This window comes from Dendrobates tinctorius, unplaced genomic scaffold (genome assembly GCF_039654945.1).
Source record: "Dendrobates tinctorius isolate UK_male_01 unplaced genomic scaffold, ASM3965494v1 ptg000226l, whole genome shotgun sequence".
Classification (NCBI taxonomy): Eukaryota; Metazoa; Chordata; class Amphibia; order Anura; family Dendrobatidae; genus Dendrobates; species Dendrobates tinctorius.
In genome coordinates this window covers 7,239,304-7,816,019 of record NW_027361893.1, presented here as the reverse complement: position 1 = coordinate 7,816,019, position 576,716 = coordinate 7,239,304, and the positions used below count along the sequence as shown (strand labels likewise).

Genomic DNA, 576,716 nt, shown 5'->3' with positions numbered 1-576,716 from the left:
ACTGCTGAGTACACTAGAGGGAGACAGTCTTATCCACGGTGGGCTTCCACGTGGCGGGAAAGATGTAGCACTTGTTGGCGGGCTGCAGTAGCATTCTGCGGCTGTATGACGGCTGCTGTGATACCCGTATGCGAAGCAGTGTGGGTGTTAGCAGTCCCGTACAGTCTATGCAATCACCGCGTGCGACCGACGGTCCTTTACTGAGCCCTAGGCAAAGAACGGAGGTGCTTTTCGGCCCAGGAAAATATTCGGTTTGAAAGGCCCTCCAGGCTGCTGGATCTCTTACCCCCCTGGTGCCTGAGATGGGCCACTGTTGTTATATTGTCTGAGTAGACTGTGATGTGCTGGCCCCAGACCAGGTGTCTTGCTGCCAGTAGAGCTTCTTCCACTGCCTTCAGCTATCTGAAGTTTGAGGACTTTGCGCTCACTTTCTGGCTCCATAACCCCTGGAATGGGTGACGAGACACTACAGCTCCCCAGCCTTTTTTGCTGGCGTCTGTCGTTACCGAGACTAAAGGGGTCTGAGACCAGTTGATTCCCCTGCACAGGTTTTTGTGGTCCATCCACCATGCCAGCGAGGCTCTCACTACCCCTGGGATCTGGACCTTTTTGTTCAGACAGGTGTGATCCCGATTCCAGTTTTTTAAGATATGGGACTGGAGCGTTCTGGAGTGGGCCTGTGCCCAAGGTACCGATGGATGTATTGGTGCTTTTATGGGCAGACTTTTCTCCCTATAAGAAAAAGAGAGGGGGAGAAGTATTTTAAGGACCTCTATCCCGGATCGCACCACTAGGACCCACCCCAGGTAACACTCACTGTGGCTGGGGCAGCGCTGGGCTCTGCAGATGCAGGGGTGGAAGAACCGTCCATGACAGCAGGGGATTTGCCTTAGCTGTCGGCGTCTTCCGGCTGGTTAATGAAGGGTTAACTCCGCCCTCAGCTTGATTCCCCCTCCTTCTCCCTGGGTCCTGGAGCAGGCACAGCAGGTGCCGGCGAGCTCTGCGCGCTGGCAGTAGGATGGGGGCCACCATGACAGCGCGCCCTCCACATACCCCGGAAGTGACCCGCTCGTGACGTCACTTCCGGGTCTTCACACAGCACGCAGGGGAGGAGACGCCGGAGAGCTGCGGGAGGCCTCCGGCGGGGATCACTGGCCCGCTTTACTCCCCAAAGGGGAGCGCGGGAGGGCCAGGAACAGTCCCGAATGCAGGAGCAGAACGGAGGAGGGGAGGCTGCGCCACCGACCACCACTGCCCGGCTTTGAAACATATACAGGTATGCTATAGCAGCCGGCCACACAGCACACCAGACCTCTCCATGCCCCATAGAGGACAGGAAAAACACTGGTGAGAGGGAGGAAGGAGGGACTTTTTAACCTCTCGTGCTTCCTGTCCCCCATTAGGGCGTGGGGACGACCTCCTCCTATGCTGTCGTGGAAGGTTGCTAGAGAAAATGAACATTTAACTTTTTTTTTTTTTTTCCTTTTTATACAAAAAAATTACTTCAGACCCAATTTGTTTCGTTTTAGTAAAGGTAACAGGAGAAATTTGACCCTAAAATTTGTTGTACCATTTGTCCAGAGTACGCAGATACCCCATATATACAGGTAGACCATTGCATGGGCGCATGGCAGAGCTCGGAAAGGGAAGGAGCGCTGTTTGACTTTTCAATGCTAAATTGGCTGGAATTGAGATCAGACGCCATGTCACATTTGGAGAGCCCCTGATGTGCCTAAACAGTGGAAACCCCCCCCAATTCTAACTCCAACCCTAACCCTAATCCCAACCATAACCAAAAACCTAACCTCAATTCTAACCCTAACCCCAACCCTAACACTAATGCCAACCCTAACACTAATCCCAACCCTAACTGTAGCCCTAACCATAACCCTAAGGCTATGTGCCCACGTTGCGTTTAAATCCGGACACTGAAAACCGGACTCCTTCCCAGAAATCGCATGGTTTTTTTCCCGCGCGATTTTACCGCGATTATGTTCGCGATTTTGCCGCGATTTTCGCGTGCGATATTCAAGCACTTTCAAGCGATTTGAAGCATCACTTGGAAAGTGATTGACAGGTTGGTCACAGTCGTCAAACATAGTGTTTAACTAGTGTGACCAGCTTTTTACCATTGAGGCCGCCTATGCGGCATCAAAAGTAAAAGATAGAATGTTAAAAATGATTAAAAAAAAATAAAAAAAAAAAATCGGGGTATATTTACCTTCCGACGTCCCGCGCAGTCTCAGCGGCGTTCCCGTTCCCAGCGATGCCTTGCGAGACCTGTGAGGATGTTGGTCTCGCGTTGCTATACCGATCTCATGAGACCGCTAGAGTCACGCGAGACTACGTCATCACAGGACCTTGCCGCAAGGCATTACTGGGAACGCTGAGGCCCTGGAAGACTGCGCGTCGCCGGAAGGTAAATATACCCCGATTTTTTATTTTTTATTCTTTTTTTTTTTTTTCCAGAGGTATGGTACCCAGGGCCTGGAGGACAGTCTCCTTTCCTCCACACCGTAGGTACCAACCGCACATGAGACACTTAACTTCGCGCATGGTGGGCATAGCCACATGCGGGAAATAAGCGATTCTCATGCATTCCTATGGGTCTGGAATCGCGGCAATTCTTTCTGCACAAAAGAATGAGCATGCTGCGATTTTTTCCGCGATGCATTTCCGCCGCAGCATTAGCACAGCATGTGCGGAATGCCATAGGAATACATGGGGTGCGTTCTGTACAAGATTTTTAAACATTTTCGCGCCGAAAATCACAGCAAAAACGCTTAAAAATCACATCGTGGGCACACAGCCTAAACATAACTCTAACCCTATTGGGAAAATGGAAATAAACACTTTTTATTTTACCATTTCTCCCTAACTAAGGGGGTGATAAAGGGGGGATTGATTTACTATTTATGGCGGTTTTTATGTTTGGCAGCTGTCACATGGTAAAAGACGCTTTTTATTGTAAAAATAGTTTTTGCATCACCACATTTTGAGAGCTCTATTTTTTCATATTTTGGCCCACTGAGTCATGTGAGATCTTGTTTTTTGCGGGATGAGTTGACATTTTCAGCGGTACCATTTTTATTTATATCCGCCTTTTTGATCGCATATTATTCCACTTTTTGTTTGGCGGTATGATAAAACGTTGACTTTTAACTATTATTTTTTTTATGGTGTTCACTGAAGGGGTTAACTAGTGGGCCAGTTTTATAGAGTGGGTCATTATGGATGTGGCAATACCAAATATGTGTATTTACTTAAATAAATGGATTTACTGGAAAAATATTTTTTCTTTATTTGGGGATTTTTTACAAAAATATTTTTACACATTATAATTTTTTTTTAAACTTTATAACATTGTCCCAGTATGGGACATCACTATATTATGTCAGGTCACTGATATGACACTTTGCATAGCACATGGTCAGATCTGCGATCTGACAGGCAGGGAAGGAGGCATGCACGCACCTGTTTTCAGCAGGCGCTCACAAGCCACCTCCCTGCAGGACCCAGAAGAACCCCACAGCCATCTTGGAGATGGGAGTCTCCATGGAGACCACCGGAACATGATCACATCGCGTTCTTCCGGTGGGAGAGCGCAGGGAGCCCCCTCACTACGCGATTCCTCTTTATGCCTCTGTCAGTACTTGGACCGGAGCGTGCGGCAACATGTATTTCTATGCAGCCGCATGCTCCGGTCCGAATGCCAGCAGCAGTGCCAGGTTTTTATGCGAGAGACTTGCACGAGAATCTTGCGAGTCTCTCTCAAGTGAGTATCAGCCCTTAGGCCGATATCATTATTGAATAGGAATCAAAAAACTATTCCAAAATCCTAGCTAATAGTCGGCATCAGTCCTCATTTCTGGCATGAGGTCAGATACATTTGATATCACTAATGGAACGAGGCAGGGATGCCCACTCTCTCCTCTAATATTTGCACTAACAATCGAACCTTTAGCTGAAAAAAATTAGATCACACCCTGGAATAACCGATATTAAAATTGGTTATGTAGAGCACAAAATCGGGCTATTCGCGGATGACATTATCTTATCCCTTACTAATCCTGAAGAGTCGCTCAATAGCGTAAGGGAAGGGATAGACTCTTTTACCCAATTATCATACCATACATTAAATATCCCCAAACTCTAAATCTAACACCCTCCGCACCACACCCTGTAAATCTTACAGCCAAGTACCCTTTTAAGTGGGATAACAAAAATATAACATATCTTGGAATCCGCTTGGCCCCCTCAGTAGATATAATTTAATGAGAGCATTCTGAAGATCTCAGACAGAAGATCAAAGGCGACATGCTGCGCATGAGACAACACAACATGTCCTGGTTAGGAAGAATAGCGTTCGTAAAAATGTTCTTAATCCCACAGGTATTGTACGTATTCTGCAAACTCCCTGTCCCCATGAAAATACTCAAAATGTTACAAACAATTATATTAAAATACATATGGCAGGAAAAACAGCACAGAGTTAAAGCAGATATACTATATAACCCAGTAAAAGAGGGGGGACTGGGCTGCCCTCAGTGGTGAGGTATTATAGGGCAGCCATATCTTAACAACTGAGGTTGATGTGGAATGATAAGGATAACAGACATTGGATAGAAATCGAGAAACATCTCATAAAATCCCCAAATGTTGCATTGGTTTTTAACTCATATCATTATCGGGCCTAACCCCGGTGATAATAAAAAATTGTGTCTGCCACCAACGGTGGAAGCGGCGCTGGGAGTGTGGAGCCTTCTAATGAATAAACTGCATACTATCAATTTGGTGCTCTCTAAAGCCCCCATAGAGACTTTGGAGCGGTCACTTCTGGCCATTGACCTGGATTTAATTCCACACGAGGTCAGGACAGTGATTACACGCATCCTCATAGCTAGTAGAATTAAAATTGCAGGGTATTGGATAAACTCCAAATGTCGGTCATTGACTGAGATCGTAGCATTGGTGAAAGACAGTTATCAGAAGATAATTGCTTCATCCACCGATAATACAACTTCATATCTCAGAAGATGGGACAGCTGGCGATCCTTCAGACTAAATACTGGGGTTATAGAGAGGTATTAGAGCTATTCATAGTAATACACGGGTATAAAAGTCTGCTGTCATCACCCCTTCCCTTTCCCTATAATAATTAGCCATGTTCAATTATTATTATTATATTTAGCCGATTAATGTTTTGAGGAAATTTCTGTAACAATGTACAATGATTGGAGGCAAAATAATTGTTAAAAATGACTTTAAAATTAACAAAGTTTATGGTAAAAAAACAAAAGTAATAAATAAAAAAATCTGTGAAAATGAACAAATGAAAGTCAGACATTGTTTTTCAGCTATGCTTCCTCAGAATTAAAATAAATAAACCTCATGAAATAGGCCTGGACAGAAATGATGGTTCCCTTAACCTAATATTTTGTTGCACAACCTTTTGAGATAATCGCTGCAATCAAACGATTCCCGTAACTGTCAATGACACGTCTGCTCCTCTCGACAGGTATTTTGTCCCACTCCTCAAGAGTGATTTGCTCCATCGTGTTTGAAGGTTGCCTTTTCCAGACGGCATGTTTCAGCTCTTTCCAAAGATGCTCAGTAGGATTTCGGTCAGTGGTCATAGAAGGTTACTTCAGAATAGCCCAATGATTTCCTCTTAGCCATTCTTGGGTGTTTTTAGCTGTGTGTTTTGGGTGGGTTTTTTTCTCAGCCTCACAATAGCCACAATATTATAGGCATAATCAACAAGAATATCAACACTATTATATGCTTTATGTAAAATAGGGATCAGTGACCTGCCATATGCCAATACAGATGAATGTGTAAGCAGAGCACCACATAAAGCCCCGCCCACAGCCCCACCCCAGAGCACGAGAATCTCATTAATTGAAAACTACAAATACAGATTAAACAACCACAAGACGGATTTCATCACCAGGACTATCAGGGAGCTACAGACTCTCATAAGTGAGGCAGGACAATCCCACCACAATCAAACTATCATACAGAATGAACAGGTGAAAAAAGACATTTTTTTAATGCTATGCTACATCCCCAACAACAAGAATGTACGAGGGGAGAACTACAACACTAAACCAGAGTTGCATTCATTTATGGTGGACCATTGGAGCTACTATGAATCCTGACCAGAAGATTAGAGAAAATATTACTCCCCATTTCAGGAGAGATTGTGCAGTAATCTGAATTTCTTAGTATCAAAAACAATGTAATTTATGATGTGGAGTGAATCCATGAAACCAGGGCTCGAGCCATGCCAACACATCTCCTGCAGGGGTGAATAAATGTACAGTCATGGCCAAAAGTTTTGAGAATGACACAAATATTAATTTTTACAAAGTCTACTGCTTCATTTTTTTAATGGCAATTTGCATATACTCCAGAATGTTATAAAGAGTGATCAGCTTAACAGCAATTACTTGCAAAGTCAATATTTGCCTAGAAAATGAACTTTATCCCCCAAAACACATTTCAACATCATTGCAGCCCTGCCTTAAAAGGACCAGCTAACATCGTTTCAGTGATTGCTCCATTAACACAGGTGTGGGTGTTGATGAGGACAGGGCTGGAGATCAATCTGTCATGATTAAGTAAGAATGACACCACTGGACACTTTAAAAGGAGGCTGGTGCTTGGCATCATTGTTTCTCTTCTGTTAACCATGGTTATCTCAAAAGAAATACGTGCAGTCATCATTGCACTGCACAAAAATGGCCTAACAGGGAAGAGTATCGCAGCTAGAAAGATTGCACCTCAGTCAACAATCTATCGCATCATCAAGAACTTCAAGGAGAGAGGTTCCCTTGTTGCCAAAAAGGCTCCAGGGCACCCAAGAAAGACCAGCAAGCGCCAGGACCGTCTCTTAAAAGTGTTTCAGCTGTGGGATCGGGCTACCAGCAGTGCAGAGCTTGCTCAGGAATGGCAGCAGGCAGGTGTGAGTGTATCTGCACGCACTGTGAGGCGGAGACTCTTGGAGCAAGGCCTGGTCTCAAGGAGGGCAGCAAAGAAGCCACTTCTCTCCAGGAAAAACATCATTGACAGACTGATATTCTGCAAGAGGTACAGGGAGTGGACTGCTGAGGACTGGGGTAAAGTCATTTTCTCTGATGAATCCCCTTTTCGATTGTTTGGGACATCTGGAAAACTGCTTATTCGGAGAAGACCAGGTGAGCGCTACCACCAGTCTTGTCTCATGCCAACTGTCAAGCATCCTGAAACCATTCATGTGTGGCGTTGCTTCTCAGCCAAGGGAATGGGCTCTCTCTCAGTCTTGCCTAAAAACACAGCCATGAATAAAGAATGGTACCAGAATGTCCTCCAAAAGCAACTTCTCCCAACCGTCCAAGAGCAGTTTGGCGATCAACAATGCCTTTTTCAACATGATGGAGCACCTTGCCATAAAGCAAAGGTGATAACTAAATGGCTCAGGGAACAAAACAGAGATTTTGGGACCATGGCCTGGAAACTCCCCATATCTTAATCCCATTGAGAACTTGTGGTCAATCATCAAGAGACGGGTGGACAAACAAAAACCTTCAAATTCAGACAAAATAAAAGCATTGAATTTGCAAGAATGGACTGCTATCAGTCAGGATTTGATCCAGAAGTTGATTGAGAGCATGCCAGGGAGAATTGTTGAGGTCCTGAAGAAGAAGGATCAACACTGCAAATATTGACTTGCTGCATTAACTCATTATGTCAATATAACCTTTTGCTACTCATAATATGATTGCAATTATATTTCTGTATGTGATAAAAACATCTGACAAACACACATAAAAACCAGAGGCCAGCAGATCATGTGAAAATATAATATTTGTGTCATTCTCAAAACTTTTGGCCATGACTGTATATTACAGCCATCAGCCACACACAGCTGAGAGATATATCATGGCTCAGGTATAATGGTTTCTTGTAGTTTATCACAATCCTCCTAGAAATTAGTTTTAATACAAATTAAAAAGTCAGGATAAAGGGAAATTTACACTTGGCCTCACTGCACATTTAATGTTGTTGATCATAAAAGTAAAGTTTGGCCAGAAAGACTGGACCTGGTCTTGTAGGGACCATATGAGCACATTCAGCAGCACAGAAGGGAGAGAAGGTAGATTCATCCAATAAGATATCAGGGTTCTAAGAAGTCAACATCATTACCCTCCGCTTTCTCTTACAGGCACATAATATTTTTCTTCAAATGATTTTGTAAATTGTCAGCACATTCTATGTGCGCTGTCATTTGGCTTTGTAGCAGGTAACAGTCAGCATCTCCTAATCCCAGGAGGTAGGTGGATCCTCCAGGAGGTAAGTTCTATATAAAAGGGCTTTCAATGCCCAAAGTCATTTGAACAGTTTTGGGTGGAGGAGAATGTTGTGGTCAGGAGGCAAAATGGTGATCACACGATTGTGATACGACCAGACTACACCAACAATAAAGCAGCCACAGATGGTGACCAAGAAGAATCTGTGACTTCTCTGCACTTACTAGTTACTACTAGGGATGAGCGAGCATATTCATGGGTATTTGGTACTCGGCGAGTAATGCAGTACTCGCAGTACTCGAAACATAGCGAGTATTTCACTACTCGCCTCGCTATTGGGTTCTCCCGCCCAGCAGTTGCCAATCACAGTAATGCCACAGCCTTCTTGGTTGTGGGCGGCATTACTATGATTGGCTGGCCGCCCAGCTTCCTATGAGTCATCAATCATAGCCTGGCACTAAGCCCTGCCTGCCGCCGCCATTTTCTGCACATTGCATGCAGAACACAGCTAGTGTAGGAAGAGTATGAGCAGCTGCTAGGGAGAGTTGTGTTTGATTCAAATCAGCCAGAAATCTGTGAAACCCAAAAGCTCTTTTCAGAGCTGAAAGTATAAGGTCAGGGACCGAGAAGTGACTGTTTTCTCAGCTTTTTTTTTAGGTCACATTTACCCCTGCAGGGCAGGTTTTTTTGTGCTGCTGCCGTGCTGCATTCACAGCGAATAGCACACACGATACTGCACAACTGAACCGCAGCCAGCACCGCTGTCTTGTGTGGTGTCTGGGGTGCGTATTCTTGCCTTAAACCTCAGGGCAATTTTTTTAGTGGCAGCACCGCTGTCTTGTGTGGTTACTGGGGTGTGTAATCTCACCTTAAACCTTTTTTTTCTGCTGCTGTGATACGGTTTGTAAAACACAAAGCAGTACTAGGCTGTAGTGCTACCTTCCACAAAGCACTAACTGCTCCTTGCTCCCCTATATCTGCAACTATGGCAGAAAAATTCAAAATTCCTAAAAAGGCTGTTGTGAAGGGACAGGGACGTGGGGTCGTTGGTGCCCAACAAGGCACAGAGTCTGGGAGATTGAAGAAGGATGATGCATCTAGTTTCCTGGTGAAATTTACCGGCCTGGAACATAAACGGGCCTGGAAGCCCGAAGAACAAGAGCAGAAACTGTCTTGGATGGCTGATAAGGCCTCCACAAAATGTTCTAGCAGCACCCAATCATCCATGACAAAACAGTCTACTATCCATACAGAACGCTGGGTCATTCTATTCTCAACCTGTTCCTAGTTCATCACCCGGTCAGGAGTCACAGGAAACATTTGACCCCAACCTTGGTCACTCCGAGGATCTGTTTGGCTCATTTTCTTTCATTGCCTCTGGCCTCTCACCGTGCGACATTGAAGAGGAACGCGAGTGGGTATCGTCTGTTGAAGCTGGCCAAGTATTTGAAACCCCAGTAGAAAGCAATTTTCATCCACGTGATATACCGGGTGAAGAGGCGGAGGCTGATTGTGATGACACAGTTGCCATCTGTCCAGTCGCCAATATCAACATGGAAGGAGGATGACATGGACGATGAGGTGGTCGATGACGAGACCACCGATCCGACCTGGGCCGTTGGCACACATAGCCAGCACAGCAGCACAGAGGATGAAGGTGGATACGTAGCGCCAACAAAGGCACCAAGGGCTACTGGTTTGAGAAGAGTGCGAAGTGTGTCAACTGTTGCCAAGAGCAATCCCTCTGTGCCCCAAGTCAAGGCAAGGGTGCGTTCAGCGGCTGTCTGGAAATTTTTTTCCGATAGTCTTTCTGAACCAAATGTTGTCATCTGTAGCATCTGCCATAGGAAGCTGAGCAGACGCCAGGGCAAAGGCAACCAAAGCACCACCAGTATGCGGAAACACATGGCAGCCAAGCACCCTAGTCGGTGGGCTTAACAACAGGGTACCAAATCAGTGTCTGCAGGTCAAACCACTGTCATGTCGCCTGTGATACGGCCTCACCAATCTGCTGGGCAGGAAGCAGGTGATCATCATACCTCTTGCTCACAAGCTGCGGTTGCACAGACACAGGCCACAACAAGCTCATCCAGTTGTTTGTCCCAGGAAAGCGTCCAATTGTCTGTGCCCCAGATGTATGAAAGGAGGCGTAAATACCAAGCCACGCACCCACAAGAACAATTACTGAACGCGCACATTGCCAAGTTGCTAGCCGTGGAGATGTTGCCGTTAAGGCTTGGGACACAGTGTTTCCGTGATCTTTTGGCTGTGGCTGCCCCATGATACTCGGTTCCCAGCCGGCACCATTTTTCCCGGTGTGCCGTCCCCGCGTTACACCAGCATGTCTTAAACAATCTAAAGCGTGCTCTCATTAACACCGTAACCGGGAAGGTCCATCTTACAACAGACACGTGGGCAAGTACTTGTGGCCAGGGACGATACATCTATGTCACAGCATACTGGCTGAACCTGGTGGAGGGTGGGACAAAGTCTCAAACTGGACCATCAACACATATCCTACCCATGCCACGAATAGCGGGCCCAACCTCAATCAGGATTTCCGCCTCATCATATACGTCCAGTCTCCCCTCTTACTCCTCCTCGTCATCCTATGCTGAATTACCCTCCACATCACTCCCAAGTTGGGAGCTGTGCAGCAGCACATCGGCAAAGCGGAAAAACGCTCTGCTGAAGCTGATCTGCTTAGGTGACACCACACACTGCAGCAGAGCTTTGGCAAGGAATAAAACAGACCGATCAGTGGCTCTCCCCACTGCAACTCCAACCTGGTCTGGTTGTCTGCGATAATGGGCGTAACCTGGTGGCGGCTTTAAAGCTCAGGAAGCTGGTACACGTGCCATGCATGGCTCACGCGCTGAACCTGGTGGTGCAGAAATTTCTAAAAACATACCCTGACTTGCCGTACCTATTTGAGAAGGTGCGCTGTATTTGCGCCCATTTCCGCCACTCCTCAACCGCTGTTGCCGGTCTTGCAGCGCTTCAAAAGCAATTTAATTTGCCAAACCACAGACTCATTTGTGACCTGCCAACACGGTGGAACTCAACATATCTGTTGGCAAGGATAAGTGAGCAGCAGAGGGCACTTTCTGAATACCAGCTTAAACATGCCCGCCACACTGAGACTCAGCCAAGACACAACTGTTGAGTGGGTGTGGATCGCTGATATTTGTGAGGTGCTTGATAACTGAGTACTGCACCAAGCTTGCAAGCGGTGATCAGGCCATTATCAGTGTAACCATCCCTATGCTATGTCTGCTGAAAAAAAATTAAAAAAAATTGCTGCAGAATCAAAAAAGGTAATCTTTGCGTGCCCAGCAGCTGGGTATGGAGCAAGATTTCACAATGGGTGATCCTACCCAGCCCAGCCAATATCATCAGGTAACATTGGGGGAAGAAGAGGATGATGAAAATGAGGAGGGAGAGGACTTTTCAGTGGTACCGAGGGGGACACGTCATGCTACAGAGGGGAATCCAAACCCCAGCTTCATGTCTGTCCAGCATGGGTGGGCTGAAGAGGAGGAGGAGAGTCAGTGTGAGGAGAGGATGGGTATTGTTCCTCCTTCAGGGGTCACAGAAAATTTGCCTGTATGAAGCTTGGCACACTTCATATCTGACTGTCTGTGCCAAGACCCTCGCGTAATCCACATACTGGTTGGCCACCCTTCTAGACCCATAGTACAAGGACAAATTTCCTTCGCTACTGTTGCAGTCACCAAGGGGTTTCACAATGGAATCCTTCAAGAAGGCCGTTGTCAATCATTTGATAGCAACAGCACCCTCAGACACCACTGCTAGCAGAGATACCAGCTCTGTGCAACAGCATGCATTAATGGGGAGAGATACGCAAAGCAAATTATTATTATTTATTATTACAGCGCCATTTATTCCATGGCGCTTTATATGTGAGGAGGGGTATACATAATACATACAAGTACAGTAATCTTAAACAATACAAGTCACGACTGGTACAGGATGAGAAAGGACCCTGCCCGCGAGGGCTCACAATCTACAACGGGATGGGTGAGGATACAGTAGGCGAGGGTAGAGCTGGTCGTGCAGCAGTTTGGTGGATCGGTGGTTACTGCAAGTTGTAGGCTTGTCGGAAGAGGTAGGTCTTCAAGTTCTTTTTGAAGGTTTCCATGGTAGGTGAGAGTCTGATATGTTGTGGTAGAGAGTTCCAGAGTAGGGGGGATGCGCGGGAGAAATCTTGCCCCAGGAGTATGGTCGCCACAGTGGCATTACTTTCCTCCTAGGGAATGTGATGTCAGGCTTGGAAGCAATAAAGGGTCTCCCTGTCAGGTAAATACAACACACAGCACAGTTCCCACTCCAGGCCAGCAGAGGGAGCTCTGAACCAAAACTGGGGGAAGAGCTGCTCTCTGGGGGCCAGGAAGGGGAAGTTTAGTTAGCTCGTGTGAGGAGGGCGAAGTGTGTGGACGAGAGAAGAGCTGGAGGATTGAGCAGAGTTCAGGCTCACTTCTAGCGTGGCGCATGGATCCGGGGTCCGGTCCCCGAGGCTGTTTGTGAAACTGATGTTCCTGCAGCAGAGACCGGAGGAATAGGAAGCTATAAATGCTCTGTTCCCACATAAGACTCGGAGGCACAACAGCAACGTGTGAGCCAGAAGAAGGAGGCTACAGCTGTCTGCCATACAAGGGGGTTCTAAAGGAGAGCAAGCAAGAGGAACTTCAGTGTAACTCAGTACTGCATGTACCTCAGATAAGCGCTAGAAAGGAGACTACACAACCATCTGCACAGAGAGATTCCTGAGTTGCTTCCAGGCTGGCCAACTCCTGTTCCATCTGTAATCTGGATCCTGGACTGCACTTGCAAAGTAAAGGTAAAGAAAACTGCACCCTGTTGTGTCATTGCCTTCTTCCTGCAACCCCTTCAGCACTGCTACATCTCTGTGCCTAACACTGCACCTTCTTCCTTAACACTTATTCTATCTGCCCTGGGACTACAGCTCTACCTGTGGGGAGCTATTACATCATGCTGCCTTATACCATCTGTCCCAGAGGATCTGCTTGCAGCGTCGGATTAACCCCTTCATTGCCGAGCACCACAGGTGGCAACACGTATCATCCACTTATAAACTTTAACCAGCCACGCTTAACCCCTTTTACATGGATGCCCAGGGCCACGGACCGGGTCACCGCTACTGTGATACTTCCCTCTGAGATACCGGCCCGGTACCGAGTACCCCACTGCCCTGGTGGGTGATCCACTTTGGTGTCACGAACAGGATTTAAGAAGCCCAGTGTCCCCGGGTCCTGTGTGCCAGAGACTGTGTGTGTGCCATAGGCCTATTGCGCCATTGCCCCACCACTTGGCACGCCCGAGAAGCCAAAGGGGCGGGTCGTCGTGGGCTGAGTCAGCCGGAGAGCGCGTGCAGGAAGTGAGAAGCAGAGGCCTGCAGTCCCAGCATTCCCCGACCATCAAGCCTGCGGAGCGGTAACCAGTAAGCCAGCGCAACCCAGGGCCTGGCCAACGTTAATTAGGGGGGGGGGGGGAGGAGAATGTCAGAGGCAAGAGAAGATGCAGCGCACGCCCCACAGCGCCGCAAGATCCAATGACACCGCAGAATCCAGCGGCCCCTTCCAGAGCGCAGCAGGAACAAGCGCCCATCACAGCAGTTCCCATAATGCCGCCTGGTTACCGCAGTACTCAGGGGAGTCACATACCCTGAGTGAATTTAAAGAGAGACTCTGCAGTTTGTTTGAAGTGTATCCTCTGTCTGAAAGCCAGAAAGTGAACATCCTTATTGGGCAGCTAACTGGTGCAGCGCAAAGGGAAGTAAAAGCCTGGCAGGACACTGATAAAGAGACTGTTAAAAAGATCCTGGCTAAGCTAAGAAGCACCTTTGACACCCGCACTGCAGCTGAAATAAAAAAGATTCTTTGGGTGTAAGCAGAGAGTGCAGGACAGTATACAGGACTATGCTCTTAACCTGCAGGAGGTGCTGCGAGCCATAAAGCAGATTAACCCAGACAGTGTGAAAGATGGAGACAGACTGTTAAAGGAGCAATTTATTGAGGGACTCCTATCCAGTACCCACAGAGCACAGCTGCGCATCATAGCCCTACAGAACCCTGATTTAGACTTTGCAGACTTCAAAGACAGAGCTATCCGGGTGCTGCATGAACCAAATGTCAGCCGTCCAGCGCCCCCTAGGCGCCCAGCGATCACATACCACCAAGAAGCAGCATCTTTCCCTCCCAGCCCTGTGGGGGCTGATGCACAGACTCTGGATAATGATCCATCTACAGAACTGTGCCTTCAGGTCCAAGAGTTGGCCAAAAGTATGGCTGCACTTGCCAAAACTGTGCAGTCCATGCAGATGTCCTCAAAGGAGAAGATCTAGCTGGCCTCCAGTCCAGAGGATGTCCCGTGGCTACGGAAGAAGAGGATCCCGCCACGCCGAGGGAGAGACAACGATCCCTATGACAAGGACGGACGTCCCATCTGTCGTCACTGCTGCAAGGCAGGCCACAGCGCAAGATTCTGCCACCCTGGGGCAGAGAGCCAACCCCCAGGAGTAGGACCACAAGGCCCAAAGAAAGAACTGGCGAGCCAAGTATGTTGGAGGGCAACCGGTCCTCCTAGTTGTGATTGACGGCATCCCCATGAACGCTTTGCTGGACACTGGCTCCCAGGTGACAAGTATGCCATATATCCTTTACAAGCGGTATTGGGCTGACTCTGAACTTACCCATGGCAAAAGTGATGAACTGAAAGTAGTTGCCAGCAATGGTCAGTCTTTGCCGCAAGTAGGATGTAAAGCGATTACCATTAAAGTGGGGTGAGTAGAGTTAAAATCTCAAGGTCTGATAGTTGTAGACATTGATCGACGAGAATGTAACCCAATGATGACCTTAGGTACTAATGTGATTGAAAATTATCTTTCCGAGGTTATTGTTTTGTTGCAACAGGTAGCCGAGACTGCTGGCTCCAGTGAACAACGAGTCATGCAGAAGGAGATCAAGGCCCTGATGCAAAGACAGCAGGTAGAACTGTCTGGCGGAGAAATTGGCAGCGTCAGAGTGAGTGATTCTTTCCCCATTGCGATACCCCCCAGATGTGAAATGTTAATTTGGTGTTGGGCAGCCATAGGCCTCAGAGGAAAAGATTACCCAGCATTGGTAGAGCCAGTGTACTCTGATAGCAGGCCCACTGTCCTGACAGCCAGAGGGGTAGTTGATGTCCGCAAAGGGAGAGAACCTGTACGCCTGTTGAATTGTGGGGAAGAGGAGGCCACAATACCTTGGTATGCCACAGTTGCTAAGCTGCTTACCGTCAGTAACAACGCAATACAGGCAGCAGAGCCCTTGGTCTCGTCCGACCAGACAGGGGACAATGGCTCTGTAAAGCAGCTGGAGGAGTGGTGTCAGCAACTGCAGGTGGGGACTGACTCCACCCCTTCATACCAAAAGAGTGGGGCTTACCGAGTGACTCAGGAGTATGAGTGGGTATTCAGTAAACACCCTCTAGACTTTGGGCAGGCAAAAGGGGTTCAACACCATATCCCCACTGGAGATCATCCACCCATTAAAGAAAGGTACCGGCCTATTCCCCCAACACAATATCAATGTGCCAAAAGTATGTTGTGGGAAATGAAGAAGGCTGGTGTGATCAGAGACAGTTGTAGCCCCTGGGCAGCTCCAATAGTCTTTGTGAAAAAGAAAGATGGTACCCTGAGAATGTGTGTTGATTACCAAAAAATTAACAGCATTACACATAAGGATGCCTACCCATTATCCAGAATTGAGGAGTCATTAGCCACACTTAAAACTGCTAACTACTTTTCCACCTTAGATCTCACTAGTGGGTATTGGCAGGTTCCCGTGGCAGAGGCAGACAAGGAGAAAACAGCGTTTACTACACCAATGGGTCTCTGCGAGTTCAACTACATGCCGTTCGGGCTCTGCACCGCCCCAGGGACATTTCAACGGCTAATGGAATGCTCTCTTGGACACAAGAACTTCGAGACAGTCCTGTTGTACCTTGATGATGTCATTGTTTTCTCCAAGACTTATGAAGACCATTGGGAGCACCTGGCTGAGGTGTTCGAAGCCCTGTCCAACTTTGGCCTGAAAGTGAAGCCATCCAAATGCCACCTCCTGAAGCCCATGGTACAGTACCTCGGTCATGTAGTGAGAGTAGAAGGTGTGGCACCGGATCCTGACAAAGTCACTGTCATCCGGGACTGGCAGAAGCCCAGCAACCTCCATGAGGTACGTCAATTCCTCGGGTTGGTAGGCTACTACCGAAGGTTCATCAAAGGCTTCACTTAGATAGCCACGCCTATGCAAAATCTTCTGGTGGGCCAGCCCAAGAAAGCCAGAAAGAAGAGTCCTACATTTGAATGGAATGAGGAACTGGAGAGGTCCTTCACTCGACTGAAAATGGCTCACAGGAGATGAAGTTCTGGCCTACCCAGATTATGACCAACCATTTGTTCTGTATACTGATGCCAGCAATGTGGGACTGGGAGCAGTACTGTCACAGGTACAGAATGGCAAAGAAAGAATGATCTCCTACGCCAGCAGGAAGCTTCGTCCCACTGAAAGGAACCCTGACAACAGTTCCTTCAAACTGGAGTTCCTCGCCATAGTCTGGGCTGTGACTGAACGATTCAAGCATTACCTAGCTTCAGCCAAGTTTACCATCTTCACGGACAACAACCCGTTGACTCATTTGGAAACTGCAAAACTAGGCGCACTGGAGCAGCGATGGATGGCGCGGCTGTCTAAGTATGAATTCACCATCAAGTACCGAGCGGGGCACAAGAATGGGCATTCTGGACAGCGCATTGGCAATTTGCCAGATGCAGGAGAAGACCCTGAGGCACTCGAAGAAATAGAGTTACCTGCCTTCCACCAGCCAATTGCGGCCCAACGTGCTCAAGGAGTGAGAAACAGACAATCTATCGTGAAAGAGGCCACCCTAAATCCATTGCCTCATCATGACTGGGCAGAAACGTAGGATAACGATCCCGCAGTTCGCCTGATAAAGGAGCTACTGTCACAAGCTGACTCACGCCCAAGTCCAGATGCTCATGAAGAAGCCCAGCAGATGTGGAAGGAAAGAGCCAGGCTATTCATCTATGAGGGAAAGCTATGTCGGAGGAATTGAAAATGAAAAGGTAGGGCGCATTGCTCATATTAAGACACATATAAGATGGCGGGGGTGCAAATCCATGGTCACATGAAATAATGCTGAAGACTGAAGAGAAAGAGCAGGACCAGAAGGAGAAATGCACACCACCAATATATGTAATACACGGAAAAAAGCTTTTATTAACAACAATGTCAATTTAAAAACAAGTAAAAACAAGAACAATCATATTCCCACTGTTAACCCTGATCCGTGCAAAAAATATAGATAGCGTCTCATACATATAACATAAATATGTCAATGTACATGAATTGATAAATGGGGAGAGTATCCACTATCAGGTGTATACACAAAGATACATGTGGTCATATCACTATACCATGCACAAAAAATGTAATACTGATACAATCACCCCTTAATATAGACTCATGAATAAAAAACACCTTTAGGTAGGATATCGCAATAGACAATATGTCTGTCACAATAACCACATGAAACACTCCCTTATTTTTCAAAAAAAATATATTTTTTTTTCAGTTGCTATCCACATTCCGTATTTACAGTCTTTTTACAGCCATTGCTTATATTAGCTTTATTTGTGGGTGTGGTTTTTAGCCCGTCTGCAATTTAATTAGCTGTATATTACTCTAGTTGTTCTCTACTACTCCACTTATGTCTGTGTGCAGACATTGCAGATTTATCCAGTTTTTTTTTTTTTTTTCCCGCTCATAGGGCTCCATTTCCTAATATGTACTATGTATACTTGGCTTGTTATGTTTCCTTATGTGCAATTTTACCTCTAGATATATGCACATATTATTCAGGTATGTGCACATATTATCTGCAATGGTTTTATTTATAATGGATCCACAATGGACCCATTGTATCAAAAATAAAAAATTCCTTCAGGTACTATAGACCTTTTTGATGTATGACTCCCTTATAGCTACTGGTCATATTATCATAGTGCACTATTTTGTACATACTTTCCAGCTCTTTTGCATTACATTTATGTGTGTTATTTATATTAAATTTGAATTTTCTTATTTGTCATCCATAACCTTTATCGAAAAAGAAGAAACAAAGAAGAAAAAAAAGAAGAAAAAGGACTAAAAAAAGAAAAAGAAGAAAAAGACAAAGAAAACGAAAACACTGTACTCGGAGAATTTCCTGCAAACGGGACAAGAGTGGATCAAGCCATCGTAGTTCCTGTCCTAATCTTTCCCCAGCCTACTGCAACTGAAGTAGCAGAGACTCAAGAGAACCCTGAAAATCAGAAGTTCAGGCAGCGGATACCACACCAGCAGTGGAGCCAGAGAATCCTCACCCTGCCAGGGGTGAATCTGTCATGCCCACAGTGAGTCTAAGAGTTTGTAGACGGCTACTTCCCAATTTACCAACAGCAGTAACAGGCCCACTAAACCTAAATAGGCCATTAGAGGTACCCATGCTACGCAGATCTACCCGTAGTACAAAAGGTGAGATCCCAGTTAGATATAGAGATTAAAGTGCAAATAGAAAATGTAAACTGTACCTGTAAATATGCAACTTTTCAAGTTTATGTGCCTACAGAGACTCTGTAAGAACCCTTTTCGAAGATCTTATTTTGTTTTTGATGGACAATTGGACCACAGGACTATGTGTGGTCAAAATTCTACTTGTACATAGTTTACCAACTGCTCAGGAATTGGACCATGGACATTGACGCATGGACTAATCGTCACAAGGACTATTTTTGAGCTTTGGTTTTTGTAATTTTTCATTTTTGAAATCCTGTTACATTTACAATTGTTCATTTGTTAATATGTTTTGCATGTTTTCTTCAGTCCGGGAGTACTGAATTGCACTAGGGGGTAATGTGGCGCCCCCAGGAGTATGGTCGCCACAGTGGCATTACCTTCCTCCTAAGGAGTGTGATGTCATGCTTGGAAGCAATAAAGGGTCTCCCTGTCAGGTAAATACAACACACAGCACAGTTCCCACTCCAGGCCAGCAGAGGGAGCTCTGAACCAAAACTGGGGGAAGAGCTGCTCTCTGAGGGCCAGGAAGGGGAAGTTTAGTTAGTTCGTGTGAGGAGGGCGAAGTGTGTGGACAAGAGGAGAAGAGCTGGAGGATTGAGCAGAGTTCAGGCTCACTTCTAGCGTGGCTCATGGTTCCTGGGTCCGGTCCCCGAGGCTGTTTGCGAAACTGATGTTCCTGCAGCAGAAACCGGAGGAATAGAAAGCTGTAAATGCTCTGTTCCCACATAAGACTCAGAGGCACAACAGCAACGTGTGAGCCAGAAGAAGGAGGCTACAGCTGTCTGCCACACGAGGGTGTTCTAAAGGAGAGCAAGCAAGAGGAACGTCAGTGTAACTCAGTACTGCATGTACCTCAGATAAGCGCTAGAAAAGGAGACTACACAACCCATCTGCATAGAGAGATTCCTGAGTTGCTTCCAGGCTGGCCAACTCCTGTTCCATCTGTAATCTGGATCCTGGACTGTACTTGCAAAGCAAAGTAAAGGTAAAGGAAACTGCACCCTGCTGTGTCCTTGCTTTCTTCCTGCAACCCTTTCAGCACTGCTACATCTCTGTGCCTAACACTACACCCTCTTCCTCAACACCTATTCTCACTGCCCTGGGACTACAGCTCTACCTGTGGGGAGCTATTACATCTTGCTGCCTTATACCATCTGTCCCAGAGGATCTGCTTGCAGCATCGGATTAACCCCTTCATTACCGAGCACCACAGGTGACGTCACATATCATCCACTTATAAACTTGAACCAGCCACACTTAACCTCTTTCTTCATGTACGTCCAAGGCCACGGACCGGGTCACCGCTACTGTGACACTTCCCTCCGAGATACCGGCCCGATACAGAGTACCCCACTGCCCTGGCGGGTGGATCCACAGGTCCAAAAGAGGTGGTGGTAAAATGTCCACAAACTGGGCCATCTTCAATAAACCGGCTCATCACCAACGACTATCTGGAACAGTAGCAATGTCATACCTGCGTTCTTCCTGACGCTTCTGTACCGTTTAATTACAGGGTATCCAAGCTGCATAGTTGGCCCGACCTCTCCTTCTATGCCTTGGAGGTACCTGGCCTGCCCTGCTGCTAGTGTGAAGTCAGAGCGTGTTTTCAGTGCCGCTGGGGCAATCACAGATACACGCACACGGTTGACTACAGAGAATGCAGACAGGCTGACTCTGATAAAATTTAACAAGGACTGGATTTTGCAACAGTATTTAAGCCCTCCAGATGACAGTATCCCAACCTAAAGTCACCCGACACTTTTTTTTTTTTTTTTTTTTTTTTTTTAAATTGGTGATCACATCCATCCCATTCTCTTCCCATACAACCCCCTTTTCTTCTTTTTACACATGTTTTCAAAACCTGCTTCTGACACATGTACCTCATGGTCAATAAGCTAAAAACATTACATTAATTAATATTTCCCATCGGAGGCACTTGTGATGAGAGTGAGACCCTTTTTCCTTCATCAACCATGCTATCATGCCCCTTGGGCTAATTTTTGGAGACAATATTGCTATGCCTGGACACTGGGCACGGCCACCTCTTGTCATGGTATGCCTAGGTTACTTTAGGCAAAAACCCCGGGACCCCTGCGATGTCCCTCAGACTAGGGGAACCCTGTCTGTCCCTCTACCCAGGGTTTACACTGAAGGTGTGCCTGCCTGAGCCTCCACCCTGTCCCTGTCTCCTGTCCAGCCCTAAGCTGAACCCACCACCCTCCACCCAGTGAGGGGACCAGACACCAGACCCCACAAATACGTATGGACAGGGGTAAAAGAAACACCACACAGTTAATACACAAGGGAATACAATAATGTGCAAGGGCAACCAAATATATATATAACAGATTGGAGAAAGAACCACTGAGGGATATACTGCACCAGATATCAGACGCTTCAACACCACCACTGCTGACCGGTATTGCTAGCACTAGGCTAAAGCTATAGTCGGCGACGCCCATAGTCAGGACGAACTATTTAAAGACCAAGGGCGTGGCCCAGCCCTCAGCTAGCATGACAACCTGGTTAACCCTATCCCGACTGGAACAGAATACCCAACAGGGTATTACCGCTGTCTGCCGGACACCCTGGTGTGAACAGTGTCCGACATGACAGTACCCCGCCTTCTACGAGGGACCTCCGGAACCTCACCATGTCGAGGACCTGGCTTGTCCGGATGGCGACGATGGAACATAGTAACCAGTCGATCAGCATGAATGTCAGAGGCCGGCACCCATGTCCTCTCCTCAGGACCATAGCCACGCCAGTGGACCAGGTACTGTAGAGTGCGACGCACAACCCTAGAGTCCACCACTTTGGACACCTCAAATTCCAACGCGCCATCCACCAAGACGGGAGGTGGTGGCCCGGGGGAACCATCCACCAAACCCACGACCTTCTTTAGCAATGCTTTGTGAAATACATTATGAATCTTATACACAGCCGGCAACTCCAAACGAAATGCCACTGAGTTGATCACTGCGGAGATTCTAAATGGGCCAATGAACCTGGGACCCAACTTAAGTGACGGTATCTTGAGCTTAATGTTCCTAGTAGATAACCACACCCAATCACCCACACACAGGTCCGGACCTGGCACACGTCTGCAGTCAGCCACCCGTTTGTACCTGGAACCCACCTTCAACAAGCGCTGCTTGACTCTCCTCCAAACAGACGACAATTGAGCTCCCAACTGGTCCTCTTCAGGGACGCCAACTGAGCACCCCTGATGCAAGGTGCAAAATTGAGGATGTTGACCATACACACAAAAAAAAGGAGATTCCCCAGACGATTCCTGGCAATGGTTGTTTATTGCGAATTCTGCCAGAGGAAGAAACGCTGACCACTCTTCCTGATTGTCGGAAATAAAGCAGCGCAAGTATTGCTCCAGGTTTTGGTTCATCCGCTCAGTCTGTCCATTCGACTGAGGGTGGAAAGCCGATGAATGAGATAATTTGATTCCAAGGTGAGAACAAAAAGCTCTCCAAAACTTTGCCACAAACTGCGTACCTCGATCAGACACAATGTCAGACGGGACACCATGAAGTCTGACCACCTCGCGAATAAATATCTGAGCAAGAGTCTTAGCATTGGGCAAAGACGGTAAAGCAACGAAATGTGACATTTTGGAGAACCTATCAACAATTACCAAAATGACCGAGTTCCCTGCCGAGGCGGGCAAGTCAGTAATAAAATCCATGGAAATCTCAATCCATGGCTTACTGGGCACCCCGAGAGGCTGCAAGCTACCAGCGGGACAGGAACGAGGAGTCTTGGCCCGTGCGCACGTGGTACAGGCAGCCACATATGAGGCCACATCCTGCCGGATTTTAGGCCACCAAAAACGACGCGATACCAGTTCCAGAGTGCTCTTAACCCCTGGATGACCTGCCAGTACCGTGTCGTGATGTTCACCCAACACTCTAGAGCGTAGATGTAGCGGCACAAAAGATTTATTAGCAGGCAACCCCGGCGGTACCACCTCCTGAGCCTCCGCAATCTCTGCCTCAATCTCTGTCGTGATGGCAGATACCACCACACCCTTTTGGAGAATAGGCACCGGCTCTTCACATAACTCTCCACCAGGAAAACACCTGGATAAAGCGTCTGCCTTAACATTCTTCGACCCAGGGCGATAGGTAACAATGAAGTTAAACCGGGTGAAGAATAATGCCCAGCGAGCCTGTCTGGAGGACAGGCGCTTAGCAGATTCTAAATAAAGCAAGTTCTTATGGTCGGTTATCACAGTAATCTGATGAACAGCCCCCTCCAAGAAGTGTCGCCACTCCTCAAATGCCAATTTGATGGCCAATAGTTCCCTGTTGCCAATATCACAATTACGCTCAGCAGGCGACAGCTTCTTGGAGAAGAAGGCACACGGATGCAACTTGGCCCAAGAAGGGCCCTGAGACAGTACAGCCCCCACTCCAACCTCCGACGCATCCACCTCCACGACAAACGGTAAGGAGACATCGGGCTGCACCAGAATGGGCGCTGAGGCAAAACTATTCTTGAGGAATTCAAACGCCTGTACCGCAGGCTCAGACCAGTCAGAAAAGTCGGTACCCTTCTTAGTCATGTCAGTCAGTGGTTTGGCAATCATAGAGAAGTTCTTAATAAATTTTCTATAGTAATTGGAGAAGCCAAGAAATCGCTGAAGCGCCTTAAGATTATCAGGCCGATCCCAATGTAGTACCGCCTGCACCTTTGCGGTGTCCATCTTAAAACCTGAGGCGGAGATTATATAACCCAAGAACGGTAGCTCCTGTACGAAAAACACACATTTTTCAAGCTTGACATAGAGCCTGTTCTCTCTGAGCAACTGCAGAACCTGTCTAACATGCTCTATATGTGTATCATGATCGCGAGAGAAAATGAGGATGTCGTCAAGATAAATTATAACAAACCTCCCCAACAACTGAGAGAAGACATCATTAATGAAGTGTTGAAAGACAGCCGGTGCCATAGTCAACCCAAACGGCATTACCAAACTCTCAAAGTGACCCTCAGGGGTATTGAACGCTGTCTTCCACTCATCCCCCTGACGGACTCTTATAAGATTGTACGCCCCCCTGAGGTCCAGTTTGGAGAACCACCTGGCACCAACCACTTGGTTGAATAAATCGGGTATAAGTGGCATAGGGTAAGGATCACGGACCGTAATCTGGTTGAGTTCTCTGAAATCCAGACACGGGCATAAACCGCCATCCTTCTTTTTAACAAAGAAGAAGCCAGCAGCCAGAGGAGAAGAGGAAGGTCTAATATGACCCTTGCTCAGGCTATCCGCAATGTATTGCTTGAGAGCTAGCCTCTCGGGACCTGAGATATTAAACATTCTAGCTTTAGGTAACTTGGCCCCTGGTTTCAACCTAATAGCACAGTCATAGGGGCGATGCGGTGGTAGTTCCGAACAACCCTTCTCAGAAAATACATCCGCATAATCCAGCAACGGCTCCGGGATACTGGGGGTCAAAGCGGAAATACATGTAGCCAGGCACCTCTCCTGACACTCCCTGCTCCACTGAATTATGTCCTGGGTCTTCCAATCAATAACAGGATTATGCATTGACAACCATGGAAAGCCCAGAACCATCTGAGCCGGTAAGTTACTAAGCACCTTACAAGTTACCCGCTCTGAGTGTAATACTCCGATGTGGAGTTGTATATCCAACACACACTCTGTGATCTCCCCTTGAGACAACGGGGAAGCATTGATGGTAACCACCCGGATGGGGTTCGGCAATTTCTCCACCGGAAATCCCGCTGTATGCGCGAACCTCTCATCAATGAGATTGGCAGCTGAGCCACTATCAATAAATACTGTAATAGAGAGCATTTGCCCCCCAAGTACCACCCTAGCAGGGAGCATACACTGGGAAACCATGACGGAGGATACACAAAGGCTCAGACTAGACTCCTCCAAACCCTCTGAGCCTATCAGTTTTCCGCCGGCGTGCCCTTCTTAGGTACCAGGGGGCAAGCGTTAATAAAATGTCCTCCTTTGCCACAAAAAAAACAGAGCCCCTGCCTTCTGTGCCAAGGACGTTTAGGCTTGTTACTCGGTGACTGTGCTATACCAGCGATCTGCATGGGTTTCACGGATTCACCCGCGGCAACCTCACCGACCACTCCCCCACCTCCCGGAGGCAACGAAACCAGGGCCCCCTGACGGAGACGTCGGTCTATGCGTACTACAAGTGCCATCGCAGCCTCCAGAGAGGCGGGAGTCTCGTACATTAGGAGAGTCTGTTTAACCCTTCCAGAAACCCCATGCAAAAATTGACTTCTAAGCGCAGGGTCATTCCACTGCGTGTCCACCGCCCAGCGCCGGAATTCCGTGCAGTAATCCTCAGCTGGTCGATCACCCTGTAGCAGTGAGCGTATCTTAGACTCTGCTAAGTTTAATCTATCCGGATCGTCATAGATCAAACCCAGAGCAGAGAAAAAAAAAAATCTACAGATTCAAATGCCTGTGAGTCTGAAGGGAGTGAAAAGGCCCAGGCCTGTGGGTCACCACTCAGCAAAGAAATCACCAAGCCCACGCGTTGAGCCTCATTACCTGAGGAATGTGGACGCATACGGAAATACAATTTGCATGATTCACGAAACACCGTGAACTTACCACGATCACCAGCAAATCGTTCAGGAAGGGGAAACTTGGGCTCAGCTGCCCTGGCTGCAGCCTCAGCAGGTACTGCAGGAGCTGACAGGCCTTGTTGCTGGACCGCCCCCCTGAGTTCAGTGACCTGTATGGATAGAGCCTCCAGCTGCTTGGTTAGGGAAAGTATAGGATCCATAGTAAGTAACCCCTATATTCCCTATCTATACCTTTTTTTTTTTTTTTTTTTTCCTCTCACTTTATTATTTGGGCCGACTATAATGTCATGGTATGCCTAGGTTACTTTAGGCAAAAACCCCGGGACCCCTGCGATGTCCCTCAGACTAGGGGAACCCTGTCTGTCCCTCTACCCAGGGTTTACACTGAAGGTGTGCCTGCCTGAGCCTCCACCCTGTCCCTGTCTCCTGTCCAGCCCTAAGCTGAACCCACCATCCTCCACCCAGTGAGGGGACCAGACACCAGACCCCACAAATACGTATGGACAGGGGTAAAAGAAACACCACACAGTTAATACACAAGGGAATACAATAATGTGCAAGGGCAACCAAATATATATATAACAGATTGGAGAAAGAACCACTGAGGGATATACTGCACCAGATATCAGACGCTCCAACACCACCACTGCTGACCGGTATTGCTAGCACTAGGCTAAAGCTATAGTCGGCGACGCCCATAGTCAGGACGAACTATTTAAAGACCAAGGGCGTGGCCCAGCCCTCAGCCAGCATGACAACCTGGTTAACCCTATCCCGACTGGAACAGAATACCCAATAGGGTATTACCGCTGTCTGCCGGACACCCTGGTGTGAACAGTGTCCGACATGACACCTCTATGCTACTAGTCCTGGCTTTATCATAATGGTTTGGCCCTTCAGACCTGCCTTGCTTCCTTCATCAACCATGATACAACCCCTTGGGCTAATTTTTGGAGACACTATGGCTATACCTGGACACTGGGCACGGCCACCTCTGTTAGTAGTCCTAGCTTCATCATAATTGTCAATTGTCTGGCCCTTCAGACTTGTCTTCCTTCCTTCATGAACTATGATACAGCCCCATGGGCTAATTTTTGGAGACACTATGGCTATGCCTGGACCCTGGGCACAGCCACATCTATGCTAGTAGTCCTGGCTTTATAATAATGGCTTGGCCCTTCAGACCTGCCTTGCTTCCTTCATCAACCATGATACAGCCCCTAGGGCTAATGTTTTGAAGACACTAAATCTATGCATACACATTGGGCAGTGGCACAACAAGGACAGTAATCCAAGCTTTATAATTGTGAATCCCTTGTGATGATGGGTGGCTTCTTCCTGCGTTAACCATAACATAGCCCCTAACCCTATCGTAGATTGCTCTCCTTACACCACTTACACACTTAGTTGTCAGTAGATTGCTTCTATTATCACTCGCTCTTACGGCACTTCTGATTTATCACTGGCACTGCATAAGTGGCGTATGAGTCCCGCTCTTCTGGCAAAAAACCACAGAACTTGAAATAGTTTTTGTATATTCTAGCGAAGCATTTGTTTACAGCATACTTTTTTAACATTTACACATTTTTTAGTGTTTTCCTCAGCCCCCATACCACTATGAAAGGTCCAGAAGACAATTACTCGCATTTTCCATTGACTATCATTGGACTCGCTATTCGTACCGAATACCCGAGTATTAGGGTATACTTGGTACGAGTAAAGAGAGTCCGAATACTTCAGTACTCGCTCATCCCTAGTTACTACTCACCTGGGTAGCCATATGTAGGAATCTCCTCTTTACACCGCTCATCACCCCTCACATATGTCTCTGTAGTATTAATATGGGTCAGATCTTCACCCTGAAACAAATATTGTAAAAGTCACAGACAGATGGAGAAGTCACATCTATGATCAGCTCTAATCCTGCCATCTCCACCGTTCTCATTACACAAGTATAAAACATATAATACTGGTGGATAAAACAAGACTGAGCACAAGACCTTCACAGCCGTCTACACATCATAGGGGAGATCTCATGACACCTTCTCTCCATCTACCTGATGATCCTGAGGAACATTGGGATCTTCTTGCTTACAATCCTGTGGAAGGAGAGGACGGGGACATCTCTCTGGTGTTGTCCTCTTACTGGATAGATCTGGAGGAAACACATACAGGGACTGAAATCATTATTTACATACAGATAATTATAGGCCGTGTGTATTTAGTTCTGTCTATTACCTGGTGATGTGAGGGGCTGGGGAACCTCCATCATGACGTCCTTGTACAGATCTCTGTGTCCTTCTAAATACTCCCACTCCTCCATGGAGAAATAGACAGCGACATCCTGACACCTTATAGGAACCTGACACATATAAAGATACCATCATCCCTCCAATCCCTTCATAGCGTTACTGTATAATGTCCCAGCATTCCCAGAAGTGTCACCTCTCCAGTCAGCAGCTCAATCATCTTGTAGATGAGTTCTAGGATCTTCTGGTCATTGATGTCCTCATGTATCAGGGGGTGAGGTGGAGGCCCCGTGATTGGCCTCTGGGTTCTTCCCCATCCCTCAGACACAGGGTTCTCACAGCGCTCACTAGAGGTCTTCTTCACTACTGTGTAATCCTGGTTATGGAGAGACACATTAATAAATCTCACTACAGACATTTCCAGAGTCCTCACCTCTCCAGTTCTGTCCATCTGTTATTCCCATAGATAAGAATGATGTAATGTGACGTCATCAGAATCTCTCACCTCTCCAGTAAGCCGGAAGAGGATCTCTAGGGTGAGGTGTAATATCCTCTCTGCCATCTTGTCTCAGTCCATATCCATCCTTGATGGGTAAATCAGGAAAATTCTCTTTTGTAGAAGATCTTCACTGAGAGGATCCGATATTGTAGAGACCTGAATGGGAAGATGAGCCGATGTAACATCATAAAAATCCTGTGTAATAATACAATTACTGGAGATAAGGAAAACATATGAGGAGATTTATTATTTTACAGTATTTAGTTTTCTTCTTTACATCTAATATATAAAGGTCAAAGTGTGTATGTATGTATGTATGTATGTCCGGGATAGGCATCCGCACCGTCGCAGCTACAGCCACAAAATTTGGCACAGTCACATGTCTGGACCCCTCGAGCGTCGTAAGCTATGTTGTGAGGCGAAATTTAAGCCCGCGCATTCCAATTCACCAAACAATTTTGCCCCTATCTACATACTGGGGAAAAAGTGTGTGTGTGTGTATCAAGCCCCGCCCCTCATTATGATGTCATAATGGTTGCCATGGCAACGCTGATGTCATCATAGGTTGCAAGCCCCGCCGCTCATTATGATGTCATAATGGTTGACTATGGGATGGAGGATGTGTGATGGGTATATGGGCACTAGACTATGGGATGGAGGATATGTATGATGGGTATATGGGCATGGGACTATGAGATGAAGGATGTGTGATGGGTATATGGGCACTCGACTATGGGATGGGGGATAATTATAATTTGTTATAACCAGCCACAGTTAGTTACTATGCCCGGGCAGCGCAGGGCTCTTCAGCTAGTCTACTAATAAAACCTATATATTTAGGCCACAGACAACAAGCAGTTTCTTTGGCGTCTGTGATAAAGAAACTTGGCGCTCAACTTTTGAAGATTTGAGGTAATTTTAATGCAGTCAAAACTGTAGTACAGTATCCTGACATTTTGGTCAAACAGTGACCTTCATCAGTGTACTAACAATGGAAACAAAGAATGCAAACAAAATAAATAACAATCAAACATCTATATACAGCTCTGGCAAAAATTAAGAGACCTCTGCAAAATTTTCCATTTGTCTGATTTTTGTCTTTATAGGTATACTAGCTGAAGAGCCCGGCGCTGCCCGGGCATAGTAACTAACTGTGGTTAGTTATAACAAATTATAATTATCCTCCATCCCATAGGCCCGTGCCCATATACCCATCATACATATCCTCCATCCCATAGTCCAGTGCCCATATACCCATCACACATCCTCCATCTCATAGTCCACCATTATGACATCATAATGAGCGGCGGGGCTTGCAACCTATGATGACATCAGCGTCGCCATGGCAACCATTATGACATCATAATGAGGGACGGGGCTTGATACGCACACACTGTTTCACCATTATGTAGATAGGGGCATTATGACATCATAATGAGGGGCTTGACGCGCACACACTTTTTCCCCATTATGTAGATAGGGGCAAAAATTGTTTGGTGAATGGGAACGCACGGGGTTAAAATTTCGCCTCACAACATAGCCTAGGATGCTCTCGGGGTCCAGACGTGTGACTGTGCCAAATTTTGTGGCTGTAGCTGCGACGGTGCGGATGCCTATCCCGGACATACACACACACACGTTGAGCTTTATGTATTAGATTTTTGAGTAAAATGTAAATTGCTCTTTTATTCTATAAACTACTGACATGTCTCCGAATTTCCAAGCAATAAATTTTGTATTTTTTATTTTCAAAAAATGAGAAATGGTCAAAATGACAATATGCAGTGTTTGCAGACCTCAAATAATGCTGAGAAAACAAGTTCATAATCATTTAGAAACAACAATACTAATGCTTTAACTCAGAAAGAGTTCAGAAATCAGTACTTTGTGGAATAAACCATGATTTTTAAATCACAGCTTTCATGCGTCTTGGCTGCTTTCCACCAGTCTTTCACACTGCTTTTTGGTAACCTTGTTCCACTCCTGGTACAAATATTTAAGCGGTTCTTCTTTGTTTGATGGCTTGTGACTATCCATCTTGATTACATTCCAGAGGTTTTCAGTAGGGTTCAAGTCTGGAGATTGGGCTGGCCATGACAGGGATTTGATGTGTTCAAACAAAAAAAGGACGCACACTGTAACACCATAGCATGCAAACATGAAATAGGAAAAATGAATTGAATTACTGCATTAGAAATATGAAAAATTGAGAAAGTTTAGCACATAAAATGGCCAATTTATGTGTATATGGAAGCCACGGTAAGGCGTTTCTCGTATTCCAGGACCCTACATAATGCCAATCCTCACTTAAACTAAAGTCTTCATCTGAATGGGAACCTATGTAAATCCTCTCCTTAGACTGAAATATATATCTCTGTGGAGGGGTAGTGGCCCTGCTGTGATTAAAAATGCCTGCGGCTAAAAGGCAGAGTGCTCAGTCAGAAGGTTAATGAATACAAGTTTAAAAAAACTGACCGTTACATCCAAGCATAAACATAGTGTGAACAGGTGCTTAACCTAGAGTCATCAACTCATATACATTCAAACAAAAAAGGAAGCACACTGTACTGCCATAGCATGCAACCATGAAATATTCAAATGTCTCTCTGCAACCGCAGGATGACATCAAGTGAGCTACAAAAGGAATGGCAAATGGCAGCTGGAGTGAAGTGCATGGCAAGAACATTTCGTAACTGGCTCCTAGAGGCAGAGCCCAAGTCACGTGAAGCTAGAAAAAAGCCTTTCAACAATGAGAAGCAAAGGACAGCCAAGCTGACTTTTGCCAAATGTCATAAGGATTGGACCATAGAGGACTGGAGTAAAGTAATCTTCTCTGATGAGTAATTTTCAGCTTTGCTCAGCACCTGGTCGTCTAATGGTCAGACGGAGACCTGGAGAGGCGTACAAGCCACAGTGTCTTGCACCCACTGTGAAATTTGGTGGAGGATCGGTGATGATCTGTCGATGCTTCAGCAAGGCTGGAATTGGGCAGGTTAATCTTTGCGAAGGACGTATGAATCACGATTACCCTGGAAAAACAGTTGATTCCTTCTGCTCAGGTAATGTTCTCCAACTCTGAGGACTGGTTTTTCCAGCAGGACAATGCGACATGCCACACAGCTAGGTCAATCAATGTGTGGATGAATGACCACCACATCAAATCCCTGTCATGGCCAACCCAATCTCCAGACCTGAACCCCATTGAAAACCTCTGGAATGTAATCAAGAGGAAGATGGATTGTCACAAGTCATCAAACAAAGAACTACTTAAATATTTGTACCAGGAGTGGCATAAGGTCACCACCCAAAAGCAGTGTGAAAGACTGGTGGAAAGCAGCCAAGACACATGAAAGCTGGGATTAAAAATCATGGTTATTCCACAAAGTATTGATTTCTGACCTCTTCAGGAGTTAAAACATTAGTATTGTTTCTAAATGGTTATGAACTTGATTTCTTAGCATTATTTGAGGTCTGCAAGCACTGCATTTTTTTCTTTAGATTATTTCTCATTTTCTGAAAATAAATACAAAATGTGTTGCTTGGAAATTCGGAGACATGTTGTCAGTAGTTTATAGAATGAAAGAGCAATTTATATCTTACACAAAATATACCTATAAAGAGAAAAATAAGACAAACTGAAAATGTTGCAGTGGCCTCTCAATTATTGCCAGAGCTGTAAAATATACACACACATATATATAACAATATGTTATATGTTGATGTGGCCTCTGGGGTTCTCACTACTTTGATGTGTGTACTATAGAGTGTAAGATCTTGTTGGTTGGTTGTTGTTAGCAGACATCTTGTAATGGAGGAATGTATCACAAGTCTCATGTAATAAACAAGCCTGGAGATATCCAAGGAGCGTGATCCTTGACCGGAAATACATAACAGAACATGGTGGCAGCTGGGCACAGAACCTGCAAATCCTCAGAGCTTGTGTGAGGCTGGGACTGTACAGAGGATCACAGAGAATCACAGCACCTGTAAGTACAGACTCCCTGACATTACTGCAAAATGGAGACTGGTCTGAAGCCCCCTCAGGGACTGGATGTGACTTCATGTAATTTGTCCCAGACTTGGAGACATTGAAAGGAAGAGTTTACACTGTGTGTGGATCTCACAGTGGCCCCTACTGATGACAAACGAAAAGTGAAGCTGTTTTATTACCTTATTGGGGAAAATGGCAGAGAATTAGCCCACACCTTACTCCCACACACAGACAACCTCCTTCTAGCAGATATTGTGCAGGCATTCGATAAACACTGTGACCCAAAGAAGAATGAGACAGTGGAAAGATAACTTTTTCCACAAAAATGATCTTTTCACGCCCAATTTTTATTTTTCCAAGGGTAACAGGACCCTAAAAGTTATTGTGCAATTTGTCCTGAGTACGCTGATACCCCATATGTGGGTGTAAATGACTATTTGGGCGCATGGCAGAGCTCGGAAGGGAAGCAGCGCCATTTGACTTTTTTGGCTGGAATTGAGATCGGAGACCATGTCACATTTAGAGAGTCCCCACAAATGACACCATTTTGGAAACTAAGACCCCCTAAGGAACTTATCTAGATGTGTGGTGAGCACTTTTAACCCCCAAGTGCTTCACAGAAGTTTATAACGCCCGGGCGTGAAAATAAAAATCATTTTTTTTCCACAAAAATGATATTTTTGCCCCCAATTTTTTATTTTCCTAAGGGTAACAGGAGAAATTGGCCCCAAAAGTTGTTTTGCAATTTGTCCTGAGTAGGCTGATACCCCACATGTGGGGGTAAAACACTGTTTGGGCGCATGGCAGAGCTTGGAAGGGAAGGACCACCATTTGACTTTTTCAATGTAGAATTGGCTGGAATTGAGATCAGACGCCATGTTGCATTTAGAGAGCAGCTGATGTGCCCAAACAGTGGAAACCCCCCAATTCTAACTCCAATACACCCCTAACCCTAATCTCAGCCCTAGCCCTAATCTCAGCCCTAGCCCTAATGGGAAAATGGAAATAAATACATTTTTTTATTTTACTATTTTTCCCTAACTAAGGGGGTGATAACGGGGGGTTTGATTTACTATTTATGGCGGTTTTTATGTTTGGCAGCTGTCGCAGGCTAAAAGACGCTTTTTATTGTAAAAATAGTTTTTGCATCACCACATATTGAGAGCTATAATTTTTCTATATTTTGACCCACCGAGTCATGTGAGATCTTATTTTTTGTGGGACGAGTTGACGTTTTTATTGGTACCATTTTCGGGCACGTGACATCTTTTGATCGCTTTTTATTCCGATTTTTGGGATGCAGAATGAGCAAAAACCACCGTTTTATGAATTTCTTTTGGGGGGGTGCGTTTACACCGTTCCGCCTGCGGTAAAATTGATGAAGCGCTTTTATTCTTCGGGTCAGTACGGTTACAGTGATGCCTCATTTAAGCCTTTTTTTATGTTTTGGCGCTTTTATGCAATAAAAACTATTTTATATAAAAAATAATTATTTTTGCATCGCTTTATTCTGCGAGCTATAACTTTATTTTTTCGCTGATGATGCTGTGTGGTGGCTCGTTTTTTGCGGGACAAGATGACCGTTTCAGCGGTACCATGGATATTTATATGCGTCTTTTTGATCGCGCGTTATTGTACTTTTTGTTTGGCGGTATGATAAATCTTTTTTTGCTTCGTTTTTTATTTTTTAAGGGGTTCGCTAAAGGGGTTAACTAGTGGGACAGTTTTATAGGGCGGGTCGTTATGGACGCGGCGATACCAAATATGTGTATTTATTGTTTTTTTGATTTCCAAAATATAAATTAGGGAATTTTTTTAATTTATTTAGCGATTTTTTAAAAATTATTTTTACACTTTTTTTTTTTTAAACTTTATTACATTGTCCCAGGGGGGACATAGCTCATGTGACAGATCGCTGTTCTGTCACATCACAGATCACTGGCACAATTAGCTGACACCCGGCCGCGATCAGCAGGGCTCACCACATGGGCGCCGCTGATCGCTGTGACGTACTATCCCGTCCCTGGGAATTAAGTCCCAGGGCACATAGACGGGATAGTACATCACATGACAGAAAGGGGTTAAAGGAGACAGGGGCGGTTATACCAGAAGTTCTCAAAAGAAACATACTGAAAACATTGCACTCTTCCCACTTAGGCATGGAAGGATGTCTACGTCGAGCGCGAGAATCTGTTTATTGGCCAGGTATGAATGACCACATTGTGCTATATAATTTTTAATGTGAAATATGTGCATCCTGTAGTGATAAACAACCAAAGGAGACATTGCAACCACATGAAATTCCACATCGGCCATGGTCAAAAATAGAAGCGGACTTGTTCACATGGAATGACAAAGAATACCTGATTACAGTGGACTATTTCTCTAACTTCTGGGAGGTTGATTTTTTGCAGGACACAAGGGCGGGAACAGGGATTAAAAAACTCAAGGCCCATTTTGCTAGGTATGGCATTCCAGATGTGGTTTTCTCGGACAATGCGGCTCAGTTTACTTCGGAAAAGTTCAAAACCTTCAGCAAGAAATGGGAATTTGAACACCAGACGTCTTCTCCCAGATATCCTCAGAGTAATGGGAAAGCAGAGTCAGCAGTAAAAACAGCCAAAAGACTCATGCAGAAAGCAAAACAAGCAGGTACTGATGTATATCTGTCTATACTGGATCATAGAAACACACCCACTCAAGGCCTAGACAGCAGTCCAGCGCAGAGGCTCATGAGTAGGCGTACAAAGACACTCTTACCAAATGCTAGTCATCTGTTAAAGCCAAAGTTGCTGGGAAACATCAAAGCTAAATTACAGAAGAATCAAGATAGGCAAGCTTTCTATTACAATAAATCTGCAAAGGATCTGCCTGAGCTCCAGAGAAATGACAACATTTGAATGCAGCCAAGCAGCTCGTTTGACAAACACTGGCAAAAGGCAAAAGTTGTCCAGAAACTAGGACCTCGGTCCTACAAAATTCTAACAGAGGAAGGAAGAAGACTAAGGAGAAATCGGAGATATCTGAGGAAATCACAAGAAAGAGATAATTTGTTTTCATGGCCTTTTGAGCAGTATCCTGACACCCAAGACAACGAGGCAGCAAGTACAAGTCAAGTACCAGCAGTGACAGCTGACCATCAGGGTGAGGATTCTGGCCAGAGACAGACAATATCAGAAGACATATTACCAGAATCAGAAGAACTACCAGATGTAGGCAGTGACACATCTTATGTTACTAGAGCTGGCAGAATTATCAGAAAGCCGGCGCACCTCAAGGATTATATCTAATTGGACTTATTATGTTATAGCTCTAACTTGGTCATGGTATACATTGTTTATTAATTTTATAGTTCTTTCAGTTAAAAGAGAATGGAAGTAGCAAAATGTTATATGTTGATGTGGCCTCTAGGGGTCTCACTACTTTGATGTGTGTACTATAGAGTGTAAGAACTTGTCGGTTTGTTGTTGTTAGCAGACATCTTGTAATGGAGGAATGTATCACAAGTCTCATGTAATAAACAAGCCTGGAGATATCCAAGGAGTGTGATCCGTGACTGGAAATACATAACAGAACTATATATATATATATATATATATATATATATATATATATATATATATATATATATATATATATATATATATATATATATATATACACACACACACACACACACAAACAGCCTGTTGCAAAAGGAACAGTGTTCCATTTATTTTACACACAGTACAGACCAAAAGTTTGGACACACCTTCTCATTCAAAGAGTTTTCTTTATTTTCATGACGATGAAAATTGTAGATTCACTCTGAAGGCATCAAGACTATGAATTAACACATGTGGAATTATATCATTAACAAAAAAGTGTGAAACAACTGAAAATATGTCTTATATTCTAGGTTCTTCAAAGTAGCCACCTTTTGCTTTGATTACTGCTTTGCACACTCTTGGCATTCTCTTGAATTGTGTTAATTCATAGTTTTGATGCCTTCAGAGTGAATCTACAATTTTCATAGTCATGAAAATAAAGAAAACTCTTTGAATGAGAAGGTGTGTCCAAACTTTTGGTCTGGCCCTTTTAGAAGAAAAGTTGTGGGGTCTGGAAGAAAGAATTGCAACTTTGAAACTCAAAGAAAACGAAGCCTTCCTAGACAGAACAGAAGCATCTCTACTGGTCACAGAAGGTGAAGAAAGTGTCAGAGAACCTCCAAAAGCAGACGAGAGGAAGCATGTGACCAAAAGAAGCAAGAAGACCATAGAGACATCACCAACCACACAACTGTGAAACGGATACCAAGGCCATATGGAGGACGAAGATGGCATACCTAAGGATAAGGCACTACCAGCAAGCAAAGAAGAAAAGGGCAAATAGCAACAGCCATAAGTGACAACAAAGTACAGCTAAGAAGCAAATTAGAGTGGTAGTGGTGGGAGACTCACTACTGAGAGGCACAGAAGCAGCCATCTGCAGACAGGACATGCCTACAAGAGAAGTATGCTGCCTCCCAGGTGCGAAGATCAAGGATGTGACCGATAGGATACCAAAGCTCATCAGTTCCAAGGAGGTCCACCTGTTTCTTCTGATACATTTTAGCACCAATGACACGGCAAGGAAGGACCTACCGACAATCTGCAAGGACTTTGAAGAGCTGGGTAAGAAAGTAAAGGAACTGGATGCACAGGTAGTTTTTTCTTCTATCCTTCCAGTAGATGGGCATGGCACCAGGAGATGGAACAGGATCCTTGATGCGAACAACTGGCTAAGACGATGGTGCAGACAACAAGGATTCGGATAACTGGACCACGGTGTGAATTACCTGTACAACAGACTCCTCGCCAGAGACGGACAACACCTCAACAAACCTGGGAAACACAATCGCCAGAAGACTCGCTTCGCTCATCAGGAGGGGGTTAAACAAGAAGAAGCGGGGACATGAAGAAAAACGTTAGACACGAACATGAAGCCAGAAAATATACTGATGAAGGTATGAGGTGCGGCAAATAAGACCCAAGACAAGATACTCGGAAGGGAGGTAAGAGAATTTCTAAAACAATCCACAGGGAGGAGACTGGAATAAAACAAAATCCTCTCAACTGCATGCTCGCAAACACCAGAAGCCTGACAAACAAGATGGAAGAACTAGAAGCAGAAATATCTACAGGTAACTATGACATAGTGGGAATAACCGAGACCTGGTTAGATGAAAGCTATGACTGGGCAGTTAACTTACAGGGTTACAGTCTGTTTAGAAAGGATCGTAAAAATCGGAGACTAGGAGGGGTTTGTCTTTATGTAAAGTCTTGTCTAAAGTCCACTTTAAGGGAAGATATTAGTGAAGGGAATGAGGATGTCGAGTCCATGTAGGTTGACAAACATGGAGGGAAAAATAGTAACAAAATTCTCTTTGGGGTCTGTTACAAACCCACAAATAACAGAATTCAAGGAAAGTCTACTACTAAGGCAGATAGATGAAGCTGCAACCCATAATGAGGTCCTTGTTATGGGGGACTTTAACTAACTGGACACTAACTGGGAAACAGAGACCTGCGAAATCCATAAAGTCAACAGTTTTCTGCTAATAACCAAGAAATATTCTCTATCACAATTGGTGCAGAATCCAACCAGAGGAGCAGCACTTTTAGACCTAATACTATCTAATAGACCTGACAGAATAACAAATCTGCAGGTTGTCAGGGATCTAGGAAATAGCGACCACAATATTGTACAGTTTTACTTATCTTTCGCCAGGGGGACTTGTCAGGGAACCACAAAAACAATTAACTTTAGGAAGGCAAAATTTGACCAGCTTAGAGATGCCCTTAATCTGGTTGACTGGGACAATGTCCTCAGAAATAAGAATACAAATAAAAATGGGAAATGGTTAAGAACATCCTAAATAAGCACTGTAAGCGGTTTATACCTTGTGGGAATAAAAGGACAAGAAATAGGAAAAACCCAATGTGGCTAAACAAAGAAGTAAGAGGCGCAATTAACAGTAGAAAGAAAGCATTTAAACTACTAAAGCAGGATGGCACCGCTGAAGCTCTAAAATACTATAGGGAGAAAAATACTTTATCTAAAAATCTAATTAAAGCTGCCAAAAAGGAAACAGAGAAGCACATTGCTAAGGAGAGTAAAATGAATCCCAAGCTGTTCTTCAACTATATCAATAGTGAAAGTGTAGGCCCCTTAAAAAAATTGTGCATGTAGATGACGAGGAAAAAGCTAATATATTAAACATCTTCTCCACGATATTCACAGTGGAAAACAAAATGCCAAGAGACAAAGAAAACCCTATATTAAGGGTCACCAATCTAAACCAAGAAGAGGTGCGAAACCGGCTAAATAAGATTAAAATAGATAAATCTCTGGGTCCGGATGGCATTCACCCACGAGTACTGAGAGAGCTAAGTAATGTAATAGACAAACCATTATTTCTTATATTTAGTGACTTTATAGCAACAGGGTCTGTTCCACAGGACTAGCGCATAGCAAATGTGGTACCAATATTCAAAAATGGCTCTAAAAGTGAACCTGGAAATTATAGGCCAGTAAGTCTAACCTCTACTGTTGGTTAAATATTTGAAGGGTTTCTGAGGGATGTTATTCTGGATTATCTCAATGAGAAAAACTGTTTAAACGCCATATCAGCATGGGTTTATGAGGAGTCGGTTGTGTCAAACCAATCTAATCAGTATTTATGAAGAGGTAAGCTATAGACTGGACCAAGGTGAGTCATTGGATGTGGTATATCTTGATTTTTCCAAAGCGTTTTATACCGTGCCACACAAGAGGTTGGTACACAAAGTGAGAATGCTGGGTCTGGGGGAAAATGGCTTAGTGATAGAAAGCAGAGGGTGGTTATAAATGGTATCTTCTCTAACTGGGTCGCTGTGACCAGTGGGGTGCTGCAGGGGTCGGTGTTGGAACCTATTCTCTTCAACATAATTTATTAATGATCTGGTAGAAGGTTACACAGTAAAATATCGAAATTTGTAGATGATACAAAACAATGTAAAGCAGTCAATACAAGAGAAGATAGTATTCTGCTACAGATGGATCTGGTAAGTTGGGAACTTGGGCCGAAAGGTGGCAGATGCGGTTTAACAATGATAAATGTAAGGTTATACACATGGGAAGAAGGAATAAATATCACCATTACGCATTGAATGGGAAAACACTGGGTAAATCTGACATGGAGAAGGACTTGGGGATCCCAGTTAATAATAAACTTACCTGAAGCAGCCAGTGCCAGGCAGCAGCTGCCAAGGCAACCAGGATCATGGTGGGCATTAAAAGAGGTCTGGACACACATGATGAGAGCATTATACTGCCTCTGTACAAATCCCTGGTTAGATCGCACGTGGAGTACTGTGAACAGTTTTGGGCTCCGGTGCTCAGGAAGGATATAATGGAACTAGAGCGAGTACAAAGGAGGGCAACAAAATTAATAAAAGGGGAAGGGGGAAGTACAATACCCAGAGAGATTAGAAAAGTCAGGATTATTTAGTCTAGAAAAAAGATCACTGAGGGGCGATCTAATAACCATATATAAGTATATAAGGGGACATTACAACTATATCTCCGAGGATCTGTTTAAACCAAGGAAGGCGATGGTCACAAGGGGCATTCTCCGCGTCTGGAGGAGAGAAGGTTTTTCTGCCAACATAGGAGAGGATTCTTTACTGTGAGGGCAGTGAGAATCTGGAATTCCCTGCCTGAGGAGGTGGTGATGGCGAACTCGGTCGAGGGGTTCAAGAGAGGCCTGGAGTTCTTCCTGGAGCGTAACAATATTGTATCTTACAGTTAATAGGTTCTTTAGAAGGACGTAGATCTGGGGATTTATTCTGAATATAGGCTGAACTGGATGGACAAATGTCTTTTTTGGGCCTTGCTAACTATGTTATCACATTATAATTTATTACCATGCCGACTCAGACCACCCTCTGACACAGACTGCAGAGGGAGCCCAGAATCAGGAACTTCTCTTTCTCTGGCATGAAGCATTCTCATTAACTTAAAAATTCAAACACAGATTAAAAAAGAAACACAAGAAGGATTTCTCCAATCCAGGAACCATTTTAATCAGTGTCACAGCGTCAACCTGACAAGGACAGGTTGGCTTTAAACTTAACATATTTTTCGCTTTATAAGACGCTCCGGATTATAAGACGCACCCCAAATTTTGAGGAGAAAAATAGGATAAAAACTTTTTTTTTATAAAATGGTGGTGCATCCTATAATCCATGTGTCTTATTGCTTACCAGGGGTGGTGATGGAGGAGGCCGGAGTGGAACATTGCTGCTGGGATGAGGGGGTGTTTTGATGTGCAGCGTGCCGCTGCCGGTGTGTGATACTGCCGCCGCCCTCTGTCCCTTGATGCTTGCCACCACCGCCATTCTCTGCCCCCGGTGCCTGCTTGCCACCACCACCGCACTCTGTCCCCCAGTGCTTGCCACCAGAATCATAGAATCGTAAAGTTGGAAGGGACCTCCTGGGCCATCTGGTCCAACCCCCTGCTCAAAGCAGGATTCGCTAAATCATCCCAGTCAGATGTCTGTCCAGCCTCTGTTTGAAGACTTCCATTGAAGGAGAACTCACCACTTCTCGTGGCAGCCTGTTCCACTCATTGATCACTCTAACTGTCAAAAAGTTTTTTCTAATATCTAATCTGTGTCTCTTCCCATTCAGTTTCATCCCATTGCTTCTAGTCTTTCCTTGTGCAAATGAGAATAAAGTTGATCCTTCTACAATGTGACAGCCCTTTAGATATTTGTAGACAGCTATTAAGTCTCCTCTCAGTCTTCTCTTTTGCAAACTAAACATTCCCAAATCCTGCAACCTTTCCTCATAAGACAGGGTTTGCAGACCGGTCACCATTCTGGTCGCTCTTTTCTGAACTTGCTCCAGTTTGTTGATGTCTTTTTTAAAATGTGGTGCCCAAAACTGGACACAATATTCCAGATGAGGTCTGACCAAAGAGGAGTAGAGGGAAATAATGACTTCACGTGATCTAGACTGTATGCTTCTGTTAATACATCCTAGAATTGCATTTGCCTTTTTTGCTGCTGCATCACACTGTTGACTCATATTCAGTCTGTGATCTATTAGTATACCCAAGTCTTTTTCACATGTGCTGTCACTTAGCCCTATTCCTCCCATTCTATATATGCTTTTTTCATTTTTATTGCCCAGATGTAGTACTTTGCATTTCTCCCTGTTAAAAACCATTCTGTTAGTTGCTGCCCACTTCTCCAGTTTATTTAAATCTTTTTGAATCCTCTCTCTCTCTTCTCTAGTATTAGCTATCCCTCCTAGCTTTGTGTCATCAGCAAATTTAATCAGTTTACCCTCAATTCCTTCATCTAAATCGTTGATAAAGATGTTGAACAATACAGGGCCCAGGACAGAGCCCTGTGGTACCCCACTTGAGACATTCTTCCAACTGGATGTGCAGCCATTTACGACCACTCTTTGGGTCCGATCACTAAGCCAGTTATGAATCCACCTAACAGTTGCCTTGTCCATTCCATACTTAGTCATTTTTTCAATAAGGATTGTATGAGAGACTTTGTCAAATGCTTTGCTGAAGTCAAGATATACTATATCTACAGCATTTCCTTGATCCACCCAATCAGTGATACCGTCATAGAAGGAAATTAAGTTAGTCTGACATGACTTATTAGTTAGAAACCCATGCTGACTCTGTTTAATCACTTCATTCTTATCCAGGTATTGACATACATGTTGTTTAATAATTTGTTCAAAGATCTTTCCTGGTATAGAAGTCAGACTCACCGGCCTATAGTTGCCTGGGTCCACCTTCTTCCCCTTTTTGAAGATAGGAACAACATTTGCTCTTCTCCAGTCTTCTGGCACTTCTCCTGTTCTCCAAGAATTTTCAAAGATTATGGAGAGGGGTTCAAAAATTTCTTCTGCTATCTCCTTCAGTACTCTGGGGTGTAATTCATCTGGACCTGGAGACTTGAATTCATTTAGGTTAGCTAAGTGTTTCCTCACTATCTTTCTGTTTATAGATATCCTGGATTCTTCTATTCCCTTAATAGGACAGTGAATAACAGTTGATGTTGCATTTCCTTTCTGAGAGAAAACAGATGCAAAATAGGAATTTAAAAGTTCAGCCTTCTCAACATCCTGTCTTACCATTTCATCATTTTCATCCTGTATAAATCCTATAGCATCTTTGACTTTTCTTTTACTTTTGACATATCCCCAAAATCCTTTATTATTGCTTTTGACATCTCTTGCAAGCCTCAGTTCATTTTCAGCTTTAGATAATCTGATTTGTGCCCTGCAGGTTCTGCAGACAGCATTATATTCTTCTTTAGATATGTCTCCCTCTTTCCATTTTATAAACATTTTTTTCTTCCTTTTTAGCATGTGCTTAAGTTCTGTGTTCATCCATCCTGGTTTCCTTAAATGCTTCCTATTCTTCCCTCTTTTCGGAATTGTTAACAACTGTGCTTTGAGAATTTCATTTTTCAAGATTTCCCATCCTTCCTGGACATTTTTGTCTTTAAGGATATCCAGCCATTGGATCCCTCCAATTCTCTTTCTGAATCCCTTAAAATTTGCCTTTCTGAAATCTAACCTTGACGTCTGAGTCTTCACAGGTCTTCCACCTCTAGTAATCCAAAATTCTAAAATAGCATGGTCGCTACCTCCTAGGGTCCCAGCCACTTTTACCTCCTCAACCATTTCCTCCCTGTTTATAAGGATTAGATCCAAGGTAGCAGTTCCCCTTGTTTTCTCCCTTACCTTTTGGAAGATAAAGTTGTCAGCAAGAGAGGATAAGAATTTCCTTGACCTGTTAGTTTTGCCTGAGAGAGATTCCCAACAAATGTCTGGATAGTTGAAATCTCCCATGACAACTATGTCATATTTTTTGGAGAACTTGGCCATCTGATGCATAAAGAGTTCATCTATATCTTCGGCTTGCACAGGTGGCCTGTAGTAAATGCCTACAATGGTGTCCTTTCCATTGTTCTGTCCTTGTATTCTTACCCAAACAGTTTCCACAGAACTCCCAGTCTCTGAAGCTTCAATCTCTGTGCAGATATACGTGTTTCGAACATACAATGCGACACCCCCTCCTCGTTTATCAAGTCTGTTTCTTGCAAATAAGTTGTATCCTTCTAGTCTTGTATTCCAATCATGTGTATTGTCCCACCAAGTTTCAGTGATTCCAATTACATCATATTTCTGTTCCTGTGTTAGTAGTTCCAATTCTCCTTGTTTGTTGCCCATGCTTTGTGCATTAGTATAGAAACATTTTAGTTTGTGATTGGTTTCTCTTTCTCCAATATTTTTATTAATTAGATTCTTTCGTCTTTGTTCTTCCTTTCCACTTCTAATAGCAGAGTTCTCAATAGCATTTGTCAGGTGTATGGCTTTTTCTGGTCTTTTGCTTCCCTTCCCATGTTGTTCTAGTTTAAAGCTCTCCTTACAAGTGTAGCAAGGCGACTTCCAAATACATGCTTTCCAGTCTTCGTAAGGTGCACCCCATCTCTAGCAAGTAGTCCATCGTATAAGTAGTTCACTCCGTGATCCAGAAATCCAAATCGTTGCTGACGGCACCATCGACGTAGCCAGTTGTTCACCTGCAGAATCTTATTCCACCTCCTTGTTCCATGACCATCCACTGGGAGGATGGAAGAGAAGACCACCTGCGCTCCCAGTTCTTTCACTTTCTTGCCTAAGTCTTCAAAGTCTCTGCAGATGATTTCCAGGTCGTTTCTTGCGGTGTCATTTGTCCCCACATGTAGTAGCAGGAATGGGTAGTCATCTGTAGGTCTGAAGAGTCCTGATATCCTGTCAGACACATCTTTAATTTTTGCACCTGGAAGACAGCACATTTCTCTTGTAGTTATATCCGGTCTGCAGATAGCGGCCTCTGTTCCTCTCAGCAGGGAATCCCCCATGACCACCACTCTCCGTTTCTTCTTCACAACATTTTTCTTTCTCCATCCAGGAGGACTCTGAGGGCGTACAAGGTTGCTGTTTGTTGGCAAAGTCTTATCCTGATGTATTTCTTCATCGTTTTCCTGCGTTAGAGCCTGGTACTGGTTCCTGAGCAGTATGGGTGCTGACTGCCTCCTGATCCTCCTGCTTCTCTGGGTCACATGTCTCCATTCCTCTGTTTCTTCAGGTGCACTTCGAATTTCTTCTCTTTCTGTAACATGAAGAGATAATTCTGCTCTGTCCAAGAACTCTTCACCTTCCTTAATGATCTTCAACGTAGCTAACCTATCTTCGAGATTTTGCAACTTTTCCTCCAACAGGGACACAAGCTTGCACTGCCACGCTCTGTCCCCCGGTTCTTACCGCCACCGCCGCGCTCATCTCCCGAGATTTCAGTGCCAAGATGTCCATCTGCGCATGCGCGGCGGCCATTTTCCAGGAAGAAAGACACAGGAAAGCAGGCATGGAGCGGCAGAGACCCCCCACGCTGAACGGGACAGAGCGCGGCGGGGGGGGGGGGGGGGGGGAGGGGGACAGGAGCGCAGCAGTGGCGGTAAGAACCGGCAGACAGCGCAGTGGCAGCATCAGGGCACAGAGTGTCGCGGCAAGTACCCTCAGTGGCAGTGCAAAGGTATATCCTCTTTGCAAGACGCACCCCCTTTTTCCCCTCAATTTTGGGGGGAAAAAAGTGCGTCTTACAAAGCGGAAAATACGGTATTTATAAAGCTTCAGCTAATGCCACCCTAAATTAGTCCTTCTTTACAATTTCTAACTCATTGGTATTACACTCAGGGGGCGCCGCCGCACTAAAATGCTCTGAGCTGCGGGGACACTGTTCCACCACCGTATACAGATGGGAGGGAACCTGGAGATGACATACAGGTATATACTATACACAGGGGGAGATGACAGGTATATACTATACTATACACAGGAGTAGATGACACAGGTATATACTATGCACAGGAGGAGGTGACATAGGTATATACTATATACAGGAGGAGGTGACATAGGTATATACAGGAGGAGATGACATAGGTATATACAGGAGGAGATGACACAGGTATATACTATATACAGGAGGAGATGACACACAGGTATATATTATACAAAAGAGATGATATACCGGTATATTATATACAGGAGGAAATGGCACACAGATATACACTATACACAGGAGATGACATACAGCATCAATTTATGTGCAATACAATCATTATCATTTGTTATAACTAACCAAGTTCATTACTATGCCCGGGCAACGCCGGGGTCTTCAGCTAGTGGTAAATAATGGTCATCATGACCTGGGTAACGGAGGGCTACATGAGTTACATTGCTGTAAATGGTATAAAATGCTGCTTCTTGTGCGAATAAACTAGAAAACGTGACTTGCTCACATCCAGTGTGCATGCTTTTCTCCGAGCACTCGTTATCTGAGGGCCTAATCTCTTAATTCAGCCTCACTGGTGATCCGCCATATCTGACTTTGGGTCAGAACAAAAACAGCTACAACACAAGGAAATTGTTCTAAGTGCTCCTGTAGGTCAGAATAAGGTCTTCCATGCAGTATAATGGCCCCCCACAGACCCCACACAGTATGACGGCCCCCACAGCACCTCACACAGTATTATGGCCACCACAACCTGCTACACATAAGGACCCCACTCAGTATGGAGACACTTATAGCCAACCCCCCCGCTCAGTATTGGGGAATCTCAATCACCGACCTCCACCCGCACTCCACATACAGAATAATGGAGCCTCCAGCACCGACCTCGACCCGCAGAGCCACACTCCACATAGAGAATAATGGAGCCTCCAGCACCGACCTCCACCCGCAGAGCCGCACTCCACATAGAGAATAATGGAGCCTCCAGCACCGACCTCCACATAGAGAATAATGGAGCCTCCGGCACCGACCTCCACCCGCAGAGCCGCACACCACATAGAGAATAATGGGGCCTCCAGCACCGACCTCCACCCGCAGAGACACACTCCACATAGAGAATAATGTAGCCTCCAGCACCGACCTCCACCCGCAGAGCAACACTCCACATAGAGAATAATGGAGCCTCCAGCACCGACCTCCACATAGAGAATAATGGAGCCTCCAGCACCGACCTCCACCCGCAGAGCAACACTCCACATAGAGAATAATGGAGCCTCCAGCACCGACCTCCACCCGCAGAGCCGCACTCCACATAGAGAATAATGGAGCCTCCGGCACCGACCTCCACCCGCAGAGCCGCACTCCACATAGAGAATAATGGAGCCTCCAGCACCGACCTCCACCCGCAGAGCCGCACTCCACATAGAGAATAATGGAGCCTCCAGCACCGACCTCCACCCGCAGAGCCGCACTCCACATAGAGAATAATGGAGCCTCCGGCACCGACCTCCACCCGCAGAGCCGCACTCCACATAGAGAATAATGGAGCCTCCAGCACCGACCTCCACCCGCAGAGCCGCACTCCACATAGAGAATAATGGAGGCTCCAGCCCTTACCTCCACCCGCAGAGCCACACTCCACATAGAGAATAATGGAGCCTCCGGCACCGACCTCCACCCGCAGAGCCGCACTCCACATAAAGAATAATGGAGCCTCCAGCACCGACCTCCACATAGAGAATAATGGAGGCTCCAGCCCTTACCTCCACCCGCAGAGCCACACTCCACATAGAGAATAATGGAGCCTCCAGCACCGACCTCCACCCGCAGAGCCGCACTCCACATAAAGAATAATGGAGCCTCCAGCACCGACCTCCACATAGAGAATAATGGAGGCTCCAGCCCTTACCTCCACCCGCAGAGCCACACTCCACATAGAGAATAATGGAGCCTCCAGCACCGACCTCCACCCGCAGAGCCGCACTCCACATAAAGAATAATGGAGCCTCCAGCACCGACCTCCACCCGCAGAGCCACACTCCACATAGAGAATAATGGAGGCTCCAGCCCTTACCTCCACCCGCAGAGCTGCACTCCACATAGAGAATAATGGAGCCTCCAGCACTGACCTCCACCCGCAGAGCCGCACTCCACATAGAGAATAATGGAGCCTCCAGCACTGACCTCCACCCGCAGAGCCGCACTCCACATAGAGAATAATGGAGCCTCCGGCACCGACCTCCACCCGCAGAGCCGCACTCCACATAGAGAATAATGGAGCCTCCAGCACCGACCTCCACCCGCAGAGCCGCACTCCACATAAAGAATAATGGAGCCTCCAGCACCGACCTTCACCCGCAGAGCCGCACTCCACATAGAGAATAATGGAGCCTCCAGCACCGACCTCCACCCGCAGAGCCGCACTCCACATAAAGAATAATGGAGCCTCCAGCACTTACCTTCACCCACAGAGCCACACTCCACATAGAGAATAATGGAGCCTCCAGCACCGACCTCCACCCACAGAGCCGCACTCCACATAGAGAATAATGGAGCCTCCAGCACCGACCTCCACCCACAGAGCCGCACTCCACATAAAGAATAATGGAGCCTCCAGCACTTACCTCCACCCGCAGAGCCGCACTCCACATATATGGCTGCTCTGTGCGCACAGGACCTGTGATGAGGTCACAGGAGGGGAGGAGTCAGGGGTCACATGATAACCGGAGTGCAGACACTACACGGTAGTGATGGGCAGTCCGGCTCTTTTTAGTGATCTGGCTCAAAAAATGGCTCTTCTTGCAAAAAGTGCCACTTTCCCCTCTTTTCTCTCTCCAGTCCCTTCACTATAAAGCCTGGGCCTCATTATACAGCTGTACAGGGGTCTAGTGATGAGCAGTCTGGCTCTTCTTGCTCCTTTCCCCTCTTTTCTACCTCCAGTCCCTTCACTATAAAGCCTGGGCCTCATTATACAGCTGTACAGGGCTCTAGTGATGGGCAGTCTGGCTCTTCTTGCTCCTTTCCCTCTTTTCTCGCTCCAGTCCCTTCACTATAAAGCCTGTGCCTCATTATACAGCTGTACAGGGGTCTAGTGAGGGGCAGTCCGGCTCTTCTTGCTCCTTTCCCTCTTTTCTCCCTCCAGTCCCTTCACTATAAAGCCTGGGCCTCATTATACAGCTGGGGTCTAGTGATGGGCAGTCCAGTTCTTCTTGCTCCTTTCCCACCTTTTCTCCCTGCTGTCCCTTCACTATAAAGCCTGGGCCTCATTATACAGCTGTACAGGGGTCTAGTGATGGGCAGTCCGGCTCTTCTTGCTCTTTTCCTCTCTTTTCTCCCTCCAGTCCCTTCACTATAAAGCCTGGGCCTTATTATACAGCTGTGCAGGGGTCTAGTGATGGGCAGTCCGGCTCTTCTTGCTCTTTTCTCCCTCCAGTCTCTTCACTATAAAGCCTGGGCCTCATTATACAGCTGTACAGGGGTCTAGTGAGGGGCAGTCCGGCTCTTCTTGCTCCTTTCCCTCTTTTCTCGCTCCAGTCCCTTCACTATAAAGCCTGGGCCTCATTATACAGCTGGGGTCTAGTGATGGGCAGTCCAGTTCTTCTTGCTCCTTTCCCATCTTTTCTCCCTGCTGTCCCTTCACTATAAAGCCTGGGCCTCATTATACAGCTGTACAGGGGTCTAGTGATGGGCAGTCCGGCTCTTCTTGCTCCTTTCCCCTCTTTTCTCCCTCCAGTCCCTTCACTATAAAGCCTGGGCCTCATTATACAGCTGTACAGGGTTCTAGTGATGGGCAGTCTGGCTCTTCTTGCTCCTTTCCCTCTTTTCTCGCTCCAGTCCCTTCACTATAAAGCCTGGGCCTCATTATACAGCTGTGCAGGGGTCTAGTGATGGGCAGTCTGGCTCTTCTTGCTCCTTTCCCCTCTTTTCTCCCTCCAGTCCCTTCACTATAAAGCCTGGGCCTCATTATACAGCTGTACAGGGGTCTAGTGATGGGCAGTCTGGCTCTTCTTGCTCCTTTCCCTCTTTTCTCGCTCCAGTCCCTTCACTATAAAGCCTGGGCCTCATTATACAGCCTGGGTCTAGTGATGGGCAGTCCAGTTCTTCTTGCTCCTTTCCCATCTTTTCTCCCTGCTGTCCCTTCACTATAAAGCCTGGGCCTCATTATACAGCTGTACAGGGGTCTAGTGATGGGCAGTCCGGCTCTTCTTGCTCTTTTCCTCTCTTTTCACCCTCCAGTCCCTTCACTATAAAGCCTGGGCCTCATTATACAGCTGTACAGGGTTCTAGTGATGGGCAGTCCGGCTCTTCTTGCTCCTTTTCCCTCTTTTCTCCCTCCAGTCCCTTCACTATAAAGCCTGGGCCTCATTATACAGCTGTACAGGGGTCTAGTGATGCGCAGTCCGGCTCTTCTTGCTCCTTTCCCCTCTTTTCTCCCTCCAGTCCCTTCACTATAAAGCCTGGGCCTCATTATACAGCTGTACAGGGGTCTAGTGATGGGCAGTCCGGCTCTTCTTGCTCCTTTCCCCTATTTTCTCCCTCCAGTCCCTTCACTATAAAGCCTGGGCCTCATTACACAGCTGTACAGGGGTCTAGTGATGCGCAGTCCGGCTCATCTTGCTCTTTTCCTCTCTTTTCTCCCTCCAGTCCCTTCACTATAAAGCCTGGGCCTCATTATACAGCTGTGCAGGGGTCTAGTGATGGGCACTCCGGCTCTTCTTGCTCTTTTCCTCTCTTTTCTCCCCCCAGTCTCTTCACTATAAAGCCTGGGCCTCATTATACAGCTGTGCAGGGGTCTAGTGAGGGGCAGTCCGGCTCTTCTTGCTCCTTTCCCTCTTTTCTCGCTCCAGTCCCTTCACTATAAAGCCTGGGCCTCATTATACAGCTGGGGTCTAGTGGTGGGCAGTCCAGTTCTTTTTGCTCCTTTCCCATCTTTTTTCCCTGCTGTCCCTTCACTATAAAGCCTGGGCCTCATTATACAGCTGTACAGGGGTCTAGTGATGGGCAGTCCGGCTCTTCTTGCTCCTTTCCCCTCTTTTCTCCCTCCAGTCCCTTCACTATAAAGCCTGGGCCTCATTATACAGCTGTACAGGGTTCTAGTGGTGGGCAGTCCGGCTCTTCTTGCTCCTTTCCCCTCTTTTCTCCCTCCTGTCCCTTCACTCACTATAAAGCCTGGGCCTCATTATACAGCTGTACAGGGGTCTAGTGAGGGGCAGTCCGGCTCTTCTAGCTCCTTTCCCCTCTTTTCTCCCTCCAGTCCCTTCACTATAAAGCCTGGGCCTCATTACACAGCTGTACAGGGGTCTAGTGATGCGCAGTCCGGCTCTTCTTGCTCTTTTCCTCTCTTTTCTCCCTCCAGTCCATTCACTATAAAGCCTGGGCCTCATTATACAGCTGTGCAGGGGTCTAGTGATGGGCAGTCCGGCTCTTCTTGCTCTTTTCCTCTCTTTTCTCCCTCCAGTCTCTTCACTATAAAGCCTGGGCCTCATTATACAGCTGTACAGGGGTCTAGTGAGGGGCAGTCCGGCTCTTCTTGCTCCTTTCCCTCTTTTCTCGCTCCAGACCCTTCACTATAAAGCCTGGGCCTCATTATACAGCTTGGGTCTAGTGGTGGGCAGTCTAGTTCTTTTTGCTCCTTTCCCATCTTTTCTCCCTGCTGTCCCTTCACTATAAAGCCTGGGCCTCATTATACAGCTGTACAGGGGTCTAGTGATGGGCAGTCCGGCTCTTCTTGCTCCTTTCCCCTCTTTTCTCCCTCCAGTCCCTTCACTATAAAGCCTGGGCCTCATTATACAGCTGTACAGGGTTCTAGTGATGGGCAGTCCGGCTCTTCTTGCTCCTTTCCCCTCTTTTCTCCCTCCTGTCCCTTCACTCACTATAAAGCCTGGGCCTCATTATACAGCTGTACAGGGGTCTAGTGATGAGCAATCCGGCTCTTCTTGCTCCTTTCCCTCTTTTCTCCCTCCAGTCCCTTCACTATAAAGCCTGGGCCTCATTATACAGCTGTACAGGGGTCTAGTGATGGGCAGTCTGGCTCTTCTTGCTCCTTTTACCTCTTTTCTCCCTCCTGTCCCTTCACTATAAAGCCTGGGCCTCATTATACAGCTGTACAGGGGTCTAGTGATGGGCAGTCCGGCTCTTCTTGCTCCTTTCCCCTCTTTTCTCCCTCCAGTCCCTTCACTATAAAGCCTGGGCCTCATTACACAGCTGTACAGGGTCTAGTGATGGGCAGTCTGGCTCTTCTTGCTCCTTTCCCCTCTTTTCTCCCTCCAGTCCCTTCACTATAAAGCCTGGGCCTCATTATACAGCTGTACAGGGGTCTAGTGATGGGCAGTCCGGCTCTTCTTGCTCCTTTCCCTCTTTTCTCCCTCCAGTCCCTTCACTATAAAGCCTGGGCCTCATTATACAGCTGTACAGGGCTCTAGTGATGGGCAGTCTGGCTCTTCTTGCTCCTTTCCCCTCTTTTCTCCCTCCAGTCCCTTCACTATAAAGCCTGGGCCTCATTACACAGCTGTACAGGGTCTAGTGATGGGCAGTCTGGCTCTTCTTGCTCCTTTCCCCTCTTTTCTCCCTCCAGTCCCTTCACTCACTATAAAGCCTGGGCCACATTATACAGCTGTACAGGGGTCTAGTGATGGGCAGTCCGGCTCTTCTTGCTCCTTTCCCTCTTTTCTCCCTCCAGTCCCTTCACTATAAAGCCTGGGCCTCATTATACAGCTGTACAGGGCTCTAGTGATGGGCAGTCTGGCTCTTCTTGCTCCTTTTACCTCTTTTCTCCCTCCTGTCCCTTCACTATAAAGCCAGGGCCTCATTATACAGCTATACTGGGGTCTAGTGATGGGCAGTCCAGCTCTTCTTGCTCCTTTCCCCTCTTTTCTCCCTCCAGTCCCTTCACTATAAAGCCTGGGCCTCATTATACTGCTGTACAGGGGTCTAGTGATGGGTAGTCCGGCTCTTCTTGCTCCTTTCCATCTTTTCTCCCTCCAGTCCCTTCACTATAAAGCCTGGGCCTCATTATACAGCTATACTGGGGTCTAGTGATGGGCAGTCCATCTCTTCTTGCTCCTTTCCCCTCTTTTCTCCCTCCAGTCCCTTCACTATAAAGCCTGGGCCTCATTATACAGCTGTACAGGGGTCTAGTGATGGGCGGCAGTCCGGCTCTTCTTGCTCTTTTCCTCTCTTTTCTCCCTCCAGTCCCTTCACTATAAAGCCTGGGCCTCATTATACAGCTGTACAGGGGTCTAGTGATGGGCAGTCCGGCTCTTCTTGCTCTTTTCCTCTCTTTTCTCCCTCCAGTCCCTTCACTATAAAGCCTGGGCCTCATTATACAGCTGTACAGGGCTCTAGTGATGGGCAGTCCGGCTCTTCTTGCTCCTTTCCCTCTTTTCTCCCTCCAGTCCCTTCACTATAAAGCCTGGGCCTCATTATACAGCTGTACAGGGCTCTAGTGATGGGCAGTCTGGCTCTTCTTGCTCCTTTCCCCTCTTTTCTCCCTCCAGTCCCTTCACTATAAAGCCTGGGCCTCATTACACAGCTGTACAGGGTCTAGTGATGGGCAGTCTGGCTCTTCTTGCTCCTTTCCCCTCTTTTCTCCCTCCAGTCCCTTCACTCACTATAAAGCCTGGCCCTCATTATACAGCTGTACAGGGGTCTAGTGATGGGCAGTCCGGCTCTTCTTGCTCCTTTCCCTCTTTTCTCCCTCCAGTCCCTTCACTATAAAGCCTGGGCCTCATTATACAGCTGTACAGGGCTCTAGTGATGGGCAGTCTGGCTCTTCTTGCTCCTTTTACCTCTTTTCTCCCTCCTGTCCCTTCACTATAAAGCCTGGGCCTCATTATACAGCTATACTGGGGTCTAGTGATGGGCAGTCCAGCTCTTCTTGCTCCTTTCCCCTCTTTTCTCCCTCCAGTCCCTTCACTATAAAGCCTGGGCCTCATTATACTGCTGTACAGGGGTCTAGTGATGGGTAGTCCGGCTCTTCTTGCTCCTTTCCATCTTTTCTCCCTCCAGTCCCTTCACTATAAAGCCTGGGCCTCATTATACAGCTATACTGGGGTCTAGTGATGGGCAGTCCATCTCTTCTTGCTCCTTTCCCCTCTTTTCTCCCTCCAGTCCCTTCACTATAAAGCCTGGGCCTCATTATACAGCTGTACAGGGGTCTAGTGATGGGCGGCAGTCCGGCTCTTCTTGCTCTTTTCCTCTCTTTTCTCCCTCCAGTCCCTTCACTATAAAGCCTGGGCCTCATTATACAGCTTTACAGGGGTCTAGTGATGGGCAGTCCGGCTCTTCTTGCTCCTTTCCCCTCTTTTCTACCTCCAGTCCCTTCACTATAAAGCCTGGGCCTCATTATACAGCTGTACAGGGCTCTAGTGATGGGCAGTCTGGCTCTTCTTGCTCCTTTCCCTCTTTTCTCGCTCCAGTCCCTTCACTATAAAGCCTGTGCCTCATTATACAGCTGTACAGGGGTCTAGTGAGGGGCAGTCCGGCTCTTCTTGCTCCTTTCCCTCTTTTCTCCCTCCAGTCCCTTCACTATAAAGCCTGGGCCTCATTATACAGCTGGGGTCTAGTGATGGGCAGTCCAGTTCTTCTTGCTCCTTTCCCACCTTTTCTCCCTGCTGTCCCTTCACTATAAAGCCTGGGCCTCATTATACAGCTGTACAGGGGTCTAGTGATGGGCAGTCCGGCTCTTCTTGCTCTTTTCCTCTCTTTTCTCCCTCCAGTCCCTTCACTATAAAGCCTGGGCCTTATTATACAGCTGTGCAGGGGTCTAGTGATGGGCAGTCCGGCTCTTCTTGCTCTTTTCTCCCTCCAGTCTCTTCACTATAAAGCCTGGGCCTCATTATACAGCTGTACAGGGGTCTAGTGAGGGGCAGTCCGGCTCTTCTTGCTCCTTTCCCTCTTTTCTCGCTCCAGTCCCTTCACTATAAAGCCTGGGCCTCATTATACAGCTGGGGTCTAGTGATGGGCAGTCCAGTTCTTCTTGCTCCTTTCCCATCTTTTCTCCCTGCTGTCCCTTCACTATAAAGCCTGGGCCTCATTATACAGCTGTACAGGGGTCTAGTGATGGGCAGTCCGGCTCTTCTTGCTCCTTTCCCCTCTTTTCTCCCTCCAGTCCCTTCACTATAAAGCCTGGGCCTCATTATACAGCTGTACAGGGTTCTAGTGATGGGCAGTCTGGCTCTTCTTGCTCCTTTCCCTCTTTTCTCGCTCCAGTCCCTTCACTATAAAGCCTGGGCCTCATTATACAGCTGTGCAGGGGTCTAGTGATGGGCAGTCTGGCTCTTCTTGCTCCTTTCCCCTCTTTTCTCCCTCCAGTCCCTTCACTATAAAGCCTGGGCCTCATTATACAGCTGTACAGGGGTCTAGTGATGGGCAGTCTGGCTCTTCTTGCTCCTTTCCCTCTTTTCTCGCTCCAGTCCCTTCACTATAAAGCCTGGGCCTCATTATACAGCCTGGGTCTAGTGATGGGCAGTCCAGTTCTTCTTGCTCCTTTCCCATCTTTTCTCCCTGCTGTCCCTTCACTATAAAGCCTGGGCCTCATTATACAGCTGTACAGGGGTCTAGTGATGGGCAGTCCGGCTCTTCTTGCTCTTTTCCTCTCTTTTCACCCTCCAGTCCCTTCACTATAAAGCCTGGGCCTCATTATACAGCTGTACAGGGTTCTAGTGATGGGCAGTCCGGCTCTTCTTGCTCCTTTTCCCTCTTTTCTCCCTCCAGTCCCTTCACTATAAAGCCTGGGCCTCATTATACAGCTGTACAGGGGTCTAGTGATGCGCAGTCCGGCTCTTCTTGCTCCTTTCCCCTCTTTTCTCCCTCCAGTCCCTTCACTATAAAGCCTGGGCCTCATTATACAGCTGTACAGGGGTCTAGTGATGGGCAGTCCGGCTCTTCTTGCTCCTTTCCCCTATTTTCTCCCTCCAGTCCCTTCACTATAAAGCCTGGGCCTCATTACACAGCTGTACAGGGGTCTAGTGATGCGCAGTCCGGCTCATCTTGCTCTTTTCCTCTCTTTTCTCCCTCCAGTCCCTTCACTATAAAGCCTGGGCCTCATTATACAGCTGTGCAGGGGTCTAGTGATGGGCACTCCGGCTCTTCTTGCTCTTTTCCTCTCTTTTCTCCCCCCAGTCTCTTCACTATAAAGCCTGGGCCTCATTATACAGCTGTGCAGGGGTCTAGTGAGGGGCAGTCCGGCTCTTCTTGCTCCTTTCCCTCTTTTCTCGCTCCAGTCCCTTCACTATAAAGCCTGGGCCTCATTATACAGCTGGGGTCTAGTGGTGGGCAGTCCAGTTCTTTTTGCTCCTTTCCCATCTTTTTTCCCTGCTGTCCCTTCACTATAAAGCCTGGGCCTCATTATACAGCTGTACAGGGGTCTAGTGATGGGCAGTCCGGCTCTTCTTGCTCCTTTCCCCTCTTTTCTCCCTCCAGTCCCTTCACTATAAAGCCTGGGCCTCATTATACAGCTGTACAGGGTTCTAGTGGTGGGCAGTCCGGCTCTTCTTGCTCCTTTCCCCTCTTTTCTCCCTCCTGTCCCTTCACTCACTATAAAGCCTGGGCCTCATTATACAGCTGTACAGGGGTCTAGTGAGGGGCAGTCCGGCTCTTCTAGCTCCTTTCCCCTCTTTTCTCCCTCCAGTCCCTTCACTATAAAGCCTGGGCCTCATTACACAGCTGTACAGGGGTCTAGTGATGCGCAGTCCGGCTCTTCTTGCTCTTTTCCTCTCTTTTCTCCCTCCAGTCCATTCACTATAAAGCCTGGGCCTCATTATACAGCTGTGCAGGGGTCTAGTGATGGGCAGTCCGGCTCTTCTTGCTCTTTTCCTCTCTTTTCTCCCTCCAGTCTCTTCACTATAAAGCCTGGGCCTCATTATACAGCTGTACAGGGGTCTAGTGAGGGGCAGTCCGGCTCTTCTTGCTCCTTTCCCTCTTTTCTCGCTCCAGACCCTTCACTATAAAGCCTGGGCCTCATTATACAGCTTGGGTCTAGTGGTGGGCAGTCTAGTTCTTTTTGCTCCTTTCCCATCTTTTCTCCCTGCTGTCCCTTCACTATAAAGCCTGGGCCTCATTATACAGCTGTACAGGGGTCTAGTGATGGGCAGTCCGGCTCTTCTTGCTCCTTTCCCCTCTTTTCTCCCTCCAGTCCCTTCACTATAAAGCCTGGGCCTCATTATACAGCTGTACAGGGTTCTAGTGATGGGCAGTCCGGCTCTTCTTGCTCCTTTCCCCTCTTTTCTCCCTCCTGTCCCTTCACTCACTATAAAGCCTGGGCCTCATTATACAGCTGTACAGGGGTCTAGTGATGAGCAATCCGGCTCTTCTTGCTCCTTTCCCTCTTTTCTCCCTCCAGTCCCTTCACTATAAAGCCTGGGCCTCATTATACAGCTGTACAGGGGTCTAGTGATGGGCAGTCTGGCTCTTCTTGCTCCTTTTACCTCTTTTCTCCCTCCTGTCCCTTCACTATAAAGCCTGGGCCTCATTATACAGCTGTACAGGGGTCTAGTGATGGGCAGTCCGGCTCTTCTTGCTCCTTTCCCCTCTTTTCTCCCTCCAGTCCCTTCACTATAAAGCCTGGGCCTCATTACACAGCTGTACAGGGTCTAGTGATGGGCAGTCTGGCTCTTCTTGCTCCTTTCCCCTCTTTTCTCCCTCCAGTCCCTTCACTATAAAGCCTGGGCCTCATTATACAGCTGTACAGGGGTCTAGTGATGGGCAGTCCGGCTCTTCTTGCTCCTTTCCCTCTTTTCTCCCTCCAGTCCCTTCACTATAAAGCCTGGGCCTCATTATACAGCTGTACAGGGCTCTAGTGATGGGCAGTCTGGCTCTTCTTGCTCCTTTCCCCTCTTTTCTCCCTCCAGTCCCTTCACTATAAAGCCTGGGCCTCATTACACAGCTGTACAGGGTCTAGTGATGGGCAGTCTGGCTCTTCTTGCTCCTTTCCCCTCTTTTCTCCCTCCAGTCCCTTCACTCACTATAAAGCCTGGGCCACATTATACAGCTGTACAGGGGTCTAGTGATGGGCAGTCCGGCTCTTCTTGCTCCTTTCCCTCTTTTCTCCCTCCAGTCCCTTCACTATAAAGCCTGGGCCTCATTATACAGCTGTACAGGGCTCTAGTGATGGGCAGTCTGGCTCTTCTTGCTCCTTTTACCTCTTTTCTCCCTCCTGTCCCTTCACTATAAAGCCTGGGCCTCATTATACAGCTATACTGGGGTCTAGTGATGGGCAGTCCAGCTCTTCTTGCTCCTTTCCCCTCTTTTCTCCCTCCAGTCCCTTCACTATAAAGCCTGGGCCTCATTATACTGCTGTACAGGGGTCTAGTGATGGGTAGTCCGGCTCTTCTTGCTCCTTTCCATCTTTTCTCCCTCCAGTCCCTTCACTATAAAGCCTGGGCCTCATTATACAGCTATACTGGGGTCTAGTGATGGGCAGTCCATCTCTTCTTGCTCCTTTCCCCTCTTTTCTCCCTCCAGTCCCTTCACTATAAAGCCTGGGCCTCATTATACAGCTGTACAGGGGTCTAGTGATGGGCGGCAGTCCGGCTCTTCTTGCTCTTTTCCTCTCTTTTCTCCCTCCAGTCCCTTCACTATAAAGCCTGGGCCTCATTATACAGCTGTACAGGGGTCTAGTGATGGGCAGTCCGGCTCTTCTTGCTCTTTTCCTCTCTTTTCTCCCTCCAGTCCCTTCACTATAAAGCCTGGGCCTCATTATACAGCTGTACAGGGCTCTAGTGATGGGCAGTCCGGCTCTTCTTGCTCCTTTCCCTCTTTTCTCCCTCCAGTCCCTTCACTATAAAGCCTGGGCCTCATTATACAGCTGTACAGGGCTCTAGTGATGGGCAGTCTGGCTCTTCTTGCTCCTTTCCCCTCTTTTCTCCCTCCAGTCCCTTCACTATAAAGCCTGGGCCTCATTACACAGCTGTACAGGGTCTAGTGATGGGCAGTCTGGCTCTTCTTGCTCCTTTCCCCTCTTTTCTCCCTCCAGTCCCTTCACTCACTATAAAGCCTGGCCCTCATTATACAGCTGTACAGGGGTCTAGTGATGGGCAGTCCGGCTCTTCTTGCTCCTTTCCCTCTTTTCTCCCTCCAGTCCCTTCACTATAAAGCCTGGGCCTCATTATACAGCTGTACAGGGCTCTAGTGATGGGCAGTCTGGCTCTTCTTGCTCCTTTTACCTCTTTTCTCCCTCCTGTCCCTTCACTATAAAGCCTGGGCCTCATTATACAGCTATACTGGGGTCTAGTGATGGGCAGTCCAGCTCTTCTTGCTCCTTTCCCCTCTTTTCTCCCTCCAGTCCCTTCACTATAAAGCCTGGGCCTCATTATACTGCTGTACAGGGGTCTAGTGATGGGTAGTCCGGCTCTTCTTGCTCCTTTCCATCTTTTCTCCCTCCAGTCCCTTCACTATAAAGCCTGGGCCTCATTATACAGCTATACTGGGGTCTAGTGATGGGCAGTCCATCTCTTCTTGCTCCTTTCCCCTCTTTTCTCCCTCCAGTCCCTTCACTATAAAGCCTGGGCCTCATTATACAGCTGTACAGGGGTCTAGTGATGGGCGGCAGTCCGGCTCTTCTTGCTCTTTTCCTCTCTTTTCTCCCTCCAGTCCCTTCACTATAAAGCCTGGGCCTCATTATACAGCTTTACAGGGGTCTAGTGATGGGCAGTCCGGCTCTTCTTGCTCTTTTCCTCTCTTTTCTCCCTCCAGTCCCTTCACTATAAAGCCTGGGCCTCATTATACAGCTGTGCAGGGGTCTAGTGATGGGCAGTCCGGCTCTTCTTGCTCTTTTCCTCTCTTTTCTCCCTCCAGTCTCTTCACTATAAAGCCTAGGCCTCATTATACAGCTGTACAGGGGTCTAGTGAGGGGCAGTCCGGCTCTTCTTGCTCCTTTCCCTCTTTTCTCGCTCCAGTCCCTTCACTATAAAGCCTGGGCCTCATTATACAGCTGGGGTCTAGTGATGGGCAGTCCAGTTTTTCTTGCTCCTTTCCCATCTTTTCTCCCTGCTGTCCCTTCACTATAAAGCCTGGGCCTCATTATACTGCTGTACAGGGGTCTAGTGATGGGTAGTCCGGCTCTTCTTGCTCCATTCCATCTTTTCTCCCTCCAGTCCCTTCACTATAATGCCTGGGCCTCATTATACAGCTATACTGGGGTCTAGTGATGGGCAGTCCAGCTCTTCTTGCTCCTTTCCCCTCTTTTCTCCCTCCAGTCCCTTCACTATAAAGCCTGGGCCTCATTATACAGCTGTACAGGGGTCTAGTGATGGGCGGCAGTCCGGCTCTTCTTGCTCTTTTCCTCTCTTTTCTCCCTCCAGTCCCTTCACTATAAAGCCTGGGCCTCATTATACAGCTGTACAGGGGTCTAGTGATGGGCAGTCCGGCTCTTCTTGCTCTTTTCCTCTCTTTTCTCCCTCCAGTCCCTTCACTATAAAGCCTGGGCCTCATTATACAGCTGTGCAGGGGTCTAGTGATGGACAGTCCGGCTCTTCTTGCTCTTTTCCTCTCTTTTCTCCCTCCAGTCTCTTCACTATAAAGCCTGGGCCTCATTATACAGCTGTACAGGGGTCTAGTGAGGGGCAGTCCGGCTCTTCTTGCTCCTTTCCCTCTTTTCTCGCTCCAGTCCCTTCACTATAAAGCCTGGGCCACATTATACAGCTGTACAGGGGTCTAGTGATGCGCAGTCCGGCTCTTCTTGCTCCTTTTCCCTCTTTTCTCCCTCCAGTCCCTTCACTATAAAGCCTGGGCCTCATTATACAGCTGTACAGGGGTCTAGTGATGGGCGGTCCGGCTCTTCTTGCTCCTTTCCCCTCTTTTCTCCCTCCAGTCCATTCACTATAAAGCCTGGGCCTCATTATACAGCTGTACAGGGGTCTAGTGAGGGGCAGTCCGGCTCTTCTAGCTCCTTTCCCCTCTTTTCTCCCTCCAGTCCCTTCACTATAAAGCCTGGGCCTCATTACACAGCTGTACAGGGGTCTAGTGATGCGCAGTCCGGCTCTTCTTGATCTTTTCTCCCTCCAGTCCCTTCACTATAAAGCCTGGGCCTCATTATACAGCTGTGCAAGGGTCTAGTGATGGGCAGTCCGGCTCTTCTTGCTCTTTTCCTCTCTTTTCTCCCTCCAGTCTCTTCACTATAAAGCCTGGGCCTCATTATACAGCTGTACAGGGGTCTAGTGATGGGCAGTCCGGCTCTTCTTGCTCCTTTCCCCCCTTTTCTCCCTCCAGTCCCTTCACTATAAAGCCTGGGCCTCATTATACAGCTGTACAGGGTTCTAGTGATGGGCAGTCCGGCTCTTCTTGCTCCTTTCCCCTCTTTTCTCCCTCCTGTCCCTTCACTCACTATAAAGCCTGGGCCTCATTATACAGCTGTACAGGGGTCTAGTGATGGGCAGTCCGACTCTTCTTGCTCCTTTCCCTCTTTTCTCCCTCCAGTCCCTTCACTATAAAGCCTGGGCCTCATTATACAGCTGTACAGGGGTCTAGTGATGGGCAGTCTGGCTCTTCTTGCTCCTTTTACCTCTTTTCTCCCTCCTGTCCCTTCACTATAAAGCCTGGGCCTCATTATACAGCTGTACAGGGGTCTAGTGATGGGCAGTCCGGCTCTTCTTGCTCCTTTCCATCTTTTCTCCCTCCAGTCCCTTAACTATAAAGCCTGGGCCTCATTATACAGCTGTACAGGGGTCTAGTGATGGGCAGTCTGGCTCTTTTTGCTCCTTTCCCCTCTTTTATCACTCCAGTCCCTTCACTATAAAGCCTGGTCCTCATTATACAGCTATACTGGGGTCTAGTGATGGGCAGTCCAGCTCTTCTTGCTCCTTTCCCCTCTTTTCTCCCTCCAGTCCCTTCACTATAAAGCCTGGGCCTCATTATACAGCTGTACAGGGGTCTAGTGATGGGCAGTCCGGCTCTTCTTGCTCCTTTCCATCTTTTCTCCCTCCAGTCCCTTCACTATAAAGCCTGGGCCTCATTATACAGCTGTACAGGGGTCTAGTGATGGGCAGTCCGGCTCTTCTTGCTCCTTTCCCTTCTTTTCTCCCTCCAGTCCCTTCACTAAAAAGCCTGGGCCTCATTATACAGCTGTACAGGGTCTAGTGATGGGCAGTCTGGCTCTTCTTGCTCCTTTCCCCTCTTTTCTCCCTCCAGTCCCTTCACTATAAAGCCTGGGCCTCATTATACAGCTGTACAGGGGTCTAGTGATGGGCAGTCCAGTTCTTCTTGCTCCTTTCCCATCTTTTCTCCCTGCTGTCCCTTCACTATAAAGCCTGGGCCTCATTATACAGCTGTACAGGGGTCTAGTGATGGGCAGTCCGGCTCTTCTTGCTCCTTTCCCCTCTTTTCTCCCTCCAGTCCCTTCACTATAAAGCCTGGGCCTCATTATACAGCTGTACAGGGTTCTAGTGATGGGCAGTCTGGCTCTTCTTGCTCCTTTCCCTCTTTTCTCGCTCCAGTCCCTTCACTATAAAGCCTAGGCCTCATTATACAGCTGTGCAGGGGTCTAGTGATGGGCAGTCTGGCTCTTCTTGCTCCTTTCCCCTCTTTTCTCCCTCCAGTCCCTTCACTATAAAGCCTGGGCCTCATTATACAGCTGTACAGGGGTCTAGTGATGGGCAGTCTGGCTCTTCTTGCTCCTTTCCCTCTTTTCTCGCTCCAGTCCCTTCACTATAAAGCCTGGGCCTCATTATACAGCCTGGGTCTAGTGATGGGCAGTCCAGTTCTTCTTGCTCCTTTCCCATCTTTTCTCCCTGCTGTCCCTTCACTATAAAGCCTGGGCCTCATTATACAGCTGTACAGGGGTCTAGTGATGGGCAGTCCGGCTCTTCTTGCTCTTTTCCTCTCTTTTCTCCCTCCAGTCCCTTCACTATAAAGCCTGGGCCTCATTATACAGCTGTACAGGGTTCTAGTGATGGGCAGTCCGGCTCTTCTTGCTCCTTTTCCCTCTTTTCGCCCTCCAGTCCCTTCACTATAAAGCCTGGGCCTCATTATACAGCTGTACAGGGGTCTAGTGATGCGCAGTCCGGCTCTTCTTGCTCCTTTCCCCTCTTTTCTCCCTCCAGTCCCTTCACTATAAAGCCTGGGCCTCATTATACAGCTGTACAGGGGTCTAGTGATGGGCAGTCCGGCTCTTCTTGCTCCTTTCCCCTCTTTTCTCCCTCCAGTCCCTTCACTATAAAGCCTGGGCCTCATTATACAGCTGTACAGGGGTCTAGTGATGCGCAGTCCGGCTCTTCTTGCTCCTTTTCCCTCTTTTCTCCCTCCAGTCCCTTCACGATAAAGCCTGGGCCTCATTATACAGCTGTACAGGGGTCTAGTGATGCGCAGTCCGGCTCATCTTGCTCTTTTCCTCTCTTTTCTCCCTCCAGTCCCTTCACTATAAAGCCTGGGCCTCATTATACAGCTGTGCAGGGGTCTAGTGATGGGCAGTCCGGCTCTTCTTGCTCCTTTCCCCTATTTTCTCCCTCCAGTCCCTTCACTATAAAGCCTGGGCCTCATTACACAGCTGTACAGGGGTCTAGTGATGCGCAGTCCGGCTCATCTTGCTCTTTTCCTCTCTTTTCTCCCTCCAGTCCCTTCACTATAAAGCCTGGGCCTCATTATACAGCTGTGCAGGGGTCTAGTGATGGGCACTCCGGCTCTTCTTGCTCTTTTCCTCTCTTTTCTCCCCCCAGTCTCTTCACTATAAAGCCTGGGCCTCATTATACAGCTGTGCAGGGGTCTAGTGAGGGGCAGTCCGGCTCTTCTTGCTCCTTTCCCTCTTTTCTCGCTCCAGTCCCTTCACTATAAAGCCTGGGCCTCATTATACAGCTGGGGTCTAGTGGTGGGCAGTCCAGTTCTTTTTGCTCCTTTCCCATCTTTTTTCCCTGCTGTCCCTTCACTATAAAGCCTGGGCCTCATTATACAGCTGTACAGGGGTCTAGTGATGGGCAGTCCGGCTCTTCTTGCTCCTTTCCCCTCTTTTCTCCCTCCAGTCCCTTCACTATAAAGCCTGGGCCTCATTATACAGCTGTACAGGGTTCTAGTGGTGGGCAGTCCGGCTCTTCTTGCTCCTTTCCCCTCTTTTCTCCCTCCTGTCCCTTCACTCACTATAAAGCCTGGGCCTCATTATACAGCTGTACAGGGGTCTAGTGAGGGGCAGTCCGGCTCTTCTAGCTCCTTTCCCCTCTTTTCTCCCTCCAGTCCCTTCACTATAAAGCCTGGGCCTCATTACACAGCTGTACAGGGGTCTAGTGATGCGCAGTCCGGCTCTTCTTGCTCTTTTCCTCTCTTTTCTCCCTCCAGTCCATTCACTATAAAGCCTGGGCCTCATTATACAGCTGTGCAGGGGTCTAGTGATGGGCAGTCCGGCTCTTCTTGCTCTTTTCCTCTCTTTTCTCCCTCCAGTCTCTTCACTATAAAGCCTGGGCCTCATTATACAGCTGTACAGGGGTCTAGTGAGGGGCAGTCCGGCTCTTCTTGCTCCTTTCCCTCTTTTCTCGCTCCAGACCCTTCACTATAAAGCCTGGGCCTCATTATACAGCTTGGGTCTAGTGGTGGGCAGTCTAGTTCTTTTTGCTCCTTTCCCATCTTTTCTCCCTGCTGTCCCTTCACTATAAAGCCTGGGCCTCATTATACAGCTGTACAGGGGTCTAGTGATGGGCAGTCCGGCTCTTCTTGCTCCTTTCCCCTCTTTTCTCCCTCCAGTCCCTTCACTATAAAGCCTGGGCCTCATTATACAGCTGTACAGGGTTCTAGTGATGGGCAGTCCGGCTCTTCTTGCTCCTTTCCCCTCTTTTCTCCCTCCTGTCCCTTCACTCACTATAAAGCCTGGGCCTCATTATACAGCTGTACAGGGGTCTAGTGATGAGCAATCCGGCTCTTCTTGCTCCTTTCCCTCTTTTCTCCCTCCAGTCCCTTCACTATAAAGCCTGGGCCTCATTATACAGCTGTACAGGGGTCTAGTGATGGGCAGTCTGGCTCTTCTTGCTCCTTTTACCTCTTTTCTCCCTCCTGTCCCTTCACTATAAAGCCTGGGCCTCATTATACAGCTGTACAGGGGTCTAGTGATGGGCAGTCCGGCTCTTCTTGCTCCTTTCCCCTCTTTTCTCCCTCCAGTCCCTTCACTATAAAGCCTGGGCCTCATTACACAGCTGTACAGGGTCTAGTGATGGGCAGTCTGGCTCTTCTTGCTCCTTTCCCCTCTTTTCTCCCTCCAGTCCCTTCACTATAAAGCCTGGGCCTCATTATACAGCTGTACAGGGGTCTAGTGATGGGCAGTCCGGCTCTTCTTGCTCCTTTCCCTCTTTTCTCCCTCCAGTCCCTTCACTATAAAGCCTGGGCCTCATTATACAGCTGTACAGGGCTCTAGTGATGGGCAGTCTGGCTCTTCTTGCTCCTTTCCCCTCTTTTCTCCCTCCAGTCCCTTCACTATAAAGCCTGGGCCTCATTACACAGCTGTACAGGGTCTAGTGATGGGCAGTCTGGCTCTTCTTGCTCCTTTCCCCTCTTTTCTCCCTCCAGTCCCTTCACTCACTATAAAGCCTGGGCCACATTATACAGCTGTACAGGGGTCTAGTGATGGGCAGTCCGGCTCTTCTTGCTCCTTTCCCTCTTTTCTCCCTCCAGTCCCTTCACTATAAAGCCTGGGCCTCATTATACAGCTGTACAGGGCTCTAGTGATGGGCAGTCTGGCTCTTCTTGCTCCTTTTACCTCTTTTCTCCCTCCTGTCCCTTCACTATAAAGCCTGGGCCTCATTATACAGCTATACTGGGGTCTAGTGATGGGCAGTCCAGCTCTTCTTGCTCCTTTCCCCTCTTTTCTCCCTCCAGTCCCTTCACTATAAAGCCTGGGCCTCATTATACTGCTGTACAGGGGTCTAGTGATGGGTAGTCCGGCTCTTCTTGCTCCTTTCCATCTTTTCTCCCTCCAGTCCCTTCACTATAAAGCCTGGGCCTCATTATACAGCTATACTGGGGTCTAGTGATGGGCAGTCCATCTCTTCTTGCTCCTTTCCCCTCTTTTCTCCCTCCAGTCCCTTCACTATAAAGCCTGGGCCTCATTATACAGCTGTACAGGGGTCTAGTGATGGGCGGCAGTCCGGCTCTTCTTGCTCTTTTCCTCTCTTTTCTCCCTCCAGTCCCTTCACTATAAAGCCTGGGCCTCATTATACAGCTGTACAGGGGTCTAGTGATGGGCAGTCCGGCTCTTCTTGCTCTTTTCCTCTCTTTTCTCCCTCCAGTCCCTTCACTATAAAGCCTGGGCCTCATTATACAGCTGTACAGGGCTCTAGTGATGGGCAGTCCGGCTCTTCTTGCTCCTTTCCCTCTTTTCTCCCTCCAGTCCCTTCACTATAAAGCCTGGGCCTCATTATACAGCTGTACAGGGCTCTAGTGATGGGCAGTCTGGCTCTTCTTGCTCCTTTCCCCTCTTTTCTCCCTCCAGTCCCTTCACTATAAAGCCTGGGCCTCATTACACAGCTGTACAGGGTCTAGTGATGGGCAGTCTGGCTCTTCTTGCTCCTTTCCCCTCTTTTCTCCCTCCAGTCCCTTCACTCACTATAAAGCCTGGCCCTCATTATACAGCTGTACAGGGGTCTAGTGATGGGCAGTCCGGCTCTTCTTGCTCCTTTCCCTCTTTTCTCCCTCCAGTCCCTTCACTATAAAGCCTGGGCCTCATTATACAGCTGTACAGGGCTCTAGTGATGGGCAGTCTGGCTCTTCTTGCTCCTTTTACCTCTTTTCTCCCTCCTGTCCCTTCACTATAAAGCCTGGGCCTCATTATACAGCTATACTGGGGTCTAGTGATGGGCAGTCCAGCTCTTCTTGCTCCTTTCCCCTCTTTTCTCCCTCCAGTCCCTTCACTATAAAGCCTGGGCCTCATTATACTGCTGTACAGGGGTCTAGTGATGGGTAGTCCGGCTCTTCTTGCTCCTTTCCATCTTTTCTCCCTCCAGTCCCTTCACTATAAAGCCTGGGCCTCATTATACAGCTATACTGGGGTCTAGTGATGGGCAGTCCATCTCTTCTTGCTCCTTTCCCCTCTTTTCTCCCTCCAGTCCCTTCACTATAAAGCCTGGGCCTCATTATACAGCTGTACAGGGGTCTAGTGATGGGCGGCAGTCCGGCTCTTCTTGCTCTTTTCCTCTCTTTTCTCCCTCCAGTCCCTTCACTATAAAGCCTGGGCCTCATTATACAGCTTTACAGGGGTCTAGTGATGGGCAGTCCGGCTCTTCTTGCTCTTTTCCTCTCTTTTCTCCCTCCAGTCCCTTCACTATAAAGCCTGGGCCTCATTATACAGCTGTGCAGGGGTCTAGTGATGGGCAGTCCGGCTCTTCTTGCTCTTTTCCTCTCTTTTCTCCCTCCAGTCTCTTCACTATAAAGCCTAGGCCTCATTATACAGCTGTACAGGGGTCTAGTGAGGGGCAGTCCGGCTCTTCTTGCTCCTTTCCCTCTTTTCTCGCTCCAGTCCCTTCACTATAAAGCCTGGGCCTCATTATACAGCTGGGGTCTAGTGATGGGCAGTCCAGTTTTTCTTGCTCCTTTCCCATCTTTTCTCCCTGCTGTCCCTTCACTATAAAGCCTGGGCCTCATTATACTGCTGTACAGGGGTCTAGTGATGGGTAGTCCGGCTCTTCTTGCTCCATTCCATCTTTTCTCCCTCCAGTCCCTTCACTATAATGCCTGGGCCTCATTATACAGCTATACTGGGGTCTAGTGATGGGCAGTCCAGCTCTTCTTGCTCCTTTCCCCTCTTTTCTCCCTCCAGTCCCTTCACTATAAAGCCTGGGCCTCATTATACAGCTGTACAGGGGTCTAGTGATGGGCGGCAGTCCGGCTCTTCTTGCTCTTTTCCTCTCTTTTCTCCCTCCAGTCCCTTCACTATAAAGCCTGGGCCTCATTATACAGCTGTACAGGGGTCTAGTGATGGGAAGTCCGGCTCTTCTTGCTCTTTTCCTCTCTTTTCTCCCTCCAGTCCCTTCACTATAAAGCCTGGGCCTCATTATACAGCTGTGCAGGGGTCTAGTGATGGACAGTCCGGCTCTTCTTGCTCTTTTCCTCTCTTTTCTCCCTCCAGTCTCTTCACTATAAAGCCTGGGCCTCATTATACAGCTGTACAGGGGTCTAGTGAGGGGCAGTCCGGCTCTTCTTGCTCCTTTCCCTCTTTTCTCGCTCCAGTCCCTTCACTATAAAGCCTGGGCCACATTATACAGCTGTACAGGGGTCTAGTGATGCGCAGTCCGGCTCTTCTTGCTCCTTTTCCCTCTTTTCTCCCTCCAGTCCCTTCACTATAAAGCCTGGGCCTCATTATACAGCTGTACAGGGGTCTAGTGATGGGCGGTCCGGCTCTTCTTGCTCCTTTCCCCTCTTTTCTCCCTCCAGTCCATTCACTATAAAGCCTGGGCCTCATTATACAGCTGTACAGGGGTCTAGTGAGGGGCAGTCCGGCTCTTCTAGCTCCTTTCCCCTCTTTTCTCCCTCCAGTCCCTTCACTATAAAGCCTGGGCCTCATTACACAGCTGTACAGGGGTCTAGTGATGCGCAGTCCGGCTCTTCTTGATCTTTTCTCCCTCCAGTCCCTTCACTATAAAGCCTGGGCCTCATTATACAGCTGTGCAAGGGTCTAGTGATGGGCAGTCCGGCTCTTCTTGCTCTTTTCCTCTCTTTTCTCCCTCCAGTCTCTTCACTATAAAGCCTGGGCCTCATTATACAGCTGTACAGGGGTCTAGTGATGGGCAGTCCGGCTCTTCTTGCTCCTTTCCCCTCTTTTCTCCCTCCAGTCCCTTCACTATAAAGCCTGGGCCTCATTATACAGCTGTACAGGGTTCTAGTGATGGGCAGTCCGGCTCTTCTTGCTCCTTTCCCCTCTTTTCTCCCTCCTGTCCCTTCACTCACTATAAAGCCTGGGCCTCATTATACAGCTGTACAGGGGTCTAGTGATGGGCAGTCCGACTCTTCTTGCTCCTTTCCCTCTTTTCTCCCTCCAGTCCCTTCACTATAAAGCCTGGGCCTCATTATACAGCTGTACAGGGGTCTAGTGATGGGCAGTCTGGCTCTTCTTGCTCCTTTTACCTCTTTTCTCCCTCCTGTCCCTTCACTATAAAGCCTGGGCCTCATTATACAGCTGTACAGGGGTCTAGTGATGGGCAGTCCGGCTCTTCTTGCTCCTTTCCATCTTTTCTCCCTCCAGTCCCTTAACTATAAAGCCTGGGCCTCATTATACAGCTGTACAGGGGTCTAGTGATGGGCAGTCTGGCTCTTTTTGCTCCTTTCCCCTCTTTTATCACTCCAGTCCCTTCACTATAAAGCCTGGGCCTCATTATACAGCTATACTGGGGTCTAGTGATGGGCAGTCCAGCTCTTCTTGCTCCTTTCCCCTCTTTTCTCCCTCCAGTCCCTTCACTATAAAGCCTGGGCCTCATTATACAGCTGTACAGGGGTCTAGTGATGGGCAGTCCGGCTCTTCTTGCTCCTTTCCATCTTTTCTCCCTCCAGTCCCTTCACTATAAAGCCTGGGCCTCATTATACAGCTGTACAGGGGTCTAGTGATGGGCAGTCCGGCTCTTCTTGCTCCTTTCCCTTCTTTTCTCCCTCCAGTCCCTTCACTAAAAAGCCTGGGCCTCATTATACAGCTGTACAGGGGTCTAGTGATGGGCAGTCCAGCTCTTCTTGCTCCTTTCCCCTCTTTTCTCCCTCCAGTCCCTTCACTATAAAGCCTGGGCCTCATTACACAGCTGTACAGGGTCTAGTGATGGGCAGTCTGGCTCTTCTTGCTCCTTTCCCCTCTTTTCTCCCTCCAGTCCCTTCACTATAAAGCCTGGGCCTCATTATACAGCTGTACAGGGGTCTAGTGATGGGCAGTCCGGCTCTTCTTGCTCCTTTCCCCTCTTTTCTCCCTCCAGTCCCTTCACTATAAAGCCTGGGCCTCATTACACAGCTGTACAGGGTCTAGTGATGGGCAGTCTGGCTCTTCTTGCTCCTTTCCCCTCTTTTCTCCCTCCAGTCCCTTCACTATAAAGCCTGGGCCTCATTATACAGCTGTACAGGGGTCTAGTGATGGGAAGTCCGGCTCTTCTTGCTCCTTTCCCCTCTTTTCTCCCTCCAGTCCCTTCACTATAAAGCCTGGGCCTCATTACACAGCTGTACAGGGTCTAGTGATGGGCAGTCTGGCTCTTCTTGCTCCTTTCCCCTCTTTTCTCCCTCCAGTCCCTTCACTATAAAGCCTGGGCCTCATTATATAGCTGTACAGGGGTCTAGTGATGGGCAGTCCGGCTCTTCTTGCTCCTTTCCCCTCTTTTCTCCCTCCAGTCGCTTCACTATAAAGCCTGGGCCTCATTATACAGCTGTACAGGGTTCTAGTGATGGGCAGTCTGGCTCTTCTTGCTCCTTTCCCCGCTTTTCTCCCTCCTGTCCCTTCACTCACTATAAAGCCTGGGCCTCATTATACAGCTGTACAGGGGTCTAGTGATGGGCAGTCCGGCTGTTCTTGCTCCTTTCCCTCTTTTCTCCCTCCAGTCCCTTCACTATAAAGCCTGGGCCTCATTATACAGCTGTACAGGGCTCTAGTGATGGGCAGTCTGGCTCTTCTTGCTCCTTTTACCTCTTTTCTCCCTCCTGTCCCTTCACTATAAAGCCTGGGCCTCATTATACAGCTGTACAGGGGTCTAGTGATGGGCAGTCCGGCTCTTCTTGCTCCTTTCCATCTTTTCTCCCTCCAGTCCCTTCACTATAAAGCCTGGGCCTCATTATACAGCTGTACAGGGGTCTAGTGATGGGCAGTCTGGCTCTTTTTGCTCCTTTCCCCTCTTTTATCACTCCAGTCCCTTCACTATAAAGCCTGGGCCTCATTATACAGCTATACTGGGGTCTAGTGATGGGCAGTCCAGCTCTTCTTGCTCCTTTCCCCTCTTTTCTCCCTCCAGTCCCTTCACTATAAAGCCTGGGCCTCATTATACAGCTGTACAGGGGTCTAGTGATGGACATTCTGGCTCTTCTTGCTCCTTTCCATCTTTTCTCCCTCCAGTCCCTTCACTATAAAGCCTGGGCCTCATTATACAGCTGTACAGGGGTCTAGTGATGGGCAGTCCGGCTCTTCTTGCTCCTTTCCCCTCTTTTCTCCCTCCAGTCCCTTCACTAAAAAGCCTGGGCCTCATTATACAGCTGTACAGGGGTCTAGTGATGGGCAGTCCGTCTCTTCTTGCTCCTTTCCCCTCTTTTCTCCCTCCAGTCCTTTCACTATAAAGCCTGGGCCTCATTACACAGCTGTACAGGGTCTAGTGATGGGCAGTCTGGCTCTTCTTGCTCCTTTCCCCTCTTTTCTCCCTCCAGTCCCTTCACTATAAAGCCTGGGCCTCATTATACAGCTGTACAGGGGTCTAGTGATGGGCAGTCCGGCTCTTCTTGCTCCTTTCCCCTCTTTTCTCCCTCCAGTCCCTTCACTATAAAGCCTGGGCCTCATTACACAGCTGTACAGGGTCTAGTGATGGGCAGTCTGGCTCTTCTTGCTCCTTTCCCCTCTTTTCTCCCTCCAGTCCCTTCACTATAAAGCCTGGGCCTCATTATATAGCTGTACAGGGGTCTAGTGATGGGCAGTCCGGCTCTTCTTGCTCCTTTCCCCTCTTTTCTCCCTCCAGTCCCTTCACTATAAAGCCTGGGCCTCATTATACAGCTGTACAGGGTTCTAGTGATGGGCAGTCCGGCTCTTCTTGCTCCTTTCCCCTCTTTTCTCCCTCCTGTCCCTTCACTCACTATAAAGCCTGGGCCTCATTATACAGCTGTACAGGGGTCTAGTGATGGGCAGTCCAGCTCTTCTTGCTCCTTTCCCTCTTTTCTCCCTCCAGTCCCTTCACTATAAAGCCTGGGCCTCATTATACAGCTGTACAGGGCTCTAGTGATGGGCAGTCTGGCTCTTCTTGCTCCTTTTACCTCTTTTCTCCCTCCTGTCCCTTCACTATAAAGCCTGGGCCTCATTATACAGTTATACTGGGGTCTAGTGATGGGCAGTCCAGCTCTTCTTGCTCCTTTCCCCTCTTTTCTCCCTCCAGTCCCTTCACTATAAAGCCTGGGCCTCATTATACAGCTGTACAGGGGTCTAGTGATGGGTAGTCCGGCTCTTCTTGCTCCTTTCCATCTTTTCTCCCTCCAGTCCCTTCACTATAAAGCCTGGGCCTCATTATACAGCTGTACAGGGGTCTAGTGATGGGCAGTCCGGCTCTTCTTGCTCCTTTCCCCTCTTTTCTCCCTCCAGTCCCTTCACTATAAAGCCTGGGCCTCATTACACAGCTGTACAGGCTCTAGTGATGGGCAGTCTGGCTCTTCTTGCTCCTTTCCCCTCTTTTCTCCCTCCAGTCCCTTCACTATAAAGCCTGGGCCTCATTATACAGCTGTACAGGGGTCTAGTGATGGGCAGTCCGGCTCTTCTTGCTCCTTTCCCCTCTTTTCTCCCTCCAGTCCCTTCACTATAAAGCCTGGGCCTCATTATACAGCTATACTGGGGTCTAGTGATGGGCAGTCCAGCTCTTCTTGCTCCTTTCCCCTCTTTTCTCCCTCCAGTCCCTTCACTATAAAGCCTGGGCCTCATTATCCAGCTGTACAGGGGTCTAGTGATGGGTAGTCCGGCTCTTCTTGCTCCTTTCCATCTTTTCTCCCTCCAGTCCCTTCACTATAAAGCCTGGGCGTCATTATACAGCTGTACAGGGGTCTAGTGATGGGCAGTCCGGCTCTTCTTGCGCCTTTTCCCTCTTTTCTCCCTCCAGTCCCTTCACTATAAAGCCTGGGCCTCATTATACAGCTGTACAGGGGTCTAGTGATGCGCAGTCCATCTCTTCTTGCTCCTTTCCCGTCTTTTCTCCCTCCAGTCCCTTCACTATAAAGCCTGGGCCTCATTATACAGCTGTACAGGGGTCTAGTGATGGGCAGTCCGGCTCTTCTTGCTCCTTTCCCCTCTTTTGTCCCTCCAGTCCCTTCACTATAAAGCCTGGGCGTCATTATACAGCTGTACAGGGGTCTAGTGATGGGCAGTCCGGCTCTTCTTGCTCCTTTTCCCTCTTTTCTCCCTGCAGTCCCTTCACTATAAAGCCTGGGCCTCATTATACAGCTGTACAGGGGTCTAGTGATGCGCAGTCCGGCTCTTCTTGCTCCTTTCCCCTCTTTTCTCCCTCCAGTCCCTTCACTATAAAGCCTGGGCCTCATTATACAGCTGTACAGGGCTCTAGTGATGGGCAGTCCGGCTCTTCTTGCTCCTTTTCCCTCTTTTCTCCCTGCAGTCCCTTCACTATAAAGCCTGGGCCTCATTATACAGCTGTACAGGGGTCTAGTGATGCGCAGTCCGGCTCTTCTTGCTCCTTTCCCGTCTTTTCTCCCTCCAGTCCCTTCACTATAAAGCCTGGGCCTCATTATACAGCTGTACAGGGGTCTAGTGATGGGCAGTCCGGCTCTTCTTGCTCCTTTCCCCTCTTTTGTCCCTCCAGTCCCTTCACTATAAAGCCTGGGCGTCATTATACAGCTGTACAGGGGTCTAGTGATGGGCAGTCCGGCTCTTCTTGCTCCTTTTCCCTCTTTTGTCCCTCCAGTCCCTTCACTATAAAGCCTGGGCGTCATTATACAGCTGTACAGGGGTCTAGTGATGGGCAGTCCGGCTCTTCTTGCTCCTTTCCCCTCTTTTGTCCCTCCAGTCCCTTCACTATAAAGCCTGGGCGTCATTATACAGCTGTACAGGGGTCTAGTGATGGGCAGTCCGGCTCTTCTTGCTCCTTTTCCCTCTTTTCTCCCTCCTGTCCCTTCACTATAAAGCCTGGGCCTCATTATACAGCTGTACAGGGGTCTAGTGATGCGCAGTCCGGCTCTTCTTGCTCCTTTCCCCTCTTTTCTCCCTCCAGTCCCTTCACTATAAAGCCTGGGCCTCATTATACAGCTGTACAGGGCTCTAGTGAAGGCTTTTTAGCCCTTCGCTCAGACTGTAGCTCCTGGGAACAGGCCCTCACTCCTGTCTGTATTGTGACTTGTGTTATCCTCTAATATCTGAGATTTGTACATGTGGTTTCTACATTAGTCAGTGCTGCGACATCTAGCGGCACTGATTATTCTAAGGGTGAGTGCACACGCTGCGGATTCTCCTGCAGATTTTTCCATGCGGATTTGCAGGTAAAACCGCAGGTAAAGTGACCTGCGGTTCTCCTGTGGATTTGCCAGCGGTTTTCCCCTGTGGATTGACACCTGGACAATGGAACAGGTGTCAAACCGCAGCAGAATCCGCAGAAAAAATTGACATGCTGCGGATTTAAATCCGCTTGGAAAAATTGGCAGTATGTGCACTGCGGAATTGAAATCCTATAGGCTAACATTGTACTGTACACTGTCTACGGAACTGCTGCGGATCCGCAGGGCCAAATGCGCAGCGGATCCGCAGCGTGTGCACACACCCCAAGGGTATGTGCACGCATTGCGGATTTGCTGCGGATCCACAAGTGATGTACAGCACCATGTTATTCTATGGGGAAAAAAACGCTGTGCACATGCTGCGGAAAAATCCACGCGGAAACGCAGCTGTTTATTTTGCGCAGCATGTCAATTCTTTGTGCAGATTCCTCAGCGTATTTACACCCATTCCATTATAGGAATCCGCAGGTGTAAAAACACAGGCGAAATCCGCACAAAATCCACAATAAATCCGCACGGATTTTGACCTGCGAATTCTGCCAAGAGATGCAGATTCCGCACAGAAAATTCCACACAGCAATCCGCAACATGTGCACATCCCCTTATAAGTAAATCCTTGGAGACATGTTCCAGGTTCTTACAGAGTAACTCTGATCTCTGCACCATACACACACACATACAGATTACAGTATGGAAAAAAAGCAAATTAAATAGTAAAATTAGTTCATTTCAACTTGAAACAAAATTGTCTAAATGCTCCCAACGTTTCCTCCTGGTTGTGCACAGCACTACAATTCCCAGCAAGTCACACAGAATCTGTCTGCAGCACTGGTTACATCCCAGCTTTAGCTGCAGTGAAGTTATAGTAATAATCATTGAGGTAGTATTGCATGTAGAACATGACCGCAAAAAATAGAAAAAAAGTCTGATGTGCCATTTCATTTCTCTCTCCTCTGATGTGATCACACATCAGAGGAGAGAGTAATAGGGTCCCCGATCCCCCCGGTACCTCCCAGTGGTCCTTGGCCCCCTTCCATGGGCGCCACCATCTTCTGGTTAGAAAATAGCGGGCGCATGCGCAGTGTGCCCGCCGAGATCTGCCGGCCAGCAGATTTCATTCATTCATAGTACATTTTGATAACTGTGATATCACATACAAGGACACCTGGGATACTGACCCTATTTTTGACCTGGAGGTTGGGGGTTGCTGCGGTCAGCACCAGCAGGGGACCATGATGAGAGTAGTGTCTGCTCCCGCAGTGTCCAACTGTAAAAATAAGAATAAAATTTTTAAAAAATCCATGTACTCACCTGTCCTAATCGTCCCCCCTGTAATGCTCTGACCGATAATGCAGAGGAGCCGGGGAAAATGATGCCTGCAGCGAGCGGGCCCTGGACCTCCGTGAGTGACAGGACACCCTTGCTAAGCGCAGCAGAGGTCCGGGGCCCGCTCACTGCAGGCGTCATTCTCACATGAAATACAGTGGGGGACATTTAGGACAGGTGAGTATAAGGATTTTTTTCTATTTTATCCTTATTTTTACAGGTGGAGACATTGGGAGCAGACTACTACTCTCATCATTATCCCCTGCTGGTGCTGGGAACCATGAAGAGGGCAGCGTTCAGCACTCGGAGCTTGGGAACAGAGCAAACTGTACACTGGTTCCCAGGCTCCGGTAAGTGTTGCACGGATGGCATCTGTGTGGGGTTCGTGTCACACGGACTCATTGACTTGAATTGGTCCGTGTGATCCATGCTGTCGTCCACGACACATGGTCTGTGGAAACACACTGTCAGGTGCGCAGACACATTCATTTCAGTGGGTCTGTGTGTGTCAGTGACATCGGTATGTGTGGAAACTGTCATCACACGTACCGGAGATATGTGTGGACGAGGCCTAATAAAGTGCAATTATTAATTTTAATTTAAATATAAATGTGTCTACAAAAGTACAATCTTTTTAAATCTAAAATTAACATGACCTGTAAAAACTATACAAGAAAAAAAAAGGTAGTTAATGCCAAAATTGTGGGGTTTTGGTCACAATGCCACAAAAAATGCATTAAGTAATCAAAGCATCATATGTACCCCAACATTTAATAAATATAAGTCCCAGATGTTTTGGAAAATTGCAACTCAAGTAATTTTTTTATTATGAGTTTTCTCAATTTTTTCACTCCAATAAAATAAAATAAAAAAGTACAAGCCCACACAACTTCTTTCATTTTCCCGCTGACAAAGTCAAAGTTACAGCTCTTAGAAGAAGGGGAGGGAAAAAATTAAAGGGCAGAAATAAAAAAAAAAAAGTTACATTCCATGATTGCACACTTAAGGGGTTAAAAGCTCGGCCATGTCAGTTAGAGGCCTGTGTGTGAGTCAGTGCTGCTGACTTATTATACTACTAGATGGTGGCCCGATTCTAACGCATCGGGTATTCTAGAATATGTATGTAGTTTATTTCTGAAGTTTTAATAATAATGCAATAATGCACCCCCCAATCCTGATATGCATGGTCCCCTCACCCCCCCAATCCTGATATGCATGGTACCCCTCCCCCCTATCCTTGTATGCAGGTACCCCTCACCCCCTAATCCTGGTAAGCATAGTCCCCTCACCCTTCAATCCTGATATGCATGTACCCCTCACGCCCCAATCCTGATATGCAAGGTCCCCCTCACCCCCCTTTCCTGGCAGGCATGGTCCCGTCACCCCCAATCCTGATATGCATGGTCCCCTCACGCCCCAATCCTGATATGCATGGTCCTTTCACCCCCCAATCCTGATATGCATGGTACCCCTCACCCCCTAATCCTGGTAAGCATAGTCCCCTCACCCTTCAATCCTGTAATGCATGGTCCTCTCACCCCCCAATCCTGGTGTGCATGGTCCTCTCTCTCCTCTTTCCTGGTAAGCATGGTCCCCTCACCCCCCTTTCCTGGTATGCATGGTCCCCCTCACCCCCCTTTCCTGGCATGCATGGTCCCGTCACCCTCCAATCCTGGAATGCATGGTCCTTTCACCCCCCCAATCCTGGTGTGCATGGTCCTCTCACCCCTCTTTCCTGGTAAGCATGGTCCCCTCACCCCCCTTTCCTGGTATGCATGGTCCCCCTCACCCCCCTTTCCTGGCATGCATGGTCCCGTCACCCTCCAATCCTGGTATGCATGGTCCTTTCACCCCCCCAATCCTGTTATGCATGGTCCTCTTACCCCTCTTTCCTGGTAAGCATGGTCCCCTCACCCTCCTTTCCTGGTATGCATGGTCCCCCTCCCCCCCTTTGCTGGTATGTTATGGTATCTCAAAATCTCCCCCCTTATCTCTTCTTCCCACAACCGCATACAAGACTTCTCCCGTGCTTCCCCCATACTCTGGAACTCCCTGCCGCAACACATCAGACTCTCACCATCAACGGAAACCTTCAAGAAGAACCTGAAGACCCACCTGTTCCGACAAGCCTACAGCCTGCAATGATCCTCGGTCTACTGAACCGCAGCAAGACCTGCTCTACCCTCTCCTGCTGTATCCTCACCCATCCCTGTAGACTGTGAGCCCTCGCGGGCAGGGTCCCCTCTCCTTATGTACTTGTGTGTCCCTTGTCTGACACATGTTTATTATACTTGTCTATATTTCCCCTTTTCACATGTAAAGCGCCATGGAATAAATGGCGCTATATAAATGCATAATAATAATAATAATAATAATAATAATAATAATAATAATAATAATATGGATGGTCACCCTCACCCCCCTTTGCAGGTATGCATGGTCCTCTCACCCCCCTTTCCTGGGATGCATGGTCACCCTCACCCCCCCTTTCCTGTATGCATGGTACCCTCACCCCCCTTTGCTGGTATGTATGGTCACCCTCACCCCCCCTTTCCTGGTACGCATGGTCCCGTCAGCCCCCTTTCCTGGTATGCATGGTCTCTGTTAAAATAAAAAATAGTTATATACTCACCTTCCGATGGCCCGCGATCTCATTTCCACGCGCCCAGCCTCGAGGTCCCAGTAATGCATTGCGCGAAACACCGCTGATGACGTCGCGCTCTCGCGAGAGTGACGTCATCTCCGGTCTAAGGCGCAAGGCATTACTGGGACCGTGAGGCCAGGCGCGTGGAAATGGGATCGCGGGCCGTCAGAAGGTGAGCAAAACCTTTTTTTATTTTAATTCTATTGTTTACAGATGCGCTGCACCCGATTGAGCACTGCGCCCGCCTGGCGGCCGCGACCAAGCAGCGCGGTGGGATTTCGGTTACAGACAGACATGATAAGACGAGTATATATATAATTTTATATATACCCTGGATCTGTCCACTTCAGATTTATATTATTATTTTCTCACTGTAGAGCAGCAGGAACTACAAAAAATAATGAGAGGGATAAGATGGCTGTCAGTGTCTGAACTCAGCGCCTCTGCTCTGCTCATCCTGCAGCTGCCAGACATCCACTCATGTCAGACAGTGACAGACTGTGTGTGTGTGACTGCATATCACAGGTCATGTCTGCACTCACTACACTGAGCAGCCAATCACAGTACATCTATGTGTCATGTGGGAGGAGCCCAGTCGCAAGTCAAAGCATTGCCGGCCATCCCCCCACTTGCATACAGGGCTCTAAGTCTCCTCCTCAGCTCCTCCCAGCCCCCACTCAGGCGGGAGAAGCTAAGCAAACAGCAGGGGGAAAAAAAAAATTGGAAAGGCTCAGTTCCCAGTGGTGAGCCGACTCCCGTCGGTCACATGAAAGATCCGGCTCTTTGTCTCGGTTCGTTCACGAACGACACATCACTACTACATGGAGACTTCTCCTCAGTCAGTGACCTTCCCGCCATTATTTCCCCTCACTACTGGCACAATTACCCCGCGCCGCCTTTTATACACAGTGTTGTGTGTGGAATGTAACGTGTGATTTCTCTGGAGACAAATAGACCCCACACATGAGGGAATTATCACCAGTTACCGGACGGCTACTATATGGCGGCATATGATTGTGCTATCCAGGGCTGTGGAGTCGGAGTCGGTGCTCATTTTGGTGGAGTCGTAGTTCAATGCAGAATGTGCTGAATATTTTTTCATAGGGATTTGGGAAAGTTATGAAATGTCCTATAAATGACTGTTCTATTCCTGACCTAAGGCTACATTCACACACAGCGTTTTTGCTGCGTTTTTTGAGGATACGGTTTTCAGCTGATCAGATTTTTAAAAAACCGCATCACCTGAAAGGTTTTTGAGCTCATAGATAATGTTTTCAACAGCAAAAGCAGATTAGAAATCTGCTCTAGCTATCTAGCTATCTATCTCTCTGTTATGTCCCATGAATGAGACATTTTACAGACTGTCCTGTGCATTTTACATGCTGTATTGCAGTCTCTCATATTGATGACTGTTGCTTGTTTCCTGTGTTTTGCATAGCTGAAATCCTCCCTTTCCATCAAGTTTGTCCCTACTGTCTCCCTCTTCTGGGTGTGATGTCACTTCCTTCTTCCCCCTGTGTCTCATTCTCCATCTTGGCTTCATTAGAAGCACATGTGTTTTCAGCCTGTCTGAATAAAGTCTTTTTTATCTGCTGCTGTTTGTATGCATTCAACAAGAATTCTTATAGAAATCAAAGTCTCTTCTGGATTCTTCATAACATGTGTGCCAGCAGCTGAGTTGAGCTATCTGTGACCGTCGCCAATTGTAAGTAAGGTGAAGAGATCCAGCATCTCACAGAGCCATGTTTGCAGCCACAGACCCCAGGGACAGAATAGTATCCATTGGTGTTTCTCTGGAAAGAGAAAGTATTAGAAAATTAGTGATTGAAGAAGCCCTTAAACAAAAGGAAGATCTTAAAAAGACTCTCAAAAAACGCTTCATGTTTCTTAAAATGGATGCCTGCACACGTCACAGAGTGAACTATTTTGCCATCAATGTTCAATATGTTTGTGACAACAAAGAAATTGTTACCAACACGCTGGCAGTGAAAGATATTAAAGCTCATCATAGCAGCCAGTTTCTCCAGGCCTTAGTGGAAAAAGTTCTCAAAAAAGAACAGGTTCTTGCTATTGTAATGGACAATGCTTCAAACATAAGTACAATTAAACTGATGAATGAGAGTAATGAACAACAGCTAGAAGAAAATGTAGGATTCAGTATGTTTGAGATGGAAGGCCACAGTGCTGTTCATGTAACTGAGGAACAAACAGATATTACAACAGAAGAACAGCAAAATTATACAGTAGAAATAGATGATCTTGCTGAAGGTGCTTCAAAACACTTTCATATTCATCATATGCGGTGTGTTGTGCACACGTTGCAGCTGGCAATAAGAGATAGTCTGCAAGAGGGACATGCTGGAAATCTGATTGGAAAAGTGAGGAAATTGGTTATTGCCGCCAGAACCCCTAAAATTGATTCCATCTTGAAGAGACGTGCTGGGAAAGGGGCAATTGTTGATCAAGCCACTCGGTGGGGCAGCACCTATTTAATGATTGATCGATTGCTTGAACCCTCGGGTAACCCTAAATGAAGGTCAATGGACACAGGTGGCTGAATTGAAGGAATTGCTTAATCACCATTTACCGGTGACTAAAAAATTACAAGCTGAGGATTTAACTCCTGGCATTTTCATAAGGGAGTGGAAAAACTTGCTATTTTGCCTGTCCCAAAGAGGAGGTTTAATCACAGATAGCATTTCTGCTTCAATGAAATGGAGAGAGACACAGCTATTGGAAAATAAAATTTTTCTGGCAGCTGTTTATGTGGACCCAAGTCATTGTATACTACTTGATGATCAACGGCTTACTAAAGGAAAAGAAGCTCTGACTGAGGTAGCAGTTAGGATGAGTGGCCTACAGGAGGACTGCCAGGCGCAAGAGGACTTGGGTCCTGACAGTGTTACTGCTGCCATATCTTCATCCTCATCAGATGAGGAGTTTGATTTTGACAAGTATTTGGATGACATGGAGCAAGAAAAGCGTTGCCGCAAGGAAAAAGATTTCACTCGTCTCCTATAGCAAGCAGATTGACCATATTTCAGCAAAATGTTTCACGTGCTCTCAATGAAATAGAAAAATTCAACCGTTCAGCAAAACTGACTGTGCATGAGGCAATTCCTTTATACCCGGAAATTGTTAGAGATGTTGCCCATGTGGTTACGGCTTTGCCTCCAACCCAAATTACTGTAGAGAGGTTGTTCTCTAGCCTTAAATTTATTAGGTCAGATTTGAGGTCATCTTTGAAGGAGGATCTCATGGAAGGCAATTGATATTTCTTAGAAAAAATTCATAGACTGCACAAATGTTATTTAGTATGTTTTTGTTGAAACCTGTTTTTTTTGCCACTTACATAGTTTATTACATAGTGTTTATATATATATATATATATATTTATATACACACACACACAGCATATGTAATAGATATTACATAGTGTATTACATATTTACAATTTATTACAGTTTTTTGTGTTCTAAAGTTGTATTCCAATAAACATATATTATGTTCTATCTAAATATCTTGATTATTGTATCATAAAAATGATTAAATGTCTGATGTTCACATTGTACTACAATACATTTTTCACTTAAATATAAGCAATATATGTGGGAGTCGTGGAGTCGGAGTCGGTGTAAGGGAAATTGAGGAGTCGGAGTTGCAGGTTTGGCTTACTGACTCCACAGCCCTGGTGCTATCGACTCCATACCAGGAGTGAAAATGCCGAAATCTCATTTATTTAACCCCTTCCACAGTCCGGCTGAGGCTCATATTCAGCATCCACCTCTCCAGTCACCGTGTGTCCGTGCTTGGGTTTTAGAGAGATTAATAAAATCACGGTGCACAATCCCTGTCCTTTACCCCTTATACCTGACCTGTTTAACCCATTATCTGGACATAAATGATTTTACAAATTCAACATGAGAGGGGCATATAACCTTATATGTATACGCCATGGTGATGAATGGAAGACCGCATTCAATACACCTGAGGGTCATATTGAACATTTGGTGATTCCATTCAGATTAACCAATGCTCCGGCAGTCTTTCAACATTTCATTAGTTATATTTTTTTCTCACTGATTGGGTAGATTTGTGGTAGTTTACCTCGATGATATATTGAGTTACTCACGTACTATGGAGGAGCATCGAGAGAATGTCAGACAGCTTCTCCAGGTTCTATGTGACTATTTATTTGATAAACTGGAGAAATGTCAATTTGTGGTAAAGCAGGTCCAGTTCTCAGGACATTTAGCTTCTGCATTGGGGTTTCAGATGGACCCCGTTAACCTCCAAGCAGTCCTTGATTGGTTTTAACCAAGTAACCTGAAAGCATTATAGAGATTTCTTGTAGTTGAGATACTGGGGAACAAACAAGCGACAATTAGGGTCTTAACCGATAACAAGATATAATGAAAATCCCTATTTTTGTAGGGTATTGCGCTCACCTGATGGAGTGGCACCTTTGCAACATGTTCAACACATAAATCAGCTGCTGCAGGACACGGGGCCAAAGACCGAGCAGAATAGTTGATCCAGGTATAATGTGTCTGTACCTGCGCTGCTGATGACCACTACCGGATATGGAGATTTTCCTTAAAAATGTTTATTTAAATAGGTTTTCAAAGTCACGCAGGACGTCTTCCTCAGGACAAAACCTGATAGCGGATAAACATGTCGAGCTTGGAACGTTTCATATGTAGTCTTTTTGAAAAAAAAGCCAAACAAAGCACGATATGTCAAAGTTCATGAGAAAGTCCGTCAAACACTTACATACATTAATTATATTAAAAAATACCTATTGATTAAGTGAGGTCACCTAAAAGAATGAATAAAAATGTATGAAATGAACGAAAAAGTTCTTGCCATTAAATAATATTTAAATGGTTTAATTTAGTTATGTCAGTAGTTTCCTATATGAGATGTGAACTGGTGATCAGTAAGTTTCTGAGGTCTCAGGTATAGTGGTGTAAAGCTGTGCGCAACTTGAGAACTTGATGGATCAGCATCGGACTGAAAAAAGAGGATTACTGGAAAAGAATCCATTGAACCAGAAGACAAATACGTAACCCAATGGCTAATCTATTTATATAATTGCCTGGTAATGTTTTCATGTCCTGTTCTGTCCAGATGTCACCGTATCCCAGAATTCCAAGCGGAGGAAGTTCACCGACCACCATATTGGGACACCCAAGTGATTGGTGTCTCAATATGGAAACTGCTGCTGGTACCAACCTATTGCGCGGTACCACCAGCGGAACAACGTTGCACCACACACACACACATTCTATATGCCGTACATACCACACACTCACAGTCACACTCACACTGACACACTCACACACTTACACACTCATACTCTCACAATCACACTCACACTCTTTCACTCACACTCACACATTCACACTCACGCAGCCTCTTGCGCGGTACCATCAGCGGAACACCGTCGCACCACACACACTCTATACGCTGTACACACACACACTCATACTCTCACAGTCACACTCACACTCACTCACTCACACTCACATACGCACACAGCCTCTTGCACGGTACCATCAGCGGAACACCGTCGCACCACACACACACACTCTATACGCTGTACGCACCACACTCTCTCACACACACACACATTCACACTCATACACTCACAAACACACACTCACATTCATACTCACACACTCATACACTCAAACACTCACACACTCATTCAGCCTCTTGCGCGGTACCACCAGCGGAACACCGTCGCACTGCGCCTGCGCAAATTCCACGCAGGCGCAGTGAATCATTCGGCTGATGGCGACAGCAGATGCGTGGCGTGTCTACAGGCAGAGGAAGCCGGTCACATTAAAGGGGTTTTCCCAAGAATGAAAGTTCATTTTAAAAATTGTCTGTGTCTGACCATGTACGGAGCATACCACAGCTCCTGGGCAGGGGAGGACGCAAAAGACAATACTGACATTACAGCAGGGGATCACAGAGGATTCATTTTGTGAGGTAAAATATTTCACTGACTGTTTTTAAACAATATTTTACCTCACAAAATGTATCCTCTGCGATCTCCTGCTGTAATGTCAGTATTGTCTTTTGCTTCCTCCCCTGCCCAGGAGCTGTGGTATGTTCTGTACATGGTCAGAAACAGGGGTGAGAGAGACAGAGCACAGGAGGGAGACAGCTCAAATGAGACAGCACATGAGGGGAGGACACAGCACAGGAAGGAGAGAGACAGCAGACAAGGGGGATAGCACATGGGGTAGACAGGTCAAAGGAGAGAGCACAGACGGGAGAAGTCAGCACATGGGGAAAGACAGAGTGGATAGGTGGGTGAGCACATGGTGGAGAGATTCTCAATGCTGCAAAGCCTGCCCCCATCGTGACATTACCACCCTCCCGATGCGATAGCATCAGGTCTCTATCTAGAAAGCAATAAGAATGAATATCAGCCTGGGGTGTTACATAGTGAGAAATGGAAGTGCTGACAAAAAAAGAATGTGATTGAATCTTATATGTGACGGCTGTCTATTCAAACAGCGCATGTGGGTTCCTGATCCCGGCTGTTCTGGTAGCAGGAGACATAAACCTAGTGAGCATGTATCGGGGGTCAAGCTACTATGATGGAAGCTGATAGAACGTGTAGTGAATGGGAGTGGGGGAAAATGAGGGAGGTGTTGTAGATGAGGTGAATAATGAGATACAAAGTGCGCCGGCTGATCACTCAGGCGACAGAACGGAGGATCCATTGGAGGAGCGCTCTGGATGGGGGAACGAACTACACACACAGGAATTGGTGGCAGGTGTGTAATATATATTATATATAGGGTTATGAAAAGAATAATTACCCGATTTGATGCAAACTATTTGTTATTATAGTAGAAATGTATTAAAACTGTATTATAAAGAGTGATAAATATGACAATGACATTTATGAATGTATTGGAAGTATATTAAAAATATTAAAATAATTAAGATCCAAAATGAATAGACCAATAAAATTTAAAGACAAATATGACAATAAAATGTTATAATAAATAATACAATTTATGAAATCTAAAAGGTGGTCACAAAAATACATCTGTAAATCTGTAATTTCATGGAGTCTATTTGGAGTAATGGAGCTTAGTTTATAAATCCAAAAGATTTCTTTGTGATTTAGTTGTGCAATGCGATTCTGAACCTGTGGGGGAATCTCCTCTATGGGGAATATTTTCAGTTGTGTGTAATCTTTATTGTGTTTGGTGGTGCAGTGGCGTGATAGCCCATGTTTGAGGAAACCGTTTTGATTACTGGGACAATGTGAGTTCAGCCTTTTGTGGAGGGGTTGGGTCATCCTTCCCACATCTAAATTCTGGCATCAGCATATAATCACGTATATAACAAAACTGGTGGAACATGACATGAGACTTTTGATCGGGAAAATTTCCCCTGTAGAATTAATGGTGAATTCAGAGATACCATGGCAGATCACGTGACAATATAGGCAATTTTTCAGATAGCGTGTAATGATTTTATTCGGATTTTAGCAAATCTTCCTTCTGCTCCTTAATTTTTCTTGGTGCTAGGACATTTTTCAACGATGGAGCACTTTGAAATGTCAAAGGGAGATTGCTCTGTAATGTTTTTCCCACCCCAGCTGTCTGACATGCTCACGATGCTTCTGCAGAGTACAGAGTAACTCAATATATCATCCAGGTAAACTACTGCAAATCTACCCGCTAGTGAGAAAAAAATATAATTTATGAAATTTTCAAAGATTGCCGGAGCATTGGTTAATCTAAATGGCATCATCAAATGTTCAATATTACCCTCAGATGTATTGAATGCGGTCTTTCATTTGTCACCATGGCGTATACATATAAGGTTATATGCCCCTCTTGCATTTGAGTTTCTGAAACCATTTAGCTCCAGATAATTGGCTACATAGGTCAGGTATAAGGGGTAAAGGATAGGGATTGTGAACTGTGATTTTATTATTCTATCTAAAGCCCAAGCATGGACACAGCCCTGCATTCTTTTAACTAAAAAACCCAACGACGACCGGAGAGGTGGATAGTCGTATATGAGCCTTAGCCGGATTCTGGAAGGGGTTAAATATACAAGATTTAGGCATTTTAGCTCCTGGTATGAAGTCGATAGCACAATCATATGTCACTACTGTATATAGTTGCCATCCAGTAACTGGTGATAATTCCCTCCATGGGCGGACATACCGGCGGTTCAACTGGTGCTGCTGCACCAGAGCCCAGAGGCTCCAGGGGGCCCCTGCAGGGTGGCTAATGATGAGGGCAATCTGGCCGGTTTTTCCAGGTCCGAGGCTCCGGGGGGCCCCTGACCAGATTGCCCTCATGTGCAGCGGCCGCTGTGCCAGAGCGAGGAAGCGCGGGTGCCGGTGATGCTGTGGACAGGTGAGAGGTGGTGTGTGTATATATGTGTGTGTGTGTTGCTAAAGGATAGGGAAATGAAGGGAGTGATGGGGAGAAGGCAATGATGGGAGTGATGGGTAGAAGGCAATGAAGCGGTGATGGGGAGAAGGCAATGATGGGAGTGATGGAGAAAAGGCAATGATGGGGGTGATGGGGAGAAGGCAGTGATGGGGGTGATGGAGAGAAGGCAATGATGGGGGTGATGGGGAGAAGGCCGTGATGGGGTGATGGGGAGAAGGCAATGATGGGGTTATGGGGAGAAGGCAATGATGGGAGTGATGGGGAGAAGGCAGTGATGGGGGTGATGGGGAGAAGGCAGTGATGGGGTGATAGGTAGAAGTCAATGATGGGGTTGATGGGAAGAAGGCGATGATGGGATGATGGGGAGAAGGCAATAATGGGGGTGATAGGGAGAAGGCAATGATGGGAGTGATGGGAAGAAGGCAGTGATGGGGAGAAGGCAATTATGGGGTTGATGGGGAGAAGGCAGTGGATAACACTGCAGCCTTGCAGCGCTGGAATCCTGGATTCGAATCCCACCAAGGACAACATCTGCAAAGAGTTTGTATGTTCTCCCCTTGTTTGCGTGGGTTTCCTCCAGGTACTCCGGTTTCCTTCCACATTCCAAAGACATACTGATAGGGAATTTAGATTGTGAGCCCCATCAGGGACCGTGATGATAATATGTGCAAACTGTAAAGCGCTGCGGAATATGTTAGCGCTTGATAAAAATAAATATTATTATTAATGATGGGGAGAATGCAATTATAGGAGTTATGGGGATAAGGCAATGATGGGGTTGATGGGGAGAAGGCAATGATGGAGGTGGTGGAAAGGGCAATGATGGGGTAGTGGGGGGAAATAAATGGTGATGGGGAGAATGCAATGATGGTGGAAAGGGCAATAATGGGAGTGGTGGGGGAGGAGGAAATTATGGAGGTGGTGGAATGGGCAATGTTGGGAGTGGTGGGGGAGAAGGCAATGATGGAGTTGGTGGAGAGGGCAATAATGGGATGCGGGGGGGGAGAACAATGAGGGGTATGGGGTATTGGCATGGGAGGAAGGGGGACTTAATGTTAGGCGTCGGGTTCCTGTCACTGCACAGCAGGAATCCCGAGCCTTGCCTTAGGGCGTGTCCCATTCCTCTGAGGCCGTAGAGGAAGCTGCTCAGCAGACTCATTGATCCCAGTGCTCTGCTATGACTAGCACTGTGAGTTTGGTAGCTGCTGCCACCTCTGGTCCAGTTATAGCAACGCATGCTGGTCAGCAGCGAGCTAATCCAGGGACTAAGTCCTCCTTTTGGTCCACTGAGCATGCCCGTGGGACGATCTCTCATTGGAGATCGGAGGTCACATGCTCAGGTCCTTCTCCAGCTCGGATTGGACCATCAGGAAGGTCCCGGAAGGACGCTGCTATAAAAGGTTTGCATGTCCGCTCAGCCATGCGCTAGTATAGACTCTAATGCTCATAATGTGTACGATGATGGATGCATGTATCTGGTAACTGACTCATTGGAAACCCCTACCCTTGTGTTCTGTCTCCGACACGAATAATGACTCTTATCTGTTTATTTCCATTACATAAATTCAGTTATAATGCTCAGTTTGCCATACAGTTTAATGTTTATTGTTCCCTTAGCTCCTTCTAGTGGCCAAAAGATATAACTGCAGTGTTATTTTGTACCTTAGTTTCATTTTCATTCTTGATTTCCCTCCAATTCCCAATGCACCCTGAGAAAGTTGCAAGGCATCCTGGTCTAAGACTGCCCCCTTTCTCTGTCCAGTCGGCCATTTCTGCCAAGCCTGCTTCATGTGGACATCTCCTTTCTCCACCTCCCCTTGTGTCAGCATCGTCGGTACGTAATCACCCTCTTTCATCTAATTCTGTCCTAGTTCACCCTCCTTAGTCAGCTCCCCTGGTTAGCTGTTAGTGCAGGTAGTCTGTATATGTATATATGTATTTTTATGTATCCATACTGATTCATTGCATTGTATGTCTTATTTGGAGTTTCACCATACATCTATATACCATCGTGTTCAATAAACTCAGGTTCAACCTACAGTCTTCTTATTGGACCCCCGGTATAGTGGTTTAGCTTCCCGTATAAGCCATATGAACCCCGTGCATTTAGCTGAGGACGGAATAGTGAAACGACGGCTGTCCAGCTAGTGGGAATACAGAGAGGAGTTTTCCATCTTGCAGGACCCTAGTAAAACACCGGCTCTCCAGCTAGCGGGAATAGAGAGAGCAACCTTCCATCCTGCAGAGGCCAGTTACACAGCGCTATACAGCTAGTGTTATTCAGGGAAAAGACATCCCTTCATCCAGCTTGCAGAAACTGGTGATGCTGCAGAAATCCATCTAGTGAGATTCAAGTCACCGGCTACACAGAGACTAATACAGCTACAGCAATCTCTGCACAGCCAAGCGTTTCCCCCAAGACACCATGTCACACAAATCACACAGGACAAAATCTGCTACATCCGTCTCCTCAAAGACTGTATCCATCAGCAGCGCGGTCGCCAATGCGCGCAAACGCTGAAGCCACCAAAATGCGAGCAAGGTATGCTGAAGAAGAGATGCAACTTAAACTAGAGAAAGCACGCCTAGATGATCAAGAGAGAAGGTCACAGATAGAAAGGGCACGAGTAGATGCTGCCTTAAAGAGCCTAGCTGCAAAAAAAAAGGAAGCGGCCGCAGCATTGGCAGAGGCAGAAGCATTGGAAGCCACACATAACCCTGAGTTGCATAGTCGCAGCAGTACGTCAAGTCTGAAGTTGCCGCTGCAAGATTCACCACAACGCACATCTCAATATGTTAATGAACTCCCTGATCCAAACTATAACCAAGATCACGACACATCCAGTGAAACGAGTGAGAGTCATCATGAGGCTCAGCTCCAGGAAAATGTGAAGCAAAGCAACTCTCCTATCTTTCTTGCCCCTCACCAGGTAACCAACATGAATCACCTTGCTGACACACCGGATGTCAGACCGAAGCAAGATGACACCGGCTGGCGCCACCCTGAGGATACTAACAGTTCCAATTACAGGTCTGCTGGCTGCTCCCTATCAGAGACAAAGGTATGAGAACCTGACAAGCAGTGCCCGCTTCATCAGAAGCCTCATCCTCTCCTGAAATGCAGAGCTTTCAGAGGAAAATCTATGCCGGATCGCATAAGCTTCCTAAAAGAGAATGGTATCTGCTACAAGTGCTGCTCATCTACCACTCATCTCACCAAGGATTGTAAGGTCAGTGTAAAATGCACAGAATGTGGAACCACAGATCATAACACTGCCCTTCACCCTGGCCCAGCTCCATGGAGTGTGCAAAATACGCCAGATGACAGTGAGCATGGCGGGGAGGAAAGGAGCACTGATGCAGCTACGCCAGAGATCACTTCACAATGTACTGAAGTCTGTAAAGGGACAATAGACAGTAGGTCTTGTTAAAAAATATGCCTCATCAGAGTGTACCCAAAGGGCCATAGAGACAAAGCTGTGAGACTGTACGCTATCTTGGATGATCAAAGTAATCGATCCCTGGCCAGATCAACATTCTTTGACCTATTCAACATTAAAGGACCAAGCACTCCTTACTCATTAAAGACATGTGCAGGTACTGTGACAACAGTGGGCAGGAAAGCTACTGACTACCAAATGGAGTCCCTAGATGGAAAATTCTGCCTGTCACTAACTACAATTATCGAGTGTAATCAGATCCCAGACAACAGGTCTGAAATCCCTACACCAGATGTGGCAATCCATCATGCTCACTTAAAACGCATAGCACACCTCATACCGGAACTCGACCCTCAGGCACAGATAGTGCTGCTGTTGGGAAGAGACACCCTGCAGGTTCATAAAGTGTGAAGTCATCTCAATGGACTCAACAATGCTCCCTATGCACAAAAGCTAGACCTAGGATGGGTCATAATAGGAAACGTATGCTTGGGACACATGCACGTCCCATCTTCTGTGACAAGCATGCTAACAAATACACTGGAGAAAGGGCGCCCATCTCTGTTTCAACCTTGCAACAACGAGTTCCATGCTAAGGAACTACCACACAGTATTCAACTACCCAATCACTTAATAGACTTTACTCATGACAGCAGTATGATGTCAGGAAGCTATGAGGATCAGCTGGGCTGCACAGTCTTCCAGAGAACTAAGCAAGACAACCAGGTAGCAATGTCAGTGGAGGAAAAGCTGTTCTTAGAAGTAATGGACAAATGGCTCGTAAAAGATGAGACCAACAGCTGGGTCGCACCTCTTCCCTTCAGAACCCACAGACCATGTCTGCCAAACAACAGAGATCAGGCATTCAAACGTTTCTCCTCTCTCAAACATAATCTGCAAAAGAAGCCAGAGATGAGAGATCACTTCTTCTCCTTCATGTCAAAGATATTTGAGAACTGCCATGCAGAACTAGCTCCCACTCTCAAAGACTCTGAAGAATGCTGGTTCCTACCCATGTTTGGAGTATACCACCCTAAGAAACCGGGCCAGATTAGAGTGGTGTTCGACTCCAGTGCTAAGTTTGATGATGTCTCCCTGAATGATGTTCTACTGACAGGACCAAATCGCAATAACTAACTACTGGGAGTACTTATGCGCTTCCGTAAGGATTCCATTGCCTTCATCGCTGACATCCAGCAAATGTTCCATTGTTTCCTTGTGAGTGAGAGAGACAGGAACTTCCTAAGATTCTTCTGGTACAGAGACAATGATGCTACTAAAGAGGTCACAGAATACCGCATGAAAGTGCACATCTTTGGCAATAGCCCATCTCCTGCAGTCGCCATCTATGGACTCAAAAGGTCAGCTCAAGAAGGAGAAACGGAATACGGGTCAGATGTCAGACAATTCACAGAGAAAGACTTTTATGTTGATGACTGTCTGAAAGCCATGCCTTCAAATGAGACTGCCATCAGTCTTCTCAAGACAGCCCAAGAGATGCTTGCTTACTCTAACCTCAGGCTTCACAAAATAGCCTCAAACAGCCAAGAACTCAAGAAGTGGCCGGAGTAAGCCTCCCAGCCCCCCCATGGGAGGCGTGGGCGGAGGCCATCATGACGGGGGGGTTGGAGGGTTTAGTGGGGGGGAGGGGTTAACAGGGAGAGGGAGCCAGGGGGTATTTAGGTGAGGGTCGGGGGTACCGCTGCCTGGTTCCCTCCTGGGGTTCAGGCCTCCTACCCCGGCCCTCGCTGCGGGGGCTTTCGGGGGCCAGCAACGCGGCAGCGAGTCCGCCACTGGGAGTCGCGATGTCTTCGAGGCTTTGGGGGATCCAGGCTTTCCGGCTGGAGGGCACACAGCCCCCTCGCAGCCCGGTGAGTATGTATCAATGTCCCGTCTGTCACCCGCTTTTGTCTTCATCAGTGGTGGAAAGGGGGCCCTTGGCTGAAGGTAGTGGTGTTGGGGTGGGGGCTGGGTTGAGCGGTCTAGGTTTGGCTGGGGGAGTGTGTGATATGTTTGCGGATGTACGTAGTTTGCTGTCACGGCTGGAGCGGGGCTTTGTCGGGTCGTCGCCGGTAACAGCGTGGGTCGGGTCGCAGGTTCGGGGGTCATCTGGTCAGAGCGGTTTGGAGTCGGGCCCCCGCTCCGGCGAGCCAGTGTCCGTGTCGGTACAAACTGAAAAAGAGAAGGAGTGTCATGTGCATTTAGATGATCGGGCGCATGGCGAGGTGTACGTATGCTTCGAAGGTACGTTGGGAGCTCACTTAAAAAAAGAGGTGAAAGAGCGAATTTGGAAGGATGAGTATGTTGAAATATTTTCGTTGCTGCCTCTTGAGAAGTTTAATTTAGATAAAAGCAAGAAAGAGGATAGCAAAAAGGAGGATGAGGAAAAGCGCAGGTGGCGTTTGATTCCTCAGACGTTTGTGAATTGGCAGCAAGCTTTTGCCATTTTGGCAAGCGTTATTGGGGAAAAGGCCCCTGAAAATTGTTCAACGTTGTTTTGTTATTTAGACGCTATAGGGGAGGCTTACAGAGTGTATGGCAGTCAAGCGTGGCTGCGGTATGATGAGCAATTCCGTCAGAGGAAGGCTGTGCGTCCGGCTATTCGCTGGGACCAGAAAGATATTGGATTGTGGATGCGCGTGATAGCGCAAAATAAGTTTGGGAGCTCCTTTCATGGAAGCACCAGCCAGAGTAGCGGCAGCTCCAGCTCTATGGGTGGCGGAGGTCAGGGGCAGACAGGGACGCACAAGGCAGGGGTTTGCTGGCAGTTTAATGACGGCCAGTGTAACTTCAGGGCGAACTGTAAATTTAAACACCTCTGCTCTAATTGTAACGGCGCCTCACATGGAGCGTCAAAGTGTCTCAAGAAAGGGAAGTCCAGAGCCGGGGGTGGAAATTCAGAAGGGGGAGACTCCAGTGAATCTGGAAATGATGGTTCCCTATCTAAATAGGTACCCGGATAGGGAAAGAGCGGGGTTGTTGTATACAGGTTTTCAGGAGGGTTTTCGCATTCCGAGTCCTCCGTTTGAAATCCCGTTAAGTTTAAAAAATTTGCGCTCAACCTTGGAGCATTTGTTTCTGAGAAACTTAGCAAAGAAGTTGCGTTGGGCCATATGGCTGGCCCTTTCGTTTCCACTCCTTTTCCAGATTTGGTGGTTTCTCCGTTGGGGGTGGTTCCGAAGAAGGAACCGAATAAGTATCGGCTCATTCAACATTTGTCTTACCCTCGTGGGAGGTCGGTTAACGATGGTATTGATCCGAAGATTTGTTCGGTGGTATACTCTTCGTTTGACGAGGCAGCTCGGTGGGTGCGAAAATGTGGTCGTGGTGCCCTTATGGCAAAAACTGATGTTGAATCCGCTTTTCGTCTATTACCGGTTCATCCTGAAAGCGTGAAGCTGCTGGGCTGTTTTTGGGAAGGCAGGTTTTTTGTGGATAGGTGTTTACCTATGGGTTGTTCGTTGTCCTGTGCGTATTTCGAGGCGTTTAGTTCCTTTCTCGAGTGGGTCGTGTGTGACGTTTCCGGTTTCGACTCGGTTGTTCATTATTTGGACGATTTTTTGTGTGTTGGTCCTGCTGATTCATCGCGTTGTTTCAGGATTTTGAAAGCCATTGAGTGGGTGGCTGATCGTTTCGGTGTCCCTTTGGCGTCTGAAAAAACGGAGGGCCCTAGCACATGTTTGCGTTTTCTGGGGATCATCATCGATACAGTTGAATGGGAGTTCAGGTTGCCTGAGGACAAGCTGGTGGATTTGAGGTCGGAAGTAGTCCGAGCGCATTGTTTGAGGAAAATATCGTTGCGCGATCTTCAGTCATTGTTGGGGAAGCTTAACTTTGCTTGTCTGGTTATGCTGATGGGTCAAGTTTTTTCGCGTAGGCTGGCTAGCGCTACTGCGGGGATGCGGGCTCCCCACCTTTTTGTTAGGTTGTCATTGGAGCTTAGGGCTGAACGGCGGTCTCGGAGTCATTTTGGAAGAGTACAACGGTCGTTCTTTGGCAATGGTGGATGTGGTAAGTACCGATGCATTGGATTTGTTTACGGACGCAGCTTGTGGGATCGGTTTTGGTGCCTATTTCAGAGGGCAATGGTGTGCGGCTCAATGGCCTGACATGTGGGTTTCGGCCAGTCTGGTGCGCAACATCATGTTGTTGGAGATTTTTCCGATACTGGTGGCGGTGCATGTGTGGGGGCGGGATTTTAGGAACCAGCGTGTTCATTTTAATTGCGACAACATGGGCGTTGTGAGTGCGATTAATGGTCTTAGTGTATCGTCCCCTCCAGTTGTTCGAGTTTTACAGCAATTGGTGCTATTGTGTTTGTCTTTGAATGCTCATGTGACCGCGGCGCACGTGCCCGGCGTAAGGAACGAGATAGCTGACTCTCTCTTTCATTCGCAGTGGGATCGCTTTCGTTCTTTGGCTCCAGAAGCAGAGATCGAGGGTCTAACTTGTCCGGAGGAGCTGTGGAGGGTGGCTTACAGGCTGCAGAGTCGTTGATTGAATCGTTATTGGCACCAAAAACTTGGGAGGCTTACCGGGCAGTGTGGTGGCTGTGGGAAGAGGTCCTTACGGCCGGCCAAACCAGTTGGACGGGCTTGATCAGGAGGGTATGTTGTTGTCCTTGTTGCGTCGAGGTGCGAGGGAGGGTTGGTCCCGTGCAAAGGTAACACGCTTATTAGCAGGTTTGTCTTTTGGTTTTCGATTGCGCGGGAGCAGGGATTGGATGAAAACATTTTTGGTCAAGCAGGCAGCAAAAGGTTTCCGCCGTTTCAGAGGCGGGGGTGATTTAAGACCGCCAGTATCTTTTAATCTATTGGAGGAATTGGGTCAGGTTCTGGAGTCGGTTTGTTCGGATCGATATAAGGTTTTGTTGTTTCGCCTGGCCTTCTCATTTGCATTTTTTTTGGGCTTTGCGGGTGGGGGAGCTTGTGTCTCCCAATAAAGGATCAATGGGTGGCTTGTTAGCCAGGGATGTTGTATTGACCTCACAGGGGGTTGAATTCTGGCTGCGATGGTCCAAAACGGACCAGTCCAGAAAAGGCCGTCGAGTGGTGTTGGGTGGCGTGTCTGGTTCTTTAATATGCCCTGTTCAATGTTTGTGGAGTTTTTGGGAGCTTTGTCCCAGTTTGAGCGGCTCTTTGTTGTGCCATGCAGACGGGGGTAGTTTGTCTCGGTATCAGTTTGGCGCGGTTTTTAAAAAATCCGTTCGGTGTTTGGGGATAGATGATTCCCGCTGTACCTCTCACTCATTCAGGATAGGCGCGGCGACCGAGGCGGCAGCGCGGGGTTTGGGTCCCTCTTTAATACAGCGTATTGGCGGGTGGAGGTCTAATCGGTACCGCAGCTATGTTCGGCCTTAATTTGAAAAAGTAGGGGGGGTTTGGTTGGTCGTCAACATGGGTATGAACAGGAGTTTGAGTGGGTTGGCGTTAAATTTATGCTGCAAGTATGTTTTTCTGTTAGTGTCGTTTTGTGTTTCAGGTGCTAAGCCGCTGCTGGTCTGGATTTTTGGGCACTCCTTCGTTTATTGGGGAGCATTGCGAGCCAATGTCAGGAACGACGGCAGACAGCTGGGGATTCCCAGGGCCGTGGCGGTGGTGCGGTGGCTCGGTTTCAGGGGCCTGGTGTGGCAAAGGGTGTTGCCGGAAATCCATGAATGCGCCCGGTTGGACCGGGCACCAGATATTCTCGTTATTCACGCTGGGGGTAACGATCCGGCGGTTCGGCCTTTTTGGGAGTTGGTCAAGGACATTAAGCAGGATTGCTTAAGGTTGTGGTCGATGTACCGGGGGGGTCACTATTGTGTGGTCTGAGATTGTGCCATGCAGGCATTGGCGGTCTATGAGATCGTTGGAGAAGGTTAATCTGGCCAGGATAAAAGTTAACAGAGCAGTGTCTGCTTTTATGGTTCGAAGTGGGGGAGTTGCCGTACGGCATTTCGATTTGGAAAAGGGCGAGGGTGATTTTTGGTTGGCGGACGGGATCCATTTAAATGCAGTGGGTTTCAATATTTGGGCCCTCGCTGTAAGAGTGTTAGCGACTCCTGGAGTGGACCCTCTGGGTCGCGGCACCAACCCTCCCAGGGCGAGCTAGCCTAGTGAGGACCACCCCCTATACAGGGAGTGTCAGGAGCAAGCCCCAGGGGATACGATACCACGACTGCTGGCACCAGGCGGCCGGCTCACAGGAGATACGAGACTGTGTGACTGGAGGATGCAGGATACTAGGGAACACGGGAGAGTACACGGGAGTGCGCTGAGTACAGGGTAGTGCTAGACGGGTACACGTGGGCACATAAGGCGTGTAGCAAGTAACAGAACACAGGAATAGAGTGAATGCCAGGAGGCACGGCGGAGCAATGTGAAACAAGGGTTCAGAGCAAGTGCTAGGAGCACCACAGAATAGCAGACAGAGCAGAGGACCTGAGAACAGCGCACAGCCAGGCTGGGACACAGCTGACCCAGCCAGGAAGCACAACAATAATCAGGCACCTCCCCTAGGGGGAGGTCGTCTGATATAGCACATGACTACTACTGGTTCCGGGTCAGGACCTAGCCAGAAAGCACATGACCACTAGTGGTTCCGGGTCAGGTCCTCCAATACCATAGAGAGGACCAAGCCCTATACAGCACTGACAGGAGCGCGCAAGCGCAAACGTGGCATGGAGGAGGAGACCCGGGGACGAGAGTTGCGCGTGCGCACCCGACGGGGACCCCTGAGGGACCGCCGTACCGGAGGGAGTGACGTCGGGGCTGAAGCCCCGCCTCCTTGTGAGCGCGGCATAACAGTACCCCCTCCTTAAAGCCCCCTCTCTCTAGAACTGGAAAATAGCACCTTGACACTAGGAGCGGGATCCAGACACTTCCTAACTGCATGAGGACCAATGAGATCCAGAGTCTCAATACGAGAAAATTCGGTCTCCTGCCATACCCTGGAGAACTCCACGGACAGAGAGTCGGAGGCAGGTATCCCCGAGACAGGTCGAACCGGCAGAGGCACACAGACATGCTTGGAGGCCGAAATGGTGGTGCAGTCATTGGAAGTCAATTCATCCTTAGGAGGCGAGCAGTCGGAGGATGGTTGCTTGGGAAGTTTCTTCTTGGCACACGATGGGCAAGCAGCCACGAAGTCTTTGACGTCCTGAGCAATAGACGGCCACCAGTAATCGTGGGATAAACGGGAGAGTGTCCTCTTGGCACCAACATGACCGGCAGCCGGAGAAGAATGTCCCCAGGATAACACACCTTTACGGTTACCTTTAGACACAAAGGTCTCCCCTGGACGCTGGGGCGTCAACTTGATGGAAGCCACGGTAATTACCTTGAGACGGTCACTTGACGGAGGTGGAGACTGACTCTCAGCCCCCCTGTTGATAATGTCACAAGTCACAGACCGGTTGCTTGAATGATGTGGAGACTGACTCTCAGCCTCCTTCTCGACAATGTCACAAGTCACAGACGGAATGCTTGACGGATGTGGAGACTGACTCTCAGCCTCCTTCTCGACAATGTCACAAGTCACAGACGGAATGCTTGACGGATGTGGAGACTGACTCTCAGCCTCCTTCTCGACAATGTCACAAGTCACAGACGGGATGGTGGACGGCGGACCTATAACCGTCGAAGACGAGCAAGCAGGGTTCTTCGGATGAATGAACAGCAGGCAACTCTTTTGACAGGACGGTCCCCAACGGAGTATATCACCAGATTGCCAGTCCAGGGTCGGCCCATGAATACGTAACCAAGGAAGTCCAAGAAGAAGGGTATGAGGCGAAGTCGGCAATACGTAGAAGGAGATCCGCTCCCGATGACATGTGCCAATCTGCAACTCAACTTCCTCAGTGACCTGGTTAACGGTGTCCTGCAAGGGCTTATCGTCGACCGGAACTACTGACCTAGGAGACGCCAGGGATCTGACAGGGATGCGAAACTTCTTAACTGCCTCGAGACTAATAAAGTTACCCACTGCGCCAGAGTCCACAATAGCTTTCACAGTAAAAGTCTCGAAACCAAAATTCAGGGAGACAGGCACGGTCAGGGGTAGAGAGGAATCACATACACTTGGGGAGACCTCACTTAACAGTCCCAGGCGGAGAGACTTCCCCGGTCTCTTGGGACATGAGCGTAGAAAGTGGGAGGCATCCCAACAATAGAAACAGAGCCCTTGTGCCTGCCTTTTCACACGACGCCGTTGAGCTATCTGGAGGCGATCCACCTGCATAGGCTCAGGTACCGGATCTGCCGCAGATAACTTGGGTGACGGATGAGAAAAACTGCGAGTGGACGAAGAGAGGCGAGAGGACCCTCTCTCTCTGGCTGACTCGCGGGTGCGCTCCTGGAAGCGCAAATCAATGCGTGTCGCGAGAGAGATAAGATCCTCCAAATTGGTAGGGGTATCTCGGCCCGCCAGTTCGTCTTTGATCCGACCGGACAGACCACGCCAAAAGGCCCCTACGAGGGCATCATTATTCCAACCTAGCTCAGAGGACAAAGTGCGAAAACATATCACGTATTGTCCAACCGATAGAGAACCTTGACGAAGATTAAAGAGGGACTCGGTGGTGGAAGCAAGGCGACCCGGCTCATCGAACACCTTACGGAAAGTGTCCAAAAAGATGGAAAGCTGAGCAACGAGCGGGTCATTACGCTCCCAAAGGGGATTCACCCACGCAAGCGCCTTACCCTCTAAGTGAGAAACAATAAATGCTATTTTAGCACGATCGGTGGGGTAATGCTGCGGCAAAAACTCAAAATGCAAACGACACTGGTTCAAGAATCCGCGACACAACACAGGGTCACCACTATACCGGGGTGGCTTGCATAGGCGCGGAAGTGAGTGTGGAAGCATGGCCTGGGCAGATTGTATGGAAAGGAGCCGAATATCTACCGACGCTATATAGTTGAGAATCTGAGCCTGGGAGTCGCGTTGCTGCGCAAGTTCCTGCTGGAGACTAGCCAACTGGGCAGCATTCCCAGGCTCAGAGGACTGAGAGGCAGATAAACCGGACTCCATGGACTTGAGAAATGCCATAATCCTAATCTGGTTTTCCCGGAGGAACGTCAGCTCCTTTTGGACGGAAGCCGCAGTACCAGCGGAGTCCATGGCCTGATTATACTGTAAGAGTGTTAGCGACTCCTGGAGTGGACCCTCTGGGTCGCGGCACCAACCCTCCCAGGGCGAGCTAGCCTAGTGAGGACCACCCCCTATACAGGGAGTGTCAGGAGCAAGCCCCAGGGGATACGATACCACGACTGCTGGCACCAGGCGGCCGGCTCACAGGAGATTTGAGACTGTGTGACTGGAGGATGCAGGATACTAGGGAACACGGGAGAGTACACGGGAGTGCGCTGAGTACAGGGTAGTGCTAGACGGGTACACGTGGGCACATAAGGCGTGTAGCAAGTAACAGAACACAGGAATAGAGTGAATGCCAGGAGGCACGGCGGAGCAATGTGAAACAAGGGTTCAGAGCAAGTGCTAGGAGCACCACAGAATAGCAGACAGAGCAGAGGACCTGAGAACAGCGCACAGCCAGGCTGGGACACAGCTGACCCAGCCAGGAAGCACAACAATAATCAGGCACCTCCCCTAGGGGGAGGTCATCTGATATAGCACATGACTACTACTGGTTCCGGGTCAGGACCTAGCCAGAAAGCACATGACCACTAGTGGTTCCGGGTCAGGTCCTCCAATACCATAGAGAGGACCGAGCCCTATACAGCACTGACAGGAGCGCGCAAGCGCAAACGTGGCATGGAGGAGGAGACCCGGGGACGAGAGTTGCGCGTGCGCACCCGACGGGGACCCCTGAGGGACCGCCGTACCGGAGGGAGTGACGTCGGGGCCGAAGCCCCGCCTCCTTGTGAGCGCGGCATAACACTCGCCCTTCAGGATGGTATAGAAAAGGCCGTCGCATGGCGGGCTGGGGGGGTTTCGGGTCATTGAGGTGTTCAAGGCCCCCTCGCTGTGGCGGTTTTGGAGGAGAGGGGAGTCCTTGAAGTCGGTGGAAATTGGTTTTGGAGACTCGGTGTGTAGGGTCTCCTCCGTTAAAAGGTATGCTGGTCGTGATCTGGTGAAAGGTGGATGGGGAGTTTCCGTCGGAAGTAGGCGGATCTCCAAGTAGTTCGTGGACAATATCTATTGGTGTGCTGGTGCTCCCGAGCCTGTGGGGTAACGGCTGGGAGCAAATGGACGGGGTTTGTTCACAGTATTTTTGGACTACTTCACCATGATCTTGTGGCTTCAAGGACTCCTCCTTTGAGTGTTTAAGTCATTGTACTTATGTTATTTATGATACAGTGTTTATTGTTGTTTTTGTTGGTTTAATAAAAAGGCTGCTGTGGCCATTAAAATTCCAAAGAAAATACTTGTGTTCGTGTCTTAGTTGGCGCCGGTGAGGTGGTGGGGGTTTTCCATGGTCACGCGGGGGTAACGGGGGAAAGCCAAGATGCTGGTCTCCCCTGAGGTAAACAACTTGACAATACCAACGTCAAGAAGTGGCCGGAGTAAGCCTCCCAGCCCCCCCCCATGGGAGGCGTGGGCGGAGGCCATCATGACGGGGGGTTGGAGTGTTTAGTGGGGGGGTTAACAGGGAGAGGGAGCCAGGGGGTATTTAGGTGGAAGTCGGGGGTGTGCCCGCCCTCTGTTCCCGCTCTCCCAGCACCAAAGCAGTCCCACCCTCCCTCCCTTTCTTTTTGACAGCTGGGAGCGTTATTTTAATTTTGGGTCATGGCAGTTTTGGAGGAGGGGGGAGTCCTTGAAGTTGGTGGAAATTGGTTTTGGAGACTCGGTGTGTAGAGTCTCCTCCGTTAAAAGGTATGCTGGTCGTGATCTGGTGAAAGGTGGATGGGGAGTTTCCTTCGGAAGTAGGCGGATCTCCAAATAGTTTGTGGACAATATCTATTGGTGTGCTGGTGCTCCCGAGCCTGTGGGGTAACGGCTGGGAGCAAATGGATGGGGTTTGTTCACAGTATTTTTGGACTACTTCACCATGATCTTGTGGCTTCAAGGACTCCTCCTTTGAGTGTTTAAGTCATTGTACTTATGTTATTTATGATACAGTGTTTATTGTTGTTTTTGTTGGTTTAATAAAAAGGCTGCTGTGGCCATTAAAATTCCAAAGAAAATACTTGTGTCCGTGTCTTAGTTGGCGCCGGTGAGGTGGTGGGGGTTTTCCATGGTCACGCGGGGGTAACGGGGGAAAGCCAAGATGCTGGTCTCCCCTGAGGTAAACAACTTGACAATACCAATGTCATGAAAGCATTCCCTTCACAAGACTTGTGTAACGGTCTCAGAGAACTGGACCTGGGGTCAGACCCCACACCAATGCAACGCAGCCTCGGGCTTCTCTGGAATCTACAGTCAGACACTTTTACCTTTCAGGTCAGCCAAGAAGAAAAGCCTTTCACACGCAGAGGTGTCCTGTCTACCATCAACAGCCTGTATGATCCCTTAGGTTTTGCAGCTCCTGTTACTATCCCAGGCAAAGCCATACTAAGAGACTTAACCATGGAGTCTTCTGACTGGGATGCACCTCTTGCCACCTGATAAGAGAACCCAGTGGGAAGCATGGAAGAACTCTTTAGCAGCTCTCTCCAACCTGAATGTGCCAAGGCCATACACCCCTTTGCCGTTTACAGAGATACAGAGCCAAAGACTTTAAGTATATGCAGATGCTTCTGTCAAAGCAATTGCGGCTGTTGCTTATCTTAAAACTGTGGACTCCAAATGTCAAAACCACATTGGATTCATCATGGGGAAAGCCAAACTTGCTCCACAACCAGAGCACACCATACCAAGGTTAGAACTTTGTGCTGCAGTCTTAGCCGTCGAGTTAGCAGAGTTCATCACATCTGAGATGGATATCGACTTGACACAAGCCAAGTTCTACTCAGACAGCAAGGTAGTCGTGGGATACATCCACAATGAAACCAGGCGATTCTACGTTTATGTCAACAACAGAGTGCTACGAATTAGGAGATCAGTTCATCCAAAAAAGTGGCATTATGTCCCCACAGACCAAAACCCTGAAGATCATGCAACTAGAGCAGTTGGTGCAAGTCGACTAGAGAGCACAACATGGCTCTCAGGACCAAAACTATTGTACACTGAGGAACGTTGTCCATACACCTTTGAACTGATAGAAGAGGACTCAGATGCTGAAATCTGCCCTCAGGTGTCCACACTTCATACAATGGCTTCTGATATTCAGCTTGGATCCCACAGATTTGACAAATTTTCAAGTTGGAAGTCACTTACTCGAGCCATTACCTGCCTGACTCATATAGCTCGCTCATTCAATACCACCAGAGCTTGTGACACAGAAAAATGTAAAGGTTGGCATCTTTGTAAAAACGCCTATGTTACCTCCGACTTGGAATCTTCCAGAAACCACATCATCTCTACAGTTTAGAGAGAAACCTACTCTGTGGAAATCCAATGTCTCATTAACAAAGCTTCAATGCCTGCTAGCAGCTCATTGAGGAAACTCGACCCATTCATTGACAACAACGGCCTGCTGAGAGTAGGAGGTCGCCTCAAAGAAGCTAAAATAGAGTTTGAGGAGAAATTCCCTCTTATCATTCCTGGAAAATGTCATGTTGCTTACCTAATCGTGCAACACTACCACAATCTGGTCAAACACCAAGGAAGACTATTCACAGAAGGAGCCATCAGAACTGCTGGCCTGTGGATTATCGGTGCAAAGAAACTCATCTGTAGTGTCATCTGCAAATGTATTACCTGCCGTAAGCTTCGTGGTTCCACTCAAACCCAAAAGATGGCTGACCTACCAGCAGATAGACTCAGCCAAGACCCTCCTTTTACCAACGTTGGTCTCGATGTGTTTGGACCTTGGTCAGTTGTTACTTGTCATACGAGAGGCGGAGAAGCCAATAGTAAACGTTGGGCCGTCATGTTTACCTGTCTGTCAATCAGAGCCGTCCACATAGAGCTCATTGAGTCACTTGACACCTCAAGCTTCATCAACGCTTTGAGACGTTTCATTGCCATCCGTGATCCTATCAAGCATATACATTCAGACAGAGGTACCAACTTCATTGGTGCAGCAAAGGAATTGGGCATACCTTCAAATTTAGACCATAAGACTCTTGAGAAGTACCTCAGTGACCAAGTTGCACCTGGTCATTCAACCCACCTCACTCCTCACACATGGGTGGATCTTGGGAATGAATGATTGGTCTAGTACGAAGAATTCTTGACTCTACTCTTCTTCAGGAAGGAGCAGCGAGACTTACCCACGAAAGTTTAACCACCTTCATGGCAGAAGCCGCAGCTATAATCAACGCAAGGCCCTTGGTTCCAGTTCCTAATGACCCTGAGGAGCCCTTGTTATTGACTCCAGCTACTCTCCTAACCCAGAAAACAGGATTATCCAGTGCCCCTCCAGGAGGATTCAACGCTAAGGACCTCTACAAGCGCCAATGGAGGCAGGTACAAAGTCTTGCCAATACATTCTGGGACAGGTGGCGCAAACAATATTTGTCTACCTTGCAGCCATGGACAAAGTGGCAATCTACTAGGCCTAATCTTCAGATTGGTGACCTCATCCTTGTTAAAGACTGCCAGGCCCATCGGAACCAGTGGCCACTTGGACTAGTGACTACTAGTGTTGAGCATTCCGATACCGCAAGTATCGGGTATCGGCCGATACTTGCTGTATCGGAATTCCGATACCGACTTCCGATATTTTTTCAATATCGGAATTCGGCATCGGAATCGGGCATCGGAATCGGAAGTTCAGTTGATTGACGGCCTGACGTCATCATGATGCGCGGTGTGTGCGCATCATGATGCGCCGTCATTTCGGGCCTTCCGGGGGTCTCTGCCGGCCTGCCGGGGGGCTGTGCCGGCCTGCCGGGGGGCTGTGTGGACTGCCCGGGGTCTGTACCGGCCTGCCGGGGGGCTGTGCCGGCCTGCCGGTGGTCTGTGCACCCTGTGGGGGTCTGTACCGGCCTGCCGGGGGGCTGTGCCGGCCTGCCGGGGGGCTGTGCTGATGTCCGGGGGTCTGTGCAAGCATCGTCCGATGGGACTACAAGTCCCATCGGGCGATGCCTGCTACCATGACAGTGATTGACACATTAGCCAATGATGGGACAGTAGTAGTCCCATCATCCGGCTAATGTGTTATATGTTAAAAAAAAAAAAAAAAAAAAAAAAAAATACTACATACATACTACATGCATGCTACATACATACTACATGCTACATACATACTACATGCATGCTACATACATACTACATATATACTACATACATACTACATACATACTGCATGCTACATACATACTACATACATACTACATGCATGCTACATACATACTACATATATACTACATACATACTACATACATGCTACATACATACTGCATGCTACATACATACTACATACATACTACATGCATGCTACATACATACTACATATATACTACATACATACTACATACATGCTACATACATACTGCATGCTACATACATACTACATGCATGCTACATACATACTACATATATACTACATGCATGCTACATACATACTACATGCTACATACATACTACATATATACTACATACATACTACATACATGCTACATACATACTGCATGCTACATACATACTACATGCATGCTACATACATACTACATGCTACATACATACTACATGCATGCTACATACATACTACATATATACTACATACATACTACATACATACTGCATGCTACATACATACTACATACATACTACATGCATGCTACATACATACTACATATATACTACATACATACTACATACATGCTACATACATACTACATGCATGCTACATACATACTACATATATACTACATACATACTACATATATACTACATGCATGCTACATACATACTACATACATACTACATACATACTACATATATACTACATACATACTACATACATGCTACATACATACTACATGCTACATACATACTACATATATACTACATACATACTACATACATGCTACATACATACTACATACATACTACATGCATGCTACATACATACTACATGCATGCTACATACATACTACATGCATGCTACATACATACTACATGCATGCTACATACTACATGCATGCTACATGCATGCTACATACATACTACATGCTACATACATACCACATATATACTACATACATACAATACATTCATACAATACATACATAGACATACAGTACATATAACATAGAGTAACATACTTACCAATACTTGTCACATTGTTCCCCGAAGCCATTGTCTTTTCCGGGATAAATATTAACATAACAAACCACAAAAATACTCACCCACGATCCGAAGCAGTCCACGAGTGTGTCCCACGACGATCTTGGGTAGAGAACGGCAGCATCAGATGATGCTGCCGTTCTCTACGGGCTGCAGGAATCCAATGACGGAAGGTAGGTATCCTTCCGCACTGTATTCCTCCGCCACTTAAAAAAAAAAAAAGTCCCTAGTCTCACTTTATGCCATTGCTGTGTGGGAAATTCCCACACAGCAATGGCATAAAGTGAGACTAGGGACTTTTTTTTTTAAGTGGCGGAGGAATACAGTGCGGAAGGATACCTACCTTCCGTCATTGGATTCCTGCAGCCCATAGAGAACGGCAGCATCATCTGATGCTGCCGTTCTCTACCCAAGATCGTCGTGGGACACACTCGTGGACTGCTTCGGATCGTGGGTGAGTATTTTTGTGGTTTGTTATGTTAATATTTATCCCGGAAAAGACAATGGCTTCGGGGAACAATGTGACAAGTATTGGTAAGTATGTTACTCTATGTTATATGTACTGTATGTCTATGTATGTATTGTATGAATGTATTGTATGTATGTAGTATATATGTGGTATGTATGTAGCATGTAGCATGCATGTAGCATGCATGTAGTATGTATGTAGCATATATGTGGTATGTATGTAGCATGCAGTATGTATGTAGCATGCATGTAGTATATATGTAGTATGTATGTTGCATGTAGTATTTATGTAGTATGAATGTAGCATGTATGTAGTATGTAGTATGAATGTAGCATGTATGTAGTATGCATGTTGTATGTATGTAGCATGTAATTTTTTTTTTTTTTTTACATTTAACACATTAGCCGGATGATGGGACTACTACTGTCCCATCATTGGCTAATGTGTCAATCACTGTCATGGTAGCAGGCATCGCCCGATGGGACTTGTAGTTCCATTGGACGATGCCTGCACAGACCCCCGGAGCCTGCACAGACCACCGGCAGGCCGGCACAGCCCCCCGGCAGGCCGGCACAGCCCCCTGGCAGGCCGGCACAGCCCCCCGGAGCCTGCACAGCCCCCCGGCAGGCCGGCACAGCCCCCCGGCAGGCCGGCACAGCCCCCCGGCAGGCCGGCACAGCCCCCCGGAGCCTGCACAGACCACCGGCAGGCCGGCACAGACCACCGGAGCCTGCACAGACCCCCTGGCAGGCCGGCACAGCCCCCCCGAAAGGCCCGTACAGACCCCAGAGAGGCTGTACAAGGGCAGGAAAGGGTTTTTCTTATTCCGATACCGGAAGTCCCATAGACTTGAATGGGACTTCCGGTATCGGAATCGGCGATACCGATACTTTTTTTAAAGATCGGCCGATACCATCCGATACGATACTTTGAAGTATCGGACGGTATCGCTCAACTCTAGTGACTACTACATTTCCGAGTAAAGATGGCCATGTCCGCAAAGTTGAACTGAGGATTGCCAAAGGAGATGGACCTAAGACATACTCCAGACCAGTGTTTGAACTGGTCCTATTGTTGTCTTCAGAGGATTAGAATGGTGGCATCTGTTCAATGCCAGACGGGGAGTGTTCTGTCTCTGACACGAATAATGACTCTTAACTGTTTATTTCCATTACATAAATTCAGTTATAATGCTCAGTTTGCCATACAGTTTGTTTATTGTTCCCCTAGCTCCATCTAGTGGCCAAAAGATATAACTGCAGTGTTATTTTGTACCTTAGTTTCATTTTCATTCTTGATTTCCCTCCAATTCCCAATGCACCCTGGGTAAGTTGCAAGGCATCCTGGTCTAAGACTGCCCCCTCTCTCTGTCCAGTCGGCCATTTCTGCCAAGCCTGCTTCATGTGGACATCTCCTTTCTCCACCTCCCCTTGTGTCAGCATAGTCGGTACTTAATCACCCTCTTTCATCTAATTCTGTCCTAGTTCACCCTCCTTAGTCAGCTCCCCTGTTAGCTGTTAGCGCAGGTAGTCTGTATATGTATATATGTATTTTTATGTATCCATACTGATTCATTGCATTGTATGTCTTATTTGTAGTTTCACCGTACATCTATATATCATCGCGTTCAATAAACACAGATTCAACCTACAGTCTTCTTATTGGACCCCCGGTATAGCGGTTTAGCTATCCGTATAAGCTATATGAACCCCGTGCATTTAGCTGAGGACGGAATACCTCGTTTGTGTCTGTTGTTATAGGGATTCAGAGTTAGTCAGCGCCAATGGGTGGCTGTGCTCATGCCACTGTGCTCCTGGTACTCTGAAAGACACTAGCATCCGATGGTGTTGCCCACAGCAGGGCACTATCGTCCCATGGCAAGTTACAGTCACCTCCTGTGTGGCGCCATGCGCAAGTTTAGCACTTTCCTCCCTAGTCCGTGTTGTCACGGTCACGCGTGTCTGGACGCAGCGACTACCGCAAGGCGAACCCATATGACACACGTGACCCTGGATACACCGCCTCCAGTGGGGCGAATTTAAATAATAAACACGTGCAGCTGGATACAACACCTCCAACTGGCGAATTTAGACATTACACGTATATACAAGTCTGGAAACCCCGCCTCCAGTAAGGTGAATTTAAACAATAAGGGAAACCTGGGAAACATTAACAGTGGTGGGCCCTGTGATAGTGTCCCTGCACTCCTAACGTTCCCTATACCGGTTCCGCACCGGGCGCGCAACAGGAACCTAAAAACCCTAGCTCGCCCTGACCTAAACCCTCACTAGGCAATTGGTCGGTGCGGAAACTAATCCCACTACTGCACTAAAACACACATGAGGAAAGATGACAAAACAGGGGAAACACCACTTAGCTTTGCTCTGTTGAGTATGCTCCTAGGAACAGAGCCCACCACCTGTGTGCATCTTCTCCTCCACTCGGATCCATCACCATAACTGGATCCTTCACCATAGTGCAGCCTTGGAGCAGAGTCCACCACCAATTGCAGCTGTCCAGTACCAGAGTCCCAAAGATGAGTTCAGCTTCTGCCAAAACGTCCAGCATGCTTGAGTCCAGCTCTGAGCAACCAAGTCCCGCAAGCTGAGTGCAACTCTCTCCATAGTCGTCACTCCACCAAGCCATGCAAGCACTTCCTGCCGACACCATAAACTGTGACTCCACCACGCCATGCCAGACCTTCTTGCAGACCACATAGCTGCCACTTGTCCCCTCTGGCTGGGCTGCGCAGGACTCATGTTCAGCTCCTTCCTCACGCAGGCTTCCTTGCCAAATGAACACACAATATCACCAACAGTGATTGAACCCACCTGGCTCCCTTTTATAGAGCCTAACACCTGATTTGTAATTGTGTGCACATTAATCCTAAAACTAAGGTGCGATACCACTCACCACCATCGGGCAACTTAGAGCGAAACACCACGTGTATTAATTCTAATGGCCACCGGGGGCAATCACATCACACTTTAGCACCAAGCCAAAGGAACAAAGTTCACTTTGTGCATTTAAACTGTCAGATCCCGCTGGATCATGACACGTGTGGTTAGTGGCGTTTGCCAGAGCGGTGCTGTGCGCACGTAGTGTGCTTTATTTATTTGTTTGTTTCCTCCTGCACTGCAGTTCCAGTGCCGAGCACTAGTGTGTCTAGAGGGACTCTGACCCAGTGTCTCAGGGGTAGAGTCCTGTGACTATACACTAGTGTTCATACTGCCGTGCTCTGTGAGCTTTAACAGGCAACAGCAGTTATATTTGTGAGGTAACAGAGTCTGCCTCTGTACACACAGGGTGAAGTTAACCCCATGTGTTCCTTTATTATACCGCCATATCATGCCCTCCATTACTAGCAGCAGTTTACCATCTCTGCACGGTGGACCCCGGGCTGCGAACGCATCTAGCCTCTGCTTTATATTATTAGTTATTAGGTGCGTTCTGCAAGCCCTAACACTTATAATGGCCTTAGTAACAGGGGGAGGTGGAGGATGACATTATCTCTTATTATGACTTACAGTCCCTTAGTATATAGTGTACTCACTTATTATGTCAAACACAGTCCCCTAGTATATAGTGTACTCACTTACTATGCCTAACACAGTCCCTTAGTATATAGTGTACGTACTTATTACTGTATGTATAACACAGTCCCTTAGCATATAGTATATGTACTTATTATGTATAACACAGTCCCTTAGCATATAGTGTGCTCACTAATTCTGTACACCAACCTTAGTTACATAGTTTCCTCTTTTATTATGTATAACACCGTCCCTTATTACGCACCATCCTCTCTAGTTTTATATGGTGCCGCCCATTATTATATAGCTTCCTCAGCTGTTATGTATAGTGCTGTCTCTTAGGCTACTTTCACACTTGAGTTTCTTTGCTGCGCGTTTTTTGCACACACAAACGCATGAAAAAACGCATCATGAGTTTGTGTGCGTTTTTTTAAAAAGCGCATGCTTTTTCTTGTGCATACGTGCGCATTACAATGCGTACGTATGTGCACCCATAGACTATAATGGGTGTTTTGCTGTAAAAAAATATTGCGTGCGCATGCGTTTTGGGGGGGCAAGTCGGACACACAAAAAATGCAACAGGATGCATTTTGTGCGCCCGAGCGCACACTACAAAAAAACGCATGTGCATACAAACGCATGTATATGCGCACCTATGCGCACCCATGTTAAAGTATGGGGAAAAAAACGCATGCTTTTTTTGCGCTAAAAAAAGCGCAAAAGACGCAAGTGTGAAACCAGCCTTACATAGTGTATTCTTATTAATTTTGTTATTCACAGCACCCTCTTTTATTACCTCTCTCTTTTTAGATATAAAATGACTTCTGATCGAGGAGCCGGTGACCAGACTACCAGTCCATCAGCTCCTCCATTAGAAAGAAAGCTTTCCCATGCTCCATCAGAATTCATTGCATTATACAGCTAACAAGACAGGACGGTATGTAATAAAAAACAGGGCTCTATATAATCCAATATGTTAGGGATGGTACTGTACATAACAAGAGAGGACACTGTGTAAGGGACAGCAATATACAAAATAAAGGACACTATGTAATATATATACATGTATGTGTGTGTGGCTCAGGGGGCCCCTGGCCAGATTGCCCTCATGTGCATCGGCCGCTGTGCCAGAGCGAGGGTGCCGGTGATGCGGACAGGTGAGATGTGGTGTGTGTGTATGTATGTGTGTGTGTATGTGTGTGTGTGTGTGTATGTGTAGAGATGAGTGGTGGTGTGTGTGCGTGCTTGCATGCACAGCGCTACGGGGGAATGTGCAGAAAGGTCAATGGTGCTGTGTGTGTGTCTGTGCGTGTGTGTAGGTGGAGGAGTGGGTAATGATGGGAGTGATGGGGAGAAGGTAATGATGGGAGTGATGGGGAGAAGGCAATGATGGGGTGATGGGGAGAAGGCACTGGCGTAGCGTGGGGGGGCGGGGGGGCGGTCCGCCCCAGGCGGCATGTGTGTGGGGGCGGCGCGGCAGCAGCAATTCCACCCTGCAGTGCAGTGCAGCGGCGGGCAGGGAGCGATGCGATCACGGCAGCTCCGCTGCCTGCAAGAGTGAATAGCAGGAGCGGAGCGGCAAGGGTCCGTCCTGCTTCCTGCCCGGAGGCCGCGCTTCCTGTTTCACACAGAGGAGCGCCGCTGAATGACGTCATCATTCAGCGGCTGCTGCTGTGTGAGGGAGGAAGCGCGGGCGATGCTGCGGACAGGTGAGAGGAGAGAGGTGGTGTCTTGTGTGTATGTATGTATGTAGGTATGTCTGTGTGTGTATGTCTGTGTGTATGATGGAGCAGTCAATGATGGGAGTGATGGTCTAGAAGGCAATGATGGGGTGATGGAGCAGACAATGATGGGGTGATGGAGCAGGCAATGATGGGGTGATGGAGCAGGCAATGATGGGGTGATGGAGCAGGCAGTGATGGAGCAGGCAATGATAGGGTGATGGAGCAGGCAATGATGGGGGTGATGGAGCAGGCAATGATGGGGGTGATGGAGCAGGCAATGATGGGGTGATGGAGCAGGCAATGATGGGGTGATGGAGCAGGCAATGATGGGGTGATGGAGCAGGCAATGAGGGGAGTGATGGAGCAGACAATGATGGGGTGACGGAGCAGGCAATTATGGGGTGATGGAGCAGACAATGATGGGGGTGATGGAGCAGGCAGTGATGGGGTGATGGAGCAGGCAATGAGGGGAGTGATGGGGGTGATGGAGCAGGCAGTGATGGGGTGATGGAGAAGGCAGTGATAGGGTGATGGAGCAGGTAATGATGGGGTGATGAAGCAGGCAATGAGGGGAGTGATGGGGGTGATGGAGCAGGCAATGATGGGGGTGATGGAGCAGGCAATGATGGGGTGATGGAGCAGGCAATGAGGGGAGTGATGGGGGTGATGGAGCAGGCAGTGATGGGGTGATGGAGAAGGCAGTGATAGGGTGATGGAGCAGGCAATGATGGGGGTGATGGAGCAGGCAATGATGGGGTGATGGAGCAGGCAATGAGGGGAGTGATGGGGGTGATGGAGCAGGCAATGATGTGGGTGATGGAGCAGACAATTATGGGAGTGATGGAGCAGGCAGTGATGGGGTGATGGAGCAGACAATGATGGGAGTGATGGGGTGATGGAGCAGGCAGTGATGGGGTGATGGAGAAGGCAGTGATGGGGTGATGGAGCAGGCAATGATGGGGGTGATGGAGCAGGCAATGATGGGGTGATGGAGCAGACAATGATGGGAGTGATGGGGTGATGGAGCAGGCAATGATGGGAGTGATGGGGAGAAGGCACAGTGATGGGGTGATGGAGAAGGCAGTGATGGGGAGAAGACAATGATGGGGTGATGGTCGAGAGGGCAATGATGGGGTGGTGGGTGAGAATGCAATGATGGTAGTGGTGGAAAGGGCAATAAATGGGGGTGGTGGAGGAGGAGGAAATGATGGAGGTGGTGGAATGGGCAATGATGGGAGTGGTGGGGGAGAAAGCAAAGATAGTGGTGGAGAAGAAAATGATGGAGGTGGGGGAGAGGACAATAATGGGATGCGAGGGGAGGAGGACAATGAGGGGTGGGGGATTGGGATGGGAGGAAGGGGGACTTATAATGGCCTTAGGAACAGGGGGAGGTGGAGGAAGACATTATCGTTTATTATGTCTAACACAGTCCCTTAGTATATAGTGTACTCACTAATTCTGTATAACACCATCCTTAGTTACATAGTTTCCTCTTTTATTATGTATAACACCGCCCCTTATTACCTACCATCCTCTCTAGTTATATATGGTGCCGTCCCTTATTATATAGCTTCCTCTGCTGTTATGTATAGTGCTGTCTTTTACATAGTGTATTTTTGTTATTTTTGTTATTCACAGCACCCTCTTTTATTACATGGTCCCCTCTCTTGTTAGATATAAAATGACTGCTGATCGAGGAGTCGGTGACCAGACGACCAGTCCATCAGCTCCTCCATTAGAAAGGAAGCTTTCCCATGCTCCATCAGCCATCATTGCATTATACAGCCAACAAGACAGGACGGTATGTAATAAAAAACAGGGCTCTATATAATCCAATATGTAAGGGACGGAACTGTACATAACAAGAGAAGGCACTGTGTATGGGACAGCAATATACATAATAAAGGAGACTATGTAATATATACCTGTATGTGTGTGTGTGGCTATATAATATCAATAATCTATCTATCTATCTATATATATATATACACACACACGTAGCTTTGACGCCATAAAAGGAGGGGGGCCCGGACACATTTCTTGCACAGGGACCCCAAGCTGTCAGTGTCCGCCCCCTGTCCGCCAAAATAATTTGTACTTTCTGGTTTTTTTTCTGTCACATTATTAAAAATTATTATTAAAAAAAGCCATTAGGTCTTCATCCAGCATCATCAAGCTAATACATAAATATAGAGAACTGCAAGAAGTTGAAAGTCTAGAAATTTAGAAATAATAGCAGAGTTAGTAGCAGACTAAAAATTAGATCTTTGAGTGTAGTGTGGGCTCTTCGGATGCTTCCGAATTATCAACGACCAAAGGGGCGGCAAATTTTTCGACCGCCCCGGGCGCCACAAACAGTTGCTACGCCACTGGGAGAAGGCAATGATGGGGTGATGGGGAGAAGGCCATGATGGAGGCACACTTCAAAAAGAACTAGAAAATGGTTTGAGAGAAAGCACTGGAGACTTCTAAGGTGGCCAGCAATCAGTCCAGACCTGAATCCCATAGAACACCTGTGGAGAGATCTAAAAATGGCAGTTTGGAGAAGGCACCCTTCTAATATCAGGGACCTGGAGCAGTTTGCCAAAGTAGAATGGTCTAAAATTCCAGCAGAGCATTGTAAGAAACTCATTGATGGTTACCGGAAGCGTTTGGTCGCAGTTATTTTGGCTAAAGGTTGTGCAACCAAGTATTAGGCTGAGGGTGCCAAAACTTTTGTCTGGCCCATTTTTGGAGTTTTGTGTGAAATGATCAATGTTTTGCTTTTTGCTTCATTCACTTTTTTTTCATTTAAGACAAATTAAATGAAGATAATAATAACAAAGAATTTGTTTGCAATCATTTTCAGGAAGAAACTGAGTATTATCTGACAGAATTGCAGGGGTGTCAATACTTTTGGCCACAACTGTAGTGCCATCCATTATAATATACCTTCCTCTGCTGTCATGTACAGTGCCTTGCGAAAGTATTCGGCCCCCTGGAACTTTTCAACCTTTTCCCACATATCATGCTTCAAACATAAAGATACCAAATGTAAATTTTTGGTGAAGAATCAACAAGTGGGACATAATTGTGAAGTTGAACGAAATTTATTGGTTATTTAAAATTTTTGTGGAAAGTCAAAAACTGAAAAGTGGGACTCTTGAACCCCTGCTTCGATGTATAAGAGCGAATATAGATATAGAGGGAGTAGAAGTGGGATCAACCATGCATAAAATAGCAGCTTATGCAGACGACTTGCTGTTTTTCATTACTAAATCTGAGATGTCCCTCCCTAATCTCACAAAGGAGTTGGAGAAATGTTCCAATCTCTCAAATTTTAAGAGAGGTGGCCAGCAATCAGTCCAGACCTGAATCCCATAGAACACCTGTGGAGAGATCTAAAAATGGCAGTTTGGAGAAGGCACCCTTCAAATATCAGGGACCTGGAGCAGTTTGCCAAAGAAGAATGGTCTAAAATTCCAGCAGAGCATTGTAAGAGCATTGTAATAAATCTAAATTGGAAGCTTTGAATATCAATTTATCCCCCTCACTTGTGGACTGACTGGTTATAGGTGGTCTTCACACGCCTTGGATTATTTGGGTCTATGCATTACGGCCAATATTCAAGCATTACACAAATGTAATTTCCCGAACCTTATTAACCCCTTCATGACCCAGCCTATTTTGACCTTAATGACCAGGCCATTTTTTGCAATTCTGACCAGTATGAGGTAATAATTCAGGAACGCTTCAACACATGCTAGCAATTCCAAGATTGTTCTTTCCTGACATACTGGGCTTCATGTTAGTGGTAAATTTAGGTCGATAAAAATAGAAATTTGGTGAAAATTTTTAAAATTTCGCAATATTCAAAATTTGAATTTTTATTTTGTTAAACCAGAGAGTTTTGTGACACAAAATAGTTAATAAATAACATTTCCCACATGTCTACTTTACATCAGAAAAATTTTGGAAACAAATTTTTTTTTGTTAGGAAGTTATAAGGGTTAAAAGTTGTCTAGCGATTTCTCATTTTTACAGCAAAATTTACAAAATCATTTTTTTTAGGAACCACCTGACATTTGAAGTCACTTTGAGGGGTCTATATGGCAGAAAATACCCAAAAGTGACACCATTCTAAAAACTGCACCCCTCAAGCTACTCAAAACTACATTCAAGAAGATTATTAAACCTTCAGGTGCTTCACAGGAACTAAAGTAACGTGGAAGGAAAAAATAGACATTTTAATTTTTCCAACAAAAATTTTAGCATCAATTTTTTCATTTTTACAAGGATAACCAGATAAAATGGATCCTAAAATTTGTTGGGCAATTTCTCCTGAGTACACCGATACCTCATATGTGGTCATAAACCACTGTTTGGGTGCACAGCAAGGCTCAGAAGGGAAGGAGCACCATTTGACTTTTTGAATGGAAAATATGCTGGAATATTTAGCGGTTGCCATGTCGCGTTTGGAGAGCCCCTGTGCTCCTAAACATTGGAGCTCCCCCACAAGTGACCCCATTTTGGAAACTAGACCCACCAAGGAACTTATCTAGATGCATAATGAGCACTTTGAACGCCCAAGTGCTTCACAAATTGATCCATTAAAAAAAGTACTTTTTTTCACAAAAATTTTCTTTTAGCTTCAGTTTTTTCATTTTCACATGGGCAACAGGATAAAATGGATCATAAAATTTGATGGACAATTTCTCCTGAGTACACCGATTCCTTATATGTGGTCATAAACCACTGTTTGGGCGCATGGCAGGGCCCTGAAGGGAAGGAGCGCCATTTGACTTTTTGAATGGAAAATTAGCTCCAATCGTTAGGAACTGAGCTGGAAACTAAGACCTCAGGAGGCAGGAAAAAAATCACCAGCATGGGAATAGGGAGTCGGCTGTCTTAAATCCAATCTGAGACTCCAGATGTCCAATCCTCATCCTCATTATCAGGTGGCAGGTCTCTGTTAATTAGATCAGCTTCATTACCTCCTGCCACCACCAGAGGGAGCCTGGAAAGAGAACTCACATCTCCTCTGTCAGCACAACCAGAAACCAGAGGCAGACCAGAAAATGAGTTCACAACAGTACCCCCCCTTGAGGAGGGGTCACCGAACCCTCATCCACACCACCAGGCCAATCAGGATGGGCCCGTTGAAGAGCACGAACCAATCTATTGGCATGAATGTCAGAGGCAGAGACCCAAGAATTATCCTCCTGGCCATTACCCTTGCATATGACCAAATACTGGAATCTCCGTCTAGCCAAACGAGAACCCAATATTTTCTCTACCTCATATTCCACATTGCCTTTAACCAATACAGGGTCAGGAGGTGCCGCCATAGGAACTACTGGCTCAACAAACATTTTCTGGTCTACCAGTTGTGAGTTCTCCTTCCAGGCTCCCTCTGGTGGTAACAGGAGGTAGTGAGGCTGATTTAATCAGTAGAGATCTGCCACCTGATAATGAGGATGACGATTGGACCTCAGGAGTCTCAGATTGGATTTAAGACAGCCGACACCCTACTCTGGTGCTGGTGATTCCTTCTGCTTGTCAGGTCTTGGTTCTCAGCTCTGTTCCAGTCAGCTCAAGCTAAGTTTCTCTGCTAATGATCACACTTCATTTTGTTGTTCTATTCAGTTTTTTGTGTGGTCAGCCAGCCCCGGCTGGGGCTGTGCTGAATTTCCACTATTATTTATCTGTATTTGCCAATTTGCTTTTTGTCCCTTATTAGATTGGCCTATTTTTTCTCTGTCTCAGAATATTTCAGAGTGCTGATATAGTGGGAGAAGTCTAGTGATTTCAGGGTTAATTTTGTTATCAGAAGTGTTGGACTTTATTTTGTAGGGTGTTATGAGTTCATTTTCCCCTTCACCATTGAGGTCTGATGAACTCCCTCTTCTGGTGAAGGAAGGTAGTGAGGCTGATTACCAAGCACCTGAGCTGGGAGAGGATGACTGGGCGACGGGGATCTCTGACTGGATATAAGGCAGCCGATGCCCTTCTGCCTCGCTGGTGATTTCTCTGTGGAATTCTAGGAGACCAGTCTGATTCCTGCTCCTCAAAAGCTAAGTTTTCTGCTTTGCCTTTTTGCATTTGTGTTTTGGTTTTAGTTTGCCTTGATTTTCTGGATTCTGCCATTCCCTGCTGGGGTGAGCTGAATTCCTTTTTGCCTTTTTGCTCTGTCTTCAGAAAATACCTGAGAACTGACATAGTCTTTTTGAAGCCTAGCGTCTTCAGGGCCTTTTTCCCTGTCAGTCTGTTGGCTCTTATTTTGATAGGGTTTTTCGCGGATTGCAGACAGCAGCTTTCCTATCCTGTCCTATCTAGTTAGCTTGGGCCCCATCATTTGCTCAGTCTATCTTTCTATCTGTGTTAGTGTTTTTTCTTCTTGCTTCACCGTCATTATATGTTGGGGGCTGCCTATTGCTTTGGGGTCTGCTCTGGGGCAGTTTAGATTTCCCTTTCTGTCTTTAGGCTATTTAGCGCTCCAGCTGTGATCGAGGGGTCTAGGGCACCGTAGGAACCCCCCACGGCTACTGCTAGTTGTTGTTGATAGGTTCAGGGGTCTGCAATCCGATAGCTGCCAACTTCTCTGGTTTTCTGGACTTAGCTAGCATTTCTGTTTTTGCCTCCTACGGTGACTCATTCATAACAGTAGGGTTAGGGCAGATTGCAGACAGTCTCTTTCCTTTCCTCTCCTTTCTAGTTAGTTTGGGCCCCATCGTTTTCTCAGCCTATTTTCCTGCCTGTGTTTGTGTTTTCATCTTGTTTCACCGTCAATACATGTGTGGGGGCTGTCTATTCCTTTGGGGTCTGCTCTGGGGCAGTTAGTTTTCCCCTTTTCTTGCTTTAGGCTTATTTAGTCCTCCGGCCGTGACGAGGCGTCTAGGTTCATTGTAGGTACACTCCACGGCTGCTGCTAGTTGTGTGGTTAGGATCGGGGATCTGCAATCTGCATAGTTACCAACCTCTCTGGTTTTTCTGGGCTTAGCATGTTTAGGTTTTTTCCTCCTCGGTGACCCATTCATAACACAAACCTCTTCAACAGAGATTTATAAAACACATTATGGATTTTAAATGAAACTGGAAGAGCCAATCGAAAAGAAAAAGGATTAAGAATCTCCAAGATCTTATAAGGTCCAATAAATCTTGGCTTGAACTTTGGAGATGCAACCTTCATAGAGATATTCTTTGACGACAACCAAACCATATCACCCATTTTAAACCGGGGACCAATGGTCCTATGCCGGTTGGAAAACCACTGGGCCTTTTCCTGAGAGAGAGACAACTTATCCACCACTTGGTCCCAAATTTGCTGCATTCTCTCTACCACACCTGGGCAGTCTGAAGATTCCACTTGCCCTGAAGAAAATCAAGGATGAAACCCAAAGTTACAGAAAAAGGGCGACATCAAAGTGGCAGAACTAGCACTATTGTTTAGCGCGAATTCGGCCAAGGGCAAAAATGAGACCCAGTCATCCTGATCAGCAGATATAAAACATCTCAAATAGGACTCCAAAGTCTGGTTTGTTCTCTCAGTCTGCCCATTGGTCTGAGGATGAAACGCAGAAGAGAAAGATAACTGAATTCCCAGATTGGAACAAAAGGCTTTCCAGAATCTGGAAACAAACTGGACTCCTCTGTCCGACACAATGTTCTCAGGAATCCCATGCAACCGAACCACCTGTTGTAAAAACAAGGGCACCAACTCTGAGGGAGGTGGCAACTTTGGGAGTGGTACAAGATAGACCATCTTCGAAAATCTATCACAAATCACCCAGATAACAGTCATCCTCTGAGAGACAGGATGGTCAGAAATAAAATCCATTGAGATATGGGTCCATGGCCTCTTGGGCACCGGCAGGGGTATCAGCAACCCACTAGAATGAGAACAGGGTTTAGGCCGAGAACAAGTCCCACAGGACTGTACAAAATTCCTGACATCACGAGATAAGGCAGGCCACCAAAAAGACCGACTTACCAAATCTCTGGTACCAAAAATACCTGGATGACCAGCCAATGCGGAGCAAAGAACTTCAGACATCACTCTCTTTCTCCACTGGTCAGGAACATACAATTTTCCCATAGGACAACGCTCAGGTTTATCCTCCTGAAATTCCTCCAGGGCGTGTCTCAAATCGGGCGAAATGGCAGAAAGAACTACCCCCTCACATAGGATGGTAGTAGGCTCGGTCACAATAAGAGAATCAGCAAAGAAACTCCTAGAAAGGGCGTCTGCCTTAACATTCTTAGTGCCCGGAAGAAAAGAGACCACATAATTAAAACGCGTAAAAAACAAGGCCCACCTAGCCTGTCTAGGATTCAAGTGTTTGGCCGACTCCAGATAAATCAAATTCTTGTCTTCGGTGAGGACCACAACTTGATGTCTAGCTTCCTCCAACCAATATCTCCACTCTTCAAATGCCCATTTCATGGCCAACAATTCCCGAATCCCCACGTCATAGTTACATTCAGATCGGGAGAACTTTCGAGAAAAGAAGGCACAGGGATTCATTTTAGAAGTCACAGGATCTTTTTGGGACAAAACAGCTCCTGCACCAATCTCAGAAGCATCTACTGTACCTCCACCTGAAATGGAAGTGAGACATCAGGTTGCCGTAAAATTGGAGCAGAAGTGAATCTCCGCTTAAGCTCCTGAAATGCCGAGACAGTCTCTGGAGACCAATTCAGCACATCAGCGCCCTTCTTGGTCAGATCAGTCAGTGGTTTGACAATACCAGAAAAATTACCTATAAATTTACGATAGAAATTAGCAAAACCCCAAAACTTCTGGAGAGCCTTCAAAGAAGTGGGCTGAACCCAATCATAAATGGCCTGTACCTTGGCCGGGTCCATTTCAATAGTCGATGGAGACAAAATAAATCCCAAAAATGAAATCCTCTGTACACCAAAGAGGCATTTCGATCCCTTAACAAACAGGGAATTCTCCCTCAAAATCTGGAACACAGTCCGGACATGTTCCACATGAGAATCCCAATCAGTGGAAAAGATCAAAATATCATCCAGATTGATGATCAAAAACTTATCCACAAAGTCCCGGAAAATATCATTCATAAAGGATTGGAAGACAGAAGGGGCATTAGTGAGCCCAAAAGGCATCACCAGGTACTCAAAATGTCCCTCCGGAGTATTAAACGCCGTCTTCCATTCATCCCCATGCTTGATGCAAATAAGATTATGCGCCCCCCTGAGGTCAAGTTTAGTAAACCAGCAGGCACTTTTAACTCTGGAGAATAGATCAGAGATCAGGGGTATCGGGTACAGATATTTAACCGTCATCTTGTTAAGGGAACGATAGTCAATACAAGGTCTTAATAAACCATCTTTCTTGGCCACAAAAAAAACACAGCACCTAAGGGTGAAGAGGATGGTCTAATATGACCCTTCTCCAACGACTTCTTAATATAGGATCGCATAGCATCATATTTGAGTACTGATAAGTTGGAAAGCCGACCCTTGGGAAATTTACACCCAGGCATCAACTCAATTGCACAGTCATAACTCCTATGAGGAGGCAAAGACGCAGACTTACTCTCACTAAATACATCAGAAAAATCAGCCAAATAATCAGGAATATCATGAGACTGAGGAGAGGTGGAGAAAACAGGAGTGTCCCTAAGAGCACACTGACAACCCCAACTCACTACAGACACAGATTTCCAATCCAAAACTGGATTATGAGTTTGCAACCAGGAGAAACCCAGAACAATAGTTTCATGCAAATTGTGCAGCACCAAAAATTTACAGTTTTCTTGATGGTCTGGGGCAACTCGCATTATCACCTGGGTCCAAAATTGAGGTTTATTCTCTGCCAAAGGAGTAGCATTTAACAGCGAGTGATCCACTAGCTAGAAATAATATCTTCACCAGCAAGCTAGACAAATACTAAAAATTAAAACTAATTTACTTTATTCAGAATTCGATTAAAAAGGACTTGGTCCATTCATAAAATATGCACATGTACAAAAAACACAAACACTAACAAGAAGGAAAGGCTCAATCCAACGTGGTAAGACCAAACTACAAAAACTTTCCGGTTTACTCTTGGTGTCGTTATCCAAATTGTACACAGACACTCCTTCAGAGTATCCGCTTAGTATAAATTTGTTTGGAACAAGCACTCTCTTATAGTGCTGAAAATTGTCTATAACAAATCCATTGCTCTTGAATCAATGTGCTACTACTGTGTCACATACATCATCATCACTCACAATGATCTTAGACAATTTTATAATAACAGCCTTTTTTACAATAACCGCCTAAACAATACAAAATGGCATGGCATAAAGTCTGAAATTTTGAAGCTGAGGTGTGAACCTATACATTGCTCTTAAATCATGCAGTTCACCACCTCCACCGACTTTTTAAATAATATCGTATGTCATGGAGAGATCTCACCCAAATCTTTTTCAATAATGGGTTCCTCCATGTAACGCTCCCTTCTCCCTACGCGTTTCACCGTCCAGATCATCAGGGGAGTCTCTGAGTAAAGCGTAATGCCTACATGAGAAAAATGCCATCCATCCAGTTAATTAGACCAGCTTCATTACCTCCTGCCACCACCAGAGGGAGCCCGGAAAGAGAACTCACAACTCCTATGTCAGCACAACCAGCTCCCTCACCAGAAACCAGAGGCAGACCAGAAAATGAGTTCACAACAGGAAACCTCTCAATTCTATCTCCAACCCTAACCCCAACACACCCCTAACCCTAATCCCAACTCTAACGCTAACCACAAGCCTAACCCTAATCCCCACCCCAACACACCCCTAACCCTAATCCCAACTCTAATGCTAACCACAAGCCTAACCCTAATCCCCACCCCAACACACCCCTAACCCTAATCTTAACCCTAGTTCCAACCCTAACCCTAATTCCAACCCTAACCCTAATACCAACCCTAATTCCAACCCTAATCCAAACTGTAACCCTATTTCCAACTGTAACCCTAATTATAACCCTAACCCTATTTCTTACCCTAACCCTATTTCTAACCCTAATGGGAAAATAAAAATATTTTCTTTATTTTATTATTTCTCCCTACCTATGGAGGTGATAAGCAGGGCGGTGATATTCTATTTTTTTTTTACTTTGATCACTGTGAGAGTTTATCACAGTGATCAAAATAAATGAATCTTCAGCTTTGCAGATTCCAGTGGGCGCACTGCGCATGTGCCCACCATTTTCCAAGATGGCGGCACCCATGATCTGAGATGGCGGGACACCGGGACGGCCATAGGGACTTGGGAGGCACCATGCAGGGTGAGGGGGGTGATCGGAAGGCGGGGGGAGCAGATCATGTCAGCAGCGGCCGATCGGTGCCATCAGTCGGTGGGGGGGATCTGATTGGTGTCTCCAGCCATGGCAGATGCTATTGCATTTCATTGGTGAAATATTACAATCGCGCTGATTGGCTGTTTCACTTTTAACAGCCAATCAGAGCGATCGTAGCCACGTGGGGGCTAAGCCAGGCCCCTGTGTTGAAGTACAAATCCCCCTGTACCTGCGGTTCGGGTGACCTTTCAGTGACCCCGGTCACCCGACCCGCAGGGGGGCAATCAATTCATGACGCCGCATAGGCATCATGGGTCGTATTGGCAAGACTTTTCATGACACCTATGTGGCGTCAAAGGTCGGGAAGGGGTTAATTCTATTCGTACAGATTGTGATAGATGGGCAAAATCAACCTATACTTGGTTGGGCAGATGCCAGTTGTTTAAAATGAATGTACTGCCCAGAATTCTATACTGTCTACAGTCTATGTCTATTAAAATACCATCTTCCTTCTTTAAGTCGATCAATAGGATCCAAACTACATTCATATGGAATGGAAGAGGTTCATGACTTAGACGTTCGGTGATATGTAGGCCTAGGGTGGAATGGGTCTCCCTGACATTAAGTTTGTCAGTATCTAGTCCTGGAATCTGTTTCTCTTGCCCTTAGACTTGCCCTTAGTTAACATGGATCTTGATGTTTCCACGTCGGCCATCTTGCTTCCTGCCAAAGCTGTATATAAAGCCAGCACCTGCTCTGATTCATTGCTTGTGTATTATGTATTGGACTTTGTGCCTCTGCAGTCCCAAGCCTGGACTTACTATCCCTGTTGGTCCTCTCTTAACGGCGGAGTCCTCTGCCAACCTGCACGTCTGGATCCCTGCCTGCTGACCGAGTGATTGCTGAACACTTGACTTCAGGAACCTCTGCCTGACTACACCTGCGGTGAAGTAAGAACTCCAGCCAGCTAGTGTGTTCCTCCGCCCTGCAAGAGTCTGTGTCTTGTGCCCTCATTGCTCAGTGACTTTGCATGCTGTGTCGCAGAGTATCAGCTCTGCTATCATATTGACTGAACATTTATCTGGACTTATATGCTATATTGCATTCAGATCACAAATACAATATTGCTTGCGCTACCCATTGTGTCTGCAGTCTCTTTGACCTAGCCACTGGTGTCCAGTTGTATCCACTAGTATCGTGACAGGATACACAAGCCCTAAAAAATGGATGCCGCTGGGTCAGAGACTTTAGAAGTGCGTGTTAAGAAGCTAAATAATATCACTGCCACTGTACACGCTGAAGTGCAGACATGGAAGAGCAGAATAGAAGGCCTAGAGGGGCAGACTAAATATGATATGCAAGTGCTCAGTCAGACCCTTCAGGAATTGCGTGGCCGAGTTGCGGCTCTGGAGGCACAATCTCAGGCTTCTGTTCCTACCATCCCGAAACTACCGCCATTTAGGTTTGGTGGCGACCGAGACAAGTACCGTGGGTTTCTAAACCAGTGTCGTTTATACTTTGCTGCACATGTCACACAGTTTCCTACAGACCGATCCAAAGTATTGACTATCATCATGTTGCTGACTAATAAGGCCCATGCCTGGGCAAACCCTCTGATAGAATCACAGGATGCATGTCTGAATGACTTCAATATGTTTATCGCCGCTATGGGGCAGATGTTTGACGATCCGAACCGTGGCCTTACAGCTGAGACGGCCCTGTTGAATTTGCGTCAAGGTAAACGCCCAGTGACTGAGTATGCTATGGATTTTAGAAGGTGGGCTCAGGACACCACCTGGAATAGTGCAGCGAAGTACTCTATATTTAAGAAGGGGTTGTCCAGTTCTATCAAGGACGAGCTTGCACGTGCGGAGGCTCCCACTGCTCTAGGTGATTTCATCAATCACTGTATTCACCTAGACGCTCGCATCTTCGAACGAAAACTAGAAAGGTGGTCTGAGATGAACCGCAGCAATAAATCGCTTCTTCCTTTCCTTCCCAAGGAGATTCCGGACCCAAGTCCTCAGGAGTCCGCACCTGAGCCGATGCAGGTAAATTCCCTACGAAGTCGAGTAAGTGACGAACGGAAGGAATTTCGCTTCAAGGAGAATTTATGTTTTTACTGTGGGAAGTCAGGAGATTTTATTATCAACTGCCCCAATCGTTCTCGCAGAACAACCGCAGCCGTGGTAGAACGTGACTTCTCTGAATCATACTCCATGACTTCCGAATCAGGGCCACCCGAAATTGCAGCAACCGCTCCTGATTATGACTTTTCAGATATGAACTCTGTTACATCCGAAACGATACTACCCATTAATGCTGTTATTCTATCTTCTGCAGTTTCTTACCCTTGCAATAAGAAAAAAGATTCACATTGTTACCTTCCTATCAAGATCTGGATTGACTCCCGTTGGGTGAACAGTTCTGCCATGATAGACTCTGGGGCTAGCGGTAACTTCATGGACACTTCTTTTGCTAAGGAATATGGAATCCGATCACAGAGAAGAGTGTCTTCAATTCTGATGGAGACTGTGGGTGGGTCTCCTTTGACCTCGGGGCCCGTAGACCAGCAGACTGAACCACTGAAGGTCCTCATGGGAGATGATCACCAGGAGAAATTGCCCTTCCTTCTGATTTCCTCTCCACATTTCCCTATTATCTTGGGTTTACCCTGGTTGCAGGCTCAAAATCCCATCATTGACTGGGAGACTAAGAGATTGCGCTTCCCAGCTAAAGAGGTAACTTCTGAGAAATTGACTGATTCATCTCCGGCCAACCCACCATCGGACCTAGAGTTACCGGCAGTTTATAAAGAATTTTCGGACGTGTGCGATAAAAAGAATGCAGATAAATTACCACCACACCGCTCTTATGACTGCCCAATCGAGCTTCTGCCTGCTGCTACCATTCCTTTTGGTAATATTTATCCATTGTCCGGTCCTGAGCTCAAGACTCTCAAAGAATATATCGACGAGAACCTGTCCAAGGGGTTTATACGCCCCTCATCCTCTCCAGCCGGTGCACCCATCTTTTTCGTTAAAAAGAAGGATGGATCCCTCAGACCCTGTGTTGATTACCGGGAAATTAACAAGGTAACCATCAAGAACCGCTACCCCCTGCCATTAATTCCAGAGCTTCTCGAGAGAGTTCGTCAGGCCAAGTTCTTTTCAAAATTGGACCTACGCAGGGCATGCAATCTAGTCCGTATACGACCTGGAGACGAATGGAAAACAGCATTTAGGTCTCGATATGGACACTTTGAGTATTTGGTCATGTCATTTGGACTTTGCAATGCCCCAGCAACGTTCCAACATCTCGTAAATGATATTTTCAGAGACATTCTTGATATTTTTGTCGTAATCTATTTGGATGACATTCTGATTTTTTCTAGCTCCATGGAGGAACATCAGCAACACGTCAAGACTGTCTTGCAGCGGTTGAGGGAACACCAGCTGTACATCAAGCTGGGGAAATGCGAATTTCACAAATCGGAGATCCAATTCTTAGGTTATGTAATTTCTCCACAGGGACTGAGTATGGATAACAGCAAGATCAAGGCGATTCAGGAGTGGCCAATCCCCAAGAACGTCAAAGAGGTCCAACGTTTCATCGGGTTTGCTAACTTCTACAGACGTTTCATCAAGAACTTCTCTGACATCGTCTCGCCCATCACCCGGTTGACACAGAAGAAGACAGCATTTATTTGGTCCCTTCAAGCCCAAGAAGTATTCTCTCGGCTCAAGACCGAGTTCACGTCAGCACCAGTACTGATCCACCCTGACCCGGAACTCGCCTTCATTATTGAAGTGGATGCCTCAAACTGTGCCACCGGGGCTATACTGTCCCAAAGAACAGGTGAGAAGAATTTACTTCATCCTTGTGCTTTTCTTTCCAAGTGACTGTCTCCTGCCGAAAAGAACTACGATGTAGGAAATAAAGAATTACTGGCTATCATCGCCGTCTTCAAGGAGTGGAGACATCTTCTGCAAGGAGCCTCACAGCCGATCGTGGTCCTCACGGATCATCGCAACCTTGAGTTCATCAGGTCAGCAAGATGCCTGACCCCACGGCAGGCCCGCTGGAGTCTTTTCCTTAATCAATTCAATTTTACAATCTCTTATAGACCAGGTTCTCGCAATGGAAAAGCAGATGCTCTATCCCGGATGTTCTCCACTGACGCTGTTCCAGATGCTCCACCTAAGACCATACTTTCTGATTGCAATTTTGTAGGAGTCATTCAGAATCAAGATTTGCTGCAGGTCATCAAAGAAGCTTACAACTCTGATCTTTTCCTGTCTCAGCCATCTGATGAGGTAAGCCTTCTTTTTAGGAATGGAGTTTGGACCCGGGAATGGCGCCTCTACATTCCTGAAGCCGTGAGGTTAAGAGTGTTGAGATTGGTTCATGATTCCAAGGTTGCAGGGCACAGAGGAATTCAGAAGACTCAAGAATTCTTATCTCGCTTCTTCTGGTGGCCAGGTTTTCGGAAGGATGTCCAGAAGTACGTTTCATCTTGTGAGGTATGTGCCAAATTCAAGGTTCCACGTGCCTCCCCTACTGGTCTGTTACAGCCTTTGCCGGTGCCGTCTCGCCCGTGGGGATCCATTTCTATGGTCTTTATTGTAGAACTGCCCCTTTCTGAGGGAAAGAGTACGATTTTGGTGGTGGTCGATCGCCTGACCAAGGCGGCCCATTTCATCCCTTGTTCCGGTTTACCCTCTGCGAAGGACACTGCTGACCTTATTATCCAGAACATCTTTCGCCTGCACGGGGTTCCGGATGAAGTTGTTTCTGACCGTGGAGTTCAATTTACTTCAAAGTTTTGGCGAAGCTTTTGTTCAGCATTAGGCATAGAAGTTAACTTATCTTCTGCTTTCCACCCACAGTTCAATGGGCAGACAGAACGTACCAACCAAACACTAGAGCAATACCTTCGCTGCTACGTTTGCCATTTGCAAGATGATTGGGTAAGGCTACTCCCCTTGGCCGAATTCTCTTATAACAACTCCCAGAGTGCCTCCACCAAACAGTCTCCATTCTACGCTAACCTGGGATATCACCCTAGCATTCTTCCCAGATTACCGGTAGATACATCTTTACCAGCAGTTGCCGACAGGATCTCTTCACTTCAACAGAACCTTGAACTTCTGAAAGAGACTTTGGGTTCCGCACAAGAGAGGTACAAGAATGCAGCTGACAGATTTCACAAACCAACACCAACATTTAAGGTAGGAGATTTAGTCTGGTTATCTACGAAGAATTTAAAGATGAAGATCCCTTCCCCTAAGTTGGGACAGAAGTACATTGGTCCTTATAGGATCAGTGGTCTGGTAGGTGCTGTTGCATGTCGCTTAAAACTCCCAAGAACACTGAAGATACATCCTGTCTTTCATACTTCTCTACTAAAGACTGTAGTACCAAATCCTTTTCCAGGACGTTCATCTCCTCCTCCTGATCCCGTTCTTGTGGATGGTCAAGAGCAGTTCATCGTTGAGAGGATTCTGGATTCAAGACTCTACAGAAATCGACTGCAGTATTTGATTAAATGGCAAGGCTATTCCTCAGAGGAGAATTCCTGGGAACCCGTGGATAATATTAACGCCTCCCGACTGATTGAGCAGTTCCATCAAAGGTACCCTGGCAAGCCTGGTCTAGGGTCGTCCGGAGGCCGTTCTTGAGGTGGGAGTAATGTCAGTATCTAGTCCTGGAATCTGTTTCTCTTGCCCTTAGACTTGCCCTTAGTTAACATGGATCTTGATGTTTCCATGTCGGCCATCTTGCTTCCTGCCAAAGCTGTATATAAAGCCAGCACCTGCTCTGATTCATTGCTTGTGTATTATGTATTGGACTTTGTGCCTCTGCAGTCCCAAGCCTGGACTTACTATCCCTGTTGGTCCTCTCTTAACGGCGGAGTCCTCTGCCAACCTGCACGTCTGGATCCCTGCCTGCTGACCGAGTGATTGCTGAACACTTGACTTCAGGAACCTCTGCCTGACTACACCTGCGGTGAAGTAAAAACTCCAGCCAGCTAGTGTGTTCCTCCGCCCTGCAAGAGTCTGTGTCTTGTGCCCTCATTACTCAGTGACTTTGCATGCTGTGTCGCAGAGTATCAGCTCTGCTATTACCGTTTATCAGATTGACTGAACATTTATCTGGACTTATATGCTATATTGCATTCAGATCACAAATACAATATTGCTTGCGCTACCCATTGTGTCTGCAGTCTCTTTGACCTAGCCACTGGTGTCCAGTTGTATCCACTAGTATCGTGACAAAGTTGCATCATCTGGCGAGACACCTTACACGGGTTGTAGACTGGTGTAGAAATGGGGAAAATAAATTATGGGTACAGATCGAACAGAGCTTTACCTCCTGCCCCCTACATTCCCTCCCTTGGGTGGCGATAAAGAACCTGGAAGGCTTAAGGAACCTTCCTATCATAGGGCCTACATTATGTAGTTGTGACAGTTACTTGATCAACAGGAATCCCTAACGACTCGGCACACACACCGATACTAAGTCATCTGACCTTTAAACCAAGTGTTTCAGACCCAATATTCAAGTCATGGATCGATGCAGGAATTGACAGAGTGGGGAGTTGGGGTGAGGGGGATGAATGACCATCAATTAAATCTCTTGGAGGCGCTTACAGCTCAAACACTTTTTTAGTAGGCTCCCTCCTAAAAATAGGTTTTGTAAAACTAGAACCTTATTTGATAATATCTGCATTGGTTCTGGCACATATAGACATGCTTTGCCAAGAATATATGCAATGCTAATCTCGTCGCCGGAACCGACACCACCACCTTACATGACATAGTGGGAGAGTGACTTGGGGCTAGATCTTAACACGGAACAGAAAGCTAGAATATTCACTCTTGCACATACAACATCAATCAGTTCCAGGTTTCAGGAGGCAAGCTATAAATTGTTGACACACTGGTATAGAGTCCCCACTCGCCTTCATAAAATGTTTCCATCCCTAAATCCTGTGTGCTGGAGGTGTGGCAAGGCAGAAGGCTCACTTATTCATATCTTCTGGGAGTGCAGAGTGCTCAATCCCTTTTGGTCTGGGGTAAGTAGCATCATACGTAAAGATACAGATTACGAGGGCGAGTTGGGCCCGGCTCTGTTTTTGCTGCATCACTGCGGGATCCCCACTAACACTTACAGGCGCTCTCTTCTAAGATTCCTGATAATGGCGGCTTGCACCTGTATTCCCCTGATGTGGAAGAGAACAGTATGTCCCTCGGTTGCCTTATGGATCACAAAGATGAATGACCTAATGCATATGGAAGATCTAACTGCGTCCTTACATGATACCTATGCAAAGTTTAGAGATATTTGGTTTAGCTGGCTAGAATATCAACAGGAATATAGATCTTATTGTAGAGAGATTGTATGAACAGTGATATCAAAAGAGAGAAGACAGTGAGCATTGACTAGTGGTCTTCTTCCCTCCCCGTTACCCTCTCATCCATTTTTTTTCGCTCTTCTCTTCTTATTAAATTTCTTTATTGAGTAGTTTATCTTCTCTTTCCATATCTTTTCTTTATTTCTTCTAATACCTTGTAAACGTGTTTAGTTATCTGGTATTGTTTAGTCACCGACTTTTATTGATGTGTTGTATTTGTTATATTGTTCTGATTTTCGGAAGTAAAATTCCATAAATAAAGAATTATAAAAAAAAAAAAAAAAAAAAAAAATGATGAAAAGTAGAGCGTGCAATATTATTCGGCCCCTTTAAGGCCTGTTTCACATTTGAGCTTTATGGCGCAGAGATGGCCTGCGCATGGCCGCCGCTAAGGCTAGTTTCACACTTGCTTTTTTTTGCAGCGCGTTTTTCCCGCAAAAAAACGCATTGAAAAAACGCATACATAAGCATACAACTGCTGCGTTTTTTTCAAGCATTTTTATGAGCATGCATGAAAAAAACGCAGCGTTTTTATGCGTTTGTATGCGTTTTTAGCGCGTTTTTACCGCGTTTGCGTTTTTTTCCAACATTTTTAGGTGGCCCCTCACACTACCCAAACCATGACTTTACTAACCCTAACCCTGACCCTAACCCTAACCCTAACCCTGACCCTAACCCTAACCCTGACCCTAACCCTTAACCAAATCATACTTAACCCTAACCCAAACCCTAAACCCTAACTAACCCTAACCCTAACCCTAACCCTGACCCTAACCCTAACCCTGACCCTAACCCTGACCCTAACCCTAACCCTAACCCTAACCCTGACCCTAACCCTAACCCTAACCCTAACCCTGACCCTAACCCTTAACAAAACCATACTTAACCCTAATCCTGACCCTAACCCTGACCCTAATCCTTAACAAAACCATACTTAACCCTAACCCTGACCCTAACCCTAACCCTGACCCTAACCCTAACCCTAACCCTGACCCTAACCCTAACCCTAACCCTAACCCTGACCCTAAACCTTAACAAAACCATACTTAACCCTAATCCTGACCCTAACCCTGACCCTAATCCTTAACAAAACCATACTTAACCCTAACCCTGACCCTAACCCTAACCCTGACCCTAACCCTAACCCTAACCCTGACCCTAACCCTAACCCTAACCCTAACCCTGACCCTAACCCTTAACAAAACCATACTTAACCCTAATCCTGACCCTAACCCTGACCCTAACCCTTAACCAAACCATACTAAACCCTAACCCTGACCCAAAACCCAACCCTAACCCTGACCCTGACCCTAACCCTAACCCTAAACCCCCTTAACTAACCCTAACTCTAACTCAAACCCCTAAATTCCATGGTTAAAAAAAAAAAACGCATATGCAAAAAAACGCTTACATGAGCATGCCAGTGCGCACATATGCGCATCCATAGGCTATAATGGCCCTTTTTAGCGCAAAACGTGCGCATATGTGCGCATGCGCTTTTTTGCAGGGCCAAAAAATGCAACATGATGCGTCTGGAAAATCCAATCGCACACCCCAAAAAAACGCAGCGCATGAAAATCGCTTACAAGCGCGCAAGTATGCGCACCCATGTTAAAGATAGGGGAAAAAACGCATGCGCAGGTTAGCGTTTTTTTCCAGCGCTAAAAAACGCAAATGTGAAACCAGCCTAAGCCCCGCCCCCTGCCTGCCCCATCCGGTCATCGCCGCCTACTAGCGCACATGGACACTTGCGATCTGCGCACCCTATCTTTAGCATAGGGTGCGCAGATCGTGCGCTCGCAGGATTTTGCCGTGTGCTGCCCACTTTTGAAGGTGCGCCGAACGCAGCATGTTGCATTTCGGCGCGCACGGCGCACCTTCAAAAGTGCACAGCGCATGGCAAAATCCTGCTAGCGCACGGCCAGCGTACGATCTGCGCACCCTATGCTAAAGATAGGGTGCACAGATCGCAAGCGTCCATGTGCGATAGTAGGCGGCGATGACCGGATGGGGCGGGCAGGGAGCCGGCAGGGGGCGGGGCTTAGCGGCGGCCGTGCGCATAAAGCGCAAATGTGAAACCGGCCTAACTTAATACTTTGTTGAGCCACCTTTTGCTGCGATTACAGCTGCAAGTCGCTTGGGGTATGTCTCTATCAGTTTTGTACATCGAGAGACTGAAATTCTTGCCCATTCATCCTTGGCAAACAGCTCGAGCTCAGTGAGGTTGGATGGCGATCGTTTGTGAACAGCAGTTTTCAGCTCTTTCCACAGATTCTCGATTGGATTCAGGTCTGGACTTTGACTTGGCCATTCTAACACCTGGATACGTTTATTTGTGAACCATTCCATTGTAGATTTTGCTTTATGTTTGGGATCGTTGTCTTGTTGGAAGACAAATGTCCGTCCCAGTCTCAGGTCTTTTGCAGACTCCAACAGATTTTCTTCAAGAATGGTCCTGTATTTGGCTCCATCCATCTTCCCATCAATTTTAACCATCTTCTCTGTCCCTGCTGAAGAAAAGCAGGCCCAACCCATGATGCTGCCACCACCATATTTGAGAGTGGGGATGGTGTGTTCAGTGTGATGAGCTGTGTTGCCTTCACACCAAACATATCGTTTGGCATTGTTGCCAAAATGTTCGATTTTGGTTTCTCCTGACCAGAGCACCGTCTTCCACATATTTGTTGTGTCTCCCAGGTGGCTTGTTGCAAAACTAAATGACACTTTTTATGGATATCTTTGAGAAATGGCTTTTTTCTTGCCACTCTTCTATAAAGGCCAGATTTGTGCAGTACGACTGATTGTTGTCCTATGGACAGAGAGTCCCACCTCAGCTGTAGATCTCTGCAGCTCATCCAGAGTGAGCATGGGCCTCTTGGCTGCATCTCTGATCAGTCTTTTCCTTGTTTGAGATGAAAGTTTAGAGGGACGGCTGGGTTTTGGTAGATTTGCAGTGATAGGATACACCTTCCATTTCATTATGATCGCTTGCACAGTGCTCCTTGGGATGTTTACAGTTTTGGAAATCATTTTGTATCCAAATCCAGCTTTAAAGCTCTCCACAACAGTATCACGGACCTGCCTGTTGTGTTCCTTGGTCTTCATGATGCTCTCTGTGCTTCAAACAGAACCCTGAGACTATCACAGAGCAGGTGCATTTATACGGAGACTTGATTACATACAGGTGGATTATATTTATCATCGTTAGTCATTTAGGACAACATTGGACCATTCAGAGATCCAAAATGAACTTCTGGAGTGAGTTTGCTGCACTGAAAGTAAAGGGGCCGAATAATATTGCACCTCCCACTTTTCAGTTTTTGAATTTCCACAAAAATTTAAAATAACCAATACATTTTGTTCAACTAAACAATTGTGTCCCACTTGATATTGATTCTTCACCAAAAATTTACATTTGGTATCTTTATGTTTGAAGCATGATATGTGGGAAAAGGTTGAAAAGTTCCAGTGGGCCGAATACTTTCGCAAGGCACTGTATAGTGCTGTACAGTGCTGTCTCTTACATAGTGTATTCTTGTTACTTTTGTTATTCACAGCACCCTCTTTTATTACATAGTCCTCACTTTTTAGATATAAAATGACTGCTGATGGAGCAGCCAGTAACCAGACTACCAGTCCATCAGCTCCTCCATTAGAAAGGAAGCTTTCCAATGCTCCATTAGCCATCACTGCATAATACAGCTAACAAGACAGGACGGTATATAGTAAAAAACAGGCTCTATATAATCCAATATGTAAAGGATGGTAATGTACATAACAAGAGAGGACACTGTGTAAGGGCAGCAATATACTGTGGGAATAGATAGCTCAGCTGGGATCTTTGCTTTGGCACAAGCGTGTGGCTATGGAGTCACTTCATCAGACTAGCAATTTCCACATGGATATGGACACGGCATATTTATTGTGCACACTTGTTATTCAATGTTACAAATGCCAAACATGAAATAAAACATCTAAGGCTGTCTGGCCATTAACTAACAATAGCAGGCTAACTACAAAATAAACCTATATAAGAGCAAAGAAGTCCATGTAATCTTACTGTGTCAGCTCCCAGCTCAGCAGACGAGATAGACTGAGAGATCCCAGCTCCTCCTGATTATATCAGCTGGACCAGTCAGGAAACCAAAACCTGGATTGAATAAGCGGAGGGGGAACTACCAGTCCTTTCCATGCTGATCACTAAGGAAACCAGGACTGGATTACAGTGAAATAAACTGGCTGCATCATCAGTACAGGGAGACATATGAAATGAAACGGGGAGAAATATACCTGTTTTCTAGTACCTCTCCCCTTGGCACCTCACACACCCCCCTACTCTGTTCGAGCCCGTGGGGTCGGACACGACGAGTCACCAAGCAGTGCGTTCTAGACAACGCATCTGCATTTCTGTGCGCTGTGCCCGCCCTGTGCTCAACGGAAAATTTAAAGCCTTGTAATGCTAAGAACCAGCGTGTCACCCGCGCATTGCCTTCTTTTGCCCGGGACATCCACGTTAGGGGCGAATGGTCCGTCACTAGCCTAAACTGGCGACCTAGTAAATAATAGCGCAAGGTGCACAGGGCCCATTTCACAGCCAGGGCTTCCCGCTCAACTACACTGTAGTTCTTTTCTGCTCTCGTAAGCTTTCTGCTTAGATAGGCCACTGGGTGTTCCTCGCCATTTACTTCTTGAGACAAAACCGCGCCGAGGCCCACCCCAGAGGCATCCGTTTGGACAATAAACTCCCGTTTAAAGTTTGGTGCAACCAACACTGGTTGGTCACAGAGGACTGTTTTCAATCGCTGAAAGGCCTCCTCTGCTTCTGCGTTCCACTTTATTGTGACAGATTTCGACCCCTTAGTAAGATCTGTGAGAGCAGCTGCGATGGTCGCAAAATGTTTGATGAACCGCCTATAATAACCAACGATCCCTAAAAAAGCTCCAACCTGTTTTTTGGTTACCGGTTGTGGCCAATTTTGAATAGCGTCCACTTTATTGGCTTGAGGCTTCACGACGCCTCTCCATATGCTATATCCCAGATAGCGAGCCTCTTCCAATCCCAACGTACATTTCTTGGGATTGGCAGTCAACCCAGCTGTTTTTAAGGAGTCTAAGACGGCTTGTACTTTTGACAAATGCGTGTCCCAGTCATCGCTAAAGATAATGATGTCGTCCAAGTATGCGGACGCATACTGGCCATGGGGTTTTAGGACAATATCCATTAGACGTTGGAAGGTGGCTGCGGCACCATGCAACCCAAATGGCATATCGCGGTACTGGAATAATCCCTGGGGCGTAACAAAGGCAGTTTTCTCTTTGGCTGATTCCGTGAGGGGAATCTGCCAATAACCTTTTGTTAAGTCAATAGTGGATATGTACCTTGCTGAACCCAGTCTCTCTATCAGTTCATCGACTCTTGGCATCGGGTAGGCATCGAATTTCGATACTTCATTTACTTTTCGAAAATCGTTACAAAATCGGATAGTCCCATCAGGTTTGGGCACCAGTACGATAGGGCTAGCCCAATCACTCCGGGACTCCTCAATGACCCCGAGCTCTAACATCTTCTTCACTTCCTGGGCAATGGCTTGTCTCCGAGCCTCCGGAATTCGATATGGTTTTAGCCGTACCCGCGCCTGTGGATCAGTAGCAATGTCGTGTTTAATTAGGTGAGTCCGGCCAGGAAGTTCCGAGAAAACATCTGCGTTCCTCTGTATGAATTCCCTGGTCTCTCGTTTTTGGCTTTCGGATAGCGTGTCTGCAATACCCACTTCTGGCGGAGCTACCTGGGGGTCCTTTACCTTAGAAGGTGGTGCCCCTAGAGGCCCATCCTCAAGGGCAGCTCCTGCCACCAGACTCTCCCTGTCCCGCCAGGCCTTAAGCAAGTTTATGTGGTATATTTGTTCGAGCTTTCTCTTGTCTGGTTGGTGTATCTTATAATTTACTTCACCTATTCGTTCCAGCACTTCGTATGGTCCCTGCCATTTTGCAAGAAATTTATTTTCTACGGTAGGTACCAATACCCTGTCTCTGGGTTGAAAGACTCGTGTTTTAGCCGCTCGGTTGTATACCGTGCTTTGGGCATGTTGTGCGCGCTCTAAACACTTTAACTATTGGCATAACTGCTGCAATTCGGTCCTGCATAAGTGTTATGTGTTCAATTACACTGCGATAAGGAGTCACCTCTTGTTCCCAAGTCTCCTTGGCAATATCTAACAGGCCTCTAGGACACCGCCCATAAACCAACTCAAAAGGTGAAAAGCCTGTGGAGGATTGGGGTACCTCACATATAGCGAACAGGAGGTATGGTAGTAGGGCATCCCAATCTCTCCCTTCCTTATCCACCACCCTTTTCAACATTCCCTTTAGGGTTTTGTTAAAGCGCTCCACCAAACCGTCAGTCTGAGGGTGATATACTGAGGTACGCAAATGGGAGATTTTTAGTAGTTTACATAAATCCTTACGTATACGAGACATAAAGGGGGTTCCTTGATCCGTAAGTATCTCTTTCGGAATGCCGCTGCGGGAAAACATATTAACCAGCTCCTTTGAAATTGATTTTGCATTGGCATTCCGCAACGGCACTGCTTCGGGATAACGCGTGGCATAATCCAATACTACCAAAAAGGACTGATGACCCCTGGCAGATTTAACTAACGGACCGACTATATCCATTGCTATCCTCTTGAAGGGCACCTCTATTATTGGTAAGGGCACTAAGGGGCTTCTAAAATGTGACATAGGTGCGGTCAATTGACACGTAGGACATGACCGACAGTACTCGGTCACGTCTCCCACTAGACCCGGCCAAAAGAAGTGTTGCAGAATACGGTGTTTTGTCTTTTCTACCGCCAGGTGTCCTTCCAAGGAATGTTTATGTGCCAACTCCAAAACTACCTGGCGAAAGGACTTAGGTACCACTAGTTGTTCTACCACCACTCCTCGCACCTTGTCTATGTGATACAGCATATCCTGCTGCACCGCCATGTGTGGGAACTCGTTTTGAGCCCCTGGGTACAATGGTCTTCCCTCGGAGACCTTTACGTTTTCCCACGCCCTTGCTAGAGTAGGATCCTGGTGCTGAGCAGTCCCGAACTTACCACGGGCCACCTCAAGATCAGGCATTTCTAAAACATCCTCTAGCTGGTCTGCCTCGCCTGCATACACAGCCAGAGGAGAGTCCACAGATTCTAGTACTTCCTATGAGATGGGTTCTCCGTCGTCTTGCTGTAATGGTTCAGGGGCTAGCTGCGGAGTACCGTCTTCAACTAGAGGGTTCATGCCACTTTTGAAGTTCCACAAGTCCCAAAATAAGGGAAAGTCTCTCCCCAGGATTACACTGTGTCCCATAGACTTTATGACTGCCGCCTGATGTCTTTTGGTCCCTACTGGCGTGGCAAGAGTAACCCAGGCAGTGGGGTAGTTCTTAGTATCCCCATGGATGCAACTAATGCCCACGGTTAAGTTCGTTAGGGCGCTAGAGTCCACCAAACTGGCATGTACCAAAGTTACTTGACTGCCGGAATCCAAGACGGCATTCACACTATAACCGTCAACCTCGACGTGGCACACATGTTGTTCATTTCCCGTGAGGGTCTCCGCCACACAGACTGACTGCACATATAACGAAAGACGCCTCATAGCGTTACAGTCTATTGGCTCTGTAGTCATTGGGCAGTTAGCTGCTACATGGCCAAGCCCGCGACATCGCCAACATTGTATAGGCCCTTGTCTCCTTGATGGAGATCCCAGACGAGGTCTGATGGCTTAATGTGAGCCCGTACCACCTCCATAGTCCTTTGTAGGTCTGCTACCCTTCATTGTGACGTTCTCTTCTTTTGAAGATGAAATAGGTTTCGCAGGACTCTCCAGCGATTTCTTTGGGAGCCAGTGGGGTGCTAATGTCCCTTGGAGTAGGCTTTCAGAAGCATTGTAGCGTTATACCATATTCACCAACTGGTCAGCGGTAGTTGGGTTACCCTGTCCAACCCACCTCTGGATCTTAGAGGGTAAGGACCACAGGTACTTGTCTAGAACAACACGCTCCACCATCTGTGCGGACGTCAAAGCCTCTGGTTGCAGCAATTTTTTTACTAGATGGATGAGATCATGCATTTGTGAGCTGGCTGGCTGATGCTCCACAAAAGTCCATAAATGCACCCTCTGTGCGCGTACATACGTGTTTACTCCCAAACTTGCCAGGATTTCGCCTTGGAGTTTGATATAGTCCATAGCATCTGCTCCACTCAGATCGTAATAGGCCTTTTGTGGATCTCCGCTTAGAAATGGAGCAACTACCTCAGCCCATCTGTCCAGCGGTAAGTGCTCACGTTCTGCAATACGTTCGAAAACGGTGACGTATGCTTCCACATCATCGTCTGCGGTCATTTTAAGCAAAGTCTTCTGTACGGCTTTCTGCGCGCTAGCAGCGCTTTGTGCACGGTCTCCCTCATCTCGGGGTTGCCGAACCAAGGCCTGTTTTATTGCCTCCAACTGCTCTTGCTGCATCTGGTGTTGCTGCTCCAGAGCCTTCTGGAAGCAAGTATTAGTCTGCTGTTGTTGCACATTTGCTTGCAATAACTGCTTCACTAGTTCCTCCATATTACTGGACTCTTGGCTCTTCAAAAGCGCAGAAGCTTTCAGCCAGGACATACACAGCGTTTTCTCTGCAGTCACAGTCCAGCAGCCACAGTTGCCCGCATTCGAAACACCATTTGTGGGGAACAGATAGCTCAGCTGGGATCTTTGCTTTGGCACAAGCGTGTGGCTATGGAGTCACTTCAGCAGACTAGCAAGTTCCACATGAATATGGACACGGCATATTTATTGTGCACACTTGTTATTCAATGTTACACATGCCAAACATGAAATAAAACATCTAAGGCCGTCTGGCCACTAACTAACAATAGCAGGCTAACTACAAAATAAACCTATATAACAGCAAACAAGTCCATGTAATCTTACTGTGTCAGCTCCCAGCTCAGCAGACAAGATAGACTGAGATCCCAGCTTCTCCTGATTATATCAGCTGGACCAGCCAGGAAACCAAAACCTGGATTGAATAAGCGGAGGGGAACTACCAGTCCTTTCCATGCTGATCACTAAGGAAACCAGGACTGGATTACAGTAAAATAAACTGGCTTCATCATCAGTACAGGGAGACATATGAAATGAAACGGGGAGAAATATACCTGTTTTCTAGTACCTCTCCCCTTGGCACCTCACAGTACATAATAAAGGAGACTATGTAATATATATGTAGCTTTGTCACCATAAAAGGAAGGGGGTCCAGACACATTTCTTGCACAGGGGCCTCAAGCTGTCAGAGTCCGCCCTTGATTCCCCTTCATGTGTGGGGTCTATTTGTCTCCAAGCAGAGAAATCACACGTTACATTCCACACAAAACACTGTGTAGAAAAGGCGGCGCGGGGTAATTGTGCCAGTAGTGAGGGGGAAATAATGGTGGGAAGGTCACTGAGGAGAAGTCTCCATGTCTGCACTCCGGAGATCATGTGACCCCTGACTCCTCCCCTCCTGTGACCTCATCACAGGTCCTGTGCGCACAGAGCAGCCATATATGTGGAGTGTGGCTCTGCGGGTGGAGGTAAGTGCTGGAGGCTCCATTATTCTCTATGTGGAGTGCGGCTCTGCAGGTGGAGGTCGGTGCTGGAGGCTCCATTATTCTCTATGTGGAGTGCGGCTCTGCGGGTGGAGGTCGGTGCTGGAGGCTCCATTATTCTCTATGTGGAGTGCGGCTCTGCGGGTGGAGGTCGGTGCCGGAGGCTCCATTATTCTCTGTGGAGTGCGGCTCTGCGGGTGGAGGTCGGTGCCGGAGGCTCCATTGTTCTCTATGTGGAGTGTGGCTCTGCGGGTGGAGGTCGGTGCTGGAGGCTCCATTATTCTCTATGTGGAGTGCGGCTCTGCGGGTGGAGGTCGGTGCAGGAGGCTCCATTATTCTCTATGTGGAGTGCGGCTCTGCGGGTGGAGGTCGGTGCCGGAGGCTCCATTATTCTCTATATGGAGTGCGGCTCTGCGGGTGGAGGTCGGTGCTGGAGGCTCCATTATTCTCTATGAGGACTGCGGCTCTGCGGGTGGAGGTCTGTGCTGGAGGCTCCATTATTCTCTATGTGGAGTGCGGGTGGAGGTCGGTGCCGGAGGCTCCATTATTCTCTATGTGGAGTGCGGCTCTGCGGGTGGAGGTCGGTGCCGGAGGCTCCATTATTCTCTATGTGGAGTGCGGCTCTGCGGGTGGAGGTCGGTGCTGGAGGCTCCATTATTCTCTATGTGGAGTGCGGCTCTGTGGGTGGAGGTCGGTGCTGGAGGCTCCATTATTCTCTATGTGGAGTGCGGCTCTGTGGTGGAGGTCAGTGCTGGAGGCTCCATTATTCTCTATGTGAAGTGCGGCCGGGTGGAGGTCGGTGCCGGAGGCTCCATTATTCTCTATGTGGAGTGCGGCTCTGCGGGTGGAGGTCGGTGCTGGAGGCTCCATTATTCTCTGTGGAGTGCGGGTGGAGCTAGGTGCTGGAGGCTCCATTATTCTCTGTGGAGTGCGGCTCTGCGGGTGGAGGTCGGTGCTGGAGGCTCCATTATTCTCTATGTGGAGTGCGGCTCTGCAGGTGGAGGTAGGTGCTGGAGGCTCCATTATTCTCTATGTGGAGTGTGGCTCTGCGGGTGGAGGTCTGTGCCGAAGGCTCCATTATTCTCTATGTGGAGTGCGGCTCTGCGGGTGGAGGTCGGTGCTGGAGGCTCCATTATTCTCTATGTGGAGTGCGGCTCTGCGGGTGGAGGTAAGTGCTGGAGGCTCCATTATTCTCTATGTGGAGTGCGGCTCTGCAGGTGGAGGTCGGTGCTGGAGGCTCCATTATTCTCTATGTGGAGTGCGGCTCTGCGGGTGGAGGTCGGTGCTGGAGGCTCCATTATTCTCTATGTGGAGTGCGGCTCTGCGGGTGGAGGTCGGTGCCGGAGGCTCCATTATTCTCTGTGGAGTGCGGCTCTGCGGGTGGAGGTCGGTGCCGGAGGCTCCATTGTTCTCTATGTGGAGTGTGGCTCTGCGGGTGGAGGTCGGTGCTGGAGGCTCCATTATTCTCTATGTGGAGTGCGGCTCTGCGGGTGGAGGTCGGTGCAGGAGGCTCCATTATTCTCTATGTGGAGTGCGGCTCTGCGGGTGGAGGTCGGTGCCGGAGGCTCCATTATTCTCTATATGGAGTGCGGCTCTGCGGGTGGAGGTCGGTGCTGGAGGCTCCATTATTCTCTATGAGGACTGCGGCTCTGCGGGTGGAGGTCTGTGCTGGAGGCTCCATTATTCTCTATGTGGAGTGCGGGTGGAGGTCGGTGCCGGAGGCTCCATTATTCTCTATGTGGAGTGCGGCTCTGCGGGTGGAGGTCGGTGCCGGAGGCTCCATTATTCTCTATGTGGAGTGCGGCTCTGCGGGTGGAGGTCGGTGCTGGAGGCTCCATTATTCTCTATGTGGAGTGCGGCTCTGTGGGTGGAGGTCGGTGCTGGAGGCTCCATTATTCTCTATGTGGAGTGCGGCTCTGTGGTGGAGGTCAGTGCTGGAGGCTCCATTATTCTCTATGTGGAGTGCGGCCGGGTGGAGGTCGGTGCCGGAGGCTCCATTATTCTCTATGTGGAGTGCGGCTCTGCGGGTGGAGGTCGGTGCTGGAGGCTCCATTATTCTCTGTGGAGTGCGGGTGGAGCTAGGTGCTGGAGGCTCCATTATTCTCTGTGGAGTGCGGCTCTGCGGGTGGAGGTCGGTGCTGGAGGCTCCATTATTCTCTATGTGGAGTGCGGCTCTGCAGGTGGAGGTAGGTGCTGGAGGCTCCATTATTCTCTATGTGGAGTGTGGCTCTGCGGGTGGAGGTCTGTGCCGAAGGCTCCATTATTCTCTATGTGGAGTGCGGCTCTGCGGGTGGAGGTCGGTGCTGGAGGCTCCATTATTCTCTGTGGAGTGCGGGTGGAGCTAGGTGCTGGAGGCTCCATTATTTTCTGTGGAGTGCGGCTCTGCGGGTGGAGGTCGGTGCTGGAGGCTCCATTATTCTCTATGTGGAGTGCGGCTCTGCGGGTGGATGTCGGTGCTGGAGGCACCATTATTCTCTATGTGGAGTGCGGCTCTGCGGGTGGAGGTCGGTGCTGGAGGCTCCATTATTCTCTATGTGGAGTGCGGCTCTACGGGTGGAGGTCGGTGCCGGAGGCTCCATTATTCTCTATATGGAGTGCGGCTCTGCGGGTGGAGGTCGGTGCTGGAGGCTCCATTATTCTCTATGAGGAGTGCGGCTCTGCGGGTGGAGGTCGGTGCCGGAGGCTCCATTATTCTCTATGAGGAGTGCGGCTCTGCGGGTGGAGGTCGGTGCCGGAGGCTCCATTATTCTCTATGTGGAGTGCGGCTCTGCGGGTGGAGGTCGGTGCCGGAGGCTCCATTATTCTCTATGTGGAGTGCGGCTCTGCGGGTGGAGGTAGGTGCCGGAGGCTCCATTATTCTCTATGTGGAGTGCGGCTCTGCGGGTGGAGGTCGGTGCTGGAGGCTCCATTATTCTCTATGTGGAGTGCGGCTCTGTGGGTGGAGGTCGGTGCTGGAGGCTCCATTATTCTCTATGTGGAGTGCGGCTCTGTGGTGGAGGTCAGTGCTGGAGGCTCCATTATTCTCTATGTGGAGTGCGGCCGGGTGGAGGTCGGTGCCGGAGGCTCCATTATTCTCTATGTGGAGTGCGGCTCTGCGGGTGGAGGTCGGTGCTGGAGGCTCCATTATTCTCTGTGGAGTGCGGGTGGAGCTAGGTGCTGGAGGCTCCATTATTCTCTGTGGAGTGCGGCTCTGCGGGTGGAGGTCGGTGCTGGAGGCTCCATTATTCTCTATGTGGAGTGCGGCTCTGCAGGTGGAGGTAGGTGCTGGAGGCTCCATTATTCTCTATGTGGAGTGTGGCTCTGCGGGTGGAGGTCTGTGCCGAAGGCTCCATTATTCTCTATGTGGAGTGCGGCTCTGCGGGTGGAGGTCGGTGCTGGAGGCTCCATTATTCTCTGTGGAGTGCGGGTGGAGCTAGGTGCTGGAGGCTCCATTATTTTCTGTGGAGTGCGGCTCTGCGGGTGGAGGTCGGTGCTGGAGGCTCCATTATTCTCTATGTGGAGTGCGGCTCTGCGGGTGGAGGTCAGTGCTGCAGACTCCATTATTCTCTATGTGGAGTGCGGCTCTGCGGGTGGAGGTCGGTGCCGGAGGCTCCATTATTCTCTATGTGGAGTGTGGCTCTACGGGTGGAGGTCGGTGCTGGAGACTCCATTATTCTCTAGGCGGAGTGCGGCTCTGCGGGTGGAGGTCGGTGCTGGAGACTCCATTATTCTCTATGTGGAGTGTGGCTCTGCAGGTGAAGGTCGGTGCTGGAGGCTCCATTATTCTCTATGTGGAGTGCGGCTCTGCGGGTGGAGGTAAGTGCTGGAGGCTCCATTATTCTCTATGTGGAGTGCGGCTCTGCGGGTGGAGGTCGGTGCCGGAGGCTCCATTATTCTCTATGTGGAGTGCGGCTCTGCGGGTGGAGGTCGGTGCCGGAGGCTCCATTATTCTCTATGAGGAGTGCGGCTCTGCGGGTGGAGGTCGGTGCTGGAGGCGCCATTATTCTCTATGTGGAGTGCGGCTCTGCGGGTGGAGGTCGGTGCCGGAGGCTCCATTATTCTCTATGTGGAGTGCGGCTCTGCGGGTGGAGGTAGGTGCCGGAGGCTCCATTATTCTCTATGTGGAGTGCGGCTCTGCGGGTGGAGGTCGGTGCCGGAGGCTCCATTATTCTCTATGTGGAGTGCGGCTCTGCGGGTGGAGGTAGGTGCCGGAGGCTCCATTATTCTCTATGTGGAGTGCTGCTCTGCGGGTGGAGGTCGGTGCTGGAGGCTCCATTATTCTCTATGTGGAGTGCGGCTCTGCGGGTGGAGGTCGGTGCCGGAGGCTCCATTAGTCTCTATGTGGAGTGCGGCTCTGCGGGTGGAGGTCGGTGCTGGAGGCTCCATTATTCTCTATGTGGAGTGCGGCTCTGCGGGTGGAGGTAGGTGCCGGAGGCTCCATTATTCTCTATGTGGAGTGCGGCTCTGCGGGTGGAGGTAGGTGCCGGAGGCTCCATTATTCTCTATGCGGAGTGTGACTCTGCGAGTGGATGTCGGTGCTGGAGGCTCCATTATTCTCTATGTGGAGTGCGGCTCTGCGGGTGGAGGTCGGTGCTGGAGGCTCCATTATTCTCTATGTGGAGTGCGGCTCTGCGGGTGGAGGTCGGTGCCGGAGGCTCCATTATTCTCTATGTGGAGTGCGGCTCTGTGGTGGAGGTCGGTGCTGGAGGCTCCATTATTCTCTATGTGGAGTGCGGCCGGGTGGAGGTCGGTGTCGGAGGCTCCATTATTCTCTATGTGGAGTGCGGCTCTGCGGGTGGAGGTCGGTGCTGGAGGCTCCATTATTCTCTGTGGAGTGCGGGTGGAGCTAGGTGCTGGAGGCTCCATTATTCTCTGTGGAGTGCGGCTCTGCGGGTGGAGGTCGGTGCTGGAGGCTCCATTATTCTCTATGTGGAGTGCGGCTCTGCAGGTGGAGGTAGGTGCTGGAGGCTCCATTATTCTCTATGTGGAGTGTGGCTCTGCGGGTGGAGGTCTGTGCCGAAGGCTATATTATTCTCTATGTGGAGTGTGGCTCTGCGGGTGGAGGTCTGTGCCGAAGGCTCCATTATTCTCTATGTGGAGTGCGGCTCTGCGGGTGGAGGTCAGTGCCGGAGGCTCCATTTTTCTCTGTGGAGTGCGGGTGGAGCTAGGTGCTGGAGGCTCCATTATTCTCTATGTGGAGGTCGGTATCGGAGGCTCCATTATTCTCTATGTGGAGTGTGGCTCTGCGGGTGGAGGTCGGTGCTGGAGGCTCCATTATTCTCTATGTGGAGTGCGGCTCTGCGGGTGGAGGTTTTTCTTGGCCCCACACAGTGTAATGCTCCCATTATGCCCCTTATGCAGTATATATGATGCCCCCCACACAGTGTAATGCCCCCATTATTCCCCTTATGCAGTATATATGATGCCCCCACACAGTGTAATGCCCCATTATGCCCCTTATGCAGTATATATGATGCCCCCACACAGTGTAATGCCCCCATTATGCCCCTTATGCAGTATATATGATGCCCCCCACACAGTGTAATGCCCCCATTATGCCCCTTATGCAGTTTATATGATGCCCCTCACACAGTGTAATGCCCCCATTATGCCCCTTATGCAGTATATATGATGCCCCCCCACAGTGTAATGCCCCCATTATGCCCCTTATGCAGTATATATGATGCCCCCCACACAGTGTAATGCCCCCATTATGCCCCTTATGCAGTATATATGATGCCCCCCACACAGTGTAATGCCCTCCATTATGCCCTTTATGCAGTATATATGATGCCCCCACACAGTGTAATGCCCCCATTATGCCCCTTATTCAGTATATATGATGCCCCCCCACAGTGTAATGCCCCCATTATGCCCCTTATGCAGTATATATGATGCCCCCCCACACAGTGTAATGCCCCCATTATGCCCCTTATGCAGTATATATGATGCCCCCCACACAGTGTAATGCCCCCATTATGCCCCTTATGCAGTTTATATGATGCCCCTCACACAGTGTAATGCCCCCATTATGCCCCTTATGCAGTATATATGATGCCCCCCACACAGTGTAATGCCCCCATTATGCCCCTTATGCAGTATATATGATCCCCCCACAGTGTAATGCCCCCATTATGCCCCTTATGCAGTATATATGATGCCCCCACACAGTGTAATGCCCTCCATTATGCCCTTTATGCAGTATATATGATGCCCCCCACACAGTGTAATGCCCCCATTATGCCCCTTATGCAGTTTATATGATGCCCCTCACACAGTGTAATGCCCCCATTATGCCCCTTATGCAGTATATATGATGCCCCTCACACAGTGTAATGCCCCATTATGCCCCTTATGCAGTATATATGATCCCCCCACAGTGTAATGCCCCCATTATGCCCCATTATGCAGTATATATGATGCCCCCACACAGTGTAATGCCCTCCATTATGCCCTTTATGCAGTATATATGATGCCCCCACACAGTGTAATGCCCCCATTATGCCCCTTATTCAGTATATATGATGCCCCCACACAGTGTAATGCCCCCATTATGCCCCTTATGCAGTATATATGATGCCCCCACACAGTGTAATGTCCCCATTATGCCCCTGTAAGCAGGTTCTGCAGCCACATCCAGCTGCCTCAGGCACTTTACCATGGCCTGTACCTCAGATTCTTCCCTGGCACCCCGTTCCTTTGCTTGGTGCCAGATCTGTTCTGCCTTTGGGTCTATGGCCTTCATAATATCAGGAAACTGCGTCATCAAGATCACCTGACCTGGTGTACCATCTAAACTCTTTCTTCCTGAAACTCTCCCTCTTCCGATTGATTCCATAGTGTCCAGTCTGGACGGCAGATGGCAGTCGTTTTGTACAAATGCTGCACAAGGATTCTTTCTTCTTATGACACCTTTTAACACCCCTTATGCAGTATATATGTTGTCCCTCACACACTAAAATGTTTCCATAGTACTGGCATCTCTCGTATCCCCCCCCCCACACAGTATAATGTTCCCACATTCACAATATGGCACCTGTGAGGTAGCGCTGTCATTTACTTAGGGGATTCTCGCTTGCAGCGAACAAAAACACATCTGGCACCAGGATTTCCATATATCATCACAGTCCATGTGGTTTATTGTTCAGCATAAACCAGCATACAGTTCATATCAGCATTACCAGCATAGCGTTCATTACAGAGTTCCCCTCTGTCAGCAATGTCCAGCATATACAGGTTGCTCAATGTCCAGCAAACAGGCTCTCTTAGCCTCACAACTGTATCACCCAAGTCAGGGTTCCTCATGCGGCTTCAGCATTCCGCACACGTTCATTCCCTCCAGGGAACTCTCAGGCTCTGGCAGCCATTACACCCAGCCACACACAGGCTGTTAGCCAGGAGACATTCCTCCTCATGGGACCTTCCACTCTGGACCAACCAGGGCCCACTATTCACCACCAGGTGACCTACTCTGGCCACATTATATGGTCCATAGCCACGCCCACTGGGTCACGTGACTGACCTCATCACAGGTCCTTCAGGCATTCACATAGCTTTTTATAACAGGCGTTTTCAGACACACCCCTGGGTGGGTTTGTAGGTAACTGGCCCGCCCAACTCCCAAGTTACCTAGAGACTTCTCCCTTATCTTGAAATAACATCTCAGCAATACCATTGCTGATCAATACGCATAACTAAGTCTCCATCTCAAAGCCACCCCCTTTGAGATACACAGCCATCCCTCAGGATTCTGCCACTCATCCTTTCCCTTGGAACCTCCACACAGCGCCCCCTAGCGGACATAGTGGTTACTACACCACACACCATACACCTCATATACCTCTGACCACGAAAAGCAAATTAACAAATACTCAGTCTCATTCTTGGCGCAAATACTAATGAACCCAGGATCTATGAGATATTTACCATACGATAGTTGGACAGGCAGAGTGTATGATCCATAACAGTAGCCCACTTGGTTGCTATTATGCCTATGAGTTGAGAGGGCTCACTGGGATTTCATATTGGTCATCCTCTCCTTCCTAGCATCACAATTTCAGGGATATCCACACTCACATGACGGTGATACCATTGAATAGAATAGTGAATCAGGGAGTAGAAAGCTCCTCATCCACCATTCAGTCTTTACCTGTGAGTCTGAGACTCCGTGCACTGCAGGCACCATGATGTCACTACATCACACCTGGAGTATGGAGCCTCAGACCCCACTCTGCACAGACTGGAGCAGCACAGCTCGGGAACATGGTTGCGTTAAGTAGTGTTTTTTTGTTTGTTTTTTTTAACATCAGGAATTGTGGGGGCAGTATATTAAGGGAAGAGCTGTTTGGGCTCTCATACTGAGTGTATGGCTGGTATAGGCAATTATCCTGAATATGGTGGACTATAAATGCCTCCATACTGAGTGGGGTCCTTATTATGTGTAGCAGGTTGTGGTGGCCATAATACTGTGGGAGGTGCTGTGGGGGCCGTCATGCTGCATGGAAGACCTTATTCTGACCTACATGAGCACTTAGAAGAATTTCCTTGTGTTGTAGCTGTTTTTGTTCTGACCCAAAGTCAGATATGGCGGATCACCAGTGAGGCTGAATTAAGAGATTAGACCTTCAGATAACGAGTGCTTGGAGAAAAGCATGCACACTGGATGTGAGCAAGTCACATTTTCTAGTTTATTCACACAAGAAGCAGCATTTTATACCATTTACAGCAATGTAACTCATGTAGCCCTCCGTTACCCAGGTCATGATGACCATTATTTACCACTAGCTGAAGAGCCCGGTGTTGCCCGGGCATAGTAATGAACTGTGGTTAGTTATAACAAATGATAATGATTGTATTGCACATAAATTGTCTCTATATGTCATCTCCTGTGTATAGTATATACAGTATCTGTGTCACCTCCTCCTGTATATAGTATATACCTGTGTGTCATCTCCTCCTGTATATAGTATATACCTGTGTGTCATCTCCTCCTGTATATAGTATATACCTGTGTGTCATCTCCTCCTGTATATAGTATATACCTGTATCATCTCCTCCTGTATATAGTATATACCTGTGTCATCTCCTCCTGTATATAGTATATACCTGTGTGTCATCTCCTCCTGTATATAGTATATACCTCTGTGTCATCTCCTCCTGTATATAGTGTATACCTGTGTCATCTCCTCCTGTATATAGTATATACCTGTGTCATCTCCTCCTGTATATAGTATATACCTGTGTCATCTCCTCCTGTATATAGTATATACCTGTGTGTCATCTCCTCCTGTATATAGTATATACCTGTGTCATCTCCTCCTGTATATAGTATATACCTGTGTCATCTCCTCCTGTATATAGTATATACCTGTGTCATCTCCTCCTGTATATAGTATATACCTGTGTGTCACCTCCTCCTGTATATACCTGTGTGTCATCTCCTCCTGTATATAGTATATACCTGTGTGTCATCTCCTCCTGTATATAGTATATACCTGTGTCACCTCCTCCTGTATATAGTATATACCTGTGTGTCATCTCCTCCTGTATATAGTATATACCTGTGTGTCATCTCCTCCTGTATATAGTATATACCTGTGTCATCTCCTCCTGTATATAGTATATACCTGTGTGTCATCTCCTCCTGTATATAGTATATACCTGTGTGTCATCTCCTCCTGTATATAGTATATACCTGTGTGTCATCTCCTCCTGTATATAGTATATACCTGTGTCATCTCCTCCTGTATATAGTATATACCTGTGTGTCACCTCCTCCTGTATATACCTGTGTGTCATCTCCTCCTGTATATAGTATATACCTGTGTGTCATCTCCTCCTGTATATAGTATATACGTGTGTCATCTCCTCCTGTATATAGTATATACCTGTGTCATCTCCTCCTGTATATAGTATATACCTGTGTGTCATCTCCTCCTGTATATAGTATATACCTGTGTCATTTACTCCTGTATATAGTATATACCTGTATGTCATCTCCTCCTGTATATACCTGTATGTCATCTCCTCCTTTATATAGTATATACCTGTGTCATCTCCTCCTGTATATAGTATATACCTGTGTCATCTCTTCCTGTATATAGTATATACAGTTGTGGCCAAAAGTATTGACACCCCTGCAATTCTGTCAGATAATACTCAGTTTCTTCCTGAAAATGATTGCAAACACAAATTCTTTGGTATTATTATCTTCATTTAATTTGTCTTAAATGAAAAAATACAAAAGAGAATGAAGCAAAAAGCAAAACATTGATAATTTCACACAAAACTCCAAAAATGGGCGAGACAAAAGTATTGGCACCCTCAGCCTAATACTTGGTTGCACAACCTTTAGCCAAAATAACTGCGACCAACCGCTTCCGGTAACCATCAATGAGTTTCCTACAATGCTCTGCTGGAATTTTAGACCATTCTTCTTTGGCAAACTGCTCCAGGTCCCTGATATTTGAAGGATGCCTTCTCCAAACTGCCATTTTTAGATCTCTCCACAGGTGTTCTATGGGATTCAGGTTTGGACTCATTGCTGGCCACCTTAGAAGTCTCCAGTGCTTTCTCTCAAACCATTTTCTAGTGCTTTTTGAAGTGTGTTTTGGGTCATTGTCCTGCTGGAAGACCCATGACCTCTGAGGGAGACCCAGCTTTCTCACACTGGGCCCTACATTATGCTGCAAAATTTGTTGGCAGTCTTCAGACTTCATAATGTCATGCACACGGTCAAGCAGTCCAGTGCCAGAGGCAGCAAAGCAACCCCAAAACATCAGGGAACCTCCGCCATGTTTGACTGTAGGGACCGTGTTCTTTTCTTTGAATGCCTCTTTTTTCTCCTGTAAACTCTATGTTGATGCTTTTGCCCAAAAAGCTCTACTTTTGTCTCATCTGACCAGAGAACATTCATCCAAAATGTTTTAGGCTTTTTCAGGTAAGTTTTGGCAAACTCCAGCCTGGCTTTTTTATGTCTCTGGGTAAGAAGTGGGGTCTTCCTGGGTCTCCTACCATATAGTCCCTTTTCATTCAGACGCCGATGGATAGTACGGGTTGACACTGTTGTACCCTCGGACTGCAGGGCAGCTTGAACTGGTTTGGATGTTAGTCGAGGTTCTTTATCCAACATCCGCACAATCTTGCGTTGAAATCTCTTGTCAATTTTTCTTTTCCGTCCACATCTAGGGAGGTTAGCCACAGTGCCATGGGCTTTAAACTTCTTGATGACACTGCGCACGGTAGACACAGGAACATTCAGGTCTTTGGAGATGGACTTGTAGCCTTGAAATTGCTCATGCTTCCTCACAATTTGGTTTCTCAAGTCCTCAGACAGTTCTTTGGTCTTCTTTCTTTTCTCCATGCTCAATATGGTACACACAAGGACACAGGACAGAGGTTGAGTCAACTTTAATCCATGTCAACTGGCTGCTAGTGTGATTTAGTTATTGCAAACACCTGTTAGGTGCCACAGGTAAGTTACAGGTGCTGTTAATTACACAAACTAGAGAAGCATCACATGATTTTTCGAACAGTGCCAATACTTTTGTCCACCCTCTTTTTATGTTTGGTGTGGAATTATATCCAATTTGGCTTTAGGACAATTCTTTTTGTGTTTTTTCATTTAAGACAAATTAAATAAAAATAATAATACCAAAGAATTTGTGTTTGCAATCATTTTCAGGAAGAAACTGAGTACTATCTGACAGAATTGCAGGGGTGTCAATACTTTTGGCCACAACTGTACCTGTGTGTGATCTCCTGTATATAGTATATACCTGTGTCATCTCCTCCTGTATATAGTATATACCTGTGTGTCATCTCCTCCTGTTTATAGTATATACCTGTGTCATCTCCTCGTGTATATAGTATATACCTGTGTCATCTCCAGGTTCCCTCCCGTCTGTATACGGTGCTAGCACAGTGTCCCCTCTGCACAGAGCAATTCAGTGCGGCGGCGGTGCCCCTGAGTGTAAAACCAGTGAGTTAGAAATTGTAAAGAAGGACTAATTTAGGGTGGCATTAGTTGAAGCTTTATAAATAAGTTTTAAGCCATCCAGGCATTGTCAGGTTGGCTCTGTTACACGTATTAAAATAATACCTGGGTTGGAAAAATCTGTCTTGTGTTTCTTTTTTTTAATCTGTGTTTGAATTTTTAAGTTAATTAGGATGCTTCATGCCAGAGAAAGAGAAGTTCCTGATTCTGGGCTCCCCCTGAAGTCTGTGTCAGAGGGTGGTCTGTGTTGGCACAGTAGTAAATTGTAATATAGTAACATAGTTAGCAAGGCCGAAAAAAAAACATTTGTCCATCCAGTTCAGCCTATATTCCGTCAAAATAAATCCCCAGATCTACGTCCTTCTAAAGAACCTAATTACTGTAAGATACAATATTGTTACGCTGCAGGAAGACATCCAGGCCTCTCTTGAACCCCTCGACTGAGTTTGCCATCACCACCTCCTCAGGCAGGGAATTCCAGATTCTCACTGCCCTAACAGTAAAGAATCCTCTTCTATGTTGGTGGAAAAACCTTCTCTCTTCCAGACGCAGAGAATGCCCTCTTGTGACCGTCACCTTCCTTGGTATAAACAGATCTTCGGAGATATATTTGTATTGTCCCCTTATATACTTATATATGGTTATTAGATCGCCCCCGAGTCTTTTTTTCTAGAATAAGTAATCCTAATTTTGCTATTCTCTCTGGTTATTGTAGTTCCCCCATCCCCTTTATTAATTTTGTTGCTCTCCTTTGTACTCGCCCTAGTTCCATTATATCCTTCCTGAGCACCGGAGCCCAAAACTGTACACAGTACTCAATGTGCGGTCTAACCAGAGATTTGTACAGAGGCAGTATACACTCACTGGCCACTTTATTAGGTACACCATGCTAGTAAGGGGTTGGACCCCCTTTTGCCTTCAGAACTGCCTCAATTCTTCGTGGCAGAGATTCAACAAGGTGCTGGAAGCATTCCTCAGAGATTTTGGACCATATTGACATGATGGCATCACACAGTTGGCGCAGATTTGTCGGCTGCACATCCCTGATGCGAATCTCCCGTTCCACCACATCCCAAAGATGCTCTATTGGATTGAGATCTGGTGACTGAGGAGGCCATTTGAGTACAGTAAACTCATTGTCATGTTCAAGAAACCAATCTGAGATGATTCGAGCTTTATGACATGGCGCATTATCCTGCTGAAAGTAGCCATCAGATGTTGGGTACATTGTGGTCATAAAGGGATGGACATGGTCAGCAACAATACTCAGGTAGGCTGTGGCGTTGCAACGATGCTCAATTGGTACCAAGGGGCCCAAAGAGTGCCCAGAAAAAATTCCCCACACCATGACACCACCACCACCAGCCTGAACCGTTGATACAAGGCAGGATGGATCCATGCTTTCATGTTGTTTACGCCAAATTCTGACCCTACCATCCGAATGTCGCAGCAGAAATCGAGACTCATCAGACCAGGCAACGTTTTTCCAATCTTCTACTGTCCAATTTCGATGAGCTTGTGCAAATTTTAGCCTCAGTTTCCTGTTCTTAGCTGAGAGGAGTGGTACCCAGTGTGGTCTTCTGCTGCTGTAGCCCATCTGCCTCAAAGTTCGACGCACTGTGCGTTCAGAGATGCTCTTCTGCCTACCTTGGTTGTAACGGGTGGCAATTTGAGTCACTGTTGCCTTTCTATCAGCTCGAACCAGTCTGCCCATTCTCCTCTGACCTCTGGCATCAACATGGCATTTCCGGCCACAGAACTGCCACTCACTGGATTTTTTTTCTTTTTCGGACCATTCTCTGTAAACCCTAGAGATGGTTGTGCGTGAAAATCCCAGTAGATCAGCAGTTTCTGAAATTCTCAGACCAGCCCTTCTGGCACCAACAATCATGCCACGTTCAAAGGCACTCAAATCACCTTTCTTCCCCATACTGATGCTCGGTTTGAACTGCAGGAGATTGTCTTGACCATGTCTACATGCCTAAATGCACTGAGTTGCCGCCATGTGATTGGCTGATTAGAAATTAAGTCTTAACACACAGTTGGACAGGTGTACCTAATAAAGTGGCCAGTGAGTGTAATGCTCTCATCATGTGTATGCAGACCTCTTTTAACCCCTTTACCCCAAGGGTGGTTTGCACATTAATGACAGGGCCAATTTTTACAATTCTGACCACTGTCCCTTTATGCGCTCATAAATCTGGAATGCTTCCATGGATCCTGGTGATATTGTTTTCTCGTGACATATTGTACTTCATGTTAGTGGTAAAATTTCATTCATATAACTTGAGTTTATTTGTGAAAAAAAATGGAAATTTGGCAAAAATTTTGAAAATTTTGCAATCTTCCAACTTTGAATTTTTATGCCCTTAAATCACAGAGATATGGCACACAAAAATCTTAACCCCTTTCTGCCATTAGACGTACTATCCCGTCCATGTGCCCTGGGACTTAATTCCCAAGGACGGGATAGTACGTCTAATGCGATCAGCGGCGCCCACGTGGTGAGCGCCACTGATCGCGGCCCGGTGTCAGCTGATTATCACAGCTGACACCCGGCACAATGTGTCAGGGGCGGTCACAGACCGCCCCGACACGTTAACCCCTTGTACACCGCGATCAAACACGATTGCGGTGTACCGGGGGTTAAAGAGAAGCATCGGCAGGGAGGGGGCTCCCTCCGTGCTTCCCTGAGCCCCCCATGGCAGCGCAATGTGCAGCGCTGCTGCGGGCGACTCCTTCCCTGCAGGCCCCCGGATCCAAGATGGCGACAGGGGCCTGTAGGGAGCCGACTTCCTCACTGCCTGCAAAGCGCAGGCATGAGGAAGTCTGCAGAACTGCCTGTGACAGATTGCTGATCTGTCACAGTGATCTGTGATGTGACAGATCATCGATCTGTCACAGGACAGTGATGTCCCACCTGGGACTACGTAATAAAGTAAAAAAAAAAAGTGTAAATATAATTTTTAAAAAAAAAATCGCTAAATAAATTAGTAAAGCAAAAAATATATATTCCCCAATAAATTCATATTTTGAAAATAAAAAAAACAATAAAAGTACACATATTTGGTATCGCCGCGTCCGTAGCGACCCGCTCTATAAAACTGTCCCATTAGTTAACCCCTTTAGCGAACCCCTTAAAAAATAAAAATAAAAAACGAAGCAAAAAATAATTTATCATACCACCGAACAAAAAGTGCAATAACGCGCGATGAAAAAGACGCATATAAATATCCATGGTACCGCTGAAAACGTCATCTTGTCCCACAAAAAATGAGCCACCACTCAGCATCATCCGCAAAAAAATAAAGTTATAGCTCGCAGAATAAAGCGATGCAAAAATAATAACTTTTTATATAAAATTGTTTTCATTGCAAAAAACCGACAAAACATAAAAAGACCTAAATGAGGTATCGCTGTAACTGTACCGACCCGAAGAATAAAAGCGCTTTATCAATTTTACCGCACGCAGAACGGTGTAAATGCACCCCCCAAAAGAAATTCAGGAAATGCTGGCTTTTGTTCATTCTGCGTCCCAAAAATCGGAATAAAAAACGATCAAAAAATGTCATGTGAACAAAAATGGTCCCAATAAAAACGTCAACTCGTCCCGCAAAAAATAAGACCTCACATGACTCGGTGGGTCAAAATACGGAAAAATTATAGCTCTCAATATGTGGTGATGCAAAAACTATTTTTACAATAAAAAGCGTCTTTTAGTGTGTGACAGCTGCCAAACATAAAAACCGCCATAAATAGTAAATCAAACCCCCCGTTATCACCCCCTTAGTTAGGGAAAAATAATAAAATTAAAAAAAGTATTTATTTCCATTTTCCCATCAGGGCTAGGGCTAGCGTTAGGGTTAGGGCTAGGGTTAGGGCTGAGATTAGGGTTAGGGGTGTGTTGGGGTTAGGGTTGGAGTTATAATTGGGGGGGGTTTCCACTGTTTGGGCACATCAGGTGCTCTCCAAATGCAACATGACGTCTGATCTCAATTCCAGCCAATTCTGCGTTGAAAAAGTCAAATGGTGCTCCTTCCCTTCCAAGCTCTGCCATGCGTCCAAACAGTGTTTTACCCCCACATATGGGGTATCGGCATACTGAGGACAAATTGCAAAACAACTTTTGGGGTCCAATTTCTCCTGTTACCCTTAGGAAAATAAAAAATTGGGGGCAAAAATATCACTTTTGTGGAAAAAAATGATTTTTTTATTTTCACGCCCAGGCGTTATAAACTTCTGTGAAGCACTTGGGGGTTCAAAGTGCTCACCACACATCTAGATAAGTTCCGTGGGGGGTCTAGTTTCCAAAATGGGGTCACTTGTGGGGAGTTTCAATAGTTTAGGTACATCAGGGGCACTCCAAAGCAACATGACACCCGCGACCATTCCATCAAAGTCTGCATTCCAAAACGTCACTACTTCCCTTCCGAGCCCTGACGTGTGCCCATACAGTAGTTTTCTCCCACATATGAGGTATCAGTGTACTCAGGACAAATTGGACAACATCTTTTGGGGTCCAATTTCTCCTTGTACCCTTGGGAAAATGAAAAAATTGGTGACTAAAAGATCATGTTTGTGGAAAAAATACGATTTTTTTTATTTTCACGCCCGGTCGTTATAAACTTCTGTGAAGCACTGGGGGGTTCAAAGTGCTCACCACACATCTAGATAAGTTCCTTGGGGGGTCTAGTTTCCAAAATGGTGTCATTTGTGGGGGGGGTTTCTACTGTTTTGGTACATCAGGGGCTTTCCAAACGCGACATGGTGTCCGATCTCAATTCCAGCCAAAAACGTCAAATGGCGCTGCTTCCCTTCCGAGCTCTGCCATGTGCCCAAATAGTGGTTTACCCCCACATGTGGGGTATCAGCGCACTCAGGACAAATTGCACAATATCTTTTAGGGTCCTGTTACCCTTGGAAAAATAAAAATTGGGGGTGAAAAGATCATTTTTGTGGAAAAAAAAATGATTTTTTAACTGTACCGCTGTACGTTATAAACTTCTGTGAAGCCCTTGTGGGTTCAAAGTTCTCACCACATATCTAGATAAGTTCCTTGGGGGGTCTAGTTTCCAAAATGGGGTCACTTGGGGGGGTTTCCACTGTTTAGGTACATCAGGGGCTCTCCAAATGCGACATGGCGTCCGATCTGAATTCCAGCCAATTTTGCATTGAAAAAGTCAAATGGCGCTCTGTTGTGAGTTCATTTTCCCCTTCACCGTCGATGTCTGATGAACTCCCTCTTCTGGTGAAGGAAGGTAGTGAGGCTGACTACCAAACACCTGATCTGGCAGATGATGACTGGGTAACAGGAAATTCTGACTGGATATAAGGCAGCCGACGCCCTTCTGAGTCGCTGGTGATTTCTCTGCTGGATTCTTGGAGACCAGTCTGATTCCTGCTTCCCAAAGATAAGTTTTTGCTCTGCTATTGAACTTATTAGTTTTGTTTTCTTTACCTTGTTTTTTGGAGTTCAGCCATCCCCGGTCAGGGGTGTGCTGAGTTCCGTTTTTGTCTCTGATCAGTTTGTCTCTTTGCTCTGTCTTCAGAATTTACCTGAGTGCTGATATAGTCATTTTGAAGTCCTAGCGACTTCAGGGCCTGTTTTTCCTATCAGACGGTTGGGACATTTTTTGGTAGGATTTTTTATGGATTGCAGACAGCAGCTTTTCTATCCTGTCCTTTTTAGTTAGCTTGGGCCCCATCGTTTGCTCAACCTATCTTTCTTTGTGTTAGGCTGGAGTCACACTAACCTGCGCAAAATACGGTCAGTATTTTACATGCGTAATACGGATCAATGACCACTAAATAGTGGTCCGTAGGTCATCCGTAAGCAAGGTGAGGTCGCGTATTTTGCGCATGTGTCTCCGTATGTAATCCGTATGCAATCTGTATGGCGAGATTTTCTCGCAGCCTTGCAAAATGGACATTTAACGGTTTTGAGGCCTGCAAACAATTTAAATCATTAACCTGCACCCTATTCAGACACTCAGAAACAGGTGGCTGCCTACATTCTGTACATTTCTCACCTTGCTTTCACGAGGTGTGTTGGTGTTCTTTGTGCAGCATGGCAGAGGGTCTGACATTCAATACAACCGAGCAGGTTCTCTTTACCTGGCTTTTGTCACGGCGCTTTGGGCAACCATATCCTGTGATAGTGGATCCGCGGAGGAGGAGATGCATGTGGGTACATCCACTTTTGAGGCAACGACTCACAAGAGGGCATTTTCACCGCCTCTATTCGTCTCTGCGGGAGCATCCGGACAAATTTTACCAGTACTGTCGAATGAGCATTTCCACATTTGATTGCCTCTTGGAGACCGTGCGCCCTGGGATCACCTTTCAGGACACTAGGATGCGCAAAGCCATATCTGCAGAAGAGCGACTTCTACTCACAATACGGTATGTACTCCACAACCACATTCTCTATGTTCATAATGTGTGTGTTAATTTATGTTTTTTGGCCTTCTTGGACAATGTTTAATACCCTCATCTTACTCAAAATATGTTTCACCTGACACAGCAGAATGTTACATCTAATATGTACTGCATATCACTTAGTCATTGTGCCACCAAATATGTGTGTGTTGTTATCTCTCATTTCCTACCAAGTTTGGTCAGCATGTAACTGATTTTTTTTTACTTTAGCCATTCTAACCTGTACTATTTCTGTTGTTCTACAGCTTCCTGTCCACTGGCCTGTCTTATGCCGCCCTCCACCATGAGTTTCTCATTGGAAAGTCCACCATTTCAGGCATAGTGAGGTCTACATGTGCAGAAATCTGGACAAGACTCCATCAGGTGGTCCTACCCGAGCCCAGGATGGAAGACTGGTTAAGGATTTCAAGGGACTTTGAGGAGGACTGCCAGTTTCCAAATTGTATTGGGGCCCTGGATGGCAAACATATCAGGGTGCGTAAGCCACCGAACTCAGGGTCCCAATTCTTCAATTATAAGCAATACTTTTCTGTTGTATTGTTGGCTCTGGTAGACCCTCAATACAAGTTTATAATTGTTGACATTGGGGCCTATGGAAGGACGGGAGACTCTGGAGTCTTCAATACTTCCATAATGGGTCGGCGGCTACGCACCAACCAGTTGGATCTACCACCACCACGCCAGCTACCAGGCTCCCCCGAACAAACAGTCCCTTATGTCCTTGTGGCAGATGAGGCCTTTCAGTTATCACGTAATGTCATGAGGCCATATCCCTGGCGCAACCTTGACCACAGGCGCAGAATTTTTAACTTGCGCCTATCACGTGCTAGGCGACTGGTGGAGTGTTCCTTTGGGATTCTTTGTGCCAAATGGCTGGTACTCCAGTCTGCCATTCAGTTGAGTGAGCAAAATGTGAATGAAGTTGTGAAAGCCTGTGTTGTTCTGCATAACTTCACCAGGATCCATGATTGTTCCTCCTCTGATGGTGTTGTGCGTAGGCCAGACAATGTGCGCAGGGTGAGACCACCTATCATCCCTCAACGTAGACCGCTCTCTGGCCTCAAAGTGCGTGATATATTCACGAATTACTTTATCTCACCTGAGGGGGCAACGTCTTGGCAAGAGAATGCTGTGTCTATGTTATAATTTGTTTTTTTCAAAGTGTGTCTAAATATATATTACTCAAGCCTTTTTATGATTCTATGAGTGTTTCTTTGCATTGGTTGGTGTCTGTAAGTATGTTGTGATGGATAGTGAGAAATCACACAGAGACGTTAACTAGAGTAGACAAATTTTTAGTTTTGCCTTTTTTTTGTTTGTTTTGCTTATAGAATCATATAGAATCATAGAATCGTAGAGTTGGAAGGGACCTCCTGGGCCATCTGGTCCAACCCCCTGCTCAAAGCAGGATTCGCTAAATCATCCCAGTCAGATGTCTGTCCAGCCTCTGTTTGAAGACTTCCATTGAAGGAGAACTCACCACTTCTCGTGGCAGCCTGTTCCACTCATTGATCACTCTAACTGTCAAAAAGTTTTTTCTAATATCTAATCTGTGTCTCTTCCCATTCAGTTTCATCCCATTGCTTCTAGTCTTTCCTTGTGCAAATGAGAATAAAGTTGATCCTTCTACAATGTGACAGCCCTTTAGATATTTGTAGACAGCTATTAAGTCTCCTCTCAGTCTTCTCTTTTGCAAACTAAACATTCCCAAATCCTGCAACCTTTCCTCATAAGACAGGGTTTGCAGACCGGTCACCATTCTGGTCGCTCTTTTCTGAACTTGCTCCAGTTTGTTGATGTCTTTTTTAAAATGTGGTGCCCAAACATAATTTTGCCAGAACACAAATTTGGCAATGGCCAAAATGACCTTTTGGGCCTTCTTTAACTTGGTGTAACATTAACATTACCGAAAAAAAATGCACCAAACATTATGCAATTACAACATTGCTGCATGCCTACATTAACCTTGATTAGGCAACAAAGGGTGAGCTCCATCACCTAAATAAAGTGAATAAGATAACACTCACATTTCCTCATAATGTTATCCAATCATAGAAAGATTCCACCATGACAGGCAAGGCTACCTCACATCTTTCACACAGATATTACCTGTCTGTAGAACAGACAATATTTAAGCATGCTATACTGGAAAGGATGAAAATACAAAAATCACTTGTTAAGACATTGAGAGAGCGTGATATTCTGAATGTTGGTCGCCTCAAATTGGTTTACTAGAGAATGCTAATAACAAAGTTGACTACTTAACTAAAGGCAAGCACGCCTTTCCTATGCGTTAGCAAGTGAATAGTGTATTTTCATCTTTTCAGGTAAAACAGCATAGCGCATTTAAATATTCTCTTTTATACACACATGTAATATCTGTGTGAAAGGCGTGAGGTAGCGCTGCCTGTTATGATGGATTGTTTCATATGTTTGGAAAAATGTGACGTCTGCCTGCGGTCTGGACTGCAGCCAGACAGCACCCCGAGAAACACTGAGACCCTTTACCCCTATACAGGGATCTGGATTTATAGCAGAGCCCAGGAGGCGCTGTCTGAATAGGAGCAATGACCAGAGCAGGACGGTCGCCAGAAAGATGTTCCAATACAGGACACAGAGGCAATGATATCCGAGACTAAACCAGTCAGGCAGAAATGGTATAAAAACAGTAGACAGTAGCAGAGTCAGATTCCAGGTCGAAGCCAGAGTCATAAACCGGGAGGGAAGCAGAGGTACAGAATCGTTAGGCAAAAGCAGAGTCAGAATCCAGGCCAAAGTAAGAGTCATAAACCAGGAGGGCAGCAGAGGTACAAAGTCATTAGGCAGAAGCAGAGTCAGAATCCAGGCCGAAGTCAGTGTCATAAACCAGGAGAGTCGCAGAGGTACAGAATCGTTAGGCAGAAGCAAAGTCAGAAGTCCAGGCAAAAGTCAGAGTCAGTAAAACAGCAATTCACACAGTAACACGCAGGGGAACCAAGAATATATCCGGCGGCCTGCAAGAGCAGTCCCAAGGTATTTGAGGGATCAGGTCATCCCTTACAGGCCCGTGGCCTGATGATGTCATCCGGACCGCCCCCAGGACCAGGCTGGATGGTAATGCACCAGCCCCTTCATGACTGACCGAGGAGCGAAGCCTGCGTCCAGCGGACGCCTGCGCAGGAGCCTCATGACTATCGCCGCCACCACTCGGGGTTGAAGCACAACGCCTCCCAGAGACCAAGGCCGAGACTGCAGGCCACGGGTCAGACGGTGATAGGACAGTCCGGCGCCTCCTAGTGGTCGAGGCCGGAACAGCAGGCCCTGAGTCTGACGGTGATGTGATAGTCCGGCGCCTCCTACTGGCCGAGGCCGGGACAGCAGGCCCTGAGTCTGGCGGTGATGTGATAGTCCGGCGCCTCCTACTGGCCGAGGCCGGGACAGCAGGCCCTGAGTCTGGCGGTGCCGTGACAGTACCCCCCCCTCTAAGAGGGGCCTCCGGACCCTCAAAACCCGGTTTGTCAGGGTGGAGGAGGTGAAACCTGCTAATCAACCGCTTTGCACGAATATCACTAGCGGGGACCCAGGACCTCTCCTCTGGGCCGTAGCCCTTCCAATGCACCAAGTATTGTACCGAGTTTCTCACTAGACGGGAATCAAATATGCCTTGGACCTCGTACTCTAAGGCGCCCTTGACCAAAACTGGAGGAGGAGGGGACCGGACGGGACGAATTGGGGAGCGGTATACCTTGAGGAGGGACTTATGAAAAACGTTAGGAATTTTAAAAGACTGCGGGAGTTTTAACCGAAACGCTACTGGGTTAATTACCTCTAATATTTCATATGGTCCGATGAACCTGGGACCCAGTTTGGCTGACGGTACCTTAAGTTTGATGTTTCTTGTAGAGAGCCAAACCTTGTCACCAACTCCCAGGTGCGGCCCCTGGGATCGTCGTCTATTGGCTGCCGAAGTCTGTCTAATTTGAGCCCCTTTTAAATTAGAGTTTACTTCGGACCAAATAGTCTTTAGACGATGTATACTTTGCTCAACCCCTGGGATTTCCGACATCTTGGCCGAAAATGATCCAAAGCGCGGATGTAGACCGAGGTTACAGAAGAAGGGGGTGGTTTTGATGGAGTCTTGGTATCTATTATTGAGAGCGAACTCGGCCAATGGCAAATGTTCCACCCAATCTGACTGATGTGCTGAGACATAGCAGCGGAGGTATTGCTCCAGCGTTTGGTTGGCACGCTCAGTTTGACCATTCGTCTCGGGATGGTATGCCGAGGAAAAAGACAACTCAACACCAATACGTCTACAGAACGCCCTCCAGAACTTCGAGACGAACTGGGTACCCCTGTCGGATACGATATTTGCCGGAACGCCGTGCAGACGTACAACGTGAAGAACAAACAACTTGCTTAAGGTTTCAGAGTTGGGTAAGCCGGACAGGGGAACAAAGTGAGACTGTTTACTGAACCTGTCCACCACCACCCAAATACAAGTTTTCCCCTCGGAAGGTGGCAGGTCTGTAATGAAGTCCATGGAGATGTGGGTCCATGGACTTTCAGGGGTGGGCAAGGGCTGAAGCCAGCCGGCAGGACGGTTATGGGGGGACTTGGCGCGGGCACAGACTTCACACGCTGAGACGTACTCCTTGCAGTCCTTGGCCACCGTTGGCCACCAAAAGTTCCTGGTTACCAGCCTAGTGGTATTATTAAGACCAGGGTGGCCTGCCAGGACGGAGTCGTGAGATTCTTTTAACACTCGTAAGCGAAAAGTAGCTGGGACGAATAATTTTTTGGGGGGCGTAGAGTCAGGAACTTGTTCTGATGACCTACGGATCTCCTCCAGAAGGTCCAGAGATACTGCCGACACAACAATGCCATTTGCCAATATGGGAGCTGGTTCATAGTCCTCGGTGTGTGTGTGACAAAAGCTGCGGGAGAGGGCATCTGCCCTCACATTTTTGGTTCCGGGGCGAAAGGTGATTAAAAAATCGAACCTGGAGAAAAACAAGGCCCACCTGGCCTGCCTAGGGTTTAGTCTTTTAGCCGACTCTAGGTAGGTTAGGTTTTTGTGATCGGTAATAACAGTAATTTTGTGTTTGGCGCCTTCGAGGAAGTGGCGCCATTCCTCGAAGGCCCACTTAATTGCCAATAATTCTCGGTTGCCGATGTCATAGTTTCTCTCCGTGGCAGAGAATTTGCGGGAGAAAAAGGCACATGGACGAAGCTGAGTGAGGGATGCAGAGCCTTGTGAGAGCACTGCTCCCACTCCGACTTCGGAGGCATCCACCTCCACAATAAACGGGTGGTCCAAGTTTGGTTGAATCAACACCGGGTTGGCCACGAAGCACCCTTTTAGTGTGGAAAAAGCCCTGGTTGCCTCAGGATTCCAATTAGTCACGTCCGCCCCTTTCCGGGTAAGGTCCGTGAGTGGCTTGGCAATCTCTGAGAATCCCCTGATGAATTTGCGATAATAATTCGCAAATCCCAAAAATCGCTGGAGTGCTTTCAGCGATTTGGGCTGTACCCAATCCTTAATGGGTTGAATCTTGGCGGGATCCATGCGGAACCCCTTGCCTGAGACCATGTATCCTAAGAACTGCACCTCTTCGGCAAAAAAAACACATTTTTCAAATTTCGCGAACAAAGAGTTTTCGCGCAGTCTTTGCAGTACTGAACGGACGTGTTGAGCATGAGTCACAGGATCAGCAGAATAAATCAAAATGTCGTCCAGATATACGACGACATACACCCCACAAATATCTCTAAAAATATCATTGACGAAGTGCTGGAACACTGCAGGAGCGTTACTGAGTCCGAAGGGCATTACCAGGTACTCAAAATGGCCAAGGGGTGTATTAAAGGCCGTTTTCCATTCGTCCCCATCTCTTATGCGGACCAGGTTATATGCCCCCCGGAGGTCAAGCTTAGTAAACCAGCGAGCTCCCAGTAACTGGTTAAACAGATCAGGAATGAGTGGCAGCGGGTATTGATTTTTTACGGTTATGGCGTTCAGCTCACGGTAGTCAATGCATGGTCTGAGTCCACCATCTTTTTTCTCTACAAAGAAAAACCCAGCTCCTACAGGTGAGGTGGAAGGTCTAATGAAGCCTTTTCGAAGGCTGTCTGCAATGTATTCCTTCATGGCTACACGCTCAGGACCAGAGAGGTTGAATATTCTCCCCTTAGGGAGACGGGCACCAGGGACCAATTCGATAGGACAATCGTATTCTCTGTGAGGAGGTAGTTTCTCCGACTCCACTATAGAGAAAACATCTTCATAATCTCTAAACGCATATGGAATAGAAGGTGTTTTAATTTTAATCTGGTTCACTGAAAAAGACATACAGTTACTCTGACACCATGGACTCCAGCGTACAACGTCACCTATGCGCCAGTCAATAATCGGATTATGTTGGTGCAACCATGGCATGCCTAACACCACTGGATCTGATAAATTATATATAACAAAAAATGACATTTGTTCGTTATGTAACGTCCCCACTGACATAGAAATTTCGGCAGTAACGAATTCCACGCCTCCTTGGAATATAGATGTACCATTAATAGCAGTAGTCTGAATAGGCGCTTTAAGCCTTGACAGAGGTACACCAAGGCTCTTAGCAAATAAAAAATCCATAAGGTTGACGGCAGCACCACAATCCACATAAGCCTTCACACACAGACGTTTCTTAGCAAAAGAAAGGGAAACTGGTAACAACAGTTTGGCCGCATTTGCGGGCAATACCTGACCCCCAGCGCTGTCCAGGGGGTGATGATCCAGGAATGTGGATTTCCAACAGCCAGCATTTTCCTTGAAGCTTCCAGGCTGCAGCATGTTTGAGCCTGAGAGTGACTTCCCAGGCTGAGCAATGTAACAGGTGTTTGGGCCAAGAATCAGCTCAGTCAAGAGGAAGGAAAAAAAAAAAAGGTGAGGAAAACTGCTTTTATCTGTGTTAAGTATAGACACAAAAAGCCGTTTTATTTTTGCGCCGGATATAATGTGACGTCTGCCTGCGGTCTGGACTGCAGCCAGACAGCACCCCGAGAAACACTGAGACCCTTTACCCCTATACAGGGATCTGGATTTATAGCAGAGCCCAGGAGGCGCTGTCTGAATAGGAGCAATGACCAGAGCAGGACGGTCGCCAGAAAGATGTTCCAATACAGGACACAGAGGCAATGATATCCGAGACTAAACCAGTCAGGCAGAAATGGTATAAAAACAGTAGACAGTAGCAGAGTCAGATTCCAGGTCGAAGCCAGAGTCATAAACCGGGAGGGAAGCAGAGGTACAGAATCGTTAGGCAAAAGCAGAGTCAGAATCCAGGCCAAAGTAAGAGTCATAAACCAGGAGGGCAGCAGAGGTACAAAGTCATTAGGCAGAAGCAGAGTCAGAATCCAGGCCGAAGTCAGTGTCATAAACCAGGAGAGTCGCAGAGGTACAGAATCGTTAGGCAGAAGCAAAGTCAGAAGTCCAGGCAAAAGTCAGAGTCAGTAAAACAGCAATTCACACAGTAACACGCAGGGGAACCAAGAATATATCCGGCGGCCTGCAAGAGCAGTCCCAAGGTATTTGAGGGATCAGGTCATCCCTTACAGGCCCGTGGCCTGATGATGTCATCCGGACCGCCCCCAGGACCAGGCTGGATGGTAATGCACCAGCCCCTTCATGACTGACCGAGGAGCGAAGCCTGCGTCCAGCGGACGCCTGCGCAGGAGCCTCATGACTATCGCCGCCACCACTCGGGGTTGAAGCACAACGCCTCCCAGAGACCAAGGCCGAGACTGCAGGCCACGGGTCAGACGGTGATAGGACAGTCCGGCGCCTCCTAGTGGTCGAGGCCGGAACAGCAGGCCCTGAGTCTGACGGTGATGTGATAGTCCGGCGCCTCCTACTGGCCGAGGCCGGGACAGCAGGCCCTGAGTCTGGCGGTGATGTGATAGTCCGGCGCCTCCTACTGGCCGAGGCCGGGACAGCAGGCCCTGAGTCTGGCGGTGCCGTGACAAAAACATTGTTTAAAAATGTGAGTGTTAAATTATGTTCTAAATGTTGGTGAAGGAGAACACCTGTTTTTTTGTCTAGATTAGAAGCACCAGTTACATGTAACTGGACATCTCCAAATTTTTAAGTCATAAATCCTCATATGTAGGGGAAGGGGAACGGGGAGGAACAGCCTGTGGGTGCTGCTGGACATTGTGGCCAACATCGCCCTGTGTGGGGCCATACTGTTGCCCATGATGCTGTTGTTGCCCAGCCTCCTGGGCCTGTTGGTGATACTGCCCAGAGTAATAATGATGATGGTGAGGGGCTTCTTGTTGGCTCTGGTAGGCCCGTGGCTCATACCCACCAAGATAGCCAGATCGTCCCCAACCAGGTTGGGACCAGCCTCCAACACTGGGTGGGTACAAGTGGCCATATTGGTGGGGTTGGCTTGATGAAGACATTTGGGGCTGCGGAATAGAAGGATGGGTAGGGGGAGGAAGGGGTTGAGGTGTTGGCCCACGTATTAGGGGCTGTTCAGACCCTGCTTGAGCAAGCATCTGTGTGGATGGTCTCATGCGCATTAAATTTCTGGGTGAGAGCTGCCACCTCTCCAGAAATTCAAACACCTCATATGGGGTATTGGGGGGGTGCTTGCATCAAGCAGGATCTGAATACACCCCCTAATACGGAGCCTGACCTCACGGGTAAGGGCACGGAGATAAAGGGTGAGGCTACGTGCATAGGCCTCCTCACCATCATCTGTAGTGACTCTGGACAAGTAATTCAGCACCCCAGTGTCCACATGGGTCCGGCTCTCTTGAATGGCGACCTGGCGCCTTCTTCTTATTCGCCGTGATGCAAGAGCAGCCTGTGGGGAGGGCCTGATCTGGGCAGTTGGGCTGCTGCTCAAGTTGCCCGGCTCTTCCAGGATGGGCGAGTTTGCAGCAGCAGACCGTCCTGGTGGTGTGTTGTGTCGGGCAGCCATTGTGTGGTCTTGTGATGCCTCCTCTTCAGACATCCTTCTTGTAGGGGGAGAAGATGGGCCAGCCACCTCATCCCCTACAGGATCAATAATGGGCTCTGCCTCTGAGGCCGTTCCTCGATCCGTAAGGTTGGATTGAGTTCTGTTATGAAATAGAACAGAGGCAAAAATACATCAATATTTTTGTCCCTGTAAAGTATTTGTGTAATGTTTTTGTGTCATGTGGTGTGAGGTATGTACTTACGGTCTCAGAGCCAGAATTGGGGCGAGGAAGTTCAGCCGGTCATAATATATATATTTCCGCTTTACATGGCCAGCATCCCCACTCCTGGACCGCTGCTGGCGTTCCCGGCGGTACTGGTCCCGGATGCTTCTCCACCGTTTCATCACATCTTCCACTGCAATGTGACAGGAAAGATTGTCAAAATCACATATTTGAGAGGTCACATTTTCAAACAGTAGTCTAGGCATGGGGCCTTATGGGGGTGTGCGTTCTACCCATGGTGGCATATGTAATTGGGCCGATACCCAGGGTCTCATTAGCTTCCCTGAAACTAATTTTAGTGGCTAGGAGGATGAGGAGCTTGTGGCCTAACCCCTAATTATGGCTGTGTGAAGCCACGTGTCACATCCTAATGTAACGGCCTCATGAGGCTAATAAAATTACATGCACAGGAAGGGGGGGTGCTGATTGTAGAGTCATTTTATAGCGCGCGCTAACGTTAATTATATTTTTATGGTTGCACTTACGAATTTTCTGCTGCTCATCACGTGGTCTGTCACCGAAGTCATGGTACATCTGGCGACAGATGCGCCTCCATGACTCCTCCTTTCTTGTGCGGTTCGCATAGTTTGCGTCGCGTGGGTCCCATATTTCTGGACGCTCCTGCACCAGCACAATGAGCATCTCCACATTTATGTAAGTGGACGCCATGCTGCTGCTGTACTCCGTGGAGGCGTACTTCCTGGATGTCTGGAGCGCTTTTTGAGCTCATTTGCATGTCTACGCTTCCTGATGATGGATTGGCCCATTTCCTGTCACCAGCCACAAGACCTGCGTATTGCTCGCAGGTCACACGTGTGTTCAGTGTGTAATCCGTATTTTTTGCGCACCCATAGACTTGCATTGGCGTGCTACGGGCGTAGTACGCTGACAATCGCAGCATGCTGCGAGTGGCACGGAGCGGAGGATATGGAGGAGAAATATACGCCTGGTGCGAGTGACCCCATAGAGAATCATTGGTCCGTGTCTAATGCGTGCTTTTTGCGCCTCTCACGCACCCGTATTCCTCGCCAGTGTGACTCCAGCCTTAGTGTTTTCATCTAGCTTCACTGTCATTATATGTTGGTGGCTGCCTATTGCTTTGGGGTCTGCTCTGGGGCAGTTTAGATTTCCCCTTTCTTTAGGCTTATTCAGTTCTCCGGCTGTGATCGAGGGGTCTAGGGCATCGTAGGAACCCCCCACGGCTACTGTTAGTTGTTGTGGATAGGATCAGGGGTCTGCAATCCGATAGCTACCAACCTCTCCGGTTTTCTGGACTTAGCTTGTATTTTTGTTTTTTCCTCCTTCGGTGACTCATTCATAACAGCGCTCCTTCCCTGCTGAGGTCTGCCATGCGCCGAAACAGTGGTTCCCCCCCACATATCAGGTATCAGCGTACTCAGGACAAATTGCACAATAACTTTTGCAGTCCAATTTCTCCTGTTACACTTGGTAAAATAAAAAAAATTGAACCTGAAGTATTTTTTTAGTGAAAAAAAGTTAAATGATCATTTTTTTTAAATATTCAAAAAATTCCTATGACGCACCTAAAGGGTTAATAAACTTCTTGAATGTGGTTTTGAGCACCTTAAGGGGTGCAGTTTTTAGAATGGTGTCACTTTTGGGTATTTTCTATCATATAGACCCCTCAAAGTGACCTCAAATGTGATGTGGTCTGTAAAAATAAAATGGTGTTGCAAAAATGAGAAATCGCTGGTCAATTTTTAACCCTTATAACTTCCTAACAAAAAAAAAATTTAGGTTCCAAAATTGTGCTGATGTAAAGTAAACATATGTGAAATGTTAATTATTACGTTTTTTAGTGCCATATCTCTGTGATTTAAGGGCATAAAAATTCAAAGTTGGAAAATTGCAAAATTTTCGCCAAATTTCCGTTTTTTTTCACAAATAAACCCAAGTTATTTGAATGAAATTTTACCACTAACATGAAGTACAATATGTCACGAGAAAACAATGTCAGAATCCATATTAGCGTTCCAGAGTTATTACCTCATAAAGGGACAGTGGTCAGAATTGTAAAAATTGGCCTGGTCATTAATATGCAAACCACCCTTGGGGCTTAAGGGGTTAAGTAACATTTCCCACATGTTTACTTTACATCAGCACAATTTTGGAACAAAATTTATTTTTTGTTAGGAAGTTATAAGGGTTAAAAGTTGACCAGCGATTTCTTATTTTTACAACACCATTTTTTTTTATGGACCACATTTAATTTGAATCCACTTTGAGGGGTCTATATGATAGAAAATACCAAACCCACATTAAACAAGTTTATTAACCCTTCAGGTGCAGGGGTCACATGATTAGGAGCCAATGTATGTAGGACTCTATGCTAATGTATGCTGTGCTGGTTGTCATGGTGCTGGATGAGGGGAAGTTTATGTGTGGGGTCAGGAGGGGTTTACAGGGTGGATGTAGGAGAGCTGCGTGTGTACGTTGTGTACGGAGCGGAGCCGTGTGTACGGAGCGGAGCTGCGTGTATACAAGGTGTGTAGGGAGCGGAGCGGAGCCGTGTGTGTACGAGGTGTACGGAGCGGAGCCGTGTGTACGAGGTGTACCGAGCGGAGCCGTGTGTGTACGAGGTGTACCGAGCGGAGCCGTGTGTGTACGAGGTGTACCGAGCGGAGCCGTGTGTGTACGAGGTGTACCGAGCGGAGCCGTGTGTGTACGAGGTGTACCGAGCGGAGCCGTGTGTGTACGAGGTGTACCGAGCGGAGCCGTGTGTGTACGAGGTGTACCGAGCGGAGCCGTGTGTGTACGAGGTGTACCGAGCGGAGCCGTGTGTGTACGAGGTGTACCGAGCGGAGCCGTGTGTGTACGAGGTGTACCGAGCGGAGCCGTGTGTGTACGAGGTGTACCGAGCGGAGCCGTGTGTGTACGAGGTGTACCGAGCGGAGCCGTGTGTGTACGAGGTGTACCGAGCGGGGCCGTGTGTGTACGGGGTGTACGGAGCGGGGCCGTGTGTGTACGGGGTGTACGGAGCGGGGCCGTGTGTGTACGAGGTGTACCGAGCGGAGCCGTGTGTGTACGAGGTGTACGGAGCGGAGCCGCGTGTGTACGAGGTGTACGGAGCGGGGCCGCGTGTGTACGAGGTGTACGGAGAGGAGCCGCGCGTGTACGAGGTGTAGGGAGAGGAGCCGCGCGTGTACGAGGTGTAGGGAGCGGAGCCGCGTGTGTGTACGAGGTGTACCGAGCAGAGCCGTGTGTGTACGAGGTGTACCGAGCAGAGCCGTGTGTGTATGAGGTGTATGAAGTGGAGCTGGAAAAAAAACAAAACAAAAAAAAAAAACCACCAGGTTTAATCAGAATTCTATTGGTGAGGCCAATAAAAGGGTTAATCGCAAGATGAAAAAAGGTTTGTTTTTTCATTTGATTTTGGCCCTATGGACGGTGCAGTCAGGTCTGCAATCCGTAAAAACTGGCACATTTTAAGTCATGATGCTGATTTATCAGAAGTGGTGGAGAGAGGACCCCTTTTTGCTTGTAGGAAAAGTGTCAGTTTAAAGGATATTCTTGTACATAATCGCATGGAAGATCCACACAGCAATTGACTCAATTCGATGACCCCGAAAGGAAATTATCGATGTGGGCAGTCTCCGTTTTGTTCTGATCATATTCTTGACCGTTGTTTGCATATAGGTGCGGTAACTCATTATGTTACTGATTTTATATCTTGTAAAACTACTCATGTTGTTTATGTTCTGTTCTGTCCTTGTAAGCTTTTTTTATATAGGGAAAACTATACGTCCTCTTTATGTTAGGTTTAGGTAACACTTCAATTCTATTTTGACAGGTAAAGGGGTCCCTAGACTTATTAACCACATGAGAGAAGCACACGGTGGTAATCCTGATGCATTATCATTTGCCGGCATTGAAAGGGTTTCTTTACCTCCTCGGGGAGGTGATCTGAATAAAAATCTATTGAAACGAGAAGGTGGATTATGCAAACCTGTGCTTTAGAGCGTACGGGACTTAATGAGAGGATTGACATGTCTGTTTTTTTGTGAAAGACGGTTTTCTTTTTTTCCCCCCTTTTTTTCTTTTTTACTTATGGTACCATTGTATGTGTTATGTATTTTTGTTTTTTATACATGTATATTATTTATTACCCTTTTGTTATATTGTTGATTGCTCAGCAGGTGGGAGGGGTCTCGACTCTTGGTTGTGGGTATTTCCTCCTTGGCCAGCTGCAGCTCACCATGTAACCTGTGGAAGCGCCTCTGCTGCGCGAAACGATCGTCTCTTTTATACACATATTATGGTTCAGATGTGTGGACTAATGTGATGGTGCTCACCTTCTATTTCTGGACTTTGCAGGAGCTAAGTGTGTGCGAGGTGTACGGAGCGGAGCTGTGCGATACGAGGTGTATGGAGAGGAGCCGTGTACAAGGTGTACGGAGTGGAGCCACGTGTGTACTGTGTGTACGGAGAAGAGCCACATGTGTATGGGGTGTACTGCGCGAAGCCGCGTGTGTACGATGTGTATGGAGCGGAGCCGTGTGTGTACGAGGTGTACGGAGCGGAGCTGCGTGTGTACGGAGCGGAGTCGCGTGTGTACAAGGTGTACGGAGCGGAGCCGTGTGTGTACGGAGCGGAGCCACGTGTGTACTGGGTGTACGGAGAAGAGCCACATGTGTATGGGGTGTACTGCGCGGAGCCGCGTGTGTACGATGTGTACTGCGCGGAGCCGCGTGTGTACGAGGTGTACGGAGCGGAGCCGCGTGTGTACGAGGTGTACGGAGCGGAGCCGCGTGTGTACGAGGTGTACGGAGCGGAGCCGCGTGTGTACGAGGTGTACGGAGCGGAGCCGCGTGTGTACGAGGTGTACGGAGCGGAGCCGCGTGTGTACGAGGTGTACGGAGCGGAGCCGCGTGTGTACGAGGTGTACGGAGCGGAGCCGCGTGTGTACGAGGTGTACGGAGCGGAGCCGCGTGTGTACGAGGTGTACGGAGCGGAGCCGCGTGTGTACGAGGTGTACGGAGCGGAGCCGCGTGTGTACGATGTGTACGGAGCGGAGCCGTGTGTGTACGAGGTGTACGGAGCGGAGCTGCGTGTGTACGGAGCGGAGTCGCGTGTGTACGAGGTGTACGGAGCGGAGCCGTGTGTGTACGGAGCGGAGCCACGTGTGTACTGGGTGTACGGAGAAGAGCCACATGTGTACGGGGTGTACTGCGCGGAGCCGCGTGTGTACGATGTGTACTGCGTGGAGCCGCGTGTGTACGAGGTGTACGGAGCGGAGCCGCGTGTGTACGAGGTGTACGGAGCGGAGCCGCGTGTGTACGAGGTGTACGGAGCGGAGCCGCGTGTGTACGGAGCGGAGCCGCGTGTGTGCGAGGTGTATGGAGCGGAGCCGCGTGTGTGCGAGGTGTATGGAGCGGAGCCGCGTGTGTGCGAGGTGTACGACGTGGCTCCACTCCGGTGTACTGGGTGTACGGAGAAGAGCCACATGTGTATGGGGTGTACTGCACGGAGCCGCGTGTGTACGATGTGTATGGAGCGGAGCCGCGTGTGTGCGAGGTGTATGGAGCGGAGCCGCGTGTGTGCGAGGTGTATGGAGCGGAGCCGCGTGTGTGCGAGGTGTATGGAGCGGAGCCGCGTGTGTACGATGTGTATGGAGCGGAGCCGCGTGTGTACGATGCGTATGGAGCGGAGCCGCGTGTGTACGATGCGTATGGAGCGGAGCCGCGTGTGTGCGAGGTGTACGGAGTGGAGCCGCCTGTGTACTGGGTGTACGGAGAAGAGCCACATGTGTATGGGGTGTACTGCGCGGAGCCGCGTGTGTACGATGTGTATGGAGCGGAGCCGCGTGTGTGCGAGGTGTATGGAGCGGAGCCGTGTGTACGGAGCGGAGCCGCGTGTGTGCGAGGTGTATGGAGCGGAGCCGTGTGTACGGAGCGGAGCCGTGTATGTACGAGGTGTATGGAGCGGAGCCGCGTGTGTACGAGGTGTATGGAGCGGAGCCGCGTGTGTACGAGGTGTATGGAGCGGAGCCGCGTGTGTGCGAGGTGTATGGAGCGGAGCCGCGTGTGTGCGAGGTGTACGGAGTGGAGCCGCCTGTGTACTGGGTGTACGGAGAAAAGCCACATGTGTATGGGGTGTACTGCGCGGAGCCGCGTGTGTACGATGTGTATGGAGCAGAGCCGTGTGTGTACGAGGTGTACGGAGCGGAGCCACGCGTGTACTGGGTATACGGAGAAGAGCCACATGTGTATGGGGTGTACTGCACGGAGCCGCGTGTGTACGATGTGTATGGAGCAGAGCCGCGTGTGTATGAGGTGTACGGAGCGGAGCCGCGTGTGAACGAGGTGTATAGAACGGAGTCACGCGTGTACGAGGTGTATGGAGCGGAAATGTGCATGTATTTTGGCATGGCGGGGGGTCCCATTTAAAAGTTCGCACCAGGGCCCATAACTTTGTAGTTACGCCACTGCCCATGGGCTTCACAGAAGGGGAGGATTTTTGCTTTTGTGCAGCAGCGCTGGTGGTGATTAGGCTGCATTGTAAGGCTACCTGCTAGCTGCATTGCTGTGTGCACACTGGTGTTCAAACTGCTTTTTTCAAAGTACTCCAACTTTTATTATTTTGTCCTGGTGAGTTACTGAGCGTTCATTTTTTCACGGACCGTATAGCGGTTTACGCTCCTCACGCACTACCGTGTATTCCGGCTGGTATCACGGACAAATAGAAGCTATCTGGGTGTGACTCTGGGAAAAAAAAGCCGAGGAGTTTTTCCAGACTTACACCTTAGAGTGCTGTCCGCTTTTCAAACAGTTTCGTAGATCTGCTGTTTGATTACGGTGAAAACTAGACAGAGACAGCGTGTGTCAGTCCCTATAGAAATAGACGGAGATTGACAAATTTCCATACAGACACCATATAGAGCTGTCTAATTCTCAAACAGTATTGTATATCTGCCGTTCACATTACAGTCACATCTATACAGAGTCAGCATGTGTGTGTGACACTCCATAAATACATATACGGAGATTGTTAGTTACACAAAAAATGTATACAGCTGTACACTTCTGATACAGTTCCGTATATCTGCTTGTTGGATTACGGTCCAATACTTACTGTGAGAGCGTCTGTGACTAACAAAATATATACTGTGAGGTAGCGCTGTCATCTAAGTTGGGGATACTCGCTCAACAGCCACAAAATCACATCCGGCACAGGTTTTCCATACAACATCATAGTCCATGCGGTTTATTTAGCAGCATAAACCCACAGAAGCGACAGAAACAGCATATAATCAGCATAGCGTCCATTAGAGTTCAGCTCTGTTATACCCCGTGGTCACACAGGTTATGCATATGCAGGCTTTCTAGCCTCAGTTATCTCACCCACTTCAGGGTCACTCATGGTTCCTTTAGCATGAAGCAGACGTCCATTCCCTCCTAGGAATCACCGTGCAGCTATTCAACACAGTCACTTCACATGCTGCTTAGGCAGGAAGCACCATCTCAGCGGGACCTTCCACACTGGACCAACCGGGTCCCAGCATTCACCCCTTGTGACCTACCTTGACCAACTTATATGGTCCGTAGCCACGTCCACCGGGTCACATGGCTATGACCTCATCGCAGGTCCTTTAACCACTCATAGCCACTTCCCAATAGCTTCTCAAACACACCCCCTGGGTGGGTTTGTAGGTAACTAGTTTTGCCCGTCTACCTAGTTACCTGGAGATTTCTCCCTGACACAGTAAAACAACACCTCAGCAATATCATTGCTGATCAGCACACACACACACATAAGTCTCCATCTCAAGGCCACCCTCCTTGAGATACATAACGGTCCTTCAGGATTCTGCCACTCATCCTCTCTCTTGGGACATCCACACAGCACCCACTGGCGGACACAGTGGTTACTACACCACAATACGTAGATTTAATTTTTTCAATACACCTTACACAGCTGGACGCTCCTCATACAGTACCATCTCTCTGCTAGGTATTTTTGGTACATTTTCCCAAACATGAGGAAGTATGATGGAAGAGTCCGCGGACGTGGGCAGGGGGGCGCAGCTGGTACTGATGGTGGTGGTGCATCGGCTGGTTCTGGCAAAAGCACAATAGCAACTAAGGCAGGAAGTGTTGAGCCTGTGTCATCATCTGGCCCAAGAAGGCCTGTAAGGTTGCCTTTTCTTGGAGTAGGAAAACCGCTTTTGAAGTCAGAGCATCAGGAACAGGTTTTGGCATATATTGCCGAAACAGCCACCAGCTCTATTGCCTCGTCTTCTGAACGTTCAAAACCTCCAAGCACGGAGTCATCAGTGCAGGGTTCTGGTCAGGAAAAACACCTTTCCTCGTGTCCTTCACCCCCACCAAAAGTTAAGGATGCAGCAGCCCACACTTCAAATTACTCTATGGAGCTCTTTTCACATACTATGCCTGGGTTATCCAGTCAAATCCAGAATTCCCCAGTCCAAGATGAATCTGACATGGAATGCACTGATGCACAGCCACTACTAGATGATTCTGCTGGTACATCGACCCAGAGCACTACATTGCCCTCGCAGTCTATTGAGCCAGAATCTGACCTTGATGAAACTAAGGTGTCCCTTCCCGCATACTATACCACCTTACAGGGTGACACAGAGGAAGGTAAAGAGGAAGGTGCAGATGACTTTGAAGAGGAGGTGATGGATGACCCAGTTCTTGACCCGGATTGGCATCCATTGGGGGAGAAGGGTGGCGCTGGCAATAGTTCAGATAAGGAGAAGGATCTGCAGCAGGCATTGACATCACAGCAGCAGTTATCTGGCAGGCCCGTAGCTGTCCAAAAACGTGGACCAAAAACTAAAAGAGTTGTAGGACAGCTTGGCCAGACGGTCAACTTAGCACAGCGTGCAAGGCAAGAAAATGTATACCATAGTAGGAAGAGTGCAGTGTGGCACTTCTTTGTCCAAAATCCTACTGATGAGGCAAAGGTTACCTGTAAGAAGTGCGGAAGGACCTTTAGCCGAGGTAAACAACTCAGAAATTTGAATACCAGTTGCATGCTTAGACATTTAATCAACATGCACTTGCAAGCGCAGACGGACTACAAAACCTCAGGTAGCACGTGTGCACCTGCTCCGACTCAAGGTAGCCAGCAACGCTCCATCGCTTCCCCAACTGTAAGACCACCACCAACGTTAAGCACACCACCAGCACTAAATGTGGAGGTGTCTTCGCAAGGCCAAAGCACTCAGGGAATCACAATGGTTTTGCAACACAACACAGAATCTAGGCCATCACCACCAACCCCCTCTCACTCCGTCCGGTCCACCGCTACTTCCCCCATATGCAGCTCTCCAGTCCATCTCACCCTACCAGACACTCTGAGTAGGATGAGAAAGTACTCATCGTCTCATCCACCTACACTTTGTTTGAATGCCTACATTGCCAAACTAATCTCATAAAGATGATGCCCTACCGTTTGGTTGAAAGCGAAGCTTTCTGCGACCTCATGGCCTATGCTGTCCCACGCTATGACCTACCCAGTCGGCACTTCTTTTCTCGAAAAGCCATCCCTGCCCTCCACCTGCATGTGAAAGACCGCATTGTCCATGCACTAAAACAGTCAGTGAGTGGAAAGGTGCACCTCACAACGGATGCATGGACCAGTAGACATGGCCAGGGCCGTTACATGTCCATCACTGCGCACTGGGTTAATGTGGTGGATGCAGGCTCCACTGGGAACAGCGGCGGTGGAACAGTGCTGCCTAGCCCCCAGTATAGGAAACAGTTGGCTGTAGGCTTTCGCTCCTCCTCCTCCTCCATCAGCGAAAGCTCGTCCACAGAGCACAGTCGCACGAGCACTCCATCCGCAGCTGGCAGTGTTGCACACGAGGAGTCCCATTATCGAACGGCTAGTGGTAAGCGTCAGGCTGTGTTAAAGATTATGTCTTTGGGCGACAACAGACACACGGCGGAGGTACTGGCCGACTACTTGCAGCGACAAACAGAGTCATGGCTGGGCAGTCTACATCTTGAGGCAGGCAGGGTAGTCTGTTGTGAGTTCATTCTCTCGTCCACCAGTTGTGAGTTCTCCTTCCAGGCTCCCTCTGGTGGTAACAGGAGGTAGTGAGGCTGATTTAATCAGTAGAGATCTGCCACCTGATAAGGAGGATGACGATTGGACCTCAGGAATCTCAGACTGGATTTAAGACAGCCGACGCCCTATTCTGGCGCTGGTGATTCCTTCTGGCTTGCCAGGTCTTGGTTTTCAGCTCTGTTCCAGTCAGCTAAAGCTAAGTTTTTCTGCTAATGTTCACACTTGATTTTGTTGGTCTATTCATTTTTTTGTGTGGTCAGCCAGCCCCGGCTCGGGCTGTGCTGAATTTCCACTCTTATTTATCTGTATTTGCCAATTTGATTTTTGTCCCTTATTAGATTGGCCTCTTTTTGCTCTGTCTCAGATTATTTCAGAGTGCTGATATAGTGGGAGAAGTCTAGTGACTTCAGGGTTAATTTTGTTATCAGAAGTGTTGGACATTATTTTGTAGGGTTTTGGGCAGATTGCAGACAGTCTCTTTCCTTTCCTCTCCTTTCTAGTTAGTTTGGGCCCCATCATTTGCTCAGCCTATTTTCCTGCCTGTGTTTGTGTTTTCATCTTGTTTCACCGTCAATACATGTGTGGGGGCTGTCTATTCCTTTGGGGTCTGCTCTGGGGCAGTTAGTTTTCCCCTTTTCATGCTTCAGGCTTATTTAGTCCTCCGGCCGTGACGAGGCGTCTAGGATCATCGTAGGCACGCTCCATGGCTGCTGCTAGTTGTGTGGTTAGGATCAGGGGTCTGCAATCTGCAGAGTTACCAACCTCTGGTTTTCTGTGACTTAGCTTGTTTTGCCTTTTTCTCCTCGGTGACCCATTCATAACAGTAGTCAGTGATAACGGCCGTAATTTTGTGGCAGCCATAGCCCGTGCAAAACTCACACACATACCTTACCTGGCTCACACTTCGAACCTGGTGGTGCAGTGCTTCCTTAATAGTTATCTGGAGTTAACATCCCTGCTCCATAAGGTGCGAAGAATCTGCTCGCACAGCCGTCGCTCGGCCGTACACTCCAGTCGTATGCAGAAGCTGCAGCGATTGCTCCAACTCCCCAAGCACTGCCTCATCATAGACGTTGCAACAAGGTGGAACTCCACACTACACATGGTTGAGTGGCTGTGCGAATAGAGGCAGGCTGTAATGCATTTGTGGGAGGTGGTCAAAGCTGAAAGACCTCTGTAAAGTCCTTCATTGTTTTGAGGAATGCACACGGCTGGTAAGCGCAGATGACGCCATCATAAGCATGAGCATCCCACTTATGTGTCTGCTCATGCAAAGTTTGTCGCACATTAAGGATCAGGCATCTGCAGAGGAGGAGGGAAGCCTTGATGACAGTCAGCTATTGTCTGGTCAGGGAACTGTCCTGGACGAGGTGGAGGAAGAGGAGGATGAGGGGGATGATTATTTGGGGCAGGAGGATGCTTTTCAGGGGGCAAGAGAAAATGTTGGCGTTCCAAGGTCAGGTACAGTGTTTGTGCATGACTGTAGGGATGTGGATTTGCCAGAAAGTGCTCCTCCACCCACCACTGGCAGTGCATCATTGACACCTGGAACATTGGCCCACATGTGCGATTATGCCTTGCGGATCCTAAAAAGGGACCCCTGCATTTCCAAAATGATGAGGGATGACGACTACTGGCTGGCCAGCATCCTCGATCCATGCTACAAAGGCAAATTACACAACATCATTCCACAGGAGAACCTAGAGATAATATTGGCTAACAAACAAGCAACTCTGGTAAACAGGTTGTTTTAGGCTTTCCCAGCACACAGCAGTGGTGCTGTTTCTCCCACGAGCCGTAGTGGACACAATGGAAGAGGTGTTCGTGGTGCACACAGCCGAAGTGGCGTTGGAGACAGGGGTTTAATGACCATGTTGTGGAATGATTTCTCAAGTGCTGCTCATACGACTGCTAATACTGCATCGATTAAAAGTGACAGGAGACAGCAGTTGTCAAATATGGTTACAAACTACTCCCATATCGATGTTCTCCCTCACAAGCCATTCCCCTTTGACTATTGGGCCTCTAAACTGGACGCCTGGCCTGAATTGGCACAATATGCCTTACAGGAGCTCGCTTGCCCTGCTGCTAGTATGCTATCTGAAAGAGTCCTCAGTGCTGCTGGATCAATCCTGACAGAAAAAAGGACCCGTCTGTCTACCCAAAATGTTGATGATCTAACCTTCATTAAAATGAACCATGCATGGGTTGCAAAGGATTTTGTCCCACCTTCCCCTGATGACACATAGGTTCCCAGAAAACTGCCTCGCTTTTCTCCTCCTCTTCCTCGGACTTGCCCAATTCCACCATTTGCAGCTGCTGAATGTCCAGCCAACACATCAACATATGCCATTTTTTAAACCTCCCTAAGTGGACTGTCCACCCCCCCTCCAATGGCTGGGGTCAACACCTGGCGCACCCGGGCAAGTGCCATTGCTCTGAACAGGTGGATGGGCCCACAGATGGCCGACGGCACTGGCACAGGGCCCCTCGTAGGACAATACAGTGTCTCTGACGGTGGGAGGGTCCACTCACCGTCAGACACACCAGCGTACTATGAGGGGCCCTGTGCAAGTACTGTCGACCACGAGTGTGTCCGCCCTGCTTGGTCATGGCCACAGCACTTGCAAGTTGCAATACTTACCTCTCCCTGCTCCACCACTGTGTAATCTGGGCAGTTAAATTCTTCACAGGGATGGCCACTAGAAATTTGGTGTATTGATCGATGATGGTTAAGATGTAGCTATGCCCTGTCCTGCTGGCCTCTACCTTCAGATGATCAATGGCTACCATTTGTAATGGACGTCAACTTACAAGCGGATGCAGTGGTGCTTTATGATCACCTTTCAGAGTTGTGATAGTCACAGACGTGTGACATTCCTGCCACCATTTTTCAATGTCTCCTCTCATGCCAATCCAATAGAATCGCCTACGGCTTGTGGCTTCTGTCTTTGGCACTCCAAAATGACCAGACACATCATGACAGGCAGTGAGGACCATGTGTACATCTCTCCCTGTGATCACAGTTTGATGGAGACGAGTAACGGTGATGTGATCCACGCTACTGCGATAAAGCAATCCTTTCTTCACAAAGAACCGTTTTCGCTGTCTCCACAGACACAGTAATTGAGGGTCTGCATCGCCTCGGCAACATCTACCGGGAGGTTTTCCCGCAATGAGTAATTCCCAAATTTCTGATAACACTCGAATTTCCGTCTGTACTTGTATCCATGTAGTTTCCAGTAGCAGAGAGTCTGGACTGGCTAACTGAGATTGAAATGTATATGAAGATTTAAAAGTACCACAACACTGTATACTGTTGTACGCTTCGACTACCTTTCCCTTTTTCTACTTGTTAAATTCTGGTGTAATACATACTGAGCCTGTGAGTGTCTGACTCCAGAAGTATAGACGAAAATTTACAATTACCCCTAGACTGGATACACTTGGTATGTGCTGATACAGTACCTTTGTTCCAAATTTTGTATTACGGTATCATCCATAGTGAGTGAGCGTGTGTGGTTTACGCCTTCTATATATACGGTGAATCGGAGATACCAATTTTTACCCTATACTAGATACAGCTTGTATCTTGTTATATAGTACCTTTGTTCGACATTTAGTATTACGGTCAAATCCATACTGGGTAAGCGTCTGAGACTGACTATGGGACTATGTTTACGGAGATTTCAATTGTACTCTATAATATATATACTTGCTATCTTGTTATCCAGTACCTTTCTTACAACATTTTTTATTATGGTCAAACCCAGACTGAGTGAGCTTCTGAGGGTGACTCCGGAAATATATACAGAGATTTCAAATTTGCCCAAAACTGTATACACATGTACGCTTGTTTTACATTACCCACTTACAGCTTTTCATATTTTTGTGTACTCCATACTGGGCCTGAGATTGTGTCTGCCTCCTGAAATGTATACGGAGATTCAGAATGTTTACACTATACTATATATACCTTGTATCTGGTGATACTGTACCCTTTTTCACCATTTTATTGGGTAATCCAAACTGAGCCTGTGAGCGTCTGTGTATGACTCATGAAATATATATGGAGATTTACTCTTATCCCGAGACTGTATAGAGCTGTACGCTTCTGATACAGTACCATATATCTGCTGGTATTTTGGGTCAATTTTCTAAAACATGAGGAAGTATGGTGGAAGAGGACGTGGGCGTGGGGGGCCACCTGGTACTGATGGTGGTGGTGGTGCATCTGCTGTTAGTGCCAAAAACACAATAGCAGCTAAGGCAGGAGGTGTTGAGCCTGCATCATGGTGTAGCTCTGGAAGGCCTGTAAGGCTCCGTTTTATGGGAGCAGGTAGACTGCTTTTAAAGCCAGAGCATCAGGAACTGTTTTTGGCTTACATTGCTGAAACAGCCTCCAGCTCTATCGCCTCCTCTTCTGAAGCTTAAAAAAAGCAAGCACTGAGTCGTAAGTGCAGGCTTCTGGTCAGGAGCAACCACTTTCCTTGTGTCCTTCACCCACACCTAAAGTGGGTGAAGGATGCAGCAGCACACACTTCAGATTACTCCATGGAGCTCTTTTCACATACCATGTGTCACGGTCACGTGTGTCTGGACGCAGCGAGTACCACAAGGCGAACCCAGAAGACACCCGTGAGCCTGGACACAGCTCCTCGAGTGGGGCGAATTTAAATAATAAAACGTGCAGCTGGATACGCGCCTCCAACTGGCGAATTTAGGTATTACACGTTATACATAAACTAGTCTGGAAACCCCGCCTCCAGTAAGGCGAATTTAAATAATAAAGGGGAACCTGGGTAATATTAACAATGGTGGGCCCTGCAATAGGGAATAGGGAAGTGGAGACCTCCTGAACTCCCCTGAGCCAGTGTCCCTGCACTCCTAACGTTCCCTATGGAACCTAAAAACCCTAGCTCGCCCTGAACCAAAACCCTCACTAGGGATTTGGTGGGTGCGGAAACTAATCCCACCACTGCACTAAACACACGAGGGAAAATGACAATACAGGGGAAACGCCACTTAGCTTTGCTCTGTTGCGTACGCTCCTAGCAATAGAGCCCACCACCTGTGTGCATCTTCTCCTCCACCCGGATCCATCACCATAACTGGATCCTTCACCATAGTGCAGCCTTGGAACAGAGTCCACCACCAGTTGCAGCTGTCCAGTAACAGAGTCCCAAAGATGAGTTCAGCTCCTGCCCAAAAAGTCAAGCATGCTTGAGTCCAGCTCTCAGCAACCAAGTCCAGCATACTGAGTGCAACTCTCACCATCGTCGCAACTCCACCAAGCCATGCAAGCACCTCCTGCTGACACCGTAAACTGCAACTCCACCACGCCATGCCAGCTTTTCCTGCAGACCACATAGATGCCACTCGTCCCCTCTGGCTGGGCTGCGCAGGACTCATGTTCAGCTCCTTCTTCACCCAGGCCTGCTTCCCAAATGACGAACACAATATCACCAACAGTGATTGAACACACCTGGCTCTCATTTATAGAGCCTCACACCTGAATTATAATTACGTGCACTAAACCAAAGAAACTAAAGTGCACTACCACTCACCACCACCAGGGCAACTTAGAATGAACGACACCACATGTAATAATTCTAATGGCCACCGGGGGCAATCACATCACTTTTGGCACCTAGCCAAAGGAAAAAAGTTCACTTATCCATTTAGTCTGTCAGATCCACGCTGGATCATGACACCATGCCTAGGTTAATTAAAAATAGGGCCCATCATATCCTGGAGCATTCCAAATGGGGGACATCTGACACTGGAGCATCATCCATGAGGCCCATCATATACTGGAGCATTCCAAATGGGGCAGATCAGACACTAGAGCAGCATCTATGGGGCCCATTATACACGAGCATTAGAAACGGTGCACATTATATATGGAGCATTATTTGGGCCCATAACACACTGGAGCATCGTCCATGGGGACCATCATATACTGTAGCATTATGTGGAGCTCATCATATACTGTATGGAACATTATATGTGACCAATTATTCTGTATGGAGAAATATATGGGGCTCATTATTCTGTATGGCGCACAATGTGGTGGCCATAATACTGTATGGAGTAATATACTGTCCCTTTTTTGAGCTATTGTAGAAATTATAATAGATCAGTCAAGTCATGTAAGCAGTGAAGTATTTGTCATTGTACTATACCTATGTTTCTGTGCCGTATCGGAGCATCATGAGTTGTGGTATGTGTTAAAGGGGCACTCTTTGGCCCAGGGCACATGAAAACCTTGAGCCAGCCCTACCCCCCCACAACTTTATCCAAATAACCCCAGTTTTCAGTGCGTAACTATTATTATAAAGTAAATTAAGGTTGATAAGCTTCAGTAATAAGAATTGATGTTTTTGGCATTGAAATGGGCACTGTAGGTGTTTTTACTGTCCTCCACTCCCTGCCGACTTTGCTTCCCCATTGACTAGCATTGAGTTTCATGTTTCAGTTGGACCCACGGGAAGTGGTCTGTCTGTGGATCGATACCATGTTTTGGCATAGGTGGTTTCCTTCATTGGAGACTGCCCTTCCCGTGGTTGTTCCCTCCCGAGAAAGACCTGGCTAGTCATTGCTTGCATTGAGAAACATGTGATGGTGTCTCCGCGGCTTGTGTTTTGCATATATTTACATATTTCCCATAAGGGTGGGGGCATTGCCCTAGAATCACTGCGTTGAGAAACATGTGCTGGTGTCTCTGCAGTGTTGGATGTTGATCTCCATGAGTTCATTCATCCTCTTTTTTTCTCAGTCGGACCCCCGACTTTTCCCTATAGTCGGCTGATTTCGTTCAACCCGACTTTTGAGAAAGTGGGGTTTGCTGAAACCCGACTCGACCCTAAAAAAGGCAAAGTCGCTCATCGCTACTATCGAGTACTTGGAGGTGGAGGACATTCAACCGAACTCTGTCACACCTTCTTAGACGCCATGTTTGCAGCAAGTGGTTAAACTGCCAGGGTTTTTGTTGCAGCTGCACCTGTGCCGTCCCTGTGGTGTACATCTATGTTCTGGGGCCCAAAAGAGTTAATGTTTTTTTAAACAATTGTTTATTATGTGACAAAAATAAAATACAGTATGTCTTCTGCTTTTTCCATTTTTTTTTTTTTTTTTCTTTTTGCAAGAATTGTTGGAGCCAATTTTCTTTAGAAACATTTTAATGTTTGTTTTTTTTTTTCTGGTGTTTTTTCTGGTAATATAGGAAAGTCTAAGGCCAGAAATAAACCCCATAAATCACTGTACATGGAGACTTTGGGATCAGATAATTTCCATGGTGTTTGTGCAAATAAAAAACCTTTTATAAAAGCCTCAATCTTCTGTGTGTGACTCGGACATGAGATCTAACGTGATAGAAGATTACAGTGCGGGGAAGACGGGAAACCTTCATATAGACGGCCGGTGGGGATGGAGTCAGTGACCGACTCCGGCCAAATATGTTTCTAGAGCCGTAGTAGAAGATGAAGATGTCGTCCTCATCATGAAGTAGTTATTTCTCCTGTCACGTGTAATGAATATCTCCTGCAGTATTGCTAATGCCGATTCCAGTGTTGGTAAATGAGACGAGAATTAGCGTTATGGAAGATGAGTCTATGAGAAACGTATTCAGCTGCCGACTCCGAGGAAGAAACTGCTTGTTGTCTGTGGCCTAAATATATAGGTTTTATTAGTAGATGTAAAGAAGGAAACTAAATACTGTAAAATAATAAATCTCCTCATATGTTTCCCTTATTATCTCCAGTAATTGTATTATTACACAGGATTTTATGATGTTACATCAGCTCATCTTCTCATTCAGGTCTCTACAATATCGGATCCTCTCAGTGAAGATCTTCTACAAAAGAGAATTTTCCTGATTTACCCATCAAAGATGAATATGGACAGAGACAAGATGGCGGAGAGGATATTACACCTCACCCTAGAGATCCTCTTCTGGCTTACTGGAGAGGTGAGAGATTCTGATGACGTCACATTACATCATTCTTATCTATGGGAATAACAGATGGACAACTGGAGAGGTGAGGACTCTGGAAATGTCTGTAGTGAGATTTATTAATGTGTCTCTCCATAACCAGGATTACACAGTAGTGAAGAAGACTTCTAGTGAGCGCTGTCAGGACCCTGTGTCTGAGGGATGGGGAAGACCCCTGAGCCCAATCACGGGGCCTCCACCTCACCCCCTGATACATGAGGACATCAATCACCAGAGGATCCTAGAACTCACCTACACGATGATTGAGCTGCTGACTGGAGAGGTGACACTGCTGGGAATGCTGGGACATTATACAGTAACACTATTGGGGGGATGATGGTATCATTGTATGTGTCAGGTAACTATAAGATGTCAGGATGTCGCTGTCTATTTCTCCATGGAGGAGTGGGAGTATTTAGAAGGACACAGAGATCTGAACAAGAACGTCATGATGGAGGTTCCCCAGCCCCTCACATCACCAGGTAATAGACAGGACTAAATACACATGGCCTATAATTATCTGTATGTAAAGAATGAATTCAGTCCCTGTATGTGTTTCATCCAGATCTATCCAGTAAGATGACAACACCAGAGAGATGTCCCCATCCTCTTCTTCCACAGGACTGTAAACAAGAAGATCCCCATGCTCCTCAGGATCCTCAGGTAGGTAAAGAGAAGGTGTCATGAGATCTCCCCTATGATGTGTAGACGGCTGTGAAGGTCTTGTGCTCAGTCGTGTTTTATCCACCAGTATTATATGTTTTATATTTATGTAATGAGAACGGTGGAGATGGCAGGATTAGAGCTGATCATAGATGGGACTTCTCCATCTGTCTTTTACAATATTTGTTTCAGGGTGAAGATCTGACCCATATTAATACTACAGAGACATATGTGAGGAGTGATGAGCGGTGTAAAGAGGAGATTCCTACATATGACTACCCAGGTGAATAGTAACCACTAAATGCAGAGAAGTCACAGATTCTTCTCGGTCACAGGCTTTGGCTTCTTTATCGATGGTGTAGTCCGGCCGTATTACTATGATCACCATTTTGCCTCTACACCACAACATTCTCCTCCACCAAAAACTGTTCAAATGACTTTGGGCATTGAAAGTCTATTTATATAGAGCTTAGCACCTGGAGGACCCACCTACCCCCTGGGATTAGAAGATGCTGGCTGTTACCTGCCCAGTTCTGTAAACTACAAAGCCAAATGACAGAGTACATAGAAAACCACTTGAAGAAAAATATTATGATGGGTCTGTAAGAGAAGGTGGAGGGTAATGATGCTGTTGGCTTTCTAGAACCCTGATATCTTATTTGATAAATCTCCCTTCTGTACTGCTGAATGTGCTTATATGGTCCCTACAAGACCAGGTCAATTCTTTCTGGCCAAACTTTGCTTTTATGATTGACAACATTAAATGTGCGGTGAGGCCAAGTGTGAATTTCCCTTTATCCTGACTTTTAATTTGTATTAAAACTAACTAATTTCAAAGAAGATTGTGATAATCTACAGGGAAAACATTACACCTGTGCCATGATATATCTCTAAGCTGTGCGAGGCTGATGGCTGTAATATACATTTTTTTCCCTTCACCCATGACCACACACCTGAGAGAGGGATCCACCCCGCCAGGACAGGAACCTACTGAAATATAAGGGGCAGTACCTCTCCCCCGCTTCAGTTGGGTTCCTGTCCTGGAAGGGAATCCAAGAATGACAGCGGCGGCCTGTCATGGTTTAAAAGGACCCAGGCCCGTCCCTGTGCGGGAAGAACAGGTTACCTCACCTGTAGCGCCGGCCGTCGGGTGTCTGTCAGCGCAGTCCCCGGGGTCTCCGGGTTCGTGCGCTGCTGGCAGTTCCTGACTCCTGGACGCTCCACAGTGCCTCCCTCCCCTCGCGCGTGTCCCCGAACTGTCTCCCTCAGAACACCTAGCGTGGGAGGGCCGGGGGCGTCTTCCGGCCGCTGACGTCGGCGGAGCAGGGCATCCTGGGAGCGCCCCGGCTGACGTCAGTAAAGCGACGGCAATATGGCGCCCGGTGTGACGCCGGCCGCTCTTTCTCATGGAACTGCAGCGGTCGCAGGGGGGAGGGGGAAGACACTCACCAGGACCGAGGCTATTTAAACGAGGAGGGCGGTCAGCACGGCCGGGTAGCCATGTGAATTTTCACAAGAAAAAGAGGCGATCAAAAAAGTCCAAAAGACTAAATGTTTACAAAAAATATAAAATTGAATCAATTTTATATTTTTTGTAAACATTTAGTCTTTTGGACTTTTTTGATCGCCTCTTTTTCTTGTGACAATTTTTATGTGTTTTGCGATTGTCCATATTTATCCATTTAAACTCATTTGATTTGATTGATTCTATAACATATACTAGTAGACAATCTATTCATTCTAATGGGTTTTGTATCCATAATATGGTTACAGGTAGCCATGTGATCAGAGCAGGAACGGTCGCCGTCTCCACCGTCTCTGCCTTCTTCACAACCCTCGGTTTACAAGCATGGCAGCCGATCAAGTGGCAAAAGCAGCAGTCGCCCCAGCCACAGGTCGGGGGACTCCTCGATGTCCAGAGAGCACAGGTCACGTGCTCCTCCACAGCCTCCGAGTCCGGTACCCTTGATTTTGGGTGGTGAGAGATGTTCGTGAATGTTAGTAAGCTGTTTAATAGGGGCCTTCTTTTGTGTGTTTAAATTTCTTAGGAAAAACCTAAAAAAGCAGGGAGTAAGAAGACAATAGAGATTGTGCCATGTGTAGAAGCCCCCTAGCAAGAGACTGGCAGAAGGACCTTTGCGCCAGCTGCATCCAACGAACCATGGCAGAGGAAGCGCCTAGCTTTGCAACCAACCTTAGATCAGTCATCCGGTCGGAGGTGGAAGGCTCGCTTAAAGCATTGTTAAAAAAAGGGAAAAAGAGTAGGAAGGGATCCCCATAGCTCTTTCTCAGACTCTTCCTCGGCCTTATCTCAAGCCGAAAACCCATCCTTCTCCTCCTCAGATAGTGACACGGGTGGCAAACCATGTTTTCCAGTAGACAATGGGCCTACAGGAGGAAAAAACGGCTAAGTCCCTGGAGGGCGTCATGTTCGGGGGACTAGAAGAAAGGAAGAAACGGACCTTTCCAGTCAATGAGAAGGTCCAGGCACTCATTGAGAGAGAATGGAGGAAACTTGAGAGGTCAGGAGCTCTTCCCTCCTCCTCTAAAAGGAGGTACCCCTTCGAACATAAGGACACAGAAATATGGGACAAAGTCTCAAAGATTGATGTGGCGGTGTGCAGGTCATCCAAAAAAAATCGGCTCTGCCCTTGGAAGATTCAAGGGTACTTAGGGACCCGCTAGATAAAAAGCAGATTCCTATATAAGACATACATGGGAAGCAGCAGCAGGAGGATTAAAGCCTGCAATAGCCGGTACCTGCACAGCGCGTTCCCTAATGATTTGGCTGCAGCAGCTGGAAGAGAGACTTGCTTGAAAGGTCTCAAGAGAAAAGATACTGGCAGACATGTATCTTCTGCATGGGGCTGCAGCATTTTTGGCCGACACCTCTGCTGACTCCATGAGGTTGACAGCTAGAGCAGCAGGATTATTAAATGCCACGAGGCAGGCGTTGTGGCTTAAGGGCTGTCCAGGGGATCTGCAGTCTAAAGCTAAGCTGTGCTCTCTCCCATGTGATGGTCGTTTTTTATTCGGAAGAAACCTAGATGACATCCTAGAGAAGACGAGTGACAGAAAAAAAGGCTTCCCCAGGTCTCCAGCGGATAAGAGGAGGCCGCCCTTTCGGAGAGGAAAATTCAACGGGGGCCGTCCTCCGGGGGATAGGAGGAGATGGGAAGATAAAAGGAAAAAGGAGTCTGGATTTATGTTCGGTGGAGCCACCTCCACTTCCAAGAAATCCCCACAATGATGCCAGTATTCCAGTAGGGGGGAGATTAGCGCTCTTTTCCCAGGCCTGGGAAAACATCTCTTCCAATGCCTGGATCCTAAACATCAGAAGGGAAGGCCTCAAGATCCTTTTTTCACATCAGCCGAGAGCATCATTTGTCGTTACCCCCATCAGGAAGGGGATAGAAGAACAGTTGGCCTTGGAATTGGAAATCTTGAGTCTGCTAGACAAGCACGCTCTTTCCGAGGTCCCGAGCGGACAGGAGAAAACAGGGTTCTACTCGCCCCTCTTCCTGATGAGAAAAAAAAAAAAAAAAAAAAAAAACCTGACCAGTCATTCAGGACAATCATAAACCTCAGAAGCCTCAATCAGTGGATAAAAAAAATCAAACCTTCAAGATGGAGTCGGTAGCTACAGCCATAAAACTGCTGCATCACAATTGTTTTATGGCCGTAGTCGATCTAAAGGATGCATACTATCACATCCCGATCCACCCAGATTATCAAAGATACTTAAGAGTAGCTCTCTACATCCAGGGCAATCTCAGGCATTTTCAATTCAGTGCCCTTCCATTCGGCATATCCATAGCCCCGAGAGTGTTTACCAAAGTCATAGCGGAGATGACAGCCTTCCTCCGAATCCACAACACGATCATAATACCCTATTTGGACGATTTCCTAATAGTGGGCAGCTCAGAAGACCACTGTACTGTACAGTTGAGACGAGTAACCGACACCCTACAAAAACTGGGGTGGATGGTAAACGTCAAAAAATCAAGGTTACAACCCCTAAACAAATAGGTTTTTCTAGGGTTTATCCTGGATTCCGAACAACAAGCCTGTCTGCTACCAGAGGCCAAGATAGAAAAGGTGAGGAATGTGACCTTGGCTTCCCTAGACCAACCCCACATGACCCTGAGAAAGGCAATGTCCTTGCTAGGTACCCTGACGTCCTGTATCCCAGCAGTCAGGTGGGCACAATTCCACACCCGACAGCTTCAGGGGGAAATTCTGTGAGCGCAAAAATTGCTGAGAGGGCGTTTAGAAGGAAGACTGGTGCTTACCTTAGAGGTCAGGAACTCTCTCAACTGGTGATTAGACAGGACAAACTTGACCTCAGGGATGCTATGGGACAAAGCAGTGACCGACATAATTCTGACAGATGCGAGCTCCTCAGGGTGGGGAGCGCACCTAAGGGGTCATGCAGCCCAGGAGTCCTGGGGGCCTCAAGAGCAGGGTGCATCTTCCAACTTGAGATAACTGTGGGCAGTGAGCAAATCCTTAAGACTTTATTCCCCTTCTCAGCGGCCGCAATGTCCATATCATGTCGGACAGCAGAGTCACAGTGGCATACAGTACATCAATCACCAGGGGGGTACAAGATCACACTCCCTAATGAAGGCAGCCAGCGACATTTTTCACAGAGCAGAACAACATGTACTCTCTCTGACGCCATTGCATATAAAAGGGGTAGAGAATATAGAAGCCGATTTCCTGAGCCACAATATACTAAAGCAAGGGGAATGGGCTCTAAATCGGTCAGTTTTTCAGAAGATAACACTGGTCAACAGCATTTTTGGTGCCAAAGATATTTCATCGAATTTAGGGTATTTTTGGGGTGCTGATTCTGAATATGTCATCAGTTTTGCCAGATTGGCTCAAGTTTTTGAGATTTTTGGTATCTTATTTATAGCACTTGTTGGTAAATGCGACGCATCATCTCATTAATTTCTTTGGATTAGTACTTGAACTGAGCAGTTCTCAATATAGTTTTGTGTTAATTAGTGTTCTAAAAGTTTGTTCATAGCTTGATTTTTGCACTAACTTTATGTTGTTGTCTGTTTTCCAGTGAAAAGCATGAACTCATCAAGAAGAAGTTGTCTTAACGATCCAGACTCATTCTGTTACATTTGTGGTGAATACACACTGCCAAAACATAGAAGAAACATAACAGACTTCGTAAAAAAAGTGTATTTTGCCTATTTTGGGGTTATGCTTGGGGACCAAGACAAGTTTTGGGCACCACACATAGTGTGCAAAGCATGTATCGAATTATTACGAAAATGGAGCAAAGGACAAAGAAAAAGCTTCAAATTTGGTGTTCCAATGGTGTGGAGAGAGCCAAAAAATCATCATGATGACTGTTATTTATGGTAAACACAGGTACAGGCACATCTTCACAATGAGGGACAGGCCTTCTTGCAGATTCCATGTTACTCCCATTTTCGTTTCTTATGCTTATTGAATCCTTGCACTTGCACTGCACAGAAATAACAGTCATCATGATGATTTTTTGGCTCTCTCCACACCATTGGAACACCAAATTTGAAGCTTTTTCTTTGTCCTTTGCTCCATTTTCGTAATAATTCGATACATGCTTTGCACACTATGTGTGGTGCCCAAAACTTGTCTTGGTCCCCAAGCATAACCCCAAAATAGGCAAAATACACTTTTTTTTACGAAGTGTGTTATGTTTCTTCTATGTTTTGGCAGTGTATATTCACCACAAATGTAACAGAATGAGTCTGGATCGTTAAGACAACTTCTTCATGATGAGTTCATGCTTTTCACTGGAAAACAGACAACAACATAAAGTTAGTGCAAAAATCAAGCTATGAACAAACTTTTAGAACACTAATTAACACAAAACTATATTGAGAACTGCTCAGTTCAAGTACTAATCCAAAGAAATTAATGAGATGATGCGTCGCATTTACCAACAAGTGCTATAAATAAGATACCAAAAATCTCAAAAACTTGAGCCAATCTGGCAAAACTGATGACATATTCAGAATCAGCACCCCAAAAATACCCCAAATTCATTAAAATATTTTGGACACCAGAAAAAAAATTTTTTTTCGTTGACCTAATACAACTATGGGGGGAACCGGTGATAGACCTCTTTGCCAACAAAAACAACAGACAAGTGGAAAGATTCTGTTCATTAAACCCAAAGGAAAAGCTGTGGGCGGTGGACTCATTGCAGATTCCGTGGGATTTCAGGCTAGCCTATGCGTTCCCCCCCCAGTGACTTTGGATCACCCTGGCTTGATCTTTCCTGATTTTCCTCACTACTGTTGGGATCAAATAGCCCCGTTCTGGCCAAAAAGACCCTGGTTCTCTCTGTTGCGGATGATGTCCCTCTCAGATCCATGGATCCTGCCGGAGATCCCATACCTGATAACTCGGGGTGCAATATTCCACGCAAAGGTCAAGGGATTCCATCTGATGGCATGGAATTTGAAAGGTCACTTCTAATGGATAGAGGGTTCTCTCCGGGGTTAGTGGCCACCCTGTTAAAAAGTAGGAAACCAGTAACGACTAATATCTGTGGCAGAACATAGAATAAGTTCCTACAGTTCTTAGGGAAGCCGTGAGACCAAGAGCCAGTGGCGTAGCGTGGGGGGGCGTGGGGGGCGGTCCGCCCTAGGCGGCAAGTATGTGGGGGCGGCGCCGCGTGGCAGCAGCAGTTCCCCTTCTCTCCTCTGCCGTGGAAGAAGCGCGGACTCCGCGGAGGCACAGTGCAGGCGCAGCTCAGCCTCAGGCGCTTTCTACCTTGCTCTGCTGAACTCGGACTCGAAGCCCCGGCTGCTGTCCGCTCCTGAGCCGGTGCTGGGCGCACTCAGGTGAACGCCCATCCGCTCCTGGAGCCTGGACGTCGGAGGAGGTGTTGGCCGCGGGTCGGAGCTGCCCGAAGAACACGTGGCTGCTGAGCTGAGGTGACGCAGGAGCAGATCCCAGGACACAGGAGCCGGTGAGTGAGGGGGACGGCGGGAAGCGCTGCCCAGCCTGCCCTGGATATCTGTGAGGGCCCTGAGGGGAGACACTCAGACTGTGACACCTGCTGTGAGGGCCCTGAGGGGAGACACTCAGACTGTGACACCTGCTGTGAGGGCCCTGAGGGGAGACACTCAGACTGTGACACCTGCTGTGGGGGCCCTGAGGGGAGACACTCAGACTGTCTGTAACACCTGCTGTGAGAGCCCTGAGGGGAGACACTCAGACTGTGACACCTGCTGTGAGGGCCCTGAGGGGAGACACTCAGACTGTGACACCTGCTGTGGGGGCCCTGAGGGGAGACACTCAGACTGTCTGTAACACCTGCTGTGGGGGCCCTGAGGGGAGACACTCAGACTGTGACACCTGCTGTGAGGGCCCTGAGGGGAGACACTCAGACTGTCTGTAACACCTGCTGTGGGGGCCCTGAGGGGAGACACTCAGACTGTGACACCTGCTGTGAGGGCCCTGAGGGGAGACACTCAGACTGTCTGTAACACCTGCTGTGGGGGCCCTGAGGGGAGACACTCAGACTGTGACACCTGCTGTGAGGGCCCTGAGGGGAGACACTCAGACTGTGACACCTGCTGTGAGGGCCCTGAGGGGAGACACTCAGACTGTGACACCTGCTGTGGGGGCCCTGAGGGGAGACACTCAGACTGTCTGTAACACCTGCTGTGGGGGCCCTGAGGGGAGACACTCAGACTGTGACACCTGCTGTGGGGGCCCTGAGGGGAGACACTCAGACTGTCTGCAACACCTGCTGTGGGGGCCCTGAGGGGAGACACTCAGACTGTGACACCTGCTGTGAGGGCCCTGAGGGGAGACACTCAGACTGTCTGTAACACCTGCTGTGGGGGCCCTGAGGGGAGACACTCAGACTGTGACACCTGCTGTGAGGGCCCTGAGGGGAGACACTCAGACTGTGACACCTGCTGTGGGGGCCCTGAGGGGAGACACTCAGACTGTGACACCTGCTGTGAGGGCCCTGAGGGGAGACACTCAGACTGTGACACCTGCTGTGAGGGCCCTGAGGGGAGACACTCAGACTGTGACACCTGCTGTGGGGGCCCTGAGGGGAGACACTCAGACTGTCTGTAACACCTGCTGTGGGGGCCCTGAGGGGAGACACTCAGACTGTGACACCTGCTGTGAGGGCCCTGAGGGGAGACACTCAGACTCTGACACCTGCTGTGAGGGCCCTGAGGGGAGACACTCAGACTGTGACACCTGCTGTGGGGGCCCTGAGGGGAGACACTCAGACTGTGACACCTGCTGTGGGGGCCCTGAGGGGAGACACTCAGACTGTGACACCTGCTGTGGGGGCCCTGAGGGGAGACACTCAGACTGTGACACCTGCCACACCGGCTGTATTATACACCGGGGTCCATCAACCCCAAATGTTCTGCTTTGTGTGGTCGGATCAGTTACTCATTTTCCTTTTTCTGGTTGCTCCAATGCTGACACTAAGGCCTTGAGTCCTGGAGATTGGCGTCTTCTACTCTAGCTGTAATGTAGTCAGCGCTGGATACAAACGCCTCGAGAGCAGATATCAGCGTCCTAAAAAAATGCCACAACTTTTCAACTGCTCTGGACTCCACCGGTCACGTACGCGGCACGCCTGTCATATTCGCCAGTCATGTACGCCAGTCAAGTATGCCAGTCATGTAGGCCCATCATGAAAGACAGTCATGAATGCCAGTCATGTACACCTGTCATTTATGCCAGTCATGTGCACAATGTATGTACGCCAGTCATATACGCCAGTCATGTAAGCCAGTCAGGTAAGGTAAGCCAGTCATTTACGCAAGTCATGTATGCCAATCATTTATGTCAGTCTTGTAAGCCAGTTATGTAACCCAGTCATGTATGCGAGTCATGTATGCAAGTCATGGAGGGCAGTCATTTACGCCAGTCATGTACGGCACCAGTGAGCCTTTTATAGAAGCTATGTACACCTGTATACACCTCTGGAAGCCACCTATCGAAGCTATATACAAGTATACACCCCTGGGAACACCTATATATGCTATATACCCATATATAAGTCTAGAAATTTAGAAATAATAACAGAAGAGTTAGTAGCAGACTAAAAATTAGATCTTTGAGTGTAGTGTGGGCTCTTCGGATGCTTCCGGATTATCAACGACCAAAGGGGCGGCAAATTTTTCGACCGCCCCGGGCGCCACAAACAGTTGCTACGCCACTGCCAAGAGCCCCCCGATTAGTGCCATCTTAGAATTTTTACAATAAGGATTACAGCTAGGGTTAGCTGTAAATACCCTTAAAGTTCAAGGGTCCGCACTGGGCGCACTATATAACTGCAATTTGGCAGCAAACAGATGGGTAGCTAGGTTCATTAAATCCTGCCATAGGTCCAGACCTATCCCATTACCAAAATAGCCCCGTGGGATCTAAACCTGGTGTTAGAGGCCCTTACAAAAGAACCATTTGAGCCTATTCAGCAACTGCCTATAAAATATCTTACCCTGAAGACGATTATATTAGTTGCCCTTACGTCGGCCCATAGAGTAAGTGACTTGCAGGCCCTTTCAGTAAATCCACCTTATACACAAGTATATCAGGATAGGGTTGTGTTAAAAACAGACCCCGCGTATCTACCTAAGGTAGTATCAGATTTTCATCGGAGTCAGGAAATTGTCCTTCCCTCTTTTTGTAAAAACCCAAAAAAATCCAGGGGAGGAAAAATTCCACGAATTGGATGTTAGGAGGGCCCTGATAGAATATATATCTGTGACTAGCCAGTGGAGGAGGTCCCAGTCCCTATTCGTAGCCTTTCAGGGTGCCAGAAAGGGTTAAGGAGTGTCAAAGGGGACTATTGCCAGATGGATTAGGGAGGCCATTAGTGTAGCCTACTCACCTAGTGGTGTTCTGATTCCTGATGGCATCAAGGCTCATTCCACCAGAGCCGTTGCGACCTCCTGGTCCGAAAAGGCAGAGGTATCAATTGATCAAATTTGTAAGGCCGCTACCTGGACCTCACCAACAACCTTCTTTAGACACTATAGATTAAACCTATCCTCCTTTGCTGACTTAACCTTTGGTAGAAGGGTGCTGCAAGCGGTAGTCCCTCCCTAAGGTGTTTCAAAGTCTCCAAAAATCTCTCAGGTGTGCTGTCATGGGTGAAGGGAAAACCACCATGCTTACTTACCGGTAGCCAGTAGAGTTGAGCGAAACGGGTCGGTCAAATTCATATGTCGCCGACTTTCGCTCAAGTCGGGTTTCATGAAATGAAACCCGACCATAGCGGGGGGTCGGCTACGAGGTCAGCGACCAGAGCGCCAAAGTCGCGTTTCAAATGATGCTTCCAGCGCCCTTTTTCAGCCAATGATGGAGGACGCACACTGTGGGCAACGCGATGACATGGGCATCGGTCACCACCATCTTTGAGAAGGGCATGCAAGTGATAGGCTTGCTTTGTGTGGCGTCACAAGGGCTATAAAAGGGGCATGAACGCCGACCGCCATCTTACTTCTGCCGATATTAGCATTAGGGAGAGGTTGCAGCTGCTGATTCTGAATAAGGGAGAGCGTTGGGCAGGGAAGAAGAACCAAAAAACTGCTTCTGCTGGTAGCGATTTCCACTGTACAACACAACAGTTTGTGTGCAGTGACAGGGGAGGCTATATTCTTTGTGCATCAGCTCTGTTGGTTATTAGGCTGCTTTATAAGGCTCCCTGATAGCTGCATTGCTGTTTGCACACAGCTGTACAAACTGCTTTTTTAAAAACAAAAATACTTTTCTTCCTCTTTTCTGCACAGTTACCAAATGTTCATTCTTCCACACTTTTGTGTGCAGCAGTCCTGCTTATTAGGCTGCCTGCTGCCATACTTGGACTGAGAGCATCATTGTCAGCCTCCTAAAATCTCTAGGGAGCTTCCAATTCTCCCCAATACTATATACACCTTGTACCTTGTTTTACAGTACTATATAGCTGGTGGTATTTTGGGTACATTTTTCCAAAAATAAGGAAGTGTGGTGGAAGAGGCCATGGAAGTGAGCTGGTACTGATGGTGGTGGGGGTGGGGGTGCATCTGCTGGTAGTGGCAAAAGCACAATAGTACCTAAGGCAGGAGGTGTTGAGCCTGCATCATCGTCTGGCTCCACAAGACCTCGAAGGCTCCTTTTTTTTTTGGGAGTAGGTTAACCGCTTTTAAAGCCGGAGCTTCAGGAACAAGTTTTGGCTTACATTGCTGACACAGCCTCCAGCTCTATCGCCTCCTCTTCTAAAGTTTCAAAAAATAAAAGCACTGAGTCATCTGTGGAGGCTCCTGGTCAGGAACAACACCTTTCCTTGTGTCCTTCACCCCTACCAAAAGTGAAGGATGCGGCAGGCCACACTACAGATTACTCCATGGAGCTCTTTTCACATACCATGCCTGGGTTATCAAGTCAAATCGTGAATTCCCCAGTCCAAGATGAATCAGACATGAAGTGCACTGATACACAGCCACTGCTAGATTTTTCTGCTGGTACAGTTGTGGCCAAAAGTATTGACACCCCTGCAGTTGTCAAATAATACCCAGTTTCTTCCTAAAAATGATTGCAAACACAAATTATTTGGTATTATTATCTTCATTTAATTTGTCTTAAATGAAAAAACACAAAAAGAATTGTCCTAAAGCCAAATTGGATATAATTCCACACCAAACATAAAAAGAGGGTGGACAAAAGTATTGGCACTGTTCGAAAAATCATGTGATGCTTCTCTCATTTGTGTAATTAACAGCACCTGTAACTTACCTGTGGCACCTAACAGGTGTTGGCAATAACTAAATCACACTTGCAGCCAGTTGACATGGATTAAAGTTGACTCAACCTCTGTCCTGTGTCCTTGTGTGCACCACATTGAGCATGGAGAAAAGAAAGAAGACCAAAGAACTGTCTGAGGACTTGAGAAACCAAATTGTGAGGAAGCATGAGCAATCTCAAGGCTACAAGTCCATCTCCAAAGACCTGAATGTTCCTGTGTCTACCGTGCGCAGTGTCATCAAGAAGTTTAAAGCCCATGGCACTGTGGCTAACCTCCCTAGATGTGGACGGAAAAGAAAAATTGACAAGAGATTTCAACGCAAGATTGTGTGGATGTTGGATAAAGAACCTCGACTAACAATCAAACCAGTTCAAGCTGCCCTGCAGTCTGAGGGTACAACAGTGTCAACCCGTACTATCCGTCGGCGTCTGAATGAAAAGGGACTGTATGGTAGGAGACCCAGGAAGACCCCACTTCTTACCCCGAGACATAAAAAAGCCAGGCTGTAGTTTGCCAAAACTTACCTGAAAAAGCCTAAAACGTTTTGGAAGAATGTTCTCTGGTCAGATGAGACAAAAGTAGAGCTTTTGGGCAAAGGCATCAACATAGAGTTTACAGGAGGAAAAAAAGAGGCATTCAAAGAAAAGAACATGGTCCCTACAGTCAAACATGGAGGAGGTTCCCTGATGTTTTGGGGTTGCTTTGCTGCCTCTGGCACTGGACTGCTTGACCATGTGCATGGCATTATGAAGTCTGAAGACTGCCAACAAATTTTGCAGCATAATGTAGGGCCCAGTGTGAGAAAGCTGGGTCTCCCTCAGAGGTCATGGGTCTTCCAGCAGGACAATGACCCAAAACACACTTCAAAAAGCACTAGAAAATGGTTTGAGAGAAAGCACTGGAGACTTCTAAGGTGGCCAGCAATGAGTCCAAACCTGAATCCCATAGAACACCTGTGGAGAGATCTAAAAATGGTAGTTTGGAGAAGGCACCCTTCAAATATCAGGGACCTGGAGCAGTTTGCCAAAGAAGAATGGTCTAAAATTCCAGCAGAGCATTGTAAGAAACTCATTGATGGTTACCAGAAGCGGTTGGTCGCAGTTATTTTGGCTAAAGGTTGTGCAACCAAGTATTAGGCTGAGGGTGCCAATACTTTTGTCTGGCCTATTTTTGGAGTTTTGTGTGAAATGATCAATTTTTTGCTTCATTCTCTTTTGTGTTTTTTCATTTAAGACAAATTAAATGAAGATAATACCAAAGAATGTGTTTGCAATCATTTTCAGGAAGAAACTGAGTATTATCTGACAGAATTGCAGGGGTGTCAATACTTTTGGCCACAACAGTAGGTTTCCTGAACACACAATACATTTGTTTTAAGGGATTGGACCTCTTACCATAAAAGAGATTTTTTTTCCATCGTCCATGACGGCACCATGAGAGAGGGGATCTGCCCTTCAAGGACAATGAAACTTTCAAGATAAAAGGGGCGGCTCCTCTCTCCGCATCAGTTGGTTTCCTGTCCTTGATGGAGAACACTCAAGATGAAGATCTTGAAGAAAGAAGAGGATGCCTGGGTTGGATGGTTGTGGCAGGCATTGGTCTGCTGCATCCATCACCAGGTGCCGGTAGTCACCTTGGGGGTTATGTCTAACCATGCCCTCCCTGAGCGAAGCATGGCCACAGCCCATGAGGCAATGCCAGGGTGAAGATAGGAGCCTCGGAGGCCACATTTTTGTTCCCTCCCTGATGCCGGCAACCAACAAGATACTTTTAATGTGCCTTCCCTGTTTACAATTGGTGGCCATGCAGCCTGTGCGGCACATCGGTACCTGGGCAGAATAAAGCTCCTCGGAGGCCACGTTTATACCCTCCCTGTTGAGTATATAAAGCCAGACACCATGAAACTGCCCTGGAAAAGAAGTACCTGCATGCAACAGTTGTGGCAGGGCGGCGTTGATGCATCCTCCGGTGAGACCAAGTCCATGTGGGGCCACAGGTATGATCACGGCAGCAGTGCTCAGCCTGGACAGTCTCTCGGTCTGTTGCCGCTTCTCTGCAGCGCAGTGGTCTTGTCTAGGCGGGAGTCATGGCGTTGGTGGTGTGGGAACAGGCTGCAGATGCGCACCGGAAGTGATCCGGGCGCATACCATAAGTGAAGGCCGGGTGCGCGTGGGAAGCGCGTACACCCAGATGGTAAGGAGCCGGGTGCATCAGGAGCAGGCACCCGGAATGTCGGGAGAGAGCACGCACTGGATGTAGTCCGGCGCGCTCCGGAAGTAAACCCGGGTGCACGGGGTCCTCAGGGCTCACGCACCAGAAGGAGCCCAGCATGCATAGGAAGTGGTTGCCGGGTGCGTGCACAGACTAGACACACAGCACGCATACGTGGGGCATTATGAGTCCAGAAAGCACAAGTGGCCGGCAGGTGCAGCTATCAACCAGGTGATCAATTCATAAAAAAAAAAGAACGCTGGATATTTAAGTGGTCAAAAGTGTTGGTGTCGACAGAAAAGATGGAGAGCTTTTCACCAGGGCACTTGCAGCCGCAACAGGAGGTGCAGGAGAGACAGTCACGCTAAAAAGAAAAGAGGCAGACAGGCCGCAGCAGCAGTGGGAGCTGCTCGGGCAGCGTATGGTTGGATCGTCATGGTTCTAACAAGGAGGGGTCCATAGTCTCGCTGGGAGACATTGTGAAGACCATTCAGCCTCCGGATCCGGTACCCGTCTTTTGAAGCATCTGAGTGGTGAGTGAGCTTCGAGAAAAGTCCAGCACGCTAATGTCTGTTCTCTTTCTCTTCTCTTGTCTCCAACTCTCCCCTCTTTTACATACATTGGTGGGGTGGAGTATAGGGGGTCCCTAAGAAGAGCAAGTATAAAAATAAGAATAAGGAATGTCCCCTATGTAAAAGTCAATTAAGAGCATCCTGGGATAAGAGATTGTGTCAGGACTGTATTAATAAGACAGTGGCAGAGGAGACACCCTCTTTTGCTGAAAACCTAAGATCCCTGATACAGTCAGAGGTCTGTAAGTCAGTGAAGGCGTTACAGACAGCGGATGCAGATAGCAAATCAAGGGACAGATCCAGCCCCTCGTTGTTGTCTCAGGAGGACTCCACAGGATCAGAGGAGGACTTGGATAGATCACGTTACTCGAAAAGTAACTCAGATGTGGAAGATACATTTCCAGTGGAAGCTACAGATAGGCTTATAAAAGCAGTCCAGTCTACCATGGGGCTGGTAGATGAGAAAGCAAAAAAGACGGCCCAAGAACTCATGTTCGGCGGTCTGCAAAAGAAAAGACATAGAGCCTTCCATATTAATGAACTGCAGGGGCTCATTAAAAGAGAATGGGAAAAACCAGAAAGGAGGACCCATATTATCAATTCTCTAAAGAGGAAATACCCCTTTGAGGATGAGGCATCTTCATCCTGGGATAGAGCTCCAAAAATTTATGTAGCAATCTCAAAAGTCGCCAGAAAGTCCTCTCTACCCTTTGAGGATTTGGGTTCCCTATAGGAACCTCTGGATAGATAGACAGAAAGTTGTTTTCAGATGGCCTAGGAGGCCTCGGCAGGAGCATTAAGGCCGGCCTTTGTGGCCTCTTGCGTGGCTAGATCCCTAAAGATATGGGTTGATAACCTGGAGGATCAATTAGAGCAAAGAGTTCCCAGGGAGACTATCCTAGAGGCAATACCGGCCATCAGAGCAGTGGCAGTATTTCTGGCTGAAGCCTTAGCGGAATCAGCAAAGCTGGCAGCTAAATCAGCAGCATTGGCTAATGTGGGATGCCGTGCGGTATGGCTTAAATGCTGGCCGTGGGACACACAGGCAAAGATGAAACTTTGCTCTCTGCCGTGTGAAGGAAATATCTTGTTCGGCCTGGCATTAGATGAGGTGTTGGAAAAGGCCGGCGACGAGAATTTTTTTCCAAAGCAGCCATTTCAGGCATTCCGGTGCTCCTTTAAGAAGGGCCAGAAGTTCAGAAGACAGCAGTATAGAGATTGAGACAGAAACAACTCTGACAAGCGATCCAGAGGAGGGAGAGGTTTCTACTGCGGCAAGCCCTCGAAAGTGACCAAAAAATCCTCCCAGTGACTGTCCTTCTCAGGTGTGAGGGAGGCTCTCACTTCCTCTCAGCCTGGGAGAGTATTTCATCCAGCACCTGGATCTGACAAATTGTGGGATGGGTCTGGAGTTAAGGTTCCACCACTGGCCACTGCAAAGATATATGCAGACCCCAGTACAGCCCTCACAAGAAAAACAACAAAGCCAGGAAGAGGAGGTAATCTCGCTCCTAGACAAACATGTCCTGGAAAAGGTTCCTGTAGAAAAAAGAAAAGAGAGGTTTTTAATCCCCCCCTATTTCTCATAAAAAAGCTGGACAATTCCTGGAGGACAATTATAAATCTGAAAGGCCTCAACAGGTATCTGATAATCCCGTCATTCAAGATGGAGACGATAAGATCAGCAGTAAAGCTCCTCTTTCCTCAGTGTTATGTGGCAGTGCTGGACCTCAAGGACGCTTATTACCACATCCTGATACGGCAACAAGATCGCAGGTTTCTCAGGGTGGCAGTCCAGATGGGGTCACAGTTATGTCACTTTCAGTACAGGGCTCTGCCTTTTGGATTAGCGATAGCCCTTCGAGTATTCAAGATGGGGTCACAGTTATGTCACTTTCAGTACAGGGCTCTGCCTTTTGGATTAGCGATAGCCCTTCGAGTATTCACAAAGTTGATTGCAGAGGTCACAGCGCATCTCAGAGAAAAAGATACTCTGATAATACCTTATCTGGATGACATCTTGATATTGGGAAGAAATTTCCTTCACTGTCAAGAACAAGTCAGAAGAGTGATGGAGACATTACAGATGCTGCGATGGCATATGAACCTCCAAAAATCCAAGCTGGAATCAGCATTGGTACAGAATTTCCTGGGGCTAACAGTAGATTCAGTGGTGCAGTAGTGTCGCCTCCCAGAGGAAAAGAAGAGAATCAAACAGTTAATTATGACCACAATAAAGAAAGCGGAAATGACGTTAAGAAGAGCAATGTCATTGTTGGGGTCTCTAACCTCCTGCATGCCAGCGGTGAAATGGGCCCAGTTCCATACAAGGGAACTACAATGGTGTGTGCTGCAGACCGACCTAAAACTTCAGGGGCAGTTAGAGCGAAAGCTTATCCTCCCGGACTCTGTGCTCCAATCACTCAGGTGGTGGTTACAGATAGTCATCCCCAATCTAATCTCTCATCTTTGAATATCAAAAGGCTCTTTGTTAACAGATATACAACAAATGACCGGTCATTTACATTCCTTTGTTCAATGGGCCATCTGGTTGAACATTTAAGTTTACCTTCTGCTAACCTCCCTGAAAGTAAAGGGGGTTTTACACATAGCGATATCGCTAGCAATATCGCTAAAACGTCACTGATTTTTGTGACGTTATAGCGAAATTGCTAGCGATATCGCTATGTGTGATACTTGCCTCCGACCGGCTCCCCCGCTGTCTGTCGCTGATCGCGCGGCTCCATTTCTCGTCATCTGCTTCCTGCTGTGTGAGACGAGCGACGCGTGGACGCGGGCGGGAGAACGTCAGGATCGCTGTGTGTGAAAGGTAAGTATCGTCCGCTGCATCGCTGCCGCATCACTGTGGGATCTTCCTGTGTGGAAGGTCACTAGCGATCATTTAGCAATGCACCAGCGATCCTGACCGGGTCGGATCGCTGGTCGGATCGCTGGTGCATCGCTAAATGTAAAAGGGCCTTAAGGATATATATTATGGTTTCAATCAGATTAATATATATCAATAATTGGCATTGATTAATTGGAGTGTTGAAACCATTAAAAATAACAATTACTATACAATTACTCAACACCTAGTTCCCAGAATGTGCTTCAGGAGATACACACAGTAAATTAAGGGGGTTCTTCCCACTATCGTAATGCCAAATGCATGGATGCTAAATGTGGTTTGGGCACACTACAAGGCTCTGAAGTGAGGAGATTTGACTTTGGGAGAGCGGATATTACTGGATTGGTTTACGGAAGCCATGATGCTTTTCGATAGCCTTTGAGTCACTACTAACATGAAAACCTCTGTTTTTCCATTGAAAGATGATGAACCTGAGTAAAAAATTTTATTGGCATAAGTTTCACCTACATAACATTGTTCATTCTGCCTCCCAAATATGGAATAAAAAGCCATCAAACAGTTGATCACCATGCTCTACTAGTTCATTCTTCAAGGTTTTCTATTAGACTGTGAACTGTCATTGTCTCAGTGAATAATTCAATATCACATAACTTGCCATTTTTTACAGACCGTTTAAGTAGAAATGTTCAAAAATGATAAATTTCAAGGATATCTTATTCAAAAGTAATAATTTTTTTTTTTTGCTTTGCAGATGACTGTACCAGGACATCAGAGGGACAGCTGACATCTTCAATTTTTATATCTGATGATTTTGAGATCCCACAGGATACAATTGAAGTGAAAACCAATACTCCAGATATATCATCGTTACTTCTTTGCAAAGATCTGTTATCTGATCCTTTGAAACAGATTAAGTCTTTTGATTCATTAGCGACTACTAAGGAAAATCATAGTAACAAAATAAGAGTTAAAATAACTGCTCTTAAAAGAACGAAGACATTTTCTCATTCAGAATATGGAAATAGTTTTCCCATTGAAAATTCTTTTCTTAAACATCAAAAAATGAACACAGCAGAGAATAGATTTTCTTGTGCCAAGTGTGGGAAATGTTTTAACAAGAAATCAAATCTTGTTAGTCACCAGAGAACTCACACAGGGGAGAAGCCATTTTCATGTTCAGAATGTGGAAAATGTTTTAACCAGAAATCAATTCTTGTTAGTCACCAGAGAACTCACACAGGGGAGAAGCCTTTTTCATGTTCAGAATGTGGAAAATGTTTTAGCAAGAAACAGCATCTTGATAGACACCAGAGAACCCACACAGGGGAGAAGCCTTTTTCTTGTTCAGAATGTGGAAAATGTTTTAACCAGAAATCAATTCTTGTAAGTCACCAGAGAACTCACACAGGGGAGAAGCCTTTTTCATGTTCAGAATGTGAAAAATGTTTTAGCAAGAAGCAGCATCTTGATAGACACCAGAGAACCCACACAGGGGAGAAGCCTTTTTCATGTTCAGAATGTGAGAAATGTTTTTACCAGAAATCAGGTTTTGTTCTACATCGGAGAATTCACACAGGGGAGAAACCTTTTTCCTGTTCAGAATGTGCAAAATGTTTTAACCGGAAACAGCATCTTGATACACACAAGAGAACCCACACAGGGGAGAAGCCTTTTTCATGTTCAGAATGTGAGAAATGTTTTAGCCAGAAATCAGATTTTGTTCGACATCAGAGAATTCACACAGGGGAGAAGCCTTTTTCCTGTTCAGAATGTGGGAAATATTTTACACATATATCAAATTTTGTCAAGCACCGAAGAACCCACACAGGAGAGAAGCCTTTTTCCTGTTCAGAATGTGGGAAATATTTTACACATAAATCAAACTTTGTCAAGCACCGAAAAACCCACACAGGGGAGAAGCCTTTTTCCTGTTCAGAATGTGGAAAATGTTTTGTGAAGAAATCATCTCTTCTTAGTCATCAAAGAATTCACATAGGAGACAAGCCTTTTTCATTTTCTTAATGTAGTAAATGATTTACACAAAAATAGACTCTTAAACATCAGAGAATTCACACAGGGGAGAAACCTTTTTCCTGTTCAGAATGTTGAATTTTTTTTAACTGAAAATCGTGTTTTCTTAAAGGGGTTGTCCACTAGTAGGACAACTCCTTGTAATTCTTTGTTTGGCCTTGTTAAAACAAAAACACTCATACTCACTTTCCTTGCTAGCTCCGTTCCCGCAGGGTCAGCACTTGCGTTTCTGAGGCTCACTTGAGGTTGCTACATTACACGAAACCCTGCGCCCAATCAGCGCCAGCTTCACTCTCCTCTTCTGTAGAAGTATTGAACATCAACAGGAAGCCAAGGCTACGGAGGCGTTCTGCCTTCTTCCTGATGTTCGATTTGTCCAAATGTAGGGACAGTGATGCCAGCGCTGGTTGGGCACAGGGCATATGTGACAAAACAAGCTCATATGAGCTCTGGGAACACAAGTGCTGACATCGCTGGAATGGCACCAGCATGGGAGTTTTGTTTAAGTGTTTTTATTTTAACAGAACTAATAGTGATGAGCGAACTTGCTCACCACTACTCGTTACTCGCCTGAATATCACTGTGCTCGTTGTACTCGGCGAGCACCGAGCATTTCAGGGATTGTACAGCGGGAGCTTGGGTCTCCACCCTGCAATTCTGGCACTCTTTAGAGCACCAATGACAAAGCAGTGATTGTCTGCAATGCACTATAATGCCGCAGTGATCTTTGTTGTGGTATTGCAGTGATTGGTTGGCTGCACAGCGTCATCAGTTCTATAAGAGACCTGGCGCCGCCCTGCTCACCACATTCTGCTCCGGACTTAGGTAGTGTAGGGACAGCTGCTGCAGAGATGGGGTCAGAATCGTCCTTTTAATAGTTAGTGTGGGTCTGTTAGTGTTCGGTCCACAAATCCTGAGAAACCAACAGTCCTTTTTAGGGCTAATTTGAGGGTACTGAGATTGCAGCACTTGGTAGGCAGGTGAGTCTATGTGCACATATCCACATCATTGCAAGGCCTGCAGGCACTGTATGTGAGTACATAGATCTCATTGCGTAACTCAAAAAGCTCCATTACTGTGTGCTGCTGCTTATTTAATATATACCTAGCTGCAGTTGTGGCAATTTCTGTTTTTTTTTTTTTTTTTTATTTGCAGCTTATACCTGCTCATTTTATTCTAAAGCAATCCTTAGCCCCCTTTTTTCTACATTTATTTGCTTGGTCACGCTGCAGACTACAGCCAGGTCATTGTAATAAAATAGCGTGCAAATGTAAGAATTAAAAAAAAAAAAATTTTTTCCCAGGCATCAGATGTGAGTGCGCTAAAAAATGTCTTTTTTTTTTGTATGATCTAATATTTTGTAGTGTCTTACATCATTTTTGGACACCATTTTGCTGCCCCAAAAATCTGTAGCTGGCCCATAAATATTCAGCTACAGTTCTTATATTTATCACTGAGTTGTATGCCACACGCATCGCATATCATTACGCCAAATATCTTTACTATTTTAGTGCTCCATTTTATTATTTTTGGTGTGCCCAAAAAAATCAAGGCCACATTTAGATCAGTCTGTTATCTCCGTCAAACGCATGGTGTATCTGGTGGAAAAATCTTTTCTTCTCAGGCATATGTTGCATAGTTCTGTCTGCTAGCCTTGTTCTACTCATTTTTTATTGTTTTCAAAAATTAACAAAAAGCATACCAAAAAAATATATACAGTCTGAGGCCTGGTGTATCTGTGGTGGAAAAATCTTTGCTTCGCAGGCATACTGATCACATATAATTTTTCTCCAAATAAATCCATTTGCATTGAGCTTTTCAAATATTTCAGTAGTCCATTTAAAATGGGCAAGGCAAGGTGCAAGGGACAGGGAAGTGGATGTGATGCTGATTGAGCATGCACAGGCCGAGGCCAAGCTGAAAGTGGGCCACAGCAAAGACCCACATCTTTGCGCTCGACCTTCCTGTCCCAGTTTCTAGGCAACTGCAGCACACCACTATTGAAGCCAGAGCAGTGTGAAACGGTTGTTGGTTGGATAGCTGATAATGCTTCCAGTCACGTAGCCACCACCATGTTTTCCACATGGTCAAGTCTGAGTAGCCGTGAATGTGGACTGGATATTACTCACCCTAATCCTCCTTCCTCCCACCATGCCGAGTGCCCTGAGACAACTGATCCCACACTTGGACATTCTGTAGAGCTGTTCAGTTTTCCCTCTATAGATTCCGGACTCTCGGCCGGTCAACTTGAAGTGGGGCCAGATGAGATCGCATGTAGCAATGACCAAACATTTGAACAGCCACGGTCACATGAAGGCGATGGTGGGAAAGTCTCACAAGAGGTGAACGATGATGAGACACAATTGCTAGAAAGTCATGGGTAGCAGGGTGTGGATGTGGAAGACGTGGTGGATGACATAGTGACTGACCCAACCTGGCAGGAGGACATGCAGAGTGAGGACAGCAGCACACATGGGGAAGGAGGCATATCACCCCAACAGGCAGGAAAAAGCAGTGTGGTGGCCGCAGACAGAATGCATGCATCCGTTCCCCGTAACACCAACATGACGGAAGTTGCCATTCCAACTGTTAGATCTTCCCGAGTCTCGTTATTTTTTAAAGACTCTGCCGATAACCCCAAAACGGCCATTTGCAGCACTTGCCATGCCCGCATCAGCAGAGGTAACAAAACTACCAGCCTGACCACTACCAGCATGATTAGGCACATGGCAGCAAAGCACCCGACTTTGTGGACCGAACCCCAGGCTCCAGGAACACTGTCTGCAGTTGACAACATTGCTTCTTCCACTGTTTTGCGTCACGTTGCCGTCAGACTCTGGGCCTGCTGTCCCGGCCTCGGCCACTAGGAGGCGCGGACGGTCACGTCGCCGTCAGACTCGGAGCCTGGTGTCCCGGCCTCGGCCACTAGGAGGCGCCAGACTGTCACATCGCCGTCAGACTCGGGGCCTGCTGTCCTGGCATCGGCCACTAGGAGGCGCCCGACTGTCATGTCGCCGTCAGACTCGAGGCCTGCTGTTCCTGCCTCAGCCACTGGGAGGCGCCGTGGTTCACCCCCGAGTGATGGCGGTGACAGAGAAGGGGCTCCTGCGCAGGCATCTGATGGATGCAGGCTCCGCTCCTCTGTCAATCATGAAGGGGTTGGTGCATCACCATCTGGCCTGGTCCTGGGGGCGGTCCAAATAACATCAGTCCGGGAGTCTGTGAGGGATGACCTGATTCCTTAAATACCTTGGGACTGGTCTTGCAAGCTGCCGGATATAGTCTTGGTTCCCCTATGTGCTACTGTGTGATTTGCTATTGTTTGACTCTGACCTCAGCCTGGATTTCTGACCCCTCTACTGCCTGACGATTTTGTACCTCTGCCATTCTCCCGGTTTGTGACCTTGGCCTGGATATTCAACTCTGCTACTGCCTGCCGTTTTTGTACCTTGCCGCCCTCCCGGGTTGTAACCTTGGCCTGGATATTCAACTCTGCTACTGCCTGCTGTTTTTGTACCTTGCCCCTCTCCTGTTTTGTGACCTTGGCCTGGACTGTCGACTCTGCCACTGCCTGCCGTTTCTGTACCTCCGCTGCTCTCCCGGTTTCTGACTACGTTTTTGGTTCCCCGCCTTCTCTATTGGCGACCGTCCTGCTCTGGCGCACTGCTCCACCAGACAGCCACCCCCTGGGCCTTGCTACAATTCCAGATCCCTGTATAGGGGTTAAGGGTCTCGGGGTGCTGTCCCAACTGCAGTACAGATCCGCGGACGGACGTCACATTTTGCATACAAGTCAATCCCCAATTCACAGTGCCTGTGAAGATGCCTTGGGCCCTGCACCTGTTGCCCACAGTGAACCAGCACCATCATCAAGCCTGTCCACGTCCTTGGCCCAGCCCAGCCTTCAGTTGTCTATACCCCAGTCATTGGAGCGCAAGCGGAAATACCTAGCCAATGCCCCACAGGCCACAGTACTTAATTCAAACACTTCTTGTCTGCTTTCGCTTGAAATGTTGCCTTTTAGGCTTGAGACGGAAGCTTTTCACAACCTGATGGCGGCAGCCATCCCAAGGTACTCATTCCCCAATCGCCACTATTTCTCCTGTAGTGCCGTACTGGCATTACACCAGCATGTGTCCCACAACATTACTCGTGCCCTCAACCATGCTGTTACTGGAAAACTCCACTTAACCACGGACACGTGGACAAGTGCTTGTGGGCAGGGACGGTACATCTCACTGACGGCACACTGGGTTAACATAGTGGAAGCCGGGACCCAGTCGGACCTTGGGATGGAACACCTCCCCACGCCGAGGATTGCGGTCCCTATGTCAATCAGGATTGCCCCCACAATCTATAGCCCTGCACCTTCTCTTCAGCCTCCATCTCTGAAATGAACACATCAGTCAGAAGCTGAAAGCACTGCCTCAGCCAAGCGGCAACAGGCTGTGCTGAAGCTAATCTGCATAGGTGACAAATTGCACAATGCAGAAGAGTTGTGGACAGCGCTGAAAGAGCAGTCAGATATTTGGATGACACCGCTGAACCTACAGCCAGGCATGGTCGTGTGACAATGGCCCAAACCTGGTGGTGGCTCTGAGGCAAGGTGAGCTCACACACGTACTTTACCTAGCCCATTTGCCTAACCTCATGGTTAAATATTTTCTCAAAAGCTACCCGGAGCTGCTGGATCTGCTAGTGAAAATACGCTATCTGCCCATTTTAGAACAGCTACAGCTTCAGCTCCCCTTGCTGTGCTTCAGCAGCGTTTGCAGCTTCCGGCTCACCGACTGGTGTGTGATGTCCCCATGCATTGGAACTCTACACTGCATATGTTGGAAAGGATTTGTGAGCAGAAGAGGGCAATTGTTTACTACCAGCATCAACAAGGTGGTGGATATTCAGTTCAGACTCCACACATAAGACCTCAGGAGTAGACATGGATGTCAGACATATGTACCATCCTCCAGAACTTTGAGGACTGCACCACGATGGTGAGTGGCGATGACGTCATCATCCTGCTTCTCAGCATTCTGAAAACCTCTCTGCTCACAATTAAACCGGATGCATTGCAGGCAGAGAGCGAGGACATGGAGCAAGGAACCATACTGGGTGATTACACTCAGCCCAGCCTCATGTCATCGCAACATGGATTGGTAGACAATGAGGAGGATGAACAGGAGCTACTTTCATGCACTATAGATGGTACTACAAGCACAGCTGTCATATCATCTGTTCAGCGGGCATGTCCTGAGGACAGGGATGAGGAGGAGGACAGCATGGTCAGTCATCCTTTTGGTAAGGACATGGAAGTCTTGCTTGTTAACAGTCTGACACGCATGGCTTACTTTATGTTGTGCTGCGTTTCCCATGACCCTCGCATTATAAAATTTTTTGGTGACACTCATTACTGGTTGGTGACACTTCTAGACCCATGCTACAAGGAGAACTTTCAATCTCTTCTTCCAGAGGCAGACAGGTGTACAAAAATGTTGCTGTACCAGAGGGCTCTTGTAACGGAATTAATGAAAAAATTTCCAAGTAAGAACGCTGGCAGCAGACGTCAATGTTTGTTGTACAACCAAGGAGTCCAAGCGAGAGAGACAGAAGTACAATCCAGCTCAGGCATGGAACAATGGCAAAATTCTGGGACAGTTTTCTCAGACCCTCCCATCGTGCCAGCACAGAGGCAAGGGGTGCTGGCACAAGAAGTGCAATGTTTGGGAAGATGCTGAGGGAGTACCTTGCAGATCGTACAAATGTCCTCCGGGATTCCTCTGTGCCTTTTAATTATTAGTTATCCAAGCTGGACACGTGGCATGAACTGGCTCTCTATGCCTTGGAGGTCCTGGCCTGCCCTGCTGCTAGCATTCTGTCAGAGCAGGTTTTTAGTGCCGCTGGTGGAATTATAATAGATAACCGCATCCGCCTGTCAACTGACAATGCTGACAGGCTGAATCTTATAAAAATGAACAAGGGCTGGATTGGGCAATACTTTTGTACATCACTGAAAGAAAACAGCAAAAGATAACCTCAAATACATTGTCTTTTTGTGGAGGTGTATTCTCATGCACCTTTTCACAACCACTCATGGGTATCCGCTTCCTGATTTGGTCTGTTTGGTGTTATCCTTATCCTCATCATCCACAACCAGTAGAACACCAGTGTGAACGTATTCCGTGATGCAAAAGTCACTCAATTTTTCTTGCAAGGGTGTTTTTATGATACCCGTTACGAATTTGAAACCAAAACAAATGTTACCCCCCCAGGGGGAACTGTCATAAAAATGAGATGCATGTATATTCTTCCCATTTATTGTTATATTTTTCAGTTTTACTATCTGTGGACCATCCACTTAGGACCTAGTGTAAACTTCTACAATCTAAAAATACTGAAATACTGCTATATTTTAATTTATATCCCTGTCTCTGAGCTGTTGATAGGGACAAACGTATCTCGTTGGACACATTCTGGCTTCATATCTATGAACCTGTGTTCGCCCCTCCCTTTTGTTATTTTCTTTCATAGGTGGATTCACATTTTTTATTTATTTGTTTGATTTCAGTATGATTTATCATTATGTCTCCTCATTCTCTGCCACTAGATCACCAGGGTTAACCGGTTCTCTGCTGCTGTAGCCATTCAATTTTTGGCAAAGGGTGTCTATGATCCCCATATCATTTAAAAAAAAAAAAAAAAGTACCCCCAATGGGGAAATGTTTGTCAGCCCATGCACTGCGTGTATGGGCATTACGAGTCTAGGAGACCCGCTCCTTTTAAATTGGGCCTAGTTTTTAATGAGGCCTTCCTGAACGTCTCATCATCCACCGCCACTAGATCACCAGGGTTTACGTGTTCCATGCTGCTACATCCAGTGAAATTTTTGGAAAGGTTGTCTATGATGCCCATAAAATATTTTTAACAATTTTGCTCCCCCAGGGGAAAATTTTTGTCAACCTATGCACTAAGTGTATGGGCATTACGAGTCTAGGGGACCCGCTCCTTTAAATTTGGCCCAGTTTTTAATGAGGCCTTCCTGAACGTCTCATCATCCACCGCCACTAGATCACCAGGGTTAACGTGTTCTGTGCTGCTACATCCAGTGAAATTTTTGGAAAGGGTGTCTTCTATGATCCCCATAAAATATTTTTAAAAACGTACCACCACTTAGTGTATGGGCATTACGAGTCTAGGAGACCCGCTCCAGTTGTGATGTTGTGTGATATGTGGGTATCATTTTGTGTATATTTATATTTTACGGATTTCCATAGTGTACTCTTGTTTCCCTGTTTCATTCCATGTATTCCCATCTTGTCTAGAGTCTCAATTACCTTCCAAAAGTCTGATAATTCTATTAGCTCACTTAAGCCCCCGTCACACATAGCGATCTCACTAGCGAGATCGCTGCTGAGTCACAAGTTTTGTGACGCAACAGCGATCTCACCAGCGAGATCGCTGTGTGTGACACTGACCAGCGACCCGCCCCCCTGCCGGTTATCGCTGATCGTCCTGGAATGACCAGGGCATTTTTTTGATCGATTGTCTCCCGCTGGCCAGCACGCATCGCTGCGTGTGACAGGTGGGAGACCAGCGATCAGCAATCAGTGCGCTGGTAACTAAGGTAAACATCGGGTTTCTAAGTGGCGCGCAGCGCTTAGAAACCAGATGTGTACCTTGGTTACCAGCTCCCTGCACCAGCGTGCTGGTAACTAAGGTACACAGTGGGTAACTAAGCGATGTGTGTCGCTTGTTACCCTCCTGTCACTGGTGCTGAACGCTGGTGAAGCTGCCTGTTTGACAGCTCACCAGCAATCATGTAGGACACACCAGCAATCCTGAGAAGGTCATATCGTTGTCGGGATCGCTGGTGCGTTGCTATGTGTGACGGGGCCCTTACTGTCTGCAGCCTGACTGTATCTATGCCTCTTGATGACCCCCTGTAGTGCCTTAATCCCCAAGGCACCTTTGTCAGGTCTGGAAGTCCTGAAAGCCTCCCCAACCTGTCTGACAACCCCGAGACATAAGGAGGGGGCTGGGGAGGACAGTAGCTGTTCAAGTCAGACCCTGTGTGGTGATGATCGTGTGAAGACGGCATGTCAGAGAGAAGGGGAAGCATATGGACCCATTTTATCCTCTGCTGGATTTTTGGACTCTCATCTCCTTGGACATTCATCCTGTTGCTGAACTGCATTTGTGTTCTGGACTATTGTATCCTCAGTGTGGTGGATTGTTTATGGACCTTTTAGTTTTGCTGATAATAAAGGTCTTCGGGTTGTTCACACTTCACTTGCTCAGTTGATTGTGTGATATCAGAGAAGGACCCTGTGACACTTTGTAATGGGACTTTTTTTTTAAGAGGCCCTCCATGTTTCTTCCAAGGTGGGATTGGGGTGCGTGCAAATTTGGGTCAAGGCGGCCCTTGCATTCAATGCATAAGGAAACTGTGTGGCAGGACCACCTGAAGACTGTGAAGTGGGTTTTTATGTGGCCTTCCAGTATCTGGGTTTAAAGGCATATTGGGGTGCATATGACTTAATACCAGGGCAGGCCTTGCATTCAATGCAACGTTTTTCAGGAGGCCCTCCTTTACCTCTCGTGAAAGGGGTATTGGGTGAATTGTAATTCTTGGCAGCCCAGCATAGGCAATAACAGCATAGGTGACACACTGTTTAATTATGGCCCTTTAAGAATATTAATGCCGCCTGATGCCCCTCTAAAAATAGGCTTTGTGACTTTGAGTCCCTCCTTCAGAAATGAAACAAGATGTGTCTCTTTATGTGTCACACACCACATGGCCAGCTCGGGTTGTTAAATGTTAGAATGACATTGCCCAGTGAATGCATTAGTAAGCAATGTTAAAGTTGAAAAACGCATCAAAAACACGCTGCGTGTGAACATAGCAAAAGTGGTGGAGGAACAATTCGGTCTGGGGTTAATTTGCCTTCTATACAAGTCATTAACCTGGAAAGAATGTACCTTAATATATTTCCCAGCAAAATTCATTTTGGTTTCGTTTTTGTATGTTATTTGGTGCACCTATAAAAACGGTGTAAAACTCTGACAACATTGCTTACAGCTGTGACCTAGGAGTCAGGAATGCTTCCAGGGACTATCCCCATGATGTTCTTATGTCATTTGAGCAGTGTTTCCATCATTTTCTGATGTTTTTAGACCTTAAAAAGGACCCCCGGGGGATAGTGGTTAAAATGCTCGGGTCTCTCATAGACTTACATCGGGCTCGTTGTTCTGTCCGAGTACCCGAGTATTCCAATTTGCTCGACCCGAGCAACAAGCACCCGAGCATTTTAGTGCTCGCTCATCACTAAGAACCAATCATGAGGAATGATGAAGGGTTGTCCAAGTTGTGGAAAACTTCTTTAAACATCAAAAATCTCATATAATATCTAGAATATGAAAAATGAATTACTGGAAAATAGTATTTTGTTGACCAACAAAAATAACTCAGAGAAGAAACTATTTGTTATTGAGAAATTGTACAGTCAGACAAACAGACAGTCGTATAATTAAATAAAAAAATTGAAATAACTTTAGAACTTACTATATTTTTTGTACTATAAGACACCATTTTAGAAAGAAAAAATCTTGCTAATTAGTGAGTGTGCCTTTATAGACTGGAGGCAGCTTCCTGTGACAGAGAAGAATGCTGAGATGATGTCCTTCATGATCACTGAGAGAACAGCGCTCTCTACTCCTGCCCCATACTTATATAACTGGTGCAGAGCAGGAGAGTAAGGTACATGGACCTGCACAGAGGCTGCTCGTTCTTAGTGAGCAATTGAAGCATCTTCCACCCGACCAGATCAAAGACCTTTCCGATCATGTAATCAATCACATGACCTGGAAGGAACTACAAAATGGGGTAATGTATATACAGTGTATGTGTATGAAAATGTTCCTAGGTAATAGAGCTGTGTGTATGTAAGTGTGAATATTTAGCAGAGCTGTGTGTATGTAAATATGCATATGACGCAGAGCTGTGAGTGTATGTGTTTATATATAGCAGAGCTGTGTGTATGTAAATGTGCCTCTGTAGGAGTACTGTGTGTATGTAAATGTGCGTATACAGCATAGCTGTGTATATAAATATGCGTATCACAATCAAAAGGAAAAACCAGTCATAAGGTCAAATAACAAAATAGGATCAATTTTATTAATATTTATAAAAAATTGTACAGACAGACAGGCATGAAGTAGGGCTAAGAGATTAAACATAGCTGTTATAACCACATATGAGGCCCAAGGTGGGTCTGTCAGAAGGCAAGTATGCATAAACATTTAAATTAGTGAAAAAACATCACATCACTTATCAAAGCATACACAGTGGCAATCATTTATAAGGCAACCAATCAAGTATACATGCCAAGAAAAAGCCTCAGCCATATCCACACAATAGGCTACTAGCGCAAATAGCGCCCCTTGATAAAGGTACGCCGAAACGCGTGTCAGGGCTGGTGGGACTGTCCGGCAAGGTTGCTCTGCTCCATATCAGGTACCTGTATACATCACTATTATGGTGCACTCTTTACGCTAGTAGCCTATTGTGTGGATATGGCTGAGGCTTTTTCTTGGCATGTATACTTGGTTGGGTGCCTTATAAATGATTGCCACTGTGTATGCGTTGATGACTGTGATGTTTTTTCACTAATTTAAATGTTTATGCATACTTGCCTTCTGACAGACCCACCTTGGGCCTCATATGTGGTTATAACAGCTATGTTTCATCTCTTAGCCCTACTTCATGCCTGTCTGTACAATTTTTTAAAAATATTAATAAAATTGATCCTATTTTGCTATTTGACCTTATGACTGGTTTTTCCTTTTGATTGTGATTGTAGCTTTACAGTTGGTCATCTATTGTCCTTATTTATGGTGGCTGTGTGGGACTTTGTTTCTAGTCTGTAATCTTACTCAATCTTCCCACCAATAATGTTCATCGGATTTATCTTATATAAATATTCGTATGTAGTAAAGGTGAGTGTGCGTGCACTGTCCATGAAGCAGTGTTGTGTGTGTGAAAAAGTGATTGCCCCCTAAACATTGATATAGAAGAGTTAATGGTTAGCTTTTATATCCCTTTAAATGCCTTTAAGACTTCAATTGCCTTTTGCCTTATTATTGCTAGAATTATTCTTATGTAGACTAGTAGTCTCTGTCTTCAAGGAAACTATACTTGTTATCATATTTGTTCTCAACAACGTGTTCTGGGTTCATTGTAAACAAGGTACGACCCTGAGGTGATGGTGGGGGCCAAATGAGCTCCATAGAGTCACATATTGTTGTAAATGGTATAAAAAACATGTCTTGTATTTCATTACGTCAGATAAAGTGATTTGACCACGGCTTGTGTGTTGAAGTTTCTTTGTCTCCAAGCGCTTGCAACAGAAAGGGCGAAAAACCACACAATTCGGACTCACTGGTGATCTGGACAGCTGACGCTTGGTCAGAACAAAAGCAGCTACGATAACTGGTTGGGCCACTCTTAGCAGCAACAACTGCAATCAAGCATTTGCATTAACTGGCAATGAGTCTTTACAATGCTCTGGAGGAAATTTGACCCACTCGTCTTTGCAAAATTATTGTAATTCAGCAACATTAGAGGGTTTCAGAGCATGAAGCTCATTTTTAACCCCTTTACTCCCAAGGGTGGTTTGCACATTAATGCCAGGGCCAATTTTTACAATTCTGACCACTGTCCTTTTATGAGGCAATAACTCTGGATCACTTCAATGGATCTAGGTGATTCTGAGATTGTTTTTTCGTGACATATTGTACTTCACTTTAGTGGTAAAAATTTCTTCGCTATAACTTGCGTTTATTTATGAAAAAAATGGAAGTATGGCGAAAATTTTGAAAATATTGCAATTTTCAAACTTTGAATTTTTATGCCCTTAAACCAGAGAGTTATGTGACACAAAATAGTTAATAAATAACATTTCTCTCATGTCTACTTTACATCAGCACAATTTTGAAAACAATTTTTTTCCCTTCACCCATGACAGCACACCTGAGAGAGGGATCCGCCCCACCAGGACAGGAACCTACTGAAATATAAGGGGCGGCACCTCTCCCCCGCTTCAGTTGGGTTCCTGTCCTAGGAAGGGAATCCCAGACTGACAGCGGCGGTTCCTGTCATGGATGAAGAAACCCAGGGCCGTCCCAGCGTGGGAAGAGCAGGTCACCTTACCTGTAGCACCAGCCGTCACTCTCCTGGAAGCGCAGTCCCCGGGGTCTCCTTGGGGCTCCGGGTTCGTGCGGCTGGCGGCCTCTGATTTGGGGAGCTCCACCGTGCCTTCCTCCCCTCGCGCATGCCCCTGAGCGTCTCCCTCATGACACATAGCGTGGAGAGCCGGGGGCATTTTCCGGCCACTGACGTCAGCAGCGCAGGCCATCCTTGGAGCGCGCCTGCTGACGTCAGAAGTGCGACGGCAAGATGGTGCCTGGTGCGACGCCGGCCGCACGGAGAAGAATAGCGCTCGGCCAGCGGTCGCGGGGGGGAGGGGAAGGAGGAAAAAAAAGGGAAAGCGCTCACCGGGCCAGACCTACTTAAAGGAGGAGGACGTCAGTGCGGCCAGGTAAACCATGGGGTCAGAGCAGGAGCGATCGCCATCTCCACAGTCTCTGCCTCCATCACAAACCTCCACTCGCAAGCATGGCAGCCATTCAAGTGGCAAAAGCAGCAGTCGCCTGAGCCACAGGTCGGGAGACTCCTCAATGTCCAAACAGCACAGGTCACGTGCTCTACCACAGCCTCCGAGTCCGGTACCTGACTTTATGGGTGGTGAGTGATCTCTGTGAATGTTAGTATGTTGTTAATTGGGTGCTTCTTGTGTGTTAACTTCTTTAGGAAAAGGCCAAAAAAGCAGGGAGCAAGAGGAACAATAGGGATTGTGCCATATGTAGAAACCCCCTAGCGAGGGATTGGCAGAAGGACCTTTGCGCCAGCTGCATCCAGCAAACCATGGCGGAGGAGGCACCGAGCTTTGCAACCAACCTCAGATCGGTCATCAGGTCAGAGGTGGAAGGCTCACTTAAAGTGTTGAAAAGAAAGAGTAGGAAAGATTCCCCTAGCTCTTTCTCAGACTCTTCCTCGGCCATATCGCAGGCCGAACACCCATCTTCCTTCTCAGATAGCGACACGGGTGGCAAGCCACGTTTTCCGGTAGAGGATACGGATGCTCTCCTCAAGGCCACCAGAGTAACAATGGGCCTACAGGAGGAAAAAATGGCTAAGTCCCTGGAAGATGTCATGTTCGAGGGTCTACAGGAAAGAAAGAAATGTACCTTTCCAGTCAATGAGAAAGTCCAGGCACTCATTGGAAGAAGTCTGAGAGATCAGGTGCACTTCCCTCCTCCTCTAAAAGGAGGTGCTCCTTCAAACATAAAGACACGGAGATATGGGACAAGGTCCCAAAAATTGATGCAGCGGTTTCCAGGTCATTCAAAAAATCGGCCTTGCCCCTGGAAGACTCAGGAGACCCGCTAGATAAAAAAGCGGACTCCTACTTAAGATATACGTGGGAAGCAGCGGCAGGAGGACTAAAACCGGCAATAGCTGGCACCTGCACAGCACGTTCCTTAATGATTTGGCTACAGCAGCTGGAAGAGAAACTTGCCTCAAAGGTCTCGAGAGAAAAAATTCTGACAGACATGTATCTTCTGCATGGAGCAGCAGCTTTTTTAGCCAACACTTCTGCCGATTCCATGAGACTGATGGCTAGAGCGGCAGGGTTGTCAAATGCCGCAAGGCGCGCATTATGGCTTAAAGGTTGTCCAGGAGATCTACAGTCAAAAGCCAAGTTCTGCTCTCTCCCGTGTGATGGTCAATTTTTATTTGGGAAAAATCTAGATGACATCTTGGAAAAAGCAAGTGACAGAAAGAAGGGCTTCCCCAGGTTTCGGGCGGATCAGAGGAGGTCGTCGTTTTGGAGAGGAAAATTCAACTGGGGCCATCCTCCAGGGGATAGGAGAAAATGGGAGGACAAAAGGAAGGAGTCCGGATTCATGTTCGGAGGAGCCACCTCATCCTCTAATAAGAAGAGGCCTCAAAATCCCGTTTTTTTCAGCAGCCAAGAGCATCATTTGTTGTGACTCCTGTCAGGAAGGGGATAGAAGAACAATTGGCCCTGGAGTCAGAAATTTTAAGTCTGCTAGACAAGCACGTTCTGTTCGAGGTCCCAAGCGGACAGGAGAAAACGGGTTTCTACTCACCCCTTTTCCTGATAAAAAAAACCAAACAAGTCATTCAAAACAATTATAAACCTCAGAGGCCTCAATCGGTGGATAAAAAATCAGACCTTCAAAATGGAGTCAGTAACTACGGCCTTAAAGCTACTACACCACAATTGTTTTATGGCCGTAGTCGATCTAAAGGATGCATACTATCACATCCCGATCCACCCAGATTATCAAAGATACTTAGGAGTAGCTCTCTACATCCAGGGCAATCTCAGGCATTTTCAATTGAGAGTCCTTTCATTCGGCATATCCATAGCCCCGAGAGTGTTTACCAAAGTCGTAGCGGAAATGACAGCCTTCCTCCGAATCCACAACATGATCATAATACCCTATTTGGATGACTTCCTAATAGTGGGCAACTCAGAAGACCATTGCACAGAGCAGGTAGAAAGGGTAACAGACACCCTAGAAAGACTAGGATGGATGATAAACATCAAAAAATCAAAGCTACAACCCCTAAAGAGACAGATTTTTCTAGGGTTCATCCTGGACTCAGAACAACAAACTTGTCTGTTACCAGAAGCCAAGATGGAAAAGGTGAGAAATAGGACTGTGGCGGCCCTAGATCAACCTCACATGACCCTGAGAAGTGCGATGTCCTTGCTAGACACCCTGACAGCGTGTATTCCAGCCATGAGGTGGGCACAATTTCACACCCGGCAGCTTCAGGCAGAAATTCTGTCAGCACAGAGATCGCTGAGAGGGCGTTTAGAAGGAAGGCTGGAGCTTTCCTTAGAGGTCAAAAACTCTCTCTCAGATGGTGGTTAGACGGACAAACCTGATGTCAGGGATATTATGGCACAGACCAGTGACCGACATAATTCTGACAGACGCGAATTCCTCAGGGTGTGGGGCGCACCTAAGGGGTCAGGCGGCCAAGGGACCCTGGGGGCCTCAGGAGCAAAACGCATCCTCCAACTGGAGAGAACTACAGGCAGTAAACAAAGCCTTAAAAAACTTTATTCCCCGTCTAAAAGGCGGCAATGTCCGGATCATGTCAGACAACAAAGTGACAGTGGCGTATATCAATCACCAGGGGGATCAAGGTCACACTCCTTAATGAACGCAGCCAGCAAGATTTTTCACAGAGCAGAGCGACATCTACTCTCCCTGACGGCACTACATATAAGAGGGGTAGAAGCCGACTTCCTGAGCCGCAATATACTAAAGCAAGGAGAATGGACCCTAAATCAGTTAGTGTTTCAGGAGATAGCACAACTTTGGGGAGAACCGGTAGTAGACCTCTTTGCCAACAGAAGCAACAGACAGGTAGAGAGGTTTTGTTCATTTAACCCAAAATAAAAACCATGGGTGGTGGACTCATTGCAAATTCCATGGGATTTCAAACTAGGTTACATGTTTCCTTCAGTAGCTCTGATCCCAACAGTTGTGAGGAAAATAAGGGAAGATCAAGCCAGAGTGATCTTAATAGCCCCGTTCTGGCCAAAAAGGCCCTGATTCTCACTGCTGCAGATGATGTCCCTCTCAGATCTATGGGTACTACCAGAGATCCCAGACCTGCTGGCTCTGGGCCCAATATTCCACGTGCAAGTCAAGGGATTCCATCTGACGGCGTGGAATTTGAAAGGTCACTTTTAATGGATAGAGGATTCTCTCTGGGGTTGGTGGCTACAATGTTGAAAAGTAGAAAGCCAGTAACAACAAATATATATGGTAGAACATGAAATAAGTTTCTATAGTTCCTGGGGAAGCCGTTAGACCAAAAGCCCCCGATTTATGGCCATTTTGGAATTATTGCAAGCAGGATTACAGCTGGGACCAGCGGTAAATATCCTAAGAGTTCAAGTGTCCCTTACTGGGCGCACTATATAACTGCAGCGTAGCAGAAAACAGATGGGTAGCTAGATTCATTAAATCCTGCCATAGGTCAACACCTATCCCATTACCAAGAATAACCCCGTGGGATTTAAACCTGGTGTTAGAAGCCCTTACGAAAGAGCCATTCGAACCAATTCAACAACTGCCTGTAAAATATCTTACCCTAAAGACCATTATTTTAGTGGCCCTTACATCGGCCCGTAGAGTAAGTGACTTGCAGGCCCTCTCAGTAACATAGTAACATAGTTATTAAGGTTGAAGGAAGACTTTAAGTTCATCTAGTTCAATCCACATCCTATCCCAACTTGCCCTAACATGTTGATCCAGAGAAATTTAAAAAAAAAACCCATGTGGCAAAGAGTAAGCTTCACATTGGGGAAAAAAATTCCTTCCCGACTCCACATACGGCAATCAGACTAGCTCCCTGGATCAACGCAATATTAAGGAAACTAGTGCATATACTCTGTAATATTATACTTTTCAAGAAAGGCATCCGGTCCCTTCTTAAATTTTATTAGGGAATCACTCATTACAACATCATATGGCAGAGAGTTCCATAGTCTCACTGCTCTTACAGTAAAGAATCCGTGTCTGTGAGTATGCCTAAACCTTCTTTCCTCCAGATGTAGAGGATGCCCCCTTGTCCCAGTCACAGGTCTAAGAGTGAAAAGATCATTAGAAAGGTCTTTGTATTGACCCCGCATATATTTATACATTGTAATAAGATCACCCCTAAGTCTTCGATTTTCCAAACTAAATAGCACCAAGTGTAATAACCTGTCTTGGTATTGCAGACCCCCTACTTCCCTAATAACCTTGGTCGCTCTTCTCTGCACCCGCTCCAGTTCAGCTATGTCTTTCTTATACACCGGAAACTAGAACTGTACACAGTATTCTAAGTGTGGTCGCACTAGTGACTCATATAGAGGTAAAATTATGTTCTCCTCATGAGCATCTGTGCCTCTTTTAATGCATTCCATTATTTTATTTGCCTTTGCAGCAGCTGCCTGACACTGGCCACTAAATGTGAGTTTGTCATCCACCCATACACCCAGGTCTTTTTCAGTGACAGTTTTGCCCAGTGTTTTACAATTAAGCACATAATTATACATCTTGTTCATTCTACCCAAGTGCATGACCTTACATTTATCCCCATTAAAACTCATTTGCCATTTATCAGCCCAAACTTCTAGTTTACATAAATCCTCCTGTAATATAAAATTGTCATCCTCTGTATTGATTACCCTGCAGAGTTTAGTGTCAACTGCAAATATTGAAATTCCACTCTCTATGCCCCCTACAAGGTCATTAATAAATATGTTAAAAAGAAGCGGGCCCAAAACTGACCCCTGTGGTACCCCACTGCTAAACGTGACCCAGTCCGAGTGTGCTCCATTAATAACCACCCTTTCCTATCCCTGAGCCAGCTCTTATCCCACCTACACATATTTTCCCCTATCCCCATTGTTCTCATTTTATGTATCAACCTTTTGTGTGGCACCGTATCAAAAGCTTTTGAAAAGTCCATGTACACCACGTCCACTGCATTCCATTGGTCCAGTCCTGAACTTACCTCTTCATAAAAGCTTATCAGATTAGTCTGACAGGAATGGTCCCTTGTAAACCCATGTTGATATTGGGTCATGAGGTTATTCTTCTCCAGATACTCCAATATAGTATCTCTTAGAAAACCCTCCAGGATTTTACCCACAGTTGAGGTTAAACTTACTGGCCTATAATTTCCAAGTTCAGTTTTTGTCCCATTTTTGAATATTGGCACCACATTTGCTATACGCCAGTCCTGTGGTACAGACCCTGTTATTATGGAATCTTTAAAGATTTAAAATAATGGTCTATCTATGACTGTGCTTAATTTCTGCAGTAATCGGGGGTGCATCCCATCCGGGCCCGGGGATTTGTCAATTTTAGTGATTTTTAGACGCCGCCGTACTTCCTGCTGGGTTAAGCAGGTGACATTTAATGGAGAATTTTTATCCCTGATCATGTTATCCGTCATGGGATTTTCTTGTGTAAATACTGTTGAAAAAAGTCATTTAGCATATTGGCTTTTTCCTCATCCACCATTTCACCCATACTATTTTTAAGGGGGCCAACACTATCTGTCATGATCCAGGACAGGATTTTGCTTTGACCCGTCCTGGTTAGACTATGGGTTAATTGTGCTGCCTCTCTCTGGCAGAAGGAGGCTATTTAGTGCTCACTGGACCTGGGTCCGGTGTCAGTTATACTCCTGCCCTCGGCTGAGTTGTGACCTCTTGTATACGTGTGCCTTGTGCCTGATAACTTGTTGCCTGCTTGGTTGTGATCTGGTTCTGTCCCTGTTATGAGTTCTGCCTGCCCCTCTTGTACTGCGCTACCTCTCGTGTATGACTCTCTGCTTGTGACCCGACTTCTCTCTGCTCGTCCCCTTGGTACCACGTCGCCCTCTTGTGTATGACCTTTGGCTTTGTCTGACTACCCGTCTGTTTGTCCCTCCTGTGCCTCATTTGCCCGTACTGTTGTGACCTCCGTTTTGCCTGACTCTGAGTTGTTGTATGGTGTCCTGTCATATCTGAAAGCAGGACGCCAAGCCCCTCCCCCTTGCAGTCACATGACCATAGGTCCTGTGCCAGCTTGCTCATTTTCAGTGTCCGCAGGTCCCATGCCTCTACTTTCCAGCGCTGACTGGACCCTGACACTATTAGCTTGAAGCACGCCTGGTCACCTCTGCTGCCCTGCTCCACAGGTAACTTTTAGCACTGTTTCTGTACTCAGGACATGCGCACTGGCTCTATGAGCAAGTGTAGTGCGGTGTCTCTGACACTGTCATTTTTTAGCTGCTTACTATTTATGTAGTTAAAGAATATTTTGGGATTATTTTTACTTTCTCTGGCAATGAGTCTCTCTGTCTCAATCTTTGCTGTCTTGATTTGCTTTTTATAGAATTTATTTAATTTTCTGTATTTATTTAATGCCTCATCACTACCTACTTGCTTTAATTCTCTAAATGCTTTATTTTTGTCCCTTATTGTGCCCCTTACAGCTCTATTTAGCCATAGTGGTTTCCTCCTATTTCTCGCATGTTTATTCCCATACGGTATATATTGTGCACAGGTCCTATTCAGGATGCTAATAAACGTCTCCCATTTTCTTTGTGTATTTTTATGTCTCAGGATATCGTCCCAGTTAATTGCACCAAGATCATCTCTCATCCGTTGGAAATTTGCCTTCCTGAAGTTTAGTGTCCTTGTAACCCCTCTACTACACATCGTATTAAAGGATACATGAAAACTTGCGAAAATAAACAGATTGACCTGCGCTATAGGACTAAAGAAAATAAGCAATGATAAAAACCAAATAGAGAAACAACCCACTCTAAAACTTACATGGATAAAATAATGGCACATGCAGTGTATATATATTACATATCACTCACCAATAAAAGGCAGACAAATAGAAGTGATGCAAATTGGTGGCTGTGACTGCTGCTCTTTGATAGAGGTGAGAAAATGCATGGCAGATGTCTTACTCCAAGGGGTTAAGTGAGCCATGCTCCTTAACAATACAAATGCAAATGACAGCTTGTGAAAGCTGGAGGGAGTGAGAGCTACTAACAATAGACCAAAGCCAGATAAACTCCAAGGCAGTGAGGCTGTGATAAAACCCAGCACAGGGAGCTAACTGTAGAGTCAGACACTGGCTGACACTTTTTATTTTCCCAGGGGTAACAGCAGAAATCGGTCGCCAAAAGTTGTCCTCGATGTGCCCAATCAGTGGAAACTCCCCACAAGTGACCCCATTTTGGAAACTAGACCCCCTAAGGAACTTATCTAGATGTGTGGTGAGAACTTTGAACCCCCAAGTGTTTCACTAAAGTTTATACTGCCCGGGCGTAAAAATAAAAAATCCTATTTTGTGCCCACAAAAATGATAGTTTAGTTGCCAATTTTAAATTTTCCCAAGGGTCACAGGAGAAATTGGACCCCAAATGTTGTTGTCCAATTTGTCCTGAGTATGCTGGTACCCCATATGTGGGAAAAAAACTGTTTAGGCTGGAGTCACACACAACGATAAAAAAATCGGTCCGATTTTGACGGACCGAAATCGCACAAAGGTTTCTTGACCAGTGATCTGTCTGTCATCCGAATTTCCTGTGATGATGTGATTTTAATTGCATCTAAGCATCCGTTTGACATCCGTCTGCCGAGATTTTCTTGCTGGCTTGCAAAATGGACATATAATGGAGCCCAATGACAGGTTTTCAAACACAAAGGAAAGAATAGATGTAGACACACATATATATATATAGATATATATATATATATAGATATAGATATATGTATACACACACACATTATATATATTTAATTCATACAGTTCTTCATAGCTGAATAGCCACGGAAACATTTGCCGGCTTTTTTAAAATCATTCCCCAACCCGACATGAAATGACACATGGTTTACATATAAAAAAACATGAAATGGTTAACTATATGTCTATCACTAGTAATTAGATGAGGGTTTGTGTGGAAAATTTTGGAGTTGTAGGTGTTAATATAAGGGGTTAATTCGTTGTAAAAAAATTTTTTACAACGAATTAACCACTTACACTAACACCTACAACTCCAAAATTTTCCACACAAACCCTCATCTAATTACTAGTGATAGACATATAAAAGAAAATGAAATGAAATGGTTAACTATATGTAAACCATGTGTCATTTCATGTCGGGTTGGGGAATGATTTTACAAAAGCCGGCAAATGTTTCAGCGGCTATTCAGCTATGAAGAACTGTATGAATTATACATGTGTATATCTATAATGTGTGTGTGTGTGTGTATATATATATATATATATATACACTCACTGGCCACTTTATTAGGTACACCATGCTAGTAACGGGTTGGACCCCCTTTTGCCTTCAGAACTGCCTCAATTCTTCGTGGCAGAGATTCAACAAGGTGCTGGAAGCATTCCTCAGAGATTTTGGACCATATTGACATGATGGCATCACACAGTTGGCGCAGATTTGTCGGCTGCACATCCCTGATGCGAATCTCCCGTTCCACCACATCCCAAAGATGCTCTATTGGATTGAGATCTGGTGACTGAGGAGGCCATTTGAGTACAGTGAACTCATTGTCATGTTCAAGAAACCAATCTGAGATGATTCGAGCTTTATGACATGGCGCATTATCCTGCTGAAAGTAGCCATCAGATGTTGGGTACATTGTGGTCATAAAGGGATGGACATGGTCAGCAACAATACTCAGGTAGGCTGTGGCGTTGCAACGATGCTCAATTGGTACCAAGGGCCCAAAGAGTGCCAAGAAAAAATTCCCCACACCATGACACCACCACCACCAGCCTGAACCGTTGATACAAGGCAGGATGGATCCATGCTTTCATGTTGTTTACGCCAAATTCTGACCCTACCATCCGAATGTCGCAGCAGAAATCGAGACTCATCAGACCAGGCAACGTTTTTCCAATCTTCTACTGTCCAATTTCGATGAGCTTGTGCAAATTGTAGCCTCAGTTTCCTGTTCTTAGCTGAGAGGAGTGGTACCCGGTGTGGTCTTCTGCTGCTGTAGCCCATCTGCCTCAAAGTTCGACGCACTGTGCGTTCAGAGATGCTCTTCTGCCTACCTTGGTTGTAACGGGTGGCAATTTGAGTCACTGTTGCCTTTCTATCAGCTCGAACCAGTCTGCCCATTCTCCTCTGACCTCTGGCATCAACAAGGCATTTCCGGCCACAGAACTGCCGCTCACTGGTTTTTTTTTCTTTTTCGGACCATTCTCTGTAAACCCTAGAGATGGTTGTGCGTGAAAATCCCAGTAGATCAGCAGTTTCTGAAATACTCAGACCAGCCCTTCTGGCACCAACAATCATGCCACGTTCAAAGGCACTCAAATCACCTCTCTTCCCCATACTGATGCTCGGTTTGAACTGCAGGAGATTGTCTTGACCATGTCTACATGCCTAAATGCACTGAGTTGCCGCCATGTGATTGGCAGATTAGAAATTAAGTCTTAACACACAGTTGGACAGGTGTACCTAATAAAGTGGCCAGTGAGTGTATATATATATATATATATATATATTAGTGTCTATATCTATTCTTTTGTTTCTTTATTTAACCTGTCAGTGTGATATTACTGTATTGCTAAATGAATTGCCGGCTTTTTGTAAAGGACACTGGGTGTGATTTTATCGCAAGTCACACATCTGGTCCGTTTGTAATCCGATTTTTTTCTCGCACCCATAGACTTGCATTGGCGAGTCCGATCCGAAAATCGGTGACAATCGCAGCATGCTGTGATTGTCTCGGTCTGAGGAAACGTTCTGAAAAAAAATCGGATGATGGGAGCCGCCCCATAGAATAACATTGGGACGAATGCAATGCGATTTTTTTAGCGTATTGCATTCGTCCAATTTATTCGCTAGTGTGACTCCAGCCTTAGGCACATGTCTGGGATCGGAAGGGAGTGACGTTTTGGAATGCAGACTTAAATGGAATGGTCTGGGGGCGTCATTTTCCATTTGCAGAGCCCCTGATGTGCCTAAACAGTAAAAAAAAAAACAAGTGACATTGTTTTGGAAACTAGACCCCCAAGGAACATACAGTGGGGAAAAAAAGTATTTAGTCAGTCAGCAATAGTGCAAGTTCCACCACTTAAAAAGATGAGAGGCGTCTGTAATTTACATCATAGGTAGACCTCAACTATGGGAGACAAACTGAGAAAAAAAAATCCAGAAAATCACATTGTCTGTTTTTTTTTCATTTTATTTGCATATTATGGTGGAAAATAAATATTTGGTCAGAAACAAGCAATCAAGATTTCTGGCTCTCACAGACCTGTAACTTCTTCTTTAAGAGTCTCCTCTTTCCTCCACTCATTACCTGTAGTAATGGCACCTGTTTAAACTTGTTATCAGTATAAAAAGACACCTGTGCACACCCTCAAACAGTCTGACTCCAAACTCCACTATGGTGAAGACCAAAGAGCTGTCAAAGGACACCAGAAACAAAATTGTAGCCCTGCACCAGGCTGGGAAGACTGAATCTGCAATAGCCAACCAGCTTGGAGTGAAGAAATCAACTGTGGGAGCAATAATTAGAAAATGGAAGACATACAAGACCACTGATAGTCTCCCTCGATCTGGTGCTCCACGCAAAATCCCACCCCGTGGGGTCAGAATGATCACAAGAACGGTGAGCAAAAATCCCAGAACCACGCGGGGGGACCTAGTGAATGAACTGCAGAGAGCTGGGACCAATGTAACAAGGCCTACCATAAGTAACACACTACGCCACCATGGACTCAGATCCTGCAGTGCCAGACGTGTCCCACTGCTTAAGCCTGTACATGTCCGGGCCCGTCTGAAGTTTGCTAGAGAGCATTTGGATGATCCAGAGGAGTTTTGGGAGAATGTCCTATGGTCTGATGAAACCAAACTGGAACTGTTTGGTAGAAACACAACTTGTCATGTTTGGAGGAAAAAGAATACTGAGTTGCATCCATCAAACACCATACCTACTGTAAAGCATGGTGGTGGAAACATCATGCTTTGGGGCTGTTTCTCTGCAAAGGGGCCAGGACGACTGATCCGGGTACATGAAAGAATGAATGGGGCCATGTATCGTGAGATTTTGAGTGCAAACCTCCTTCCATCAGCAAGGGCATTGAAGATGAAACGTGGCTGGGTCTTTCAACATGACAATGATCCAAAGCACACCGCCAGGGCAACGAAGGAGTGGCTTCGTAAGAAGCATTTCAAGGTCCTGGAGTGGCCTAGCCAGTCTCCAGATCTCAACCCTATAGAAAACCTTTGGAGGGAGTTGAAAGTCCGTGTTGCCAAGCGAAAAGCCAAAAACATCACTGCTCTAGAGGAGATCTGCATGGAGGAATGGGCCAACATACAAACAACAGTGTGTGGCAACCTTCTGAAGACTTATAGAAAACGTTTGACCTCTGTCATTGCCAACAAAGGATATATCACAAAGTATTGAGATGAAATTTTGTTTCTGACCAAATACTTATTTTCCACCATAATATGCAAATAAAATGAAAAAAAAAACAGACAATGTGATTTTCTGGATTTTTTTTTCTCAGTTTGTCTCCCATAGTTGAGGTCTACCTATGATGTAAATTACAGACGCCTCTCATCTTTTTAAGTGGTGGAACTTGCACTATTGCTGACTGACTAAATACTTTTTTTCCCCACTGTATCTAGATGTGCCCAGAACTAATCTAATGTAAATTAGTAGTGCATGGCGGTGTGGTACAATTTGAAGCAAGCCTTCATACACAGCCCAGGTCTTTTGGGGCAGGTGTCACATTGATAAATGGTGTCCTTGCGTATTCCATTTTTGTAACACACTCTTCACCTTTTTTGTGATTTACCTCTTTTTTTACAGTTTGCTGGACCTCCCCCGGGAAATGCTGACCTAGTACAATATGAGCACCTTCAATTCCGGAAGTACTGGGGCCCGCTCCTTCCAGAGTGCCAAACATCAGGGCCTTAACCACTACCTCCTGGAACTGAAGGTACGACGTATCGGTGTGGCATGCACATTATGACAGCAGGAATGCATTGAGCATTCCCATTTGGACGATGTGCATGGCCAGCTTTTTGTACCACACCTTGGCCTTTCTCAAAGCATTGTACGGTTGGAGGAGTTGATCGGAGCGATCAACTCCCCCCATGTTTTTATTGTACCCCAGTACACATTCAGGTTTGCTGACCTGTGCAGAGGTACCCCGTACAGTGCTGAGGGCGCTGCCATCACTGTGTATGGTGGTCAAGAGAAGGACATCCCTCTTGTACTTGACCACCAGCATATGGTCGCTACATTGGGCCCTGCTCTCACCTTTTCGGAGCATCTGCCCAAGTAGCGTCTTCGGGAGGCCTCTCTGATTTTTGCGGACAGGACCGCAGGCTGCGGTACCTCGCTCAGAGTGGGATGCTGGTATAAAAGTTATCAATGTAGAGGTGATAACCTTTACCCAGCAGTGGGTGCACCAAATCCCACACAATTTTCCCACTCACTCCCAGGACACGACACTCAGGGGGTTCAATCCTGGTGTCCTTTCCTTCATACACTCTAAACCTGTGGGTGTACCCTGAGGTACTCTCACACAGCTTATAGAATTTGATTCCATACCTGGCCCTCTTACTGGGCAGGTATTGATGGAATCCGAGCCTACCCTTGAAATGAATTAGAGACTCATGCACGCAGATGTCCCTTTGGGGCACGTGCACTTCAGCAAACTTTTTGTTGAAGTGTTCGATGACCTGCCGAACTTTGAGCAGACGGTCAAAGTTGGGGTCATCTCGTGCGGGACACTGTGCATTATCGTTATAATGCAGGAATTTGTGGATGGCCTGTAAACGCGTCCGGACCATGACCATTCAGAACACTGGAGTGTTGTATAAAATATCAACACTCCAATATTGCTGAATTTCAGGTTTCAGGAAACCCAAGTGGAGGACCAGGCCCCAAAACTGCATTATTTCAACCATGAGTTTAAAAAAATCCTCAGAGAAAAAGACTTTGGAAAAGTCTATTTCTGTGAGGCCGGTGGTGTCAAACTTGATTTCTGATTCTGCCACAAAATCAGAAATCAGTGGCTGGTAATTTTTTTTGTGGGGGTGAGGTCTACACAGGGTGTGCTGAATCAGCTGCGGGCATGGTGGGCGCTGCCTCATCTTCTGTCCTGGAGCGTTTGTGTGGCAGTTCCGCAGGACCCGAGGAGGAAGATGAGGAGGGGGAAGAGGATGAAGAATCAGAAAAATAAAGAAATGTTTGATCCTCTCCCTCGCTATCAGTGTCGGAGGCAAGGAGAGAATATGCCTCCTCCATTGAATAGCGCTGTTGGGATGAGTGGGACATATTTTTTTTGTGTAAGTATGGTGCTTGGGTGTACTGTTTTTATAACTATGTGTATGTGTGGGGGGCTAGTGATTGGTGCAAACTATTTTGAAAAGGAAAAAGCTAAAAGGAAAAAAGAGCAAATGGGGAGAAAAAATACCTGAGAAAAAGTCTAAAACAGCAGGCCCTAGATTTGATAAGTGAACGGCGTCACTTATCAAAATTTAGCGGGGGCTGGATGTGCGCAAAGGGGTGGCGCAAAGGGGGGGTGAAAAAGAAAAATGGCCGGCACGAGCTTTGATAAGTGAATTACATCACTTATCGAAATTCGGCGGCTGCTAAATGTGCACACGGAGGCTGCGCAAAGGGGCTAAAAAGAGGGGGATAGGGGATTGGGGTGGATGAATAGAGATCGGGCAGGGATCAACAGTTAGGGTTGTAGTTAGGTGGCACAAAAAGGGGTGAAAAGAATGAAAAATGGCAGGCACAAGCTCTGATAAGTAATGCGCGTCACTTATCAAAGTTTTGCGGCTGCGGGATGTGTGTGTGGAGGTGGCGCAAAGGGGGCTGAGTGAAAAAAGCGAGCATGAGTGTTGATCAGTGAAAAGCGTCATCAATCAACGCTCGGCGTCTGTGCACGGAGGCGACGCAAAAGGGGGATGGAGAGGGGGTGGAGGGGGATGAAGATAGATTGGGCAGGGGATCAGGGATCAGTTAACACAGTTGTAGTGTTCTTTTTTTCTTTTTTCTGCAGGGATTGTGATGCTACAAGTTGTGGCACCACAATACCCAGCACAGGAGCTCTTGCTGCATCTGACCTCTCTGCAGGAATCCTCAGCTAGAATGAGGACCCCTGCAGAGATGTCAGGCAGGTCAGGGACAGGTCACAGAGCGTTCACATCGCTGCTGTGACCTGTCATTGGTGGGATCGAATGATAACATTGATCCACCAATCCCTGCTCTGCCTGGTAACCATGGCAATTGCCTAGGACCGGAGATCACAGCTCCGATTCCTAGGCAGGTCATGGCCAGGTCACCAACAGGGCACAGAGCGGTCACAGCGTGACAGCAGCTGTGCCCTGTGGTTGACGTGATCGCCGATCTAATCAATCACGCCAACCACTTCCTGCAGGCTCTGCTGGGCCTGTCCTAGGGTCCGGCCTAGGATCGGTGCTATTATAACACCGGGCCGGTACCGGCAGGGCACAGCGGTGATATACCGCCACTGTGCCCTGCGATTGGCGCGATTGATTAGATCGGCGATTGCGCCAATCCGAGGGCTCTTTGCCGGTGCCTTGTAACAGATTGAGTACATCGGTACTCGATCCTAGCCTAGGACCTCATTGTTTCAGCCGCTCTGATTGGCTGAAACCATGAGAAGCGCTGTGATTGGCTATTTCAATTTGAACAGCCAATCACAGCGGGGCGGGCCAGGGAGGAGACAGCCCGGGATGCCGAGGCCATCTACCCTGAGGTAAGATGGTGTTGGCATTTTAATGCGATCACCGTGACTTAAGTCGTGATGTCGCATTAAAGGGCATGATGTACTATTCCGTCCATGGGACTTAGGTCCCAAGTCACATGGACGGAATACTATGTCTAATGTAGGAAATGGGTTGATGGTAATGCCACAGCATCTCAATCACATTAAGGTCAGGAATTTGACTAGACCACTCCTAAGACTTAATTTTGTTTTATTAAGCCATTCAGAGATGGATTTGCTGGTGTGTTTTGGATCATTGTCCTGCTGAATACCCAAGTGTGCTTCAGCTTGTGGTTACGAACAGATAGCAGAACATTCTTCTTCAGGATTTTTTGGTAGGCAGTAGAATTCATGGTTTAATTTACCACAGCAAGTCTTCCAGGTCTGAAAGCAGCAAAATAGTCCCAGACCATCACACTACCACCACCGGTTCCCTGAAAAATGCCCACATGGAAAATTGCCAATTTCAGCAGCACAAAGTTTCAGATCTATGATATTTGAGGTGAAAGGTGAGGATGTTCACATGATATGTGATTAACTTGTGAATTACAGTTGACCTAGTGCAAAACTGCAAAAATGAAGATCTGTAGCTTGTAGCAGTCATTATCAGCAATAGATAGATATAGTCTGCAAAGTACTACATCTGGGCAATAAAAATGAAAAAAGCATATACAGAATGGGAGGAATAGGGCTAAGTGACAGCACATGTGAAAAAGACTTGGGTATACTAATAGATCATAGACTGAATATGAGTCAACAGTGTGATGCAGCAGCAAAAAAGGCAAATGCAAATGCAATTCTAGAATGTATTAAGAGAACCATACAGTATAGATCACGTGAAGTCATTATTTCCCTCTACTCCTCTTTGGTCAGACCTCATCTGGAATATTGTGTCCAGTTTTGGGCACCACATTTTAAAAAAAGACATCAACAAACTGGAGCAAGTTCAGAAAAGAGCAACCAGAATGGTGACCGGTCTGCAAACCCTGTCTTATGAGGAAAGATTGCAGGATTTGGGATTGTTTAGTTTGCAAAAGAGAAGACTGAGTGGAGACTTAATAGCTGTCTACAAATATCTAAAGGGCTGTCAAATTGTAGAAGGATCAACTTTATTCTCATTTGCACAAGGAAAGACTAGAAGCAATGGCATGAAACTGAATGGGAGGAGACAGATTAGATATTAGAAAAAACTTTTTGACAGAGTGATCAATGAGTGGAACAAGCTGCCACGAGAAGTGGTGAGTTCTCCTTCAATGGAAGTCTTCAAACAGAGGCTGGACAGACATCTGACTGGGATGATTTAGTGAATCCTGCTGTGAGCAGGGGGTTGGACCAGATGGCCCAGGTTCCTTCCAACTCTACGATTCTATGATTCTTCCTTCAGCCTTCAAAACTATGTTGCTATGTTACACACCACACAGAGTGGAATTATTTTTAGCAATGAAGTAATCGCAGGATGTCATCACAGTAGGGGACAGATCAAGAGTTAACAGATTTTTTAACAAGTATACTTTGGGCAGGGAGTGATGGGAGACGGGGGTGAGATAGGGATTTGAGTAGAACTAGGAGCTCAGTAGGGATAGGACAGGGGTGAACGATAGTTCAATAAGTAAAAGGCAGAAAAACTTATCAGTCTGTAGTCATCTTGATTGCAGCGTCTCGGTTCTCCAATGATGGCACCGACAACAGCGGCACATGATGTCTTGAAGGTTTCCGGTTTCAGTAGGGAAGGCGGTTCCAATCCACATGGCAGGGGGAGAGCCCTTGATGAATGAGGGGAGAATCCACACTCGAGGAAATTAAAGAGAATCCAGCTCCAAGGAATAAAATCAATTTCTTTTATTTAATTCCAAAAATAAAAGTATGACAAAAATCATACATCACGCAGATACCGGTGAGAAAAAGTGTCTGGCTGAAACTGAACACGCTTCGAACACACGTGTTCTTAGACTCCGCGGATTATGCACAGGCATGAGACCCATTTATATAAAATTCTCATCAGGTGTGTCAAAGAGATTTTAACCAAGTATAACAACAAATATAAAAACAATGCAAAAATATACAGTATATGCAAGAAATATACAAAAATGGACCTATATTAAACAAATTTCAAAAACACGCACAATTTAGAGAGCAATGAAAAATTGATAATGTAATATTCTTTTTTCAAGTTTAGACCCAATGGAACTCTCGTATTTCAGCCACTGAATCCAGAAGGCTTCTTTGTCCTGAAGTCTCCCCTCTCTGTCACCACCTCTTGGATCCACATGGATCTGTTCAATTGTAAAGTCTTTAAAAAAACGTTGTCTGTTGTGAACAGTGACAAAGTAATTAGACAGATTAGACATATTTCGAGTAGAGGGATGTGATATATCATACAAGTGTTCTCTGATGCTACTTTTCAGATTGCGAATGGTGGAACCCACACATAATAAATTGCATTCAGAACATTCCACCACATAAGCTATATAGTTAGAATTACAATTCAAAAAATCTTTTATTTTGTAAGTTTTTTAATTTTTGCTACAGTGGGGAAAAAAAGTATTTAGTCAGTCAGCAATAGTGCAAGTTCCACCACTTAAAAAGATGAGAGGCGTCTGTAATTTACATCATAGGTAGACCTCAACTATGGGAGACAAACTGAGAAAAAAAATCCAGAAAATCACATTGTCTGTTTTTTTTTTATTTTATTTGCATATTATGGTGGAAAATAAGTATTTGGTCAGAAACAAAATTTCATCTCAATACTTTGTGATATATCCTTTATTGGCAATGACAGAGGTCAAACGTTTTCTGTAAGTCTTCACAAGGTTGCCACACACTGTTGTTGGTATGTTGGCCCATTCCTCCATGCAGATCTCCTCTAGAGCAGTGATGTTTTTGGCTTTTCGCTTGGCAACACGGACTTTCAACTCCCTCCAAAGGTTTTCTATAGGGTTGAGATCTGGAGACTGGCTAGGCCACTCCAGGAACTTGAAATGCTTCTTACGAAGCCACTCCTTCGTTGCCCTGGCGGTGTGCTTTGGATCATTGTCATGTTGAAAGACCCAGCCACGTTTCATCTTCAATGCCCTTGCTGATGGAAGGAGGTTTGCACTCAAAATCTCACGATACATGGCCCCATTCATTCTTTCATGTACCCGGATCAGTCGTCCTGGCCCCTTTGCAGAGAAACAGCCCCAAAGCATGATGTTTCCACCACCATGCTTTACAGTAGGTATGGTGTTTGATGGATGCAACTCAGTATTCTTTTTCCTCCAAACACGACAAGTTGTGTTTCTACCAAACAGTTCCAGTTTGGTTTCATCAGACCATAGGACATTCTCCCAAAACTCCTCTGGATCATCCAAATGCTCTCTAGCAAACTTCAGACGGGCCCGGACATGTACAGGCTTAAGCAGTGGGACACGTCTGGCACTGCAGGATCTGAGTCCATGGTGGCGTAGTGTGTTACTTATGGTAGGCCTTGTTACATTGGTCCCAGCTCTCTGCAGTTCATTCACTAGGTCCCCCCGCGTGGTTCTGGGATTTTTGCTCACCGTTCTTGTGATCATTCTGACCCCACGGGGTGGGATTTTGCGTGGAGCACCAGATCGAGGGAGATTATCAGTGGTCTTGTATGTCTTCCATTTTCTAATTATTGCTCCCACAGTTGATTTCTTCACTCCAAGCTGGTTGGCTATTGCAGATTCAGTCTTCCCAGCCTGGTGCAGGGCTACAATTTTGTTTCTGGTGTCCTTTGACAGCTCTTTGGTCTTCACCATAGTGGAGTTTGGAGTCAGACTGTTTGAGGGTGTGCACAGGTGTCTTTTTATACTGATAACAAGTTTAAACAGGTGCCATTACTACAGGTAATGAGTGGAGGAAAGAGGAGACTCTTAAAGAAGAAGTTACAGGTCTGTGAGAGCCAGAAATCTTGATTGCTTGTTTCTGACCAAATACTTATTTTCCACCATAATATGCAAATAAAATGAAACAAAAACAGACAATGTGATTTTCTGGATTTTTTTTTTCTCAGTTTGTCTCCCATAGTTGAGGTCTACCTATGATGTAAATTACGGACGCCTCTCATCTTTTTAAGTGGTGGAACTTGCACTATTGCTGACTGACTAAATACTTTTTTTCCCCACTGTATCTGAAAAAAATATGGTCTTTTTAGAATGAGCACAGGTTTTGCAAGGAAAAGAACCGCACCTATAAAAGCCTGTGGTAGATAACCAATGAGCTGATTTAGGATTCTTTTGGGAATTATAAAAACTTGGAGATAGGCGATTTCCCAAAGTGGGTGCGTACCTAGCCACAATTTTTATACCGTTTTTTAAAATAGCATCCATGGTTTCATCATTTCTCAAAATATTTAGATTGCAGTATATAATTTCAGAAATAGCCTTGAAATGAGAGCTGTAAGTGAGAACCAAATCAGGTTGTTTTGTAGTTCCATTATTCAAGGTAGCATTTTTTTCTGTTTTGTTGGAAATCGGATTGATAAGACTCCCTGGTTCTTTTATCTGCAATTTGAAAAAGCCCGATTAATGGTCCAGCTGGGGTATTTCCTATTTGTAAGACGGTATTTTATGCTATTCTTTTCAGCATTGAAAGAAGAAATACTACTACAATTTCATTTTGCTTTCAATGTTTCTCCTAATGGGATTGACTTAATTGTGTGGAAAGGGTGGAAACTCTGGGCATGCAAAATAGTATTACCAGCTGTTGGTTTGCGGTATGTACAGCTGGTGATGGTTTGCTGTGGAAATCTTGATAAACATAAATCTAAAAAATTAGATTAGTCAATAGTTAACAGCCGCCAGCCAATCGGAGGATGGCAGCTGACGTCAGCCGCAGCGCACACGTCGCCGGCGTCTGATGTCGTTGTCAGTTGTCGGCGAGTGTGCGCTTCAGCTGCGTGGAGGGAGCTTCGCCGCAGGAGTGCGGCCAGGTAAAAAGAACGTGTTGTGTTGTTTGTTTTATTTTTATTGAAAGCGGCGATCCGGGGGGCCCGGGGCAGAATGCGAGACATGGGGGCAGAATGTGAGACACGTGGGCAGAATGGACATGGGGGCAGAATGTGAGACATGGGGCAGAATGTGACAGTGAGACACAGGAGGGGGCAGAATGGAAATGGGGCAAAATGTGACAATGAGACACAGGAGGGGGCAGAATTTGAGCACGGGGCAGAATGTGACAGTAGGACACAGGAGGGGGCAGAATGTGACAGTAAGACACAGAAGGGGGCAGAATGTGACAATGAGACACAGGAGCGGGCAGAAGGGATATGGGCAGAGTATGAGACACGGGGGCAGAATGTGACATTGAGACACAGGAGGGGCAGAATGGATACGGGGGAAGAATGTGACAGTGAGACACAGGAGGGGCAGAATGTGAGACATGAGGGGGCAGGATGCGAGACACAGGGGGCAGGATGGGAGACACATGGGGAAGGATGGATACGATGTAGACATGGGTGCAGGATCGGGAGATCATATGGGGGCAGAATGGATACTCATGAGGGCAGGATAAGAGAAAATATGGCTGGAGCCAGGATTGAGACACACGGGGGCTAGGATGGGGGATATTAATACCATGGGGCTAATTAAGGGATATTATTACTGCAGTGATGTATTTATTTTATTTTTTGAGGATACTGTTTTAAATGGGGGGAGGTCCTGTTACTGTACAGAGTGACACTATGTCGCCTTTTTTGCTTCATCTGGTGTAGTGTAGAAATTGGGAAAAAATTAAGTAATGTGTTCTGCAAGTGAAGCTCTAGATAACTGTGTTATTTCCTGAAGATGAGCCCTGGCTGGAAGACGTGATGGCGTTCTGTGCTGGATGAAAGATGAAAAGCGAAGATAAAGGACTTCACCTAGACATGTCACTGATGATTCAGTGTGTTACCTGTACATTGACACTATACACTATATACAGAGTGCCTTTGTACTATGTCACCAGTGATCACTGCATTACCTGTGCACTGACACTGCACACTATATACAGAGTTCCTGTGTACAATGCCACCAGTGATCACTGTATTTGTACACTGGCACTATGTACAGAGGTCCTGTGCATAATGTCACCGGTGATCACTGAATTACCTGTACACAGACACTGCATAATAAGTACAGATCTCTTGTGCATAATGGCGATCTGGAGATGGGAACTGTTAATGTGTGATTGGTGAGAAGTGTAGTTTTTCGAAGAGAGAGCGGTGGGACTGTGGACAGTTTGAAGGGTGGAGGGCGGGGCTGGGGTGGAGCCTGGGCAGAGTCTCAAGGGGGCCCCGAAAATTTTGCCAGTATGGGGCTCCGAATTTCCTAGTGGCAGCCCTGTGTATACGGGTACTTGATTAACAGGCTCTGGCCTAGTCACTTGACTACTGCACCGTGCACACATTACAGTCTCTGGCATCCAATCTGAGACAACTCCCAGCACAGAGAATAGCAGGGAACCATCAGTCGGTAGTCATGCAGCAAAACAATACGCAGGAGATGAGTCAAGTCGCCCTACGTTTACGGGGTACTCTGCTCTCACAACCGACATGGCACCTGACCATCCACTTTGCTTTCCCTCCTGGACTCTGCCCCAATTGCTGCATGCAGCACTTTTTAGCGCGGCCCCATTTGCCGCACTCACATGCAAGAGTTGGTCCTTGTCCGAAAGTCTTCCCCCTGCAACATTTGTGACAGCCCCGGTGGTTCCGGAACCGGTGTGAGAACGGTACTCCTGATCTTGTCCTTCCTCTTACAGCACAGTGGAATGACAACTCATAAGATCAGAATCTGTCCTCTGGGACTAGGTATGAGTGAACCAAACCTGGAGAACCTGGAGAAGTAAACTGGGCCCACATACCTTTGTTGAAATCCATTCTGCATTTTCTTTGCTGCCTGTGTTGTGCTGTATTGTATCTCAATTGAGCCCATGGAAGTCAATTGGCTTTCCTTGTTGACATTATTTCAAATGGGCCTTCCAGCGTTTCCCCACCCCCCATTGTTTCCAATTGGCAATCATGTCCTTCCTTATTTCTTATCAATAAAAGTGTATTTTGAGTTCATCTAAAGTATTATATTTCTTTTTGTAGTGAAAATAATGATTGAGTTTTCAAGAAGCCAGAGGAAAAACAAAGTTATTATTTACTTGGGGTTTGAATATCTTGCATTTCGTACTATCAATGCAGTGGTGACTTGGAGATGCCGACTGCATCGCTCTTCAAAGTGCCATTCAATTTTCAGTACAAAAGATGGCAATGTAGTTCAAGAACCAAGAGAACATTGTCATGACTCCTGCCCTCAAAAAGCAGAAGCAAACATTGCCAGAAGCAAAATGAGAGAAGACACGAGAGCAGTAAGTGCTACTCCTCGCAATGTGATGGGAAAGGTGTTGTCTGTGTTGAGTAATGAGGTATTGGCCCATATGCCAAGACAATCATCTCTTGCAAGAAGCCTGGTCTATCACAGAACAGATGGTAATTTGCCTAACCCAAAAACTATACATTTTTGCATTATGGAAAAGTATAGTCAACTGATACTTCATGACTCAGGAAAGGATGATCGAAACAGAATTCTGGTTTTAGGAGATGGAGATCTTATGCTTGAACTGAACAAAGATCATATCTATGGAGATGGCATCTTTGATAAGTCCCCAATATGTTTTACCAACTGTACACTTGGCATTCCAAGGTGGCTAACTCATATCCGCCATGTTTGTACATTTTACTACAAAGAAAGGACATGAACATGTGTAAGCAAATGTTTGAAATAATGAATCTATCGATTCCAAATCTGGCACCTCAAAAGGTTTTAGTGGATTTTGAGAAGGCTTGTATGACTGCAGTGAGGATTGTCTTTCCACTTGCTGATGTTAAAGGGTGTTATTTTCATCTTTGTCAGAATCTCATTAGAAAAATAAAAAATGTTGGTTTGAAAACAGAATATGAATCTAATAAACATAAAATTACACTGAAGTCTCTTGCTGCATTAGCCTTTGTGCCAATTGAAGATGTGAGATGTGTTTTTGATAAGCTTGCTGCCACTTTCCAAGATGAAGAATCCTATATTGAGGTGCTCACATACTTTTTTTCTACATATATTGAGGGTGCAGCTGGTAGAGATCCTCAGTGTCCTATAAGAATATGGAATCATGATGATGCAGCCCTGCAACAGTCACCAAAAACCACAAACTGTTGTGAGGGATTTCACTATGCACTTAATTCCATGTTCCACGGCAGTCATCCCAGTTTGTGGTTTCTCTTTGATGGATTGCAGAAGGACCAGGCTTGCCACAAATTAACACTGGCTAATGCACAGGCAGGTCGCCTTGAGACAAAAAAAAGGAGAAAGTATGAGGCGCTGTATCACATGGTTGCAACTTCTGTACAGGACTATAACCAGGTGAAAGATAAACTAAAGTACTTAAGGAGAATAGCTGTAAAATGGCTAATTTGCAGGTGTGCAATGATTGTTTACTAAACTGCAGTTATTGATGTTATTAGACCTCTTTAACCCATTAACAACCGCCAATACGCCGTTTAACAGCGGTAGTTTAAGGGAACCTGTCACCCCCCTGGGCCTTTTTAAGTTAAAGAGCCACCTTCAGCAGTACTAAGGCTGCATTCTGTGAAGGTGGCTCTTCTGTTTCTGACCCCTAGTAAAGCTGAAATATTGACTTTTATAAATAGGTCCTCATACCTGTAATGTGTCCCATAGGTATGTTGAGTCCCCCTGTATCAGCTGCCTCCCATCCATCCATCATGGCCCTTGTCTTGTGTCTGGGTGCCACCCACCATCCGTCAATCATGCCCCTGTGAGCCACCGCCTCCTGTTTTGTATTCTGGCGCCTGTGCTGTGACAAGAGTTCTCAGGCATGCGCAGTGAGCGCTGCCCGAGAACAGACATCAGGCTATTGCGCTTGCGTGTTGCGGAGGCCCCAGATCCCGCCCCGCAGTGTGTTATGTATTCACACTGTGGGGTGGGATCTGGGTCCTCCGCAACACGTAGGCGCAATAGCCTGATGTCTGTTCTCGGGCAGCGCTCACTGCGCATGCCTGAGAACTCTTGTCACAGCGCAGGCGCCAGAATACAAAACAGGAGGAGGTGGCGGCACACAGGGGCATGATTGACGGATGGTGGGTGGCACCCAGACACAAGACAAGGGCCATAATGGATGGATGGTAAGCGGCTGATACAGGGGGACACATCATACCAATGGGACAAATTACAGGTATGAGGACCTATTTATAAAAGTCGATATTTTAGCATTACTAGGGGTCAGAAATAGAAGAGCCACCTACACAGAATGCAGCCTTGGTTCTGCAGAAGGTGGCTCTTTAACTTAAAAATGCCCTGGGGGGGTGACAGGTTCCCTTTAAGGGTACTTAAGCCACAGCGTCGTTAATTCACGGTGCTGTGGAAAAAGTAAATGGCGCCCCCCAGAGTTGGATTTTCTTCAGAGTCTCAGCTGCTGGGGGTAGCAGAGACCCCAGAGAACATGATTTGGGTCAGTTTCTACCGACCCCACTTTTGCGATCGCCATTATTAACCGCATAACGGCGACTGCAAAAAAAACGTGATTTTGCATTGTGAGGTAGCGCTGTTATTCACATACGGGATCACTCGCTTGGCAGCCAACAAATCACATCCGGCACAGGTTTTCCATAAAACAATCACGGTCCAAGTGGTTTATTCAGCATCCTAAACCATGACCAGCAACATAAAGTTCAATCAAATGTCATAGCGTCCATGACAGAGCTCCACTCTGATTATCCTGCACTCACACAGGTTATGCAATGTCCATTGCGCAGGTGTTCTAGCCTCACAGTTCTCACCCCATCAGGGTTTTACCTCAAGGCTGCTTCTCCATGCTGCAAACATCCATTCCCTCCTCTGGGAACTCTCAGACACGTGCAGCCATTACACACAGGCACTTCAGGGAGGCAGACACATCTCCCAGCGAGGCCTTCCAAACGGACCAACCGGGTCCCTGCATTCACCTCATGTGACCTACCCTGACCACCTTATATGGTCCGTAACCACGCCCACCGGGTCACATGGCTATGACCTCATCACAGGTCCTTGAACCATTCACACGCACTTTGGAATAGCGTTCTTAAACACACCCACTGGGTGGGTTTGAAGGTAACTGGGCCCGCCCATCTCTCCAGCTACCTGGAGACTTCTCCCTGACACATTGAAACAACACGTCAGCAGTATCACTGCTAATCAACACACACATAAGTCTCCATCTCCAGGCCACCCACCTTGAGATACATAATGGTCATTCAGGACTCTGCCATTCTTCCTCTCTCCTAGGACATCCACACAGCACCCCCTAGCGGACACAGTGGTCACTACACCACAGCATTTAATTTCTCTCTCCTGATGTGATCGCACATCAGAGGAGAGAGAAATAGGGTCCCCGATCCCCCCGGTGGTCCTCGGGCACTCCTGCCTCCGGTGGGTGCCGCCATCTTGGTCCCGGTAGAAAATGGAGGGAGCATGCGCAGTACGCCTGCCGAATCTGCCGGTCAGCAGACTCCATTCATTCATTCAATGTGCATTTTGATCACTGTGATTAAAAACCCTATCACAGTGATCAAAATAAAAAATAGTAAATAACCCACCCTTATCACCCCGTTAGATGGGAAAATATAATGAAGTAAAGAAAATATATTTATTTTCATTTTTCAATTAGGGTTAGGGATAGAATTAGGGTTAGGGTTGGAATTAGGGTTAGGGATTACCGTTGGGATTAGGGTTAGCGTTGGAATTAGGGTTAGGGGTGTGTTGGGGTTAGGGTTGGAGTTAGAATTAAGGTGTTTCCACTATTTACCTGCTTTGGGGGTCTAATTTCTCCTGTTACCCTTGGGAAAATAAAATTGGGGGCTGAAAAAAATCACTTTTGTGGGAAAAAAAAGATTTTTTATTTTTCACGGCTCTGCGTTATATACTTCTGTGAAGCACTTGGGGGTTCAAAGTGCTCATCACTCATGTAGAGAAGCTCCTTCAGGGGTCTAGATTCCAAAATGGGTTCACTTGTGGTGAGTTTCTACTGTTTAGGCACATCAGGGGCTCTGCAAATGCAACATGACGCCCGCAGAACATTCCATCAAAGTCTGCATTCCAAAATGGTTCTCCTTCCCTTCCGAGCTCACCCATGCGCCAAAACGGTGGTTCCCCCACACATATGGGGTATCAGCTTACTCTGGACCACAAAAGTTGTTGTGCAATTTGTCCTATTTCTCCTGTTACCCTTGGGAAAATAAAAAATAACGGGCTAAAAAATCATTTTTGAGGAAAAAAATATATATTTTTTTCACTGCTCTGCGTTATAAACTTCTGTGAAGCACTTGTAGGTTAAAAGTGCTCACCACACATCTAGATAAGTTCCCTAAGGAGTCCGGTTTCAAAAATGGTGTCACTTGTGGGTTTTTTTCACTGTTTAGGCACATCAGGGGCTCTCCAAACACAACATAGCATCCAATCTCAATTCCAGCCAATTCTGCATTGAAAAAGTCAAACAATGCTCCTTCCCTTCTGAGCTCTGTCGTGCGCCCATACAGTGGTTTACCCTCACATATGGGGTATGGGCTTACTCAGGACAAATTGCACAACATCGTTGGGGGTCTAATTTCTCCTGTTACCCTTGTAAAAATAAAAATTCGAGGGCGAAAAGATCATTTTTGTGGAAAAAAAAAATTTTTTTATTTTCACGGCTCTACGTTATAAACTTCTGTGAAGCACTTGGGGGTTTAAAGTGCTCACCACACATCTAGATAAGTTCCTTAAGGGGGTCTAGTTTAAAAATGGGGTCACTTGTTGGGGGTTTCCACTGTTTAGGCACATCAGGGGCTCTCCAAACACAACATGGCGTCCGATCTCAATTCCAGCCAATTCTGCTTTGAAAAAGTCAAATGGCGCTCCTTCCCTTACGAGCTCTGCCATGTGCCCAAAAAGTGGCTTACCCACACATATGGGGTATCGGAGAGAAATTGCACAACACATTTTGTTTTTCATTTTCTTTTGTAGCACTTGTGAAAATAAAAAAAATAAAAAAATTGGTTCTTTTGCAAAAAAAGTTAAATGTTAATTTTTTTCCTTCCACATTGCTTCAGTTCCTGCGAAGCAAGTAAAGGGTTAATAGACTTCTTGAATGTGGTTTTGAGCACCTTGAGGGGTCCAGTTTTTAGAATGGTGTCACTTTTGGGTATTTTCTGTCATGTACACCCCTCAAAATGACTTTAAAAATGATGTGGTCCCTAAAAAAAAAAATGGTTTGGTAAATTTTGTTGTAAAAAATTAGAAATCGCTGGTCAACTTTTAACCATTATAACATCCTAACAAAAAAAATTTGGTTTCCAAAATTGTGCTGATGTAAAGTAGACATGTGGTAAATGTTATTTATTATGAAGTTTGTGTGACATACACTACCGTTTAAAAGTTTGTGGTCACCCAGACAATTGTGCTTTCCATGAAAACTCATACTTTTATTAATCAAATGATTTGCCAAAAGAATTTAAAATCTAGTCCAGACATTGACAAGGTTCGAAAGAAAGAATTTTACTTGAAATAATAATTTTCTTTTTCAAACTTTTGGTTTCGTCAAAGAATGCTCTCTTTGCAGCAATTACAGCATTGCAGACCTTTGGAATTCTACCAGTTAACCTGCTGAGATTAATCTGGAGATATTTCACACCATGCTTCCAGAAGCATGACGGGCACTTTTACATACCATATGGTCAAGCTGCTCCTACAACAGCTCAATGGGGTTGAGATCTGGCGACTGCGCTGGCCACTCCATTACAAATAGAATACCAGCTGTCTGCTTCTTCCCTAAATAGTTCTTGCATAATTTGGAGGTGTGCTTTGGGTCATTGTCCTGTTGTAGGATCAAATTGGCTCCATTCAAGCGGTGTCCACAGGGTATGGCATTGCAAAATGGAGTGATAGCCTTCCTTAATCAAAATCCCTTTTAAATTGTACAAATCTCCCACTTTACCAGCACCAAAGCAACCCCAGGCCATCACATTACCTCCACCATGCTTGACAGATGGTGTCAGGCACTCTTCCAGCATCTTTTCAGTTGTTCTGCATCTCACAAATGTTCTTCTATGTGATCCAAACACATCAAACTTGGATTTGTCTGTTCATAACATTTACCACTCCTCTGTCCAATGTCTGTGTTCTTTTGCCCATATTAATCTTTTCCTTTTATTAGCCAATCTCAGATATGGCTTTTTCTGTGCCACTCTACCCTGAAGGCCACCATCCTGGAGTCACCTCTTCACTGTGGATGTTGACACTGGCGTTTTGCGTGTACTATTTAATGAAGCTGCCAGTTGAGGATCTGTGAGGCGTCAATTTCTCAAACAGACTCTAATGTACTTGTCTTGTTGATCAGTTGTGCAGCGGGGCCTCCCACTTCTCTTTCTACTCTGGTAAGAGCCTGTTTGTGCTCTCCTCTAAAGGGAGTAGTACACACCGTTGCAGGAAACTTTCAGTTTCTTGGCAATTTCTCGCATGGAAAAGCCTTCATTTCTAAGCACAATAATAGAATGTCGAGTTTCACAGGAAAGTTTTTTTCTAGCCATTTTGAGAGGTTAATGGAAACAACAAATTGTCACAAGCGCTTCAGAGGTGACAGGCTATCATCCTGCGTCAGGCCTCAGAAGGTCTGAGGGCCTGTCCATACAGACTGCTCCCTGAACCATCTGCCTCTAGGACCCAGCGTCGACCTCCTTCTGCCCTGAGAAGTTTGGATCTATTTAGCTAGTGGCTCAGCTGTGACCCGGTGCGGGTAATAGCTTCATTTCCATTTCTGCTTGCTAGAGTGTTGGACCTTCTCAGAGTGCTCCAGTTTGGTGTCTGGAATCCCTCTTCTTGTGTTTCATGTCTGCCATGTCTGTTTTGTCTCAAGAACTCCTGGAGCGATGTGCATGCGCATATCTTGTCTGCTATCCTGCTTGTTCCCTAGAGCAGTGTGCACACTCACCTCATGTCTGCTGTGCTGCAAGATGCCTGCGTTTCTGCTTTGCCTTCTGTGATCTTCTTGTCGTGTCTGAAACCTTGATCATGTGACGTTTCCTAAGATCCTGCACTGCCTGGTTCTGCAATCATCTCGTCATGTCTGAAACCTTGATCATGTGACGCTTCCTAAGATCTTGCACTGTCTGGTTCTGCAATCATCTCATCATGTCTGAAACTCTGATCATGTGACCTTTCCTAAGATCCTGCACTGTCTGGTTCTGCAATCACCTCGTCATGTCTAGAATCCCTGATCATGTGACTGCGCTCTGTGATCCTGGAGCATCTGAACTAGGACGTTCTACCCTGGTCCTGACCCAGAAGAGGAGGTGCTATGCCCTATATCAGACTGCCCCTTCCTATGCTCAGGGCCTGAGTATTGTGTTGTGTCCCTGCATAGCTGCTTGGTCTGTGGGGCACTCCCTCTATTCTGTGCCCTTGCACCTAGCTCTGTAGTGCGTCTCTGCACACGCTCCGTGCTCGTATTTCATCTCTTGTCTCATGTTTTGTCTTGTTTGTCCTTCGTGCCATGTTTTGTCTTTGCCTTGTAGTCCTTGTTTGCTCTGATTCTGTTCTGTGTTTCTTTCCATGTTTCCTGTCTCACTTTGCTTTGTGGCTTCAGGTACCCTGTCTCTGTTCCCTGTCCCTGACGTGTCTCCTTACACGTGCAGGCCACCGTCTGTGTACCCTGTCCCTGACGTGTCTCCCTACACGTGCATGCCTGTCTCTGTACCCTGTCCCTGACGTGTCTCCCTACACGTGCAGGCCTCGTCTCTGTTCCCTGTCCCTGACGTGTCTCCTTACACGTGCAGGCCCCTGTCTCTGTACCCTGTCCCTGACGTGTCTCTCTACACATGCAAATGAGGATGATTGACCTCATGGAGATCAACATCATGCACTGCGGAGACACCATCATGTGTTTCTCAATGCAGTGATTCTAGAGCATTGCCCCCATCCCTTATGGGAAATAAGTAAAACATGCAAAACAGAAGCCGCGGAGACACCATCACATGTTTCTCAATGCAAGCAATGACTAGCCAGGTCTTTCACCGGGAAGGAACAACCACGGGAAGGGCAGTCTCCAATGAAGGAAACAACCTATGCCAAAACATGGTATCCATCCACAGACAGCTGTTTCGGGGTATTTGCCCCTCATCAGTGTGGAGTAGGAAACTGGCTAGTAGGAGCAATGCCTAGTGGAAGACTGTGAAAATGAGGATGATTGACCTCATGGAGATCAACATCATGCACTGCGGAGACACCATCACGTGTTTCTCAACGCAGTGATTCTAGAGCATTGCCCCCATCCCTTATGGGAAATATGTAAAACATGCAAAACAGAAGCCGCGGAGGCACCATCACATGTTTCTCAACGCAAGCAATGACTAGCCAGGTCTTTCACAGGGAAGGAACAACCACAGGAAGGGCAGTCTCCAATGAAGGAAACCACCTATGCCAAAACATGGTATCCATCCACAGACAGCTGTTTCGGGGTATTTGCCCCTCATCAGTGTGGAGTAGGAAACTGGCTAGTAGGAGCAATGCCTAGTGGATGACTGTGAAAATGAGGATGATTGACCTCATGGAGATCAACATCATGCACTGCGGAGACACCATCACGTGTTTCTCAACGCAGTGATTCTAGAGCATTGCCCCCATCCCTTATGGGAAATATGTAAAACATGCAAAACAGAAGCCGCGGAGGCACCATCACATGGTTCTCAACGCAAGCAATGACTAGCCAGGTCTTTCACAGGGAAGGAACAACCACAGGAAGGGCAGTCTCCAATGAAGGAAACCACCTATGCCAAAACATGGTATCCATCCACAGACAGCTGTTTCGGGGTATTTGCCCCTCATCAGTGTGGAGTAGGAAACTGGCTAGTAGGAGCAATGCCTAGTGGATGACTGTGAAAATGAGGATGATTGACCTCATGGAGATCAACATCATGCACTGCGGAGACACCATCACGTGTTTCTCAACGCAGTGATTCTAGAGCATTGCCCCCATCCCTTATGGGAAATATGTAAAACATATGTTGGTAAAAAAAGGCGCAAAATAGCTGCCCATGAATTGAGGAAAATCAAGCGTGAAGCTGCCAAGATGCCATTTGACACTAGTTTTGCCATATTTCAGAGCTGCAACGTTACTGGAGTATCAAAAAGCACAAGGTGTGCCATACTCTGGGACATGGCCAAGGTAAGGAAGGCTGAAAAACGACCACCTTTGAACAAGAAACATAAGATAAAATGTCAAGACTAGGCCAAGAAATATGTAAAGACTGAATTTTCTAAGGTTTTATGGACTGATGAAATGAGAGTGACTCTTGATGGGCCAGATGATGGGCCCGAGGCTGGATCAGTAATGCCAGAGAGCTCCAGTCCGACTCAGACGCTGTTCTGTTATGTATTTCCAGTCAAGGATCACACTCCTTGGATATCTCCAGACTTGTTTATTACATGAGACTTGTGATACATTCCTCCATTACAAGATGTCTGCTAACAACAACAAACCAACAAGTTCTTACACTCTATAGTACACACATCAAAGTAGTGAGACCCCTAGAGGTCACATCAACATATAACATATTGCTACATCCTTTTTCTTTTAACTGAAAGAACTATAAAATAAATAAACAATGTATACTATGACCAAGTTAGAGCTATAACATAATAAGTCCAGATAGATATAATCCTTGAGGTGCGCCGGCTTTCTGATAATTCTGCCAGCTCTAGTAACATAAGATGTGTCACTGCCTACATCTGGTAGTTCTTCTGATTCTGGTAATATGTCTTCTGATATTGTCTGTCTCTGGCCAGAATCCTCACCCTGATGGTCAGCTGTCACTGCTGGTACTTGACTTGTACTTGCTGCCTCGTTGTCTTGGGTGTCAGGATACTGCTCAAAAGGCCATGAAAACAAATTATCTCTTTCTTGTGATTTCCTCAGATATCTCCGATTTCTCCTTAGTCTTCTTCCTTCCTCTGTTAGAATTTTGTAGGACCGAGGTCCTAGTTTCTGGACAACTTTTGCCTTTTGCCAGTGTTTGTCAAACGTGCTGCTTGGCTGCATTTGAATGTTGTCATTTCTCTGGAGCTCAGGCAGATCCTTTGCAGATTTATTGTAATAGAAAGCTTGCCTATCTTGATTCTTCTGTAATTTAGCTTTGATGTTTCCCAGCAACTTTGGCTTTAACAGATGACTAGCAGTTGGTAAGAGTGTCTTTGTACGCCTACTCATGAGCCTCTGCGCTGGACTGCTGTCTAGGCCTTGAGTGGGTGTGTTTCTATGATCCAGTATAGACAGATATACATCAGTACCTGCTTGTTTTGCTTTCTGCATGAGTCTTTTGACTGTTTTTACTGCTGACTCTGCTTTACCATTACTCTGAGGATATCTGGGAGAAGACGTCTGGTGTTCAAATTCCCATTTCTTGCTGAAGGTTTTGAACTCTTCCGAAGTAAACTGCGCCGCATTGTCCGAGAAAACGACATCTGGAATGCCATACCTGGCAAAATGGGCCTTGAGTTTTTTAATCCCTGTTCCCGCCCTTGTGTCCTGCAACAAATCAACCTCCCAGAAGTTAGAGAAATAGTCCACTGTAATCAGGTATTCTTTGTCATTTCATGTGAACAAGTCTGCTTCTATTTTTGACCATGGCCGATGTGGAATTTCATGTGGTTGCAATGTCTCCTTTGGTTGTTTATCACTACAGGATGCACATATTTCACATTGTGCTATATAATTTTTAATGTGGTCATTCATACCTGGCCAATAAACAGATTCTCGCGCTCGACGTAGACATCATTCCATGCCTAAGTGGGAAGAGTGCAATGTTTTCAGTATGTCTCTTCTGAGAACATCTGGTATAACCGCCCCTGTCTCCTTTAAAGATGATTCCTTGCTGCACTGACAATTCATCTCTTATGTGGAAGAATGGTGAAACTTCCCTTGGACCATGTTGCTTATATTTTGGCCAGCCCTGCAAGATGATAGTCTTTAAACTCTGGAGAATTTTATCCTTGTCTGTGAAAAGTCTGGATTTTCTTCAACTTTTCTTTTGACACTGCAAGATAGTTACACATATTGATGGTTTCAATGTCTTTCTCCTCATCATTTGTGATAGGAAGGTAAGCTCTGCTTAGCGTATCTGCAATCAGTAAGCCTTTTCCTGGACAGTACCCGATGTCAAAATCATATTTCTGAAGTCGTAACAGCATGCCCTGTAGTCTCTTTGGGGCATTCAGTAGTGGTTTCTTTGTAATGCTTTCCAAAGGTTTGTGATCCGACTGTACTCTTACACCATAGGTGTATTGGTGAAACTTCTCCAACCCAAATACCACAGCCAGTAGTTCCTCCTCAATCTGAGCATATCCCTGCTCTGTTGTTGTAAGGGCTCTGCTTGCAAATGTGAGTGACTGTTTGTTCTGCACAAATGTAGCTTCAAGGCCTTTTTCTGAAGCATCACATTGTACCACTACTTCTTGATCTGGATTGAAATACTTTAGGGTTGCTGCATCTGCAATAGCTATCTTTACTGATTGGAAAGCAGTCTCCTGGATTTCTGTCCGTTCCCAGAGCACATCTTTGTGGGTTAGCTGTCTCAGTGGCTCACACATGTCTCTCAGATGACTGCAAAATTTGGAGAGATAATTTACCATGCCCAAAAATCGTTGTACTCCACAAACATCAGTCGGGGTAGGCAAATCTTGTATTGCTCTCACCTTTTCAGGATCCACTTTTACACCGTTTTGTGACGGGAGTATTCTCCAGAGCAAGGAGGGACAGCAAGCCTGGGAATAATCCAACAGATTTATTGACCAAAAAACAGGAACAACACGAAGGTAATTTGCAGAGTCCCAAAATAAGTCCACAGGAAACTGATTCGGGGGCACCTCCCGACAATCCTTGTGCCAGATCACAAAACCATAGTCCTTTAAGAGTCCCAGAAATCCACCACGATCACACAGAGGCCGAAGCTTCCTCAGACAGCCTCGTCCTTCTCTTTTAGCATCCAACTCACATCTGATCTTAAAGCAAGAATGTATTGTCAGGGCTCCTGGGATCAGTCCATCTGAAGGGGGGTAGGGGTCACACCTACTATTCAATGGTTTGGTCCATCAGAAGATTCTAGAAATGTAAGGGCTCCACTTAGTCTACAGGATGTGTATTGTAGGTTATCTTCTGCTTAGGAAAACAATAGCCAAAGTTCCACTAGCTGTTGACACAAGCCTAAATTAGATTATGGTCCAGGTACATCACAAGACATTGCAAAGTCTTGGGGGAAGGAGACATGGTTAATTTACAGCAAATACAACCAGAGGAAAGTTACATGACATATTATACAAAATACAGGACAGGGCAAAACTACAAATCATGACAATCCCTTCCCCTCCCAATTTGTGTACGTACTAGGGACCTCTACAGGTCACTGGTTAAGTACACACAGGCATGGCTGACAGGACTCAGGGCTCCTCTTGCCTGGACAGTCCATCTGCATTTTGGTGTTGGCTGCCTCTTCTATACTGTATGGTAAAGTTATAGGGCTGCAGTGCCAGGCTCCATCGTAGTAAGCGTCCATTGTCCCCAGAGACTCTGTTCAGCCAGGTGAGGGGATTGTGATCAGTAACCACAGTGAATTCTCGTCCATACAGATACGGCCTTAGTTTCCTAAGGGCCCACACTACAGCCAGACATTCTTTTTCAACAGTTGCATAGGCCACTTCTCGGTCCAGCAGTTTCCGGCTGAGGTAGGCAATGGGGTGCTCGTCCCCAGCTGCATTCACCTGGCTGAGGACAGCTCCCAGTCCATAAGCAGAGGCGTCCGTCTGCACAATGAATCTCCTCTTGTAGTCTGGAGCAGCCAGAACAGGGTCACAGACCAGAGCATCCTTCAGCTGGTTAAAAGCCTCATCACAGGCTGGAGTCCAGATCACCAGCCGGGGCATCGTTTTCTTGGTCAGGTCGGTAAGAGGCTTGGCCACAGTGCTGAAATGAGAAACAAATTTTCGGTAATAACTGGCAGTGCCCAAAAAAGCCATAACTTGTTTCTTAGTTTGGGGTACAGGCCAGTCTCTAATAGCCTGGATTTTGGCAGGTTCGGGACGGAGCTTCCCTCCTCCTACTCTATGCCCTAGGTACTGGACTTCACCCATCCCCAATTGGCATTTATCTGGTCGAATGGATAGGCCTGCTGCAAGAAGCAGGTCAAGAATAACGGCTACTTGGTTCAGATGTTCCTCCCACGTCTGGCTGAAGATGGCGATATCATCCAAGTAGGCACAAGCAAAGTCACCACATCCCCGGAGGATATGGTCCACCATTCTCTGGAAGGTGGCCGGGGCATTCTTCATTCCAAAGGGCATATTTAGGAATTCATACAGACCAAAGGGGGGTTATAAAAGCAGACCGTTCTCTCCCCTCCTCCGTCAGAGGGATTTGCCAGTATCCCTTACTGAGATCAAAGATAGTGACATATCGGGATCCAGCCAGTCGGTCTAGAAGTTCGTCAATACGAGGCATTGGGTAAGGATCACTGACGGTATGGTCGTTTAGTCGTCGATAGTCCACACAAAATCGAGTACTCCCATCCTTCTTGGGTACTAACACCACAGGAGAGGCCCAAGGTCTATGGGAGGCCTGGATTACCCCAAGCTGTAGCATCTCCTCCAGTTCGTGCTGCATGGTGTTTCGAACTGATTCAGGTACCCGGTAAGGAGCCTGTTGCATGGGACGGATGCCCTGAGTGTCCACATGATGTTGGGTGACGTTGGTTCGACCTGGTTGGGATGAGAAAGCAGCACGTCTCTGTTGAAGCACTCCCAGCATCTGTTTTTTCTGTAAGGAATCCAGGTGATCTCCCAGAGGAACCTGTTCCACAGTGGATGGGGCTCTCGCTGCTTCCACAAGATCAGGTAGGGAGTCCTCATCCTCTTGACCGTCCTCTGAAGCTAGCCGACAGCTTGCCATCATTGGAAGGGTCCGGTCATGGTACTCCTTAATCATATTCACATGGACAGTCTTTTGTCTTAGCCCCTGATCATCTAAAGCAAGAAGGTAATTGGTGTCATTCAGTTTTCTGAGAACCCGGAAGGGACCCTCCCATGTTGTGTGCAGTTTATTCTGCCGATGGGGAACAATCATTAAGACCTGTTGTCCTTCTACAAACTCCCGGTAGCGTGCTTTACGGTCATACCATATCTTCTGTCTGGTTTGAGCCATCCGCACATGACTCTGGGCAAAACTAGCAAGTTGGGCCAGGGTTTCTCGCAGCTTTAGGACATAAGGGACAACAGGGGCCCCTGTATCTTCAACTTGCCCCTCCCAGTATTCCTTGAGCAGGGTTAAGGGTCCTCGGACCTTTCTTCCATAGAGTAGTTCAAAGGGGGAGAACCCAGTGGACTCCTGGGGAACTTCCCGATAGGCAAACAAGAGATGGGGTAGGTACTTCTCCCAGTTTGAATCTCTGTCAGTGAAGGCCCTCAGCATATTCTTCAGAGTGCCATTAAATCGTTCACAAAGTCCATTTGTTTGGGGATGATACGGGGTCGTGCGGATCGCTCGTACTCCACAGGTGCACCACAGACACTGGACCAGCTCTGACATGAACTGGGAGCCTTGGTCCGACAAGATCTCACTGGGAAATCCTACTCTGGTGAAAATGGTAACCAGGGCCTCGGCCACCTTGGCTGCAGAAATACTTGACAAGGCCACCGCTTCTGGATATCGGGTGGCATAGTCCACAACAGTGAGAATGTACTGCTTTCCAGATTTACTTGGTTTAGCCAGAGGTCCAATGATATCAACAGCTACTCTTTGAAAGGGTTCTTCTATTATAGGGAGCGGTTGCAGGGGTGCCTTTGGGTGATCTCCGGGTCGCCCTCTACGCTGACATATGTCGCAAGTTCGGCAGAAATGCGCCACTGCTTGGGAAATCCCAGGCCAATAGAAAGATTGAGTCAATCGCCTCTCGGTGCGGGTTTTGCCTTGATGGCCAGCAGTAGGAATATCATGAGCAAGGTGTAATAGGGGAATTCTGTATTTCTGAGGAACAATCAGCTGTTTGCTATAAGTCCAGGGCTTATCTAGGGAGTCGGCATTGGTAACCCAATACAGAAGTCCATTTTCTCTGATAATTCTTTCTCCATTCTCCCCTAGCTGCCCTATTTCAGCTCGAGCTCTAAAACTAGCTAGGGTGGGGTCAGTCTCCACTTCTTGTCTAAACTGAACTTTATCCCAGGTAACATTCATATTATCCCCACAAGAAGAATCACTCACCGGCTGTGACGGCGGTTCTGGTGGCCTCATTTCCATGGATGGGTTGTACACGTCCACATTTGCTGCTCTCCTGGCTTGACTTCGGGTTACCGCACCGACAAAGTGGCAATGAAGATTCCCCACATCATTTCCTAGAAGAACGTCTGCATGGAGGCCGCTCATTATTATTATTATTATTTATTGTTATAGCGCCATTTATTCCATGGCGCTTTACATGTGAGGAGGGGTATACATAAAAACAAGTACAATAATCTTAAACAATACAAGTCATAACTGGTACAGGAGGAGAGAGGACCCTGCCCGCGAGGGCTCACAATCTTCAAGGGATGGGTGGTAATACAGTAGGCGAGGGTAGAGCTGGTCGTGCAGCGGTTTGGTCGATCGGTGGTTACTGCAGGTTATAGGCTTGTCGGAAGAGGTGGCTCTTCAGGCTCTTTTTGAAGGTTTCGATGGTAGGTGAGAGTCTGATATGATGTGGTAGAGAGTTCCAGAGTAGGGGTGATGCACGAGAGAAATCTTGTATGCGATTGTGGGAAGAGGAGATAAGAGGGGAGTAGAGAAGGAGATCTTGTGAGGATCGGAGGTTGCGTGCAGGAAAGTACCGGGAGACGAGGTCACAGATGTATGGAGGAGACAAGTTGTGGATGGCTTTGTATGTCATGGTTAGGGTTTTGTAATGGAGTCTCTGGGCAATTGGGAGCCAGTGAAGGGATTGACAGAGGGGAGAAGCTGGGGAATAGCGGGGGGACAGGTGGATTAGTCGGGCAGCAGAGTTTAGAATAGATTGGAGGGGTGCGAGAGTGTTTGAGGGGAGGCCACAGAGCATGAGGTTGCAGTAGTCAAGGCGAGAGATGATGAGGGCATGGACTAGGGTTTTTGCAGATTCTTGGGTGAGGAATGAACGGATTCGTGAAATATTTTTGAGTTGAAGTCGGCATGAAGTGGAAAGGGTTTGGATATGTGGTTTGAAGGAGAGATCAGCGTCAAGGATTACTCCGAGGCAGCGAGCTTGTGGGACTGGGGAGAGTGGGCAGTCATTTACTGTAATTGATAGGTTCGTAGGGGGGGTCGCGTGAGATGGGGGAAAGATGATGAATTCTGTTTTGTCCATGTTGAGTTTCAGATATCTAGTGGAGAAGAAGGATGAAATAGTGGACAGACATTGAGGGATTTTGGTTAGTAGGGAGGTGATATCTGGTCCAGAGATGTAGATCTGTGTGTCATCAGCATAAAGATGATACTGAAAGCCATGAGATTCTATGAGCTGTCCCAGGCCAAAGGTGTAAATAGAGAACAGCAGGGGCCCAAGGACTGAACCTTGTGGGACTCCGACAGATAGGGGGCGAGGTGAGGAGGTGGTGTGTGAGTGGGAGACGCCGGTCTGTTAGGTATGATGAGATCCAGGAGAGGGCCAAGTCTGTGATGCCGAGGGATGAGAGGGTCTGTAATAATAGGGAATGGTCCACTGTGTCAAAGGCAGCCGACAGGTCCAGGAGGAGGAGGACAGAGTAGTGTCGCTTGCTCTTGGCAGTTAAGAGGTCATTGGTGACCTTAGTAAGGGCTGTTTCAGTGGAGTGGTGTGACCGGAAGCCAGATTGTAAGCGGTCGAAGAGGGAGCAAGAAGAGAGATGGGAGGACAGTTCAAGGTAGACGTGTTGTTCCAGTAGCTTGGAGGCGTATGGGAGAAGTGATATAGGGCGATAGCTAGATACAGAGGATGGGTCAAGAGAGGGCTTTTTGAGGATAGGTGTGATGGAGGCATGTTTAAAGCTTGAGGGGAAAACACCAGTTGTTAGTGATAGGTTGAAGAGATGGGTTAGGGTTGGGATGAAGACTGTGGTGAGGTTTGGGATGAAGTGGGATGGGATCGGGTCGAGTGCACAGGTGGTGAGATGTGATCTTGAGAGTAGAGTGGAGAGTCGATCTTCTGTAATGGTGGAGAAGTTGGTTTTGAAGGTGGAGGGCTGGGAAGTCGGGAGGAAGGGCTCTGGGGGTTGTTGACCAAAACTGTCCCTGATGTTATCAATTTTCTGCTTGAAAAATGAGGCAAAGTCTTCAGCTGAGATGAGTGGGGAGGGAGGAGGTGCTGGGGGGCGGAGGAGAGAATTGAAGGTGTTGAATAACTGTTTAGGGTTGCGAGACAGGGAGGATATGAGAGATGAGAAGTAGGTTTGTTTAGCTGTGGCGAGTGTGGTCTTGAAAGTAGTGAGGGACTGTTTGAATGCGATGAAGTGCTCGTTGGAGTGGGATCTTTTCCATCTGCGCTCAGCAGCCCTGGAAGCTCGCCTCAGCTCTTTGGTCAGGCTGGTGTGCCAGGGCTGTCTGTTGATTTTGCGAGTTTTGGTATGTGTAAGTGGGGCAGCGGATTCCAAAGCTACAGCTATTGTGGTGTTATATAGAGCGGCAGCGTCATCCGCATTGTGTAAGGAACTTATATCTGTAAGAGGGAGGAGGGATTCAGAGAATGAGTGTAGGTCAAGGTGTTTAAGATTCCTGCGAGGGTGTGAAAGTTTGTGGGGTGAGGATTGTAGACATGGAGTGAAGAGGGAAGAGAATGTGAGCAGGTTGTGGTCAGAGAGAGGAAGAGGTGAGTTAGAGAGGTTAGATAGGGAGCAGAGGCGGGTGAAGATGAGGTCCAGTGTGTGGCCATCTTTGTGGGTGGCTGTAGAAGACCATTGAGTGAGGCCGAAGGAGGAAGTGAGAGATAGAAGTTTAGTGGCAGCTGAGAGGGAAGTGTCAATGGGGATGTTGAAGTCGCCCATGATGATGGTAGGGGTGTCAGCGGAAAGGAAATGAAGTAACCAGGTGGTGAAGTGGTCAAAGAAGGTGGTGGCTGGCCCTGGGGGGCGGTAGATGACAGCCAGTTGGAGGTTGGAGGGGGAGTAGATGCGCACAGAGTGCACCTCAAAGGAAGGGAGGGTAACAGAGGGTGGCAGTGGGATTGGGGTGAAGGAGCAGGTATCTGACAGGAGAAAACCAACTCCTCCACCATGTTTGCTGCTGGGGCGGGGGGTGTGAGAAAGGTGGAAGCCGCCATACGAAAGTGCAGCAGGAGAGGCTGTGTCAGAAGGGGTGAGCCAGGTTTCGGTGATGGCGAGGAAGGAGAGTTTGGTAGTAACAAAAAGATCATGGATGTAGGAAAGCTTGTTGCAGACAGAGCGAGCGTTCCACAGAGCTCCTGTTAGTGGGACTGGGGAAGCGGGGGCTGGGTGAATGGGTATAAGGTTGGAGAGGTTACGGACGGTTGTGATAGAGCGTGGATGGGAGGTAGAAATGACTGTGGGAATGTGGTGAGGAGGACCAGGATTTGGAGAGATATCACCAGCAGTGAGGAGCAGAGAAAGTGTTAGCAGGTGGGAGCAGGAGAGGGCATGAGGGGGCTGTCTGTGTTTGGAGACAGAGGATTGTATGTTAAGGAACAGTTTTGAGGCGGAGGTGAGGTGGATGGGGAGGATTGAAGAAGAGATGAACAGTTCCTTACTAGGAGTAGGGATTAGGGGAATTAGCAGAAAGTGAAGGATTATTGGGGTGAAAGTGATAACAAACAGAAACATTGTTTACAGTGACTGTGTCCAGTTACCTTCAGTTCCCTTCTGGTTCAATTCTGGTTTTAATTCTTAAATTAATCTTCACACTTCTAGCACACACTTATAGCAATCACAATGCAGACTGAAGTCTATGCAGACTTGTGCTCTGCAATATATGTACAACTAAGTGCAGTCAGGTGTGAAGCAGAGAGGAGTGGTCTCTGCTCATCTTGGCCAGACAATTAAGAGTGGACCATATGTATATGATCAAGCCAGAGTAAACAAGGTCATAAATAACACTGGGGTAAGCTGGGGTTAGCTGAAAGGCATACCATGTGAATGCTAGGTGCAGAGGCAAGTCTATGTGCAAAGCTGGGTGATGCACTGTGTGTCCTTCATAGACAGACAGCAGGAGAGCAGGAGAGCTGGGTGGATGGACATACCATGTGAATGCTAGGTGCAGAGGCAAGTCTATGTGCAAAGCTGGGTGATGCACTGTGTGTCCTTCATAGACAGCAGGAGAGCTGGGTGGATGGACATACCTGTCGGAAGAATAGAGATGCTTGTTAGAGTGCGATGGTGGCAGGTAGCAGGGCACAGTCTGTATACATCCTTCTGGTTTTAATTCTTAAATTAATCTTCACACTTCTAGCACACACTTATAGCAATCACAATGCAGACATCATCACACCGACCATGCATTGTTTGGCCCCAAAGCCATAATCCAGGGTCACACTCGCTCTTGGAATATATCTCTGGGTACCTCCAGCCAATTCAATGGCAATTCCTGGTCCCTTTTGAATAGCTTCTGGTTGAATTACTCGGGGATCGGCTATGGTGAGAAAAGCCCCAGTGTCACGGAAGCCAACAACTTTTTGACCATCCAGCACGACCTCCTGTAGATGTTTGTGCTGAAGATCAGAAGAACAGGTGGCTGGGGCTCGCACCCCATAGACTCCTGGTAGGGAAGCCAGGATATCAGAGTCACTTGGCAAGTCATCAGGCACTGAATCCATCTCTTCTCCAGGTGAGGGGGTCTGTAGATAATGAACTGGCAAAGGCGGTCTGTAGGTGTTCTGCCTCCGTACACCTGGACATTGGAATTGCATATGCCCGGGCTGCCCACATCCATAGCATCTGCGCTCTGGGATTCTTCCTCCACGTCGTAGTCCCAAAGGTGGAGCAGGAGTAATGCGAGGCACAGTCACACGAAGGTCACCATGAGTTGATGGTCTAGTGGGATGGTGAATATTGGAGGCAGAAGGACCAGGGGCCGCCAGCGTTGGGGGGCTGGTAGTGTTTTTCTCCCTGAGTAGTAATTTTTTCCACTGAGGCTTGATGGTGAGAGCCTCATCAGCTAGAGCTGCAGCTTCCTCCACTGTTGCTGGTCTCCTTTCACGCACCCATTCCCGTATCTCAGCGGGGCACTTAAAATAAAACTGCTCTTTTAGGATGACCTGCAGGAACATTTCCCAGGTTATGGCCTCCTCTGCCTCCAGCCAGCGATGACATATATGTTTGAGTTTGTGAGCATACATCTTGAAGGACACTTCCTCATCACAGGCTAAAGTACGGAACTGAGTCCTGTAAGTGTCTGGGGTCACAGCATAATGTTCTAGAATAGTCTGTTTAATCTCCGCATACTCACAGTTCAACCGAGGGTCCATAGCTCTATAGGCTGCGGCAGCTCCACCCTCTAAGAGCCCCACAAGATGTCGGACGCGCTCCCTTTCCGGGACTTCCATTAATCGACACTGATGCTCAAAGTCCAGGAAGAAGCCCTCAATGTCACCGGAAGCCTCATTAAACGGCTTGAAGTCTTTGCGGGACACTCTGGGGAGTTCCCTCATGGGGGATGCTGTGGGTACAGTCTGTCTGGAGCTTCTCGCTGCCTCCAAAGTGATCTCCCTCTCCAGCATTGCCCTCTCCTCCATCCTGCGCTGCCTCTCCTTGGCTGTGCGCATGACCTCCCTCTTATCTTCTATGGTAGCCTCTTCTCCCAGCAAGGCCATCTCCTCCTCGTACCACACAACCCACTGACTTTTTTGGGTATTTACCTCCGACTGCCGCCTTTCCTCTCTTTGCTGTGAGGATCCTTCCTCAGCATCATCTTGCAGGTGAACTGCTTCCAAAGCCTCAATCAGCTGCTCCTTGGAGAGTCCCTTGTAGCTGACTCCCAGTTCACGGGCCTTTGTTTGTAGGTTCACCGCAGTCCAGTTCTTGTACTCTGCGGTGCTGGTTCCAGATGTTGATGGGCCGTTGTCCTCCATTCCTTCTGCTCTGATCCCAGCGCTGCCAACCAGTTTGTGACGGGAGTATTCTCCAGAGCAAGGAGGGACAGCAGGCCTGGGAATAATCCAACAGATTTATTGACCAAAAAACAGGAACAACACGAAGGTAATTTGCAGAGTCCCAAAATAAGTCCACAGGAAACTGATTCAGGGGCACCTCCCGACAATCCTTGTGCCAGATCACAAAACCATAGTCCTTTAAGAGTCCCAGAAATCCACCACGATCACACAGAGGCTGAAGCTTCCTCAGACAGCCTCGTCCTTCTCTTTTAGCATCCAACTCACATCTGATCTTAAAGCAAGAATGTATTGTCAGGGCTCCTGGGATCAGTCCATCTGAAGGGGGGTAGGGGTCACACCTACTATTCAATGGTTTGGTCCATCAGAAGATTCTAGAAATGTAAGGGCTCCACTTAGTCTACAGGATGTGTATTGTAGGTTATCTTCTACTTAGGAAAACAATAGCCAAAGTTCCACTAGCTGTTGACACAAGCCTAAATTAGATTATGGTCCAGGTACATCACAAGACATTGCAAAGTATTGGGGGAAGGAGACATGGTTAATTTACAGCAAATACAACCAGAGGAAAGTTACATGACATATTATACAAAATACAGGACAGGGCAAAACTACAAATCATGACACGTTTGAAGTCAGACGATGTCCAATATAGGACACTTCTGTCATTTTCAGTTTGAATTTGTCCAAGTTCAGCTTTATGTGTTTTGCTCTGCATCTGTCCAAAAATTGTATCATCTTCGGATCGTGATCCTTGATTGCAGATTCCATATCTTCACCTTCTCCCACTATTAGTATATCATCTGCTATTGTCTTCACTCCAGGAAGTCCTTCCAAAGCCTGCATTAACGTCTGCTGGAACACCTCTGGAGCAGGTTTTAGTCCCATGGGCATTCTCAGTCATTTAAATCGTCCAAATGGTGAAGAAAATGTCCATAGATTTGATTCTTCAGTCAGTGCCACATGCCAAAATCCATTTTTCACATCACATATAGAGAATATTTTTCAGCTTTTGATCGATCTGGTAGAACATCATCTAATGTCGGCATGGGGTAATGATTTCTTTTCAGCGCCTTGTTGAGTGGCTTAGGATCAACGCATATTCTTAACTTGCCAGATGGTTTCTGCACTATGACCAAACTGCTGATCCAATCTGTGGTCTTATGGACTGGTGCTATCATGCCTCTTCTCTGTAAATCTTGCAGTTCTACTTTCAGCGGTTGCATTAAAGCTACAGGCACTCTCCTTGTAGGCAATTTGGTAGGTTGCACGGTGTTGTCAATTTCTAGCCTATATTTACCTTCAAAGCATCCATCACCTTCAAATAAATCAGCATACTTCATTTTTATTTTCTGAATATCAAAGTTGTGCTCTGCATTTAGTTTGGGATTTGGTATATCCTGGGAAACGTCAACAGACATAATATTCTGTGACTTTACTTTTATTAAGTCCATTGCCTGAACAGCTTTTACTCCCAATAATGGTACATGGTTACCACCACGCAACTCCCTAAATTCAACTCTATAACTCTTTCTGTTACATGGGTTCCGTATTTTGAGCTTACATGTCCCCATCGGCTTCAGAACACTATTGTTGTACATCACCAGTACCTTGTCAGTTGGCTCAATAGAAACCAGTTTGTTCAGCGGAGCAGATGGAATTACATTGAAGCTTGCTCCACAATCCAGCTGAAATCTAATGGGCTTCTCATCCAACAAGAATGTTGCATAAAGCTGCTTGGCATCCTTGCCTACTGCCTGCCTGACTACACTGACTTTCTCTGCTGCAGGCTGCAGTTGTAGCCATGTAATGTCCTCTGCACTGTCAGTGTCTGGTGTCACAGTGTGGAGCTGTCTGTACTGTTTGCCTGTTCCTTGCCTGCAGACAGCTGAGAAATGATTCTTCTTTCCACACGATCTGCAGGTTTCACCATATGCTGAACACTTGGTTTTGCCTCTCTCATGTCTTTTCCCACAATACTTGCAGTGGACAGTGCTTATAGGGGAGCTTGGTCTTGTCTTTCCTTTCATAGATACTGCATGTACCTTATCATCATTATCACTGGTGCCTGCCATCATCTTCAGGCTGTGTTTTGTCAGTTCAGCAGCCCTGCAGATTTGCATGCATTTCTCTAAAGTCATGTCTTCCTCTCTCAGTAATCTTTCTTTGAGATGACTGTCTCTTATGCCACACACCATTCTGTCTTTGATTAGACTGACCCTGATCTCTCCAAAACCACATGTTGTTGCCAGCCTCCTCAGCTCTGTCAGATATCTGTCCACATTTTCACCATCTTCCTGATGTCTTGTGAAAAAGTTATATCTTTCCACTGTCTCATTCTTCTTTGGGTCACAGTGTTTATCAAATGTCTGCACAATATCTGCTAGAAGGAGGTTGTCTGTGTGTGGGAGTAAGGTGTGGGCTAATTCTCTGCCATTTTCCCCAATAAGGTAATAAAACAGCTTCACTTTTCGTTTGTCATCAGTAGGGGCCACTGTGAGATCCACACACAGTGTAAACTCTTCCTTTCAATGTCTCCAAGTCTGGGACAAATTACATGAAGTCACATCCAGTCCCTGAGGGGGCTTCAGACCAGTCTCCATTTTGCAGTAATGTCAGGGAGTCTGTACTTACAGGTGCTGTGATTCTCTGTGATCCTCTGTACAGTCCCAGCCTCACACAAGCTCTGAGGATTTGCAGGTTCTGTGCCCAGCTGCCACCATGTTCTGTTATGTATTTCCGGTCAAGGATCACGCTCCTTGGATATCTCCAGGCTTGTTTATTACATGAGACTTGTGATACATTCCTCCATTACAAGATGTCTGCTAACAACAACCAACCAACAAGATCTTACACTCTATAGTACACACATCAAAGTAGTGAGAACCCCAGAGGCCACATCAACATATAACATATTGTTATATATATGTGTGTGTATATTTTACAGCTCTGGCAATAATTGAGAGGCCACTGCAAAATTTTCAGTTTGTCTTATTTTTCTCTTTATAGGTATATTTTTGTGTAAGATATAAATTGCTCTTTCATTCTATAAACTACTGACAACATGTCTCCGAATTTCCAAGCAACACATTTTGTATTTATTTTCAGAAAATGAGAAATAATCTAAAGAAAAAAAATGCAGTGCTTGCAGACCTCAGATAATGCTAAGAAAACAAGTTCATAACCATTTAGAAACAATACTAATTTTTAACTCCTGAAGAGGTCAGAAGTCAATACTTTGTGGAATAACCATGATTTTTAATCACAGCTTTCATGTGTCTTGGAATGCTTTCCACCAGTCTTTCACACTGCTTTTGGGTGACCTTACGCCACTCCTGGTGCATATATTTAAGCAGTTCTTTGTTTAATGGCTTGTGACAATCTATCTTCCTCTTGATTACATTCCAGAGGTTTTCAATGGGGTTCAGGTCTGGAGATTGGGCTGGCCATGACAGGGATTTGATGTGGTGGTCCTTCATCCACACATTGATTGACCTAGCTGTGTGGCATGGTGCATTGTCCTGCTGGAAAAACCAGTCCTCAGAGTTGGGGAATATTGCCTGAGCAAAAGGAATTAACTGTTTTTCAAGGATAACCTTGATTCATACGTCCTTCTCAAAGATTAACCTGCCCAGTTCCAGCCTTGCTGAAGCATCCCCAGATCATCACCGATCCTCCACCAAATTTCACAGTGGGTGCAAGACACTGTGCCACATAAACATATAACATATTGCTACAGATGCCAGCAAGGTGGAGGTGGGGTACTGGTATGGCCTGGTATCATCAAAGATCAACTTGTGGGACCTTTTCGGGTTCAGGATGGAGTGAAGCTCAACTCCCAGACCTACTGCCAATTTCTGGAAGACACCTTCTTCAAGCAGTGGTACAGGAAGAAGTCGGTATCGTTCAAGAAAAACATTATTTTCATGCAGGACAATGCTCCATCACATGCATTCAAATACTGCATAGCGTGGCTGGCCAGTAAAGGTCTAAAAGAAGAAAAAATAATGACATGGCCCCCTTGTTCACCTCATCTGAACCCCATAGAGAACCTGTGGTCTCTCATAAAATGTGAGATCATCTACAGGGAGGGAAAACAGTACACCTCTCGGAACAGTGTCTTGGAGGCTGTGGTGGCTGCTGCTGCACGCAATGTTGATCGTAAAGAGATCAAGCAACTGACAGAATCTATGGATGGAAGGCTTTTGAGTGTCATCGTAAAAAAAGGTGGCTATATTGATCACTGTTTTTTTTGGTTGTTTTTGAATGTCAGAAATGTTTATTTCTAAATTTTGTGTTATGTTAGTTTACCTGGTTAAAATAAACAAGAAAGATGGGTATATATTTGGGCTTTATTAAGTTGCCTAAAAATTCTGCACAGTAATAGTGACCTGCACAAACAGATATCCTCCTAAGATAGCAAAATCTAAAAAAAAAAAAACCCACCCCACCTTCCAAAAATATTAAGCTTTGATATTTATGAGTCTTTTGGGCTGATTGAGAACATAGTTGTTGTTCAGTAATAAAAAAATGCGCTCAAATATAAGTTGCCTAATAATTCTGCACACAGTGTAGTTTTGATGCCTTCAGAGTGAATCTACAATTTTCATAGTCATGAAAATAAAGAAAACTCTTTGAATGAGGTGTGTCCAAACTTTTGGTCTGTACTGCGTGTGTGTGTGTGTGTGTATATATATATATATATATATATATATATATATATATATATATATATATATATATACACACACACATATACACACACCCACAATTCACCCCCTGAAGGTTAGTCAGAAGGTAACTAATAGAAAAAAAACATACCCCACGTCTCATTATATAGGGTGAGGTGACTTATGCACACACTCTCCAAGCCTCTCATTTCTATGGGTTTAATCGTCCTCACCAATGGCGACTCATCAAGATACTATTTAATAATATTGACCTATATTCAAGCGAGACTAGACAAAGAAAACCCTAATATCATGTATCATGTTATCCGAAACAGAAAACTAGCCACATATTGGCAGACCGCAGACTTCAAACTATATACTTTGTAAGTTTATAAGATACTCCAGTGCCAGGAATAGATAGAATGTGAAAATACAGCATATACCATTCACCTTCTGACTAACCTTCAGGGGGTGAATTATGGGTATAGTTTTACATTTGTAATTAATAAAGTTTACTTTTATCCTTTTGTCAGCAAACATGAGGAATGATGAGAGACAACCCCTTTAAGAAGATCCAATTTAGATTAAATCTATTTCAACCTTATGAACATAAAAAGGGGCTTTTCCCATATGTGACATCTCTGATGTTTATTAACAGTTGATTTGAAAGTAAAATATTTCACACATTCTGAACATGAAAAAGGCTTCTCCCCTGTGTTTGTTCTCTGGTGGCTATCAAGATGCACTTTCTGGTTAAAATATTTCCCATATTCTGAACAGAAAAAAGGCTTCTCCACTGTGTGAATTCTCTGGTGCTTAACACAAGCTGATTTACTGTTAAGCCATTTCCCACATTCTGAACATGAAAAGGGCTTCTACCCTGTGTGAGCTCTCTGGTGCTTAATCAAATCTGATTTAATTTTAAAACATTTCTCACATTCTGAACATGAAAAAGGCTTCTCCCCTGTGTGAGTTCTCTGGTGGCTATTAAGATACCGTTTCTGGTTAAAACATTTCCCACATTCTGAACAGGAAAAAGGCTTCTCCCCTGTGTGATTTTTCTGGTGCCTAACTAAAGCTGATTTTTGTGCAAAACATTTCCCACATTCTGAACATGAAAAAGGCTTCTCCCCTGTGTGAGCTCTCTGGTGCTTAACCAAATCTGATTTAATTTTAAAACATTTCCCACATTCTGAACAGGAAAAAGGCTTCTCCCCTGTGTGATTTTTCTGGTGCCTAACTAAAGCTGATTTTTGTGCAAAACATTTCCCACATTCTGAACATGAAAAAGGCTTCTCCCCTGTGTGTGTTCTCTGGTGGCTATCAAGAACTGCTTTCCAGTAAAAACATTTTCCACATTCTGAACAGGAAAAAGGCTTCTCCCCTGTGTGAGTTCTCTGGTGCCTAACTAAAGCTGATTTTTGTGTAAAACATATCCCACATTCTGAACATGAAAAAGGCTTTTCTCCTGTGTGGATTCTCTTGTGCTTAACACAATCTGATTTATTGTTAAAACATTTCCCACATTCTGAACAGGAAAAAGGCTTCTCCCCTGTGTGGATTCTCTCGTGCTTAACACAATCTGATTTATTGTTAAAACATTTCCCACATTCTGAACAGGAAAAAGGCTTCTCTCCTGTGTGGGTTCTCTGGTGTCTATAAAGAAAACATTTCTGGTTAAAACATTTCCCACATTCTGAACAGGAAAAAGGCTTCTCTCCTGTGTGGGTTTTCTGGTGTCTATAAAGAAAATATTTCTGGTTAAAACATTTCCCACATTCTGAAAAGGAAAAGGGCTTCTCTCCTGTGTGAGTTCTCTGGTGTATATAAAGATAATATTTCTGGATAAAACATTTCCCACATTCTGAACAGGAAAAAGGCTTCTCTCCTGTGTGAGTTCTCTGGTGTATATAAAGATAATATTTCTGGATAAAACATTTCCCACATTCTGAACAGGAAAAAGGCTTCTCTCCTGTGTGTGTTCTCTGGTGTCTATAAAGAAAATATTTCTGGTTAAAACATTTTCCACATTCTGAACATGAAAATGACTTCTTTGCTTTAGGAGCAGCTTGTTTTTTAATGCCTCTTTTGTGACTTTGATTTTCCTTAGTAGTCGGTAATGAATCAGAAGACAGGACCTGTTTCATAGGACCACATGACAGATCTTTGCTGTGAATGGATGATGGTATATCTGGAGTAACACCAATCACAGTTGTATCTTGTAGGATCTCAAGATCATCAGATTTAAAAATTGAAGATGTCAGCTGTCCCTCTGATCTCCTGGTACAGTCATCTGCTAAGATAAAAACAATTATCTTTTAATGAATGACTTAGGGCTACGGCCAGAAACGGCTAGAATGCTACATGATTTTACAATTTGTCTGGACTACTTTTTTTTTTTTTTTAAAAGAATCAAATAAAGAATTTTTTTATTGAAATTCAGTTTGCTGATCCAATTTTCTTTTCTAATTCATCCGATGGTCAAACGGAATCTGGATCCTAACTGCAGTATCGGAGGCTATCTACCACATAAGACACGGTGAGACTATTCCCTTTCTTTTGTTGGTTTCTAACATTTAGGATATCTGTATTTAGCAATATTATAGTGAGAAGAATCCACTTAATTTGTGGTGTGTGTCTCCTGGAGCAAAATCTGGGCACTATGTGTTGGGTAATAAAATGGCAAATGTGTAATTTTCACTTTCCTACATCCACTGCATGTTAATTTCCGGAAAGTGGCTGTGGAGTCAAGATATTCACTCCTCCATCACACATGGTCAAAATTGTTGGTACCCCTCATTTAATGACAGCAAATCCCACAATGGTCACAGAAATAACTTGAATCTGACAAAAGTAATAACAGGGGCGTGTCTGGATGAGGAGCTGAGTGGGCGCAGGAATCGCTAGCTTCGTCCCCCAGCAGGCCATCGCAGCTCAAAGCAGAAAGTAGCAGCGTGGAAAATCTACAATATGACTCACCGCAGCCTCAGGCAGGGTCTGGGCACCGATGGGGAGTGTCACCAGGAGATTGGTATTCTGCCCGGCGCTGCTTCCTGTCTTTGGCTTGACTCAACAAGATGCCGGCAGCGGTGTGGAGCCCCTCTGGGGGGGTCTGGACTCCTGACATCAGGTCAGACCTCACCGGAGAGGACCCACAACACAGCGGAGCAGGCAGAGGAGGAATACCCCCCCGAGGAAGTGGAAAAAAGAAATGTGTGTCAGGGCCTCGGCGTGACTTACAGGCACCAAAATATGGGTAAGAGGGTGTGTTTTTACGTTGAATTTTTTTTGACTGTCCTTTACAATGTGGTCAGTTAATGACCTATAGGACTCCTAGCAGGACATTTATCATTATCTGGCGTTACTAAGTATTTTACTATTAATAAGCATTTTTTGTATTGTTTTATGCCAGATGTATACTCTTTGCTTTGCATGGAATATCCTCTTTGTCATCTTTTTGCCCACTTGTGGGTAACTGGGTCATTAGTTATATGTGTTACACATCAGCACACCATTGCCCAATTTACTTACCTTTTCTAGCCTGTATTGTCGCACCATGGTTGCATCATTGTCCACTGGTTTTTATTACTGTTCTCTTTCACTATATGTGTGGTGTAATTTACTTGTATATATATGAGCCCGGATTTTTGCAATATTTAAATAAAGCCTTTGTTACATTTTGGCATAAATAGGGCTTTGGTCTTCTCTGTTGATTTATTTCACACATAAGCATTTGATGTACATTCTAGGGATGTAAGCTCCCATATATTCTCTATTGCTTCTCATATTTCATGGAGAGTATCTCGCTTTTTATACAAATATGTTTTTTACATTTATCTTTGGTTCTTGGTATGTTCTCACAGGAGGGACCTGGCAGATCCTCATCCAGGGGCCTGGAGAAGCAAGGCACCAAACCGCAAGGGCACAGCTCCACCCCCATCACTGAGGCCACACTAAAGTCCCTGCTAGGAGATCTAAAGCAGGCTATACATAGTGATATCACCTCAGCCTTCACTGCACCACAGAAAGACATTGGGCACATAGGGGACACAACAGCCCACATTGAGGAGAAGCTGGAGGAATTCACCACACCCCACAACCACTTAGTGGATTTTCACAATGAGGCAGATGAGGAGATCAAAGCCCTAAAACTGAAGCTGGCAGACTTGGAGGACCGCTCCAGGCTCAGCAATCTGTGCTTCAAGGGAATACCAGAAAGCGTTGCTGTGGACGCATTGAAGGAGTTCCTAATGGATTTCTTTGCCGCATTAATCCCCAAGTCAGAACAGCGAGACCTCATAATGCACAGAGCGCACAGGATCCCCAAACCCAAAAGTGCCCCTGCCTCTGCACCCAGGGATGTAATTGACCGGCTTCATTTTTATCATTTCAAAGAAGCCATCAGTAAAACAGCAGCGGGCGGACTGGAGCTCCCAGTGAGATTCAAGAGCATCCTTGTGTTCATCGACCTCTCCACCATCACCCTGAACAGAAGGAGAGAATTCTCCACAGCCACCAAGATCCTAAGGGACAACAGGATCGCGTACAAGTGAGATTACCCTGTGAAGCTAATCATCACCAAGAATGAAGCCACACAGGTCCCGACACCCCCCCCCCCCCCCGAGAGGCCATGACTGCTGCAAAAGTGGTCGCTGGTGAAGATGAGGATACCAGCTCTCCGCTAAAGAAGCCGTCCACCCTAATGAGGGAGTGGACATGAACAAGAAAGCAGAAGATTTTTTTTTCTTCACCATGGTCTGCAGAGGCATGAGAGGAGAATTTTTTGTTTCTTTCAATACCCCCCACTATATACTGGATAGCGGAGCATACATACAGTTTTACATAAAATTAAAATTAGTTTTTTGCTTTTCCCCTTTTTTTCCTACTTGTCTAATGGAGACAAAGATTTTATCTGTAATCTGTATATGGTTCTTCATATTTCCAGCATTAATGTAAAAGCACTGAATAGTCTGTTTAAAAGATTCCTTTTATGGAAAGAGGCCCAATCCTTTATAGCAGATGTATTGTGTGTTCAGGAAACCCTCCTGAATAGCACTGACGCCCACAGATTGCAGAATAGGAATTTCCCAAACGTATTCCACTCCCATGCAATTGATAAAAAAAAAGAGGAGTAGTAATTGCAATAAAGAACACCGTCGCCTTCCAGCAAATCACCATGAAATGGACGATGAGGGCAGATACGTCATCCTAGTCTGCACCATAAACAACAAAACCTACACAACTGTCTCTATTTACGCCCCTAACTCCAGGCAAATTCTATTTCTTAAGGACACCCTGGTGGTATTAGCAAGGTTAAAAAAGGCATCCTGTTAATTTGCGGGGACCTTAACATCACCCCTTGTCCCATCATTGATAAATTGATACCCCCTCAAAAGAAAGAGAATACCCGATCACTCTCTCAGACCCTCCTAGCGGAAGAATTATATGATATCTGGCAGGTTCTGCACGCCTCCGAGCGGGATTACACCTTCTATTCACACTCGCACAGAGGTTACTCCAGAATCGATCTAATGGTCACAGATAAATGGTTATTGCAGGACATCCAAGAAGCCACGATAGGGAACATCACCTGGTCGGACCATGCCCTGGACTACTGCCAAATTATAGAGGAATACAACTACCCGATATATTCCCCATGGAGGGTAAATAACTACATTACATCCCATAAAATTAGGCCCCAACTACAGAATGTACTGACGGAATTCTTTGCAATTAACCCCTTCACCCCGAAGCCTGTTTTCACCTTAATGACAGTAGTCAGAATTGTAAAAATTGGCCCTATCGCTTATTGAGGTCATAACTCTGAAACGCTTCAATGGATCCCACTGATTCTGAAAATATTTTCTTGTGACATATTGTACTTTAGGATAGTGATAACATTTCTTTGATATGACTTGCGTTTATTTGAGAAAAAAAAGGAAGTAATATCTATAAAGCACTGTGGCATTATTGGCGCCATATAAATGAGTAAAATAAATAAATACATTGTGCGAAAATTTTGAAAATTTTCCAACTTTGAATTTTCATGCCCATAAATCACAGAGATATGTCACACAAAAAAACTGAATAAGTAACATTTCCCACATGTTTACTTTACATCAGCACACTTTTGATACCAAATTTTTTTATTTTGTTAAGAAGTTATAAGGGTAAAAAGATGACCAGCGATTTCTCATTTTTACAACAAAATTTGCAAAACCATTTTTTCAGGGACCACCTCACACTTGAAGGGACTTTGAGGGGCCTATATGACAGAAAATTCCCCAAAATGGCACCATTCTAACAACTGCAGCCCTAAAGGTACTCAAAACCACATTCAAGAAGTTTATTTACCCTTCTGGTGCTTCACAGGAATTTTTGGAATGTTTAAAAAAAAAAAAAAAAAATGAACATTTAACTTTTTTTTTTTTTTTACAAAACATTACTTCAGATCCAATTTGTTTTATTTTACTAAGGGTAACAGGGGACATTTGACCCCAAAATTTGTTGTACAATTTGTCCTGAGTACTCCGATACCCCATATATGCAGGTAGACCACTGTTTGGGCGCATGGCAGAGCTCAGAAGGGAAGGAGCGCCGTTTGACTTTTCAATGCTAAATTGGCATCAGACGCCATGTCGCATTTGGAGAGCTCCTGATGTGCCTAAACAGTGGAAAGCCCCCAATTCTAACTTCAACCCTAACCCCAACACACCCCTAACCCTGATCCCAGCCATAACCCTAACCCTAATTCCAACCCTAACCCTAATCTCAACCCTAACCTTAGCCTTAACCCCAACCCTAACAGGAAAATGGAAATAAATACATTTTTGTTATTTTATTATTTTTCGCTAAGAGGGTGATAAAGGGGAGTTTGATTTACTATTTATAGTGGGTTTTTATAGTGGGTTTTTATGTTTGGCAGCTGTCACATGCTGAAAGATGCTTTTTATTGCAAAAAATAGTTTTTGCATCACCACATTTTGAGAGCTATAATTTTCCATATTTTGACCCACTGAGTCATGTGAGGTCTTGTTTTTGGCTGGATTAGTTGACGTTTTCAGTGGTACCCATTTTTAGTTACATACGAATTTTGGTTGCGTGTTTTTCCACTTTTTGTTCGGCGGTATGATAAAGCATTGTTTTTTGCCTCGTTTTTATTTTTTACGGTATTCACTTAAGGGTTTGACTAGTGGGACAGTTTTATAGAGTGGGTCGTTACGGACGCGGCGATACTAAATATGTGTATTTACATAAATAAATGGATTTATTGGAAAAAAATGTATTTTTTCATTTGGGGATTTTTAAAAAAAAATATTTTTACACATTATAACTTTTTTTTAACTTACCTCCCTGCAGGACCCGGAAGGACCTTGCAGCCATCCTCGATATGGGGTCTCCATGGAGACCACCGGAACAATGCGATCGCATTGCATTGTTCCAGTGGGAGAGCGCAGGGAGCCCCCCTCACTGCGTGATTCCTCTCTATGCTGCTGTCAGTACTAATAGCGGCATCAGAGGGGTTAAATGTCCACGATCGTCGTGGCGCTCAGCGTAAGGCCGCACGATCGTGCAGCCGTACTAGTACTGCTGTTTGCGGGAACGCAGTTCTCTCAGAGCAGTATAAGTACATCGCATACCGGGAAGGGGTTAATAACACACCTGATGTGTCCGTATCTACAGTATGGTGTGCTCACAAGGCCTACATCCGGGGTAAACTGCTCCAAATAGCGTCCCAAAATAACACAGCGATACTACGCCAAATAGAGGAAATCAAAATATAGCCGCTCTAGAAGAGATGCTCAGACATAGCCCCACAAACACAATACTCCAAAAATTACAGAATCTAAGGTATGAATTATATCAACTGCTCCAACACAAATATGAGCATAATAAATGGAAAAGCAAAGACAAAAATATTATTGTCAGGGAAACAAAGTGAAAATATTAGCCAACAAAATTAAAGCCAAAATGACCAAAGATTATCCCACATACAGGACGACCAAAAAATATAATATATAACCCCAAGGAAATCGCCAATACCTTCTCACATGACTATTCCATCCTCTATAATCTACAGGAAAATACCACAACCCACCACCCAACTAATAAATCAGTTGTTGGAGAACATAAAACTTCCTAAGATACCAGAGGACACTATACATACAGTGCCTTGCGAAAGTATTCAGCCCCCTGGAACTTTTCAACCTTTTACCACATATCATGCTTCAAACATAAAGATACCAAATGTAAATTTGTGGTGAAGAATCAACAACAAGTGGGACACAATTGTGAAGTTGAACGAAATTTATTGGTTACTAGCTGAAGAGCCCGGCGCTGCCCGGGCATAGTAACTAACTGTGGTTAGTTATAACAAATTATAATTATCCTCCATCCCATAGTCCCATGCCCATATACCCGTCATACATACCCACCATCCCATAGTCCCGTGCCCATATACCCATCACACATATCCACGATCCCATAGGCCCGTGCCCATATACCCATCATACATATTCGCCATCCCATAGTCGAGTGCCCATATACCCATCACACATCCTTCATCTCACAGTCCCATGCCCATGAACCCAACATACATATCCTCCATCCCATAGTCCCGTGCCCATATACCCATCATACATATCCTCCATCCCATAGTCCAGTGCCCATATACCCATCACACATCCGCCATCCCATAGTCCCGTGCCCATATACCCATCATACTTATCCACCATCCCATAGTCCCGTGCCCATATACCCATCATACTTATCCTCCATCCCATAGTCGAGTGCCCATATACCCACCATACATCTTCCATCCCATAGTCCCATGCCCATATACAGTGGGGAAAAAAAGTATTTAGTCAGTCAGCAATAGTGCAAGTTCCACCACTTAAAAAGATGAGAGGCGTCTGTAATTTACATCATAGGTAGACCTCAACTATGGGAGACAATGTGATTTTCTGGATTTTTTTTTCTCAGTTTGTCTCCCATAGTTGAGGTCTACCTATGATGTAAATTACAGACGCCTCTCATCTTTTTAAGTGGTGGAACTTGCACTATTGCTGACTGACTAAATACTTTTTTTCCCCACTGTACCCATCATACATATTCGCCATCCCATAGTCGAGTGCCCATATACCCATCATACATATTCGCAATCCCATAGTCGAGTGCCCATATACCCATCCTTCATCTCATAGTCCCATGCCCATAAACCCAACATACATATCCACCATCCCATAGTCCCATGCCCATATACCGATCATACATATCCGCCATCCCATAGTCCCATGCCCATATACCGATCATACATATCCGCCATCCCATAGTCCCATGCCTATATACCCATCATACATATCCTCCATCCCATAGTAGAGTGCCCATAAACCCGTCACACATGCTCCATCCCCTAGTCCAGTGATCATATACCCATCATACATATTCTCCATCCCATAGGCCCGTGCCCATATACCCATCACACATCCTCCATCCCATAGTCAACCATTATGACATCATAATGAGCGGCGGGGCTTGCAACCTATGATGAATCAGCGTCACCATGGCAACCATTATGACATCATAATGAGGGGCGGGGCGTGATACACACACACTTTTTCCCCAGTATGTAGATAGGGGCAAAATTGTTTGGTGAATTGGAACGTGCGGGGTTAAAATTTTGCCTCACAACATAGCCTATGACGCTCTCGGGGTCCAGACGTGTGACTGTGCCAAATTTTGTGGCTGTAGCTGCGACGGTGCAGATGCCTATCCAGGACAAACACACATACATGCACACATACACACATACATACACACCCACATTGAGCTTTATATAATAGATTTTAAGTTTTTGTGGAAATTAAAAAACTGAAAAGTGGGGCGTGCAATATTATTTGGCCCCTTTAACTTAATACTTTGTTGCTCCACCTTTTGCTGCGATTACAGCTGCAAGTCGCTTGGGGTATGTCTCTATCAGTTTTGTACATCGAGAGACTGAAATTCTTGCCCATTCTTCCTTGGCAAACAGCTCGAGCTCAGTGAGGTTTGATGGAGATAGTTTGTGAACAGCAGTTTTCAGTTCTTTCCACAGATTCTCGATTTGATTCAGGTCTGGACTTTGACTTGGCCATTCTAACACCTGGATATGTTTATTTGTGAACCATTCCATTGTAGATTTTGCTTTATGTTTGGGATCATTGTCTTGTTGGAAGACAAATCTCCGTCCCAGTCTCAGGTCTTTTGCAGACTCCAACAGGTTTTCTTCAAGTATGGTCCTGTATTTGGCTCCATCCATCTTTCCATCAATTTTAACCATCTTCCCTGTCCCTGCTGAAGAAAAGCAGGCCCAACCATGATGCTGCCACCACCATGTTTGACAGTGGGGATGGCGTGTTCAGGGGGATGAGCTGTGTTGCCTTTACATATTGTTTGGCATTGTTGCCAAAAAGTTCGATTTTGGTTTCATCTGATCAGAGCACCTTCTTCCACATGTTTGGTGTGTCTCCCTGGTGGCTTGTTGCAAACTTTAAACAACACTTTTTATGGATATCTTTGAGAAATGTAGATCTCTGCAGTTCATCCAGAGTGACCGTGGGCCTCTTGGCTGCATCTGTGATCAGTCTTCTTGTTTGAGAAGAAAGTTTAGAGGGACGGTCGGGTCTTGGTAGATTTGCAGTGGTATGATACTCCTTCCATTTCAATATGATCACTTGCACAGTGCTCCTTGGGATGTTTAAAGTATTGGAAATCATTTTGAATCCAAATCCGGCTTTAAATTTCTCCACAACAGTATCACGGACCTGCCTGTTGTCTTCATGATGCTCTCTGTGCTTCAAACAGAACCCTGAGACTATCACAGAGCAGGTGCATTTATACGGAGACTTGATTACACACAGGTGGATTATATTCAGGCCCGGATTGGCAATATAACCAACCGGGCATTTTCCCGCTGGGCCGCTGTCACGTGGGCCACGGGCGGCAGTGCCCGATCATCTGGCTGCTTGCCAGCTGCTGCGGCCACTGTTGCTCCTGCCGCCGGCCCTCTGCGAGCACGGCGGTGATAGTTTCAAGTTCCTCCCGCACTGCAGGGAGATAAGCCTCCACGCACCCCATCCTCGCCTTAGCATGAGACCCCCTCCCCCCAGTCACTCAGTGTCGCACTCACTTGCCTGCTCTCTCTGTTCGCAGGACCTGTGATGAGGTCACAGGAGGGGAGGAGTCAGTGGTCACATGATCAGAAGCCTTTATCCAGCCCCCTGATCATGTGACCCCTGACTCCGCCCCTCCTGTGACCTCATCACAGGTCCTGTGCGCTCAGCCTTGCCTCTTGGTGTCTGCAAGACCCTGCTTTGCTGTTGTCATGGTGCTGGATGAGGTAAGTATGTGTGGGGTTAGGAGGGGTTTACAGTGTGGATGTAGCAGAGCTGTGTGTGTACGAGGTGTACGGAGCGGAGCCGCGCGTGTACGAGGTGTACGGAGCCGAGCTGTGTGTACGAGGTGTATGGAGCGGAGTCGCGCGTGTACGAGGTGTACGGAGCGGAGTCGCACGTGTACGAGGTGTACGGAGAGGAGCAGCACGTGTACGAGGTGTACGGAGAGGAGCCGCACGTGTACGAGGTGTACGGAGCGGAGCCGCACGTGTATGAGGTGTACGGAGCGGAGCCGCACGTGTACGAGGTGTACGGAGCGGAGCCGCACGTGTACGAGGTGTACGGAGAGGAGCCGCACGTGTACGGAGTTGAGCCATATGTGTACGGGATGTACGGAGCGGAGCCAAGTGTGTACAAAGCATACAAAGCGGGCTTTTCCCACGGACACAGGAGTACACGGCGGAGCCCCGAGGAGCATTTTAAAACACACACATGACATTCCACCTGAAGTGATGTGCTGGAAGCTGACCGGAAATGAGATAATTTCTTGAGGAGATTGTGACGGAACCAGGAATGCTTCAGATCCATCACCGTGTCCTCCGACAGCGCAGACAGCAGGATCACCTTGGAATTGGGGATGCCGGCCATGTGAGCGGATCATGATAGGTCCTGCACCGGGAGGCTCAGGTGGGCACTACAATGTGAGCTGGTCTGCTATAGTATCTTTATAGAATCTTTCTTTATTTCTCTCTTTTTCTTTCTTTCTCATTCTCTGTTCTGTCTTTCCCTCATTTTCTTTCTCTCTCTGTTCTTTCTTTCTCTCTCTAATCTTTCTTTTTTCTTTCTCTCTCTGTACATTCTTTCCCCTCTTTCTTTCTTTACTACTTTCTTTCTCTCTCTGTTCTTTCTCTGTCTCTCTCTGTTCTTTTTTTCCTCGCTTTCTTGCTCTCACTGTTCTCTGTCTCTCACTGTTCTTTCTTTCTCCTTTCTTTCTCTCTCTGTTTTCTTTTTTCTCTCTCGCTCTGTTTTCTCTCTTCCTTAGTGCCAGTCAGTGTGCCCATAATGCCAGCCACTGTGCCCTCAGTACCAGTCAGTGTGATCAGCAGTGCTAAATGGGTGCGATTAGGTGTGGACATGGGTGTGACTAGTTGCAAAATGGGTGTGGCCGGGGCATGGCAGTCTTTGTCCTTCTTTCCCTTCTTCAAAAGTTGGGAGGTATGATAGGGGCAGCTATGACCAGGGGGTCTGGTTGCCCAATGGATAGCAGTTCTGCCAGGAATTCTGTAATCGTGCATACAAAAGGGGACAGAGCTTTGGGAGGAATACTGTACCTAAAAGCAATAAATAGGACTGAGCTGAAATACTGGGCACAGCTGTGACTACATGTTATATAGTCGTGTTAATCTCCTCTCACTTCTTGTAAACTACAAGTGTACAAAGATATTATATAGTCACCATGTGACTAGTGGGCCTGTGTAACTTCAAATGCCAGGGCTGAATTTTAGTCCCAGTCCGCCCCTGATTATATTTATCATCATTAGTCATTTAGGACAACATTGGATCATTCAGAGATCCACAGTGAACTTCTGGAGTAAGTTTGCAGCACTGAAAGTAAAGGGGCCGAATAATATTGCACGCCCCACTTTTCAGTTTTTGAATTTCCACAGAAATACAATAAAAAAAACAATACATTTTGTTCAACTAAACAATTGTGTCCCACTTGTTGTTGATTCTTCACCAAATATTTACATTTGGTATCTTTATGTTTGATGCATGATATGTGGGAAAAGGTTGAAAAGTTCCAGGGGGCCGAAAACTTTTTCAAGGCACTGTATATTAAACCAACCAATATCTCAAGCAGAAATACAGCAAATAATGAGAGGAATGACAAATAACCAGTCCCCGGCCTTGACGGACTAACGAACAAATATTTTAAAACGTTTCAAGATATACTAATCCCTCACATGACGTAAATTTTCCAAAATTTTATGCAGATCGGAAAAATTCCAAAAGAGATGATTCAGGCAACAATTATACCCCTCCCCAAACCAGGAAATATCCCTGACCGAACTGTCAATTTTAGGCCGATATCATTAAAACGGATCTTAAAATCTATTCCAAAATCCTAGCTAATAGTCGGCGTCAGTCCTCATTTCTGGCATGAGGTCAGATACATTTGATATCACTAATGGAACGAGGCAGGGATGCCCACTCTCTCCTCTAATATTTGCACTAACAATCGAACCCTTCGCTGAAAAACGAGATCACACCCTGGAATAACCGGTATTAAAATTGGTTATGTAGAGCACAAAATCGGGCTATTCACGGATGACATTATCTTATCCCTTACTAATCCCGAAGAGTCGCTCAATAGAGTAATGGAAGTGATAGACTCTTTTACCCAAGTATCATACTATAAATTAAATATCCCCAAATTCTAAATCTAACACCCTCCGCACCACACCCTGTAAATCTTACAACTAAGTACCCTTTTAAGTGGGAAAACGAAAACATAACATATCTTGGAATCCTCTTGCCCCCTCTGTAGATATAATTAAATGAGAGCATTCTGAAGATCTCAGACAGAAGATCAAAGGCGACATGCTGCGCATGAGACAACACAACATGTCCTGGTTAGGAAGAATAGCGTTCGTAAAAATGTTCTTAATCCCCCAGGTATTGTACGTATTCCGCAACCTCCCTGTCCCCATGAAAATACTCAGGGAGTTACAAGCAAATATGGCAGGAAAAACAGCAGAGTTAAAGCAGATATACTATATATCCCAATAAAAGAGGGGGGACTGGGCTGCCCTCAGTGGTGAGGTATTATAGGGCAGCCATATCTTAACAACTGAGGTTGATGTGGAATGATAAGGATAACAGACATTGGATAGAAATCGAGAAACATCATAAAATCCCCAAATGTTGCATTGTTTTTTTTACTCATATCATTATCGGGCCTAACCCCGGTGATAATAAAAAATTGTGCCTGCCACCAACGGTGATGTCATGGTTAGGACATGGTTAATGTCCTGGTTTCTCAGGGTTAATTTTGCCGGCCTTTCTTTGGATCTGGGAGGGGTATTTATACTCACTCCAGACTAGGATTCCTAAGCAAAAAATTGGTTTCCACCCGCAATTGGGGCGAGGGTGTATGCGGCGGAGGAGGAGCCAACCTATTTTTTTCACTTAGTGTCAGCCTCCAGGCTGCAGTAGCATACACCCACAGTACCTGTGTCCCCCATTGAGGCAAAGTAGAAACCAGGGCTCGAGGCATACCAACACATCTCCGGCAGGCGTGAATAAATGTATATTTCAGCCATCAGCCATGCACAGCTTAGAGATATATCATTGCACAGGTGTAATGGTTTTATTTAGTTTATCATAATCCTCCTTGAAATTAGTTTTAATACAAATTAAAAAGTCAGGAAAAAGGGAAACTCCGTTGTTATTTTACAGAAATTCACACTTGGCCTCACTGCACATTTAATGTTGTTGATCATAAAAGCAAAGTTTGGCCAGAAAGACTGGACCTGGTCTTGTAGGGATCATATGAGACATTCAGCAGCACAGGAGGGAGAGAAGGGAGATTCCTCCAATAAGATATCAGGGATCTAAGAAGCCAACAGCATCATTACCCTCCGCTTTCTCTTACAGGCCCATATTTTTGTTCAAGTGATTTTCTAAATTGTCAGCACATTCTATGTACGCTGTCATTTGGCTTTGTAGTTTACAAAACTAGGCAGGTAACGGTCAGCATCTTCTAATCCCAGGGGGTAGGTGGATCCTCCAGGTTGTAAGTTCTATATAAAAGGGCTTTCAATGTCCAAAGTCATTTGAACTGATTTGGGTGGAGGAGAATGTTATGGTCTAGAGGCAAAATGGTGATCACACGATTGTGATACGGTCGGACTACACCACCGATAAAGCAGCTACAGATGGTGACCGAGAAGAATCTGTGACTTCTCTGCATTTAGTGGTTACTACTCACCTGGGTAGTCATATGTAGGAATCTCCTCTTTACACTGCTCATCACCCTTCACATATGACTCTGTAGTATTAATATAGGTCAGTTCTTCACTCTGAAACAAATATTGTAAAAGTCAGACAGATGGAGAAGTCACATCTGTGATCAGCTCTAATCCTGCCATCTCCTCCGTTCTCATTACACAAGTATAAAACATATAATACTGGTGGATAAAACAAGACTGAGCACAAGACCATCACAGCCATCTACACATCATAGGGTAGACCTCATGACACCTTCTCTCCATCTACCTGATGATCCTGAGGAACATTGGGATCTTCTTGCTTACAATCCTGTGGAAGAAGAGGATGGGGATCTCTCTCTGGTGTTGTCCTCATACTGGATAGATCTGGATGAAACACATACAGAAACTAAATTGATTCTTTACATATAGATAATTATAGGCCATGTGTATTTAGTCCTGTCTACTACCTGGTGATGTGAGGGGTTGGGGAATCTCCATCATGCCATTCTTGTATAGATCTCTGTGTCCTTCAAAATACTCCCACTCCTCCATGGAGAAATAGACCGAGACATCCTGACATCTTATAGGAACCTGACACATACAATGATACCATCATCCCCCCAATCCCTTCAGAGTGTTACTGTATAATGTCCCAGCATTCCCAGCAGTGTCACCTCTCCAGTCAGCAGCTCAATCATCTTGTAGGTGACTTGTAGGATCTTCTGGTTATTTATGTCCTCATGTATCAGGGGGTGAGGAGGAGGCCCCGTGATTGGGCTCAGGGGTCTTCCCCATCCCTCAGACACAGGGTCCTGACAGCGCTCACTAGAGGTCTTCTTCACTACTGTGTAATCCTGGTTATGGAGAGACACATTAATAAATCTCACTACAGACATTTCCAGAGTCCTCACCTCTCCAGTTCTGTCCATCTGTTATTCCCATAGATAAGAATGATGTAATGTGTCGTCATCAGAATCTCTCACCTCTCCAGTAAGCTGGAAGAGGATCTCTAGGGTGAGGTGTAATATCCTCTCCGCCATCTTGTCTCTGTCCATTTCCAGTTTTGATGGGTAACTCAGGAAAATTCTCTTTTGTAGAAGATCTTCATTGAGAGGATCTGATATTGTAGAGACCTGAATGAGAAGAAGATGAGCCGATGTAACATCATAAAAATCCTGTGTAATAATACAATTACTGGAGATAATAAGGGAACATGAGATTTATTATTATGAGATTTACAGTACTTAGTTTCCTTCTTTACATCTACTAATAAATCTGCCTCTTGATTACATTCCAGAGGTTTTCAATAGGGTTCAAGTCTGGAGATTGGGCTGGCCATGACAGGGATTTGATGTGTTCAAACAAAAATGGACGCACACTGTAGCAACATAGCATGCAAACATGAAATATGAAAAATGAATGGCATTACTGCATTAGAAATATGAAAAATTGAGAACGCTTAGCGCATAAAATGTCCAATTTATGTGTATCTGGAAGCCACGGTAAGGCGTTTCTCATTTTCCAGGACCCTAACCTAATGTCAATCCTCACCTAGACTAAAATATTCATCTGAATGGGAACCTATGTAAATCCTCTCCTTAGACTGAAATCTATATCTCTGTGGAGGGGTAGTGGCCCTGCAGTGATTAAAAACGCCTGTGGCTAAAAGGCAGAGTGCTCAGTCAGAAAGTTAATGAATACAAGTTTTAAAGAACTGACCGTCACATCCAAGCATAAACATAGTGTGAACAGGTGCTTAACCTAGAGTCAACAACTCATATACATTCAAACAAAAAAAGGAAGCACACTGTAGTGCCATAGCATGCAAACATTAAATATTCGAATGTTACTCTGCAACGGCAGGATGACATCAAGTGAGCTACAAAAGGAATGGCAAATGGCAGCTGGGGTGAAGCGCATGGCAAGACCAGTTTGTAAGAGGCTCCTTGAGGCTGGGCCCAAGTCATGTAAAGATAGAAAAAAGCCTTTCATCATTGAGAAGCAAAGGACAGCCAAGCTGAAGTTTGCCAAAGATCATAAGGATTGGACCATAGAGAACTGGAGTAAGGTAATCTTCTCTGGCGAGTCTAATTTTCAGCCTTGCCCCACAACTAGTCGTCTAATGGTTAGATGGAGACCTGGAGAGGCGTACAAGCCACATTGTCTTGCATCCACTGTGAAATTTAGTGGATCGGTGATGATCTGGGGATGCTTCAGCAAGGCTGGAACTGGGCAGATTAATCTTTGCGAAGGACGTATGAATCAAGCCGCATACAAGGTTATCCTGGAAAAACAGTTGATTCCTTCTGCTCAGGCAATGTTCCCCAGCTCTGAGGACTGTTTTTTTCCAGCAGGGCAATGCACCATTCCACCCACTAGGTCAATCAATGTGTGGATGAAGGAACACCACATCAAATCCCTGATATGGCCAGCCGAAGCTCCAAACCTGAACTCCATTGAAAACCTATGGAATGTAATCAAGAGGTAGATGGATAGTCACAAGCCATCAAACAAAGAACTACTGCTTAAATATTTGTACCTGGAGTGGCATAAGGTCACCCAAAATCAGTGTGAAAGACTGGTGGAAAGCATGCCAAGACACATGAAAGCTGTGATTAAAAATCATGATTATTCCACAAAGTATTGATTTCTGAACTCTTCCTGAGTTAAAAATTAGTATTGTTGTTTCTAAATGATTATGAACTTGTTTCCTTAGCATTATTTGAGGTCTGCAAGCACTGCATTTTTTTCTTCTTTAGATCATTTCTCATTTTTTGAAAATAAATACAAAATGTGTTGCTTGAAAATTCAGAGACATGTCAGTAGTTTATAGAATGAAAGAGCAATTTACATCTTACACAAAAGTATAGCTATAAAGAGAAAAATCAGACAAACTGAAAATTTTGCAGTGGCCTCTCAATTTTTGCCAGAGCTGGAATGCAATGCAATATTATATATATATATATATATATATATATATATATATATATATATATATATATATACACTGCTCAAAGAAATAAAGGGAACACAAACAGCCTGTTGCAGATGGAATAGTGCTCCCTTTATTTTTTTGACCAGTATAATATATATATTGTAATGCAGTGACCCCTGTGACAGCTAGGGGGTGCTGTATGGGCTTCCCAGGACATGCATGCAGGCATTTCCTTTATTGCAATGGGAACATGGTGAGCAGCAGGGTGGTAAATGGCCGATATGTATCACAGGGGTGGGTGCCCTTTGATGGAAGCTGGAATGTGTTTTAACCAGCAGATCTACTGCTGATGGTTCTGTTTTATGTTGGGAGGCTTCCAAGTGACTTGGAGAGATGGGTGGGTCTATACCTCAGCTGTGGGTGTGGTTATGTACCATATAATGTGCCTGAGGTCTGGTCACATGGGGTGAAGAGTGCATGGACCTGATTGGCTCGTGGGGAAGGTCCTGGAAAGCCTAGGTGTTGGAAGGTGTGCTTTCTGAAGGTTTTGTTCTATAAACATTAATGAACTGCTTGGCGTGCAGTCGCCCACGGCCAGAGGTCCAGCGTGTTTAGAGACTGCAAGGAAAAGCCATACCCTGTAAGTTACTCTGGACTATGTATTAAGCCTGTGATGTGTAACATGGCCAACGGTACAGTTTATGACTGCACAATAAACCTCATAGACTGTAAGTGGAAAATGTTCCTGTGTGCCTCAATATTGCAGTCAAGTGAGTGTCACCCAACACAAACAGTAAGCACTATCTTACATATGGTGCTAGACTGCGGTCAACGGTCCAGGATGCACATGTGATGTGTTTTGCTGTGACTCGGTGGGGTCACAAAGATTTTTTTTTCTCAAGTCAGCTTGCGGTGGCTCGGTGGGGTCATGAAGGTGACAAGCGTCTGGCTGTAAAGCGTCTGGCTGTAACTCGTCGGGGTTATGAAGGTTGCTGTGGATTGGCGGGTCCACGAAGACAGCGCAGCGGAAGCGTGCATGGACTTGTGGCAGTGCGAGCTGCAGTTGCAAGTTGCAGCAAGAGGTTCTGCAGCAGCAGGAGCTGCAGTGACACCAGCAGGTGCTTGTGAGCGGCAGCCAGAGGTGCTGGTGATTTGTGGCTACAGCAGGAGCTGTGGCAGTGCCAGTAGGGGCTGGTGAGGTGCCCTACGGACATCAGAGGTCCAGAATGTGCAACCTCTTAAAGGGCCAGTACCAGTCCAAGAAAGACATAAGGGGCTGTGTGAACTCAGACCTGAGACTGCCATGGGGGAGCCCACGGAGTGTACCCTAGAGAGGGGTTGTGTCCCTAAACGGGGTGGTGTCCCAAAAAGGGGGTGGTAACCCAAACAGAGATGACTGCCAAAAAAGGGGTGGAATCCCAAAAGGGAGTGGTATACCACAATGAAGTAGTTGCTCAAAAAGGGTGGAGTCCCAAAAGGGGGCGGTATCCCAAATTGGGGTGGTGGCAAAAAAAGAGGTGGCGGCAAAGGCGCCATTGGACTGAAGCCAGGAGCAGCGAAGATCCTGCTATGCAGGCCCATGCTATACTGTGGATAGTTCGGTCAGTGAACTGACACTACAGTGCCCCTTCCGGCTGGATATATAATGGGTGATGGGATTGTTTGAACCGGGGAGTTGGGTGTCTTTGCTGAGGACCCATCCTGGATGTTCTGTCATGAATGAGTCACCGAAGGAGGAAAAAACAAAAATACAAGCTAAGTCCAGAAAACCGGAGAGGTTGGTAGCTATCGGATTGAAGCCCCTGATCCTATCCACAACAACTAACAGTAGCCGTGGGGGGTTCCTACGATGCCCTAGACCCCTCGATCACAGCCGGAGAACTAAATAGGCCTAAAGAAAGAAAGGGGAAATCTAAACTGCCCCAGAGCAGACCCCAAAGCAATAGGCAGCCCCCAACAAATAATGACGGTGAAGCAAGATGAAAACACTAACACAGATAGAAAGATAGGTTGAGCAAACGATGGGGCCCAAGCTAACTAAAAAGGACAGGATAGAAAAGCTGCTGTCTGCAATCGGTAAAAAACCCTACCAAAAAATGTCCCAACCGTCTGATAGGAAAAACAGGCCCTGAAGTCGCTAGGACTTCAAAAAGACTATATCAGCACTCAGGTAAATTCTGAAGACAGAGCAAAGAGACAAACTGATCAGAGACAAAAATGGAACTCAGCACACCCCCGACCGGGGATGGCTGAACTCCAAAAAACAAGGTAAACAAAACAAAGCTAATAAGTTCAATAGCAGAGCAAAAACTTATCTTTGGGAAGCAGGAATCAGACTGGTCTCCAAGAATCCAGCAGAGAAATCACCAGCGACTCAGAAGGGCGTTGGCTGCCTTACATCCAGTCAGAATTTCCTGTTACCCAGTCATCATCTACCAGATCAGGTGTTTGGTAATCAGTCTCACTACCATCCTTCACCAGAAGAGGGAGTTCATCAGACATCGACGGTGAAGGGGAAAATGAACTCACAACAATGTTCTGTGTCACCTGGGATGGGGACGAGAGTGAATGGCTTTGGTGGGGACGATAAAAGACCTTTGACAGCATACCTCTACATTGACACGACTGAGATTTCCACATATCACGAAGTGATGGTAGTCCCTGACTTACTGTGTGCTATGGTAATAGGGCAGGACTTGGAAGCCCTGTGGGACTGGTGGACAAAAGGAAAAGTGTCTAGAAATAATGTGTATGGGAGGTAATGGTGTGGAGAGTGCACCCCCTAGGGTTGACAGTCCTAAGTTAGGCATGATGAAAGGAAATGGTGAATGGGCCCAACTTAGTGACATGACGGTAGCAGCCATGCCCGAAAGTATGACCAGAGAGAAGTGTGCGTCTGCCCAACTTACGGACATGATGTCACCTGACGTGTACCACAGGGTGACTGATAGTGGTGTGGTAATTAAAAAGAGTGGAACTGACACCAGAACAGAGAGCAACTTGAGGGTTTACCGTACTGTGGGGTTTGACACAGGCACTGGGGGTGACGGTGATGTGTTATTGCCATTAGCAACCACTAGGGCTGAAGACAATGTTTCTGGCAGGCGGAAGCTCCAGGAGTGGGGTCTAACACAGTTAGAAATGGGGACCTGTTATGAATGAGTCACCGTAGGAGGCAAAAACAGAAACACTAGCTAAGTCCAGAAAACCATAGAAGTTGGCAGCTATCGGATTGCAGACCCCTGAACCTATCAACAACAACTAGCAGTAGCCGTGGGGGGTTCCTACTGTGCCCTAGACCCCTCGATCACAGCCGGAGAACTACATAGCCTAAAGACAGAAAGGGAAATCTAAACTGCCCCAGAGCAGACCCCAAAGCAATAGGCAGCCCCCAACATATAATGACGGTGAAGCAAGATGAAAAAACACTCACACAGATAGAAAGATAGACTGAGCAAATGATGGGGCCCAAGCTAACTAAATAGGACAGAATAGAAAAGCTGCTGTCTGCAATCCGCCAAAACCCTTTCAAAAACAAGAGCCAACAGACTGATAGGGAAAAAAAGCCCTGAAGACGCTAGGCTTCAAAAAGACTATATCAGTACTCAGGTATTATCTGAAGACAGAGCAAAAAGGAATTCAGATCATCCAGCAGGGAAAGGTAGAAATCCAGAAAAACAAGGCAAAACAAAACCAAAACACAAATGCAAAAGGTAGAGCAGAAAACTTAGCTTTTGAGGAGCAGGAATCAGACTGGTCTCCAAGAATCCCTCAGAGTAATCACCCGCAAGGCAGAAGGGCGTCGGCTGCTTTATATCCAGCCAGCAATCCCAGTCACCCAGTCATCATCATTCTGCTCAGGTGCTTTGTAATCAGCCACACTACCTTCCTTCACCAGAAGAGGGAGTTCATCAGACCTCAATGGTGAAGGGGAAAATGAACTCACAACAGTACCTCCCCCTTGAGGAGGGGTTACCAAACCCTCATCCACGCCACCAGGGCGATCAGGGTGAGCCCGATGAAAGTCATGCACCAATCTTTTGGCATGAATATCAGAGGCAGAGACCCAGGAATTATCCTCCTGACCATAACCCTTCCACTTAACCAAATACTGGAGTCTCCGTCTAGCCAGACGGGAATCCAATATCTTCTCTACCTCATATTCCATGTTACCTTCAACTAAGGCCGGTTTCACATTAGCGCTTTTTAAGCGCACGCACGGCCGGGGGTAGCTCCGCCCCCGAGCCGGCTCTCTGCCCGGCGTGCCCGCCCCTTGCTTGTAGCGCCGCCTACTAGCGGACAGCGGCGCCTGCGATCGGCGCACCCTATCTTTAGCATAGGGTGCGCAGATCGTGCGCTAGTTGCGCTTTGACCTGCGCTGCGCACTTTTGACGGTGCGCCGTGCGCGCCAAAATCAAACTTTTTGGATTTTGGCGCGCACGGCGCACCGTCAAAAGTGCGCAGTGCAGGTCAAAGCGCAACTAGCGCACGGCCTGCGCACGATCTGCGCACCCTATGCTAAAAATAGGGTGCGCCGATCGCAGGCGCCGCTGTCCGCTAGTAGGCGGCGCTACAAGCAAGGGGCGGGCACGCCGGGCAGAGAGCCGGCTCGGGGGCGGAGCTACCCCGGCCGTGCGTGCGCTTAAAAAGCGCTAATGTGAAACCGGCCTAATACAGGGTCCGGAGGTGCCACCCCAGGAACAACTGGTTCAACAAACCTCTTCAACAAGGACTTATGAAACACATTATGAATTTTAAATGTGACAGGAAGAGCCAAACGAAAAGAGACCGGATTAATAATCTCCAAAATCTTGTAAGGTCCAATAAATCTAGGCTTAAACTTAGGAGAAGCCACCTTCATAGCGATATTTTTTGATGATAACCACACCATATCACCAACCTTAAACTGGGGACCAATGGTCCTATGTCGGTTGGAAAACCGCTGGGCCTTTTCCTGGGAGAGAGATAACTTATCCACCACTTGGTCCCAGATCTGGTGCATTCTCTCCACCACAGTGTCAACACCTGGGCAGGCAGAAGGCTCCACCTGCCCTGAAGAAAATCGAGGATGAAACCCAAAGTTACAAAAAAAGGTGACATCAAAGTGGCAGAACTAGCTCTATTATTTAAAGCAAATTTGGCCAAGGGCAAAAATGAAACCCAATCATCCTGATCGGCGGAAATAAAACATCTCAAATACGACTCCAAGGTCTGGTTTGTTCTCTCCGTCTGCCCATTGGTCTGAGGGTGAAAAGCAGAGGAGAAGGACAACTGAATTCCCAGCTTGGAACAGAAAGTCCTCCAAAATCTAGACACAAATTGAACTCCTCTGTCAGATACAATGTTCTCAGGAATCCCGTGCAAGCGAACCACCTGTTGCAAAAACAGGGGCACCAACTCAGAGGAAGATGGCAACTTAGGGAGTGGAACAAAATGAACCATCTTAGAGAACCTATCACAAATCACCCAAATAACAGTCATTCTTTGAGAGACCGGCATATCAGAGATGAAATCCATTGAAATATGGGTCCATGGCCTCCTGGGTACCGGCAAAGGCATCAACAAGCCACTAGAGCGAGAACAAGGTTTAGACCGGGAGCAAGTCCCACAGGACTGCACAAAATTCCTGACATCACGAGACAAGGTGGGCCACCAAAAGACTGACTCACCAGATCTCTAGTACCAAAAATACCTGGATGACCAGCTAATGCAGAGCAATGAAGTTCAGACATCACTCTCTTCTTCCACTGGTCAGGAACATACAATTTTCCACTGGGACAACGCTCAGGTTTGTCCTCCTGGAACTCTTCCAGAGCACGTCTCAAATCGGGCGATATGGCAGAAAGAACTACCCCTTCGCCTAAGATGGTAGCAGGCTTGGTCACCACAGGAGAATCAGCAAAGAAGCTCCTAGAGAGGGCGTCTGCCTTGACATTCTTAGTGCCAGGAAGAAAAGAGACCACAAAATCAAAACGTGTAAAAAAACAAGGCCCACCTAGCCTGTCTAGGGTTCAAGCGTTTGGCCGACTCTAGGTAAATCAAATTCTTGTGGTCAGTGAGGACCACGACTTGGTGTTTAGCTCCCTCCAACCAATGTCTCCACTCCTCAAATGCCCATTTCATGGCTAACAGTTCCCGATTCCCCACATCATAGTTACGTTCAGATGGAGAGAACTTTCGGGAAAAGAAAGCACAGGGATTCATTTTAGATGTTACAGGATCCGTTTGGGACAAAACAGCTCCTGCACCAATCTCAGAAGCGTCCACCTCTACCTGGCACGGGAGTGAGACATCAGGTTGCCGCAAAACCGGGGCAGAAGTGAATCTTTGCTTCAGCTCCTGAAAGGAAGAAACAGCCTCCGGAGTCCAATTCAACACATCAGCACCCTTTTTAGTCAGATCAGTCAATGGCTTGGCAATACTAGAAAATTTTGCTATAAATTTCCGATAAAAATTAGCAAAACCCAAAAACTTCTGGAGGGCCTTCAAAGAAGTGGGCTGAACCCAATCATAAATGGCCTGTACCTTGGCCGGGTCCATTTCAATAGTTGACGGAGACAAAATAAATCACAAAAATGAAATCCTCTGTACCCCAAAAAGGCATTTCGATCCTTTGACATACAGGGAATTCTCCCTCAAGATCCGGAACACAGTCCGAACATGTTCCACATGAGAATCCCAATCCTTGGAGAAGATCAAAATATCATCCAGATAGATAATCACAAATTTATCCACAAAGTCTCGGAAAATGTCGTTCATGAAGCACTGGAAGACAGAAGGGGCATTACCAGGTACTCAAAATGTCCCTCCGGAGTATTAAACGCCGTCTTCCATTCATCCCCATGCTTAATGCGGATAAGATTATACGCCCCCCTGAGGTCAAGCTTGGTAAACCAGCAAGCACCTTTAACTCTGGAGAATAGATCCGAAATCAGGGGTAACGGATACTGATATTTAATAGTAATTTTGTTGAGGGCACGATAATCAATACAAGGCCTTAATGAACCATCCTTTTTGGCCACGAAAAAAAAAACGGCACCTAAGGGTGAAGAGGATGGTCTAATATGACCCTTCTCCAACGCCTCCTTAATATAGGATCGCATAGCCTTGTGCTCGGGTACAGATAAATTGAAGAGCCGACCCTTAGGAAATTTACACCCCGGGCTCAGTTCAATTGCACAGCCATAACTCCTATGAGGAGGAAAAGACGCAGACTCATTCTCACTAAATACATCATAAAAGTCCGCCAAATAGTCAGGAACATCATGCGACTGAGGAGAGGTGGAAAAAACCGGAGCCTCACTAAGGGCACACCGACAACTCCAACTCACCACAGACACAGATTTCCAATCCAAAACTGGATTATGAATTTGCAACCAGGGAAACCCCAGAACAATGGTATCATGCAAATTATGCAACACCAAAAATCTGCAATTTTCTTGATGGTCTGGGGCGACCCGCATTACCACCTGGGTCCAAAACTGAGGTTTATTTTTCGCCAAAGGAGTAGCATCAATCCCCCTCAAAGGGATAGGCGTCCGCAGAGGTGTCATCGGAAATCCACAACGTTTAGCAAAATCCAAGTCCATTAGATTCAGGGCTGCTCCCGAATCCACAAAAGCCTTGGCGGAAAATGTGGACAGGGAGCAGATCAGAGTAATTGCCAGAAGAAACTTAGGTTGAACACCACCCACAGAAAATGTGTGTGCAAAACGTTTCTCTCGTTTAGGACAGACAGAAATAATATGTGAGATAATATGTGAGGCATCTCCACAAAAAAAAACACAGCTTATTACGCCTTCTGAACTCCTGACGTTGCTCCCTGGACAAAACTCTATCTCATTGCATAGGTTCAGACACTTGTTCAACAGGTGGCAACACCTCTCGTGCAGTCCTGCGTTCACGTAAACGCCGATCAACCTGAAAGGCTAATGACATAGAATCGTCAAGACCAGAGGGAACAGGAAATCCCACCATAGTATCTTTTACGGCTTCTGACAAACCCTTCCGAAAGAGAGCTGCCAAGGCATTATCATTCCAGGTAGTAAGGACCGCCCACTTTTGGAATTTTTGACAGTACAATTCTGCAGAATCTCGACCCTGGCTCAATGCCAACAAGGTCTTTTCAGCCTGATCAATAGCATTAGGTTCGTCATACAACAACCCCAAGGCTTGAAAAAATGCATTCACATTAGTCAGAATAGGATCATCTGGTTTCAAAGAAAATGCCCAATCCTGGGGATCGTCATGCAGCAAAGAAATTACAATTTTAACTTGCTGTGCGGAGCTCCCTGACGAGTTAGGCTTCAAGGCAAAAAATAATTTACAATTATTTTTGAAATTCAAAAATTTAGACCGATCCCCAAAAAACACATCAGGAGTAGGGATCTTTGGTTCAGCAGCATGTGAATGAGCAAGGTAGGCGGAAATTCCCCGCACTTCCACAGCGAGCTGCTCCACACGATCAGACAATTGCTTTATCTCCATTGAGAGAAAAAAAAATTCCCCCTATGGCCTCAGAGATATAGAGGAAAAAATATACACACTTTTTTTTTTTTTTTTTTTACAATTCTTTCCTGCTATTGAGTACCCTAGGGTCTGCGGTATGGCGGGTGATTCTGTTATGAATGAGTCACCGTAGGAGGCAAAAACAGAAATACTAGCTAAGTCCAGAAAACCAGAGAAGTTGGCAGCTATCGGATTGCAGACCCCTGAACCTAACAACAACAACTAGCAGTAGCCGTGGGGGGGTTCCTACGGTGCCCTAGACCCCTCGATCACAGCCGGAGAACTACATAGCCTAAAGACAGAAAGGGAAATCTAAACTGCCCCAGAGCAGACCCCAAAGCAACAGGCAGCCCCCAACATATGACGGTGAAGCAAGATGAAAAAACACTCACACAGATAGAAAGATAGACTGAGCAAATGATGGGGCCCAAGCTAACTAAATAGGACAGAATAGAAAAGCTGCTGTCTGCAATCCGCCAAAACCCTCTCAAAAACAAGAGCCAACAGACTGATATTGAAAAAAAGCCCTGAAGACGCTAGGCTTCAAAAAGACTATATCAGTACTCAGGTATTATCTGAAGACAGAGCAAAAAAGGAATTCAGCTCACCCAGCAGGGAAAGGCAGAAATCCAGAAAAACAAGGCAAAACAAAACCAAAACACAAATGCAAAAAGTAGAGCAGAAAACTTAGCTTTTGAGGAGCAGGAATCAGACTGGTCTCCAAGAATCCCTCAGCGTAATCACCCGCAAGGCAGAAGGGCGTCGGCTGCCTTATATCCAGTTAGCAATCCCAGTCATCATCATTCTGCTCAGGTGCTTTGTAATCAGCCTCACTACCTTCCTTCACCAGAAGAGGGAGTTCATCAGACCTCAATGGTGAAGGGGAAAATGAACTCACAACAGAAGCGGATAATTTACTGTTACGGCAGTGATAATCTGGAATTCCTTGCCTGAGGAGGTGGAGATGGCGAACTCAGTCAAGGGGTTCAAGAGATGCCTGGATGTCTACCTAAAGCGTAACAATATTTATCTTAGTTACTGTAATAGGTTCTTTAGGAGGACGTAGATGTGGGGATTTATTCTGAATATAGGCTGAACTGGATGGACAAATGTCTTTTTTCGGCCTTGCTAACTACAGTTAGGTCCATATATATTTGGACAGAGACAACATTTTTCTAATTTTGGTTCTAGACATAACCACAATGAATTTGAAACAAAACAATTCAGATGCAGATGAAGTTCAGACTTTCAGCTTTCATTTGAGGGTATCCACATTAAAATTGGATGAAGGGTTTAGGAGTTTCAGCTCCTTAACATGTGCCACCCTGTTTTTAAAGGGACCAAAAGTAATTGGACAATTGACTCCAAGGCTATTTCATGGACAGGTGTGGGCAATCCCTTCGTTATGTCATTCTCAATTAAGCAGATAAAAGGCCTGGAGCTGATTTGAGGTGTGGTGCTTGCATTTGGAAGGTTTTGCTGTGAAGGAAACATTCGGTCAAAGGAGCTCTCCAAGCAGGTGAAACAAGTCATCTTTAAGCTGAAAAAACAGAAAAAACCCATCCGAGAAATTGCTACAACATTAGGAGTGGGAGACAAAGAAGAACAAGGTGTAGATCCCATATATGTAAAATTACAATACATTATTAGAAAAGATAATACAATATCACAAAAATGACTAGTTACATAATGCAAGGGATGGGTAAGCAAAAAGTATATGTCACACCAGGTCTGAATGGATATTTAAAGAGGTGGGGGAGCGGCAACTCCTACACATAGATTACAAAAAAGTCACATATAGAATGAGACCAGAGTTTGTATTAAGAAAACAAATGAGGAGTAAAGTCACAAAAGACAAGTGCCCAAGGCTTAGTATAGAAAACCTTATGGCTAAAACAGCCAGATAGGAACAAGTAATCTCCCCATAAATCTTAGAATATAAGTAGTGCCACTCTTACCCATAGTGCCTCTATTCAGAATCCCAGGACACGTAGCCCCAACACGCGTTTCGCGTTGGCTTCCTCGGGGGGGACAAAATCTACAGCTTGGTACATCCTGAGAAAGAAAGCACTGGTGAACTCATCAATGAAAAAAGACCTGGGCGCCCACGGAAGACAACAGTGGTGGATGATCGCAGAATAATCTCCATGGTGAAGAGAAACCCCTTCACAACAGCCAACCAAGTGAACAACACTCTCCAGGAGGTAGGCGTATCAATATCCAAATCTACCATAAAGAGAAGACTGCATGAAAGTAAATACAGAGGGTTCACCGCACGGTGTAAGCCACTCATAAGCATCAAGAATAAAAAGGCTAGACTGGACTTTGCTAAAAACATCTAAAAAAGCCAGCACAGTTCTGGAAGAACATTCTTTGGACAGATGAAACCAAGATCAACCTCTACCAGAATGATGGAAAGAGAAAAGTATGACGATGGCGTGGTACAGCTCATGATCCAAAGCATACCACATCATCTGTAAAACACGGCGGAGGCAGTGTGATGGCTTGAGCATGCATGGCTGCCAGTGGCACTGGGTCACTAGTGTTTATTGATGATGTGACACAGGACAGAAGCAGCTGAATGAATTCTGAGGTATTCAGAGCCATACTGTGTGCTCAAATCCAGCCAAATGCAGCCAAACTGATTGGTCGTCGTTTCATACTACAGATGGACAATGACCCAAAACATAAAGCCAAAGCAACCCAGGAGTTTATTAAAGGGACTTTGTCACCCATATTTAGTGATAACATGTAAAGATATGGGCAAAGCATACTGCGCAGGTGCCGGGGGCCTTTACATTGCGCAAGCCCGGAAACCAACGCGTCTGTGGTATTCACAGATGAAGATTACGTGAACAAGCCGAGGAGGTGGGGGGGAGAAGACCACTAAGCCATGCCCATTGGACCAGACCGCGGCGATTTGCATGCATCACCAACAAGCTAAAAAAGGTATTTATGCCTCAAAGGTGCGGGGTCAGGGCGAGTCAAAAGCCAGAATAGAATCCTTATGGGATGCACAATTTAGTGATATCTTTACATGATATCACTAAATATGGGTGACCGATTCCCTTCAAAGCAAAGAAGTGGAATATTCTTGAATGGCCAAGTCAGTCACCTGATCTCAACCCAATTGAGCATGCATTTCACTTGTTAAAGACTAAACTTTAGACAGAAAGGCCCACAAACAAACAGCAACTGAAAAGCACCTGTGACACCTAGAGAACTCTCAGGACCGCGACGACGAACCTCCCTAGGGCGAGCTGGCCAGGTGTACCACCCCCTATACAGGGAGCGTTAGGGGCAGACCCAGGGGAGACTATCGCCATGGAAGCTGATACCTGGGAACAACCGGAGGAAGATGCAGGCAGGGGACGTGCAGGTGACCAGACGGGAGATGTTGACGACCACAGGGGAGACAGCTGTAGCCGCGGAGATGGTCGTGGAGAACCAGGGAGGAGGCAGTAACGGGTAGCAGGTGAGACGCTGGAACAGGCAGACGAAGGCAGGAACAGACTGGACCTGGAAGGGAACACAGGAGAGTAACAAATAGGGAAACTAGCGGAAAACCAGGAAAGGTACGAAGCGCAAAGACAGAAGGTACACTAGGGAGCGTGGACCCGATATCAGAACGTGAAACACAATTGATAATCAGGCAGGGAGGATAGGGAGAGACCGCCTGATATAGGGCACGCTGGAGAACTTCCGGGTCAGGGTGCGGCAGTGTTATGGGACTGGGTTATAGGGCGCTTAGTCTAGGGGGGCGTGCGCCTGCGTACCTGAGGAGGAGCCAAGGCCAGCTGCAGGACAGGAGAGGAGGCACTTGATGGACAGGCATCAGCAGAGGGGGCGGGCTGAGAGGACCGGAAGTGCCTGAGCGACGTGGAGGCATCGGTGGAAGCGGGGACCGCTGGCGCCATGACGACAGGAGCCGCAGCAGAGGCAGACAGGCTGGCGGTGGCAGGGGCATGGCCAGGGAGAGCTGCGGCAGCGGCGATCAGAGCGGGGGCCGCCGACGCTGCAGGAAGAGCAGGAGGAGTGAGCGCGACAGCGGGAGCCAGGAAGGTGAGCGTGACAGTACCCCCCCTTACGCCCCCTCTTCTTAAGGCCGGAAAGGAATCTGGCTAGGATGCAAGGAGCCTGAATGTTCTCCCGAGGCTCCCAATATTTCTCCTCGGGACCGAAACCCTTCCAGTCAATTAAGAAGAGGGTCTTACCTCTGTATCTTTTCATTGCAAGAATGTCTTTGACTTCAAAGACATCCTGTGCGGACCCAGGCGGGGGCGAGCGGCCAGTGGAAGGATGAAAGCAGTTAAGGATAACAGGCTTTAAGAGAGAGGCATGGAAGGAATTAGGAATCCTTAGCGAGGCGGGAAGTTTTAACTTGTAGGCCACATCATTGATACGAGCCAAAACCTCAAACGGACCAATATACCAAGGACGCAGTTTACACGAGGGTTGCTTCAGGCGGAGAAATTTTGAAGACAGCCATACTTTATCTCCGGGTTGGTACAGTGGAGAATCCAGGTGTCTTTTATCGGCATGTCTCTTGATCCTGCCTTGAGCACGATCAAGCGCGGTTTTGGTCTCCTGCCAGACCTTGGAGAACTCCTCGGTCATAAGATCGGCCGCCGGCACACCCGAGGCAGGAGGTATCGGCAGAGGAACACCTGGATGTTGGCCGTAGACAATAAAGAAGGGTGATTTGGAGGAGGACTCACTGGTATGGTTGTTGTAGGTGAATTCGGCCCACAGGAGTAGGCTGGACCAGTCGTTCTGGTGGGCGTTGGAAAAATGTCGGAGATAAGTCACAAGGACTTGGTTTGTACGTTATGCCTGGCCGTTGGTCTGGGGATGGTAGGAAGAGGAGAAGTCCAACGTTACTTCCATCATACGGCACAGGGCCCTCCAAAACCGCGAGGTGAATTGAACCCCTCTGTCAGAAACGATATGCTTGGGGAAGCCGTGAATCCGGAAAACATGACGAAGATCTTCGCCAATTCAGGCGCGGAGGGTAAGCCTGGCAGAGCAATAAAATGGGCCATCTTGGAAAATCGATCCACCACGACCAAGATGACGGTGTGGCCCGCAGACCGAGGCAGATCAGTAATAAAGTCCATTGCAACGTGCTGCCGGGGAGCCGAAGGAACCGGAAGCGGGTGTAAGAGTCCAGAGGGTATGTGCCGAGGAACTTTGTTTCTGGCACACGATGGGCACGAGGCGATGAAACTTCAGACATCTTGAAGAAGAGATGGCCACCAGTAAAAACGAGAGATGAGAAGAAGTGTTTTCTTGAGACCCACATGGCCGGCTAACTTGGAGGCATGACCCCAGTGTAACACTCGCTTCCTCTCGCTTTCTTGCATGAAGGTCTTACCCGGCATCAAGCTAATGGGTGCGACCATGATGACTTTACTGGGGTCCATAATGTGTGATGGCTCCTCTTCATTATCGGAGACCACAAAGGACCTGGATAAAGCATCTGCTTTGAGATTCTTGTCACCGGGACGGAAATGCAGCTCAAAATCGAACCGGGCAAAGAATAGCGACCACCTGGCTTGCCTGGGATTAAGTCTTTGCGCTGACTGGATGTATGCCAGGTTCTTGTGGTTGGTGTAGATTTTAAACGGATGTACAGCTCCTTCCAGAAGATACCGCCACTCCTCCAGGGCCAATTTGATGGCAAGTAGCTCTCTGTCAACAATGGCGTAGTTTCTCTCTGCGGTGGAGAACATCTTGGAGAAGAAACTGCAGGTGAGCAGTCGACCGGAGGAAGATCTCTGGGAAAGAACCACCCCGGCTCCGATGGCCGATGCGTCTACCGCGAGGATAAAAGGCTTGTTACCTTCAGGACGATGGAGTACAGGCGCTGTAGCGAAGGCTTGTCTCAAGGTTTGAAAGGCATCTTCAGCTTCCGGGGACCAGAGGTGAGGGTTGGCTCCCTTTCGGGTTAAGGCGGAGATAGGAGCGGTCAAGGTAGAAAAGTGTGGAATAAATTGCCGGTAATAATTGGCAAAACCAAGGAATCGTTGGATTGCCTTGATTCCCTGGGAACGCGGCCACTTGAGCACGGCGGACACTTTTCCCGGGTCCATACGTAGGCCAGAGTCAGAAATGATATAGACCAAGAATGGTAGGGAGGACTGCTCGAAGGCGCACTCCTCGAGTTTGGTGTAGAGCCGATGCTCTCTTAGTCGTAGCAAGACTTGGCGGACGTCTTTTCTGTGGGTAGCCAGATCCGAGAAAAATACAAGGATATCGTCCAAGTACACCACCACACAGGAGTAGAGAAGGTCTCGAAACACATCGTTGACGAACTCCTGGAACACTGCGGGAGCACTGCACAGGCCAAAGGGCATGACCAAATATTCATAGTGGCCATCTCGGGTATTGAAAGCGGTCTTCCACTCGTCTCCGGAACGAATGCGGATCAGATTATAAGCCCCTCGGAGATCCAATTTCGTGAAGATCCGTGCTCCCCGTAGACGGTCGAATAGCTCCGGAATGAGAGGCAGTGGATATTTGTTTTTGACGGTGATATCATTGAGGCCCCGGTAATCAATGCAGGGACGAAGAGATCCATCCTTCTTCTTGATGAAAAAGAATCCTGCTCCTGCAGGCGAAGACAACTTGCGGATAAAGCCTCTGGCCAAGTTTTCTTGGATATATTCGGTCATGGCCAGAGTCTCGGAGGGAGATAGAGGATAGATCCGACCACGAGGTGGAGTAGACCCTGGGACAAGATCGATTGGGCAATCATAGGGCAAATGCGGGGGCAGGACCTCCGCCTCCTTCTTGTTAAAGACGTCCGAAAAAGCCCAATAGGCCGATGGTAAGTCTGTAGAGACCGAAGTGGGAGGCGTGAAGTTCTTCGGCTGAACGGGAGACAGACATCTGTCTTGACACGACTGTCCCTAACGCAGGATATCCCCGGATCGCCAGTCCAAGACAGGCTCATAAGTTCTCAACCAGGGTAGGCCCAAGAGGATGGTATGGGATAGCGCAGGCAGCACATAAAAGACTATCTTGTCCTGGTGTAAGGCTCCAATCTGAAGTTCCACTTCTTCGGTGACCTGAGTAACGGACATCTGCAAGGGTCGACCGTAGCAATCTGCCGAGGAGTCTCCAGGGATCAGACTGGAATCCGAAGTCTCTTAACTGCCTCGAACTGAATAAAGTTGAAAGTTGCGCCTGAATCAATGTAAGCCCACTCAGAGGAGCGTTTGGCGCCTATATGCAACAGAACGGAGAGAATCAAGGGTAGAGAGGAATCACAATTACCTAGGGAGGCCTCTCTTACCTGTCCTAGGCGGAGGCGTTTCCCGGGTGTATAGGAAAGGAGCGGAGGAAGTGGGATGCACTCCGACATTAGAAGCAGAGCCTCTGTTCGACCCTCTCTCTCCGACGCTCCTCCACCAGTTTGAGAAGATCCACTTGCATGGGTTCTGGTGCAGGAGCCGCAGAAGACGACACTGGACGGGAGCGGGGCAGACTACGAGTGGCTGAAAGAACGCGAGGTCTTCTTTCCCTAGCAGCCTAACGGGATCGCTCCTGAAATCGTAGGTCGATGCGAGTGGCCAGGGAGATCAAGTCCTCCAGGGAGGCTGGAGTATCACGTCCCGCTAACTCGTTCTTGACTCGACCAGAGAGTCCCCGCCAAAAGGCTCCTACCAAGGCCTCATTGTTCCACCCCAACTCTGAGGACAGGGTACGAAACCAAATGGCGTACTGACCTACAGAGAGCGTGCCCTGGTGGAGATTAAACAGCGCCTCGGTAGTGGAGACCAAGCGACCTGGTTCATCGAACACCTTTCGAAAGGTGTCCAGAAAAATGGAGAGCTGGGAGACAATGGGGTCGTCTTGCTCCCAGAGAGGGTTTACCGAAGCCAGAGCCTCACCCTCCAAGTGGGACACAACAAAAGCTACCTTGGCCCGATCAGTAGAGTACTGCAGAGGAGACAGCTCGAAGTGTAGCTGACATTAATTTAGGAACCCTCTGCACAATTTGGGATCACCGTTATACTGTGGGGGTTTCGCCAAACGGGGTGGTGGGTAGCCAATGGGGCTGGAGCAGAGGCCACGGACTGGAGGGCAAGGATCCACTGAGGCCATGTAGTTTAAAATATGGGCCTGAGTGTCGCGCTGCTGTGCGAACTCCTGCTGAAGACCAGCCATCTGGGGTGAGCTAGTGGGGTCAGAGGCCTGTAAGGATGACAGACGGGATTCCATAGATTTGAGGAAGAACATTATCCTCATCTGGTTTTCTCGTAGGAACAGGAGTTCCTTTTGAGTCGGGGTCGAGGTACCAGCGGGGTCCATGGCTTGATTATACTATGACACCTAGAGACTATAGAGCTCCGGGAGTTGAACCCTCAGGACTGCAACGACGAACCTCCCTAGGGCGAGCTAGCCAGGTGTACCACCCCCTATACAGGGAGCGTTAGGGGCAGACCATCGCCGCGGAAGCTGATACCTGGGGACAACCGGAGGAAGATGCAGGCAGGGGACGTGCAGGTGACCAGACGGGAGATGGTGACGACCACAGGGGAGACAGCTGTAGCCGCGGAGATGGTGGTGGAGAACCAGGGAGGAGGCAGTAACGGGTAGCGGGTGAGACGCTGGAACAGGCAGACGAAGGCAGGAACAGACTGGACCTGGAAGGGAACACAGGAGAGTAACAAATAGGGAAACTAGTGGAAAACCAGGAAAGGTACGAAGCGCAAAGACAGAAGGTACGCTAGGGAGCGTGGACCCAATATCAGAATGTGAAACACAATTGATAATCAGGCAGGGAGGATAGGGAGAGACTGCCTGATATAGGGCAGGCTGGAGAACTTCCGGGTCAGGGTGCGGCAGAGTTATGGGACCAAGGGATAGGGCGCTTAGTCTAGGGCGGTGTGCGCCTGCGTACCTGAGGAGGAGCCGAGGCCGGCCGCAGGACAGGAGAGGAGGCACTTGATGGACAGGCATCAGCAGAGGGGGCGGGCCGAGAGGACCAGAAGTGCCTGAGAGACGTGGAGGCATGGGAGGAAGCGGGGACCGCCGGCGCCATGACGACAGGAGCCGCAGCAGAGGCAGACAGGTCGGCGGTGGCAGGGGCATGGCCAGGGAGAGCTGCGGCAGCCAGAGCGGGGGCCACCGACGCTGCAGGAAGAGCAGGAGCAGGAGGAGTGAGCGCGACAGCGGGAGCCGGGGAGGTGAGCGTGACACCACCACAGTGAAGGCCTGGCAGAGCATCAAAAAGGAGGAAACACAGCGTCTGGTGATGTCCATGAGTTCAAGACTTCAGGCAGTCATTGCCAACAAAGGGTTTTCAACCAAGTACTAGAAATGAACATTTTATTTACAATTATTTAATCTGTCCAATTACTTTTGGTCCCTTTAAAAACAGGGTGGCACATGTCAAGGAGCTGAAACTCCTAAACCCTTCATCCAGTTTTAATGTGGATACCCTCAAATGAAAGCTGAAAATCTGAACTTCAACTGCATCTGATTTGTTTTGTTTAAAATTCATTGTGGTAATGTCTAGAACCAAAATTAGAAAAATGTCTCTGCCCAAATATATATGGACCTAACTGTATGTTACTACGTTACAATTTATTACCGTGCCGACACAGACCACCCTCTGACACAGACTGCAGGGGGAGCCCAGAATCAGGAACTTCACTTTGTCTGGCACGAAGCATCCTCATTAACTTAAAAATTTAAACACAGATTAAAAAAGAAACTCAAGATGGATTTCTCAAACCCAGGAACCATTTTAATCAGTGTAACAGCGCCAACCTAACAATGCCTGGTTGGCTTTAAACTTATAAACCTTCACCTAATGCCACCCTAAATTAGTCCTTCTTTACAACTTCTAACTCATTGGTATTACACGCAGGAGGCACCGCCGCCACCGCACTAAAATGCTCTGTGCTGCAGAGACACTGCGCCACCACCTTATACAGATGGGAGGGAACCTGGAGATGACATACAGGTCTATCCTACATTCAGGGGGAGATGACATACAGGTATACACTATATGCAGGAGGAGGTGACACACAGGTAGAATCATAGAATCATAGAATCGTAGAGTTGGAAGGGACCTCCTGGGCCATCTGGTCCAACCCCCTGCTCAAAGCAGGATTCGCTAAATCATCCCAGTCAGATGTCTGTCCAGCCTCTGTTTGAAGGAGAACTCACCACTTCTCATGGCAGCTTGCTCCACTCATTGATCACTCTAACTGTCAAAAAGTTTTTTCTAATATCTAATCTGTGTCTCCTCCCATTCAGTTTCATCCCATTGCTTCTAGTCTTTCCTTGTGCAAATGAGAATAAAGTATATACTATATACCAGAGGAGATGACGCAGGTATATACTATATACAGGAGGAGATGACACACAGGTATATGCTATATACAGGAGGAGATGACACAGGTATATACTATATACAGGAGGAGATGACACAGGTATATACTATATACAGTAGGAGCTGACACACAGTTATATACTATATACAGGAGGAGGTGACACACAGGTATATACTATATACAGGAGGAGCTGACACACAGTTATATACTATATACAGGAGGAGATGACACAGGTATATACTATATACAGGAGGAGATGACATACAGATATACATTATACACAGGAGGAGATGACACACAGGTATATACTATATACAGGAGGAGATGACACAGGTATATACTATATACAGGAGGAGATGACACAGGTATATATTATATACAGGAGATGATACACAAGTATATAGTATATACAGGAGGAGATGACACAGGTATATACTATATACAGGAGGAGATGACACACAGGCATACACTATATACAGGAGGAGATGACACACAGGTATATACAGGAGGAGATGACACAGGTATATACTATATACAGGAGGAGATGACACACAGGCATACACTATATACAGGAGGAGATGACACACAGGTATATACAGGAGGAGATGACACAGGTATATACTATATACAGGAGGAGATGACACACAGGCATACACTATATACAGGAGGAGATGACACACAGGTATATACAGGAGGAGATGACACACAGGTATATACTATATACAGGAGGAGATGACACACAGGTATATACTATATACAGGAGGAGATGACACACAGGTATATACTATATACATGAGGAGATGACACAGGTATATACAGGAGGAGATGACACACAGGTATATACTATATACAGGAGGAGATGACACAGGTATATACTATACACAGGAGGAGATGACACACAGGTATATACTATACACAGGAGGAGATGACACACAGGTATATACTATATACAGGAGGAGATGACACACAGGTATATACTATATACAGGAGGAGATGACACAGGTATATACTATATACAGGAGGAGATGACACAGGTATATACACTATATACAGGAGGAGATGACACAGGTATATACACTATATACAGGAGGAGATGACACAGGTATATACACTATATACAGGAGGAGATGACACAGGTATATACTATATACAGGAGGAGATGAAACAGGTATATACTATATTCAGGAGGAGATGACACACAGGTATATACTATATACAGGAGGAGATGACACACAGGTATATACTATATACAGGAGGAGATGACACAGGTATATACTATATACAGGAGGAGATGACACAGGTATATACTATATACAGGAGGAGATGACACAGGTATATACTATATACAGGAGGAGATGATACACAGGTATATACTATATACAGGAGGAGATGACACACAGGTATATACTATATACAGGAGGAGATGACACAGGTATATACTATATACAGGAGGAGATGATACACAGGTATATACTATATACAGGAGGAGATGACACACAGGTATATACTATATACAGGAGGAGATGACACACAGGTATATACAGGAGGAGATGACACACAGGTATATACTATATACAGGAGGAGATGATACACAGGTATATACTATATACAGGAGGAGATGGCACACAGGTATATACTATATACAGGAGGAGATGATACACAGGTATATACTATATACAGGAGGAGATGACACACAGGTATATACCGTACTATATACAAGAGGAGATGACACAGGTAAATACTATATACAGGAGGAGATGACAAACAGGTATATACTATATACAGGAGGAGGTGACACAGGTATATACTATATACAGGAGGAGATGACACAGGTATATACTATATACAGGAGGAGATGACACAGGTATATACTATATACAGGAGGAGATGACACAGGTATATACTATATACAGGAGATGACACACAGGTATACACTATATACAGGAGGAGATGACACAGGTATATACAGGAGGAGATGACACAGGAATATACTATATACAGGAGGAGATGATACAGGTATATACTATATACAGGAGGAGATGACACACAGGTATATACAGGAGGAGATGACACACAGGTATATACTATATACAGGAGGAGGTGACACACAGGTATATACTATATACAGGAGGAGGTGACACACAGGTATATACTATATACAGGAGGAGATGACATACAGGTATATACTATATACAGGAGGAGATGACACACAGGTATATACTATATACAGGAGGAGGTGACACACAGGTATATACTATATACAGGAGGAGATGACACACAGGTATATACTATATACAGGAGGAGATGACACACAGGTATATACTATATACAGGAGGAGATGACACACAGGTATATACTATATACAGGAGGAGATGACACACAGGTATATACTATATACAGGAGGAGGTGACACACAGGTATATACGATATACAGGAGGAGAGGACACACAGGTATATACTATATACAGGAGGAGATGACACACAGGTATATACTATATACAGGAGGAGATGACACACAGGTATATACTATAGACAGGAGGAGATGACACACAGGTATATACTATATACAGGAGGAGATGACACACAGGTATATACTATATACAGGAGGAGATGACACACAGGTATATACTATATACAGGAGGAGATGACATACAAATATATACTATATATAGGAGGAGATGACACACAGGTATATACTATATACAGGAGGAGATGACACACAGGTATATACTATATGCAGGAGGAGATGACATACAAATATATACTATATACAGGAGGAGATGACACACAGGTATATACTATATACAGGAGGAGATGACACACAGGTATATACTATATACAGGAGGAGATGACACACAGGTATATACTATATACAGGAGGAGATGACACACAGGTATATACTATATACAGGAGGAGATGACACACAGGTATATACTATATACAGGAGGAGATGACACACAGGTATATACTATATACAGGAGGAGGTGACACACAGGTATATACTATATACAGGAGGAGATGACACACAGGTATATACTATATACAGGAGGAGATGACACACAGGTATATACTATATATAGGAGGAGATGACACAGGTATATACTATATACAGGAGGAGATGACACAGGTATATACTATATACAGGAGGAGATGACACACAGGTATATACTATATACAGGAGGAGATGACACAGGTATATACAGGAGGAGATGACACACAGGTATATACTATATACAGGAGGAGATGACACAGGTATATACTATACACAGGAGGAGATGACACACAGGTATATACTATACACAGGAGGAGATGACACACAGGTATATACTATATACAGGAGGAGATGACACAGGTATATACTATATACAGGAGGAGATGACACAGGTATATACACTATATACAGGAGGAGATGACACAGGTATATACTATATACAGGAGGAGATGACACAGGTATATACACTATATACAGGAGGAGATGACACAGGTATATACACTATATACAGGAGGAGATGACACAGGTATATACTATATACAGGAGGAGATGACACAGGTATATACTATATACAGGAGGAGATGACACAGGTATATACTATATACAGGAGGAGATGACACACAGGTATATACAGGAGGAGATGACACACAGGTATATACTATATACAGGAGGAGATGACACAGGTATATACTATATACAGGAGGAGATGACACACAGGTATATACTATATACAGGAGGAGATGACACACAGGTATATACTATATACAGGAGGAGATGACACAGGTATATACAGGAGGAGATGACACAGGTATATACTATATACAGGAGGAGATGATACACAGGTATATACTATATACAGGAGGAGATGACACAGGTATATACTATATACAGGAGGAGATGACACAGGTATATACTATATACAGGAGGAGATGACACAGGTATATACACTATATACAGGAGGAGATGACACAGGTATATACTATATACAGGAGGAGATGACACAGGTATATACTATATACAGGAGGAGATGACACAGGTATATACTATATACAGGAGGAGATGACACACAGGTATATACAGGAGGAGATGACACACAGGTATATACTATATACAGGAGGAGATGACACACAGGTATATACTATATACAGGAGGAGATGACACACAGGTATATACTATATACAGGAGGAGATGACACAGGTATATACAGGAGGAGATGACACAGGTATATACTATATACAGGAGGAGATGATACACAGGTATATACTATATACAGGAGGAGATGACACAGGTATATACTATATACAGGAGGAGATGACACAGGTATATACTATATACAGGAGGAGGTGACACAGATATATACTATATACAGGAGATGACATATAGAGACAATTTATGTGCAATACAATCATTATCATTTGTTATAACTAACCACAGTTCATTACTATGCCCGGGCAACACCGGGCTCTTCAGCTAGTGGTAAATAAAGGTCATCATGACCTGGGTAACGGAGGGCTACATGAGTTACATTGCTGTAAATGGTATAAAATGCTGCTTCTTGTGTGAATAAACTAGAAAAAGTGACTCACAACCAGTGTGCATGCTTTTCTCCGAGCACTCGTTATCTGAGGGCCTAATCTCTTAATTCAGCCTCACTGGTGATCCGCCATATCTGACTTTGGGTCAGAACAAAAACAGCTACAACACAAGGAAATTGTTCTAAGTGCTCCTGTAAGTTAGAATAAGGTCTTCCATGCAGTATAATGGCCTCCACAGACCCCACACAGTATTATGGCCACCACAACCTGGTACACATAATAAGGACCCCACTCAGTATGGAGGCATTTATAGCCCCCCATATTCAGGATAATGGCCCATACCAGCCATACACTCAGTATGAGAGCCCAAACAGCTCTTCTCTTAATATGCTGCCCCCACAATTCCTGATGTTTAAAAAAAAATAAAAAAAAAAATCACACACACTACTTAATCCAACCATGTTCCCGAGCTGCGCTGCTCCAGTCTGTGCAGTGTGAGCTCTGAGGCTCCATACTACAGGGGTGATGTAGTGATGTCATGGTGCCTGCAGTGCACGGAGTCTCAGACTCAGAGAAGGCTGAATGGTCATGTGAGTGTGGATATTCCTGAAATTGTGATGCTAGGAAGGAGAGGGTGACCAATACAAAATCCCACGAGCCCTCTCAATTCATAGGCATAATAGCTACCAAGTGGGCTACCGTTATGGATGATACACTCTGCCTATCCAACTATCGTATGGTAAATATCTCATAGATCCTGGGGTCATTAGTATCTGCACCAAGAATGAGGCTGAGTGAGTGTTTATTAATTCACTTTTGGTGGTCAGAGGTAGATGTTGAGGTGTATGGTGCCATATTGTGTATGTAGGGGGCAGGATTGTGGGAGCAAAATACTGCATGTGGTGGGATGGCGGTACTGTGGGAACATTATACTGTGTGTGGTGGGATGGCAGTACTGTGGAAACATTATACTGAGCACGGTGGCTCAGTGGTTAGCACTGCAGCCTTACAGTGCTGGGGTCCTGGGTTCAAATCCCACCAAGGACAACAAGGAGTTTGTATGTTCTCCCTGTGTTTACGTGGGTTTCCTCCCATGTTCCATAGACATACTGATAGGGAACATCAGGGAATTTAGATTGTGAGCCCCATCCAGGTCAGTGATGATAATGTGTGCAAACTGTAAAGCGCTGTGGAATATGTTAGTGCTATATAAAAATAATAATTATGGGAATGGCGGTACTGTGGGAATATTATACTGTGTGAGGGACAACATATATACTGCATAAGGGGTGTTGAAAGGTGTCATAAGAAGAATGAATCCTCCAGGCTGTGAGGCATCTAGACACTCTATGGAATGAATGGGAAGAGTTTCAGGAAGAGTCTAGATGGTACACCAGATCAGGTGACCTTGATGATGCAGTTTCCTGATATTATTAAGGTTAGGACCCCCAAAGACAGAGCAGATTTGGCACCAAGCAAAAAAAACGGGGTGCTGGGGAAGAATCTGAGGTACCGGCCATGGTAATGTGCCTGAGGCAGCTGGTTCTGGTGGCAGAGCACTGCTTTACAGGGGCATTACACTGTGTGGGGGGCATCATATATACTGCATAAGGGGCATAATGGAGGCATTACACTGTGTGGGGGTATCATATATACTGCATAAGGGGCATTACAATGTGTGTGGCCAAGAAAGATGGACTGCACTATGAGAACAATCCGTTTCCTGTCTTCCATAGTTGGGTCGTATGTATATATTAGAGGAAACAGAACAAAAACGCAATGATTCTTATAAAGTGGCCACAAAGACCCCAAAAGAGTCTCAGTGCTGAAGGGGTTAATGTCCCCCACGCTCTGTAATGGGGAATCTCCAGCACCGACCTCCACCCGCAGAGCCGCACTCCACATAGAGAATAATGGAGCCTCCAGCACCGACCTCCACCCGCAGAGCCGCACTCCACATAGAGAATAATGGAGTCTCCAGCACCGACCTCCACCCGCAGAGCCGCACTCCACATAGAGAATAATGGAGCCTCCAGCACCGACCTCCACCCGCAGAGCCGCACTCCACATAGAGAATAATGGAGCCTCCAGCACCGACCTCCACCCGCAGAGCCGCACTCCACATAGAGAATAATGGAGCCTCCAGCACCGACTTCCACCCGCAGAGCCGCACTCCACATAGAGAATAATGGAGCCTCCAGCACCGACCTCCACCCGCAGAGCCGCACTCCACATAGAGAATAATGGAGCCTCCAGCACCGACCTCCACCCGCAGAGCCGCACTCCACATAGAGAATAATGGAGCCTCCAGCACCAACCTCCACCCGCAGAGCCGCACTCCACATAGAGAATAATGGAGCCTCCAGCACCGACCTCCACCCGCACTCCACATAGAGAATAATGGAGCCTCCGGCACCGACCTCCTCCCGCAGAGCCGCACTCCACATAGAGAATAATGGAGCCACCAGCACCGACCTCCACCCGCAGAGCCGCACTCCACATAGAGAATAATGGAGCCTCCAGCACCTACCTCCACCCGCAGAGCTGCACTCCACATATATGGCTGCTCTGTGCGCACAGGACCTGTGATGAGGTCACAGGAGGGGAGGAGTCAGGGGTCACATGATCTCCGGAGTGCAGACAAGGAGCCTTCTCCTCAGTCAGTGACCTTCCCGCCATTATTCCCCCTCACTACTGGCACAATTACCCCGTGCCGCCTTTTCTACACAGTGTTGTGTGTGGAATGTAACATGTGATTTCTCTGGAGACAAATAGACCCCACACATGAGGGAATTATCACCAGTTACCGGACGGCTACCATATGGCGGCATATGATTGTGCTATCGACTCCATACCAGGAGATAAAATGCAGAAATCTCCTTTATTTAACCCCTTCCAGAGTCCGGCTGAGGCTCATATTCGGCGTCCACCTCTCCAGTCACCGTGCGTCCGTGCTTGGGTTTTAGAGAGAGTAATAAAATCACGGTGCACAATCCCTGTCCTTCACCCCTTATACCTGACCTGTATAACCAATTATCTGGAAACAAATGATTTTACAAACTCAACATGAGAGAGGCATATAACCTTATACGTATACACCATGGTGATGAATGGAAGACGCATTCAATACACCTGAGGGTCATATTGAACATTTGGTGATGCCATTCAGATTAACCAATGCTCCGGCAGTCTTTTAACATTTCATTAATTTTATTTTTTTCTCACTGATTGGGTAGATTTGTGATAGTTTACCTGGATGACTTATTGAGTTACTCATGTACAATGGAGGAGCATCATGAGAATGTCAGACAGCTTCTCCAGGTTCTATGTGACTATTTATTTTCTAAACTGGAGAAATGTCAATTTGTGGTAAAGCAGGTCCAGTTCTCAGGACATTTGGGTTCTGCATTGGGGTTTCAGATGGACCCCGTTAAGGACCAAGCAGTCCTTGATTGGTTTTAACCAAGTAACCTGAAAGCATTATAGAGATTTCTTGTAGTTGAGATACTGGGGAACAAACAAGCGACAATTAGGTTCTTAACCGATAACAAGATATAATGAAAATAGGGGAGTATTGCGCTCACCTGATGGAGTGGCACCTTTGCAACATGTTCAACACATAAATCAGCTGCTGCAGGACACGGGGCCAAAGACCGAGCAGAATAGTTGATCCAGGTATAATGTGTCTGTACCTGCGCTGCTGATGACGACTACCGGATATGGAGATTTTCCTTAAAAACGTTTATTTATATAGATTTTTAAAGTCATGCAGGACCTCTACCTCAGGACAAAACCTGATAATGGATAAACATGTCAAGCTTGGAACGTTTTATATGCAGTCTTTTTGAAAAATGAAAAGAAAAAGCCAAACAAAGCGCGATATGTCAAAGTTCATGAGAAAGTCCGTCAAACACTTACATACATTAATTATATTAAAAAAACCCTATGGATTAAGAGAGATCACCTAAAAGAATGAATAAAAATGTTTGAAATGAATGAAAAAGTTCTTGCAATTAAATAAGTGTAAATACTTATGTCCCCCGAAAATTGAGAAAAGTATTCAAGGAGTGATACCTTTATTGGCTAACCAGAGAAATTGTATTTGCAAGCTTTCAAGGCTCAGAAGGCCCCCTTCATCAGGCAGACCTTCTTGTGGAGGTGTGAACTGTGTCCATGTAATGAGTCATGAATCCAGGTGTCAAACATATTTATAAATTTGATCTCCCATATTTTCCTTTCTCTGTCACTATTGAAATGACATTTCAAAATTAGGACTTTTAGATCTGCCATACTGTGTCCAGGTCTAGAGAAGTGTATCCCTACAGGTGTGTCCAGCTCATTTTTTATCGTATGTCTATGCAGATTTATCCTTGTTTGTAGTTTTTGCTTAGTTTCCCCTATGTATGTCCCTGCATTGCACCTTGTACATTGTATCATGTACCCGACATTGGAGGATGTACATAAAAAAGAGTCCATGATCTTATAGTCCTGATTTGTGTTTGGTATGGGGACTTTATCTGTTGGTGATATGTGGGTGCAGGTTTTGTATTTCTTACTGTTACAGGGGACTGTGCCTGTCTCTGATGGTGCTGAGGAAGAATTCCTCAATATCACTGCAGAATTGAGCTGTGTCAAGCTGTTTAGTGGAAATCATGCATTCAAAGGAATTTGTAGTTATATTCCGCGCTGCCGCAAGAATAGGTTCCAGGAGAGAAATGTCAAAGATTCACAGTGGTTTATTCAATGCGTTTCGGGGGTCTCATGTCCCCTTCGTCAGGAAATACCACACAGTATGTACAGGCATCACACGTATATATAGTTAAAACAGGACGCTAGGATTCAAAAAAACGAGCGCCAACAGATCAGATGACAGTGTCAAAGTTCATAGTCATCCATCACAGGGTTAACAGTTCCAATTGGTTATGACACAGAAAAATGCATAATAAAATAATTATTAACTGGTGACCTTAATAGTGTTTTACATTTTTAGGATACAAATCCAGATTGCAGCAAAAAAGAGAAAATTAAAAAAAAAGAGTGAAAAAAAAGCCGACTTTCACTGAGTGGGCAAGAACTCACAATAAAATGAACATTCAAGCTTAGAAGCAGATGCCTTACACCTGGACTAACAGATGGGACAAGAAAACTCATTATTTTTGGATAGTCCAATGGAATCTTTCTATTAAATGTGAAAAATAATTTTTTTTTATTAATTCCTATTAAAATAAACTAAAAATAAAAACATGATGATTTCATAATTTAATGTCAGTGTGGTAATATTAAAAAGGTTTCTACAGATGAGATATGTGCAATAAGAATTGTCTAATAAGTATTATATAAAAGCATGTGAAAAACATATATTTATAAATCTCCAGCTCACTCTATATTACCGCTGAGTAGCAGAACCAAAAACAATCAACCGCTTCAATTTATCCTAGGAATTAAAGCAGGTCTGGTAGGTGGAAAAAACTTCTTAAAATCGTTCTTTCCAGGAGAACAGGAATAAACTCCCGGGCAGAACTCTCCATCGCAAGAGGAGAGGGAACCACCACTGCACAATGGGGAAGAAGGATCCATCACCGCTTGACAGGTTTACTACACTCCAGGATCGCACCACAGTAAATTACATGCCTCAGAGTTAGAAAAGGAAGAACAGAAAGGAAACCACAGCATGGGTTACAGACCGTGCTATCGCAAGGAGTGTTTTTCTAAAAACAATGAAAATAACGTTTCAGATGCTGAAGAAAATGCTCATGATGCTCTAGAACCTCTTCACCTTGAGGTTCCTTCTAAATCTAATTTCTATCCTGTGGAGGACAAGAGCCACCAAATTAATACTTTCAGTGACGTTGTTCAGAAAGAATTCGAAAAAATTGCGCACAAACCATTTTTTGATATAAAGAAGAATTTTAATCTTAGTTCACAAGAGAAACAAGCATTAAAAGCACTGTCGCTAAATGATAATATTGTGATCAGACCAGCTGATAAGGGTGGGGGGATTGTGATCCAGAATCGGTGCGATTATATTAATGAAGCCCTCAGAATTCTGTCTGACACTATTATGTTAAAAGCTCATTCAATGACTACACTAATTCCATTCAAGCCTATAGTGCGCTTTTTAATGAGGGTCTCTCCAATAATATTTTTAACAATAAAGAAGGCTGGTCAGATGAGGAAAATCTCCAGGAGTGTACCCTCTGGGCCGTGGCACCGAGGGACCCCGGGCGAGCTGCCTGGTGGAGCCGACCCCCATACAGGGATCATTAGGAGCAGGCCCAGGGGTTCGGGTACCACGTAGACGGTACTGAGAGGGCCGGCTCAGAACGGACTGGAGTAGGAGCATGAGACTGTGGAAGGAAGGACCAGAGTAGGATTGTAGGGGCGGGCCACGGATAGCAGGAACACTGGAGACAGGACTAGAGTAGGACTGCAGGAGGCGACTTCATTGACACGTCCAAGAATTTCAAACGGACCGTTGTAACGCGGACCCAACTTGTAAGAGGGCAGTTTTAACCTGCAGGGCCGACAAACTATTCCTTGTAATAGTCCTGTGTAGGATCCGACTCCATCCAAGAACAATTGAAAACCAAATTACAAGAGCAACCAGAATGTCAAGGAATCACCTGCTACATTACAAAGCTAAAGAAGAAAATAACCGGGTGCCTCTAGTAGTCACCTACAACCCAGGGAGACAGAAAAGCGCAATAGGGTCTTATCCACGTTACAAGGAGAGATTAAAACAAGAAATTTGCTCACCTGGTTAGGATAAGAAAAAGCATAAAGGCTAGCGGCTGCTGCAGATCCACAGGTCCTCAACGACCAGAAGAAATCACGCATTCAAAGGAATTTGTAGTTATATTCCGCGCTGCCGCAAGAATAGATTCCAGGAGAGAGATGTCAAAGATTCACAGTGGTTTATTCAACGTGTTTCGGGGGTCTCATGTCCCCTTCGTCAGGAAATACCACACAGTATGTACAGGCATCACTCGTATGTATAGTTAAAACAGGACGCCAGGATTCAAAAAACGCTCCCAACAGATCAGATGACACAGTGTCAAAGTTCATAGTCTTCACAGGGTTAACAGTTCAAATGGATTATAACACAGAAAAATGCTTAATAAAACAATTATTAACTGGTGACCTTAATAGTGTTTTACATTTTTAGAATACAAATCCAGATTGCAGCAAAAAAAGAGAAAATAAAAAAAAAGAGTGGAAAAAAAGCCGACTTTCACTGAGTGGGCAAGTACTCACAATAAAATGAACATTCAAGCTTAGAAGCAGATGCCTTACACCTGGACTAACAGATGGGACAAGAAAAACTCCTTCAACCGCTTCAATTATCCAAGAAAAATATTCAGAATTGAGAGTCCTCAGTGGTTGATACCTTTTAATGGCTAACTGAAAAGATGGTAATACATTGCAAGCTTTCGAGACTACTCAGGTCTCTTCTTCAGGCTAGACTAATACAAAATCTGAAGAGTCACATATTTATGCACAATACAACACAGAAAAAATGCAATGGATAACACAAGTGACGTGAAGCAGAACTATCAATATGGGAGAGGGAGAAACATAAATATTGGACCAGCACATAGATATGGAGTCCGGATGTTTTATAGTCCTCTGATTGGGGTCTCCTAATGTGTTGTGATGCCCCCACCAGGCAAATTCCTTAATTGATGTAAAAAGACATAAATCCATGCGACACATTCATTCCAGCACTGAGTGTCAAAGGTCGTCATAAATTTATACTCCCAAACACGTCTCTCTCTCTGAGATGTGAAGTTACCTTTCAATACCAGTAATTTCATATCCATGTTGCTGTGATCAGGGATACAAAAATGTCTTGCCACAGGTAGATCCATTCTTTTTTCTCTTATTGTGTGACGATGAGCATTCATCCTTGTTCTAAGCTTTTGCTCTGTCTCCCCCACATACAGACCCCCAGTTGGACATTTAGTACAAATAATTAAGTACACCACATTAGATGTAATGCAACTGAAAGTACCTCAGATCTCGTAGTCCTGATGTGAGTTGGGGATCTTTATCTTGCCCGTGGTCATTATAAATGGACAAGTTTTACATTTTTTCTGGTTGCAAGGAAAGGTTCCTGCAGCTGTTGGAGAGGACAGGGAGCTTCTGACAATGATGCTTCTTAAATTTGGGGGCTGCCTAAAACACAGCAGTGGGGGGTCTGGAAAAATGGATTGTAATCGGGCATCTTTTTGTAGTAAAGGTTGTAATTTCCATGCAGCTCCCCTTAGCACCTCCAGATTTGGGTTGTAGGTGACTACTAGAGGCACCCGGTTATTTTTTTCTTTAGCTTTGTAATGTAGCAGGTGATTCCCTGACATTCTGGTGGCTCTTGTAATTTGGTTTTCAATTGTTCTTGGATGGTAGCCCTGATTCAAAATGGGAGTGAGAGAAAATGAGGGAGGTATTGTAGATGAGGTGAATAATGAGATACAAAGAGCGTCGGCTGATCACTCAGGCTACAGAATGGAGGTGTCACGCCGTTCTGTTTGTATTTGGTTGTCGGCATGACAATGCATGTTTTTTGCTTTAACACCTTACTCCTTTTCCCCTAATTGAGCTGGGATACTGCTGGCTGTTACCTGTATGGAGCCTGCTCAGTTCCCTGCTCTGCTGTGTAGCTGCACATGTGTTGTTAGGTCTTTGCTCTGCTGCTTGACCATCCGCATGTGCGGTCCCTGGTTGCCACTTTGGAAGCTGTCCGCGGGTTGTGAGGTCATTTGCAGCTGGTCCATGACTTTCCACGTGTGTCTAGGCTTGCAGACGATGCCAGGTGCTCTAAGCTGCAGTTCCTGCACTGATTGTGCTGCAATGGTTTCTGTGTGTGCTTAGGGCGTGCGCAGCCACACCTCCCCTGCTTTTATCAGGGTTAGTGTGTGTACTTGAAATGCCCATCCCCAGCCAATTGCTGAGGGGCAGCTCCTTTATAAACTGACCCTGCCCTAGGGGCGGGTCTGAGCTACTCACAACTTACAAAGTTCCTGAACCTTGCCATGTGTGTTCCCGTGTCTGTGTCCCTGGACCTCGTCTGTCTCTGTTTTGATACCAAATTCCATGCCTTGATTCCTGCTTTGTCCTTTTCCCTCGCCCTGCCCTGGAGGCGGTATATCCGGGCCTGAATCCCTGATCCTGTACCTGTCATGTACCTGACCCCGTCTAAATTCTCCCTGGCCTGGAGGCGGTTTATCCAGGCTTGAATCCTTGATCCTGTACCTATCCCTTACCTGACTATGTCTGAACTGTCTGCTGTGTTATGTTCCTGGAATCCTTCTGTGTTTGGAGCCCCGCACCCAGTGACTCTGAGACTCTTGCAACCGATGTTCCTGCTGAGCATCTATTATGCTGCACTCTGACTACCATGCGGTGCTAGCTCCATGCAGGTCCAACAATCCCGCGGTGTTAGTACCATCACGCTTGAGTTCCTTCCTAGGTCCGATGCCTGGAGCCTGATGACCGCAGTCTGGAACCTGATGACCGCTGCCTGGAGCTGGATGACTGCAGTGGTGCCTGTAGGTCGTGTTGGATGTCCAGAACCAAACTACTCCCGTCTGATGTCTGCCAGTGACTCTGATGTCCTGTGGGTGACCCCGATGTCCTGCCTGCGTCTGAATGACCTCGTGTATCCTGATGTCCTGATGACCTCGTGTGTCCTGATTTTGTCTATGTACTGTGACTTTACTTTAAGTAAACTTTACTTTATTTATACCTGAAGTTGTGCGGTGTCATCAAGTCCTACGTGTCCTTGTCCACATGCTCAGCTGCCACAGAATCCCGGTTGCTGCCCTTCCTTAGTTCGGGTAGGCCCGGATCCCCCTATGTGGTATAGAGGGTCCATATTGCGTCCCCGGGGGGATGCCCACCCCCTCGCCGTCGGCGTGGAGGCGCCTGCTGGGCCGCGTCTGCGGCTGCAGTCGTGACAGGAGGATCCATTGGAGGAGCGCTCTGGATGCCGGAGACAATAACAAAAACAGTACACACACAGGAATTGGTGTCAGGTGTGTAAAATATAATACAGTATATATCGGGATATGAAAAGAATAATTACCGGATTTGATATAAACAAACTATTTGTTACAATAGAAATATATTAAAACTGTATTATAAATAAGAGTGATAAATATGACAATTAAATTTATGAATGTATTAGAAGTATGTTAAAAATATTAAAATAATTAAGATCCAAAATGAGTAGATCAATAAAATTTATAATAAATATGACAATAAAATGTTATAATAAATAATACAATTAAGGTGGTCACAAAAATACATCTGTAATTTCGTTGCGTCCATGTGGAGTAAGGGAGTTTATTTTAAAAAAATCCAAAAGATTTCTTTCCGATTTAGTTGTTCAATGCGATTCTGAACCTGTGGGGAAATCTCCTCTATGGGGAATATTTTCAGTTGTGTGTAATCTTTATTGTGTTTGATGGTGCAGTGGCGTGAAAGCCCATGTTTGAGAAAATCCTATTGAATACTGGAACGGTGTGAGTTCAACCTTATGTGGAGAGGTTGGGTCGTCCTTCCCACATACACTACCGTTCAAAAGTTTGGGGTTACCCAGACAATTTTGTGTTTTCTATGAAAACTCATACTTTTATTAATAAAATTAGTTGCCAAATGAATTTAAAATCTAGTCCAGACATTGACAAGGTTCAAAAAAATGATTTTTATTTGAAATAATAATATTTTTCTCCTTCAAACTTTGCTTTTGTCAAAGAAAGCTCCCTTTAGAGCAATTACAGCATTGCAGACCTTTGGCATTCTAGCAGTTAATTTGCTGAGGTAATCTGGAGAAATTTCACCCCATGCTTCCAGAAGCCTCTCCCACAAGTTGGTTTGGCTTGATGGGCACTTTTTGCATACCATACAGTCAAGCTGCTCCCACAACAGCTCAATGGGGTTGAGATCTGGTGACTGCGCTGGCCACTCCATGTCAGATAGAATACCAGCTGCCTGCTTCTTCCCTAAATAGTTCTTGCATAATTTGGAGGTGTGCTTTGGGTCATTGTCCTGTGGTAGGATGAAATTGGCTCCAATCAAGCACTGTCCACAGGGTATGGCATGGCATTGCAAAATGGAGTGATAGCCTTCCTTATTCAAAAGCCCTTTTACCTTGTACAAATCTCCCACTTTACCAGCACCAAAGCAAACCCAGACCATCACATTACCTCCACATTGCTTGACAGATTGCATCAGGCACTCTTCCAGCATCTTTTCAGTTGTTCTGCATCTCACAAATGTTCTTCTGTGTGATCCAAACACCTCAAACTTGGATTCGTCTGTCCATAACAGTTTTTTACCAATCTTCCACTGTCCAATGTCTGTGTTTTTTTTGCCTATATTAATCTTTTCTTTTTATTAGCCAGTCTCAGATATGGCTTTTTTCTTTGCCACTCTGCCCTGAAGGCCAGCATCCCGGAGTCGCCTCTTCGCTATAGACGTTGACACTGGCATTTTACATGTACTATTTAATGAATCTGCCAGTTGAGGACCTGTGAGGCGTCTATTTCTTAAACTGCAGACTCTAATGTACTTGTCTTGTTGCTCAGTTGTGCATTGGGGCCTCCCACTTCTCTTTCTACTCTGGTTAGAGCCTGTTTGTGCTCTCCTCTGAAGGGAGTAGTACACACCGTTGTAGGAAATCTTCAGTCTATTGGCAATTCATCGCATGAAATAGCCTTGATTTCTAAGAACAAGAATAGACTGTGGAGTTTCACATGAAAGTTATTTTTTTCAGGCCATTCTGAGCATTTAATGGAACCAACAAATGTAATGCTCCAGAATCTCAACTAGCTCAAAGGAAGGTCAGGTTTATAGCTTCTCTAATTGGCCAAACTGTTTTCAGCTGTGCTAACATACTTGCACAAGGGTTTTCAAGGGTATTCTAACCATCTATTAGCCTTCTTACTGTAGTGAAACCTCTACCAGGGGGAGCTGGTGAGGGAAGAGAGGTTACACACTAAGAGCAGCAGCCCTGAGCAACAGCACAGGTGCCACAGGTAACGAGAGAGAATAGTCAGACGAACCGAGTCAGAAACTAGCAGGAGCAGACGTACCAGAAGGAGCAGCAATACACGTAGTCAAAATACCAAAGCCGAGAGTCAGAAAGCCAGAACATGAGCACGGGGTCCAAAACGTGAGACGAAATACGTGGTCGGGGTACAAGCCAGGGAGTCAGATGCCAGAGAGGGAACTTAACAGCAGAGACAAATACCAAGAGACGGGGTCAGAAATCAGTCCGGGTCATACACGTGAATATTAGTCAAAGGCAGGAGGATCACCAGGGTACAAGGGTCAGCGGCTCTAAACTGCAAGCTTGAGCTATCACTAACACTGGTCAGCAGGCTGTGAGGGATTGAAATAGCCCAGCTAGCTCCAGAACGAGGCTGAGGAGATTAACCCCCGCATGACCAGTCCGGAGTGAAGACAGCAGAAGATAAACTCCGGACTGGACCATGACAGTACCCCCCTCTCAATGGGGGGCCACTGGACCCCCAGGCTTCCCTGGATGACGAGCGTGAAAGGCCCAGACCAACCGATCTGCATGGACCGAACGCGCCGGCACCCATGACCGATCCTCAGGACCGTATCCTATCCAATGGATCAAGTACTGAAGTGAACGACGGAGCATACGAGAATCCACCACCTGTTCCACCTCATACTCGGTCTGCCCATCTACCATAACAGGTGGCGGGTGCGAGGGAGACTCGTCAGAGGAAGGCACCGACTGCTTCAGAAGCGCTTTATGGAACACATTAGGAATCCGTAATGACGGAGGCAACCGCAGGCGAAAGACCACAGAATTAATCACCTCTAAAATCTCATACGGACCAATAAACTTGGGACCCAACTTAGCAGAGGGAATTCTCAGCCTTATGTTTTTGGTGGATAACCATACCTTATCCCCCACCTGTTAAGTCGGCCCCCACCGAGCGTCGTTTATCCGCAAAAAACTTATATTTGCCCTGAGCCTCCCCAATGTTTCTCTGAACTTCCCTCCAAACCTCCTCCAACCGCAAAAAGGCTGAATCAGCCCCTGGACACTCCGAATCTAGTCTGGAGAATTCACCAAAATGAGGGTGAAACCCATAGTTGCAGAAGAAAGGAGAAGTACCAGTAGACTGATTGACACGATTATTGAAGGCGAATTCCGCCATAGGTATCACAGAGCACCAATCATCCTGTCTGGATGTGACAAGACACCGCAGGATCTGCTCTAAAGACTGATTGGTCCTTTCAGGCTGACCATTGGTCTTGGGATGGTAGGCCGATGAAAAGGTCAGACTGATGCCCAGCCTTTTACAAAAAGCTCTCCAGAATTTTTGACATGAATTGCACCCCTCTATCAGACACCACACTGACAGGCACACCATGCAACCGAATCACATGCTCAATGAATAGCTTAGATAGAGTCTCAGCATTAGGAAGGCCCGTTAAGGGTACAAAATGTGCTTGTTTACTGAACCTATCCACAACTACCCAGATCACGGTTTTGCTATTAGAGGTTGGGAGATCGGTGATAAAATCCATGGACAGGTGAGTCCACGGTCTATCCGGAATTGGCAGTGGCACCAATTCCCCGGCCGGCCGGTTGTGGGAGGCTTTAGCGCGGGCACAAGTTTCACAGGAGGACACAAAACCAGTGACAGCAGAAGTCAATGAGGGCCACCAGAACAGCCTAGTGATGGCTTTACGAGTGGCCGAGATTCCTTGATGCCCACTCAGAGCTGAGTCGTGGAACTCCCGAAGCACCCTTAACCGATACTGGACAGGCACAAAGAGCTTATTTTCAGGTATGGACGGGGAAGCAAGAGATTGGGCCTCACGAATCTCCTGCTCCAATCTCGGACACCAGAGCCACCACCACCCCGCACTGAAGAATGGAGGAAGGAGGCTCCGGAGGCGATACCGGATCTAGGCTGCGAGACAAGGCATCCGCCTTCACATTCTTGGAACCTGGTCTGAAAGTGATGGAAAACTGAAATCGGGAAAAAAAAAAGTGACCACCTTGCCTGTCTCGGAGTCAGACGTTTGGCGGATTCGATGTAAGACAGGTTCTTGTGATCTGTAATGACAGTGATACGATGGACAGCCCCCTCCAAAAAATGCCTCCATTCTTCAAAAGCCAATTTAATGGCCAACAACTCTCAGTTACCCACATCATAATTCCTTTCAGCAGAGGAAATTTTTTTAGAAAAGAAGGCAAAGGGTCTTAAGTTAGTTAATGTGGTGGGCCCCTGGGACAACACAGCCCCCACTCCCACCTCAGAGGCATCCACTTCTACGATGAATGGATTAGACAAGTCAGGTTGCACCAGTACCGGAGCAGTCATGAAACGTTCTTTTAACAAAGAAAACGCCGCCACAGCTGGAGCTGACCAATTTTTAAGATCCGCTTCCTTTAGGGTGAGATCAGTGAGGGGTTTGACCACTTGAGAGAACCCCTTGATGAATTTTCTGTAATAATTGGTGAAACCCAGAAATCGCTGAAGACCCTTGAGATCTCTGGGTTGCACCCAATCCACAATGGCCTGTACCTTCCTAGGGTCCATACGAAACCCCTCAGCGGACAGGATGACCCCTAGAAAGGACAATTCTTGAGTAAAAAATGAACACTTCTCCAATTTGGCAAAGAGTGAGTTCTCCCTGAGCCTCTGGAGAACCGCATGAAGATGACCCATATGACTTTGTCTATCAAAAGAATATATAAGTATATCGTCAAGATAAACAACTACAAAGCGTCCAATAAAATCAGAAAAAACATGGTTAATGAAATTCTGGAATACCGCTGGTGCGGCAGTCAAACCGAAGGGCATAACCAAATTTTCAAACAGACCCTCAGAGGTGAGAAACGCAGTTTTCCATTCATCCCCCTCCCGCATACGGATGAGATTGTATGCTCCCCTGAGGTCCAACTTAGAGAACCACCTGGCCCCTGACAATTGATTGTACAAATCAGGTATCAGTGGGAGAGGGTAAGCGTTTCTTATGGTTATTTTATTCAGTTCTCGAAAATTGAGGCATGGGCGTAAACCACCATCCTTCTTTCTTACAAAAAAGAACCCCGCTGCCACGGGAGAGACAGATGGCCGTATATGCCCTTTACGGAGGCTCTCAGAGATATACTCCTTCATAGCAGCCCGCTCAGGGCCGGAGAGATTGTACAGCCGGGCTTTGGGCAATTTGGCACCGGGAACAAGATCCACGGCACAATCGAATGGGCGGTGTGGTGGTAGAACCTCAGCCTCCTTTTCGGAGAACACATCCTTAAAACCCTTTAGGTACTCCGGAATACCCTCCAGGTTGACGGATGACATAGACACAGTAGCAAGACAATTTTCAGAACACCCAGGTCCCCATTTAACAATATCCCGGGACCCCCAGTCAATAACTGGGTTATGCCGTTGCAACCAGGGAAACCCTAACACCAGGCCAGCAGGGAGGTTATCCAAAAGAAAGCATGACATGCTCTCCTTGTGTAGGGCCCCCACCCTGAGGGTAAATTCTTTAGAAATGAAATGGAGACCATCCTTAGTGAGAGGTGTAGAATCAACAGCCACAATTTTTAAGGGAGTCCCCAACCTAACTGTCCCTAATCTACAGCGAGCCACCAGCTTAGAGTCAATCAGGTTTAGGGATGACCCACAGTCTACCAAAGCGGAAGTATGGAAAAAGCCGTTCTCAACACCAAGTTCCACCTTTAGCAGTACTCTTGAAAAGGAAGAAAAAGGTACCTGAGAGTCTGGGTGACCTCCACGATTATCACCCAGACTCAGCCGCTTGTTAGTCGGAGGACAGGAGGGGCAGTCTTTTTTCTAATGTCCGGGATCTCCGCAGTAAAAACACAATTTTCCATCACGTCGCCGTCTCCTCTCTTTCTCCTGGGGGTTGGTGGCTCCCACCTCCATAGGTTCAGATGGAAGCAAAACATCAGGGTTAGCAGGGAAAAATGGAAACCCTCGCTGAGTAACACCTCTCTCCCGCAGTCTCCGATCCATACGGATAGCCTGACTCATAGCCTCCTCCAATAAACTGGGAGGTGGATGGAGAGCCAGAGCATCCTTCAAGCAATCCGACAGTCCCTTCCTGAACAGGCATCTCAGTGCAGAGTCGTCCCAGGACACCTCAGTGGACCATCGACGGAATTCGGAGCTGTACCATTCGGCTGAGTGCTTCCCTTGACCCAGACCCAAAATAGTGTCCTCTGCCTCCCTAACACGGTCCGGTTCGTCATAGGTTCTTTGAGGCCCTAGGACTTATCTACCGACATCCGTTCAGGGGCAGTAGGGGGCAACGAAAAAGCCCAGGATTGGGGACCCTCCCTAAGTAGGGAGATAACAATCCCCACCCACTGAGTCTCATCCCCAGACGATCGGGGTCTAAAGGTACTGTCACACTTAGCGATGTACCAGCGATCCCGACCAGCGATATGACGCGGTCAGGATCGCTGGTACATCGCTAAGTGGTCGCTAGTGAGCTGCCACATAGGCAGATCTCACTAGCGACATCGCTGGGGACGGGGGTCGCTACTTACCTGTCACACCAGGCGATCCTGCGTCCTCCCGCCCGGCTCCACGCGTCGCTCGTCCTCACAGCAGGAAGCGCCACAGGAAGCTGACGACGAGAAACAGTCCTGAACATTCTCGCGCGATCAGCGATAACCAGCGGGGGAGCCGGTCGGAGGTAAGTATCAGACACAGAGATATCGCTAGCAATATCGCTATAACGTCACTAGTTATAGCGATATTGCTAGCGATATCTCTTAGTGTGACATGCCCTTAAGAGAAAACCATAATTTACAACTCTCCTTGAATATATGAAATTTATCTTTTTCGCCACAAAATGTGTCAGGAAGTCTAACTGAGGGTTCAGGAGAGTGCAAAATAACATCTACAGAGTCACCTGGTGGACAAACAATATGAGAGGTGTTTCCCTGCATGGTCTTAATAGTCTCAGTCAGTTCTTTCTGTAAGTGGGTCTGAGACATGACAAGGGACTGATGATTCACAGAAAAGTCCTGCGCCATCTGCGTCAAACTGGACACTTGATCTGCCAAGTTATGCAGCAGATCCATGACCAAAGAAAAAAAAATGCAAAATCCCGTTTAAATGTGTGGTTAGTGATAATGTAGTGAAACCTCCACCAGGGGGAGCTGGTGAGGGAAGAGAGGTTACACACTAAGAGCAGCAGCCCTGAGCAACAGCACAGGTGCCACAGGTAACAAGAGAGAACAGTCAGACGAACCGAGTCAGAAACTAGCAGGAGCAGACGTACCAGAAGGAGCAGCAATACACGTAGTCAAAATACCAAAGCAGAGAGTCAGAAAGCCAGAACATGAGCACGGGGTCCAAAACGTGAGACGAAATACGTGGTCGGGGTACAAGCCAGGGAGTCAGATGCCAGAGAGGGAACGTAACAGCAGAGACAAATACCAAGAGACGGGGTCAGAGATCAGTCCGGGTCATACACGTGAATATCAGTCAAAGGCAGGAGGATCACCAGGGTACAAGGGTCAGCGGCTCTAAACTGCAAGCTTGAGCTATCACTAACACTGGTCAGCAGGCTGTGAGGGATTGAAATAGCCCAGCTAGCTCCAGAACGAGGCTGAGATTAACCCCCGGATGACAAGTCCGGAGTGAAGACAGCAGAAGATAAACTCCAGACTGGACCATGACACTTACACAGTTAGCAAGCACAAAGTACCATAAGAACACTGGAGTGATGGTTGTTGGAAATGGGCCTTGTGATAAAACACTCCGGGATCGCCTTTGCTGGGGTCAAAGGTCACGTGCGTTCAGCATGAAACTCAGGCGCACAGCCGGGATTCGGGTATAACTGACACTGGGTCAGGTTTATTAAAGGTGAAAGCAATGCATAAAGGGAATAAAACATAAAACAAATCCTTGCCTGTCCGGCACTAACTAAACCAGGTACAACCTAACTACCAACTGGCGGGCTTCTCCCGTCCATCCAAACCACAGTTGCAGTGGGCACTGCTTTCACTCACGTGTGTCTCTCACACAGACAGGCTCTCTGTGTCTCCAGGCTGAGACACTCACACAACCACCTGGCATCCTTTTATATCCGCCTCCCATTATTCATTAGTCACCAGGTGAGATACTGACCAGACTAGGCCACATAGGAAAGGTATCTGGGCGAGATATACCTGCCCTCATCCACTATTCCCACATGATTCTCACATATCTCCCCCCTCTGCTCAGACCACTCCGGTCGAGCAATGACACCCGCCAAACAGTGCACTCGGGACAGGGCATCTGCATTCCCCATCTGTACCCATGGGCGGTGCTCCACCGTAAAAGTGTAGGCCTGCAGGACAAGGAACCACCGGGTCACCCGGCTATTCCGTTCCTTGTGCAAGGGCATCCACTTGAGAGGGGCATGGTCAGTGATCAGCCTGAACTTTCTGCCCACCAGGTAATATTTGAGGGCCTCTAGAGTACACTTAATGGCTAGGCACTCTTTTTCCACTACCGCATACTTTTGCTCATGTTTATTCAGCATCCTTCTGAGATAGAGGACTGAGTGTTCCACTCCGCCTCTAACTTGTGACAGTACGGCCCCAATACCGGTATCAGAGGCATCCGTTTGTACCACAAACTCGTTGCGGAAGTCCGGAGTCACCAGTATGGGTTGAGAGCAAAGTGCCTATTTTAGGCTATGGAAGGCTTCTTCAGCCGCTAAATTCCATTTAATCATGACGGAGTCTTTCCCTTTGTTAAATCCGTCAGGAGGGTAGCGATGGCTGCAAAATTGGGTATGAACCGGCGATAATAGCCGGCGATCCCCAGGAAGGCTTGCACCTGCTTCTTGTTGACAGGTTGCGGCCAGTCCTGAACCGCTTGAATCTTATCTTATTTAACAACACCCCTCCCAATTACATACCCCAAATACCGGGCTTCTTCTAGCCCGATGTGACATTTCTTGGGGTTCGCGGTTAGACCTGCCTCCCACAGGTCGTCAATCACAGCTTGTACTTTCTGGAGATGAGTCTCCCAGTCCAAGCTGTAAATGACAATGTCATCCAAATAGGCCGAAGCGTACTGCCTATGTGGCCTCAGGACTCGATCCATCAGTCTCTGGAAGGTCGCCCGTGCTCCGTGCAGTCCAAACGGCATATACACATACTGGAATAGACCTTCCGGCGTAGCAAATGCTGTCTTTTCTCTGGCAGCCTCCGCCAGAGGGATCTGCCAATACCACTTTGTTAGGTCTAGGGTCGTAATATACCGGGCTTTTCCTAACCGATCTATTAACTCATCGACCCGGGGCATAGGGTAGGCATCAAATTTTGAGACCGCATTCAGTTTCCTGAAGTCATTGCAGAACCGGATTGTGCCGTCCGGTTTAGGAATTAACACAATCAGGCTGGACCAAGCACCGTGCAATTCCTCAATGACACCTAACTCTAACATTGCCTTCACTTCTCGGGAAACGGCTTCACGGCGCGCTTCCGGAATTCTGTAGGGTTTCACATGAACAGTGACACCAGGTTCCGTTACGATATCATGTTTCATTAGCATAGTCTGCCCGGGTTATTCTGAGAAAAACTTTTGGTTGTGAAGTAGAAACTGCCTGACCTCAGTATTTTGCCGCTCCGAGAGAGTCTCTGCAACCCGTACCTCCGGTACGGTATGCGAGCAGACGGGACGGGCCAGCTCCGCTGACAAGGCAGACCGATCTTTCCAGGGTTTTATCAGATTTACATGATAAACCTGTTCAGGTTTCCGTTTACCTGCCTGGTATACTTTGTAGTTTACTTCACCAACTCTTTCCTTGATCTCAAAGGGGCCCTGCCACTTTGCTAGGAACTTACTGTTCACCGTGGGGACCAGGATCAACACCATATCTACGGGTGCAAACGTCCGGATCTTGGTGCCCCTATCATAGATTCTTTTTTGGGCTCCCTGAGCCTGCATCATGTGTTCTTTGACGATAGGCATAACAGCCGCAATACGGTCCTGCATTTGGGATAAGTGATCTATCACAGATTTAAACGGAGTGACCTGACCCTCCCAGGATTCTTTGGTGACGTCTAACAGTCCCCGAGGACGTCGGGCGTACAATAACTTGAAAGGCGAGAACCCTGTGGAAGACTGGGGCACTTCCCTGATGGCAAAAAGCAAATATGGAAGTAAATAGTCCCAGTTCTTCCCATCCTTGTCTATCGCCTTTCTCAGCATCTGCTTTAGAGTTTTATTGAACCGTTCGACCAACCCGTCTGTTTGAGGGTGATACACGGATGTGCGTAACGGTTCGATTTGTAACAACCGGCAGAGCGCCTTCATTACCCTGGACATAAAGGGAGTCCCCTGGTCGGTGAGTATCTGATTTGGTATACCGACCCGACTAAACACATGCACCAGTTCCTTGGCAATCGTCTTGGTGGCCGTGTTACGCAAAGGGATGGCCTCCGGGTAACGAGTGGCATAATCCAAGATGACCAGGATATGTTGGTGTCCACATGCAGACCATGGAAGGGGCCCAACTAAATCCATCCTAATCCTCTCAAACGGGACCTTAATAATAGGTAGGGGTACCAAAGGGCTACAGAACCGGGGATTAGGCGCAGAGGCTTGGCAGTCAGGACAAGACTCACAATATACACGAATATCGTGATGCATGCCTGGCCAAACAAAACAGTGTAATATCCTTTCGGTGGTTTTCTGGACTCCCAGGTGACCTCCCATCACTTGTCCGTGGGCCAGGTCCAGCACCTGGCGCCGGTAGGGTTTTGGCATGACTAATAGTTGCACCGTGTCTTCCCCCTTTTTCTCTATCTGATATAGTAAATCATTCTCCAGGACCATGTAAGGATATGCCAGCCTAGAGCCAGGTTCTACGGGTACCCCATTTATCACTTTTACATTTGTCCTAGCATGAGAAAGGGTAGGATCCTTTATTTGCTTGCTTTGGAAGTCATCTTTCTGAACTTCCAAATCTGGCAAACGGGGAAGTGGACGGCTGTCGGCCTCCTCCTCTTCCCTGGTCTCCTCCGTATCACCCGCCATGACTGAAAACGGGAACTGCAGGTCATTTCCAGCAGACTCTTCCCCCGAGTCTTCTGGGGAGACCTCTTACAGGGGTTCGGGACCCACACGCGCCCGGAGAGAAGAATCATGTCCACTATTACCCGAGGGCATCCACTGATTCTCCCACAATTGCCAGAAGTGGGGAAAATCCCTGCCCAAGATAACATCATGCAATAACGCAGGGATGAGTCCCAATTTATGTTGCACAGACCCATAGGAAGTAGTAATGCATATGACCGTGGTGAGGTACGAACAGGTGTCTCCATGCACACACGTTACAGAAAATTTGTCTGATGGTCCAGTCGGGGCTGACACCAGACTAGCCTTCACCAGAGTCACCACACTTCCCGAGTCTAACAATGCCACCACATTTTTTCCATCAACAGTTAAATCACACAAGTGTTTTTCCACATCCTTTTGACCGGCATTCACACTCACTACCCGTGCAACCATAGACATGCGGTTTTTAGAGTCTGTGACGTCACACTGCATGGGTTCAGTAGTGACGTCTCCTCTTTCCTCCACTCATTATCTGTAGTAATGGCACCTGTTTAAACTTGTTATCAGTATAAAAAGACACCTGTGCACACCCTCAAACAGTCTGACTCCAAACTCCACTATGGTGAAGACCAAAGAGCTGTCAAAGGACACCAGAAACAAAATTGTAGCCCTGCACCAGGCTGGGAAGACTGAATCTGCAATAGCCAACCAGCTTGGAGTGAAGAAATCAACTGTGGGAGCAATAATTAGAAAATGGAAGACATACAAGACCACTGATAATCTCCCTCGATCTGGTGCTCCACGCAAAATCCCACCCCGTGGGGTCAGAATGATCACAAGAACGGTGAGCAAAAATTCCAGAACCACGCGGGGGGACCTAGTGAATGAACTGCAGAGAGCTGGGACCAATGTAACAAGGCCTAGCATAAGTAACACACTATGCCACCATGGACTCAGATCCTGCAATGCCAGACGTGTCCCACTGCTTAAGCCTGTACATGTCCGGGCCCGTCTGAAGTTTGCTAGAGAGCATTTGGATGATCCAGAGGAGTTTTGGGAGAATGTCCTATGGTCTGATGAAACCAAACTGGAACTGTTTGGTAGAAACACAACTTGTCGTGTTTGGAGGAAAAAGAATACTGAGTTGCATCCATCAAACACCATACCTACTGTAAAGCATGGTGGTGGAAACATCATGCTTTGGGGCTGTTTCTCTGCAAAGGGGCCAGGACGACTGATCCGGGTACATGAAAGAATGAATGGGGCCATGTATCGTGAGATTTTGAGTGCAAACCTCCTTCCATCAGCAAGGGCATTGATGATGAAACGTGGCTGGGTCTTTCAACATAACAATGATCCAAAGCACACCGCCAGGGCAACGAAGGAGTGGCTTCGTAAGAAGCATTTCAAGGTCCTGGAGTGGCCTAGCCAGTCTCCAGATCTCAACCCTATAGAAAACCTTTGGAGGGAGTTGAAAGTCCGTGTTGCCAAGCGAAAAGCCAAAAACATCACTGCTCTAGAGGAGATCTGCATGGAGGAATGGGCCAACATACCAACAACAGTGTGTGGCAACCTTGTGAAGACTTACAGAAAACGTTTGACCTCTGTCATTGCCAACAAAGGATATATCACAAAGTATTGAGATGAAATTTTGTTTCTGACCAAATACTTATTTTCCACCATAATATGCAAATACAATGAAAAAAAAACAGACAATGTGATTTTCTGGATTTTTTTTTCTCAGTTTGTCTCCCATAGTTGAGGTCTACCTATGATGTAAATTACAGACGCCTCTCATCTTTTTAAGTGGTGGAACTTGCACTATTGCTGACTGACTAAATACTTTTTTGCCCCACTGTATATAGAAGTATAAATGAATGTAATGCAGATATTGCAACTGACACATCTTTCTGTGTAAATATTTGTTTTGCATAAAATTCAGCAATCTTGTTATATTCCTCTCCTCATCTCTTTTGGCCTAACTTTCTCTGCCATCTTATTAAATGCTTCAGGGTCCTGTAAGACCTCATAGTACCTGAGGCTAGAACACTGCTTTCTACTCATTAACACATTCTTCTATTCCTTCTTATCTAATGCTCCCCCTTCATGATCGGAGGGTTTCTTAACATACATTTTCTTTTTCACTCCACTATGGGTCATATCTGTTATAGATATCGACTGACTGCTCCCACCCATTCTATCATCTGAATTCTGAATGCGTCTGAGGGACATATGTATGTGTGCGTCTTGAGACAAATTCTCACAGGGTTATAAACAGTTGGATATGTGACTGTAAAAAGCTGTATGTACTCCTTATGTCCGAGTAAAGGGGATCTTCAGTGAACATACTGATGTCTAGCTATCTTGAACACAGTAATATAGGGAATTAACCAACAACAAACTGTTAGGGTCAGCGGAACGCACCAGATATAAATAATAGGAGGTGCGTTCGCCGCCCGGGGTCCACCGTGCGGTAGATGGTAAGACCGCTGCTGGACAATGGCAGATGCACCAAAAGGTGAAGTACTGCGCTCAGGTTAACGTCACCCGAACGCTAAGAGTGGCTCTGTTCAGACACAGAGTCGCTTGGCAGTAACTAATATAAAGACGCTGGCCCTGTTAGCTTCACAGGAAGCCCAGCGGGTGGCGTTGCAGCCGCAACTGCCAATGGACGCTGCTACCGCAGCACGACAATAACTAAAGCCGCAGGACGACGGCGCCGGAAGGCTGGGCACCGTCGGACGCTAGTGTGTAGTGCAGGAGGCACAGTGGTGTGTAGCTTGCCACAATCTGGAGCTGACTAACCAACGCTCGGTCACCACTTGTATTATCAGAGGGTAGGGGTTTCTTAATAAGTCAGTCACCAGTCCATGCATCCATCACCATACACACACAGCATAATATGCTACACTAGCGCATGGCCGAGCTGCCATGCGGGCTTTTTATAGCCATGCGCTTCCGGGACCTTCCAGTACCCTGGAAAGGACCAATCAGATCCGACGAAGGAAATGAACATGTGACCCCTGCTCTCCAGTGAGAGGTCACCTTGCGGGCATGCCCAGTAGCACGGCACGAGGACTTAGCCTCTGGAGTGGTTCCCTGCAGAACAGGTTGCGCTACCATTGCTGCACCAGAGGTGGCAGCAACATCCAACCTGTCAGAGCAAGTCTGAACAGCACCCAGAGCGGTCGGAGGAGAATGGGAGACCGCTGGATGTCTGGCTCTGGATTCCCGCTGTGCAGGGTCAGGAATCTGATGCCTAACACTAACACCAGAGTATTTCACCAATCTTGTGTATCCAGAAACTGCGTAGTCTAAAAGTAACTGATAAATTGTTACATTTTCTGTTTCCTCAACACTTTCGCTCTAAAACATTTCAAAAAAACCATCTCACAGAGAAATGTAGTGACATTAGTAAAACAATAACTAAAAAGTAACAATGGATTTCGAATCTCACACTATCAGAAACATCTGTACAAATCAAAGCAATTACCATTCAAGGAATTCTCTTTCTACCTGAACAAATTTTAACAATTAACCTTATAATTATAGTATGCAGAACAAAACCAGTTTAACCAATTCTCTAATTTCACAATATATATATATATATATATATATATATATTGTAGGGATTTGACTCGCTTAGGTGCAGCGGGAGACAAACATGAGGCACGTTCCTTTAAAATTTCACCAGGTTTATTACTCCATAAACCATAGACAGCATAACACTGAAATGTAACCTTCACTTCAGGCAAAGGAACAGAAATGTCCGTGGCTTCAGACTCGGACTGAGAGTCTCAGCACATGCTGGGAGCTGTAGTCCTCCCCATATACACTCTCTGTAGTGTCCCACCTGGACACATGGAAGTCTGTCCACACTCAGACAGACTCACTCTCACACTCTCTCACATGTGCCAAACACCTCAATTACATAGCCCTGTAACCACACCCACAGGTGATCACATGGCTATGACATCACTAAAGGTTGTATAGACACACACAGGCTTCCCTGACACAGTGTAACAGAAAGATCAGCAGTACCTCTGCTGATCAATACACCCTGGAGCCTGCATCCCAAGGCCACCCACCTTGAGACCCATAATGGTCATTTAGGACCCTGCTCCTGTTACCACACTGAATGTGCCTGTACACCCGTCCTGGGACACCCACACAGCGCCCCCTAGCTGACATAGTGGTAACTACACCATATACCTCCCCCCTCTGTTCAAACTTGTGGGGTTGAACACATGACATCACCCAGGGATCTTGAGACCTGGCACCCATGTCACCTTGCCCTACCAGTCGGGAGGACCATCTCCGTCTGTTTCGGTAGTCATACTGCATATTTACGTTAGGCCTCCCCTGCCCCCAGCGGTCAGTATCTCGGCCTTGGGCTTTGGCCTTCCCGTCAACGTCCGTCAGTGTGACCAGACACTCTTTAGTCTCCACCTGTCTGCAGTGTGCTTCATCACGCGACCTTTCTCTCACTGGCTGGCTCTCCCAGTTCGCACGGTCATGAGTCCCACGTCCAGCTGGGCCAACTGGCTGGTCTGAGTCTGACCCTCTGTCGCTATGTCCACCACCGAGTCTCGTGCCTATGTTACTAAGATTAGAACGGCCACTTGCGGACTCTCGACGTTCTTGCCTTCGACTACCTGTCCTTTCATTCCTTGGAGGATCCCTTCGGGTCCTTACACCTTGGGTTGGAGGGGGACGCCACCTGACGTTCTCTATCTGCTCATTCATCTGCAGTCGATCCTGTCTTAGCTGCTCAATCTCCTTCAGGTACGCTACCCGATATTCCAGGAGCATGCGAAGCTTCCCAATGCTTTCCACCGAACCAACCACAATGACAGGAACCATGTCATCTTCAATAACGACTTGGATTTCACCAGCAGGTGGGATCCTCACTCTCTTCACACAGGATCGATTCACCATCTCCTGCATCACCTTTCCAAGTCTGCCAATGACTTTCCCCACCAGATTTCTGGGCACCGGAATTATGTCTTCCACAAAGCCCAGCCGACTTTGTGCTTCCCTTGCAAGCTCCAGACGTCGAGCGGCTTTCCTATTACGCTCCACGAGCATCTGTTTCGTGCGGAGACATTGTAGGTGCATCTCCTTCAGGACAGCCACCCTTCTCTCTGTGTCTTCCGTTTCTGCCAGTATCACCAACTGGTCTGTTTCTGGTGCCCAGCTCACACTATAGGCCTTTACTGCCTTTTTAAAGGTCTCATGCACACCTTCGCTGGCACATGCTTCTCGCACGTCTTCGGGTACCTCCATCACGCACTTGAAGGTCATGGACTTGCTCTCATCCTGGACAGATGGCTCTGGGTTCCCCACGGACACTTCCCTCAAAGTATCTGCCAAGACCGGGTGACTGTCTTGTGCAGCTCTTGGCTCACCATCTTCCTGAGATTTACAGTCTTCAGGACCCTTTTCCAAGATGGGCTTTGGCAGTTCTGCCTTGCTATCAGTCGGGCAAGGCCGCTGTACGTCTTCGCCCCTCCACTTCTCCTGCAGAAGACCTTTTACTACTCCACTGAGTTCTTGCAGAACTTTATCTTTCTCCTCTGCCAGGTAGCGACGCTCATCCTCTCTCCTGAGAATCTCCTGTTGATGCTTCTCTTGGGCCTCACTGAGCACCTCCATATCTTCCAACAGGGTCTTGTTCATGGTTTTACACGCTGACAGGTGACCTCTGAGCTCAGAGACTTCCTTCTCCAGCTCATCCACTCTGTGCTCAGCTGCTTGCCTTAGGACTCTTTCCCGTTCGACATGTTCTGTTACAGTCTCCTTTATCAGCTGTATCTCATGATCCTGCTCTCTTTTGTCCATCACGTGTCTCACTACTACCTCTTTAATTATATCGTTAAAGGGTACCACTGGGTCAGTCACCCCAGTCGAGTGAACCCTCCAGTTACCCTCCAGCACCAATGTGTCTAGTCCAGTCGTCTCATCTCCCAGCCCACCATCTGTCTTATCACGAGACGTCAGGTCCGTCAGTTGGGCAGATGTACTTCTTCCTCTGGTCAGTTCTACCTCTGACCTGTCCATGTCAGGAGCCGTCACTGTCTCAGTGTCCGCTTGCCCCACAGTCGAAGCATCTCCATCGTCAGACCAAACGTCATCAAACAAAAGAAAGTCCCGGCCCCTCTCCCAGGCATAGACTAAGTCCCGTGGTATTCCTCTACCTTGGCACTCACCACCTTTGGTCCCCTCAAACACTACTCTGTCTACTGCGTAGTTCACCGTGACCCCGTGTTTACAGCGAACCCTGATGTTTTTCTCGGTCAGAGAGAAAACGAGAGGAATTCCTGTCAGAGTCACCTGACTCTCTGATTCCAGCCGACCAAAGGCTCCTTCCCGGTGCAGCATCACTGTACACATCTGTGGCCCATCATTACTCCCCGGAAAGGATATTCCACATTCTGAAAAAGACCTGCACATACGCTGCGGTACTCCAGAGATACCTACTGAGACACCCAGTGCTGTCACTTCTTCACACTTGGCCCCTTTCTGGACCACCACCCCGCTTTGGGTTGCCACCCCAATTTTGGTCACCGCCCCCTTTTGGAACTCCACCCCTTTTTGGGTTACCACTCCAATTTGGGTCACCGCCCCCTTTTGGGACTCCACCCCTTTTTGGGTCACCACTCCAATTTGGGTCACCGCCCCCTTTTGGGTCACCGCCCCCTTTTGGGATTTCCCCATGTCCGTCCTGCAGAACCTCTTAGGCCACAGTTCACACAGTACAGTTTGTCTTTTAACGATACCACACAAGTCTTTGCTGGCACCACCACAGCTCCTGCTGTCACTGATCACCGGCACCTCCGGCTGCTGTTCACACACATACACAGCGGCTGGTGTCACTGCAGCTCCTGCTGCGCCATCTTCGTGGACCCGCCGATCCACCGGAAGCCGCTTGTCACCTTCGTAACCCCGCCGGGTTACTGGAAGCCGCTTGTCACCCTCAAAGATAAAAAAGCCACAAAAGTGCACCCATAGGGCCTTACCAGTGCAGGTATAATGGGTTATGCAGCAATAATACAGGGTACTCACCCTTAATAGTTGTGTAAAGCCACAACTACTGTATCCGCTTAGTCATATGCAGTAAAGCTGCAGCAGGAAGGCGTAGACAGACAGCGTCTGCTACCAATGCTCCCAGGGCAGATCCCTTAAAGAAAACATCAGGTCCCTGTGCTGCGAGACCTTCGTGACCCCACTGAGCCACAGCAAACACCGTCAGGTTTTGCAGAGGAAAAGAAAAAAAAAAGAAAAAAAAAACACATGCACAGTCTCTCACATGTCCTGTTCGTGTGCCACTCAGGACGTACCGTCTCCGCCTGAGACCGTCCAACACACAGGGCACACCGGGTGCTATTCAGGGAGCCGACCCTCCTCCCAGGGTCTCCCAACACACCAGCCTCACCAGGTCCAGGGGCTCAGCGGGTGCTCTTCAGGACATCCGTCTCTGCCTGAGACTGCCCAACACACGCCTCACCAGGTCCAAGGTCATATCACGTGTTCCAGGGATCCGATTTCTCTCCCAGAACCTCCCAACACTGACCCTCCAGGAACACAGTCTCTCACTGACCCTGGTCAGTGCAACACAGACTCCTGTCTGTTACCTGTGTCGGCCACACAGGTTCCTGGACGCTTCTTCTCCTCAGAGGTATCCCACAAATATTAATACAGTCACTTTCTCTGACCTCGGTCAGTATTACTCACGGTTGTCAGACTGTCTGCTCTCCTGGCTCAGAATCGCCAGCGCTGCCACACGCGCTTCTGGGAATCGTTGCCCGCATTCTCCACCAATTGTAGGGATTCGACTCGCTTAGGTGCAGCGGGAGATAAACATGAGGCACATTCCTTTAAAATTTCACCAGGTTTATTACTCCATAAACCATAGACAGCATAACACTGAAATGTAACCTTCACTTCAGGCAAAGGAACAGAAATGTCCGTGGCTTCAGACTCGGACTGAGAGTCTCAGCACATGCTGGGAGCTGTAGTCCTCCCCATATACACTCTCTGTAGTGTCCCACCTGGACACATGGAAGTCTGTCCACACTCAGACAGACTCACTCTCACACTCTCTCACATGTGCCAAACACCTCAATTACATAGCCCTGTAACCACACCCACAGGTGATCACATGGCTATGACATCACTAAAGGTTGTATAGACACACACAGGCTTCCCTGACACAGTGTAACAGAAAGATCAGCAGTACCTCTGCTGATCAATACACCCTGGAGCCTGCATCCCAAGGCCACCCACCTTGAGACCCATAATGGTCATTTAGGACCCTGCTCCTGTTACCACACTGAATGTGCCTGTACACCCGTCCTGGGACACCCACACAGCGCCCCCTAGCTGACATAGTGGTAACTACGCCATATACCTCCCCCCTCTGTTCAAACTTGTGGGGTTGAACACATGACATCACCCAGGGATCTTGAGACCTGGCACCCATGTCACCTTGCCCTACCAGTCGGGAGGACCATCTCCGTCTGTTTCGGTAGTCATACTGCATATTTACGTTAGGCCTCCCCTGCCCCCAGCGGTCAGTATCTCGGCCTTGGGCTTTGGCCTTCCCGTCAACGTCCGTCAGTGTGACCAGACACTCTTTAGTCTCCACCTGTCTGCAGTGTGCTTCATCACGCGACCTTTCTCTCACTGGCTGGCTCTCCCAGTTCGCACGGTCATGAGTCCCACGTCCAGCTGGGCCAACTGGCTGGTCTGAGTCTGACCCTCTGTCGCTATGTCCACCACCGAGTCTCGTGCCTATGTTACTAAGATTAGAACGGCCACTTGCGGACTCTCGACGTTCTTGCCTTCGACTACCTGTCCTTTCATTCCTTGGAGGATCCCGTCGGGTCCTTACACCTTGGGTTGGAGGGGGACGCCACCTGACGTTCTCTATCTGCTCATTCATCTGCAGTCGATCCTGTCTTAGCTGCTCAATCTCCTTCAGGTACGCTACCCGATATTCCAGGAGCATGCGAAGCTTCCCAATGCTTTCCACCGAACCAACCACAATGACAGGAACCATGTCATCTTCAATAACGACTTGGATTTCACCAGCAGGTGGGATCCTCACTCTCTTCACACAGGATCGATTCACCATCTCCTGCATCACCTTTCCAAGTCTGCCAATGACTTTCCCCACCAGATTTCTGGGCACCGGAATTATGTCTTCCACAAAGCCCAGCCGACTTTGTGCTTCCCTTGCAAGCTCCAGACGTCGAGCGGCTTTCCTATTACGCTCCACGAGCATCTGTTTCGTGCGGAGACATTGTAGGTGCATCTCCTTCAGGACAGCCACCCTTCTCTCTGTGTCTTCCGTTTCTGCCAGTATCACCAACTGGTCTGTTTCTGGTGCCCAGCTCACACTATAGGCCTTTACTGCCTTTTTAAAGGTCTCATGCACACCTTCGCTGGCACATGCTTCTCGCACGTCTTCGGGTACCTCCATCACACACTTGAAGGTCATGGACTTGCTCTCATCCTGGACAGATGGCTCTGGGTTCCCCACGGACACTTCCCTCAAGGTATCTGCCAAGACCGGGTGACTGTCTTGTGCAGCTCTTGGCTCACCATCTTCCTGAGATTTACAGTCTTCAGGACCCTTTTCCAAGATGGGCTTTGGCAGTTCTGCCTTGCTATCAGTCGGGCAAGGCCGCTGTACGTCTTCGCCCCTCCACTTCTCCTGCAGAAGACCTTTTACTACTCCACTGAGTTCTTGCAGAACTTTATCTTTCTCCTCTGCCAGGTAGCGACGCTCATCCTCTCTCCTGAGAATCTCCTGTTGATGCTTCTCTTGGGCCTCACTGAGCACCTCCATATCTTCCAACAGGGTCTTGTTCATGGTTTTACACGCTGACAGGTGACCTCTGAGCTCAGAGACTTCCTTCTCCAGCTCATCCACTCTGTGCTCAGCTGCTTGCCTTAGGACTCTTTCCCGTTCGACATGTTCTGTTACAGTCTCCTTTATCAGCTGTATCTCACGATCCTGCTCTCTTTTGTCCATCACGTGTCTCACTACTACCTCTTTAATTATATCGTTAAAGGGTACCACTGGGTCAGTCACCCCAGTCGAGTGAACCCTCCAGTTACCCTCCAGCACCAATGTGTCTAGTCCAGTCGTCTCATCTCCCAGCCCACCATCTGTCTTATCACGAGACGTCAGGTCCGTCAGTTGGGCAGATGTACTTCTTCCTCTGGTCAGTTCTACCTCTGACCTGTCCATGTCAGGAGCCGTCACTGTCTCAGTGTCCGCTTGCCCCACAGTCGAAGCATCTCCATCGTCAGACCAAACGTCATCAAACAAAAGAAAGTCCCGGCCCCTCTCCCAGGCATAGACTAAGTCCCGTGGTATTCCTCTACCTTGGCACTCACCACCTTTGGTCCCCTCAAACACTACTCTGTCTACTGCGTAGTTCACCGTGACCCCGTGTTTACAGCGAACCCTGATGTTTTTCTCGGTCAGAGAGAAAACGAGAGGAATTCCTGTCAGAGTCACCTGACTGATTCCAGCCGACCAAAGGCTCCTTCCCGGTGCAGCATCACTGTACACATCTGTGGCCCATCATTACTCCCCGGAAAGGATATTCCACATTCTGAAAAAGACCTGCACATACACTGCGGTACTCCAGAGATACCTACTGAGACACCCAGTGCTGTCACTTCTTCACACTTGGCCCCTTTCTGGACCACCACCCCGCTTTGGGTTGCCACCCCAATTTTGGTCACCGCCCCCTTTTGGAACTCCACCCCTTTTTGGGTTACCACTCCAATTTGGGTCACCGCCCCCTTTTGGGACTCCACCCCTTTTTGGGTCACCACTCCAATTTGGGTCACCGCCCCCTTTTGGGTCACCGCCCCCTTTTGGGATCTCCCCATGTCCGTCCTGCAGAACCTCTTAGGCCACAGTTCACACAGTACAGTTTGTCTTTTAACGATACCACACAAGTCTTTGCTGGCACCACCACAGCTCCTGCTGTCACTGATCACCGGCACCTCCGGCTGCTGTTCACACACATACACAGCGGCTGGTGTCACTGCAGCTCCTGCTGCGCCATCTTCGTGGACCCGCCGATCCACCGGAAGCCGCTTGTCACCTTCGTAACCCCGCCGGGTTACTGGAAGCCGCTTGTCACCCTCAAAGATAAAAAAGCCACAAAAGTGCACCCATAGGGCCTTACCAGTGCAGGTATAATGGGTTATGCAGCAATAATACAGGGTACTCACCCTTAATAGTTGTGTAAAGCCACAACTACTGTATCCGCTTAGTCATATGCAGTAAAGCTGCAGCAGGATGGCGTAGACAGACAGCATCTGCTACCAATGCTCCCAGGGCAGATCCCTTAAAGAAAACATCAGGTCCCTGTGCTGCGAGACCTTCGTGACCCCACTGAGCCACAGCAAGCACCGTCAGGTTTTGCAGAGGAAAAGAAAAAAAAAAGAAAAAAAAAACACATGCACAGTCTCTCACATGTCCTGTTCGTGTGCCACTCAGGACGCACCGTCTCCGCCTGAGACCGTCCAACACACAGGGCACACCGGGTGCTATTCAGGGAGCCGACCCTCCTCCCAGGGTCTCCCAACACACCAGCCTCACCAGGTCCAGGGGCTCAGCGGGTGCTCTTCAGGACATCCGTCTCTGCCTGAGACTGCCCAACACACGCCTCACCAGGTCCAAGGTCATATCACGTGTTCCAGGGATCCGATTTCTCTCCCAGAACCTCCCAACACTGACCCTCCAGGAACACAGTCTCTCACTGACCCTGGTCAGTGCAACACAGACTCCTGTCTGTTACCTGTGTCGGCCACACAGGTTCCTGGACGCCTCTTCTCCTCAGAGGTATCCCACAAATATTAATACAGTCACTTTCTCTGACCTCGGTCAGTATTACTCACGGTTGTCAGACTGTCTGCTCTCCTGGCTCAGAATCGCCAGTGCTGCCACACGCGCTTCTGGGAATCATTGCCCGCATTCTCCACCAATTGTAGGGATTCGACTCGCTTAGGTGCAGCGGGAGACAAACATGAGGCACATTCCTTTAAAATTTCACCAGGTTTATTACTCCATAAACCATAGACAGCATAACACTGAAATGTAACCTTCACTTCAGGCAAAGGAACAGAAATGTCCGTGGCTTCAGACTCGGACTGAGAGTCTCAGCACATGCTGGGAGCTGTAGTCCTCCCCATATACACTCTCTGTAGTGTCCCACCTGGACACATGGAAGTCTGTCCACACTCAGACAGACTCACTCTCACACTCTCTCACATGTGCCAAACACCTCAATTACATAGCCCTGTAACCACACCCACAGGTGATCACATGGCTATGACATCACTAAAGGTTGTATAGACACACACAGGCTTCCCTGACACAGTGTAACAGAAAGATCAGCAGTACCTCTGCTGATCAATACACCCTGGAGCCTGCATCCCAAGGCCACCCACCTTGAGACCCATAATGGTCATTTAGGACCCTGCTCCTGTTACCACACTGAATGTGCCTGTACACCCATCCTGGGACACCCACACAGCGCCCCCTAGCTGACATAGTGGTAACTACACCATATACCTCCCCCCTCTGTTCAAACTTGTGGGGTTGAACACATGACATCACCCAGGGATCTTGAGACCTGGCACCCATGTCACCTTGCCCTACCAGTCGGGAGGACCATCTCCGTCTGTTTCGGTAGTCATACTGCATATTTACGTTAGGCCTCCCCTGCCCCCAGCGGTCAGTATCTCGGCCTTGGGCTTTGGCCTTCCCGTCAACGTCCGTCAGTGTGACCAGACACTCTTTAGTCTCCACCTGTCTGCAGTGTGCTTCATCACGCGACCTTTCTCTCACTGGCTGGCTCTCCCAGTTCGCACGGTCATGAGTCCCACGTCCAGCTGGGCCAACTGGCTGGTCTGAGTCTGACCCTCTGTCGCTATGTCCACCACCGAGTCTCGTGCCTATGTTACTAAGATTAGAACGGCCACTTGCGGACTCTCGACGTTCTTGCCTTCGACTACCTGTCCTTTCATTCCTTGGAGGATCCCTTCGGGTCCTTACACCTTGGGTTGGAGGGGGACGCCACCTGACGTTCTCTATCTGCTCATTCATCTGCAGTCGATCCTGTCTTAGCTGCTCAATCTCCTTCAGGTACGCTACCCGATATTCCAGGAGCATGCGAAGCTTCCCAATGCTTTCCACCGAACCAACCACAATGACAGGAACCATGTCATCTTCAATAACGACTTGGATTTCACCAGCAGGTGGGATCCTCACTCTCTTCACACAGGATCGATTCACCATCTCCTGCATCACCTTTCCAAGTCTGCCAATGACTTTCCCCACCAGATTTCTGGGCACCGGAATTATGTCTTCCACAAAGCCCAGCCGACTTTGTGCTTCCCTTGCAAGCTCCAGACGTCGAGCGGCTTTCCTATTACGCTCCACGAGCATCTGTTTCGTGCGGAGACATTGTAGGTGCATCTCCTTCAGGACAGCCACCCTTCTCTCTGTGTCTTCCGTTTCTGCCAGTATCACCAACTGGTCTGTTTCTGGTGCCCAGCTCACACTATAGGCCTTTACTGCCTTTTTAAAGGTCTCATGCACACCTTCGCTGGCACATGCTTCTCGCACGTCTTCGGGTACCTCCATCACACACTTGAAGGTCATGGACTTGCTCTCATCCTGGACAGATGGCTCTGGGTTCCCCACGGACACTTCCCTCAAGGTATCTGCCAAGACCGGGTGACTGTCTTGTGCAGCTCTTGGCTCACCATCTTCCTGAGATTTACAGTCTTCAGGACCCTTTTCCAAGATGGGCTTTGGCAGTTCTGCCTTGCTATCAGTCGGGCAAGGCCGCTGTACGTCTTCGCCCCTCCACTTCTCCTGCAGAAGACCTTTTACTACTCCACTGAGTTCTTGCAGAACTTTATCTTTCTCCTCTGCCAGGTAGCGACGCTCATCCTCTCTCCTGAGAATCTCCTGTTGATGCTTCTCTTGGGCCTCACTGAGCACCTCCATATCTTCCAACAGGGTCTTGTTCATGGTTTTACACGCTGACAGGTGACCTCTGAGCTCAGAGACTTCCTTCTCCAGCTCATCCACTCTGTGCTCAGCTGCTTGCCTTAGGACTCTTTCCCGTTCGACATGTTCTGTTACAGTCTCCTTTATCAGCTGTATCTCACGATCCTGCTCTCTTTTGTCCATCACGTGTCTCACTACTACCTCTTTAATTATATCGTTAAAGGGTACCACTGGGTCAGTCACCCCAGTCGAGTGAACCCTCCAGTTACCCTCCAGCACCAATGTGTCTAGTCCAGTTGTCTCATCTCCCAGCCCACCATCTGTCTTATCACGAGACGTCAGGTCCGTCAGTTGGGCAGATGTACTTCTTCCTCTGGTCAGTTCTACCTCTGACCTGTCCATGTCAGGAGCCGTCACTGTCTCAGTGTCCGCTTGCCCCACAGTCGAAGCATCTCCATCGTCAGACCAAACGTCATCAAACAAAAGAAAGTCCCGTCCCCTCTCCCAGGCATAGACTAAGTCCCGTGGTATTCCTCTACCTTGGCACTCACCACCTTTGGTCCCCTCAAACACTACTCTGTCTACTGCGTAGTTCACCGTGACCCCGTGTTTACAGCGAACCCTGATGTTTTTCTCGGTCAGAGAGAAAACGAGAGGAATTCCTGTCAGAGTCACCTGACTCTCTGATTCCAGCCGACCAAAGGCTCCTTCCCGGTGCAGCATCACTGTACACATCTGTGGCCCATCATTACTCCCCGGAAAGGATATTCCACATTCTGAAAAAGACCTGCACATACACTGCGGTACTCCAGAGATACCTACTGAGACACCCAGTGCTGTCACTTCTTCACACTTGGCCCCTTTCTGGACCACCACCCCGCTTTGGGTTGCCACCCCAATTTTGGTCACCGCCCCCTTTTGGAACTCCACCCCTTTTTGGGTTACCACTCCAATTTGGGTCACCGCCCCCTTTTGGGACTCCACCCCTTTTTGGGTCACCACTCCAATTTGGGTCACCGCCCCCTTTTGGGTCACCGCCCCCTTTTGGGATCTCCCCATGTCCGTCCTGCAGAACCTCTTAGGCCACAGTTCACACAGTACAGTTTGTCTTTTAACGATACCACACAAGTCTTTGCTGGCACCACCACAGCTCCTGCTGTCACTGATCACCGGCACCTCCGGCTGCTGTTCACACACATACACAGCGGCTGGTGTCACTGCAGCTCCTGCTGCGCCATCTTCGTGGACCCGCCGATCCACCGGAAGCCGCTTGTCACCTTCGTAACCCCACCGGGTTACTGGAAGCCGCTTGTCACCCTCAAAGATAAAAAAGCCACAAAAGTGCACCCATAGGGCCTTACCAGTGCAGGTATAATGGGTTATGCAGCAATAATACAGGGTACTCACCCTTAATAGTTGTGTAAAGCCACAACTACTGTATCCGCTTAGTCATATGCAGTAAAGCTGCAGCAGGATGGCGTAGACAGACAGCGTCTGCTACCAATGCTCCCAGGGCAGATCCCTTAAAGAAAACATCAGGTCCCTGTGCTGCGAGACCTTCGTGACCCCACTGAGCCACAGCAAGCACCGTCAGGTTTTGCAGAGGAAAAGAAAAAAAAAAGAAAAAAAAAACACATGCACAGTCTCTCACATGTCCTGTTCGTGTGCCACTCAGGACGTACCGTCTCCGCCTGAGACCGTCCAACACACAGGGCACACCGGGTGCTATTCAGGGAGCCGACCCTCCTCCCAGGGTCTCCCAACACACCAGCCTCACCAGGTCTAGGGGCTCAGCGGGTGCTCTTCAGGACATCCGTCTCTGCCTGAGACTGCCCAACACACGCCTCACCAGGTCCAAGGTCATATCACGTGTTCCAGGGATCCGATTTCTCTCCCAGAACCTCCCAACACTGACCCTCCAGGAACACAGTCTCTCACTGACCCTGGTCAGTGCAACACAGACTCCTGTCTGTTACCTGTGTCGGCCACACAGGTTCCTGGACGCCTCTTCTCCTCAGAGGTATCCCACAAATATTAATACAGTCACTTTCTCTGACCTCGGTCAGTATTACTCACGGTTGTCAGACTGTCTGCTCTCCTGGCTCAGAATCGCCAGAGCTGCCACACGCGCTTCTGGGAATCGTTGCCCGCATTCTCCACCAATTGTAGGGATTCGACTCGCTTAGGTGCAGCGGGAGACAAACATGAGGCACATTCCTTTAAAATTTCACCAGGTTTATTACTCCATAAACCATAGACAGCATAACACTGAAATGTAACCTTCACTTCAGGCAAAGGAACAGAAATGTCCGTGGCTTCAGACTCGGACTGAGAGTCTCAGCACATGCTGGGAGCTGTAGTCCTCCCCATATACACTCTCTGTAGTGTCCCACCTGGACACATGGAAGTCTGTCCACACTCAGACAGACTCACTCTCACACTCTCTCACATGTGCCAAACACCTCAATTACATAGCCCTGTAACCACACCCACAGGTGATCACATGGCTATGACATCACTAAAGGTTGTATAGACACACACAGGCTTCCCTGACACAGTGTAACAGAAAGATCAGCAGTACCTCTGCTGATCAATACACCCTGGAGCCTGCATCCCAAGGCCACCCACCTTGAGACCCATAATGGTCATTTAGGACCCTGCTCCTGTTACCACACTGAATGTGCCTGTACACCCATCCTGGGACACCCACACAGCGCCCCCTAGCTGACATAGTGGTAACTACACCATATACCTCCCCCCTCTGTTCAAACTTGTGGGGTTGAACACATGACATCACCCAGGGATCTTGAGACCTGGCACCCATGTCACCTTGCCCTACCAGTCGGGAGGACCATCTCCGTCTGTTTCGGTAGTCATACTGCATATTTACGTTAGGCCTCCCCTGCCCCCAGCGGTCAGTATCTCGGCCTTGGGCTTTGGCCTTCCCGTCAACGTCCGTCAGTGTGACCAGACACTCTTTAGTCTCCACCTGTCTGCAGTGTGCTTCATCACGCGACCTTTCTCTCACTGGCTGGCTCTCCCAGTTCGCACGGTCATGAGTCCCACGTCCAGCTGGGCCAACTGGCTGGTCTGAGTCTGACCCTCTGTCGCTATGTCCACCACCGAGTCTCGTGCCTATGTTACTAAGATTAGAACGGCCACTTGCGGACTCTCGACGTTCTTGCCTTCGACTACCTGTCCTTTCATTCCTTGGAGGATCCCTTCGGGTCCTTACACCTTGGGTTGGAGGGGGACGCCACCTGACGTTCTCTATCTGCTCATTCATCTGCAGTCGATCCTGTCTTAGCTGCTCAATCTCCTTCAGGTACGCTACCCGATATTCCAGGAGCATGCGAAGCTTCCCAATGCTTTCCACCGAACCAACCACAATGACAGGAACCATGTCATCTTCAATAACGACTTGGATTTCACCAGCAGGTGGGATCCTCACTCTCTTCACACAGGATCGATTCACCATCTCCTGCATCACCTTTCCAAGTCTGCCAATGACTTTCCCCACCAGATTTCTGGGCACCGGAATTATGTCTTCCACAAAGCCCAGCCGACTTTGTGCTTCCCTTGCAAGCTCCAGACGTCGAGCGGCTTTCCTATTACGCTCCACGAGCATCTGTTTCGTGCGGAGACATTGTAGGTGCATCTCCTTCAGGACAGCCACCCTTCTCTCTGTGTCTTCCGTTTCTGCCAGTATCACCAACTGGTCTGTTTCTGGTGCCCAGCTCACACTATAGGCCTTTACTGCCTTTTTAAAGGTCTCATGCACACCTTCGCTGGCACATGCTTCTCGCACGTCTTCGGGTACCTCCATCACACACTTGAAGGTCATGGACTTGCTCTCATCCTGGACAGATGGCTCTGGGTTCCCCACGGACACTTCCCTCAAGGTATCTGCCAAGACCGGGTGACTGTCTTGTGCAGCTCTTGGCTCACCATCTTCCTGAGATTTACAGTCTTCAGGACCCTTTTCCAAGATGGGCTTTGGCAGTTCTGCCTTGCTATCAGTCGGGCAAGGCCGCTGTACGTCTTCGCCCCTCCACTTCTCCTGCAGAAGACCTTTTACTACTCCACTGAGTTCTTGCAGAACTTTATCTTTCTCCTCTGCCAGGTAGCGACGCTCATCCTCTCTCCTGAGAATCTCCTGTTGATGCTTCTCTTGGGCCTCACTGAGCACCTCCATATCTTCCAACAGGGTCTTGTTCATGGTTTTACACGCTGACAGGTGACCTCTGAGCTCAGAGACTTCCTTCTCCAGCTCATCCACTCTGTGCTCAGCTGCTTGCCTTAGGACTCTTTCCCGTTCGACATGTTCTGTTACAGTCTCCTTTATCAGCTGTATCTCACGATCCTGCTCTCTTTTGTCCATCACGTGTCTCACTACTACCTCTTTAATTATATCGTTAAAGGGTACCACTGGGTCAGTCACCCCAGTCGAGTGAACCCTCCAGTTACCCTCCAGCACCAATGTGTCTAGTCCAGTCGTCTCATCTCCCAGCCCACCATCTGTCTTATCACGAGACGTCAGGTCCGTCAGTTGGGCAGATGTACTTCTTCCTCTGGTCAGTTCTACCTCTGACCTGTCCATGTCAGGAGCCGTCACTGTCTCAGTGTCCGCTTGCCCCACAGTCGAAGCATCTCCATCGTCAGACCAAACGTCATCAAACAAAAGAAAGTCCCGGCCCCTCTCCCAGGCATAGACTAAGTCCCGTGGTATTCCTCTACCTTGGCACTCACCACCTTTGGTCCCCTCAAACACTACTCTGTCTACTGCGTAGTTCACCGTGACCCCGTGTTTACAGCGAACCCTGATGTTTTTCTCGGTCAGAGAGAAAACGAGAGGAATTCCTGTCAGAGTCACCTGACTCTCTGATTCCAGCCGACCAAAGGCTCCTTCCCGGTGCAGCATCACTGTACACATCTGTGGCCCATCATTACTCCCCGGAAAGGATATTCCACATTCTGAAAAAGACCTGCACATACACTGCGGTACTCCAGAGATACCTACTGAGACACCCAGTGCTGTCACTTCTTCACACTTGGCCCCTTTCTGGACCACCACCCCGCTTTGGGTTGCCACCCCAATTTTGGTCACCGCCCCCTTTTGGAACTCCACCCCTTTTTGGGTTACCACTCCAATTTGGGTCACCGCCCCCTTTTGGGACTCCACCCCTTTTTGGGTCACCACTCCAATTTGGGTCACCGCCCCCTTTTGGGTCACCGCCCCCTTTTGGGATCTCCCCATGTCCGTCCTGCAGAACCTCTTAGGCCACAGTTCACACAGTACAGTTTGTCTTTTAACGATACCACACAAGTCTTTGCTGGCACCACCACAGCTCCTGCTGTCACTGATCACCGGCACCTCCGGCTGCTGTTCACACACATACACAGCGGCTGGTGTCACTGCAGCTCCTGCTGCGCCATCTTCGTGGACCCGCCGATCCACCGGAAGCCGCTTGTCACCTTCGTAACCCCACCGGGTTACTGGAAGCCGCTTGTCACCCTCAAAGATAAAAAAGCCACAAAAGTGCACCCATAGGGCCTTACCAGTGCAGGTATAATGGGTTATGCAGCAATAATACAGGGTACTCACCCTTAATAGTTGTGTAAAGCCACAACTACTGTATCCGCTTAGTCATATGCAGTAAAGCTGCAGCAGGAAGGCGTAGACAGACAGCGTCTGCTACCAATGCTCCCAGGGCAGATCCCTTAAAGAAAACATCAGGTCCCTGTGCTGCGAGACCTTCGTGACCCCACTGAGCCACAGCAAGCACCGTCAGGTTTTGCAGAGGAAAAGAAAAAAAAAAGAAAAAAAAAACACATGCACAGTCTCTCACATGTCCTGTTCGTGTGCCACTCAGGACGTACCGTCTCCGCCTGAGACCGTCCAACACACAGGGCACACCGGGTGCTATTCAGGGAGCCGACCCTCCTCCCAGGGTCTCCCAACACACCAGCCTCACCAGGTCCAGGGGCTCAGCGGGTGCTCTTCAGGACATCCGTCTCTGCCTGAGACTGCCCAACACACGCCTCACCAGGTCCAAGGTCATATCACGTGTTCCAGGGATCCGATTTCTCTCCCAGAACCTCCCAACACTGACCCTCCAGGAACACAGTCTCTCACTGACCCTGTTCAGTGCAACACAGACTCCTGTCTGTTACCTGTGTCGGCCACACAGGTTCCTGGACGCCTCTTCTCCTCAGAGGTATCCCACAAATATTAATACAGTCACTTTCTCTGACCTCGGTCAGTATTACTCACGGTTGTCAGACTGTCTGCTCTCCTGGCTCAGAATCGCCAGCGCTGCCACACGCGCTTCTGGGAATCGTTGCCCGCATTCTCCACCAATTGTAGGGATTCGACTCGCTTAGGTGCAGCGGGAGACAAACATGAGGCACATTCCTTTAAAATTTCACCAGGTTTATTACTCCATAAACCATAGACAGCATAACACTGAAATGTAACCTTCACTTCAGGCAAAGGAACAGAAATGTCCGTGGCTTCAGACTCGGACTGAGAGTCTCAGCACATGCTGGGAGCTGTAGTCCTCCCCATATACACTCTCTGTAGTGTCCCACCTGGACACATGGAAGTCTGTCCACACTCAGACAGACTCACTCTCACACTCTCTCACATGTGCCAAACACCTCAATTACATAGCCCTGTAACCACACCCACAGGTGATCACATGGCTATGACATCACTAAAGGTTGTATAGACACACACAGGCTTCCCTGACACAGTGTAACAGAAAGATCAGCAGTACCTCTGCTGATCAATACACCCTGGAGCCTGCATCCCAAGGCCACCCACCTTGAGACCCATAATGGTCATTTAGGACCCTGCTCCTGTTACCACACTGAATGTGCCTGTACACCCGTCCTGGGACACCCACACAGCGCCCCCTAGCTGACATAGTGGTAACTACACCACAATATATACAGTGGGGAAAAAAAGTATTTAGTCAGTCAGCAATAGTGCAAGTTCCACCACTTAAAAAGATGAGAGGCATCTGTAATTTACATCATAGGTAGACCTCAACTATGGGAGACAAACTGAGAAAAAAAAATCCAGAAAATCACATTGTCTGTTTTGTTTTCATTTTATTTGCATATTATGGTGGAAAATAAGTATTTGGTCAGAAACAAGCAATCAAGATTTCTGGCTCTCACAGACCTGTAACTTCTTATTTAAGAGTCTCCTCTTTCCTCCACTCATTACCTGTAGTAATGGCACCTGTTTAAACTTGTTATCAGTATAAAAAGACACCTGTGCACACCCTCAAACAGTCTGACTCCAAACTCCACTATGGTGAAGACCAAAGAGCTGTCAAAGGACACCAGAAACAAAATTGTAGCCCTGCACCAGGCTGGGAAGACTGAATCTGCAATAGCCAACCAGCTTGGAGTGAAGAAATCAACTGTGGGAGCAATAATTAGAAAATGGAAGACATACAAGACCACTGATAATCTCCCTCGATCTGGTGCTCCACGCAAAATCCCACCCCGTGGGGTCAGAATGATCACAAGAACGGTGAGCAAAAATCCCAGAACCACGCGGGGGGACCTAGTGAATGAACTGCAGAGAGCTGGGACCAATGTAACAAGGCCTACCATAAGTAACACACTACGCCACCATGGACTCAGATCCTGCAGTGCCAGACGTGTCCCACTGCTTAAGCCTGTACATGTCCGGGCCCGTCTGAAGTTTGCTAGAGAGCATTTGGATGATCCAGAGGAGTTTTGGGAGAATGTCCTATGGTCTGATGAAACCAAACTGGAACTGTTTGGTAGAAACACAACTTGTCGTGTTTGGAGGAAAAAGAATACTGAGTTGCATCCATCAAACACCATACCTACTGTAAAGCATGGTGGTGGAAACATCATGCTTTGGGGCTGTTTCTCTGCAAAGGGGCCAGGACGACTGATCCGGGTACATGAAAGAATGAATGGGGCCATGTATCGTGAGATTTTGAGTGCAAACCTCCTTCCATCAGCAAGGGCATTGAAGATGAAACGTGGCTGGGTCTTTCAACATGACAATGATCCAAAGCACACCGCCAGGGCAACGAAGGAGTGGCTTCGTAAGAAGCATTTCAAGGTCCTGGAGTGGCCTAGCCAGTCTCCAGATCTCAACCCTATAGAAAACCTTTGGAGGGAGTTGAAAGTCCGTGTTGCCAAGCGAAAAGCCAAAAACATCACTGCTCTAGAGGAGATCTGCATGGAGGAATGGGCCAACATACCAACAACAGTGTGTGGCAACCTTGTGAAGACTTACAGAAAACGTTTGACCTCTGTCATTGCCAACAAAGGATATATCACAAAGTATTGAGATGAAATTTTTCTTTCTGACCAAATACTTATTTTCCACCATAATATGCAAATAAAATGAAAACAAAACAGACAATGTGATTTTCTGGATTTTTTTTTCTCAGTTTGTCTCCCATAGTTGAGGTCTACCTATGATGTAAATTACAGACGCCTCTCATCTTTTTAAGTGGTGGAACTTGCACTATTGCTAACTGACTAAATACTTTTTTTCCCCACTGTATATATATTGTGGTACAGTAAAGGGTGTTTTACTGGATGGAAGATATGTTTCTCCTAGCAGATTAATATTTGGCTGGGTTTTTCCTTAAAGACGGGACCTGCGATGATGTCAGGGTCACGTGATCAGCCCATGTGATGTCTACCTCCTGGTGGGAGGGGTTAGGCCCTATGTAATGGAGGTTGGTGATTGCCACAGTGTGAGTGTGTTTCTGGAAGCTACAGGAACTTGTGTGGACTCAGCCTGGAACTTGTATATAGTATTCCTGTGCTGCAGGACTATCGCAGCAAGACTCAGAAGACCCTGGGAATGGCACCTGGCGGATGCCGCAGGACCTGGCAGCCGCTTAGTTACGCCCGTCCCGTGCAAGGGGTGAGTCTGGGACCAGTGGTTCTCCAAGCTGGAGTATGTGTTTTATTTCCCTTATGTTTTGTTAAGCTGCTGGTTACTGAGTGACATTAAAACAACTGAAATTGGACTTTATGCCTGTGTGTTGCCTCGTTACTGCCGCCCAGCTATTGCCTACCAGAGCGAATCCCTACAATTGGTGGACTGAATGCCGGCACAAGCAGTGAGGCCAGGCTGTTTTTATTTTTGATTTGCACCCAAGCCTATGTCCTGGGTGAAACTTGTAGCAGAGACCCAGGCGGGGAACTTTCCAGAAATGGAGGCCACGGTAAAAACGCTCATAGAGGCCATGCGACAGCAGCAGCAGGCTACACAGCAACAGCAGGCTATGCAGCAGCAACAGGAGGCCATGCGGCAGCAGCAACAGGAGGCCATGCGACAGCAGGCTATGCAGCAGCAGGCTATGCAGCAGCAGCAGGAAACCAATCAGCTGTTGATACAGCATATTACGGCAGCGCAGACAAAAGGAGCTGACCGGGGAATCCATGAGGTCCGGAAAGCGGTTTGTATAGCAATTACCAAGATGGAGAAATCGGACGATGTGGATGCATACCTGGAGATGTTCGAAGGAGTCGCTGAGAGAGAGAAGCTACCCAGGGACCATTGGGCGGATGTCCTCACTCCGTTTCTGACCCCAGGACCTTTGAAGGCGTATCAGGACCTACCCCCCGAGCAAAGGGTGGACTACACGGTCATCAAGGGTGAGATACTGGCTCATCTTGGGGTAAATGTGTTAGTGCGGTCCCAGAGGGTACACCAGTGGGAGTTTACCCCCGCCAAGGACCTTTTGCACCTGTTACAAAAGTGGTTGCAGCCTGAGGTGTTGTCCCCCACGGCCTTGCTGGACCGCATAAGTGACTGATAAATTTTGGAGGGCTTTACCCCACTCCCTCCAGACATGGGTCGGTCAGGCATCCCCTACTAATGCCATGCAGATGATAGACCTCATAGAAAGGTATGGGGCTACAAAAGAGTTACAGGGAGGGACCCCTCGAAAGGTAACAGGAAGGTTCCCTAAGTCCCTGCCCCTGGTTCAGTGAGCGGAGCCCAGGAAGGCCGCTCAGGACTTATCTGGGGAAGTAAGGAGCCCCATAATCTGCTGGCGGTGCCAGGAACCAGGTCATATGAGAGCTGATTGCCCCCACCTGACTGAGCCCATGGACACCAATTTTGGGTACCACCAGTCCCATTATGCTGAACCAATGTGTGCAGTGGGCACCCCGAAAGGCCCCAATATGGAACATTTGTATCGGGTGGAAGTGGATGGCACCCCGGCTATGGCCCTATTGGACTCAGGGAGTCTTGTAACCCTGGTACAAGCCAGCTGGATACACACCAGTGAGTATACGGGTCAAAAATTGAGGTGTTGTGTATACATGGAGATTTAAAAGACTTTCCCACCGCACTAGTGGTAATCAGCACGCCAGCAGGTAGGCGGTGCCACGAGGTGGGGTGGTGACTAATTTACATTATGAAGTGATAATTGGAAGAGACTTTCCGTTGTTTTCTGTGCTGTGGCCGTCAGTTGTCCCGTCCACTGAGCAACTGCCGGCACCAGAGGCAACCAAGTTACATTCTCCAAAAGGGGGGCATGAACCTGGTGGCCCGGAGGAAGATGTGCTGGCGGTAGGAATAACCTTCCCTTCGGTGGAGGAGGGGGAGAGTTCTCCCATAGAAGTATTGGCTGGAGAGATGGAAGACTTGCCGCTGGGACTCGAGTTGTCAGACTTGAATGTATCAGGTGATAATTTTGGTACAGCGCATGTTATGAAATAAGTCACCGTAGGAGGCAAAAATAGAAATACTAGTTGGCAGCTATCGGATTGCAGACCCCTGAACCTAACAACAACTAACAGTAGCCGTGGGGGTTCCTACGGTGCCCTAGACCCCTCGATCACAGCCGGAGAACTACATAGCCTGAAGACAGAAAGGGAAATATAAACTGCCCCAGAGCAGACCCCAAAGCAATAGGCAGCCCCCAACATATAATGACGGTGAAGGAAGATGAAAAAACAGTCACACAGATAGAAAGATAGGCTGAGCAAATGATGGGGCCCAAGCTAACTAAATAGGACAGAATAGAAAAGCTGCTGTCTGCAATCCGCCAAAACCCTCTCAAAAACAAGAGCCAACAGACTGATAGGGAAAAAAGCCCTGAAGACGCTAGGCTTCAAAAAGACTATATCAGTACTCAGGTATTTTCTGAAGACAGAGCAAAAAGGAATTCAGCTTACCCAGCAGGGAAAGGCAGAAATCCAGAAAAACAAGGCAAAACAAAACCAAAACACAAATGCAAAAAGTAGAGCAGAAAACTTAGCTTTTGAGGAGCAGGAATCAGACTGGTCTCCAAGAATCCCTCAGAGTAATCACCCGCAAGGCAGAAGGGTGTCGTCTGCCTTATATCCAGTCAGCAATTCTAGTCTCCCAGTCATCATCATTCTGCTCAGGTGCTTTGTAATCAGCCTCACTACCTTCCTTCACCAGAAGAGGGAGTTCATCAGACCTCAATGGTGAAGGGGAAAATGAACTCACAACAGTACCTCCCCCTTGAGGAGGGGTCACCGAACCCTCATCCACGCCACAGGGCGATCAGGGTGAGCCCGATGAAAGGCACGCACCAATCTTTTGGCATGAATATCAGAGGCAGAGACTCAGGAATTATCCTCCTGACCATAACCCTTCCACTTAACCAAATACTGGAGTCTCCGTCTAGCCAGACGGGAATCCAGTATCTTCTCTACCTCATATTCCATGTTACCTTCAACTAATACAGGGTCCGGAGGTGCCACCCCAGGAACAACTGGTTCAACAAACTTCTTCAACAAGGACTTATGAAACACATTATGAATTTTAAATGTGACAGGAAGAGCCAAACGAAAAGAGACTGGATTAATAATCTTCAAAATCTTGTAAGGTCCAATAAATCTAGGCTTAAACTTAGGAGAAGCCACCTTCATAGCGATATTTTTTGATGATAACCAAACCATATCACCAACCTTAAACTGGGGACCAATGATCCTATGTCGGTTGGAAAACCACTGGGCCTTTTCCTGGGAGAGAGATAACTTATCCACCACTTGGTCCCAGATCTGGTGCATTCTCTCCACCACAGTGTCAACACCTGGGCAGGCAGAAGGCTCCACCTGCCCTGAAGAAAATCGAGGATGAAACCCAAAGTTACAAAAAAAAGGTGACATCAAAGTGGCAGAACTAGCTCTATTATTTAAAGCAAATTCGGCCAAGGGCAAAAAATGAAACCCAATCATCCTGATCAGCGGAAATAAAACATCTCAAATATGACTCCAAGGTCTGGTTTGTTCTCTCCGTCTGCCCATTGGTCTGAGGGTGAAAAGCAGAGGAGAAGGACAACTGAAGTCCCAGCTTGGAACAGAAAGTCCTCCAAAATCTAGACACAAACTGAACTCCTCTGTCAGATACAATGTTCTCAGGAATCCCGTGCAAGCGAACCACCTGTTGTAAAAACAGGGGCACCAACTCAGAGGAAGATGGCAACTTAGGGAGTGGTACAAGATGAACCATCTTAGAGAACCTATCACAAATCACCCAAATAATATTCATTCTCTGAGAGACAGGCATATCAGAGATGAAATCCATTGAAATATGGGTCCATGGCCTCCTGGGGACCGGCAAAGGCATCAACAACCCACTAAAGCGAGAACAAGGTTTAGACAGGGAGCAAGTCCCACAGGACTGCACAAAATTCCTGACATCACGAGACAAGGCAGGCCACCAAAAAGACAGACTCACCAGATCTCTAGTACCAAAAATACCTGGATGACCAGCCAATGCAGAGCAATGAACTTCAGACATCACTCTCTTCTTCCGCTGGTCAGGAACATACAACTTTCCACTGGGACAACGCTCAGGTTTGTCCTCCTGGAACTCTTCCAGAGCATGTCTCAAATCGGGCGAGATGGCAGAAAGAACTACCCCTTCGCCTAAGATGGCAGCAGGCTTGGTCACCACAGGAGAATCAGCAAAGAAGCTCCTAGAGAGGGAGTCTGCCTTGACATTCTTAGTGCCAGGAAGAAAAGAGACCACAAAATCAAAACGTGTAAAAAACAAGGCCCACCTAGCCTGTCTAGGGTTCAAGCGTTTGGCCGACTCCAGGTAAATCAAATTCTTGTGGTCAGTGAGGACCACGACTTGATGTTTAGCTCCCTCCAACCAATGTCTCCACTCCTCAAATGCCCATTTCATGGCTAACAGTTCCCGATTCCCCACATCATAGTTACGTTCAGATGGAGAGAACTTTCGGGAAAAGAAAGCACAGGGATTCATTTTAGATGTTACAGGATCCTTTTGGGACAAAACAGCTCCTGCACCAATCTCAGAAGCGTCCACCTCTACCTGGAACGGGAGTGAGACATCAGGTTGCCGCAAAACCAGGGCAGAAGTGAATCTTCCCTTCAGCTCCTGAAAGGAAGAAACAGCCTCCGGAGACCAATTCAACACATCAGCACCCTTCTTAGTCAGATCAGTCAATGGCTTGGCAATACTAGAAAATTCTGCTATAAATTTCGGATAAAAATTAGCAAAACCCAAAAACTTCTGGAGGGCCTTCAAAGAAGTGGGCTGAACCCAATCATAAATGGCCTGTATCTTGGCCGGGTCCATTTCAATAGTTGACGGAGACAAAATAAATCCCAAAAATGAAATCTTCTGTACCCCAAAAAGGCATTTCGATCCTTTGACATACAGGGAATTCTCCCTCAAGATCCGGAACACAGTCTGAACATGTTCCACATGAGAATCCCAATCCTTGGAGAAGATCAAAATATCATCCAGATAGGTAATCAAAAATGTATCCACAAAGTCTCGGAAAATGTCGTTCATGAAGCAATGGAAGACAGAAGGGGCATTAGTGAGCCCAAGAGGCATCACCAGGTACTCAAAATGTCCCTCCGGAGTATTAAACGCCGTCTTCCATTCATCCCCATGCTTAATGCGGATAAGATTATACGCCCCCCTGAGGTCAAGCTTGGTAAACCAGCAAGCACCTTTAACTCTGGAGAATAGATCCGAAATCAGGGGTAACGGATACTGATATTTAATAGTAATTTTGTTGAGGGCACGATAATCAATACAAGGCTTAATGAACCATCCTTTTAGGCCATGAAAAAAAAAAACGGCACCTAAAGGGTGAAGAGGATGGTCTAATATGACCCTTCTCCAACGCCTCCTTAATATAGGATCGCATAGCCTCGTGCTCGGGTACAGATAAATTGAAGAGCCGACCCTTAGGAAATTTACACCCCGGGCTCAGTTCAATTGCACAGTCATAACTCCTATGAGGAGGCAAAGACGCAGACTCATTCTCACTAAATACCTCATAAAAGTCCGCCAAATAGTCAGGAACATCATGCGACTGAGGAGAGGTGGAAAAAACCGGAGCCTCACTAAGGGCATACCGACAACCCCAACTCACCACAGACACAGATTTCCAATCCAAAACTGGATTATGAATTTGCAACCAGGGAAACCCCAGAACAATGGTATCATGCAAATTATGCAACACCAAAAATCTGCAATTTTCTTGATGGTCTGGGGCGACCCGCACTACCACCTGGGTCCAAAACTGAGGTTTATTTTTCGCCAAAGGAGTAGCATCAATCCCCCTCAAAGGGATAGGCATCCGCAGAGGTGTCATAGGAAATCCACAACGTTTAGCAAAATCCAAGTCCATTAGGTTCAGGGTTGCTCCCGAATCCACAAAAGCCTTGGCGGAAAATGTGGACGGGGAGCAGATCAGAGTAATTGCCAGAAGAAACTTAGGTTGAACACCACCCACAGAAAACGTGTGTTCAAAACGTTTCTCTCGTTTAGGACAGACAGAAATAACATGCAAGGCATCTCCACAAAAAAAAACACAGCTTATTACGCCTTCTGAACTCCTGACGTTGCTCCCTGGACAAAACTCTATCACATTGCATAGGTTCAGACACTTGTTCAACAGGTGGCAACACCTCTCGTGCAGTCCTGCATTCATGTAAATGCCGATCAACCTGAATGGCTAATGACATAGATTCATCAAGACCAGAGGGGACAGGAAATCCCAGCATAGTATCTTTTACGGCTTATGACAAACCCTTCCGAAAGAGAGCTGCCAAGGCATTATCATTCCAGGTAGTAAGGACCGCCCACTTTCAGAATTTTTGACAGTACAATTCTGCAGAATCTCAACCCTGGCTCAATGCCAACAGGGTCTTTTCAGCCTGATCAATAGCATTAGGTTCGTCATACAACAACCCCAAGGCTTGAAAAAATGTGTTCACATTAGTCAGAATAGGATCATCTGGTTTCAAAGAAAATGCCCAATCCTGGGGATCGCCATGCAGCAAAGAGATGACAATTTTAACCTGCTGTGCGGAGCTCCCTGACGAGTTATGCTTCAAGGCAAAAAATAATTTACAATTATTTTTGAAATTGAAAAATTTAGACCGATCCCCAAAAAACACATCAGGAGTAGGGATCTTTGGTTCAGCAGCATGTGAATGAGCAAGGTAGGCGGAAATTCCCCGCACTTCCGCAGCGAGCTGCTCCACACGATTAGACAATTGCTTTATCTCCATTGAGAAAAAAAAAAATTCCCCCTACGGCCTCAGAGATATAGAGGAAAAAATATACACACTTATTTTATTTTTTTTTTACAATTCTTTCCTGCTATTGAGTACTCTAGGATCTGCGGTATGGCGGGTGATTCTGTTATGAAATAAGTCACCGCAGGAGACAAAAACAGAAATACTAGCTAAGTCCAGAAAACCAGAGAAGTTGGCAGCTATCGGATTGCAGACCCCTGAACCTAACAACAACAACTAGCAGTAGCCGTGGGGGTTCCTACGGTGCCCTAGACCCCTCGATCACAGCCGGAGAACTACATAGCCTAAAGACAGAAAGGGAAATCTAAACTGCCCCAGAGCAGACCCCAAAGCAATAGGCAGCCCCCAACATATAATGACGATGAAGCAAGATGATAAAACACTCACACAGAAAGATAGGCTGAGCAAATGATGGGGCCCAAGCTAACTAAATAGGACAGAATAGAAAAGCTGCTGTCTGCAATCCGCCAAAACCCTCTCAAAAACAAGAGCCAACAGACTAATAGGGAAAAAAGCCCTGAAGACGCTAGGCTTCAAAAAGATTATATCAGTACTCAGGTATATTCTGAAGACAGAGCAAAAAGGAATTCAGCTCACACAGCAGGGAAAGGCAGAAATCCAGAAAAACAAGGCAAAACCAAACCAAAACACAAATGCAAAAAGTAGAGCAGAAAACTTAGCTTTTGAGGAGCAGGAATCAGACTGGTCTCCAAGAATCCCTCAGAGTAGTCACCCGCAAGGCAGAAGGGCGTCGGCTGCCTTATATCCAGTCAGCAATTCTGGTCACCCAGTCATCATCATTCTGCTCAGGTGCTTTGTAATCAGCCTCACTACCTTTCTTCACCAGAAGAGGGAGTTCATCAGACCTCAATGGTGAAGGGGAAAATGAACTCACAACAAGCGCAACTCCGAGACCTCACTTTAGCCCGGGCCAGAGAAAATGTACTGTTTGTCAATGGAGAACCCCAACAACCTGGGGCAGATATGGTGTTTCCACGCTTTGAGTTGAATCAGGATTTGTTGTACCGAGTGGAGAAAATACGTGGGGAAATGGTAGAACAGTTACTGGTACCTCAGACGTATTGAAGGCTGGTAATGGATTTAGCGCATGCGCATGTACTTGGGGGGCATTTGGGCCAAAAGAAGCCCGCCGTCCGAATTCTGCAGCGATTTTACTGGCCAGGGGTTCATGAAGAAGTTAAACGGTACTGTAGCTCCTGTCCAGAATGCCAGGTAACCAGTCCCCAGCCTCACTTTCGGAGCCCTTTGGTGCCTTTGCCAATTATAGAGGTACCCTTCAAGAGAGTGGCCATGGACCTGGTGGGGCCTCTCAATAAGTCGGCAAGGGGACACCAGCACATTCTTGTAGTTCTAGACTATGCTACCTGATATCCTGAGGCCATTCCTCTGCGCCACACATCAGCTAAACTTATAGCAAAGGAACTCATGGGTATGTTTTCATGGGTGGGAATTCCGCAAGAGATTTTAACCGACCAGGGAACCCCCTTTATGTCAAAAATTATGAAGGAACTCTGCCGGTTGTTAAATGTTAAACAGTTGCGTACCTCGGTCTATCATCCCCAAACAGATGGTCTGGTAGAAAGATTCAATAAGACACTGAAGAGCATGTTAAAAAAGGCAGTTTACAAAGATGGGAAGGACTGGGAACTGTTATTGCCATATTTGTTATTTGCAGTGCAGGAGGTACCTCAGGCATCTACGGGGTTCTCGCCCTTTGAACTATTGTACGGCAGACATCCATGGGGCTTACTAGATTACTAGATATAGCCAAAGAGGCCGGGGAGAACCAACCTACTCCCCACAAAAGTGTGATAGAACATGTTGCAAAAATGCAAGAGAGAATGGAGACAGTGCTACCTTTGGTCCGGGAACATATGGAGGCAGCACAACGTTCACAGAGTCGGGTCTATAACCGGGAGGCTCGGGTAAGAAACTTTAACCCTGGGGATCGAGTTTTGGTGCTTGTGCCTACCGTAGATAGCAAATTTCTCGCAAGGTGGCAGGGACCCTACGAGATCATGGAGTAGGTGGGACCAGTAGACTACATGGTACACCAACCAGGTCGGAGAAAGCCAGAACAGGTTTACCATATTAATTTGCTCAAACCCTGGAAAGATAGAGAGCACCTTGGTGGGGATAGTCCGCTGCCAGCGTTTCAGATGGAAAAGGCTCCGTTACCTCGGGGCGAGGCAGGAGAAGCCCAACCCGCGGTCAAAATTGCAAATACTTTGTCTCCTAAACAGGTTCAGGAGGTCCGGGAGTTCATCAGCCGAAATACAGTGTTTTTCGGAGCTCCCTGGACGCACCTCCCTAATCCAACATGACATTGTCACAGAGCCACAGGCCAAGGTCCGACTGAAGCCATATCGAGTACCTGAGGCCCGGCGACAAGCCATCTCAGAAGAGGTAAAAATGATGCTACAGTTAGGGGTCATAGAAGAGTCTCAGAGTGAGTGGGCCAGCCCAATAGTTCTAATACCCAAGCCTGATGGGTCTCTAAGATTCTGTAATTATTTTAGAAAACTCAAAGACATTTCAAAGTTTGACGCCTACCCCATGCCCCGGGTTGACGAGTTGATAGAGCGCTTTGGGCAAGCACAGTATTTTACAACTCTGGACCTCACAAAAGGTTATTGGCAGGTACCCTTAACAGAGGCGGCGAAGGGAAAGACGGCGTTTATAACACCTGAGGGGCTGTTCCAGTATAAGGTGTTACCCTTTGGGTTGCATGGCGCTCCAGCAACGTTCCAGCGGTTAATGGATATTGTTCTCCGTCCCCATCGCCGCTATGCCTCAGCCTATCTAGATGATATTATTGTGTTCAGCACCGATTGGGAAAGCCACTTATCAAAAGTACAGGCAGTGGTAGACTCCCTGTGACAAGCAGGGCTAACTGCCAACCCAAAGAAGTGTTTCATAGGGTTGGAGGAATCCCAGTACTTGGGTTATGTCATTGGGAGGGGAGTTCTCAAGCCCCAAGTAAATAAGGTCGAGGCAATTCAGAACTGGCCCCGTCCCCTCACAACAAAGCAGGTAAAGGCCTTTTTGGGATTGGTGGGATATTACAGGCGATTCGTTCCCAACTTTGCAACCCTGTCCGCGCCTTTAACAGGTTGTTTAAAAGGGAAAAAATCTCTGATGGTCCACTGGAATGATCAGTTAGAGGAGGCCTTTACAAAATTAAAAGGGGTACTGTGTGGTACACCAGTTCTGATCACTCCAGATTTCAAAAAAGAGTTCGTAGCGCAAACTGATGCCTCTGAAATAGGCCTCGGTGCCGTGCTGTCTCAGGAAGTTAACGGGGACGAGCATCCCGTTAGCTTCCTAAGCCGGAAACTTACCCCAGCTGAAACCCGGTACAGTATTGTGGAGAGAGAGTGCCTGGCCATTAAGTGGGCACTGGAATCGTTGCGCTACTATTTGCTGGGGAGAACATTTCGGTTGGTGACAGATCATTCCCCTCTTACGTGGATGAGTCAAGCAAAGGAGAGGAATGCCCGAGTCACCAAGTGGTTCCTGTCCCTGCAAAACTTAAAATTTTCAGTAGAACATCGTGCAGGCAGACTACAGGGGAATTCAGATGCCCTGTCCAGAGTTCACTGTATGTCATGTGTCCACCCCTCTAGGGTTGAACATAGGCGGGAGGTATGTGGTACAGTAAAGGGTGCTTTACTGGATGGAAGATATGTTTCTTCTAGCAGATTAATGTTTGGCCGGGTTTTTCCTTAAAGACGGGACCTGCGATGATGTCAGGGTCACGTGATCAGCCCATGTGATGTCTACCTCACTGGTGGGAGGGGTTAGGCCCTATGTAATGGAGGTTGGTGATTGCCACAGTGTGAGTGTGTTTCTGGAAGCTACAGGAACTTGTGTGGACTCAGCCTGGAACTTGTATATAGTATTCCCGTGCTGCTGGACTATCGCAGCAAGACTTAGAAGAATCCTGGGAATGGCACCTGGTGGATGCCGCAGGACCTGGCAGCTGCTTAGTTACGCCCATCCCGTGCAAGGGGTGAGTCTGGGACCAGTGGTTCTCCAAGCTGGAGTATGTGTTTTATTTCCCTTATGTTTTGTTAAGCTGCTGGTTACTGAATGACATTAAAACCACTGAAATTGGACTTTATGCCTGTGTGTTGCCTTGTTACTGCCTCCCAGCTATTGCCTACCAGAGCGAATCCCTCGTATACACACACATAGAATGCATTCAAAAAATTTTAACCACATGCTAGTACGCTTCCTGCCGGCAAATCATACACACTAAAAAAGACAAAAGACAGAATGAATTTAAAACTGGCACTGACATCAAATACTGCGAATCCTTGACACCAAAACACTTCACAATTTACCTATCTATATTCCAGCCTGATATGTAGAGATGAAAAACCTACACCTGGGCAAACCATACTTTTCAGGGAGAGAGCAATCACTCAGTCACATCAACATGGTAATTGAAATTACCCTTCCACCCGTTTAGAATAAAACCTATAAACCTATGCTGCAGCTAAAACACCATCATCTTAGCCAGATGACGTCCGGTGGGAAACCCGCAAGAAGTCACCAACCACTTAGAGGTTGGAAAATCACTAGTAATCAAGCCCCTACTCCAACTTGCCCACTGGAAGAGACACAATGCAGACTTCTGCGATCATCGGTCAAGCCGAAAGCAGGACCGGAACAAGAGTGACAGTGAATTTGCTCAATACGTCTCCCTATCTTTTTTTTTCTTTTTCTTTTCAGGCTGGTTGAGGTAACAATCACATATGCAAACAACCAAAACAGCAAAGCAGAGAGGCAAAGCAGATAAGGCAGACAATTAAGGAAATCGTGACCAGGGTGGGTTTTTGGTGCTAGGACTTGTCAGATTGGTCACTATGTCCGAATCTGACAGTCCACTGACCTTTATCTCAGCACGGAAGCACTGGAGGGTTAAAGGTAAGATGAATGATTTTCTTACCTAGTAGGAGGTGCAAATCTCCACCCTCGAGTGGTCTGGTCCAAGATTGGAGGTCTTCATTGTGGCTGGTCAGGTTCGAACTTTCGTCCTAGTCCCTCGTTGGACGTCAAATGATATAAATGATATGGCGCACAAAATGCGTGTGTTGTCATCTTGATTGTCTGTGGCCGAATTGGATCTTTGGCAGAGATTATACGTGCACGGAGAAAAGAATACACAAGACAAGGTATATCATGTCAAATGATTCTTCCCTATTTTTAATCAGAGATGTACAGTTTTTATAACAGAAATCAAGCTGTCTCACTGTATTACATCATGGATTCTGTTCCAAATTACTGTTTATCCCAAATAGCAAATTAGTATTGATCTCATATGTCCTATATCTACTATATAATCATTATGCACATAATTATCTTTTCTGGCCTAGCCTAACCCAGTTTCGATGAGACTAGGTGGATACAGAAATAATTCTCAGAAAATCAGAAGTATCTTAAAGGTACATGATTCTTAAAGCTATATGATTCTAATATTTGAGCAAAGCGTCCATATAGTGGTACAATTTTGATTCTTGTATATATTCATATGCCATATATTCACCCCTTAACACTTATCGAGCCGGTACTGTCGGCAGGCTTCTCAAAGGCTCACAGAAACGTGTCCAAGTCCCCGTCCTTTTCTATCATGGGAAAATGCTCTGGCCGGAGTTTAGGAGTCTGGACACTGCTGGGCTCACTGCTTCGGGTTGTGGGGGCATTCCCCCCCTGCTGGAGCACCACGAGTTCATGGGCCCTCTGCGCCTGGCGCTCGGCTCTCTCAGCCTCCCTTTCGGCTCTCTGGGCCTCCCGTTCGGCTTGGGCCTCCTGCCGGTATAGCTGGATCAGGTTCACCCGCCCTTCACTGTCTTCAGCGGGGAGTGCGTCCAAGGCCGCTTGCAGGTAGGGATCTAGCGCGTCCTGGTTGAATGTGGGGCCAGCGCTCAGGAGTGGAGCCTCTGCTGCAGCCCCATTGTCACTTGGGCCAACTTCTGCACCCGCTGGGCTCTGGTCGTTGTCCAGCTGCACCAGAGCTGCGATCAGTTGGGCTCTGTTTTTGTTCGTGGCGTCAAGGCCTTGGTACGTGCATAACCCAGCAAGAACTTCCTTTGTCTGCTGTTTGTACCAGTGTTCTCCTTTTGCCGCCATTGTTGCCAAATAAAAAATAGTAAAGAAAAATGAAGAAAAAGGGAGGGAATACTTGCAAGTACACAAAAATGTCTCAGGACTAATAACCACTGAGTCTGTTCTCCAAAACCTATGATGCAGGATTCCCGCAGGAACCGTGCAGGTCTTTAGTGAGAGGGATGATTGCTCAAACCAAATCACTATTGCTGACTGGGAGTTCTGTGGAAACTGTTTGGGTAAGAATACAAGGACAGAACAATGGAAAGGACACCATTGTAGGCATTTACTACAGGCCGCCTGTGCAAGCTGAAGATATGGATGAACTCTTTATGCATCAAATGGCCAAGTTCTCCAAAAAATATGACATAGTTGTCATGGGAGATTTCAACTATCCAGACATTTGTTGGGAATCTCTCTCAGGCAAAACTAACAGGTCAAGGAAATTCTTATCCTCTCTTGCTGACAACTTTATCTTCCAAAAGGTAAGGGAGAAAACAAGGGGAACTGCTACCTTGGATCTAATCCTTATAAACAGGGAGGAAATGGTTGAGGAGGTAAAAGTGGCTGGGACCCTAGGAGGTAGCGACCATGCTATTTTAGAATTTTGGATAACTAGAGGCGGAAGACCTGTGAAGACTCAGACGTCAAGGTTAGATTTCAGAAAGGCAGATTTTAAGGGATTCAGAAAGAGAATTGGAGGGATCCAATGGCTGGATATCCTAAAAGACAAAAATGTCCAGGAGGGATGGGAAATCTTGAAAAATGAAATTCTCAAAGCACAGTTGTTAACAATTCCGAAAAGAGGGAAGAATAGGAAGCATTTAAGGAAACCAGGATGGATGAACACAGAACTTAAGCAAATGCTAAAAAGGAAGAAAAAAATGTTTATAAAATGGAAAGAGGGAGGCATATCTAAAGAAGAATATAATGCTGTCTGCAGAACCTGCAGGGCATGAATCAGATTAGCTAAAGCTGCAAATGAATTGAGGCTTGCAAGAGATGTCAAAAACAATAATAAAGGATTTTGGGGATATGTCAAAAGTAAAAGAAAAGTCAAAGATGCTATAGGATTTTTACAGGATGAAAATGATAAAATGGTAAGACAGGATGTTGAGAAGGCTGAACTTTTAAATTCCTATTTTGCATCTGTTTTCTCTCAGAAAGGAAATGTAACATCAACTGTTATTCACTGTCCTATTAAGGGAATAGAAGAATCCAGGATATCTATAAACAGAAAGATAGTGAGGAAACACTTAGCTAACCTAAATGAATTCAAGTCTCCAGGTCCAGATGAATTACACCCCAGAGTACTGAAGGAGATAGCAGAAGAAATGTTTGAACCCCTCTCCATAATCTTTGAAAATTCTTGGAGAACAGGAGAAGTGCCAGAAGACTGGAGAAGAGCAAATGTTGTTCCTATCTTCAAAAAGGGGAAGAAGGTGGACCCAGGGAACTATAGGCCGGTGAGTCTGACTTCTATACCAGGAAAGATCTTTGAACAAATTATTAAACAACATGTATGTCAATACCTGGATAAGAATGAAGTGATTAAACAGAGTCAGCATGGGTTTGTAACTAATAAGTCATGTCAGACTAACTTAATTTCCTTCTATGACGGTATCACTGACTGGGTGGATCAAGGAAATGCTGTAGATATAGTATATCTTGACTTCAGCAAAGCATTTGACAAAGTCTCTCATACAATCCTTATTGAAAAAATGACTAAGTATGGAATGGACAAGGCAACTGTTAGGTGGATTCATAACTGGCTTAGTGATCGGACCCAAAGAGTGGTCGTAAATGGCTGCACATCCAGTTGGAAGAATGTCTCAAGTGGGGTACCACAGGGCTCTGTCCTGGGCCCTGTATTGTTCAACATCTTTATCAACGATTTAGATGAAGGAATTGAGGGTAAACTGATTAAATTTGCTGATGACACAAAGCTAGGAGGGATAGCTAATACTAGAGAAGAGAGAGAGAGGATTCAAAAAGATTTAAATAAACTGGAGAAGTGGGCAGCAACTAACAGAATGGTTTTTAACAGGGAGAAATGCAAAGTACTACATCTGGGCAATAAAAATGAAAAAAGCATATATAGAATGGGAGGAATAGGGCTAAGTGACAGCACATGTGAAAAAGACTTGGGTATACTAATAGATCACAGACTGAATATGAGTCAACAGTGTGATGCAGCAGCAAAAAAGGCAAATGCAATTCTAGGATGTATTAACAGAAGCATACAGTCTAGATCACGTGAAGTCATTATTTCCCTCTACTCCTCTTTGGTCAGACCTCATCTGGAATATTGTGTCCAGTTTTGGGCACCACATTTTAAAAAAGACATCAACAAACTGGAGCAAGTTCAGAAAAGAGCGACCAGAATGGTGACCGGTCTGCAAACCCTGTCTTATGAGGAAAGGTTGCAGGATTTGGGAATGTTTAGTTTGCAAAAGAGAAGACTGAGAGGAGACTTAATAGCTGTCTACAAATATCTAAAGGGCTGTCACATTGTAGAAGGATCAACTTTATTCTCATTTGCACAAGGAAAGACTAGAAGCAATGGGATGAAACTGAATGGGAGGAGACACAGATTAGATATTAGAAAAAACTTTTTGACAGTTAGAGTGATCAATGAGTGGAACAGGCTGCCACGAGAAGTGGTGAGTTCTCCTTCAATGGAAGTCTTCAAACAGAGGCTGGACAGACATCTGACTGGGATGATTTAGCGAATCCTGCTTTGAGCAGGGGGTTGGACCAGATGGCCCAGGAGGTCCCTTCCAACTCTACGATTCTATGATTCTATGATTCTATGATTATCCCACCGTTGCCACCAAATTGTGATGACGGGCGCACCCTGTGCCACCAATATGTCACGATCCCACCACTGACACCGGTATGTTGGCGGACGGAAGGACGTGATGCACTGCCGGCACACGGCGATCACAGGCACGGTGGGGGCTTATCTTAGTTATCCCACCACCGGTACCATGTGACAAAAATATACAGCAAGCTAATCTCGCTCTAACAATTTACCGCAGGGGGGTTATTTTGGATGCCCCACCACTGCTACGAACCTTCCAAGAACTGCGGGGATTTATGCTTATCCCACTTTCTCCATTCCACTTTGGAACTCGCAGCTCTCCGGCACCCCCCTTACCCTTAGGTCAGTCAGGAAACTGCACCTAGGAAAATTAGAAAACACACTGTGGTAGCCACAAACTGAGCTCACCACAAAGAAGCGATCCACAAAGTTATATAAAAAATTATTTTTATTAGCAAAATCATGTACATTAAACGGGCCACATACCCATAATTACAAGAATATCCAAGAAAGGGACTACAGCATTATTTCACTAAATATATTGCTTAGGTAAAAATATATGATGACGTTATGAGGGTACGTCCCATAACAGTCCATAGTACTACATCTTATATCCATATATAAAATAAATCCACTAGTGCTAAAAGTTAGCATCTATTACACATAATATTATCCTTATTTGCACAATGGAACACCCTCAGAACATCACCATACACGATTAGACCCATAATCTCTCATAACATCAAATTGAATCTATGATGGCAAAAAAGGAGATATAATTAATCAATGCTAGATGAACCTACAGCATTGTCTCGCATACCCCACTATACAGTGTATGAGTAGAGCGACCCATATGTTAATGGCAACCATCAATGAAAGCTTTTAAGGAAATGGAGACATAATATAGATACCTTATGGTGTGCCAAGTGAAATCCAGCCGCTGTCCCCTGGATTTCCCTGGATTTCACTTGGCACACCATAAGGTATCTATGTTATGTCTCCATTTCCTTAAAAGCTTTCATTGATGGTTGCCATTAACATATGGGTTGCTCTACTCATACACTGTATAGTGGGGTATGGGAGACAATGCTGTAGGTACATCTAGCATTGATTAATTATATCTCCTTTTTTGCCATCATAGATTCAATTTGATGTTATGAGAGATTATGGGTCTAATCGTGTATGGTGATGTTCTGAGGGTGTTCCATTGTGCAAATAAGGATAATATTATGTGTAATAGATGCTAACTTTTAGCACTAGTGGATTTATTTTATATATGGATATAAGATGTTGTACTATGGACTGTTATGGGACGTACTCTCATAACGTCATCATATATTTTTACCTAAGCAATATATTTAGTGAAATAATGCTGTAGTCCCTTTCTTGGATATTCTTGTAATTATGGGTATGTGACCCATTTAATGTACATGATTTTGCTAATAAAAATAATTTTTTATATAACTTTGTGGATCGCTTCTTTGTGGTGAGCTCAGTTTGTGGCTACCACAGTGTGTTTTCTGATCTATTTTGAAGTGCCATTCTTGCATTATTGGACATAGTGTTGAAACCTAGGAAAATTAGTCACCGGATGGGCTGCTTGTTGTGCACGGGCAATTAGACTACTGCAGTAAGGGAATTATCAATGCTGTGGCCGCAGGCCCCCTTCAGCAATATAAGACCCTTCCGGACTGCCAACCAGCCTAACCAACCACACACACCACGCTGCCACCAGCTCCTGGTTTCTCCACTTAAGTTATTAAGTTATAGACCTAATGGAGGGGTTCGAAGCCAACCCAAACAGTAGCGTAACTATCTAAAAAAAGGTGCATAGTTCATTTCTTAGAGCATGAAGGCAGACTAATAGATTTTTATCATTTATTCCCAAAATGGTGGGCAGTGATTACATAGATAAAGTTGCTATAAATTGAGACATTAAATATGTACAGTACAAATATAAAACAACAAAGGATTAAAAGGCAGAGTAACACATGTGCTTAGTTGGTATTAGGCAGACCATGTGGCTGGGGGATGGGCAGCCAACCAGACCTCCCAAGACATCGGCAGATCTTTCTAGCATGGCATCTGCAGCTCAAACTGAAGCACTGTAAGGGAGGGGTACCTTAAAGCCCAGGGTGGATTACATCACGAAAGGGGCAGTCTGCAGAAGTTCAGCCCCCCTTTCTCCAAGCTGCCAAGTAACTAAAAAACATGATAACTATATCTTAAAGAGGGAAGCTCGTATCAACACACTGAGGGAAGGAGGATGCTGCAACTATGTGACAGGCTACTTTCTCATAGAATGGAGGATTGTAGAAGGTTCCAACAAAATCATGCCTTACAGTACATTACACATGTGCTTAGGTGGTATTTGGCAGACTATGTGGCTGGGGGATGGGCAGCAACCAGACATCCCAAGACATCTGCAGGTCTTGTCAGCTTCAAATCTCCAGCTACAACTGAGGAGTCTTAAGGGAGGGGTATCTTATAGCCTAGGGTCGGTTACATCACAAAAAGGGCAGTCTGGTGATGTTCAACCCCCCTACTCTCTAAGGTGCAATTTCACTAAAAACTTATAATATCTATATCTTAACGAGGGGAGCTCGTATAAACTCACCAACGGTATTATTGCTTGTAGTTATTGAAACCAATAAGACAACATCAAACATGATGTAATTAAGACACTCCGTTTGGGAGCAATCCATATCTCAGTTTCTGGAGGTCTGAAAATTTCGCAAGAGCCACCGTAGAGAAGCCGGTCCACTTAGATCACAGAAATGTGATTATTATATCTCTGGCAGGAGCGAAGTGCATGCTAGGCTTTTTTTTAATATTTCCTATACCTGTATCCAGCTTCTTGGCCAGGACAAAGGAATCTTTTCCCTTAACTAATTAACATTCCTTTCTCAACAGGACATGGACGGTGTCCTGTTACCCAAATGCAGGCAGAGAGCTGTAAGTGAATAAGGAGAGAGAAACAAAAGGAGGGGGGCTGCAGCTGTATGGCAAGCAGCTTTCTCATAGCCTGGATGATTCTGGAAGGTTCCACCAAAATCATGCCTTACAGTACATTACAAATATATACCTGAAAGGAGCCCATACAGTCTAAATCTACAATAATATATACCTGACAGGAGCTCATACAGCCTGTATCTACAATAATATATACCTGACAGGAGCCTGTACAGTTTATATCTACAATAATATATACCTGACAGGAGCCCGTACAGTCTGTATCTACAATAATATATACCTGACAGGAGCCCATACAGTCTATATCTACAATAATACAGTATATACCTGACAGGAGCCATATAGTCTATATCTAAAATAATATGTATCTGACAGCAGCCCGTAAAGTCTGTATGTACAATAATATATACCTGACAGGAGCCCATACAGTCTATATCTTCAATAATATATACCTGACAGGAGCCCATAAAGTCTATATCTACAATAATATATACCTGACAGGAGCCCGTACTGTCAATTCAATTCAAATTCAATTCAAAGAAGCTTTATTGGCAGGACTAAATACACATTAGTTTTGCCAAAGCAAGAGTACAAAAGGGAATAGGGATAGGGACTTTAGGAATGTTGGGTAGGGGCTGTAGGAAAGGTGGATGGGGGCAGATCCAGGATGGGGCTATAGAAGTCCATGGCATAGGGAAGGTGGATGGGGGGATGGGGCAGATCCAGGGTGGGGGCCATAGAAGTCCATGGCATAGGGAAGGTGAATGGGGGCATGGGGCGGATCCAGGGTGGGGGCCATAGAAGTCCATGGCATATCATATTTATCTTTCTCGCAGTCTATGACATTCGCTCACATATTGTGCTGCTATCTCCACTGCTCTCTCTTCTTCCCCCAGCAGGATATATGTTTTCTCTTCCTCCTTCATGGTGATGAAATCTGGGAAGAGATGTGAGAGTCTCCTGAAGTGTGTCCCTCTCTGCTGAGTATTTGGAGCAGTGTAGCAGGAAGTGGGTCTCATCCTCCAGGGCCTCCAGGTCACAGTGTTGGCACAGTCTTTCCTCCCTGGGCTTGTAGCTCTGTCTGTGTTGGCCAGATTCAATGGCCAGACTGTGGGCACTGAGTCTATACCGGCTCAGGATCTTGCGGTCTCTGGGGTCCGGGAGTTTCTCCAGATATGGGGCCAGTCTGTAGTCTCTCTGTAGACTCCGGTACATGGTCAGTTTCTGTGAGCTGATGATGTCATTCTTCCAGTCACTTACGTACCTCTCCTGGCCTTTGTCTACCATCTTCCTGATTCCGGCTTTTGTCAGGTTGTTGTGATTGGTGTTCTGGTCAGGTTGGGTTTGGGTGGGCTGTTCCGAGGATCCTGGTTTTTCTGTTTCACCTACATGTGTCAGGGCTTTATGGTGATGGGAGCTTGGATTGCTCCTATGTAGGTGAGCCCGGAATGACAGTGCCCTCTTTAGAACCGTTAGGTGTAGAAGGAATCTGCCCAGCTCAGCCCGGCAGGCACTGTTGGAGGTACTCCGATGGACTTGGAGAAGGTGCTTGCAGAATTCCAGGTGGAATATTTCTGTTGGGCTGGAATTCCACCTTGACCAGTCTGAGTAGGTGTGAGGACCCCAGACTTCGCTGCCATACAGGAGGATTGGGGCGATGATAGAGTCGAAGATTTTTAACCAGACCCTCACTGGTGGCTTCAGATGGTAGTTTCCTTCGGATGGCATAGAAGGTTTTGCATGCTTTGTCTTTCAGGGTCTCTATGGCTTGTTTGAAGCTCCCTGACCGGTGAATCTCTAAGCCCAGGTAGGTATATTTGTCCGTTCCTGTAAGGGTGCAGTTGTTGAGGACAAATGAAGGGTGCTGGTCTGATTTTCTCTTTCTCTTCTGGAACACCATGATGTTGGTTTTCTTTAGGTTGACCAGTAGTGCCCAGGTGGAGCTGAATTTCTCTAAGATTTTCAGGTTTTCTTGGAGACCTTTCTCGGTTGGTGACAGAAGCAGCAGGTCATCTGCATACAGCAGGAATTTCATCTGGGCGTCGTGGAGGGTGAGACCTGGTGCTGGGGAAGATTCCATAGCGGTAGCCAGCTCGTTGATGTAAATGTTGAAGAGCGTTGGGCTTAGGCTGCAGCCTTGTCTGACTCCCCGGCTCTGCTAGAAATAGGCCATTCTTCTGCCATTCACACTCACACTACAGAGGTTCCCGGTGTAGGAGCTTTTGATAACATCGTAGGTCTTTCCTCCTATTCCGCTCTCTAGCAGTTTCAGGAATAAGCCTGGGTGCCACACCGAATCAAATGCCTTTTTAAAGTCCACAAAACAGGCGTATATCTTCCCGTTCTTTGTATTGTGGACGTGTCTCTGAATGAGGCTGTGCAGGGTGTAGATGTGGTCAGTAGTGCGGTGGTTTGGCATGAACCCTGCTTGGCTCTTGCTGAGGACGTTGTGCTCGGTGAGGAAGCTGAGGATCCTCTTGTTCAGGATGCTGTTGAACAGTTTTCCCAGGTTGCTGCTGACACATATTCCTCTGTAGTTGGCTGAGTCATACCTGTCCCCATTCTTGTGGATGGGTGTGATGAGGCCTTGGTTCCAGTTACGAGGGAAGTAGCCGGCACTTAGCACAATATTGAAGAGTTTAACCATTGCAGCCTGTATTTCTGGTGGGCTGTACTTCAGCATTTCTGGTAGGATTCCATCCAGGCCACCGGCTTTTCTACATCTTTATGGAAGAGATTCTCTCTGCTACTTCCTGTAATGTAATAGGTGTATCAACAGGGTTTTGGAAGTTTTTTACTTTTTCCTCCATTGCTTTTAGTTTTGCCATTATGCTTTCCTGTTCTTGGCTTAGTTCTTCCTTTGGAATGTCTTTACAGAGGTCTCTGAAGTACTGGAGCCAGATTTTGCCATTTTGGATATGGGTGTTGTTTTTCTGGTCTTTTGTGCCCATGTGGTTCCATAGTTCCCAGAAGGAGTTGTCTTGGAGGGCGTCTTGGAGTTGGTTAAGCTTGGTGGAGATGTAACTCTGCTTCTTCCTCCTGAGGATGGTTTTGTACTGCCTTTGTATGGCTTCATAGGCTTCCCTTAGACCCGGGTGGTTGGGGTCTCTGTGTTTCTTGTTTGAGGTGGTTCTCAGGGTCTTCCGTACGGCTTTACATTCTCTGTCAAACCATCCGTTGATCTGTTTTTCTTTTGGTCTCTTGTGGTTGACTTTTTTAAGGTGGGACAGTCTGGCCATTGCATAGAATATATTGTTGAGGTCTTTTGCAGCTTGACTCACTCCCTTTGGGTTAGGCTGGTACTCATAGTTGTAGAAGTGGTGGAGCATCCACTGTATTTCAGGTCTGCTGGGAGCCTCTTTATACTTTAATGCTGACATTTTGTGCCATTTATAGGATGGAGGCCGGGTGAAGCGGCTGCTCTGCTGAGGCTTTTGAATGGATGGTTTCTCTGTAGATTTCAGGTAGAGAAGAAGTTGGCTGTGGTCTGACAGGTGCATTTGTGGGGAGACTATGAAGGCGCTGATATTTGCCAGGTTCATATCTGTAATGGCATAATCTACTACACTTCTCTTTACATGGGAGTTTAGTGTACACCTCCCTAAGGAGTCTCCTTTGGTTCATCCATTAAGAATATGAAGTCCTAAACTTCTACATATGTTCAGGAGCTTTTTACCACTTTTGTTGACTGTACAGTCATAGCTGTTTCTCTCTGTGACTACTGAGTCTTGGCCGTCATTCTCTGCTCCAAATATGTAGATGTTCCCATCCGTGGTCAGGAAGTCGTTTTCTCTCCCTATTCTTGCATTAAGGTCTCCAAAGATGAGAACTTTGCCCAGGCCCTGATAGTGGGTGGCTTCTCTTTGTAAGATGTCGAAGCAGTCTGGATTGAAGTAGGGTGACTCTGGTGGTGGTATATAGGTGGCGCAGAGGTGGACATCAGACTGAGAGGTGAGGATGGAGCTGCTGATCCTGATCCATATGTGGCTGCCTCCTCTCTTCACCGGTTTGATGTACTGGTGGAGCTCCCCTTTATACTAGATCAGTGTTCCTCCTGAGCTCCGGCCCTGTTTGATGTTTTTATTTTTCAGGGCAGGGACAGAGATTTCCCTGTATCCGATGGGCACTAGAGATTTGTTTTCGGCTCTGGTCCATGTTTCCAGGAGGATCTGAATGTCTATATTTCTCAGTCTTTGTATAAAGTCAGGGTCATTTGTTTTACATCCAAAGGCCGAGGTGTTGAGACCTTGAATATTCCAGCTGCTGATTGTAAGTGAAGTCATTTTTCTATATATCTTGGGTGTATATACTTTGTAATGAGTATGGCTGTGTAGGACACACCGGATTTCCTACGGACTTATTAATGGTGTTGGTTCCGTCCAGTCACATCAGTTTCCTGCACACTGTGTTGAGCAGAGTCTTTATCTCCTCCATATCTCTGCTCTGTATATCCCTGCTCTGGCTGCCTCTGTTTTGCATGTCTCTGTGTGAGGTCGGTGAACTCCTCCATGGTGGTCTCCTCTTCTGATGGTCCAATTTTGGGTGAGGGTGTATGTTTTCAGCTTCCTTTGATATAATTGTTGTTTCTTTCCTTCTTATTGTCGGGGGGTCTTTTCATGGGATTCTGGTTGGTGTTGAATCCAGGCCTAGGGTGGTCCCTGTTTAGTACAATGTCCTTCAGCTCTTTAGCCAGAAGGCTAACCCCTGATTTGTTCAGGTGCTTACTGTCATAGAGGTGATGGTGATTTATGGAGGGGTGTTGTGCCAGAATCACTACTGGCACAGATTTCATTCTTGCTGTTAGGTCCATATTGATGTTCTGGATGGTGTGGTTGGGTATATCCTTTCTTGGGAGCAGAGATGACAGAATGATTTTGCTGTCAGGGAATTTTAGTTGTGCCGTCTTTGCTAGTTGGGCCAGTTGTCCTGAGATCTGCTGGTGCTGGTCTGGCAGATTGTTTGTGCCCGTGTGTATAATGATATGGTCTGGGTTGGAGAACCGTGGATTATTGATGACCGCTGTCACCTGCTCAGTAGTTGCACAGCGGATTTTATTGACCCTTTTTCCTGGGAATAGCCGCCTTGTATTCAGGTATTTCCCATTTGAGTCCATTATGAGGACGGTGTCAGGACTTTGTGATGTTGTTGGTGGGGGATGTAGCTGCTGATGGGGGTCTGTGCTGGAGATTATGCTGGTAGCAGATTCTCTTCTCTTTTCTATGGGTCTTATTTCTGGATCACATTGATTAGACTCGGGTTCCTCCATATTGGGGATGTTTGGCCTCTCAGCCTCCTCGCCAGTGGAGGTCATGTCCTCTGCACTCCTCATTTCCATGGCCCCCTCCTGGCTCAGATGTCCAGGTGTTGGTACTTTCAGCTTTTCTATCTCCTGTCTCATCCTGGCATTTTCTATCTGCAGTTCACACATTGCGGCTCTTATTTCCTGCAGGGATGACCTGTATTCACATTTCAGTTTGTTTATCTCAGTAACTATGTGGTCATTAGCATTTCTGTCACCAGTGTTTCTCAGATGTTCTTCCTTAAATTGGACAAATGCTCTTTCTAGTTGAGATAAACAGTCTCTGAGGGTCTGGGGTGAGGGGTGTGAAGCATTGGGAGCAGTGGTGTCTCTGGAAGTCTATGTAGGCGTGCGGCTATCAGAGGTGGCTGTAAAGGTGTGGATATGAGAGGTGGCTGGGGTTTGTGGTTCTTTGTGGGATTGGGCCTGGAGTTTAATATGAGGGAACCTGTCTTCAAATTGCTCCAGACAGTCTATATCTACAGTAATATATACCTGACAGGAGCCCGTACAGTCTATATCTACAATAATATATACCTGACAGGAGCCTGTACAGTCTGTATCTACAATAATATATACCTGACAGGAGCCCGTACAGTCTGTATCTACAATAATATATACCTGACAGGAGGCCGTACAGTCTATATCTACAATAATATATACCTGACAGGAGCCCATACAGTCTGTATCTACAATAATATATACCTGACAGGAGCCCATACAGTCTATATCTACAATAATATATACCTGACAGGAGCCCGTACAGTCTATATCTACAATAATATATACCTGACAGGAACGATACAGTCTATATCTACAATAATATATACCTGACAGGAGCCCGTACAGTCTATATCTACAATAATATAAACCTGACAGGAGCCCGTACAGTCTATATCTACAATAATATATACCTGACAGGAGCCCATACAGTCTATATCTACAATAATATATACCTGACAGGAGCCCGTACAGTCTGTATCTACAATAATATATACCTGACAGGTCCCCGTACAGTCTGTATCTACAATAATATATACCTGACAGGAGCCCGTACAGTCTATATCTACAATAATATAAACCTGACAGGAGCCCGTACAGTCTGTATCTACAATAATATATACCTGACAGGAGCCCGTACAGTCTATATCTACAATAATATATACCTGACAGGAGCCCGTACAGTCTATATCTACAATAATATATACCTGACAGGAACGATACAGTCTATATCTACAATAATATATACCTGACAGGAGCCCGTACAGTCTATATCTACAATAATATATACCTGACAGGAACGATACAGTCTATATCTACAATAATATATACCTGACAGGAGCCCGTACAGTCTGTATCTACAATAATATATGCCTGACAGGAGCCCGTACAGTCTGTATCTACAATAATATATACCTGACAGGAGCCCATACAGTCTATATCTACAATAATATATACCTGACAGGAGCCCATACAGTCTGTATCTACAATAATATATACCTGACAGGAGCCCGTACAGTCTGCATCTACAATAATATATACCTGACAGGAGCCCGTACAGTCTATATCTACAATAATATATAACTGACAGGAGCCATACAGTCTGTATCTACAATAATATATACCTGACAGGAGCCCGTACAGTCTATATCTACAATAATATATACCTGACAGGAGCCCGTACAGTCTGTATCTGCAATAATATATATCTGACAGGAGCCCGTACAGTCTATATCTATAATAATATATACCTGACAGGAGCCCGTACAGTCTGTATTTACAGTAATAAATACCTGACAGGAGCCCGTACAGTCTATATGTACAATAATGTATACCTGACTGGAGCCCATACATTCTATATCTACAATATTATATACCTGACAGGAGCCCGTACAGTCTGTATCTACAATAATATATACCTGACAGGAGCCCATACAGTCTATATCTACAATAATATATACCTGACAGGAGCCCATACAGTCTGTATCTACAATAATATATACCTGACAGGAGCCCGTACAGTCTATATCTACAATAATATATACCTGACAGGAGCCCGTACAGTCTATATCTACAATAATATATACCTGACAGGAGCCCGTACAGTCTGTATCTGCAATAATATATATCTGACAGGAGCCCGTACAGTCTATATGTATAATAATATATACCTGACAGGAGCCCGTACAGTCTGTATCTACAGTAATAAATACCTGACAGGAGCCCGTACAGTCTGTATGTACAATGATGTATACCTGACTGGAGCCCATACATTCTATATCTACAATATTATATACCTGACAGGAGCCCGTACAGTCTGTATCTACAATAATATATACCTGACAGGAGCCCATACAGTCTATATCTACAATAATATATACCTGACAGGAGCCCATACAGTCTGTATCTACAATAATATATACCTGACAGGAGCCCGTACAGTCTGCATCTACAATAATATATACCTGACAGGAGCCCGTACAGTCTATATCTACAATAATATATAACTGACAGGAGCCATACAGTCTGTATCTACAATAATATATACCTGACAGGAGCCCGTACAGTCTATATCTACAATAATATATACCTGACAGGAGCCCGTACAGTCTGTATCTGCAATAATATATATCTGACAGGAGCCCGTACAGTCTATATGTATAATAATATATACCTGACAGGAGCCCGTACAGTCTGTATCTACAGTAATAAATACCTGACAGGAGCCCGTACAGTCTGTATGTACAATGATGTATACCTGACTGGAGCCCATACATTCTATATCTACAATATTATATACCTGACAGGAGCCCGTACAGTCTGTATCTACAATAATATATACCTGACAGGAGCCCATACAGTCTGTATCTACAATAATATATCTGACAGGAGCCCATACAGTCTATATCTACAGTAATATATACCTGACAGGAGCCCATACAGTCTGTATCTACAATAATATATACCTGACAGGAGCCCATACAGTCTATATCTACAATAATATATACCTGACAGGCACCCATACAGTCTATATCTACAATAATATATACCTGACAGGAGCCCATACAGTCTGTATCTACAAAAATATATCCCTGACAGGAGCCCATACAGTCTATATGTACAATAATATATACCTGACAGGAGCCCGTACAGTCTATATCTACAATAATATATACCATATTTTTCCGACCAAAAGACGCACTTTTTCCCCAAAAAATTTTGGGGGAAAGTGGGGGGTGCGTCTTAGGGTCGCAATACACGGTCTAACCTGGTGGCAGCGGGCGGCGCTCTGTGGTGCGATGGTGGCAGCGGGCTGTGTTGTGAGTTCATTTTCCCCTTCACTACTGAGGCCCGAGGAACTCCCTCTTCTGGTGAAGAAAGGTAGTGAGCCTGATTGTCAAACACCTGGGGCTGATGATGATGATTGGCTGAGTGGAGTTAATGACTGGATATAAGGCTGCCGACGCCCTTCTGGCCTGCGGGTGATTTTTCTGTGGACTTCTAGGAAACCAGTCTGATTCCTGCTCATCTAAAGCTAAGATTTCTGCTTTGCCTTTTTGCATTAGTGTTTTGTTTTCCTTGCTTTTCTGGATTCTGCCTTTCCCTGCTGGGGTGAGCTGAATCTCCTTTTGCCTGTTGCTCTGTCTTCAGAATATTCCTGAGTACTGACATAGCTTTTTTGAAGCCTAGCGTCTTCAGGCCCTTTTTTACTGTCAGTTTGTTGGCTCTTATTTTCATAGGGTTTTTCACGGATTGCAGACAGCAGCCTTCCTGTCCTTTCCTATCTAAGCTAGCGTGGGCCCCATCTTTGCTCAGTCTATCTTTCTGTCTGTGTTTTGTTCTTTCTTCTTGCTTCACCGTCATTATATGTGGGGGGCTGCCTTTTACTTTGGGGTCTGCTCTGGGGCAGTTTAGATTTCCCTTTCTGTCTTTAGGCTATGTAGTCCTCCGGCTGTGATCGAGGGGCCTAGGGCTTCGTAGGAGCCCCCCACGGCTACTGCTAGTTGTGTTGATAGGTTCAGGGGTCTGCAATCCGATAGCTGCCAACTTCTCTGGTTTTCTGGACTTAGCTAGCATTTCTATTTTTGCCTCCTACGGTGACTCAATCATAACAGGGCTGTGCTCCGGCGCAATGGCGGCGGCTCCGCCGGCATTTCTTCGCAGCCCGGAGGCCCCCGCAGTTCCCTTGCTGGCCGCCGCCATGTTGCGGTGGCCTCCGGGAGCATAGACGCCGGGAAGATGACCGCCGGTCTGGGGACGGCGCATGCGCAGCTTCAGATCTCGTCCCGAGATCTTGGGGGACGAGATCTCGTTGTCGAGATTTGAATCTCGTCCCCCGAGATCTCGGGACGAGATCTGATCCCGCGCATGCGCCGTCCCCGGACCGGCGGCCATCTTTCCGGCGTCCATGCTCCCGGAGGCCACCGCAACATGGCGGTGGCCAGCAAGGGAACTGCGGGGGCCCCCGGCCTGCGAAGAAATGCCGGCGGAGCCGCGGCCCCTGCACCGGAGCACAGCCCGCTGCCACCACCGCACCGCAGAGCGCCGCCCGCTGCCACCACTGCAGAGCCCACCTGCCCCAGCACTGCTGCCCCAGCACAGCTGCCCCTGCCTCAGCACAGCTGCCCCTGCCTCAGCACTGCTGCCCCAGCCCCAGCACAGCTGCCCCTGCCTCAGCACTGCTGCCACCACCGCAGAGCCCACCTGCCACAGCACAGCCGCCCATGCCTCAGCACTGCTGCCCCTGCCTCAGCACTGCTGCTCCAGCCCCAGCACAGCTGACCCTGCCCCAGCACTGCTGCCACCACCGCAGAGCCCACCTGCCCCAGCACAGCTGCCCCTGCCTCAGCACTGCTGCCCCTGCCCCAGCACAGCTGCCCCTGCCCCAGCACAGCTGCCCCAGCCCCAGCACTGCTGCCCCTGCCCCAGCACAGCTGCCCCAGCACAGCTGCCCCTGCCCCAGCACGGCTGCCCCTACCTCAGCACGGCTGCCCCAGCCCCAGCACGGCTGCCCCTGCCCCAGCACGGCTGCCCCTGCCCCAGCACAGCTGCCCCTGCCCCAGCACAGCTGCCCCAGCCCCAGCACTGCTGCCCCAGCACAGCTGCCCCTGCCCCAGCACAGTTGCCCCTGCTTCAGCACAGCTGCCCCAGCCCCAGCACAGCTGCCCCTACCCCAGCGCATCTGCCCCAGCACAACCAACCTGCCCCAGCACAGAGCCGCCACCGCACGAGCCTGGACCACTGAATGACCCCTGTGACTACTTCTCCACCTGTGCCGGATCCCTTCCCAGGTAAGCTGAATTCGGACTGTAAGACTGACCCCCATTTGACACATTATTTTTTTTCCCCCTATTTTCCTACTGAAAATTGGGGTGCGTCTTATGGTCCGGTGCGTCTTATAGTCCGAAAAATACAGTACCTGACAGGAGCCCGTACAGTCTGTATCTACAATAGTATATACCTGACAGGAGCACATACAGTCTATAACTACAGTAATATATACCTGACAGGAGCCCGTACAGTCTAGCGTCTTCACCAGTGAGCTGACTAGACTGTATGGGCTGCAGTCAGGACCTGGCAGGAGCCCATATATTCTTCTGGATTTAAAGGAAACCTGTCACCCCTGCAGGCGTTTCTAAGTAAAAGAGCCATGTTGTGCAGCACTAATGCTGCATTCTATCAAGGTGGCTCTTTTATTTAGTGTCCCTTCCACCGCAGAAATAATCGTTTTTAAAATTTGTCAGATATACCTGAAGTTTGTCTGGTGGGCAGGTCTTTCCCTCTCTGACACAGATTCCTCACATATATCAGTCATTCCTCCTATCGAATTTGGCGCTGCCTCCTCTGCATTGTTTTCTTTTTCCTGGCGCCTGCGCTGTAGTATTTTTTCTTGTGCATGCGCAGTTAGGACTGACTGCGCTATGATATCACATCTTGGGCATGTGCAGTTGTGGCGCCCCTGAGGGTTCAGTCGCCACAGAGGTACTGCACCTCCTCCTGAGGTGTGGTACCCCACCATCCAGGTAAGGTGGAGGCAACTGACCATGCTGCAACACCTGCATCCCACACAACACAGTAGTGTAGCAAAGCACCCTTTGGTGGCTCCCTGCTTGGAACACGAAGCATGCTGGGAGGCGGGTGGAGTTTAGTTTGCACGAAAAGAGCGGGAAGAGTTTAGGATTTAGTCAGTCTGACAGAGTCAGAGGAAGAGTGAAGATCCCCGGAGTGGGATGGATGAAGGAAGTGCTGCAGCCGACCTCAGTGACCTGGGTCTGCTGGCACAAGAAAGGGACATTGCTAGAAAGCCTGACTCTCTCCATAAGAAGGAAAGGATTTGTACGGAATGTGAGGAGAAGAAGGGAACTAAGGACTAGGATTAAAGCAGAACCCTTCCCAAGTTCACAGCGCAAGGCCGGGGTCTGGTCCCCGAGGTTGTATGGATACTAATGGTCCTGCAGCAGACACCAGAGGAATAGAAGTTGTCACCACTTTATTCCCACACCAGACTTGGGGGCACAACAGCATCGTGAGTGAGCCGGGACTAGGTAGTAAGGAGTCCCCGAAGCAGGCTACAGCTTTCTGCCATACAAGTAGAGTTCATAGGAACATCTGACAGGAGGAACTCCAGTGTAACTCAGTACTGTGAGTACTTCACCCTAGGCGCTAAGAGGGAGACGTTGAGAAAAGGCACATGTTGGCGGAGTGTTGGAAAGGAAGACTTCATCTTGCTTGAAAGTTGGCTGATCCCCTGGCCCGGAGGACATGGCACGGATGCGGGCCCTTGTACCACAATGGACTGTGAGTAAAGCTTTGGAACTACATGCCCTGGTGTCCTCCACTTATTCCTGCGTCAACATACTCAGCACCGCTACATCTCCCGCGCCTGACACTGCACCATCTACGTGTCACTTCTACACTGCCCTGGGACTACAGCCCTGCCTGTGGAGGGCTATAACATCTTTGCTGCACCACACCATCAGTCCCAGAGGATCTGTCTGCAGCGTCGGCGTAACATCTTCATTGCCGAACACCACAGGTGGCGTCACGAATCACTCATAAACTTTTTTCCACTACTCAACCTCTTTTACATGGGCACCCAGGGCCACGGACCGGGTCACCGCTGCTGTGACACTTCCATCTGAGAGACTGGTCCGGTACTGAGTACCCCACAGCCCTGGGAGGGTGACCCACAGTAGTTCCTGCGGCTGTCCCTCAAATCCCTTTGCCTCTTTCCTACTGTGCAGCGTCATAGGAATCGTCAGCTCATCACTAATTCCTATGACGCTGCACAGTAGGAAAGAGGCAGAGGGATTTGAGGGAGAGCTGCAGGATCTACTGCACATGCCCAAGATTCCCAGCCCCGCAGTGTGAATTAATCAGAAGAGACTGCGGGGCAGGATCTTAGGCGCGCGTCCGCGCAGGTGCGATAAGAAAATAATCATGTGATGTCATAGCGCTGCCCATCCTAACTGCGCATGCCCAAGAAAAAATACTACAGCGGACATGCCAGGAAAAAGAAAGCAATGAAGAGGAGGTGGCTCCAAATTCGAAAGGAAGAATGACTGATAGATGTGAGGCGTCTGTGTCAGAGGGGGAAAGACCTGCCCACCGGTCAAACTTCAGGTATGTCTGAGAAATTTCAAAAACGATTATTTCTGCAGTGGAAGGGACGCTAAATAAAAGAGCCACCTTGACAGTGTAGAGTCGTGGGCCGGACTGGGGGGGGGTGGTCCCTCTGTATACCGCGCAGTGACGTATAGACACAAGATGAGGCAGGTTTCGGGTTCAACAGGTCCAAGTATATTCTCTCACCGTCTGACTGACGGCCCTCACAGTACACCACAATATCTCCCTCACGGCCATCCATATCCAGGGCCGCTTCAAGCACACCGTATTTTACACCGGGGACGTACATGTACACACCGTCCCCTCTTCACTCTTCGACGCTCCTGTCAGATCCGTCACTGTGGCCACCTTAGGCCCATAAACAAACAGTACTTTTACTGATCAGTCGTCTCTCTCAATACGGTATACTTTACCTCTGTGCCTCGTCTATACTGCGGTACAATTGTGTCAGGACCACCCCCCTGAATTTCTCTCTCCTCAGTCCCCCTGATTTAGTTTTCCTCACAGTGCACAAACTGTCGTAGTCTTCCTGTCACTTGAGCTCCCCCTGGGGACTGGAACTTTCTGGAACCCTCCTGTCAAATTTATATCTTTCCCTGTTCCCTCTAACTCCGCCCCCCATGACCAACGGTTTCTTAATCCCTAAGCTGATGTCAAGTCCTATGCTCACACTCCTCCCTGCCCTCTAATGGTCAACCCAAGGTACTGCACGTCCACTACACTTTCCTAGTTGTTTCCCCCACTGTAAGGCTGGTTTCACACTTGCGTTTTTTCGCGCTGCTTTTTTAGCGCAAAAAAAGCATGCATTTTTTCCCCAATACTTTAACATGGGTGCGCATATGTGCACATACATATGCACACATACTCGTTTGTATGCGCATGCGGTTTTTTGCAGTGTGTGCTCGGGCGCACAAAATGCATCCTGTTGCATTTTTTGTTCATCCGACTAGCCCCAAAAAACCACATGCGCACGCAATGCGTTTTTTTTTACAGCAAAACACCCATTAAAGTCTATGGGTGCGTATAGTAAAGCGTACATATGCGCAAAAAAATGCACCAAAACCCGCAAAAAAACCCGCACACAAACGTATGATGCGTTTTTTTCATGCGTTTGTGTGCGCAAAAAACGCGCAGCAAAAAAACGCAAGCGTGAAAGTAGCCTAATAACTGACACCTCTCTAAACTGTGTCTAAACTTGTCTATTCTGACAAGTTGACAGGTTCCCTTTAATAGTTTATACCTTGAAGGAGCACATACAGTGTCATGTATGGGCTGCAGTTAGGGTCAGGCAGCAGCCCATAATGTCTGCTATCTTCAAGGATATATACCTGGAAGGAGCCCATACAGACTAGGCTCAACCCACTCCGGATATCATGTGACCCCTGACTCCTCCCCTCCTGTGACCTCATCACAGGTCCTGTGCACACAGAGCAGCCATATATGTGGAGTGCGGCTCTGCGGGTGGAGGTAAGTGCTGGAGATTCCTCATTACTGAGCAGGGGGGGGCACATTAACCCCTTCAGCACTGAGACTCTTTTGGGAATTTTGTTATCGCTTTATAAGAATCATAACGTTTTGTTCTGTTTACTAGAGATGAGCGACTTTGCCTTTTTTCGGGTCGACTTTCGCAAAAGTTGGGTCGAATGAAATCGGCCGACTATAGGGAAAAGTCGGGGGTCCGACTGAAACACGAAACCCAATGTAAGTCAATGGGGAATAAAAGTCGGCAGTGAGAGGAGGACAGGAAACACACCTACAGTGCCCATTTGAATGCCAAAAGCATCAATTCTTCTTACTGAAGCTTGTCAACCTTAATTTACTTCATAATACAAGTTACGCACTGAAAAATGGGGGTTATTTGGCTAAAGTTGTGGGGGGGGGCTGGCTCCAGGTTTTCATGTGCCCTGGGCCAAAGAGCGCCCCTTTAACACATACCACAACTCATGCTGCTCCGATACGGCACAGAAATAGCGGTATAGTACAATGAAAAATACTTCACTTTTTACATCTCATGATGAGGCCCATCTATTTCTCCATACAGAATCATTGGTCCCATATAATGTTTGAAACAGTATATGATGAGCTCCACATAATGCTACAGTATATGTTGGTCCCCATGGATGAAGCTCCACTGTCTTATGGGCCCAAATAATGCTCCAAACATAATGGGCCCCATTTCTAATGCTCTAGTGTATAATGGGCCCTGTAAATGCTGCTCCAGTGTCTGATGTCCACCTTTGGAATGTTCCAGTGTATGGTGGGCCCCATCTATCATTCTCCAGAGAATAGTGCTCCCCAAAAATTGCTGTCCCAACATTGAAAACAATGAAATAAGTCTCCTCGCTAGGGAATCCCTGTACTAGTCTAGACTTCTCGTCGTCCCCATCTTCCATCTGAACTGCAGAGTATTTCAACCTTGCAAGTGCTGTGATCCTGAGCAAGTAGGGGGGGCCCACTCGTTGGCGACGGCACTGGCACAGGGCCCCTGATAGTACGGTGGTGTGTCTGATGGCGGGTGGGCCGAACCTGCACTTTCATCTGCAGCTTCCTCTTTGTCACCGTGTAAGATGGAACTGTATATGAGAAGGGTAACCTGAGTTTCATCAGGGTCAGATTCAGGCCGTGTAGCGTGCGAGGGGAATGTAGTGGTCTGGGTCAATGTACCAGCAGATTCATCGAGCAGTGGCTGGGCATCAGTGCACTTGTGTCGTCCCCAGGAGTACGGTCACCACAGTGGCATTACCTTCCTCCTAGGGAGTGTGATGTCATGCTTGGGAGCAACGAAGGATCTCTCTAGCAGGTTAACAGATTGGGCGGCGTTATTCCCACGAGTCACGACCCTCCAAACAGCGTTCATGAAGGCAAAGTGTTTCTTTTACGTGGGCAGTATGGTTGCAAAGCTGAACCTTAAAGGAATGTCCAGAAGGGCACCACCAGGAGTGGAGCCTGCGGCGTAATTTGACTCAACACGGGCAACCTCAACCATCCAGCAACAAAAAAGATGCACACATTGCAAGCTTAATTCCGTTAACGAACGAGACTCCGTCATGCCCTGCGGTCCGAGTCCAGCTTACTAGAGGGACACGCGAGGCTCTGGCACGTGAGATTGGCCAATAACTGGTGTGTCATGCCCTTACATGTCCGTGGCTGCATGTGCGCTACACTGAAAGGGCCAGAGTTTGTCGCTTACAGGTGCAGATAACCCGCTGAACAACGTTAGTGATGGGGATCACTGATTACAATTATTACCCGCGAACGATGATTTCCCAGTAAGTGCAGGTCAACCGCAGTTCCGGAATTAGGCCTAACCGTCATTCCTGAAAAAATGAAAAACTTACGTGTGCAAACCACAGGTGCTGTAGCTTGCTTAACAGCTCGCCAGCCGTTCTCAGGCCCAGTATGGATTACACGTGATTGCACAAAGGTGAGGAAGGGTACCGTATCCCCGGAAAACATGTATGGATAGCATAGTGTACACATTCAAAATATATGTCTATAGATCAGGAGGCAGGCTCAGACAGTGTCAGGCCCAGTATGGATTACACGTGATTGCACAAAGGTGAGGAAGGGTACCGTATCACCGGAAAACATGTATGGATAGCATAGTGTACACATTCAAAATATATGTCTATAGATCAGGAGGCAGGCTCAGACCGTGTCAGGCCCAGTATGGATTTGACGGCCCAGACTACACAGCGGAGGAGCAGGGAGAGGTAAAGATTGCAAATGCTGGGGCCCTGCCCAAGCAAGGGGGGCCCACTCGTGGGCGTCGGTACTGGCACTGGGCCCCTCATAGTACGGCGGTGTGTCTGATGGCGGGTGTGCACCACCACCGTCAGAGACACTTGATTGCACTATGAGGGACCCTGTGCCAGTGCCCGCGCCCAAGAGTCGGCCTACCCACCTGTCCAGGGCAATGGCACTCGCACGGTTTCGTGTGCTAGGTGGTGACCCCGGCCATGGGGGGGAGGCAGCACAGTTAGGGAGTTTTAGAAAGTGGCATATGTTGATGTTGAACATTCAGCTGATGCAAAAGGCGAAATTGTTCAAGTCCCAGGAAGAGGAGGACCAAAGCAAGCCATTTTTTTGTCAACCTATATGTCATCAGGGGAAGGTGGGACAAAATCCTAGGAAACCCATGCATGGTTCATTTTAATGAAGGTTAGATCATCCACATTTTGGGTCGACAGACGTGTCCTTTTTTCTGTCAGGATTGATCCAGCAGCACTGAAGACTCTTTCCGATAGCACACTTGCAGCTGGGCAAGCGAGCTCCTATAGCGCATATTGTGCCAATTCAGGCCAGGTGTCCAGTTTAGCGGCCCAATAGTCAAAGGCGAATGACCTGTGAGGGAGAACATCAACATGGGAGGAAAAGTAGTTTGTAACCATAGTTGACAAGTGCTGTCTCCTGTCACTTTCCATCGATGCAGTATTACCAGTCGTGTGAGCAGGACTTGATAAATCAATCCACAACATTGTCATGAAACCCCTGTCTCCAACGCCACTTCTGATGTGTGCACCACGAGCACCTCTTCCAAGCTGCCCCTGGCCCCTTTGGCTCGTGTGAGAACCATCACCGCTGCTGTGTGCTGGGAATGCCTCAACCAACCGGTTTACCAGAGTAGCTTGTTTGTTAGCCAATATTAGGTCAAGGTTCTCCTGTGGCATGATGTTTTGGAATTTACCTTTATAGCGTGGATCCAGGATGCTGGCCGACCAGTAGTCGTCATTAGAGTTGAGCGAAACGGGTCGAAAAAATTCAAAAGTCGCCAACTTTTGGCAAAGTCAGGTTTCATGAAACGAAACCCGACCCTAGGATGAGGTCGGCCACGAGGTCGGCGACTTACGCGCCAAAGTCGCGTTTCAAAAGTTTGTTTTGCGCTCTTTTTCAGCCAATCAGGATCCACGGACACTGTGGGCAACGTGATGACATAGGCACGGGTCACCACCATCTTTCAGAAGGGCATGCAAGTGATTGGCTTGCTTTGGGGGGCGTCATAGGGGGTATAAAAGGGCGTGCACGCCGACCGCCATGTTACTCATGCTGATCTCAGAATAGGGAGAGCTGCTGCTGCTGATTTTGTAGGGAGAGCGTTAGGCAGGGAAGAAGACACCAAAAACTGCTTCTGCTGCTATCGATTTTGCCTGTACAACACACCAGTCACTGTGCAGTGCAAGGGGAGGCTATATAGTGGTGTATCAGTGGTGTTGGTTGTTGGGCTGCCTTCTAAGGCTTCCTGACATTCCTGCATTGCTGTTTACCCACTGCTCCGCAAACTGCTTTTTTAAAAGCAATCCCAATTTTTTTTTTTGTCCTGCTGAGAAGAAGAAAAAAAAAAAACTGCTTCTGCTGCTAGCGATTTTGCCTGTACAACACACCAGTCACTGTGCAGTGCAAGGGGAGGCTATATAGTGGTGTATCAGTGGTGTTGGTTGTTGGGCTGCCTTCTAAGGCTTCCTGACATTCCTGCATTGCTGTTTACCCACTGCTCCGCAAACTGCTTTTTTAAAAGCAATCACAATTTTTTTTTTTTGTCCTGCTGAGGTACTGAACGTGCATTTTTTCACACCATACAGCGGTGTACGCTCCTCACACAGTACCGTGTAACGGCTGTTATCACAGCCACAGTGAAGCTATCAGTGAGTCACTCTGTGAGAATAAGTCGAGGACATGTTCCGTTCTTACAGACCTGCACTCTAGGGAGATTCCAATTCTGCCCAATTCTACATACACCTTGTAGTTTGTGATACACTAGCCAATTTCTGACTGTGACAGAGCGCTCAGATACTCAGTGGGCCTCACACAATCCATAAGTGTCCAGTATCCACAAGTGTGTGCAGAAATTCAAAATCTCCCTTATCCTCTAGTCACTTTGGTCACAGCTCTGCCATCGAGCCTGTGACAGAGCGCTCAGATACTCAGTGGGCCTCACACAATCCATAAGTGTCCAGTGTCCACAAGTGTCTGCAGAAATTCAAAATCTCACTTATCCTCTAGTCACTTTGGTCACAGCTCTGCCATCGAGCCTGTGACAGAGCGCTCAGATACTCAGTGGGCCTCACACTATCCATAAGTGTCCAGTGTCCACAAGTGTGTGCAGAAATTCAAAATCTCCCTTATCCTCTAGTCACTTTGGTCACAGCTCTGCCATCGAGCCTGTGACAGAGCGCTCAGATACTCAGTGGGCCTCACACAATCCGTAAGTGTCCAGTGTCCACAAGTGTCTGCAGAAATTCAAAATCTCCCCTGTCCTATAGACACCTTGTACCTTGTTTTACATTACTATATAGTTTGTTGCATTTTGTCTACATTTCTACTAAAAGTGAGGAAGGCTGGTGGAAGAGGCCGTGGAATTGGGCGGGGGTTGGCAGCTGGTAATGATGGTGTTGGTGGTGGATCTGATAGTAGTGGCAAGAGCAAAATAGGACCGAATGCAGGAGGTGTTGAGCCTGCATCATCGTCTGGCTACATAAGGCCTCGAACGCTTAGTTTTCTAGGAGTTGGCAAACCGCTTTTAAAGCCAGAGCATCAGGAAAAAGTTTTGTCTTACATTGCTGACTCAGCCTCCAGCTCTATCGCCTCCTCTTCTTCAGTTGTAAAAAGTAAAAGCACTGAGTCGTCATTGGAGGCTCATGTTCATGAACCACACCTTTCCTTGTGTCCTTCACCCCAACCAAGATTGAAGGATGACGCAGGCCATACTACTGATTACTCCATGGAGCTGTTTTCACATACCATGCCTGGATTATCAAGTGAAATGGTGAATTACCCAGGCCAAGATGAATCTGACATGGAGTGCACTGATGCACAGCCGCTGATGGATGATTCTGCTGGTACATTCACTCAGAGCACTACATTGTCCTCGCAGTGTACTGAGCCAGATTCTGACCCTGATGAGACTCAGGTGCCCCTTCCCGCACACTATACCACCATACACGGTGACACAGAGGAAGGTGCACATGACATAGAAGAGGAGGTGATGGATGACCCAGTTGTTGACCCAGATTGGCATCCATTGGGGGAAGAGGGTGCTGCTTCCAATAGCTCAGATGAGGAGCATCCACAGCAGACATCGACATCGCAACAGCTGTTATCTGGCAGGCCCGGAGCACTCCAAAGACAGGTTCCAAACATCAAAAGAGTTGCTGGACAGCTTGTCCAGAGGGTCAAAAGATCACAGCGTGCTAGGCCGCAAAATGTCTGCCAAAGTAGGAAGAGTGCAGTGTGGCACTTTTTTGAACAAAATCCTCATGATCAGGCCAAGGTTATCTGTAAGAAGTGCGCAAAAACCTTTAGCCGAGGGAAAAATCTGAAAAATTTGAATACCAGTTGCATGCTTAGACATTTAACCAGCATGCACTTGCAAGCGTGGACACAACACCAAACCTCAAGTGCCACATGTGCAACTGATCACAACGAAGGTAGTCAGCAACGCTACATTGTTTCCCCCACTGTAAGCCCACCGGTTAGCACAGCAGCAAATGTTGAGGTGTCGTTGCAATGTCACAGCAGTCAGGGAATCCCACTGTTATAACAACGAAAGACTGATTCTAGGCCATCAGAAAGAACAACAACTCCATCACCATCATCAACCCTCTCTCAGTCCGCCCTGTCCACCGCTACTTCCACCATATGCAGCTCTCAAGTCCAGCTCACCCTCCCAGACACTATGAGTAGGTCAAGAAAGTACTCAGTCTCTCATCCGCGTACACTGGGTTTGAACGCCCACAGTGCCAAACTAATCTCGTTTGAGATGATGCCCTTTCGGTTGGTGGAAAGCGCAGCTTAACGCGAACTCATGGCCTATGCAGTACCACGCTATGACCTACCCAGTCGCCACTTCTTCTCTCGCAAAGCCATCCCAGCCCTCCACCATCATGTGAAAGACCGCATTGTCCATGCACTCAAGCAGTCAGTGAGTGGAAAGGTGCACCTCACAACTGATGCATGGTCCAATCGGCATGGCCAGGGCCGTTACGTGTCCATCACTGTGCACTGGGTTAATGTGGTGGATGCAGGGTCCACAGGGGACAGCGGTGGTGGGACAGTGCTGCCTAGCCCACGGTATAGGAAACAGTTGGCTGTAGGCGTTCGACCCTCCTCCTCCTCCAGAAGCGAAAGCTCGTCCACAGAGCGCAGTCGTACGAGCACTCCATCTGCAGCTGCCACTGTTGCACACGATGTGTCCCCCTATCGAGCAGCTAGTGGAAAGCGTCAGCAGGCTGTGTTGCAGATGATGTGTTTGGGCAACAGACACACCGCCGAGGTACTGGCCGAGTATTTGAAGCGACAAACTGAGTCATGGCTGGGCAGTGTACATCTTGAGGCAGGCAAGGTAGTTAGTGATAATGGCCGTAATTTTGTGGCAGCCATAGCCCTTTCAAAACTCAGCCACATACCTTGCTTGGCTCACACCTTGAACCTGGTGGTGCAGTGCTTCCTCAAAAATTATCCGGAGTTAACAGCCCTGCTCCAGAAGGTGCGAAGACTGTGCGCGCACATCCGCCGGTCGCCTGTACACTCCGTTCGTATGCAGAAGCTGCAGCGATTGCTCCACCTTCCCAACCACCGCCTCATTATCGACATTGCAACAAGGTGGAACTCCACCCTGCACATGGTGGAGCGGCTGTGCGAGCAGAGGCAGGCCATAATGCATTTGTGGGAGGATACACGGCCAGGCACTTTGAGAGCAGACATGGAGTTGACAGGTGTGCAGTGGTCGAAGCTGAAAGACCTCTGTAAAGTCCTTCAGTGTTTTGAGGAATGCACACGGCTGGTAAGCGCAGACGACGCCATCCTAAGCATGAGCATCCCACTTATGCGTCTGCTCATGCAAACTTTGACGCACCTTAAGGAGCAGGCGTCTGCAGCCAATGTTGATGAGGAGGAAGAGGAGGAGGGAATCCTTGATGACATTCAGCCATTGTCTGCTCAGGGACCTCTCCTGGACGAGCTGGAGGAAGAAGAGGAGGAGGAGGATGATGATGGGGATGATTACTTAGGGGAGGAGGATGCATCTCGTGGGGCAAGTGAAAATGTTGGCGTGGCAAGGTCTGGTACAGGGTTTGTGCGTGACTGGAGGGATGTGGATTTGCCAGAAAGTGCTCCTCCAACCAGCACTCGCAGTGCATCATTGACACCGGGAACATTGGCCCACATGTCAGATTATGCCTTGCAGATCCTAAAAAGGGACCCCCGCATTGCCAAAATGATGAACGATGACGACTACTGGTTGGCCAGCATCCTGGATCCACGCTATAAAGGCAAATTACAAAACATCATGCCACAGGAGACCCTTGACCTAATATTGGCTAATAAACAAGCAACTCTGGTAAATCGGTTGCTTGAGGCATTCCCAGCACACAGCAGCGGTTATGGTTCTCACACGAGCCGTACAGGCCGGGGGCAGCTTGGCAGAGGTGTTCGTGGTGCACACAGCAGAAGTGGCGTTGGAGACAGGGGTTTCATGACAATGTTGTGGACTGATTTATCAAATACCGCTCACACAACTGGTAATACTGCATCGATGGAAAGTGACAGGAGACAGCAGTTGTCAACTATGGTTACAAACTACTTTTCCTCCCATATCGATGTTCTCCCACACAGGTCATTCCCCTTTGACTATTGGGCCGCTAAACTGGACACCTGGCCTGAATTGGCCCAATATGCCTTACAGGAGCTCGCTTGCCCAGCTGCAAGTGTGCTATCGGAAAGAGTCTTCAGTGCAGCTGGATCAATCCTGACAGAAAAAAGGACCCATCTGTCAACCCAAAATGTGGATGATCTAACCTTCATTAAAATGAACCATGCATGGGTTTCCAAGGATTTTGTCCCACCTTCCCCTGATGACACATAGGGTGACAGAAAAATGGCTTGCTTTGGTCCACCTCTTCCTGGGACTTCACCTATTTCGCCTTTTGCATCAGCTGAATGTCCAACATCAACATATGCCACTTTCTAAAACTCCCTAACTGTGCTGCCTCCCCCCCCATGGCCGGGGTCACCACCTAGCGCACGACACCGTGCGAGTGCCGTTGCCCTGGACAGGTGGGTAGGCCGACTCTTGGGCGCGGGCACTGGCACAGGGTCCCTCATAGTGCAATCAAGTGTCTCTGACGGTGGTGGTGCACACCCGCCGTCAGACACACCGCTGTACTATGAGGGGCCCAGTGCCAGTACCAACGCCCACGAGTGGGCCCCCCTTGCTTGGGCAGGACCCAGCATTTGCAATCTTTACCTCTCCCTGCTCCTCCGCTGTGTAATCTGGGCCGTCAAATCCATACTGTGCCTGACACCGTCTGAGCCTGCCTCCTGATGTATAGACATATATTTTGAATGTGTATGCTATCCATACATGTTATCTGGGGATACGGTATCCTTTCTAACCTTTGTGCAATCACGTGCAATCCATACTGGGCCTAACACCGTCTGAGCCTGCCTCCTGATGTATAGACATATTTTTTGAATGTGTACACTATGCTATCCATACATGTTATCCGGGGATACGGTACCCTTTCTAACCTTTGTGCAATCCATACTGGGCCTAACACCGTCTGAGCCTGCCTCCTGATGTATAGACATATATTTTGAATGTGTACACTATGTTATCCGGGGATACGGTACCCTTTCTAACCTTTGTGCAATCACGTGCAATCCATACTGGGCCTAACACCGTCTGAGCCTGCCTCCTGATGTATAGACATATATTTTGAATGTGTACGCTATCCATACATGTTATCTGGGGATACGGTACCCTTTCTAACCTTTGTGCAATCACGTGCAATCCATACTGGGCCTAACACCGTCTGAGCCTGCCTCCTGATGTATAGACATATATTTTGAATGTGTACGCTATCCATACATGTTATCTGGGGATACGGTACCCTTTCTCACCTTTGTGCCATCACGTGTAATCCATACTGGGCCTGAGAACGGCTGGCGAGCTGTTAAGCAAGCTACAGCACCTGTGGTTTGCACACGTAAGTTTTTAATTTTTTCAGGAATGACGGTTAGGCCTAATTCCGGAACTGCGGTTGACCTGCACTTACTGGGAAATCATCGTTCGCGGGTAATAATTGTAATCAGTGATCCCCATCACTAACGTTGTTCAGCGGGTTATCTGCACCTGTAAGCGACAAACGCTGGCCTTTTCAGTGTAGCGCACATGCAGCCACGGACATGTAAGGGCATGACACACCAGTTATTGGCCAATCTCATGTGCCAGAGCCTCACGTGTCCCTCTAGTAAGCCGGACTCGGACCGCGGGGCATGACGGAGTCTCGTTCGTTAACGGAATTAAGCTTGCAATGTGTGCATCTGTTCTGTAGCTGGCATGGTTGAGGTTTCCCAGGTGGAGTCGAATTTAACCGTAGGCTCCACTCCTGGTGGTGCCCTTCTGGACATTCCTTTAAGGTTCAGCTTTGCAACCATACTGCCCACGTAAAACAAACACTTTGCCTTCATGAACGCTGTTTGGAGGGTCATGACTCGTGGGAATAACGCCGCCCAATCAGTTAACCTGCTAGAGAGATCCTTCGTTGCTCCCAAGCATGACATCACACTCCCTAGGAGGAAGGTAATGCCACTGTGGCGACTGTACTCCTGGGGGCGACACAAGTGCACTGATGCCCAGCCACTGCTCAATGAATCTGCTGGTACATTGACCCAGACCACTACATTCCCCTCGCACGCTACACGGCCTGAATCTGACCCTGATGAAACTCAGGTTACCCTTCCAATATACAGTCCCATCTTACACGGTGACAAAGAGGAAGCTGCAGATGAAAGTGCAGGTTCGGCCCACCCGCCATCAGACATACCACCGTACTATCAGGGGCCCTGTGCCAGAGCCGTCGCCAACGAGTGGGCCCCCCCTGCTTGCTCAGGATCACAGCACTTGCAAGGTTGAAATACTGTGCAGTGAGATGGAAGATGGGGACGACGAGGAGTCCAGACTAGTACAGGGATTCCCTAGCGAGGAGACTTATTTGATTGTTTTCAATGTTGGGACAGCAATTTTTGGGGAGCACTATACTCTGGAGAATGATAGATGGGGCCCACCATACACTGGAACATTCCAAAGGTGGACATCAGACACTGGAGCAGCATTTACAGGGCCCATTATACACTAGAGCATTAGAAATGGGGCCCAGTATGTTTGGAGCATTATTTGGGCCCATAAGACAGTGGAGCTTCATCCATGGGGACCAACATATACTGTAGCATTATGTGGAGCTCATCATATACTGTTTCAAACATTATATGGGACCAATGATTCTGTATGGAGAAATAGATGGGCCTTGTCATGAGATGTAAAAAGTGAAGTATTTTTCATTGTACTATACCGCTATTTCTCTGCCGTATCGGAGCATGATGAGTTGTGGTATGTGTTAAAGGGGCGCTCTTTCGCCCAGGGCACATGAAAACCTGGAGCCATCCCTCCCCCCCCACAACTTTAGCCAAATAACCCCCATTTTTCAGTGCGTAACTTGTATTATGAAGTTAATTAAGGTTGACAAGCTTAAGTAAGAAGAATTGATGCTTTTGGCATTCAAATGGGCACTGTAGGTGTGTTTCCTGTCCTCCTCTCACTGCCGACTTTTATTCCCCATTGACTTACATTGGGTTTCGTGTTTCGGGACGACCCCGACTTTTCCCTATAATCGGACGATCTTGCTCAACCCGACTTTTGGAAAAGTCGGGTTTCACGAAACGAAACTCGACCCTAAAAAACCAAAAGTCGCTCAACTCTAGTCGTCATCGTTCATTATTTTGGCAATGCGGGGGTCCCTTTTTAGGATCTGCAAGGCATAATCTGACATGTGGGCCAATGTTCCCGGTGTCAATGATGCAGTGCGACTGCTTGGTGGAGGAACACTTTCTGGCAAATCCACATCCCTCCAGTCACGCACAAACCCTGTACCAGACCCTGCCACGCCAACATTTTCTCTGGACACACGAGAAGCATCCTCCTCCCCTAAATAATCATCCCCATCATCACCCTCCTCCTTTCTTCCTCTTCTTCCTCCACCTCGTCCAGGAGAGGTCCCTGAGCAGACAATGGCTGACTGTCATCAAGGATTTCCTCCTCCTCTTCGTCAACCTCGGGCGCAGACGCCTGCTCCTTAATGTGCGTCAAAGTTTGCATGAGCAGACGCATAAGTGGGATGCTCATGCTTATGATGGCATCGTCTGCGCTTACCAGCCGTGTGCATTCCTCAAAACACTGAAGGACTTTACAGAGGTCTTTCAGCTTTGACCACTGCACACCTATCAACTCCATGTCTGCCCTCAAAGTGCCCGTCCGGGTATCCTCCCACAAATGCATTATGGCCTGCCTCTGTTCGCACAGCCGCTCAACCATGTGCAGGGTGGAGTTCCACCTTGTTGCAACGTCGATAATTAACCGGTGCTTGGGAAGGTGTAGCAATCGCTGCAGCTTCTGCATACGACTGGAGTGTACGGGCGACCGGCGGATGTGCGAGCACAGTTTTCGACCTTCTGGAGCAGGCCTGTTAACACTGGATAATTATTGAGGAAGCACTGCACCACCAGGTTCAAGGTGTGAGCCAAGCAAGGTATGTGTCTGACTTTTGAAAGGGCTATGGCAGCCACAAAATTACGGCCGTTATCGCTGACTACCTTGCATGCCTCAAGTTGTAGACTGCCCAGCCATGACTCAGTTTGTTGCTGAAAGTAGTCGGCCAGTACCTCCGCGGTGTGTCTGTTGCCCAAACACATCATCTTCAACACAGCCTGCTGACGCTTTCCACTAGCTGATCAATAGGGGGACACCTCGTGTACAACACTGGAAGCTGCGTATGGAGTGCTGCTGCGACTGTGCTCTGGAGACAAGCTTTCGCTTCTAGAGGAGTAGGAGGAGGAGGGTCAAACGCCTACAGCCAACTGCTTCCTATACCGTGGACTAGGCAGCAAAGTCCCACCACCACTGTCCCCTGTGGACCCTGCATCCACCACATTAACCCAGTGCACAGTGATGGACACGTAACGGCCCTGGCCATGCCTACTGGACCATGTATCAGTTGTGAGGTGCACCTTTCCACTCACTGATTGCTTGAGTGCATGGACAATGCGGTCCTTTACATGAAGGTGGAGGGCTGGGATGGCTTTACGAGAAAAGAAGTGGCGACTGGGTAGTTCATAGCATGGTACTGCGTAGGCCATGAGTTCGAGGAAAGCTGCGCTTTCCACCAACCGATAGAGATGATGCCCTAACGAGTTTAGTTTGGCAATGTGGGCATTCAAACCCAGTGTATGCGGATGAGAGGATGAGTACTTTCTTGTCCTACTCATAGTCTCTGGCAGGGTGAGCTGGACTTGAGAGATGCCTATGGTGGAACTAGCGGTGGACAGGGCGGACTGAGAGAGGGTTGATGATGGTGATGGAGTTGGTGTTCTTTCTGATGGCCTAGATTCAGTCTTTCGTTGATATAACATTGTGATTCCCTGACAGCTTTGTCCTTGCAACGACACCTCAACATTTGCTGCTGTGCTAACCGGTGGGCTTACAGTGGGTGAAACAATGTAGCATTGCTGACTACCTTCTTTGGGAGCATTTGCACATGTGGTACTTGAGGTTTGGTGTTCCGTCCACGCTTGCAAGTGCATGGTGGTTAAATGTCTAAGCATGCAACTGGTATTCAAATTTTTCAGATTTTTCCCTCTGCTAAAGGTCTTTGCGCACTTCTTACAGATAACCTTGGCCTGATCATTAGTATTTTGTTCAAAAAAGTGTCACACTGCACTCTTCCTACTATGGAAGACATTTTGCGTCCTTGCACGCTGTCCTATTTTGACCGTCTGGCCAAGCAGTCCAGCAACTTTTTGGCTTTTTGTAACCCGTTTTTGGACTGTTCCGTGCCTGCCAGATATCAGCTGTTGCGATGTCGATGCCTGCTGCGGATGCTCCTCCTCCTCTTCGGAGCTATTGGCAGCGGCACCCTCTTCCCCCAATGGATGCCAATCTGGGTCAACAACTGGGTCATCCATCACCTCCTCTTCAATGTCATGTGCACCTTCCTCTGTGTCACCGTGTACGGTGGTATAGTATGCGGGAAGGGGCACCTGAGTTTCATCAGGGTCAGAATCTGGCTCAGTACACTGCGAGGACAATGTCGTGCTCTGAGTGAATGTACCAGCAGAATCATCTATCAGTGGCTGTGCATCAGTGCATTCCATGTCAGATTCATCTTGGCCTGGGTAATTCACCATTTCACTTGATAACCCAGGCATGGTATGTGAAAACAGCTCCTTGGAGTAATCTGTTGTGTGGCCTGCCGCATCCTTCAGTTTTGGTTGGGGTGAAGGACACAAAGAAAGGTGTGGTTCATGACCATGAGCCTCCAAAGATGACAGTGCTTTTATTTTTTACAAGTTCAGAAGAGGAGGCGATAGAGCTGGAGGCCGAGTCAGCAATGTAGGCCAAAACTTGTTCCTGAAGCTCCGGCTTTAAAAGAGGTTTACCTACTCCCAGAAAAGGGAGCCTTCGAGGCCTTGTGGAGCCAGACGATGACGCAGGCTTAACACCTCCTGCATTAGGTGTTATTTTGCTTTTGCCGCTACCAGCAGATCCAACACCAACACCATCATTAACAGCTGGCAACCCCCGCCCACTAACACGGCCTCTTACACCACACTTCCTCATTTTTTTGAAAAATGTACCCACAATTCCACCAACGATATGGAACTATAAAATAAGGTACAAGGTGTATATAGGACAGGGGAGAATTTAATTCTCCTACCACTTCTGGACACTGATGTATTGTGTCAGGCCAGTGTATATCACACCGCTGTATGACAGGCTGAATTTGGCTGGTGTGTAAAATGTGATATGTGACGGGAGAAATGGAATGTCCTTACACACTTCTGGACACTGATGTATTGTGTGAGGCCCAATGTATATCACACCGCTGTATGACAGACTGAATTAGGCTGGTGTGAAAAATGTGACATAGGACGGCAGAAATGGATTGTCCTTACACACTTCTGGACACTGATGTATTGTGTCAGGCCCAATGTATATCACACCACTGTATGACAGGCTGAATTTGGCTGGTGTGTAAAATGTGATATATGACGGGAGAAATGAAATGTCCGTATACACTTCTGGACACTGATGTATTGTGTCAGGCCAGTGTATATCACACCGCTGTATGACAGGCTGAATTTGACTGGTATGTAAAACGTGATATATGACGGGAGAAATGGAATGTCCTTACACACTTCTGGACACTGATGTATTGTGTCAGGCCAGTGTATATCACACCGCTGTATGACAGGATGAATTTGGCAGGTGTGAAAAATGTTATATAGGACGGGAGAAATGGAATGTCCTTACACACTTCTGGACACTGATGTATTGTGTCAGGCTCAGTGTATATCACACCGCTGTATGACAGGATGAATTTGGCAGGTGTGAAAAATGTTATATAGGACAGGGCAGGATTGGAATCTCCCTAGAGTGTAGGTCTGTAAGAACGGAACAACTCCTCGACTTATCCTTACAGAGTCACACCCTTAGCTTCACTGTGGCCGTGATAACAGCTGTTACATGGTACTGAGAGAGCAGCGTGCACGTACACTGCTGTCTGGTGTATGTTAAATTGTCAAGCTCCGTGTTTTTTTAGTATACGGACTGACACACGCTGTCTCTCTATAGTTTTGAATGTAATCAAACAGCAAATAGACTAGACTGTTTGAAAAACAGACAAAACTATAAGGTGGAGGTCTGTAAGAACGGAACAACTCCTTGATTTATCCTTGCAGAGTCAAATCCTTAGCTTCACTGTGGCCGTGATAACAGCCATTACATGGTACTGAGAGAGCAGCGTACACTGCTGTACGGTGTGAAAAAATGCATGCTCAGTATCTCACCAGGACAAAAAAAAAAGGATTGCTTTTAAAAAAGCAGTTTGCAAAGCAGTGTGAAACAAGCAATGCAGCTATCAGGTAGCTTTTTATGGCAGCCTAGCAACCAACAGAGATGATCCACCAAAATATAGCCTCCCCTTGCACTGCACAGTGACTGGTGTGTTGTACAGGCAAAATCGCTAGCAGCAGCAGCTGATTTTTTTTCTTCTTCCCTGGCTAACGCTCTCCCTACAGAATCTGCAGCAGCAGCATCTCTCCCTATACTGAGATCAGCAGAAGTAAGATGGCGGTCGGCGTGCAGGCCCTTTTATACCCCCTGTGACGCCCCCCAAAGCAAGCCAATCACTTGCATGCCCTTCTCAAAGATGGTGGGGACCGCTGCCTATGTCATCACGTTGCCCACAGTGTCCGTTCTTCCTCATTGGCTGAAAAAGGGCGCTGAAGCATGTTTTGAAACGCGACTTTGGCGCTAAAGTCACCGACCTCGTGGCCGACCTCACGCTGAGGTCGGGTTTCATTTCATTTCGCTCAACTCTACTGTTTACTGTAATAGACACATACCACCCAACTATGGAAAACAGAAAGGGAGGAAACGGATTGTTCTCATAGTACATGGCCCCTTTCTTGGCCACACAGAGTGTAATGCCCCCATTATGCCTCTTATGCAGTATATATGATGCCCCCACACAGTATAATGCCCCCATTATGCCCCTTATGCAGTATATATGATACCCCTACACAGTGTAATGCCCCCATTATGCCCCTTATGCAGTATATATGATGCCCCCACACAGTGTAATGCCCCCATTATGCCCCTTATGCAGTATATATGATGCCCCCACACAGTGTAATACCCCCATTATGCCCCTTATGCAGTATATATGATACCCCTACACAGTGTAGTGCTCCCATTTTGCCCCTGTAAGCAAGGTTCTGCTGCTACAACCAGCTGCCTCAGGCACTTTACCATGGCAAAGTGTCTCATACAATCCTTATTAAAAAAATAACTAAGTATGGAATGGACAAGGCAACTGTTAGGTGTATTCATAACTGGCTTAGTGATCGGACCCAAAGAGTGGTCGTAAATGGCTGCACATCCAGTTGGACGAATGTCTCAAGTGGGGTACCACAGGGCTCTGTCCTTGGCCCTGTATTGTTCAACATCTTTATCAACGATTTAGATGAAGGAATTGAGGGTAAACTGATTAAATTTGCTGATGACACAAAGCTAGGAGGGATAGCTAATACTAGAGAAGAGAGAGAGAGGATTCAAAAAGATATAAATAAACTGGAGCAGTGGGCAGCAACTAACAGAATGGTTTTTAACAGGGAAAATGCAAAGTACTATATCTGGGCATTAAAAATGAAAAAAAGCATATACAGAATGGGAGGAATAGGGCTAAGCAACAGAACATGTGAAAAAGACTTGGGTATACTAATAGATCACAGACTGAATATGAGTCAACAGTGTGATGCAGCAGCAAAAAAGGCAAATGCAATTCTAGGATGTATTAACAGAAGCATACAGTCTAGATCACATGAAGTCATTATTTCCCTCTACTCCTCTTTGGATAGACCTCATCTGGAATATTGTGTCCAGTTTTGGGCACCACATTTTAAAAAAGACATCAACAAGCTGGAGCAAGTTCAGAAAAGAGCGACCAGAATGGTGACCGGTCTGCAAACCCTGTCTTATGAAGAAAGGTTGCAGGATTTGGGAATGCTTAGTTTGCAAAAGAGAAGACTGAGAGGAGACTTAATAGCTGTCTACAAATATCTCAAGGGCTGTCACACTGTAGAAGGATCATCTTTATTCTCATTTGCACAAGGAAAGACTATAAGCAATGGGATGAAACTGAATGGGAGGAGACACAGATTAGATATTAGAAAAAACTTTTTGACAGTTAGCGTGATCAATGAGTGGAACAGGCTGCCACGAGAAGTGGTGAGTTCTCCTTCAATGGAAGTCTTCAAACAGAGGCTGGACAGACATCTGACTGGGATGATTTAGCGAATCCTGCTTTGAGCAGGGGGTTGGACCAGATGGCCCAGGAGGTCCCTGCCAACTCTACGATTCTATGGCCGGTACCTCAGATTCTTCCCTGGCACCCCGTTCCTTTGCTTGGTGCCAAATCTGTTCTGGCTTTTTGGGTCCTAACCTATATAACATCAGGAAACTGCGTCAAGATCACCTGACCTGGTGTAACATCTAGACTCCTTCTTCCTGAAACTCTCCCTCTTCCCATTGATTCCTTAGGGTTCTGTCTGGATGGCAGATGGCAGTCTTTTTGTACAAATGCCGCACAGCCCGGAGGATTTGTTCTTATGACACCTTTTAACACCCCTTATGTAGTATATATGATGCCCCTCACGCAGTAAAATGTTTCCATAGTACTGGCATCTCTCGTATCCCCGCACACACAGTATAATGTTCCCACATTCACAGTATGGCGCCATACACCTCATCTACCTCTGACCACCAAAAGCAAATTAATAAACACTCAGCCTCATTCTTGGTGCAGATACTAATGAACCCAGGATCTATGAGATATTTACCCTACGATTGCTGGATAGGCAGAGTGTATCATCCATAACAGTAGCCCACTCGGTCGCTATGATGCCCATGAATTGAGAGGGCTCTTGGGGTTTGGTACTGGTCACCCTCTCCTTCCCATCATCACACTTTCAGTGATATCCACATTCCCATGACGGTGATACCATTGAATAGAATAGTGAATCAGGGAGCAGAAAGCTCCTGATCCACCATTCAGCCTTCACCTGTGAGTCTGAGACTCCGTGCACTGCAGACACAATGGCGTCACTACATCACACCTGTAGTATGGAGCCTCAGAGCTCACACTGCACAGACTGGAGCAGCGCAGCTCGAGAACAATGTTGGGTTAAGTTGTTTGTGTTTTGTTTTTTTAAACATCAGGAATTGTGGGGGCAGCATATTAACCCCTTAACAACCAGGGGTATTTTTGGTTTTGCATTTTCATTTTTCCCTCCCCTTCTTCCCAGAGCCATAACTTATTTTTCCGTCTATATGGCCATGTGAGGGCTTATTTTTTGCGGGACAAGTTGTACTTTTAAATGACACCATTGGTTTTACCATGTCGTGTACTCGAAAACGGGAAAAACATTCCAAGTGTGGTGAAATTGCAAAACAAGTGCAACCCCACACTTGTTTTTTGCCTGGCTTTTTTGCTAGGTTCACTAGATGCTAAATCTGACCGGCCATTATGATTCTCCAGGTCATTACGAGTTCATAGACACCAAACATGTCTATGTCCTCTTTTTTCTAACTGGTGAAAAAAAATTCCAAAGTTTGCTAAAAAAATATATATATATATATATATATTGCGCAATTTTCCGAGACCCGTAGCGTCTCCATTTTTCATGATCTGGGGTTGGGTGAGGGCTTATTTTTTCCGAGCCGGTCTGATGTTTTTAATGATACCAAGTTTGTGCAGATATGTTCTTTTGATCGCCCATTATTGCATTTTAATGCAATGTCTTGGCAACCAAAAAAACGTAATTCTGGCGTTTTGAATTTTTTTCTCGCTACGCCGTTTAGCGGTCGGGTTAATGTTTTTTTTTATTGATAGATCGGGCGATTCTGAACGCGGCAGATTTACTGCTGTGCTTTCAACGCCGACCACCGGGTGGCGCTTGAAGCCATATGCCTGGAACAACCATAGAGGTCTCATAGAGACCTCTGGTTGTCCAGGCAACATGACGCCGACCCCCGATCACGTGACGAGGGTCGGAGATGAGGTCATTTCCAGCCCGGCAGCCAGAAATGCTATTTAAATGCCCGCTGTCAGCTTTGACAGTGGGATTTAACTAGTTAATAGGCGCGGGTGGAAGGCGATTCCGCTCGCGCCTATTGCGGGCACATGTCAGCTGTTCATAACAGCTGACATGTCCCGGCTTTGATGCGGGCTCAGCGCCAGAAGTCCTCATCAAAGCAGGGGAGATGTCTGATGACTGACTGTGTCCGTCATTGGACATTAAGGGGTTAAGAGAAGAGCTGTTTGGGGTCTCATACTGAGTGTATGGCTGGTATGGGCCATTATCCTGAATAAGGGGGGCTCTGGTGGACTACAAATGTCTCCATACTGAGTGGGGTCCTTATTATGTGTAGCAGGTTGTGCATAGCTCCCAAGCGTCCCGATTCCCACGGGACAGTCCCGTTTTAGATACCCCCTCCCGCGTCCCGCCCGGGACGCCATTTTTCCCGCATTGCACAGAGCCATCATGCCCCCCCATCCACCGACACCAGCCTGCAATGATGTAGAATAAATAAAGACGCGCACCCGTGCTGTAGGAGGAGGTGCTGGCTGAACGTGGATATACCACAGGTAATAGTCAATGGGTAGACAGTCGCACTCAAAATTGAATGTCACTTGCATCAGAGTCATTAAAGGAATTATTATGATTTTTATTTATTTTTTCAATTAATCAAAAAAAGTGAAAAAACACCGCAAACAAAGATCAGATTCCAAACATGAGTATTACACGGATTACACGGTTACGTTTCGACCTATGCCTAGGTCTTTCTCAAACCATACTGCAAGATAAAATGCAAAGAAAAAAATTTACCACACTAAACAAAGTGATCAAGATAATGTACAAAAGGCTAGAGACATAGTGGACTTAAATATGTACAAAATTAATAAAATTTAAAAAGGGTGTATGCTAGAAAACCCTATAGATACAAAATATGTAAACATCTATACATACACACACGGGACTACACATGGATCTGCGCAATAATAGGGATGCAGTGTAAGACAAGAAGATGGTCATAGGAGATATTGCAGACTATTGGCAAACAAATATACAATACTAATCCTAATGTGCTTGGATAACTGGTAAACCAAAATGGAGTGGTGGAGGAGAGCGGCTGGCTCAGGAAACGCCGTAGAAACAACCAACTGTGCTTTTACTGTGGGTCCTCTTGACATTGGAGAAGGAACTGTCCTTCTTGCCCTTCTTCAGTGAAGCCGTCAGGAAAACCACTGAGTCTGGGTAACAATCGAATTCTGCTTCCGGTGGAACTAGAACTTGCAGGCCGTTCGGTTGAGACTACCGCCTTTGTTGAATGTGGTTCTTCTATTAATCTGATCGATGCCAAAGTAGTGACTTTTCATAAGATAGGGACAGTCAGGTTAAAAGATCCTGTTAAAATTGTGACAATTGATTCTTCTCCTATCACCCGGGAGGGAATTTGTTTCATGACTGATACCTTTTTTCTGAAAGTGGGTTCCACTCACGTGGAAAAATTAAGGTGTTTTGTTCTAAATAATCTGCCGGCTGGACTGGTACTGGGTATGCCTTGGCTTCAATGCCACAATCCTACTATTGACTGGGTCACGGGGGAGATCATTCAGTGGGGTTGTATGGCTAACAGTCTATGTTGTAACTTGACAACTCTTGTCACCCCAGTAAAATCTGTGTCAGTTTCGTCTGTCCGTCTGGAAGGTATTCCGGAGTACCTGAAAGATTTTGAAGACGTATTTTCCCGAAAGTGAGACTGAGGCGCTACCACCACATAGACCCTTTGATTATGCTATTAATCTAGTCCCTGAAGCCAAGTTACCCAAGGCTCGCCTGTTCAATTTGTCCGGGCCCGAACGTCTAGCCATGAAGGAGTACATTACCGAGAGTCTCCGCAAAGGGCATATTAGGCCTTCTGTTTCACCTGTGGCGGCGGGCTTCTTTTTTGTTAAGAAAAAAGATGGTGGTTTGCGGCCGTGCCTCGACTTTCAGGAATTAAACAAAATTACTGTGAAAAATACATACCCTCTCCCCCTAATTCCTGATCTATGTAACCAACTCACCGGGGCCAAGTGGTTCTCTAAACTGGATTTACGTGGGGCATATAACCTTATAAGAGTCTGGGAAGGGGACGAATGGAAAACAGCATTCCTGACGAATGAAGGGCTGTTCGAAAACTTGGTTATGCCCTTTGGTCTCACCAAAGCTTCTGCTGTTTTTCAGAATTTTATTAATGTAATTTTCTCTGATTTAATTGGTCGTTTTGTGGTTATCTATTTGGATGACATTTTGGTGTACTCGGTGGACAGCCAATCTCACTTGCACCATTTGCGGATGGTTCTCATGAGATTGAGGGAGAATCATTTGTATGCCAAGTTGGAAAAATGTTCATTCTTCATGCAAGAATTATCCTTTCTGGGTTTTATTGTGTCAGGGAAGGGGTTCCGCATGGATCCTAAGAAGGTCCAGGCTGTTACGGATTGGGTGCAGCCTCATGACTTGAAAGGGTTGGAGCGATTTTTGGGCTTTGCTAACTTCTATAGGAAATGTATTAAGGGCTTCTCGCAGGTGGTAAAGCCTCTAATGGACCTCACTCTCAAGGGAGCTGATGTGAAAAATTGGTCTGTAGCTGCAAAAAAATTCTTTCATGACATTAAAAAAATGCTTTTCTTCAGCCCCTGTATTGGTACAACCTGACCCGTCAAGACCTTTTGTCGTGGAGGTTGACGCCTCTGAAGTAGGGGTGGGGGCAGTTTTGTCTCAGGGCCCTCCTACCCTTACTAATCTGAGACCTTGCGCCTTCTCTAAAAAATGTTCCTCTGCCAAGAGAAATTACGATGTCGGCAATAGAGAGTTATTGGCAGTAAAGTTGGCTTTTGAAGAATGGAGGCATTTCCTGGAGGGGGCCGTTCATCCCATTACAGTCATCACTGATCAGAAAAATTTGTCCTATATCAAGTCTGCTAAGAGATTGACCTCCAGACAGGCTCGGTGGGCGCTTTTTTTTCTCGATTTCAGTTTACCACCACATTCCGCCCGGGATCTAAAAACACCAAGGTTGATGCCTTATCCCTAAGCTTTGATTCGGTGTCCCCTCCAGAACCTACCTCCTCCATTCTTCAGCCATTAGTAGTGGTGGCCGAAATCTCATCTGAGTTACAGAGAGGGATTTTGGAAGCCCAGGCTCGGTCTCCGGGTGGTAAACCCCCTGGTAAATTGTTTGTACCGGAACGTTTTCATCTCGGACACGATTCTATGTTGAGGGCTCATCCTGGGACCCGGGGGGCAATTGCGAGGGGTTTCTGGTGGCCCTCTATGGTAACAGATATTAAAAAGTTTGTGACTGCATGTGGGGTGTGCGCTAGTTCTAAAAGTTCTCAGGTCCGGCCGGCCGGGGAGTTGGTGCCTTTGCCAATTCTGGATAGACCATGGACACATTTGTCCTTGGATTTTATCACAAATCTTCCTCCTTCCAGGGGCAACTCGATGATATGGGTGGTGGTGGATAGGTTTTCAAAACAAGCCCACTGTGTACCTCTCCCCGCGTTACCATCTGCTGAAACCCTGGCCCACTTATTTATGGAGCATATAATTCGGTTGCATGGAGTGCCTATGAATGTGGTGTCAGACAGAGGGTTACTGTCATGGTTAGGACATGGTTAATGTTCTGTTCTCACAGGGTTAACTTTTGCCGGCCTCTCTGTGGATCTGGGAGGGGTATTTATACTCACTACAGACTAGGATTCCCTGTTAGCTATACTGTTATTCTGGCTGTGTGTCTGACCCCCCCGTGTGCGTGGATACTGCATTGCTTGTTTGATTCCCGTGTATGACCCGGTCTGTCCCCTCACTCAGTTCTCTGTCTCACGTTTTGGTATTATTGACTTCTCCGGTTGTGACCTCCTGGCTTGGCTATTGTTACTCCATTACAGTTTGTTCCTATTGTACCGTCCATTGCCCGTTCTTGTTTCCTGATCTATTGCTACGTCCTGACTAGAGTTGAGCGACTTTTGGTTTTTTAGGGTCGCGTTTCGTTTCGTGAAACCCGACTTTTCCAAAAGTCGGGTTGAGCAAGATCGTCCGATTATAGGGAAAAGTCGGGGTCGTCCCGAAACACGAAACCCAATGTAAGTCAATGGGGAATAAAAGTCGGCAGTGAGAGGAGGACAGGAAACACACCTACAGTGCCCATTTGAATGCCAAAAGCATCAATTCTTCTTACTTAAGCTTGTCAACCTTAATTAACTTCATAATACAAGTTACGCACTGAAAAATGGGGGTTATTTGGCTAAAGTTGTGGGGGGGGGAGGGCTGGCTGCAGGTTTTCATGTGCCCTGGGCGAAAGAGCGCCCCTTTAACACATACCACAACTCATCATGCTCCGATACGGCAGATAAATAGCGGTATAGTACAATGAAAAATACCTCACTTTTTACATCTCATGACGAGGCCCATCTATTTCTCCATACAGAATCATTGGTCCCATATAATGTTTGAAACAGTATATGATGAGCTCCACATAATGCTACAGTATATGTTGGTCCCCATGGATGAAGCTCCACTGTCTTATGGGCCCAAATAATGCTCCAAACATAATAGGCCCCATTTCTAATGCTCTAGTGTATAATGGGCCCTGTAAATGCTGCTCCGGTGTCTGATGTCCACCTTTGGAATGTTCCAGTGTATGGTGGGCCCCATCTATCATTCTCCAGAGTATAGTGCTCCCCAAAAATTGCTGTCCCAACATTGAAAACAATCAAATAAGTCTCCTCACTAGGGAATCCCTGTACTTGTCTGGACAGGTGCTGTAGCTTGCTTAACAGCTCGCCAGCCGTTCTCACGCCCAGTATGGATTGCACGTGATTGCACAAAGGTTAGAAAGGGTACCGTATCCCTGGATAACATGTATGGATAGCGTACACATTCAAAATATATGTCTCAGGAGGCAGGCTCAGACGGTGTTAGGCCCAGTATGGATTGCACGTGATTGCACAAAGGTTAGAAAGGGTACCGTATCCCTGGATAACATGTATGGATAGCGTACACATTCAAAATATATGTCTATACAGCATGAGGCAGGCTCAGACGGTGTTAGGCCCAGTATGGATTGCACGTGATTGCACAAAGGTTAGAAAGGGTACCGTATCCCTGGATAACATGTATGGATAGCGTACACATTCAAAATATATGTCTATACAGCATGAGGCAGGCTCAGACGGTGTTTGGCCCAGTATGGATTGCACGTGATTGCACAAAGGTTAGAAAGGGTACCGTATCCCTGGATAACATGTATGGATAGCGTACACATTCAAAATATATGTCTCAGGAGGCAGGCTCAGACAGTGTTAGGCCCAGTATGGATTTGACGGCCCAGATTACACAGCGGAGGAGCAGGGAGAGGTAAAGATTGCAAATGCTGGGGCCCTGCCCAAGCAAGGGGGGCCCACTCGTGGGCGTCGGTACTGGCACTGGGCCCCTCATAGTACAGCGGTGTGTCTGATGGCGGGTGTGCACCACCACCGTCAGAGACACTTGATTGCACTATGAGGGACCCTGTGCCAGTGCCCGCGCCCAAGAGTCGGCCTACCCACCTGTCCAGGGCAACGGCACTCGCACGGTGTCGTGCGCTAGGTGGTGACCCCGGCCATGGGGGGGGAGGCAGCACAGTTAGGGAGTTTTAGAAAGTGGCATATGTTGATGTTGGACATTCAGCTGATGCAAAAGGCAAAATAAGTGAAGTACCAGGAAGAGGTGGACCAAAGCAAGCCATTTTTCTGTCACCCTATGTGTCATCAGGGGAAGGTGGGACAAAATCCTTGGAAACCCATGCGTGGTTCATTTTAATGAAGGTTAGATCATCCACATTTTGGGTTGACAGACGGGTCCTTTTTTCTGTCAGGATTGATCCAGCTGCACTGAAGACTCTTTCCGATAGCACACTTGCAGCTGGGCAAGCGAGCTCCTGTAAGGCATATTGGGCCAATTCAGGCCAGGTGTCCAGTTTAGCGGCCCAATAGTCAAAGGGGAATGACCTGTGTGGGAGAACATCGATATGGGAGGAAAAGTAGTTTGTAACCATAGTTGACAACTGCTGTCTCCTGTCACTTTCCATCGATGCAGTATTACCAGTTGTGTGAGCGGTATTTGAAAAATCAGTCCACAACATTGTCATGAAACCCCTGTCTCCAACGCCACTTCTGCTGTGTGCACCACGAACACCTCTGCCAAGCTGCCCCCGGCCCGTACGGCTCGTGTGAGAACCATCACCGCTGCTGTGTGCTGGGAATGCCTCAAGCAACCGATTTACCAGAGTTGCTTGTTTATTAGCCAATATTAGGTCAAGGTGCTCCTGTGGCATGATGTTTTGTAATTTGCCTTTATAGCGTGGATCCAGGATGCTGGCCAACCAGTAGTCGTCATCGTTCATCATTTTGGCAATGCGGGGGTCCCTTTTTAGGATCCGCAAGGCATAATCTGACATGTGGGCCAATGTTCCCGGTGTCAATGATGCACTGCGAGTGCTGGTTGGAGGAGCACTTTCTGGCAAATCCACATCCCTCCAGTCACGCACAAACCCTGTACCAGACCTTGCCACGCCAACATTTTCACTTGCCCCACGAGATGCATCCTCCTCCCCTAAGTAATTATCCCCATCATCCTCCTCCTCCTCCTCTTCTTCCTCCACCTCGTCCAGGAGAGGTCCCTGAGCAGACAATGGCTGAATGTCATCAAGGATTCCCTCCTCCTCTTCCTCCTCATCAACATTGGCTGCAGACGCCTGCTCCTTAAGGTGCGTCAAAGTTTGCATGAGCAGACGCATAAGTGGGATGCTCATGCTTAGGATGGCGTCGTCTGCGCTTACCAGCCGTGTGCATTCCTCAAAACACTGAAGGACTTTACAAAGGTCTTTCAGCTTCGACCACTGCACGCCTGTCAACTCCATGTCTGCTCTCAAAGTGCCTGGCCGTGTATCCTCCCACAAATGCATTATGGCCTGCCTCTGCTCGCACAGCCGCTCCACCATGTGCAGGGTGGAGTTCCACCTTGTTGCAATGTCGATAATGAGGCGGTGGTTGGGAAGGTGGAGCAATCGCTGCAGCTTCTGCATACGAACGGAGTGTACAGGCGACCGGCGGATGTGCGCGCACAGTCTTCGCACCTTCTGGAGCAGGGCTGTTAACTCCGGATAATTTTTGAGGAAGCACTGCACCACCAGGTTCAAGGTGTGAGCCAAGCAAGGTATGTGGCTGAGTTTTGAAAGGGCTATGGCTGCCACAAAATTACGGCCGTTATCACTAACTACCTTGCCTGCCTCAAGATGTACACTGCCCAGCCATGACTCAGTTTGTCCCTTCAAGTACTTGGCCAGCACCTCGGCGGTGTGTCTGTCGCCCAAACACATCATCTGCAACACAGCCTGCTGACGCTTTCCACTAGCTGCTCGATAGGGGGACACATCGTGTGCAACAGTGGCAGCTGCAGATGGAGTGCTCGTACGACTGCGCTCTGTGGACGAGCTTTCGCTTCTGGAGGAGGAGGAGGAGGGTCGAACGCCTACAGCCAACTGTTTCCCATACCGTGGGCTAGGCAGCACTGTCCCACCACCGCTGTCCCCTGTGGACCCTGCATCCACCACATTAACCCAGTGCGCAGTGATGGACACGTAACGGCCCTGGCCATGCCGACTGGACCATGCATCAGTTGTGAGGTGCACCTTTCCGCTCACTGACTGCTTGAGTGCATGGACAATGCGGTCTTTCACATGATGGTGGAGGGCTGGGATGGCTTTGCGAGAGAAGAAGTGGCGACTGGGTAGGTCATAGCGTGGTACTGCATAGGCCATGAGTTCGCGGAAAGCTGTGCTTTCCACCAACCGAAAGGGCATCATCTCAAACGAGATTAGTTTGGCAATGTGGGCGTTCAAACCCAGTGTACGCGGATGAGAGACTGAGTACTTTCTTGACCTACTCATAGTGTCTGGGAGGGTGAGCTGGACTTGAGAGCTGCATATGGTGGAAGTAGCGGTGGACAGGGCGGACTGAGAGAGGGTTGATGATGGTGATGGAGTTGGTGTTCTTGCTGATGGCCTAGAATCAGTCTTTCGTTGATATAACAGTGGGATTCCCTGACTGCTGTGGTCTTGCAACGACACCTCAACATTTGCTGCTGTGCTAACCGGTGGGCTTACAGTGGGGGAAACAATGTAGCGTTGCTGACTACCTTCCTTGTGATCAGTTGCACATGTGGCACTTGAGGTTTGGTGTTGTGTCCACGCTTGCAAGTGCATGCTGGTTAAATGTCTAAGCATGCAACTGGTATTCAAATTTTTCAGATTTTTCCCTCGGCTAAAGGTCTTTGCGCACTTCTTACAGATAACCTTGGCCTGATCATGAGGATTTTGTTCAAAAAAGTGCCACACTGCACTCTTCCTACTTTGGCAGACATTTTGCGGCCTAGCACGCTGTGATCTTTTGACCCTCTGGACAAGCTGTCCAGCAACTGTTTTGACGTTTGGAACCTGTCTTTGGAGTGCTCCGGGCCTGCCAGATAACAGCTGTTGCTATGTCGATGTCTGCTGTGGATGCTCCTCATCTGAGCTATTGGAAGCAGCACCCTCTTCCCCCAATGGATGCCAATCTGGGTCAACAACTGGGTCATCCATCACCTCCTCTTCTATGTCATGTGCACCTTCCTCTGTGTCACCGTGTATGGTGGTATAGTGTGCGGGAAGGGGCACCTGAGTCTCATCAGGGTCAGAATCTGGCTCTGTACACTGCGAGGACAATGTAGTGCTCTGAGTGAATGTACCAGCAGAATCATCCATCAGCGGCTGTGCATCAGTGCACTCCATGTCAGATTCATCTTGGCCTGGGTAATTCACCATTTCACTTGATAATCCAGGCATGGTATGTGAAAACAGCTCCATGGAGTAATCAGTAGTATGGCCTGCGTCATCCTTCAATCTTGGTTGGGGTGAAGGACACAAGGAAAGGTGTGGTTCATGAACATGAGCCTCCAATGACGACTCAGTGCTTTTACTTTTTACAACTGAAGAAGAGGAGGCGATAGAGCTGGAGGCTGAGTCAGCAATGTAAGACAAAACTTTTTCCTGATGCTCTGGCTTTAAAAGCGGTTTGCCAACTCCTAGAAAACTAAGCGTTCGAGGCCTTATGTAGCCAGACGATGACGCAGGGTCAGCACCTCCTGCATTCGGTCCTATTTTGCTCTTGCCACTACCATCAGATCCACCACCAACACCATCATTACCAGCTGCCAACCCCCGCCCAATTCCACAGCCTCTTCCACCAGCCTTCCTCATTTTTGGTAGAAATGTAGACAAAATCCAACAAACTATATAGTAATGTAAAACAAGGTACAAGGTGTCTATAGGACAGGGGAGATTTAGAATTTCTGCACACACTTGTGGACAGTGGACACTTTTGGATTGTGTGAGGCCAACTGATATCTGAGCGCTATGTGACAGGCTCGATGGCACAGCTGCCTGTGACAAAAGTGACGAGAGGATAATGGAGATTTTGAATCTCTGCGCACACTTTTGGACACTGGACATTTGTGGATTGTGTGAGGCCCACTGATATCTGAGCGCTATGTGACAGGCTCGATGGCACAGCTGCCTGTGACAAAAGTGACGAGAGGATAATGGAGATTTTGAATCTCTGCGCACACTTTTGGACACTGGACACTTGTGGATTGTGTGAGGCCCACTGATATCTGAGCGCTATGTGACAGGCTCGATGGCACAGCTGCCTGTGACAAAAGTGACGAGAGGATAATGGAGATTTTGAATCTCTGCGCACACTTTTGGACACTGGACACTTGTGGATTGTGTGAGGCCCACTGATATCTGAGCGCTATGTGACAGGCTCGATGGCACAGCTGCCTGTGACAAAAGTGACGAGAGGATAATGGAGATTTTGAATCTCTGCGCACACTTTTGGACACTGGACACTTGTGGATTGTGTGAGGCCCACTAATATCTGAGCGCTATGTGACAGGCTCGATGGCACAGCTGTGACAAAAGTGACTAGAGGATAAGGGAGATTGGATTGCTTTTAAAAAAGCAGTTTGTGGAGCAGTGGGTAAACAGCAATGCCAGCGTGTCAGGAAGCCTTAAAAGGCAGCCCAACAACCAACACCACTGATACACCACTATATAGCCTCCCCTTGCACTGCACACACAGTGACTTGTGTGTTGTGCAGGCCAAATCGCTAGCAGCAGAAGCAGTTTTTTTGTCTTCTTCCCTGCCTAACGCTCACTACAGAATCAGCAGCAACCTCTCCCTATACTAAGATCGGCAGAAGTAAGATGGCGGTCGGCATGCACGCCCTTTTATACCCCCTGTGACGCCCACCAAAGCAAGCCAATCACTTGCATGCCCTTCTGAAAGATGGTGGTGACCCGTGCCTAGGTCATCACGTTGCCCACAGTGTCCGTGGATCCTGATTGGCTGAAAAAGAGCGCAAAACAAACTTTTGAAACGCGACTTTGGCGCGTAAGTCGCCGACCTCGTGGCCGACCTCATCCTAGGGTCGGGTTTCGTTTCATGAAACCCGACTTTGCCAAAAGTCGGCGACTTTTGAATTTTTTCGACCCGTTTCGCTCAACTCTAGTCCTGACTATTCGCTCTGTCTAACCCTTTGGTACTATCCTGCTATCTCGTGCTTTGACCCGGCTTGATCTGGTTTATGTCCCTGTCTATGCCCCTTGGTAACTTGTCCCGTAGTTACCTTTCTAGGAGTTTCCCTGCAGCTCCTAGCTCTGTGGAGCTTAGGTCACGCCCCCAGCAGTCACGTGCTTCAGGTCCTGATAGTCTGAAGCACGCATCGTCACCGCTGCTGCCCCGCTCCACAGGTATCTTTGAGCACTGTTTTTGTACTCAGGACACGCGCACTGGCTCAGTGAGCAAGTGCAGTGCGGTGTTCCTGACAGGTACAGTTTGTGGCCAGGTTCTGGAGGGTTTTTTGCAAGAAGCTGGGGATTTCGTTGTCCTCCTCTGCCTATCACCCAGAGTCTAATGGACAGACTGAGTGCACGAACCAATCATTGGAGCAGATTCTGAGATGCTTGGCCTCTTCCAGGCAGGAGGACAGGTGTGAAGTATTGCCCATGGCAGAGTTTGCGTTCAACGGTCGTGTGAGCCAATCCACTGGGAAATCATAGAATCATAGAATGGTAGAGTTGGAAGGGACCTCCTGGGCCATCTGGTCCAACCCCCTGCTCAAAGCAGGATTCGCTAAATCATCCCAGTCAGATGTCTGTCCAGCCATCTCCCTTTCAGATCAACTATGGGTTTAACCCACATTTTGGAGAGTTTTCCCGCATGGATTCAGGTTGTCCTGGAGCTGAGGATGCGACACAACGTCTTAGAATTCTTTGGAGGGAGGTTCAGAGGAATATTTCCATGGCCCAGGAAAACTATAAGCAATTTGCTGACAGGAGGAGGGGGCCAGGTCCAGCATTTGCAGTAGGGGAGAAGGTGTGGCTATCCACCCGCAATATCAAGCTTAAGATACCATCTATAAAGCTGGGCCCCAAGTTTATTGGCCCATACAAAGTTGTGGAGGTTGTTAACCCAGTAGCCTACCGACAGCAGCTGCCCACCTACATTAAAATTTCTGATGTCTTCCACAGGTCCCTTTTAAAGCCTGTGGGGACTGTGAGAGAGGATTCCTCATCCAATGCTCCGCCAGTGCTGGTAGAGGGGCAGCTGGAGTATGAAGTAGGGCGCGTTGTTAACTCCCGGTGGGTGTGCCGGAGACTCCAGTATCTGATACACTGGAAGGAGTACTCTCTGGAGGATTGGTCATGAGTTCCGGCCAGTTCGGTGCATGCCGATCGTCTGGTGTGGGCTTTCCACACCAGATACCCAGAAAGGCCTGGGGGTCCAGTGGCCCCCCGTTAAGAGGGGGGTACTGTCATGGTTTGGACAGTGTTGTTGCCCTGCACTCACAGGGTTAAGTGTACGTGGCCTCTTTCTGGATCTGGGAGGGATAATTATACTCACTCACTCATTACCAGGGTTCTCTGTCAGCTATACTGTTGTTCTGGCTGTGTGTCTGACCCCTGGTGTGCTTGTATACTGCATAGCTTGTTTGCTTCCCGTGTATGACCCGGTCTGTCTTTCCTTTCTTTCTTAATTTACTTCTTTTTTTTCATCGCTCTGTTCTATCTCTGTCTCTCTGTTCTTTCTTTCCCCTCTTTCCTTCTTTCTCTCTGTTCTTTCTTTCTTTCATTTTTTTCTCTTTCTTTCTCTCTTTCTTTCTCTCTCTCTGTTCTTTCTTCCCCTCTTTCTTTCTCTCTATCGCTCTTTTTTCTTTTTTTTCCCCTCTTTCTTTCTTTTTTTCTCTTTCTTTTTCTTTTTCTCTCTATTCTTTCTTTTCCCTCTTTTTCTTTAGCTCTCCCTCTGTTCCCTCTTTCTTTCTCTCTCTCTGTTCTTTCTCTCTCTGTTCTTTCTTTCCCCTCTTTCTTTCTGTCCCATCTTTCTTTATCTGTGTTCTTTATTTCTTTTTTTCTGTTCTTTCTTTATTCCCCCTCCTCATTTTTCTCTGTTCTTTCTTTCCCCTTTATTTCTCTCTGTTCTTTCTTTCCCCTCTTTCTTTCTCTCTTCTTTCTTTCCCCTCTTTCTTTCTCTCTCTGTTCTTCTCTCTGTTCTTTCTCTCTGTTATTTCTTTCTCTCTCGCTCTCCTTTCTTTCTTTCTCTCTCAATTTTCTTTTTTCTCTCTCTGTCACTATGCCCCCAGTACCAGTCAGTGTGATCAGCAGTGCTAAATGGGTGCGGTTGGGCGCGGGTGTGACTAGTCACAAAATGGGTGTGGTCGGGGCGTGGCCTAAAATTTGCAGCGGCAAAGCTCGCTGCAGCCTTTGTCCCTCTTTCCCTTCTTCAAAAGTTGGGAGGTATGGGTTGTGGTGGCCATAATACTATGTGAGGTGCTGTGGGGGGCCATCATACTGTGTGGGGTCTGTGGAGCCCATCATAATGCATGGAAGACCTTATTCTGACCTACATGAGCACACTTAGAACAATGTACTTGTGTTGTAGCTTTTTTTGTTCTGACCCAAAGTCAGATATGGTGGATCACCAGTGAGGCTGAATTAAGAGATTAGGCCCTCAGATAACGAGTGCTCGAAGAAAAGCATGCTCACTGGTGAGCAAGTCACTTTTTATAGTTTATTCGCTCAAGAAGCAGTATTTTATACCATTTACAGCAATGTAACTCATGTAGCCCTCCGTTACCCAGGTCATGATGACCTTTATTTACCACTAGCTGAAGAGCCCGGCGTTGCCCGGGCATAGTAACGAACTGTGGTTAATTATAACAAATTATAATTATTGCATTGCACATAAATTGTCTCTGTATGTCATCTCCTCCTGTATATAATGTATATCTGTATGTCATCTCCTCCTGTATATAATGTATATTAGGGTGTTTCATTTTTCCGAAGTTATGATTTTCATATGACTTTGCTTGAATCCTTGGTCTGAGGCTAGTTTAACACTAGCGTTAGTGGGCGCAGCGCACGGCCGCCGCTAACCTCCGCCCCCGGCTGCGCCTCCTCCGGTCAGCTCCTCCTCCAATCGCATGAGGCTGCATGCGATCAGCGTACCCTATACTTAGTGTTAGGTGCGCTGATACACTTTTGCCCGCACATCTGCCTTTTTTGCGCTGCGCTGAGCACACAAAAATGCAACACAGTGCGTTTGGCCCACATCGGCGCAGCGCAAAAAGGGTGGATGCATGGGCAAAAGTGTATCAGCGCATGATTAGGGCACCCAACCAGGGCTGTGCAGTAATCAAAGCAAAAGGTGGCTACTTTGAAGAACCTAGAATATAACACATACAGTATTTTCAGTTGTTTCACACTTTTTTGTTAATTATATAATTCCACATATGTTAATTCATAGTTTTGATGACTTCAGAGTGAATCTACAATTTTCATAGTCATGAAAATAAAGAAAACTCTTTGAATGAGAAGGTGTGTCCAAACTTTTGGTCTGTACTGAGATATATATATATATATATATATATATCTAACACTATGACTTATCTCAGCTAAGACAAAGCCTAGATCCTCAGGCTACATTCACACCATGGGCGTAGCCAGGATCAAATCTGGGGGGGCAGAACCTCATACTGCATACCTCCCCTGCTGCAGAACCTCATACTGCACACCCCTACACTTGAAAGTAAAGCCTGCACCTTAAGAAGATGTGATGAATGCAGTCTATTTATCCCAACTATCAATTGATATTGATGTTACTGAAGATGAGCAATGCCTGCCCTGGGCATCCTTTTTGGCAGCTATGAGGTGTACCCGACTGGTGCTAAAAAAAAAGGAATGTTAGTCTGTGTGCTACCTGGCTTTCATTCTTTTTCATAGAATCATAGAATCGTAGAGTTGGAAGGGACCTCCTGGGCCATCTGGTCCAACCCCCTGCTCAAAGCAGGATTCGCTAAATCATACCAGTCAGATGTCTGTCCAGCCTCTGTTTGAAGACTTCCATTGAAGGAGAACTCACCACTTCTCGTGGCAGCCTGTTCCACTCATTGATCACTCTAACTGTCAAAAAGTTTTTTCTAATATCTAATCTGTGTCTCCTCCCATTCAGTTTCATCCCATTGCTTCTAGTCTTTCCTTGTGCAAATGAGAATAAAGATGATCCTTCTACAATGTGACAGCCCTTTAGATATTTGTAGACAGCTATTGAGTCTCCTCTCAGTCTTCTCTTTTGCAAACTAAACATTCCCAAATCCTGCAACCTTTCCTCATAAGACAGGGTTTGCAGACCGGTCACCATTCTGGTCGCTCTTTTCTGAACTTGCTCCAGCTTGTTGATGTCTTTTTTAAAATGTGGTGCCCAAAACTGGACACAATATTCCAGATGAGGTCTGACCAAAGAGGAGTAGAGGGAAATAATGACTTCACGTGATCTAGACTGTATGCTTCTGTTAATACATCCTAGAATTGCATTTGCCTTTTTTGCTGCTGCATCACACTGTTGACTCATATTCAGTCTGTTATCTATTAGTATACCCAAGTCTTTTTTCACATGTGCTGTCACTTAGCCCTATTCCTCCCATTCTATATATGCTTTTTTCATTTTTATTGCCCAGATGTAGTACTTTGCATTTCTCCGTTAAAAACCATTCTGTTAGTTGCTGCCCACTGCTCCAGTTTATTTAAATCTTTTTGAATCCTCTCTCTCTCTTCTCTAGTATTAGCTATCCCTCCTCGCTTTGTGTCATCAGCAAATTTAATCAGTTTACCCTCAATTCCTTCATCTAAATCGTTGATAAAGATGTTGAACAATACAGGGCCCAGGACAGAGCCCTGTGGTACCCCACTTGAGACATTCTTCCAACTGGATGTGCAGCCATTTACAACCACTCTTTGTGTCCGATCACTAAGCCAGTTATGAATCCACCTAACAGTTGCCTTGTCCATTCCATACTTAGTCATTTTTTCAATAAGGATTGTATGAGAGACTTTGTCAAATGCTTTGCTGAAGTGAAGATATACTATATCTACAGCATTTCCTTGATCCACCCAATCAGTGATACCATCATAGAAGGAAATTAAGTTAGTCTGACATGACTTATTAGTTACAAACCCATGCTGACTCTGTTTAATCACTTCATTCTTATCCAGGTACTGACATACATGTTGTTTAATAATTTGGGGTGTAATTCATCTGGACCTGGAGACTTGAATTCATTTAGGTTAGCTAAGTGTTTCCTCACTATCTTTCTGTTTATAGATATCCTGGATTCTTCTATTCCCTTAATAGGACAGTGAATAACAGTTGATGTTACATTTCCTTTCTGAGAGAAAACAGATGCAAAATAGGAATTTAAAAGTTCAGCCTTCTCAACATCCTGTCTTACCATTTCATCATTTTCATCCTGTAAAAATCCTATAGCATCTTTGACTTTTCTTTTACTTTTGACATATCCCCAAAATCCTTTATTATTGCTTTTGACATCTCTTGCAAGCCTCAATTCATTTTCAGCTTTAGCTAATCTGATTTGTGCCCTGCAGGTTCTGCAGACAGCATTATATTCTTCTTTAGATATGCCTCCCTCTTTCCATTTTATAAACTTTTTTTCTTCCTTTTTAGCATGTGCTTAAGTTCTGTGTTCATCCATTCTGGTTTCCTTAAATGCTTCCTATTCTTCCCTCTTTTCGGAATTGTTAACAACTGTGCTTTGAGAATTTCATTTTTCAAGATTTCCCATCCTTCCTGGACATTTTTGTCTTTAAGGATATCCAGCCATTGGATACAGATAAGATATGGATATGGATAAGATATTGGATATCCAGCCATTTTGGTACAGATAAGATATGGATAGACAGATATGAATAAATGGATGGATAGAGCAGATTTCAGGTGATGCGGTTTTTTATAAAGCTGATCTGCTTTTGCAGCTGAAAAACGTATCCTCAAAAAACAAAGGAAAAACACTGTGTGTGAATGTAGCCTTAGATCAGGAATAGAACAGCCATTTATAGGACAATTCATAACTTTCCCAAATTCCTATGAAAAAATATTCAGCACATTCTGCATTGAATTACTGTACCCAATTTATTAGATATTTTAGGAGTCGGTCCATTTTATACTGACTCCACCAAAATGAGCTCCGACTCCACAGCCCTGCACCCAACACTAAGTATAGGGTACGCTGATCGCATGCAGTGTCATGCGATCGGAGGAGGAGCTGACCGGAGGGGGTGCGGCCGGGGCAGAGCTTAGCGGCGGCCGTGCGCTGCGCCCACTAACGCTAGTGTGAAACTAGCCTAAGTCATCTAAAAGATCCATGTAAAAAAATTTAGCGAAATCGATTAATATTTAGGGGTTGCACACTTTGATCACTTTTATCTGAAAGTACTGAAATTCATGAAAATGTATTTTTGGGAGCTCGACTACCTTCAAAGGAACAAGTGCTTTTAGTTTTCATTTACCATCACAAGGAAATGAAAGAAACACTCTCGTGTGCTGCTAAATCCACAAGTATTAAACTACAGGAAGTGTAGAAGAAAGCAAGTATGCCTGTCATGACAGAGGAAAATATCCAAACTCGTATTCAGATGTTCTACAAGGAATATCAACATGTGGGTAAAGAGAAATCAAGAAACACTGAGAAAGCAAATATGAAGTGGCAGATTTGAAAAGGTGATCTTGTTGAGCTATTTGATATTGCCAGGCAAAATGTGATGTCCATGAATAGCGTACTAGAAGACGATAAAGCATTCCTTATGTCACAGAGAGAGGATCTTATGAGTTCATCAATGAGTGGTGTAGATAAGGTTCTTGCCTCACAAATTAAAAAGAAGAAAATAAATACAGAAAAAAAAAAGGAGGAATACAAGATGAAACATTATAAAGAAATCACCAAAATGAACAAGATAGTTAAAGTGGAACACTCAGTCTCATCTCCATCATCATCAATTCACGAAGAGGACAAATTTTCTGCACCACCAGTGAAAAAATCTTTTGCAGGTCGTAGATTAAAACTCTTGATCACACACTCACGGCTACATGGGATCGAGAACAACTCTCCATTCGACAAGCAAGTACTTCATTTATTGCAACTGCAAAAAGCCTTGGTCACGATGTTTCATGCATTTCCATATCTCCATCTACCGTTTTCCGAGCTCAGGCGATTAACAGAAGACAAATGGATTAGAACATGGAAAAGTCACTGTTTGAAAATCCTACATTTTCCTACATAGTCCTACATTGGGATAGGAAATTGTTGCCCTCGGTTGCCTGTGGGAGTGTCAAAACTTTGGAAGATAGAGTTGCTGTTCTTGTAACTGGAAAAGATTTTGAGCATTTGCTTGGCGTACCTGTTGCCCAGAAAGTACTGATGAGCTAATGGCTGAAGTTGTTATTCAGGAGGTGGACCGATTCACGCTTCGTGACCGTATCATTGGTATATCTTTTGATACAACTGCATCTAATACAGGAATGATCCAAGGAGCATGTATCAGAATTGGAACTGAATTTGGGCAACCATTGTTGTGGTTGGCTTGCCGCCACCACACCCACGAATTAATCTTGAAAGGAGTGTTTGGTAACTGTTGTAACATACCATCAAGTGGTCCTGACATCCAGATTTTCCGAAAGTTCCAGTATCAGTGGAATTCAGTTGATAAGTAGTCCTATTCCACGATGTTAGATGAAGAAAATCCCATTCAAGGTTTTCTAGAAGAAAAACGTGTGAAAATGGTGGACTACCTCAACAATGTCTTGAAAGATGGCAGTCATCCAAGAGAAGAGTTGCAATAGCTCTTTGTAATATCACTTCTATATCTTGGAAGTTGGGATGAAAACGATTTGGAATTTAGGGTTCCAGGGGCTCTGACTGAAGCAAGGTGGATGGCAAAGGCCATATATGTACTTAAAATTGTGCTATTCACTACACAATTGCATATGTCTAATACCTAATTGAAAGGAATAAGAAAAGTAGCACGTTTTGTCTGTCTGATATATGTCCACTTTTGGCACAAGGAAGTTGTAAGTCGATGGGCTCCAAAGAATGATTTGGAGAAGCTACAACTTGTGCAATATTATCCAGATAAAGATGTCAGAGAACGGGCCCTCACAGTGGCTAAGAGACACATGTGGTATCTGTCAGAAACTAACAGGATTGGCATTTTTGGATGAACGTATCGGTCAGGCTGAGAAGGAGAAGATGTTTGAAAATGTAAGAATGAAATGGTTGGAAGGTAAAAACCTAGTTTTTGAAGGAAAAGACCTCAGCAATTTTGTTACAAGTAAAACAAAGACATTCTTTGAATTGTTTGGGATCCACGACACAGAAGAATATTGCAGTGATACACTAAGAAGCTCCGTCAATGCTCTTAAGGTGGTGAATGACACCGCGGAAAGGGGCATTGCTCTGAGAAAGAAGTTTAATCATTCAATCGGAGATGAGCAACAGAGACAGTTCTTGTTAAGAGTTGTTGAGTATCATAGAAAAGTCATCACCAAGCGAACAAAAGAAGGAGCCGCATCTTTCACAGCACATTAGTGTAAATCATTTAATACGTATGATACTGCCTATCAATGTTACTGTTTATTGTCACAATTAATCTAAGTTTTTAATTGTTTGAATTTCTAATAAAAAATACTTAATATTGAAAATATGTTTTTTGCGTACTTTTATTAAACTGCTAAAAGTGTGCAACCTCTAAATATTCGATCGTTTTGAAATTTGGCATATATACTTTTTACATTAGTGAGACTCTGGGCTTAAGCAAAGTCTGCAAATATTTTAATTTTTACCATACAAAATGAAACACCCTAATATATGTCATCTCCTCCTGTGTATAGTATATACCTGTGTCATCTCCTTCTGTATATAGTATATACCTGTGTGTCATCTCCTCCTGTATATAGTATATACCTGTGTGTCATCTCCTCCTGTATATAGTATATACCTGTGTGTCATCTCCTCCTGTATATAGTATATACCTGTGTGTCATCTCCTCCTGTATATAGTAGATACCTGTGTATCATCTCCTCCTGTATATAGTATATACCTGTGTGTCATCTCCTCCTGTATATAGTATATACGTGTCATCTCCTCCTGTATATAGTATATACCTGTGTGTCATCTCCTCCTGTGTATAGTATATACCTGTGTGTCATCTCCTCCTGTATATAGTATATACCGGTGTGTCATCTCCTCCTGTATATAGTCTATACCTGTGTGTCATCTCCTCCTGTATTTAGTATATACCTGTGTGTCATCTCCTCCTGTATATAGTATATACCTGTGTGTCATCTCCTCCTGTATATACCTGTGTGTCATCTCCTCCTGTATATAGTATATACGTGTGTCATCTCCTCCTGTATATAGTATATACCTGTGTGTCATCTCCTCCTGTATATAGTATATACCTGTGTCATCTCCTCCTGTATATAGTATATACCTGTGTGTCATCTCCTCCTGTATATAGTGTATACCTGTATGTCATCTCCTCCTGTATATAGTATATACCTGTGTGTCATCTCCTCCTGTATATAGTATATACCTGTGTGTCATCTCCTCCTGTATATAGTCTATACCTGTGTGTCATCTCCTCCTGTATATAGTATATACCTGTGTCATCTCCTCCTGTATATAGTATATACCTGTGTGTCATCTCCTCCTGTATATAGTATATACCTGTGTCATCTCCTTCTGTATATAGTATATACCTGTGTGTCATCTCCTCCTGTATATAGTATATACCTGTGTGTCATCTCCTCCTGTGTATAGTATATACCTGTGTGTCATCTCCTCCTGTGTATAGTATATACCTGTGTCATCTCCTTCTGTATATAGTATATACCTGTGTGTCATCTCCTCCTGTATATAGTCTATACCTGTGTGTCATCTCCTCCTGTATATAGTATATACCTGTGTCATCTCCTCCTGTATATAGTATATACCTGTGTGTCATCTCCTCCTGTATATAGTATATACCTGTGTCATCTCCTTCTGTATATAGTATATACCTGTGTGTCATCTCCTCCTGTATATAGTAGATACCTGTGTATCATCTCCTCCTGTATATAGTATATACCTGTGTGTCATCTCCTCCTGTATATAGTATATACGTGTCATCTCCTCCTGTATATAGTATATACCTGTGTGTCATCTCCTCCTGTATATACCTGTGTCATCTCCTCCTGTGTATAGTATATACCTGTGTGTCATCTCCTCCTGTATATAGTATATACCTGTGTGTCATCTCCTCCTGTATATAGTCTATACCTGTGTGTCATCTCCTCCTGTATTTAGTATATACCTGTGTGTCATCTCCTCCTGTATATAGTATATACCTGTGTGTCATCTCCTCCTGTATATAGTATATACCTGTGTGTCATCTCCTCCTGTATATAGTATATACCTGTGTCATCTCCTCCTGTATATAGTATATACCTGTGTGTCATCTCCTCCTGTATATAGTGTATACCTGTATGTCTTCTCCTCCTGTATATAGTATATACCTGTGTGTCATCTCCTCCTGTATATAGTATATACCTGTGTGTCATCTCCTCCTGTATATAGTCTATACCTGTGTGTCATCTCCTCCTGTATATAGTATATACCTGTGTCATCTCCTCCTGTATATAGTATATACCTGTGTGTCATCTCCTCCTGTATATAGTATATACCTGTGTCATCTCCTGTATATAGTATATACCTGTGTGTCATCTCCTCCTGTATTTAGTATATACCTGTGTGTCATCTCCTCCTGTATATAGTATATACCTGTGTGTCATCTCCTCCTGTATATAGTATATACCTGTGTGTCATCTCCTCCTGTATATAGTATATACCTGTGTGTCATCTCCTCCTGTATATAGTATATACCTGTGTCATCTCCTCCTGTATATAGTATATACCTGTGTGTCATCTCCTCCTGTATATAGTGTATACCTGTATGTCATCTCCTCCTGTATATAGTATATACCTGTGTGTCATCTCCTCCTGTATATAGTATATACCTGTGTGTCATCTCCTCCTGTATATAGTATATACCTGTGTCATCTCCTCCTGTATATAGTATATACCTGTGTGTCATCTCCTCCTGTATATAGTATATACCTGTGTCATCTCCTCCTGTATATAGTATATACCTGTGTGTCATCTCCTCCTGTATATAGTGTATACCTGTGTGTCATCTCCTCCTGTATATAGTATATACCTGTGTGTCATCTCCTCCTGTATATAGTATATACCTGTGTGTCATCTCCTCCTGTATATAGTGTATACCTGTGTCATCTCCTCCTGTATATAGTATATACCTGTGTCATCTTCTCCTGTATATAGTATATACCTGTGTGTCATCTCCTCCTGTATATAGTATATACCTGTGTGTCATCTCCTGTATATAGTATATACCTGTGTCATCTCCTCCTGTATATAGTATATACCTGTGTGTCATCTCCTCCTGTATATAGTGTATACCTGTGTGTCATCTCCTCCTGTATATAGTATATACCTGTGTCATCTCCTCCTGTATATAGTATATACCTGTGTCATCTCCTCCTGTATATAGTATATACCTGTGTGTCATCTCCTGCTGTATATAGTAGATACCTGTGTCATCTCCTCCTGTATATAGTATATACCTGTGTGTCATCTCCTCCTGTATATAGTATATACGTGTCAGCTCCTCCTGTATATAGTATATTCCTGTGTGTCATCTCCTCCTGTATATAGTATATACCTGTGTGTCATCTCCTCCTGTATATAGTATATACCTGTGTGTCATCTCCTCCTGTATATAGTATATACCTGTGTGTCATCTCCTCCTGTATATAGTATATACCTGTGTGTCATCTCCTCCTGTGTATAGTATATACCTGTGTGTCATCTCCTGCTGTATATAGTATATACCTGTGTGTCACCTCCTCCTGTATATAGTATATACCTGTGTGTCATCTCCTCCTGTATATAGTATATACCTGTGTCATCTCCTCCTGTATATAGTATATACCTGTGTGTCATCTCCTCCTGTATATAGTATATACCTGTGTCATCTCCTCCTGTATATAGTATATACCTGTGTGTCATCTCCTCCTGTATATAGTATATACCTGTGTGTCATCTCCTCCTGTATATAATATATACCTGTGTGTCATCTCCTCCTGTATATAGTATATACCTGTGTGTCATCTCCTCCTGTATATAGTATATACCTGTGTGTCATCTCCTCCTGTATATAATATATACCTGTGTGTCATCTCCTCCTGTATATAGTGTATACCTGTGTGTCATCTCCTCCTGTATATAGTATATACCTGTGTCATCTCCTCCTGTATATAGTATATACCTGTGTGTCATCTCCTCCTGTATATAGTGTATACCTGTGTGTCATCTCCTCCTGTATATAGTATATACCTGTGTGTCATCTCCTCCTGTATATAGTATATACCTGTGTGTCATCTCCTCCTGTATATAGTATATACCTGTGTGTCATCTCCTCCTGTATATAGTATATACCTGTGTGTCATCTTCTCCTGTATATAGTATATACCTGTGTGTCATCTCCTCCTGTATATAGTGTATACCTGTGTGTCATCTCCTCCTGTATATAGTATATACCTGTGTCATCTCCTCCTGTATATAGTATATACCTGTGTGTCATCTCCTCCTGTATATAGTGTATACCTGTGTGTCATCTCCTCCTGTATATAGTATATAGCTGTGTGTCATCTCCTCCTGTATATAGTATATACCTGTGTGTCATCTCCTCCTGTATATAGTATATACCTGTGTCATCTTCTCCTGTATATAGTATATACCTGTGTGTCACCTCCTCCTGTATATAGTATATACCTGTGTGTCATCTCCTCCTGTATATAGTATATACCTGTGTCATCTCCTCCTGTATATAGTATATACCTGTGTGTCATCTCCTCCTGTATATAGTGTATACCTGTGTGTCATCTCCTCCTGTATATAGTATATACCTGTGTGTCATCTCCTCCTGTATATAGTATATACCTGTGTGTCATCTCCTCCTGTATATAGTATATACCTGTGTGTCATCTCCTCCTGTATATAGTAGATACCTGTGTCACCTCCTCCTGTGTATAGTATATACCTGTGTGTCATCTCCTCCTGTATATAGTATATACCTGTGTGTCATCTCCTCCTGTATATAGTATATACCTGTGTCATCTCCTCCTGTATATAGTATATACCTGTGTGTCATCTCCTCCTGTATATAGTGTATACCTGTGTGTCATCTCCTCCTGTATATAGTATATAGCTGTGTGTCATCTCCTCCTGTATATAGTATATACCTGTGTGTCATCTCCTCCTGTATATAGTATATACCTGTGTCATCTTCTCCTGTATATAGTATATACCTGTGTGTCACCTCCTCCTGTATATAGTATATACCTGTGTGTCATCTCCTCCTGTATATAGTATATACCTGTGTCATCTCCTCCTGTATATAGTATATACCTGTGTCATCTCCTCCTGTATATAGTATATACCTGTGTGTCATCTCCTCCTGTATATAGTATATACCTGTGTGTCATCTCCTCCTGTGTATAGTATATACCTGTGTGTCATCTCCTCCTGTATATAGTATATACCTGTGTGTCATCTCCTCCTGTATATAGTATATACCTGTGTGTCATCTCCTCCTGTATATAGTATATACCTGTGTGTCATCTCCTCCTGTATATAGTATATACCTGTGTGTCATCTCCTCCTGTATATAGTAAATACCTGTGTGTCATCTCCTCCTGTATATAGTATATACCTGTGTCATCTCCTCCTGTATATAGTATATACCTGTGTCATCTCCTCCTGTATATAGTATATACCTGTGTGTCATCTCCTCCTGTATATAGTGTATACCTGTATGTCATCTCCTCCTGTATATAGTATATACCTGTGTGTCATCTCCTCCTGTATATAGTATATACCTGTGTCATCTCCTCCTGTATATAGTATATACCTGTGTGTCATCTCCTCCTGTATATAGTATATACCTGTGTCATCTCCTGTATATAGTATATACCTGTGTGTCATCTCCTCCTGTATTTAGTATATACCTGTGTGTCATCTCCTCCTGTATATAGTATATACCTGTGTGTCATCTCCTCCTGTATATAGTATATACCTGTGTGTCATCTCCTCCTGTATATAGTATATACCTGTGTGTCATCTCCTCCTGTATATAGTATATACCTGTGTCATCTCCTCCTGTATATAGTATATACCTGTGTGTCATCTCCTCCTGTATATAGTGTATACCTGTATGTCATCTCCTCCTGTATATAGTATATACCTGTGTGTCATCTCCTCCTGTATATAGTATATACCTGTGTGTCATCTCCTCCTGTATATAGTATATACCTGTGTCATCTCCTCCTGTATATAGTATATACCTGTGTGTCATCTCCTCCTGTATATAGTATATACCTGTGTCATCTCCTCCTGTATATAGTATATACCTGTGTGTCATCTCCTCCTGTATATAGTGTATACCTGTGTGTCATCTCCTCCTGTATATAGTATATACCTGTGTGTCATCTCCTCCTGTATATAGTATATACCTGTGTGTCATCTCCTCCTGTATATAGTGTATACCTGTGTCATCTCCTCCTGTATATAGTATATACCTGTGTCATCTTCTCCTGTATATAGTATATACCTGTGTGTCATCTCCTCCTGTATATAGTATATACCTGTGTGTCATCTCCTGTATATAGTATATACCTGTGTCATCTCCTCCTGTATATAGTATATACCTGTGTGTCATCTCCTCCTGTATATAGTATATACCTGTGTGTCATCTCCTCCTGTATATAGTATATACCTGTGTGTCATCTCCTGTATATAGTATATACCTGTGTCATCTCCTTCTGTATATAGTATATACCTGTGTGTCATCTCCTCCTGTATATAGTATATACCTGTGTGTCATCTCCTCCTGTATATAGTATATACCTGTGTGTCATCTCCTCCTGTATATAGTATATACCTGTGTGTCATCTCCTCCTGTATATAGTAGATACCTGTGTATCATCTCCTCCTGTATATAGTATATACCTGTGTGTCATCTCCTCCTGTATATAGTATATACGTGTCATCTCCTCCTGTATATAGTATATACCTGTGTGTCATCTCCTCCTGTGTATAGTATATACCTGTGTGTCATCTCCTCCTGTATATAGTATATACCGGTGTGTCATCTCCTCCTGTATATAGTCTATACCTGTGTGTCATCTCCTCCTGTATTTAGTATATACCTGTGTGTCATCTCCTCCTGTATATAGTATATACCTGTGTGTCATCTCCTCCTGTATATACCTGTGTGTCATCTCCTCCTGTATATAGTATATACGTGTGTCATCTCCTCCTGTATATAGTATATACCTGTGTGTCATCTCCTCCTGTATATAGTATATACCTGTGTCATCTCCTCCTGTATATAGTATATACCTGTGTGTCATCTCCTCCTGTATATAGTGTATACCTGTATGTCATCTCCTCCTGTATATAGTATATACCTGTGTGTCATCTCCTCCTGTATATAGTATATACCTGTGTGTCATCTCCTCCTGTATATAGTCTATACCTGTGTGTCATCTCCTCCTGTATATAGTATATACCTGTGTCATCTCCTCCTGTATATAGTATATACCTGTGTGTCATCTCCTCCTGTATATAGTATATACCTGTGTCATCTCCTTCTGTATATAGTATATACCTGTGTGTCATCTCCTCCTGTATATAGTATATACCTGTGTGTCATCTCCTCCTGTGTATAGTATATACCTGTGTGTCATCTCCTCCTGTGTATAGTATATACCTGTGTCATCTCCTTCTGTATATAGTATATACCTGTGTGTCATCTCCTCCTGTATATAGTCTATACCTGTGTGTCATCTCCTCCTGTATATAGTATATACCTGTGTCATCTCCTCCTGTATATAGTATATACCTGTGTGTCATCTCCTCCTGTATATAGTATATACCTGTGTCATCTCCTTCTGTATATAGTATATACCTGTGTGTCATCTCCTCCTGTATATAGTAGATACCTGTGTATCATCTCCTCCTGTATATAGTATATACCTGTGTGTCATCTCCTCCTGTATATAGTATATACGTGTCATCTCCTCCTGTATATAGTATATACCTGTGTGTCATCTCCTCCTGTATATACCTGTGTCATCTCCTCCTGTGTATAGTATATACCTGTGTGTCATCTCCTCCTGTATATAGTATATACCTGTGTGTCATCTCCTCCTGTATATAGTCTATACCTGTGTGTCATCTCCTCCTGTATTTAGTATATACCTGTGTGTCATCTCCTCCTGTATATAGTATATACCTGTGTGTCATCTCCTCCTGTATATAGTATATACCTGTGTGTCATCTCCTCCTGTATATAGTATATACCTGTGTCATCTCCTCCTGTATATAGTATATACCTGTGTGTCATCTCCTCCTGTATATAGTGTATACCTGTATGTCTTCTCCTCCTGTATATAGTATATACCTGTGTGTCATCTCCTCCTGTATATAGTATATACCTGTGTGTCATCTCCTCCTGTATATAGTCTATACCTGTGTGTCATCTCCTCCTGTATATAGTATATACCTGTGTCATCTCCTCCTGTATATAGTATATACCTGTGTGTCATCTCCTCCTGTATATAGTATATACCTGTGTCATCTCCTGTATATAGTATATACCTGTGTGTCATCTCCTCCTGTATTTAGTATATACCTGTGTGTCATCTCCTCCTGTATATAGTATATACCTGTGTGTCATCTCCTCCTGTATATAGTATATACCTGTGTGTCATCTCCTCCTGTATATAGTATATACCTGTGTGTCATCTCCTCCTGTATATAGTATATACCTGTGTCATCTCCTCCTGTATATAGTATATACCTGTGTGTCATCTCCTCCTGTATATAGTGTATACCTGTATGTCATCTCCTCCTGTATATAGTATATACCTGTGTGTCATCTCCTCCTGTATATAGTATATACCTGTGTGTCATCTCCTCCTGTATATAGTATATACCTGTGTCATCTCCTCCTGTATATAGTATATACCTGTGTGTCATCTCCTCCTGTATATAGTATATACCTGTGTCATCTCCTCCTGTATATAGTATATACCTGTGTGTCATCTCCTCCTGTATATAGTGTATACCTGTGTGTCATCTCCTCCTGTATATAGTATATACCTGTGTGTCATCTCCTCCTGTATATAGTATATACCTGTGTGTCATCTCCTCCTGTATATAGTGTATACCTGTGTCATCTCCTCCTGTATATAGTATATACCTGTGTCATCTTCTCCTGTATATAGTATATACCTGTGTGTCATCTCCTCCTGTATATAGTATATACCTGTGTGTCATCTCCTGTATATAGTATATACCTGTGTCATCTCCTCCTGTATATAGTATATACCTGTGTGTCATCTCCTCCTGTATATAGTGTATACCTGTGTGTCATCTCCTCCTGTATATAGTATATACCTGTGTCATCTCCTCCTGTATATAGTATATACCTGTGTCATCTCCTCCTGTATATAGTATATACCTGTGTGTCATCTCCTGCTGTATATAGTAGATACCTGTGTCATCTCCTCCTGTATATAGTATATACCTGTGTGTCATCTCCTCCTGTATATAGTATATACGTGTCAGCTCCTCCTGTATATAGTATATTCCTGTGTGTCATCTCCTCCTGTATATAGTATATACCTGTGTGTCATCTCCTCCTGTATATAGTATATACCTGTGTGTCATCTCCTCCTGTATATAGTATATACCTGTGTGTCATCTCCTCCTGTATATAGTATATACCTGTGTGTCATCTCCTCCTGTGTATAGTATATACCTGTGTGTCATCTCCTGCTGTATATAGTATATACCTGTGTGTCACCTCCTCCTGTATATAGTATATACCTGTGTGTCATCTCCTCCTGTATATAGTATATACCTGTGTCATCTCCTCCTGTATATAGTATATACCTGTGTGTCATCTCCTCCTGTATATAGTATATACCTGTGTCATCTCCTCCTGTATATAGTATATACCTGTGTGTCATCTCCTCCTGTATATAGTATATACCTGTGTGTCATCTCCTCCTGTATATAGTATATACCTGTGTGTCATCTCCTCCTGTATATAGTATATACCTGTGTGTCATCTCCTCCTGTATATAGTATATACCTGTGTGTCATCTCCTCCTGTATATAATATATACCTGTGTGTCATCTCCTCCTGTATATAGTGTATACCTGTGTGTCATCTCCTCCTGTATATAGTATATACCTGTGTCATCTCCTCCTGTATATAGTATATACCTGTGTGTCATCTCCTCCTGTATATAGTGTATACCTGTGTGTCATCTCCTCCTGTATATAGTATATACCTGTGTGTCATCTCCTCCTGTATATAGTATATACCTGTGTGTCATCTCCTCCTGTATATAGTATATACCTGTGTGTCATCTCCTCCTGTATATAGTATATACCTGTGTGTCATCTTCTCCTGTATATAGTATATACCTGTGTGTCATCTCCTCCTGTATATAGTGTATACCTGTGTGTCATCTCCTCCTGTATATAGTATATACCTGTGTCATCTCCTCCTGTATATAGTATATACCTGTGTGTCATCTCCTCCTGTATATAGTGTATACCTGTGTGTCATCTCCTCCTGTATATAGTATATAGCTGTGTGTCATCTCCTCCTGTATATAGTATATACCTGTGTGTCATCTCCTCCTGTATATAGTATATACCTGTGTCATCTTCTCCTGTATATAGTATATACCTGTGTGTCACCTCCTCCTGTATATAGTATATACCTGTGTGTCATCTCCTCCTGTATATAGTATATACCTGTGTCATCTCCTCCTGTATATAGTATATACCTGTGTGTCATCTCCTCCTGTATATAGTGTATACCTGTGTGTCATCTCCTCCTGTATATAGTATATACCTGTGTGTCATCTCCTCCTGTATATAGTATATACCTGTGTGTCATCTCCTCCTGTATATAGTATATACCTGTGTGTCATCTCCTCCTGTATATAGTAGATACCTGTGTCACCTCCTCCTGTGTATAGTATATACCTGTGTGTCATCTCCTCCTGTATATAGTATATACCTGTGTGTCATCTCCTCCTGTATATAGTATATACCTGTGTCATCTCCTCCTGTATATAGTATATACCTGTGTGTCATCTCCTCCTGTATATAGTGTATACCTGTGTGTCATCTCCTCCTGTATATAGTATATAGCTGTGTGTCATCTCCTCCTGTATATAGTATATACCTGTGTGTCATCTCCTCCTGTATATAGTATATACCTGTGTCATCTTCTCCTGTATATAGTATATACCTGTGTGTCACCTCCTCCTGTATATAGTATATACCTGTGTGTCATCTCCTCCTGTATATAGTATATACCTGTGTCATCTCCTCCTGTATATAGTATATACCTGTGTCATCTCCTCCTGTATATAGTATATACCTGTGTGTCATCTCCTCCTGTATATAGTATATACCTGTGTGTCATCTCCTCCTGTGTATAGTATATACCTGTGTGTCATCTCCTCCTGTATATAGTATATACCTGTGTGTCATCTCCTCCTGTATATAGTATATACCTGTGTGTCATCTCCTCCTGTATATAGTATATACCTGTGTGTCATCTCCTCCTGTATATAGTATATACCTGTGTGTCATCTCCTCCTGTATATAGTAAATACCTGTGTGTCATCTCCTCCTGTATATAGTATATACCTGTGTCATCTCCTCCTGTATATAGTATATACCTGTGTCATCTCCTCCTGTATATAGTATATACCTGTGTGTCATCTCCTCCTGTATATAGTGTATACCTGTATGTCATCTCCTCCTGTATATAGTATATACCTGTGTGTCATCTCCTCCTGTATATAGTATATACCTGTGTCATCTCCTCCTGTATATAGTATATACCTGTGTGTCATCTCCTCCTGTATATAGTATATACCTGTGTCATCTCCTGTATATAGTATATACCTGTGTGTCATCTCCTCCTGTATTTAGTATATACCTGTGTGTCATCTCCTCCTGTATATAGTATATACCTGTGTGTCATCTCCTCCTGTATATAGTATATACCTGTGTGTCATCTCCTCCTGTATATAGTATATACCTGTGTGTCATCTCCTCCTGTATATAGTATATACCTGTGTCATCTCCTCCTGTATATAGTATATACCTGTGTGTCATCTCCTCCTGTATATAGTGTATACCTGTATGTCATCTCCTCCTGTATATAGTATATACCTGTGTGTCATCTCCTCCTGTATATAGTATATACCTGTGTGTCATCTCCTCCTGTATATAGTATATACCTGTGTCATCTCCTCCTGTATATAGTATATACCTGTGTGTCATCTCCTCCTGTATATAGTATATACCTGTGTCATCTCCTCCTGTATATAGTATATACCTGTGTGTCATCTCCTCCTGTATATAGTGTATACCTGTGTGTCATCTCCTCCTGTATATAGTATATACCTGTGTGTCATCTCCTCCTGTATATAGTATATACCTGTGTGTCATCTCCTCCTGTATATAGTGTATACCTGTGTCATCTCCTCCTGTATATAGTATATACCTGTGTCATCTTCTCCTGTATATAGTATATACCTGTGTGTCATCTCCTCCTGTATATAGTATATACCTGTGTGTCATCTCCTGTATATAGTATATACCTGTGTCATCTCCTCCTGTATATAGTATATACCTGTGTGTCATCTCCTCCTGTATATAGTATATACCTGTGTCATCTCCTCCTGTATATAGTATATACCTGTGTCATCTCCTCCTGTATATAGTATATACCTGTGTGTCATCTCCTGCTGTATATAGTAGATACCTGTGTCATCTTCTCCTGTATATAGTATATACCTGTGTGTCACCTCCTCCTGTATATAGTATATACCTGTGTGTCATCTCCTCCTGTATATAGTATATACGTGTCAGCTCCTCCTGTATATAGTATATTCCTGTGTGTCATCTCCTCCTGTATATAGTATATACCTGTGTGTCATCTCCTCCTGTATATAGTATATACCTGTGTGTCATCTCCTCCTGTGTATAGTATATACCTGTGTGTCACCTCCTCCTGTATATAGTATATACCTGTGTGTCATCTCCTCCTGTATATAGTATATACCTGTGTCATCTCCTCCTGTATATAGTATATACCTGTGTGTCATCTCCTCCTGTATATAGTATATACCTGTGTGTCATCTCGTCCTGTATATAGTCTATACCCGTGTGTCATCTCCTCCTGTATATAGTATATACCTGTGTCATCTCCTCCTGTATATAGTATATACCTGTGTGTCATCTCCTCCTGTATATAGTATATACCTGTGTGTCATCTCCTCCTGTATATAGTATATACCTGTGTGTCATCTCCTCCTGTATATAGTCTATACCTGTGTGTCATCTCCTCCTGTATATAGTATATACCGGTGTCATCTCCTCCTGTATATAGTATATACCTGTGTGTCATCTCCTCCTGTATATAGTATATACCTGTGTGTCATCTCCTCCTGTATATAATATATACCTGTGTGTCATCTCCTCCTGTATATAGTATATACCTGTGTGTCATCTCCTCCTGTATATAGTATATACCTGTGTGTCATCTCCTCCTGTATATAATATATACCTGTGTGTCATCTCCTCCTGTATATAGTATATACCTGTGTGTCATCTTCTCCTGTATATAGTATAAACCTGTGTGTCATCTCCTCCTGTATATAGTGTATACCTGTGTGTCATCTCCTCCTGTATATAGTATATACCTGTGTCATCTCCTCCTGTATATAGTATATACCTGTGTGTCATCTCCTCCTGTATATAGTGTATACCTGTGTGTCATCTCCTCCTGTATATAGTATATAGCTGTGTGTCATCTCCTCCTGTATATAGTATATACCTGTGTGTCATCTCCTCCTGTATATAGTATATACCTGTGTCATCTTCTCCTGTATATAGTATATACCTGTGTGTCACCTCCTCCTGTATATAGTATATACCTGTGTGTCATCTCCTCCTGTATATAGTATATACCTGTGTCATCTCCTCCTGTATATAGTATATACCTGTGTGTCATCTCCTCCTGTATATAGTGTATACCTGTGTGTCATCTCCTCCTGTATATAGTATATACCTGTGTGTCATCTCCTCCTGTATATAGTATATACCTGTGTGTCATCTCCTCCTGTATATAGTATATACCTGTGTGTCATCTCCTCCTGTATATAGTAGATACCTGTGTCACCTCCTCCTGTGTATAGTATATACCTGTGTGTCATCTCCTCCTGTATATAGTATATACCTGTGTGTCATCTCCTCCTGTATATAGTATATACCTGTGTCATCTCCTCCTGTATATAGTATATACCTGTGTGTCATCTCCTCCTGTATATAGTGTATACCTGTGTGTCATCTCCTCCTGTATATAGTATATAGCTGTGTGTCATCTCCTCCTGTATATAGTATATACCTGTGTGTCATCTCCTCCTGTATATAGTATATACCTGTGTCATCTTCTCCTGTATATAGTATATACCTGTGTGTCACCTCCTCCTGTATATAGTATATACCTGTGTGTCATCTCCTCCTGTATATAGTATATACCTGTGTGTCATCTCCTCCTGTATATAGTATATACCTGTGTCATCTCCTCCTGTATATAGTATATACCTGTGTGTCATCTCCTCCTGTATATAGTATATACCTGTGTGTCATCTCCTCCTGTGTATAGTATATACCTGTGTGTCATCTCCTCCTGTATATAGTATATACCTGTGTGTCATCTCCTCCTGTATATAGTATATACCTGTGTGTCATCTCCTCCTGTATATAGTATATACCTGTGTGTCATCTCCTCCTGTATATAGTATATACCTGTGTGTCATCTCATCCTGTATATAGTATATACCTGTGTGTCATCTCCTGCTGTATATAGTATATACCTGTGTGTCACCTCCTCCTGTATATAGTATATACCTCTGTCATCTCCTCCTGTATATAGTATATACCTGTGTGTCATCTCCTACTGTATATAGTATATACATGTGTCATCTCCTCCTGTATATAGTATATACCTGTGTCATCTCCTCCTGTATATAGTATATACCTGTGTGTCATCTCCTCCTGTATATAGTATATACCTGTGTGTCATCTCCTCCTGTATATAGTATATACCTGTGTCATCTCCTCCTGTGTATAGTATATACCTGTGTGTCATCTCCTCCTGTGTATAGTATATACCTGTGTGTCATCTCCTCCTGTATATAGTATATACCTGTGTGTCATCTCCTCCTGTATATAGTATATACCTGTGTATCATCTCCTCCTGTATATAGTATATACCTGTGTGTCATCTCCTCCTGTATATAGTATATACCTGTGTCATCTCCTCCTGTATATAGTATATACCTGTGTGTCATCTCCTCCTGTATATAGTATATACCTGTGTCATCTCCTCCTGTATATAGAATATACCTGTGTGTCATCTCCTCCTGTATATAGTATATACCTGTGTGTCATCTCCTCCTGTATATAGTATATACCTGTGTGTCATCTCCTCCTGTGTATAGTATATACCTGTGTGTCATCTCCTCCTGTATATAATATATACCTGTGTGTCATCTCCTCCTGTATATAGTATATACCTGTGTGTCATCTCCTCCTGTATATAGTATATACCTGTGTGTCATCTCCTCCTGTATATAGTATATACATGTGTCATCTCCTCCTGTATATAGTAAATACCTGTGTCATCTCCTCCTGTATATAGAATATACCTGTGTGTCATCTCCTCCTGTATATAATATATACCTGTGTGTCATCTCCTCCTGTATATAGTATATACCTGTGTGTCATCTCCTCCTGTGTATATAGTATATACCTGTGTGTCATCTCCTCCTGTATATACCTGTGTGTCATCTCCTCCTGTATATAATATATACCTGTGTGTCGTCTCCTCCTGTATATAGTATATACCTGTGTGTCATCTCCTCCTGTGTATAGTATATACCTGTGTCATCTCCTGCTGTATATAGTGTATACCTGTGTCATCTCCTCCTGTATATAGTATATACCTGTGTCATCTTCTCCTGTATATAGTATATACCTGTGTGTCATCTCCTCCTGTATATAGGGTATACCTGTGTGTCATCTCCTCCTGTATATAGTATATACCTGTGTCATCTCCTCCTGTATATAGTATATACCTGTGTGTCATCTCCTCCTGTATATAGTATATACCTGTGTCATCTCCTGTATATAGTATATACCTGTCATCTCCTCCTGCATATAGTATATACCTGTGTGTCATCTCCTCCTGTATATAGTATATACCTGTGTGTCATCTCCTCCTGTATATAGTATATACCTGTTTGTCATATCCTCCTGTATATAGTGTATACCTGTGTCATCTCCTCCTGTATATAGTATATACCTGTGTCATCTTCTCCTGTATATAGTATATACCTGTGTGTCATCTCCTCCTGTATATAGGGTATACCTGTGTGTCATCTCCTCCTGTATATAGTATATACCTGTGTCATCTCCTCCTGTATATAGTATATACCTGTGTGTCATCTCCTCCTGTATATAGTATATACCTTTGTCATCTCCTCCTGTATATAGTATATACCTGTGTGTCATCTCCTGCTGTATATAGTAGATACCTGTGTCATCTTCTCCTGTATATAGTATATACCTGTGTGTCACCTCCTCCTGTATATAGTATATACCTGTGTGTCATCTCCTCCTGTATATAGTATATACGTGTCAGCTCCTCCTGTATATAGTATATACCTGTGTGTCATCTCCTCCTGTATATAGTATATTCCTGTGTGTCATCTCCTCCTGTATATAGTATATACCTGTGTGTCATCTCCTGCTGTATATAGTATATACCTGTGTGTCACCTCCTCCTGTATATAGTATATACCTGTGTGTCATCTCCTCCTGTATATAGTATATACCTGTGTCATCTCCTCCTGTATATAGTATATACCTGTGTGTCATCTCCTCCTGTATATAGTCTATACCTGTGTGTCATCTCCACCTGTATATAGTATATACCTGTGTCATCTCCTCCTGTATATAGTATATACCTGTGTGTCATCTCCTCCTGTATATAGTATATACCTGTGTCATCTCCTCCTGTATATAGTATATACCTGTGTGTCATCTCCTCCTGTGTATAGTATATACCTGTGTGTCATCTCCTCCTGTATATAGTATATACCTGTGTGTCATCTCCTCCTGTATATAGTATATACCTGTGTGTCATCTCCTCCTGTATATAGTATATACCTGTGTCATCTCCTGCTGTATATAGTATATGCCTGTGTCACATCCTCCTGTATATAGTATATACCTGTGTCATCTCCTCCTGTATATAGTATATACCTGTGTGTCATCTCCTCCTGTATATAGTATATACCTGTGTCATCTCCTCCTGTATATAGTAGATACCTGTGTGTCATCTCCTCCTGCATATAGTAGATACCTGTGTGTCATCTCCTCCTGTATATAGTAGATACCTGTGTGTCATCTCCTCCTGTATATAGTATATACCTGTGTGTAATCTCCTCCTGTATATAGTAGATACCTGTGTCACCTCCTCCTGTGTATAGTATATACCTGTGTGTCATCTCCTCCTGTATATAGTATATACCTGTGTGTCATCTCCTCCTGTATATAGTATATACCTGTGTGTCATCTCCTCCTGTATATAGTATATACCTGTGTCATCTCCTCCTGTATATAGTCTATACCTGTGTGTCATCTCCTCCTGTATATAGTGTATACCTGTGTGTCATCTCCTCCTGTATATAGTATATACCTGTGTCATCTCCTCCTGTATATAGTCTTTACCTGTGTGTCATCTCCTCCTGTATATAGTCTATACCTGTGTGTCATCTCCTCCTGTATATAGTATATACCTGTGTGTCATCTCCTCCTGTATATAGTATATACCTGTGTGTCATCTCCTCGTGTATATAGTATATACCTGTGTCATCTCCTCCTGTATATAGTATATAACTGTGTGTCATCTCCTCCTGTGTATAGTATATACCTGTGTGTCATCTCCTCCTGTATATAGTATATACCTGTGTGTCATCTCCTCCTGTATATAGTATATACCTGTGTCATCTCCTCCTGTATATAGTATATACCTGTGTCATCTTCTCCTGTATATTGTATATACCTGTGTGTCATCTCCTCCTGTATATAGTGTATACCTGTGTGTCATCTCCTCCTGTATATAGTATATACCTGTGTCATCTCCTCCTGTATATAGTATATACCTGTGTGTCATCTCCTCCTGTATATAGTGTATACCTGTGTCATCTCCTCCTGTATATAGTATATACCTGTGTGTCATCTCCTCCTGTATATAGTATATACCTGTGTGTCATCTCCTCCTGTATATAGTAGATACCTGTGTCATCTTCTCCTGTATATAGTATATACCTGTGTGTCACCTCCTCCTGTATATAGTATATACCTGTGTGTCATCTCCTCCTGTATATAGTATATACGTGTCAGCTCCTCCTGTATATAGTATATACCTGTGTGTCATCTCCTCCTGTATATAGTATATACCTGTGTGTCATCTCCTCCTGTATATAGTATATACCTGTGTGTCATCTCCTGCTGTATATAGTATATACCTGTGTGTCACCTCCTCCTGTATATAGTATATACCTGTGTGTCATCTCCTCCTGTATATAGTATATACCTGTGTCATCTCCTCCTGTGTATAGTATATACCTGTGTGTCATCTCCTCCTGCATATAGTATATACCTGTGTGTCATCTCCTCCTGTGTATAGTATATACCTGTGTGTCATCTCCTCCTATATATAATATATACCTGTGTGTCATCTCCTCCTATATATAATATATACCTGTGTGTCATCTCCTCCTGTATATAGTATATACCTGTGTGTCATCTCCTACTGTATATAGTATATACCTGTGTCATCTCCTCCTGTATATAGTATATACGTTTGTCATCTCTTCCTGTATATAGTATATACCTGTGTCATCTCCTCCTGTATATACCTGTGTGTCATCTCCTCCTGTATATAGTATATACCTGTGTGTCATCTCCTCCTGTGTATAGTATATACCTGTGTGTCATCTCCTGCTGTGTATAGTATATACCTGTGTGTCATCTCCTCCTGTATATAGTATATACTTGTGTCATCTCCTGATGTATATAGTATATACCTGTGTCATCTCCTGCTGTATATAGTATATACCTGTGTCATCTCCTCCTGTATATAGTATATACCTGTGTCATCTCCTCCTGTATATAGTGTATACCTGTGTGTCATCTCCTCCTGTATATAGTATATACCTGTGTCATCTCCTCCTGTATATAGTATATACCTGTGTCATCTCCTCCTGTATATAGTGTATACCTGTGTGTCATCTCCTCCTGTGTATAGTGTATACCTGTGTCATCTCCTCCTGCATATAGTATATACATGTGTCATCTCCTGCTGTATATAGTATATACCTGTGTCATCTCCTGCTGTATATAGTATATACATGTGTCATCTCCTGCTGTATATAGTATATACCTGTGTCATCTCCTCCTGTATATAGTATATACCTGTGTCATCTCCTCCTGTATATAGTATATACCTGTGTCATCTCCTCCTGTTTATAGTATATATGTGTCATCTCCTCCTGTGTATAGTATATACCTCTGTCATCTCCTCCTGTATATAGTATATACCTGTGTCATCTCCTCCTGTATATAGTATATACCTGTGTGTCATCTCCTCCTGTATATAGTAGATACCTGTGTCACCTCCTCCTGTGTATAGTATATACCTGTGTGTCATCTCCTCCTGTATATAGTATATACCTGTGTGTCATCTCCTCCTGTATATAGTATATACCTGTGTGTCATCTCCTCCTGTATATAGTATATACCTGTGTGTCATCTCCTCCTGTATATAGTATATACCTGTGTGTCATCTCCTCCTGTATATAGTAAATACCTGTGTGTCATCTCCTGCTGTATATAGTATATACCTGTGTGTCACCTCCTCCTGTATATAGTATATACCTGTGTCATCTCCTCCTGTATATAGTATATACCTGTGTGTCATCTCCTCCTGTATATAGTATATACCTGTGTGTCATCTCCTGCTGTATATAGTATATACCTTTGTCATCTCCTCCTGTATATAGTATATACCTGTGTGTCATCTCCTCCTGTATATAGTATATACCTGTGTGTCATCTCCTCCTGTATATAGTATATACCTGTGTGTCATCTCATGCTGTATATAGTATATACCTGTGTGTCACCTCCTCCTGTATATAGTATATACCTGTGTCATCTCCTCCTGTATATAGTATATACATGTGTCATCTCCTCCTGTATATAGTATATACCTGTCATCTCCTCCTGTATATAGTATGTACCTGTGTGTCATCTCCTTCTGTATATAGTATATACCTGTGTGTCATCTCCTCCTGTATATAGTATATACCTGTGTCATCTCCTCCTGTATATAGTATATACCTGTGTCATCTCCTCCTGTATATAGTATATACCTGTGTGTCATCTCCTCCTGTATATAGTATATACCTGTCATTTACTCCTGTATATAGTATATACCTGTGTGTCATCTCCTCCTGTATATAGTATATACCTGTGTGTCATTTCCTCCTGTATATAGTATATACCTGTCATTTACTCCTGTATATAGTATATACCTGTGTGTCATCTCATCCTGTATATAGTATATACCTGTGTGTCATCTCCTGCTGTATATAGTATATACCTGTGTCATCTCCTCCTGTATATAGTATATACCTGTGTGTCATCTCCTCCTGTATATAGTATATACCTGTGTGTCATCTCCTCCTGTATATAGTATATACCTGTGTGTCATCTCCTGCTGTATATAGTATATACCTGTGTGTCATCTCCTCCTGTATATAGTATATACCTGTGTCATCTCCTCCTGTATATAGTATATAGTATATACCTGTGTGTCATCTCCTCCTGTATATAATGTATACCTGTGTGTCACCTCCTCCTGTATATAGTATATACCTGTGTCATCTCCTCCTGTATATAGTATATACCTGTGTCATCTCCTCCTGTATATAGTATATACCTGTGTCATCTCCTGCTGTATATAGTATATACCTGTGTCATCTCCTCCTGTATATAGTATATACATGTGTCATCTCCTCCTGTATATAGTATATACCTGTGTGTCATCTCCTCCTGTATATAGTATATACCTGTGTGTCATCTCCTCCTGTATATATTATATACCTGTGTGTCATCTCCTCCTGTATATATTATATACCTGTGTGTCATCTCCTCCTGTATATAGTATATACCTGTGTGTCATCTCCTCCTGTGTATAGTATATACCTGTGTGTCATCTCCTCCTGCATATAGTATATACCTGTGTGTCATCTCCTGCTGTATATAGTATATACCTGTGTCATCTCCTCCTGTATATAGTATATACATGTGTCATCTCCTGCTGTATATAGTATATACCTGTGTCATCTCCTCCTGTATATAGTATATACATGTGTCATCTCCTGCTGTATATAGTATATACCTGTGTCATCTCCTCCTGTATATAGTATATAAATGTGTCATCTCCTCCTGTATATAGTATATACCTGTGTCATCTCCTCCTGTATATAGTATATACCTGTGTGTCATCTCCTCCTGTATATAGCATATACCTGTGTGTCATCTCCTCCTGTATATAGTATATACCTGTGTGTCATCTCCTCCTGTATATAATATATACCTGTGTGTCATCTCCTCCTATATATAGTATATACCTGTGTGTCATCTCCTGTATATACCTGTGTCATCTCCTCCTGTATATAGTATATACATGTGTCATCTCCTGCTGTATATAGTATATACCTGTGTCATCTCCTCCTGTATATAGTATATACATGTGTCATCTCCTCCTGTATATAGTATATACCTGTGTGTCATCTCCTCCTTTATATAGTATATACCTGTGTGTCAAGATTCAAGATTCAAAGAAGCTTTATTGGCAGGACTAAATACACATTAGTTTTGCCAAAGCAGGTGTACAGAAGGGAATAGGGATAGGGACTGTAGGGATGTTGGGAAGGGGCTGTAGGAAAGGTGGATGGGGCAGATCCAGGTTGGGGCTATAGAAGTCCATGGCATAGGGAAGGTGGATGGCGGCATGGGGGCAGATCCAGGATGAGGCTATAGAAGTCCATGGCATAGGGAAGGTGGATGGGGGATTGGGGCATATCCAGGGTGGGTGCCATAGAAGTCCATGGCATATCAGAGTTCTCTTTCTCGCAGTCTATGGCATTCGTTCACATATTGCGCTGCTATCTCCACTGCTCTCTCTTCTTCCCCCAGCAGGATGTATGTTTTCTCTTCCTCCTTCATGGTGGTGAAATCCGGGAAGAGATGTGAGAGTCTCCTGAAGTGAGTGTCCCTCACTGCTGAGTACTTGGAGCAGTGTAGCAGGAAGTGGGTCTCATCCTCCAGGGCCTCCTGGTCACAGTGTTGGCACAGTCTTTCCTCCCTGGGCTTGTAGCTCTGCCTGTGTCGGCCGGATTAGATGGCCAGACTGTGGGCACTGAGTCTATACCGGCTCAGGATCTTGCGGTCTTTGGGGTCCTGGAGTTTCTCCAGGTATGGAGCCAGTCTGTAGTCTCTCTGTAGACTCCGGTACATGGTCAGTTTCTGTGAGCTGATGATGTCGTTCTTCCAGTCACTTACGTACCTCTCCTGGCCTTCGTCTACCATCTTCCTGATTCCGGCTTTTGTCAGGTTGTTGTGATTGGTTTTCTGGTCAGGTTGGGTTTGGGTGAGCTGTTCCGAGGGTCCTGGTTTTTCTGTTTCCCCTACATGTGTCAGGGCTTTATGGTGATGGGAGCTTGGATTGCTCCTACGTAGGTGAGCCCGGAATGACAGTGCCCTCTTTAGAACCGATAGGTGTAGAGGGAATCTGCCCAGCTCGGCCCGGCAAGCACTGTTGGAGGTGCTCCGATGGACTTGGAGAAGGTGCTTGCAGAATTCCAGGTGGAATATTTCTGTTGGGCTTGAATCCCACCTTGACCAGTCTGGGTAGGTGTGAGGACCCCAGACTTCGCTGCCATACAGGAGGATTGGGGCGATGATAGAATCGAAGATTTTTAACCAGACCCTCACTGGTGGCTTTAGATGGTAGAGTTTCCTTCGGATGGCATAGAAGGTTTTGCATGCCTTGTCTTTCAGGGTCTCTATGGCTTGTTTCAAGCTCCCTGATCGGTGAATCTCTAGGCCCAGATAGGTATATTTGTCCGTTCCTGTAAGGGCGCAGTTGTTGAGGATAAATGAAGGGTGCTGGTCTGATTTTCTCTTTCTCTTCTGGAACACCATGATGTTGGTTTTCTTTAGGTTGACCGGTAGAGCCCAGGTGGAGCTGAATTTCTCTAAGATTTTCAGGTTGTCTTGGAGGCCTTTCTCGGTTGGTGACAGAAGCAGCAAGTCATCTGCATACAGCAGGAATTTCACCTGCACGTCGTGGAGGGTGAGACCTGGTGCTGTGGAAGATTCCAGAGCGGTAGTCAGCTCATTGATGTAAATGTTGAAGAGCGTTGGGCTTAGGCTGCAGCCTTGTCTGACTCCCCGGCTCTGCTGGAAATAAGCCGTTCTTCTGCCGTTCACACTCACACTGCAGAGGTTCTCGGTGTAGGAGCTTTTGATAACATCATAGGTCTTTCCTCCTATTCCGCTCTCCAGCAGTTTCAGGAATAAGCCTGGGTGCCACACCGAATCAAAGGCCTTTTTAAAGTCCACGAAACAGGCGTATATCTTCCCGTTCTTTGTATTGTGGACGTGGCTCTGAATGAGGCTGTGCAGGGTGTAGATGTGGTCAGTAGTGCGGTGGTTTGGCATGAACCCTGCTTGGCTCTTGCTGAGGACGTTGTGCTCGGTGAGGAAACTGAGGATCCTCTTGTTCAAGATGCTGTTGAACAGTTTTCCCAGGTTGCTGCTGACACATATTCCTCTGTAGTTGGCTGGGTCATACCTGTCCCCATTCTTGTGGATGGGTGTGATGAGGCCTTGATTCCAGGTAGGAGGGAAGTAGCCGGCACTTAGCACAATATTGAAGAGTTTAACCATTGCGGCCTGTATTTCTGGTGGGCTGTACTTCAGCATTTCTGGTAGGATTCCATCCAGGCCACCGGCTTTTCTACATCTTATGGAAGAGATTCTCTCTGCTACTTCCTGTAATGTAATAGGTGCATCCACGGGGTTTTGGAAATTTTTTACTTTTTCCTCCATTGCTTTTAGTTTTGCCATTATGTTTTCCTGTTCTTGGCTTAGTTCTTCCTTTGGAATGTCTTTATAGAGGTCTCTGATGTACTGGAGCCAGATGTTGCCATTTTGGATATGGATGTTGTTTTTCTTGTCTTTTGTGCCCATGTGGTTCCATAGTTCCCAGAAGGAGTTGTCTTGGAGGGCGTCTTGGAGTTGGTTAAGTTTGGTGGAGATGTAACTCTGCTTCTTCCTCCTGAGGATGGTTTTGTACTGCCTTTGTATGGTTTCATAGGCTTCCCTCAGACCCGGGTGGTTGGGGTCTCTGTGTTTCTTGTTTGAGGCTGTTCTCAGGGTCTTCCGTACGGCTTTACATTCTCTGTCAAACCATCCATTGATCTGTTTTTCTTTTGGTCTCTTGTAGTTGACTTTTTTAAGGTCGGACAGTCTGGCCATTGCATAGAATATATTGTTGAGGTCTTTTGCAGCTTGACTCACTCCCTTTGGCTTAGGCTGGTACTCGTAGTTGTAGAAGTGGTGGAGCATCCGCTGTATTTCAGGTCTGCTGGGAACCTCTTTATACTTTAATGCCGACGTTTTGTGCCATTTATAGGATGGAGGCCGGGTGAAGAGGCCGCTCTGCTGTGGCTTTTGAGTGGATGGTTTCTCTGTAGATTTCAGGTACAGAAGAAGTTGGTTGTGGTCTGACAGGTGCGTTTGTGGGGAGACTATGAAGGCGCTGATATTTGCCAGGTTCATATCTGTAATGGCATAATCTACTACACTCCTCCCTACATGGGAGTTTAGTGTGCACCTCCCTAAGGAGTCTCCTTTGGTTCGTCCGTTAAGAATATGAAGTCCTAAACTTCTGCATACGTTCAGGAGCTTTTTACCACTTTTGTTGACTGTACTGTCATAGCTGTTTCTCTCTGTGACTACTGAGTCTTGGCCGTTATTCTCTGCTCCAAATATGTAGATGTTCCCATCCGTGGTCAGGAAGTCGTTTTCTCTCCCTGTTCTTGCATTGAGGTCTCCAAAGATGAGAACTTTGCCCAGGCCCTGATAGTGGGCGGCTTCTCTTTGTAAGATCTCGAAGCAGTCTGGATTGAAGTAGGGTGACTCTGGCGGTGGTATATAGGTGGCGCAGAGATAGACATCAGACTGAGAGGTGAGGTTGGAGCTGCTGATCCTGATCCATATGTGGCTGCCTCCTCTCTTCACGGGTTTCATGTACTGATGGAGCTCCTCTTTATGCCAGATCAGTATTCCTCCTGAGCTCCGACCCTGTTTGATGTTTTTATTTTTCAGGGCAGGGACAGAGATTTCCCTGTATCCGATGGGCACCAGAGATTCGTCTTCGGCTCTGGTCCATGTTTCCAGGAGGATCTGAATGTCTATATTTCTCAGTCTTTGTATAAAGTCAGGGTCATTTGTTTTACATCCAAAGGCCGAGGTGTTGAGACCCTGAATATTCCAGCTGCTGATTGTAAGTGAGGTCATTTTTTTTTTTTATATATATCTTGGGTGTATATACCTTGTAATGAGTATGGCTGTGTAGGACACACCGGATCTCTGACTGGTTTATTAATGGTGTTGTTTCCGTCCAGTCACATTAGTTTCCTGCACATCTCCTCCTGTATATAATATATACCTGTGTGTCATCTCCTCCTGTATATAATATATACCTGCGTGACATCTCCTCCTGCATATAGTATATACCTGTGTGTCATCTCCTGTATATACCTGTGTCATCTCCACCTGTGTATAGTATATACCTGTGTGTCATCTCCTGCTGTATATAGTATATACCTGTGTCATCTCCTGCTGTATATAGTATATACCTGTGTCATCTCCTCCTGTATATAGTATATACCTGTGTCATCTCCTCCTTTATATAGTATATACCTGTGTCATCTCCTGCTGTATATAGTATATACCTGTGTGTCATCTCCTGCTGTAAATAGTATATACCTGTGTCATCTCCTCCTGTATATAGTATATACCTGTGTGTCATCTCCTCCTGTATATAGTATATACCTGTGTGTCATCTCCTCCTGTATATAGTATATACCTGTGTGTCATCTCCTCCTGTATATAGTATATACCTGTGTGTCATCTCCTCCTGTATATAGTATATACCTGTGTGTCATCTCCTGCTGTATATAGTATATACCTGTGTCATCTCCTCCTGTATATAGTATATACCTGTGTCATCTCCTCCTGTGTATAGTATATACCTGTGTGTCATCTCCTCCTGTATATAGTATATACCTGTGTGTCATCTCCTCCTGTATATAGTATATACCTGTGTGTCACCTCCTCCTGTATATAGTATATACCTGTGTGTCATCTCCTCCTGTATATAGTATATACCTGTGTGTCATCTCCTCCTGTATATAGTATATACCTGTGTGTCATCTCCTCCTGTATATAGTATATACCTGTGTGTCATCTCATCCTGTATATAGTATATACCTGTGTGTCACCTCCTCCTGTGTATAGTATATACCTGTGTCATCTTCTCCTGTATATAGTATATACGTGTGTGTCATCTCCTCCTGTATATAGTATATACATGTGTCATCTCCTCCTGTATATAGTATATACCTGTGTGTCATCTCCTCCTGTATATAGTATATACCTGTGTGTCATCTCCTCCTGTATATAGTATATACCTGTGTGACATCTCCTCCTGTATATAGTATATACATGTGTCATATCCTCCTGTATATAGTATATACCTGTGTCATCTCCTCCTGTATATAGTATATTCCTGTGTGTCATCTCCTCCTGTATATAGTATATACCTGTGTGTCATCTCCTCCTGTGTATAGTATATACCTGTGTGTCATCTCCTCCTGTATATAGTATATACCTGTGTGTCATCTCCTCCTGTGTATAGTATATACCTGTGTGTCATCTCCTCCTGTATATAGAATATACCTGTGTCATCTCCTCCTGTATATAGTATATACCTGTGTCAACTCCTCCTGTATATAGTATATACCTGTGTCATCTCCTGCTGTATATAGTATATACCTGTGTGTCATCTCCTCCTGTATATAGTATATGCCTGTGTTTCATCTCCTCCTGTGTATAGTATATACCTGTGTGTCATCTCCTCCTGCATATAGTATATACTTGTGTCATCTCCTCCTGTATATACCTGTGTCATCTCCTGTATATAGTATATACCTGTGTGTCATCTCCTGCTGTATATAGTATATACCTGTGTCATCTCCTCCTGTATATAGTATATACCTGTGTCATCTCCTGCTGTATATAGTATATACCTGTGTGTCACCTCCTCCTGTATATAGTATATACCTGTGTCATCTCCTGCTGTATATAGTATATACCTGTGTCATCTCCTCCTGTATATAGTATATACCTGTGTCATCTCCTCCTGTGTATAGTATATACCTGTGTCATCTCCTCCTGTATATACCTGTGTGTCATCTCCTCCTGTATATAGTATATACCTGTGTGTCATCTCCTGCTGTACATAGTATACACCTGTGTGTCACCTCCTCATGTATAAAGTATATACCTGTGTCATCTCCTCCTGTATATAGTATATACCTGTGTGTCATCTCCTCTTGTATATAGTATATACCTGTGTCATCTCCTGCTGTATATAGTATATACATTTGTCATTTCCTCCTGTATATAGTATATACCTGTGTGTCATCTCCTCCTGTATATAGTATATACCTGTGTGTCATCTCCTGCTGTATATAGTATGTACCTGTGTGTCACTTCCTCCTGTATATATTATATACCTGTGTCACATCCTCCTGTATATAGTATATACCTGTGTGTCATCTCCTCCTGTATATAGTATATACCTGTGTCATCTCCTGCTGTATATAGTATATACCTGTGTCATCTCCTACTGTATATAGTATATACCTGTGTGTCATCTCCTCCTGTGTATAGTATATACCTGTGTGTCATCTCCTCCTGTATATAGTATATACCTGTGTCATCTCCTCCTGTATATAGTATATACCTGTGTCATCTCCTCCTGTGTATAGTATATACCTGTGTGTCATCTCCTCCTGTATATAGTATATACCTGTGTGTCATCTCCTCCTGTATATAGTATATACCTGTGTCATCTCCTCCTGTGTATAGTATATACCTGTGTGTCATCTCCTCCTGCATATAGTATATACCTGTGTGTCATCTCCTCCTGTATATAGTATATACCTGTGTGTCATCTCCTCCTGTATATAGTATATACCTGTGTGTCATCTCCTCCTGCATATAGTATATACCTGTGTGTCATCTCCTCCAGTATATACCTGTGTCATCTCCTGCTGTATATAGTATATACCTGTGTCATCTCCTCCTGTATATAATATATACCTGTGTGTCATCTCCTCCTGTATATATTATATACCTGTGTGTCATCTCCTCCTGTATATAGTATATACCTGTGTCATCTCCTCCTGTATATAGTATATACCTGTGTATCATCTCCTCCTGTATATAGTATATACCTGTGTGTCATCTCCTCCTGTATATAGTATATACCTGTGTGTCATCTCCTCCTGTATATACCTGTGTGTCATCTCCTCCTGTATATAGTATATACCTGTGTGTCATCTCCTCCTGTGTATAGTATATACCTGTGTGTCATCTCCTGCTGTATATAGTATATACCTGTGTGTCATCTCCTGCTGTATATAGTATATACCTGTGTGTCATCTCCTCCTGTGTATAGTATATACCTGTGTCATCTCCTGCTGTATATAGTATATACCTGTGTCATCTCCTGCTGTATATAGTATATACCTGTGTATCATCTCCTCCTGTATATAGTATATACCTGTGTGTCATCTCCTCCTGTATATAGTATATACCTGTGTCATCTCCTCCTGTATATACCTGTGTGTCATCTCCTCCTGTATATAGTATATACCTGTGTGTCATCTCCTCCTGTGTATAGTATATACCTGTGTGTCATCTCCTGCTGTATATAGTATATACCTGTGTGTCATCTCCTGCTGTATATAGTATATACCTGTGTGTCATCTCCTCCTGTGTATAGTATATACCTGTGTGTCATCTCCTCCTGTATATAGTATATACCTGTGTCATCTCCTGCTGTATATAGTATATACCTGTGTCATCTCCTGATGTATATAGTATATACCTGTGTCATCTCCTCCTGTATATAGTATATACCTGTCTATCATCTCCTCCTGTATATAGTATATACCTGTGTGTCATCTCCTCCTGTATATAGTATATACCTGTGTCATCTCCTCCTGTATATACCTGTGTGTCATCTCCTCCTGTATGTAGTATATACCTGTGTGTCATCTCCTCCTGTGTATAGTATATACCTGTGTGTCATCTCCTGCTGTATATAGTATATACCTGTGTGTCATCTCCTCCTGTGTATAGTATATACCTGTGTGTCATCTCCTCCTGTATATAGTATATACCTGTGTGTCATCTCCTCCTGTATATAGTATATACCTGTGTCATCTCCTGATGTATATAGTATATACCTGTTTGTCATCTTCTCCTGTATATAGTATATACCTGTGTCATCTCCTCCTGTATATAGTATATACCTGTGTGTCATCTCCTCCTGTATATAGTGTATACCTGTGTGTCATCTCCTCCTGTATATAGTATATACCTGTGTCATCTCCTCCTGTATATAGTATATACCTGTGTCATCTCCTCCTGTATATAGTATATACCTGTGTGTCATCTCCTCCTGCATATAGTATATACCTGTGTGTCATCTCCTCCTGTATATAGTGTATACCTGTGTGTCATCTCCTCCTGTATATACCTGTGTCATCTCCTCCTGTATATAGTATATACCTGTGTCATCTCCTGCTGTATATAGTATATACCTGTGTCATCTCCTGCTGTATAAAGTATATACCTGTGTCATCTCCTCCTGTATATAGTATATACCTGTGTCATCTCCTCCTGTATATAGTATATACATGTCATCTCCTCCTGTGTATAGTATATACCTGTGTCATCTCCTCCTGTATATAGTAGATACCTGTGTCACCTCCTCCTGTGTATAGTATATACCTGTGTGTCATCTCCTCCTGTATATAGTATATACCTGTGTGTCATCTCCTCCTGTATATAGTATATACCTGTGTGTCATCTCCTCCTGTATATAGTATATACCTGTGTGTCATCTCCTCCTGTATATAGTATATACCTTTGTGTCATCTCCTCCAGTATATAGTAAAAACCTGTGTGTCATCTCCTGCTGTATATAGTATATACCTGTGTGTCACCTCCTCCTGTATATAGTATATACCTGTGTCATCTCCTCCTGTATATAGTATATACCTGTGTGTCATCTTCTCCTGTATATAGTATATACCTGTGTGTCATCTCCTCCTGTATATAGTATATACCTTTGTGTCATCTCCTCCAGTATATAGTAAATACCTGTGTGTCATCTCCTGCTGTATATAGTATATACCTGTGTGTCACCTCCTCCTGTATATAGTATATACCTGTGTCATCTCCTCCTGTATATAGTATATACCTGTGTGTCATCTCCTCCTGTATATAGTATATACCTGTGTGTCATCTCCTCCTGTATATAGTATATACGTGTGTCATCTCCTCCTGTATATAGTATATACCTGTGTGTCATCTCCTCCTGTATATAGTATATACCTGTGTGTCATCTCCTCCTGTATATACCTGTGTCATCTCCTCCTGTATATAGTATATACCTGTGTCATCTCCTCCTGTATATAGTATATACCTGTGTGTCATCTCCTCCTGTATATAGTATATACCTGTGTGTCATCTCCTCCTGTATATAGTATATACCTGTGTGTCATCTCCTCCTGTATATAGTATATACCTGTGTGTCATCTCCTCCTGTATATAGTATATACCTTTGTGTCATCTCCTCCTGTATATAGTAAATACCTGTGTGTCATCTCCTGCTGTATATAGTATATACCTGTGTGTCACCTCCTCCTGTATATAGTATATACCTGTGTCATCTCCTCCTGTATATAGTATATACATGTGTGTCATCTCCTCCTGTATATAGTATATACCTGTGTGTCATCTCCTGCTGTATATAGTATATACCTGTGTGTCATCTCCTGCTGTATATAGTATATACCTGTGTGTCATCTCCTCCTGTATATAGTATATACCTGTGTGTCATCTCCTCCTGTATATAGTATATACCTGTGTGTCATCTCATGCTGTATATAGTATATACCTGTGTGTCACCTCCTCCTGTATATAGTATATACCTGTGTCATCTCCTCCTGTATATAGTATATACATGTGTCATCTCCTCCTGTATATAGTATATACCTGTCATCTCCTCCTGTATATAATATATACCTGTGTGTCATCTCCTCCTGTATATAGTATATACCTGTGTCATCTCCTCCTGTATATAGTATATACCTGTGTCATCTCCTACTGTATATAGTATATACCTGTGTGTCATCTCCTCCTGTATATAGTATATACCTGTGTGTCATCTCCTCCTGTATATAGTATATACCTGTGTCATCTCCTCCTGTATATAGTATATACCTGTGTCATCTCCTCCTGTATATAGTATATACCTGTGTCATCTCCTCCTGTATATAGTATATACCTGTGTGTCATCTCCTCCTGTATATAGTATATACCTGTGTCAGCTCCTCCTGTATATAGTATATACCTGTGTCATCTCCTCCTGTATATAGTATATACCTGTGTCATCTCCTCCTGTATATAGTATATACCTGTCATTTACTCCTGTATATAGTATATACCTGTGTGTCATCTCCTCCTGTATATAGTATATACCTGTCATTTACTCCTGTATATAGTATATACCTGTGTGTCATCTCCTCCTGTATATAGTATATACCTGTGTGTCTTCTCCTCCTGTATATAGTATATACCTGTGTCAGCTCCTCCTGTGTATAGTGTATACCTGTGTCATCTCCTGCTGTATATAGTATATACCTGTGTCATCTCCTGCTGTATATAGTATATACCTGTGTCATCTCCTCCTGTATATAGTATATACCTGTGTCATCTCCTCCTGTATATAGTATATACCTGTGTCATCTCCTGCTGTATATAGTATATACCTGTGTCATCTCCTGCTGTATATAGTATATACCTGTGTCATCTCCTGCTGTATATAGTATATACCTGTGTCATCTCCTCCTGTATATAGTATATACCTGTGTCATCTCCTCCTGTATATAGTATATACCTGTGTCATCTCCTCCTGTATATAGTATATACCTGTGTCATCTCCTGCTGTATATAGTATATACCTGTGTCATCTCCTGCTGTATATAGTATATACCTGTGTCATCTCCTCCTGTATATAGTATATACCTGTGTCATCTCCTTCTGTGTATAGTATATACCTGTGTGTCATCTCCTCCTGTATATAGTGTATATACCTGTGTGTCATCTCCTCCTGTATATAGTATATACCTGTGTGTCATCTCTTCCTGTATATACCTGTGTCTTCTCCTCCTGTATATAGTGTATACCTGTGTCATCTCCTCCTGCATATATTATATACTTGTGTGTCATCTCCTCCTGTATATAGCATATACCTGTGTGTCATCTCCTCCTGTATATAGTATATACCTGTGTCATCTCCTCCTGTATATAGTATATACGTGTGTCATCTCCTCCTGTATATAGTATATACTTGTGTCATCTCCTCCTGTATATAGTATATACCTGTGTCATCTCCTCCTGTATATAGTATATACCTGTGTGTCATCTCCTCCTGTGTATAGTATATACCTGTGTGTCATCTCCTGCTGTATATAGTATATACCTGTGTGTCATCTCCTCCTGTGTATAGTATATACCTGTGTGTCATCTCCTCCTGTGTATAGTATATACCTGTGTGTCATCTCCTCCTGTATATAGTATATACCTGTGTCATCTCCTGCTGTATATAGTATATACCTGTGTCATCTCCTGCTGTATATAGTATATACCTGTGTCATCTCCTCCTGTATATAGTATATACCTGTGTCATCTCCTCCTGTATATAGTGTATACCTGTGTGTCATCTCCTCCTGTATATAGTATATACCTGTGTCATCTCCTCCTGTATATAATATATACCTGTGTCATCTCCTCCTGTATATAGTATATACCTGTGTGTCATCTCCTCCTGTATATAGTATATACCTGTGTGTCATCTCCTCCTGTATATAATATATACCTGTGTGTCATCTCCTCCTGTATATAGTATATACCTGTGTCATCTCCTCCTGTGTATAGTATATACCTGTGTGTCATCTCCTCCTGCATATAGTATATACCTGTGTGTCATCTCCTGTATATACCTGTGTCATCTCCTCCTGTGTATAGTATATACCTGTGTGTCATCTCCTGCTGTATATAGTATATACCTGTGTCATCTCCTGCTGTATATAGTATATACCTGTGTCATCTCCTCCTGTATATAGTATATACCTGTGTCATCTCCTCCTGTATATAGTATATACCTGTGTCATCTCCTCCTGCATATAGTATATACCTGTGTCATCTCCTCCTGTATATAGTATATACCTGAATGTCATCTCCTCCTGTATATAGTATGTACCTGTGTGTCATCTCCTGCTGTATATAGTATATACCTGTGTCATCTCCTGCTGTATATAGTATGTACCTGTGTCATCTCCTCCTGTATATAGTATATACCTGTGTCATCTCCTCCTGTGTATAGTATATACCTGTGTCATCTCCTCCTGTGTATAGTATATACCTGTGTCATCTCCTCCAGTATATAGTATATACCTGTGTCATCTCCTCCTGTGTATAGTATATACCTGTGTCATCTCCTCCTGTGTATAGTATATACCTGTGTCATCTCCTCCAGTATATAGTATATACCTGTGTCATCTCCTCCAGTATATAGTATATACCTGAATGTCATCTCCTCCTGTATATAGTATGTACCTGTGTGTCATCTCCTGCTGTATATAGTATATACCTGTGTCATCTCCTGCTGTATATAGTATGTACCTGTGTCATCTCCTCCTGTATATAGTATATACCTGTGTCATCTCCTCCTGTGTATAGTATATACCTGTGTCATCTCCTCCTGTGTATAGTATATACCTGTGTCATCTCCTCCAGTATATAGTATATACCTGTGTCATCTCCTCCTGTGTATAGTATATACCTGTGTGTCATCTCCTCCTGCATATAGTATATACTTGTGTGTCATCTCCTCCTGTATATACCTGTGTCATCTCCTCCTGTGTATAGTATATACCTGTGTCATCTCCTGCTGTATATAGTATATACCTGTGTGTCATCTCCTCCTGTATATAGTATATACCTGTGTCATCTCCTCCTGTATATAGTATATACCTGTGTCATCTCCTGCTGTATATAGTATATACCTGTGTCATCTCCTGCTGTATATAGTATATACCTGTGTCATCTCGTGCTGTATTTAGTATATACCTGTGTCATCTCCTGCTGTATATAGTATATACCTGTGTCATCTCCTCCTGTATATAGTATATACCTGTGTCATCTCCTCCTGTATATAGTATATACCTGTGTGTCATCTCCTGCTGTATATAGTATATACCTGTGTCATGTCCTGCTGTATATAGTGTATACCTGTGTCATCTCCTCCTGTATATAGTATATACCTGTGTCATCTCCTCCTGTATATAGTGTATATCTGAGTGTGACATCTCCTGTATATAGTATATACCTGTGTCATCTCCTCCTGTATATTATTATTATTATTATTATTTATTGTTATAGCGCCATTTATTCCATGGCGCTTTACATTTGAGGAGGGGTATACATAAAAACAAGTACAATAATCTTAAACAATACAAGTCATAACTGGTACAGGAGGAGAGAGGACCCTGCCCGCGAGGGCTCACAATCTTCAAGGGATGGGTGATAATACAGTAGGCGAGGGTAGAGCTGGTCGTGCAGCGGTTTGGTCGATCGGTGGTTACTGCAGGTTATAGGCTTGTCGGAAGAGGTGGGTCTTCAGGCTCTTTTTGAAGGTTTCGATGGTAGGTGAGAGTCTGTTATGTTGTGGTAGAGAGTTCCAGAGTAGGGGTGATGCGCGAGAGAAATCTTGTATGCGATTGTGGGAAGAGGAGATAAGAGGGGAGTAGAGAAGGAGATCTTGTGAGGATCGGAGGTTGCGTGCAGGAAAGTACCGGGAGACGAGGTCACAGATGTATGGAGGAGACAAGTTGTGGATGGCTTTGTATGTCATGGTTAGGGTTTTGTAATGGAGTCTCTGGGCAATTGGGAGCCAGTGAAGGGATTGACAGAGGGGAGAAGCTGGGGAATAGCGGGGGGACAGGTGGATTAGTCGGGCAGCAGAGTTTAGAATAGATTGGAGGGGTGCGAGAGTGTTTGAGGGGAGGCCGCAGAGCATGAGGTTGCAGTAGTCAAGGCGAGAGATGATGAGGGCATGGACTAGGGTTTTTGCAGATTCTTGGGTGAGGAATGAACGGATGCGTGAAATATTTTTGAGTTGAAGTCGGCAGGAAGTGGAAAGGGTTTGGATATGTGGTTTGAAGGAGAGATCAGCGTCAAGGATTACTCCGAGGCAGCGAGCTTGTGGGACTGGGGAGAGTGGGCAGTCATTTACTGTAATTGATAGGTTCGTAGGGGGGGTCACGTGAGATGGGGGAAAGATGATGAATTCTGTTTTGTCCATGTTGAGTTTCAGATATCTAGTGGAGAAGAAGGATGAAATAGTGGACAGACATTGAGGGATTCTGGTTAGTAGGGAGGTGATATCTGGTCCAGAGATGTAGATCTGTGTGTCATCAGCATAAAGATGATACTGAAAGCCATGAGATTCTATGAGCTGTCCCAGGCCAAAGGTGTAAATAGAGAACAGCAGGGGCCCTAGGACTGAACCTTGTGGGACTCCGACAGATAGGGGGCGAGGTGAGGAGGTGGTGTGTGAGTGGGAGACGCTGAATGTCCGGTCTGTTAGGTATGATGAGATCCAGGAGAGGGCCAAGTCTGTGATGCCGAGGGATGAGAGGGTCTGTAATAATAGGGAATGGTCCACTGTGTCAAAGGCAGCCGACAGGTCCAGGAGGAGGAGGACAGAGTAGTGTCGCTTGCTCTTGGCAGTTAAGAGGTCATTGGTGAACTTAGTAAGGGCAGTTTCAGTGGAGTGGTGTGACCGGAAGCCAGATTGTAAGCGGTCGAAGAGGGAGCAAGAAGAGAGATGGGAGGACAGTTCAAGGTAGACGTGTTGTTCCAGTAGCTTGGAGGCGTATGGGAGAAGTGATATAGGGCGATAGCTAGATACAGAGGATGGGTCAAGAGAGGGCTTTTTGAGGATAGGTGTGATGGAGGCATGTTTAAAGCTTGAGGGGAAAACACCAGTTGTTAGTGATAGGTTGAAGAGATGGGTTAGGGTTGGGATGAAGACTGTGGTGAGGTTTGGGATGAAGTGGGATGGGATCGGGTCGAGTGCACAGGTGGTGAGATGTGATCTTGAGAGTAGAGTGGAGAGTCGATCTTCTGTAATGGTGGAGAAGTTGGTTTTGAAGGTGGAGGGCTTGGAAGTCGGGAGGAAGGGCTCTGGGGGTTGTTGACCAAAACTGTCCCTGATGTTATCAATTTTCTGCTTGAAAAATGAGGCAAAGTCTTCAGCTGAGATAAGTGGGGAGGGAGGAGGTGCTGGGGGGCGGAGGAGAGAATTGAAGGTGTTGAATAACTGTTTAGGGTTGTGAGACAGGGAGGATATGAGAGATGAGAAGTAGGTTTGTTTAGCTGTGGCGAGTGTGGTCTTGAAAGTAGTGAGGGACTGTTTGAATGCGATGAAATGCTCGTTGGAGTGGGATCTTTTCCATCTGCGCTCAGCAGCCCTGGAAGCTCGCCTCAGCTCTTTGGTCAGGCTGGTGTGCCAGGGCTGTCTGTTGATTTTGCGAGTTTTGGTATGTGTAAGTGGGGCAGCGGATTCCAAAGCTACAGCTATTGTGGTGTTATATAGAGCGGCAGCGTCATCCGCATTGTGTAAGGAACTTATATCTGTAAGAGGGAGGAGGGATATACCTGTGTCATCTCCTCCTGTATATAGTGTATCTGTGTTATCTCCTGTATATAGCATATACCTGTGTCATCTCCTCCAGTATATAGTGTATCTGTGTTATCTCCTGTATATAACATATACCTGTGTCATCTCCTCCTGTATATAGTCTATACCTGTGTGTCACCTCCTCCTGTAAGTTACCTATTAACTGTAAGATACAATATTGTTACGCTCCAGGAAGACATCCAGGCCTCTCTTGAACCCCCCGATTGAGTTCGCCATCACCACCTCCTCAGGCAAGGAATTCCAGATTCTCACTGCCCTAACAGTAAAGAATCCTCTTCTTCTATGTTGGCACAAAAACCTTCTCTCCTCCAGATGCAGAGAATGCCCTCTTGTGACCGTCACCTTCCTTGGAATAAACAGATCCTCGGAGAGATATTTGTAATGTCCCCTTATATACTTATACATGGTTATTAGATCGCCCCTCAGTAATCTTTTTTCTAGACTAAATAATCCTAATTTTTCTAATCTCTCTGGGTATTGTAGTTCCCCCATCCCCTTTATTAATTTTGTTGCCCTCCTTTGTACTCGCTCTAGTTCCATTATATCCTTCCTGAGCACCGGTACCCAAAACTGTACACTATGTGCGATCTAACCAGAGATTTGTACAGAGGCAGTATAATGCTCTCATCATGTGTATCCAGACCTCTTTTAAACCCTTTAGGCTGAGTTCACACGTGGCGTTTTTTTTGCGTTTCCGCGGCGGTTTTAACCGCGTGATTTTGCCGTGAAAACGCGAAAAATAAGCATCCCATGCATTCCTATGGGATTCCGCAATGCTGTGCTAATGTTGCGGTTTTTACCGTGGCGGAATCGCTTTGCGGTTAAAACCGCAGCATGCTCATTAATTTTGCAGAATCGCGGCGATCCCGCACCCATAGGAATGCATTGTTCCGCTTACTTCCCGCATATGGCTGTGCACACCATGCGGAAAGTAAGCAGAACATTTGCGGATGGTACCCACGGCCCGGAGGAGAGGAGGCTGTCCTCCGGGCTGTGGGTACCATATCCCTGTAAAAAATAGAAATTAAAATAAAAAATTATTGTTATTCTCACCTTCCGGCGTCCCGCGCAGCCTTCCCGCCTCTCTCCACGCTCTCGTTCCCAGTAATCCTTTGTGAAAATGCCCGCGATGGCGTCCGTTCTCGCGGGATCGCGAAGTCTCGTGGTCATTCGCGCAACGTCATCGCGAATTACCGTGAGACATCGCGATCCCGTGAGAACGGACGTCATCGCGGGCATTTTCGCAAAGGATTACTGGGAACGGATGCGCGGGACGTCGGAAGGTGAGAATAACACCATTTTTTATTTTTTTTTACATTTTATCTTTTTCTACTGATGCTGCATAGGCGGCCTCAGTAGTAAAAAGTTGGTCACACTTGTCAAACACTATGTTTGACGAGTGTGACCAACCTGTCAATCAGTTCTCCAAGCGATGCTACAGATCGCTTGGAGAACGCTAGCATTTTGCAAGCTAAATACGCTTGCAAAAAACTAGTTTTTCCGCGGGAAAATCGCGGGAATTTAAAATGCGATTTTCCCGCGGACTGGAATTCCGGAATTCTTGTGGTAATTTCCGCGAGAGTTCCGTACGTGTGCACTTAGCCTTTCCCTCAAGGGTGGTTTGCACGTTAATGACCGGGCCAATTTTTACAATTCTGACCACTGTCCCTTTATGAGGTCATAACTCTGGAACGCTTCAACGGATCCTGGTGTTTCTGACATTGTTTTTCTCGTGACATATTGTACTTCATGTTAGTGGTAAAATTTCATTCATATAACTTGCGTTTATTTGTGAAAAAAAACGGAAATTTGTTAAATTTTGCAATTTTCCAACTTTGAATTCTTATGCCCTTAAATCACAGAGATATGGCACACAAAAAACTTAAAAGTAACATTTCCCACATGTTTACTTTACATCAGCACAATTTTGGAACAAATTTTTTTTTTTTTAGGAAGTTATAAGGGTTAAAAGTTGACCAACGATTTCTCATTTTTACAACACCATTTTTTTTAGGGACCACATCACATTTGAAGTCACTTTGAGTTGTCTATATGATAAAAAATGCCTAAAAGTGACACTATTCTAAAAACTGAACCCTCAAGGTGCTCAAAACCACATTCAAGAAGTTTATTAACCCTTCAGGTGCTTCACAGGAATTTTTTGAATTTAAAAAAAAATTAACATTTAATTTTTTTTTTTTTACAAAAAAATTACTTCAGGTCCAATTTTTTTTTTTTTTTACCAAGGGTAGCAGGTGAAATTGGTCTTGCAAAAGTTATTGTGCAATTTGTCCTGAGTACGCTGATACCTGATATGTGGGGCGAAACCACTGTTTTGGCGCATGGCAGAGCTCGGAAGGGAAGTAGCGCCGTTTGACTTTTTCAGTGCAAAATTGGCTGGAATTCAGATCGGACACCATGTCACGTTTGGAGAGTCCCTGATGTGCCTAAACAGTGGAAACCCCCACAAGTGACCCCCATTTTGGAAACTAGACCCCCAAAGGAACTTATCTAGATATGTGGTGAGAACTTTGAACCCCCATGGACTTCACATAAGTTTATAACGTACAGCCGTACAATTAAAAAATCATATTTTTTCCACATAAATGATCTTTTCACCCCCAATTTTTTCTTCCTAAGGGTAACAGGACCTCAAAAGTTATTGTGCAATTTGTCCTGAGTATGCTGATACCCCATATGTGGGGGTATACCACTATTTGGGCGCATGGCAGAGCTCGGAAGGGAAGCAGCGCCATTTGACTTTTTTGGCTGGAATTGAGATCGGACACCATGTCGTCTTTGGAGAGCCACTGATGTGACTAAACAGTGGAAACCCCACCCAAAAATGACACCATTTTGGAAACTAGACCCCTCAAGGAACGTATCTAGATGTGTGGTGAGAACTTTGAACCCCCAAAGGCTTCACAGAAGTTTATAACGTACAGCCGTACAATTAAAAAATCATATTTTTTCCACAAAAATGATCTTTTCACCCCCAATTTTTATTTTTGCAAGGGTAACAGGACCGCAAAAGTTATTGTGCAATTTGTCCTGAGTACACTGAAACCCCATATGTGGGAGAAAACTACTGAATGGGTACACGTTGGGGAAGTAGTGACGTTTTGGAATGCAGACTTTGATGGAATGGTCTGCGGGTGTCATGTTGCCTTTGGAGAGCCCTTGATGTGCCTAACCTGTGGAAACCCCCCGACAAGTGACCACATTTTGGAAACTAGACCCCCCAGGGAACTTATCTAGATGTGTGGTGAGTACTTGGAACCCCCAAGTGCTTCACAGAAGTTTATAACGCCTGGGCTTGAAAATTAAAAAATTATTTTTTCCACAAACATGATCTTTTAGTCCCCAATTTTTTATTTTCACAAGGGTAACAGGAATAATTGGACCCCAAAAGTTGTTGTCCAATTTGTCCTGAGTACGCTGATACCCCATATGTTGGGGTAAACCACTGTTTGGGCACTTGTCGGGGCTTGGGAGGGAGCATCTTTTGACTTATTGAAGGCAAAATTGGCTGGAATCAATGGTGGCGCCATGTTGCGTTTGGAGACCCCCTGATGTGCCTAAGCAGTAGAAGAAAACTACTGTATGGGCACACAGCGGGGTTCGGAAGGGAAGTAGTGACGTTTTGGAGTACAAACTTTGATGGAATTGTCTGCGGGTGTCATGTTGCCTTTGGAGAGCCCCTGATGTGCCTAAACTGTGGAAATCCTTCCACAAGTGACCCCATTTTGGAAACTAGACCCCCCAAGGAACCTGTCTAGATATGTGGTGAGAACTTTGAACCCCTAAGGGCTTCACAGAAGTTTATAACGTTTAACCATTAAAAAAATCAGATTTTTTTTCCACAAAAATTATATTTTTACCCCCAATTTTTTATTTTCTCAAGGGTAACTGGAGAAATTGGACCCCAAAAGTTGTTGTGCAATTTGTCCTGAGTAGGCTGATACACCATATGTGGTGGTAAACCAGTGTTTGGGCGCATGGCAGAGCTTGGAAGGGAAGGAGCACCATTTGACTTTTTCAACTCAGAATTGGCTGGAATTGAGATCAGACGCCATGTTGCGTTTGCAGAACCCCTGATGTGCTCAAACAGTGGAAACCCCCCAATTCTAACCAACCCTAACCCCAGCACACCCCTAACCCTAATCTCAACCCTAACCCTAGCCCTAACCCTAATGGGAAAATGGAAATAAACACATTTTTTGTAATTTTATTATTTTTCCCTAACTAAGGGGGTGATAAAGGGGGGTTTGATTTACTAATTATAGGGGGTTTTAAGGTTTGGCAGCTGTCAAACGCTAAAAGATGCTTTTTATTGTAAAAATAGTTTTTGCATCACCACTTTTTGAGAGCTATAATTTTTCCATATTTTGACCCACAGAGTCATGTGAGGTCTTATTTTTTGCGGGATGAGTTGTCGTTTTTATTTGTACCATTTTCAGGCATGTGACATTTTTTGATCGCTTTTTATTTCGATTTTTGGGACGCTGAATGAACAAAAACCAGCGTTTCATGAATTTCTTTTGGGGGGGGCCTATACACTGTTCCACGTGTGGTAAAATTTATAAAGGGGTTTTATTCTTCGGGTCAGTGCGATTACAGCGATACCTCATTTATATCTTTTTTTTATGTTTTGGCGCTTTTATACAATAAAAACAATTTTATTTAAAAAAAATAATAATTTTTGCATCGCTTTATTCTGCGAGCTATAACTTTTCTATTTTTTCGCTGATGACACTGTGTGGATCGTTTTTTTTGCAGGACAAGATGACTTTTTCAGCGGTACCATATTTATTTATATGCGTCTATTTGATCGCGCGTTATTGCACTATTTGTTCGGCGGTATGATGATAAAGCATTGTGTTTTGCTTCGTTTTTTTAAGAGGTTCACTAAAGGGGTTAACTATTGGAACAGTTTTATAGGGCAGGTTGTTATGGATGAGGCGACACTAAATATGTGTACTTTTAATGTTTTTTTGTTTTTTTATTTACAAAATAAGAATTTATTAGGGAATTTTTTTTTTATTTATTTGGGAATTTTCTTTATAAATTATTTTTACACTTGATTTTTTTTTTGCTGTATAGTAATGTCCCAGTTTTGGACATGACTATACAATGTCAGATCGCTGATCTGACAGTTTTCACAGCACTCTGTCAGATCAGCGATCTGAGAGGCGCTGAATAGACTTCCTCAGTGCCTACTCTCAGCAGGCACTGAGGAAGCCATCTCCCTGCATGACCCCAAAGGCCCCCACGGCCATATTCGATCCGGGGGCCTGCAGGCAGGAGACCCTCGGAGCGACGCAGCACATCATGTCGCTCCGAGGGTCAGAGGGAAGCACACAGGGAGACCCCTCCCTGCGCGTTTCTTCCCTATGCCCCCGGTACAGTGTGATCATGTTTGATCGCAGTGTGCTAGGGGTTAATGTGCCGGGGGCAGTCCGTGACTGCCCCTGGCACATAGTGCCAGGTGTCAGCTGTGATAATCAGCTGACACCCTGGCCGCGATCAGCGGCGCTCCCACCCAGGGCACAGCTGATCGCGATGACGTACTATTCCATCCTCGGTCATACGGGCCCGGGTACCGTGGACGGGATAGTACGTCAGATGTCAGAAAGGGGTTAATGCACCCCATGATCCTGTTTGCCTTGGCAGCCACTGCCTGGCACTGGCTGCTCCAGGTAAGTTAATCATTATCTAGGATCCCCAAATCCTTCTCCATGTCAGATTTACCCAGTGGTTTCCCATTCAGTGTGTAATGGTGATAATGATTCCTTCTTCCCATGTGTATAACCTTACATTTATCATTGTTAAGCCGTATCTGCCACCTTTCAGCCCAAGTTTCCAACTTATTCACATCCATCTGTAGCAGAATACTATCTTGTTTTGTATTGACTGCTTTACATAGTTTTGTATCCTATGCAAATATTATTTTACTGTGTAAACCTTCTACCAGATCGTTAATAAATATGTTGAAGTTAATAGGCCCCAACACCGACCCCTGCGGTACCCCACTGGTCACAGCGACCCAGTTAGAGACTATACCATTTATAACCACCCTCTGCTTTCTAGCACTAAGCCATTTTCCCCCAGACCCAGCATTCTCATTTTGTGTACCAACCTCTTGTGTGGCACGGTATAAAACGCTTTGGAAAAATCAAGATATACCACATCCAGTGACTCACCTTGGACCAGTCTATAGCTTACCTCTTCATGAAAGCTGATTAGATTGGTTTGACAGGAGCGATTCCTCATAAACCCATGCTGATATGGAGTTAAACAGTTATTCTCATTGAGATAATCCAGAATAACATCTCTCAGAAACCCTTCAAATATTTTACCAACGATAGAGGTTAGACTTACTGGCCTATAATTTCCAGGTTCACTTTTAGAGCCCTTTTTGAATATTGGTACCACATTTACTATGCGCCAGTCCTGTGGAACAGACCCCATCGCTATAGAGTCCCTAAATATAAGAAGTAATGGTTTGTCTATTACATTACTTAGTTCTCTTAGTACTCGTGGGTGTATGCCATCCGGACCCAGAGATTTATCTACTTTAATCTTATTTAGCCGGTTTCGCACCTCTTCTTGGGTTAGATTGGTGACCCTTAATATAGGGTTTTCTTTGTCTCTCGGCATTTCACCTAGCATTTCATTTTCCACCGTGAATACTGTGGAGAAGGTGTTTAATATATTAGCATTTTCCTCATCATCTACAACCATTCTTTCCTCACAATTTTTTAAGGGGCCTACACTTTCACTTATGATTCTTTTACTATTGATATAGTTGAACAGCTTGGGATTAGTTTTACTCTCCTTAGCAATGTGCTTCTCTGTTTCCTTTTTGGAAGCTTAAATTAGTTTTTTAGATAAAGTATTTTTCTCCCTATAGTATTTTAGATCTTCAGCGGTGCCATCCTGCTTTAGTAGTTTAAATGCTTTCTTTTTACTGTTAATTGCGCCTCTTACTTCTTTGTTTAGCCACATTGGGTTTTTCCTTTTATTCCCACAAGATATAAACTGCTTACAGTGCCTATTAAGGATGTTCTTAAACATTTTCCCATTTTTTATCTGTATTCTTATTTCTGAGAACATTGTCCCAGTCAACAAGATTAACCCCTTTACCCCCAAGGGTGGTTTGCACGTTAATGACAGGGCCAATTTTTACAAATGTGACCACTGTCCCTTTATGAGGTCATACCTCTGGAACGCTTCCATGGATCCCGGTGATTCTGACACTGTTTTTTCGTGACATATTGTACTTCATGATAGTTGTAAAATTTCATTCATATAACTTGCGTTTATTTGTGAAAAAAAATGGAAATTTGGCGAAAATTTAGAAAATTTCGCAATTTTCCAACTTTGAATTTTTATGCCCTTAAATCAGAGAGATATGGCACACAAAAAAAATTAATAAATAACATTTCCCACATGTTTACTGTTTTCGGCGCATGGCAGAGCTCAGAAGGGAAGGAGCGCCATTTGACTTTTTTGGCTGGAATTCAGATTGGACACCATGTCACGTTTGGAGAGCCCCTGATGTGCCGAAATAGTGTAAACCCCCCTCAAGTGACCCCATTTTGGAAAATAGACCCCCAAAGGAACTTATCTAGATATGTGGTGAGAACTTTGAACCCCCATGGGCTTCACAGAAGTTTAAAACGTACAGCCGTACAATTAAAAACTCATATTTTTTCTACAAAAATGAGCTTTTCACCCCCAATTTTTATTTTCCCAAAGGTAACTTGACCCCAAAAGTTATTGAGCAATTTGTCCTGAGTACGCTGATACCCCATATGTCGGGGTAAACCACTATTTGGGCGCATGGCAGAGCTCAGAAGGGAAGCGCGCCATTTGACTTTTTTGGCTGGAATTGGGATCGGACGCCATGCCGCGTTTGGAAAGCCTCTGATGTGCCTAAACTGTGGAAACCCCCCACAAGTGACCCCATTTTGGAAACTAGACCCCCCCAAGGAACTTATCTAGATGTGTGATGAGCACTTTGAACCCCCAAGTGCTTCACAGAAGTTTATAACACCCAGGTGAAAATAAAAAAATCATATTTTTTCCACGATCATGATCTTTTAGTCCCCAGTTTTTTTATTTTGCCAAGGGTAACAGGAGAAATTGGACCCCAAAAGTTGTTTTACAATTTGTACTGAGTAGGCTGATAACCCATATGTGGTGGTAAAACACTGTTTGGGCACATGGCAGAGCTTGGAAGGGAAGGAGCACCGTTTGACTTTTTTTAACGCAGAATTGGCTGGAATTGAGATCAGACGCCATGCTGCGTTTGGAGAGCACCTGATGTGCCTAAACAGTGGAAACCCCCCAATTCTAACTCCAACCCTAACCCCAACACACCCCTAACCCTAATCTCAGCCCTAACCCTAGCCCTAAATCTAACCCTAATGGAAAAATGGAAATAAATACATTTTTTTAAATTTTAATATTTTTCCCTAAGAAGGTGGTGATAACGGGGGGTTTGATTTACTATTTATAGCGGGTTTTTATATTTGGCAGCTGTCACACGCTAAAAGACGATTTTTATTGTAAAAATAGTTTTTGCATCACCACATTTTGAGAGCTATAATTTTTCCATATTTTAACCCACCAAGTCATGTAAGGTCTTATTTTTTGTGGGACGAGCTGACGTTTTTATTGGTATCATTTTCGGGCACGTGACATTATTTGATCACTTTTTATTCCGATTTTTGGGATGCAGAATGAACAAAAACCAGCACTTCATGAATTTCTTTTGGGGGGGTGTTTACACCGTTCCGCGTGCGGTAAAATTGATAAAGCGGTTTTATTCTTTGGGTCAGTACGATTATAGTGATACCTCATTTATGTCTCTTTTTATGTTTTGGTGCTTTTTATGCAATGAAAACTATTTTATATTTAAAATAATTATTTTTGCATCGCTTTGTTCTGCGATCTATAACTTTTTTATTTTTTCGCTGATGATGCTGTGTGGCAGCTCGTGTTTTGCGGGACAAGATGATGTTTTCAGCGGTACCATGGTTATTTATATCCGTCTTTTTGATCGCGCGTTATTGCACTTTTTGTTCAGCGGTATGATGATAAAGCATTGTTTTTTGCTTTGTTTTTTATTTTTCTTTTTTAAGGGGTTCGCTAAAGGGGTTAAGTAGTGGGACAGTTTTATAGGGCGGGTTGTTACAGACGCAGTGATATTAAATGTGTACTTTTATTTTTTTGGGTTTTTTTGTATCCAAAAAATGAATTTATTAGGGAGTATTTTTTTTATTTTTATTTATTTAGTGATTTCTTTTATAAATTATTTTCACACTTTTTTTTTTTTTTTACTTTATTACATTGTCCCGGAGGGAGGGACATCACTGTCATGTGTCAGATTGCTGATCTGACACATTACACAGCGCTTTGTCAGATCAGCGATCTGACAGGCGCTGCAGCAGGCTTCCTCGTGCCTGCTCTCTGCAGGCACAGAGGAAACCACTTCCCTGCAGGACACCAAAGGCTCTCCCGGCCATATTGGATCCGGGTACCTGCAGGGAAGGAGGCCCCCAGAGCAGCGCAGCACATTGTGCTGTGCTGGGGGTGTCAGGGAAGCACGGAGGGAGCCCCCTCCCTGCCGATGCTTCTCTAGACCCCCGGTAAACTGCGATCATGTTTGATCGCAATGTGCCAGGGGTTAATGTGCCGGGGCGGTCCGTGACCACATCTGACACATAGTGCCGGGTGTCAGCTGTGAAAATCAGCTGACACCCATCCGCGATCAACGGCGCTCCCCCTGGGGGGCGCCGGTAATCGCTATGACGTACTATCCCGTCCTTGGGAATTAAGTCCCAGGGCACATGGATGGGATAGTACGTACGTCCAATGGCAGAAAGGGGATAAGGGCATCTCTAGGCTGGTCAAACTTTGCCTTCCTAAAGTTCAGTGTTTTTGTGACTCCCTGACATGTCCCCTAGCGAAAGACAAGTGAAACTGTACAATATTGTGGTCGCTATTTCCTAGATGCCCGACAACCTGCAGATTTGTTATTCTGTCAGGTCTGTTACATAGTATTAGGTCTAAAAGTGCTGCTCCTCTGGTTGGATTCTGCACCAATTGTGAAAGATATTTCTTGATTATTAGTAGAAACCTGTTGCCTTTATGGGTTTCACAGGTCTTTGTTTCCCAGTTAATATCCAGGTAGTTAAGGCTAATTTCACACTAGTGTTACTGGGCGCAGCGCACGGCCGCTGCTAAGCTCCGCCCCTGGCTGCGCCCCCTCCGGTCAGCTCCTCCTATGATCGCATGACGCTGCATGCGATCACCGTACCCTATATTTAGCATGGGGTATGCTGGTATGATTTTGCCGGTGATTGCGCCCTTTTGGCGCTGCGCCGACGAGCGCCAAACGCACTGTGTTGCATTTTTGCAAAATCATGCCAGCGCACAACTAGCGTACCCACATGCACATGCTGATCACATGCAGCGTCATGCAATCAGAGGAGGAGCTGACCAGATGGGGCGTGGCCGGGGCGGAGCTTAGCGGCGGCCGTGCGCTGCTCCCGGTAACGCTAGTGTGAAACTAGCCTTAAAATCCCGCATAACAAGGACCTGATTATGGGTTGCAGCATCATCTATCTGCCTAAGTAGTAGACTTTCCATGATTTCTGTTATATTTGGGGGTTTGTAACAGACCCCATGAGAATTTTGTTGCTATTTTTCTCTCCATGTTTGTCGACCCATATGGACTCAGTATCCTCATTCCCTTCTCTAATATCCTTTCTTAACCCCTTCCCGACCCATGACGCCTATGTAGGCGTCATGAAAACTCGTGCCAGTACGACCCATGATGCCTATGTAGGCATCATGGTATAAATCACCCTCCTGTGGATCGAGTGACTGGGGTCACTGAAAGGTCACCTGACCCGCAGATACCGGACCCTTTGTGCTTCACCCCCATAGCTACGATTGCTCTGATTGGCTGTTTCATTTTCAACATCCAATCAGAGCGATAGTAATATTTCACCAATTAAATTAATTTGATGAAATATTACAATCCAGCCATAGCCTATGCTGAAATAGCCCACTACCGACTGACGGGGACGATCGGCCCCCCGCCAGCGAATGACGGGGGCGATCTGCCACCACCGTCGTCATCTGCTCCCCCTCCCCTTCCCTCCGCTCCCCCCACCTTCCAATCACCCCCCTCCCCCCGGTACCCTCCGACTCCCACTGTGGCTCCCGGTGCCCCACCATCCTGGATCATGGGCGCCACCATCTTCCAAAATGGCAGGCGCATGCTCAGTGCACCCGTCGAATCTACCAAATGGCAGATTCCATTCATTCATTTTAATCACTGATAGGATCTATCACAGTGATCAAAATAAAAAAGTAAATCACCCCCCTTATCAACCCCATAGGTAGGGACAATAAAATAAAGAATCAGGGTTAGGGTTAGAATCAGGGTTAGGGTTAGAATCAGGGTTAGGGTTGGAATTAGGGTTAGGGTTGGAATTAATATTAGGGTTGGAATTAGGGTTAGGGTTGGAATTGGGGTTAAGGTTAGGGGTGTGTTGGTGTTAGGGTTGGAATAGGGGTTAGGCTTGTGGCTAGGGTTATGGTTAGGGTTGGGATTAGGGTTAGGGGTGTGTTGGAGTTAGGGTTAGGATTAGGGCTAGGGATGTGTTGGGGTTAGGGTTGTTATAATAATAATAATAATTATTTTTATTTCTATAGCGCCGACATTTTCCGCAGCACTTTACAACATTTCAGAGGGGATTTGTACAGACAATAGACAGTACAGCATAACAATAATCACATAGATTATAACAAATACCAAGAGGAATGAGGGCCCTGCTCGCAAGCTTACAGTCTATGAGGAAAGAGGTAGACACGAAAGGTGGGTGGTAACAGTTGCCCTGATTGTATGGACCAGCCATAATGTTAAGTGTGTAACAGTACAGACACAGAGGGCTAATGGATGCATAAAGCATGTGGGAACATGATGCGGGTAACCTGGTTATGGTAAAACTTTTGGCTGTGCCACCCAGGGATAGATTAGGTTAATGTGTTGAGGCGATAGGCCAGTCTGAATAAATGAGTTTTCAGGGCACGCTTAAAATTGTGGGGATTGGGGCCTAATCATATTGACCTGGGAAGTGCATTTCAAAGAATTGGTGCAGCATGTGTAAAGTCTTGGAGACGGGAGTGGGAGGTTCTGATTATTGAGAATGCTAACCTCAGGTCATCAGCAGAATGTAGGGCGTGGGTAGGGTGGTATACTGAAACAAGGGAGGAGTTGTAGGGTGGTGCTGAGCCATGGAGGGCTTTGTGGGTGAGGGTAATAAGTTTATACTGAATTCTGGAGTGGATGGGTAGCCAGTGTAATGAATGGCACAAGGTAGAGGCATCGGTGTAACGATTGGTGAGGAATATGATCCTGGCTGCAGCATTCAAGAAAGATTGGAGAGGGGAGAGTTTGGTAAGAGGGAGACCGATTAGAAGAGAGTTACAATAGACGAGAATGAATAAGAGAAACAGTAAGAGTTTTTGCAGAGTCAAAAGTAAGAAAAGGTTGAATTCTAGAAATGTTTTTGAGGTGCAGATGACAAGAGCGAGCCAGTGATCGAATGTTGGGGGGCAAAGGAAAGCTCGGAGTCAAGTATGACCCCAAGACAGCGGGCATGTTGCTGGGGAGTAATAGTGGAACCACACACAGAAATGGCAATGTCGGGAGTAGGTATATTAGTAGCGGGAGGAAACACAAGGAGTTCAGTCTTTGACGGGTTCAGTTTCAGATATAGTGAGGACATGATGTTAGACACAGCATTTAGACAATTGCCTGTGTTTTCTAGAAAGGCTGGCGTGATGTCAGGAGAAGAAGCGTATAATTGGGTGTCATCAGCATAGAGATGGTACTGGAAACCAAATCTACTGATTGTTTGACCAATAGGGGCAGTGTACAAGGAGAAGAGGAGGGGGCCTAGAACCGATCCTTGAGGAACCCCAACAGTAAGGGGAAGGTGAGAGGAGGAGGAACCGGCAAAAGATACAGTAAAGGAGCGGTCAGAGAGATAGGAGGAAAACCAGGAGAGAACGGTGTCATTGAGGCCAATGGAATGGAGCATAGTGAGGAGGAGCTGATGATCCACAGTGTCGAATGCTGCAGAGAGATCCAAGAGAATTAGCATGGAGTAATGACCATTTGATTTAGCTGTTAGTAGATCATTAGAGACTTTAGTGAGGGCAGTTTCAGTAGAGTGTAAAGATTGGAGAGGGTCGAGAAGAGATTTATCAAAGAGATAGCGGATAAGATGGGAGTGGACCAGGCGTTTCAGGAGTTTAGAGATGAAGGGAAGATTAGAGACAGGTCTATAGTTAGCGGCACAGTTTTGGTCGAGGGATGGTTTTTTAAGTAGTGGATGTATGATGGCATGCTTAAATGAAGAGGTAAAGATACCAAAAGAGAGAGAGAGGTTAAATATTTTAGTTAGGTGAGGGGTGACAGCAGGGGAAAGGGACTGGAGGAGATGCGACGGAAATGGGTCACTGGTGCAAGTGGTTGGGCGAGAAGATGCAAGGAGCCTGCTTACTTCTTCTGTGACTGGTTCAAAATCAGAGAGTAAGTTAGATGTAGTGGGGGAGGAAGGACAGTGCAGATGTTATGGTTAGGGGTTTGTTGGGGTTAGGCTTGGAGTTAGAATTGAGGGGTTTCCACTGTTTAGGCACATCAGGGGGTCTCCAAACGCGACATGGCGCCACCATTGATTCTAGCCAATTTTGCGTTCAAAAAGTCATGTACCCAAACAGTGGTTTACTCCAACATATGGGGTATCAGCGTACTCAGGAAAAATTGCACAACAACTATGGGGGTGAATTTCTCCTGTTACCCTTGGGAAAATAAAAAATTGCGAGCTAAAACATTTTTTTAGGTAAAAAAAGAATTTTTTATTTTCACTGCTCTCCGTTATAAACTTCTGTGAAGCACTTGGGGGTTCAAAGTGCTCACCTCACATCTAGATAAGTTCCTTAAGGGGTCTAGTTTCCAAAATGGTGTCACTTGTGGGCGTTTTTCACTGTTAAGGCACACAGGGGCTCTCCAAACACGACATGGTGTCTGCTAACGATAGGAGCTAACTTTCCATTCAAAAACTCAAATGGCGCTCCTTCCCTTCCGGGCCCTGCCGTGCGCCCAAACAGTGGTTTATGTCCACATATGAGGTATCGCTGTACTCAGGAGAAATTGCCCAACAAATTTTAGGATCCATTTTATCCTGTTGCCCATGTGAAAATGAAAAAATTGATGCTAAAAGAGCATTTTTGTTGGAAAAATTTAAATATCAGTTTTTTCATTCCACGTTGCTTTAGCTCCTGTGAAGCACATGAAAGGTTAATAATCTTTTTGAATTAAGTTTTGAGTAGCTTGAGGGGTGCAGTTTTTAGAATGGTGTCACTTTTGGGTATTTTATGCAATATAGACCCTTCAAAGTGAGTTCAAATGTGAGGTGGTCGCTAAAAAAAATGGTTTTGTTGTAAAAATGAGAAATCGCTGGTCAACTTTTAACCCTTATAACTTACTAACAAAAAAAACTTGTTTCCAAAATTGTGCTGATGTAAAGTAGACATGTGGGAAATGCTATTATTAACTATTTTGTGTCACATAACTCTCTGGTTTAACAGAATAAAAATTCAAAATTTGAAAATTGCAAAATTTTCAAAATTTTCACCAAATTTCCATTTTTTTCACAAATAAATGCAAAAATTATTGACCTAAATTTACCACTAACATGAAGCCCAATATGTCATGAAAAACGGTCTCAGAATCGTTAGTATCCGTTGAAGCGTTCCTGAGTTATTACCTCATATAGAGACACTGGTCAAAAATGCAAAAAATAGCCGGGTCATTAAGGCTAAAATAGGCTGGGTCATGAAGGGGTTAAAGTGGGCTTTAGACAAGACTTTACATAAAGACAAACCCCTCCTCCTCTCTGATTTTTTTTATGATCCTTTCTAAACAAACTGTAACCCTGTAAGTTAACTGCCCAGTCATAGCTTTCATCTAACCAGGTCTCGGTTATTCCCACTATGTCATAGTTACCTGTAGATATTTCTGCTTCTAGTTCTTCCATCTTGTTTGTCAGGCTTCAGGCGTTTGCGAGCATGCAGTTTAGAGGATTTTGTTTTGTTCCAGTCTCCTCCCTGTGGATTGTTTTTAGAAATGTTCTTACCTCCTTTCCGAGTATGTTGTCTTGGATCTTTTTTGCCACACCTCATAGCCTTCATCAGTATATTTTCTGGCTTCATGTTCGTGTCTAAAGTTTTTCTTCCCGTCCCTGTTTCTTCTAGTTTAGCGCCCTCCTGATGAGTAAAGCGAGTATTCTGGCGAATGTGTTCCCAGGTTTGTTGAGGTGTATTCCGTCTCTGGCGAGGAGTCCATTGTACAGGTAATTCACGCCGTGGTCCAGGAATCCAAATCCTTGTTGTCTGCCCCATCGTCTTAGCCAGTTGTTCGCATCAAGTATCCTGTTCCAACTCCTGGTGCCATGCCCGTTTACTGGAAGGATAGAAGAAAAAACTACCTGTGCATCCAGCTCCTTTATTTTCATCCCCAACTCTTCAAAGTCCTTGCAGATTGTCGGTAGATCTTTCCTTGCCGTGTCATTGGTGCCAAAATGTATCAGAAGAAATGGGTGGACGTCCTTGGAACTGATGAGCTTTGGTATCCTATCGATCACATCCTTGATCTTCGCGCCTGGGAGGCAGCATACTTCTCTTGTGGTTATGTCTGGTCTGCAGATGGCTGCTTCTATGCCTCTCAGTAGTGAGTCTCCCACCACTATAACTCTAATTCGCTTCTTGGCTGTACTTTTTGCTGTCACTTCTGGGTGTTGCTATTTGCCCTTTTCTTCTTTGCTTGCTTGTAGTGCCTCATCATTAGGTGTGCCGTCTTCATCCTCCATATGTCCTTGGTATCAGTTTCTCAGTTGTGTGGTTGGTGATGTCTCCATGGTCTTCTTGCTTTTTTTGTCACATGCTTCCACTCGTCTGGTTTTGGAGGTTCTCTGACACTTTCTTCACCTTCTGTGACCAGTAGAGATGCTTCTGTTCTGTCTAGGAAGGCTACATTTTTTTGAGTTTCAAAGTTGCAATTCTTTATTCCAGACCCCGCAACTTTTATTCTAAAAGTTAGTTAGTTAAAAGTTCTAAAAGTTAGTTTATTCTAAAAGTTAGTTTATTCTACACTTCTGGCAGGAGAAGTTGGATTCTTCTTTTGGTCGATCTGTGAACATGTAGCACATGTTGCAGCTCACCATGTAGTTGTCACATCTGCCATGTTGCTCCTACATCTTACTGACATGCTGCATGTCTTTCTTCTTGTGTAATCTACTGTGTGTAACCTTCTTGTGTAATGTACTCAATCAGCCAAGCTTTCTTGCAATGTGCTAGAGGCAAAAATTTACGCGCTGTAAGGCACGTGGTTTGGCGATGCTTTCCAAGGAGCTGGTCCCGGATGTACCCAACAATCTAATTGCTGAGCGAGACTCTTTGCTTTTCCAAGCAATACATTTTGTATTTATTTTCAGAAAATGATAAATGATCAAAAGAAGAAAAAAATGCAGTGCTTGCAGACCTCAAATAAAACAAGTTCATAATCATTTAGAAACAACAATACTAATTTTTAACTCAGGAATAGTTCAGAAATCAATATTTTGTGGAAAAAACATTATTTTTAATTTTTAACTACAGCTTTCAATCCATCTTGGCATGCTTTCACAATGCTTTTGGGTGACCTTAATGCCACTCCTGGTACAAATATTTAAGCAGTTCTTCTTTGTTTGATGACTTGTGACTATCCATCTTCCTCTTGATTACATTCCAGAGTTTTTCAATGGGGTTCATGTGTGGAGATTGGGCTGGCCATGACAGGGTTTTGATGTGGTGGTCCGTCATCCACACATTGATTGACCTAGCTATTGTGGCATGACGCATTGTCCTGCTGGAAAAAAACAGTCCTCTGGGGAACATTGCCTGAGCAGAAGGAATCAACTGTTTTTCCAGGATAACCTTGTATGCGACTTGATTCATACGTCCTTCGCAAAAATTAACCTGCCCAATTCCAGCCTTGCTGAAGCATCCCCAGATCATCACCAATCCTCCACCAAATTTCACAGTGGGTGCAAGACACTGTGGCTTGTATGCCTCTCCAGGTCTCCGTCAAACCATTAGATGACCAGGTGTTGGGCAAAGATGAAAATTAGACTCATCAGAAAAGATTACCTTACTCCAGTCCTCTATGGTCCAATCCTTATGATCTTTGGCAAACTTCAGCTTGTCTCTAATTTCCTTCTCATTGATGAAAGGATTTTTTCTAGCTTCACGTGACTTGGGTCCTGCCTCTAGGAGCCTGTTACGAACTGTTCTTGCCATGCGCTTCACCCCAGCTGCCATTTGCCATTCCTTTTTGTAGCTCACTTGATGTCATCCTGCGGTTGCAGAGTAACATTCGAATAAGATGGTAGTCATCCTGGTTAGTGGAGATTCGTTTCAGCCCTGTGCCAGTCTGTAGCTTTGTTGTCCCCAATATCTGCTGCTTGACCTTGTTGTAATGGACTGCCATCTTAGAAATTTTAAGTTTGAAGACTTTGGGATCAGATAATTTCCATGGTGTTTTGTGCAAACAAAAAACCTTTTATAAAAGCCTCAGACTTTTGTGTTTGAATCAGACATGAGATCTAATGTGATAGAAGATTACAGTGTGGGGAAGACGGGAAACATTCATGTAGACGGCCGGTGGGGATGGAGTCAGTGACGGACTCCGGCCAAATACGTTTCTAGAGCCGTAGTAGAAGATGAAGATGTCGTCCTCATCATGAAGTAGTTAGTTAGTAGTTCGTAGATATCAAGAAGAAAACTAAATTCTGTAAAATAATGAATCTCATGTTTCCCTTATTATATCCAGTAATTATGTTATTACACAGTATTTTTATGATGTTCCATCGGCTCATCTTCTCATTCAGATCTCTACAGTATCGGATCCTCTCATTGAAGATCTTCTACAAAAGAGAATTTTCCTGATTTACCCATCAAGGATGGATATGGATAGAGAAAAGATGGCAGAGAAAATATTACGCCTCACCCTAGAGATCCTCTTCCGGCTTACTGGAGAGGTGAGAGATTCTGATGCCGTCACCTTACATCATTCTTATCTGTGGGAAAAACAGATGGACAGAACTGGAGAGGTGAGGACTCTGGAAATGTCTGTAGTGAGATTTATTAATGTGTCTCTCCATAACCAGGATTACACAGTAGTGAAGAAGACCTCTAGTGAGCGCTGTCAGGACCCTGTGTCTGAGGGATGGGGAAGACCCCTGAGCCCAATCACGGGGCCTCCACCTCACCCCCTGTTACATGAGGACATTGATGACCAGAAGATCCTAGAACTCACCTACAAAATGATTGAGTTGCTGACTGGAGAGGTGACACTGCTGGGTATGCTGGGACATTATACAGTTGTGGCCAAAAGTATTGACACCCCTGTAATTCTGTCAGATAATACTCAGTTTCTTCCTGAAAACGATTGCAAACACAAATTCTTTGGTATTATTATCTTCATTTAATTTGTCTTAAATGAAAAAACACAAAAAGAATTGTCCTAAAGCCAAATTGGATATAATTCCACACCAAACATAAAAAAGAGGGTGGACTAAAGTATTGGCACTGTTCGAAAAATCATATGATGCTTCTCTAATTTGTGTAATTAACAGCACCTGTAACTTACCTGTGGCACCTAACAGTTGTTGGCAATAACTAAATCACACTTGCAGCCAGTTGACATGGATTAAAGTTGACTCAACCTCTGTCCTGTGTCCTTGTGTGTACCACATTGACCATGGAGAAAAGAAAGAAGACCAAAGAACTGTCTTAGGTCTTGAGAAACCAAATTGTGAGGAAGCATGAGCAATATCAAGGCTACAAGTCCATCTCCAAAGACCTGAATGTTCCTGTGTCTACCGTGCGCAGTGTCATCAAGAAGTTTAAAGCCCATGGCACTGTGGCTAACCTCCCTAGATGTGGACGGAAAAGAAAAATTGACAAGAGATTTCAACGCAAGATTGTGCAGATGTTGGATAAAGAACCTCGACTAACATCCAAACAAGTTCAAGCTGCCCTGCAGTCCGAGGGTACAACATTGTCAACCCATACTATCCGTCGGCGTCTGAATGAAAAGGGACTGTATGGTAGGAGACCCAGGAAGACCCCACTTCTTACCCCGAGACATAAAAAAGCCAGGCTGGAGTTTGCCAAAACTTACCTGAAAAAGTCTAAAACGTTTTGGAAGAATGTTCTCTGGTCAGATGAGACAAAAGTAGAGCTTTTGGGCAAAGGCATCAACATAGAGTTTACAGGAGAAAAAAAGAGGCATTCAAAGAAAAGAACACGGTCCCTACAGTCAAACATGGTGGAAGTTCCCCGATGTTTTGGGGTTGCTTTGCTGCCTCTGGCACTGGATTGCTTGACCGTGTGCATGGCATTATGAAATCAGAAGACTATCAACAAATTTTGCAGCATAATGTAGGGCCCAGTGTGAGAAAGCTGGGTCTCCCTCAGAGGTCATGGGTCTTCCAGCAGGACAATGACCCAAAACACACTTCAAAAAGCACTAGAAAATGGTTTGAGATAAAGCACTGGAGACTTCTAAGGTGGCCAGCAATGAGTCCAGACCTGAATCCCATAGAACACCTGTGGAGAGATCTAAAAATGGCAGTTTGGAGAAGGCACCCTTCAAATATCAGGGACCTGGAGCAGTTTGCCAAAGAAGAATGGTCTAAAATTCCAGCAGAGCATTGTAAGAAACTCATTGATGGTTACCGGAAGCGGTTGTCGCAGTTATTTTGGCTAAATGTTGTGCAACCAAGTATTAGGCTGAGGGCGCCAATACTTTTGTCTGGCCCATTTTTGGAGTTTTGTGTGAAATGATCAATGTTTTGCTTTCTGCTTCATTCTCTTTTGTGTTTTTTCATTTAAGACAAATTAAATGAAGATAATAATACCAAAGAATTTGTGATAGCAATCATTTTCAGGAAGAAACTGAGTATTATCTGACAGAATTGCAGGGGTGTCAATACTTTTGGCCACAACTGTACAGTAACACTATGAAGGGATTGGGGGGATGATGGTATCATTGTATGTGTCAGGTTCCTATAAGGTGTCAGGATGTTGCCGTCTATTTCTCCATGGAGGAGTGGCAGTATTTGGAAGGACACAGAGATCTGTACAAGGACGTCATAATGGAGGTTCCCCAGCCCCTCACATCACCAGGTAATGGACAGGACTAAATACACAGTGCCTATAATTATCTGTATGTAAAGAATTAATTCAGTCCCTGTATGTGTTTCCTCCAGATCTATCCAGTAAGAGGACAACACCAGAGAGATGTCCCTGTCCTCTTCCACAGGACTGTAAACAAGAAGATCCTAGTGTTCCTCAGGATCATCAGGTAGATGGAGAGACGGTGTCATGAGATCTCCCCTATGATGTGTAGATGACTGTGAAGATCTTGTGCTCAGTCTTGTTTTATCCACCAGTATTATATGTTTTATACTTGTGTAATGAGAACGGTGGAGATGGCAGGATTAGAGCTGATCATAGATGTGACTTCTCCATCTGTCTGTGACTTTTACAATATTTGTTTCAGGGTGAAGATCTGACCCATATTAATACTACAGAGACATATGTGAGGGGTGATGAGTGGTGTAAAGAGGAGTTTCCCACATATGACTATCCAGGTGAGTAGCAACCAGTAAATGCAAAGAAGTCTCAGATTCTTCTCAGTCACCGTCTGTGGCTGCTTTATCGGTGGTGTAGTACGGCCGAATTACCATGGTCACCATTTTGCCTCTAGACCACAACATTCTCCTCCACCCAAAAGTGTTCAAATGACTTTGGGCATTGAAAGCCCTTTTGTATAGAACTTACCACCTGGGGAATCCACCTACCCCCTGGGATTAGGAGACGCTGACCGTTACCTGCCCAGTTCTGTAAACTACAAAGCCTAATGACAGTGTACGTAGAATGTGCTGACAAGATAGAAAACCACTTGAAGAAAAATATTATGATGAGCCCGTAAGAGAAAGTGGAGGGTAATGATGCTGTTGGCTTCCTAGATCCCTGATATCTTATTGGATGAATCTCCCTTCTCTCCCTTCTGTGCTGCTGAATGTGCTCATATGGTCCCTACAAGACCAGGTCCAGTCTTTCTGGCCAAACTTTGCTTTTATGATCAACTACATTAAATGTGCAGTGAGGCCAAGGGTGAATTTCCCTTTATCCTGACTTTTTAATTTGTATTAAAACTATCTAATTTCAAGGAGGATTGTGATAAACTACAGGGAAACCATTACACCTGTGCCATGATATATCTCTAAGCTGTGTGTGGCTGATGGCTGTGATATACATTTATTCACCCCTGCAGGAGATGTGTTGGCATGGCTCGAGCTCTGGTTTCATGGATTCACTCCACATCATAAATTACATTGTTTTCGATCCTAAGAAATTCAGATTACTGCACAATCTCTCCTGAAATGGGGAGCAATAATATTTTCTCTAATCTTCTGGTCAGGATTCATAATAGTTCCAATGCTCCACTATAAATGAATACACCTCCAGTTTAGTGTTGGAGTTCTCCTCTCATACATACGTTGTTGTTGGGGATGTAACATAGAATAAAAAATGGGTTTTTTTACCTGTTCATTCTGTATGATAATTTGATTGTGGTGGGATTGTCCTGCCTCACTTATGTGAGTCTGTAGCTCGCTGATAGTCCTGGTGAAGAAATCCGTCTTGTGGTTGTTGTTTAATCTGTATTTGTAGGTCCATGGGTGTGGCTGTGGGTGGGGCTTTGTGGTGCTCTGATTACATATTCATCTGTACTGGCTTATGACAGGTCATTGATCCCTCAGTGACCTGCCCCCCATTTTCACATAATGCAAATAGCGTTGATATTATTGCTGATAATGCCTATAATATTGTGGATCAGTAACCGGTCATAAGCCAATACAGATGCATACGTAATCAGAGCACCACAAAGCCCCGCCCACAGCCATGCCCAAAGCCCCACCCCGGAGCACGAGAATCTCATTAACTAAAAACTATTAATACAGATTAAACAACAACCACAAGACTGATTTCATCTACCAAGGTCTCATTGTAATCAGTATAACGGCACCGTCCTGACAGTGTCTGTAGGTTACTGTGCACAATCCTGCTGACAGGTTCACTTTACGACATCTCAGCTCTGCACTATTATACACAGTTCTCTTTAAATGTGTAATATTTCTTCTTGAAACTCATCTGACAGAAAATATTGGCCCTTACGATAGTTTAGATTGTGAAGTCACCGGGCCCCATACTCTAATTACCCCAGAGAGGTTTCACCACTAGTTACTCATTTATTACTGATGAAGACTGTTGGGTTTGATCATTTCAGTAGATGTTATTGTCTATACTCAGTTTTTGATTACAGTAGTTAGTGTCCAAAATACTCTGATTTTTCCTCTTCCTGCAGCCAGTTTTGTGTTGCTAATCAGGCCCCAGTTTTAAAATCTGACGTGTGTCACTTTATGTGGTGATAACTTTGGAATTATTCTCAAAGGATAATAGAAAACAAATGGATCTTACAAATTATTTTCCAACTTCGCACAATACCCTACTGTACATAGGGTTGCACACTACTGTCTGGGCACATGGCAGTGTTCAGAAGGGAAGGAGCGCCATTTAGCTATTTGACTGCAGATCTAGCTGGAATAGTTTGCAGACACAATGTATTGGGTAACCTGTCAGCTCATAAGATGTCCACCATGAACATGCTTGGCACAATCTTCTCTGCTTTCCATATCCCAAGGATTGCCTTGCTCATCGCCCTTTAACACCCTAACATGGATCTGGACTTACACAGGGACCCCTAGGCTTGGACCATGGTGTTACCTGCTATTCTGTGGTGTTAGATGGCAAGAAGAATAGTCCGGTAGCTGGGTCAGAACCAGAAGGATAGAATACAGAATCGGAAGACACAAGAGTAGTCAGTAAACGGGCCACGGTCACAACAGGAAACAAATACACAAGCCGGGAGCTGAGCACAGAGGACTGAACCAGAGGAGAACAATGCTGTATCTGGCAGATTCCGGCCATATGCTTTGAGCTTTTGTGGGGTGTGGTACTTTCCAATTGGCTGAAGTAGGGAGCAGATTACTCCAGCTGGAGACCAGGAACAGTTCCCAGATGAGATTGGACACAACATATGCAGAAGCCCTAATATAACTAAATGACAGAAACCCAGAATAATCGAAATCTCCATACAGTGATTCCATTTTATATATTAGATTCACTGAGGGTTATAATCTATACACACGTGGTCATAATTGTTGGTTCCCTTCGTTTAATGACAGAAAAACCCACAATGGTCACAGAAATAACTTGAATCTGACAAAAGTAATAATAAATAAAAAATCTATGAAATTGAAAGTCAGACATTGCTTATCAACCATGCTGACACATTAAGGTGTGAAAATAATTTTCTTTTTGGATCCAAAATGTTGTTTGCGCACACTGCAAGACTCAGAAGTGAGAGCGGATTTTGCTGGATCGGTTTATAGAAACTTTGTTGCTTTTCAACAGCCTTTGAGCCACTAATAGTGTGGGAACCTCTGTTTTTCCATTGACAGATGATGGACCTGAGTGGGGACTTGTTTTATGTGTGATGAGAATTGGTATTGGCATTTTTACCTACATAACATTAGATTCTTTCTATTCAGTATTTGGGAGGCAAAATAAACAAACAGTGGAACACCACACTCTACTGGTTCATCCAACAAGGTTTTCTGTTAGACTGTGAACTGTCATTGTCTACGTAAATAATTAACCCTTTAATGACCGGAGGATTTTTCGTTTTTTCACTCCCCTTCTTCCCAGAGCCATAACTTTTTTTATTTTTCTGTCAATATGGCCGTATGAGGGCTTATTTTTTGTGGGACGAGTTGTACTTTTGAATGACACCATTGGTTTTACCATGTCGCATACTCAAAAACAGGAAAAAAAATTCCAAGTGTGGTGAAATTGCAAAAAAAGCGCAATCCCACACTTGTTTTTTGATAGTCTTTTTTGCTAGGTTCACTAAATGCTAAAACTGACCTGCTATTATGATTCTCGGGGTCATTATGAGTTCATAGACACCAAACATGTCTAGGTTCTCTTTTATCTAAGTGATGAAAAAAAATTTCAAAATTTGCTAGGAAAAAAAAGCACAATTTTCCCGAGACCTGTAAAGTCTCCATTTTTCGTGATCTGGGGTCGGTTGAGGGCTTATTTTTTGCGGGCCAAGCTGACGTTTTTAATGATACCTCGATTGTGCAGATACGTTCTTTTGATCGCAGTGTCAAAGCGACCAAAAAAACATGATTCTGGCGTTTTTTATTGATCGGGCAAATCTGAACGCGGTGATACCAAATATGTGTAGGTTTGATTTTTTTTCTTTTGTTGTTTTATTTTGATTGGGGCAAAAGGGGGATGATTGAAACTTTTATGTATATTTTTTTTTTTTTCTTATGGCATGCTGCAATAGCCTCCATAGGAGACTAGAAGCATCCCATACTTGATTGGCTCTGCTACATACAGGCGATGCTCGGATTGCCTATATGTAGCAGATTTACTGCATTGCTATGAGAGCCTACCGCCGGGTGGCGCTCATAGCAATGTGCTGGCAACAACCATAGAGGACTCTATAAGGCCTCTGGTTGTCACGGCAATGCATCGCTGACCCCTGATCAAGTGACGGGGGTCGGCGATGTGCTCATTTCCAGCTTTTGACAGCGGGATTTAACTAGTTAATAGGCACGGACGGATCGCGATTCTGCCTGTGCCTATTTCGGGCACATGTCAGCTGTTTATAACAGCTGACATTTTGCGTCTTTGAGGTGGGCTCACCACCGGAGCCCATCTCAAAGCAGGGGACGCTGACTGCTGACATACTATCCTGTCAGTGGTCGGGAAGGGGTTAAAGTATTTTACATAGCTTGCCATTTTTATGGACTGTTTAAGAAGAAATGTTCAAAAATATAAAACTCAAGTATATTTTATAAAAAAAATAATAATTGTTTTTATATTAGCAGATGACTGTACCAGGAGATCAGAGGAACAGCTGACATCTTCAATTTTTAAATCTGATGATCTTGAGATCCTACAAGATACAACTCAAATGAATGCTGTTACTCCAGTTATACCGTCATCCATTCACAGCAAAGATCTGTCATCTGATCCTATGAAACAGGTCCCATCTTCTGATTCATTACCGACTATTAAGGAAAATCAAAGTCACAAAAGAGGCATTAAAAAACAAACTGCTCCTAAAGCAAAGAAGTCATTTTCATGTTCAGAATGTGGAAAATGTTTTACCCAGAAAGCGCATCTTGTTAGACATCAGAGTGGTCACACAGGGGAGAAGCCTTATTCCTGTTCAGAATGTGGGAAATGTTTTAACCAGAAATCTGATCTTTATAGACACCAGAGAGCCCACACAGGAGAGAAGCCTTTTTCCTGTTCCGCATGTGGGAAATCTTTTAACAATAAATCAGATTGTGTTAAGCACCAGAGAATCCACACAGGGGAGAAGCCTTTTTCATGTTCAGAATGTGAGAAATGTTTTAGCCGGAAAGCACAACTTGTTAGTCACCAGAGAACTCACACAGGGGAGAAGCCTTTTTCCTGTTCAGAATGTGGGAAATGTTTTAAATGGAAATTAATTCTTGATAGCCACCAGAGAACCCACACAGGGGATAAGCCTTTTTCATGTTCAGAATGTGGGAAATGTTTTGCACATAAATCAGATTTAGTTAGGCACCAGAGAAGTCACACAGTGGAGAAGCCTTTTTCCTGTTCAGAATGTGGGAAATGTTTTAACCAGAAACGGTATCTTGATAGCCACCAGAGAATTCACACAGGAGAGAAGCCTTTTTCATGTTCAGAATGTGAGAAATGTTTTAAAAATAAATCAGATTGTGTTAAGCACCAGAGAACTCACACAGGGGAGAAGCGATTTCCATGTTCAGAATGTGGAAAATGTTTTAACCAGAAAGCACATCTTGATAGACACCAGAGAGTTCACACAGGGGAGAAGCCTTTTTCATGTTCAGAATGTGGGAAATGTTTTAACAGTAAATCAGCTTGTGTTAAGCACCAGAGAATTCACACAGGGGAGAAGCCTTTTTTCTGTTCAGAATGTGGGAAATGTTTTATCCAGAAAGTGCAACTTGATAGCCACCAGAGAACACACACAGGAGAGAAGCCTTTTTCATGTTCAGAATGTGGGAAATGTTTTAACAGAAAATCAGCTTGTGTTAAGCACCAGAGATGTCACATAGGGGAGAAGCCTTTTTTATGTTCATAATGTTGGAAAGGTTTTAACCAAAATTGGATCTTCTTAAAGGGGTTGTCTGTCATCATTCCTCATGTTTGCTGACAAAAGGATAAAACTAAACTTTATTAATTACAAACGTAAAACTATACCCATAATTCACCCCTGAAGGTTAGTCAGAAGGTGAGCGTTTACTGTATTTTCACATGCTATCTATTCCTGGCACTGGAGTATCTTATAAACTTACGAAGTATATAGTTTGAAGTCTGCGGTCTGCCAATATGTGGCTAGTTTTCTATCTCGGATAACATGATACATGATTTTAGGGTTTTCTTCGTCTAGTCTCGCTTGAATATAGGTCAATATTATTAAATAGTATCTTAATGAGTCGCCATTGGTGAGGACGATTAAATCCATAGAAATGAGAGGCTTGGAGAGTGAGTGTGTATACGTCACCTCACCCTATATACTGAGATGTGGGGTATATGTTTTTTCTATTAGTCACCTTCTGACTAACCTTCAGGGGTGAATTATGAGTATAGTTTTACATTTGGAATTAATAAAGTTTAGTTTTATCATTTTGCAAGTGAATCTTCTCTCTATCTATTTATTTGTTTTTTTTCTCAGTGAACTCATTCTTCATGTTTGACCTCATTAAAATAAAAACACTCATACTCCGCTGGCGCGCCGGCTCCACTTCAGTGGTGTTGAGACTCACTGTCCCGGGGCTTATGTGAGTTTTACATCACATGAGCCCTGTGCCCAATCAGCGGCAGCTTCACTGTTTCCACCTTTGGACGGTATTGAACATCAACAAGAAGCCAGGGCCGCGGCTGCTCTCTGACTGCCTCATGATGCTCGATTTGTCCAAAGATTTTGACAGTGACACCAGCGCTGATTGGGCGCAGGGCTCACATGACGTAAAAATTCTCAAAAGAGACCCAAGAACGCAAGTGCCGACACCGCTGAAACTGTGCCAGAATGGGAAGTTTGTATAAGTGTTTTTATTTTAACAAGACCAAACATAAGGAATGAGAAGGGATTGTCCAACTAGTGGACAACCTTTTTAAACATCAAAAATCCCACACAGAGAGAAGTCATTATTATACCTAGAGTGAGAAATGAATTACAGGAAAATCGTATTTTGTTGACCACGAAAAATAACTCAGGCGGGGAGAACCTATCTATATTATTGACAAATTGTATCAATACGTGATTCGTGCAACGTGCGTTCAAGGATGGAATATTATATGGGAGTTTTGTAGGAAAAACCAAATACCAACAGAAAATAAACTACCCAAAACAAACATTTATCAATAAAAATAACTCATCTTCATTAGGTAAAGTATAAAAGAATTGCATTATTTTCCGATACCCGTCGCATCTCCATTTTTCATGATCCCGGGTTGGGTGAGGCCTTATTTTTTGTGCGCCGAGCTGGCGTTGTTAATGAATACCATTTTGGTGCAGATACGATCTTTAGATCGCCCGGTATTGCATTTTATTGCAATGTTGCGGCAACCAAATAAATGTAATTCTGGCATTTTGACTTTTTTCTCATTACACCGTGTAGCTATCGGGTTAATTCTTTTTTTACATTGATAGATCGGGCGATTCTGAATGCGGTGATAACAAATGTGTATGTTTGATTTTTTTTGTTTTATTTTTAATGGGGCGAAAGGGGGGTAATTTGAACTTACTGAAAAAGGGACACTTGTTAAGTCTAAAAATAAGTTACATGCCTCTTATACAGAGACTGAGAGAGAGAAACAGCCGGAGAGATTCTGCCAAGACATCCATATATTCAAAGGACCAGAGACAATACAGCAGCAATTTTACATCTTGGCTCCATCACGAGGGACACGGATCTATCATTCTATAGGAAACAACCTAGGGGTTTTCAGCCTCGGTTTGAAGAATACAGATCTGCTCCATTGACCATCGCTGAACCATGGATACATTTGGAGAAGCCAGGTTGAGATCCTCAGTTTAACTGGCTTTGTGTCTTGTATGGACTCAATGGACTGTCATCTTCCTACACATGTTGTTACCTCCTCTCTGTGTGCATGCCACAGGTGGAGTAGTCGACCCTGGAATAAGAAGCCAGGTTGTGATCCTCGGATCAACTGGCCTTGTACCTTGTATGGACTGAATGGACTGTCATCTTCCTATGCTTGACGATACCTCCTCTCTGTGTGTGTGCCACAGGTGGGGAAACCGAACCTGTAAGATCTGAAGTCACAGCTGCTATTATCCCAACGAGTCAGCGGAAGGGTGAGACTCTAATGTGCACCATCGTGGGTATTTTTCTGGGACTGTTCTATATGTTATCTGGCTGTTTTGTGGTTCAATAAAGCATTGCCACACTGCTTTCCCCCACCCTGTGTTGTCTGAGTAGCATTTTGCCCACGTTAAAATGAGAACGGGAGTTCGGCAGGACGATCCCTGGTCTATGCGGTTTCGGCTAACAGACCAGGACGCCCACTGACGCCCCATGTATCCACATTCATTCTTCAATAGTCTCCATTGGAGACAAGTAGCTGCCATAACCCGATCAGCTCTGCTACATACAGGCGATGATCAGATCGCCTGTATGTAGCAGAGTTGCTCCATTGCTATGAGCGCCGACCTCCAGGCAGTGCTCATAGGATCAGTCAGTGACAGCCATAGAGGTGGAGACCTCTGGTTGTCATGCCAACCCATTGGTGACGTGATCATGTGACAGGGTCACCGATGGGCAGGATTTCTGGCCCATTGTGTGCTGTAAAAGATATGGGCTCAGCAACGGAGCCCACATCAAAGGGAGGGAGTGCAACATCGGCGTACATTTACACCGGATATCGGAAAGGGGTTAAAGGGGATTGTTTTTCCAGAGACAGAAGCGGTAATCAATCCTGTATACATACAAATAATTACAAAAATACACAGCTTATAATGTTAAATAGTATATAGTTAAGACAAGAAAATATAATTTGTGTAAACCATGTGTAGATATAAAAATTCAGGCAAATGTCAAATGTAGCTCCATCTAGTGGCTGTGTGCAAAAGTGCCATCATATATTAAAACGTATCTTAAGAGAGTGTCACTATCAAGGTTGAAATGAGATTAAGTGCACCGTATTTGTTGAGTATAAGATAAATCTATACATAGATATACACTGGTCAAAAAAATAAAGGGAACACTTAAACAACAGAATATAACTCCAAGTTGACATGGTGTGACCTGTCCTCTATGCCGCGACTCGCAGGACGGCACTAACTCCAGGATAAACAAGGGGAACATTGGGGAAATCGGATACAACGGTGGGCCCTGCACTAGGGGACGTGGAGACCTCCTGCACTCCCCTGAGCCAGTGTCCCTGCACGCCTAATGTTCCCTATACAGGTTCTTCACCTGTCGCCGAGCTGGATACCTTAACCCCTAGCTCACCCTTCACCTATCCCTTACTAGTGAGCTGGATGGTGCAGAGACTAATCCCACCGCTGCAATAATACACACAAGGAAAAATATACAAACAGGGAAAACACCACTTAGCTTTGCTCTGTTGCTATCGCTCCCAGCAACAGAGTCCAACACCCGAATACAGCTTTCTTCATGAATCACTGTTACACCAAAACTCTGACAGAGCTGCAAGGAACTTTTCTCTATAGCTCCTTCCACACCAAAGCTCTGCCTGAGCTGCAAGGAACTCTTCTCTAGCTCCTTCCTTCACCAAAGTATGGTTGGAAATGACCAATATTACCGATAATGATTGCAACCGCCTGACACTCCTTTATAGGTAGGAGCCAGGGCAATCACACCTGCTAATAATTTACGTGTAATAATGCTAGCGGCCACCGGGGGCAAAACTAGAACTAAAACTACAATGTAATAACGCTAGCGGGCAACGGGGGCAAATCTAACTTTAAGCCAAAAGCTTAAAGGGAAAAAAAAGGTTACTTGTGCTAAATCTGTCATAATCCAGCATGAATTGTGACTGTACCCTCCCTCAATTAGGGGCCTCTGGACCCTCAAGACCGCTCCTCACTAGAGAACCACCTACAGTGGGGACGCCCAGGTCCAGAGTTCACTCCAGCAACTACCTGATCTTCAGGTTTATGACAAACGAGCACCGCTGGTATTGGCAATTTATGTTCTGGAGGCACCACACATCTCCAAAGCTCCGACCTGGGGAACGAGTTGTGTATGTGCATGTTTAGGGGTAACTCCAGCTGGTAAGTCTCCGGGCCGAGGATGGCCGACACCAGATATGGCCCAATCACCTGAGAATTCCAGACCCCCCACAACACACTTCCACTGGATGCTTTTGGTGGCAACCCATACATGCTCGTTCACACACAGGTCCAGACCTGAATGTTTATTGCCAAACATTCGTTTGTCACAAGACTGTGAACTCTTTCTGGAACTGACAACAGAGGCGTCCCCCTGTGTCACCACACTCACCCCCCCGCCATTCACAGAGGGAAACACCACCCTCCGACCCCTCCTACTACAAGGCCTGTGCCTCTCAGGGTTGGCTAATGGCGAGGGTTGAGACTTGCCCCTACTCCCCAGCAGCACCTCTGCTGACCTCACTGGAGAGGAAGGGGTCACCACACTCACACCCCCGCGATTCACAGAGGGAAACACCACCCTCCGACCCCTCCTACTATGAGGCCTGCACCTCTCAGGCCTGACTAATGGCGTGGGTTGAGCCTTGCCCCTACTCTCCAGCAGCACCTCTCCTGCCCCCACTGGAGAGGAAGGGGACTGTTGTAGAGAGGCGGCAGAGACAGTAGCCCCCAGGCAGCAGCCCTCACATGACAGCTCCCAGCTGACTTCTTCCCTAGTCTGCATATCTAAGACCGGGTTGTGCTTTTTTGACCAAGGGGGGCCCAAAACATTAGGTACTGGCATTCCCTCCAAGGCGTAGCCTGACTGGGACTCATCATGATCTCCTGTATGCAGCTGAATGTCTTCTACGACTTGGTACAACCTCCCCTGGCTCAGTGGGACAGAGTTAATGGCCTGGACGCATAGGGGTTTGTCCAGTGTCTTACACCTCAGACCATGAGTCTGGACAAACCGAGCATCCACCCGACTGACTTCTGCTCCACTGTCCACATGCACCGGTATGCCTCAGGTACCTTGCCAATCACCACTTCTGCTGACATATTACCTTGAGAGGGCGAGGAGGAAATATACATTCCCAGGTCGTCTTCCTCCGACCAGGGGGACACGGCTTCTCTGACAGTACAGAAATTTCAGCGAGAGCTCCACGGACTAAATCATTAGTCTGCTCACTACAGGGACATACCCCTTCACCTCGGGGAACACCAGGCAGCACTATGGGGACACCAACTCTTACCACCTGCCTGGGTACGTCCGCATGCACAAGCAAGTCCTGCTCCCCAGCAGGGACTCCAGGGGGTATATTCGCCAAAGCCACAGAGGAGGAAATATACCCTCCCAGGTCGTCTTTCTCCACACGACCAGGGGGACATGGCTTCTCTAACAGTACAGAAGTTTTGGCGTGAACCCCACGGACTAAATCATTAGTCTGCTCACTGCAGGGATGTACCCCTTCACCTCGGAGAACACCAGGCAACTCCATGGGGACACCAACTCCTCCCACTTGCCGGTGTACGTCCGCATGTATAAGCAAGTCTTGCTCCCCAGCAGGGACTCCAGGAGGCTTCTTCGCCAAAGCTGCAAATTGGGTTTCTGACTGAGTCAGAGGGGAGGCCCCAGACCCTGATAACTGCTGCTGGAACTGTTTCAGCACAATATTCAGCTCCTCACTCACCTCAGTGAGGCCCTCCAGCAAATGCTCACAGGTCTGAATTTGGCCCATGGCTCACCAGCAAAAACTGGAGGGTTGGTGATAATGTCACGGTGTGACCTGTCCTCTATGCCGCGACTCGTAGGACGGCACTAACACCAGGACAAACAAGGGGAATACCGGGGAAATCAGATACAACGGTGGGCCCTGCACTAGGGAACAGGGACGTCGAGACCTCCTGCACTCCCCTGAGCCAGTGTCCCTGCACTCCTAACGTTCCCTATACAGGCTCTTCACCTGTCGCCGAGCTGGATACCTTAACCCCTAGCTCACCCTGCACCTATCCCTTACTAGTGAGCTGGATGGTTCAGAGACTAATCCCACCGCTGCACTAATACACACACAAGGAAAAATACACAAACAGGAAAAACTGTTATGAATGAGTCACCGTAGGAAGCAAAAACAGAAATACTAGCTAAGTCCAGAAAACCAGAGAAGTTGGCAGCTATCGGATTGCAGACCCCTGAACCTAATAACAACAACTAGCAGTAGCCATGGGGGGTTCCTACGGTGCCCTAGACCCCTCGATCACAGCCGGAGAACTACATAGCCTAAAGACAGAAAGGGAAATCTAAACTTCCCCAGAGCAGACCCCAAAGCAATAGGCAGCCCCCAACATATAATGACGGTGAAGCAAGATGAAAAAACACTCACACAGATAGAAAGATAGGCTGAGCAAATGATGGGGCCCAAGCTAACTAAATAGGACAGGATAGAAAAGCTGCTGTCTGCAATCCGCCAAAACCCTCTCAAAACAAGAGCCAACAGACTGATAGGGAAAAAAGCCCTGAAGACGCTAGGCTTCAAAAAGACTATATCAGTACTCAGGTATTTTCTGAAGACAGAGCAAAAAGGAATTCAGCTCACCCAGCAGGGAAAGGCAGAAATCCAGAAAAACAAGGCAAAGCAAAACCAAAACACAAATGCAAAAAGCAGAGCAGAAAACTTAGCTTTTGAGGAGCAGGAAACAGACTGTTCTCCAAGAATCCCTCAGAGAAATCACCAGCAAGGCAGAAGGGCGTAGGCTGCCTTATATCCAGTCAGCAATTCCAGTCACCCAGTCATCATCATTCTGCTCAGGTGCTTTGTAATCAGCCTCACTACCTTCCTTCACCAGAAGAGGGAGGTCATCAGACCTCAATGGTGAAGGGGAAAATGAACTCACAACAGTACCTCCCCCTTGAGGAGGGGTCACCGAACCCTCATCCACGCCACCAGGGCGATCAGGGTGAGCCCGATGAAAGGCACGCACCAATCTTTTGGCATGAATATCAGAGGCAGAGACCCAGGAATTATCCTCCTGACCATAACCCTTCCACTTAACCAAATACTGGAGTCTCCGTCTAGCCAGACGGGAATCCAGTATCTTCTCTACCTCATATTCCATGTTACCTTCAACTAATACAGGGTCCGGAGGTGCCACCCCAGAAACAACTGGTTCAACAAACCTCTTCAACAAGGACTTATGAAACACATTATGAATTTTAAATGTGACAGGAAGAGCCAAACGAAAATAGACCAGATTAATAATCTCCAAAATCTTGTAAGGTCCAATAAATCTAGGCTTACACTTAGGAGAAGCCACCTTCATAGCGATATTTTTTGATGATAACCAAACCATATCACCAACCTTAAACTGGGGACCAATGGTCCTATGTCGGTTGGAAAACCACTGGGCCTTTTCCTGGGAGAGAGATAACTTATCCACCACTTGGTCCCAGATCTGGTGCATTCTCTCCACCACAGTGTCAACACCTAGGCAGGCAGAAGGCTCCACCTGCCCTGAAGAAAATCGAGGATGAAACCCAAAGTTACAAAAAAAAGGTGACATCAAAGTGGCAGAACTAGCTCTATTATTTAAAGCAAATTCGGCCAAGGGCAAAAATGAAACCCAATCATCCTGATCAGCGGAAATAAAACATCTCAAATACGACTTCAAGGTCTGGTTTGTTCTCTCCGTCTGCCCATTGGTCTGAGGGTGAAAAGCAGAGGAGAAGGACAACTGAATTCCCAGCTTGGAACAGAAAGTCCTCCAAAATCTAGACACAAACTAAACTCCTCTGTCAGATACAATGTTCTCAGAAATCCCGTGCAAGCGAACCACCTGTTGCAAAAACAGGGGCACCAACTCAGAGGAAGATGGCAACTTAGGGAGTGGTACAAGATGAACCATCTTAGAGAACCTATCACAAATCACCCAAATAACAGTCTTTCTCTGAGAGACAGGCATATCAGAGATGAAATCCATTGAAATAGGCATCAACAACCCACTAGAGCGAGAACAAGGTTTAGACCGGGAGCAAGTCCCACAGGACTGCACAAAATTCCTGACATCACAAGACAAGGCGGGCCACCAAAAAGACCGACTCACCAGATCTCTAGTACCAAAAATACCTGGATGACCAGCCAATGCAGAGCAATGAACTTCAGACATCACTCTCTTCTTCCACTGGTCAGGAACATACAACTTTCCACTGGGACAACGCTCAGGTTTGTCCTCCTGGAACTCTTCCAGAGCATGTCTCAAATCGGGCGAGATGGCCGAAAGAACTACCCCTTCACCTAAGATGGTAGCAGGCTTGGTCACCACATGAGGATCAGCAAAGAAGCTCCTAGAGAGGGCGTCTGCCTTGACATTCTTAGTGCCAGGAAGAAAAGAGACCACAAAATCAAAACGTGTAAAAAACAAGGCCCACCTAGCCTGTCTAGGGTTCAAGCGTTTGGCCGACTCCAGGTAAATCAAATTCTTGTGGTCAGTGAGGACCACGACTTGGTGTTTAGCTCCCTCCAACCAATGTCTCCACTCCTCAAATGCCCGTTTCATGGCTAACAGTTCCCGATTCCCCACATCATAGTTACGTTCAGATGGAGAGAACTTTTGGGAAAAGAAAGCACAGGGATTCATTTTAGATGTTACAGGATCCTTTTGGGATAAAACAGCTCCTGCACCAATCTCAGAAGCGTCCACCTCTACCTGGAACTGGAGTGAAATATCAGGTTGCCGCAAAACCGTGGCAGAAGTGAATCTTCGCTTCAGCTCCTGAAAGGAAGAAACAGCCTCCGGAGACCAATTCAACACATCAGCACCTTTCTTAGTCAGATCAGTCAATGGCTTGGCAATACTAGAAAATTTTGCTATAAATTTCCGATAAAAATTAGCAAAACCCAAAAACTTCTGGAGGGCCTTCAAAGAAGTGGGCTGAACCCAATCATAAATGGCCTGTACCTTGGCCGGGTCCATTTCAATAGTTGACGGAGACAAAATAAATCCCAAAAATGAAATCCTCTGTACCCCAAAAAGGCATTTCGATCCTTTGACATACAGGGAATTCTCCCTCAAGATCCGGAACACAGTCCGACCATGTTCCACATGAGAATCCCAATCCTTGGAGAAGATCAAAATATCATCCAGATAGATAATCAAAAACTTATCCACAAAGTCTCGGAAAATGTCGTTCATGACGCACTGGAAGACAGAAGGGGCATTAGTGAGCCCAAAAGGCATCACCAGGTACTCAAAATGTCCCTCCGGAGTATTAAACGCCGTCTTCCATTCATCCCCATGCTTAATGCGGATAAGATTATACGCCCCCTGAGGTCAAGCTTGGTAAAACAGCAAGCACCTTTAACTCTGGAGAATAGATCCGAAATCAGGGGTAACGGATACTGATATTTAATAGTAATTTTGTTGAGGTCACGATAATCAATACAAGGCCTTAATGAACCATCCTTTTTGGCCACGAAAAAAAAAACGGCACCTAAGGGTGAAGAGGATGGTCTAATATGACCCTTCTCCAACGCCTCCTTAATATAGGATCGCATAGCCTAGTGCTCGGGTACAGATAAATTGAAGAGCCGACCCTTGGGAAATTTACACCCCGGGCTCAGTTCAATTGCACAGTCATAACTCCTTTGAGGAGACACAGACTCATTCTCACTAAATACATCATAAAAGTCCGCCAAATAGTCAGGAACATCATGCGACTGAAGAGAGGTGGAAAAAACCGGAGCCTCACTAAGGAAACACCGACAACCCCAACTCACCACAGACACAGATTTCCAATCCAAAACTGGATTATGAATTTGCAACCAGGGAAACCCCAGAACAATGGTATCATGCAGATTATGCAACACCAAAAATCTGCAATTTTCTTGATGGTCTGGGGCGACCCGCATTTCCACCTGGGTCCAAAACTGAGCTTTATTTTTCGCCAAAGGAGTAGCATCAATCCCCCTCAAAGGGATAGGCGTCCGCAGAGGTGTCATCGGAAATGCACAACTTTTAGCAAAATCCAAGTCCATTAGGTTCAGGGCTGCTCCTGAATCCACAAAAGCCTTGGCGGAAAATGTGGACAGGGAGCAGATCAGAGTAATTGCCAGAAGAAACTTAGGTTGAACACCACCCACAGAAAACGTGTGTGCAAAACGTTTCTCTCATTTAGGACAGACAGAAATAATATGTGAGGCATCTCCACAAAAAAAACACAGCTTATTATGCCTTCTGAACTCCTGACGTTGCTCCCTGGACAAAACTTTATCACATTGCATAGGTTCAGACACTTGTTCAACAGGTGGAAACACCTCTCGTGCAGTCCTGCGTTCACGTAAACGCCGATCAACCTGAATGGCTAATGACATAGAATCGTCAAGACCAGAGGGAACAGGAAATCCCACCATAGTATCTTTTATGGCTTCTGACAAACCCTTCCGAAAGAGAGCTGCCAAGGCATTATCATTCCAGGTAGTAAGGACCGCCCACTTTCGGAATTTTTGACAGTACAATTCTGCAGAATCTCGACCCTGGCTCAATGCCAACAGGGTCTTTTCAGCCTGAATAAATAGCATTAGGTGCATCATACAACAACCCCAAGGCTTGAAAAAATGCATTCACTTTAGTCAGAATAGGATCATCTGGTTTCAAAGAAAACGCCCAATCCTGGGGATCGCCACGCAGCAAAGAGATAACAATTTTAACCTGCTGCGCGGAGCTCCCTGACGAGTTAGGCTTCAAGGCAAAAAATAATTTACAATTATTTTTGAAATTCAAAAATTTAGACCGATCCCCAAAAAACACATCAGGAGTTAGGGATCTTTGGTTCAGCAGCATGTGAATGAGCAAGGTAGGTGGAAATTCCCCGCACTTCCGCAGCGAGCTGCTCCACACGATCAGACAATTGCTTTATCTCCATTGAGAGAAAAAAAAATTCCCCCTAAGGCCTCAGAGATATAGAGGAAAAAATATACACCCCTTTTTTTTTTTTTACAATTCTTTCATGCTATTGAGTACCCTAGGATCTATGGCATGGCGGGTGATTCTGTTATGAATGAGTCACCGTAGGAGGCAAAAACCGGAAATACTAGCTAAGTCCAGACAACCAGAGAAGTTGGCAGCTATCGGATTGCAGACCCCTGAACCTAACAACAACAACTAGCAGTAGCCGTGGGGGGTTCCTACGGTGCCCTAGACCCCTTGATCACAGCCGAGAACCACATAGCCTAAAGACAGAAAGGGAAATCTAAACTGCCCCAGAGCAGACCCCAAAGCAATAGGCAGCCCCAACATATAATGACGGTGAAGCAAGATGAAAAAACACTCACACAGATAGAAAGATAGGCTGAGCAAATGATGGGGCCCAAGCTAACTAAATAGGACAGAATAGAAAAGCTGCTGTCTGCAATCCGCCAAAACCCTCTCAAAACAAGAGCCAACAGACTGATAGGGAAAAAAGCCCTGGAGACGCTAGGCTTCAAAAAGACTATATCAGTACTCAGGTATTTTCTGAAGACAGAGCAAAAAGGAATTCAGCTCACCCAGCAGGGAAAGGCAGAAATACAGAAAAACAAGGCAAAACAAAACCAAAACACAAATTCAAAAAGCAGAGCAGAAAACTTAGCTTTTGAGGAGCAGGAATCAGACTGGTCTCCAAGAATCCCTCAGAGAAATCACCTGCAAGGCAGAAGGGCGTAGGCTGCCTTATATCCAGTCAGCAATTCCAGTCACTCAGTCAGCATCATTCTGCTCAGGTGCTTTGTAATCAGCCTCACTACCTTCCTTCACCACTTAGAAAGGAATAGCTTATATAATGAGAGGACACAGAGCAAAGGGTAACATAGTAACATAGTTAGCAAGGCCAAAAAAAGACATTTCTCCATGCAGTTCAGCCTATATTCCGTCAAAATAAATCCCCAGATCTAAAGAACCTAATCACTGTAAGATACAATATTGTTACACCCCAGAAAGACATCCAGGCCTCTCTTGAACCCCTCGACTGAGTTCGCCATCACCACCTCCTCAGGCAAGCAATTCCAGATTCTCACTGCCCTAACAGTAAAGAATCCTCTTCTATGCTGATGGAAAAACCTTCTCTCCTCCAGACACAGAATATGCCCCCTTTGACCGTCACCTTCCTTGGTATAAACAGATTCTCGGAGAAATATTTGTATTGTCACCTTATAACCTTATACATAGTTATTAGATCACCCCTCAGTTGTCTTTTTTCTAGACTAAGTAATCCTAATTTTTCTAGTCTCTTGGGGTACTGTAGTTCCCCCTTCCCCTTTATTAATTTTGTTGCCCTTCTTTGTACTCACTCTAGTTCCATATATCCTTCCTGAGCACTGGTGCCCAAAACTATACACAGTACTCCATGTGTGGTCTAACCAGGCATTTGTACAGAGGCAGTATAATGCTCTCATCATGTGTATCCAGACCTTGTTTAATGCACCCTATGATCCTGTTTGCCTTGGCAGCTGCTGTCTGGCACTGGCTGCTTCAGGTAAGTTTATCATTAACTAAGATCCCCAAGTCCTTCTCCATGTCAGATTTACCCAGTGGTTTCCTGTTCAGTGTGTAATGGTGATATTGATTCCTTCTTCCCATGTGTATAACCTTACATTTATCATTGCTAAACCGTATCTGCCACCTTTCGGCCCAAGTTTCCAACTTATCCAGATCCATCTGTAGCAGAATACAATCTTCTCTTGAATTGACTGCTTTACATAGTTTTGTATCATCTGATAATATCAATATTTTACTGTGTAAACCTTCTACCAGATCATTAATAAAAATGTTGAAGAGAATAAGTCCCAACACCGACCCCTGCGGCACCCCACTGGTTACAGTGACCCAGTTAGAGAATATACCATTTATAACCACCCTCTGCTTTCTATCACTAAGCCAGTTACTTACCCATTTATACACATTTTCCCCCAGACCCAGCATTCTCATTTTGTGTACCAACCTCTTGTGTGGCACTGTATCAAACGCTTTGGAAAAATCAAGCTATACCACGTCCAATGACTCACCTTGGACCTGTCTATAGCTTACCTCTTCATGAAAGCTGATTAGATTGGTTTGACAGGAGCGATTCCTCATATACCCATGCTGATATTGAGTTAAACAGTTATTCTCAATGAGATAATCCAGAATAACATCCCTCAGAAACCCTTCAAATATTTTACCAACAATAGAGGTTAGACTTACTGGCCTGTAATTTCCAGGTTCACTTTTAGTGCCCTTTTAGAATATTGGTACCACATTTGCTATGCGCCAGTCCTGTGGAACAGAACCCGTCGCTATAGTGTCTCTAAATATAAGAAATAATGGTTTGTCTATTACATTACCTAGTTCTCTTAGTACTCGTGGGTGTATGCCATCCGTACCCGGAGATTTATCTATTTTAATCTTATTTAGCCGGTTTTGCACCTCTTCTTGGGTTAGATTGGTGACCCTTAATATAGGGTTTTCTTTGTCTCTCGGCATTTCACCTAGCATTTCATTTTCCACCGTGAATACCGTGGAGATGAAGGTGTTTAATATATTAGCTTTTTCCTCATCATCTACAACCATACTTTCCTCACAATCTTTTAAGGGGCCTACACTTTCACTTATGATTCTTTTACTATTGATATGGTTGAAGAACAGTTTGGAATTCGTTTTACTCTCCTTAGCAATGTGCTTCTCTGTTTCCTTTTTGGCAGCTTTAAATAGTTCTTTAGATAAAGTATTTTTCTCCCTATAGTATTTTCGAGCTTCAACGGTGCCATCCTGCTTTAGTAGTTTAAATGCTTTCTTTCTACTATTAATTGCCCCTCTTACTTCTTTGTTTAGCCACATTGAGTTTTTCCTGTTTCTTGTCCTTTTATTCCCACAAGGTATAAACCGCTTACAGTGCCTATTTAGGATGTTCTTAAACATTTCCCATTTATTATCTGTATTCTTATTTTTGAGGACATTGTCCCAGTCAACCAGATTAAGGGCATCTCTAAGCTGGTCAAACTTTGCCTTCCTAAAGTTCAGTGTTTTTGTGACTCCCTGACAAGTCCTCCTAGCGAAAGACAAGTGAAACTGTACAATATTATGGTCGCTATTTCCTAGATGCCCTACAACCTGCAGATTTGCTATTCTGTCAGGTCTATTAGAGAGTATTAGGTCTAAAAGTACTGCTCCTCTGGTTGGATTCTGCACTAATTGTGAAAGATAATTATTCTTGGTTATTAGCAGAAACCTGTCGCTTTTATGGGTTTTGCAGGTCTCTGTTTCCCAGTTAATATCTGGGTAGTTCAAGTCCCCCCATAACAAGGACCTCATTATGGGTTACAGCTACATCTATCTGCCTTAGTAGTAGACTTTCCATGAATTCTGTTGTATTTGGGGGTTTGTAACAGACCACAATGAGAATTTTGTTACTATTTTTCCCTCCATGTTTGTCGACCTATAATCTCGTTCCCTTCACTAATATCCTCCCTTAAAGTGGACTTTAGACAAGATTTTACATAAAGACAAACCCCTCCTCCTCTCCAATTTTTTACGATTCTTTCTAAACATACTGTAACCCTGTAAGTTAACTGCCCAGTCATAGCTTTCATCTAACCATGGTTCGGTTATTCCCACTATGTCATAGTTACGTGTGGATATTTCTGCTTCTAGTTCTTCCATCTTGTTTGTCAGGCTTCTGGCATTTGCGAGCATGCAGTTTAGAGGATTTTGTTTTGTTCCAATCTCCTTCCTGTGGATTGTTTTTAGAAATTTTCTTACCTCCTTTCCGAGTATGTTGTCTTGGGTCTTTTTTGCCACACCTCATATCCTTCATCAGTATATTTTCTGGCTTCATGTTCGTGTCTAACGTTTTTCTTCACGTCCTCGTTTCTTCTATTTTACCGCCCTCCTGATGAGTGTAGAGAGTCTTCTGGCAAATGTACGTTTCCCAGGTTTCTTGAGGTGTAGTCCGTCTCTGGCGAGGAGTCCGTTGTACAGGTAATTCACGCCGTGGTCCAGGAATCCAAATCCTTGTTGTCTGCCCCATCGTCTTAGCCAGTTGTTCGCACCAAGTATCCTGTTCCAACTCCTGGTGCCATGCCCGTATACTGGAAGGATAGAAGAAAAAACTACCTGTGCATCCAGTTCCTTTATTTTCATCCCCAACTCTTCAAAGTCCTTGCAGATTGTCGGTAGGTCCTTCCTTGTCGTGACATTTGTGCCAAAATGTATCAGAAGAAACGGGTGGACGTCCTTGGAACTGATGAGCTTTGGTATCCGATTGGTCACATCCTTGACCTTCGCACCTGGGAGGCAGCATACTTCTCTTGCAGTTATATCCAGTCTGCAGATGGCTTCTATTGTGCCTCTCCGTATTGAGTCTCCCACCACTACCACTCTTCTTCGCTTCTTCACTGTACTTTTTGTTGTCACTTCTGGGTGTTGCTGTGTGCCCTTTTCTTCTTTGCTTGCTGGTAGTGCCTCATTCTTAGAAGTGCCATCTTCAGCCTCCATATGGCCTTGGTATCGATTTCTCAGTTGTGTGGTTTGTTATGTCTCCATGGTCTTCTTGCTTCTTTTGGTCACATGCTTCCACTCGTCTACTTTTGAAGGTTCTCTGACACTTTCTTCACCTTCTGTGACCAGTAGAGATGCTTCTGTTCTGTCTAGGAAGGCTTCATTTTCATTGATGAGTTTCAATGTTGCAATTCTTTCTTCCAAACCCCGCACCTTTCCTTCTAAAAGGGCCAGTAGTCTACACTTCTGGCAGGTGAAGTTGGATTCTTCTTCTGGACGATCTGTGAACATGTAGCACATGTTGCAGCTCACCATGTAGTTGTCACATCTGCAATGTTGCTCCTAGATGACTTCCTGTGTGTCTTTCTTCTTGTGTAATCTACTATGTGCATCCTTCTTGTAAAATCTGCTATTTTTTCTTTCCTGTGTAATGTACTCAATCAGCCAAGCTTTCTTGCAATAATGTCCTAGAGGCAAAAATTTGTGCGCTGTAAGGCGCATGGTTTGGCGACGCTTTCCAAGCAGCTGGTCCCGGCTGTACCCAATGATCATCTTGCTGAGCGAGACTCTTCGCTTTTCCCAGAAGGCACCTGGAATATTCAAGTTGACATCCTCAAGCTTCAATCCCTGGTTTAGCGACGCTTTTCAAGCAGCTGGTCCCGGCAGTACCCAACGATCTTCTTGCTGATGGAAACTCTTCACTTTTCCCAGAAGTCACCTGGACTATGCAAATTACCTTCCTCTAGCTTCAATCCCTGGTTTTGTGTTACTTCCAGCTTTACAGAAGGATGATAACACCGTAGAAATAAGAATAATAGGCCTCAGTTACCACAACTGTCTACAAGGAAAACTGTTGCTCATAGCAACCAATCACAGCTCAGCTTTCATCTTTTAAACAGCTCTGGTGAAAGTAAAGATGCTTAGTGATTGGTTTCAATGGGCAACACAGGCAGTGTAACCTGTTGTGGTCAAGATGTACCTATGAAATATATATAGATAATAGATATTTATTTATTCCATTTGCAACAGGCTGTTTGTATTCCCATTATTTCTTTGAGCAGTGTGTGTGTGTGTGTGTGTGTATATATATATATATATATATATATATATATATACATACACACACTGCTCAATATTATATTATATTTCAGCTCTGGCAAAAATTGAGAGGCCACCGCAAAATTTTCAGTTTGCCCCACTTTTTCACTTTCTAGATATATTTTTGTGTAAGATGTAAATTGCTCTTTCAGTCTATAAACTACTGACATGTCTCCGAATTTCCAAGCAATGCATTTTGTATTTATTATCAGAAAATAAGAAATGATCAAAAGAACAAAAAATGCAGTGCTTGCAGACGTCAAATAATGCAAATAAAGCAAGTTCATAATCATTTAGAAACAACATCCTTAAAATTTCTAAGATGGCAGTCTACTACAATAAGGTCAAGCAGTAGACATTAGGGACAACAAAGCTACAGACCGGCAGAGGGCGAAAACGACTCTCCACTGACCGGGAAGACCATCATTTTATTTGAATGAACAGTTGATAACAGGCTACTAGAGGCAGGGCTCAAGTCATGTGAAGCTATTAAAAAGCATTCATAAATGAGAAGCAAATTAGAGCCAAGCTGAAGTTTGCCAAAGATCATAAATTGGTCCATAGAGGACGGGAGTAAAATAATATTCTCTGATGAGTCTAATTTTCAGCTTTGCCCAACACATTTTCGTCTAATGGGTAGACAAAGACCTGGAGAGGCGTACAAGCCACAGTGTCTTGCACCCACTGTGAAATTTGGTGGAGGGTCCGTGATGATCTGGGGATGCTTCAGCAAGGCTGGAATTGGGCAGGTTAATCTTTGCGAAGGACGTATGAATCATGCCACATACAAGGTTATCCTGGAAAAACAGTTGATTCCTTCTGCTCAGGCAATGTTCCCCAACTCTGAAGACTTGTTTTTCCAGCAGGACAATGCGCCATGCCACACAGCTAGTTCAATCAATGTGTGGATGAAGAACCACCACATCAAATCCCTGTCATGGCCAGCCCAATATCCAGACTTGAACCCTACTGAAAACCTCTGGAATGTAATCAAGATGGATAGTCACAAGCCATCAAACAAAGAAGAACTGCTTAAATATTTGTACCAGGAGTGGCATAAGGTCACCCAAAAGCAGTGTGAAAGACTGGTGGAAAGCATGCCAAGACGCATGAAAGCTGTGATTCAAAATCATGGTTATTCCACAAAATATTTATTTCTGAACTCTTCCTGAGTTAAAACATGATTGTTGTTTCTAAATGATTATGAACTTGTTTTCTTAGAATTATTTGAGGTCTGCAAGCACTGCATTTTTTGTTATTTTGACCATTTCTCATTTTCTGAAAATAAATACAACATTTATTGCTTGGAAATTCGGAGACATGTTGTCAGAAGTTTATAGAATAAAAGCAATTTACATTTTACTCAAGAATATACCTATAAAGACAAAAATCAGACAAATGGAAAGTTTTGCAGAGGTCTCTTAATTTTTGCTAGAGCTGTATATAGATGTTTGATTTCATTATTTATTTCATTTGCATTCTTTGTTTCCATTGTTAGTACACTGATGGTGGTCACTGTTTGACCAAAATGTCAAGACACTGTACTACAGTTCTGACTGCATTAAAATTACCTCAAATCTTCAAAAGTTGAGCGCCAAGTTTCATTATCACAGGCGCCATTACTAGGCATATAAGTGTCGTAGTAACTAGGCCGCCCCATACTATCGAGTACTTGGGGGCGGAGGGGCATACAGCCGAGCTCTGTCACACCTTCTTAGACGCCATGTCTGCAGCAAGTGGTTAAACTGCCAGGGTTTTTGTTGCAGCCGCTCCTGTGCCGTCCCTGCGGTGTAAATCTATGTTCTGGGGCCCAAAAGAGTTAATTTTTTTAAACAATTGTTTATTGTGTGAAAAAATAAAATGTGTCTTCTGCTTTTTCCATGTTTTTTTTCTTTTTGTAAGAATTGTTGGAACCAATTTTCTTTAGAAACGTTTTAATATTTTTTTCTGGTGTTTTTCTAGTAATCTAGGAAAGCCTACAGCCAGAAATAAACCCCATAAATCACTGTACATGGAGACTTTGGGATCAGAAAATTTCCATGGTGTTTGTGCAAACAATAAATCTTTTATAAAAGCCTCAAACTTCTGTGTGTGAATCAGATCTGAGATCTAATGTGATAGAAGATTCCAGTGAGGGGAAGACGGGAAACCTTCATATAGACGGCCGGTGGGGATGGAGTCAGTGACGGACTCTGGCCAAATATGTTTCTAGAGCCGTATGTGGTGTAGTAACCACTGTGTCCACTAGGGGGCACTGTGTGGATGTCCCAAGAGAAAGGATGAGTGGCAGAATCCTGAAGGATGGTTATGTATCTCAAGGTGGGTGGCCTTGAGTTGGAGACTTATGTATGTGTGTGGATCAGCAATGACATTGCTGAGGTGTTGCTTCAATGTGTCAGGGAGAAGTCTCCAGGTAACTAGAGAGATGGGCGTGCCTGGTTACCTACAAACCCACCCAGGGGGTGTGTTTAAAGCACTATTGTAAAGAGTGTGTAAAGGCTTGAAGGACCTGTGATGATGTCAGAGTCATGTGACCCGGTGGGCGTGGCTATGGACCATATAATGTGGCCAGGGTGGGTCACATGGGAGTGAATGCTGGGACCTGGTTGGTCTAGTGTGGAAGGTCCCGCTGAGATGGGGCTTCCTGCCTGACAGCACGTGTGGACGCTGTAAGGAATGGCTGCAAGTGCCTGAGAGTTCCCTGGAGGGAATGGACGTCTGCCACATTATGGGGAAGGAACCCTGAGTGACCCTGATGTGGGTGAGATAACACTAAGGCTGAAGAGCCTGTATGCCGGACATTTGCTTAACCTGTGTGATAACAGGATAACCAGAGTGAAACCGTAATGGACGCTATGCTGGTATATGAACTGTATGTTGCTTCTATGGGTTTATGCTGAGGAATAAACCGCATGGACTATGTTATGCTTTATGAAAACACGGTGCCGGATGTGTTTTGTTCGCTGCCTAGCGAGTGATCCCCTACTTAAATGACAGCGCTACCTCACACGTAGTAGAAGATGAAGATGTCGTCCTCATCATGAAGTAGTTATTTCTCCTGTCACGTGTAATGAATATCTCCTGCAGTATTGCTAATGCCGATTCCAGTGTCGGTAAATGAGACGAGAATTAGCGTTATGGAAGATGAGTCTATGAGGAACGTATTCAGCTGCCGACTCCGAGGAAGAAACTGCTTGTTGTCTGTGGCCTAAATATATAGGTTTTATTAGTAGATGTAAAGAAGAAAACTAAATACTGTAAAATAATAAATCTCCTCATATGTTTCCCTTATTATCTCCAGTAATTGTATTATTACACAGGATTTTTATGATGTTACATCGGCTCATCTTCTCATTCAGGTCTCTACAATATCGGATCCTCTCAGTGAAGATCTTCTATATAAGAGAATTTTCCTGATTTACCCATCAAAGATGGATATGGACAGAGACAAGATGGCGGAGAGGATATTACACCTCACCCTAGAGATCCTCTTCCGGCTTACTGGAGAGGTGAGAGATTCTGATGACGTCACATTACATCATTCTTATCTATGGGAATAACAGATGGACAGAACTGGAGAGGTGAGGACTCTGGGAATGTCTGTAGTGAGATTTGTTACTATGTCTCTCCATAACCAGGTTTACACAGTAGTGAAGAAGACCTCTAGTGAGCGCTGTCAGGACCCTGTGTCTGAGGGATGGGGAACACCCCTGAGCCCAATCACGGGGCCTCCACCTCAACCCCTGTTACATGAGGACACTGATGACCAGAAGATCCTAGAACTCACCTACAAGATGATTGAGCTGCTGACTGGAGAGGTGACACTGCTGGGAATGCTGGGACATTACACGGTAACGCTATGAAGGGATCGGGGGGATGATGGTATCATTGTATGTATCAGGTTCCTATAAGGTGTCAGGATGTCGCTGTCTATTTCTTCATGGAGGAGTGGGAGTATTTAGAAGGACACATAGATCTATACAAGGACGTCATGATGGAGGTTCCCCAGCCCCTCACATCACCAGGTAATAGACAGGACTAAATACACATGGCCTATAATTATCTGTATGTAAAGAATGAATTCAGTCCCTGTATGTGTTTCCTCCAGTTCTATCCAGTAAGAGGACAACACCAGAGAGATGTCCCCGTCCTCTTCTTCCACAGTATTGTAAACAAGAACATCCTTGTGTTCCTCAGGATCCTCAGGTAGATGGAGAGAAGGTGTCATGAGATCTCCCCTATGATGTGTAGACGGCTGTGAGGGTCTTGTGCTCAGTCTTGTTTTATCCACCAGTATTATCTGTTTTATACTTGTGTAATGAGAGCGGTGGAGATGGCAGGATTAGAGCTGATCATAGATGTGACTTCTCCATCTGTCTGTGACTTTTACAATATTTGTTTCAGGGTGAAGATCTGACCCATATTAATACTACAGAGACATATGTGAGGGGTGATGAGTGGTGTAAAGAGGAGATTCCTACATATGACTACCCAGGTGAGTAGTAACCACTAAATGCAGAGAAGTCACAGATTCTTCTCAGTCACCGACTGTGGCTGCTTTATTGGTGGTGTACTTCAGCCATATTACCATGATCGCCATTTAGCCTCTAGACCACAACATTCTCCTTCACCCAAAACTGTTCAAATGACTTTGGCCATTGAAAGCCCTTTTATATAGAACTTACCACCTGGAGGATCCACCTACCCCCTGGGATTAGAAGACGCTGACCGTTACCTGCCCAGATCTGTAAACTACAAAGTCAAATGACAGCGTACGTAGAATGTGCTGACAAGTTAGAAAATCACTTGAAGAAAAGTATTATAATGGGCCTGTAAGAGAAAGTGGAGGGTAATGATGCTGTTGGCTTCCTAGATCCCTGATATCTTATTGGATGAATCTACCTTCTCTCCCTTCTGTGCTGCTGAATGTCTCATATGGTCCCTACAAGACCAGGTCCAGTCTTTCTGGCCAAACTTTGCTTTTATGATCAACTACATTAAATGTGCAGTGAGGCCAAGTGTGAATTTCCCTTTATCCTGAACTTTTTAATTTGTATTAAAACTAACTAATTTCAAGGAGGTTTGTGATAAACTACAGGAAAACCATTACACCTGTGCCATGATATATCTCTAAGCTGTGCGAGGCTGATGGCTGTAACATACATTTATTCACCCCTGCAGGAGATGTGTTGGCATGGCTCGAGCCCTGGTTTCATGGATTCACTCCACGTCATAAATTACATTGTTTTCGATCCTAAGAAATTCAGATTACTTCACAATCTCTCCTGAAATGGAGAGCAATAATATTTTCTCTAATCTTCTGGTTAGGACTCATAGTAGCTCCAATGGTCCACCATAAATGAGTGAAACTCTGGTTTACTGTTGGAGATTTTCCCTCGTACATACGTTGTTGTTAGGGATGTAACATAGAATAAATAAAAGTCTATTTTACCTGTTCATTCTGTATGATACTTTGATTGTGGTGGGATTGTCTTGCGTCACTTATGTGAATCTGTAGCTCCCTGATGGTCCTGGTGATGTAATCCATCTTGTGGTTGTTGTTTAATCTGTATTTGTAGTTTTCAGTTAATGAGACTCTCGTGCTCTGGGGCAGGGCTGTGGGCGGGGCTTTATGTGGTGCTCTGCTTACATATTCATCTGTATTGGCTTATGACAGGTCAATGATCCCTATTTTACATAATGCCTATAATAGTGTTAATATTATTGTTGATAATGCCTATAATATTGTGGCTATTGTGAGGCTTAGAAAAAATTTTTTTACATCCAGCAAAATGACCCCGGCAGCACCTGTCCAGTATCATCTATCTCTTACTTATAGATTTTACTGCGCAGGCGCCGCCATCGCTGGTGACATTTTGTATTATAGGCATTATCAACAATAATATCAACACTATTATATGCATTATGTAAAAATGGGGGGCATGTCACTGAGGAATCAGTAACCTGTCATAAGCCAATACAGATCCATATGTAATCAGAGCACCACATAAAGCCCCGCCCACAGCCCCGCCCCAGAGCACGAGAATCTCAATAGCTAAAAACTATAAATACAGATTAAACAACAACCACAAGACGGATTTCATCACCAGGTATCACTGTAATCAGTATAATGGTGCCGACCTGACAGTGTCTGTGGGTTACTGTGCACAATCCTGCTGACAGGTTCCCTTTAAGACATCTCAGCTCTGCACTATTATACACAGTTCTCTTTAAATGTGTAATGTTTCTTCTTGAAACTCATTTGACAGAAAATATTGGACCTTACAATAGTTTAGATTGTGAAGTCACCGGGCCCCTTACACTAATTTCTCCAAAGAGGTTTCACCACTAGTTACTCATTTATTACTGATGAAGACTGTTGGGTTTGATCATGTCAGTAGATGTGTTATTGTCTATACTCAGTTTTTGATTACAGTAGTTAGTGTCCAAAATACTCTGATTTAACCTCTTCCCGCAGACAGTTTTGTGCTCTTAATCAGGCCTCATTTTTAAAATCGGACGTGTGTCCTTATTCACAAAGGATAATAGAAAACAAATGGATCTTACAGATTATTTTCTAACTTCGCACAATACCATGCATACGATTGTACACTACTGTCTGGGCACATGGCAGTGATCAGAAGGGAAGGAGCGCCATTTAGCTATTTGACTGCAGATCTAGCTGGAATAGTTTGCAGACACAATGTATTGGGTCACCTGGCAGCTCAAAAGATGTCCACCATGAACATGCTGGGCACTATCTTCTCTGCTTTCCATATCCCAAGGATTGCCTTGCTCATCGCCTTTAACACCCTAACATGGATCTGGACTTACACAGGGACCCCTAGACTTGGACCATGGTGTTACCTGCTATTCTGTGTTAGATGGCAAAAAGAATAGTCAGGCAGCTGGGTTAGAACCAGGAGGACAGAATCAGAAGACACAAGAGTAGTCAGTAAACGGGCCACGGTCACAACAGGTAACAAATACACAATCCGCGAGCTGAGCACAGAGGACTGAACCAGAGGAGAACAATGCTGTATCTGGCAGATTCCGGCCATATGCTTTGAGCTTTAGTAGGGTGTGGTACTTTCCAATTGGCTGAAGTAGGGAGCAGATTACTCCAGCTGGACAGCAGGAACAGATCCCAGATGAGATTGGACACACCATATGCAGAAGCCCTAATATAACTAAATGACAGAAAGCTAGAATAGTCAAAATCCCCATAAAGTGATTCCATTTTATAAATTAATTCACTGAGGGTTATAATCTATACACACGTGGTCAAAATTGTTGGTTCCCCTCGTTTAATAACAGAAAAACCCACAATGGCCACAGAAATAACAGCTTGAATCTGACAAAAGTAATAATAAATAAAAAATCTATAAAATTGGAAAAATTAAAGTCAGACATTGCTTTTCAACCATGCTTCCAGAATTTTTGTAAAAGTAAAACTTTTGAAATAGGCCTGGACAGAAATGATGGTACCCCTGAAAGTAATGTGACACAAGGGACATGTTAAATCAAGGTGTGTCCACTGGTTAGCATCACAGGTATCTACAATCTTGGAATCAGTGAGTGGCCTGTATAGAGGCTACAGATACTCACTGTGCTGTTTGGTGATATGGTGTGTATCACACTCAACATGGACCAGAGGAAGCGAAGGAGAGAGTTGTCTCAGGAGATTAGAAAGAAAATTATAGACAAACATGTTAAAGGTAAAAGTTATAAGACCATCTGCAAGCACCTTGATGTTCCTGTAACTACAGTTGCACATATTATTTTAGAAATGTAATATCCATGGGACTGTAGCCAACCTGCCTGGACGTGGCCGCAGGAGGAAAATTAATGACAAATCAAAGAGACCTATAATACGAATGGTAACAAAAGAGCCCAGAAAAACTTTTATACAGATTAAAGGTGAACTTCAAGCTCAAGGAACATCAGTGTGAGATCGGACCATCTGTCATTGTATGAGCCAAAGTGGACTTCATGGGAGACGACCAAGGAGGACACCAATGTTGGAAAAAAATCATAAAAAACAGACTGGAATTTTCCAAACTACATGTTGACAAGCCACAAAGGTTGGGAGAATATCCTATGGACAGATCAGACAAAAATGGAACTTTTTGGCAAGGCACATCACCGACGGAAAAATGAAGCATATCAAGAACTCAAAACGCACAGCTAAAAACACCCAAGAATGGCTAAGAGGAAAACATTGGACTATTCTGAAGTAACATCTATGACCACTGACCTAAATCCTACTGAGCATCTTTGGAAAGAGCTGAAACATGCCGTCTGGAAAAGGCAACCTTCAAACCCGATGGAGCAGATTGCTCTTGAGGAGTGGGACAAAATACCTGTCCAGAGGAGCAGAAGTCTCAGTGACAGTTACAGGAATTGTTTGATTGCAGTGATTGCCTCAAAAGGTTGTGCAACAAAGAACCATCATTTCCGTCCAGGCCTATTTCATGAGGTTTATTTTTTTTTTTAATTCTGAGGAAGCATAGTTGAAAAGCAATGTCTGACTTTCATTTGTTCATTTTCATAGATTTTTTATTTATTATTACTTTTGGTTTTTTTTTACCATAAACTTTTCATTAATTTTAAAGTCATATTTAACAACCATTTCGCCTCCAATCATTGTACATTGTTACAGAAATTTCCTCAAAACATTAATCGGCTAAATATAATAATAATTTAACATAGCTAGGTATTATAGGAAAATGAAGGGAAAAGAAAAGGAGTGGTGACAGCAGACTTTTATACCCGTGTATTACTATGAATAGCTCTATTACCTCTCTATAACCACAGTATTTAGTCTGGAGGATCGCCAGCTGTCCCATCTCCTGAGATATGATGTTGTATTATCAGTGGATGAAGCAATTATCTTCTCTGATTGTCATTCACCAATGCTACGATCTCAGTCAATGACGGACATTTGGAGTTTTTCCAATACCCTGCAATTTTAATTCTACTAGCTATGAGGATGTGTGTAATCACTGTCCTGAACTCGTGTGGAATTAAATCCAGGTCCATGGCCAGAAGGGCCTGCTCTTTCCTAATTTTTATTGGGATGCCGCTAATTTGAGACACTAAATGGGAGATTGCGTCCCAGAGCTGCTCTACTTTACCAGACATGTAACATATCTGCGTTGGCGTCTCCGCTCCTCCAGCACACATCTGGGGAGTTGCGGTAGATCTTAGACAATCTGTATGGTGTGAAGTACCACCTGTACAGCAGCGTTCTGGCATTCTCCAGGTGATAGTGGATCACCCCCAGGGCAGGGTGTAGGGATCACTCGGTATCGGGCCGGTGTCTCAAAGGGATGTGTCACGGTGGCAGCGAGCCGGTCCGTGGCCCTGCGTGTCCATGTAAAATAGGTGGAATGAAGCTGAATAAAGTTTATAGGTAGATAATTTGTGACGCCACCTGTGGTAGTCGGCAATGAAGGTGTTAAGCCGATGCTGCAGTGCAGATCCTCTGGGACAGATGGTGGGGTGCAGCAAAGATGTAATGGCTCTCCACAGGCAGAGCTGTAGTCCCAGTGCAGTAGTAGTAGATGTTGAGGTAGATGGTGTAGTGTTAGGCACAAAGATGTAGCAGTGCTTAGTGGGTTGGCACAGGAAGAAGGCAATGACACAGCTGAGTGCAGTTCCAATTCTTTTACTCATGTTTCTGGCACAGACAGGTGCCCACTTCAGTGCCACAACCTCCAGGTCAGGGGCTCAGCCAACTCCCTGGCTGATGGAGTACACCCTTCCAGCACTACCTTCTGTGTGCCTTTTCTGAACATCTCCTTTCTAGCGCTAATCTGAAGTACTTGTAGTTATGAATTACACTCAAGTGCCTCCTTCTTGATGTTACTTATAACTCCACTCATATGACAGGCAGCTTTAGCCTGCTTCGGGGACTCCATACAATCATGTCCCGACTCACACTCGTTGCTGCTGTGTCTTCGAGTCTTAGGTGGGAATAAAGTGGTCACAACTTCTATTCCTCCTGTTTCTGCTGTAGGAAAATTAGTATCACACACAGCCTCGGATACCGGCACCCGGCCTTGGCGCATTAAACTTAGGAAAGGGCTCTGCACTAGCCCCAATCCCCTGTCTGTCTCCTCCTCACGTTCTGTTCTTATCTATCTTCCTTCTGAACAACTGATCCTACCTTCTTTCTCTTTCCTTGCCCACTGCTCCAGCTCACAGGGAGCTGCTGCAAACATGTCTTCTCTCCATCCCCCTTCGAGGATTCCCTACAGAGAGGTCTTCTCACCTAACTTCCTGTCATCTTTCCCCTCTAGTGTTTCTGAGCTCCACCCACCACCCAGCACCCTTCATGAACCAAAGCAGCTGCCATAAAGGGTGCTCTGCTGTTCTTAAGTGTCTGTGCTGGATGTAGGTGCTGGAGTCTCGTCAGGTGTTACCATCTTACCTGGGAAGTGGGGTACTACACCTCAGGAGGAGGTGCAGTACATCTGTGGCGACTGAACCCTCAGGGGCGCCACAATAGGGATAAACTCTAAGTGCACCAATCATTGAGAAGGACGTCCGTCATTGACCCGGGGTGATCCCACACTGTAGACCAGTGTCCTATTTGTGGAGATACGAGTCCAGACAAACGCTTATAGCTTATGGACAGCGCTCTTACTTGCCGTGCTGGGGCGAGGAGCATTGTATATAATTTGGAGGGTTGTGAGAATGTTATATCTTTTTTTTTCCCTGTAGAAAATGTCTTATTTGTAGATATTTATAATGATCTCTATGTGGTAGCTGGTATTTCTCTCTGATCGTAGAGAAGGATAACAATATTCCTTCCTCGTACATGTCTCCAATCAGTAGGACTCCCAGGGATTTCCAGGTTTGAATCTGGAGGTCCGGAATACACCGCTCCAAAGTCTCTATGGGGGCTTTAGAGAGCGCCAAATTGATAGTATGCAGTTTATTGATTAGAAGGCTCCACACTCCCAGCGCCGCTTCCACTGTTGGTGGCAGACACAATTTTTTATTATCACTGGGATTAGGCCCGATAATGATATGAGTTAAAAACCAATGCAGCATTTGGGGATTTTATGATGTTTCTCGATTTCTATCCAATGTCTGTTATCCTTATCATTCCACATCAACCTCAGTTGTTAAGATATGGCTGCCCTATAATACCTCACCACTGAGGGGCAGCCCAGTCCCCCCTCTTTTATTGGGATACATAGTTTATCTGCTTTAACTCTGTGCTGTTTTTCCTGCCATATGTATTTTAATATGATTGTTTGTAACTCTCTGAGTATTTTCTTGGGGACAGTGATAAGGAGGTTGCGGAATACGTACAATACCTGTGGGATTAAGAACATTTTTACGAACGCTATTCTTCCTAACCAGGACATGTCGTGTTGTCTCATGCGCAGCATGTCGCCTTTGATCTTCTGTCTGAGAGCTTCAGAATGCTCTCATTAAATTATATCTACTGAGGGGGGCAAGCGGATTCCAAAATATGTTATGTTTTCATTATCCCACTTAAAAGGGTACTTAGCTTTAAGATTTACAGGGTGTGGTGCGGAGGGTGTTAGATTTAGAATTTGGGGATATTTAATTTATAGTATGATACTTGGGTAAAAGTCTATCACTTCCATTACTCCATTGAGCGACTCTTCAGGATTAGTAAGGGATAAGATAATGTCGTCCGTGAATAGCCCGATTTTGTGCTCTACATTACCAATTTTAATACCAGTTATCCCAGGGTGTGATCTAATTTTTTCAGCTAAGCGTTCGATTATTAGCGCAAATATTAGAGGAGAGAGTGGGCATCCCTGCCTCGTTCCATTAGTGATATCAAATGTATCTGACATCATTCCAGAAATGAGGACTGACGCTGACTATTAGCTAGGTTTTTGGAATAGATTTTGAGATCCATTTTAATGATATCGGCCTAAAATTGACGGTTCGGTCCTGATTTTTCCTGGTTTGGGTATAACTGTTTCCTGAATCATATCTTTTTGAAATTTTTCATTCTGCATAAAATTTTGGAAAATTGTCGTCATGTGAGGGATTAGTATGTCTTGAAACGTTTTAAAATATTCGCCCGTCAGGGCCGGGGGACTTGTTATTTTTGATTCCTCTCATTGTTTGCTGTATTTCTCCTTGGGATATTGGTTGGTTTCATATATGTAAAGTGTTCTCTGGTATCTTAGGAAGTTTTATGTTCTCCAAGAACTGATTTATTAATTGGGGGGTGGGTTATGGTATTTTAACGGGTGCCCGGGTGTCAGCTGTGGCGAGGGGCTTTAACTCTTTCACACCCGGATGCTTCGTTACTACAAAAACATAATGTCTATCTTGTAATGTGCTGTGTGTGTGCAGTGCTTCACCCACCTGTGGGGCTGGAATCTCCTCAGATTACAGAGCTCCAGTCCATCGCAGGCACACACAAATGTTGTCAGAGTCCTTGTTCATTTTCTGTGAAACTTTACTTAAATCGTGTATTTACTGACCTGAGATATAAGGGAATATCATCCCCATACAGGTGACAATCCAGTAGCTGTCGGCTGTCCACTATATCTGACAACTTTCTGTATCACAAATGATTGGTGTTGGCACCATCCATATCTGTTTAACCCCTTAGTTGCTGCTGTCAAAAGTGACTACATCAAATAAATGGTTAATAGATTGTGGGGGCTTGCACTTTAATCTAATTGACACACTGAGATCATGATTGTGTGGTCCTGATGTTTGCCATAGCAGTTCATGGCCAAATAGCGTCCTTAGAGGCTTCCGGCTACAGTGATCAGTTCAGAAGTTAGTGACATCTAGGTGGTAAACAAGCACTTTTTCATTCCGGCTATACCACTTTGCATTAATTCCTGAAAATCACCTGAAGGGTTAATAAACTACCTGACAGCAGTTTTCAATATGTCAGGGGGTGCAGTTTTTAAAATAGTATCATGTTTGGGGTTTTCCAATATATAGCACCCCCAAAGTCACTTCAAACTTGGATAGGTCCCTCAAAAAAATAAATTTTGTAAATTTCCTTGAAAAAATGAAAAATTATTGCTACATTTTTAAACCTCCTAAAAGGCTAACAAAATAAATTAGCGTTTTAAAAATGGTGCTGATGTAAAGCAGACATGTGGGAAAAGTTATTTATTAATGTTTTTCTGTGGTATGACTATCTGGATTAAAGGGATAATCATTTAAAGTTTGAAAATTGCAATTTTTTTTTACATTTTTGTCAAGTTTCTGATATTTTTTATAAACAAACACAAAATATATCAATCTAAATTTACCACTATCATAAATTCTAATGTGCCACGAAAAAACAATCTCAAAATCACTGGGATTTGTTGAAGCATTCCAGAGCTATGACCACATAAAGTGACATTGGTCAGAATTTAAAAAATTGGCCCGGTCACGAAGGGGTTAAAGCAGTAACAGTCCATGCATTTTCACTAAGTATGAACATAGCATCTCCTTCAATCTTCCTGGTCTCACCCTGCTGCTTTTCCTCCTGCACCATGGTTTCCAAACCCGAGGCTTCCTGAACCTTCCCATTACCTGTCACTGGGTGCTCCCCGTCCACAATCCCCATTCTGGGCGATTACCAGGCTGCCGCTTGCAGTCTCTGAAAGGACCCCAGGTCCCCGGACGACACAGATGGTGACCCACAGACGCTAGACCTAGATTCTTCCAGTAGCCTTCCCGTTCATGTGCTCTCAGAACCCAGCTTTTCCAGACCTTCTCTCTTAGCTTCACTTCTTGTCCAGAGGACACTGTCACTCCAGTCTGCACTGTTGTTCTGCTCTGAGCTGAGGAGGAGACTTCGGGGCCCGTTACACATAGCGATATCGCTAGCAATATCGCTGTAGCGTCACCGATTTTGTGACGTAGCAGCGATATTGCTACATGTGATACTTACCTCCGACCGGCTCCCCCACTGATTATCGCTGGTCGCACGAGAACGTCCTGGACCATTTCTTGTCGGGCGATTCCTGCTGGGCTTCCTGTGGCGCCGACGAGCGACGCGTGGACGCGGGTGGGAGGATGTCAGGATCGCCACGTCTGACATGTAAGTAGCGACCCCTGACCCCTGCGATGTCGCTGGTGAGATCTGCCTGTGTGGCAGCTCACTAGCGACCACTAATGCACCAGAGATCCATATTGTTGTCGGGATCGCTGGTGCATCGCTAAGTGTAACGGTACCCTTAGAACAGTGAGTACAAGTGGGGAGTGACTGGCAAGGCTTTAACTTGCGACTGGGCTCCTCCCACATGAACACATAGCTGTACTGTGATTGGCTGCTCATTGTAGTGAGACTGTCACGGTCTGACATAACAGTGGATGTCCGGCAGCTGCAGGATGAGCAGAGCAGAGGCACTGACAGCCATCTTATCTCTCTCATTATTTTCTGTAGTTCCTGCTGCTCTACAGTGCGCAGTCTGGCTCCAGACAGAGTGGCGCACCCCCCACGAGATCGCGGAAGACGCAACCCCCCGAAGATCGCGGTAGACGCAGCCCCCCGCCGGCACGACACCTTACCGATTCAGTGTGGCCGCGGGGTCTTTCGTCTTGCTGTGATGACAGGAGAGGGCGGGTTGTTGGTCCAGAAGTGGCACATGCGCAGTCCGCGCTTTCCGGCGCCATTTTGGGAAGACACACTGCAGTGTGTCTTCAAGACAATGGTGCCGGAAAGAGAGGAATGTGCAGGCGCCGATTCCAGAGCAACAACCCGCCCTCTCCTGTCATCACAGCAGGCACAAAAGATTACCGGGGTATTCGCCGTGAAGTCAGGAGCCGGCGGGTTGTGGCGCCGAAATCGGGCGCCAATTACGGCCGCACAATCCCACACTCCTCAGACCTGGATCGGGGGATGATGGAGTACCATGCATACCAGGATAGGGGATGAGGGGACCATGCATACCAGGATAGGGGGTGATAGGACCATGCATACCAGGATAGGGGGTGAGAGGACCATGCATACCAGGATTGGGGGGTGAGAGGACCATGCATACCAGGATAGGGGGTGAGAGGACCATGCATACCAGGATAGGGGGTGAGAGGACCATGCATACCAGGATAGGGGGTGAGAGGACCATGCATACCAGGATAGGGGGTGAGAGGACCATGCATACCAGGATAGGGGGTGAGAGGACCATGCATACCAGGATTGGGGGGTGAGGGCACCATGCATACCAGGAAAGGGATGAGGGAGTACCATGCATACCAGGATTAGGGGATGAGAGGTACCATGCATACCAAGATAGGGGGTGAGGGGACCATGCATACCAGGATAGGGATGAGTACCATGCATGCCAGGATTGGGGGGTGAGAGGACCATGCATACCAGGATTGGGGGATGAGGGGTACCATGCATAGCAGGATTGGGGGATGAGAGGACCATGCATACCAGGATAATGGGTGAGGGGGCCATGCATACCAGGATAGGGGGTGAGGGGATCATACATAACAGGATAGGGGGTGAGGGGGCCATACATACCAGGATTGGGGGTGAGGGGACCATGCATACCAGGATAGGGGGTGAGGGGACCATGCATACCAGGATAGGGATGAGGGAGTACCATGCATACCAGGATTGGGGGGGTGAGGGGACCATGCATACTAGGATGAAGAATGGAGTGCCATGCATACCGGGATTGGGGGGGTGTACCATGCATACCAGGATAGGAATGAGGGGTGCCATGCATACCAGGATAGGAGGGTGGCAGCACATACCAGGATGGGAGACCATATACCAATAAAAATGCTCACCACCTGGGTGTAGAACGGGTTCATAGCTAGTGTATAATATAACGCTCTAAGCATCATTCTGTCCGAAGCCTTTATAGACTGTGCAAGTGCGACGCACCTGCGCAGTCTGGCTCCAGACAGAGTGGCGCACCCCCCACGAGATCATGGTAGACACCCTCGCCCCAGGAGATCGCGGTATGCATAAGCATTGAACGCATACCGCGATCTCCGACACAACACCTTATCGTTTTGGTGTTGCCGCGGGGTCTTGCGTCTGGCGTTGATGACAGGAGAGGGCGGGTTGTTGGGCCGGAATCGGCGCATGCGCAGTCCGCGCTTTCCGGCGCCATTTTGTAGAAGACACACTGCAGTGTGTCTTCAAGAAAATGGCACCAGAATGAGCGGAATGTGCAGGCGCCAATTCCGGCCCAACAACCCGCCCTCTCCTCACATCACGGCACAAAAGATTACCGATCGGGTATTCACCGTGAAGTCAGTAGAGAGCGGGTTGTGGCGCCATGCATACCTGGATGGGGGTTAGAGGACCATGCATACCATGATTGGGGGGAGAGGGGGCCATGCATGCCAGGATGAGGAATGGGGTGCCATGCATACCAGGATTGGGGGGTGAGGGGTACCATATATACCAGAATAGGGATGAGAGGGCCATGCATACCATTATAGGGATGACGGGGCCATGCATACCAGGATTGGGAGATGAGGGGGACCATGCATACCAGGATAGGGGGGTGAGGGGTGCCATGTATACAAGGATTGGGGATGAGGGGACCATATATCCTACGATAGGGATGAGGGGGGACCATGCATACCAGGATTGGGGGGTGAGGACCATGCATACCAGGATTGGGGGGTGAGGGGACTATGCATATCAGGATAGGGGGGTGAGGGGGCCATGCATACCAGGATTGGGGGGTGAGGGGACCATGCATACCAGGATTGGGGGGTGAGGGGGCCATGCATACCAGGATTGTGGGGGATGAGAGGACTATGCATACCACAAAAGGGGGGTGAGGGGGACCATGCATACCAGGACTGGGGATGAGGTGACCATGCATACCTGAATTGGGGGGTGAGGGGACCATGCATACCAGAATTGGGGGGTGAGGGGACCATGCATACCAGAATTGGTAGGTACGGGGTGCCATGTATGGTGCAGATATCAGTTACTCTGTAAGAACCTGGAACAAGTCTCCAAGGATTTACTTATAAGGGAATTTTCTGTGCGGAATCTGCATCTCTTGGCAGAATCCGCAGGTCTAAATCCATGAGGTTTTTATGCAGATTTATTGTGGATTTTGTGCGGATTTGGCCTGCGTTTTTACACCTGCGGATTCCTATAATGGAATGGGTGTAAAAACGCTGCTGAATCTGCACAAAGTATTGACATGCTGTGGAAAATAAACTGCTGCGTTTCCGCTTGGATTTTTCACAGCGGTTTTTTCCCCATAGAATAAAATTGTACTGCAAATCACTTGTGGATCCGCAGCAAATCCGCAACGTGTGCACATAGCCTTAGAATAATCAGTGCCGGCAGATGTCACCGCACTGACTAATGTAGAACACATGGACAAATATCAGATATTAGAGGATTACACAAGTCACAATACAGAGAGGAGTGAGGGCCTGATCCTAGGAGCTACAGTCTGACGAAAGGGCTAAAAAGCCTTCACTAGACCCCTGTACAGCTGTATAATGAGGCCCAGGCTTTATAGTGAAGGGACTGGAGGGAGAAAAGAGGGGAAAGGAGCAAGAAGAGCCGGACTGCCCATCGCTAGACCCCTGTACAGCTGTATAATGAGGCCCAGGCTTTATAGCGAAGGGACTGGAGGGAGAAAAGAGGGGAAAGGAGCAAGAAGAGCCGGACTGCCCATCACTAGACCCCTGTACAGCTGTATAATGAGGCCCAGGCTTTATAGTGAAGGGACTGGAGGGAGAAAAGAGGGGAAAGGAGCAAGAAGAGCCGGACTGCCCATCGCTAGACCCCTGTACAGCTGTATAATGAGGCCCAGGCTTTATAGCGAAGGGACTGGAGGGAGAAAAGAGGGGAAAGGAGCAAGAAGAGCCGGACTGCCCATCACTAGACCCCTGTACAGCTGTATAATGAGGCCCAGGCTTTATAGCGAAGGGACTGGAGGGAGAAAAGAGGGGAATGGAGCAAGAAGAGCCGGACTGCCCATCACTAGACCCCTGTACAGCTGTATAATGAGGCCCAGGCTTTATAGTGAAGGGACTGGAGGGAGAAAAGAGGGAAAGCAGCAAGAAGAGCCGGACTGCCCATCACTAGACCCCTGTACAGCTGTATAATGAGGCCCAGGCTTTATAGTGAAGGGACAGGAGGGAGAAAAGAGGGAAAGCAGCAAGAAGAGCCGGACTGCCCATCACTAGACCCCTGTACAGCTGTATAATGAGGCCCAGGCTTTATAGTGAAGGGACTGGAGGGAGAAAAGAGGGGAAAGCAGCAAGAAGAGCCGGACTGCCCATCACTAGACCCCTGTACAGCTGTATAATGAGGCCCAGGCTTTATAGCGAAGGGACTGGAGGGAGAAAAGAGGGGAAAGGAGCAAGAAGAGCCGGACTGCCCATCACTAGACCCCTGTACAGCTGTATAATGAGGCCCAGGCTTTATAGTGAAGGGACTGGAGGGAGAAAAGAGGGGAAAGGAGAAAGAAGAGCCGGACTGCCCATCACTAGACCCCTGTACAGCTGTATAATGAGGCCCAGGCTTTATAGCTAAAAGACTGGAGTGATAAAAGAGGGGAACGTAGCACTTTTTGCAAAAAGAGCCACTTTTTGAGCCAAAAAGAGCCGGCTATTTTTGGTGAGCGGAGCCGAGTGAGCCAGATCACCAAAAAGAGCTGGACTGCCCATCACTAACACACACACTCTGACTAACTTTCTAGAACAATCCTGTCTCCTCTGGGTAACTCCTCCCACCAACAATCCCATTGGTACAGCTAATTAGCTGTTTCTATTCTGGCTAAAAGAAGCTGACTATTGCTATCCTATCTAGCATCTGATATTCTAATCCTACAGTGCCCTCTCGTGTCCCAAGCACTATATAACACCCACTATTCTTCTATATAAACCTCTAAACTATCCCTAACTCTAGACCCAACATTACTTTAATATCACAGTGTACAATACATATTACAAATCTACAACATTCACAGTGGGAGGGCACGTGTTGCATCTGGCCACCACCTTACAGTATTGCAGTATTTTCCTGTAGATTATAGAGGGAGGAATAGTCATGTGAGAAGGTATTGGCGATTTCCTTGGGGTTATATGTTATACTTTTTTGGTCGTCCTGTATGTGGGATAATCTTTGGTCACTTTGGCTTTAATTTTGTTGGCTAATATTTTTCCTGCTTTGTTTCCCTGACAATAATATTTGGCCTTGCTTTTCCATATATTATGCTCATATTTGTGTTGGAGCAGTTGATATAATTCATACCTTAGATTCTGTAATTTTTGGAGAATTGTGTTTGTGGGGCTATGTCTGAGCATCTCTTCTAGAGCGGCTATATTTTGATTTCCTCTATTTGGCGTAGTCTCGCTGTGTTATTTTGGGACGCTATTTGGAGCAGTTTACCCCGGATGTAGGCCTTGTGAGCACACCATACTGTAGATACGGACACATCAGGTGTGTTATTAACCCCTTCCCGGTATGCGCCGCACTAACACTGCTCTGAGAGAACTGCGTTCCCACAAACAGCAGTACTAGTACGGCAGCACGATCGCGCGGCCTCACGCTGAGCGCCACGATGATCACATGCGGGTGTCTGCTGTATGTGACAGCTGACACCCCGCAGCAATGCCCACGATCTGTGCTAGCACCGATCATGGGCATTTAACCCCTCTGATGCCGCTGTCAGTACTGACAGCGGCATAGAGAGGAATCGCACAGGGAGGGGGCTCCCTGCGCTCTCCCACTAGAAGAACGCGATGCGGTCCCGTTATTCCGGTGGTCTTCATGGAGACCCCTGTCTCCAAGATGGCTTCGGGGACCTTCCAGGTCCTGCAGGGAGGTGGCTTCGGAGTGCCTGCTGAAAACAGGCGCCGGCATGCCTCCTTCCCTGCCTGTCAGATTGCTGATCTGACACTGTGCTATGGGTGTCCTTAAGAAACAGAATTTGCCTGGAGTTAGGGGCGTAAATAGAGACAATTGTGTAGGTTTTGTTGTTTATGGTGCAGACTAGGATGACGTATCTGCCCTCATCGTCCATTACGTAGTGATTAGCTGGAAGGTGACGGTGTTCTTTATCGCAATTACTACTCCTCTTTTTTATCTTTTTTATCTATTGCATGGGAGTGGAATACGTTTGGGAAACTCCTATTCTGCAATCTGTGGGCATCAGTGCTATTCTGGAGGGTTTCCAGAACACACAATACATCTGCTCTAAATGATTGGGCCTCTTTCCATAAAAGGAAACTTTTAAACGGACTATTCAGTACTTTTACATTAATGCTGGAAATATGAAGAACCATATACAGATTACAGATAAAATCTATATGTCACCACTAGACAAGTAGAAAAAAAAGGGGAATAGCAAAAATCAAATTTTAATTTTATGTAAAACTGTAACAGTTTAAAAAATAGTTTGGTTCTTAGTTAACCTCCTGGATATGCTCCGCTATCCAGTATATAGTGGTGGGTATTGAGAGAAACAAAAAATTCTCCTCTCGTGCCTCCGCATACCACGGTGAAGAAGAATGTCTTATCTTCTGCTTTCTTGTTCACGTCCACTCCCTCTTCATGGTGTGCGGCATCTTTAGCGGAGAGCTGGTATCTTCATCCACCTTCGCCAGCGGCCACTTTTGCAGCAGAGTCATGGCCTCTCGGGGGGGAGTCAGGACCTGTGTGGCTTCATTCTTGGTGACGATCAGCTTCACAGGGTAATCTCACTTGTACGCAATCCTGTTGTCCCGTAGGATCTTGGTGGTTGTGGAGAATTCCCACCTTCTGTTGAGGGTGATGGCGGAGAGGTCGGTGAACACCAGGATGCTCTTGAATCTCTCCAGGAGCTCCAGTCCACCCACTGCAGCTTTACTGATTTCTTCTTTGAAATGATAAAAATGAAGCCGGTCAATTACATCCCTGGGTGTAGAGGCGGGGGCACTTTTGGGCTTGGGGATCCTGTGCACTCTGTTATGAGGTCTTGCTGTTCTGACTCGGAGATTAATGCGGTAAAGAAATCGATTAGGAACTCCTTCAATGCGTCCACAGCAACGCTTTCTGGTATCCTCTTGAAGCACAGATTGCTGCGCCTGGTGCGGTCCTCCAAGTCCTCCAGCTTCAGTTTTAGGGCTGCAATCTCCTCATCTGCCTCATTGTGAAAATACACTAAGTGGTTGTGGGCTGTGGTGAATTCCTTCAGTTTCTCCTCAATGTGGGCTGTTGTGTCCCCTATGTGCCCAATGTCTTTCTGTGGGGCAGTGAAGGCTGAGGTGATAGATCTCCTAGCAGGGGCTTTAGTGTGGCCTCATTGATGGGGTGGAGCTGTGCCCTTGCGGTTTGGTGCCTTGCTTCTCCAGGCCCCTGGGTGAGGATCTGCCAAGTTCCTCCTGTGAGAACATACCAAGAACCAAAGATAGATGTAAAAAACATATTTGTATAAAAAGCGAGATACTCTCCATGAAATATGAGAAGCAATAGAGAATATATGGGAGCTTACATCCCTAGAATATACATCAAATGCTTATGTGTGAAATAAATCAACAGAGAAGACCAAAGCCCTATGCATGCCAAAATGTAGCAAAGACTTTATTAAAATATTGCAAAAATCCAGGCTCATATATGTACAAGTAAATTACACCACACATATAGTGAAAGAGAACCGTAAGAAAAATCAGTGGACAATGATGCCACCATGGTGCGACAATACAGGCTAGAAAAGGTAAGTAAATTGGGCAATAGTGTGCTGATATGGAACATGTATAAAAACATGAAACTTTAATAAATTGAGGTGAAAAACACCCCCCTAGTGCAATAACACAATTAACAAACTCTATACAATAATAACCTACGATAGCCCTACACTAGCCTGCTATTCCTTCCTGACAGTGGAGGTTGGCACCCTAAAAGATACGATTTGGCGCCCCCACTCCGTGGCGGCTTTCCCAGACTCGCCCTAAATGATCCTTATAAACTACAGGTGGGAAAACAATAAGCAAATAAGAGATGAAAGATAGCGCTTAATATAACACACAGGCTATTAATGTACAATATATAAAAGACAGGCTATTACATGGAAACAGAGAAACCTCTTGTATAACCAATAGATAGTAGCAAATCTTGTCTTTTTTGGGTATTAATAGACCACCGAAAATATAGATTCCATAAGCTACCAGTAGATAGTGGCAATCTTGTCTTTTTGGGTTATTAATAGACTACAGAAAACATAGATTCCATATGCATTATCAAATAAAGCCCAAAAAAAATCTCTGCAGTAAAACCAGACAAGCACAGTCAAGAGGTAAAAATTAGCGTGGTTCAATAAAGGAACATCAGAATTATATCCATATTAGTTCCCATAGATGACCATGGATGATATCTATTGCCAGAAGAAAAAAAGAAACAGCTGGGGGTTAACCCAAACTTAGCTTCCAGCCTCGACGCGTTTCCCCATCCACATGGTTCACCAGAGGTTTGCCTCTCTGTCTGGACACCTCACATCCATGAATTGGCTGGTTCCTTATTGTGCCTCCTGATGAACCGTGTGGACGGGGAAACGCGTCGAGGCTGGAAGCTAAGTTTGGGTTAACCCCCAGCTGTTTCTTTGATTTTTTTTTTTCCTCGCAATAGATATCATCCATGGTCATCTATGGCAACCAATATGGATATAATTCTGATGTTCCTTTATTGAACCACGCTAATTTTTTACCTCTTGACTGTGCTAGTCTGATTTTACTGCAGAGATTTTTTTTTTTGCTTTATTTGATAATGCATATGGATTCTATGTTTTCTGTGGTCTATTAATAACCCAAAAAGACAAGATTGCCACTATCTACTGGTAGCTTATGGAATCTATATTTTCTGTGGTCTATTAATGCCTAAAAAGACAAGATGGCTACTATCTACTGGTTATACAAGAGGTTTCTCTGTTTCCATGTAATAGCCTGTCTTTTATATATTGTACATTAATAGCCTGTGTATTATATTAAGAACTATCTTTTTCATCGCTTTTAATTGCTTATTGTTTTCCCACCTGTAGTTTATAAGGGTCATTTAGGGCGAGTCTGGGAAAGCCGCCACGGTGTGGGGGCACCAAATCATATCTTTTAGGGTGCCAACCTCCACTGTCAGGAAGGGATAGCAGGCTAGTATACATCTGGCATAAAACAATACAAAAAATGCTTATTAATAGTAAAATATTCAGTAACGCCAGATAATGATAACTGTCCTGCCAGGAGCCCTATAGGTCAATAACTGACCACATTGTAAAGGACAGTCAAAAAAATGCAAGGTAAAAACACCCTCTTACCCATATTTTGGTGCCTGTAAGTCATGCCGAGGCCCTGACGCACATTTTGCTTTTCTGCTTCCTCGGGGGGTAGTCCTCCTGTGCCTTCTCCGCTGTGCTGAGAGTCCTCTCTGGTGAGGTCTGACCTGATGTCAGGAGTCCAGACCCCCCCAGAACAGCCGCTTGTTGAGTCAAGCCAAAGACCGGTATTCTGCCCGTCGCTGCTCCCTAGCTCCTGGTGACGCTCCCCATCGGCGCCCAGACCTTGCCTGAGGCCGCGGTGAGTGATATTGTGGATTTTACCCGCTGCTACTTGCTGCTTTGAGCTGGGATGGCCTGCTGGGGGACGAAGCTAGAGATTCCTGCGCCCGCTCGGCTCCTCATCCAGACACGCCCTGTTATTATTACTTTTGTCAGATTCAAGTTATTTCTGTGACCATTGTGGGATTTTCTGTCATTAAACGAGGGGTACCAGCAATTTTGACCACGTGTGTAGGAGTGAATATTTTGACTCCACAGCCACTTTCTGGAAATTAACACGCAGTGGATGTTGGAGAGTGAAAATTACACATTTGCCATTTTATTTCCCCACACATAGTGCCCAGATTGTGCTCCAGGAGACACACACCATAAATTACCGTATTTTTCGCTTTATAAGACGCACCTGATTATAAGACGCACCCCCAAATGTGGTGAAGGAATAGAGAATTTTTTAATAAATGGGGTCCGTCTTATAATGCCAGTGTCCGTCTAACAAATCATATAGGGTATATGTCCCTCATAGCCCCCCACCCTAAAATTAGCCCCCTTAATCTGGATATGGCCACCTTATATTGAATATAGCCCCCTTGTGCTGGCACACAGGCCCCCTGTGGCTGGCACACATCACCCTGTGGCTGGCACACTGGCCCCTGTGGCTGGCACACATCACCCTGTGGCTGGCACACATCACCCTGTGGCTGGCACACATCACCCTGTGTTAGATATCGCCTCCATGCTGCTGCTTTTAGTAAAATAAACTCTTTCCTTACCTTCTCAGCGCTGTCCCTCCTCATGTCTCCCTCAGTGTGGTTGAGCTCCTTCTCCACTTCCTGGTTCTCAGAGCCGGTCATGTGATCAGCACAGCAGAGTGCTGATGACAGCAGCAGCAGAGACACCGGGAGATCAGCGCTGGAGGAGGTAAGGAAAGAGTTTTTTATTTTACTATGGGCAGCAGCATGGGGGGGATATCTAACACAGGGGATCATGTGCGATCAAAGGAGGGCGCAGGCAGCTATAATATGCACCGCTCCCCCAGCCAGTCACCGTGGTGCGGTTTCAGCACCATGGTGATGGACACCTGCAGTGCATATTATATGAGCGGGAGCAGGAGATCAAAGGCTCCCTTCGGCAGCTTTTACCAGCTCACAGCACCGCTCCAAAGCTGCCCCCACCTCCCCTGGACCCTGCAGTACATATATATATATACACCCCCTCCCCCGTATATTCGGATTATAAGACGCACCCCCTACTTTCCCCCAAAATTTGGGGGAACAAAAGTGCGTCTTATAAAGCGAAAAATACGGTAAGTGGATTCTTCTCACTATAATAATGCTAAATACAGGGATCCTAAATGTTGTTTGAGCACACTGCAAGGCTCAGAAGTGAGAGCGGATATTGCTGGATTGGTTTATAGAAAACTTGTTGCTTTTCAACAGCCTTTGAGCCACTAATAGTGTGGGAACCTCTGTTTTTCCATTGACAGATGATGGACCTGAGTGGGGACTTGTTTTTTGAGAGTTGAGAATTGGTATTATTTTCGCCTACATTGGATTCTTTCTATTCAATATTTGGGAGGCAGAATGAACAAACAGTTGATCACCACACACTACTGGTTCATCCAACAAGGTTTTTTATTAGACTGTGAACTGTCATTGTCTACGTAAATAATTAACCCCTTAATGACTGGAGCTTTTTTTGAGTTTTCGTTTTCCGCTCCCCTTTTTCCAGAGCCATAACTTTTTTTATTTTTCCATCACTATGGCCATGTGAGGGCTTATTTTTTGCAGGACAAGTTGTACTTTTGAACGACACCATTGGTTTTACCATGTCGTGTACTCGAAAACGGGAAAAAAATTCCAAGTGCGGTGAAATTGCAAAAAAAGTGCAATCCCACACTTGTTTTTTGCTTGGCTTTTTTGCTAGGTTCACTAAATGCTAAAACTGACCTGACATTATGATTCTCCTGGTCATTATGAGTTCAAAGACACCAAAAATGTCTAGGTTCTCTTTTATCTACTGTACTGAATGTGATGAAAAAAGATTTTAAATGTTGCTTAAAAAAAGAAAAAACGCAATTTTCAGAGACCCATAACGACTCCATTTTTCGTGATCTGGGGTCTGGTGAGGGCTTATTTTTTGCATGCCAAGCTGACATTTTTAATGATACCACATTTGTGCAGATACGTTCTTTTGATCACCCGTTATTGCATTTTAATGCAATGTCACAGTGACAAGTAATTTTGGGCGTTTTGATTTTTTCTCTAATTACGCCGTTTAGCAATCGGGTTAATCCTTTTTTTTTTATTGATAGATCAGGCAATTCTGAGCGCGGTGATACCAAATATGTGTAGGTTTGATTTTTTTTTTTTTGATTGGGGCGAAAGGGGGGTGATTTAGGCTGTGTTCACACACAGCGTTTTTTTAGCGGTTTTTTCCGCGGTTTTCACTATAAAACCGCTAAAAATAAGGTGCACAGTCATTTCTATGCATTTTGCACTTTTTGTGCACATTGATGCGTTTTTTACCACGAAAAAACCGCATCGCGGTAAAAACCGCAGCATGCACATTAATTTTGCGTTTTTTTCCGTGGTTTAGGCTTCTCCCATGCTTTTAGAAACCACTGCGGTAAAAAACGCATCAAAAACGCATCAAAACCGCGCAAAAAACGCACAAAAACCGCCGCGGAAAAATAGGTGCGGTTTCTGGGAAGGGATTCAGGTTTTTGTGCAGAAATTTTCTGCAACGTGTGCACATACCCTTATACTTTTATTTTTTTTATATTTTTTTAATTTTTCAACCCTTTTTTGTTTTTACTTTTGTCATGCTTCAATAGCCTCAGTAGGAGGCTAGAAGCATGCCATACTTGATCGGCTCTGCTACATAGAGGCGATGATCAGATTGCCTATATGTAGCAGATTTACTGCATTGCTATGAGCGCCGACCACCTGGTGGTGCTCATAGCAATGTGCTGGCAACAACCATAGAGGTCTATTTGAGAACTCTGGTTGTCACGGCAATGCGTCGCTGACCCACGTTTGACAGCGGGATTTAACTAGTTAATAGGCGCGCGTGTATTGCAATTCCGCCCCTGCTTATTGCGGGCACATGTCAGCTGTTTATAACAGCTGACATGTCGCGGCTTTGAGGTGGGCTCACCGCCAGAGCCCACCTCAAAGCAGGAAACGACGACCACTGACGTACTATCCTGTCAGCGATCGGAAAGGGGTTAAAGTATTTTACATCGCTTGCCATTTTTATGGACAGTTTAAGAAGAAATGTTCAAAAATATAAAACGCAAGGATATTTTATTAAAAAATAATAATAGTTTTTATATTAGCAGATGACTGTACCAGGAGATCAGAGGGACAGCTGACATCTTCAATTTTTAAATCTGATGATCTTGAGATCCTACAAGATACAACTGAAGTGATTGCTGTTACTCCAGATATACCATCATCCATTCACAGCAAAGATCTGTCATCTGATCCTATGAAACAGGTCCCATCTTCTGATTCATTACCGACTACTAAGGAAAATCAAAGTCACAAAAGAGGCATTAAAAAACAAACTGCTCCTAAAGCAAAGAAGTCATTTTCATGTTCAGAATGTGGAAAATGTTTTACCCACAAAGCGCATCTTGTTAGACATTAGAGCTGTCACACAGAGGAGAAGCCTTTTTCCTGTTCAGAATGTGGGAAATGCTTTAACCAGAAATCTGTTCTTTATAGACACCAGAGAGCCCACACAGGAGAGAAGCCTTTTTCCTGTTCAGAATGTGGGAAATGTTTTAACAATAAATCACATTGTGTTAACCACCAGAGAGCCCACACAGGAGAGAAGCCTTTTTCCTGTTTAGAATGTGGGAAATGTTTTAACTGGAAATCAGCTCTTGTTAACCACCGGAGAACTCACACACGGGTGAAGCCTTTTTCCTGTTCAGAATGTGGGAAATGTTTTAACTGGAAATCAGCTCTTGTTAACCACCAGAGAAGTCATACAGGGGAGAAGCCTTTTTCCTGTTCAGAATGTAGGAAATGTTTTAACCAGAAACGGTATCTTGATAACCACCAGAGAACTCACACAGGGGAGAAGCCTTTTTCATGTTCAGAATGTGAGAAATGTTTTAAAAATAAATCAGATTTGTTTAAGCACCAGAGAACTCACACAGGAGAGAAGCCTTTTTCATGTTCAGAATGTGGGAAATGTTTTATCCAGAAAGTGCATCTTGATAGCCACCAGAGAACTCACACAGGGGAGAAGCCTTTTTCATGTTCAGAATGTGGGAAATGTTTTAACCAGAAAGCGCATCTTGATCGCCACCAGAGAACTCATACAGGGGAGAAGCCATTTTCCTGTTCAGAATGTGTGAAATATTTTAACAGAAAATCAGTTTGTGTTAAGCACCAGAGATGTCACATAGGGGAGAAGCCTTTTTTATGTTCATAATGTTGGTTAGGATAACTCTGTGTGTGCTGCAGCTGTTCCCAATCAGACTATTAGAACGCTCAAGGATGGCACTGCACACCGAGGTGACAGAATAAAACTCTGTCAATACTGATTGTTTATTGTACATACATGTTTTTATAATTGCATATAGAAAAGGGTGATTAATTACTATATGGTCAAGCTCCTTTGTTATTGGCTATATAAATGTATGGAATATTGTGATTAGTGCATGAACTAAAAATTGAGACATCTACTCAGCACATCTAGTGGTGTTTGCACTTTTTTGCCTGGAAAGTACTAAACAGGCTGTCTGGTTTGTGGTAGCCATTTTAAGCAATTGATTATAGTATATATTAGCAATGAGTTAATATGAGTATATATATGCAAGTGAGATATATTTGAAATACTGTATATACACTGCTCAAAAAAATAAAGGGAACACTTAAACAACAGTATATAACTCCAAGTTGATCAAAATTCTGTGAAATCAAACTGTCCGCTTAGTAAGCAACACTCATTGACAATCAATTTCACATGCTGTTGTGCAAATGGAATAGACAGCAGATGGAAATTATTGGCAATTATCAAGATACATTCAATAAAGGAGTGGTTCTGCTGGTGGGGACCACAGACCACATCTCAAAACCAATGTTTTCTGTCTGATTTTCTGGTCACTTTTGAATGTTGGTTGTGCTTTCACACTCATGGTAGCATGAGACAGACTCTACAACCCACACAAGTGGCTCAGGTAGTGCAGCTCATCCAGGATGGCACATCAATGCGAGCTGTGGCAAGAAGGTTTGATGTGTTTGTCAGCGTAGTGTCCAGAGGCTGGAGGCACTACCAGGAGACAGGCCAGTACACCAGGAGTTGTGGAGGGGGCCGTATGAGGGCAACAACCCAGCAGCAGGACGGCTCCCTAGCCTTTGTGCATGGAGGAACAGGAGGAGCACTGCCAGAGCCCTGCAAAATTACATCCAGCAGGCCACAAATGTGCATGTGTCTGCACAAATGGTTAGAAACCGACTCCATGAGGATGGTCTGAGTGCCCGACATCCACAGATTGGGGTTGTGCTCACAGCCCAACACCGTGCAGGACGCTTGGCATTTGCCACAGAACACCAGTATTGGCAAATTCGCCACTGGCGCCCTGTGCTCTTCACAGATGAAAGCAGGTTCACACTGAGCACATGTGATAGTGTCTGGAGATGCCGTAGAGAGCGATCTGCTGCCTGCAACATCCTTCAGCATGACCGATTTTGCAGTGAGTCAGTGTAGGTTGGCATTTCCTTGGAGGGCCACACGACCCTCCATGTGCTCGCCAGAGGTAGTCTGACTGTCATTAGGTACCGAGATGAGATCCTCAAACCCCTTGTGAGACCATGTGCTGGTGTAGTTGGCCATGGGTTCCAGACAAATGCAGGACAATGCCAGACCTCATGTGGCTGGAGTGTGTGAGCAGTTCCTGCAAGATGAAGACATTGAAGCTATGGACTGGTCCGCCCGTTCCCCATACCTGAATCCGATTGAACACATCTGGAACATCATGTCTCGCTCCATCCATCAATGACAAGTTGCACCACAGACTGTCCAGGAGTTGGCGGTTGCTTTAGTCCATGTCAGGAAAGAGATCCCTCATGACAACATCTGCCGACTCAGGAGCATGCCCAGGTGTCATAGGGAGTTCAAACAGGCATGTGGAGGCCACACACACTACTGAGCATCATTTCCTTGTCTTGAGGTATTTCCACTGAAGTTGTATTAGCCTGCAATTTGATTTTCCACTTTGATTTTGAGTATCCTTCCAAATCCAGACCTCCATGTGATATTAATTTTGATTTACATTGATCATTTTTATGTTTTCTTGTTCTCAACACATGCCACTATGTAATGAATAAAGATTTGCAGCTGCGATGTATCATTCAGTAATATCCATGTTATGCCGGAGGTGGCGTATACCAAGAGTGGACCCATTGGACCGTGATACCGAAACGCCTCCGAGCGAGTGCACCAGATTTGACCAACCCCTATACAGGGATTGTTAGGGAGCAAGCTCAGGGACCTCTAGTACCACGAATTTCAGATCCAGGGGCTCAGGGACCAACACAAAAAAGGAGATGAGACTGGGTAGTAGGAAGAGAGTATGGACTGAGCAGGGAAGAGCGGAGGTGGAGATGGTATAAAGGCTGAGGAAAGTGGAGGTGGAGATGGTATGAAGGCTGAGGAGAGCGAAGGTAGAGATGGGGGAAACACCAGGAAGACGCAGGGCTGGAGCGGGTTCTGGAAGAGACAGGAGACAAAGGGTTAGGATGCAAGCTACACAAAAGTAATAGCTAGTGGCATCAAGATGGGGCCTAAGAATAGGAATAAAACTCAATAATCAGGTGCCTCCACTAAGGGAGGGTGGCCTGAAATACCCGGTGCCTGCCCTCCATTGGACAGGCAGAGCTGCCGGGTCAGGTCACACAGGAGGATAAGGGCTGCGAGTGCACGCGCGGTTGGGCCCTAAGGCTCATGCGCGGGCAGACAGAGCGTGCGGCCAGCGCCAGAGAAGGAGCCCACCGGAGCGTCCATGCAGATGCCCAGCAGGGAGGCCCGGGGCAGCATTTGAGCAGCGGCGCTGGCAGCGGCAGACCCGATGGTAGTGAGCAAGAATGCCCGCGGCAGCGTGGTAGCAGCAGCAGACCCGGGCCCGATGGCGGTAAGGAGCTAACAATCTACGATGTGGTATCTTAGTGTTCCCTTTTTTGAGTAGTGTATAATTCCATCACAATCCCCCTTAGATATCACTTGCTCTAATCCTAACCTCCTGTCCCAAAGGGCTGGAACTCTTTTGTGCTGCAGGTGAGCTGACGCAGGCCTAGCTCACACACACCCCTCCGTACAGACTTTTCGTAAATAGGTGGTCAGGAGATCTGTCCCTAATGAGGGTTCATGGCATTGTAATCATAGTCTCATATTCAACAGTATGGGTAGTGAAAGGCGTGTATTCTTTGTCAGGCAGGTCATCTATCCGGTCAGGCAGGGCATCCACAACATCATTCTGGCTTAGGAGTATCTTCTTGTATGGGATCTTTCTTGCAATGCGTTGCGTGGATCCAAGTGGGACTTCCCTACAGTTTCACAGAAGTTGGTGTTGTCAGCAGCACTTGGAAAGGACCATCAAATCTGGGATTGAATGTTCTCCTTGCAAACTTCTTCACCAACACCCAGTCTCCTGGCTTCAGGGAGTGTGTACCGGACACTGAGTCTGGATCTGGAAATGAAGAAAAAAACTTGAGAATGGACATATAGCAAGATTTTTGGTCAGTTCAACTACATAAGCAGACAAGGTATCATATTGCATAGTCAGCTGCTGAGAATACCCCTAACCTGGGACTAGACCTGAACAAGATTTCATATGGTGACAGCTTTTCTGGGCCTCTGGGAGTGTGCCTTACACTAAACAGTGCGATTGGGAGTGTCTCATGCCATGGTTTGTTTGTCTCTTGGGCAACTTTCAACATCCAGTTCTTATGCATCCCATTTAGTCTTCCCACTTTCTCGCTACTTGATGGTGATGTAGGGAGTGTGTAGGCTTAATTCTGACCCTACTGCTGACCGGATTTCTCGTGTTGGGTTTGCTGTGAATGCGGGTCCCTGATCACTCTTTATCACTTCTGGAACCCCATATCTGCACACTATTTCTGAAAGTAGTTTCTTTTCAATAGTCTTCACTAACTGGTTCCTCAATGGAAAGCTTCTGGTCATCCTAAGAACACATCTACAACCACAACGGCATATTCAAATCCTCCACTTGGCGGCATCAGGATGTGGTCTATCTGGATCCTCTGGACGGGGTACAGTGGTCTGGCCAGATGATGTGGGTGAACTTTCTCCACTCGTCCAGGGTTACATTTGCCCCAGGTCAAACAGCTGCTAGTGAATTTAGCTGTTAGTGTGAAAATCCCCGGAGCAAACCAGTAAGCACCGATTAGATCATTCATCTGTGTCTTTGATCTGTGTGTGGGCCCATGTGCCCAGTGAACCACCATAGGGTACATGCTTCGAGGTAGACAGGGTTTGGAGTCCATTGCGTATACCCTTCCTTCTTCTTGTGTTGTTCCCTTCTGCATCCAGTTCTCCTTCTCCTTTGGAACCTGGTCCTGCAACTTCTTAAGCAGATCCCAGGGTGTCATTTTGTCAGGTTTCTTGTCCTCAGTCGTCATGTACTAGCCATCCTGCTCTACGACCTCTTCCACCTCTCTATATTGTCTTCCTTTGGCTGCCATGTCCGTTATGTTATTGCCCCATACCTCTACTTTGTTCAGTTTCCATGTGCTTTGATTTTTAATATTACTACCACCTTCGGTAGTTGGAGTGCATCCAGCAGGTCTCTAATGGCTCCATGATGCTTCACGTTGTCCCGCTTGCCGTGGTGAAGTCCCTCACAGCGCAGTTGGGTCCAAAGTCATGTGCTATGCCATGCGAGTACCTGAAATATATATTCACAGCATCGCCTTTTGCAATCTGCCAGGCTTTCATCAGCGCTATCAGTTCTGCTTCCTGGGCTCACAGGCTAGGCGGCAGACTTCTGGACCATAAGATTTCTTGATTGCTGGTCAATGCACATCCCACGTGGAATCTTCCTTCTTCATCTGCAAATCTTGAGCCATCTACGTAAAGGATCAACTCTGGGTTGGTCAGTGACTCATCCACCACATTGGGTTATCCTGCTGTTTCCTGTTGCATGATGCTGAAACAATCATGGTCATCAGTTTGGAGCAAATCCAGATCCTTGTGAAAGGTATCATGCAGATTTTGATCTGAAGAGTCCATATCCGCATCCCCCTTGGGAGTGGAAGTAGAGTGGCTGGGTTGAGGACCGTGCATCTGGAGATGGTGACATTAAAATACAAGACCAGAGAGCACTGGAGGCAAAAATGTCTGGCGGTGGCGAAATGTTTTGGCTGGGGCCACAGAAAAAATTGGAGTCTGGCTCAACAGGATTGGATCTTTTTTCTTTTTTTAAAAGAAATTATAGTGCTTACAAAAGAAAACTTTCATGGTCGACATGATCCTGTGGACGCGTCTCGACTGCACTAAGCAGTCTTACTCATGACTAGTGGTCAAACAACATGCAGTCATTTATATATTCTTTTCCAAAGTATAACCCAGATGTTTTTAATTCACTTAACAATTAGGTGTTACGTATGGCAAGCGATATAAAAAATACTAAACTAACATTACAACTGCAAATTATTGGTGTCCATGAATTTTTCAACAGTGCAAGTTAATAGTTATATATGAATAAAATCACACACCAAAATTATGAAAAACACATGTAATAATGAAATGTTGAATTAGGAAAATTTAAATTATATATCAAAATAAAACCCCAAAACGTGTATAATAATGACATGATATAATTATACCATGTTATGAAAATGAATGTGAATTCTTCCAAGTAGAATATCATTATAAAAGAAATGTAAAAAAATTCTTTAAATTTTTATATAATTTTGGTGTTTCAATTACAATTTTTTTTTTTTTAATCCTTATTTCAACTCCTTACAGATGAAAACACAATACAAGCATTTATAAATGAATATGAATCCCTCCCATAAAATGGAAAACATTCTTACAAGGCAACATAATCAAGGAACATTTAATACACTAGCTGCAAAAAAAACCTTGCTGAAATACCTAATGCAATGAATATTGTTGTGAGTTCATTTTTCCCTTCACCATTGAGATCTGATGAACTCCCTCCTCTGGTGAAGGAAGGTAGTGAGGCTGATTACCAAACACCTGGGCAGCTAGATGATGACTGGGTGGCTGGAATTGAGGACTGGATATAAGGCTGCCGACGCCCTTCTTCCTGGCTGGTGATTTTCCTGCTGGATTCTTGGAGACCAGTCTGATTCCTGCATCTCAAAGCTAAGTTTTTCTGCTCTTCTTTGTACTTCTTTCACTTCTGCTCCGGTTTTGCGGCAACCTGATGTCTCACTCCCGTTTCAGGTGGAGGTGGACGCTTCTGAGATTGGTGCAGGAGCGGTGTTGTCCCAAAAAGATCCTGTGACATCTAAAATGAATCCTTGTGCTTTCTTTTCCAGAAAGTTCTCCCCATCCGACCGTAACTTTTATGTGGGGAATCGGGAACTGTTGGCCATGAAATGGGCATTTGAGGAGTGGAGACATTGGTTGGAGGGAGCCAAACACCAAGTCGTGGTCCTTACTGACCACAAGAATTTGATTTACCTGGAGTCGGCCAAGCGATTGAATCCTAGACAGGCTAGGTGGGCCTTGTTTTTCACACGTTTTGATTTTGTGGTCTCTTTTCTTCCGGGCACTAAGAATGTCAAGGCAGACGCCCTCTCTAGGAGTTTCCTTGCTGATTCTCCTGTTGTGACTAAGCCTGCTACCATCTTAGGCGAGGGGGTAGTTCTTTCTGCCATCTCGCCCGATTTGAGATGTGCTCTGGAAGAGTTTCAGGAGGACAAACCTGTGTGTTGTCCCAGTGGAAAGTTGTATGTTCCTGACCAGTGGAGGAAGAGAGTGATGTCTGAAGTTCATTGCTCTGCATTGGCTGGTCATCCAGGTATTTTTGGTACTAGAGATCTGGTGAGTCAGTCTTTTTGGTGGCCCGCCTTGTCTCATGATGTCAGGAATTTTGTGCAGTCCTGTGGGACTTGCTCCCGGTCTAAACCTTGTTCTCGCTCTAGTGGCTTGTTGATGCCTTTGCCGGTGCCCAGGAGGCCATGGACCCATATTTCAATGGATTTTATCTCTGATATGCCTGTCTCTCAGAGAATGACTGTTATTTGGGTGATTTGTGATAGATTCTCTAAGATGGTCCATCTTGTACCACTCCCTAAGTTGCCATCTTCCTCTGAGTTGGTGCCCTTGTTTTTACAACAGGTGGTTCGCTTGCACGGGATTCCTGAGAACATTGTATCTGACAGAGGAGTTCAGTTTGTGTCTAGATTTTGGAGGACTTTCTGTTCCAAGCTGGGAATTCAGTTGTCCTTCTCCTCTGCGTTTCACCCTCAGACCAATGGGCAGACGGAGAGAACAAACCAGACTTTGGAGTCGTATTTGAGATGTTTTATTTCTGCCGATCAGGATGATTGGGTTTCATTTTTGCCCTTGGCCGAATTTGCTTTAAATAATAGAGCTAGTTCTGCCACTTTGATGTCACCTTTTTTTTGTAACTTTGGTTTTCACCCTCGATTTTCTTCAGGGCAGGTGGAGCCTTCTGCCTGCCCAGGTGTTGACACTGTGGTGGAGAGAATGCACCAGATCTGGGACCAAGTAGTGGATAAGTTGTCTCTCTCCCAGGAAAAGGCCCAGCGGTTTTCCAACCGGCGTAGGACCGTTGGTCCCCAGTTTAAGGTGGGTGATATGGTTTGGTTGTCATCAAAAAATATCGCTATGAAGGTGGCTTCTCCTAAGTTTAAGCCTAGATTTATTGGACCTTACAAGATTTTGGAGATTATTAATCCGGTCTCTTTTCGGTTGGCTCTTCCTGTCACATTTAAAATTCATAATGTGTTTCATAAGTCCTTGTTGAAGAGGTATGTTGAACCAGTAGTTCCTGTGGTGGCACCTCCTGACCCTATATTGGTTGAAGGTAACATGGAATATGAGGTAGAGAAGATACTGGATTCCCGTCTGGCTAGACGGAGACTCCAGTATTTGGTTAAGTGGAAGGGTTATGGTCAGGAGGATAATTCCTGGGTCTCTGCCTCTGATATTCATGCTGAAAGATTGGTGCGTGCCTTTCATCGGGCTCACCTGGATCGCCCTGGTGGCATGGATGAGGGTTCGGTGACCCCTCCTCAAGGGGGAGGTACTGTTGTGAGTTCATTTTTCCCTTCACCATTGAGGTCTGATGAACTCACTCCTCTGGTGAAGGAAGGTAGTGAGGCTGATTACCAAACACCTGGGCAGCTAGATGATGACTGGGTGGCTGGAATTGAGGACTGGATATAAGGCTGCCGACGCCCTTCTTCCTGGCTGGTGATTTTCCTGCTGGATTCTTGGAGACCAGTCTGATTCCTGCATCTCAAAGCTAAGTTTTTCTGCTCTTCTTTGTACTCTTCAGTTTTGTTTTTGTTTTGCCTTGTTTTTTGGGAGTTCTGCCATCCCCGGCCGGGGGTGAGCTGAATTCCATTTTTGTCTCTGATCTGTTGATCTTTTGCTCTGTCTTCAGAATATACCTGAGTGCTGATATAGTCTTTTGAAGCCTAGCGACTTCAGGGCCTGTTTTTCCTATCAGTCGGTTGGCTAATTTTGATAGGGTTTTTGCGGATGGCAGACAGCAGCTTTCCTATCCTGTCCTATGTAGTTAGCTTGGGCCCCATCATTTGCTCAACCTATCTTTCTATCTGTGTTAGTGTTTTCATCTTGCTTCACCGTCATTATATGTTGGGGGCTGCCTATTGCTTTGGGGTCTGCTCTGGGGCAGTTTAGTTTTTCCCCTTTCTGTCTTTAGGCTATATAGTTCTCCGGCTGTGATCGAGGGGTCTAGGGCACCGTAGGAACCCCCCACGGCTACTGCTAGTTGTTGTGGATAGGTTCAGGGGTCTGCAATCCGATAGCTGCCAACCTCTCTGGTTTTTCTGGACTTAGCTGGTATTTTGTTTTTTCCTCCTTCGGTGACTCATCATAACAGAATATATCAAATACCACCATGGTTACGTACTGGTAGCCGTTTTTTCCGGAACCCATGACAGCACACCTGAGAGAGGGATCCACCCCGCCAGGACAGGAACCTACTGAGATATAAGGGGCGGCACCTCTCCCCCGCTTCAGTTGGGTTACAGAGCATTGAGAGGACTTCCCGATTAGTTACATGTTTAATCCGACACCACATCACTCAAAAGCACCCTACTAATTGTGCACACCCATACGGTGAACCGGTAAGTAACCATGGTGGTTTTCCCTTCACCCATGACAGCACACCTGAGAGATTTTTGGAGACTTCGAAACACCTTAGGGAGGGACCACCGCTTGCAGCACCCTTCTACCAAAGGTTAAGTCAGCGGAGGAGGATAGATTTAATCTATAGTGCTTAAAGAAGGTTGAAGGTGAGGCCCAAGTAGCGGCCTTACAAATCTGTTCAATCGATATCTCTGCCTTTTCAGCCCAGGAGGTTGCCACGGCTCTGGTGGAATGAGCCTTGAATCGGGATACCACTAGCTGAGTAGGCTACACTAATGGCCTCCCTAATCCATCTAGCAATAGTCCTTTTTGAAACCCCATAGCCTTTCCTGGCACCCTGAAAAGCTACGAATAGGGACTGGGACCTCCTCCACTGGCTAGTGACAGATATGTATTCTAGCAGGGCCCTCTTAACGTCCAAACTATGGAACTTTTCTTCCTCTGGATTCTTTGGATTATCACAGAAGGATGGGAGAATAATCTCAACCTTGATGGAAATCTGACGCTACCTTAGGCAGATAAGCGGGGTCTGTCCTTAGCACCACCCCGTCTTGAAAAACTTGTGTATAGGGTGGATTTACTGAGAGAGCCTGCAGGTCGCTTATTCTACGGGCTGAAGTAAGGGCCAATAAAATGATTGTTTTTAGGGTTAGAAATTTTACAGGGAGCTGATGTAATGGTTCATATGGTTCTTTTGTTAGGACCTCTATTACTAGGTTTAAATCCCAAGGAGCTATCCTGGGTATTGGAATAGGTTTAGCCCAATGACATGATTAGATGAATCTGGCTATCCATCTATTTGCTGCCAAGTTGCAGTTATAGAGTGCCCCTAGTGCAGATATGAGTCTGCCTTCTTATCTAGTGGGTCTCTAAGAACCCCTGAATCTTCCAGGGGCAGGGCCGATTTTTTTTTTGGAAGACCTGGATACTGCTGCGTCTATTTTTGGGGACTTTGTCCCATATTTCCGCGTCCTTGTGTTCAAAAGGGTATCGCCTTTTAGAGGTGGAGGGAAGAGCCCCTGTCTTTTCGGGCGTCCTCCACTCTCTCTCTGAGTGCCTGAATCCTTTCGTTCACCGGAAAGGTACGCTTTTTCCTCTCCTGGAGCCCCCCAAACATAACGTCTTCTAGGGTTTTTGTCGTTTTCTCTTCCACCGGAAAACATGGCTTACCACCTGTGTCACTGTCTGAGGAGTCTGATGAGGACGCCTGTTCCGATTGGGACGAGGCTGAAGAGGAATTCGAGGGAGAACTATGGGGATCCTTTCTACCTTTTCCTCCTTTTTTTCAATAGGGTCTTAATTGATCCCTCCATTTCCGACCTAAGGGCCGATATGAGATTAGCCGCGAAACTAGGCGCTTCCTCCGCCATAGTTCGCTGAATACAATCGGCACAGAGATCTTTCTGCCAGTCTCTTGCTAGGGCCGCTTTACATATGGCGCAGTCCCTATTATTTTTCTTGCTTCCTGCTTTTTTTGGGCCTTTCCTATGAGGTCAAACATAGACAGAGAAACCCTATTAACAAAAAAAATGCTAGCATTCACGAAGATCACTCACCACCCGAAATCAAGGGTACCGGACTTGGAGGCTGTGCCGGAGCACGTGACCTGTGCTCTTTGGACCTTGAGGAGTCCCCCAACCTGCGGCTAGGGCGACTGCTGCTTGAACGGCTTCCATGTTTTCTGCCAGAGGGCTGTGAGGGAGGCAGGGACACTGAACGCTCCTGATCTGACTCCATCTTGCACCGCTCGGCCTGACGCTGCTTCCCCTTTTAAATGACCCGCCTCCATCCTGGTGAGCGTCTCCCCCTCCCCCCCGCGACCGCCGGCCGACAGACCACTTCCGAAAGCCGGCCGGCGTCACACCCGGTGCCATTACACCATCGCCTTTTGCTGACGTCAGCCGGCGCACCCAGAATCCCTAGCGTCGCTGACGTCTGGGATCGAGATGCGGCGCGCGCGAGGGGAGGGCGGCGCGGTGGGGGCTCCCCGGAGCCACCGAGGATCCCACCTGCGCCCACACGAACCCGGAACCCCGGAGGGCCCGGGGACTGTGCTTCCAGCACCCGACGGCTGGCGCTACAGGTAAGATGCCTGTTCTTCCCGCACCGGGATGGGGCTGGGCTCTTTTTTTTTTTTTTCCTCTCTTTTTCTTCTTCTTTATCCTTTGCCCATGACAGGCACCACCGACCGTGGGGTTCCTTCCAGGACAGGAACCCAAGCTGAAGCGGGGGAGAGGTGCCGCCCCTTATATCTCAGTAGGTTCCTGTCCTGGCGGGGCGGATCCCTCTCTCAGGTGTGCTGTCATGGGTGAAGGGAAAATATGTATTATTAAGGCTACTTTCACACATGAGGTTTTTTCCAACAGGCAGGATCCGGCTATTTTTAGAAAAACCGGATCCGGCAAAATCTATCGCCGGAACGGGTTTTCTCTCATTGAATTGTATTAGCGCCGGATCGCGCCGCATGGCCTTCCGTTTCTTCCGGTTTTTGCTGCATCCGGCTAAATGTTTGATTCCGGCATCGGGAAAAAATGTCTCTAGTAAAGTTTTTTGTCTGTGGCGAAAAAACTCAAAGTGCCAGATGTGGCGCTTCTGGCTTCTTGCTACAATGGTAGTCTATGGGCGCCAGAATGTGCCGGATCCTGAAAAAGACGGATCCGGCCACTGGATCTGGTTTTTAAGTCTGAACATGCTCAGATCCAATTGGCCAGCCCCCAGGAAACAGATATAAACAATGCCAGTGAAGCCCTCATCCATTACCATGCAGCCAGCCACAGAGGAGCCAGCCACAGAGGAGCCATTCTCAGAGCAGCCAGCCGCAGAGTAGGCAGCGACAGAACGGGGCCATCCGCAGAGCAGCCACAGAGCCAGGCCAGCCAGACAGCTACAGCCATCCACCGGCAGACATGTCTTATTCTTCTGGGATCCAGGGCTGCCACTAGGAATTTCGGGGCCCCATACTGGCAAAATTTATGGGCCCCCCATGAGACTCCGCCCAGGCTCCACCCCCCAGTTCTGCCTCTAACCTAGCTCCTCCTCCACCATCCTCCACCCTCTGCCCTTTCTTGGAAAAACTTCACTTCTGCACCATGCCCTCACCAATCACATATTAACACCATATCACATACATAGCCATCAGCTTTAGTTTTGACCAAAAGATTTTTTAAGCCGCCACTACGACACGGTAGACTCTATTGACAGGGCCCTACTCTACTCTAACCTATTAAACATTTGGTAACTTTTTTTAACCATTATTGTGCATCCATCTTCAGACAATGACCAGATGATACTTTGTCAGTGCCCATCTATCTCTAACATACTCCAGCAAGGTGGCAAAGGCAGTCCCTTATATTAGGTTGGTCACATATTATGTCAATGTAATTGTACCCCCCATGAGACCCCCAGATTCTGTTCCCCCTCCCGTCATGGCTCTTTGGGCACCGCCGCCATGCCACCGAAGACGGAGCCATGGAGACGTCGGAGAGAGTCAGAGAGACAGACAGTCTACTCACCCTGCTCGCTCGCCGCCACCTCGTGACTGGTCTGCCAGTGCCTGCCATCTGTGCCTCGCCGTCCGCCGACCCACTGCCTTCCACGGTCACCGTCTTCTGCTGCCAGTCTGGTCCTACCACGTGGCAAGCTGGAACAGCCTATGGGCGATGGTCACACAAAATCCCTCATGCTCCATGCAAACATGGCTTTAGGACCCCAACTTCTCAGAAAAGGGCTTTTGGCTGCCAGCTATGTAAGGTGTATGTGCACCCCAAAACATGAGAGATCACAGACATCAGCAATTCAGACCAGACATGCTTCTGTAGACAAGGACTGTGCTAACAAATCGCCAGTGATCAGCACTGACACTTGTATCCGAGGTCCCAGCAGTCAAAGATGACAAGATGAGAAAGCGGCTGCCATGTTCCTGACTAATATGTCCACACTGCTACAGATCTGATAGTGAACTGCCAATCAGATCAATTTACCTGCATGACATTGACATAGGGGATTTCTTTGTGCTCTAATCAGAATATCAATGCATATTTTTAAGTATCTAATGGTCCCAGGACTGTGCTTTATGTTACATTACCATCACAAATCTTCTGTCAAAATCCCACAAAAGAGCCCTGACCCTAAGGCTGTGTGCACACGCTGCGGATTTTGCTGCGGCTCCGCAGCGGTTTTGGCCGCTGCGGACCCGCAGCAGTTTTTGTTGCGGTGTACAGTACCATGATTCCCTATGGGAATCAAAAACCGCAGTGCAGACGGTGCGGAATTTTCCGCGCGGATTATCTGCGGTTTTCAATCCGCAGAAAGAATTGACATGTCAATTCTTTCTGCGGATTCTCCTGCGGTTTGCCATCTCCTCTATTGAGGAGATGAAAAACCGCAGGGCAAAACCGCAGAGCAATCCGCAGGTAAAACCGCAGGTCTTTTGACCTGCGGTTTCACCTGCGGATTTTACAAAATCCGCGCGGATGAATCCGCACATAATCCGCAGCGTGTGCACACAGCCTAAAAATGGCACAGCGGAAGGAGAACCAGTGGGGCTATAAAGCCCCCAGTCAATTTTACACTGCAAAAACACCATCATATGAGAAGTGTGAAGCTTTTATGGGGGGAGGAAAAAGTTTGCATGAGGTCAAACCAAAGCAGACTTCTCCGCTGCCTTGCACATTGTGAAAATAGAGCATGTGACTTTATAAGAGTTGTCAAAAGGTGACCCCAAAAAATCCCTGAGGAAAGAAAAGACTAGATAATATTACCCCCCTCCCCTGTGTCTGAGCCCTGCAGCTAGAGCAGGGGAGGGAGAGGATTGGAGGGCTTTGTTTACTGTATTGGGAGTCATTTGGGGACAAGTGAAAGACCCCTACAGGGGCGGGCTGGGCCGGGTGGCAGGGAGGCATTTGCCCCCCGGGCCGGTTAATTGGCATAAGACAGAGCCGCCCGCCCCGCTTGTATATACATATTTACTGTCAGCAGCCATCACAGCAAACCTTGTCCGCCGCTGGCACGGCCATGTCAGAGGAGACAGGAGGAGAGCGGCCGCACTAGCAGACACAGGGGGGCCGGGCGGGTGGCTGGGCTGCCACACAGGCAGTCACATAGCATTAGCTGATACAGGGTTGCTGGGCGGGTGGCCGGGCAGCCACACACACATAGGCTATGTGTGTGCGGCGGCCCGCCCACCCGCTCAGCCCCCCTGTGTCTGCTAATGCTATGTGACATCATAGTATTAGCAGACACAAGGGGGCCGGGTGGGCGGTCCACCGCACACACATAGCATTAACTGACACGGGCAGGGGGGTTGGGTGGGCGGGCCACAGCACACACAGCAGTAGTACAGACACATGGGGGAGGGGTGGAGGTGGGCAGCACTCAGTCGCTGCACAGAGTCAGACTGCAGGCTGACAGACAACAGTGACGTGCAGCCAGCGGCACACTGTGATTGGAGGATCTGGCCGGGGTTCAGAGAGGCAGGTGGGTCATGTGTACAGCATGCAACGTAAGCACGTCTCTGAACCCCAGCCAGATCTGAGTGAAGAGGAGAGAGCAGCAGCCATTGCTCACACAGTGAGAGCCTCAGCCAGGCCACAGTCCACTCGCTCCACTGAGTGCTTACCTCACCTCACACAGGGGTCCTGACGTGTGTCCTCCAGCCCAGGCAGGCTCCTCCAGCAGCAAGTATGGGAAAATGTGTTTTATCCACAGCCACAGACATCAATAATGTGGCCCTCTAAAATGTTAATGTGATGTGTCCCTCTAAGGCTACTTTCAGATTTGCGTTCGGAGGTGCAGGGCCACCGCTAAGCTCTGCCCCCGGCCCGCCTCCTCCAGTCAGCTGCTCCTCTGATCGCATGACGCTGCATGCAATCAGCGTACCCTATAGTTAGCGTTGGGTATGCTGGTCGTGCGCTGGTACACTTTTGCCGGTGTTTGCGCCCTTTTGGCGCTGCGCCAAGTGCACAAAAACGCGCCGTGTTGCATTTTTGTGCACTCGGCGCTGCGCCGATGGGGCGCAAGCACCGGCAAAAGTGTACCAGTGCACGACCAGCGTATCCAATGCTAACTATAGGGTACGCGGCTGATCACATGCAGAGTCATGCGATCAGAGGAGGAGCTGACAGGAGGAGGTGCCACCGGGGGCGGAGCTTAGCGACGACCCTGCTCTGCGCCTCCGAACACAAATCTGAAAGTAGCCTCAAATGTGGATGTGATGTGACCCTCTAAAATGTGGATGTGACCTTCAAAAATGTGGATGTAGGTGACATCCACATTTTAGAGGGTCACATCACATGCACATTTTAGAGGGCCACATCCACATTACAGATTCTGTAATGTGGATGTGACCCTCTAAAATGTGGACGTGAGTCATGTGACCCTCTAAAATGTGGATATGGCCAGGGTGTGGATGTGGGTGACATCATCCACATTGTAGAGAGTCACATCCACATTTTAGAGGCTCACATCATGTGAGCCTCTAAAATGTGGATGTGACCTTCTGTAATGTGGATGTGACCCTCTATAACGGGTGGGCAATTAATTTTCCAGAGGGGCCACATGAGAGATCATGACTGTCATGGAAGGCCGAACCAATAGGGCAAAATCAATTCTTCTCAATATTAATATTGATATTTTATTCTTATATTATTGATAATTTTATTAATATTAATTGTATCAGAATTTAATATCTTGAGCAGAATTAAGTATGCTGACACCCCCCCTATATATCGTTTGAACCCGAGCACAACCCCTTCTGTATATTGTATGAGCCCCCCAACAGCCTCCCTATATACACTGTATGAGCCTCACACAGCCTCCCTATATACGACATGGGCCTCACGCAGCCTCCCTATATACACTGCAAGATCCCCACACAGCCTCCCTATATACACTGCATGAGCCTCACACAGCCTCCCTATATACACTGTATGAGCCTCACACAGCCTCCCTATATACGGCATGAGCCTCACGCAGCCTCCGTATATACAACATGGGCCTCACGCAGCCTCCCTATATACACTGCAAGAGCCCCACGCAACCTCCCTATATACACTGCAAGATCCCCACACAGCCTCCCTATATACACTGCATGAGCCCCACACAGCCTCCCTATATACACTGTATGAGCCTCACACAGCCTCCCTATATACGGCATGAGCCTCACGCAGCCTCCCTATATACGGCATGAGCCTCACGCAGCCTCCCTATATACGGCATGAGCCTCACGCAGCCTCCCTATATACGGCATGAGCCTCACGCAGCCTCCCTATACGGCATGAGCCTCACGCAGCCTCCCTATATACGGCATGAGCCTCACGCAGCCTCCCTATATACGGCATGAGCCTCACGCAGCCTCCCTATATAAGCCATGAGCCTCACGCAGCCTCCCTATATACGGCATGAGCCTCACGCAGCCTTCCTATATACGGCATGAGCCTCACGCAGCCTCCCTATATACGGCATGAGCCCCATGCAGCCTCCCTATATACACTGTATGAGCCTCACGCAGTCTCCCTATATACGGCATGAGCCTCACGCAGCCTCCCTACATACGGCATGAGCCTCACACAGCCTCCCTACATACGACATGAGCCTCACGCAGCCTCCCTGTATACGGCATGAGCCTCACGCAGCCTCCCTGTATACGGCATGAGCCTCACGCAGCCTCCCTGTATACGGCATGAGCCTCACGCAGCCTCCCTATATACGGCATGAGCCTCACGCAGCCTCTCTATATACGGCATGAGCCTCACGCAGCCTCCCTGTATACGGCATGAGCCTCACGCAGCCTCCCTGTATACGGCATGAGCCTCACGCACCCTCCCTATATACGGCATGAGCCTCACGCAGCCTCCCTATATACGGCATGAGCCCCACGCAGCCTCCCTATACACGGCATGAGCCCCACACAGCCTCCCTATATACGGCATGAGCCCCACGCAGCCTCCCTATATACGGCATGAGCCTCACACAGCCTCCCTACATACGGCATGAGCCTCACGCAGCCTCCCTACATACGGCATGAGCCTCACGCAGCCTCCCTACATACGGCATGAGCCTCACGCAGCCTCCCTATATACGGCTTGAGCCTCACGCAGCCTCCCTATATACGGCATGAGCCTCACGCAGCCTCCCTATACGGCATGAGCCTCACGCAGCCTCCCTATATACGGCATGAGCCTCACGCAGCCTCCCTATATACGGCATGAGCCTCACGCAGCCTCCCTACATACGCATGAGCCTCACGCAGTCTCCCAATATACGGCATGAGCCCCACGCAGCCTCCCTATATACGGCATGAGCCCGACGCAGCCTCCCTATATACGGCATGAGCCCCACGCAGCCTCCCTATATACGGCATGAGCCCCACACAGCCTCACTATATACACTGCATGTTTCCCCCCTAGCTCCCCATGTGCAGCATGTCACCCCCATATGCAACACCATGTGCAGCAGCAGAACCATATCACCCCCTCATGTCACCCACCCCAGGTGTGCAGCACCATGTCATCACCCACCCCTAGTTTGCAGCACATGTCGTCACCCCCATATCCTCCCCATGCCCACCCAAATGGCTCATACACATAAGGAAAAAACATCACATACTCACCTCGTCCCGTTCTCTGTCATTGTGCTTCTCTCCTTCCTCCACTGCACGGACTCTCCGGAGTAAACAGCTCACATGATCATGTCATTTCATCACGTCAGCTGTTTCACACACTGGTGGAGGAAGTGGCTGGAGGCCCCTCCTCAACCAAAGGAGTCAGCTGCGCCGCGGCGCACAAGGAAGCAGCGAGTGGTCAGGCGGGCATCGTGCGGCCCATGGTCGTGGACCTTTGATTTCCTGCACCATGGCTGTCTCATTCTGGATGTGGCCCGCGGGCCACACTTTGCCCAGGTCTGCTCTATAATGTGGATGTGACCCTCTGTAATGTGGATTTGAACCTCTGTAATATGAATCTGACCCTCTAAAATGTGGATGTGACCCTCTAGGTTACAGTGTGCCACAGACCCACAGTCCAGTCTGAGTCCCACTCCTACTCCAGTTCCTGCTGCCCAGTGCCTGCGCCCTGCGGTAAGTGTTGTCCACGTCCAATATTATCCCAATTTGTTATATGGGTGAGCATTGACCATATTTGACCGGTTCATTATTTTCTACCTGTAATATACATACTGATGTTTGGGGAACTTCCTTAAGTTGATGTTTGATCCCTGGTGCTGTGTGCACTTTGGCAGCTTGGCTATATTAGACTTGCACATGCACTTGCGTTAAACTGCATTTTGGTGCCATAAGGCACACATAATGGATTGTGCTATTGTGACTTTATTGTAATGACATTTATGCCTGGTGACCCATGCTTTTTTACCCGGGTCAATTGTCCTTTTTGGTCTATATCAACTGTATTTGTAATTATTATTGAAGTATTATTTTTGTTTGTAATTGGATAGAACTTTTTTTTTTGGGGGGTGGTTACATACATACCGCTGCAGAGTGCTGTTAGTGGCCATCTTAGTCTGGTGCAGTGCTCATGTGATAATGAATTCATCTATTCTCTCATGCAAAGAAAGTAATGTGATGTCCACAGGGAGTGTAATTAAAGGGGTTGTCCGGGCTTTTCACATAATCTCAGTGCATATCTGGGCTGCAGAATTATGACAATAAGTAATTTACTTTATGTCACCAGTTTGCACGGTTTTCTAGATATTCTGAACAGAACGTCCAGGGGGGGTGTTCTGGCATTGAAATGAGAACTGGTTGCTTCCTCCTGCTCTACTAAAAACATGCCGTCTGTAGCAACAACCCCACCCTCCATAGCAACAGGCCCTCCCCGACCACATGAAGAAGCCCTCCCCCACTCCATTCCCCCCCCCTCCACGCCGGTCCGGCCTCACCCGGTCTTCACATTGCCGGTGAATGCTGCAGCAGGGAAGGAACGGGTCATGTGACAGGCTCTGTGCACGTCACTTCAGCCTGCCTGTTACATGACCCGTTCATTCCCGGCTGCAATGAGAAGATCGGGTGAGACGGACCACCGTGGTGGGGGGGAATGGAGCGGCAGGGAGGGGGGGGATGGCGCCGGGGAGGATTTGTTACTGTGTGAGGAGGGCTTCTTTATGGACGGGGAGGGCCTGTAGCTATGGAGGGTGGGGTTGTTGCTACAGACGGCATGTTTTTAGTAGAGCAGGAGGAAACGACCAGCTCTCATTTCAATGCCAGAACACACCCCCCCTTGGACGTTCTGTTCAGAATAACTAAAAAAACCCTGCAAACTAGTGACAGAAAGTAAATTACTTATTGTCATAATTCTGCAGCCCAGATATGCACTGAGATTATGTGAAAAGCCCGACAACCCCTTTAAATACCTGAGTGCCGCTGTAGTGTGTTATAGTGCCATTGTCTGGACTTTGCAACCTCCTGCCCCGACGTGCGAGGCAGGAGGCTGCAAAGTCTAGACAACAGCACAGTAAGGTTGCCGCTGTGTGCACATTTGCATATTTATATGCGTTTCCGCAGCATTTTTGGTTGCACGGATTTGCATCAAATCCGCCGTGTAGTGCACAAGCAATGTTAGTCAGTGGGAAATTGAGAATTGTTGTGCACATGCTGTGGAAAAGAGAGCGCAAATTTGCAGCGTTTTATTTTCCGCAGGATGTCAATTCTTTTAGCGGATCTGTAGCGTTTCTGCACCCACTGACTTCCATTGAGTCAGTTAAATCCGTAGCAAACCCGCAGGTTTAAAAAGATCTGCGGATTTGCTGCGGAGTTGCGTGCGAGAAATGCTGCAGATAGGGAGGAGGAAGAGTGTGTGGGCGGAGACTGTGTGTGCAGGTCTGTGTGCGGGTGTCTGTATCTGTGTGTGTCTGTGTGCAGGTGTGTGCGTAGCTAGGTGTGTGTGTAGGCAGGCATCGTCCGATGGGACTACTAGTCCCATCCGGCTACGTCTGCTACAGTGACTGCATTAGCTGATGATGGGACAGTAGTAGTCCCATCATCCGGCTACTATTTTTGACTATAAAAAAAAACCCACATACAGACATACAGTACACATACACACCAAACAGCTAATCCCCGATGCACTCGATTCTCTGTGTTTAAAAAAAAAATTAAACAAACAGTATACTCACTGTTCCGACGTAGTCCATTTAATAACTAGTGTCCCACGACGATCTCCCCTATAGCGCTGTCACATCAGGAGATGTGACTGCTCTACAGGGACCTCCGGTGATACAATGATAGAAGGTATCCTTCCGCAGTGCAGTGTATCACTCCGCCATCTGGTCACAGGATTTCAGGCTGTCACTTGTGGCATCTCTGTGTGCAAAAATTCTCACGCAGCATTTCCTTCAAGTGAGAGCATGAACTCCAGTGAACCCCCAGTGATACACTGCAGGAGCCATTTTCTCCTGTCAGTGTGTCACTGGAGGTCCTTTATAGCGGTCACATCTCCCGATGTGACAGCTCTATAGGGGTGATCATCGTAGGACACTCGTTATTACATGGATTACATCGGAACAGGGAGTATTGGTGTTTGTTTATTTATTTTTTTGCAGGTGATCAATGGCATCGCAGGAATTAGTACAATAAAGGTGGAAAACTGTGTGGTGTTTTATTTCATTAAAATACTTTATTCTGGCTGTGTGTTTTATGCATAAAATTAAATAGCATATCTTTATTCAGCTTACAAAAATGTGTACAAATTATCCATGAAAAAACGCATGAAAATACACATCCAAAATACATCAAAAGGCGCTGATTTTCACCTGTGTTTTCAGCATAGAGAGGAAGAATCTGTGCCGAAAATTCCGTAGGCAAATCCGCTACGTGTGCATGTACCCAAAGACACTACAGCGGTACTTAGGTACTTAATTACACGCCATGTGGACATCATATATTGGATCTTTCTTTGCATGTATTTTGGCTATATTTCTCACTTTGACTGCTAATAATATAGGCACACAGATATCATTGGGTTGTATTATGCTATATTTTGGAATAGCAAACTGAATTAGATGTTATTAACATGAAGATATGCAATGATAGTGTTTGTGTCAGTCTTATTAGTGCATTTGCTTGGTTGAATACTTAACGGGAATCTGTCACCTCGTTTTGCTGCTATAAGATATAGCCACTGCCTTTCGGGGATTATCTACAGTATTCTGTATTGCTGTAGATAAACCCCCAGTCCCACCTGAAAGATAAGCAAAACAAGTTATATTATACTCACCCGGGGGCAGTCCGGTTCGACGACGGGTGTTGCAGGTCCGGGTCCGGCACCTCCCATCTTCTTGCGATGTCGTCCTCTTCCTTGCTTCGTGTCGTGGTGAATCTATTGAGGGCAGAGCCAAGTACTACAGTGCACAGAGCCTCTTTGACCTTTCCCGGCTCCTGCGCACTGCAGTACTTTCCACTGCCCTCAACAGGGCAGATCAGTACGCTTGCAGAGGAATGCAGCACGAAGCAAGGAAGAGGACGACATCGCATGAAGATGGGAGGCACCAGACCCGGACCTACGTTGCCCATCATCTTGATGTGATGTCATCATTCTGCTTGCTTTGTGCCGCGCTCCTGTGCAGGCATACTGATCTGCCCTGTTGAGGGCAGAGGAAAGTACTGCAGTGCGCAGGAGTGGGGAAAGGTCAGAGAGGCTCAGAGCCTGTGCACTGCAGTACCTTGCTCTGCCCTCAACAGGGCAGATGTGACATCCGTCTGGTGCAGGTCTGAGCTGCAAGTAAGATAGCACCCCGATCAATCCTGAGACCCTTTACCCCTATACAGGGATCTGGAATTACAGCAGAGCCCAAGAGGTAGCTGCCTATATAAGAACAGCGGACCGGAGCAGGACGGGCACCAGAAAGTGATTAATAAACGGGACTGAAAGCGTAGTCAGGAGTCCAAGTCAAAACCAGGTGGCCAGCAGAGGTACAAAATCGGCAGGCTGAAGAAGGGTCAAAAATCCAGGCAAAGATCAGAGTCAAAAATAGCAAATAAAACACTAGCACACTGGGGAAACCAAGACTATATCTGGCGGCCTGCAGGACAGGCTCTAAAGTATTTGAAGGATAAGGCTATCCCTCACAGGCTCACAGTCTGATGACCTCATCTGGACCGCCCCCAGAACCAGGCCAGATGGTGATGCACTAACCCCTTCACCTTCGACAGAAGAGCGAAGCCTGCACCCACCAGCCTGCGCAGGAGCCCCTTCTCTGTCACCACCATTACCCACAGGAGAACCACGGTGATGCCCAACGATGGAGGCATGCGTCAAAGGAGCGGACCCACATGAGGACATAGCCCTCCTATCGCTGGCACCACCAGTCAAAGGAGTTCAGCGCCTCCCAGTGGCCGAGGCAGGAACACCAGCCCCCGAGTCCGATGGCGACGTGACAGCAGATCAGTACACCTGCCCAGAAGCCCCACGCCATGAATCAAGGAAGAGGACGACATCGCAAGAAGATGGGAGGCGCCGACCTGGAACTGCAACACCCATCGGACCGGATCGCCCCCGGGTTAGTATAACTTGTTTTGCTTATCTTTCAGGTGGGACCGGGGGTTGATCTACAGCATTCTAGAATGCTGTAGATAAGCCCCGAAAGGCAGTGGCCGCATCTTAGACCTGCCAAAACAGTTGACAGGTTCCCTTTAAAATCGTGTATCTGATATTTATTGAGTTAATGATAAAGGCTTGACTTGCTATGAGAATGTTTGTTTAAGGCTAGTTTCACACTTGCTTTTTTTTGCAGCGCGTTTTTCCCGCAAAAAAACGCATTGAAAAAACGCATTCATAAGCATACAACTGCTGCGTTTTTTTCAAGCATTTTTATGAGCATGCATGAAAAAAACGCAGCGTTTTTATGCGTTTGTATGCGTTTTTAGCGCGTTTTTACCGCGTTTGCGTTTTTTTCCAACATTTTTAGGTGGCCCCTCACACTACCCAAACCATGACTTTACTAACCCTAACCCTGACCCTAACCCTAACCCTAACCCTGACCCTAACCCTAACCCTAACCCTGACCCTGACCCTAACCCTAACCCTAACCCTAACCCTGACCCTAACCCTAACCCTAACCCTGACCCTAACCCTTAACAAAACCATACTTAACCCTAATCCTGACCCTAACCCTGACCCTAATCCTTAACAAAACCATACTTAACCCTAACCCTGACCCTAACCCTAACCCTGACCCTAACCCTAACCCTAACCCTGACCCTAACCCTAACCCTAACCCTAACCCTGACCCTAACCCTTAACAAAACCATACTTAACCCTAATCCTGACCCTAACCCTGACCCTAATCCTTAACAAAACCATACTTAACCCTAACCCTGACCCTAACCCTAACCCTGACCCTAACCCTAACCCTAACCCTGACCCTAACCCTTAACAAAACCATACTTAACCCTAATCCTGACCCTAACCCTGACCCTAATCCTTAACAAAACCATACTTAACCCTAACCCTGACCCAAAACCCAACCCTAACCCTGACCCTGACCCTAACCCTAACCCTAAACCCCCTTAACTAACCCTAACTCTAACTCAAACCCCTAAATTCCATGGTTAAAAAAAAAAAAACGCATATGCAAAAAAACGCTTACATGAGCATGCCAGTGCGCACATATGCGCATCCATAGGCTATAATGGCCCTTTTTAGCGCAAAACGTGCGCATATGTGCGCATGCGCTTTTTTGCAGGGCCAAAAAATGCAACATGATGCGTCTGGAAAATCCAATCGCACACCCCAAAAAAACGCAGCGCATGAAAATCGCATACATGCGCTTACAAGCGCGCAAGTATGCGCACCCATGTTAAAGATAGGGGAAAAAACGCATGCGCAGGTTAGCGTTTTTTTCCAGCGCTAAAAAACGCAAATGTGAAACCAGCCTTAGTATGGGATAACTGAACCATCTGATGGCTAATTGTGGAAATAGCAACTACCACTTCATCAATGGTTTTATGTAATGCACAAATTAAATTTTAGTTGTTTTCTGCACTAAGCACTTTATAGGATTTTAGCACCTTTTTGCACATGTACCTTTTTACTTACGATCAAGTACTATATACACGGTGCAGTATACACAGGGTATAGTATACACAGTATATACTGCACCCTGTAATATAGTACTTGTGTATACTGCACCTGTATATAGTGCCTGTGTATACTGCACCCTCTATATAGTACTTGTGTATACTGCACCCTGTATATAGTACTTGTGTATACTGCACCCTGTATATAGTATCTGTGTATACTGCACCCCGTATATAGTACTTGTGTATAGTGCACCCCCTATATTCTGCACTCAGTATATAGTACCTGTGTATACTGCACCCTGTATATAGTACCTGTGTATATAGCACCCTGTTTATACGGGGTGCTCTGAGAGCTCTGATGCTGGGAGGAATTAACTTTATTCCATCAAACAGTCTTGCTCTTTCAGTCACGTGTTCACTGAGTGACAGCAGGTTCTAATGCATAGTTAGCGGTCAGTGAATGCAGGGGGCACGGTCACAGCCACCGTCCGCTCCCTATACACACAGTGATGACTGAACCCACACCGGCAGTAACCACGTGACTGAAAGAGTGAGAATGCCAGATGGAATAAAGTTAATTTCATCCCAGCATCAGAGTAGGTACCAGAACACTATTAACCTGCAGAGTAACCACATATCTGCAGCTTAATAGCTTTTGGGGACATGCTAGGTCCTGCCGCCGGCACTCAGGACCGGAGCTGCGGCTGCATGTATTTCTATGCAGCCGCATGCTCCGGCCCCAAGTTCCGTCGGCAGCGACGGGCCTTGATGTGAGAGACTCGTGTGAAACCAGCCTAAGTCATATTGTTAGTGAGTGTAGCTTTATGGCCGAAATGTCATATTGACCTTTACTGTTTAGCCGACCAGCTGCTTCTATTATTTAATTTTTTTTTTCTATGGTGGTAGTTGTTTGTAGTTTATAAATAAATATGGAGAGTTGCTAATGTCTTCAATAGTATCAAAGCTGTAGATAGAAATAATTTATATTCTTTATTCATTAGGGTTTTCAATTTCTGGCTGTGTGACTTTTGATTAAGTTATACAGATAAAATAAAAAATATTTAATTGGCAACCCCGATTTTGTTTCAGCTGGTTAGAAGACATGTATCTACTGTCCTTTTGTAAGTGTGGCATTTAAAATGCAAATGAAAAATGCCAAGTTACATAATCTTTTTTAAAGGGAACCTGTCAGCTGCTTTGGCCGATGTAAGATGCGGCCGCTGCCTTTCAGGGATTATCTACAGTATTATATAATGCTGTAGATAAGCCCACGATCCGACCTGCAAGAGAGGAAAAATAAGTTTTAGTATACTCACCCGGGGGGGGGGGCGTCCAGTCCGAATGTCGCAAGTCCGAGTCCGGCACCTCCCTTCTTCTTGCAACGCTGCCCTCCTGCTTGCTTCATGGTCCTCGGCATCGCACTCCTGCGCAGGCGTACTAATCTGCCTTGTTGTGGGCAGAGCAAAGTATTGCAGCGCGCAGGCGCCGGGAAAGGTCAAAGAGGCCCAGTGCAATGCAGTACTTTACTTTGACCTCGACAGGCCAGATTAGTACGCCTGCGCAGGAGTGCGATGCCGAGGATCATTAAGGAAGCAAGAAGACGGCAATCATAAGATGGGAGGCTCCAGACCTGCGACACGCATCAGATTATCTTTCAGGTCGGACTAGGGGCATATATATGGCATATTAGAATGCTGTAGATAAGCCCTGAAAGGCTGTGGCCGCATCTTATAGCAGCAAAACGAGGTAACAGGTTGCCTTTACAAAATGGCAGTAGATCGTAGGGCTGTATGCAGTCACTCTTACTAGTTTATAAAATAAATAACTTGTTACTTTATCTATTTCTTTAAATTTATGGAAGAAAATGTTTAAAAGGTACCAATCGTATGCAAACATTTTTAAAAAATTACAAAGGCTTCTGGGCTTCCAGTCTTTGGGGTACAGGTGCTGAGGCATTCCCCGATTAGTCAAAAGAATGCTCTGAAATGCCTAGCTCCTGCAAGAGCCGAGTGCATAGAGCATTATATGGCCTCAATAGTAAGTCTATTGGTCCACATACTGTATATACTCGTGTATAAGCCGACCCCCCAATTTTGTCACGAAAAACTGGGAAAACTTATTGACTCACGTATAAGCCTAGGGTGCACAGTGAGTGGCCCCAGATAATGCTGCACAGTGAGTGGCCCCAGATAATGCTGCACAGCGAGTGGCCCCAGATAATGCTGCACAGCGAGTGGCCCCAGATAATGCTGCACAGCGAGTGGCCCCAGATAATGCTGCACAGTGAGTGGCCCCAGATAATGCTGCACAGTAAGTGGCCTCAGATAATGCTGCACAGTGAGTGGCCCCAGATAATGCTGCACAGTGAGTGGCCCCAGATAATGCTGCACAGTGAGTGGCCCCAGATAATGCTGCACAGTGAGTGGCCTCAGATAATGCTGCACAGTGAGTGGCCCCAGATAATGCTGCACTGCACAGTGTGTGGCCCCAGATAATGCTGCACAGTGAGAGGCCCCAGATAATGCTGCACAGTGAGTGGCCACAGATAATGCTGCACAGTGAGTGGCCCCAGATAATGCTGCACAGTGAGTGGCCCCAGATAATGCTGCACAGTGAGTGGCCTCAGATAATGCTGCACAGTGAGTGGCCCCAGGTAATGCTGCACAGTGAGTGGCCCCAGATAATGCTGCACAGTGAGTGGCCCCAGATAATGCTGCACAGTGAGTGGCCTCAGATAATGCTGCAAAGTGAGTGGCCCCAGATAATGCTGCACTGTGAGTGGCCTCAGATAATGCTGCACAGTGAGTGGCCCCAGATAATGCTGCACTGCACAGTGTGTGGCCCCAGATAATGCTGCACAGTGAGTGGCCCCAGATAATGCTGCACTGCACAGTGTGTGGCCCCAGATAATGCTGCACAGTGAGAGGCCCCAGATAATGCTGCACAGTGAGTGGCCACAGATAATGCTGCACAGTGAGTGGCCCCAGATAATGCTGTACAGTGAGTGGTCCCAGATAATGCTGCACAGTGAGTGGCCCCAGATAATGCTGCACAGTGAATGGCCTCAGATAATGCTGCACAGTGAGTGGCCCCAGATAATGCTGCACTGCACAGTGTGTGGCCCCAGATATTGCTGCACAGTGAGAGGCCACAGATAATGCTGCACAGTGAGTGACCCCAGCTTTGCTGCACAGTGAGTGGCCCCAGTTATCTGCACAGTGAGTGGCCCCAGTTATCTGCACAGTGAGTGGCCGCAGCTTTGCTGCACAGTGAGTGGCCCCAGCTATCTGCACAGTGTGTGGCCCCAGTTATCTGCACAGTGCGTGGCCTCATCATATTGCCGCTGCCTCCGTTACAAAAAAAACTGTATACTCACCTCCGTCATTGCCCCCTGCTCATCAGCATTGCGGGCTCTGCAGTGACTGTGCAGGCAGAGGGCACGATCGCACCCTCTGACCTGAATGTCACTGTAGAGGACGCAAGACAGCAGAGCGCAGGGACAGGTGAATATGCCTTCCCCCCGTTCATACTCACCGGGTCCTGGCGCTTGTCTCTGCAGCTCCCCTGCTTGTTCCATGTTGTCAGCGCTGCTCTCTTCCTGCTTCAGCGGTCACGTGGTACCGCTCATTAAATATGCGCATATGTAATGAGCGGGGACCATTTGACAGCTGACAACATGGAACAAGGAGGGAAGCTGCAGAGAAGGGTGAGTATGATCTGACACCCCCGCTCACCCACTCCCCGCCAATCCCCCCGGTATATGACTCGTGTATAGGCCGAGGGGGGGGGGGGGACTTTCAGCCCCCAAAAATGGGCTGAAAATCTCGGCTTATACACGAGTATATACGGTACCTCTCTGGCATGAGATACATTTTTGAGTCTTCTACAGTAACCATAAGTGTGCAGTCAAAGGGCCGTATAAGTCGTATTGAAATCTGCCCACAGTATACAGATTGGCTTGCAGCTTTCCCAAGCAGAGCGTGGCAGATACATATGCAGCTGTGATGCTCGGGCTCGAAAGAGGCCATGGTAACATTGTGGGCAAATTTCAGTCCGACTTATATGGCCCTCTAACTGCGCCTTCGGAGGGATATGATATAGCATGCTTTAACATAATTACAATGTTAAAGAAAGATATTACAAATATTATGCTAAGAATAACGGTAGCGATTGTAAGAGTGAACGTACAGCACCCAATGTCTGCATGGTGTTTTACTTGGTTTGAGTTCATGGATTTTCTTGAGCATGTTACGCTCATTTGGTTTCTGAACGAATAGCTTTAATCTGCAGTAACACCTAAATGTATGATCATTTTCCTTATCCACTAAAAATGGTTGCACTTTTGGCAGTATGAAGACCAATCAAATATCACCATGTCCATATTGCTTTAAAGATTTACACTTTACAAATGTTTAATAGTAAAAGTCCTAGAAAAAAATGCTCTTGTCACATCCCAAGGCTACTGATGGGCCAGACCTTTATTGGTTTAGGTGGTAGTGCAGCATTAAAGCGCTATAAGCCAAAGACCTTTGTTTTTACTGACAAAATTCTTTTCTTTTCTTAGGCCTCGTTCACAAGTACCGTTTTTTTCGCGCTTCCACGGCGGTATTTTCCACGCGTTTCTGCCGCGAAAAAAAAGCATCCCATGCATTCCTATGGGATTCCGCAATGCTGTGCTAATGCTGCGGTTTTTCCACGGTGGAATCGCTCCGTGGTAAAAAACGCAGCATGCTCATTAATTTTGCGGAATGGCGGCGATCCCGCGCCCATAGGAATGCATTGTTCTGCTTACTTCCCGCATTTGGCTGTGCACACAATGCGAAAAGTAAGCAGAACATTTGCGGATGGTACCCATGGTCCGGAGAAGAGGAGACTGTCCGGGCTTTGGGTACCATATCCCTGTAAAAAATAGAATTTAAAATAAAAAATATTGTTAGTCTCACCTTCCGACGTCCCGCGCAGCCTTCCCGCCTCTCTCCACGCTCCCGGTCCCAGTAAGCCTTTGCGAGCGATGACGTCTGTTCTCGTGGGATCACGACGTTTCGCGGTCATTCGCGCGACATCATCGCGAATGACCGCGAGAACGGACGTCATCGCGGTAATTGTCGCAAAGGATTACTGGGATCGGGAGCGTGGAGAGAGGCGGGAAGGCTGAGCGGGACGTCGGAAGGTGAGAATAACAATACATTTTTTTCTAATTATTATTTTTTACATTCTGTCTTTTACTACTGATGCTGCATAGGCGGCCTCAATAGTAAAAAGTTGGTCACACTCGTCAAACACTATGTTTGACGAGTGCGACCAACCTGTCAATCAGTTCTCCAAGTGATGCTACAGATCACTTGGAAAACGCTAGCAATTCTGCAAACTAATTACGCTAGCAAAATGCTAGTTTTTCCGCTGGAAAATCGCAGGAATTTAAAATGCGATTTTCCCGCGGAATGGAATTCCGGAATTCTCGCGGTAATTTCCATGAGAGTTCCGCTACGTGTGAACCCAGCCTTAGGGAACTGATGAAACCCAAAAAAGTAATACTGAGGAGATTTTGGCTGATCCAAGTGAACTTTCAAGCTCTTCAAAAATGTTACATACGAATTAAGGAGATTTGGATGCTAATGCAAGTGATATGGAGGTTTTCCCTGAAAGCAGCTCACAGCAGAGCTTTCAACCACAATCACACAGTGCTTCCCAAGAAGAACAAATGAACCTTCCAGAGCAAGAGATCACCATGATATCAGAAAGCAATGACATGGATGTAGTAAAATCTACTAGCCATTCATTTGTGCTATCTTCATCAAGTTCTATTGCTGAAAAAATTGCTTTTGTTGAACAACATCCTTATCAACCTACTGCCTTGGATTGCGACCACATCCCATTTAAGGAGGCAGATTTCTATTATCGTAGGAAACAAAATGGAGATCATGTTATGCACTCTTGGCCAACCTTGAAGGTGATAAATAGAAAAATTGAAGTGTTTTTCTGCAGCATATGCATTGCCTTTTCAAATGCTGTTTCACCTTTTATTGAAGGCTCTACAAATTTTAGACACTGCTACCAAGCTGTTTCAAAATATGAATTATCAAACAGTCATTGTGACGCCAAGAAAAACAAAACCATTGACATATTAATAAACACAGATCAAGCTTCAAAACGAAAGAAGGAAGTACTTCTGATTATTGAAGTCATGAAACGCATTTTTTGATGTGGTAAAACTATTAGGGAAACAAGGCTTGCCATTTCGTGCCCATGGAACCAACGAGTCACTCTACAACCTTAGCAACAGTGAAATTAACCATGGCAATTTTTTGGAAATGATCTCACTGTTATCCCATTATGATGTACCATTAAAAAAATCACCTTGAAAAAAGTATTCAAGAGAGTGAAAAAAGAAAAAAAGAGTTTAGAAAAAAGAGGAAGAGATGGGAAAATGGAAGTTTAGTGACTTTTTTATCATACAAGACCTGTAATAAGGTTGTTATGGCAGTGGTTCATTGTGTAAAGCAAGCCATAGTTTCTGGAATTGGTGAAAAGAGATTTAGCATCCAAGTTGATTCCACTCAAGATGCTGGGATTGTAGATCAAGCAACAGTTGTCATAAGGTATGTGAAAAATGAAGAAATTCAGGAACGACTCATTTCTGTTCTTCCAGTTAAAGATGCATCTGGTAGAGGATTTAATGAACTGTTAATGGCTAACTTCAAAGTACTTGAACTTGACTACCATAAGATCGCTGGAGAATCATTTGATGGTGCAGCAAATATGCGATGGTCAAATGTAGGCTTACGAGCACGGATTGCTAAAGAAGTGCCCGACTCCATTTACATCTGGTGCTACAGTCACATCCTCAATCTCTGTATCTCCGATTGTTGTGAGGTCCTTGAGGCAAAAAGCTTTTTGGGGCTGTTAAATCGCATGGCATCCTTTATTGGAGATTCACACAAGCGAATGAACATTTGGGGTGGACAACTTCAAAAACGCTATGGTCATGAAAAACTTTTAAGATTACAGAAAATTGGAGAGACAAGATGGTGGGCAAAGGAGAAGGCCCTTAATTGGCTATTTGGGGAGAAGCAATCTCTTTTTCTGGATGCCATTGAGGTTTTAATTTTAATCTCACAAATGCTCAACTGTGATTCAAGAACTGCATCTGAGGCTACATCCCTGTATGAAAAGCTGTGCGAGTTCAAGACCATTTTAACAGCAAACGTGTTTCTTCCTATTTTTTGACGTTATCAGCCCGGTTTCAAAATATTTGCAGACAAGTGGCCTTGACTTTATGGTAGCATGGACAATGATCGAAAGTGCAATTGACCAGCTTAAGAAGATAACATTTGAACATATTAAGGAAACTGCTACACAGTTTGCATTAACAATGAATGATCTAATATCGAGTCGCGACATTTCATTCTTGGAGATTGAAACAGAGATCCAAGTAAAGAGGACTGGCAGAAAGAAAAGAATGGCAGGTGAAAGCTCAGTTGATGAACGTCCAGCTAACGTAACACAACGTTTTCGTGTGGAAGTATACTGGCCAATTTTAGATCAAATTTTGACAAGCCTCACTGAAAGATTTTCAGAAAATAAACAGTTGATAATTGATTCGCAATTTTTGCATCCCAAATATTTTTAAAATATTCGAAATGACCCCTACCAACTCAAAGAAGGCACCCTAACAAGAATCTCTGAGTTATCAAAAGTTAATGAAGATGCTCTTATTAGTGAGCTCAGAAGTTTTGCAAACCTCTTTCCTAAGTTGATGGTACCCTTGGATGAACCAGAAAAAACTGTAGCTACAGAAGAAGATGGAGGAGATGGAGATGAATGGGGTGTACCTACAGACGTTGTCAAAACTAAATGCAAGTCATGTAAACATTGCTTCCTCTGCTGTCACCGATTACTCTTGAAGTACAATCTCTATTCAGCTGCCTATGAGAATCTGTCTGTGGCATATGAGTACTTACTGACTCTATCTTTCACACAAGTTGCATGTGAAAGAGCATTCAGCAAGCTCAAACTCAAATAAAGACAAGACTGCGGGTTACAATGGGACAAGACCTGCTTGAAGCCTTTATGATCATGTCCATGGAGCGAGATCTCTTGGAACTAGTTCCATTTCAAGATGTGCTGGAAATTATTCGTGAAAGTTCACCTCTGATGAGATCTTTGCTAACTGTATGAGAATTCTCAGTGTTTAAAGCACCACTCTAGCGATTTGTTTTTCAGTGCTGGAGTGGTGCTTTAAATGTAAGTCTCCAGCCCCCTGCTTTATACTCACCCTCAGCCATCTTCATCTATTTCCAGTGTTGCTCCCATTGGGCTCCTTTTGTGACCTTCCGGCAGCTCTAGTGTTTCTTGGAGTGTATCGGAGGTCACAACTCAATACATCCCCCATAAGAATGAAAGGGTACAAATCTCCCTACTCCTTTCTTCATCAGTCTTGGGATTCATGAGGGGAGTTGGGTCAAAGCTAGGGCCAGTGGGACCAAAAGCTATCTCAGATGTCCATCTACATAATGGGACCCTGCAGTGGCCAGGTACTTCCCAAAAGATGTGACTGTCTTTGTCACTGCCTACAGGACAGGAGCAATGCAGGGGCACGACAGGGAGCTAGTATAAAACTATTGTATATCTCCCCCCCCTCCTGTTCTCCCTCCCTTGGACAACTGGTCCGGTTTGAATCTCATGTGGAGCATACATCTGCTTACATTGATGAGACCAAATCATTTTTTAATATAGCACTGGTTTGCATGAGCACTTTATTCATGTGAGTTTTCTTGTGTCATGTTTTTTCGTTCATTTAAATTGTGTGATTAAAGGTTATGTTTTAACGTATTGGGAGACTCTAAGCATTTACTCTAGTTATATCCATGAAGGTGCTTCAATACTGTAGCGCATAGCACACAATAGCTAATTGTAAAGAATATATATATATATATACAGTATATTCAGCTCTGGTAAATTCAGCTCTGGTAAAAATTAAGAGACCACTTTAAAAATTTCAGTTTGACTGATTTTTCTCTTTATTGGTAGACTTTTGCGTAAAATGTAAATTGCTATTTTATTCTAAAAACCTCTTACAACATGTCTCTGAATTTCCAAGCACTAAATTTTGTATATTTTTCTGAAAATGAGAAATGGTCAAGATTAGAAAAAAAATGCAGTGCTTGCAGACCTCAAATAATGCTAAGAAAACAAGTTCATAATATTTTAGAAGCAACAATACTAAACTTTTAACTCAGGAAGAGTTCAGAAATCAATACTTTGTGGAATAACCATGATTTTTAATCACAGCTTTCATGCGTCTTGGCATGCTTTCCACCAGTCTTTCACACTGCTTTTGGGTGACCTTATGCCACTCCTGGTACAAAAATGTAAGCAGTTCTTCTTTGTTTGATGGCTTGTGACTATCCATCTTCCTCTTGATTACATTCCAGAGGTTTTCATTGGGGTTTAGGTCTGGAGATTTGGGTTACCCATGACAGGGATTTGATATGGTGGTCTCTTAATTTTTGCTATGCATGTGTATATACTGTGTGTGTGTGTGTGTGTGTGTGTGTGTGTGTGTGTGTGTGTATATATATATATATATATATATATATATATATATATCGGCTGGTTGTATAGGCACTACAACAACCACTACCTATAATTTAGTCAAATTACGGTAGTATTACCATGTACTAACGGTGGTGGTATAGCGCGCTGAGGGTTCAGAGAGCGGGAACTGCAGCAAGGCAAGGTTTGTGCTGATATCAATGTTCTGGTATGCTGTGGACACCTGGCTGACACGCTGATATGAAGCAAAGAGAGAAATAAATTTATTAATTGAGCACTTACTTGTGTTTTCAACGGTGATACACTAACAGAGCCTTTTTTCTATTAAATATTTATTGTTCCTCAACCATTTTTATGAAATGGGTTGTTAGAAGGTGTACCTCTGTTGCACATGCGCTATACTCAAGTGCTACTATAGGAGACCCAAGCCTTAACATGGGCCGTGGCCCGCGTCACAGTGGGCCACTGCATTGTGCTTGCCCCCCAGGTTAAAAGTTGCCAGCCAGCCCCTGGACCCCTAGATGACATCTCATGCACATAGGGCAACCTGTAACAGTGGGGCAAGTGGGCAGGAGCCATCTCTGCAGCACAGAATATAGGGCAGGTGGGTTGGAGTCTGCCCCTGTGAGGTACAACACGGGGATTTAACCTAAGGCTCCCTGCCCCACATTGGCACTGCAGCCCCTCAGGGGGAGACAGGTTTATTGAGCTGGATGGAGCTGCTGCCCCCCAGAGCCGTGTACTCCCAGCATGAGAGCCGCAGTCATATCGCAGTTGCTGCAGAACTCCTATCTGAAGTGCGGTTTCCCTTATCCTTTTCACACAGCCATAAGCACCTGCCGCCCACGTTACATAATAACTTTCAAATGGGGACCCCCAATGCCAAAATATACGCACATCTCCATACACCTCGTACATGTGCGGCTCCGCTCCGTACATCTCGTACACACACAGCTCCGCTCCGTACACCTCTCACATACTCCGCTCCGCTCCGTACACCTCACACACACTCGGCTCTGCTCCGTACAACTCACACACACTCGGCTCTGCTCCGTACACCTCGTACACACTCGGCTCTGCTCCGTACACCTCGTACACGCGTGGCTCCTCTCCGTACACCTCGTACACACAAGGCTCAGCTCCGTACACCTCGTAAACACACGGCTCCGCTCCGTACACCTTGTAAACACACAGCTCTGCTACATCCCCCCCTGTAACCCCTCCTGACCCCACACAGAAACTTTACCTCATCCAGCATGATCATGTGACCCCTGACTCCTGTGCCCTCAACACAGGTCCTGTGCGCACACAGCAGACGGCGCTGGACCAGACCATGATGCACGCGGGGGGGTTCTGCAGGCGCTACACGCTGGGTCAGGTTTTAATAAGAGAAGCCTGAACAAAATGTAGGGGGGCCCAAGCGCGGATCGGGCTGCCAGTGTGTTCGGGCGCCGGGCGGGCCCCTAATCACCGGGGCCCATACACTTGTAAGGGCTGTCATGCCCTGATGGCGGCCCTGCTGGGAGCCCTCCCCCGCGTTGTCAGTGCTTAGAGGTTTAAAAAAATTTTTGGTTTTGCTTTTATGTATGTATATATAATTATTTTTATTGTGAACAATAATACAAAAGCCCTTAAATTTTAAAGCCCTTAAATTTTATCACACTCCATCACTGATATGCAATCTCAGAGCACGTCGTCCCTTTTACTGCATCAGCTATTTGGCACAATAACAGTGCTCCATTTGCTGTCCCACATATTCGCGCCCTCTAGATGGTAAAATTGCCCCCTAGAAAATGTTAATGCCCTGTGCAAGTTCCCTAGAAAACATTGACCAGATTTTCCCCCTAGAAAGTAATGATGCCCTGTGTATTCTTTTGATGGTCACAATACACTAAGGGCTCTTATAACAATAATGCTTCTTAATTACCCCACTTAATATTTAATAATATCCCCAGAATCTCCCAATTTACAGCGCCCATATACACAGTATGATGGGCCAACAACTCCCCTATACACAGTATGATTTTTCCACAACTCCCCTTTACACTCCCCTTTTAAATTTTATCCAAGCAGGTGCTGAAACTGTTTTCCATCACAATTTGCACAGCTTTGAAGTATGCCCTACGCTTCGACAAACAATTTTGCACAAGTCTCTTTGGGTATTAATTTCTTAAAAATGCATCTCTTATGTAATTTTTCAAATCACTGACATTTTTTGTCCTTGAGTACTCCCAAAAAGAACAAATCCATTGGGGTCAAGTCTGGTGAATGTGCCGGCCAATCAAGTGGGCCTCTTCGGCCAATCCATTTATTAGGAAATGTTTCATTACCCTATTTTACACATACTGTCACATTACACATTACAAATTTGGGGGAAAGTGGGGGGTGCGTCTTATGGTCGCAATATACTAACCTGCGGTGCGGTGGTGGCAGCGGGCGGGGCTCTGCGGTGCGGGGGTGGCGGCGGGCTGTGCTCCGGTGCAGGGTCGGCGGCTCCGCCAGCCTTTCCTCGCAGCCCGGAGGCCCCCACACATCCCTTGCTGGCCGTCACCATGTTGTGGTGGCCTCCGGGAACATGGACGCCGGAAAGATGGCCGCCGGTCCGGGGACGGCGCATGCGTGGGTTCAGATCTCGTCCCGAGATCTCGGGGGACGAGATTCAAATCTCGGCAACGAGATCTCGTCCCCCGAGATCTCGGGACGAGATCTGAACCCGCGTATGCGCCGTCCCCGGACCGGTGGCCATCTTTCCAGCGTCCATGTTCCCGGAGGCCACTGCAACATGGCGGCGGCCAGCAAGGGATGTGCGGGGGCCTCCGGGCTGCGAGGAAATGCCAGCGGAGCCACCGCCCCTAAACCGGAGCACAGCCCGCCACCACCCTCGCCCCGCAGAGCCCACCTGCCCCAGCTCAGCACAGGCCACCTGCCCCAGCACAGCTGCCCCAGCCCCAGCACAGCTGCCCCAGCACAGCTGCCCCTGCCCCAGCCCAGCTGCCCCAGCCCTGCTGCCCCAGCCCCAGTGCAGCTGCCCCAGCACAGCTGCCCCTGCCCCAGCCCAGCTGCCCCTGCCCCAGCACAGCTGCCCCAGCACAGCCCACCTGCCCCAGCCCCAGTGCAGCTGCCCCAGCACAAACAACCTGCCCCAGTACAGAGCCGCCACCGCACGAGCCTGGACCACTGAATGACCCCTGTGACTACTCCTCCACCTGTGCCGGATCCCTTCCCAGGTAAGCTGAATTCAGACTGTAAGACGGACCCCCATTTGACACATTATTATTTTTTTCCCTATTTTCCTTCTGAAAATTGGGGTGCGTCTTATGGTCCGGTGCGTCTTATAGTCCGAAAAATACGGTATATATAACATAGTAACAAAGTAACATAGTTTTGAAGGCTGAAGGAAGACCTTATGTCCATCTACTTCAGCCTATTTTTAGTGCAGCTGTTCTGCATTGTTGATCCTGGGGAAGGCAAAAAACCCACAGAGTAGAAGCCAATTTTCTCCATAGGGAAAAAAATTCCTTCCCCTAAGCTGGGTCAACCATCTACCTATAATATTCTGTTATTCGTAACCTTCTATACTGTTACTCACAAGAAAAGCATCCATTCCTTTCTTAAATTCATTCAGTGAGTTGGCCATCACCACTTCCTCAGAAAAGAGAATTCCACAGCCTCACTGCTCTTACCGTGAAGAACCCTCTTCTATGCTGGTGCAGAAATTGTCTTTCCTCCAAACGAAGAGAATGTCCCCTTGTTCTTGTCACAGTCCTTGGTACAAACAGTTCATTGGAGAGATCTCTGTATTGCCCTCTGATATACTTGTACATATATATATATATATATATATATATATATATATATATAGACATATGAATCGATAATTTTTCTATAACAGGAAGTTGCAGCAGCAGAAGAGGTGCTTCCAGAAGAAGACCAAGAAGACCGAAGGGGTGGAGAGATACCTGGAGTGGGCTCGCAATTGGTAAGTTTCTTGCATGCATCGCAGAAACACATCATCACACTACACACAACACATAAAAAAGTGATTATTACAGACATCACACTGCACACAGCACATAAGCCTACATCCAAGCACATAATTCTTGTTTGTTTTTATTTTATAGTCTTCTGATTCTGGTGTTTGATCCAGAGAAGCCGTATGGGGCCCCTGGCCTCACCGGGAGGCTGACATGACAGGGTCTAGTGGGAATAGGGTGAGCGTCTAGGATTTGGGTTGGTTTAGGGGTTAATAACTTGAGGAGGTGTGGCTTTGGGGTTAGGTGGGTCTAGATGTGAGGAGGGGTTAAATCGGGGAGGAGGTAGGACTGGGGGGGTTAGAGGGCCAGTATATAGGGTCTGGCCATCTAAGATTGGGAGCCATTTTAGGTACCCCGGCTACTAAGGAAGAAGCTAAGACCCCCTACCCGCCCTTTGTGTTTTGGTTAATGGAGCGGGGATTTCTTGGTCATTTTTCATTTTAGGGGGTTAATTTTTATTTATTTTGTTCGGGTTGGTCGTTTCTTAAATTCAGTGAGGTATGCAGGGAGGACTTTAACTCTATGTTGTTCTTGTCATGGCAGCGGGGCGTGGGGGGATGTCCTCGAAGTCGGTGGATCTTTGGAATGGTGAATTGGAGGGGGGATCTTAACAGGTCCTGGACTCCCTATGGCGGAATTTAAGTTGACGAGGTGAATTAATCCCATGGAATGGATAATCAGGGGACCCGTAATGGGTTCGGTTTGGCAGGGTTGATTATGGTATGCCTCCGAGCTGGTGATGAGCGGCTGGGGGTAAGACTCAACCTGGGGCCAAGGTGGATTTTTCTGAGAATTGGTGGCTTTAAAACTTTGGGGCTTCGAGGACCACCTCCAATGGTAAAAATGTTTGGCTTTAAAATGTTAAATAAAATGTTTGTAATATTTGTTAATAAAAGGCTGCTGTGGCCATTAAATCCATTAGATGTCTAGTGTATTTAATGGGGCGGAGGTGTTTGTTCATAATAACTAGTGGTGGCGCTCATTCAGGGAAACTACGGGCTTGTTTCAAGCTCACTTGAATCACGAGTACCCTCATATCAAGAGGTCCTCAAAGCGGCTCCCAGGGTCGTTGGCATGAGTTGCCGGGTGGTCGACAGCGGGTAAGTGCCTTTATTTGTTTTATAATTTTTTTCCCTACTTTATGTTGTTGTTTTGAGTCTAATGTATTTGGTTTTTTTTAAAAGGCTTCACAGTGTGCTCCTGACTCGGACGGTGAGGAGGAGGCCGGGCTAGATATCAACCTCCTCATTGATCTGATCCAAGAGCGAGAGCCACTATGGAATATGGGGGACCGCAGCCACGCCGATCTCATTGTGACCCGTCAGCTCTGGGAGCAATTATGCCAGCAACTTTTGGCCAACTGGGAGGGCCTCGATGTTCGGGCCCAGAATAAAGTGCGTAAGTATACACAGTTCAGTCATGTTGCTGGATGTAAAGTGTTGTATACTAACCAATTTGTGCTTTCACTTTACAGGCGAGAGAATTGTCAAGCGGTGGCGGTCTGTGGGTGGAGGTCTGTGCCGGAGGCTCCATTCTCTATGTGGAGTGCGGCTCTGCGGCTGGAGGTCGGTGCCGGAGGCTCCATTATTCTCTATGTGGAGTGCGGCTCTGTGGGTGGAGGTCGGTGCCGGAGGCTCCATTATTCTCTATGTGGAGTGTGGCTCTGCAGGTGGAGGTCGGTGCTGGAGGCTCCATTATTCTCTATGTGGAGTATGGTTTGGCTCTGCGGGTGGAGGTCATGCTGGAGTTTCCATTATTGTCTATGTGGAGTGCGGCTCTGCGGGTGGAGGTCGGTGCTGGAGGCTCCATTATTCTCTATGTGGAGTGCGGGTCGAGGTAGGTGCCGGAGGCTCAACTATTCTTTATATGGAGTGCTGCTCTGCGGGTGGAGGTCGGTGCTGGAGACTCCATTATTCTCTATGTGGAGTGCGGCTCTGCAGGTGGAGGTCAGTGCTGGAGGCTCCATTATTCTCTATGTGGAGTGTGGCTCTGCGGGTGGAGGTCGGTGCTGGAGGCTCCATTATTCTCTATGTAGAGTGTGGCTCTGTGGGTAGAGGTCGGTGCTGGAGGCTCCATTATTCTCTATGTGGAGTGCGGGTGGAGGTCGGTGCTGGAGACTCCATTATTCTCTATGTGGAGTGCGGCTCTGCAGGTGGAGGTCGGTGCTGGAGGCTCCATTATTATCTATGTGGAGTGCGGCTCTGCGGGTGGAGGTCGGTGCTGGAGGCTCCATTATTCTCTATGTGGAGTGCGGCTCTGCGGGTGGAGGTCGGTGCTGGAGGCTCCATTATTCTCTATGTGGAGTGCGGCTCTGCGGGTGTAGGTCGGTGCTGGAGGCTCCATTATTCTCTATGTGGAGTGCGGCTCTGCGGGTGGAGGTCGGTGCCGGAGGCTCCATTATTCTCTATGTGGAGTGCGGCTCTGCGGGTGGAGGTCGGTGCCGGAGGCCCCATTATTCTCTATGTGGAGTGCGGCTCTGCGGGTGGAAGTCGGTGCCGGAGGCTCCATTATTCTCTATGTGGAGTGCGGTTCTGCGGGTGGAGGTCGGTGCCGGAGGCTCCATTATTCTCTATGTGGAGTGCGGCTCTGCGGGTGGAGGTAGGTGCTGGAGGCTCCATTATTCTCTATGTGGAGTGCAGCTCTGCGGGTGGAGGTCGGTGCCGGAGGCTCCATTATTCTCTATGTGGAGTGCGGCTCTGCGGGTGGAGGTTGGTGCCGGAGGCTCCATTATTCTCTATGTGGAGTGTGGCTCTGCGGGTGGAGGTCGGTGCTGGAGGCTCCATTATTCTCTATGTGGAGTGCGGCTCTGCGGGTGGAGGTCAGTGCTGGAGGCTCCATTATTCTCTATGTGGAGTGTGGCTCTGCGGGTGGAGGTCGGTGCTGGAGGCTCCATTATTCTCTATGTGGAGTGCGGCTCTGCGGGTAGAGGTCGGTGCTGGAGGCTCCATTAGGCCGGGGTCACACTAGAGAGGAATACGGACGAGTGAGAGGCGTTAAAAGCACGCATTACACACGGACAAATGATTCTCTATGGGATAGCTCCCAACAGCCGTATATTTCTTGTCCGTATTGTACGGTCAGTGCCAATCGCAGCTTGCTGCGATTGTCAGCGTACTACGCCCATAGTACGCCAATGCAAGTCTATGGGTGCGCAAAAAATACGGATTACACACGGACCACACATGTGACTTGCGAGAAATACACAGGTCTTTTGGCAGGTGACAGGAAATGGGCCAATCCATCATCAGGAAGCTTAGACATGCTAATAGCTCAAAAAGTGCTCCAGACATCCAGGAAGTACACCTCCACGGAGTCCTGCAGCATCATGGCGCCATATTTCCTCAATGTGGAGATGCTGATCGTACTAGTGCAGGAGCACCCGGAAATCTGGGACCAACGTGATGCCCATTATGCCAACCGGGCAAGAAAGGAGGCGTCATGGAGGCGCATATGTCGCCAGATGTTCCACAATTTTGGTGATCGGCCACGTGAGCAGCAACAGCAGCAAATGAGTAAGTACAACCCAAAAAGTGCTTAAAATTACCTCACATAATAATACATTTTATTTCTATAGCGCCGACATATTCCGCAGCACTTTACATTTCAGAGGGGATTTGTACAGACAATAGACATTACAGCATAACAATAATCACATAGATCATAACAGATACCAAGAGGAATGAGGGCCCTGCTCGCAAGCTTACAGTCTATGAGGAAAAAAAGGTAGACACAAAAGGTGGTGGTAACAGTTTCCCTGATTGTTTGGACCAGCCATAATGTTAAGTGTGTAACAGTACAGACACAGAGGGCTAATGGATGCATAAAGCATGTGAGAACATGATGCGGGGAACCTGGTTATGGTAAAACTTTTGGCTGTGCCACACAGGGATAGATTAGGTTAATGTGTTGAGGTGATAGGCCAGTCTGAATAAATGCGTTTTCAGGGCACGCTTAAAATTGTGGGGATTGGGACTAATCGTATTGACCTGGGAAGTGCATTCCAAAGAATTGGCGCAGCACGTGTAAAGTCTTGGAGACGGGAGTGGGAGGTTCTGATTATTGAGGATGCTAACCTCAGGTCATCAGCAGAACGAAGGGCGCGGGTAGGGTAATATACTGAAACAAGGGAGTTGTAGGGTGGTACTGAGCCATGGAGGGCTTTGTGGGTGAGGGTAATAAGTTTATACTGAATTCTGGAGTGGATGGGTAGCCAGTTTAATGACTGGCACAAGGTAGAGGCATCGGTGTAATGAATGGTGAGGAATATGATCCTGGCTGCAGCATTCAAGACAGATTGGAGAGGGGAGAGTTTGGTAAGAGGGAGACCGATTAGAAGAGAGTCACAATAGTCGAGACGAGAATGAACAAGAGAAACAGTAAGAGTTTTTGCAGAGTCAAAAGTAAGAAAAGGTTGAATTCTAGAAATGTTTTTGAGGTGCAGATGACAAGATCGAGCCAGTGATCGAATGTGGGCGGCAAAGGAAAGCTCGGAGTCAAGTATGACCCCAAGACAGCAGGCATGTTGCTGGGGAGTAATAGTGGAACCACACACAGAAATGGCAATGTCGGGTATAGGTACATTAGTAGAGGGAGGAAACACAAGGAGTTCAGTCTTTGACAGGTTCAGTTTCAGATATAGTGAGGACATGATGTTAGACACAGCGTTTAGACAATCGTCGGTGTTTTCTAGAAAGGCTGGCATGATGTCAGGAGAAGCGTATAATTGGGTGTCATCAGCATAGAGATGGTACTGGAAACCAAATCTACTGATTGTTTGACCAATAGGGGCAGTGTACAAGGAGAAGAGGAGGGGGCCTAGAACCGATCCTTGAGGAACCGCAACAGTAAGGGGAAGGTGAGAGGAGGAGGAACCTGCAAAAGATACAGTAAAGGAGCGGTCAGAGAGATAGGAGGAGAACCAGGAGAGAACGGTGTTCTTGAGGCCAATGGAACGGAGCATAGTAAGGAGGAGCTGATGATCCACAGTGTCGAATGCTGCAGAGAGATCCAAGAGAATTAGTATGGAGTACTATGTTACTATGTAATGACCATTTGATTTAGTTATTTAGTTAGTAGATCATTAGAGACTTTAGTGAGGGCAGTTTCAGTAGAGAGTGTAAAGAGAGGAAACTGGATTGGAGAGGGTTGAGAAGAGAGTTATCAAAGTGATAGCGGATAAGACGGGAATGGACCAGGCGTTCCAGGAGTTTAGAGATGAAGGGAAGATTAGAGACAGGTCTATAGTTGGCAGCACAGTTTTGGTCGAGGGATGGTTTTTTAAGTAGTGGATGTATGATGGCATGCTTAACCCCTTCACGACCTTTGACGCCACGTAGGCGTCATGAAAAGTTGTGACAATACGACCCATGACGCCTATGTGGCGTCATGAATTGATTGCCCCCCTGCGGGTCGGGTGACCGGGGTCACTGAAAGGTCACCCGACCTGCACACAAAGGACCCTTCAGAGTTAACACCTGGGGGTGTGGCTTAGCCCCCACGTGCCTACGATCGCTCTGATTGGCTGTTAAAAATGAAACTGCCAATCAGAGCGATTGTAATATTTCACCAATGAAATATGGCTGGACACCGAGACCCGACCCCCCCCACACCTACTGACGGCACCGATCGGCTGCCGCCACCGTCTGATGGCACCGATCGGCAGCCGCCGTCATAATCTGCCCCCCCCGCCTTCCCTCCGCCCCCCCAGCCCTCCGATCATCCCCTCTCACCCTCAGATCACCCCCTCTCACCCTCCTTTGTGCCTCCGATCTCCCGCTATCCGTCCAGGTGTTCCGCCGCCCAGCGTCATGGGCGCCGCCATCTTAGAAGATGGCGGGCGCATGCGCAGTGCGCCGAATCGAATCTGCAATGCTGCAGATTCATTCATTTATTTTGATCACTATAATAAACTTTCATAGTGATCAAAATAAAAAAAAGTAAATCACCGCCCCCCTTATCGCCCCCATAGGTAGGGACAAATAATAAAAAAACAAAATTTTTTTTTTTATTTTTCCATTAGGGCTAGGGTTAGGGCTAGGGCTAGGGTTGGAATTAGGGTTAGGGTTAGAAATAGGGTTAGGGTTGGACTAAGGGTTGGAATTAGGGTTAGGGTTGTAATTGGGATTAGGGTTGGGTTGGGGTTGGGATTACGGTTAGGCTTGTGGTTTGGGTTAGAGTTGGGATTTCGTTAGGGGTGTGTTGGGATTAGTGTTGTGGTTAGGGTTGGGATTAGGGTTAGGGGTGTGTTGGGGTTAGGGTTGGAGATAGAATTGAGGGGTTTCCACTGTTTAGGCACATCACGGGGTCTCCAAACGCGACATGGAGTCACCATTTATTCCAGCCAATTTTGCGTTCAAAAAGTCAAACGGTGCTCCCTCCATTTTGAGCCCCAACATGTGCCCAAACAGTGGTGTACCCCCACTTATGGGGTATCAGGGTACTCAGGAAAAATTGCACAACAACTTTGGGGGTCTAATTTCTCCTGTTACCCTTGGTAAAATAAAAACATGGGGGCTAAAATAATTATTTTTGTGGAAAAAAAATGATTTTTTATTTTCACGGTTCTGCGCTACAGAAGCACTTGGGGGTTCAACGTGCTCACCACACATCTAGATAAGTTCCATGGGGGGGTTTAGTTTTCAAAATGGGGTCACTTGTGGGGGGTTTCCACTGTTTAGGTACATCAGGGGCTCTGCAAATGTAACATGACGCCCACAGACCATTCCATCAAGTCGGCATTTCAAAACGTCACTACTTCCATTCCGAGCCCCAACGTGTCCCTGAACAGTGCCCCCCCCCACATATGGGGTACCAGTGTACTCAGGACAAACTGGACAACAACTTTTGGGGTCCAATTTATCCTGTTACCCTTGTGAAAATAAAAAATAGTGGGCTAAAAATAATTTTTTGAGGAAAAAAAAATATTTTTTTATTTTCACAGCTCTGCGTTATAAACTTCTGTGAAGCAATTGGGGGTTCAAAGTGCTCACCTCACATCTATATTAGTTCCTTGGGTGATCTAGTTTCCAAAATGGGGTCATTTGTGGGGGGTTTCCACTGTTTAGGTACATCAGGGGCTCTCCAAACGTGACATGACGCCCACAGACCATTCCATCAAGTCGGCATTTCAAAACGTCACTACTTCCCTTCCGAGCCCCAATGTGTGCCCACACAGTGGTCCCCCCCCACTTATGGGGTATCAGCGTACTCAGGACACACTGGACAACAACTTCTGGGGTCTAAAATATCCTGTTACCCTTGTGAAAATAAAAAAATAGTGGACTAAAAATCATTTTTTGTGGAAAAAAAAATATTTTTATTTTAACGGCTCTGCATTATAAACTTCTGTGTAGCACCTGGGGGTTCAAAATGCTCACTATGCATCTAGATAAGTTCCTTAGGGGGTCTAGTTTCCAAAATGGGGTCATTTGTGGGGGAGCTCCAAAGTTTACGCACACAGGGGCTCTGCAAACACGACATGGTGTCCGCTAACGATTGGAGCTAATTTTCCATTCAAAAAGTCAAATGACGCTCCTTCCCTTCTGAGCCATGCCGTGTGCTCAAACAGTGGTTTCTCCCCACATATGGGGTACCAGTGTACTCAGGACAAACTGGACAACAACTTTTGGGGTCCAATTTATCCTTTTACCCTTGGGAAAATAAAAAATAGCGGGCTAAAAAATCATTTTTGAGGAAAAAAAATATTTTTTTATTTTCATGGCTCTGCATTTATAAACTTCTGAGAAGCACTTGGGGATTCAGAGTGCTCACTACACATCTAGATAAGCTCCTTGGGGTTCTAGTTTCCAAAATGGGGTCACTTGTGTGGGTTTCTACTGTTTAGGCACACAGGGGCTCTGCAAACGCAACATGACGCCCGCAGAACATTCCATCAAAGTCTGCATTCCAAAATGGCGCTCCTTCCCTTCTGAGCTCTCCCGTGCTCCCAAACAGTGGTTCCCCCCCACATATGGGGTATCGGTGTACTCAGGACAAATTGCACAACAACTTTTGTGGTTCAATTTCTCCTGTTAGCCTTGTGAAAATAAAAAATAGCGGGCTAAAAAAATCATTTTTGAGCAAAAAAAAATGATTTTTAATTTTCACTGCTCTGCGTTATAAACTTCTGTGAAGCACTTGGGCATTCAAAGTGCTCACCACACATCTAGATAAGTTCCTTCGAGGGTCTAGTTTCCAAAATGGGGTCACTTGTGGGGGAGCTCCAATGTTTAGGCACATAGGGGCTCTCCAAATGCGACATGGTGTCCGCTAACGATTGGAGCTAATTTTCCAATCAAAAAGTCACATGGCGCTCCTTCCCTTCCGGGCCCTGCCGTGCGCCCAAACAGTGGTTTATGACCACATATGAGGTATCAATGTACTCAGCAGAAATTGCCCAACAAATTTTAGGATCCATTTTATCCTGTTGCCCATGTGAAAATGAAGAAACTGAGGCTAAATAAAATTTTTGTGAAAAAAAAAAAAGTACTTTTTTTTTTTTTTTACGGATCAATTTGTGAAGCACCTGGGGGTTCAAAGTGCTCACTATGCATCTTGATAAGTTCCTTGGAGGGTCTAGTTTCCAAAATGGGGTCACTTGTGGGGAAGCTCCAATGTTTAGGCACACAGGGGCTCTCCAAACGCAACATGGCAACCGCTAAATATTCAAGCATATTTTCCATTCAAAAAGTAAAATGGTGCTCCTTGCCTTCTGAGCTCTGCCGTGCGCCCAAACAGTGGTTTATGACCACATATGAGGTATCGGTGTACTCAGAAGAAATTGCCCAACAAATTTTAGGATCCATTTTATCCTGTTACCCATGTGAAAATGAAAAAACTGATGCTAAAAGAAAATTTTGGTTGGAAAAATTAAAATGTCCATTTTTTCATTCCATGTTGCTTTAGTTCCTGTGAAGCACCTGAAGGGTTAATAATCTTCTTGAATGTAGTTTTGAGTAGCTTGAGGGGTGCAGTTTTTAGAATGGTGTCACTTTTGGGTATTTTCTGCTATATAGACCCCTCAAAGTGACTTCAAATGTGAGGTGGTCCCTAAAAAAAATGGTTTTGTAAATTTTGTTGTAAATATGAGAAATTGCTGGTCAACTTTTAACCCTTATAACTTCCTAACGAAAAAAAATGTTGTTTCCAAAATTGTGCTGATGTAAAGTAAACATGTGGGAAATGTTATTTATTAACTATTTTGTGTCACATAACTCTCTGGTTTAACAGAATAAAAATTCAAAATTTGAAAATTGCAAAATTTTCACCAAGTTTCCATTTTTTTCACAAATAAACGCAAAAATTATCGACCTAAATTTACCACTAACATGAAGCCCAATATGTCACGAAAAAACAATCTCGGAATCGCTAGGATGCGTTGAAGCGTTCCTGAGTTATTACCTCATAAAGGGACATTGGTCAGAATTGCAAAAAATGGCCAGGTCATTAAGGTCAAAATAGGCTGGGTCATGAAGGGGTTAAATGAGGAGGGAAAGATACCAGAAGAGAGAGAGGTTAAATATTTTAGTTAGGTGAGGGGTGACAGCAGGGGAAAGGGACTGGAGATGTGACGGAAATGGGTCACTGGTGCGAGTGGTTGGGCGAGAAAATGCAAGGAGCCCGCTTACTTCTTCTGTGACTGGTTCAAAATCAGAGAGTGAGCTAGATGCAGTGGGGGAGGGAGGACAG

General features: G+C 46.1%; 5 protein-coding genes across 9 annotated transcripts in view; 3 read left to right on the top strand and 2 right to left on the bottom strand.

Moving 5' to 3' along the window:
• The window catches only part of LOC141059319 (uncharacterized), a 68,757-nt gene extending 21,897 nt beyond the window's left edge, over positions 1-46,860 (bottom strand). For 2 of the 4 annotated variants that reach the window (XM_073555644.1, XM_073555647.1), the window contains exons 1-6: positions 46,444-46,562; positions 28,301-28,450; positions 27,992-28,171; positions 27,785-27,908; positions 27,604-27,701; positions 27,315-27,405 (exon numbers count right to left, since the gene is read on the bottom strand). In XM_073555644.1, coding sequence (XP_073411745.1) covers positions 27,315-27,405; positions 27,604-27,701; positions 27,785-27,908; positions 27,992-28,171; positions 28,301-28,357 — 550 coding nt within the window. In that variant the 5' untranslated portion in view covers positions 28,358-28,450; positions 46,444-46,562. Of the gene's footprint in view, positions 1-27,314; positions 27,406-27,603; positions 27,702-27,784; positions 27,909-27,991; positions 28,172-28,300; positions 28,451-45,664; positions 45,838-46,443; positions 46,563-46,773 lie in introns of those variants that run through there. The other 2 variants (XM_073555646.1, XM_073555645.1) reach the window with 2 other exon arrangements.
• Positions 46,861-139,632: 92,772 nt separating this feature from the next.
• On the top strand, positions 139,633-528,693 carry LOC141059328 (gastrula zinc finger protein XlCGF66.1-like). Its single transcript, XM_073555658.1, has 7 exons — positions 139,633-139,825; positions 504,921-505,070; positions 505,200-505,379; positions 505,463-505,586; positions 505,670-505,767; positions 505,966-506,056; positions 528,379-528,693. Exons 1-7 carry the CDS (start codon positions 139,691-139,693, stop codon positions 528,690-528,692), a joined length of 1,092 nt encoding a protein of 363 aa, XP_073411759.1. The 5' UTR covers positions 139,633-139,690; the 3' UTR covers position 528,693.
• Positions 143,453-212,528, top strand: LOC141059327 (uncharacterized). The gene is made up of 7 exons (XM_073555657.1): positions 143,453-143,482; positions 183,949-184,098; positions 184,226-184,405; positions 184,481-184,604; positions 184,688-184,785; positions 184,978-185,068; positions 202,968-212,528. The coding sequence occupies exons 1-7, from the start codon at positions 143,456-143,458 to the stop codon at positions 204,236-204,238; spliced, it is 1,941 nt and encodes a 646-aa protein (XP_073411758.1). The 5' UTR covers positions 143,453-143,455; the 3' UTR covers positions 204,239-212,528.
• LOC141059317 (uncharacterized) lies at positions 265,129-300,732 on the bottom strand. The gene is made up of 8 exons (XM_073555643.1): positions 299,777-300,732; positions 294,645-294,825; positions 280,847-280,996; positions 280,538-280,717; positions 280,331-280,454; positions 280,150-280,247; positions 279,863-279,953; positions 265,129-266,795 (listed from the first exon to the last, which is right to left on the bottom strand). Exons 1-8 carry the CDS (start codon positions 300,574-300,576, stop codon positions 265,375-265,377), a joined length of 3,045 nt encoding a protein of 1,014 aa, XP_073411744.1. The 5' UTR covers positions 300,577-300,732; the 3' UTR covers positions 265,129-265,374.
• LOC141059326 (uncharacterized) lies at positions 383,137-487,245 on the top strand. 2 transcript variants are annotated; one of them, XM_073555656.1, is made up of 7 exons: positions 383,137-383,227; positions 476,480-476,629; positions 476,759-476,938; positions 478,658-478,781; positions 478,865-478,959; positions 479,158-479,248; positions 483,626-487,245. In XM_073555656.1, exons 1-7 carry the CDS (start codon positions 383,201-383,203, stop codon positions 484,897-484,899), a joined length of 1,941 nt encoding a protein of 646 aa, XP_073411757.1. In that variant the 5' UTR covers positions 383,137-383,200; the 3' UTR covers positions 484,900-487,245. The 2 variants fall into 2 exon arrangements, with proteins under 2 accessions (XP_073411757.1, XP_073411756.1); XM_073555655.1 differs by having other exon boundaries at positions 483,623-487,245.
• Positions 528,694-576,716: the final 48,023 nt, after the last annotated feature.

Excerpts from the sequence above, each read along its gene's own strand:
- LOC141059328 (XM_073555658.1), top strand. The coding sequence starts at position 139,691 with ATGTGGAGTGCGGCTCTGCGGGTGGAGGTCGGTGCTGGAGGCTCCATT. Across the intron at positions 505,768-505,965 it reads GTGTTCCTCAGGATCCTCAG|GGTGAAGATCTGACCCATAT; the intron begins GTAGATGGAGAG and ends TATTTGTTTCAG. Across the intron at positions 506,057-528,378 it reads TCCTACATATGACTACCCAG|CAGATGACTGTACCAGGAGA; the intron begins GTGAGTAGTAAC and ends TTTTTATATTAG.
- LOC141059317 (XM_073555643.1), bottom strand. The coding sequence starts at position 300,576 with ATGGACATCACCAGACGCTGTGTTTCCTCCTTTTTGATGCTCTGCCAG. Across the intron at positions 294,826-299,776 it reads CTTCCTCCGGTTGTCCCCAG|GTCCAGTCTGTTCCTGCCTT; the intron begins GTATCAGCTTCC and ends GTTCCCTTCCAG. Across the intron at positions 279,954-280,149 it reads ATGTTCCTCAGGATCATCAG|AGTGAAGAACTGACCTATAT; the intron begins GTAGATGGAGAG and ends TATTTGTTTCAG.
- LOC141059327 (XM_073555657.1), top strand. The coding sequence starts at position 143,456 with ATGTGGAGTGTGGCTCTGCGGGTGGAG. Across the intron at positions 184,099-184,225 it reads TCTTCTGGCTTACTGGAGAG|GATTACACAGTAGTGAAGAA; the intron begins GTGAGAGATTCT and ends CTCCATAACCAG. Across the intron at positions 184,406-184,480 it reads TTGAGCTGCTGACTGGAGAG|GTAACTATAAGATGTCAGGA; the intron begins GTGACACTGCTG and ends TGTATGTGTCAG.
- LOC141059326 (XM_073555655.1), top strand. The coding sequence starts at position 383,201 with ATGTGGAGTGCGGCTCTGCGGGTGGAG. Across the intron at positions 383,228-476,479 it reads GTGCGGCTCTGCGGGTGGAG|ATCTCTACAGTATCGGATCC; the intron begins GTAAGTGCTGGA and ends CTTCTCATTCAG. Across the intron at positions 478,782-478,864 it reads CCAGCCCCTCACATCACCAG|ATCTATCCAGTAAGAGGACA; the intron begins GTAATGGACAGG and ends TGTTTCCTCCAG.